This window comes from Pungitius pungitius, chromosome 5 (genome assembly GCF_949316345.1).
Source record: "Pungitius pungitius chromosome 5, fPunPun2.1, whole genome shotgun sequence".
Classification (NCBI taxonomy): domain Eukaryota; kingdom Metazoa; phylum Chordata; class Actinopteri; order Perciformes; family Gasterosteidae; genus Pungitius; species Pungitius pungitius.
In genome coordinates, this window is record NC_084904.1 from 2140524 (window position 1) to 2551063 (window position 410540).

Sequence of the window (410540 nt, forward strand, 5' to 3'; positions counted from 1 at the left end):
AGAGACGGCGTATAATAATTTAAAAGAGTTTTATGAAGTTACTGACAAGGTCGGTGAGGATGGGAGGAATCTGACCTTTCTTTGCAAACACTTGCACCTTAGTGATAACTGTCGTGTTTTTATTCCTTATTTAAAAAAGACCATTCAAGCAGCATGTGTTTGAGAATGTACTGTAGGGGTGAACGCTGCAGCTGCTGCTAGTGTGGAGTGAATGGACAGCAACATTAAAGCAACAAAGTCCCCTCAATGCTAATGTGAACCCTGGTTGGATAAGGATTCACAATTGGACATGAAGATGAAATTTGATGCGTAGCTTCAGTGTTAAAACTGATCAAATAATTGCTGTCTGTGGTTCTGGGCTGTGGCAATCATTTTGAAAAAAAAGAACTGAACTCGTTGGAACTGTGAACTTAGTTCAAATATTTTGAAGTTTGAACTATGAACTGAACTAGTTCATTTTAAAATTTGTGTAGAAAGGGAACTTTCCCAACACCGCGCACAGGCACGGACAGATTTAGCAAGGTGGGCGATTGAACTCCGACAAAGGAACACACACACACACACACACACACACACACACACACTTATCCTCCCTTGTTTGTCTGTTTGTCCTTTGTCTCCAAGGCGCAGACACACAAACACACGCGCACACACACACACACACACGCCGAGTCGCTCCGTCTCACCGGGAACGCGGCTCGGCGCGAGTGTCTCGGTGAATTACAAGCCGCTTAATGCGCCTCATCAAAGCTTCCAGTGCTGTGACCTCGGTAATGTTTCCAAACCCCTCTCGGATTGCGCATTTAGCTGATGTGACAGAGTGCCGCTCGCCGCCGCCGCCGCGCCGCCGCTCGGCTTGACGCACGGCGCAGTTCTTCTGACAGATGTGCTGCACCTACAGCGGGGAAAAAAAACAAAAAAAAAGAAGAAGAAGAAGAGAAGAAACAACCAGCCCGTGGCGGCGCGGCGGCAGTCGTGTTGCTCGCCCTCCTTTGTTGTTTCCCTCCACTGTCTTAGTTGATGTTGCTGCTTCTGCTACGGCTCCGGCTTGTTGATGATGACGACTTTCCCTTCCCCCCCCCCCCCCCCCTTTTTGGTCTTGTTCTGCACTTTGTGAGGGACAACGCGGTGATCTCATCTGTTTCAATCCCACGTATTTCTGGAAGCTGTGCGTGTGTGTGTTTGTGTGTGTGTGTGTGTGTGTACAGTCTCTTTGAAGTCCACACTTCAAAACCCTTCTTCCCAAGTCCTTATCACTCCCCCTGATGTGTGGTGAATGCTGCCTCTTGGCGCCACTCTCTCTCTCTCTCTCTCTCTCTCTCTCTCTCTCTCTCCCTCCTTCCACCTCTTTTGTCTTTCTCCTCTTTGAGCAGCAGCTCCTGCTCTCCACCAGACACAAAGCCGGGCCTTCGCTCGCTTGTCTTCGCCCGTGTCTCCTCGCTCTCGTTTCATTCTCTGCTTCCCTTTTTATTTCCTACCCTCCCTTTTGTTCTTTTGAATTATTTTTCTCTCTTCAAGCTCTGTCTCTGTCCTTGTCTTCGACCTTCTCCTCCCCCCCCCCCCCCCCCCCCTCCAAACTCTCTCCGCCTTTGCACGCTCGCATACGCCCAACTCTCTCACTCACACACTCACACTCACACACACACACTGTAGAGAGTACCTATCTCCAGCAGTCTTGAGAGTAAAATCCCTGAATGCGCTTGGGTCCCTAGAGACATAGACACTTTTCATATTCTGTTTGTTCCAATTTTCTCCAAAATGATGTGTGTGCTGTCGGTGCCGCCTCGGGACTAGTTAAGTTCTCTGTTTTCACCGACTTTTGTGTTCCAGTGCAAGATGGCGGAGGCATACAAAATGTGCACCGAAAGAAAAAGAAACAATGTTATGAAAAACGGCCTCCAGCGCCTCATGACGACTGTGTTTGGGATGCTTTAAGCCGAAAAAGACGCGACTGGCTGCGTTGTAATACTTTTATTGCCGACGTGACTGACTGAAGTGTGTGTGTGTGTTTGTGTGTGTGTTTTACGTTTGTGTGGGTGTCCAGGTGCCCTGTGGATGTGCATCGTACTAAACCCCCACTGCAAGGCGGAGCAGAAGTCATCATGGCTGCGCCAGCTGCGCAGATGGAACAGCGTGGACGTCTGTCCCTGGGAGGACGGTAACCACGGCAACGAGCTGCCCAACCTCACCCACTCACTGCCTCAGGGTGCCCATGGCAACCAAGGTCAGAGATTGACACGTTTTGTATGTCTGTCAACAACACATTTACTTTGTAATGTATCTCGGGGGGAATAGGTGCTACACGGCATGTGTAGGATTTGTAAACATCAGAAGTGGAACATCAAGTGTTCTGCCCTGAGCATCACGCCTGGGACGCACGGATTACTTTTTCCTTTTTTGCTTCACTAAACCTGATCAACCAGTTTGAGTTTTTTTTTTTTTTCTTCATGCAGCCTGTTAAATGTTGAGCGTAAAGCAGCCTCTCTCGTTTTGGAACGGCCCGAGCAGATCGGCGGCGGCGTCGAAGCCGCTGCAGATCTGCCAATCTTGTCGTTGATGGTCATGTTTGTTTGTAGTAATTATGCCAATTCCAATGTTAATCAATAGATGGTCAAGCGCTTGGCCGTTTTTTTGTTCTCACCACGCCAATGTGATCCAATTGAATCTTCTCACACCTCCTCCTCACTTCTTCCCCGCTTTCAGAGATGCGCCCCCACAGGACCGTGTTCACGCGGGCCATCGAGGCCTGCGACCTGCACTGGCAGGACCGACACCTCCAGCACATTATTGCCAGCGACCTCTATGCCAACTACTGTTACCATGACAACCAGGAGGGCTCCCTCTTTGACACGCGCGGCTGGCCCTTGTGGCACGGTGAGTTATTCGCGCACGCGGGGGGGCAGAGGGCGCAGTGATGGGAGCCAGTGGGAGAATATCGACATGAACCCCGTCCCCCCCCCCCCCCCGTCCCCCCTTGCAGAACACGTCCCGACGGCCTGCGCCAGGGTGGACGCGCTGCGCTCGCACGGGTACCCGCGAGAGGCCCTGCGGTTGGCCATCGCCGTGGTGAACACGTTACGGCGGCAGCAGCAGAGGCAGCTGGAGCACTTCCGCCGACACAAGAAAGGTGAAGAACAAACAAACACCACAGTAATGAATCCGTCTCACAAAGGTAAAAAAAAAATGAATAAAAGCGTAGACGGGATAGAAGAGAAAGAAAGAAAGCATCAATATTGTATTATCTTTTTAATTGTATCTCAGGCTTTTAGGTTTATTTCATAACATCGGCCTCTTGGGACCACAGATGAAAAATAGCCTCTTGGCTTTTACAGTATTTTTTTTTTACATTTTCTATTAATGTGCACTGTCCCGTATTAGATAAATAAATAATAATCTGCCAGTGGCAAAGCTTGTTTTCATGTCATCAATTTTTGAAAGATGACCATTAGCGGCCAGGAGCAAAGATACGTTGTTTTTTGTGTCGTTGATGGAATAAACTCTTTCCTTCATCCACTGTCCTGAGAGTTTAATTTGTTATGAGTACGATGACTTTATAGAAATGTTTGCGCTGAGGACACACTATGTGACTTACTCAAGTAGAGGATTAGTTTTTTTGCTAACTGTCTTTTCCTGCCATGTTATTGTCTTCAGAGTTGCTCCATAAAGGCCATACCTCCATAACCAACATGGAGGGCTGGGTGGGGCACCCACTGGATCCCATCGGTACCCTGTTCAGCACCCTGACTGAGTCAGGACGAGGGGGAGAGGAGGGCTCAAACACCTGCTTAGACCTCTCAGGTGCTGATGACTTCCAGTACCTGTTTTTGTGCCAGCACATGCGGCAATATGTTCTGAGACGGCACAATGCCTAAAAATATCCAGCTTTATGTGTTGTCTGTGCGTCCTTATTACCCCATGCTTGCTATGTGCTAAACACCGCACGCAACCCCGGAGGCTCGGGCCTTTCTGTGTGGAGTTTGTTCGGCCAATTCTACAAACACAGTGTTGATACACTATAATCAGGAAACACAAAGTATTATTGTATATTCATATGTACAATGTGCATGAAACATTTTTCAAAATGCTTTAGAATCATTCATTTTTAATATGCAACGGCAAAAATTCAAGATTTACTCTTGCATCCCCGCCCTGTTGACTACAGTTGAGTCATCCTCAGTCTGCATGTACCTGCACAACAGGACGCATTTCTCAGGTCTTTCGTATTTGTCCACTCGCATTGGCATTGCAAATGAAAGCATAGTTTGAGTGCAGATTCACCTTCAGTCTCTTTGTCTCCTCTTATCACGCTTCCCCTCACTATTTTTCTTTTCCATTCTCCTCTCCTACGCTCTGCGACCAGCGTGTCCCCCGCCTCCTCCCCCTGCTCACAGAAATAGCCGTCTCCTCCGAGGTAGAGAGTTGAACGGAGGAATGCTCCTGAGGCGTTGCTCTTTTTTTGGGGGGGGGGGCGGCCTCTGTGTTCAGACCTCTGCTATGTGACTGTCACAGTGGTTTTCCATATGGGACGCAGCCATCTTGGATCCAAAGCCTCAGAGATCAACGCAGAGCGCCGACTGCCCGCTTGACGGCGAAACCCTTGTTTCCAGCCATCTGACTTTCCCCTCCTCCCCCTCCCCCCCCTTTCCCCTCCCACAGACTGCTCCAGCGTCGTGAGCCGGGCCGAGCTCCAGCGGATGCCCGTGCAGCGGCTGCTGGGCGACGGCGAGTCGTACGCGGCGCTGGCGGTGGAGACGGCTCTGATCGGCCTCGGCCAGCAGCGGGTGATGCCCGACGGGCTGTACGCTCAGGAGAAGGTGTGTCGCAACGAAGAGCAGCTGCTGGCCAAGCTGCAGGAAGTGGAGCTGGACGACTCGCTGGTCAAAATCTTCCGTAAACAGGCCGTCTTTCTGCTGGAGGGTGAGCTGACCCGCACAAACAGGACACATATAGGCGAGCCCCCCCCCCCGACGTCTTCCTTTCACTGTCCCACCCACGCCGAACACGTTCTTGCTGAAAGAATGGACTCCGTCTCGGTATTTATTATCCTTTCATTTTGTGGTGCAAATAGAGGGCTGAGCTTCCAGGGGGGGGGCAGACCAAAATGAGCTCTTTACACAGCAACACCAGGGGTATCGTGTCAGCACACTGGAGCTGGAGCAGAGTGAGGTTTGGTTATGGGAAAGGGAGGGAGGCGGGAATGGCTTGAAGGGGCTGGGCCCAGTCAAACTCCACTCCAGTCCCCACCCCAAACCCCCGGTCCTGCATCGTCCGTCCCGCCCCCCCCCCCCCCCCCCCCCCGGCGCGACCACCCACCTCTGGCTCCGTCACTAATAGAGCGCCAGGCTCTGAGGCCTCTGCGGGGCCCCCGGAGGGCTGCAGCCGCGCCGCTGTGTGATGTGGTCTGTGGCTCGCGAGCCTGGTGGGGTTTAAAATAACCCACCGGAGACGAGGGGAAGTGCAGGAAGCAATGGGGAGGGGGTGGGAGGGCTCTGCGCAGTCTATATACACACACACACACACACACACACACACACATACAGGACCACATGTTTCTTTGATGCCACATTTGGTCTTAAGTGATACACAACTCGATACATGAGATAAACCACAAAATGAAAATACAATCAAGCTTCCCTTGTTGTTGTCTGTTATGCTGTTCACACCATCCCCCTTAATACCTTACCATGACATTAATTGACCTGAAGAGAGTGAATTTCTTCCACCTTGGGGTTCCTTCATTAATCCCCCCCCACCCTCTTTTTTCCTGTGTGTGTGTGTATGTGTGTGTGTGTGTGTGTGTGTTTGCTTCTTTTCGGAGCAGCCGGTCCGTACTCTGGCCTCGGAGAGATCGTCCACAGAGAGAGTGTTCCCATGCACACCTTCGCCCGCTATCTCTTCACCTCCCTCCTACCTCACGACGCTGAACTGGCGTACAAAATTGCACTGAGAGCCATGCGGTAGGTCCGAAGTGTTTGTGCTTGTGTGTGTGTGTGTGTGTGTGTGTGTGTGTGTGTGTGTGTGTGTGCGTGTGCACAGGTGTTGTCATCGTTTTGAATCATATTTTATGGATTTTGCTTGAAAGAACTGATCTTTGTATTAATGGAAAAAAACAGCTATTATGAAAAAATGACTGATCATCTGACTTTTAACCAACTGAAACTTGAAGATCACAACTCTGAAACTTAAACATATTAACTTTATATATTGTTACTAAAACTCAGTAATCGCCCTTTCCCGAACTTTAACGGCGTCGCACTAGCGGATTCGCGGTTATTTTTGGAGGATGGCAAAAAAACAGAGAGCATTTCGTCTGTATGTTTACGTGTGTTTAGTGGGAGGTTCTTGGCCTATTTGTGGGTCTGACTGTGCATTTGTCCACGTGATCTCTCTATATTGAGGTCCTGCGTGTATTCATCTGTGGACAATGTGTACATGTGTATGTGTGTTAATCAGTCTGCGCCGCTGTGTTTTGATGTTGTGACTAGCGGGAGCTGGATCAGTGAATATTAATTACATTAATGAGAGTGTAATTAGTGTGGCTGTAATGAGAAACACACACACGCGCACACACACAGACACACACACACACACACACAAGGCCAACAGGGAGAGGGCAGTGAGGGAAAGATGTTTGTTGTGTTTATGCAAAGCTTCTCAGAGTCCACCGTGGAGGAACTGGCAAACGATTAGTGAATGAATGATAAGTGCGTTGATTTTCTCTGGCACGCCCCCCCCCCCCCCCCCCCCCCAACGAGCGCATCGTTCACACTTTCCTCCGGTTAACCGGCTAGGAGGCGTTTTCAAAAAATGACCCAAAACAACACGGTTGGCCTTTCTCATTGTGTGGGGGGGGGGGTGGGGTTGTCTGGTTTCAAGGTTGCACGTCCGACCGCTGAGTCGCCCCACCCCCCCCACCCTTTTTGCCTCAAAACCCGAATCCCAAACCGGTTTCCCCCCCGAGTCGGCCCCTCCCCTCACCAGCCTCGCTGCTTCTCTTCTACCTTCCCCTGCTTCCTCCCCTCGCCTCCTCCATCCTCACTTTTGTGGTGTGAAACCGGCGATTTAGAATAATACGGCCACTTATGGGTGCTCCCGGGAGCCGGGGGGTGTCTACGCAGCACGTAATGAATGTGTGTAATGTAGCGTAGTGTTATGTGATAGCGCATACCCCCTCGCTCCCACGGGACGGCGGACAGTTAAAAATAGAGGAGGAGGTAAAGGAACCAGGGCTATTTTAATGGACCCATTATAACACTATCATGGATACGAGGAGGGGAGAAAGTCTCGCGCTCATTTACACACACACACACACACGTCTCTTCTTCCTTTCTCTGTTTGTCTTCTCCTTTGCGGCTGTTGTCAAACCAGATTTAAAAAAAAAAATGTAATGCGAGGAAGCCAGGCTGCCTCCATACACAGATGCTTATCCAGTATTTTAAAGTATGTGGGTGCGTGTGTAGTTAATTAAAGTGTGTGAGAGCAGCATATGCTGTGAGATGGTCTTGGTGTGAGCGGCCAACACAAACTGCAGAGGAGCTGCCGACTGGCTCACGCGCTGCCCAGAATTTGACTGAAGTCACAGTGGAAGAAGAAGAAGGAGAAGGAGAAGAAACTAGCTGCCTCTCTGGAGTCTGTCCTTATTGCAACTCTTTAGAAGCCTGTTTTCAGGAAAGGAGATTTCCATATGAGGCACGAGTCTTTCCATGCTAATGAATCTAGATCCTCTCTGCATTCCACAGCCTTTGATCCTCTCTAATACATAATGTACCGCGCTGTATATTGTAACTCTAACTATTACAGATTTAAACTAACGTAAATGACAAAGTAGTCACGCTCAAATGGCTTTGTCTTGAAGTTGAAGCCCTATCGAGTCTGAGAACACCTGCAATTGCAACAGAATACCTTTTAAAATTGTTTTATCCCTCTGAGATGTTTATTTTTTTGGAGAAAAGTTAGCATCTGATTGAGGTGAAGCTGAATGCAACACCTCATCATTGGTAATGTGGGCGTCGTGTTTTATAAACTGATTCTATGCACTGAAGTCAGATCCCTTTTCTGAAAAGCATTAATATCTACAATAGTTTCCCTTTGAAATTGTTTTTTACAGCAAAAAGTAGAAGTACTCAAACAAGTACCTCAGAATGAAGTACTGAACTTGAGTGTACTCCGACACAAACACACACAATGAGGATGATAGTTATATTACTACTAATGCTAATAATAACCGGTTAAGTTGGAGCAATATCATCAGAATCTGGGTCCTGTTCTCACTATGAAGTCAACATCTAAAATCAATCGGTCCCGTCTCTATAATAAATTGCTTTATTTCTATTTCAAATATCCTACAACCCCTCGCTGAACACAAAATGACTTTGACGCCTCTCAGAAAAACAAAAGAATGCTCAGAGGGGAAAATAAGACTATTCATCACAGAGAACTAATCTGCTTGGGACTTTCTGACTAGCTGTGTGGAGAAAACATGCTTCACCAGAAGCAGACGTCCCTTTGAGGAGGGGGGGGGGCTACAGTGAGAAGTTGTGTTTTTTGGGTGGTGCTGGCCTTCGTCCCCCTCTTTCGGTCTGTAAAGAGTCGTGAACTCTGGCTTTGTGTGGAGGGCTTCCAGCGGATGTGACACTTGGCTGATAGAAGTGGGCTTGATGGATTGTAGAAATGAAGCGTGTTTACAGTCAGAGGGGGGGGGGGGGGGAAAGGAGTGCGAGGTCACTACGCGCCGTGATGCTCACCAGAGCTCCTTCGGGGGGCCTCAGGTTTAGTTCATATCTGGCCCGCCTGCTTTGCATCAACGTGTCGTTCCTTTCTCCCCCCCCCCCCCCCCCCCGCAAACTCCCTCCGCAACGTCACCTTTGTAACAACACTCTGGTACGCTATCAGGTACGGCGGCGTGCTGCGGCACCACACGACCCGTTTGACATCCGAGCTAACCCCCCCCCCCCCCCTCCCCCCCTCCCTTAATGCCTCGTAAAGGGATCGATTTCCTCCTCCAGCTCCCTGTTAATGTTTTATATAGCATTGATAAAAACCCAGGCATGACAGTGCTGTGAAGACATACGAGTTTAATTCGATGTTTCTGTAGTGTTACTGGCCGGGAGAAGATGACAGAGTTTATAACCAGTGTTGCCCATTTTTGCGGTAGTTTACAGGCCCCCCGGATGGGAATGCACCCGTAGCGCAGCGCTCTACTTGTGCTTAGATTGAATGCTCATCCTGCATGTATACATCTTTTGCTTGTTTCTCATGGAACAATGGCCCAGTATGGATTTTCCTCCCCGACATCGAGAGGAGGTTGTTTCTCAGCCTCTCGAGCTCCTATCCAATGGAGGCCTCTGGCTCTCTGGTGAAAACCAAACAAAGGCAGGAATGTTGATGAGGCCTCCTTCTTTACCCAGGGAACTTTTCTTCTTCTTCTTTTTTTTTTTTTTTTTTTTTTGTGTTGCTTTGCTACGCACCAGGAATCTTCCAGAAGGCCCCAGTGTGATGGAAGCTTTTAGCAGCTCTTTAGATGCGTGTGGAATGAAGCCGGCTGTTGCCACGGCTTCCAAACACCTCCGTTCTCCAAGTGCCCAGCGTTCCCACTCGCGTGCATCTCCGCCGGGGTTTTTTTTTTTTTGTTGTTGTTGTTGTTGTCGTTGTCGTCGCACACACCCTCTCTCGCTCTTGTGCCCTCTCGGGCAAAAAGCGAAGAGTGAAGAAGAGGCCTTTTTTTTTTTTTTTTTTTTTGCGCATGCCTGCACTCGGGTGGCAACAATATCACATGCACTTTGTTCTGAAATTGAAACTGGCATTTAGCATCACGTCGCTTTTACCAGGCTGCTTTGATGTGTTTTCAAAAAGGGCAGGTGTGTGTGTGTGTGTGTGTGCGTGTGTGTGCGTGCCTATTTGAGTGTTACTATCTGAGCGTGTGTGTGTGTGTGTGTGTGGCGCTCTTCATTCATGCGTGCCGGTATTTGTTTGATGTGTGTCCAGCCTTACGGGGCTTGGAAGGTGAATTCCATAATTTCCCCGTGGACTCAATTAGCTTTGTGATTGGCTGAGAGAAGGCCAGGTTGCGCCGTCTTCTGAAGGCGAGCAGACCTTTTGAAACCCGAGGTGGGAGCGGAGGGGGGGGGGGGGGAAGAGAAGTGAAGCAGAATAGGAGATGAGCCGGGCCACGCGGCGCTGGTGCCGGTGAAGACTTTGGCCCAGTCAGTTGTTGTTATAATGAGAGAGACAGAGGGAGAAACTAGTGGAGCCCCTTCATCCACCAGCAGGCGTTGCACGGCTCCGACTTCATTAGGACCAATTAGAGTGAAGAAAATACTAATTATACCTTGGTTTCTTGGTGATTAGATACGAGGCTGGAAGTAAATTGCAGGAATAGGCAAACTGAAACCCCCCCCCCCTGTGATCACTAAAGCCATTTTCATTTTGAAGTCGCTTTCAGACCATCATAATGAAGACTTTGTGCAGCACTTCTGATTTCACCGGATTTTGATGATTCGCCGACCTGTGGCGTCTCTTTGATTATCGCTCCCTCTCCGCCACTCGGCCTTTCTCATGCCAGCGTTACGGCGTTTCGTGCTCTGTCAAAGGCTCGTTTTAGTATCAGGCCTGTCTAATTCCCCCCACCACCCCCCCCCCCCCCCTGCGTCTGTCCCTCTCTCCCCCTCAGGTTGCCCGTATTGGAGTCGACGGCCTCGTCCGGCGACCTGTCGCGACCCCACCACATCGTGTCGGTGGTGCCCAACCGCTACCCGCGCTGGTTCACCCTGAGCCACATCGAGTCTCAGCAGTGTGAGCTGGCCTCCACCATGCTCACTGCCGCCAAAGGTGCGCAGACCTCCGCAAATGCATATTGCACCAAAAAGAAAGTCCATGCTGAATGTAGCTTTAGTGAAGGCTCTGCGGGTGGTACCAGGAAACGGTCTGAAGCGTTCCCTTCTGTTTCGAATCCCTTCCAGGGGACAGTCGCAAGCTGGAGACGGTCCTGGAGTCCATCCAGAAGAACATTCACTCCTCGTCTCACATCTTCAAGCTGGCACAAGACGCCTTCAAGATCGCCACTCTGATGGACAGCCTGCCTGACATCACGCTACTCAAAGTCTCGCTGGAGCTGGGACTGCAGGTACGGGAAGCCTCATTTTAAGATTAGGCCAAATGATCAATTGAGTCTGCAAACATGAGGATGACCAGAACAAGCTTTGTGATGTATGTGTGTTGGTGATTCTCCTCCCAAATGAGGCGGCGCTACTCTTTTAATGAAACTCTGGTGATTTTCTTGAAACGCTCCCAAATGAAAGCCCACGTGCCATTAGGGGCTGAATCCACTGTCCGAGATGATGCGCTTATGTTGACATCTGCTGGGTCCCCGGAAGGACTTTATACGGGTGTTCATGAGATTTACAAAGGTCGTGGCGGCATTATCGTCTTGGCAACGTTGGCAGCGGCATCGCTGCTCCTGTTGAACGGAGAAGGTACGAGGTCCAACACAAAGTCTGCTCTGCTCCGTCGCTTTACCTGCCCTCATTCCTTATTTCGACGGTGCGCTTTCCAAACGGTGGATCGTCGTCGTCTGGACATCACACGGGAGATTCTAACGCTGTGGGAAACCAAGCTGATCTCGGAACACACGACTTGTCACGCGCGGCACACGTCCCTCAGCGAGTGAAGAGACACAATTGTGACGAGTCTCTTTGATGACTTTGAGTGACTCCTTGTTTAGCGATTGTTTGGGAGTGGAATACGATCGGTGCCACTCAGCCGTAGATGTTGTTTACAGCGTTTCCTCTCCAACTCACCTGTCGGTCCTGCCTTTTCTTCCCCCCCCCCCCCCCCTCGTCCTCAGGTGATGAGAATAACTCTGTCCACATTGAACTGGAGGAGGAGAGAGATGGTGCGCTGGTTAGTCACGTGTGCCACTGAAGTGGGTAAGTGTGCCCCCGGGGCCTCTTGACCGCCTCCGGTCCGCCCGGTCGGTCCGCCCCGTCTAATTCTGTGTCCCCGTCTGCGTTCCGCCAGGTGTGTACGCGCTGGACAGCATCATGCAGAGCTGGTTCACCCTCTTCACCCCCACCGAGGCCACCAGCATCGTGGCCACCACCGTCATGTCCAACAGCACCATCGTCCGCCTCCACCTGGACTGCCACCAGCAGGAGAACCTGGCCTCGTCGGCCCGCACCCTCGCCCTGCAGTGCGCCATGAAGGACCCCCAGAACTGCGCCCTCTCCGCGCTGACCCTCTGTGAAAAGGACCACATTGCCTTCGAGACAGCCTACCAGATTGTACTGGACGCGGCGGCGACGGGGATGAGCTACACGCAGCTGTTCACCATCGCGCGCTACATGGAGCACCGCGGCTACCCGATGCGGGCGTACAAGCTGGCGACGCTCGCCATGGCCCACCTGAACCTCAGCTACAACCAGGACACGCACCCGGCCATCAACGACGTGCTCTGGGCCTGCGCGCTCAGCCACTCGCTGGGGAAGAACGAGCTGGCCGCCGTCATCCCCCTGGTGGTCAAGAGCGTGAAGTGCGCCACCGTGCTCTCGGACATTTTGCGGCGGTGCACGCTGACCACGCCGGGGATGGTGTCGGCGCTGCACAGCCGCAGGACCTCCGGGAAGCTCATGTCGCTGGACAAGGCGCCGCTCAGGCAGCTGCTGGACGCGACCATCGGGGCGTACATCAACACCACGCACTCGCGGCTCACGCACATCAGCCCGCGCCACTACAGCGAGTTCATAGAGTTCCTGGGCAAGGCGCGGGAGACGTTCATGATGGCGCACGACGGACACATCCAGTTCACCCAGTTCATAGACAACCTGAAACAGATCTACAAGGGCAAAAAGAAACTAATGATGCTGGTGAGGGAGCGGTTCGGCTGAAAAGCCTCCCCTCTCTACTCTAGTACTTTTCTATTAACTTGAGTCTGCCTTTTGAACTTCTTTTGGACGTATAAAATAAGTAAAACGAGGGATGTGACTTGTAGAATGAAGCAAAATGAGAAAGGAAAAGATGACAAAAAAATCAACAGAGCCACAAGCTGTATTATTGTTCTTGCTGTTGTTATTGTTATAAACATTATTACTATTATTATTATTAATAATATTATTACTACTATGTGTACAGAAGTGTTTTTATTTTTCAGAAGAGAGGAAATTTGTCACGTTGTGAATGTTGTATGTGTTTCTCTACATGTGTGCGAGAGGAAAATGAGAAGCGAAATGGCTTTTTTGTTTTTTATTTTTTTTGTTCCTTTATTTCTATGATTTAAAGCATATGTCCCGCCTCCCCCCCCCCTCATTTTCCAGTGTATATCGAGTTGTATGTTGTAGAGCGGCCGAAGCCCTTTTACAACAGCGAAAAAAAGAAGAAGAAGAAGAAACAAAAACTACGTCTCGGCATCCTCAAAGAGAAACTAAGGCTTTAAACCACACGGAGCACCTCCCTCTGACCACGCCCTCACCGGGGGGGCGATGGCCAGCACCGCACAGCTTAGCTCGGCTCGGCGCAGCTTGGGTTAGCACTGACAGGAAGCCGCCATCAGCATTCCTTTAGACGCAGCAGCAGCAGCAGCAGCAGAAGCAGAAGCAGCACTTGAGCAGCGATGGCACATTACGCAAAGATTAGGAGTATTGTTGTTCCAATAATGAAATGTAGTACAGCTGTGACGCTCGACTAAATACCCGCCGCAGTCGAAGCAGATACCCAGAGGGAGACGACTACCTCACGACACGGTATTTTCCTGCTTTCTTTCTCTCTGGCTGCCGTGAAATGCACCATCTCCACCGTACGATGGCAGGAAAGAATCGCTGGTGGAGCCAGATTCCCGCCACTGCCCCGGCATCGGTACTTACTTACACCCCCCTCGCCCCCCCTCCCCTCCTCCTCCCACTAAAAAGATTTGGCTCCAACAGAAGTTGAGAATGTGTCGGTGTCTCTCAGTCCTCTCTCATCTCCCCCCAACAGCCACCCCTCGTATGGTATTTTTCAGACCAGGCCAGTGTCCTTTCCCTCTGTGCATGTGAATCATAGAAATTAGACTCTCTACTGTTAAAGTTCGCTGTGTGCAACCTTCAGTAATTGTCAACCAGAACGTTCTCAGGGATTTCTCTACACAGGAAAAAAGGCGGAACAAGTGATCGACTGACTACAGGAAAAGAAAAAGAGACAAAAACGTGACACACCATGAGCGAGCATTTATTGTACTCTGTATATATGCCATAGTATATGTCTCAATATGGAGGATCTGAAAGTATATGTTAACTAATTTATACAGAGTATTCTATGTAATGTGAAATACTTGAAGCCGCTGTAGTTTGCTCTCTCTCTCTCTCTCTCTCTCTCTCTTTTTCTCTCTCTCTTTCTCCGGCTCTCCTTCTCTCTTTTGGTTTTTTCTTTTTTGGTCTTTTGTTGAAAAACAGAACATATCAGAAGGACTAGACTGACCTTGCTTTTTTTTGAACTCCCAAGGCCTCAATGTGTTCATACTCGAGACGCTGGATCCCGTCGTGAAATGCGGGTAGAGTCTGATTGCTGGTGGCAGAGACGTTGTTGTCCATTCCTGCTGACTAAAGCATAGAACGGGGGGGGGGTGGGGTAGACTAGCTCAGGCCGTCGGTCGATACATGTTTAAAAAACACAATACAGGACTTGATTATGCATGTGAGCTGTTGCACTAGCCTATCTTTCCATAGGATCCTATGGGGACAAACTGTAATGTGCTTTATAAAGGACCTAATTGGAGATGAATCTGGTTAAAAATGGTGTATCGTGTGTCCAGCCTTACATGCAGTGAAGGCCATCTCTTGGCTTGGGGTCTGCCTCATGTTGCATTTAATTTAACCTTTTTGTCTCAACTCTCAAGAACAAGAATCGTATTGATAATTATGCACAGGTTCAATCTAGCTAAGATTAAAGAAACGAGTCTCCTCAGATCTCCCTTTCGTTCACCGCAGCATTTCCAGTGTCTCCTCTGCAATGTTCAGCTGTCCAATCATTACTTGCATCCTTTTTTTACCTTGCATTTCTTTTCTTTTTTTTGGTCTGTGCATCTCTTTTCTATCCTGTGTTCATTAAAGATAAAAGCAGCCTTTTCTCTTGCCTTGTCTTAACGCTTTAAAGTAACCAAACAGGAGATCTATCTAACAACCAAACGCGTTCTAAGAGGTGAGAGACGACCCACCTTGGTCCCAGCTTTAGTGTCCTTAATTAGTAAGTGAATGGCTGTGTAACTCATGCTTTAACAAAGCAATTCCTCACGTGTGTTTGGTGAAAAAAATACGTTGTCCAGTGTCTCTTGTTCTCTTCAGAAACAATTTCCTCTGAGTCTTTCTAGCTGTTTTTATTTTAATTTTTTTTCTGTTTGTTTGTTTGTGTAGGAATCTTTTGCTCTCCCATTTTATTTATTACAATGACCCATGTATACATGCTTATGAAATTAAGATTTGATACACCGATATCAATTTATTTATGTAACTAAATCACTGTTTTATAATCTTGTTAATGAGTCAATAATTTGATTTGTTTTTTTGTTTTAATAAAAGTTAGTTTTTTTGAAATGTATATCCACCTCCCTCTGCTTTATGTTTGTTTTTACACCTTGGCCAAGGATTTTTGTCTTTCCTCTTTTTTTTTTTTTTCCTCTTTTACAAAGCTAGACTTTTGTCTCGTGGATTTTCACGGGGCGCGGCCTGCGAGCGAGACTCGGCCGGCGTGCCGGGGGGCCGCTCACGTCTCCATCAAACAGCGGTGTCAGAAAAGAAGAAAAAAGAAAAAGCCCGAGCGGGATCACTCTACACCGGCAGCAGCTTTCATGCTGACGTCTCGGGGCGAGCTGACGAGGAATATGAAATGAATCAATTGATATTCCCACGGTCTCTGTAGCTTCTGTCGGGCAGCCAGGCTCAGCCAACCACGATAACCTGTTTACATGCGTCGAACGCCGGCAGTGGGGCCACGGGATGACTAAATCACTGCATGATGTTTGTCAGGTAGGTGTGTGTGTGTGTGTGTGTGTGTGTTTGTGTTTGTGTTTGAACAGACATGTTCTCGCGTGTGCATCTGCTTGTTTGCATGCCTGTGTGTGTGCGCGCGCCTGTCTTCTTGTGAGCGTGTGAGCGTGTGTGTGTGTGTGTGTGTGTGTGTGTGTGTGTTCGGGCCTTAAGGGAGTGAATGGGAACAGGTGGTAGCTCCAGACTACAGGAGCTCCTGACAGCAGTAAGGTCCCCAGACTCCCAGCCCCTCATTAAACATTGACACAAAAACACCGCAACTGTCTGTGTGTGAACAGTAATGAAGCGCATACGGCTACACCGGAATACACACTGCAACTTTGCACAGCACGAGCTCTAGGTCGGTGTGTGTGTGTGTGTGTGTGTGTGTGCGAGCATTGTCCATCTGTGTGCGCTCCTTAATGAGGCACATTTGTCCATAGAGGTGTCCGCTTAGATATGGAGGAATTTGTCAGGTTTAGCAACAAAAGCCCCCGTCTGCTGTCAGAGGACGGTCAGAACTGTCCATTTGTTATGTGATGGATGCTTGCCTGCCTCTGTTTGTAAGAGACACAAATGTGTGTGTGTGTGTGTGTGCGGGACCACTTCCTGTGCGTCCGACCGGTGCTCAGGTCCCTGCTCAGTTCCAGTTGGTAATGACGTCCCTCGGGTGCAGCAGCCTCCTCCAGGTCCTGTCTCACTGTACGCTCCTAATGACATCATGATCACACACCGGCCCCTTTCATGCCAAAAAGCCCTCTTCCTCACCGCCGAGGCTCCCGTCTCCGGCGCCTTTCACACACTCGCGCCGACAACTTCGAGGCCTCGGCGTTGCTCCTCCTCCGACACGAAGCCCGTTGGGTCGGAGATTCGAGATGTTCCGCTCAAGACGTAGATTATCGTGGCAGCAAAATGCTGTGACCATTTTATGAAATGTTCACGTCAGAAGTCATAATCTGTAGATATGTCTTAGCTAAATACACTTGCGATGAGTTTTCTCTATCATGTTTGGTCGTATCAGACTCCGCTAGTCTCCTCTGCCTATTGAGTCTCCTCTGCGCTACCCCCCCCCCCCCCCCGCCACGCCCCCCCCCCCCCTCATCTGGTCGTCATCCCCTCATTAACTCCCTTGTACATTCATACCGATGCTCTTCCTTTGTTCTCCGCTGGATGCGTCGTGTGTCTCTCGACGCCGTGTTACGGCCCTCAGATTTTCAAATGATAATATGAGGATTTTGTTTTTTTGTGACCTCAGAAGTCCATCCATCCCTGTGTGAGCGGTTGGGAGGGAAGACAGCAGCAGGTTGCATCTTCAAAGGCAGTTTTCTAATCTAATCAACCCTCCAGTGTCTTTTCTCTTCGTCCCCGGAATTTACAGAGAATGTGTTTCTTTGTTCTTTTCTTTGCTGGAACACAGTAAGTCTGCGTAGGCTGCATCTACGGCTAGCGGTTTGCTACAAACATTACACTTCTCTCTCTCTATCTCTGTGAGTCACGCTAAGCCCTGTGTAAGTTCTGCAAAACGCATCCAAGTTGTAGCTTCCGCTCTGCTTTTGCGTTGCCGCCCCGTTTCGCACCACATGACGCGCTACCAAACTAGCGATTGGATGATTTCGACCCGAGAGCGCTCTTTGAGAGCGACTCCCGACTACAGTTGGCTTTTGTATCCGAGGCCCATGAATCGAAGCATCTCTTTGGTACTTGTGCGGTAGAAATACATGGAGGGAAAAGCCTGCAGCCGGAGCGCACGGGGGTATCTGAGAATGCTCTCCAATGTTCTTCTGACAGGCCTTTGTGGTGCATCCAGGCCTGCTATCATTATAGTACAAAAGAAGGATCACAGGCATGCGTTTTTTTTCTCGACCCAGCCTGCAGCATCGGCCGGGCTACCACGGGGGACCGTCTCCCTTTCCTCTTCTTACACGGGGCCGCTGGAGTTTGATCTCCTCCTCTCTCCCCTCGATCGGCCCCGAGGCGTCTGATTAAATGCTAATTAAAGCCGTTAGCGCCGCTATCACCGCCGCTAACTCCTCTCTCCCTCTGTCACAGAGATTAATGCCCCTCGTTCATCATCCCACCGCGCCCAGCCCGAGTACCTGCCCGCCTCGCCAAAACCTGATCAAGTCATCAGGCCCCCAGAACCCCTCCGCTCCCTCCCAGCGCATGAAGATGGACGAGGGGTTTAAATTTTAATTTGAAAATTGCCCTCAATTATTTCTGCGGCGACCACTTGCCGGAGCTTCTCGCGTGGTTGAGTGGAAAAAGGGTCACAGCGGCGGGTCAGTGGCTGTGATGAGCGATAAGGGGACATTAATAAGAAAGGCAGAGGTTCATTGAAAAGCAGAGAGGACAGTGGGAGCAGCTTTCTCATTATTTAACTCCCCTAGCTTTATTTAAAGGACTTTATTTAAGGATACCGAGTTAATGTGTCCTCCAGGACAGACGGTTAAAGCGCCTGACAGAGTGAGAAAGTTACGGCCATAACTTACACCCTGAGCACACACCGTGGTGCCATCTTTTTTACCCCTTCTGACATCCTCGGCGATTTCGCGCAGAGCGTAACGAGCCGCGGCGGGACATACAGCGTTAGGGTGAAAGTTACACGCATCATTTAATTTGATTCTTTCACAATTTCTGGCCCACAAATGTTTTATTGGTTCCGAAATTGGTAATCATTATGAGCTATTGGAAGATATTGAGCTACGTCATTTAAACTACCACCACACCGGGGAAACTGGGTCCTGAGATGTGCAGCTACTCTGCAGGGCCTCATCTTAGTTGCTTTATTGCTTTTTCCTGAATTGCAATCGGGAGTCTTTCACAACAGCGTTTTTTCTTTGAATGCACTTTACGGCGAACGGGTTGCTCTCGGTTTTGGGACGAGTGGCGATTTTAGCTTTTCTGCAAAAGTATTACGGGTATTATCCCCCCGCACCTTTTGCCCGCTATCCAGCCCGAACCACTAGCCCGGGCCAACAGTGCTGTCGTCCGATGACCCCCCCAAGGACGATTAACGAACACACAAGGACTTGTGCACCTGCGACCCTCCCAAAAGGTCATCTCTCGCCTCCAACTATCTGCCGGATGCCTGTCCAAATGCTCTTAAACCGTCTCCCGGTGTTTGCAATGTCGCATGGAATGTTGCGTCGCGTTCACGTTTTCTATCTGGCAATGGCGGACTGAGGGAATAAGGAAAGGGCCGAGTTGGTGAAAACGAGGGTCAGAGCCCCTCGCACTGTGACATTTCATAGGGAGTGCAGCAGGTCGCTGAGTCTCTAGGACGGCACTGCAGGAATAAGCGACACCATAGTCAAGGTTAGGAGGCTTCACGGGTGGAGAGAGAGCCTTAACGTTCCATCGCAGGTTGATTAAAAGCCTAAATGAGTAACAGCGTGGTGTCCCACACTCACTCCATCATCCACTGGGCTTTTTTTTTCTTTTTTTTTTTCCTTCCTTTCCGGCAGCAGCAGGCAGTGAACGTCCGGCAAAACGGGGAACAAAGAAGGGGGAAGAGAGACGCAGAGGAAGAGGGATGGAGCGACAGGAAGAGGAGAGAATGAGAGCATGTATCATGGCCGTTCTCACTGACATTTGTGCTCTCTGTGTGGAGAGCCACTATGAATATCAATATGCACCCACGGAGAGGAAACATGGTCTCCTTTTTTCTTTTTCTTCTCACTGGGTCTATTCATGCACACAAGAAAACTATTCAAGTCAATGTAATGGCCAATCTCGGAGCCTGCGCACGGCTGTGTGAACAGTGCGGCCCCGGCTCCAGATCTGCTCTCTCCCTCCCTCTCGTTGAGTGTGGCTCGGCTTGTATCGGCGAAAAACACTTTATGTCAAGTGCAACTGTGGCAAACGCTACAATATGTAAATCAGAGTGGATTAAACTCTTGCATGGGCAGAGCTCGATCGGCACCAATCAGCAACATCTACCAGCCCCGTATCGTCTTTGGCGTTTTCACACAGCCTCTCCTCCTCCTTTCCTCCGCTCCTTCCTCTCCTCTCCTCCTCTCCTCTCCCTCTTCCTCTGGCGCTTAGAGATACGGAGTCAAAGGGATGCAAATCTACTCACTTCCTTCCTCCCCTCCCCCCCACCCCCCATCTGCAAACACAGATAGCCCCGGGCCAGTCCCAGGCCTTTCTATATGCAGAACCAGTGACAGGAGTTACACACCATTCTCCTCCCCCCCCCCCCCCCTGTAACAAACTGTTCCCTCCCTAACAAGCTCGGAGCCTCGCTCTCACTGGGCTGCATGTGTGAGGCCGTGTGATTGGTTTGCCGCGGTAATAACAGCCCGGGCACGGCGTGCTGGCTGCCTCCTCCTCCTCCTCCTCCCTTTTTGCATGTGGATCTGTGATGCCTCCTCTCCCCTTCTCTTCCCTGTTCACCTTTCTTGTATGACAGGGAGTGAGTGTGCGTATGCGTGAGAGTGTGTGTGTGTGTGTGCACTCTATCTATCCTGTGATTGTGGACTGTTGGATCGGGGCTTATTACTTTAAGTTGTCTCCAGCCCCCAGCGCTAATCCCTGTCTTCTTCTGGGAGGGCTAACAATAATACAACAAGATCCAGAGGTACTAATGAAATCCTATCAGGTTTCTTAGTCTGAATGTCAGAGAGAGAGAGAGAGAGAGAGAGAGCTCTAGAGAGAGGAAACGGAGAGAGTGTATGAGGTATTGATTGAGTGGAGACCAAAGCGCTCGAGAGAGAGAGAGAGGGAGAGAGAAAGCGAAGAAAGAGAGGCGAGGAAGAGTAGTCATGAGGAGAGAGAAAATAGTTCCGTTTGAATGAAAGTGAGAGTGAGGTTTGAGGAGGAACACGAGGAAAATAATCAGAGAGAGAGAGAGAGAGAGAGAGAGAGAGAATGAAAGGAGGAAGAGAGCGAAGAGGATTTATGCCCAAAAGAAGAGATTAAGAGTGGATGTGAAAGTTTGGTACGAGTGGAGACGGAATGTTTTCTCTTCAGTGACTGAGCGCGCTGCGGCTAAAACACATCGGCTCCGACTTGAATGGGTTTTCAGACCCAGACCAATTCTCCCTCGGCGTCTCCGCCAGACCCAGCGTTCGCCCCTGGGATTGAATTAGGCCTGCCCCATTATACAGTTGCCATGGGGACCCTGACACCTCCTCTGACGAAGTGAGAGCCACGCAAGGCTTGAGTTGCTGATCAGAATGTGTGCGTGTGTGAAGGTATCACGCAATTTATGCACATGTTGAAATAATTGGGGGGCTTTTGCTAATCTTTGGCTCACATACATTTTCTGTTTTTATTCATCAGCCCTTTTTTTGTATTAATTAAGTTATATGGTACAATCAAAAAACACAAAGATTGGATCTTGAAATGTGAACTTTTTCTGAGAAAAAAAAAAGCTATTTTCATATCATTTCCATTGTTTATTAACCTTAAAAGTAAAAAAAAATCCTAAAACCGAAAAAAGGACAAAGAACATACCAAGTACTTCCCTGTATCTGAAACATACAATATAAAAACAATTTGGAGATGATTTGGAGGTGGTTTCAGTGGCAGAAAAATACAAATAATCCAAATAATCACAAAGAAAGGAAAAAAGCAATATTGCCACTTACAACTATAATGAAAACAAGTTATCTTAATGACAGTACCGCGGTCACTTTATCACCAAGCAACACGTACACATAAGTTGAACCACACACCGAGTCCAAACAAACCGTTTTTCTCCATCAGCTATTTTCCCCTGAGAATTTACTTTGTATAGCATCAGTTTCTCATTTCGAAAACAACGTGTTTTTGAGTTTAATATTTCCTTTTTTCCACGTAAGCGGAGAACTTCCCAACAAGCTAAAAATATGGCCGCATAAATAACACGTTGGCAAAGAGTTACATCAACCAGACGGCAAACAACAACAGCATTAAGCCTGAGTCGTGTTTTGGGCCCCATAACTCTAATATTCACCCTCCTTGTATTTGACCTCTGGTCAGAAATGTCGCATCTCGTAAAAACATAACAATGCGCTGAAAGATAATTTAAAAAAAACGCTCCAAATTGAGCTAAGTGTGAAGTTGGATGATAATTATTACATTTTTACATACCAGGTACTCCTGTCTCTGTGTAAAAAATGATTTATGTAGTTTTGAGTAGATTCATGGCTAATACCACAATCAATGTTGTTTCTAGTTAAAAGTATCCTCCCCCAAAAAAAACAGAAATCTCTCTTGGCTTAGACACTGCATGTATGTCCCTAAAAACATTTCCCAAACACGAAGCTATTCATTTGTTTATTAATAACAAAAAATGTACTTGAGAAAAACAGAGCTACAGAGAAGTTAGCCACTTCTACCGTCCTCGTTGCCCACACACAGACACACACACACACACACACACACACACACACACACATATAAACAGTTGGATGGAGCTGAAATCGGATACCTCGCCTGTGTCCCCACATTGGAATTTCCTCACCAGCACAGTTCAAATGGACGGCCAGAGAAAGGATGCCACCCACAGCACCATCTGGCTAATGCTCCGTCCTCTGCTTATGAATTACGCTAAATTGTGCCCAAGAGAGAGGAGCCACATGTTCATTATGAAAGCTGCAGGGGCATTAGAGATCCCCCGAGTCGCACCAAACGAGCTACATGTCACACGGCGGCGTGACACACAACACGGCGCCGCGAAGGAGAAGAGAAAAAATAAAAAAGACACAACCTTCTCTGGATTTAATAGGACATATTCATCAGGCGGCCCTGTCTGAGCTCTGACAAGGGGTGCGTTTCTATTGTTTGGACTGTGATCAGCTGTTCTGTCAGAGCGCAGGGAGTGTTTGGCAAGTCGTGTCGCTGTTGTCGGGTCGGGGCTGCAATGGAGCGAAACTGCCCTGACGGATGTCACCCCTCCCCCCCCCCCCCCCAGTCACCGAGTGACACCTGGTCCTGAAGTGAAACAACGGTATACCATTTTGCAGCAAAATGCTTACAACCGCAGCCTCCATTTGGTATCTTTATCTGTGTCTATAGGCCATCATGAGACCAGCCTAACAGCATCTGTCAGTCCCTGCAAAACCCCCTCCCTCCGGCGCCATAAAAAGACAGACCCCCCTCAGTAAAGGAACTGAGGATGGGGAACCCAGTAGGGACCCATAGGAAGGTACGGAGAGAAATAAAAAGGCTCTGCTGTTGTTGTTTTTCTTTGCTCCTCCTCCTCCTCCTCCTCCTCCTCCTCCTCCTCTTCTTCTTCTTCTTCTTCTTCTTCTTCTTCTTCTTCTTTTCTTTTCTTTTTTCCACGCCTCTCTACCGTGTGTGTGTGTGTGTGTGCCACCATGCATCGCCATGCAGGCAGATGGGGGAGGTGGAGGTGGAAAATAAAACATGCATGAGTCGCCTGCAGCCCAGAAAAAATAATTACTGTCATTTAGCAGACATGTAGAGGAGAGCAGCCCGGCCTGCCCACAGTACAGCGCCACGCCGCCTGCATACCGATGAACTGAAGGGCAAAAACAGAGAGTAGTGCGAGGGAAGGCCCAACGTCTGCTTCTCTTTTCGTTGTTGATGGTAAACCGATGCCGCGGTTTATTTTTGGGGACGTTTTCGTCCGTCACTCACAGCTGACGGCATCCTTAAACCGTTGCAATCAAAAGAAATTAAACAAAGAGGGCCCTTGCCGTCGTCCGCCTCCACCTCCCATGGAAGTTTTCAGCACAGCTTGATACGGAGCGCTTTTTCTGGTGACCATTCGTCTCAAGTACAATACATTTCTCCAAAGATCAGAGAACACGTGTGTCCAACCTGCGTCTTGGCTGAGGCTGAATCATGCGCACCTTTTCTCTCTTTTTTGCTGCGTCACTCATCTGATCTCCCCCCCCCTCTTCCTCCTCTTCTTCCTCTCTATCTCTGTCCTTCGCCCCGATTCAGACCGCAGCGCAAAATTGATAGAAAGTGGAGGGATGCCAGTGGAGGTCAAACGCCTCCCCGTCTGCCTCCCCGATCATTCTTTATGGCTGATCTGGTGGCGGAGCCTTCATTACCCTGAATTATACGCTGCGATTATTACCTCCCCCCCCCCCCCCCGGCCCGCATGCATCACGCAGCGCGGCCCTGGCCTTATCGTCTTATCATCTCACCCAGGAGGGTCGTAACGCGGGAACTCTTGATATACGGCGCAACATCTGCCTTCGACATGACTCCGCTGCACATCTTTGAACTTTACCTCCAGAGTGTGTGATTCATGTGCCCGGTATCAGAGGCCTATTTGTGGGGAGCTATAGGGGGATTATTGTCTGCTGGGGGTGGAGCTGTTCCTGTACATTTATTTAGACCCTACATGATGGGACTTTTTTTTTTTTAACTTCTTCCCTCTGATGCTTAATCACAAACCTGCCAGTTTCTTTCTTGATGCCCTGTAACTTAGTGTGTTTGCTCTCCTGAAGCTCCAGCCCCCCCCCCCCTGCGGGGCCAACACTTTACACACTGTTGGCCCCGCAGGTGCTGCTGCTTCTACGTGCTTATTAGCTGGAGTCTTTCTTTCTTCCCATCTGTTTCTGATGTTTGGGGGAAACCCAGCGTTGACCCAACTACAAACTTACCTTCGTGGCTCATGGTGCTGTATTTGATGGGCACACGTTGCATCCTGGGATTCAGACAGTAAAATCCCTTACGTTGGACTCACCTTGTTGGTGATTCTGTTCTCACCACATGTCTATTACTACTGCTGGTGTGATAATCGATCAGCGGGGTGAGAGAATCTGTAGATATCAATCCTGGCATAGGAGGGGGGGGGGGGGGGGGATTGGGGCGGGAGGGCAGCACACAATAACTGGATGACACGTGTGATGCAGCAAGCTTCGTCATCTCAGCTACAAGACAGACATTTCTGTGGAGTTTTTTTCCCCTTTACACATTCCTGTTTGTAATATCTGACACACAGCATCACATGCCTTTGTTGTTAGTGAAAGCTGTAGAACCAAATGCACACCAGGTGGAGCTGAGGGTGCAGTTATAAATCTTTTTCCATCTGAAAATATGTCATCATCATGAAGCCCTTGAGTAAAGAAAGCGGCATAATGTCGACTTACTCCATTGCAAGTAGAACTTTGAGTCAAGTTTAAATCGCCAATATTTTGTCCAACATGTTCATTTTAGTCACAAAATCATACAAAACACCTCTCATTGAATATCAAATGTTAAAACCTGCATTACTACTGTCAATTATTCTAATATTGTATTATACATCTAATTTAGTCTATGTAGTTTCAAAATATTGTTATCAAAATCATGTATAGGTTGAGCAATGTTTCTCTCAAATTAAGGAGTGTATAAACGAGCAAAACACTACGATTTGGGAAAGTCAACAAGAAAAAGTGCCATGACATCACAAACGTAGAAATCCGTTTCATGCCGTGTGCAGGTGCATCATGTAATGCAACCATCATCATACACATCATAGGTGGCTGAAAGGCTCAGAGTGAACCAACTGCCACACAACCGTGGGGTTTGTTCAATGAAACCCGGCAATAAAAGTAAAGCAGAAGTAGTGCAGGACTGCATTAAAATAGAATATATATATATATATATATATATATATCGCTACTTTCAGGGAGCGGGGCGGCGGGCTGGAAGTGACCACAGCAGAGGGCCGCATCATCAGCCGTGAGCTGCGTCGACGGGCACAATTAGAGAACTGGGCTGTATCATGACCTGAGTGTAGGTACACACTCAGCGGGGGGATTTGGATGACACACACACACACACACACACACACACTCGTAAATACACCCCCCCCCCCCCCCCCCCCTCTAGCGCGGCGCTATATCAAGCAGCCAGGCAGGGAGTCAGGGAGCCGTAACAGGGCTATTAGGACTCCCAGGGACCCTATCGATCTCCTCATTGATCCCCTCCTGCTAGGCCGGTCCAGACAACTGCAAGGGGTTTATATATCTACTACCGGGATAAGCAGTGAAACACTGCAGCCAAGAGCACATGAAAAACCAGAGGAAGGGCACCAAACGAGACGTAGGAGAGAAGAGAGACACTTAGGAGAACAGACGCAGAGAATCGGAGTGAAAGTTTGAGAAAGTTTGAAAAGCTTCCTTCTGCCTCCTTTGCCCCGGCCCCTTTCTTTTTTTTTTTTTTTTTCTTTGTGAAGTTTCAAGACCGTTTTCAACACACACAAACATCTCACATTTGCAGATGCCTTTTTATCTTCAGCAGCGCCTCCAAAATAAGAAATCGGCACCACGGCCAGCGCGTAAGTCAATGGTTTTACAATGTAAAAAAACTATCACCCAGAGTGAAGGAGATTTATTATCTGTGACAAAACGGGGGAAGAGGTCTGGTGAGCATCACGGTCGTGGAGACCAGCCAGGCCCGAACCTTTCGCACGCCAGCAAATAGATCACGTGGAAGTCACGCGTGGGACGGAAGCATTGAGAGATAACCTCACTCCACAGGACCCACCCAGCGCTTGAGTTAAATATCTTAATTACAACCTAATTAAATGGTTTTTACCGAGCAGTCCCGCATGGCTTTTGCTCGCGAGCCACTGGCTTCTGCGGAGGAAAATAAGGCAACGTCGCCCCCACCGGACCTTTCACGGTACTTCGCGGGTAAAATTGACCATGTGTTTAATTTGCACGATCATCTAAACAGATTGAAAAATTGAAACCCACCTACTCTGTGTGTCTTCCATTCCAGATTTAGTGACCGGAATGAGTAAACCCGTGTCGTGCTGAGTTGGCAGTCTGACCGTAATGTGTATTAATTAATAACAGAGGGGACGGCAGGTCCTCATCACAGTTCCGCTGGATAATTACTGGCCCTTCACTCCTTCCCTCACATTTAATGGCTCTCTGTCTTACCCTGTCTATAATTATCACCCAATAATGAGGTCTAAAAGTGTGCCAGTGTGTGTGTGTGTGTGTGTGTGTGTGTGTGTGTGTAAGCAAGAGAGAGCTTCATTTGGAGGTTTACAGTCTGCACATGTAAAATACATATTAGTGGTTTTCAACTACAAAATGTTCATTTATTGCCATTTTGCTTTACTATATACTTTGACTCCATCACAAATCACAGAGATAATTGTTGTTTTCGCTCTAGTGAGTTAATTTGACAGCTACAGTTACACAGCAGATTATTAGGTTTATCAAATCACTTTAAAGATGATATATTTTACAACATTATCTGTTTATTGATGGAGATTAATCTACTCTCAAAATGCTTCCTCGGTGTTGTTTGCTACTTTGCTCGTGGCTTATCTCCCTTTTCTTATTTGTGTTTGTACGTAGCGAACAGCTAACAGAAATAACAATAAACAAACATCTGCACCTCGGCTTCTCACGCAAACATCTTAGGCCCTTTGTGCACATTTTCAGTGAGTCTAAACGTGTGTGTGACTCGCCCACAATTCATTGTGTTGTGACATTAAACATGAGATTAAAAGGGATCCCCGGGGGTGTGACACATGGGGCTTATTAGATATACACAAGCATTCACTTTAAGGATTTGAAATAGCACGGAAAACCACATAAAACCAGAGGAATTCAAGCACAGGCTGTAATCAACACCTGGTTTATTCCTTACTCGTATCTTTCAATCTTTCATATTGAAGCTGTTTTGTCTCAAAGGAAAGAGCCTGGCAGATTTAAAGGCAGCAAAAAACATCAAATTAAAGCCCACCGTAATAAAAGCGACCATTGTAAATAAAATGGTTGTTTTGGCATCAATAATAATGTGTTGCAGTATAATACAGTCCCATTCGTATTTCATTCCAAGCCAGGTGATGTCACTTTAGTCCTTGAGGGTTCAGGGTAAAAAGACTATTTTGTGTTTTTATTCTGTGTACTCATGGGTACATAATGAGTGCCAAAAGAGGTTATAGATAGAAAAGTTGTTTGAGCGCTACTGTCATTATTTTGTGCCATTGTGGATGTTTGGTTTGGTTCGGCTCATCCTTACATGAACACCTGGGCAGGTGTTTGGGAGAAATGATATTGATATTGATATATTAAATGCCATTCACTGGAGTGAGGAGGAGGAGAAAGTGGCTGCTTGCCTTTAGGCTGAGGCTCGATTTAGTTTAAGGCTGATTAGTTTAATTAAACTAGGTAATTTCTTTGCACTACTGCTTATTTTCTTTCTCCGCTATTTTTGCCAGACAGCTGCATATCAGACCACCTACGGATCCCTCTAATGGGGTCAAAAATGCCCCACAACATGCATGCAGGCCGTCATTGAATGGAGGGAAACGCTTTATTGTTATTGAATATTATTTCTCCCTGAGGTGGATCTGTTATAATGATACAGACAGTGAAATCCCCATGAGAAATAACGCATTCCCAGGTGAAAATGACACCACGGCCCAGATGAGCGCTCGGTAGATTCATCCTGTGCTATCAGCACCATGAAAGTACCATGAACTTGCCCTCTCACGCGGCGTTACCAATCACAATGAGACCGCTAAATGTTTATAATCTATTTAACAATTATAAGTTCCACTCATTTTTGCCAATTGAAAAGCCGATACTCTATTTCACCTGGGCCTCAGACTGAGGGCCAGTGTGTCAAAAACACTGGTGTGGTGCAATATGTAGATACTATAAGAGCTGAGCTAGGAGGATTAACTCCATAATGATAAGACTAATAAGGTTCATAAAACAATTAAACTGCCCATAAGAGCTGTGATGATTGTGCTGCATTGAGTGGATAGATATTCATCCACAATACCATCCACCAAGAATAGCCGAGTCATAACGAATCCTTCTTAAAAGAGTTATGACGTAAGATATAAAACCAAATTCTGACTTCAACAGAAAAATAAAAAATGTGTGTCTTGAGCTTTTGACTTAGAGCTTAAAGCTTTATTATTCATCTTTTATGCAACAATGAAGTCATATTGTCCCAACGTGAAGAAGTTTGAACATTACAGCTTCATAGGTCTGAAGCAGTGGCGGGCCGTGCATCTTCTACCTGGGCCAATAACCTCATTATGACGTACCTACGAGGCTACCTGGGTACTAGTGGCACGTCAAAGAATACGCCCAACATGTCAAAATAAATGACTGATTGGCTGAAGACTATGGCAATCAAGAATATTGTCCCCATATACTTTGATCTGAAAAGTCCACCTAGAGGACCTCGGGCCTCTCTTACATGGGATCCATTGGATGAAGGTTCTCCTTAGAACCTCTTTTGGAAGCAGCGCCGCAGGCTGGAAGATAGACGACAAAGAAAGTCGGGAGCTGTTGTGGGAGAAAATAAGCTTGTCTTTAAAAAAATGATAAAATAGCTATAACTTTGTGATTTGGCTTGTGTGATCTTGACGGGCCTCCACAGGTTAGAAGTATTGAGATCAAAGTACATACATTTTTTTTCAATTATTGAATTAGTTACATAACCTGTGACATACATACAAAAATATGAGTGGAAACAGAAGATTTAATTATACCAAAACAAATTATACAATAAATGAATGATAAAAGAAAAATTGTGTTAGTGCTGATTCCATGTTGCTTTGCATTATTGTACTGCACACATGTGAACCACTTTTCAGGTTCAGTGAAACAAGTTTATGGAAAAGTGACCTTACAACTTCACCTTACTCCACTTTGCTGTGTCAAAGAAAAACGTTGTGCAATACTGCAACATTTTATCAGCACAAACTCAACCTGCACGCTTACTGCCAGCTGGTAGCTGGAAGTGATGACAAAGTAAATTTGAACAAAGTTTGAACATGTGTATTAGTACCATTGGTTTGATAATGAGTAAAACAATTCGAGAGTTCTTAAGAGGTTTGTGCATGGTTGAGATATTGCATGTTATATTGCACCATGTAGCGCAACATAGATAACATCATTTATCAATTTAAAGTAAAACATAACTACTTCCTTTCTGTTTTGCTTGAATATTTCCTTGTTTGCATAAAAACGTGCATGCAGGCTTGATACCGAGCAATGCAACTTGGTGGAGAGTGGTTGCACTTAAAAACCACACTAGGGGTCATGGTGCAAGGGTAATGTGGTTGCTTGCTAAATCCAACGGGTATTTGGATCAGCCTTTGCGTGATATCTACTCACATTAAAACCGATGAAAGGCAATTTGACTAAAAGGAAATGCTTTTTAGATATCACAACAAAAGATCACATATTTAAAACACATTGAATGCCTTCCGACATGTGCGACCATCTCGTTGCCAAAAAAGTCAGCCAGAGTGAATATAAAACCGAGGAGGCAGGAACAACCCAGCCACCTCCCCCAATGTCTGAAGACACACACACACACACACCTTCAACTGCAACACTTGCTGGCACTCAAACTTGGCTGGAGGATTTATTTATGTTTAAGCAGGTCAAAAGCCGCCTGACTCCGGTGTGTCTCTCTATCATTCCACTGGGGGAAAAAAGGACATTTGAAAACTCCAGTGAAGAAACAACAAGTGACTTATTTGATCATGAATGTGAGGAAGCAGCTGTGGCCTCTGGCCCGCATGGTGGTGCCCGGTGTGGGGTTTGCGATCACCTGCATCGGGACCTACGTCGTGTCCCTCCAGACGGACTACGGGTGCACTTTGAGGGTCATCTCTGCCTACGTCATGGTGGCGATTGGCCTCCTGGTTGTGCTGACCGGAGTCTTCTGGAACATCTGCAACAGCATGAAGACCAAGATGTACCACAGAGGAGGACACGAGCAGCACCTGCAGATCTACGCTATTGACAGGTAAGACTTTAATAAGAGAAATCATGTGAAGAGTGAAACAACAGCCTATTGATTTTGTATCAAACCCTAGTTACAAAAAGTATAATAATGATTGATACAATTGACACAAATTTATACAAAGTCAATACAAATTATATTTGTATTGACTTTGAACAACAATTTTTCAATAATTGTTGTTCATTAGGTATCCCGGGTGTCTTTTTAAAAATGATTGTATTTCTATGCTGTGTTTCTAACATCTGGCCAGGGATCAGGGCTATGTTGATCAATAAGCATGATCCCAGTGAAATCCAACTATTAAAAGCACTCACTGTATGTATGTATGTACACAGCAAATTTCAGAGTTAAATTTCCTCTGTGAGATTCAATTTGAACTCTAAGCTGGTGTTTATTTTGTCCCAATCTTGTCAGTGTTAAATCAACACTCAACGAAGTGTTAACAATTTAACTCGCAATTGTCAAGTGTCAAAATAAATCTGCTCAGAGTTGAATACAACGTCATTCAGCTGATGCTTCTATCAATAGCAACTTATGTTGCATTTTTAAAACATAGTGTTTTAGCCCAGGGAGTAATTCAGGGTTAGGTGTATTGGTCAGGGACACTTTGACATGGAACATGGGTAAGGCAGGGTTCAAACCAACAACCCTGTGGTTCCTGGCGCACCGTCACCAATCCATGCACCACATTACATGAAGTTAAGCCTGATACCAAGAAGTGTGACACTGTACAGTTACATTTCAATCCTATCTAAAGGGGATTTAACTCTACCAAGTGTCAGAAATGAATCTGATCTGATCTTGACACTGGATGACGACTCCAACTCTTTCGTACAATGGACTCTGTAAGAGTTGAATCTTTTAGCAGGATTTTATAAGGATTTTGGTGTGTGCCTCTACAGAAGCTCCTTCCCTCCATCGTACGAGGAGTCCCAGGGCAGCCGGCAGAGTCCCGATGCGGCCCCTGAGTTTGAGGTGGTGGTTGACGGGGTGGATGTGGCGCCGGCCCTCGCTCCCCCTCTCTACAGCCCAGACGGCTCGGAGGCCCCGGACTGCACGTGGAGCTGGGAGCAGCCTCCCCTCTACATTGAGGTGGAGCGCGCTCAGCGGGGAAAGGTGGATGCGTGAGACGCAGGCGCTGAAGGGCGCAAAACATTTTGCCGAAGTGGCTTGAAAGAAAAGCTGACTGGCGCTCAGACAAGAGGCTCCAGAGGAACGGGAAATGCTTTTTGAATACGGCTGCACTGCTTGGCTACCAAAAGATGACATCCGTCTTCACCTTGACCTCTTGGTGCGGACCCTACACTACATTAAGGGCTCTTGAAAGAGGTGGATTTGTGGTGTTGATGTTGGTGAAATGTTTTTTTTGTCTCAGAGTAAGGACGAGCCTCGCATTGGAATTGATGCTTACTAAATAACCGAGGAAAGTATTAATCCAGCTGGATCCATTGAATCACCTTTATCTGCACTGTAGCTATAATTTGTACATGTACTATTGCAAGTATGATGCCGCCGTTTGCATTGGAGTAAAGGATGCTACCTCGATTCTGGGGTTATTTGTATTATGTAAATAAAAATAGGACGTTGCTGAGTTTGTGTTCAATGTGTTTCTTTCCCACTAAAAACATCGATTGGGAGACTTTCCTATCATAAATGCAAACATTTTATAATAGTTGCACATAAATTTCTTATTTAAATGGAATTCTTCTTAACAGGTAGCTTTATCTATTTCCAAAGTAGATCAAACCAACACTATTTATTTAAAGCAAATATATATATATATATATATATATATTTAAAGCGGGGCTGATTCAAAAGCATCAACAGGTGTGTGGTGGAACAGTGCAGGGAGATAGCAGGAAGGCTGAAGTGTGGAGGATCCTCAGTTCAAACCTGCTCTCTCAGAAGGAGGGTTTGGTTGCAGTCAGGGCTTCAAACCGTAAACTTTGAAACAGTTTTGAGGTTTAGTAAACAATCCCAAGGTCTAATATGAGAAACGGACACAATGAGGCATGTGCTTGAATAGCACAAGGGACCAACTGAAGCGCTGCAGGCTCCAACCTGCTGTCTGAGGTTGAGGGTTCAAGCCCCTTCATGCAGACATCACTTCTGCTTTGAATGAGGTTTGAGTAGCAGTCTCAAGCTTAAATACGAGTAACAAAATGTTAATTGGTGCATGGTGAGGTAGTCCAGCACAAGAGCTGATGAGCAACTGTCCTTACTCTATAGGTTGGCTTTACTTTAGGTTTGTGTAGCAATCTCAAGGTTAAATACAACAAACAAAGGATTGGTCAGTGTGTGGTGAAGTAGCACAGTGGAAGAGCTGCTGCCACCAGCCTGCACTGCATTTGAAGGTTGTGGGTTCAAGCCCAGTCTTGGGTTTGAGCCTTTGGCTTTACTTCAGGTTTGAGTAGCAATCTCAAGGTTAAATACAACAAACAAAGGGTTGGTTATTGTGTGGTCAAGTAGCACAGCAGAAGAGCTGCTGCCACAAGCCTGTACCGCACTTGGAGGTTGTGGGTTCAAGCCCAGATGTGGAAATAGCATTTAAAAAGAGTTTTGAGGTTTAGCTCACATGCTCAAGGTTAAATACAACAAATAAAGGGTTGGTTATTGTGTGGTGAAGTAGCACAGTGGAAGAGCTGCTGCCACCAGCCTGCACTGCATTTGAAGGTTGTGGGTTCAAGCCCAGTCTTGGGTTTGAGCCTTTGGCTTTACTTCAGGTTTGAGTAGCAATCTCAAGGTTAAATACAACAAACAAAGGGTTGGTTATTGTGTGGTCAAGTAGCACAGCAGAAGAGCTGCTGCCACAAGCCTGTACCGCACTTGGAAGTTGTGGGTTCAAGCCCAGATGTGGAAATAGCATTTAAAAAGAGTTTTGAGGTTTAGCTCACATGCTCAAGGTTAAATACAACAAATAAAGGGTTGGTTATTGTGTGGTCAAGTAGCACAGCAGAAGAGCTGCTGCCACAAGCCTGTACTGCACTTGGAGGTTGCGGGTTCAAGCCCAGTCTTGGGTTTCAACCTTTGGCTTTACTTCAGGTTTGAGTAGCAATCTCAAGGTTAAATACAACATACAAAGGGTTGGTTAGTGTGTGGTGAAGTAGCACAGTGGAAGAGCTGCTGGCATAAACCCCTGCACTACACTTGAAGGTTGTGGGTTCAAGCCCAGATGTGGAAATAGCATTTAAAAAGAGTTTTGAGGTTTAACTCACATGCTCAAGGTTAAATAGGAGAATCAAAGTTGCCAAAATGTGACCAGGACTGGTAGTGTAGGGGTGAGTGCAGGGTGCCAAAAGCCTCTGTGCGCACCGCCAGTGGGTTCAAATCCCACCCGCCAAGTCTTGAGCGCACTACCGCGGAGGTAGTAGTGGGGGCATTGTCCCCACTGGTTGTTTCAGAGAAGTGAACCCAAGGTGTTATGCAGAAACACAAGGCGCGTTCACTTGAATTATGATGGCATTGTCAAGAATGATGAAGAATCTTTTGGATGAATTGACTAAATTTGATGTTAATTGCTTTGCTTTTAGCACTTGCCATGCTACATTAGCCGCGCTACATAGCCTATAGGGTTCCACCTTTTTGACGGGAGAGAAGGATGAGTCAGTAAAGATCATGTCAGTGGTCACACTGACATGAAACTTATTACAGCCTCTGAGGGCATTTTTCAAGACAATCACATGTTTGTCTACTTCAGGGCATCCTGTGGACAACCTTAAACTGACAGTCTGGCACAGGGTGTAGATTTGTTTACCCTTTTTAGTGCATCCACCCTCCAATTCTGTGTTACATTCAAATTCAACTCACTTGTGCCTTTACCAATGCAGGAAGGATGAATAGCATGGTTGATCCTCCAAGATGCACCAATCCGTCTCTGGGGCAATATCCCATTATGATTTTTTATAAATGTCAGTTACCCAAAACTAAAAAAGGATTTAGGAAGAGCCACCATGTCCCTTGAGGGTTGAACCCAGATAAGGTTTAAAGTACAGAAATTTGGGGCATTTGGCATTAGTGACAGGGACGTGTAGGTTGCTCCATCTAAGATCATTCCAGTCATGTCATGGGAAAAAAAATATTGTGAAAAAAGTCAAAATATGTAGGGTCAAAAAAGAAAAGATTTTTTTTAAATAATAGGTAACAAATTATTATAAAAAAATATATGTAAGGTCAATATATATATATGATATATAATATATATATTATTAGGGCTGGGACTCGATTAAAAATATTAATCTAATTAATTAGAGGCTTTGTAATTAATTCATCAAAATTAATCCATTTTAATTGCATAAGTATTTGACCTGAGAACAGTGAGAAGTAATTCTTTTCACATGGATTTTTATTTTTGTTCAACCAATTCCAGCAGACAAGTGTAGAAATAGCATATTTAGAAATATAGTACTTTCAGAAATTCAGGTAGCCTATAGGTAAGTAGACCTTCTGTAATGTTTTTTTAAGTAGACCAATACTTTCAAGTACATTCAGAACATTGGTTATTTTTTCAGACGTGGACTTAGTTACCCTGGTCCTTAAACCAGTCATCTGGTGCAGTGTGGGTTGGGTGTGGGTCCTTGTATTCGGGTCGTGCTAACGTCCACGCTAGCTGCTAATTGTGTTGCGTTGAGGTGATACTTAAGGCTCGATGTGAATTCCTTGTTGCACAGCTTGCACACAACCACGCTCTTATCGACGCTTCCATCCGTGTGTTTATTATAATAAGATTTCCCATTCACGGGGCCACCCGACACGGTCTCGTCAGCTTCTTCGTTCATGTTCACTGTGGTTTGTTGTCTGAAGTCATGAACGCTAGTTGGTGCTCCAGTATAATCGGCACTCCGAAACTCATCCAGTGAGAAACGTCCCGCGGTGCAAAAAATAAGTGTAAAAATGCGTAAAAAATGTTTAATGTGTTTTTTGTGTAATTAATTAATCTTAATTCACATTGTAATTAATTAATCGTAATAAACGCGCTAAAGTCCCGGCCCTAATAGATATATATACATAATGGACCCAGTGACTCGTTTGAAATTGTGCATGTTTACGGAGACACACAGACTGTATCAAAAAACACACCACGATGTCCTGACCGACTGTTATGGGAGATTAGGGTTTTTCTCTCAAGCACACTCCTGACAACGCAGTTGAAAAGTTCAGCACAATAAAGATAACGGTGGAGCCACAATTCAACTGTGCGGCTTGTTTACATTAATGCGCAAATCACCCATTAAGACAAACAATTTCAGCTAAAGCGTAAACCGTCGTCTTATAGCGACACATTGACAAACTGGCATTGACCCCTCGTCGAACCTCAGAAACAAGCCTGGCGTTGTGAAACAGGCGGATGGAGCAATAACCTGTAAAAGCTGACAGGTGATGTCTGGCTGACTGAGTGATCACATCCTGGAGGATATCCACTGGCACCTCCTCAATTCAAGATGACGGCAATAAGTGTGTTTATTAGTTCCTGCTCTCTGTGACCCATTCAGAGCCTGTAAAGATCAACCCTCTTCATTTCTTATCTCCACAGCTCAACAGCTTCAACGCATTTCACACTTGAATCCGAAGCAGGTGCTGCCTGTTCCATGAGGATATTCAAGCGACAAGCAATACACGGCGTCCGCACAACGTGGCGCTTCTAATTGTGAAGGATGTTTGATTAAAATCTGGGAATGGGCAACATATCTCATGTGTTCTGATATTTGTCCCCATTATGCCTGTCTGTTTCAATTAAAAAAGGCAAATATCACACACAAAAAAAAGTTTATTTGGGTAAAAAAAAAAATGATATATTCAAATATGGTTATATGTCATTGCTAAACCGACAAATAAAAGCAAAACCCAGATTAGCAAAGATGCCTAAAATATGTTTTTTTTTTTCCTCCCTATCTATAAAACACAAGTCTGACAATTTGACTGACATATAAGTTGTGATGTCACGCCTGTTTTATGTTACACTTCTTAAAAGGTTTAATTACTTCAGCATTAAATGGTCAAAAGATCGACATAAATGAGAGGACGCGTACAAGCAATATGTCAAGCAAACACTGCACTGAGAATTAAAACAAGATCTCTCAGGCTTCCTTAGTCAATAAATCTTTATAACTGCAATCCACAAACGTTAACACTCAATATGTTTGCCGTCTTTTCCTTTGTCAATTCATGGCAAAAATGAAATGGCCTGCATGGTTTGGACACTAACTCTATGTTTTTGATAGCTGACTGATGATAATGGTCAATAAACAACAAGGAGAACCCTGTGTTTCCTTCTTGAGAGATAAGCACCCTCAGCTTAGTCATCATTGGGAGAAGGAAAAAGAAAAAAAAATTACCATTAAGCTACAGAGAATGGATTTAAGCCTGGGAAAAGTTATTTTTTTTTGCGTGTGTGAGCAGCTAGATGCATGTGTGCGTGTGAGTGTTTAGCTGGAGGCTCATGTGATGACGTTGGGGCCGCGGCGGCCTGTCCTCTCGTGGACGTTGGAGATCTTCAGGGCAATGGCGATGAGAGGACCCAGCACCACCTGCAGCGAACACATTATAATACCTCATCCTCTACTTTCACAACATAAATATCAGACTATGAGAGCATTGATCCTACATTTGAGGCTGTCACACTAAATTACAGTGTTAACGAGTCCACCTTCATGCAGACCTTGTCATTTGCTCTGTTGCGCAACACAGCACATGCATGGTAGACGTCATGCGGGTTCGGGGGCCTGAAGAACACGGCGTTGGTAAACCAATAGCTCAACAGATGCCAGGATGCATAACTTAAGTTTGACTTTGCCCCTGTTTCAGGCATTAACCTCGTTTGTCAACCGGTTACTGTTATTTGCTGGAGATGATTCATTCAAACTATTTGGGGGATGGTGGTGTAACATAGATAAGTTCTGCGTTACGGTGTTGATTTGAACACACACAGAGGGGGGGGGGGGGGGGGGGGTGTGTTGGATAAACAACACCCACCCACGCATACACCTTTTGGCATAGCACATAGCATCGAGTAGGCATACAAACTCAAGTACAGTGCAGTAGTAGTGTAGGATTTGCTGCGTCTTGTGAGTGAAATAATAAACTGTGTCTCAAGTATGAAGACATCGCTGGTCCCGTTTTGACTTGTAGATAGAAGGGCATGGGACGACCTTAAGGGCGCATTGTTTGGTGAAGCGCGATGGTAGGTTGCCAAACCTAAATGAGGGTGCCTCGCCGTCACGACTGCAGCTTTACGGCCCCTGGCTATGGTTAAAGTACACCAAGCCTACTCCAACATTCATAGCCACATCAGAAGCTATTGTTTCTTATCGCTCCAAAGTCTACAGGTCAACTGGCTGGCATTTCACAGCTCAGGCTGCATTACCACGCCAGTATCTGCACCCATCATTGGAATCGTTTCTCGTGGTTCAATCCAATACGAAACCAATGATCAAAGTTCGTAGGGGTCTGAAATGTATCTCATCACTCAAAGAATGGTGTGCCAATTGTAAATATATTATGGATATTACGGAATCAAATGTATACAGACAAGCTGCTTCTGCTACTGTCTCATATCATTAAAGATTTTATATGATCCATTTTATGGGGCTTGAATAGCAGACTACTGCACAACAAAAGACTGGATTTAGACAAAGCCTTTGTGTGCACAGACAGAATCGCTGAGTCAGAGTCTCGCTCGCACACCGTCCCACTCTCCCTGTACCTGTGTCTCTCTGCTGTGTCTCTCGGGGTCTCTCTCGAAGCTCTCGGCGTATATGCGGATGGTGGCACCTGTCCCTCCGCCGCTCCCGCTCATCCGGAACACCAGGCGGGACGCGTCAGTGAAGACGATCCTTAAGCCCTAGAAACACAAAAAGCAATGTTCACATCATCCACTGTTTGGTTGGTTTTGGGGATTCAGCGCATGGTACATCTTCTTATAGAAATTCTGAAAATGACTAAAAGAATTCTATTAGCGCTTCTAACTAGTAGACTTAGAACTACGTGTTACAACACTTTTAGTATCAGACGTGTTGAAAGTGTGTACACTCCTAAAATTTAGACAGCATCATTCATCGTTGTTCGATCATGCAAACATTGGCAACACTGTTGATGTAAAACAGGAAGAATGGTCAAAGAGTCTGTGAAGACAATGAAGGTCTGATGTGCAGTAACTTCAAACATCCGCTAGATGTCATTATGTGGTTTGTTGGGACAGTGGCCAAACTTGTTGCCCCCCTAGTAGTAAGGTATTTTATGTTGAAAGGGCATAAAAACCACTTGTGTTCAGTAAAAAGAAACTTTATAAAATGATGACGTTCATAGATTTGGATTAAGTTAGGTTCAAAGAGTTAACAGCAGAAGTCTACTGTGCAAATCCCTCCTCATACCTAGCCAACCACAATTCCTACTACCTGACGTAAGCAAGATAAGACCCTTTGACTGATGGAGTGTGACGACTTTCATCCTAAATGCCACACGGCCTCTTCCCTTTTCCCACTGGAGGAAAAAAAGCAAGGAGCATGAATACGTAAAATGTAATTGACATTAATTGTCCAAAAGCTTTGTCAAAAACATAATAATTTCATCATAAGGGCTGAAAAATATGGGCTACTGTGTCTTGATATTGACATTGTTTATTGACAGTGTGAGTAAAAGTGAAGTCGAGCCCTCCTCATAATGAGTTTATCTCAGGAGTGTACCTTTGCCACAGTGATGAGAGACAGTGATGATGAAAGATGTCCGTCCTGCTGCCATTGTGTCTATCTATGTGTGAGTGTGTCAGCTCATCTCTAACAATAGAGGAGCAGTTATCGGGAGGCTGACTAATGCCTGCTTCAAAGTTCAGTGGAGCGCATTCCAGCCATAGACTGTGCATGTCTGTCTCCCTCTATCTACTTATACACGGGCCAAATGTAGTACATTTCAAGTCAAATTGAGCGATGACATTTTGACATGTTTTACTAGATAACTATTATTGTGGCATAGAAGTTTAAACACTCTACATACGAAGTTGAGGAAGAGACAGACCTCCAAACTTCTTCATTCTGGCTAACCAAACAAGGACATTATGCACAAATCCCCACCACACTCTACATAGCTTTCTCTAAGATGTAATCTGTCCATGGGAAAAGCCTATTTATATCAACTTAAATCTGTTCACCGATTCGGTATTTAAATTTTGTTTTAAATGAAGCCCCAGTTGTTTACAAAAATGTGCATCTAGCTTAATTATCAGATCGCAGTAATTGCCCTAGTTAGGTGTTATTTAGAGACTTTTTTTGAAGTAATGGCTAACTTTTAATTTACTTATTTGTTTTACATTTATTTAAAAATGAACATCAATAGTACAGACGAACCTCCATAACTGTGCATGAGCATTTTCCCAGTAGTGTATGGGCCTACTTTATTTCCCAATAGTGCAGTATTTTCATTTGGGTATTATGTAGGTTCTTTGGCTATTGTTTCCATTTACCACCAGCTATGTGTCCGATATGCAGAATTAATGGAGCAGTCAACTATAAAAGGCTGCCATACCACTGCTGTGTAAATCCCCCATGCTCTGTCGTTTGCATGTGTGTGTCTGTGTGTATGTGTGTGTGTGTGTGTGTGTTTACGTGCCAACTTGTCCCCCCTTTAAACCCACTTGCAGTGGAGCGACTGCAAGTGAGACGACAGCTGATATAATTCTGTCCTGGCAGGAATGTTTGCTGTACGGTAATAACACACACTGGGCTGACTGGGATGCTGAGGATTTGCCACTGAGGTTAAATCACATTTTGGGGCAACTGAGTAGCTAGCTGTGGAGCTGCTGTAACCATGGTAACACAGAGAAATATTCACAGCGGTACAGTGTGGCCTTTATTGCTGTTTAGGTACATTGTGGTAAGATTGCAGCCACACAAGCGTGAGCATGTGAAGGCCATGAAAACGTATGCATGTGTTCACAGGGAATACTGACGGACAGTGCAGCACAGTGTGCGTGTGTGTGTGTGTGGCGTAAGGCGTGGCAGAGGCTTAGAAGTGTCGACGCCAAGAATGAGTTTCCAGACATTTCCAGAAATGGGGCAGAACAGAAGAGAGGGAGTCAGCTGGATAAACTTGACAGGGAGAGGAGGGTTTATCACAGAGGGGACTTATCAGAGTACTTATCTTAATTATGGAGTTGCATGCTATTTAATGGTAACCATCACACAAAGAGTGAGACATATATCAGGATGAGCAGTTTCAGCCAAAATAAAAAATAAGTAGGTCGAGTCAAGTTTTATTAATACAGCTAAATTATCAGAGAAGTTAAGCAGGTGTTTAATATATCTGTAGTGTTTGTATTACACTCTTTTCTCTCTTCTTTAATTTCATTGGCTGAGTCTCTTTCCCATGTTCTATCTAGCCTCTTTCAACCCGGACTGACCTGGTTTCGAGCCACCGTTCCATCGACAGGGTCGATGTACTCAAAGTTGTCGGCCTTCTCCACGCTGTACACGTGTTCTCCCACAGCAAACTTCTGGCTGGTGAATGCTTTGTCTGAGATTACCGACTCCAGATCCCTCATCAGGTAAAAGGCTGCGCGAGGGTCCAGGCCTTCGTAATCAAACCTGACAAGAACCAAAAAAAAAAAAAAAAAAAGGCCAGGGTGTCAGGTGCCGGGGTGCTGGAGCAGGTTGCGGAAGGAGGCAGGACCCAAAACGCAGGATTCTCAAAAACGGTGCTCTTTATTCTCTGACCAACCTGAGACGTGCACCAACAACGACTGACGTAGACAATGACGCGACAAGGGACAACAGGCACACGGGGCTTAAATACACAAGGGAGGTGCAGGTGATTGGACACAGGTGGAAGCAATCAGGCGATCACATGACAGGACAGGAAGTGAAGCTCACCCAGAGACACGAGACACAAGAAAACTACAAAATAAGACAGGAAGAGGACCCAAACCGTGACACAGGGTGATTTTTCATCAGGATTATGACAGATGTTTGTATTACTAAGACTTTTTGGGGCCTCTCCATCTTCACGTTGTGGGAAATGGACATGGAACTAGGCACGCGCTCTGTGGGAACATGAAAAGCTGCAGCAACTGTCAGTGGCAACAGTGACTGCAGGAACTATCTCTGCCTGTCACAGGGGAGAAGTTAAAATAAGAACAACCGACAACCAGGGAGGAGGACTGCAAGAGACATGGACGAAGGTGAAGGCCTTGGAGACATATTTGGCTGGTGGTAGGGATACAAAGGATTGAGACTTTAGGGAAAAGCAAAGTCAAGCTCAGGGCTTGAGAGTAATTCAATAATGATTCCAACATGGAAAGTAGTAATGTAGCTAGACCAATGAAGAGACAACAGATAAAAAGTCACAGACTAAATCCTTTACGAGAGCTCCATAATCAGGGAATGTCTTTTATTACTATTTTATTTATTACCTGCAGAAGTAGTTGCGTCCGAACATGTCCCAATGTTCTCTGACAATCTGCTCCACGGCCTTTTTCCTGGAGGCTATGATGGACAACCACACCAGCACCGACCACAGTCCGTCTTTCTCACGAATGTGGTCTGAACCTAGAGAAGAAAGAAAACACACTCTTAATAAACTAATTAAGGCTACAAAAAAAAAAACCCGGCTATCCTTAGCTAAAGGTTTTAATCAAATTCAACTCTCAGTTCTGGGTAGCTGTTCTCTATGAATTAAAAATATATTTTCCAGGAAAAAAGAATATGGCTTGCTGAGTGTATCCCCCATCAGCTTCATACTGGTGTGTGGATGTGTTGGTGTGTTTTTGTACAGAACCAGGCCTTGTCTTAATGCTAAGCTAAAGTGGCTGTATCCTGGCTCCAGCTAAATACTTAACAAGATTTGCAATCCTGTCATTTTTTGATACAACAGGGTAGTAATCCAACAGTTCACAACAACCCCATGTAAAATGGTAGTCGCATTTGGCGTAGTATTCATCTAAAGCAGGTGTACCAAAATGTCAACGTTGTGAACACTGCTTGGGCTTGGTGAAGCCAGAAAAATGTCCTAAATCAACCTAAAACACACACACCCCGAAACAAACACACACACACACACACACACACACGAAACCAGAGAAGCAGTTCACACCCTTGATCAGCCTCCTTCACTTGGGAGCGATTCCTCTGTTCTCAAAAACAGCTGCACAGTAAAAGTAAAATGTGTTAAGGGGGCACTTTGACATTTTAATATGATTGATCATGTCCGTAATGTTTTCCCCGGTGCAGAGCTTGGGTCGGGTGTCATTTTAAAGTTACATGCACATCTATTTCACAGGAAGACGCATCACGAGGTCTATGTTGGAGCATAAACAATTCTCCGCTTTTGTTTTCTCCACCCAAAGTGTAGCTCCTTGCCCCCCCCCGGGGTCTGGCTCTGGCTGCACACAGCTGTTAGGAAACGGGGGGGAAATGACAGTTGTCATCATTTAATCCCCATCCCTCTGTGTGTGTACTCCCTGACAGAATTATCGTCCCACCAAAGAGCAAAAAGTTCCCTACAACACGGGTAAATATTGCCTCTGTTTATCTTGTTAAGATCAAGTTACAATGAGGGTTATTAAACGACGTTTAGTAAAAGGAAGTCCTAAAGTCAGAGCCATAGATGTCAATGTTTTTGAGGTGACATTAAACTGTGTGAATTACCGTTTCAAAAACTGGCAACAATCAAAAAACCTCAACATGTTTACTTGTAAAAAAAAAAGGGTTCAGTGTTTGCCTGAATAAGTGTGTGAGAGTCAGTAAAGAGCCGGGGCGGCGTACAGCGCTGACGATTTAGTACTCGGGACGCTCTCTGAGCTTTTGGCCTTACATGGGTAGACAACGAGTGAGCTCCCATCATCCTCCGTGCTCGCTGCTCCGTCCACTTCTTTTCCTTCTCCTCAATACTTGACTAGCTTTTTCCTTTAACGCTGTTCATCCCTACGGACGTTTCCTTTTTACGTTGTTCCCTCTTTTTCTTGAGACAGAGATCATTTAAAAGCACAAGGATCGATGGAGAAGGAGTGTGGAAAAGAGAAGAGAAAAGTTGTACTGCTGAAATCCAAACAGCTGTTGAGGGATTGAAGAGAGGTGAAGAAGCGTGGAGAGGACCAGACCACACACACACACACACACACGTTGTTTTATGTTTTCTCAGCGTGTACGTGTGCTTCTACGTTCACAGAAGTTGCTACTGGAAGCTTGTCCGCATGTTGCAGTCATTCAGGGAGCCTTTCTCCTTTTATAGCAGAAGAATGGGGAATATTTACACATGCAGTCAGGGCCACGGCCCTCACATCTATTACACAACGCTTTGTGGAGCTGCAGGCAGTGAGGATGCACAGCTTTGCAAACACTAGGCCTGCAACAGACTGCCGAGTGACAGCTCAAACGTATTGTCAATTTAAAAGAAGTGTGAATAATACATAAAGTTCTTTGCAAACACTGCGGGTGTGTTGAATGCTCTACAATGTGTTTGGTTTGACGACTATAGTATGTTTTTTCATCTATTATAATAGAGAATCTGGCTAAGCTGTTACAACTAAACTTATTACTGCTTAAAGAAAAGAAAAGAAAATTCAAGTAATGGAGACTGTGTTGCTGCTGCATGTGTGCTGTGACAAAACGGCACCGCAAAAAAGTTTTACCAGCAACGTAATGCAAGATCATCAGGCAATGCACCTGTCCTGAAGGATGACATCATTTCCCCCTTAATAACCGTCCACAAATACTGTCTTTATTAAAACCACTGTGCCGTGTGCTGGAATCCGATAAAGCCACTAAACCCTTGGATCCCCTTCACACCAGTAACTGTGGTCTCACACCGTCTCGAACGTAAGTACCACACACGCGTGTTTCAGCGGGCCGCGTCCGGCCCATTTGTGTTCCGCTGTCTTTACGAGTGTGTATGAGTAGCGTGTTTTTGGGGTTGTGAGTGTGTGCTGCAGCAGAAGAGATAGTACCTGTCCCGAAGCTCTCCTCCCCGCAGAGGGAACAACGCCCAGAATCCATCAGGTTCCCAAAGTACCTCCAGCCCGTGGGAGTCTCATACAGCGCCAGTTTCATGGCTTTGGCGACCCTAAAGGAAAGCACAAAGCACACCGTGTATTTATCTCTAATATCAAACACCGGTCTTTCTCAGTTCTGATGCAGAGATACAAACAGTCGTCTGACCTTTGAAATAAAGCAAACTAAATGTAGTGTGACAAGCGTAATCTGCCAGCAGCTCATCCAATAACTTAATAAGGCGAAGGCAGCAGGAACAAAGTGAGTTAACCTTTTAGCTGATGTTTGCTTTGAACCTGAGCCATGGACTTGTGTGTGTGTGTGTGTGTGTGTGTGTGTGAGTTTCTATGTAGGTTGATATGTGTGTATGTCCCGGAGTCCCGGGGAGGGATAAAGGTGAAGACAGTGCAATATGTTGGAGGAGAGGAGGCATCACGAAGAATCAGGGAAGAGGGGAAAAGGCCAAAGAGAAAGTCTAAGAAAACCTGTCAGTGAAAAGGTAACATGATTACAAAGCAGTACGTCTTGAGAAGGTGGTTGACACATTTGGATAACGTGAAAAAATAATAATGTAGTATCAAATAATGAACCAAATCATATCTTGGCACTTTTACACGGAGGCCAAGTCCCACCTCCTCTTCTCGCTGCCACCAGTTACGAGGATTTTCATTGGGTTTTCCCACCCATTTTTAAACTAAAGTAATTAATATCACTACATCAAACGGCAATTTACATTTGGCAACGACATGTGGGTCAGCCATGGTTCATAGCTATTTCTAAGGAAACCGAGATCACGTCCTAAATGTTGTTTTCTGGAATCTGAAGCGTTCACCGATCTCTGGGAGAGTTGGACATTGCACGGCCTCACGCACATAGTACAAACGTATATTTTAAACAGTACTTTAATGAACATTTTTGTAACAAACGGTGGTTCAAATGACCAAAAGCGTCAGTTTACCCCTCTTAATGCTCCCATAGTACTGTTCCCAGCTGATTGATAAACCCACCGCATGCTATCTATTCAGAGCCAAACGGCAACTCCTCAGAGGAGCGTTTAGCAGCCATTGAGAGCTGTGTATTTTCCTTAGAAGCTGAAAATAGAAGTGAGGATTCATCATAATCACCGACACATTCATCATGCGAATCACGGGATATGTTTGTGTTGCTTTGGAGTTGCATATTAAGCCGTCACTTAAGCCACGCTTAAATAAAACTGCTTTTAGGCATATTAATAATAGTACGATACACAATCGTTTGATTACTGACTATGTGGGGTTGTTTTGGTGGTAAGAAATGGCGCTGAGGTTTCACCAGAAGAATCTGTCCTCAGCATTTCGGAATCCTGACTTCATTCCTCGTGGCTAATAGGAGCTGAAGCTGTTGAATGCCAGCAAAAATCATTAGTTTGTAATGACATTTTTACTGTCCAGTGTAGTATTAGATTACCATACAGCTTATGAAACTCATGAAATAAGAACCAAAAATATTATTATTATTATTATTTCACATTAAGACAAATAAAAAAAAGTATGCAGGGGAAAGTGGATTGTGTCTGTGAGGAACAGATGAGAGGGAAGGGAATGTCTTAATATTATATTGTGTTATTGTATTATAAACGTGCCCATTCTTGCAAGAAAGAAGAGTGCTCAGTGTCGTCGTTGATCCATCCCTCCTCAACCGCATCATCGACACCTTCTAACTGCCGCAAGATGTGAACTTCCCAGGACGCAACGAAGAATGGATGGAAGAAAATAATCAACACAACAAAACAGTTGTTGGACCCGGAAATCACAGTGCAATAAATACACGGATGTGGGTGGGTTTCTGGGTTGTGCACGTCCACACAATCCTGGTGCACATAAATAAACTCCTCAGTGCCCAGCACAGTTGTTTACGTAACGGGATAAATAACCAAATAAGAGTAACCAACTTTATTCCCCTCTGGGGAAGCGAGAGCTGGAACGGAAAGTCTGGCATTCCTACAAGAAAACAGAAACTCTGGCCCGAAGAGCCTCAGAGCAGCAACATAAGCGCCGAAACAGACGGCACCAGAACTCCGTTTGTGCTGCAGTGCGGAAGCCAAACAGTGAGAAGAAATCCTAGGAATCCTAAATGAGCTTCAACTGAACCGAACGGCATCGTATCACTGAAAACACAGAAGGCAAACTCACAAAGGGAAACGAGCACCATCGAGAATCTTCACAGGCTCCGTGAAAAAAAAGAAGAAAAATGCTGGCAGACATAAGAGGAATAAACTCGGCAGGTTTCTATTTGGTGCTTCGATCCCCTCGTGTGGAGGTGTGACCTCTCAACTGTGAGCTTTTGACGTTGGTCGACATCCGCTTTCTCACACTGGTAGAACCTCAACATCATTTTTTAAAAGGGATTCTGATACAAGGTTAATTAAAAAAGTTTTTTGCTGTATTTATTCATTCCGATTGTATTTTTGATCACAGGTCTCATGTCGATTGAACTTCATGACAATTCTTACACCAAAAAGTCTTATTTGTATATCAAATCTGGCTTTTACATACAATTGGTAAGAGGCCTGGTGCTGTATTGTTTGATATAGCAATGAAAAAGCGACAATGGGGGCCACTTGGATTACGCGATTTTCTGTCCTGCTTACTGTGACATCAGGGACCACGTGGTAGAGACGTGTTGAATTGTCCACAAATGAACCCCCCCCCCCGCAAATCACTGCAACAAGCAATGAGGCTACTACCCCAAAACAAAAGGTATTCTGCAGGTCTGTTTGACAATATGAAACGGAACAAACAGAATAGATAGAAAAAGGTCACAAGATGTGATGAAAAGGATGCTTCCCCCCCCCCCCCCCCACAGGCTGAAGGGAAGGCAACTCCCTCAACGCTGAAGTTACACGCTCATCAACCAAAATCTCTTTTGCTTTCTCTCTGTCTCTGTCTGGTGTGTATCAGGGTAAAGAAAAGGGTAACGTGAGGAATGAAGAATCTCCACGGTGAAATATTGCCAGCGTTTTGGCCTTGGCTCGATATCTTACCAAACATAGCGTACAGTGCCCTCGCTCCTCACCTCCCCCTCTGAAGAGAGCTCAGCGTGATCTTAAAAGCTTTCGGCTGGCATTCAGACAGAAAGTACAGCACGCCGGAGCTTTACTCGGGCTTCAAACGTTCCCCTTGGCCCGAAACCTCACTGGACTTCACCGAAGAAACGGAAGTACGCTGAAGATGTCGCCTTGGTGGCGCAGAATGTGAAATAAAGTTGAGCGAATTTCTGTAAATGCTCCTTGCTGTTGCCAACACTGTTTTGTGCTAACGTTGTCACACTTCTGATAAATATTGCTATCTAATAGGCCCTCACTTTGTCCCAGGGGAGCAGCTGCGGTTCTTCTAAAGACTTCCGACCTCTTTAGGTTTCTTTCGTATGCAGGGGATTCCTAAATGTTTGTGTTAATGTTGCATGCTGGGCTTTTCAGCCACATTTGCCATCTGTTTTTTGTTGTGAAGCCATCCCTTTACCCGTCCTTCATACGGTGGAGATCACCAAATGTGACCCCCCCGACCCCCCCCTCTGCTTTGCCGTGCCGATCGCGGGGATTCAGGACAACAAGTCAGACGCTGTCTCGGTAACGGGCACAGCGGCAGCTCCGCCCTCTCTCATCCCTCCATCCTTCCATCCCTCAAGCGGGTAAAGGAGAGGCTGATGTTTTCTTCTCCTCCTCCAAAGCCTGAACCCCCCCCCTGCATCAGCCGTAACTTGTTGTATTTGCACAGAGAGCTACACAGCGCATATGGACAGTCCTTTTCACACCTGTGACTTTGTCCCCCTGTCCATCTGAACCCCCGATACACGCGTCCCTCTCTCCCTCCGCCGTGTTTTTTCCCTCTATTCCCTCCGGTCACACAAAGCTGCACACTGTCATTACACCAGTACATTTATCAAGGCGTTTTATAACACAGTTTGCTTGACTATGCATAAACACGCGGCAGGGAGGGCCGCTCCGTCTAAACACACCGCGCACAGACACACACACACACACACACACACGGCGGCCACTCGCTCTCCTAAAAAGGCCGACAATTGGGCGGACTCCAGAGGAACGACAACACACCGCCAGGCCCTTCGGGCACTCCCTGGAGATTGTCGAACACATGCACATGTGTAAATGCTGCTTGCAGGGGTTACATTAGGAGCTTGAGTGTTGGTTATGAAATGAGACAAAGTGACCCCGTCCTGCTACAATGCCGGTACCTGTCAGATAAGTGAGGGGGAAGGTATGCTGTGCAAAAGCCCACATACCCTTGAGCACTGGGTTCAACAAGGCGATGAAGAAAGAAAATCTTACAATTTATTTCTAAACAAAATCTCTTCAGAACGCCAACAGCGTGATATTATCTGTAATGTATGTATTATCTATAATAGAGATCTTTCTCCAAGGTAGTTTTAACTCCTCAGGAATTTGACAAGATTGCCCAACTGAGATTCCAGGAAATTAGATTTAGGCCTTAATCAGTTAAAAAACGGCAAATTCTGATCAAATTAACAAAAAGATATGAAGGAGAGGTTTGAAGGAGACATTTCATTTTAACTGATAAAAAGGCCATTTCATCTACAGTAGGAGAGTGTGTGTGTGTGTGTGTGTGTGTGTGTGTGTGTGTGTGTGTGTGTGTCTGTGTGTGTGTGTGTGTGTGTGTGTGAGCTCTACGAGGGGGCCATGGCTTAGGGTTGTAGAAGTGACATGTGTGTATCGGGTCTAAGCCAGTGTGTGTGTGTGTGTGTGTGTGTGTGTGTGTGTGTGTGTGTGTGTGTGTGTGTGTGTGTGTGTGTGATGGGGCGAGGCTCACATGGGAGCCACTTAGAGGAGAACTTTCGAGCAGCTCTTCATTGGGATCATTATTTCAGTTGAGCATCATAAGACAGAGCCTTAGGCGAGGAGCAGCACAACGCCACACAAGTGTGTGGTGGTGTGTGGTGTTTGTGTGTGTGTTTGTGTGTGTGTGCCTGTGATGGTGCCTCTACTAGGCTTACCAATAATTCTGTGATGTAACATCCTACTTCAGATATCTAAGCTTCACTTGCAGCAGTGAAACCCAGAGAGATCAGGATTGGCAGAGTCCTGTTTATATATAACTATTTGACTTAATAATATACTAAATGTTTCCTGGCAGTGTCCAAAACTAATATGAAGAATAGTGTGATGTTCACTAATTAGAACATGCATGTAATAAGATGTATTTGCATATTTCATTATAAATGATGTGAAATCAATGGAGGGAGACTATTTTACAGGAAATCTGAATTTGAACTTCTTGTGGCTTATCACAGTAGTTTCACAATGATTACAGTATGGTGAATACAATTTGTATCATGCATATGAATACAATTATGAAGAGACCCCCCCCCCTCCACACAGACACATTTTTGATTCTAGATTCCTTAGCTAGGACACTTCCTATTTTATCTCACAGTCACATTCATAATGCAGGAGCTCATGGAGAGGTCAGGGTGGTGTGATGAGAGCGGGAAAAACCCCTTGAAATCCTGTTTGACCAGTTATCCAGTGACAAATAAGCGTTTGTCTCATGCCTCCTTCCACTCACTGATAAAAATGTTATCCTTGGACACTTCAGATCTACTGAGTGTGTGTGTGTGTGTGTGTGTGTGTGTGTGTGTGTGTGTGTGTGTGTGTGTGTGAGTGTGTGTTGTACCTGTCGAGGGCCGCGCTGGTGGCAACACTTCTGGCAAAGCCCTTGACTCCCAGCTGTCGGAAGTAGGGGACGGCGGAGAGGTTGGCGGCCATGATGGCCACCGAGTCTGACGGGTTCACAAAGAAGCCTTTTTCTCCGAGGATCATGTACCGGTCCTGACGACGTCACAGTGGAATACAATAGAAGGTCAGCTTACCGTAATAAAGTGATCATACACTTGACAAAGAAGAAGCTGGTGATCTTCTACATTTGACTTTATCTTAATTCACAATAAATGGATCCTAGCTTATCTCTCTTTTTCATAGGCTCCTTTATTGTCCTAATAATTCTGAATACAACACATTCAATACATATCCAACAGTCTCAATGCATCGTGTGTGGGCGAGTGTGTTTGTGTGTGTGTGTGTGTGTGTGTGTGTGTGTGTACACAATGGAAATGGCTATTGGACGCCATGGTGGAAAAAGTGAGCTGCTTGGATCATCACGAATACAGAATTATTCAGCTCCATTGCTTGTCTTCCTCAATGAGCATACAACAATGAATAAGAAATAAATAAGGCTCGCCCTGGTGTCTATGGGTGGAGCCTAATGACAATGATTTAGTCATAATCGAAAAAGAAGAAATGGTAGTAGTTCTGTTATTAAAAAACCATGGTTGTGCTCTGTTTTGCCTTTAAGGTAGAAAACTAAAGGCCTTGTTGTTCCTCTACTGCAATATAAAAAAGCCTATTCGATATGGGACATATAAATGCTTAAAATGGCATTAAAAAGCATTAAAGATCCCCTCCAGAAAGGTTGTAAGACTGTAGAAATAAAGAGGCCTTACTCCATCCGCGTCAAATGCAGCTCCAAAGCCAAAGTCCCCTCCTTTCATGGCATCTACCAGAGACGTGGCATAGGTCAGGTTGGGCTCCGGAGGTCGGCCACCAAAGTCCTCCAGGGGGACACAGTTGACGGCAGAGTTAGCGGCAGCTCCCAACTCGTCACACAGGATCCTGCGCACGTAGGGGCCCATCACTGCAGCGCGACATGAGCGGCGGAGAAAAGACAGAAACGGGGTTAATCTCCAACCGGCGTGTACGACAGCTCGGGGGGGGGCGGCGTGAGGTAGAGGAGGGGGGGGGGGGGGGGGGGCGGCGTGAGGTAGAGGAGGGGGGGGGGGGGGGGGGGGGCGGTCTGACCTCCGTTCATGGCATCTATGTGGATCTTGAGCTGATCTGGTCCCGTGAAAAGACTTTTAATGGCGTCGAAGTCGAAGATGTTTCTCAGCAGTTGTAGATACAACTCAACAGAGTCCACGATCTCCACTGGAAACACAGAGAGAGAGAGAGAGAGAGAGAGAGAGAGAGAGAGAGATTCTTAGTGCAACGGCAACGTGTCCGAACGTATTCAAGAGAGGGCCAAGCCGCCACTTTGTATTACTATGTACCTCTGAAAGGTTTGAACTTGTTCTCCAGGTCAAATTCTTGTCTTCCCAGCCTGGACAGGTCAATGCGGAGGTCGGGACATATGGCGTACTCCTCGAGCGTCCGGCTCACCTGGCAGATCCTCTCCATCACTGTGTCCGAAGAGGGTCCTGCCACGCAGAGGAAGACGGACGTGAATGTTTTAGTGCGGTGGTCATTTTTCTCTGGTTAGAAAAAAAGAACTCTTGTGCTCACCCCCATTGGCCACGTTGAACTTGATTCCGAAGTCTCCGGCGGGGCCTCCGGGGTTGTGACTCGCTGTGAGGATGATCCCGCCGATGGCCTTGATCTTCCTGATGATGCAGGACACAGCGGGGGTGGACAGGAGGCCGTTGTGACCGATCACCAGGCGGCCAATCTGCACGGGGGGGGGGGGGGGGGGGGGGGGGAGATACTACGTCAGCAGCACATCGGGCTGTTTTATAAAAAGTAGGGCTGTCAAAGTTAATTTAGTTTAGTCAGCTAGCTATAAAAATGCAATTAAACAAGTGTCTAAAATACACACTTCCTAAAGTGATTACTCATTTATAAGATTTAGTTTAGAAACACTTTTAAAAATGTTTTAACCCAATTAAAAAGTGATGTCAGGGATGAGTTTCTTGTGCTCGTTGTGACACAAAAAAAAGAAGAAGAAGAAGAAAAACAACTATGCTGACCTGAAGTTCAAGAGCCCATCTGTTCATCCAACTTGTTCTAAAACTAAACACTGGCTGAAAGCGGCGCATAATTCTACAGGTGACCAACTGACAGGCAGCTTTAAAACAGCAAAACGATCCGCCTCAAGAGGGGGGGCTAAATAACAGAGCTGCACTCTCTATTTATACTTTGTATGCTACTCTTAAAGTGGTAATACCACCAACGTCCCATAATTCCCCCGCATATCAGCTATTCAAAATAAAAGTATCCTCACTGGAGAGGAATGTATCCTCCCAGCATCCGGGCATGTTGCATGAGTATATAAAGAAAAGACAAAAGAGGGACTACGGCGAGACGTGTTCTCTCAGAAACACGTTTAGCCTTCGGATTATTGGTGCAAAGAACACAAATCCATCCGCTATTCCCAGCTATGTTTACATTTTATTTAGTTACTGGTGTGAGAGACTTGGCTGTCGTATGACAGGGGATCCCCAAAGCACGGAGCTTGGCCTTGGATGGGGCGGAACGGAACATTACGTCGACAGGAAGATGGGGGCAGGATGGATGGAAGTGCTGATAAGGCTGACGCAGAGAGACACTTGGCTGGGCCAGCAGAAAAAAAACCAAACGGATTGATCTCAAAAACAAGTTGTTTCCCCTTCAGATTTTCCTTTGGAGCCTTTCCAAACCAATCACAGAGCGACCTCAGAGCGAGCGTTTTAACACGGCCCCTCGTTCTCTCTCGCTGTCATCCAGTAGTGTTTTTTTTTTTTAAATGTATCTACCGTCGACACTTGACACCTTTTTTCGGACAGGCGTCAATAAAAACGACTCCCTAGATTGAAGCGTTACGTTTTGTATGAAGATTAAACGTTGAACAACTATGCAATGCAATATGTGGATATGTGATGTCATTGTACAATTGGGATTAAAAAATATAAAGCAACCAACTAACCAGCCAAGGTTTTAAAAAAATAAAGATTTGTAACAAACTACTAACCACAGTTCTGTGCCTAATAAGTTAGCTTGGATCACATATAGCAGTGCTTCCCTTCTTTTATTTGCTGGTGACCCCTTAATAAAAAGATACGGTATGTGTCAATATGAGTTTAGAGCAGATCAATGGAAGAGGGATTTTCCACTTCTCTGACTTTGATGATTTATATTTGAGTTGTTAAGGCTTGAAGAAATATAACTTTAAACGTATCTTATTGTCTTCACTGGTAATCATCTCATGACCCATTTGGACTACAGCATAGGAACATCCTGAACTGTCGCCACTTCATTGGGGTTCATTTAGTGGATTTTCCCCCCCCTTTTCTTCATTCCAATACAGTCACACTTTGACACCGATTCCTTCTAAAGACACACTACCACACATTAATGTGCCTCTTTAGCTCCACTAGTTGGGAGGGTCCCAGCACGTTGATATACTGGAACAAATGCTTCCTAGTCTCTGTGGGTCTATGGTGGTCAGGCCTGTCCCCCCCCCCCTCCCCCTCCTCCCCTTCTTCCTTACCCCATTCGCAGCTGCCATCTGCACGATCACCTCGGTGGCGGCTCGGCTGAAGTAGCGGCCGTCGCTGCCCACCACCATGGTGCAGCCCTGGCGGTCCCGCAGGTCGATGGAGGACAGCACGCTCTGGATGTAGTTCTGCAGGTAGTTCTTCTTCCCCTCGAACACCGCCGTCTTCCTCCGCAGCCCGTTGGTGCCGGGCCGCTGGTCCTCGAAGGGGGCGGTTTGGACCGTCAGCACCGGGATGGGGCTCGTCTCCATCCTCCTTCTGATGGCGCCCAGCGAGGGGGGGTTGGGGGTGGGGGGGAGGGTGACGTGGAGATGGGGAGCGTGGGGGGCGCAGACGCCGATCAAAGTGAAGTTGGCTGGTCTTCGGGCCCCTGGGTCGAAGCGGCCGCGTGTGTCATGAGGAGGACACGCGGGACAAAGGTGGTCCTGGTGGGCCTTTACCGCGTGAGGGGAAGCTGTCCCACGCCGCGTAGGACAAGGGAGGGGGGGGGGGGAAGACCTGGAAAAAAAATCCCCTCCCCAATTGTATGTGGACGTCCCTCAGTAACGTTCAGCGAAACTCTCCTCTAGCTGTGAGACAACTCCCTCTTCTCCCAATACGCCTGAACAACTGACTACAGGAGGGGGGGGGGGGGGGGGAAGTAGGGAGGGCCAAAATCTTCAAGGCCCACAATCAGCTGAGCCTCTGGCCAAAAATAGACCGTTGACTGATGGCGGGAGCGGGGGGGGATTGTGTCGGGACCCTTTCTGCAACCGGACACTGCTCGTGTCTGTGCACACTGGCCGGTATGAAGGCGTAAGCTGTGACCACAGTCACACTTAAAGGTTTTAAAGGTGGGAAATCACAGCTCCTCTGTTTCTCCTGTAAAAGTAATGCGTTCTACTGTCGTTCAGCCCTCTTGCAGGATATTTATCAAGTGCGCTAGAGCGGTTGTTTTGTTGTTTTTTTAAAAGAAGAAGAAAATAATCTGTGACATTGCATTCTTCTGCTGTACGCGAGCAGGTGAGGCTGCAGCAGTCCGCGGTGCGCAGCGCTCCGAGATGCGGTGAACAGTGCCACCTTGTGGCTGGAAGAAAGAACTGAACATTTAATTTACACTAAGGGCAACTATAGAACCTTTATCTAATTGAACACATGCTTTATTGTTTCTGTTTAATTATTTATGTTATGTTTAGATTGTAATTATATTACGGATTTCTTTGTGTGAGTTTTGAATATCCAAAGATAAATACATGCACATTGCATATTTTAAATTGTAGATGAGCGATTAGAGCTGGTAACATAATCGGCTGGTTGGAAAATGTGTTTTAAGTTCTATTTTTCCCATAACTTCAGCAAAACGACTCCAAACGTATACTTAACCAGTATTTTTAATTTAATTAATAAGTAGCATGAACTATAATAATACAAAGCATGTGACTGGAGGATGTGGGCGTGTTAAAGGTTTGACTTAAATAATGAAGTATTGTTAAAGACCAACTTTCCGAACCTGACACCTGATGCATCAAGATAACACAATCTGAACATGTTCTTGACTTCTTAGAATGAATACCAGGTGGTTTGACTAGTAGGCAGGTGTTATAATAACAATAATCAAAAAGTGATTCCACTCTGCCCGGATCCCAAACTGAAAAAAATCCTTGGAACATCACAGATATTTTTCCGACATTTATTTCGACATTAATTACCAACACAAACACAACGATGGAATAAACTGCAACAAGTCTCACAAATATATATATATTACCATTCTTCTTATATAAAGACTTCTTTTAAAGACATAACTTTGAATGTCAACGCACATAAATATCATGCAATCAAAACATTTCTTTAAGAAACGAGCCACACCACCGTGTCTCCACATCCAAGACAAACCGACACCGCGACAAGGCTTCAACAGAGATGGTAGGAGAGTCTGGGGTGCTCGTTCCCTAAAGAAGGAGTGCTCAGCGCGACCGGGGCGCAGAACGGAGTCCTGGCAGCCTGCAGGAGAGTTGGAACCAAACAAGTGGCGGGGCGCGTCATGAGGTGACCGTACCCAAGGGGGCAACGAGGGCCCTGCTGCAGGCTGGGCTTCTGCAGGCAGGGTTTGCTCATGATGCTGTCAATGCTGAAGGAGCACCTCGCCTGCGGGCCAGGCTTTGGCTCGGCGGGCTGCGTTGCGCAAAGCTGCGCTCTGAAGTCTTTCGGCCCGCTGCACTTCGCGTGACTGTTCAACGTATGTGGCAAAAGGGGGTAGGAGGATGGAGGCATCATAATGCCCTCCTGGAGAGGCACGTAGCGGATGGCAGCAGCGGGCGGGGGGCTTACTTGGCCCTGCACGCAGTAGGGTTGACCGTACGGCCGGAAGCAGTTCAGGTTGGAATAGAACATAAGTCCGTCTTTGCCGAACTCGGGCTGGTTTCTCTTGAAGCGCTTCCTTCGCCGCAGGAAGCTGCCGTTGTCAAACATGTCCTCTGAAGCGGGGTCCAGGGACCAGTAGTTACCTTTGCCAGGGTTCCCCGGCTCCCTCGGGATCTTGATGAAGCAGTCGTTGAGGGAGAGGTTGTGCCTGATGGAGTTCTGCCACGCGGGGAACTTCTCTCTGTAGTAGGGGAACTTGTTGCTGATGAAGTCACAGATGCCACTCAGCGTCAGTTTCTTCACCGGGCTCTGCAGGATGGCCATGGTAATGAGGGCGATGTAAGAGTAGGGGGGCTTTACCGAGCTGCTCTGCGCCTTCCTGGACGCCGGCGCGTCTGCGCAGAAACTGTTCTCGCTCTCCCCCGAGGAGTCCGGCTCCGAGGAGTCAAATTCAGCACCGGATTCGGCCGAGGACCCGTGCCTCGTGGAGCACTCGTTTCGATAGTGGGTAGTGGGCTCATCCTCCCCCACTATGTCAATCTCATCTTCTTCCAAAGGCAAAGTAGCGTGTTGAGAAGCTTCAAACTCACTTGACAGAGTCATGTTCACCCGCAGAATGTGGAGAGACAAAAAAACCCGCGTTTAACTCAACTGAGCCTAAAGATGCATGAATAGTTTTGCCGAGCGTAAAAACCAAGAGGCCCGTATTCGTGCGTAAAGGCGCACCAACAGCCCGGCTCTTCTCAAACCTCGCGTAACGACTAGTTGCGGATAGGAGGGCTGAGGCTTTATATCCTTGGGAGACCACTGTCCTGCAGGCCAGTCCCATTGACCCTCTGGACCTATCAGAGTGGTCTCTCGCCGTGGGGCGCAAAGGAGGCAAGCTCATAGATCGGGGGAGGGGGGGGGCAGGGAGGGGTCTTGGGTATTCCTGAAGTGCGCACGGCCTACTCATGCAAAGGAAGCTCGAATTGTTGAATTCAGCAAAATATGGCAAAGATGTTTCATTCCATTTGTTGAAAACATGTCTTGAGTACTCATACATTTTCGCAATGCTGCAATACTTTGCACACATGTTACAAATATGCCTGGATCTATGTGTGTGTGTGTGTGTGTGTGTTTGCGATGAGGTTAAAGTTGCCCCCGTTGCCCCCACCCCCGATATTTTAATCATCTGATGTTACAGGACACACAACAGCACAGTCGGAGGTGGGATGTTCTTTGGAGTTTTAAACACCACGCCTATCCAGCGCTAAGAAACCAAGCGTTCCCACCCTGGGAATCCCCGCGGGTTCGTTTAGTTTGCCACCTCTGGATGCCCGCAGGTGGTGTGACCATGAAAATGGCCGTGGCAGGGCTCCCCGCGGCCTGCAGAGAAAAGGGGCAATAGTCGCCTTAACGAGGCCATCAGCATCAGAATCGAGAAGGAAACGGCTCGGCAGAACGGTGCGCTCTGGGCCAACAGGGCTCAGCTCGGCTTTACGCGCGGGATGAATGAGCGCAGCAATCCTCAAAGCAAACCCGTCTTACGGCGGATATGTGCTAAAAACCCTTCTGCGGGGACATCTCCATTGCAAATGACCACGTTGGGAAAACTCCACCTATTTCCTCACCTTACTGGGTCTGCGGTGTGAGAAGGATGGTTCTCACGTGACTGTGCTAAAGGCCGATAGAAGCCAGAGTAACAAGTAGCTGGAAACAAGAGTGGCAGGCATACGTCAAGTTTTGCGTGTCCATTGCTGCAGTGATTTAACATTTAGTCTTAAATGCAGTGGAGCTGTGTGGGCTTTGAAGCGAGGCTAGTGGGTCATTAAAACAAGTGTCAATTTAAAGGAAACCATTAAATCTCCATTGGTAGACTAGTTCTGAATCTAAGGTCAAGCATATTAACACCAGTTTCACTTTAACAGCCGAATGCCAAGATATTAGAACCAATTATATTGTATTTTTAGGAGACATAACTTTGACTGTGATATCAGAGTCCTCACCACGGTAAATCTCTTTATTATGACCATGGCCAACTGACCAGAAGCAGAAGTTTAAACAACTCTTTGTATGAATTTCATTCTAATAAAAGCGCAAATGTTCTTGTTTGTAAGGCATTTTTCACACTTTGTTGAGTATCCTGGTGAAATTACTTATAAAAAGCAATATTAGAGAATTCTCCGATTTGATATTCAGGATAAAGAAGTTTATTTTAAATACATTTAAAAATACAGATGTTAAAAGTCAGGAACCCGAATTGAGTCTACTTGTTTACAGTCCTGTAACACATTTAATGTGTGTGTAAGTCCCTTGGCACACTCGGACTCCCAACCTTAAAACATGGCAAATTTTTACAATCTTTATCCTATGAAAATATTTACATCAAAATATTTTTGCTGTTGCATCTTTGTGTGTGTGTGTGTGTGTAGACATTGTAGTGCATGTTCATAGTAGGTCTCCAGGGTGGCACTCAGCATTTAGCTCAGACACTACAGCAACGTACGCACTCTTTGATATACTATAGCTTTCAAAGCAGGTACTGGTGGATTATCACAACTTGAAACTACTGCATTGATCATCACGGTAACCAAAACCATCCACCGGCCATCTCAGGTGGGAAAGGAGTAAACGTCTGAAACACAGTTCCAAACATGGACAAAAGCCATGACTTTTTCCCCCCCCAAAACAATCCGGTTTTAATGCAAAGAGGAGAGAACCTTGGTGGCTAATTTTCCAGTGCTGGTTCCACCACTGTAGAGATGAACTGTTCCTGCAGAATGCTCTTGTCCAGGTTCCTACCTGCAGGACGAGTAAACGTAATATGCTAGTAATCGTGATGAAAGCGAGGCAACACCTTACTTTCCGTGCATTGAGTGAAACAACTTATGTATAACGTGCGCTCTAGAATTAGTAGAATATGAATTTGATGCAAAACGAATGAACTGTCTGCCTTCACGCTGGTCGGGGGAAAAGATACACGTGTGAAAGTGTGCGTGTCTTCACCTATGAAGACCAGGCGGTTGATCCGCGGGTTCTCCCCCCAAAGCTGCGGAGTCTCATTCAGGTCATACAGCTCGTGGACCCCCTGCAGCATCACTTGGTGGTCTTTACCTGCAAACGATACTATGCCCTGAAAACACAACAAGTCCCGGGTGACGAGTGACACATTAACCGAGCCTGAATGGGGCGCCTGCAACTGATTAATACCGATAATAAAGTGGCCGTTACTGATCTCTCCTGCCACCCGGGTGGCTATTGTGCCTTACTGTACCTTCAACCGAATGACAGTCATGGGTTGCCCCTCTTTGTTTTTGAACATCTTCTCCCATAGGAGATCCTGGAACAGTGGAAACCGGGTGTTTACTTCACAAAGGGCTGTATTGTGTGGGAGCTCATTTGTCATTTTGGCAAAATGGGATACAAACCTGGATGAAAACATTGAGCGCATCCTCCGAGAGATCTCCGGCCGCTTCAAACGTCACAGTTAAAATACTCTGAGGACGACATTAAATACCAGGTGAAACTGCAACCAATACATTTGAAACAAGTTATTAAAATTGTGTGGCTTTGAGAAGGAAAGCCTGCATTTTCAACCTCATTTTAAAAAATAAATAAAGACAGAATCATGAGAGAAAATCAATTTGATCGGATATTACGAGACAAAAGAAGCACATTACGGTCATCAGCCCATTTCAAAGGGTATCTGCATGATCTACATGCAATATTATATATATATATATATAAATATATCTCAACAGTACAAGTCAAAAGTAGATACATTTTCTCATTCAATGAGAAATGCAGATGTATTTTAATATCGCAGAGGCAAATTTCCAACCAAATTTGATGGAAATTGTACTTATAAACTACAACTTATAAAGTACAATGTTTCAAGTTTCAAGTATAAATCAAATTTTTTAGAAAAATATATTTTGGGGCTGTTTTTACTAATAACAAAACATATTGTCTCAGTTCACTGAAACCAGCAAAGTCATTATGAACGTGAAACAAAAGGAGTGTTTTTTACGCCCCGGCTGATGACTCCGTCAACGACGGTGTCAAAAACCACAACTCCACTCGGCACCTGAAACCTCTCTTCATCTGCCTGTACCCCCCCCCCCCCCCCCCCGCCCCCCTTCTCTCGCTCGCCTTCCCTCCCACCCACAGACACCCTTCTCTATACTTCCTTACAGCATTAAAGGGGCACTTTGTAGATATTTGGGGGGGTTTTGTGTTGGAGCGTTAAGGTTACACACTTCCTTGTCATTTGGTATAACAACAGAAAAACAGCCTCCTCATTTACATGAAAAGAGCAACACGGGGAAGAGGAGGAGGAGGAGAGGGGGGGGGGGGGGGGGAGGATCTGGAGGGACGATTGAGCTTCATGCGGGAAAGAGAACTCGGAGAAGACAGACAACAATGCCGTTATTTACCCACACAAACAACCCTCATCTCTCCTCATCCTGTGATAAAAGGTCGCGGGTTTGAAGCACAAGACGAGGCCTAATTGCCGCGAGGGGTCATTTGGTTCGATGAAAGCATTAAGATAAATGGTAAGGGACTAATCCTGGAATAAATATATTTTCCGAATTGACATCTTCATTGAAAAGAGGTGGACTTGACGGAGGCCTCTTTGGAACGACACAACAAGTTGTTTCCCCGTTCTCAGCTGACATTTAACCGCAAGTCAAATGGTGAAACATTGCTTTATATCTGGTTTCTGTGCAAAGCCGTAACTTCGAAAAGCGAAGGGCTCTCCCGCCAGTCTAGCCGACCCAGTGGGCCCAGTCTACTGAAAGTCTGGGATGCCGTGTTTGGAACCGAGACCGGGTGACAGGGAAACATCAAAAGCCTCAGTTCCACCTCCAAACAAAAACCAGAGCAGGGAGGGAGTTTTCACTCCAGTGTCACAGCCTGGGGGGATGCGAGGCACAAAGTTAGCCTCGGGAGAATGCATGCCCCTTTATCCTGGAGGAAATGACGTGTTGAAATAAATTAGCAAACAAAACTATGAGAGATGCAGGAGTGTCGGCAGTGAAAAGAATAAAACCAGACGGCGGTCGGAGCACAACAACAATACCTTGTCGAGATGCGGTCTCGTGTCTTTCACAAGTTGGAGCTTCTCAGCGAGACTTTTCCGATGAGAGAGAAACGATAAACATCACAACATATTTCAACAGTTTCATGCAGCGGGATTTCAGGATCTTCAGTAGAGAAACCGTGCTGCGTTTACTCGCTTAATTAAAGTCATTTGAATATATTTTAAAAAACTGAGCTGTAGTACGTGGAGACATGAGGGGCTGGCCCCAGCTATATCCTGGGATTTAATGGCATTTTGAAATCTAGTTGCATTTACACGCTGTGACAATAAAAGGTTTGACAGAGTGATTTGAATATTTATTATTATCAGTGTTTAAATAATGCTGCAGAGACTGCGCTCTCTTTTTCTGGCTCCTGACATTTGAGGTATTTAAAAAAATCTCATCAAATTAATGTTTTGGACTGATTTTATTTACCAGGTAGATTTTTCTTTCATTTTCAAAGGCACCCAACCCCAAAAGTATTGAACCATGTTTATTGATCACATATTTTACACAATTGTATTAAATAACTGACTGGTTGATTTTGTTTAAATGGATTTCCGACACACATTAGGACATTTCTATGTGCGGATTGTGCATCTGCAACTCATCTTTATTACGGCGTAGGATGAAAAGCACATTTTTCTAATCAAGGAGGCTTTTCTTCAGGTTACATGAAAGGAGCACCTGAAGCAACACATGCGCTCTTCCTGAAGTGTCCCTTCCCCACATCTCTCTGCCTCACAGCACAACACACTGCATGCTGTATCAGTGCTTAAAGACAACCCTGAATGGACTTTAGCGATGGCAATTAAATCCTACAAAACACTGACCATCGCCGCCAAACAAACTCCGGCCCTTGTTCTCCCCCCGTCGGACCTCCTCATCCTCCCCCCGTCTCCCCGACCTCACAAGGAGGCTAAATGCAGCGTCCAGCCGCTTGAGCCCCGTGCGCTGTTAGTGCCACACAGGCGGAGCGGCGGGGGGGGGGGGGGGTGGGGGGGGGCGCTTCAAACAGCCAGCGTGGGATGGAATAGGGGGAGGAGGGGCTCGGGACTCTCAAAGGCAGGGGGCAAAGGAGCTATCTGTTGGGACAAGGGGGTGGGGACGGGGACGGGGACGGGGGGGGGGGGGACTCCTCGGGTGCCGGTGGACACACGCGGCTCTAATCCTCCGCAGCTGGTCTCAAGAGACACTGAGCGAGGAGGGCATGTAAGGGAGCTTTAACGCCGCGGCCCGTTACATTCACATGAAAGGGTGGACACCGACTCTATTCATGAGCGCGGCATTCTGCAGGGGACACAATATGATGACCACCCTGCGGTGCAACAGGGGGGGGGGGGGGGACGCTCAATAAAAAAGGAGTGTGTTAATTAGAGGGAAACATGATGAGCAACAGTATCAAAGACCGCTGGGTACAGCGCTCGGACCGAGCAGCAACAAAGGCTGTCGACGCGGTCCAACAGGTCCAACGCGTCGGGTAGGACACATGACATCGTCATCAATACTGCAGTGAAGAAATGCCAAATACATGTTCAAGGTAATTTAAAAACAGCGTTTCCATTTAATGTTTTGTCCACTATTTATCCGTGAAAAGTAATATTCCTTCATCAAAAGTGTGAAATAAGTTAAAATCTACTTATTCAAGAAAAGGAAAAAAAGAATAAAAGGTGCTACATTCTTAATTTGACCGTGGTACCCCACTCAAACTGTAATGAGCACAGTGCTGCTTTTTTTTTTTTCTTGAGTGCACCATTATGTCATTGCCTTTTATTGTTTGTTTTAGAAATATGTGGTCATTTCTTTATGAGAAAATTAGAAACACCACTACATTACTTGTCTGTCAGAGAGCACGAGTTAATGTAACACATATATAGATATATATGTAAGTAATGTATGTATGTACATGAACCTTAAAAGGGGAAAAATGCAACTCACTTGGCTCCATCTTTACTGTCGAAGGAATGCAGATCCAGCACTTCAGAGAGGTTCACCCTGTGAAACAAGATCACTGATTATAAGTTGGCTAAAACTAACAATCAGGGTAACGGAGTACGCAGACTCGAGCTAAAAAGTTGTGCTAAGGTTTTTCCGATTAACCCCTCACTGCACGGTGGCTTTCATCTGTTCACCCTGGTCTGAACTCTGTGGGGTGGCGAGAGCAGATCCAAAACACACCCAAACCTTTGATACGCACTCCTTGTGTTAGCCAGATGCTACCGGAGTCCGACAACACGCAACATGCTAACTCAGAGGGCGCGTACTCACAAACACACATGTGCACACACATGCGTCCAACCACCCCGACGTGAAGACCCAGGGTCAAAGAGCAAAGACTTGTGGGTAACTAGACACCGTTGAAGGTTCTGTGTTTATTCAGGGTGCAGCAGTTTGTGTATGTAAACGTGTGTGTGTGTGTGTGTGTGTGTGCGCGTGTTGGAACGGCTCAATCTTTGATATAAAGATCTGAGCAGGAGCAGCATGTGCACTCAAACAAAGAAGGGAACCCTGTGCAAAGTTACATACACACACTCCACAAGAGAAACTTATTTTGTGTGTGTGTGTGTGTGTGTGTGGGGGGGGGGGGGGGGGGGGGGGACGTACCTTGACTTCTGGCTTTCTACAATCTTGACAAGACCGTTTACGGACCTAAAGTGAAAGGGGAAAACAAGTGTAACACTCAGATAATTGGACCTTGTTCCTCAAACACAAGAGGCAAAGACACAAAATACTAAGCAGTGAAGGTGTGTGCAGCCGACCTGACCGCCTCTCGGATTTGAGCGAGTTCCTCCTCATTCACCAGGTCTGTCTTGTTGATTATGGTCAGATCAGCGACGGCAATCTGCCTAAAAAGACAGCAAATACAACGTTAATTATACAAGGTTCGTGTAAATACCGCGCAATGTTCCCAAAAGCTCATCTAACGAGGCAGCGATCGCCTTTTCAACGTGTCGGGTTGGGGCGCGTTGTGAGCTTCCGTGGACAACGCGTGCCAGACTCAAATGGGAGCGGAGCGCTATGTGGTCGGGGAGGTGAAAACACCAACAAAGACAGAGAATGCAAAGGGTCGTGCAACTGGTCTTTCGTCCTCGTTGTAGTATTTGTTCAACAACAACAACAACAACAACACTACACAGCTGCTGGAAGAGAACAAACAGAGAGACACCAGGGAGACAGACAAGCTGGGTGCAGGAGTGTGGTCAACAGCAACGGCCTTTCTTACGGGGGGGGGGGGGGGGGCTAGCATGGCTCTGTCCAAACCCACCGATCAACCTCTCTTTGTCTCACTAAAGTGGATCTTTTATTCGTCTGATGCCCACATTTCTCTGTGTGGAGGCAGATCGGTATATTTCCGTCAGATTGTTGATGAAAGTAAAAAAAAAAATATATATAATAAAATGAACTCCAGCAAACATACCTGGCTGCTTCGTTGACGAGTCCGTCCGTTTTCTCCTCTGTTAGTTGCTACGGAAGGCAGAGACGATGGAAGTAACTCACACATGCAAGCAGACAATGAAAGGAAAAAGAGGATCACTCAAGCTGAGCTGAAAACTTATAAAAAGCATTCATGAAAAACATGAATAGCTGCAAATATTTTTATATATATATATATAAATATATATATATAAAAACAGCCAACACCAAATGTGACAGATAAATTGATAAAAGAAAAGCCTGTCTGTCATCTTTGTCGTGAAAGACTTTCTCAACACACGAATCCACAGGAGACGGCTTTCATTTTCCTGCCTTGTGTGTTTTGCTGCAGCCTTCTTCCAAACAGTTTAATATGTAACAGAAGAGCAGGAGGTGATAATTTGGATCATGACCCCTGGGTGTCAACCTGACATTAAACTGTCACTGCGTGCATCGTCACTGCTTCATCTCTGAAGGAACGGATGACAGAAATGTTATAAAAGGGCCTTAATAGAATGGCCACTTGTTGCTTTTTCCCCCCCCCCCTCTGTACTGAGAGACAAAGGCCTTCGGAGGGTGTGAGGCCAACTTTTAAAACCAGACAGATGAGGGGAAAGGCATGCGAGTGGATGTGACAGCCCTATTACAATGGCCACATCCCGGATATCTATTACTCCTTCACTATCAGTTATCCTCCCCTTCCCTTCGGTCGTTATTTCCTTCATCTGGTCTCCCTCCAATGAGAAGACACAGCAGCACCTACAGGCCACGCAATGTGTCACCTCAGTGAGTATGACACCTTCAAACTAGAGCCCATTATCTAGGTGTCACTTGTCCTGTTCCTTTTATATAACTCAGGGAGAGCAGGATATGTGTGGCTCCTATTCCCTCGGGAACTATCTCACAAGTCTAACAGCTTATTTTGGCCTGAGAGTCACAATGAGCCCAATGCGGTGGTTTATATCTCAGAGGCAAACGCCGCCGATGCTTTAATGCATCAATGATCTCTTTCAATGGCGAAAAGGTCTTTGATGAAATCATGTGGGATTTGTTAGGAAATTGCCAAAAAGATGTTACGTCACAATGTAACAGTTTCATTAAAAACAAAAGAGGCTCCTTGAACACCTGCTTAGTACATACCTGAAGTCCATACTTGGCGTCGACGACAGTGACGATTCCTAGGAAGAACAAAGGGATCAGTGGATCGGATGATCCCCCACAACTTGTGCACATTCTGTCATCACGATTGTCTAAAGCCTTTTCTCTGAGTTACTGTCGTCTATAAAAGCAAAAAGAGTATCATCATCATCTTGAAAACACACCGTCAGTACAAATATCTCACCATCCAAGTAGATGTCACTGCCGAGCTCTGCATCCACCCAGAACATGGAGGCCACGGCTCCTGAGGAACCACATTGAATGTATGTTGCACAGGAAGTGAACACGTTTTTAAAAAAAAATGTCAAACATGAAATTAAGTAGAGGCTATTTTTTTTACATTTAATGCACTCGTCACACAATTTTCCCTAAAAGGCATTCAAAAATAATCAAGCTTTGAAATGCGCTCCTCGGGCAAGACTGGTGATAATAAATTACATCTAAGGGAAATCTGTTCAAGAGCAGATCTTCAATATTCTTAAATGTTAAATATTTGGGAAAAATCAAATGCAATATCCAGCTGTGTCATATTGCCCATATGTTTATTATACTATTCCTATTCATTTTGGGGTTGTGTAACTTTTAGAACTGTTGCTTCATCATTCAGAAAACATTAAAAAGTGAAACACACCCATTACAATTTCCCAATTTCTTTCAAAATTTCCCAATTTCTTTCAATAAGTGACGTAGGAAAAATAAAAAAAATAATTTCACAGTGAAGTGACTAAGCTACATTTCTTTTCAAAGTTGAGGCAGAAACTATGCATGCCTTTCTCTCAGTCGGGGTGCTGTAGAGCGGATAAAACCAATATCGGAAGCTTTCAATTGTTTGTCTCCCACCGGTGCGTTTGGTTTGTTTCCATCTTTCCTGTGAAAGCGGTTATTACAAAACCCTCTGTTACCATGCCAGCCACAGCGTGTTCACATAATGCCCTTTTGTCAAACTGCCAAGCGAGAATAAGAAAGCATGGTAAATATTTGATGGCTGCGTAATGAAAACACTGCTTTTGAGTGGCGTGCTTCACACAACTCTCCCCCCGGGGAGCCTTTGTGATTGACAGCCCTGCCGCGGCCAATGACAGACCTGTCCCAGTCGATAACGAGCCTGTCTCGGGCCAATGACGCGGCGGAGGAGCGAGGACAGCCCCCCCCCCCCCCCCCCCCCGCCCCGTCTGAGCCGGCTACGCTGGTTCCGTCTGCGAGGCCAAGTGCTCTGTGAGGTGGCGTCTGCACGCGGCACTACCTCCAGACACCTGTCACTCAGCGACACGCCCCGGCTGTCCACGGGGATCACCCTGCAGCGGCCTAATATGCATTTCCCCCGTTTAAAGCTGAGAGACGAACGGACGGCTGGGTTTACAGCCGCTACAGAACGCTTCACTTCGGTTTGGGGCCCTTAGAAAGAAATCTGCTGGAGTTCAACCATCGTTGACACAAAAAAGGTGCTTTGCTCGAGTCAAAAATTGTGTGAGAGACTAAAAGCGGAGACGGTCCTAAGTCCAGACGGGACTCGGCCGACTATTAGTGGACACTTAACTCCGACATGGCTGACAACTACATAAAAGGTCATTTATACTATTTCAATTCAATTAATTGAATAACTGCTATATGGATTAAAACGAAAAAAGTACCTATACCAAAAAGCAGAAACGTTCTTTACAGTCTATTGATCAAGTTTAATGAGATCCATATTTCAGATTTATCCCACCTCTTAAAAGGGTATTTCTTTTCCTGCTGACCATTTGTGACCACGAGGGCCAGTGGTGAGAGGATATTAAGGGGCAAATACTGTCCCCAGCCCGTCCACCCTGCTGCTGTCTGACATGAGGTACAGGAGGGTCAGCTGCAGTACATCACATGTGATTTAGCTGACGCTTTTATCCAAAGCGACTTACATTTCAACCCATGACATACATTTTGCCTGGGGAGCAATTAGGGGTTAGGGGTCTTACTCAGGGACACTTCGACAAGGCACATGGAGCAGCTGGGAGCCGTACCACCTGACCACAATGAAGCTCCCTCCCTCAGGCCGGTCTCTCTCTTTCATCTTGTTACTCTTCAGGGCTGTTGGTTTTTTTAGGGAAGGATCATTAGCTTCTGATAGCTTGAACAAAATAGGATATGCTGCTTGCCAGCTGATCAAATGTCTGAGTTGTGTGCTCCAAGTGAAGCGTGAGGTGTCAACAGGAGGCAAAGCACTTTTGGAACTGTATGATCCCCAAGCCAGAGCTGGAAAAACCATACTCAAAAGACAGATCCTCAAGATAAATGCCCCCATTTAAGCTTTGCACGACGTGTGGTACCTGGATCAGCGAGTCCTGTAGTTTCCAGGAGGATGTAGTCAAACTTTCCTTTCTTCTCCATCAAGTTCTCGATGGCTTTAAAACCGTTGTCCCTGAAGAATGAATGACCAAACGCTGTGATTAAATTTATCAGATGCAAAGCTCTTTAAAAGAATATTAAAAAAAATACACTAAGTGACGTTGTCAAAGTGAAATATGAACTGAGAAGGTGTTGTAAAAACAGGAATCCAGACATACATCATCCCTTAAGCCATGACCGCTGTGTACTTACCCCTTCATCAGCAACGCAGTTCATATGTAAAAATGGTAGGCAGTAACCCAATGTGTTGAACCTTTCAATTCTTTCAGCATAGTTCCTCTACCTACTTGACAGAGCAGCAGAGGCAGCCGTTTCTCAGCTCCAGCCACTCCTCATAGAGCTCGCCGGCCTGGCTTACTGCGAGGGACTTCTCCAGGGCGCTGCCTGCAGAAAAAACACAATGACGACAGCCATTTCTACGGAAAATGCCCTGTTGCTGTTTGTTGTGCAAAGAGTTTAAAGTAAAAACACACACACACACACACACACACAAGTTGTTAAGTTGCATGCAAAGTGACTACTATGCTGCTCTCTTGTGGAAAGCCGAGTGTGTCACACGTCAATCACCAGCCCAGCAATGATGTGACGCTCATTTAGAAGCATCTTTGTTTGGGATGGACGAGAGACAAATACTACTTATGGTTTCTCTGAGGGAAAGGCCTGCTTTACCCTCGCCAAATTCATTGAGAATGACAGCAATGCGCTTGCTGTGTTGTTCCGTTAAGATGTAGTTCAGGAGTGTCGTCTTTCCAGCACCTGTGGACAAAAAATTAAAAAAAAACACACACAGGAACGATGAGTGAGCAGAAAGCGGAAGTTATGAGGGGCCGTTTAGGACTTAACTACTGAGACACTCTCACACACACTACTGAGACACTCAACACTCTCACACACTCTACTGAGACACTCAACACTCACACACACTACTGAGACACACTCACACACACTACTGAGACACTCTCACACACACTACTGAGACACTCTCACACACACTACTGAGACACTCTCACACACACTACTGAGACACTCTCACACACACTACTGAGACACTCTCACACACACTACTGAGACACTCTCACACACACTACTGAGACACTCTAACACACACTACTGAGACACTCTCACACACACTACTGAGACACTCTCACACACACTACTGAGACACTCTCACACACACTATTGAGACACTCTCATACACACTATTGAGACACTCTCATACACACTATTGAGACACTCAGACAGCATCTCACTATACAACATGAGAGCATCTCACTATACAATGTGAGAGAATCTCAGTATACAGTGTGAGAGCATCTCACTATACAATGTGAGAGAATCTCAGTATACAGTGTGAGAGCATCTCAGTATACAGTGTGAGAGAATCTCAGTTACACCGGAAGGCATCTCAGTTACACCGGAAGGCGGAAGCAAAGAGCGCTGATTTTGAACAGCGCAATGCGCCAATCATACGCGCCCTTCCTTCATATGCCTTGAAGTCCGAGCTTGCCCGTCCAAATTTATAAATACTACCATAATCAAGGGACGGAATGTCATTTTAGGACGTTTTCAGGCGAGAAATTAGGTGTTTAAGCAACATTTCGGCGGTCGGTTTGTTAACATTCAGCCATCGTAAAAAATTCCATGGAGGATGTCGGAGACGTGAGGCGTAGTTAACGGGACCACCTGATGCCCCCAGCACCGGGCGGTCAGCCTCATCTCACGCCGCAGACAGCAGCCTGTTCTCGGCCAGACTTCTGTGAAATTGACTACTTAAATTGACACCTACTACTAGGGGGATGTTGGACCGTCCTGATTTGCAATGCCCTGACGCGTATTTGTCCTCCTTTTTTCTGGAGTTGCGCTGTGAAAACTGTCGCCCCCCCCCCTCTCTGGCCGTAACGTCCGCGCCACCCCCGCTAACCTGAAACGACTTTGACACCCCTGATTTAGAGCCTCACGAAATATTGTCCTTTTTTATGGTGTTATGGATATGGTCACCCTACATTGTATCTACTTTTCCGTAGCGGAGACACGAGTGGATCTTACAATAGAAATATTCATTAATTAATATTTGGATTTTAATGTATTATTTAATCGATTATTATCCTTCGCTTTGAAGCTGATGCCCTGCTGCCGGTTTCCATGACGGTCTCCCCACAAGACCTTTAATAAAGACACGATTAGTTTTATTCCACAATGATAGACAGTACAATAAGCGCGCACACTATGGATACAGTCTAGTTTACGTATAGTTTATTAAGGTTATGAATTTAAACTCTGCTCGCAAAATAGCCATTAAACAAACACCAGTCTCAGATTAGAGGTTATGAACACTCATCCTAGTTATACTATCGTATATATAACCGCTACGGAAAAGTGGATCGAAGCGGAGCATTTCACGGATGTCTGGCCGAGAACAGGCTGCTGTCTGCGGCGTGAGATGAGGCTGATCGCCCCGTGCTGGGGGCATCAGGTGGTCCCGTTAACTACGCCTCACGTCTCCGACGTCCTCCATGGATATTTTTACGATGGCTGAATGTTAACAAACCGACCGCAGAAATGTTGCTTAAACACCTAATTTCTCGCCTGAAAACGTCCTAAAATGACATTCCGTCCCTTAAATATGGTAGTATTTATAAACTTGGACGGGCGACCGCAGACTTCAAGGCATATGAAGGAAGGGCGCGTATGATTGGCGCATTGCGCTGTTCAAAATCAGCGCTCTTTGCTTCCGCCTTCCGGTGTAACTGAGATGCCTTCCGGTGTAACTGAGATTCTCTCACACTGTATACTGAGATTCTCTCACACTGTATACTGAGATGCTCTCACACTGTATACTGAGATTCTCTCACATTGTATAGTGAGATGCTCTCATGTTGTATAGTGAGATGCTGTCTGAGTGTCTCAATAGTGTGTATGAGAGTGTCTCAGTAGTGTGTGTGAGAGTGTCTCAATAGTGTGTATGAGAGTGTCTCAGTAGTGTGTATGAGAGTGTCTCAGTAGTGTGTATGAGAGTGTCTCAATAGTGTGTGTGAGAGTGTCTCAGTAGTGTGTGTGAGAGTGTCTCAGTAGTGTGTGTGAGAGTGTCTCAGTAGTTAAGTCCTAAACGGCCCCTCATAGGAAGTGGTTGCGATGAGGCAGGCAGTGGCGGGAGGTCTCTCACCGAGGTAGCCTGTGATGATGGTCACCGGTATCTGCTCTGCAGGACGACCAGGCGGGGTGTCGATGGGCACCAACTCCGGGCAGTCGTCTTCCTCCTCCATCACCAGGCCCTCCATACCAGAAGAAACGAGCCGGACCTGAGGAAAACGGCACAGAAACACGCTCAGCACGTCAACGGCACTGAGAGGACCTGGACTAAACGGAGAGGAAAACAAATGAGTCGTACGCATCTCATATTTTAGATATATAACGTTGGTTGGATAAATGATTTGTCCTAATTAATCTAAACAACACAGAACGTCCAGTCTCTCGCCTCAGTGTCGTAGTAGTGGAAGAGTGTGTCACTGAATGAGCTCAGGCAACATGGACTTAATCTCCCCCTAAGACTTGCTTAATGCGCCACGACAGCTAAACAGACAGACTCTGCGTCATGTGCAGAGGCGATAAAGGAATTACCTGACTGTTCCTTTTATGGATGCGGATATTTAACGTTTCCACCGAATCTGATATGTCTTCTACACTGCTGTCGCTTACTGTTTGGACAGCGTGCGTCGCCGTGTAGGCCCCGTTCAGGTACTGACTTGGCGACAATGGTTCCGCTTTCCGTTACGTTGGTCGCAACAGAAAGTCCCCTGTGCTGGAAGAGGATTAAAAGTAATATTCGAGTCAACCGAAGAGGAAATTACGAATTATTACAACTTATTTCGACTGTACACCAAAACGTGTATTTTCTGTCGTTACTAGGAGCCGTTACTCGGGGCGGAGAACGTTACCGTAGTGACAAGCATCAGCCACGAGAGGGCGGCAACGGCCGGTTTATGGCGAAGCCGTTGATAATGGGAATATGCTGCCAGAAATACATTCACCACCAAATATCTGTTGTAATCCTGCAATACTTTTAATTTGGATTGCATATCGATCAAATAAAAATAAGTCTATTGAATTGGACGTTAGATAGTAGCATTCACTATGGTGAAGGTGAATTTTCATAGGTTAAACAGGTTAGACTTAGGTTGCAGAGTATTAACAAAGTTACAAAGTCCCTCGGAAATAATATACATGTTTGTTTAAATCATCTTAATGAGTGTAACTCACTTCAATTATTCAAAATGTTACAACAGGAAAGATCAGCTGTAACATTTTGTCAATTCTTTGCAGATAGATCATATAATTGTACAAGGTGTCTTTATGTTCAAAATATGCTGTGTGATGTATATAATTGATGGTCCGTATCACAACTGGTCTTGGAATAATTTGTTTTTTAGTTTTGGTTTTAAGTTTTTATCGTGGAAGGACAACTGTTAGCTTCCTATAAGCTACCCAGACTGAACATTGCAACTGCATAATTGCAATAGCTTGAAACTATTTGAGCTAAGCTATAAGCTAGTTTATTCTGCCTTAATTGATCCCTGTTAAATAAAAAACAGATTATACGTCACAAATAGGTGATAGATTTGAATGTTACAGGGGTGTCACAGTACAAAATGGCTCCTTTAAACTTTCTATATGATAATGTATTCTAAAAAGAACATGCTGAAGTAAAGGTTTATCACTGCACAAAAAAACTGTAAACAGCAAAGAAGAAGGGACACAGTTTGGTTGCAGTTGGTGAAAGAACAATGAGACACTGTTTAATTTAATACTTGTGCAATAATGTTGTTACCACTACCACTATTCCTACTGACAACTCTACGCATTCTAGTTCCCGTCCGACCGGCTCTAAACCAGAGCACATGAGTGAATGTCACCTGGTGAGATCCGGGTTGACTGCACCATCAGGCCCCCAGGTAGAGGCCCTGTCTGATAGTCAACACTGTGTCGACTTAGAGCCCAAACTGGGATAAGGATGACTTCACCCAGTAGAAAGCTGCTGTCGAGCACTGTTGCAAGACTCGCACACAAATGTAAAAAAAAAACAAAAAAACATCCCCTGCCCTGTGCAGAATGATTTTCACATGTATCTGCTAAAGTTTAACACAAGCATGTTTTGTACTAATGTTTAAAAGTGTTTGGTGAAAAGGTAAAACCCTCAGAACATTTTCACTTATAATGAATTTTTTAATGGCTTGGGGCGCTTCTGTTGTGATACATAAACAGTAGCATTTGCATATTTATTAGTTCTGGATATTCAATAAAGCAGTGGATACCCAGAAACCATCCATAGTGCTGTCCGCTGAAACCCAGAGATCCATGAGCCTTAACAAAAAATAAGGATTCTACAGTATTGTGATAAAAAGGATAGTTCAGCAAATCACGAGCTATAATTAGGTTTAATTTTACTGTTAATGTTATCTCTTTTCCATTGACTAATACAGTAATCGGTGAACATTGATAGTTCCACAAAATCCCGTTTTACTGTGTCACGTCTTGGTTCACGGCCTGCATGTGACCATTTATTGTTCTTCCATGTCTTTTCCTTGAAAAGGAAAAACAAACTGAATACAGCTTTCATTTGAAGGACAACACGGCCTCCCTCCCGTATCATTGTTTTGCTAAGCGTCAACTTTTAAAGCCTAAATGCAATCGGCAGAAGTAAATACGCCTTTTTTTTAGTAAGTGAAACTCCCGACTATGCTATTTGCAAACGTAGTTTATGACGGTTATGAGAACAAAAAAAGTTCAAAATCCTTTCAGGCTTCTGACCAAACACCTACAAATATATGTACGTCTTAAATCCTGATTTTTACGTCATAGGCAGAGAGAGAACGTGAGAGAGAGAGAGAGATAGATAGAAAGAGAGAGAGAGAGAGAGAGAGAGAGAGAGAGAGGGGGGAGATAGTGAGTAAGGGAGCGTGAGCGTTAAGCGTCCTCTCCCTCCGCGGGAATGGCTCAAATCAAATGCGGAAGTTGACACCCATGAAAGCCGCCACCACCACAACCGAGAGGCGAGTGTTGCCATGACAGTCGGGCTGTAGCGAGGCGACGCAGCGGCGCGCGTCTGTGACAGCGAGGCGGCCAGACCGCGAGAACGCGCCGGTGGAGCCCCAGCGCCGCGGAGCCCGGACCTCAGATCCCCCCCGCTCATGGCTTCCATGAGCAGCGCGGAGCGACGAGCGTTCGCCCTCAAAATAAACAGGTAAACAACAACAACAACGACGATAACACCAAAAAGAAGCGGCAGGAGAGCGCCCCGCGGGCTCGCTCCGGTTGTTTTGGTGTCAGGTTTTAGTTGAACTCTCGGTGCCTCCGCGCGGGTCCCCTTGGCAGTTGGACAGGATTTATCCGCGCGCAGCAAGCAGCCACATGTTATGAATGTTAATGCTGCAGGTTAGTGAAAATGGGGGGGGGGGCAATGCCGCCGGGAGGATTTAAAAGACACCGGTATACTTTTTCACCAACTTTTTTTTCAAAAATTACGACGGCGCACAGCTAACTTCTGGTGATAGTGGCTAAACCACGTGATCGGTCATCCGCTTCTTGTGTCATTCACAGTTAACAAGAGACAGGTCCGTGTTTTTAAACGGTGCCATTTCCTCCTCACGAGGACGCCGATTCTATATTCATGGTCTCTGATGTGATTACTTCCGGTGGTGAGCGAGGTCTGACTGGCCCTTTTGGAGCCGCTATGAATGAGGAGGGATGTGGTTCCTGCTGTGACGCTGGCCGCAGGTGTGGAGGAAGCGTGTCCGTGGACGTCCATTGTGTTCTGTGCCTCCTCTCTGAGTGCGACTCATCAAAAATATATACACTTACAGGCTACTTCCTCTGAAGGCGTGAAGCAGGTCAAACCGGTGTGCACTAGCATTGCGGATGGTGTTTGATTTGTTTTGTTAATGCATGGAGACCGCGGATGGAGTCATTTAACTGGTTTAATCCCAATTTAAATATCAGTTTCCTTGCTCCTGCAGTCTTCACACGCCCCCATGACTCTACCGTCCAAATCCAATGAAAATTCACGAAACATTTTCCGAATCCACATTGATGCACAGGTCTCCCCGAAAAGTGGTTTGAAGTAGAACTACGCTGCTAGCTGCCTTCTTGGTTCCATGCAGGGATGACATGTTTTTTTTTTTGCAGCCTGGGGAGCTCATGGATCAGCTGAGCGCCGTGCAGAGCTGAGCTCAGCTGCTGAGGGATCTTAGGTCAGTCTGAATCCAGTGATGAGCCAGCAGAGGGGCCGCTGGATGGATGCTGTAGCAAAGCAGGGGGTTGTGGAATGTGCACATAGTGTTAAACGGCACGGCCGGCAAGCGATTACGCAAGAGACGGGTTATACTCGTTGACGGGGATTTCTCAGTCACTGTTGTTGTAGTAATGAGGAAATACTGTTCTTTTAAAAAAAATGTGAAATCGCTTTTACCTTCCAAACAGCAACCGTTTAACAGATGTAGGATTCCACGATTGGAAATCTAACACAATGTGTAAACGTATCGCGTAAACTATACAAAGAGGGTAACGATACGGAACAAAGGTCTGATGGCCAGACCCGCTGACCTCGTGATTTGCGTGTCCAACACCTGTGCACTAGGACGTGTGTAATCTGTAGAAGCCACCGTATACTACACGCACCTATCGACCCAACTCCAGACTTTATGAAGTGAAACGCCCTGGATAATTGTGGCTACAGCAGCCAGATGCAAACCAACCGCTCTGACAAAGAGGAACAGGGGACGCATTTTTGGAATCAAATGTGTTACACACAGATAAACCTCTTAACAGCCAACCTCCTCTCATATCTGTGCAGTAAGACATGATTTTTTTTTTGATCCACTTCACATATCTATAGGAGCAGTTCTTCCCCCTATCCCCCTAACTCAGGATGGAGTGTGAAGGAAATCCTGCGCGCTCTGGACGCTCCAGTGTGTTCGCTTCGGGTTTCACTTCACTTTTTTGTTTTGTTTTGTTGTCTGCTCATGGCCGTTTTAAATCAGGAAATGTCTGTTTCTCAATAAGCGCTTGAAAAGGGGAATGGAAAAGCGGTGTGAGAATACGCCAGGAATTGAAAACCTCAGTTGTAGGGCAAGTGGATCGAAGGTATCTGAATCCTTGATATTCCACCTTTGTGCTTGAGGGGAGCGTAACAGGTGTGGGGACAGCTGTGCACGTGGGGCCGCAGTGTCGTTTCAATCCTCCTTAGTGGCAGGCGGACCCGGATTGAGTTGCGCCTGCTTTCTCCTCGGGGCTCTTGTTAGTGACATCTGTTGACCCTTGATGCTGCTGGTGGGGCCTTTTTGAGTGATGGTGGGGCGGGGGCGTGTCCAAACATCACATAGCTTACCTAAAGGAACCTCCGATGACTGACTTGCCGTGTATAGTTAGGGCTTTGAAAGATGTGTTTTAAAATTCCCCAGTGTCACGTGTTTCTGTCCCAGAGCAGTTTGTCTGCTGTGTTTACGCGTGCCTCCCTCTGACAGGAAGCTGAGTCGTGATGATGCTGATAGCAGCGAGACCCGTCCGGAGACACATGATAGCGCGAGACCCACAGTGGGGGCATCCCTTCGGTCGCACTTCCTGCTCTTGTCCCCGTGCACCGCACAACACTTTTCCTGTGTGTCAGCTTAGGGAGAGAGAAGACTTATACAAAGCAGGTGGGGGGTGGGGCGGGGGGGTTAAGGCTATAACAAGGCAAGCCGAAGGAGGGACCATGACTCCTTCAGCTTCAACATGCCGGGTGGGAGTCGCGTCATCAGGAGTGAATAAAGATAATCATGGGTAAAAATTATGAAAGATTTGGCTTTTCTGGAAGGGGGCAATGAGGGGGGGGGTAGTCAGTAAATGTAGCCATGAGATGGATTGCAACTGCAGTTTTGGAGCAGGACTCAATCAGAGGAATGCTTAAGCAGAAATGCTGACAGGAACGCTGCGTATGCACACACAGCAAGTGCAGGTCCGCCGTAAATGGCATGACGTGACAAAAATGGAGGCTTCTTTCTAAAGGGATATGGGGGTGAATGGTTTTCACTGGGGGGGCACTTCTTAATAATGACTCATCCTTTTGAGAAGTGCTTCTTGAGCGTGATGTAGTGTAGCCATAATGTCAAAGGAACATAAAACAGCTGTTTAGCAGCTGGTGGTACTCCCATTAAATGGCTCGGCAGCGTGCCGTCAGTCAGCATTACTAGCAGATCAGAGGTGTGTTTGATGGCTCGTACTTGAAGTAATGCGGTCAAACCGCAAAGCTGCTTCATCAGTGCTTCAATGTTTTTTTTTGTTTAATTGGAGAAATTGTCTTTTCTAGACAGGATGATGTGATGAGCACGCTGGACATGAGGCCTATTCCTGGTCTGGCCAATCTAACATGTTGTTTGATTGGCCTCTCCAGGTTGTAATTGATGTGCCTGATATGAAATGTGATCTCAGTGTTTTCCCTACCATCATATCAGGGAGGGTGCCCCGCCCTAGTCAGCCCGACTTCATAGCTGGAGTCTGAGGTCGCTTGTAATTCCCGGGTAGCAGTTGCGTAAGAGAAATCCTCATCAGTGTTGATCAGCTATTCTCTCCGCATCTCAAAGACAAACCCTTCTGGCATCAGGCTTTCATGATCAGCCAGGAAAACGATACCTTAATATCAATTCAAAGGTCCGACTACAGAGCGGGAGTATTTATTGAGATTCTGTAATAATAATGTAATAAGAAATGTATTAATAATGTAATCATGGGGGCTTTGGCTTGTGTGGCATCGTGACTCCAGTATGAACACAAGAAGCCAGGTTACAACATGCACCCAAACGCCTCGGGGTAGCCTGGCTACCGTAAACCTGCGTGTGCATGCCGCACGTTGCAGGGTGGATTTTTAGTGATTACAGCACTACATTATTTTCTGTTGTAATAAATAATATCCTTCAAGATGACCAAGATGATGTTGTGATTATAGGTGCTGCACTGCCAGTTGATAACTGGTGCTTTTTGGAAAATAACACTGTGTGTCTACAGCACACAGTGTGATCTCACCCTGTGATGAAACTCAAAGTGTTCCTATTACTGTGCTGTAGGTATATACATCTTGGCCTCTCATTTGGAATTGTGCGTGCAAGATGCATTGTTCCATGGGGGAGGGGCCCGCTATGGTCATTTTTGGATATCTGACACCCTCTGACCTGGTGAGATGAACAAACCCCAGACTCTACTATCAATAGCAGCGTCTTTTACAGGCAGGGTTGGATTTGTATGAGTTGCTGAGTCTTCTTGACCTTTTGTTCTCTTATGACCTTGGAGCTTTGCAGGTACTGTTGTCATCGGAATGTTTGATCCACGACCAAGAATTCGTGACCTGTTGAGGCATGGTGCAAAAAAATGGATTATCAAGATGTCACTTCATACTTGCTCGATCATTTCTCCAAAATCCAAAGCTGTGCTTTTATTTTTTAATTTTTTTTCCTGACAAAAGCAGCTTTGGCTTTATGTAACCAACACAGGGGCCCGGTAACAAGTGTGACAGATGCTGTGCGCTGTGACGAGCTGTTCGTCCGCTTGTGGTATTAAATGATGTCTGACTCCCGCTTCCACAGCCGCCCGTCGGGGGTTTGCAAGTAAGCCGACAGAATGTGTGTAAGTGCACACAAGATCCAAGATGCAACGTGTAGGCAGAGTGATTGTACGGGCTTGGCACACATGAGCTTTGTCTCTTCAGTGGCTGTAATAAGCGGGAGGGCAACACTGGGTAGGGCATGTTTATTTTAAAAATCAAGATTTTCCAAGTTTTACATTGCCTTGGGTACAATCTCAACACGCCCATCCGCCCTCGAGCGAGGAGAGGCTCTCTTGTTCGCGTCGGGGTCAAGGTACTCGGCAGCATAGCCTCTTGTGCGTCAGAGTGAAACCAAAAAGCGGACCAAGCGGCAGTTGTCTGAGGCAGGGCTCGTAAACCTGCGGCCTGTCGGGTACCCGCTCGAGTGAGGCCCTGCCGTACGCCGTCTCTCGTGTCGACCTGAGGCTTTAGGAAGTTTTAGTTTCTCAACTACAGCCCCTTTTTTTTTTTTTTTAAGCTCCACAGACTCGTGTGTTTGACCCGGTGCATTACAGGGAGCTGCGCTTGACGAGAAATGTTGTTGTTGTTGTTGTTGTTGATGTGCAAGGCTGCCGGCAATGATGCACCACGTGTGTTGTTCCAATGATCCTGCCTCGGTGTTTGCACTGAGCGGCCTTTAGGTGTTTGCGCAGGAAGTACCTGCCACGCCACCTCGTTCCATGTCTGCTCAGTGAGTCATGTCGGGGTGTAGTGTTCGGTGTGGCGAGGACAACGTGCAGAAGGTCAACAGGCACACGAGCTGCAGTTGCATAACGCAACCCTTGTTGCAAGTGCTGAAAGAGTTAAGCCACTGGCCAACACACCTGTGTGTGTGTGTTCATTGTGGAAATCGGCATGCTTATATGTGATGTAATATGTTTTTTGTTTTCATGATTTCCTGATTTAAAGACCATGTTTTTCTTTTCAGTGGACGTGTAATTGGCAGTGGAGCAGCCACACGTGGACTTTGCTCTTTGTGTCACTTTGTGTACTGCTCTCCCACCCATGCTTTAATCGCTCCTGGTATGCAGTTATTGCATTGACTCAGCATGTTTTGCGATCGACAGAAGGGGGGCGGGAGGGGGGGTCATGGCAAAAAGCATTATGAGCCCAATGTGCACGGATCACAGACTCGAATAGGGAGCGAGGTGCTCATCAGTCTGCCCCTCCTCTGAGTGATCGATACAAAGCAGCTTTTATTCCTGGAAAGCGAGCGGCTCCGGGTTGATCTGTTGGTCGTGATCGGTGTTTTTACATGTTTGCATCAAGCTCCCAGACTTTTGAACGTGCCCCGTGAGTCTGCAGCCTCGGTGGAGTCCGACCTGCTGGCAGTCCCCCGTCGGTTATTGGTTTGTGTTGGTAATTAGTAACAGGGCTGTCTTAACAATGGCCCGTGGGGACTCGATCAACCCATGAGGTTTGCCACAGGGGGAGCAGTCGGGAATGTGACCCATTTACTCAAGTCTTCGCCCTCTAATTCTCCCCCGTGTGGCAATATCCCAGCAAACTGTTTTTGACACTCGCACGAACAGAAAGGCGAGTGAGCGTGAGCGATTTCTTTTAAAACACAACGCGCAAATAGACCCCACATAGTAAACACAAGCGCGCGCACACACACGCACACGCACGCACACGCACGCATGTGCACACAAAACCTGGCCTTTCATCGCCGAACCGTGTGGAATAAAGCGCTCTTTGTGCGGTTTTGAAGGGCTCAAATGATCTGGTATATTAATTGCAAAGGAGTAGACGGTGCGTGGAGATGAAATGTGGCCAACAAATTGGAACACTTGCTTTGTTATTGCCCTCCTGTGTTCCGTTGTGGGCGACTACAGGCAAGGCGCACACACACACACACACACACACACACACACACACACACCATCCCCAATAGCCAAATACATTTGAATACCCCTCCATTCCTGCGTCATGTTGATTTTCTGCCCAGATTGACACTTAAATCACAGCCTCACAAAGCCTTCACCCAGCCAGCAGGGGATGCGTCTCTGTACAGCGCAAACAGTCGTTTGAATGGGATCTCTGCGACCCCCCCCCCCCCCCCATTTCAACCTAATCTGAGAAGGAACAATGGTGATATTGCTGCTGCACCTCTCATTAAGACGCTCCGTGTTCATGCATGTTGGTCAAACAGCTAGATATTTTAACGTTTTAAAAATAAGAAAATCCAGTAGCCCACAAATGCGATATGTAACTGCTGGTGTTGTCACTAGTATCCGCTGCCTGCTGTGCATAAAAGTGTCTGAATTTTCGGTGTGTTTTTGTTGTACAGGCACTCTTCTGCAGAGATCAGACGACACTTCAGTGGGACCCAGGGCTCTCAACACAGCCGAACCAGCTCCAACGCTTCGGCCTCGGTGTGCCTCAATGTGGTGAGCGCCCCTCTAAGACAACGCGCATGGCTTTTTAAAATGGATTCGTTCAGCTCCGAGTCACATAATCCCAGTTATGTTCATTTCATGATTCACAGCTACCTAGATTAAAAAAAAAAGTCCACTTCGCTGTCATATAGTGCAAGTTACTTTTGCAAAAACATCCTTCCGCATTTCTACCACAGAGCTGAGATCATTTTGAGGAATATTTCTTCCTCTTACGGTAGATGAAATGAGGACTTAGTCCCGGTTTAACACTCTTTAAAAAAAATACTGGGACACTGCCTGTAACCCACAACTTCTTAAGTTTCTGCAGAAAATGATATAATGAATACGGGTAGAAGGTTTGCCTCTTTAGTTGAAGCCTATTAGACAGTTGCTGAGTGATTCTCTCTCTCTCTCTTTCAAGCCGACAGAGTGATGCACAGTAATCCTTAGCAGGGATTTGTTCCCACTCCGCTCCCAGTCGCTCAGCGGTACCCTCTGAACTTCTGTCTCTGCCTCCCAGATTCAACCATTTTTCTGTCAGTCTTCCTGCCTTTCTTTTCTAGTCCTTTTCCCCCCCCCTCCCACCCCCCTATACATTTCTTCTCTCTCTCCACCGCCCTGCATCTCCCTCACTTTGAGTTTTCCAAAGGGCTCAGGCGCTAAGTCTCCTACCATGTGTGTGTGTGTGTGTGTGCGCGTGGCCAACTGAGCCGAGGGCCCTTCCAGATACTTAGCCAGCGGTGATCCTTGAGCTCGTTGGCTGCCGGGGGTTTTGAGGAGGAGCACCGGAAACCTGTCCGTCCCGCCCCGGGCCCTCTGCATGCAACGCGGGTTAATCTCTAACCTGCTCGGGATGTGGGTCAGCGCCTTGGCTACCGACGGACACTGGTCGGGGCCTGCTGACCTCGCGGCTTACGCTGGCGATTCTTTAATATGGCCGGATTTGGGAACGCCGGAGAGCGGTTTTAATAACATAATCCCATGATAGTTTCCCATTATTCAGCTGTCTCGTCTGGCAGGCGGGTGAGGGAGAGATGTTGGTTGAGAGGAGGAGGCGGGGCGGGGCGGAGGAGTGGAGGATGACTTGTCGATTATCATGATTCTCCTTCTGGTTTACTCTTCTGCTATTTTTATGCCCTAAATTTGAGGAATGTTGATTAACCGGTGTCGTCGGTTTCATAAGCAAATTGCATGTGTGCATAAGCAACATCCATGTGTGTGTGTGTGTGTGTGTGTGTGCATGTGTGTGTGTCTGTAGTTTCTGTTCCCGTCTGTTGAAACCTGGGTTGATGGAGGGACGCCTCGCTTGATGTCACTTCCTCTAATGCCTTGCGGTTTCCCCCTCCTTCAGCTCTAAACGGCAAGACAAACCTACACAAAGTTTTGACAGCAATTTGAGGCTCAGCTTCTGCTTGAAGCTTTAAACACCTCTTCCTCTTTTTTGTGATTCCCTCCCAGACCTCCTGGAGTTGTTGGTTTCTAGGAAAATGAGAATCGATTCCAAAAGGATCCGTGCTCTGCGCTGGGGTTTAGTTTTAGCTGAAAGTATTGAGCGTCGGTAGTTGCGCGCACACACACACACACACACACACTCACACACACACACACAGTGGAAGGTTCCCGTTTCCGCACAGGGGCCATTTTGTTCGCTTCCTTTTTCATGATTCGTTTTTTGCGATTTGCTCACGGTAAGTTTCTAATCTGCTAACGCACGCGGCTGCTGTTTGGAGACACTTGAGATTATCGATTAACTTGATTGATTGACTTAAATGTTGTTGTTGAGGTCAAACGGGGCAGTTTTTGTCACGAATACTTTACATGTCTTTTTTCCCTCCTTGCTCGTCTTCGCCGATGCAGATTGAGAACACTGGCGTTTTTAAAGTTATTGTCTTCAACTAACTGGATGATCCAATTGTGATAGTGGAGATGGATTTTAAGTCGAGTGGACCTTGTTTTATTATTTATCGTTGCATTTGTCTGCACAGGATTGTAACGGTTGTACATAGTTCTTTTCCTGCAAGGAAGCGTTGCAATCTCAATTCTCAGAAAAATACAGTGGTCGCAAAGGCACCATTTAAAATGAATAGTAACCGGAAAGAAGCTAGTGCCTCTGTTGTTTCTCACGAGCGACTCTCGCTGATCAGAGGCATGAATAGATTTGCATTCATTGGTTTTGGTTGGCCTCCATACGAGGGAAGAAAAAGAGGCCATGCGCCGATGATTGTTTGAACTCTGCACGCATGGAGAAGACGCTGTTGAAGATCACGCCTCCTCTTGAGAAAGAGCAGGGGGAGCTTCGTGTGCCTATTGTAGACCCCATCATTCAGCATGGTAATGATACCGTTTTTCCATCTGGCCGTCATGCACCTTCTTACTTATACTTACCCATGTAGCAGAGACAAATATCCCTCGAGGGCAGTTGATGTGCAAAAACATGTCTGTAGGCAAATGGAATTTGCTCTGCTTTTGAGCACTGCAGTGACTCGCCTTGTTGCTTCAGTTACAGCTACCTGTCTGTCAGAGGGAAGCCTGTCCCGGTCATACACTCCATCTTGCCCTCTCTCTCTGTACACACAACGTCAGTCTTTCACAAACAACCTGTTTGCCGTGCAAATGTTTCCTGTGTGGGGACGGTTTGCACCCTAAAGACCACACGTCCATTCTTTTTTTACGTTAAGGGATGTTTTCTTTTTGAAAAATCGACATTTATTGACGGTTCAGGAGTCTTTCGGTATGATATTGTGACGCAAGTTCCATTCCAAGCTTTTGCCTGATTCAGCTCGACGGTGTGTGCCGACTGTGCTCAGGTTGGAGTTGTGCCCAGTTTGCACACACCTGCTCCATGACGGCTCCCAGCTCGTACTACTGGAGCCGGCTGGGTGTTATTTCTGTCAATTGTGGGGTTTTTTTTTGCCCTTTGAGTTCTCTCTACTGATGAAACGTGTGTCTGTTCTTCCCCTTTGAGGGCCAGCGGGAGTCCGTCTCATTGTGTGCATTGAGGTTTTCAACAATATCTTCTGATTCCAAGAGCCCAATGGAAATTTCAGCCCGTTTGCACTGTACATGAAAGTGAATACAGCTTTGCCTTTGATCTGTTGGAGATCTGGAGGTGGATGAGAGTTTTAGTCTAAAAATAGGTTTACAGAAAAAAATATCCTTGCTGTCATATACAGACCGTTTTTTCCAGTTCCTATTTTAGTTTGTACTCCACCCCTAGTCCCACTACAGGTATGAGGTAAAAATAGTCACGATTTAACTTGTCTGGTGCCTCCAGCACTTCTCTGTACTATATGGACTGTACAGACTAATCAATCCCCTCATAGCTTTTCATAAATACTATTTACTGTTTTATTTCTAATTCATGCTGGTTAACCCTTATAGGACGTATTGTACAATTGGTTAGTATCTTTTGAAATTAATTCTCTTGACATCTTTTATATTTTTCACTTTGGTTTCCATTTAATCAATTACCTATTTATGTTTTTCCTATACCTTTTGTTGTTATGTAATAATGCAAAAACAATGATAAGATTTCACCCAGAATAAAAATAGGTCAGAATAAGTGATTAGTGACATTCAAAAAGAAGGATAAGGCTAAATTTGTTGTTACTTAACAACACTGCTTATTCTTTGGTTGGTGCAATTTGCTTTCTGTCTAAACCACGTCTCTCACTTATCTCATTTATGTGATTTGATATGATTTCCTGGCACACAGTTAGCATTGACTCTCTTGTACCCTCCCTCCGTCCCTTCTGCAGCCTCCGTCGTATGAAGCGGTGGAGCCCTTGGACCTGGAGGAATTCTTGGTGTCACAGTTAAGAAGTGGAGACTCGGCTGTGATGCAGGAACTCGGGGACTTCCCCGATGATGACCTGAAGGTGGAGCAGGTGGAGAAGGAGTGTCGCACTGTTAGACACTCTGTCCCCGAAGATGGGTGAGTCACGGGGATTTTGATAATCCATCCTCTCTTGACTATAAAAAAGCCTCCCTGAAGGTAAAATGGAATGCTTTTAAATAGTGAAAAGAAATTCAAAACAGAGTAAGTAGCAGATATTATTCTTTTGTAATTCCTTCAATGTTGTCAGTCTAACTCTTATTTGTCCCGATACATGCAATCTAAACTCATTCAGAGCATTCACTTGTGGTTCACCCTGACCGTGAAGTACAGATTAAGATTAAGGAGGAATGTAAGGTTTCCAGTTGTCTGCGAATGTTTGCAATGCTTGTGGGTGCTACAATGTGCGTCGTCTCATCCTCCTCATGCTCATCCTTTTGTAGACTGGAGTTGGATTCACATGTGAGAGACTGCGTGAAGAGTTACATTCAGCCGTGGCTTTTGGTCTCAAGAAGGTAAACCACCTCCCACAGAAACACACGGCTACAATTCTTCGGACTCGCACTGCAGTAGGGCTGAGGTTGGCCGATGTCGTCACACGGATATTTTGACAGATACCTCAAAGCGACAAAACTGAATCTTCTGTGTCGGCGATTTAGAAATGGTGAACTAGAAATACTCCCAAGCTGCAGTATTCCAACAAAGGAGCCTACAAATACCAGCAGAAATGCCCTCTGTGGTTCTTAGCCGTCGGAGAAGTTGCACGTGCCTTTGAAATGGGGGGAAAAGGAGATCGTAGCTCTCTCGGGCCCCCTATCTGAGACTCACTCACACCATGTTGCATAAAGCTTCTGGGTTTTTTACCTGAACTGTTATCATCATTGGAAGTTCAGAGCTGTGTCCGTTGACTTGTACAGTGCCAGTCAAAAGTTTGGACACATACTATATGTTATTTATTTGTAGATTCTTATAGTAGCCCCATTTTGCTTTGATGGCATCCTTTCAATCACCTTCATGATGTATTCACCTGGAATGGATTTCAATTAATAGGTGTAAAGAGTTAATTTGTGTCATTTGTGTTGTTAATGTGTTTGAGAACATCAACCATCAATGTCGTGTGTGTGCGTGTGCGTGTAGGTGCCAGGGCGATGGCTGGAGTGCATACTCAGAGAGGGAAGGACTACACAAACTTCTTCGGAAGCAGACCTTTGAGTCCGACGTCGAACCAGACAACACGCGGAAGCCGGTAAGAAAAACACGACACCGTCAGACCATTTGGTACCCAGTAAAGAGACGAACTTGCCTGATTCAGAACGGTTTCTCCAAAGCGGGTCGTGTGCAGTGCAGCCCCTGCCCACCCACTAAAGAGGGGAAGAAGTGAACAAGTGTTCCTGTCCTTAACGATACTTAAGACCTGTCTCCTACACGTGCTGCTGTTGATTTATCACCACATTCTACAGTACACTTGCATCCTTTTCATAGGCCCCATTAAAGTAGTGTAAATACACCAGTCATGACACACTGTAATTTGTTTTAACTTTATACATTTCAAGAGACTACATGTAAAAGGAATAATAGGACATTTTGGGAGAATACACATGTTTGCATTCTGAGAAAGACGTTATAACGCCCTGACAAGTGACTATGAAATGTGAGTGAGGAGTAGGCGATGGGGTCGGGCGGGCTTTCATAGTGCTCACAACAGTGTTTTTTTTATTCCTATCCCTCTTTTCCCTGCAGCAGCTCTTTCAAGTTTGCTCTGCCCGGGCTTGGGCGGAGCTAAACCTGAATATTATTCATTCACATCTCTTGTAACCCATGTGTTGTAGCTCGACCCGCGAGGAGCTGCAAGTTTTTCAAATTGCCTGCGTCTGTCTGCGTGCCTCATTCTTTTACTTCCATCACGGTTCTCTGCCTCGGTAGTCGACTCGCATTATTACGAGCCAAGTTCCCATCCTCCCCTCCCTCCCATCTCTCCAGCTCTTTTGTCTCAGAAAGGCCCCATCCCTAGCTCCCAGCATCAGGCAGTCCCAGCCAATCCAAGTCCCAGTCAGCGTCACCCCCCTAGCCATCCCTCTCCACCAGCCACACCCCCCCCCCCCCCCACCCCTCCAAAATCACCCCATTCTTGGCAATCCTGGTTAATCACCCCAACCAAAGGGCCCTTATTACTGCCACAGGCTTCCCACGAGCTGCCTGCCAAAAAGGGAGTCAGGGAGGGGGAAGAGGCTGAGAGGACGCACTGTTGTGACGGTCCCTTGGAGCCCCGACAGGCTGAAGCTTCGACAAGGCGGAAGCTCGGTCCGTCCTTGCCAGTGGTTTGAGAGCCGGGACGTGAGAGTCATGGGTGATGGGAATGAAAGAGACAAGAAGGACGTAGAATGGGAGCAGTGAGGTTATGCAGTGCCCTGTAGCTGAGTCTGACTAATTGCACATGGGGCCACTTCCAGCCAGAGAGAGTGCTGAGGCTCCAATCAGCCTACGATAGCACACTTTAATGGTAATTTATTTCTAAAGGGGAATTAAAGGTTCTTCCCACCTCTGGATATGTTAAATATCTCTTGAGATGTTATTTTGTCTTCAAGCCACATGCTTAAAAAATGTATGTGTTGCCCTCCTTTGGGTTGGTTGGTTTATGTTAATATATGAGATTGAATATTTTTGTGGAAGGGGCTTGGGTTTGGTGGTATGTATCAATACATTGACACTCACCCAATGTACAAATTCAGTCTATTCCAAACATCGCAGCAGAAAAACAGGAGTGGAGCTCTCAGAAGCCAAAGAGCAACATAAATATTTTATATAACAGAAGACATCTTTTGTGCATTCCCCTTACTTGAAGGCGTCTGAGAGCTACATCTACATATCGCACTGCTATTTTTTTTTTTCAACCCGTCTGTGTTGTTGCTGTCAGGCCATTTATATGTAAAAAGACAAGCTGCATCTTGCAAGCTTCTTTTCAGTTTTCTATTGTTTCCGTGGGTCAGTAAGTCTCTTCGCTTCCAGCATTTGGCGGTCAGCCTGCTGGGAGGTCTGATTACTGAGGTTGATCAGCTAATGTACAATGCACTTGGATTTCAGCGTTATCATTGGACTTGTGTCACTTCACTCTCTGTATACACTGTATATAGTTATATAGTAAGTATTGTGCGTGCTCTATATTGATTAATCCTTGATCAGACAGTCATTGTCTCCCATCCCAATACAGGAACGGTCTAGACCGCGTTGATGCTTGTTAACAAGGAGGCTGCGTTTCCAATGTTGTTGGCGGCTCATAAAATGCTGTGGAAATATTCAGTGGTTGATTCTTTCGTTACACATTTTAGTTTTGGTCAATTTTGCGATGAGGCAATAATTTAATGAGGTTGTCGCCTATTGATGTCTTTTTTCCTATCTACTCAAACCCATAAATAATGGTTTAAATGGAGGGAATTTTTTTTGTTTTTTGTCCAAATATACATGAATCTAGTATGTATCCTTATCCTGCACCCAGTGTTGTTTATATCTCTCTACACAACATCCCTTTTACCCCTTAATTTCATTTTTTTTTTTTCTCCTCCCGCTCACATTTCATTGCCCAAATATTTTTTTCTCTGTCCTCCCCCACCCCCAACCCCTGACCCTCTCCTTATGTCTTTGCCCCCAGGTCAAGTCTCCAACACTAGAGGGGCTGAGTAATGACTCTGGCCGCACACTGACGTCCTCCGACTTTAACTTGCGGTGTTTGACCCCGGACCAAAGGGTGGAGGGCCTGCTGGCCTTCAGCAGCCACGAGGAGCTGGACCGCATCAACCAGGAGGCCCGTCATGGGAACAGACACCCGGAGCTGTTTGCTCTCTACCCACCGGCGGACGAGGTGAGATACAAGGAGAGTTAATACTCTTGATGAAGTGGATGCATGCTCATTGGTCCATCACTGTTTGGGAGGAATACGCACCAAGAGGCCGACAGATGTGAGTGTCAGTACAACAAGTTATTCAAGTCCTGCAACTCCTCTCCTATATGATGCTTTAGTCCCCAAATGGGATAGGAGGTGTCTCTGGTTTCTTTATATACAGTCAATCATTATCTTTGGCACATGCAGACAAGTCGATAGATCCACTATCATATTTTTAAGATAATACTTAATTGTCTGATTAGACAAATCAAGCTAATTTGAGGCATCCCATCGATCCCTGAGAAATTTTTATTTTTTGACTTTCTGACATTTTATCTACTAAATGATCAACAAGAAAGTGTCTTTAGATTTTTCTATTATGACATGCACTTACACCTCTTCCCCTGCTTTGTTCCTTATATAAGTGGACAACAAAATTACAAAATTCCCACCATGAACACATCTAGTTTAACATCCTAAATATAACAACTTCTCAATTTAGTGTTTGCATTGTTTGAAAACGTTCTCTGCTGTTGTGCTCCAGGAAGACGCAGTGGAGATTCGGCCCATCCCCGACTGCCCCAAAGAACACACTGGAGACCGCATCCTGGTCCGATGCCAGGCCATCAAGTATGTCATACATTTTCATAAGTTAGTAGGAGAGGCGGATTTAAACAGCTGACCTAAGTGGGACAAGGAACCAACAGTTAGCGATGTTAAAGAGACATTTTGCTAAACATTTAACATACAGTACATTCTTGTCTGTCACATGTGATCGTGATTCAAAGTTTGAGTGGTTGTTTCAAAAATGCAGAAATCCCCTTCCCTCCCTCCCTTCCTCTCTCTCTCAGGGATTTTCTTTGTGTATCAATTATACTCAGTCACTCCGCATTTCACCCTTGTTCTCCCTCATTCTTCTTGCATCCTAAAGTCACCCCTCCCATCTTTTAAACCTCAGTTCAAACCTGTTGTCACTTACTGTGCTACATTTTATACAACCAGTATCTTGGTGACTGATCAAAGTAAAATGAACTCCCAGTGGCACTAAAGTTGAGTACGTTAAATACATGTCTCACTTCTTTTGTTCAACGAGTCATGTCCTTTTCCTCTCCTTTGCTTCATAGGTTTGAGATCGACATTGAGCCAATATTTGCCACTATGGCCTTGTATGACCTGAAAGAGAAGAAAAAGGTAAGAACATTTTGCTTCACAGAAGTCCTTGTCATTTCTGATGTTGATCTAAAGCATGTCGTGACTTAGTTCCTTTAAACCTGTGTAACATGTTCATCTGGCTCCATACCATACAGGGTTGGGATAAAATTAGGATCCACTTACAGTACAATAACCCCGCGGTAAATGCTAGTTTGCAGAGGCTCATTTTGTGTGTTTGTTGTGGAGACGGTCATTGTTTGGCCTACCTGGGACCAGAGGTCCTGTGTTCTCTATAATCTTTAACTTGCAGTGGTAGTGTAGTACTACTACTAGTAGAAGTTATAGTAATACAGTCCATTTACTAAAGAATAAAATGTGAACTGTCCGTCAGTGTTGGTTTATTTGTTGAAATCGCTCAAATCCTGGAGACACATTTGAGAAATGGAGAAAACATTGTCAACAGAGTTTGACGCTTGACGGGAAGTTAATGACTTTGAATAGAACCCCAAAAATGGCATCAAACTGTGATCTTGTTGACTGTGTTTCCGCCCGTGTTTTACGGTAGCTGTTGCATGCTGGGAGGTCTGGTATTTTCTTTTGGCAGTCCGCATTGAGGGATCAGTGTAATCTACAAGGTATTACGCCTTATCATCTTATAATATTTATGGCCCTGTGAGTCGTGGTGTTTTGGTTCTACAACTAATAATACTGCGCCCTATTTTTCCAGTCACCCATTTTGAGCCGCGGCCGTTTGCATGTTTTCTGTGGGTTTACACGGTTGGATGGTTTTTGGGGTGAGGGGACTGAAGGATTTATGTGGTTCTTAAGTGCTTGTGGATCTCTAAGATGCGAATGGGTTTTAGCCACTGGCCTTGTCCTCTTCTCGGCTTCTTTCCGCCAATCTGCGCGATGGACGGCTTTAAAGATGGTCCTGGGAGCCGTTGAATGCCCCATATTTTTGAAAATGGACTTCATATAAGCCGGTCTCGGGACAACACAAGCAGGATAAGCTTTCCACCGTATGGACATGTTTGCCAAAAATATCAGAGCAGTGTACATGAATGTTTTCGGTTCTGTTTCCCTGGAACGTCCATGCATAAGGGCAGCGCTGAAGTGTTGCATCGTCATTTCGCTTAAGATGAATAATCTGATCGAGTGTTTCGCTGAAGTGTGTCCCTGAGGAGGGTTTTTTTTTCTCCACATCCTGCTTGTTACATTGAGCAGAGAAAGATCCTGACTGTTAAATAGCTATGAAGTGTGTCTCTGTCTTGAGTGAAGGAGAAACCGCCGAGCCTGTTTTATCGCAGTCAGAATTGTATCAGAGTAAATGGGTCAACGGCAAAGGCCTGTATCCAACTCCTCCGTGCACTGCTTTCCTTTTCTCTGGCACCTCTGTAATATTTGATTTGTCTCTTTTGTCTTTTTTTTCCCCTCTGTTTTTCTGCTTCCCTTACTTTTGTCTCTATCTCGTGGGGATCGCGCCGCTCTGTTTGCATATTGAATCTTTTTTGTTGTTTCACATCTGTGGAATGTGCAGCAGATGTTCATATAATTCCAAATAATACTTTAGTTACTAACCATGCCTCTTTGCTCCATCAGCCAAGGTACAGACACAGGATTTGACCCAACAAGGGAGCCTGTTTATGGTTTTTGGATCAATGGATAAAAAGAATATTCTAGAGATGGTATGCAAACAGAGAAATATTTCGTCACAGTTGAAAGGGTTGCGAAATGTCCGCTTCTCTCTGGGTTGGTATTTAGTAACCTTCCTCCCGCTTACTCTCCTACAAGACCAGACGATGCCAGTTCTACTGGACTGTGACAGCAGTGCGACCACATAGCGAGCGATCGGAACTTATTCACTGACGCGGCCTCCTCGGGAAGCAGAATAGACTGCAGATAACTGCAGATCCCATTCACCTGCTGATTTGCTTTGAAAAGTTGTTAAAGGGGTCTCACGGCACCCAACACCTTTCAACACAGTAGCTAAATTGACAACATTTGAGGGGTCATGAGTGTGTCAGTTTAGAAAATGCATCAGTCTGTCAAATAGCCTGACGTGTCTGACAAACGCGTCATGGTAAAATGGGCTATTACATTCCTTGTTTCTCATTTAAAAGGAGACGTCATTAGAATTGCATCTGAACACTTTGCACTTTGTCCAGATTCATGAGGATATGAAGCATGATGCGCTGTTTAAGTCAGCTGGCTTTGATTATTGAGGGAGCCATTTCTGGGATTCCAAGAAGTCATGTGTCAGTATGAGGCGGACGCCTCCACAGCAGGCTTTGGAGAATTCTCACTCTTGCGGCAAGCGTGCCTCGTGTTGACGTGACCCGGGGGTCATTTCCGTCACAAATCCTACGCTGGAGTTTGGCTTTCTGACTTGTCAGACCGCCGTTGGCCAAATGAATGTATTTATTTTACTGAGAATACTTTGCAGAGTCTGAAATCCGATCCCAGTTACCGTTTTGAGGATTCCAGTTAACGACAGACGCAGGTTTGGCTGACCTAGCCGTCTGCTTTGGTGTGGTCAGTATAACGGCGGTCCTCTGGGACGGCAGAATGAAGCAGAGTGTTTCATGGCTTTCCAGTAAAAAGCATCACATGACACTCGCCAGGCCGGACCATGACATATGGCTGTGTTCCTAGCCCAAGGTCGATAGAGAGGAGAGTAGAGGACTATGTAAAGCCCTGTAGGCCGGATCTAACTGTCTAGTTTCATACAGTAAAGAAAAGATCACTCCCTAATTGCACACATTACTTCACTGTTTTCATCTTCAATTTTCACGGTGCTGGAAATGTTTTTTAAAATGTGTACAAAAACAAATGGATGAATTATACGTGCAATGTTTCAATCCCATTTAATAAATTGGGGTTGATGACTATCAATAAAAATCCCAAACAGATGGTATTCCAGGATCAGTGTCTACAAGCTTTTTCTAAACTTGTTTGTGTAATCTTTATTTTTGTAAAATATTATGCCTCAGAGGGAACTGCATTTGTTTTATGTCCTGATTATGGTGTCCGTAAAATATCTTCTTAACAAAATCCTTAATGGGGTGAAGAGTAAAACTTGCGTCTCCCTTCAGATATCCGAGAACTTCTACTTCGATCTGAACTCGGAACATTTGAAAAACATCTTGAAGCCTCACACTCCACACGTGGACCAGTCGACACTGGCCAGATCTGCGATCTTCTCCATCACCTACCCTTCCCCAGATATCTACCTGGTCATCAAGGTAAAAATGAAATCCATAGCCATCATTAACATATCCTACATTCAACAGTGTGTAGCAGATGTAAAAGGATCCTCCTATTTTAACCCTGGCTTTAAATATCTCAGTCCTTTTCCCAGAATTGGTTTTATATACCCTGTAATTCAGTTGAATGCTTCCTTTTATATGTCTGGCTCGTCAATATATGACTTGTGTATTTGGATCATTCTGAGCTGCTCTAATGGCCCATTGACTTCTTGTGTGTTTTTTAGATTGAAAAGGTTCTCCAGCAGGGAGAGATTGGTGACTGTGCTGACCCCTACATGACACTGAGGGAATGTGAATCTGTAAAGGTAATTAAACAGTCAAACCACCAACCCATTAAAGCACATTTTACTTCATCATGCATCAACGCCTGTCGTTGTTATATTCCTAAATTCTAAGCGGCTTCATATTTCCTTCATTCAAAAATCGTTTTGCTCCTTTTTCAGAACAAGGACAAGCTGGAGAAACTGCGAGGTCAGGCGGAGACTTTCTGCCAGAGGCTCGGTCGCTATCGCATGCCATTTGCCTGGGCAACCGTGAACATCATGGAGGTCATCTCCACTGCCACGATGGAGCGCGACGTCACCGACTCAGACAGCCTGAAAGGGGGTGTGTGCTTGTGTGTTTGTCCTAATGAGTGGGACGCCTATGGTGTGCATTTCCATGGATTGTTTATAAGCGTGTGTGTATTTATTTTTCCCAGGTAAATCCAGCAGCATTGAGCGCAGGGCGCAGTTTCCCAGGAGGAATTCTGAACGTTACAATACCCTTGATGATCAATTTTGTAACGTGTCTGCCTTCAAACCTGCCACCATCACTATCAGCACCATCTTTAAACAGGTCAGAACGCTACTTACGCACATAGAGGCAATTATTTATTTATTAAGATACAACATGCTTTTTGATGAAACATTCGGTGGGTGGGGGGGGGTGTAAAATAAGTTTCTACCTTAATGACGTCACTGTAAAAACATTGTCTGATATTGTGTATGTATTTAATGTGTGTGTGTGTGTGTTTGTTTGTTGTTTTTGTCAGGAGGGAGATCGTTTGAGTGATGAGGATTTGCTCAAGTTTTTGTCTGAAATCAAGAAAACCTCCACTCCCCAGAGAAGAGTGAAGACCATATCAGGTCAGCTCTCTCATCAAATCCACACACATACTCCGATTTTTATTTTCATTAACTGAGAGATTACATTTACATTATGGGAATTAGGTTCATCAGCTGTCTTTCAGATCATTGAGGAGATTGATTCCAGTCTTGTGTCCAACTGTTATGAAGCTAGCGCCAGTGGCCGGTTAGCTTAGCATTGCACTGTAAAAAGACTAAGTTTGCAGTTTGCTTGCTGTTTCCCCCTGTTTCTGGTCTTTATGCTAAGCTACGCTAACCGCAGGCTGCCTGTAGCTTGTAGCTACATGCATACAGGAGATAGAGTTTGTTGTCATTTTTTTTATTTTTATGTATATTGATATGGCAGATAATTCAAGTGAGATGACGGGATATAATACACATGCAGAAATTGACTGATCTTGTGTATTGTAGGTTCCATAAAACTGGACATGTCTCCAATCCATGACACGCCACTGGCATGTTTGTCCACTGAGCTCATCCCGCTGATACCGGTGGCTGAGAAAAACATTCGGCCAATCAAGGAAGTGCTCGAGTTCCCATCCAGTGAAGTGTTCGTCCCTCACAACATTTACAGGTGGGTTGGAAGGCATGATGTAACACGGCTTGGTCCCACACTGCTTTAGGCGCTGCTTCATCTTTTATATATTATTACCACAGATACACACGCTTCATACATTTTCCTTGTCAGTGAAGTGATACAGTTTCAACAAACAGGCTTAAATACAAATACCTTTTTTTTAAAAACAGCCACAGAGGTGTAAACAAGTTCCACTCACTGACGGTCTGAAAGACCAGAGGCAACATGAACCCTCATGCTGTTCTCATCACCTGAGAGCTGACACCGCTTTGCTCTTTCTAGTACTGCTTCTATTTTAGGACTTTCCATCCAGGATGTAAAAGGGCCTTGTAGTGGCAACAAAAAGGTGGCAGGTTGTGTGAGCACAGGTTTAAACAACACACAACTCTGAAATACTTTTGCATGTAACAAAACACAAGTAGCGTTGTGTGTGTTCCCTGCACGCATATTATACACTTACATTCTCTCAACATTCGTTCAGAGGTGTCTTCGGTATTTCCCTGTATTCCAGGTTTCAACAGATTAAAAAAAACAAAGGTCACGGTGAATTATTGTTTCTCTGGATTTTTGTCGTGACCAAGATTTTGCTGCTCAGATGCTTCCATCTAGTGATGTGTATTGGAACTGCTTAATTTCATATATAGAAAGGCTTTTCATTCTCATGAATTTATTAAACAGGAGGCGTCCATGGCACTTTTTCTCTCCTTGTGTCAATACAGGAACCTGCTCTACGTCTACCCCCAGAGGCTAAACTTTGTCAACAGGCTTACATCAGCGAGAAACATCAGCATCAAAATGCAGTTCAAGAGCGGCGAGGACCCGGCCTGCTCTTTGCCTGTGAGTGCTGCTGTGTTTAATCTCACACCACTGGCATTGATTTATCCTGATGGTTCCACTGGATTGGCTCATGAAATTGTGTGCATTCTGTAATTTAATTAATATAAAAATAATAACTAAATAAAAGGAAAGGTTCACAGTTGTTCCTGTCAGTCTGAACACAATAATCATTCATTATGGAGAGCTTTCCTAGTTGTAATTATTATTCTTTTCATCCAGATCATTACGTGATTACTTCCTAATGCAAGTAATTGTGAACAAATTCCTGTGTTTTCTTTTTGTCCCCCATCAATTCTCAGGTCATTTTTGGGAAATCAAGTGGCCCAGAATTTTTACAAGAGGTCTACACCGCAGTTACCTACCATAACAAGCAAGTGCACATTATCCTGTTTGTGAGAGCTTCTTTTTGAAGTATATAGAGTCTTTTTTAACTTTGTCCTATTCTTTTCTTCCTGACTCGCTGTCACACTCGTGGTGGTTTCCCCCTCCACCCTCCGCCGTCTTTATTTGGCTTCCTCTATAACTCCTTGTTCATTTGGATTTATCCTCAGGTCCCCAGACTTTTATGAGGAAGTGAAGCTGGCTCTTCCAGCACGTCTTACAGAGAGACATCACTTGCTCTTCACCTTCTACCACATCAGCTGCCAGCAGAAACAGAACCAGAGTGGCAGCTGTGAGACGCTCATTGGATACTCGGTGAGATTTTGTCCATATTTCTAAATGCACCCACAAAGAATGGTGCTGGCATGCTGATATTAGCGGTAACCTCAAAGTACTGCTGGATGGGATGATTGTCCCCAGACTCATAAAATTCGACGCTGTAGCAAATGAACTAATTTAATTCAACCATCAGAAGATGAACCTGCATTTATTCATATTAAAGTGGACTCTGCTTACAAACTATTTTGTTCTTATGTAGTGGCTGCCCATAGTGAATAATGACAGACTGCAGACGGGTCAGTTTTGTCTGCCCATTGCCTTGGAGCGACTACCTGTCAACTATTCACTGCACACGCCTGAGGTAAACGCACCCATTTAACATTGATGTAGACGTTTTAGACATATGTTCTTCATGTCAACATCTTGCTTGTGTATGTCAAGTATTCGTTAATGTTTATTGGCATATTAAAGACTGAGTACAGACATGGAGGAGAGTAAATAGTTACATTTCCTGTGTCTCTGCTGTGTAGAAACTTCCTCTCCAGTCTCCTCCGGTCAAGTGGATGGAGGGTCACAAAGGGATTTTTAACCTCGAGCTCCAAGCTGTTTCATCAGTACACACACAGGTAAGGAGTGGTTGCACACAACAACACATTAACTGTTTTTTTTCTCTTTCAATTTTAGTCTATCCTGCACAGACTTAGTCCAAACATACAAACACCATACTGTGCACACGTAAGCTATCCATCCTGAGGCATCACTGACATACAGTCTTTTCACACTTGTTTCTTGGTTGGTTTCTGTGATTTACCCTATTTTATCTCTCTGCTTCCCCACCAAAGTACCAAACTGCAACAAATCATTTTTTTTCTGTACCAGGACAACCACCTGGAGCGTTTCTTCACCCTCTGTCATGCCCTGGAAGGTGGCGCAACATTTCCTCTACGAGTCAGGGAGGAGAAGATTCCAGAGAACAAGCTGGAGCATGAGCTGAAGCTCAGCATCATCTCCCTGCCCTCCTCCAGATTAGAGCCTCTGGTCCTCTTCCTCCATCTGGTGCTTGATAAACTCTTCACCCTCATCATGCAGCCCATGGTCATTGCTGGCCAGACTGGTGAGGATTTAGCTTATTTATTAAGCGTTGCTCCAGCTTCTACTGCTCCTCTGTTTTTCTGATATGGTCACCCTTGGACTCCTATTGGGCTTTATTCAATTTATTTTCAGCATTTTCTTATTGTTGGCTCAATATTAGAAATAGATAGTACATACACAAATTCATCTTCTGTCGATCATAGTAACATTTTGGATATTATTGATCTAACATTTTTGGGTGCATGTTTTATGTCCGTGTCCCACAGCCAATCTAGCCCAGATAGCCTTCGAATCAGTGGTGTCTATAGTCAACAGTCTTCATAACAGTCAGGAGCTGATCAGGGACCAGCTGGGTAGGAACAGCCTCTTGGCGACCTACCTTTACTGGGTGTTTCGTCTGCCTGATCCCCCCCGAGACATGCAGAATTCAGGTACTGAATTAACTACTTTTGAATACTAACCTACTTACCTTTTTTTTCCCCCTTTTTATATATTTTGGTGATTTTTTAATTTTTTTTTGTCTGCCCGTCAACCTGTGTTCAGATTCAGGCAGCATACCATCTGCCGAGAGCCGTTACAGTACCATGGGTCGGGCCACGGCAGCCACAGTCGGCTCTATGCTTCTCCATTCCAGAATCCGCAGCAGCAGCAACCCCGACATCCCCGCTCCACACACCTCTGCTGAAGATGCTGAGGTCAAAAGCATCCTCTGTGCCCAGGTACGGGAGTCTTCATTTTTCGGGGTGTTTGAAACAACTGAAAAAGGCTCCTAAAAATGATCCATGAAATTAGCATTGACTTAAAAAGTGTGTGACATAAATTTTAACAGTTTTCACTAAAAAGTCCATATTTTACCAGGCCAATGCACGTTTTATTCATTTGACAAACTGTGCGCACACACAGTGCAGTGCAGTATGTAAATATCCCAGCAGGCACATCCACACAAAACATGTCATTTGCTATTCATCCCCACAGCACATTAGGTATTCTATTAGGCCACAAGAAGCCCACTCTAATGAATGCATCCATCAGGTTTAATGTGATGGAAACTGTGTTTCTGTCTTCAGGGCCACAACAACCCAGGCAGCCGCATGTCCACCATTGTGGACTTAAACAACCACCAGAACTCCACAGGAAGCACCAGGCCCTCCAACAGGAAGGTAAAAAGGTTCTCCCATTTAACTTTTTACCACCATCATGACTTGTTAGTTAATACATGAATATAGTTCAGAGCAACTTGATGACTGATTTTTGCATTATTGAATATTAATTAATATATTCGGTCTAACTGAGACGTATTTAAATTTGTGAGTTATACAATCATATGTTTGCAGTGCTGCACAGTGAGATGTCCTAAAATGAGGAACTGTGGCAACGTTTGCAAAGAATGCCATCAGTCAATTTATCTCTAAAGAAATGTAATGTTTAATGTGTTTTTAATAAAGCATAGAACACTTCTACTGTAGTTTAATATAGCCAAGTTATAGCAGAGACCCGATGAAGTCCAGATTTATTAAGTATTTTAAATGAACAAAGGCTTTTCTTCTAATTATGTTTGTAGCAAATGTAGTTTAAACGGTTCTTAAATGCTGCTTAAAATCATATTCATTCTTTTACAGTGTGGATAGACTGTATGAACCTTGACATCATTAAATTAAATAATGGTATCTATAGCATAACCATATTTGTTGAATAATTCTTCTTCTTACTGCTAGCATTATGTATTGAACAACACTTTGAGCTTAAACATCCTACAGCACAGCTTAATCTAAAGAGAAAGTTCCCTGTGGTTACCACACGGTGGGAGTGTGACACTGAGAACCGCTGGAATAACGTTGACCATTTTTTCCCGTTCAAAGCTCAACAACTATTTCAAATTTGATTCATATTGATATTTGGATGATACTTGTTGAGTGTCGGTTTTACTGTTTTATGTCATTATTACCAAAGAGAGGTCGTTTTTGACCTGTGTTTGTACTTTCCGTTTTGCAGCAGTTTCATGAAGAGTTGGCCCTGCAGATGGTCGTCAGCACCGGCGTCTGCAGAGAGAACGCCTACAAATATGCCTGGTTCTTCTTTGAGCTGCTGGTCAGTGTGCTTTCAAAAAAACATCACACAGAGTGTTTTTTTTTAATTAGTACACAGCTCGAAGACAAACAGTGTTAAGCTGTATGTGGAGCATTTAAAGTATTCTCTCAAAACAACACAAGACCTCAAGGCCACACATCTAAAAATATGAATTTGGTTTTATTTTGTGGGGAACAAAGGTCTCTTTTTGAAAATCACTCTAGTTAGTAATTTATCAAGTGTCTCGACGATTTATCACCCATTTGGAGTTTTGGAAGTGTATCATCACTCACAGTCACACTCCCTTCAGTTAATTTCAGGTTTATTTCTACAACCACTTCACTAAATTCACTCGCTTTCATTTAGAAAAAGCATCTTTTTTAATTTAATGAAGAATGAGATAATGATAGACATGATGATAGATATTCAAGGATCACTTAGGTTAGCTTGGGTTAACGTCAGGTTACCTGAAGAATTCTTGAATTGAATGCACATTCATCACTCTTGCTCTAAATAACTATGCACTTCCATGGTTTTCTGTTTCTGAAGATTTTGATGCATGGTTTCTCTAACAGGTGAAAAGCATGGCTCAGCACGTGTCTCTTCTCGAGAAGGACAGTGTCCCCCGGAGGGGCCGCTTCTCTGACCGGTTCAAAGATGACATCACCACAATTGTCTCAGTGGTGACGGCTGAGATTGGGACCATCCTTGTCAAGCAGCATAAGGTGAGGCATGTGATTGGGATGATGATGTGGCAGTATGTTTTGCTCATCTATTTTCCAGTCAGTCAGATTTAAAACTCTGCATCCCCGTTTCTTCTGTTCTCCTGATCTTTGGCAGAAGCCGTTTCACCCTCATGTTGCCACTGTCCTCCAACTAAGAGGGAGCTTGATTAATTATACTTGCTTCTGTGGTACCAAATGTCTGCTTTCACTGCCAGATGCCTGGCAAGATCCGCTAGGTGCAGCTTACGAATAGTTGACCTTTGTCGTTTTTAGGAAGCGGAGCAAGCGGAGAAAATCAACATCAGCCTGGCCTTCTTCCTCTATGACCTGCTGTCTCTCATGGACCGTGGATTTGTCTTTCAGCTGGTTAAAAACTACTGCAACCAGGTAGAATAAACCAAAAACATTTCAGTGTGTGTCTAAAGATATGTGCATTAAGGGAATTATTTGATGTCAAATTCTAAAAGAGACAGTCAGATAATACAGAATAGTTTTGTAAACCTCTATTTGACATACAGATGTCAGCTAAGAGTGTGTCGATGCCAACGTTGATCAGCATGCGTCTGGAGTTCCTGCGAATCCTGTGCAGTCACGAGCACTACCTCAACCTGAGTCTCTTCTTCAGCAGCCCTGGCTCTGCTCCAGCCTCACCGTGTCCATCCATCTCCTCGCAGGTTGGCCCCCTCGTTATTCAGACTTTTAGGTCAATGTTTCATCATTATCATGCGTTGCAGGTCAATTAAATAAAGGTCCCATTGCCTTTTATGTCTTTGATCGAAGAGAAAACATCTAGACAAGTACAAATAAAAGGGCCTCGGAGGAGAATTACAAAGGGGAGTTGGGGAAGTCATTCAATGAAGCAGATTTGTTGGGATTCAGTTTAAAATGAATTGTTTAAAAAAAGTGCTTTATTTTGCATTAGGGAAGAATTGTCGCCATGTTACGTTCCCGCGCTTCTCTATTTTGTCCGTCACTGCTTCATTTCCTCTCTCCATTCAGACCTCCAGCTCGTGTAGTTTCCAGGAGCAGCAGAGAATCTTGGGGCTGTTTGAGCTTTCTCAGGAATTCAAGCAGCAGCACTACCTCACCGGTCTGCTGCTCACAGAGCTCAGTGCCGCCCTAGACATGGAGTCAGAGGGGTATTAAAAGTCTTTATGTCCTTATTGCCTTGTTTTTCCAAAGCTATTCTGTCTGATTTCTTTCGAGGCACAAATTACAACATCTAAACGTACCAAAGAATGTAAATAACAGCTTATGTGCTTGAATTCTATATATATATATATATATATATATATATATATATATATATATATATATGTGTATATATACTTGTGGTCACTGGTGGATTCAATGAAACTTTGTATTTACAGGGGAAAAGTCCAGAGAAAGGCCATCAATGCCATCTCCAGCCTGCTATGTTCCCATGATCTCGACCATCGTTGTATTAAACCGGAGGTCAGAGCCAAGGTGGCTGCTCTCTACCTCTCCTTGGTGGGAATCATCATCGACTCCACCAACTATCTGGACTTTACTGGTATATGCACATGCACACACACACACAAGTGATTTCTAGTGTAATGGTGATATGGTCATTTGTGACTTTTGGTGTTGTGAACATCTGTTTTACTCAACACCGATTGTGAAATCATCGAACAGGACATTTATTAAATGCTTGCAAGTGTGGCGCAGAGTTGAAACGCATACCATTCATGATGCAAGGCTACTCTTCCCTTGGCTTTGATTTCTATAGTCTAAGGTGCCCCCTTTTTCCGAGGAGGGGTTGCTGAATCCGTTTTCAGTGGTCCCTTCCACATCACGCAGAGAGAGAGCATTGTCGTCTACGATTGAAGGAGATGGAAAAGAACACCTAGTTGACTTGAGCAGCTCTACATTGGTCACCAGGGAAAGATAGCATTGCCATTCATGATTAGAAAGATGGGAGAGAACACTTGTTTACACCTAAACAATACACTTTGTAAAATGACGTCCTGGGATACTGTCCTGATCCTGAACACACCATGTCCCAGTTCAAGAGGTGACAGACCTTCTGTCCACTCACTCTGAACCTTATTTGAATTTTCCCAACAACATCTTTTTTACTGTTTGTTGTGTATTGTGTTGTGGTATGAACTAGTTGATCCAGTATGTGCCTAATTCCTTTTGAACTGTGGTAAAGACTTTATAGCGGCATAAGTTCTTCACAGTAAACGCTGTGATTTAAATCCGGTTTGCTCCAGCCCGCTCTTCTCATGCATGTGTGACCCCTGTTGTTCTCCGTAGTTTCTGACACGCGCGGTGGGAAAAACAAGACTGGCGGAACGGAGGATGACCTTGAAAATGTCCCCCCTATCAATCAGTCTGTTGCCATGGCGATTGCCGGAAACCCCTTCAACACACTGGGACGAAATGCACTCGTCTCCATGGCATCCATGGTAAAATTCTTAAATAAATCTCTGATGATAAATTGATAACTTATTTAATTTAACTTTTTATTATTTTCAAAAAGTGTGTGTGATTGTGTCTGAGTATTCTAACTCGTAACCGGTGAGCTACACTGGGGTAGATTGATTGGCTGTCAGAGTCACATATACACTTCATCCATCCTGAAAAATCACACACACACACACACACACACACATCTGCGGGAGATGGTTTATGGGAAGCCATCGCCATCATAAGTGAACAGGGCCGTCCTCCTTGACAAACACATCCATCAAGTGTAGCTACAGCAACAACACAGGCACTAAAACTGAACGCTGCCATTCTCTCTGTCTCTTGCTCTGCTTCTCTCCAGGAGATCTATCGGTCCTTTGTAGGTTATTACATGAAGTGCTGTTGTGGGAAAAAACAGTTTTTTTCACAACTGAGCCATTGGCCTGGTATCCATCAAAAATCCAAACATGACACTTGTTCCACATTTTAAGGGCAGTTTCCTCTGAAACAATGTCAGAAACGTGTTTTCACAATAAGATTTATTTTTAAATAAAGAACCGTTGTTCTTGATTATATGCCACAAATCTTGAATGTTGGTTCTGGTGAGCTTCACTTGGCTCCGCCATGAAACGGAGACCTGGAAACCTGCTTCGAGGTGGGACACCAGAGCTCTAGGAAGTTAATGGCTACATTCATCAAATCTGCCACACGGTGAAGCAGCAGTAGCCCTCTATCGAAGTGATTCATTCATCACAGGAATGAAGGTAAATTAATCTGCAGTAGATTTAACGTCTAATAGGATGGGGAAAAGAACCATACTTCACTAAAGCCTGTGTGGAAAGAAGTGGCCAGCGATGTTTGTGGTTTACAAAAGCTTGGGAATAATACACCTGTACATTGTTGCCTACACTTGTTCTAAATGCTTTATGATTGAGTGAGGGAAGCGGGGGACCACCACTGACCGCGTTATGGATGTGTTTCTTTGGGACAGTCGGCTAGTTCATTGTGCTGTAAAGCATCTCCGTTAAAGCATTTCCCCAGCTGTCTATATATATATATATATATAAAATCTACCTACCATTAAAATACATTTTGAGTTTTTAAAATTTTAGTTTTGTGTTCTGCACGCCTTTCCTTTTTTCTAACTTGTTGGTGTACACACTGCAGATGCATGTGTCCTTTGCGTTCAGTGAGAGCTTCTGGATACTGTGTCACACTTTGTGTCTCGCTGCTCTTCCCAGCAAGGTAAATCCGTAGCCACCCTGGCTGCTGACACCAGTCGCCACCTGTTGGCGTGTTTCTTGTGGGTGATGAAGAACGCCGATAGGAGCCTGATCCAGCGCTGGACTGTAGACATGCCTCACTCGCAGCTCAACAAGCTGCTGGAACTGCTCACTATCTGCGTGTCCTGCTTTGAGTATGGGGTCAGTTTGCACGTTTATCAACCATTCTTTGTATCCGTACAGTTGCTGGGTGTCTGTGTATAATAGACAACTTCATAAACAGGATAAATGCAAAGCGTTAAAAATAATAATAATAATTGTATGCACTTATTTGTAGCGGGTTAATATGTGCTTGCAGGGTAAACAGAGCAGTGACAAAGTGAGCACCCAGGCCTTGCAGAAATCTCAGCAGGCCAAGCTGCAGCTGGAAGAAGCCCTGCTGGGAGGAATGGGAGCCCGCGGGGAGATGATGAAACGAGTTGGAGGTGTTTTGTCGTTTCGCCTGCAATTTCTTTTCTGTCAAAATTAGATATGCATTCTCTGAAATAATTCAAAGTTTTGGACTGGAGCTACCTGGTAACATAAAATAGTGAATAGGGACAAAATATAGTGAATGTTATCAGCATTTTATAAATGTGCGGTCAGCAAGTCCCTGTAAGAACCAATTTGAAGTTGCGCAGGATGTGCTTAGGTTCGCAGGTTAGTCTGGAAACTTGTGTCTGCTCTGTGTAAGGCAGCATTTAATACTCTGTTGTTGAAGCAGCCCAGGTACTGTAAAAGTAAGCTTTAGATGTTTATTTATTTTTGGAAACAAAAAATGTAAACTAATTTCTTTTAGACCGCATTAATTGCTCTGATACAGTTAAGTCCATTACCTGTATTCAAGTAAACATGCTACTCGATTTCGTTGCTTTTGAACCCCTCGCAGGAATGGATAGGACGATGGGACACAGAGAGAATCTACGATGGAGGAAAGATCTCACTCAGTGGAGACAGACAAACGACAAACAGGACAAGTAAGTTAAAACCGGATTTCAAGATTACCAGTTTAATCAGTAACGTCATTCTTTTTTGTGCTTTATTCTCTAAATATTTTCCTTACACTCGCCGTGTTCCATCAGGACAAAAGCAGAGTTGGACCAGGAGGCTATAATCAGTGGAAACTTAGCCACAGAGGCGAACCTTATCGTGCTGGATCTGCTGGAAACCATTGTTCAGGTCACAACCTAACCCCATGCAATATCTCAACACTGTAACACAAAAAGTTAAAACATTGCAAATGTTATATAGACTGCCAATAAGGCATTTGGTAATATAATGCACTTATTATTATATAAGAGTCAAAAAATATTCAGCTTATCCAATCCAAATTATAATTAGATATATTAGAATAATGGATAATTTGAACACCAACAAAGTTCCTTATTAGGAACTTGACTAAACCCTGATCTGCTTTATTAAGACTTGCTGGAAAGCATTTGGTCCTTGCAAAGCGGAGTGTTTTTTACTCAGTGAATTACGACAAAGCAGAGTAAAAAAGTGCAGGTACATGTTTTTTTTTGCCGTGAATGAACACAAAGTTTAATGAGTTGAGCACAAAGACGGCATAATATACCATCCACTCATATGACACACAGTCTTCCAGACTTCGGTAGAGACATTTCTGTGTAGACGTCTGGTTGAAACTCATTGATTTGCTTATTTTTTTCATGTCCCCTGTCCAGGCAGTGCCATTGGCTGAGTGTAAGGACAGCGTGGTCGGCGGAGTGTTGAGGGTGTTACTTCACTCCCTCACCTGCAACCAGAGTAGCACGTTTCTCTCTCACACCTTCAGCACGCTCAGAGCGCTTGTTGTAAAGGTAATTTGACTTTGGTGTGCGTGTGTGTGTGTGTCACATGAAATTCTGGAGGGTGCGTGTTTTAACACAACCCGATCAGTGTCTAAATGAAATGTTCTTATTTACTTGTGGGGGTGGCAAACTGTTAATTCCAGCCAGAATTGTTTATGTAAATATCTGCGCGTGTCTGTATACCTGGTTAAATTTGCCTGTACGTGTGTGCAGTTTGGGGACCTAATGTTTGAGGAGGAGGCGGAGCAGTGTGCGGACCTGTGCCAGAAGGTGCTTCAGTACTGCAGCAGCCCCGTCGACGAGAACAGGAGCCAGGCCTGTGCCACCCTCTATCTCATCATGAGATACAGCTACAGCAATGCCAGCGTAAGGAGACACACACACACACACACACACACACACTAGAGGAGATGATCCTGTGCACATGGTCCAATGGGTTGTCAGGATACAAACACAAAGTAAATGTCAAGCATGTGTTACCTTCCTGTCAGATTAAACCTTATCCAACATCTAAGCTTGCAGAATAAATTGCATTCATGTCAGATCAAATGAAATGTAAGTGCACATGAGAGTTTAGAATGGCTTGCGATACATGTGCTCTTGAACACGCACAGAAGCGGGAGTCTGTCACACAACATCTCGGCCTGTCTTCTCCACTTTTCTTCTCCTGCTCGGCTTTAATGTCTTTTCCGGGTCTATTTTGAGCGTGCCGCAGAAAGTTTCTGCTGAAGGATGTGTCTCTGAATCGAGAGCACAGAAATATGTCACTGTCTCCAATGTTCCGACCCCTCTCGAACTAACGCGGCCAGACCTCTGTGCATGTGTACGTGTGCGGGAGGTTTGAGTTCATATGGGTGCGTGTGTAGGTCTCAAGAGCAGAGAACGAGAGAGTTTGACAGAGGTGGAAATCACAATAGACCCAGACGGTGTTTTTGCAGTGACGGAGGGAAATAAACGAAAGCCAGATCTGAAGGTTTAGGATTGAGTATCTTCTTTCGTTTTTTTTCTTGTACGTCGACAACTGCTGTTGCAGTCAATAGTTCCTGTGTTTACAGTCTACACTTTAATGAAAGCCAGACGCCAGCTTGTGGGAGACACACGCGCGCACACACAGAGTACAGTTTAAGGAGAGTATTTCCCATCTGCGTGCCCCAGCGTATGTTTGTTTATATGCTGTATACAGACAGAGCTGTGATCTGAATTAGCAAAGCAGCCATATGACTCACGCATTCAGAACATCCTCCCCTTCCTTTGTTAATGTTTCCCTCCATTCATCCGCTTTTTTCCTCCTCTCTGTGTGTCACACACACACACATTTTTACTCTGTCAATCTTTTACACAGTGACGCCTGACAATACCAGGTGTTGTTTTCTTCAAAAAGTGAAGAAAAAAAATCACTATTAGCAGATGCTCTTGGTCAAATCTTCTCGTTATGGAACAGTTGGAAAGAAGGAAACAGATTTTAAAAAAAGGGGCGTGTGAGAAAGAAAAGGGTAGTAAAAGACAAAGAGGGTTGCGTGTTGACATAAGCTATCATTTAATGTTGTTTTGAGCGCACATACACGCACATACGGAGTTGGAGGGCAGTGATGGGTGGTTGGGCTTTGGCTCCATGCTCAGTTGAACAGAATGGGGCCGTAGAGATGATCCATGGGTGATTATGTCTCTGCTAATGGGAGATCATTTCCCGCTTAGCTGGTCATGCTGGAGATGGATGGGACTTCACACAATCACGAGCACAGTCCCGCTCGCACACGCACACACCTCACTGCGGAGGATGTCAGTTATGGTCGACGGGTAGTGTGAAGGATGGAGAGACAAGGAAAGGGAGGTGGCAGGGGACACGACAGGTGGCGAGAGGACAGCGAAGCAGCTTACCAATTATTGTGTGGTATCCTTTTTCAGTTGAATAATAATGTATCTGTGGCAGTTGGGTTATTCTGTGTGATGTCAAATGGCAATAAATAGCTAAAATGAGCAGGGGTACGCGCGTAGTGTTTCCAATGCATGACTTGGAAAAGATTTAGACGATTTAGATTTAAATATCCTTTTAAACGTTTAACAATTACACACACGGAACAAAGTGCTGTGCGCAGGCGCTTGAAGGTCAGGTTTATAAGGAATGGAGTCAAACTGTCTGTACCGTTGAGAATAATATGTAAAAAAAAAACAAAAAAACATTAAGGCTGTTAAATGTTTAACACAGTCCCTCTCTGTCTTCGCCCAGAACTTCTCAAGAGTGAAGATGCAGGTCACGATGTCTCTGGCCTCGCTGGTGGGCAAGTCCTCAGACTTCCAGGAGGAGTACTTGCGACGCTCCCTTCGCACCATCCTGGCCTACGCAGAGGAGGACACAGAGATGCAGAACACTCTGCTGCCCTCACAGGTGTGAAACACGACGGCGTTTCATTGCCGATATTGATCGGATTGGAGCCTGACGCCTGCTTCCTGGTTCTCTTGGGCTGTGTTTTCAGGTGGATGAGCTTCTCCGTAACCTGAACAGTATTTTGTCCGACACAGTCAAAATGAGGGAGTTCCAGGAAGACCCTGAGATGCTGATGGACCTCATGTACAGGTTAGATACACCGTCAATGTTGAAAGGCTACTTCTTTGTCCCTCCTTGTCAACACTCTCTCTCTGTCCTTCCTGGCCCCCCCCCCCCCCCCCCCACTCTCTGTCATCACCCTGTGGCCTCTCTCTATGTTGTGCTGCTGGTTCCTATTTCTTTGTGGTCTGGGCTGTTTTGTCTCTATTTGGTGCCCTCACTATGGCAACCATGTGGTAGCAGTTTAGTACGATCTGGCTTTTTGAATATGCAAATGTAAACTGTGTGTGCGTGCACCAACAGATTGTGTGTCTTTGAGAACACAAAGGGGAACGGGTGGGACAAAGAGAGCATACATGTGCTGTGTGGTGATTTAGGCACTTGACCTAAACATGCTCTAATGTCACTTACGTGGGCAATTTATCACTAACCTTTCTGTTTGGGTTGTGGGCCCAGTTGCCTGGTGAGTGTTTGACGAGTGCACTGAACGAGCCGTTAGCTTTGCACACTTACCTCGACTCACCCCAACGTTTACCTCCGAGCTCCCGAACACAGGGGTCATTGACGCACGAGACATTTGGTGTCCAGATGCTTGCATTTATTTGTATGGCACAGTGACTCACCTGCTTCTTTAAATAAATTCATTCAGACCGTTTAAGATTTATTCCCATGCTGTTAGGTTAATGATTATTCTTGCGTTGCATGAGTGGAAAAATATTTTCCGTGTTTCTTTTGTTGCCTATAAAAGCCCAAAACAACCCAATTGCCAACTCACTCTCATGCACACATTTTGTTTTTTGTCTTTACTTGGCTTCTTAAAAACAGTCGTGGGGGAAAATCAAGGTTCATCTGACACAATCTATTAAGTGCAAGATTTACTTGTAAATGGGTCCATACAAAATATAGTGAATTAAACAACAACCTGCAGGTTTGAAATGGATCCTAAAACGTATGAACAAACCAAACAATATGAAGAATAGGCAAATAAGGGTTGTTTTTATTCAATAATCTATTCTTATCTTATTCATTTTTTATCTCTAATGTCTTTTTATGTTGACGTAAAAGAATATCTTCAAACAACTGTAGTTGATTAAAAAGATTCTTGGCAACATTTCATTTTACAGCTTACATTTAAGCACGTTATAATGCCTTTGCCCAGTACTCACTAAAAGAACCTGAACACATCATAACGTCATAACGCATCAAACATAACCTTTGTTCTCCTGTACATTTAAAAACCAATTGGTTGTTATGCCTGCAGCCCTTAAGAAACTTAAAAAATGTTTTCATGGATGGACAGTGTTCTTATTCTCTTGTTTATTTTGCACATTGGATTGACTGATTCTTTACTTCCGCCTTAACCAATATAACTGTTACCTAGTCAAATAAAAGAAGAAAAGAACACAACAATATCCTTCCTTCTCTTCCCTCCTCAGGATAGCGAAGGGCTACCAGACGTCTCCTGACCTCCGGCTGACCTGGCTGCAGAACATGGCAGAGAAGCACAACAACAGAAAGTGTTACACAGAGTCGGCTATGTGTCTGGTCCACGCTGCTGCCCTGGTGGCCGAGTATCTCAGCATGCTGGAAGATCACAAGTACCTTCCAATCGGCAGCGTCACCTTCCAGGTAGAAAACATGGCTATAAACACGGAGTTAGCGACGAACAAGTGATTTAAATAAAGTCTAGTCACACAAATGAAGCATTCAGTATTTGTTTGTGGTGGTTGTTTTGTTGAACAGAGGCAAACAGTCCTTCTATCACCAAACCACATCACACATCTCGTCACGGATTTCTTCCAAATTTGACTGTTTGTCCAGATGGGGGAGCTGTACTCTCAAAACGTCAACATATAAATATGGTCCCCTGGTTCCACCGCGTAGCACAGCGCCTTTGAAGTTGAAGGATTGGGGGGAAGGAATATGTTCTCCTGTGGGAGGAGAACAGACTGTTCCTCTGAACCGAAAACAAAGTTATAACCGTAACTGCTCGGCTGGGGTTATCGATGAGCTGTGTTACACAGGTTTGGCACAGAACGCTCTAACCTGCAGCAGTCAGCAGGTCATTGATTAGATGGTCATCAAATTTGTTCTATTTCCCACTGTAGGGACATCTCCTTTTAAAGTCAGCCATTGGATTGATGATTTGATTAAAAGGCTAATTGATTGATTAGCTGACGGATCTTCTCCTCAGAACATCTCCACCAATGTGCTGGAGGAGTCGGCGGTGTCTGATGACATCCTGTCCCCGGACGAGGACGGGGTGTGTTCGGGGCGCTACTTCACAGAGAGTGGCCTGGTGGGATTGTTGGAGCAGGCTGCAGAGCTCTTCAGCAACGTGAGACCATGAAGCTGCACTGATGCTTACGATCAATATGTTTAGATTGTGGTGTTTACATAGACACCTGTGGATGTATTCAAGATTCATACTAAATGCTAATCAAGTAAGGCTGACAATGTATATTTCCTATTCTGTTATTTTAAATAAGACATTACTTGCCCCACAACCTTTGATGCAATGATTTAAGTTTAAAGTTGACAATAAGAGTAATCGGAGTAACAGGAAGTAGTATAGAACAGGGATAAGGTTAATGTTGTTTCATTAATGATACATTTTGTCATACTGTTTTGGTTGTCTGTTCGATGCAAATGTTTCCTCTTTATCTATTGTGTGCGGTTACGCTAACATGCAGATGGCTCTCTCATCAGGGTTCTCTCTTCGAGACAGTGAATGAGGTCTACAAGATCATCATACCAGTCCTAGAGGCTCACAGAGATTTCAGGAAACTGTCATCCACTCATGACAAACTAAAGAGAGCCTTTGATAACATCATTCTGAAGGTAAAACTTTAACGGCACTGCAGGGTCTTGAACACATTTGAATGACTTCAAATGCTTGAAAGATGCTTAAAAAAAGACAATTAATACCATTGTTGTGCTTAGCATGAATACTATTTTTTGATGCTTCACAAAAATATCAAATATTTAATATAGCCACTTCCAAGTTGTCATTAAACATAATTAACGTAATGAGAAAAACTCTCATTGATTAGAGGGTGGTATAAAATCTCTTCATTGCCTCCCTCAAGGGCCACAAGAGGATGTTTGGAACCTATTTCCGGGTTGGGTTTTATGGGGCCAAGTTTGGCGACCTCGACGAACGGGAATTCATTTACAAGGAGCCAGGGATCACACATCTGCCCGAGATATCCCACAGGCTGGAGGTACACATGTGCAGACTGATATGCATGTCATGAATTGATGTGCAATTGAAGTGGAGATGTGGGAATGTGTTGGAATCTGATAATGACAGAGAGGTTGAACAGAATGCAAGACCCACACTCATCTGTTTTTATTGCGTGTTTAGAGAGCCTGGAGAAATTGACATTTGTTATAAAAGAGAAATAATGTCACAGAGTAATACAACGTCAGCCTCACTCTTGAATCAAATAAGTAAATGAGTTCCTCAAAGACATTGCATGCAGGTTTTTTGAATTACTTAATGAAATTGGAGTTTGTATGATATTTGCATGAAAGTAATGAGATCTATATTCTATACTAACAACACAACTTTGCTCACTCCTAGAACTTCTACAGTCAGTGTTTTGGAGAAGAAGCGTTGATAATGATCAAGGACTCTACCCCAGTGGACAGAAAACAACTCAACCCCAGCAAGGTAGATTATTGCTGCTACATCTCTATACTTTATTACCAAAATAGTAAGGATGTTATGTTACCAATAACATTTGAAAATATTTATATAAATATACATATGATGGATAAAATGTTATAAAGTTATAACTTTCAAAAAAGCATGCATCCTTAAAGTAGGAAGTGTGTGTGTGTGTGTGTGTGTGTTATATATACATATATATATATATATATGTATATATATATACATCGTGAGAATAGGGACAGATTAATATTTCTGACCTCCTTTTTACTGCGGTTTCTGTATAATTTCTTTATTTTCTTGAACATGAAGAAAAATACTTAGTGTTGTTGAAAACACAGTGAAACATGCCCAATGTATATTAACCTTTCATCTTTGATTTGATGTACTGAGGTGACTACACTTATCCGAACACTACAAACATTCAGGCTGCCTTGTGTACTGCATATATGTGATAAATGAAAGACGATGGAAGAAACTTGGTGACCCAGATAAAACCTCGAGTCCCACCTGTGGTACTCAATTAAGTCTTTTCCAATGACTGATATAGGACCTGCACACAAAACACCTGTGATACATAAAAAAAATCAGACCAAAACAGTTTGCCAGGTGTTTTACCTTTGTGTCGGTTTTCTAGCATTTATTTAAAAACGGCCCCTGAACAGTTAACTACCTCCCCTCTCCAGGCATATATCCAGATCACCTTTGTGGAGCCCTTCTTTGATGACTATGAGATGAAAGACCGGCTGACCAACTTTGAGAAGAACTTCAACCTGCGGCGCTTCATGTACACCACGCCCTTCACAAAGAGCGGGCGGCCACGGGGGGAACTCTACGAGCAGTACAAGAGGAAAACCATCCTCACCACAATGCATGCCTTCCCCTACATCAAGACCCGCATCAACGTCATCCAGAAAGAGGAGGTGAGGGTCAACGTCTTGGTGCTGTTCCTCCATCTTTTGATGTCTGCGGCAATTTATTTTGACCACGTTACCTCTCTCTTGCTTCCAGTTCGACCTGACCCCTATTGAGGTGGCCATAGAGGACATGCAGAAGAAGACTAGAGAGCTAGCAGTTGCCACACATAGAGAACAGCCGGATGCTAAGATGTTACAGATGCTGCTTCAAGGCTCTGTGGGAGCCACTGTTAACCAGGTACAATCACTGCAGAGCGACACAGTGCCGGCTCCTATTATAGCTGAAATGATCACTTCCCTCATGCGTTACCCAACGGATGGCTGTTCTCCCAGAAGGATTTCTCTTTGTATCACATAGCCCTTTTGTCCTGGAAACGTTCCTTGTTAATGTGCATTGGAAAAAAAAAAAACCCCTGAATAATTGAACCCAATTCATCTTATCACATTTACAGTTTCCATTGTAGTCACAGTGAGCAGGTGGGAGACATGACAGTGATCAAAGCCGTTACCCCGTTTCACAACCCTAATCCGTCCATTGCTTTTCGCCTGATTCAGTTAAAACGTCAATTCATGGCCCTTCTTCCCTTTCATGTTCCTGCTGCGTGGCATGCTGAACCGGAGGTCTCTTTGATCTGATAGCTTCCAGGTCCTGCCAGCCTGGTGAATGTTGGAGTAATGATGAAGCTAGCTACAGCGTCTCCGCTCCCTTCCCCTATGCTTTATCTTCTAGCGTCTAATCTGACAGGTCCCTCGCTCCAAGCCGATCGCTGTATACATAACGCTAATGCTCAGCAGCTCCGTAAACATATAACTCTTGACTGTAATCAGCACGAGGGGCTGGCTTTCTGCGTGTGTGGCTCTGCAGCTCAGACCAAGGACTGAGGCCCATGCCCAACGCGCTTATGATGCTAATCAGAGCTGTTTAACTGTGCCCGTCGTGATGCAGGCACTCTGCGAGCGTGCTGTGGTTTTATGATGAATATAAGCAAGGATAACAAGATCTCAAACTGGGCAAATGGGAGCCAAATGGGGGGTGTATGCAGTGTTAGGGGTGACATTAGCCATGCAGGAGGCCTAATCATGACTCCTTTTCTGATCTGATATCTTCCTCGTGTTCTAGTTCAGCATCACAGACTTGCATTAGACATTCAGGCAGGAAGTCGTTTTCCCCAGCATGTAAGAGGGGCATTCGCGTCCCTCCTTTGTTCACGCACTCTTGAATGCTTCCCCTCTTACCTCCGCTCTTTCCTTCCTCCACTCTGGTTTTGCCTCCTCTTTCTTTGCCTCTCTAACTCTGTTCCTTTTTTTTTTGTTTTTGTCTTCCCCCTGCCCCCCCCATTGTAGGGTCCTTTGGAGGTGGCCCAGGTCTTCCTGAATGAGATCCCAGCAGACCCGAAGCTCTTCCGTCACCACAATAAACTGCGCCTGTGTTTCAAAGAGTTTATAATGAGGTAAGTTACGATCAAAGAATCGCCACCTACTGACACCCAACCGCATCAAAGTCATTCAAAATTCAGGAAAAACGCCATACAAAACGAGAACTTTCACGGTGAGTCAAAAAACCTAAAGGAATTCACCCACTATTTTACTTAAATTAGCATTTCTAATTCCCTTTTATTGTTACCGAAGGCTGGTGCTGGCTCAGTAGGAAGAGTAGAACAATACTTCAAAGAGATTGTTGAGTCAAAAATTCGGCATCTGTGAGAAACGAATTGAAGGAGTGAAAGTCTTCTCCGAGATTCTCTATATATTCATCATCATTGGTGTCAGTGTAGGATGATAAAAGAGCATAAAAGGCAATGGTGACGGATGGAGACCGATATCCTGCTGTTTAAGAAAAGCGTCCGTCGAGATGCAGTGATGGAAATGATGATTAGATGCTAGTCAAAGAAACTAAACATACCACGTAAGGAGAGTGTGCATCATGATGCAGGATATTTCTTCATTTCCTAAATATTATTTAAGATGATAACATCCCCCAAAAGTTCATTGTTCCCAGGACATAGATATATTTTAAATATTCAAAACATAAATTATACCCGCTTTACCCCACGGCCATTAGTCTTGGGAATATGCTGACTTTGTGCAGGAGATGTGTGTATTTTGTGCAGAGGCCTGTGTGCGTCTGTTTGTATGCCTGTCCTTTCATTTTATGGACATTTGCACTTTCCCTCAAAGTAGGTTTTCATGTTTTTCCCTCATGTCACATTCCAGCTGCCTTAATTGCTACAAGCAGGTTGGCAAATACTTACTTACTCTAATTTCATAACGGGTTTTTTCCATCCAAAATCCAGCAAAGCTGGCACTTGACCCTTTGTTCGCCAATTTTCTTACCTGTAGCTTTTATGATAAGATATATAGGTTCGTATTTCCCCACTCAATTAAATATCTTCATTCACAAAGACGTAAGGCATGAGACCAAAACATTTCATCTTCTGTGCCACAACGTTCTTGGTCGCATTAAATCGCTGCAGCAACACAGATCTGAATCACAAATGCAAATTTATATTCCAATTAACTGATCTCCTCGTATGCGTGATATTGGATAAAACTACTCGCGTATTAACTTAAAACCTAATACTATTTGTTGACTTTAAATTGTTATTAGCCTGGGGTCATTTGTTCTAACTACATTTAGTTTTTTAATCTATGAAACAATCTTATGTTATGTTTCGTTTTTATTTTAACCTCAAAACAGAACTTTGTGATTTTTGGTTATGTAGAAGAAATTTGCAAAAAAGTTCTCAATAGCAATTATTATGTCCCATGTTATGACATGGGCATTGAGGGCATTATTTGGAGAGGTTGTTCTGAGCCTCACATGCTGCCGCCTGGTCTCATCTCCCCTTTTGCCAAATTTGGTTCATGTAACTCCGGTAAGATTATTTTTTTTTAAAGTCAGCACAGAAATAGAACAGAAAAACACATTAGTCTGTTGCTAGAATTAAGATATTTAAATTTTCCATGTATATCAATTCATTTAAAAAAAATTCAGAGCAAGAAGTGAGGTACAAAGCTATAATCCGTAGATGTTTCCATGGCTTAGAAAATCCTTTTTTCTTGTGAAGTGTCCTTAATGCTCATTGCCCAGCGTAATTACTGTATACTGTTACACTACGTTGCTGTTTCCATATTACCCTCTTTAAAGCCAAGAGATAAACTCAGCACATGTGTTTGCAATCATCTCCGTCCCTGTTATTTCCTGCCGACTGCTCTGTATTTTGGCAAGTATACCACAGGGAGACCCCATTCCTGCCCTCTACTTTTATTTGTTACTCATTTTTGATTTAGACATTTACCTCCGCCGCCCCCTTTTTTAACGACGTTTTGGAACAGCCTTGTGGGTCATTTACATGTTCACCCACACCCATCCGATATGGGAATCCCTTACAGCAGAGTACATGGGGGGGGAGTAGATTACCGAAAAATAGTTTTCCATAGAATACATTCAACTTTGTGTTTCTTGTTTGTTTTGTTTTTTTATCTAATGAAAGACAACACAGTCTAAAGCTAACTCCATGCTGCTCTCTGTCCGGCAGGTGTGGTGAGGCGGTTGAGAAAAATAAGCACTTGATCACATTCGACCAGAAAGAGTACCAGCAGGAGCTGAAGAAGAACTACAACCGCCTGAGGGAGAACCTGAGGCCTATGCTGGAGAGGAAGATACCCGAGCTCTATAAGCCCATCATCAGGCCTCGGCTGGAGAACAGGTAAACAAACAAAGCAACACGACCGGACACTAATGTTCTGACAAAGGGCATCGATGGAGGGGGGGGATAAATGTAATGTAATGTTTCATCACTTGTACAATTGCTGATCCAAAAGAGAAGTGAGAACAAACGGAATTGAGCAGAGATCCATTCAACAGCGAAGTATTGATAGTTGAACCAGAGCCACCGTACACAGATTGAGCGCTGAACCAATGCCACGGCCACAATGCTCCCTAAGTATTACTATTCATGTTACAATGTGTTTCCATGGCGAGTGATGAGCATGTACTTTTAAGAGGTACTTATCCCACAAATTTAGATTGTTCTATCAATTACTCAGCAATATGAAGAGCTTTTAAAATCAGTTGCTTGAGTATTCTTGATCAAATTAGCTTGGATGAGGACTTCTATTAAGCAACATGACAATACAATATAATATATTAGATGGTATAGTATTGATTATTGATAGTTTAATGGATCAAGTTAGTACCGGCCAATGTAATTGGCAATAAAATTCCTATTTTTGTGCCCTGCTCTTGGAAACCTTTCCTGTGCGTCTCTACTCCGACACCCACCTGCCCCTGACCCTCCATTCCCCTCTTTCCTCTCCTTATCTGGAGTTTTCTGTCATCCCTCATCTACTTGTCATCTCCGTCTTACAGGGATTCCTTCAAGCGTCTAAGTTTTCGCAGAGCTCCGGAGGACAACTCCTGAGATGCCACAACTTCTCCAAGAGAGAAGAGAGAGCGCTAGGGGAGAGGAAGAGGATGCTGTCACACATCCCAAAGAGGAAACGTAAAGATGACATGAAAGAAGAGAAAAGTAAAGGAGCTGCTGGTGACACCCTTTTGCTCTTATCAGCCTGCTGGAGACACATTGTGTCCACAATGGACTCAGGACTCAAGTTTGTCCAGCCGTGCTTATTAATGCCCACTTTGTATGATTTCAGGGTTGTTTGTTACAGGAGGCAAAGAGTGAATGAGCACATAAAAACACGGAGGTTGAAATCTCAAGTAAAAATGTAGCTATTGAGCATTTCACTGTAAAATCTTCAGATGCGTTGGCGCTGTTGATTTCTTTTCTTTTTTTTTAGATAGCTGCAAGTCCTAATAATGCTGCAAACAGTTCCTCTGGGTTGGTACATAAGCGGACTTAAGTTCCTCTCTGAGGCCCTTGCTGGCCCAGGGTCTGTGTGTGTGCCAATAATGCTTGTGTCCTGTGTGTATGTACATGTCCCAAAGGATGTGTGTTTATTTCGATCATGTTTGGAGGAGAGGATTTTGGTGCCATTCTGAATTCACTTGACAAATGATTCTGTTTTGTGCTAAAAGGCCTCTGAAATTCCACTGGGTGTCTATACATGAAATGTGCCGGTTAGAGCAGCAGCAGCAGGATGGGTGGATTTGTGCACTGGAAAAATAAGACACAATTTCCTGCATTAGCTCTTAAGGCCATTATTGTCTTAATTTTGTTGAATATACAGTACCTGGTCATGTAGCTAATGGAAGAGTTTAACTTATTGATGCATCTGAGGCTCTACATCACACATGGCTCATCTCTAAATACTCATTTTGTATATAGTAGATGTATTACATCAGATAGTTACAAAGATGTTTACCAAGCTATGAAAAACTATTTTGCATTGAATGGAAATGTATTTTTAGATAAGAACGGCAATAATGATTTTATTAATGATTTATTTAGTAGGCAGGATTCAGTCACTGAGTGCACTGTAACAATCTAAATGTATATTCCAGTAGTTTCAGAACCTGCTGATAGTCCAATTCCTACAATGCACAGAGTGCCAATTTGAATTCCTCCTTACTTACTTAAGAACAGAGATACTAGAAATACAACACTTTGAAAAGTGCCGCCACACAGCTGTGCTTTGCATTTTGTTCAGTCATCAAAATAGATTCCAGAGGAAAGATTTATTTCTGCTTTGCAGTATTTGATAGGGGCAACCTTATGTCCTTTTGACATCCATTAACAGCTCTCTATTTCAGTAATGTCAATGCACTTGCCATTTCCAAAGGGTGTATACACTTTAATATACATTTAAAGTTAATTGAATATTTTTCACTCTGTTTCCAGGTACAACTGTTATTTATGAGCTGTTGTGAGTATTAACTAAAAATGTATTCTTATTTTGAAATGCAGTTCATTGCTAAAATTTTGCGCTATGAGATACATTGGTGGCAATCAACATCTGGAAAATTCATTGGTGGCAATCAACATCTGGAAAATTCATCTATGTCCCTTCTGTTTTTTTTATGTGTATACCTGTTGTGTTTTAATAAATGTGGAATTTTTACTTGTCATGCATCTGTTCGGAAGAACTCAAATAAAACTTAATATATATACACATTTGTCAATACATTGTGGAGGGAGTATTTTAAAAAGATTTGCTGTTATTAACTGCTGTTATTTACAGCATCTTTGAATAGATTATTATTATTACTTGCTTGTTGGCAATTGATAACCTAACACAACATTCACAGATGAAGTTATCAATATTGTTGTAGTTAAACTATTTTACTGAGGACCTTTTTCAGCCTATTGTACAAATAACTACTACAATGTGACGCGTACATGGAATTATCTAAAAGGCGGGAAGACTTTTGGGGACAAATGCATAAACTACAACCTTGTACTGTCGCGTCAGTGCAACGTCATCACTGCGCGACGTCGATTAGACGGACACACAGGTTAGTTGAAGATTTCCGTAACAAGCGAGCGCGTGTGAGTCGTCGGCGTTAAACGCCCGGTGGCTTTTGGACGTGTTGCTAAAAAAGCACCGTGAGCTGCGGCTGAAAGCGGGCGACGATGAACGGCGCTCCCGTCACATGTCATGCCGTCCGAGGGTATCATTTTGCCGACCTGAGTAAAGGTGACACACTCACCAGTGCACACGTGATTTAGAAAACAGACCGGTCATATAAGTCGTGTTTTTTTTAGCCGACCTGTTCCAGCAATGAGAAGAGTTAGTGTATTTTTTGACTTCTCGGTGCCGTAGATATTATTCTCAGATTTTGTGTGCTCATAATTTTAAGAATTTCCCCCCGAACCGAATAAACCTCTGAGGATTTCCTGCTGTAAATGGTAATTGCCACTCGGTGTTGCCAAGCCTGCTTCATGCCCCGAGCATCCTAAATGGATTCATTGTGACTGAAACCCCTTGATACAGCTGCAGCAGGAGAGCTTTTTAATACCGACTGCAGCGGGTCGTTAGCTCTTCCTGCTGCAGCGGGCTTAGGTCTTCTGCTAATAAAACGACTCCCTTATTATAGCGCCACTTCATTAACACAGATAAAAAGTTTTCCTCCGTGGAAACATTGCGGGAATGTGTGAACGAAGTTTGGTATTGACGTTTGAGTTGAGCATGCAGACCTCGACAGCTTGGCTTCTCTAACACTAAATTAAGCACCTTTCTCCACAGGAAGCTGCAGAATATAAACTACTGTAACATATGCAAATGCACAATTTTCCCATTACCAAATGATATATAAATGAATGTGGAAACAACATAATTAAAATAAAGCTTTATTCTTACCTCTTAGGTTCAACCATCCTCTGCTCAACTTTGACAATATTTGTGTGACATGGAGCCAGGCGCGGATGACCTTCCCCTCCGAGCCAACACTAACCACGTACTTGTCAGACATTACGTGCTGGACCTGACCGTTCATTTCGACAGGAAGGTCATCGGTGGGAGCGTCGTTCTCTTCCTGGAGCCTTGCTCTGCACTGGGCACTGCGGCTGAGGGGCACGCTGGCGCTCAGGACTACGGAGGGAGTCAATCCCGCCATGCGGATGAGGTGGAAGATGCCACGGAAGGACTCTGGGAGACTCCGACAAGGGCGAAGGAGAGGTTCGCCGCTCGCGAGGGAGACACCGCTCTGCCTGGCAGCGGGTCGGCACACGCTGCCGCTGAAAGCAGAAGTAGTCCGTCCTCACGTTCGTGGGAGACCAACAGTGGCGGTGAGTTCACCTTCTTGCTGGACTGCTGTGACCTGGACGTGTCAAAGGTGGAGGAGGTGGACGTCACCTCCGTGTCAGCCGCGCCGAGCCTCCTGCCACGCGTCGCGTCCGAGGGGTCAGCTGTCCCTTCAGTGGACCCTGGAGCAGCCTTCATTCAGAACCTCGTCTCCATGCCCTCTAGCCAATGGAGGCTACAGCAGCGGCTCTTCTCGCTGTGCGGCCGAGCCCCTGGTGCTCGGGATGGCGGCTCGCTGCATTTTCACAGAGACCGATGGAGTTTGCAGGTGAGGAAGAAGGGGGTGGTGTCGCCTCAGGACTTCCCCCGTGTCCTCAGGATCTGCTACGAGACGAGGCCGGCAGGAGCCTCTGTGAGGTGGACCCAAGACCAGGACAACAGGTTTGTCTCTGCATGCAAAGCATTGACATCTTTATTTGGTTTCACATTATTTGACTTCCTTTTTAAATACTTGAAATCCGCTACTCGAATGACAGTGTAATATTCTGAGCTCGTCGCGTCAGACTGGATTAGGGGACGGACTGCTTCATTAATTCACAGCAACACGCTTCGGGGCGGTTATATTCCTCTCTGTGTGTCGATGCTTAACGTGTCTGTGTCTTGGTGGCGGATCCTTTGAGAATTGCACGAGGGTTGTTTATAGTTTACCATCGTTTACCCTTCCAGGGTGTGTGTTTACACTGCAGGTTCTCCCATCAACAACAGAGCACTCTTCCCCTGCCAGGAGCCCCCCGTTGCCATGTCGACGTGGCAGGCGGCAGTACGGGCCCCCAGGGAGTGCGTGGTTTTGATGAGTGGGGAGGAGACCACTGTACCCGTTGAGGACGGGGACACACGTAAGCCGTTATTCCACAAACCGTTGAAGGTCTAGTCGATTTTATCAATGATGCACAAGCTTATTCATTTGCCCTCATTTAAACTATTTCAAGTGAATTTTAAGTAGTTTCTCTGTCAAATATAAAAGGGTAAAAAAATGTCATGTTGGAATCCAAGTTTTAGTGTCATTAGGAAGCAATATGGCAACATTTCAAAGCCAACTTGGTTAACTTTGAAACCAGTTTACTCTAATCCTGTTCCAGACTCTCGCATGTAATTCCAATACGTATGGTGTGTTGTGCTCATTGACATCTGTTGCAACCAAAAATAAATCAGAGTAAGAATGTGTAAACTTCCTGTGTAGGAGCTTGAGAAATAACACTAGAGACTTGCTATTAAAATGGGTGCAAGCCGGGATGAGATTACTGTAGTATTACACGTTTTTAAAAACAGAATTTTAAAAATCCTTTCAATCCAAAGATTCATTCTGCCCCCCCCCCCACCCCGCCCCCCCGTTTCCCTGTCCCTTTCCCCACCTTTTGAATGTTTCATCCTTTCTCTACTACTCTCTGCAGGCTCCTTAATCTGGCATTACTACGTCACTATGCCCATGCCCGCCTCCACCTTCACCTTGGCAGTGGGCCACTGGCACCAAGTCACGGCAGAAAATCCCCCAACATTGGAACGGGGACTGAGGGACAAGGCGGGTTGCAGCGACGCGGCCAAACTGGAGGCTGGACCTGGAGAATTGGGAGAAGCTGACCTTACGTCTGGACTTGGAAGTTCCATCAGTGTAGTAAAGGGCTCTCCACTCGAGACTGGCAGGTATTTTATTTTTTTTTTTTTTTTTTTGTGTGCCTTTCTTCCTCCTCCTTCTCCAGACTGTTATTAACCCAAGTCTGGCCCTTTAACATTCCTCGGTGGAACTTTCCTTTCACCATAACAATAATGGTGCAGGTGAGGTAAGGGGCGCAGTACTCAATCAGCTTTTTTTTTTAAATTTTGTATTTATGACATTGTACATTAAAGCTTGTACTATCGTACATTGAGTTCAGTTCCCAGAAGACATTATATATGGAGGCCAAAAAAGGCAGAGCTCACATAAATAGTACGGAGGCACAGGATATAGAGGGAAGGCTGGGGCTTTGGAGAGGGCAGCGTCGGGCTGGGGTCTCCCTCTCCGCCGGCCCGCAGGTTGGCAGGTTCTGCCGGTGTTTCCAGTAATCCTCCTCCTCCCCTCATGGTTTTCCTCCAGCAGCAGTCCAGCTGTAGCCTTCTGCCGGCCCCAGGAATCTCCCGCTACAAGGAAGGCCTTTATTTTCAGTAAATGGCTGGAAGGAAACTTGGACGTCGCTGGAAACCCGTTGGAACGGGTTTGGTCCTGAGGACGGAGGGAGTGCTGGGTATTGGGTTCAGAATGTGATTGCATGTTGGCTGGGTATTTCTGGGCGCGCTGTGGTTTACCTTTGTGACCTATGTAGTTCACATTTCCACTGCTCTCCTTTCCATGGTTATTGCACAGAGTGACGGCCACACTGTGCCATTGTTTGGTTCACCAACTCAGTAACAGAATATTGTCCTCTTCTAAAAATAATTAAGTTATCAAAAATCAATGTGTTACTCTTCTTATGATGCTGGCCTACTCTTCACCTACATCAGATCATGCTATTCTACCCCTGTATAAAATTTGCCGAGTTTGACTTATTTTGCGTCTAAAAAAAGTGAAAAAGGGCCATTATTTTAAGAAGGTGACGATTCTATTTTCAATAAGAAATTTCCATTAAATTGTTGTGATTGACCTTGTATTAAACTTTTTACCCCTTTTTTGTTTCAATCTGCCACAGCGGAGACCAGACCACCTGCTCAGACTCTGCATTTTGTTACTCTTCGCTTGAGGACGAGGGGCTCGCACTAACTGATTATTCAGCCACGGTGGATGATGGCATGTCTTGTTCCCATGGCGACTACCCTTGCCGATTTACTGAGCGGTCGGCTCGGGCCCAGCAGGTGATTCCACACCGTGTGTTTGGACCCGTCTGCTTGCTGCAGAAAGCCCAGGTGAAGTTTTGACGAAGAGCCACTGAAGCTAATTATATCGTGTATTATTAAAGGAAACCATTAGCATCCCTTAATTTTGGGGTCTTTAAGCCTGATGTCTCCAAGTGGTATTTCTTGGCAGGATGCTAAAAGTATGAGACTGTCATTCATTGCGGACCACTGAAAACATTCGCAGGCATAGGCATTTCTATCTAGAATAGCATTAATATTTGTAACCATAGCAACTTATTTGCACATTTAGTCAGTTTTGAGTTGATGACTCTCGTTGGATGAGGTGCATTTGCCTTCAAGTAGACACACCTGACCCGGAGCATACAAAAAGCAGATACACATGCCCACCAACTGTTGCATATCACACATGCAAAACTTGCAATTGTATTGTTGTTGTCAGTTGTGTTGAGGTACTTCCTGTTGCAGATGGCAGTTCTAGATCTTTTGCCCCGATGTCTGGCTGCAGCCCACACCGTTCTGGGTGTCCACCCATTTCCCCGCCTGGATGTTCTCATCGTTCCAGCAGGTTTCTCCAGTCTGGGCATGGCCAGGTAATGACACCTGGGGTCACAACAATGTCATGTCTGAACTATAACAAACGCTGGAAAGAGCAAAGGGTTGGAAAGATCGAGAAAGGTTGATCCAATATTCCCTCTCCCGTTAGATCTGTTTTGGTCTCCAACAGCTCCAAAGGGAAATATGTGGTCCATAACTGCTAAATACTCCAGTGTGTTTACCAGCTAGTGGCTTGGTGAGTCGGCTCTCTGATTGCTGCTTGGGAGTCAGTGGGTTTTTGCCGTTTTCTTTCACGGGGATGCTTTTGGAAATGATGTGGAGGAGAGCTGAGAGGGTGAACCAGAAGTGCTCAGGAATCGTCAGATTTTAAGGGTGGTAATTATTTACAGCTGTTATACTGCAAGCAACACATGTCCCATCACCCGTAAACATTTCATTCTTAATAACAAATTATATTTATTTTTACTTAAGCTGTGTTTTAGCATTTCTACGGTATAGTGTTGTAATTTAAGGGCCGGTTTTAAGACAATAATTTACAAGTTGTGACGTAACAATCCATCAAAGTTTGGTCACAAGAAAATCAGCGCTTGGTAATTATTTAACTCTATCCTGCTGCTTCCTGTTGTGTTTTTCAAGTGAAAAATGTCTGGGTTGCGTGATTAATGACATACATTTGCAAACCCCCTCACTCTGTCTCAATCTTCTTTGAGGAGATCTTCCACATTGGAATGCTTTATTGAATTAAAGCGACTTGGTTCAGTCACTTGTCATCCATTCTTTTTTATAAAAAGTAACAATTGAATACTCAAGCAGGTCTAGATTGAAGCTAGACAAATTAAAGCAAACAAACTGAATTCAAAAGAATCTTCAGGCTTTATTTAAATCCTGTTGTCTTGTGTCATTTTTCTTTTTTCATTCTCCAATCATTTACTTTCCCTCTCTTTTTTTCACCCTTTTCTCAATTCGATAGTACTCCCTTTCCCTCGGCCTATTACTTAAACGCCTCATCCCAAACTTCTTCTTATGAAAAATAGCAATCACATTTCCAAAACTGCTCACTTTTATTTTGTGTTTCAATTTTGGCCATGAAGTTGACACTCATTGATAAACATTTCATCACCTCCTCCAAATATAACTTAGTTTTTAGTTTTGTAATTTCTCCAACCGCAACATCCAATATTCAAAACTTGACCCTCTTGATGGGATAGGTGGCAACCCTCTTGTCTGGCAACAGCTTCATTTCCTCGGTCAATAGTCTGTTGTGTTTTTAGCTTCATTTTACAGACATTCTTAAGATCGTAAATGTCCTGCCTCCGTCACTTCTTTGTTTTATCCTCTACTGTCTCTTATTTGCCTCTTTTCATCACCTGACTTTCATTTTTACATTTCTCCTCCGTCGTCTCAACTTCTCTGTACGGTGGATCACTCCTTTCTCTTGGAATCGAGCTTTGTATTTTTGCATGCAAAATAGAACATTAAGCTGGCATATAGTATAGCTTTTTAGACCTGACTGAATGCCAGCCTTGTAGCCATATGAATGCTTAAGCTAAATGAAGACCACTGATTTGGGTCGTTAGAGTAGTTAGGGATTCACAGTTTCTCTCTTCTCTCCGTTTGTCTTTTTCCACTCCCCTTGGCGGCCTCCCTGGAGAAAAGTGCCCCAGACAGGATATGAGCTCATACCTTAATATGTATTCTATGTGATTCTCTGACATTTCCGCCAAGAGGAGTCGCAATCAGAGATTTTTTTTAAATGACAGAGTGTGACAAGAGGGTTTGCTATCCAGACCCCGTTCTCAACATTGCATACATATCCACATACATACTACTTCATCCAAAATCCACGGTGCTCTTTGATCTAGGGAACATCTCAACCCTCATCTCGTGAAAACCTGTCTCCCTTCTGTATGTATTTAGAACAGACATCGAGTACTAACACTGAGGCTTTTCTGCTGTGGCGGTTTCCTGATGGATGCTTTCTTTCCCTTTTATGAGGATAAACTCCCAGCCACTTATCCCCCTTGCCCTCGCTGCTTAGACTCCAGTTAGCGGGCAGATGACAGAGAACAGATTTAGGGCCTTCATTAAGGCCTCAGACGGCACCTGCACTGACTCCGTATGAAGCTCTGCATGGGTCTCAACCCAGCGTCAACTCCCTGCTCCCTCCCCTCAGTGCGGCTGGAGCGGTTCTGCACGCCTCCGTACTTAACCACAGGGTCGTGCCATGGGCAGGCGGGGAGGTCAACCGAAATGGAAGCCTAGATTGAGATGGAGATGAGGGAGGGAGAGAGATGAAGAGGGGGGGAGGCGGGGTTTCACGACAGGCCAGCGGACCCCCAGGATGTGGGAGAGGATGTGTGGATTATTCCCAGCAACAAAAGCCATTAGCCTCTGGAAGGACTTCAGAGACTGGCGCTATTTATTCTAGAGATTGGGAGGTATGTGGGCCCCGGTGCTTGGAACCAAGACGGGCGTAGTTCTTGTGCAGTGCCCCAGAAGAAGCAGTTGGGAGTGGAGGGGCTGTAGGGGAGCTGTGGCAAGTATGCACAAGGCTGTTGTGACACAGAGAGGGGGGGCAAAGGCAAAGCAGGGGAGGATTCACTGTGGCATGACGTTTTTATTCCGAGATACGGTCGAGGGAGGGCAGGAAACTGAAGGTTAAGGAGTCAAGTAAGGGAAAGTCTGCACTCGAGGGCTGTGCACCGTGTGCACCGTGGAGTCACGTGACGTCGGATACAAACACACACTCCGGCTCCGAGGCTTTCACAAACGTGGCTTCCAGGTGGTGACTCCAGTCAGCAGTTAAAATGATTTCGCAATTTTTGGTTTATTTTATGTAACCGTAAGGTTGTCCAACTATTGTATTTTATCATAATGTTCTACTTTGGCTCCAAGAATTCTTCAGCAGTCCAAGTTATCAACTGATTTAGTGGATATGCCAGACTATATCTCCTCGTATTGTTTTTCTGTCACTATGACAAACTAGACTAAGACTGCTGTGAGTTGTCAGCCCATGCTGTTAGTAAGACCTTTTAAGACATCAGGGAGAGGAAGAAAAATACAGGGAGGATCAATATTGGTGGAGGGGTACGGATGAGGGATGAACAGGTGCCTGAGATTAGAGGAAACAAAACATACCACGAAAGCATTGCCCTCCTTTTAATCCTTCAGAGGTGCCGTATGCCGCAAACACAGTTTGTATACCGCTGACAAAGCTAATAGTGTTTACCTGATGGGGGGGGGGGGGACAGGAGGCTAAGTGCTAAGCTTCAATAACAAGGCGGTTGCTCTGGACGGCCTTATCGGGCGCAGCCGCTGTGTGAGCGCGTCGCGGAGCGAGCCAATGTGGCACGCTCACGTGCGCTAACGTGCACTAAAAGCATTTGCGGCGAGCGTGACTGTCAACAGAGTAAGGAGGCGCTCGGTTTGAAGCGCACAAAGAGGGAGGCCAACTTCATTCCCCTCTGAGGTAGAATTACCTCACGACGTCGTCGCATAGATGGTGGTTATTTGCTGCAATATTGAGAACCGCATAATTTGCGCCATCTGTTCCAGTGAATATCAAAAGGCTCATTGTCTTAAGCATTGGAAGAACATGGGAATGTAGCAGAACAAAATCCTAATGAATCTGCTCTGAGCTGTCATGGTCCCACTGTTTGCCAAGCATCAGTGAGTATTAAGCCTGATTTATAATCCGGGTTTGTGTGTGTGTGTGTATGTGCGTTTGTACATCTAGGTCTTTATTCGTATGTGCCTTAGCTCATACTGTTTTCCTCCCCTTTTTTTCTTTTGCAATTTTAAAAAATGCGGACACGTAATCTCCCCATCGGATCCGAACCACGTCTTCTGCTGCTGACTGGGAGTGACAGGAAGGGCACAGCATTTCCTCTCGCTCTTTGAAGCCCGAGGTCCGTGTGTCCCAAAGGGCGGGCTGGACTTGTAGGACTAATCAGAGATCACCGAGTGTGCAGCAGTGCCCAAATGAAGACATGGCTGACGTCCCAGGGGCCAGCGGTGCTTTGCCTGCGCTTGGTTGAGAAATGTGTTGAAACAGGCCCTTTAAGGAGAGTGGGATTTGTTTTTCTTCACCGTAGACCGGCAGATTCCTGGGCTTGTGTTTGTATGACTGTGTGTATTGTTAAAAAAAAAAGGGTGCAAGGATGTGTACTTGGCGCGATGGGGATGACGTCAGCGGAATGCTTAACAGATTATTCTTCATTTCCTTTGCTCTCTGGTGGGGTAGATTAAGTTACCTTGTTTTGACGTTTGGGTTATCCTTACGTTATAGCTGCAATTGAACCCGTCAGATCCATGTCTAATTCTTTGTTTTAGTTACTGTTGGGAATTATTTTTGAGGGCCGCCCCACACCGCTTGATGGCAGCTCCGATAAACACACACACACACACACACACACACACACACACACACACACACACACACACACACACACACACACATGTATACACATAGTTAAACATATCCGTCCGTCAACACGTGTCAGTGCGCTTTTATTACCAGCTTCCGTTCATTATCTCTGTTCTTTTCCAGCAGAATAACACAAACATATTAAACAAATAAGCTTTCTTCAAAACATGTTTATTGCCAAAATAGTTTTTCTACTCTAACTGTACACATAATTTAGCCTGATGTTACATTTATAATTCTCATGTGTTTTGCATCAGGATAAAACAACAACCCTCCCACCGGGGGTTGGCTGCCTGGGGGGGGGGGGCGGGGAGGAACAAGTGGTGAAACTGCTTATTTCTTTTGCAGCTGTATAACTGTCACAGGCCCCAGGTCAGAATTATGACTGGTGCGTACCTCTCGACCTCTCCGTGTGGCACTGGAGGATTTTCCGGCTGACTCCAGTTGACTGCATTGTTTGCTTTATGGCTTTTGTAGGAAGTTGCATCGGCCAGTTGTCCCTGTTGGGAGGAAGTATAGAACTGGAGTGCCGGGTGGGGGGGGGCTGGTACCCTGCAGAGGGATCCCCCGTTGCCCTGGAGCTCTTTAGCGTACCACCTGAGCTCCTTTTCATGTTTAATAGGACCAGGCAAGTGTTTTTGTGTGTTTTTACTGCCGACCATTTCCCAGAGCATACCACAGGCTTTTTTTTTTAAGGATTTAATTAATGTCGCTACGGAAGAAATTGTTGTTACATTACGCTTCTTCATGGTGAGGCAGTTGCATTGAGCTGTTATTTAAGACTCACTTCAAAACATGAATAGAACTACAGCCGTCCATGCACTAATGCCAAAGCTTTGTTTAGAAAATACTAGTTTTTGCAAGTAGGTTTTTATGGTTACTAACATTAATGGCCGCTGATGGTTCCTTGGAAAGGAGGAAATACAACAACTATAAACCTTCATACTTCACAAAGTGGTCCGTAATAATGGGATTAATCATGCAAAACCAACAGCTTTTAAAAGATGTTCATTAAGGAAATGTCATTAACTTTGAGGAAAGGCACTACTGCTTGTTACCCCTTACACAAATAAAATATAATAGCACGCCACAAAATGCAAATTAAACAGATGAGACATTAATTTGAACCTGCCCCAGTTTGTAAAAGCAGCCTCACTCTTTCATCTTTTTGGCCGACTTTACTGAATTAGTCCTCCTGCCTCCTCTTCTGTCCCCTTACTTTCTTTCCCAGTCCTCCCACCACTTGTCCTCCCCTCTTCCTTCTGATGTCCCAGTGGATTTCTTGCCTTTCTGCTCTCCCCTCCAGTTTAATCTATGAAGTAACCCTAGAAGTGTGCGACACAGACCCTCTCTTTCAGGAGGCGGTTGGGGGGGGGGGAGTTTCAGGGTGGGAAGGCCGGGATGTGGGGGGTCGTATTTTTTGGCAAGGGAGAGACAGCTGTTAATCAAATAGTCAAGGATGAGGTGTTTCTTTCTTCCCACCTTTTAGTGGATTTCCCTCTCCTCTGGAACCACACAAAAGAGCGTGGCGGGTTGAAAAGGCAGCTCTGCATGCCTGCACCTGGACAGAAGGGGGAGGGAGTGTCCTGTTAAAGTGATTGCTCAAAGTTGAGGTTTTTTCTTCTTCTTCTTCTTCTTCTTCTTCCCCTTGTTTCTCTGCTCCCCCACTTGCTAAACACAGGCGAGGCAGCCCCAAACCTCACGAGCATCCCTTCTCACCTCCTCATCTCGCCTCCTCATCTCTTTTTCTCGGTCAAACCCTCCTTTGTGCTCTTCATGAAGATAGCAGGGCCAAGTGTTTTGTTGTTTACATTACTATCTAGTTATCTTGGGCCTCCTCTTCTCGTCCTCTCTTACCTTCTCTAGCTCGGTGTAGTTTTACCTGCTCTGCCACAGATCCTCCTTTGAACTTTTCCACCACTTCACAGGCAAAGGCTATGCATTTTGTTGTAAACATGACATTATGTCTGCACAGGAATAGTCGAATAATAATAGTTTTAAATAAATGAATTATGTATGCAAAAAAACCCGCAGTCACCTTTTTTAAGGTTTTTTTTTTCCCCATATATGCTTCCATTGTCATCAGTGGTTTGAACCGCCCTCAAATGGGAACCTGCTGGCAACAGCTGGCCAACAGTACAACATCTAACAGTAAGGCATGACACACACTGTGCCATAACTCTGGTTTAAAGGCTTCGGCAAGACAGGCCTGTCACTGGAAACCCGTTCTACTAACTAATGAATGAGTCCAGAGGACCCATTCCCCCAGGAGTGATGGATGGGTCCATTGTATGACGCAGGGGACGCTGCTGCTGCTGCATGTGCATCCTGAGGCGTGTGTGATAGGCAAACCTGGGGGTTATTTAATTTGTCTGTGCAGAGCCAGACGGCTTAATGTCCGTGGGACCTCTGCGCCGGAGCGGCCAAAATGAGATATTTGAAACAAAGTGCTGTGAAACGCTCGGTGGTAATGCTTCCGATGTCTGGGTTTGCTCTTAGCCTTGGGGAGAGCGCTTTGTTCCAAGCTGCTCGGCCTTTTAAAAAGGCTGCTTTTAGCCACACCAGCAACTTGCCTCAATGGATGGCAGTGTCGTGTGTCAGCCTTCCCTGTCGGCGGGTCCATCCACCAATTTGGTGCTGACGGAAAAAAAAGATCCTACAACTATAAAATGGATTGTTTTTTTTTAATGGTACAAAATTTCGCACAGACAGTGATGGACATTTAGAGACTAGATCGTAATAACTTTCCTTAGTCGCTGACCTTTCTTTAGTGCGAGCAGAAGGTAAAAGTTGTCCCTACAGCAACCTAAAACCTTGGTATTAAAGACGGCTAATTTCACTTTGATTTAGGCTCTATCCAGCTTTCCGTTCTGTCAAACACTTCTTACACAGCCCTGCAGTACTGAGCGGTCTCACATTACATCTCCTGTATTGTCTCATTCTCTCAAGCTAGATAAGAGAGACAAATTGTCTATTTATTACCCCACGGGCAAGGAAGTCTTTCAAATCATAATCCTGTGAAATACATTTGTCCTGTCTTTTTTGATGAGACAAAGTGAAAGTGGAAGCAAGGGGATTGGTCTGAGTGCTGCATGATGAGCGTTGGGGTTTGCATGAAAATAGCTGCAGTGAGACAGGAACGTGGCTTATGGCATGTAAACATCGCTTTGATTCCTGCTTTAGGCTGATAGACAGGGGCTTGTTGTGGCCACATTAAGTCATATTGCACTGCATAAGTGCTCATTTAAGGCCCAGATGCACGGAAAGACTTAATTGACGCACTTCAATTGGTGATCCTATAGCACGCTGTGTGTAGCAATTGAAAGACAACACCACAGAACCAGCAGTATTTAATGAAAACAATACCATTTGGGCAACATCTTCAAACTTGATATACAATAGTGTCTGTGCTGTTTTATATCTATGCTTCAGCATCCTGTGCTCAGAGACACAAACACACAAACTCTCAAAAACATTCCTCTGGCGTGACATCATTTTTTGGACTTGGCACTAAACATGGAATAAAGTGCACTGTGGATTGTATTACTGTTTAGAGCTCCGATAGATCAAACATCTGCTATCTCTTCCTAGCTGATACGGATACAAAGTAGATTTCCTGAAAGTCTGTTATCAATGCACCTCATACAGTGAGTGTGTGTGTGTGTGGTTTGGAGGAGGGGGGGGGGGCGGAGTGTGTGTGTGTCTGTGTGTGTGTCGATGCCGGCATTCTTGACCTCATCAGGCTATGACCCATATGATCCCTTCAGTGTGATGCAAACGTGACATGCTTAGATGTATGCATGGATGAGCTTAAGCACTTGACTCCAAAAAAAATAGAATCGAACCTTGAAACCTGCCACTTATTTGTTACATGCCGCCACTACAAAGCCTCACTTTCGACAGACTTCAGCAGCTTGTTCTTGATGACCTCGGATATCTTTTCTGCCATTTATTTGCAGGCTCTGATGGGATGCAGCATGTGTGGGTGGGGCTGCTCTCTGGGGGCTCCAGCCTGGCCCCCTGTTCACATGATCAGGCCCTACATGGCGTGGCATTTGGCTTGGCCCTGTGGGGCCCCGTCTGGGAGCCGAGAGCTGATCTGCAGCCAGCATGGAATGCCAGACATTTGAAGTCAGACTTGTGAAAAAAAAAAAAAAAAAAAGAAGAACGAAGGCTGGTAGGAGTTTGGTCAAATAGGCCCCTGTGTCTAAAATAGCCCACAGAGTGTGCGGGAGTGAGGTACAGGAGACAATGCGTCTTCCCGTCAGTGTACATCAGGAGTGGCTTTTGTCCATCTCCTCACCTCTTAGTCATTATAGGTGTGATCCATAGCTGCATACCTATGCAAAAGAAGAAAAAAAAAGGTGTGTAAAGCTTCACCAGCAGACCAACCGTAAACAGCATCTGTGTCACTGGTTCAACGTTTCTTCAGTTCTCACACCAGGGAGTTTACGCTGTACTTTGGGCGAGAGAAAAACTCCTCACTGAGTGACAGACAAAATGATTCTTTCTCTCTTTCTCCACAAGTATCTATCCGATAAAATGTTTATTCACTTCTTTCTCTCACATTTAAAAAAAAAAAAAGGCATCTCCTTCTTCACTTGTTTGTCTCCGCCTGTCTGCCTGTCCCTCTCATTTCGACATACCGTGCACACTCGGCTCCCATCATCTCTTTCCTCGTCCCTCTGTCTCATGGGGCTGGTTTACTGGTGTCTATGAGCTAAGCTAGGCTAGGGATGTCAATTATAGAACTATGATAGGCTCCCTGCTGCATTATGCATGGCAGTGTCCCGCTGGGGGGAAAAAAATGGCCTACAGCCAGCAAGGATGGATGGAGGGATGAATAATGGATGGAGAGATGGAGGAACGAAACACTTTTGCAATCTGTGTCACACCAAATTGAAGACTTGCCTTGACGTACAGCTCTGAAATTCAAGGCCAAGTCACCCTGGGTGACTCAGAGTCGTGAGGTTGTCGTGTGAGAAAGCACAGGAGGGCTTTAATGAGCATTTTAATTTTTTCCGTTGATGCGCCACCACCATCGGGTCACCAAAAGGTCCATGTCTGTGATACTAAATACAGACAGCGTCTCACTGGTTGAATTCATTGCACCTCTTACAAGCTTTTACATATATAGAGTGTTGCCATGCGTGCACTTGTGAGTTTCTCAGCGCGTTCATGTAGTTTGATACAAGCCTTAAGACAAAAGAAATGATTTGACAGCAGAGATTGAAATTTCTTTGGTGTCCATTTAATTAATTAATTAATTAATTAGAGTAAGGAAGAGAGTAAATATTTATTACACCCGAAGGGCAAACAAATCAAAAACGGACATGGGACAGGACCAAGTGATATGACTCAAAAAATAGGCTCTACAGTTAAGTGGATCATTTAAACACCAATGAATGTGCAGTCATTAAAAAGTTGTTAGACTCATATTCAAAAGAGTCCAAATCAAATGTCCGTTTGTCCTCCCTTTATTTGCAATGCAACATACACTCACCGGCCACTTTATTAGGTACCCCCAGCTAGTAACGGGTTGGACCCCCTTTTGCCTTCAGAACTGCCTCAATTCTTCGTGGCATAGATTCAACAAGGTGCTGGAAGCATTCCTCAGGGAGTTTGGTCCATATTGACATGATGGCATCACACAGTTGCCGCAGATTTGTCGGCTGCACATCCATGATGCGAATCTCCCGTTCCACCACATCCCAAAGATGCTCTATTGGATTGAGATCTGGTGATTGTGGAGGCCATTTGAGTACAGCGAACTCATTGTCATGTTCAAGAAACCAGTCTGAGATAATTCCAGCTTTATGACATGGCGCATTATCCTGCTGAAAGTAGCCATCAGAAGTTGGGTACATTGTGGTCATAAAGGGATGGACATGGTCAGCAACAATACTCAGGTAGGCTGTGGCGTTGCAATGATGCTCAATTGGTACCAAGGGGCCCAAAGAGTGCCAAGAAAATATTCCCCACACCATGACACCACCACCACCAGCCTGAACCGTTGATACAAGGCAGGATGGATCCATGCTTTCATGTTGTAGACGCCAAATTCTGACCCTACCATCCGAATGTCGCAGCAGAAATCGAGACTCATCAGACCAGGCAACGTTTTTCCAATCTTCTATTGTCCAATTTCGATAAGCTTGTGCAAATTGTAGCCTCAGTTTCCTGTTCTTAGCTGAAAGGAGTGGCACCCGGTGTGGTCTTCTGCTGCTGTAGCCCATCTGCCTCAAAGTTGGACGTACTGTGCGTTCAGAGATGCTCTTATGCCCACCTTGGTTGTAACGGGTGGTTATTTGAGTCACTGTTGCCCTTCTATCAGCTCGAACCAGTCTGGCCATTCTCCTCTGACCTCTGGCATCAACAAGGCATTTCCGCCCACAGAACTGCCGCTCACTGGATATTTTTTCTTTTTCGGACCATTCTCTGTAAACCCTAGAGATGGTTGTGCGTGAAAATCCCAGTAGATTAGCAGTTTCTGAAATACTCAGACCAGCCCTTCTGGCACCAACAATCATGCCACGTTCAAAGTCACTCAAATCACCTTTCTTCCCCATACTGATGCTCGGTTTGAACTGCAGGAGATTGTCTTGACAATGTCTACATGCCTAAATGCACTGAGTTGCCGCCATGTGATTGGCTGCTTAGAAATTAAGTGTTAACGAGCAGTTGGACAGGTGTACCTAATAAAGTGGCCGGTGAGTGTATCATTGAATAAACTTTTTGGGATTATTTTTCTGTGAGTACCATCAAAGGGGGGATATTGCAAGTAAAGGGCAACTCTGGACCTCCTTCTTGTAGTGCTGTGTCATCTGTTGAAAAACAACTTGTTGAAAGGTATTTGAATGATCCCACATAATCTGTGATGATTTAATGTAATTCCAATGAATCCCCCGGGGGAACAAAATAAACTATATTCCTATCCTGTTCTACAATTAGGACCAATGTAACCAGCTAAAAAAGAAAGATGTAGAAGTTGTATGAAACCACACGGTTTCTGGAGTTTCAGTATCATCACTTAATGCCATTGATTGGTTATAATTGTTGGTTTGATTCCCGTCTTCAGTGAATCATTTCATTTGTGGGTCACATTTGCACTTTGCGATTTGGAATCACATTGTGCAATGAACACATATTTATTTCTACAAATGATTGCCTGATTTGCCTTTTTTACAAAGCGCAAAAACAGTTGGTTGTTAACCCGGGACGAACATTCAGCCCCTGAGATGTACGCATATGTGCAGGTGCTACGTATGTATGCGAGTGATTTGAGAAGTCTCTTCATGCATGTGTCCCCGGCAGGTCCCCGATGTCAACTCGTGTCATTCTGCGTGTCACTGAATGTGAAAGCTGCTGTTGTTTATTCACCCCCCACCATGGTGGGATGACACTTTTTATCACTGTAGTGATGGATTCCGCATCCCTCAGAGGAGCATGTGCAAGCGCCGTCTCTGAAAGGCTGTCTTTGTGTTTCACACTCACTCACACACACAGATGCAGGCATATATAACGCACTGCTGGAGCTGACAACAAAGGCTTGCTTATCCAATTGTGGGGGAATAAGATTAGGCTACAGAGAAACTCATAAGGCTAATGTTAGCATCCCCTGCCCCAGCGAGCGCTTTTGTTTGTGTAATCAGGAAAAAACACGGGATTAGGTTTGAGATGGTGTCTCGGAAATGATGCCCATAAGACCCTTTTGTATAATGTTGACGTGTTCTTCAGTAACAAAGGCCAATAGCCTGCCTTCCATCTGAGAAAACAATCCTCCGGGAAGTGCACAGTGTTTGTGTTGTTCAGATATATTGTTTTCCTTAAAAATAGCCTGAGAGACCTGGACCAAGTGTCTTAAATCACTGCTTTCGTTTATAATTGTCTGGTCACAAAAATTAGATTATGCCATCTGCTTTTCTAAGATGCTCATCTTTCATTGCAGCGAGCAGCGAATCAATCTGATATATGAAGGGATAATTGCTACTGTATCTATTCGTGAAGTAGAACCGCCCTTTATTACTTTTTAGGCCTAAACGCTTTTATTACTGCATGATGTTCAACATATCGACCCTGCTTAAGAAAGCGGACTAGAACAAAGTCTAGACGTCTCTCCCACAATGTAGATGCAGCTCTAACACATTGGACACAGTCGTAGGGTGGCATGACAAACGCGTGTTTCAAAAACACTTGTCAGCAGGGACCTGCACTTTGCCGTAAATTCGCAGGTCGTTCTCGGCCAACAGTGGCCGGGACACTTCACGATCTAGACAGCGCGAGGGGGAACTCTAGACGATCCGCTGTTGTTTTATGGGCCAGGAGAGCGAGAGAGAGAAAAAGACCATTCATTAGCACCTCTTTGACCCCCCCGCCCCCTCACCCATTCTTCTTTTGAAGAATGGCCTGTCTCTCAGGCACAGTCGTCCCCTAAGCTCCTCAGGGCGCACGGGGCCCGTTACATAAGACAAAAGTAAAAAGGGCTCCAGGACAATCTTCAGCTATGACCTTGGCTTTGACAGAGCACCCTTTTTGGGCCTTTTCTTACCCGTTCTGTCTCGCGGGTTAAAATCACGTGTCTTTTATTCCTGTACCTGGGAAGCTGAGAGTCATCACTAGTGATTCAGACAGATCTTCTGTAATATCACATAGCAAAATGGATGTGATTCAAACAACATGATGGTTTAAAAAGACATGTAACTAAGGGATCCTTTGAGTCTGGCAATGTTAGTGAGTGGTTGATTTATTTAGTTTTGTGCTAATTAGCACATGCTAGGGTTTACATGGTGAACATTGCACTTGTTGGCATTTTCATTGTGAGATTTTTGGCATAATGGCGCCTTTAGACTTTCAAAGTGTCCCTGGCATGGCTGTAGACTTCTTAGTGTAGGCAGTTCTGTTTTTTTCAATATAGCTCTTGTGAGCAAAAAACTGATATTGAACTCTTTGGATTTTAGAGTTTTCCATTTAAAGATGAAACCTCTGACATGTTGTAGAAAACCTGTTTAGTACACTATAATTCTGACCAGCAAACTGTTCCCTAGATACTCATCTGAATGCTCTGTGCGCCGTGCCAACTCTACTTCAACAGCTCAATGTTCTCTTCTGGCAACAATTGTGTGCAGTGAGAGAAACTTTCCAAACCCTTGTCATACCTGAGAGTTCTTTGATTGAGGTGAAAAGTAAAACCAAGTTATTGTCCCGTTTCACGAGTTATCTAAAGTTGAAATTGAGTGAAAGCATTTTCTATATGGAACTGTATTTACCATCTCACACTTGTAGCCATTAGATTGGAATTTAGTGCCTCACAGCTTTGTTATTTCCCCTTCAGTTTTTGTTGGTTCAGAGCTTCAATAAACTCCTGTCATTTGCTGAAAAGTGTTGTTGCTGAGTGAGAAACCCACATATATAAAGGCACAGTTCCTTTAATTTGGTTGACAATTTCAGTCGAGGAACATGAGGGTCTTGCAAGTTTGTACATGGAAGTTAAATTTGGCAAGAACATTTAATGAGTAAACTGTGCTTTTGCTAATAATAATATGGACGATGGTTAAAGGGATGAGCAGTGATTAGTGCAAACACATGTGGATTCGTCTTGCTCACCTCTCTTCTGTATTTTCTATTCTTTTCACTTCCTCCTTGAACAATTTTCATCCTCCCATCTTCTAGTCTCTTCCCTTTTTGTCCATCACTCATCTCTTTTCCCTCCATTTTATATTTTATTCATGGCGTTCAGTCTATATTTCTGTCATTTGCCTTCCACAGCCCCCACATGATATTCCTCTCCCAGAGTGTGCTCTGTGCTGGGACTCTTGGTCCCAGAGAGGACGCCCTGTCTCTGTGCGGGTCCAGGATCTGCCACGAGATCGCCCACTCCTGGTTCGGCCTGGTCATCGGAGCCAGAGATTGGACCGAAGAGTGGATCAGCGAGGGCTTCGCAACCTACCTGGAGGACGTTATCTGGGCCCAAGCAAAACAAGTACAGGCCCTTCCACATACACCAGTTGCGCCAACGTGAAGTCCATTTTGCCCGTGGCCATGTTTTTTATTAAGAAAGATCCTCTTACTATAAATCTGGAACCGTAGGAATCATTAAGGGTTTGTTTTCGCCAAGCACGGCGTTCCCAAATGTTACTGCTGCGGTTGGAATGCACCTCAAGTGGAGTTGTGATTGCATTACTGCAGTAAAAACCCATGTATTAGGCACACGAGGAGACAACTCGTAAAAATACCAACCCAATGCCAATACCCCAAACAAGAAGCACAAAGAAGACACCTAAAGGTCAGTGCTGTTGGCCAAACAGAACAAAAGACTTAAGAGTGAAGAATTTCCTCGGCCAAATGGAAAATATACCGCGAAACTCCCCATTCCCACAAAAACCCTAGAGAAGCCGAACACCTCCAGAGTTGTGAAAAGGTTCTATTATCACCCCAAAAAGTCGATCAATGTTAAAAGAAAAAAACTCCGCCACTAAGATCCGTTTGGAGATTGTGTCCTTAGAACAATGTTGATTCAGGATAACAACAGAAAAACAGCAGGACGGAGGATGAGGGTGAAGCATTGTATGAATCATTAATGCAGAGCTGATGAGATAACACAGATCTCTCCCACTTACTTTCCCACACTCTGGAGTTACACAAATGTTTTTCTTACGTCTGTGCTCTTTAACCACGTCCCTTTTTTACTGTGTGCTTGGCTCTGACATAATAGATGAAAGCAGACTTGCTATTGCTGCCAAACTCAATGAGACACAGTGTCATAGGTAGCAGCAGGTCTGCTTGTATCTTCAGTGTGCGCTTGACTCCTTCTGTTCTAGCTGATGAAAATCCGCTATTTTTTTTTTTAAATTCTCATAATTCTTCACTAAAACCCTTTTCCTCACCTCTTGATAACTCTTGTTTTTCTCCCTTCAGCTCTCGTCACAACAGACAGCAGATCAGTCTGACCTGAAGGCACTGCTGAGGTGGAGACGGCTCTCTGACGAGTTGCAGAACTCAGAGGAGCAACTTCAAATTCTCAGGTGATTTTTTTTTGAATTTTTTTTCCTCCCCAAGTACATCTGTTTTAATTATGATACTGTAGAAGGCATAGCTCCTGACAGAGAAACAACACATCCATTAAGCATGCTTAAAGCAGAACACGGCACTTTATTCTAAACGCAGAAGGAATCAAACCACCAAATGCTGACTGCTAATCGCCTTCCCCTCTGAGAGCTTCACTCCCGCCTTTTAAGGACAGGTTTAGCAAACCACCCCTAGTTCAACGTGTGCAAAGGAGGCCACATCTACTACTTAACTACTTAATTATGTCTCACTGGGATTTGAGCGTTTGAGAGTCTCTTTTTCACACACCCTGAGATGTTTTCTTTGTGTCTGCGTGTGCAGACGTACACATGAGCGTCAGGTATATGCATTCCACTGGTACAGGTGCGGCAGGTGTGGCAACTACATTGAGGTGTACTGTCATGTCTTGGAAAAGCTTTGCATACAAGCATGGCAAGTGCGCTCAACCACACAAACTCTTCATCTGACCCTGACGATGTGGGACCCGCACCCTTTTGGGTTTTATCCCCGGTGAAGGCGCAATGTCATCAGGGGATTATGGCTATAAAGCCCAAGCGGGATTTAACTGTTTAAGGCTGGAAATGCACTCAGTGGCATTCTGACTTCTTTTTTTGTAGCTGTTCCTTTGAACAAAAAAAAAGGCTTCACTCAGGATTCCACTTGTAGCATATTGTCATTCACACTTGTAAGAGACCGTGCAAAAGTGTGGCAGCCGATCCATATGTTATTGATTTCGTGGCACGTCTGCTTGGCACAAACTTCTAATGTGTGATGTGTCGACAATGAAACACTCATTATCCTAATAGTACCCTTATTTATTATTTATCATTTTCCTTTAAAGTGTTTTCTTTTTCTATTTTTTTCTTTTCATAATTGTATGCCGATAACCTGATAAGTGTATGTTGTTGCATGATGACGTTTCACAAGTTTTGATTTTGATGCTGGGCAAGTCTTGAAGTTAAATTCTGTGTTTGAGTGAAAGGGTTAAACGTTTTGCTTGAGATATGCGTCGGTCTTGCATTCTGTCAGGGTGACACAGCATCAGGTTTCTCTGCACCTGACAGGATTGGGTGGAGAACACAGGCAACATCTGAAAAATGCAAACAACACATACCGTCACCTATATGCACATACATGCTCATACGCATCAATTGGAACCATTTTTACTGGTTGTTTTACATGGCAGTGTGGTGGAAATGACAGGAGGCCATAAGTATAAAAAAAAAGCGTATCATTCCTAAAGCTACACACGGTAAAGCGTTTTTTTTCTCCCCGCTTTAAAGCATGTTGAGGCAGAAAGGAACCCTGCCTTTACGTTATCTTAATGACTGCATACTGTTTGTGAGTCGGGTGGTTTGCCATTTTGGAATTATTTCCCCAAAAGGTTGAATTGGAAAATACAGTCAAGGTTCAATTATATCGAATTAGTTGCCGTGTAACTGAGTCTTTCAGAGCTAAAAATGTGCCTACGGGCAAGTATGCGCTTAACCAAATATGAAGTATACAGTTACCAATAAGTGGTGACTTATTACACATTATAACACAGGTAGATGAAATCCAGCATTCTGATTGGTTGAGAGTGAGTCACGAGGGGTACATTTAGCTCGGTGGTGATCGTTTTGAGGCAATGCGAGCTTTCGCAACCAGACAATTAAGGTGGACGTCATGAGCGATGTGAATGAATGAGATGGTGAAGGACCCAATGCCGTTTACCTGCACGTACAGGGACTATTTTTCCTCTCAACTGATGAAATGTGATACAAAACGTTTGCTGGCTACAACTATTTTGGGCTGAAAGGCAGCTATTTACTTACTATTTATAATTTTGCTGGTCAATAGACAGTGTGTTCATTTAGATGTTTAGTATGTGCATATGGTCGATATATCTTTAGTTTAAGTTTAATTCGTACTGTGTCCGCATAATGATTGTGATGGTCATTACAACCACATCTCCCGGACCTGAAACTTGGATAAAAACCAAGGGTTGTTGGCAGGGTTGGGCGCCGACCGGAAATAGAAACCGCTGAACACCAACGAAGAAGCGTCCACCGGAAGTGTTATCATAACAGCGCGATCGAACATGGATGGCGCCCCGGTTGTTGTGAATTTGTGACGCATCAGACGAGTGTGCGCGTGCGGGTGCCGGGTGGCCCGAGCGGAGCTGTCCTATACCTGCAGTATCATACACTCATGTGTAAATGTGTTTTTGTGAGGTTTCAAAAATAAAGCTCTCTTGAGGAAAGTGTTCTCCTGTTAAAATATGTTCATAATGTATCATATTTATACAATATTCAAGTTCATAGTTTGATATTTATATTGTAGTTGAAAACAGCCCTGTTAGAAATTCATAGTAAAGTTAATAAAAAGTAAAAAGTTCATAGAATTAACATTGATGGAGAAGGTCAGACTATTTCCTTCAGAAAGACCCTTGGTTAGCTAGCTCATTTAAAATATCTTAAACTTAAACTTTTTTGACACTGCCTCTTAAAAGAATCGGAATCGAGAATCGCTGGGAACCGGAATCGAAAACCAGGAATCGAAATCGCTCAAATTCAAACGATACCCAACCCTAGTTGTTGGAAGGTCAGATGTAACCTGAACCCTTGTTTGTCACTGCTTGGTATGGCTCTGTTTGACCCGACTTTCTTTTGTTACCAGATAGCACCCAGTGTAGGTGGGATTCTCAGCTGATCGCCGTAGTAACGGCATGAAACTGCCCTGATTTTTCCTTCAACGACACTCGTTGGATCACTTGGCGGCAACCAAAACAGAAGAACCTTTTGGGGGACTTGCTGTAGTTTATCGAACTGCCATTGGTTTATAGGGTTGTTATTTTGGTACCAACCCCAACGTTTGCTCTTATAAAAGCTAAGATCACCGTTCTAATGTGCAACAAACTGAATTGTACTGGACTGGAGTGAACTGCAATGACCTGGAGTGCTTGGTGGAAGGGTGGCGTAGGGTCCTGATTTAATGCAAAGTTTCGAATGCTACTTTTTGATGTTGGCTACTCTGGGGAAACATAACACGAGTAAACAGACACACACTTTGTCACAATGCACACAGAGAGAAAATGTCAGAGAGGAACTGCTGAAGGGAAAGGGAGAGCAAAGGGATGCATGGAGTGATACGCTCAATATACACACACGAGAGCACACACACACACATGAAGGCTGAATGGAAGATTGTGCTTTTCCAAGTTCAGTGGGTCACACTGGACACCTGATCCAGCAGGGGCCCCAGGGGCCACTGTTTATCTGTTCATTTCAGATGAGTTCTATTTAGGGAAACCTGGGCCAGACACCGCTCTCCCCCGCTGATTCACTGGGCTTCTGGGAGCACTGCTCCACCTTATCCAGTTCCACAGTCGCCCTATTGTAATTTGCCTGGATATGGCTCACAGAGGGTGTGTACTCGTGTATGTGCGCATACGTTTTACATCAAGTTCTGTCAGTAATAGCTCCGGATTTCCTCCCGCACTTTCTCTCTCTCGCACTCTCTCTCTCTCTCTCTTTCAATCTCAGACACATGTCCCTACCGCCGCACACACACACACACACACACAGACAAACACCTTACTCCTCGCGCACATGGCCTACGAGCCAGATAAGAGCGCCGTTTATTCTGCAGTACATTGAGCTTTTGTGGGATTCTCCAAGGCAGCGAGCAGCGACTCCTCTTAGAGCATGTGGTAAATCATCCCAGACAAAGAGGGGTGGCAAAAGCCAAAGATTTATACATCCGTACATCCCTCTTCTGGACAGCGGGAAGGGTGGAGTTCCTTTGTGTAGCGCGGCAGAAATGGATCAACATCTTTCCTCGCAGCGCTGGGCCGCCAGTATCTGTGACACAGGAAAACGACGCATTTTCTTGTTCTGTCATTGTTTTTATTCTGTCGCCCCTCTCCCCCCCCCCCCCCCCCTCTCTCTCTCTCTATCTCTGTGCTTCCCTGTCTGACACACATTTAAACACACACACACAATTTCCAAGGGATACCGCACGTCCTGCGGTTTCCCGAAAAAAAGTAATTTCATCTTATCAGCAGCAACAGACAGTCACGGGCTCTTCGGGGAGGAGAGTGGACAGGGAGCACGTTTTAAAAACGATACAAAAAAGGGGTGAGATGTGCGGCCATGATACACTGAGAAAATGTAAAAGGGCCGTTTGTCAACAACTAAGACGTGCTATTTAAGCCCACAGGATGTGCCTGGTTAATCCATATGTGCACTGTCTGGATCATCATTTTGACAAGTAGCCTTAATCTAAAGACACCGGTCTGGCATCACTACATCCATTTAGGGTGATTCCTAAATGGATTTTCCCAAATTAAATTCATTTTTTCTCACATGAGTAAAGTAGAATTTCCTGTCTGCAATTTCTCCTCCTCCCGTTTTTGTCTTCAACTTTATTCTGTGTTTTAATGAATCAGATACAATAGCCATATTTTGAATGTTGTTGTCCCGTGTGTGTGTGTGTGTGTGTGTGTGTGTGTTTTTGTGTGCCCGTCCTGTCATGGAGTGGCCCTGTGGAAAAGTGCTCGCCAGTGATGAAGGGTGTATTGATTTGTGGGCCAGGCGCCGGGCGTATCGACTTGGCAGGAGGGTGATCCTTCAAGGCCTTCCTATTGGCACACTGAGTTAATCTGCTCAGCCGGATCAATACCACCTAACTGAAACTATCATCGCAAGGCATCCCGCGTCAGCGCGCAGGATGTTTGCCTTTTATTGGTTTCATGTGTGTTTATGTGGGTCGAAGGGATGATTTGTATCTGTGTGACAGGGGAAGCCTGGACCTGGAGCGCGCCCCTTTTGTGCCTGTGGACAGGGGAAGTGTTATATGTCCGTTCACTGAGTCATGGGCAGTGAAGTCAGAGCGCGGCACCGTGAGGTCATATAAACAGTATAGCGCGCTATTATAAACCTGCAGCTTGATTTCCCGGCAGACTACGGCGACTTGGCAACGTGTTTGCTATTGAGAGCCCCAGCTGAGTGGCTGGATTTATTGTGGCTCACAGCGCCCTGTAGAAACCTGCAACTAAAAATGCTTTGGCTGTCTTAACCATCCCCCCCATTTTCTGTGCACCTTTCGGATGTCTTTTTTTTTCCGTCCGTGCCCAGTTGCTAAGCTGTCTTTTCTCTCTCTCTCTCTCTCATTTCGATTACCTGCTCTGTGGGTCCTCCTGCAGACCTAACCTGGAGAACACCGGTGAGGTCGGCGAGTCTGGCTCCTCCACTATTAAACATGCCCTCAACCCGGACAAAATCTTCATGCAAGTCCACTACCTCAAGGTGGGATGCGTGTTGGGATCCTGTGTCTTTGTTGGATGTGCTTGGAAACGCATCTGTAATGCTGATCGATGTAGCTGCAACGTTTCTCTGTATTGTCCTTGACGGAAAATGCATTGCCTCCTTTATTTGTCTTGTTATTTTCTCCAGGGTTACTTCCTCCTCAGGTTCTTGGCCAGTCAAGTGGGAGACAAATATTTCATCGACTTCATCCGAGTGTTTGTGGAGAAATACCACGGGCATCTCATTTTGTCTCAGGTGAGGCTGTAGTGTAGGAAACATTTAATTGAGTTGAATTTTGCTGTTTACTTGCAGCTCCTCGGGAGGCCGCTAATAAAAACTGAGCTCAGGTTTGAACTATTTAAACATGACCCTCTCTCCAGGGCTCTATGTTATTTCCATAAATTAATTGGGAGACTGATGCGAGCTTGATTGCCACTCTGTTACAATAGTTGTAAATTCTCCAGCAGCGTTTCAAATTGATGGCCGCACATCAGCTCAGACACATGATGTTTATCCTGCTGGGGCCATGAAGCTGAGTGATCGCACCTGCAAGTCGGTGTGTTTGTGTGTGTGCGCCCGCGCGTGTGTGTGTGCGTGCATGCGTGTGTGTGTGTGATATGTGACGTGCTCCACCTGGCTCCTGTTTCTTCAGTGGCAGGCTGCGTCTTCCCACTAAATAATGGATGTAACACAAACACTGTTTAACCTTGCACCGTAGATTTAAGATCAGCTACGCCTTTCTCTTTCTTTTTTTTCTTTCTCTCGCACCTCTCTAAAAGCCTTGATTTCAGCGTGTCGTTTTGTTTCTGACAGGATTTCCTGCAAATGCTGCTGGTTACATTTCCCAACATGGAGAGGTATGCAAGTGGCTATGAATAATGCTTTGTAATTCATGAATAATAATACATGTCTAGACCCATTTACATCACTTTGGCCTTTGCTCAAGTATCATTATCCTGATGTCCAGTTCCAGACAAATGAAAGATATGTTATTCATACATTTTCTGTTTAAATTTAGTATTACCATTTTTTTCCCCCCCAACAGATGGGAATTGTCAGTGGATTTGATGTCAAATATATCTGCATGTTTTGATTTGGCCTCTCTTCTTGGTCCTGCTGTAGAAACATGACGAGCTCCCAAAAGCTCCCAAAAGAGATCCTGTTAGAGAAGTCTCATCCACTCTCAGATTAATTGAAGTGAATAAGGATAACTGCTCCTCCTGCTCTCCTCCTCTCTAATTCTCTCTCTCCCATTTTGCACTTTGGTAATCATTCACTTCTCTATTTCTCCTGATTGCTTCATTAACCTCTTCTTCTCTCTGTCTCTCTCTACCTCCCTGTCGTCTGTCTTTCACCTTCTTCTTTTTCTCCGTCCCTTTGATTTTTCTCTACCCTTATTTACCTGTGTGCCCTTCTGTCTGCTCTCAGTGTTGTATTTTTGCCTTTTCTGTCATGTTGAGTGTTCCGCTGGACCAGCACAGATTGATTGAATTAAACCGGGGGAGTTGGGCACGGTCAATATTTGGATCCGATGCCTCTTTCAGTAAACAACCCGCTCAAAGGTTCGCGATAAGAATAGACAGTCACTTGTGCAGGGTCATGTATCCTGCCCATTCCCTGACTAAATGTGGAACATTATTATTTATTTAAAAATATAAATAGCAATTAAAAAACATATAAAAATCTATTCATTCATCGAGTCATGCTAAAAGGAACTATTTTCCAGGCATCACCGTCCTTCTGTTTCACCACTATGGTTACTTACCAACAAAGATGCAAAGATCAACTTGATAAAACTGGTAGATACACGTCTCGTCTGCTCTCGTGCAACGCAAAGCTTCTTCTATCCAGTCCCATTACGAAGAGCATTTGATAGGCCATGTGGTGTATTAACTGTATTAATCTTTTGTTGCTCTTACAATGCGCACATAATACCATGTAATCCCGCCTTATGCTCTCTGACTGCTGATGCGGCAGACGACACCACATGCCAAGCGCTGGAGCTCTTCTAGTACGCAGCGGAGTACGGACTCCAAATCTTTTTCAGCGCTACAAATCAAAGTTGAGGTGACTCCAGATTTCTCCAGCGCTCCAATGAAGAGTTGAAGCCCACCAATCATGTATTTGTTCACCCTGAGAGTTGAAAGGCAAAAGACGAAAGAAAGAAGAGACATTTATTGATACTTAATGTGTATGTTTGCACATTTGACATTTTTCAAAGCAGTTTCTGTCCATGGTATATTCTTTTCATGTCACTTGAGCCTCTCCTGAGCCGCACTCGCACCATAATGTGCACATGCATGCTCCGTGTAAACGCACACCTATAAACCCAACGCATTGTCTGCACAGGCTTGTTGGCTTGTTGGACCTTGGGTGTGGCCCTCTTTTGGTTTAAGGTGTTTCCCGTATTCTCAAGTCGGCCGTGTGCCCAACAATGTTTTCCCAGAGCCATGTATTCATAGGTTTTCTTGGGCAATAACAGTCATTGCTATGATAATAGGATAATACTAATAACGCTTGTGCCATTGTGTTCCAGAAAAGGCCTCACCCTCCGTGCTATTTATGCTGACTGGCTCGATCGACCGGGAATTCCAAAGGTATGAAAAGTCTTGCTTTTTTTTCTTTCTTTTGATATTTACTATAATATATAATTTCATATGTTGCTTGAAGTCTATTATACAAAATACTCACAGGCCTAATTATCAAGTTAAATGTTAAACTCTTAAATCGATCGTTTACCCTTGAGTGTAATGTATAAAATTGCATTTTTCAATGTTTGCATAATTAGAAAAACTTTCAGTAGTGCGATAATTCAGTGCTATTGATTTTGGACCAATGGTCCGGTTTGTTATTTGTATTTTCCACGGAGCTCCGATGCATCATCTGTTTCACTATAAAATAAGTCATTGCTTTAGTCATGGTCCTCCTCCTTATTGTTTCTTTATCATATGAGGTCATGGAAAAAATGATCACACAGCTGTCCAAGTCAATCGTTTCATACTTGGCACATGCATGCACAGGGGGATATTTTTTATAGTGTATACTCCTCAGTGTGGGTTTCTGACTATGAAAGAGATTAGTTTGTAGTTTTGGTTTGAACCTGCTGATTGCAAAGCTTTGTCTAAACTTTAATTACTCACTTACTTTATTTTCTGACTTAATAAAAGAGATCCAGACCACTCCCATATACTTCTGCTGCCATAGTTTTTCCTCTTTGTCGATCTAAAGTGCATCGAGACTTTTGTTTGAGTTTTCTTTTTCTCCTTCTGTTCTTACTATGTAGTGGACCATACTGACTTATTCATCAATGTAGTTTTGTGATCATTTCATCGACATTTTAATGTAGGTTTATATGTATATATATATATATATGTGTCCCAGTTTAAAGTTTCTGCTCTCAGCATTTGCTCTTGAACGACGCGAGTGGCCTAACATTCGTCTCACTGTTTGCCGTGAGTGTAAATAGCTGTGTAATGACGCCGTCATAATGGCAATTATGTCTCATATTAGAAGTAAGATCTCTTTTTTAGCAGCTAAATACTACAGATTAAATGATGTGTGGCCACTAGCCAGCAGGCGTCTGGGAAATGCTAGACAATGATGATGATGGCGGCGTGTTTGTTGCTCAACGTGAGGGACGTTTTTCAAATGGGCTTTCGAAAAGGAAATCATGATGACATTGTGATGATGAACTGTGAGGCATCACTGGTTTGTTTTTGAAAGTGCTGCAGTTCTCTTTTATCGTTGTGACGTTGGATTGTTATCATCCCCCGTTGTTACTGTATCTTGAGGTGAGCAGAGATTCTCTGCCCGGGCTAATTGAGAAAGACCCACGGTCATAGATAGTTGGCTTGCGAGGCTCCCACAATGAATCCACTTTAACGGCTTCTTCAATGCTCCCATCGCCATAACAACTTGATCTTAATCACCACAGTGTGAATGTGCATTTCTGGGTTTCTGCACTCTGTGTCTGGGAATCCTCACCTTCTAGATTATGTGATGATGTAAGCGGAGCCCTTTTGGTGGGCCTCTGAGGGTGGGAGGAACCGCGTAAAGGGACCACTGTTTTCTCACACCTGATTGGGTGACGGCTAGAGTGTTCTTGCAGAAGCTTTTCTTGTGTTTGATGTGCCAGTCACCAGCTAATAGGATCAGTCAGATCGATGGAAACCTTTTACCGAGTGCACAAGTGCTTGTGCATTATGTACACGAGACACAAATGCATTTTTAAAGTCTCTCCCTACCTCCCTCTCTCCTCTCGGCCTCCTATCCATCGCTGGACAATGCTTGAATTGGAGAAAGGCAGGAAATGCTTTGGCCTAATAATAAACAATGACATTCACTGTAAGAGATGTGGAATGGGAAGGCCAGAGCCGACCTATTTTAGACCTCAGAGTTTAGTTGAGCATGCACTCCCTTTGGGATGATGGATCTAGGCTGAGACTTTGTTTAAATAAAGGCTACCTTTGATTCACCAGAGCTTTCTGCCTGATACCTTCCCTGAAATCCTAGAAATTACATTAGAAATGTACTTGTTTTACCTTTGTGCCCTTTTGTCAGCTCATCGCTGCTAGTTTAAACAGCTTTACCTGTTGTTTATTAACATTAGACCCTTTAATACCTTTTTAATACCTTTTAATACCAGTTTTGGTATTAATACCAAAACTGATGCAATTACTCTTTGGTAATGACCTTTGATTTTACATCTACATCTATTATATTTTGAAGAATAGCCTAAATAATTAAACTTAAAAACAATCGCCAAACTGTGTGTTGAAAGATGATGGTCACGCTTCTCATGCAGGTTTATGAGCCAGAGGTGTAACTTCTAAACACGCAATCTGATGTTGATTCACTAGAGAGACACTACACGCCGGACGAAGAGAGCTATTCGGGGAAGGGTTGTGGGGATCTAGGCTGCAAAGGAGCAATGTGTGGTATCCGGTTACACAATGGCAATTTACTGCTTCAACACTCTACTACATTTGACACAGCCCACAACACCTCCCCCTTCTCCGTACCTCAGTGGTCCCCCCCCCCGCCCCCCCCCCCCCATCTCCTTGACTTCGACACACATCTTCATGCTATTTCTGCCAGAGTACCTGTACAATACTCAGAGGCGAGTACTCAGGCATGCTGTTATTGAAGGTTGTGTGTGGCTATGGCAACGCCAACAGCATTGCATTGAATCGCTGCATGGGTGTGCGTGGGAACGTATGTGGAGTGTCTACCCGAGATTGTGTAATAATAATGCTGTGTCTCGTGTGTGTGTGTGTGTGTGTGTGTGTCTGTCGGTCTTTCGTGTCTGTCTCCCGACGGCGTCCTTTTCCCCCCCCCAACAAACATACAACAACGCACACCCGCCCCCACACAACCCTCACCATCATCTCTCCGATATGTGATTCACATCACTCGAGCAGTGGCTCTGCTGAAAGCCTTAATAAGGTTACAGAGTAAGTGCTCTGTGTTGTGCCTTCTAGCTGCTCTCTGTACGTGTGTGTGTGTGTGTGTGTGTTTGCACGCATGGCTCTTTAGGTGTGTGTGTGTCATGTCTGTGTCGTCTGATGGTGGAGGACTGTCTGTGAGAAGGACTGAGGTCACTGTCCATCCTTAAATTTCCACCTATTGAAGGATTTTCTTGGCGCTCCTCGTCCTACTCTTTTTTTTTTTTTTTTTTTTGGTCTTCTCCTCTTTTCTCTCATCCTCCAGAGTCAATTTGCGAGTTTCCGTCAGAGGAACAAGTGATCGGGCTCCCACCTCCTCCTTCTCTCCTCTCACCCTCCCCTTCCTGCTTGGCTCTCGCTCTCTTTCTCTCTCTCTCTCTGCAAAGCATTCCACTCTGTCCCGATCACTTGCCCCCGGCTCACTGCCTTCCCTCCTTCTGTGTCGTTCAGTGGCTGTATGAGAGGAACGCCGTGTGGTCAGAGGCGCGGCTGGTGGAAGAAGTCAAAGCAGAGGTAAGCGCTCTCCCGTTCTCTCTCTCTTTCCCTCTCTTCTCTCTTTTTTTTTTCCCCCCACTCTCTTCTTCTGGTCTTCAGGGAGTGGCAGACAGCTCTGAGATTTGAAATATTGCCCCTGATACATCTTGATGAGATGGTCCTTTGATTCTCTCTTTTCCCTCCCGCAGTTATTTTCTCCGTTCTCCGTATCATTTACATGCTCCGTTCCATCTCTTATCTCTTATCTCTGCCTCTCTTCTGCTCCATCTACCTCGGTTTTGCTCGTTGGCTGCCTGTATCAGGCTCTCGCTCTGTCTGCCTCTGAGTGAAGTGCGGCACACAGCGCTGTGCATCTGTTGCGTGTCATTCCGTGCTCTCTTATCAGATTTCCCATTACGCTCCCAATCGCCTCGTCCGTATTTTTTTTCCATTCATCTCTCTGTTAAACTGTAACAAATTGGGAGACAATGCCCCTCAAATGTATTCTGAAGACCTTGACACACAGAAGAATGACTGAGTGACTTTGCATCTTGGTAATGACTCGTCCACTTCATGTGCTGTTTAATGTACTGTTGCGACAGGAGAGCTAAACTGAAGCAGAGATAGTGATTGGCTGTATAATGGAGCTCTATGGTGGAGGGAGTCACAGCAACATACTTTCACTATTACCCTTTTGTCTCAGTTTTCACGCTTGTGTTGGAGTGTACGGAGCGCTGAAAGGTTGTGTGTGTGTGTAAAGTGCGTCTGAAGTCTTTTTATATTGACTCGCTGCTATCAGAGGTGACCGCTCACACTTTCTCTTGCGTCCTTTCCTCCCTCCTCAACCTTCTTTCATTGTCTCACCTTTCTGATTCCTTCTCCGTCCCCTCCGCTGTTTCTCCGTGTCCCCGTCGAATCCCGCTCACTCGAAACCTGCCACGTTGTTGTCTCTCCGCCTCAACTCTCTTTTCCCGCCTTCACCACCTTGCAACCCCATTCTCCCTCCTGCAGGTTGGAAAATGGATTCTCCTCAGTCAGAGTCCTCAGGGGAAGGGCAGAAAGCGGAAGAGAACAGACCCCAAGGTGAACTACAAAGAGGTAGGAACCACTCTGCTTATTAAGACGTCTACCTTCCTGCTGCTCTACTTTGGCTCTGGGGAGTTCTCTTTTGGAAACCTTGCTGTTCATTTGGGGTTTTCTTCATTTGAATCACCTGTGAATCATCAAACGTTTTTGTTTATCCGACAACATATTTACCCCCCCCCTCCCCCCCCCCCCACTCTGTTTATGTCTGGTGTCTACGCGAACAGACTGCCCTGTACTTGCTTAAGTCTGTGTTTACCTCAAGTTATGTCACGCATATATTTAACCTTTTAAGAGCGTGCGTACATCACATAGCCATGGCCAGTGTGTGTGTGTGTGTGTGTGTGTGTGTGTGTGTGTGTGTAGGACCTGCGTCTGTGTTTGTCCGTGGCAACATTTAGCCTCGACGTTCTGGGTCTCAATCCGGCCTTGAAATCTTTGTTACTTTTTCTCTTTCAAACTGTTTCCTGCCAAATAAAACATACCCAAGAGATGGTTGTGCCTGTGTGTGTGTGTGTGTGTGTGTGTGTAGTGCTAATTAGTTCTCTCATGGGATGGCTAATCCCCCTCCACCCAGTAAATGACACACACACTTGCACACACACGCCTGCATCATTAATGAACACACACTGATCTATAAGCCACTGAGGGGCCAGAAGTCATTAGCTAGCATTAGCTAGCAGCAAAGCAGCTTTTACATATCACTATCAATATGCAGATAGTAGAGTAAGGGAAGCATTTGCAAAGGCTCCATTTACTTTAACATTTTACACTATCAATAAGTAAGGTAAGTGCCCCTGTATCTTCACATAAAAAAACGAATCATTACCAAATATATTATTATATATCAAGTGACTTTTCAGGAATTTACGTTTTCCCTCGACACCAAGTTTGCATCACAGCTTTCAGCAGATCAAATGTATATATTATTCATAAGCAAAGCTGTACCTGTTTAACCGGTGCCTGCAGTCTAGGGACTATTTCATAAATCCTTGCAACATGATTTTTCTGCATTAGATTCCCTACAATTACTGTGCTGCAATTTGGATCGCTCACAACTTGAAATGAAATGCCTGTAGAGTCCGCAGCCGGTGCCGCCCCCCTTTACACCACCTGATACCTATCGTCTGGCATATTTACAACGTACACACTCCTACACACAAATACACTTACTTCTAAGGGGCAGCAAAGGGGCCTCTTCCTGTGAGGGGGGGGGGGGTGGCACAGAGTGCTGAAATCAGCCTCATGAAAGAATAGCCAATTACTGTCCACTTGGTCATACACAATAGTGAGAAAAGGGAGGGAGGGACGGATGGACGGAGGAAGCGAGCTAGAGGGTGGGCGTGGGGTGTAGGGGCCGGGTTGTGGGAGGTCAGTGTTTGAAGTTACACCATAAAAGCCATCCTGAAAAGAAACCCAAAGTGACCCCCCGCCCCCCTCCCCCCCCCCCGCACCTCCCTTTGCATCCATCCCTCTCCCCCTGCGGCCGAGCCCTCACCTCTCTGCTCCTCTGCGTCTCCATGCCCTCCCTTTGTTTCCGTGTACAGCTGGGCGCCCCGTGGATGGGCCAGGTGTATTTTATATTTCTCCTTCATGTACTTCAAACGTCACACAGCCCGATTTCTGCTCAATCCCTCTTTTCATCTGCCTCTCCTCCCTTTCTCTTCGCTTCTTGTGCGAGGCTTTAAATCACGCAGCAGACCCCATCAGTAACGGAGGAGAGAATAATGGGTGTGGAGTGGTTGGGGGGGGGGGGGGTTAAAACACAGGAGACAGGAAGACAGGGAAGTTTGGAGGAATCCGAGATGAAGATGCAAATAGAGCAACGAGAGTGGAATGTGAAAAACAACACTCGACGCCACCGCTGGGCATTGTGCATCCCCTGTGGTTATGTTTTAGATCTTTTCAAATTGGAATGGAAACCTGGATTCAAGCCACAACATGAAGCAGTTGGTTGATGAATACAAATTGAAAGGTATCATTAGAGGGGTTTGAGAATGAGTAGCTGGAGGACTGACTGTATGGAAGGCGAAAGGTGAGAAAAAAGTAGAGCAAAACTGAGCGCAGAGGATTGGAGTAAAAGCGGAACTAATGGCGTGTTAGAAGTTTTGAGATTACGAATTCCAGCAAGGTAATGCATCTGCTTAGGGAATTTGAGGCATTAAAGAGCAGAGTGGATATTTTTCAGGACATTTGATACGCACACAAGAGATGAAATATCACTCAACTGGTCAGACGATTTAAGCTCGGTTCGGCAGAGAGATGGTGAGGGAGGGAATAGAGAAGGCAATACTTTTAGTGGGAGGGAATTAGGCTGAGCCAGAGTTGCATTAAGCACTAATGACATCATGGATGATTAAGGAAAATACACACAAACACATGCACACACACACACACACACACACAGACTCGCAGACTCACAAACCTAGAGATGCAAACAGTGGAAAGAGCCAGACACCCCCCACAGAGCCGCCAGAGATCTGGTCAAGTTTAATAGAGCCCAAGTTTATTACCAACTTCCCGTCGTCTTGGTTTTCTCTGCTACGTTATTGATCCACATGCAGCTTTAGACCGCGTGTGTGCATGTGGTGAGCGTGCGCGTGTCCAGGTCTGCAGAGGGATATTAGTCACGCCCGCATGGTAATGGGCCTCATTTTGCTCTCATTTTCATCCGCGGTCTCCTGTAATGAGACGGTCCGTCTGCCCCTGCTGATCAGGACAGGAAACCCCGGAGGGTAAAAGACCTGTGAGTAGCAGGAGGCCGTGGCCAACTTTTTTGGCAAACACGCTCCTTTTGTTCTGTTGAAGAAGCTTTTTGTAAACTGTGATTTATCTGGGTTTTGTATTAATCAAATGGGCTCTTGTCCTTTTATCCCAGGGTTCATGGAATGGGCTCAAGTGTTGACGCATGCGGCAATTCTAAAATAACAATTATTTCAACTCTTACACTTCTCACAAGGGGAAAAATAAATCAGATTTAGTTGGAAGGGTTTTATCAGGAAGTTTAAAATGTTCCATCTCCTTTTGCCAGGGTGCAACTGACTATCTACACTCACCGGCCACTTTATTAGGTACACCTGTCCAACTGCTCGTTAACACTTAATTTCTAAGCAGCCAATCACATGGCGGCAACTCAGTGCATTTAGGCATGTAGACACTGTCAAGACAATCTCCTGCAGTTCAAACCGAGCATCAGTATGGGGAAGAAAGGTGATTTGAGTGACTTTGAACGTGGCATGATTGTTGGTGCCAGAAGGGCTGGTCTGAGTATTTCAGAAACTGCTAATCTACTGGGATTTTCACGCACAACCATCTCTAGGGTTTACAGAGAATGGTCCGAAAAAGAAAAAACATCCAGTGAGCGGCAGTTCTGTGGGCGGAAATGCCTTATTGATGCCAGAGGTCAGAGGAGAATGGCCAGACTGGTTCGAGCTGATAGAAGGGCAACAGTGACTCAAATAACCACCCGTTACAACCAAGGTGGGCATAAGAGCATCTCTGAACGCACAGTACGTCCAACTTTGAGGCAGATGGGCTACAGCAGCAGAAGACCACACCGGGTGCCACTCCTTTCAGCTAAGAACAGGAAACTGAGGCTACAATTTGCACAAGCTCATCGAAATTGGACAATAGAAGATTGGAAAAACATTGCCTGGTCTGATGAGTCTCGATTTCTGCTGCGACATTCGGATGGTAGGGTCAGAATTTGGCGTCTACAACATGAAAGCATGGATCCATCCTGCCTTGTATCAACGGTTCAGGCTGGTGGTGGTGGTGTCATGGTGTGGGGAATATTTTCTTGGCACTCTTTGGGCCCCTTGGTACCAATTGAGCATCGTTGCAACGCCACAGCCTACCTGAGTATTGTTGCTGACCATGTCCATCCCTTTATGACCACAATGTACCCAACTTCTGATGGCTACTTTTAGCAGGATAATGCGCCATGTCATAAAGCTGGAATCATCTCAGACTGGTTTCTTGAACATGACAATGAGTTCGCTGTACTCAAATGGCCTCCACAATCACCAGATCTCAATCCAATAGAGCATCTTTGGGATGTGGTGGAACGGGAGATTCGCATCATGGATGTGCAGCCGACAAATCTGCGGCAACTGTGTGATGCCATCATGTCAATATGGACCAAACTCCCTGAGGAATGCTTCCAGCACCTTGTTGAATCTATGCCACGAAGAATTGAGGCAGTTCTGAAGGCAAAAGGGGGTCCAACCCGTTACTAGCATGGGGTACCTAATAAAGTGGCCGGTGAGTGTATATATATATATAGATATATATTTTATATATATAAAACAGAGCATAAAACATACAAAAAAGAAAAAGAGCAAAAATGGTAATTAGAGGATACAAATGTAACCCAAACAAAAGATGCGTTCAGGCGTTCATAATTTAAGCAAAGCATGAAATTGGATCAATTCATGTCAGTTTTTAAAATATATTCAATAAGTTGATCCGATGATGATAAGGGATTAGTATAGTTCTTAATGTTGTACTCAAACTTGTAGCGTAGTCCTTTGAATACAGTATAATAAATGCAGTATGGCACATATTGAAGGCTTTAGTGCAAATGTGATAAGGTTCTGTAAATAGAAAGTGTTTACACAGCTCTTCCTCTGGATAAACACATCCGGGAAATGGTGTAATCCTGAATTCTTCTCATTCCTACAGAAATCTTTCTGCCCCACACTATTTTTAACCCGCCTCCCTTAATCTAAGGCTGCACAATTAATATTTCCAACCAATTTATTTTAGTTCATATGAGATTATAAATATGAATCTCCAAAAGTACGATTAACTAAATCTTGTAGTATCTTGATAGTATAAGCCACTCTTAATCATTTCAGTTATTAAAATATTCATTTTAAAACCTATAATAGGAGCACATGAATACAAACATTAGAATCGCTGTACGCGCTCTGCGCAAAATGCGCGTGAGACTGTTAGTACATCCACGCTAACTTCACAGATGCAGCAGAGATGGTGGCTGATGAGCCTCCATTTGCACCTTCATGGCAGCCTGCACCGTCTTGGTGAAGGCCCCGGCTTACTGTGAGAACCTTTTGTGTTTGCCGATATAAGTTACAAAGATCGACCTCAGCAACTACTTACAGCTACAGTGAATGCATTTATGTTAACTGCACACACTAAGCATCTGATTGAAACAATTCCTGGCCTTTAAGAAGTAAAACGAGTATCTATTAACAACCCTGCCTGATGAGTTCTCTTAAGAGGTATCCATTCAATGTTGGTTTATTACCAACGTTTGGTGATTAGTTTATTATACTTTTTACAAGTATTGCTCAACACATTTCATGCCTTTTTGATTATGAACCAGAGAGATTACACCAAATTAGAGACAGTGGAGGAACCACATGAAATATGGGTTGTGAACTTGAGGATGGAGAAACGGGAGAGAAAGCAATGTGGAAATTGCAGTTTGTGTGGTCAACAGATTAGATCCCAACCCTCGTCCAGCATTAAACGGCAAAGACTTAAATGTGCTGTGTGTTCATGAATGATAAATTAGTAGCTATAATAACAAAGTCTCAGTCTGTTCAACCGCTTCCCCTCCTCCTGTTTCTTCATAGGCTGACCCCTACCCATGAAACAAAGCATATCCGTTGCGTAATGGTGTTTTTGTGGAATCTGTTTCGGTATTTTTGGCAATGCTAACTCCACCCCTGAGCGGCAACGTATCTCACATCTGCTTTCCATACGACCCGGTCTTCATATCTCCAGTGCACCCTTGGCTCCTGGTTTTTGCCGCTCGTGTTCTGCCTCTCTCGTTCCGTTTCTCTCTCTCTCTCTCTCTCTCTCTCTGTGTGATTTATTGGAAATGAATCAGGTATGAGGGAGTAAGCCCGAGGAGAGATGGGAACATTCAGGGAAATGGCTGTTTCCGGCCAGACTTCATCACATCAGGATGGGAAATAGTCGGAAGTGTGTGTGTGTGTGTGTGTGTGTGTGTGTGTGTGTGTGTGTGTGTGTGTGTGTGTGTGTGTGTGTGTGTGTGTGTGTGTGTGTGTGTGTGTGTGTGTGTGTGTGTGTGTGTGTGTGTGTCCATTAGCAGACTGACTGGGGATCAAGGGCTGCTCAGGCACTGAGTCCACCACTGTGAGCCACAACCCCTTAATTGTCTTTTAAATGGAAGAAAAATTGCAAGACATACAGAGCTCAAGAAAATAATCCACCCCCATGGCTTTATTGGAATATTTGAATTGAAGTATGACTTGCGGTTTTATTGTGTGTCTATGGCTCACGTTCATGGGTCCTGTTGCTGTGCCGTACCCCCCCTTTACCTGGTGATCGAGGGTTTGTGCGCAGCAGTCACGCTGGGAGCCGTTGGGTGTGAAGGGCCGTGCCGGTTCTGATTAGAGACTGGTTTCAGGTGACCGGTCAAGTAGCAAGAGCGTTGGGTCTCTGAACCCGCATCGCGAGATCCGTCCAGGCTGCTTTGGCGACGCTCGTTTCGACAATAGAGACTTCATGAGGCGAGGCCAAAGGGGTGAGCTGCTGTTGTTGCACAAGTAATGGGTTTCCAGAGGAACAGGTGGATTAGTGCAGCAACGACAGCCCTGGTGAAGAGGGAAATGAGCAGTTTTCAGCCCATGAGCTTTTCCATAGTTGCCAACAGGAAATTATTATGGCGCAAAGAAGAAGCTTTTGTAGCTTATTAGCTCTGTCGCAAACATGAGCTTTTATCCAACCTCTTCTATTGTAGTACAAGCTGCTCACTGAAAGAGGAATCATTTGCAGACATTCAGGCACGGCTCTGGACAGACACAAAGGCACACGCTCACTGTACTATTGCTACACAGGAATTCCTTCCTTGAGTACACTAGATAAAGGTTCCCTCAGGGCTGAGCTCGGGTGAGATAGTCAAAGAGAGAGAGAGAGAGAGAGAATCTGAGGAGAAAGAGATGAGAGAGGGGCCAGAACATCCACAGAGAAAAAAGAGCCGGAGTAAAACAATCGATCAATGAAAGTATCGGACCAACTTTGGGATTTTTCTGGTCTGACCGCTGTGAAAAAAGTGCTGACCAGAAGAAACCCATCGTGTGGGAATCAAGGGATCGGTGTGGCAAACAACTGTCGTTTGATCACCGTTGTCTCACACTGAAGCTGCATCAGCGAGCCGTCGATCCAGCGTCACCTGTCGATGAGACGCGTCGGTCCACTTGTGTTTGAATAAACATCTGTACGGTATTTGTATTGTAGACAAACTAAGGCAGTGATCTGTGAAGACTACTGAACACTGGTGACTGCCGATGCTCCCTCCACACATCACCCCAGAGTTTAACACGATACAGCTGCATAAACTGACTGGAAGTCAAATGTACACAATATCTGTATCTGTGTATATGAGTATTTTCTTGTTTGATTTGTCGTGTTTTTTTTTGTAGTTCTGTCCCGTCCGTTTTTTAAAGGCGTCACAAAAACAACGCAAAACTGGGCTGAGTGAAAACATTTTTCCCTTTTTGATGGGTAGTAAAAATCAAAGAGAAATTCATCAGCGGAGCAAGTGTTCGAGATGGGGGGAGATGGCTCCATCGGTGTTGTGTTAATGAGGGAGATCAACACAGAAGGAAAGTGAGAGGGAGAGAGTGCCAGCGTGTATTTGTCTCATTTATCACACAGCGGCAGTTCTGTTTTTCGGGGTCACTTAAAGCTCGCAGCCTGTCTCATCTCCTCTGGGGACTCCCTGTAGTCTGCGTGCATGAGTGTGCGTGTGTGTGCGTGTGTGTGTGTGTAGCTGTGAATGGGGGGCATACGTTTAAAAAGAGAAGGGCGGAGGGTGCAAAGAGATCAACAGCCAGAATTGATGACGTTGACAAGCTATTTCATGGCAGGCATAGCTGCTCAAAAATACCACTTAGGGCTTCATGACTTTCTGGGGAGCGCACCCATGCATGCTATTGCTCGCACACACACACACACACACACACACACACACACACACACACACACACACACACACACACACAGAGCGAGGGTAGCTTTTCACTGGAGGGGTCAAGAAGAGCATCTACACACATAAAAACACACACGCACATGTACACGTCCACGTATTCAGAATCGCAGAAGCGTTTTGTAGTGTCATTAAAGTGCAGCTGTGTTTGTCTTTCCAGCACACATGGAAAACCCATCAGGGACACAGAGAGAGAGAACAGCCTGCTCAATATGGCTGCTGCCACAACGCGTGCAAAACAAGCACTAATGTACAGTCCATTGTTCCCTTTTGGAGGCGATCCATCCGCAAATTTCCACCGTTTAATGCTATGCTATAAAAACAAACTAGCGTGCAGGTGGCGTAGTTGAACCTAGTGATGCTTTGGCCAGATATTTAGGGTAGTCGTGTTCAATATTGGGCTGGGCTTTGAAATGGAGCAGGCTTTTTAAGTGGTGGGAAGTGAATCAATGCTTTTCACATAAAACCCAATTTGGGCATTGCCTCAAAGCTTTCATAGGTGCAGAAGCTAATGTTGCGGTCGTGTGTGCGTGCGTGCACGTATGAATGCTGAGTGCTAAAACATCCGTCTTCCTTGGTAATGACTTGGGAGCCGCCGGCGCTCCTTTAGACGGCCCTGACACAATCAGCCTGGTCAGGCACACGCAAAGATACGATACGCACACACGCCAGTGTACGCAAGGTAAGGAACCCGCTATCCTCACAAGAGTCTCACAAAAGTTCGGTCTACTATTCAGACTGATGCACATGGAAGATGTTCAGTTCATACGGCAGGCGACGGCTGCAGCTCCCCGGGCTCAAATATCATGTTTTTCTAAACTGAGCGGTGGCCTTATCGTAGGGAAGAAATACAGAGGGATTGTCTTCTTGTGGTTTAAATGGGCTTTAAAGTAAACAACACGTTTTAAATTACTTTCCATCTGCTCTCCCCATTGCGGTCTCAGTGTGACGGTCTCCCTGACTCCATCTCCCTCCTGTCTCTGGTGTCTTCTGTCAGGCTCTAATATCTTCCTCTTTTTGCTTCCTGTGTGTGTGTGTGTGTGTGTGTCTGTTGTGCGATTCCACAGCTGTGTGTGCATGTCTGTCTGTGCAGCAGATATCTGGGCTCAATCCATCACACATACTTCTGTCGGCTCCAACCGCTTACAACCCAGCAAGGCCTGGAGTTCACACAGGAGACGACGCACTTCCAGTACATACTGCACACACACACACACGCACACACACGCGCGCATGCCTACAAACACCAAAAAAAAACAAAGATGTCCGTCTGTTTCAAACACGCTAACACGGAACGACACCCCGGGAGTCTCTCCCTGAACGCGACCTTTCCGTTTGACGGGTCTGTCTATGTTCGCCCCTCAATGCCGTCTCCTCCCTCCTTCTCTTCTCCCTCGCTGCTCCTCTCTTGCGTGTTGAACTCTGCGTGCCAGGGTTCCTCCCTTCTTTCCTCCCGCCACTCGGACTGGCTTTCTCGGTTAATCTTTTAACAGCAGTAGATGCTATCTCTCCACGCTGGAGGTCACCACCGGTGCATGTTTATGTTTTACCCCTATTATTGTTGTCATATAGCTAAACCCGGCTTGAATGAATGAATCTCAGCTGCCGGTGTTTGGACATGGGTGTGTGTGTGTGTGGGTGTGTGTGTGTGTGTGTGTGTGTGTGTATCCTGACATTTAGGAACCTAACCACTGAAAATAATGTGGTGAAATTGCCAGCATGCAATTGGATGAGCTTGCAATTGTGCTGTGACCTTTTTTTTGACATTTCGGTTTGTCTCTGTGCCTATTAACCCTAGTAATTATTATAATCAAGAGCAGCACACACCACTGATAATATTCATCCACAACCCCCTTAAAGTAAACCGTTTTTTAAATTTGTTATTCCCACCCCCACCCCCAGCCATAATATTTAGCCAGAACCCCAAAGCCCTTCTCACCCTCTCAGGATCAGGCCAGGACAAACGACATGAGGAAATGAAACCTGGGTGCTCTGCTATTTTCAGAGTCACATTTCATACGTCGATGTGTTCTTGGAGTAGCAGTAGTTTGTGATAACCGAATATAATGTGTCCGTGTGTGCGTTTGTCTTGAGCATCGGGCTCTAACCGAATTCCGACACACTGATGATTTTGGACAGAGACGTCAAAATATCCCACAGAATTTGGCTCTTGGCAGAAAGAGAGTCCACCGAGGCAGAATATAGACCATCTGAAGCTCTCCATGGACATGTGGAAAAAGCTATACCAGCAAGAACAAGAATATTTCTTTAAATTTGAAGTCGAATCATGAACAATCAGTCCCAATAAACATAAAATAACTGCATTTTCTAAGTCTCTGTTCTCCACAATCCCTTTCTCCTCAGCTCTCTTTGTCTAAGCTGATGTCCAGCTGTGTGGATGTAACACTGCAGTACAAATGCTGCAGATTTTTCTCTCTCGCACACAAACAGAGTCCTTTTGTTCTAGTCCGGTTTCAAAGGCCCCTCTCTTTCAAAGGCATACGGGCGGTGCAGAGGAAAAACACTCGAGATCCGGGTTCAATCCCCTGTTGTGACTCCTATTGGTGGTTTAGGGCACCTGCAGAGAGGCTAGTTGTATCGAATCGGGCCTGTTATACCCTTCAAGTGAAGCGTGTGACAAGGACGACGTGGCCCATGCCGGTCCGTACCCGCCCAGAACAGGACCAGCACGGTAAGTGAGGAGGAAGGAAATGTGTTTGAGGAGTTGTCTGTGTCTCCTGCGGGAACGGAACGGGAGGAGGAGGAATGGCAAGAGGGAGGGAGGGAGGCGAGGGAGGTGTTCACTGGAGACGGTTAGATTTGTGGCTCGCGTCAAAGCACAAAGTGCTTGAGATGAATTAAACTTGCTCTGTTTTGGAGGTGTGTGAATGGCTGTGAGTCACAGCGGCGATGAGTAGGAGAGAACACGTGTTAATTGCACGATCAATGCCAAATTGCAGGAATATAGAATTGGACATGACAAACACCCCCCCCCCCCCCCCACACCCGAACAAAGTGCTGAAACACGGTGAAGGGAAGCTATCCGATGAGCACAAGAATATCGCGCAGCATGCAGGAGGAAGTTTCACGTTCCCCGTGAACTTGGAACATGCACTTTGTGTGTGAGAGTGCCTCGTTCGCCCGGTGGAATCCCCCCTCGGGGCGAGTAGTCATTCCCTTCCGCCCGGACCCACTGTGTGTGTGTGCTTATTCAGTTTAACCCCTGACTGGGACCCCCGCGGTGACCCCACGCTGCTTTTGGATTGGCCGTGAATGCGTCGGCGAGGGAGCAAGACGGTGGGGGGTGGGAGGAGCAGCCACTACGCGGTGCCAGCAGCTGATCAAACGCGTACATTCATGCCAACGTTTATGGCCACAGACTTAAGTATTGTATGTGCATATGTGACGTGGCGTGCATACGGATATTTGTTACCACATTACACTTATGCCGGTGAAAATTCTGGCCACTTTGCCGGCTACGGAAGATGAGACAATTGATCCAGACGGTCATCGGGATTGCAAGGTCAAAAATTAAAAAAACTCTTGTGCCTCATTCTCTTTTCCGGCGCGTTTCTCTCGCCACTGTTCCCTATACGTCTCGCTTCCTGATTAGGTTTCACGATTGATTGCAACAGCCGGATCCACCCACACAAACACACCCTCATCTCGCTCTGCCGAGGCGTTGTTGGTCGTTGATTAAAGCCGTTTTTCCGAAATTGAAAAACAAAGCATGAATGCTGCAAACGAATAGATTGCAGATACAGTCGCGGCTTGTCATCGGCGAGGTCATCCGTCTGTGACCGGCGCTATCTGGGAGATCGTCGCCCTGCTGCAGCGGCAGCAGGTGTGACATCATTTGAGGAGATGGTAGCACGGCAGACAGCTCCATTTCCCCAGTTGAAATGTGACTCAAAGATGACCTTTCGGCGTCTCCTGTGTGTGTGTTTGTGCGCGCATCCGTGCGTCTGCTCCAATCCATTCTCCAAAATTGGTTTACAAAACCTTTGATGTCAGCAGGTCGTTTTATGATGTCTTTTTAGACCTTGTGCAGCAACAGGATTGCAAAATAACATCCCAACATTGTATGAATATATTTTTCTTTAGCCACTTATCATGTTTATAGGTTTTATGTTTATAGAGTCCACTCGTTACTGCTGTGCGCTACACAAGCACACACTACTGTGTGTGCTTATTTCTGAAAATTAAGGGAATACATCGTTTTTTTTTACTGAGAATTTAATTGTTACATTTACTTATGGGTTAAAAATGGTTAATATCTTTTATTATTTAAAAAATATATACAATATATCAAACTACAAAAAAGGAGAAGCTGAAGAGTGCTACTCAAGAGTTCCTTTTTTAAGAGTTCCAGGTTTTATTCCTGACCATCTGCCATGTTTTTGCCCAATACACGTCAACGCAGCTGTAAAGGGCAGTAACCTAATTAAAAGTATAAAGTATTTGCGATGCTACACATGCTGTCATCGGCTGTTGGGAGAACCTCAACCCGAGCCGGCCGCTGTAGTTTGATCAGACAAATGCTCGGGGCCCTTTAAAATCAAGTATATATAAACACGGATATCAGAGAGAGATATAAAGTGATCAGGGAGCGCCAGGCCACTCAAAAGAAGAGTGAAAAGGAGTTGGTATGGAGACGGGGGGGGGGAAGCAGACAGTCATGGAGACGGAGGGAGAGGGGAAAGGAGGCGGGTTTGATGGGAAGACTGAGTGAAACCGTAGTACCTGAGGCGTGGGCCGAGGCCTTTAGCTGCCGGTGCCAGAATGTGTTTTTACGAGCCTGCGGTCAGACTGAAATAAAAGGCAGCCGAGCGGCTGAAAGGCGTCCCCGCACTCACTCACATACACACGCATGCACGCACACCATTCAATGGCCTTTCACAGTTTGGTTTTATAATGTCACAGTTATCCAGTGTCTCCAGCCCTTATGATGCAGCGTGACTGAACAGGCGGCACACTCTCCTCAGTGGGGCGGGTGTAAGGAGTGAGGGGAGCGGAATGGAAGGAAAAGAAAGCTTTAGCAACACCTCTGTATTCCTTTCAACGGTGCCAAGGGCATAGAAATAGGTTCTCGGAGTTCTTTGGAGTTGTTATGCAGATTTTATGGTCAGTTAGTCCAATTGTTGACTTGTTTTACACATTCCCTCTGGGGTTGCTGTTTTTGTCCCTCTGTGTTATTTGTCTTTTCCACACAATTTGTCATTTCCAATTATTTTTTTTATGACCAGTAACTTTTAACACGTTTGGCTTTTCCAATTATTGTTACAAATAACCCAAAAGGAAATTGCGGTTTAACGCCATAATGCTTTAGAGCGTCTAGTAAGAAAAATGCTGGAATAACAGCAGCAAAAATGACCAGAAGAAAAAAGTACCGATGTACAACTTGATGTACGAGGTGATTCAGATCGCAGGATGCTCTCGTAGAGATGTGATGGGAACCTTGAAGGCATGTCGACCACAAGGTTCCGTGGCACAGAGGATGTGACGTAAGTGACAGATGGAGAAAATGGAAATACTTTGGATCAATCCAGTCGACGCACAAAGGCTCCCGGAAAAGGAACAGCGGCTCGCTCTTCTGTGTACAGTACGCAGATTGGTACTTGCTGCCGTTGCCATGGAAATGCTGAACAACTAATGGAAAGGGACGGGAAACTCTTCATGTTTTCTTTTTGCTCTTTTTTGAACAACCCTTGTCCGTCCTTCCACCCTCACAGAAGTGCAGACGAGCCCCGAGTCTCAGAGCTGCATTTGTTAAAGCCCGATCATTAAGTGCAGTCGTATCGCAATCAGGCCTCATCGCTTCCCGTCTCCACATTTGCACAAAAGGCTAAAGAGCTCCGATTCATCTTGTGCTCTGCGAACATGTTCCACAGCAGCAGTAGCATGACTAATGCTGCTTAGTCCCATGGTCCCGTACTCCCACCCACGTGCACTGAGACGCGCACGATCAAATAAAATGGAGCTGCTTCCTCCTTTTTGACTTTCTCCATTTCTCCCCCGCTCTCATGAGAGTGCCACGCAATGCACCGCACACACGCATGTACTTCTACACACACACACGCGCGCACACACACATGCTGCGCAATGTATACTTCATTTCATTTATAGATTGTGCTGGACATCATATCCTGTGTTCACCGTAGCTGTTTGTCTTTTCCTGCCGCCTCCTAGCGACGTAAACAGTCCGTATCTGTGCATGCATGGACGTATATGCAAGCGTGTGTGTGTGTTGTTCTATAGCGGATGAGGTCACCGTGTGAATGGGACATTTCGGGCTGCTCATTTCCCAGAGGTTCCTTGAAAGGCTCGACTCAATATAGAGCCGTTGACCCATGACAGCGGTTGTACCAGAGGGGGAGTATGTGTGAATTGTTTTAAATATTCGTCCCTGTATGAGTGAGGCTACAGGCGGTGGGAGTGTGCGTTTGTCTTGTTTATGTGAGACATGGAGAAAGACTGTGTGTTCTCTTTGTTGCAGCATTAGCATTCCTGAGCTTTGACATACAGAACGGGAATGAAATGCTTCTTTCGTGTGACCAGGAGATATTTTCTCAAGAAGATACTGGGATACGTTAGCCCCCCTGCAGTGGTTAGCTGCTTCCAGCAATGTACTATCAAGAGCTAATGTTAGAGTTCCCCATGACCCACGGTTTGTGTGTGTGTGTGTGTGTGCGTGCATGGCTCCACTCACTAATAGAAGGGTACTTTGGCCATGTGCAGTCTCCCTCTGTGTCACCCTCCCACACACGGATACACCTTCTCAACCACCTTCATCTACCCTGAAAAACATTTTCAATCAGCGGTGAAGTAAGATCTTGTTAAAAGAAGAGCCCCAAGGCAAGTCTCGAGCCTTTTGTAGAATGGGTAGAAGGTAAGGAGTTCGGTGAGTGGGTGCTTTCTTCTTTCTGAAGAAGAGTTTTAATAGTGAGCTGCACCAGATTCGAAAGCTAAAGAAATGCGCAGTTAAAAGTTTTGAAGAAAAGTGCGACATTTTCCACTGAGATGTAGTGTAGCTGAAGGGAAGGGAAAATAAATCGCATACATTTAAACTTAAGTGCAGTTTTTGAGTTAGTTTTGAATCCCCGTGGAGATATTAGATGTGAGGAGAGAGACAATCATTTATTTTCTGTTTGAAAATGATAATCACAATTTCAAATTGCTTTGTAATGTACCATCATTGACCTGGAATTTGTCTGGAGACGCTGGTGCAGACATATTGATTACCACCATAGCAACATAAGTACATACAAGCACAACAGGACCTCACAGGCAGCACAGATGGCTGTGCGTGCGTGCGTGCGTGTGTGTGCGTGTGTGTGCGTGTGTGTGCATTGTGCTGTGTTTTATGGCTGAGTATTCCTCACTTTTTTTCAAAGGGTGGTAGAGTGAAGAGGATCATGGGTGGGCCCAAAAGAGACGCTTTAAGAGATGGAGACGCCACTTCAGAAAACAGTCCGCCTTTGCAAAATGGAAGGAGGAGAGGACGCCGAGTCGGGGGAAAGTCGATAAGAGGGTGAAGGGCGAGACTGGATATCAGACTTTCCATAGAGTTAAACGATCGTGTGTGTGTGTGTGTGTGTGTTTGTGTAGCATTAATGGTGTTTGATTTGACCATTTGCCAGCTTGAGTATGGGTGTTATTCCCTCAGCTCCAACAGCTCCATGCTGAAATACTTCCTGATTTCAGGTCAGGTTGTTCCCAGCAGCGCTTCGGAGGTTGTTTACCAAAGATAGCTTTAATGAATAGGCTCTTTACAAAATATATACAATTCATTCTTTGCAGGATGTGTTTTTCCTGCGAGGTTTGTTCGTCTTCCTCCTCCTCCTCTGTCGCTTTCTTTTATTCCCCCCCTGCTCCCTCTCTCGGGCTCTGCTCAGTCACACACAGACACACACACTTCATACCTATTTTCACATCGGTCTCCGCTGTGCCGTCAGCCATTAATTGTGTCCCAGACTGGGACTCGAGAGAACATGGGTCTGTGATTGCTGGGTGTAAGTGGGTGGGGGGGGGGGGCGAGGAATGCAAGGCTGGGCACAGCTGTCTCCAGAGGAGGAAGTTGCTCTCTCGTATCGCTGCCCACATCCATCCTCAGAACAATCGTCCAAACTCAACTCTTGAGTGTTTTGATGTCCCTGAAGATGTTAGTCATTAGAAGAAAATGGGTTGTTTCCTTTCGGTTTAATTCAGGATAGCACAATCAGTGCAGGGACCAGTAAGAAGCAGTAGTGAGGCATTTCCTATTTCCTGACCACTGACCTTATTTTTTATAGATTTTTCGGCTCCCTTTTGGCTGCAATCAGGGTTTTAAGCTGCAATATCTAAACATTAATAAATATATAAATATAATAAATATAAATCTTGTTTTCCCTTTATTTACTTTCAATTTGGCAATATAAAAAAACGACAACTTCATTGCTTTGTTTTACATTTCTCTCTGCCCTTGATTCTAATCTTAATATTTTCCTGTCATCTTTCCTCTTTGGTCTATTTTTTATTATTTCCCAGTTCACTTGTTTTTCCATATTTATTTAATTGCCTTTTCAGCTCGGTTTTATTATGCTACCGCTCTCTCCGTTTTAAAGCCTTCATTAATTGCCTGACTTATATTGATGCATTTTTTTTCCCCAGCACTTTCAATAAAATGAATAAAACTTTCAGATTATGAAATAGACATAATTGTGTTTGAGAACATTTCAACGCATGCAATATGTTAATTATTTTTAGTCCGTTTAATAGTTTGAAACTGCTGGTGCAAGGGGGGGATGTGACTTTCCTTCCCTCATAATATCTAATTATATGTCTGGATATATTTTATGAGGTTGTATAAGTCAGCATTATGGATTCTATAACCCGCTTTGTCTCCTCAGATGACGTCGGAGCAGCTGGTGATGCTGTTGGAGCTCCTGCTTGAGGAAGAGGAGCTGAGCGGGGCAACGTTGGAAGCTCTGAGGAGAACTTATGACTTACCGAATCAAGACGCTGAGGTAAGACCACACCCTCATCAAAACGCACATGCAAATATTCACACACACACACATGCTCAGACAAGTGAGCATATGCATCCGAGCTTCTTGAGCTCCTCCAATAATGAAATGTAGACGGTTTCCTCTCACACCGCTTGGTGATGTGCACTAAACTCTGCTGTAATAACAGCTGTCTCCTTTACAGCCACCGTTACTGACCAAATCCCACAAGTATTTGCTTGATGTTTTAGTACTGTGCAATGTTCCTTAATGGTAGTATTAACGGTGTTTGTGAGAGAGTGTGTGTATTTGTTGTATGTGTTTGTGCTTTTTTTTTTACTGTAAAGCGTTGCCTCTCAGTACAGAATCAGAAGCCACGTCGGCCCTATTTTTTCTTATTAATTATAGGAGCTGTTTTGTTGAGGCCGTAATGTATATAATTGGGCTCAGATGTTCTTTTGAACGTGGCCAATTGAGCTGTTATTTTATGGAAATTCAGACATCTAAAGTTAGACATTTTTATTACATTACAAACTCACAGTAAGGCCACTTGTTCAAGTTCTCCCACAAAATAAAATAGTTGCGTCTAACTAAGTTGTTTCTCTCACGTTATCAGCTAGTCTAGTCTTTTCTATTTTATTTTATTCTGCTTTCTTCTTGATGTTACTTTGTTGCATTTAATTGAAGTACTTAACCTTGCGGTCAACAAAGCGAGGCCACTTTGCGCCTGGCCTCAGGTCCAGCTTTAGATTTCGCTCTCGTTTAGTGCGACTTCCTGGCGTATGAAAGCAGATTCTCATCTGCAATTTCCAGGAAAAACTTCCAGTGTTTGCTAAAAATACTCAGGGCCATTATGCACATAGTCATGCATAGAGAGAGACACACTCTTTCTCTCAAACGCAAACGTATACACTCCCGCACACACCTGCCTCAAGGCAATGGTCCTGTGCTAATGTTAGTAATCGCATTCACAGGAGGTTAATCACCTCCATCTCTCCTTATAAATGTGGCCATTTATTATCCTTTCTTTCTTTCTTGCTCTCCCTCACCGGTCTGATCTTATTCTTCTTCTCCCTCAGCTTTTCTTTGTCTGGTAATGTATCCTATATAGATATAGATCTGTTTGATGTGGACTGAGAGTGATTCTCGTGAGCAAGTAATGTGTTTACTCGGAAAGCCTTGTGTTAAAACACAACAAAGATTGTTCACTCGATTTTACAACTGTGTCCTCAGTGCATTCAGTCAAAATCACCTCAATGAGGGACATTCATGATTTGCTTTTTAACTAATTGAATGTATACAATTCATAATGTATATACGATACATGTATATAGAATGTACACATTATACCTTATTGCAACCGAATATGGTGCTATAAGCACAGTATGGTGTTAAAATACTCTTTAACCACCTAGTAGCTGAACACTTCTCCCCCCAAGCAGCAGAGACAAGTTTATAGAGATAAGAGAAAGATTCTGTGTGGGATTTGCGTGAGCGTGTACACGATACTGCAAGGAGATATGTGGCGGGCCAGCAGCGTGCGTGCAGTGGGACTGCTCTGTGACCCACCATGACGATCAGTGCGGGTGTGAGCCTGTGGGCCAGAGCATGTGCTTGCATGTATGAGAGAGAGGGAGAGGGAGAGGGAGAGAGAGGGAGAGAGGGAGTGCATGCCTCTTCCCATTCCTCTCTCCTCATGTGATGCAAGATTCTAGTCGTTTCGAGAGCGCATTTCTGATTGAGTAGGAGCGAACACGGATGCTCGCCAGGGTTAGGCTGACTCCAGACTTCACTGGAACACATCGACGCCCGCTCCACAATAAGGTGAGAGATAGAGAGGAGTTATGGTAAACTCTGACTCGTGACTCAAACAGCTCCTAAGGTGAAAAAGACAGTTGATTCATTATTTTACAGCTAATGAAACCTCAAATATTTCATAATCTTTTAAAGTTGAATAGAATATAACCCTTCTCAACTATACATTTGCTAGTGTAGAGTGATCTCCTAACGGCCACTTAGAAGGCAGGTCTTCTCCACAGAATGGAGCATATGTTAATTGTTGAGTGGAAGTCATAGTTGAAAGAAAACATTACGGTGTTTTCCCCCAAAAACACAGAATACACTTACACGGTGACATTGCATCTTCACTTGATAAATGCTCTTGCGGCGTTGTCTGGTATGATCTTTGTTGGTCACGGTGAGCGTGAGCGCACACGGAGTACGTTAGTGCGGGGAATTAGTAGAAGGAGTGCAGTAGTAAATGAAGGAATGTCACCGTGTTATTGCATGTGCTGTCAGAGAGAGAGAGAGAGAGAGAGAGAGAGGCCCAGCAAGAGGAGAAAGGGAGTAAAAAAAAAAAAGGGGGGGGTAAAGAGCGGTGCACCGGGCAGCTGCTCTGCCCCCGGGCCCTCCCCAGGAATGTAACCCAGTGCAGGAAACAGCTGCAGGGGCAACGCGGGCCAGAAGGGCAGCGCTGGCACCAGAGGGTACGTACTGTGCACGCTGGCGCACACTCCTACATTTGTGAGTGCAGACGCACACATCCTTGTTCCCATGCGTGTAGGACAGCACGTAACGCTTAACGTGCACTCTTTGTCTGATTTGGGATTTCTGCAGCTTTCCAGAGTTTATTTGGTAAGTCACAGGCGTAATGTGAGGGGGATCCATTGAGCATTGCTCATTTTCCATTCTCACTCTTCATAAATGGATGGCTAAAACAAAAAAAGCAGAAACTCCTATTGGGCGTGTGAGGCAGATACATTTGGCCCCTTATAGAGTTCTACCTTAAAGGGAATCTCTGTATAAGCACTGTAGAAATTCCCAAAGCGTGTTTGCTGTAGTCTCTATGGGACAAGTTTATTATCTTGAGTGTGTGGAGATAGTTGAGAGGAAAGAGGAAGGAAAGAGGAATACCCACAATGAACCACTGTCAGGCTTCAAAGTAGGGACGGTGCTGTCAAAGATTTTTCATCTACATTTTTTTTTTTATCACTCTTCCGTCTCTTTTATCGTCCTGTCGGTCGCCTCCACAAGTCCGTATCCATGTGCACATGCACAGTGTATCCTCCCACACACACACACACACACACACACACACGTGCACGTCCATAGCAGATGATGAGGGACGATAGCTGAGGCGGGGACAGAGCCCGTCTCTGATCTCTCCTGTAACCGCGGCAACAGAGCTCCAATTGATCCTCTGGGAGAAAGGCCAAGCATTAGCTTTCACTCGGATACACACGTACAGTAAAAAATAAAAACATTAAAAGTACTCAGTGAACATATGTATGCACATTGTCAGAGAATTAGATGGCACTTTTAGACATGAGATGGTTTCCTTTCCTTTCCTTCCAGCTTTGTCGGAGGAGTAGTTTGTCTTTTGTTACTGGCATCGAGGGAGACCTGTTCGCATTATTACATGTCGAAAACATTTTGCTTCCATTTTTGCCAACCTCTTGAATATTACATTTTCTACATCAAAGGTCCGATCCAAAATGAATAAATTCATGTTTTAGTTTCAGATTCCATTTAGGGGGACATATTATGAAAATTCACTTTGATAGGTCTTTTACAGGTTAATGTTGAAGAACTGCTGGAGGAAAACAACATTTTTTTAATGATTCTTCTAAAGAAAAATGAATATTTAATACTAATTAAAACAACTTGTTTGGCAGTTCCGGGGTCAGACGTCCTTACATCGCCTTGACTTTGATTCTCTTTGCATCTTTCCCCCATGTCTGGAGTGGAAAATATGCAAATCTAGCGATATTAAAGCTGACTCATTAGCTTTAAGACCTCAAAAAGGTTGTTTTGAGCACATCTGTTTTAGGCGGGCTGCAAAGAGTGCCCTTAATAATGATCCTTGTGGTATTTTGAATAAAGTATGTTTTCGACATTTCATTTCAGACCACAAAGGACCAAATCAACTTGTGGTAACAGGGCATAACGTGGCTCCTTTTAATAGTTGGTCCATATTGTTCTTCTGTTTGCGCTTCCAGGTCAAACATCGCTGGTGTGAGCTGGTGGTCAAACATGCGTACGCTCGGGCTTACGCAGATGTGGAGCACTTCATGGTTCACAACCAGGTGAATGGCCACTACTGCTGAACATTAGAGCTGATAACATGACACACGACACACTTGAAGTACTTTATTTTCTTTGTGTTGTTGTAGGCCATGGGTGTGTATCTGTACGGGGAGCTGATGGTGCACGAGGACCCCGAGCAGCAGGCTCTGGCTCGTCGTTGCCTGTCATTGGTCCAGGAGGAAATGGACCAATCAGCACGCAGCGTGGTGGAGGAGATGATCCTCTAACATTAAAGGTACAGCTTCATTCACGTCGTTTCATTTTGTGTCCTTCTAGTCAGACTAAGAAGGAAAATTATAGATTTTCACCTTTTTTTGTCATTTTCAACACCACATTATTGTGGTCGAATTTTACTTTTATCCCAATTACGTAAAAAGCTCATCAGAAAAGTAAAAATGCATGTGTCTAGTTTTTTACTATTCTGTATTCTATTTCCATTTTTTAGATACCTTCCCACATTAAAAGACAGTATTCCTATTTGATGTAGGACCTTATGTCAGAAGTAAGGTGCAAAGTCAGTGGTGTATTGATCCTGTTTCCATCTGCCCCAGCGTACAGATCCACACTAAATACCTAGTTCACCTATTCTGGACATTCCTTACTGATCCCAACGAGTGTGTGCGATTGATTGTGTGCGCGTCTGTGCACATGTGTGTGTTTGTAGAATGGGGCCTTTTTGGTGGTTTCACAGCAGCACCATCAGATGTGTTTGTCTGAGAAGGAATTTGGGAATGTGTTCCTCAAACAAACGAGAGAGGAAAGAAAGAAAAAGGCCGAGGACGGGTCAGCGAGCTGCTTCTGCAGGGCGACTTTTACTCGATTTCAGGGGATTTTCATAAAGATGAGCCTGAAATTTCTCCTATGTGTGCAACGTATGAGTGTGTATCCATAACACCAATTATCACGCATTCAGCTTGATGATGATTCAGAACAGTGAGGGGTTCATTGTGTCCCACTACATGAAGTTAAGAGAGAAAATGCTGGTTTAGGCAGACGGACAGAAATGGGAGCAAGAAGACCGATTCCTCTGGAGCTGCTGGTCTTTTTCTAACAGTCCTGTTGACAATAACGTTTAAATATGTAAGGCAGGCATTTACACATATTTGCTTGACAACTTTGGCAGAACATTGAAAAGCTGATTAAGAAGCTTGAACATCTTTTCACTATTAGTTTGTAAAGCAGTTCATGCAGATTACATTTACACAGAATTACTTATTAAGTGTGTCGCCTAATGGCTTCAATATTTCCGGATCAGTGGGACCGACACCATCCCAAACCTTTTATGTTGGCACTGATTCATCCAGCAAACCCCAAATACAGCAGGTACAGGGTTAAACACGGCGCCTGTGACCTTCGTCAACACAGGCCCCGTCAAAATGAGCTGCTAAATACTTGTCCCGTCAACCTGAGTGATTTACAGCGCTAAATCCTTTTTTTAGGCCGTGACCAAGCCCCTACAAGACAGGCTTTTATCTTCACACACACACACACACACACACACACACACACAGCTTTATGCATTTGTGCAGGATGTGAAAGGCTTTCTAGACAAGTCCTCGGCATCTGGCTCAGTCCTGATAAATCTATCTGACACACACACACACACACACACACGTAGCGCCTATCTGTCTGTGCCTGAAGATCTTCTGCGGTCATCCTTCACCCCCTCCACACACCTCCCTGTGGAGCCTCACCACAAGTTCAGGAGGACTGAAATGAGCGAGGCTAAAACCCCCTAAAGAAAAGAATACCAGAAGAAAAGAAGCATTTAGAGATTTATATCCTATAACTTATACTGTAACATCCCAAACAGACCCTGGTGAACATCAATGGATCACGCTGGTCAACTGAGCTCAGGTCCACATTTAACTTCAATTAAAATGATGGATGGACCACCTTCCTCACTGCGTTTTCATATTGCACTGTGGGGAGATGGATTGATGTTTTACTGCTCATTTTGTGTGCTCCAACCATCTTTTCTTAAGTGGAACAGGCCTCCCTGTACCCTTTACACCCCCTCTCACACTCTCTCACACACACACACACATACACACACACACGCTACAGTGGGATTAGGCGGAGGCGGGCCGAGAGGGTTTTAACTGAAAACAACATGTCTGTCAAGGTGCTCTCCCTGCTCTGTGTATTTAAACCTAAAAAGCACAACCCTTTAAAGGAGAAGGGTGGTCTCCCCCTGTCCCCATTTCCCTCCCTCTCACTCCCCCGTTCTTTTCTTCCCCCCCCCCCCCTGTACATGCCTCTGGAATCCTTCTTGATCCGCTTAATGAGGGGCATATCGCCGGGTCAGCCGAGCGTGGCGAATTGGAGAGGAGGAGGAGGAGAGGGGCAGCCAAGGAAACAGTGTGAGAGAGAGAGAGAGAGCGAGAGCGGCACTGAGTATCAACAGGTCCGCTCCTTCACCGCTGCGCCCTGGTGGCAGACGTCAGGGAGCGAGTCAAGGACAGGCCGCGTTAAGACATTTTCATTTCCAGGTACTGCAGGGTCAGCCGCGGACTCCACGACGCAGTGGGAGCAAGAAAAAAACAACGAGGGAAGGTGGTGTCCTTTCATGTCTGGGCTGTGAGGGTTCCTGGCGTGCTGATTTGTGACTTATGATAAAATCACATTGCCAGGGATTACCACACAGCCCTGACCCAGCCGGCTGCCATGGCAACCACAGCCTCTCTTACACACACACACACACATTCATTTGTCCCCCTCCACGACTTAAGAGAGTGTTTTATTTTGTTTGAGTTGATGATGATTTGGAAGCACGGGGAAAGAAACAGATGATCAGAGCGTCTTGATGGTAGTGTTTTTAAAGTGTGTGTGTGTGTGTGTGTGTGTGTGTGTGTGTGTGTCAGTCCTCCAGACAGGTTCTTTCCTCCTCTCTCCAGCCAGGCACAGAGCTTAGCTGATTGGTGAACAGTGATTGATTTCCTCTTTGTTCACAGTGGCTAAGTTCTGCACCTGAGGAGAGCATGACCCAGACGAGCAGACAAAGGAACACCATGATTGCGTGCGACAGAAATGCTCTTTTAGGGTTTTACGGTGGCGGCTGTGTGTCTATTTGCACTTTGGTGTGAACACGAGACGGTTGTCTTGCTTTTGTTTCACTTTTCCGCCTCATTCTCTTCTGGCATTTCACTCTTCTCTTACCCATTGGATTTGGTCTATAACCTTCCAGCCTCAGTTGCATGTCAATGAAACGTTGCACTCTGAAGAATTGAACATGGCGCTCACCGCCCTCCTGCATGAACCGTTTCTTTTTCTTCACCCTTCAGTTAGGTGTAGTAGAAAAGATAATGCTGCCGGCTCTAGTAAAACAAAGTAAACCCGCCCAAAGGCATACTTTGCTTTCTCCATTTTACTCAAAATGCAACCATCACGCTGTTTTGAATAAGTCTTTAAACTAGCGACAGACCATAAAGTAGAGTAGGGTCATTTCCTGGTAGACTTCCATATAATCAGACTTCTTTTTGCAAGAAGTCACCCCCTGTTGGACAGTAGAGAGAATGCAATTTGTAAAGCGCTTTCCTCTCAGCAGAACTAGGGGCTCCTGCATCAGGGGGAATGTGGTGTACTATTTCTTGGCTGATTGCATTGATTCCGGTTATTTTTCTTCTCGTGTAAATTTCCCCAAAAAGTCAAACTATTCCTTTAGCCTGAGAGTTTCATGTAGATACAGCATGGTAGGTAGTTAAAAAGGTAGTCAGGGCCTGCAGCAAATCAGTGCACATCTTTGTGCTTCAGGTTTTAAACTTGTTTGATGTAATCTCAGGACGAGGAACCAAAGATGCAGAGATCCACACAAAACATCTTGTTGATCACCGAATTAGTAGAGATAACCTTGAATCTTCCACACAAACCTCAGCAGCATGAGCAGGCTTGTATTTCACATGGCTGTCTGCCAATGCAGTGATCTATATACACCTGTCTGTTTTGGTCTTCAATTTAATTTTACTTAACAAAATCCCAAATTTGCCTCCGAGGGCTTTACAAACTGTAGATATCCTCCGTTCTCTTTGTGGGCATTTATTTTACAAAGTGTGTAGAATAAAGGAGGACTGGTGCCCTGCAGCCGTTACTCAACCTCCATTTGCACGCAAAAATTACATCATGTATGATTCTTTTAACTTTCAACTTACCTTAATGAATACCTTTTCTCTAACGCTCATTTAAAAAACAAGCCAATTCAAAGTGCTTCCATTAAAACATACTGGGAAAGAAAAGATCCAAAGTCCAATGTAAATTGATTGATACATAGAATAAAGAAGCTTAAAATGACTTCACTGGACTGTGTAGTCCACTGTTACATCGTCCCGTACTGGGACATATTGCTGGAAATTAATTTTAGAACTGTTTTTTTTTTTTGGCAGTCATAATAAGAGACTTGAGGAGGTATTAAACCGCTCTATATTCACGACGACAAAATGGCGACTAAACGAGGACAGATGTTTGAATTAGAAATGAGGGCCATGTGGAGTCTGCCATTTTTAGACCTATATTTAGGGCCTGTTAAAAGAGTAATGACCATCAAAGGCCTGTTAAAGAGGAATTGCCATCACAGCCTGTATCTAAAATGTGATTTATTACACTCTAATGGGAGGGGAAATGGTGCTCTGCACATAAAGGACCAAGAAACATTGTATAAAAGGCACCAAAAATAAACATTTGGCCCACACCGTTTTTTCTTCTCGCTGCTAGAAAAACTCAATGCCGACTGTGTTTAAGACAGCTGTTGTATTCTATTTCAAAGTATATGTATAAAGTAGTCTTTTTTTAATTGACGATGCAGTATGTATACATGCTTCTCACAGAAGGTGGCAGAATATAATTTAGATGAACGTATGGGTATATTCCTGAAATAGTCTAATAGCCATTTTGTTTAAGCCAAAAATGTACCAATTATTTTGGGTGGTTTCTGCCGTGTGAAGCACACCTTTCACCAGCTAGTGGTCCAACAACCTCCACAGTCTGATTGAACCTAAAGTGTGTGGTTTCTTGTGGGTTTGGCAGAGCGAAACGCCGTTTGACACGCCGCTCCAGTTGGCTTTTCGCTTCATTACAGACAAAAAAAAAAAAAAAAGGGGTAAGAAGTAGGTTTTTATGGCTTGCCAGGGCTTTGTTGAAGAGAGAGCAGAGATATTTGGGATTGGCTTCCTGTGCCTACTGAGCTGATAATCAGTCCTATACAACCACTGGCTCAGTTCAGCAGGAACAGGAGTCCAGTCCACTCCCCACCGGACCAGAAGACAACGCAAGCACTGGTGCTACACAAAACAACAACAACAAAGCGTTTCTATTGGACAGACTTTGATAATTGAGAAATATTAGTTTGATTCTTGTGTTTTTGTTTGTTGCTAGGATATCTTTGGGTGTAACATGTTTCACTATTTTACAACATTTCACTACCTACACTATCAATCATAAGACTTTTTACAGATTCATTTGTACCCCAAATCATGTCGGTCAATCTATATTTAAACTCTGGCACCAAAGCCCAGTATGGGTCGTACCTGTGTGATTATTTATGGATTCTGAACACCTCCACACCCAGTGACCAAAGGCCCTGTAATGCTTCAATGTGAACGTCTCTCTCTCTCTCTCTCTCTCTTTTCCAGTTTGCTGACTTCAGATGGAGATGAAAGGGGTTTGGCACACGGGGCGCAGCGCTCACCTCCTCTTCCTCGGTGAGGGGGGGGGGGGCGGCTCCACAACCACTCAAAAAGCTTTGGAGCGCTGTCGTTCTGCACATTCAAGTCCAAAGAAATCAGGAATAATGCCAGCTTTTCCTAATGAGATACAACATTGTTTACTCTATTGATTCTGTAATGAAAGGGAAAAATTACACAATTAGTTTTAAAAAGATAGATTTTGTGAAGGCACACTCATCCATGTTTAGGAGCTTGTGGATAAGTTCACTTCCCTGTGTGTCTGTTTAGTTTATTCCCATGATGTGGTTCTTAAGACTTTCAGGTCATTCCCATTTTTATACACAAGAAATTACTTCACTTAGTCCATGACAACCCGAGGCGTAAATTCCAGTTTTGTTACTGCTGTGTGTACGGTTTGTAAACTTGTATATTTTAAGTAAAGGTTTTTGAAATGTTCATGTTGGAATAAAATATTTTTCTTAAATACAGGACGTTTTCCTAAGCTCACTCCATCTGTTAAGGAGCAAAACCCGAACGTGAGTTTGCACTTTATGCTAATTCCATAATCATCCAGTTGGTCGTGAGGTGTGTTAGGTTAAGAAATATCCAAGTATTTATTTGACAAACTGTTTTACTTTGTGCTACATTTTAATTATCAATGATAAACAAACATATCTATATATAAATATATATATTTTGAACAGCTCATGCATTAGTCAATAGGTAATTAAAGTGTTCCGGTTGTGTTTTTAAATGCACTTTGACTTTTTTATTTTATCTATAAATTCTTTCTCCATGTTATAAATAACAGCAAAGGAAAACGTACAAAGATATGATTTACATTTCATCATACACTCAGAACGCGAAACGATTGAACACATATGGTATTTAAACAAAGATAACTGGTGTTTCCTGTCCTCCAAACAAACTAATGGATGTGTTTCAGTCAGCGTGTGTAGCCTCATGGTTGCTTCTTTGTAGTGAGATCTGTAACTGTTCAAGTATCCTGGGGGGCCTTGCAGATGTGTTGCGTGGTTGTTTGCGTGTGATTGTAGACTCTCCACCTAATCGGTCCTCCCTGTGCTGTTTTGACACACTTCATGCATCGCAGCATGTCCCAACAGGAGCGAGGCTATTGGATATTCTGCAAAGGTGCCTTGAAAAAAAAAAAAAAAAAAAACAGCTGAGGATAAACTTACTGCCATGTGACTCTATGTTTGTGTGTGTGTTTTGTGTGTGTGTGGGTGGGTGCACTCACCTCTTTTGAGGCGTGAGGGCTTATTTCTTGGCAGGGCCTGATGCTACGTGCATTTGATAATGTATTTTGAAGTGCCTGGATCCTGAGATGAACTCGTTCAGTGTCGCTTGATAAGCGGTCGTCTTCGTTCATCCTGATCTCCAGAGACCTGAGAAGCCACTGTGCTCCATCAAGAAGACCACACCGATCCACCACCTGGACTCGCACGAGCAAAAAAGATGAAGCTTGTTGTGACACAGCCGTGACTATTTGTGATATTTATTATGATCTCAAGCACTATAATCCAATATCCAAATTGAACAAATTCATAACACAACTACTCGAAGGAATAAATAATATTCTATGCACAACTGAATGTATATTTACCTCTGTATATATACACATCTGTTAGTATTATTGATGATCATATATTACAGTTTAAATGTGTGCCACTGAAAACATTTCAGCGAATCCTCACCATCTTCACAATCTCTGTTGATGCACTCAGGGATTGTTGGAGAAAAACAGCAAAGTTGACTAACAGGTTGAGGGTCAATAATGGACACAGCGATGGCTGGGGTTGTGGAGACAGCAGAGTGACCAATGAGTGCAGGCGGTCAACAGGAAGAGGACGAGCCAAGAAGAGGGAGTGAAGGTGGTCCCATGCTTCTCCGCAACGTACCTGGAAACAGAAATTACACAACAAATGTCTGGTCAGCTGACAGATGTGCATGTACAGACCTTACTGGAATCAAGAATCATTACTTTAAATATCAGTCCAAATAAAAAAAACAATAGATTAGAAGTTCACAAAGGAGGAGTTAAGTCAACCTTGTGCAGGTTGATCATAATGTTACAGCGAGTGTAACAGGGTTATGGGAGGAGACAGAGAGACAGACTCTAACTGAGAAATCAATGCTACATCACCCGGCCTCCCTCCCCCTCTCTCCCATTCCCTCTTGCTCATTCCCGATCAACCATCATTTTGTTTTTATGCGTTATTTTTCTTTCTGTGTATTTGTTCAATGACTTTCAACGAGGACACACCCTCCAACAACAATGAGCAGACCATCCACATTGTGGACTTGTTGAGTTATGATACAGGCTTTATGCTTCAGCTGCAGGTTGTGCAATATTTTATCCAAACTAGGTCCTTCTCAAGTCATATTAACTAAAGATCACAAATCAATACAGTGTTCTTTGTAGCTACACCAGTGTTCCCAATGCAATACGAGCAACAACACAGTAAGGACTAAATATTCCAAATGTGTTTATAAAATGCATGGTAAAATAAGGCCACAATAGTCGCTGCGTGAGGCTGTGCACAGCGGTGAGTGAATGTATCAGTACATACTGACCAGGACAATGTATCCATCCATACACCCACTGTTACTATCTATCCATCTATCTATCCATACAGTGTCCAAAGAAGGAGAATGTCCAAAGTAGATATACAGCCTACCATGTTCAACATATTATTTAAGCATTCTAAACTTTTCTGAATTGCACGGAACACAAAGCACAGCTGGGCCTGAGGGGAACGTCATAAGGTTCAAGTTCAAATGGCCACAAGATAAGAGGTTCTCACCTACTGCGTGGACCACAAATGTCTGGACATTTCAATCAATCAAATGGAAGACGAAATGGATCAATTAAAAATATTCTCTCTTCAACAACTTACCAGCTGCAGTGCTCTGTGGTGCCCCCTGTTGGTAGGGTGGTGGTAGAAGGTAAGCAGCCACAGAAGGGGGGCGCAGTCCTCAGGCTCCGATGTGACCAGCAGCTGGACGGCCACTTGCACCCAATGGGAACACTGGACCAGAAGGAACCAGGCCTCAAACACTTTGTGGTACCTCCTAAAGGCACAGAAGCAGAAACGGGGCTCAACATGAAAGGTAGGGAGCTGTCCTCATACTTCCCAGAAGCCTTGTGGCTTTTCTGACCTGCCGTGGTAAATGTACATGGATAAATGACACTGCAGAGGAAAACATTTGTATTCCCTTTATTGTTCGTCCCGTCCTTGATGTCTGTCAGAGGACAGTCCTCCCAGCCACAGACGCAAAAAATACACAACACCTGGAGGCACACACAGCCTGACCAGTTGAAAACAATAAACAATAACAATCATCTCAAGAAGTCAGTCTTTAGCCTGCAGCACTGCAAAGTCCACACACACACACACACACGTGTCCTTGATCAACAGTTGGGAGTCATGTCACCTGAAAAATAAATCTACCTGGACACTGAGCAGACCAGTGATGAGGCCATTTTTGTGAAATAAATTTTAGTAATGTTGGATTAAAGCGTTATATTTGAATTCACCATGTAGTGGCAAAATCTAAAAACTAGGCCGATCGGAGGTTTAATTCCTCATTAGCCTGCTTTCCTAAGAATGTGTATTAATTAGGGCCGGGACTCGATTAAAAATATTAATCTAATTAATTAGGGGCTTTGTAATTAATTCATCGAAATTAATCGCATTTTAATTGCAATATTTGACCTGAGAATAGTGAGAAGTAATTTTTTTCACATGGATTTTTATTTTTGTTCAACCAATTCCAGCAGACAAGTGTAGAAATAGCATATTTAGAAATATAGTACTTTCAGAAATTCAGGTAGGTAGAATCTATGAGAATTGAGGTTGGATTCAAAAGCATCAACAGGTGTGTGGTGGAACAGTGCAGGTAGATAGCAGGATGGCTAAAGTGTGGAGGAGCCTTAGTTCAAACCTGCTCTCTCAGAAGGAGGGTTTGGTTGCAGTCAGGGCTTCAAACTGTAAACTTTGAAACAGTTTTGAGGTTTAGTAAACAATCCCAAGGTCTAATATGAGAAACGGACACAATGGGGGATGTGCTTGAATAGCACAACGGAACAACTGAAGGGCTGCAGGCTCCAACCTGGTGTCTGAGGTTGTGGGTTCTTGGCCCTTCATGCAGACATCACTTCTGCTTTGAAAGAGTTTTGAGGTTTGAGTAGCAGTCTCAAGGTTAAATACAACAAACAAAGGCTTGGTTAGTGTGTGGTGAAGTAGCACAGCGGAAGAGCTGCTGACATAAGCCCCTGCACTGCACTTGAAGGTTGTGGGTTCAAGCCCAGTCTTGGGTTTGAGCCTTTGGCTTTACTTCAGGTTTGAGTACCAATCTCAAGGTTAAATACAACAAACAAAGGGTTGGTTAGTGTGTGGTGAAGTAGCAAAGCGGAAGAGCTGCTCACATAAGCCCCTGCACTGCACTTGAAGGTTGTGGGTTCAAGCCCAGTCTTGGGTTTGAGCCTTTGGTTTTACTTCAGGTTTGAGAAGCAATCTCAAGGTTAAATACAACAAACAAAGAGTTGGTTAGTGTGTGGTGAAGTAGCACAGCGGAAGAGCTGCTGACATAAGCCCCTGCACTGCACTTGAAGGTTGTGGGTTCAAGCCCAGATGTGGAAATAGCATTTAAAAAGAGTTTTGAGGTTTAGCTCACATGCTCAAGGTTAAATAGGAGAATCAAAGTTGCCAAAATGTGACCAGGACTGGTAGTGTAGGGGTGAGTGCAGGGTGCCAAAAGCCTCTGTGCGCACCGCCAGTGGGTTCAAATCCCACCCGCCAAGTCTTGAGCGCACTACCGCGGAGGTAGTAGTGGGGGCATTGTCCCCACTGGTTGTTTCAGAGAAGTGAACCCTAGGGGTTATGCAGAAACACAAGGCGCGTTCACTTGAGTTATGATGGCATTGTCAAGAATGATGAAGAAACTTTTGGATGAATTGACTAAATTTGATGTTAATTGCTTTGCTTTTAGCACTTATTAGCCACGCTACATAGCCTATAGGGTTCCACCTTTTTGACGGGAGAGAAGGCCAGATGAGTCAGTAAAGATGAGCAGATGTGTCTCATTCAGTGGTCACACTGACATGAAACTTATTACAGCCTCTGAGGGCCTTTTCAAGACACATGTTCATGTCACATGTTTGTCTACTTTAGGGCATCCTGTGGACCTTAAACTGACAGTCTGGCACAGGGTGTAGATTTGTTTACCCTTTTTAGTGCATCCACCCTCCAATTCTCTGTCACATTCAAATTCAACTCACTTGTGCCTTTACCAATGCAGGAAGGATGAATAGCATGGTTGATCCTCCAAGATGCACCAATCCGTCTCTGGGGCAATATCCCATTATGATTTTTTATAAATGTCAGTATGTAGGGTCAAAAAATGTCACAGAAAAGATTTTTTTTAAATAGGTAAAAAATTAATTAAAAATTATATATATATATATATATATATATATTATAAAAAAATATATGTAAGGTCAATATATATATAATATATATTATATATATTATTAATCAAAATTAATCGCATTTTAATTGCATAAATATTTGACCTGAGAACAGTGAGAAGTAATTTTTTTCACATGGATTTTTATTTTTGTTTTCAATTCAGGTAGCCTATAGGTAAGTAGACCTTCTGTAAACTATGTTTTTTTTAAGTAGACCAATACTTTCAAGTACATTCAGAACATTGGTTATTTTTTCAGACGTGGACTTATTTACCCTGGTCCTTAAACCAGTCATCTGTTGCAGTGTGGGTTGGGTGTGGGTCCTTGTACGTCCACGCTAGCTGCTAAATGTTTTGCGTTGAGGTGATACTTGAGGCTCGATGTGAATTCCTTGTTGCACAGCTTGCACACAACCACGCTCTTATCGACGCTTCCATCCGTGTGTTTATTATAATAAGATTTCCCATTCACGGGGCCACCCGACACGGTCTCGTTCATGTTCACTGTGATTTGTTGTTGTCTGAAGTCATGAACGCTAGTTGGTGCTCCAGTATAATCGGTCCTCCGAAACTCATCCAGTGAGAAACGTTCCGCGGTGCAAAAAATAAGTGTAAAAATGCGTAAAAAATGTTTAATGTGTTATTTTTCGTGTAATTAATTAATCTGAATTCCCATTGTAATTAATTAATCGTAATTAACGTGCTAAAGTCCCGGCCCTAGTATTAATATTTACAACTTTCTCCTTCTCCAATTCCTGAGCCAAACGACTCGGTTTAATGGTCATCCAAATGAATTATACACATTTACACAGTTGTTTTATTTAAAACTCACTTAATATCATAAATGAGAGAGGAGGTATTTTAATACATTTTTGAAAAATTGATTATGAAGCGTAATCTGTCCCACTGAGAGGAACAAAAGACAATCAAAAAGAATCAGAGCTTTAGTACTGATCTGAATGTCAGAATTATGTCTCATCCAATTTTTTACCAAGCAACATCACGAAGTACAAAGTTTAGACGGGTTGTGTTTTGTTTAAGGCTTCCAATTCCTGTCAATTTACATTTATAATACTTCACTTTCTTTTCAATCAGAACTACAACCATGACTGGTTCATGGAACTTTTTGGGTATTTAAAGGATGGTCAAACGTAGACCAGCCCCCTCCTTTTTCTTCTTCTACATTTTGGTTTTAGCCACCAACCACATTTTTCATCTGTCCCTTTCTTAGTTTATAGACTATTATTTGCTAATTTAGACTTTCATAGAAAAAAAAAAGGAAAATGATAAAATAACGTAATTTAACATGTCAATTTGGGCTCTGGGAAGCTTGGGGCGTTTTCAGTATAGTCTTGTTAATTTACAGACAAGAAAATCCATTACACGAGTCGTATTAATAAACTAAAAACCAGGATCGCAGAGAAGTCAGAAACGTGCTTATTTGGAGATTGCAAGATGGAGGTAAAGGTCTCTCTTTCTCACACATTATGAACAGCAGCGTCGACCTACAGAACACTGGCAGCTCAGAGCAACACCACCTACTACTTTTACACCTTTGGTTAGGGGATTCATTCATGGAGGATGGAGCAGCAGTTGGGTAGTTGGGATAATGAGCCCTGTTAAAAACCGCAGCAGGAGTGTATCAAGTCATTCGTCTGCATCTCTAGGACGTCAGCTGCTTTTCATCTTCATCCCCTTTTTCCCCTCTAAATCCACACCACCGAGGTTACCCACTTGCACCGTTCTCCGGGTTCTTCTTCTGCATCACTCTCGCTCGCTTCGGGCTTTCTCGACAGAGCTCCGTGTTACGAGCTAATAACCTCCAAGCACCGGCCCAAAAACCTCTCGGCTGTGATGCGTCAGAAGTACATGACGAAGCCCCCCCCCTCACCAGCCGTTAATGGAAATAAGAACAGCACACAGGCATTCAGTTGCAGACCCGCATTAACATGCCTTTCTCACCCTGATGTGGTGCTGCCGTCGTCTTCGTCGTCTCCGTCCTCTTCCTCCTCTGTCAGTCTCTGTAATGAGCCGCTGAGGCAGATTAGGTGACGTCTCCAGGCCTGTTGGGGCATCTCTGCAGAAACATATTTGGGGAAACACAGACACAATGATTGCTCGTAGCACATAACAAATCAATTAGCCTTTCTTGAAAAGAGGTAGTTTAGAATTATGGGAACACCTTTATTTGCTAAAAGTTAAAAAGGAATATTGATAGCACCCGTGGCGAGGGGAAGAGAGAGAGATGGGGGGGGTTCAGTATTATTTTACACTGTGGTTTTTCATTCCATTATCATTTTCTGCTTATCCGGGAGCAGGCGTAGGGAGGTATTTTAAGCCTCCCTCTCCCCAGCGACATTTTACAGCTTTTTGTGGGGGACTCTGAGGATATACAAGACATATTCTTCCGCGTGCTCTGGATTAGCTGGACGCGCATAGTGATTCGATGCCCTGACCACACCCACCAAAGAGGGTTTGTCTTCGTTCTGTTCAGGGTGTACTGGAGAAGGCTCTCACTTGGATCATGTAAAGGACTGGATGGCTCAAAGCAATGAAGGTTCTGAAAAATGACTTTTGACTGTGTTTTGACGGGTCTTCCTCCGCGACTGAGGGCGGGTAAAAGAGTTGCTCAAAGCACTGTTTCCACTGCTCGACAATATCACCGGCGAGAGTCCGCACTTCTCCTCACCTGCAGAATGCAGCCTGAGGTAAAACTTGCTTTCCCCTTTCAGAGATGTTTGCTGCAACCTCTGTGATGCCCTAACGATGAATTAACTTCAACAAACAACTTTCCCAATGTTAGACATGTATTTTCCAAGCAGAACAAAATCAATGGCAATAACTTGCCATTCCATTTAAATATCATGGTCTGGTGTCAGATGCCACGTTGTTCTGTCAAAGCAAACTGCATAACAAATGCTGTACTAAACCTCCATCCAACTGACAATTCAGATCAACAAATAAACTTCAACAAATATTTCTATGTTAAATTTTAACAAAGCCATGCTAGGTGTTCATTTATTATACTTTTTCAGAGGAAGCACAGATCCCGATAGGACCTCAAATCTTCTGCTATTCACAGTATCCTTCATTATTCTTCCACACATGCACACACACAGTAATTATTAACTGCGTTCTGCCGAGGCTCCAAAGTGTCCCTAAATGGCTCCATTCATGTAAATCATTGCTACCTACAGGCCGGTCTGGGAACACACTGATAAGCACGGCTCCCCTGTTCAACAGAAACAACGGTAACGCATACCCAGTGGGGATCAAACATACTCTTCTAAAAAATAATAAGTAGCATTAGTGTTTGTATAAGACAAAGAGTGTCAGTTGGCAACAAATTGATCCAGTTCAAAACAAAAGAACCCAATGAAAGAGTTAACGACACTAAGCGTACTTTAACATTTATATCCAAGACTCAACACAGTTGCTGACTAACTAAAATTGATTGAACAAGACACACAAGTGTCCATTCAGTCTGCAGCAGGAAACCTTTGTTGACACACAGTTAAAGAATACCTAAAAAAAAACTAAAAAAAAAACTTTTCTCACAATAGGAGAGCGTCAGATATCCAGACACACAAACAAACGCACATATACACACATGGATGAGTGTGTATGTGCACACTGACCTGTTGGCCGGGTCAAGAGAGGAAGCAGCAGACTCTGAGGTGACTGTGGAAACATGGCCTTCAAAGACACACTCGTCTGAAACAACACAAAAACACACACTTTCCTGAGCTCCACAAACGTAAATCATATTTACCTTGAAGTCATCCACGGCTTCGCTCTGAAGGCCTGAAAAATGGCACTTTGAATGGGAGTCTGTGTAGCGGTGATACAGTAGGTGCTAATGTGTAATGTTGCATGTAATAGGTAGCGTTTAGTGCAGTGTGACTACAGCCATTAAAACAGACTCTACTGTAAATACACTATAGCACTGCCATCTACTGGGAGTTCAGCTACAGTCACAAAACCGGCCAGAAAGTAAAACGTAAAACACACGCGCCCTCTGGCCTCTTGACATTGATGGCTCACAGGTGAGTGGCAGGACGTCCTCTACGGTCCCCAGGGACAGGTGGATTGAGGTCCCCTATACAACTACAACAGACTCGTGTGTATGTGAAAGGCCCTGTGGTGGGCTGAGAGTAAAAAATGAAAAATACACAGGGGCACATCATTGTAACAGCTAACAGAGGTTTCCACACATCGGAGGGGTTTTATTTGTGTTAAAGTTATTACCCATAAATTGATAATGGCGTGGAGGATCGATCAAATGTTTGGTGATTTTTCCTTCGGGGAGGTAATTGTTCATCGCCTTCAGTGTGCATCGAAGCAGGCGGCGTAATAAGAGTTACAATCTTTTTACTTCCAGCAAAGACGGTGGATCGGAATAATTTGGTTCTGTTGGAAATTTGTTGCAGCAGGTGAAGTACTAAAGAGGAATATGTTTGAAAAAAGTTATCAGCAGTGGCATTTAAAACTGTGGCGTTTTGATTGACAGATGTTCCCGCTGTTTTCAAACACACCAAATGTTTTGCTGGCAAACACTCGATATGGCGGAGAATGGTGATAGGAAGACACGGATTGTTTTGTCTACCCACAGGATAATCAGTTGATTAGATATTTATATGTAAAAGTGAAGACCAGTTAATTAATTGATTAGAGAATCAACAAAATTATACAGAACAAAATTAAAATATGAATCAAAACAACAATTAATTTATCAATGAATGAAAATGGAAAGACTAATTGATAGTGAAAATAATTGATGAGATTTTTGGTGCTTTGATTGAGGCGTACCTGCTGCTGCTGCTGCTGCACCTCCCCGAGGAAGCAGCTGGTAAAGGCTCGGATGAAATACTTAACACACTCTGCCCCTTCGGCTTGCTTAAGGATGGACCTGTGGCACACACAAACAGTGATGGTAACAACACACACTTCTCTAGACCAAAACTCAGACACTAGCATCAACACCCTTAAAGTGACGAACCAGCACTCACCTGAAGATGTCGTTTACAACCAAGAAAATAGAGCAGTGCTGAGCACAGGCTTTGGGCTGAAACAGAAGAAAAAAAAAACTTTCAATAAAATTGTTCATTGATATTAGATATGAAGTATTAAAAGCCTACACTTACAATCCAGAAATGACAGCGAGCTTATGCTGAAACATCTCACAAACCACTGCGTGTCACTGTTGCCTCATCTACAAATCACCAACAGGTTGTGGTTCCTCTCTGTGCTTCGCTTTCTCCCCATTATCCACTCAGGTGGACCACGGTCACTTCTTCACACCCACACACCTACTCTCTCTCGTCTCGGCCTAATGTACACTCATGTGTTTTAGATTCAACACGCGCTGAAATGCCCAAGCGTAAACATTCAACAGCTGCACTGCCCTCGGCACATTTATATATGTTCGAGTCCCAGTTACTCTCCCTCTCACCCCCAGCACTCTTCTATAGGGACACATGCTTCCATATAGGAGGAACACAAGTCATCTTCTCACAGACTTTAAATCCCACACTGCAATCCAGTGGAAGATCAAAAGGAGCACTGTATGTAAAATGTATATTACAATGTTTTTAGTACATCAAGGCCGAACTTGTACCACCAGTCTACAACCTGGTTCTGTAAAGGAGTGTTTAACGCCGTTTTCTGTCCAGTGGAGGCACATATTGAACCGGAGATGTAATTGTAAAAGACCAATTAGAATGTTTATATGGTGTCATTACAACGTTCCAACATACAAATAGTGCGCGTTCATCTTCCGTTTTGACATGTCCCGTTTCATTTGTGTCCTCTCAGGCCAGAAAGCAGTATTAAACAATAAGGTGGCGTACATGTACGCGGGCGACCGGGCCAGCGTGACGATGCCAGCGTGCATGCATGCATGTGTGCAAACTCCTTGGTCCCCCTAGTGAAAACAGATGGGTTTTTTGAGCATCCTCCTCCATACCTTACCACTAACACTTCCAGGAGGGTCAATTACAGCACACAACAAACATCCTGTTTTTTGGTAGTAAGGCCCAGGAAGTGAGTGTTTATTATTACTGAGCCGGTCTCTCACTGGATCACAGAGCACCGCACGCAGCAAGCCAAATCGAGGAATGTGAGCCTTATTTCGTGTTTCACCATTTTGATTGCAGCTTAAACACGTGAGTGAAGGGGAGGCGAGAGGAGACACAAGCCAGTCGGCTCACACGCCTCTCGTCTTTTCCGTTGCTCCTGCACACGTGTACACCAACAGAGACTCGCATGCACAGAGACACATGTGAAACACGCATCTGACTTCCAAACAACCTGAAGGCTATGGGAAACCTAAACGTATGCCTCCTACCCTTTTTAACGACAGACACGCCATACCAGATGCATATTCATAAACAAAGCATGGCGGTTGGAGCCGTGTGTGTGTGTGTGTGTGTGTGTGTGTGGGGGGGTTTCATGCACACATGTGCGTGTGAAGCTGCTAGGTGATAAAAACAGGTCAATCAGAGATGGATAAGAGGGTAAACAAATAGATCCATGATGGGACAGAGATGTAAACAGTCTGCTATTGTCTCTCTGTCTCTCTCACAGGCAAGCGCACACACACACACACACACACACACACACACACACACACACACACACACACACACACACACACACACACACACACACACACACACACACACACACACACACACACACACACACACACACACACACACACACACACACACACACACACACACACACACACACACACACACAGATTTAACTGTTAACAGAATTCCTCCCTCCATTATTGTTGCTCCTAAAGTGCAATCAACAGGCAGGCATTTTCCTGTACACTGTGCATTGTCTGTTATGTTACACAGTTGAAGTGGACCATCACTGCAGGAAAACACAAGTGACACATCTGACAAACTTTACTGAAGTCAACATGAGGCAAACCGGCAGGTAAATTCCTGTTTCAATGAGATTCCTAGCTACCAAAGGCATTCGGTAATCTAGGTAAATAGAAACGCATTCGCCGTATTGTATTCCATGGCACAGAACGGACGTCTACATCGATTTAGTTTGTTGTGTCATGCCGACTCAGGGAATAAGCCCAAATTCTGTGAGTGTTTCATACATTATTTCTCGAATTGTTTAGTTTCAGTGACACATTTCATTACTTGTTTTTAACCCTGCTCCTTGCAATGGCTGCACTAATATGTCTAACAAATTATAGTGGGAAGGAAAACAACCCTTGGTGGCCAAGTGAGGAAAACAGAAAAACACTGCTGGTATTTTCTGATTGCATTTTCACGGCATGATCTTAGTTAAAAGTTAAACAAAGGGATGAACGGCCAAGGACTGGAGTGGCATAGTTCAGTATATACTCAGCACAAAACCATTGCTGTGTAGAACAAGCCAAATGATGTGAGATGCCGTTTAGAATTAGCCAAACGATGTGAGATGCATGCAGAGCAAAGCCAAATGGTGTTTGAAGTTAGCCAGGCCAAAACAGTCAATAAAGATCCTCCAAAAAGCAAAGGAACGCTTTCAAGCACAATGCATACAAAAGCATTACAATCACCGTACCTCGTAATGAATGGCTTAGGCCCTATACTCAATCGGTTTGGTTTCACAGTTTACAAATCATTTCAAAGGGGCGCTATAAATATATGGAGCAGGCAGGGATTTCTGATGTGAGAATCTAGTCCCTAATTCACGGCAGATGAGTCAAACTATGCACATAACACAATTTAACAACCATTTAACAACAGCAACTTAAGCAATTAAATTGATCAACAATGCTGCCAATTCATTAAAATAGTGCATGCTCGGCTGACATGGACTTCCTTTCCATATTGATGATGTCAAAGTAGCTGTGCATGGATTAGGTCAAAATAATGATTTAAATCACGGGTTCCATTGCACGCATGCCACAAGATCACACAGCTGGTTCTAAAGAAAAATCTATTTGAATACTGAGGAATTGTGATAGTAATTATTTCACACCTTTATAGAATTCTATCAAGAATATCAGTAGATTAATTGATACTGAAAGAAAACAAACTGCATATCAATAGCTCTGCCTATTTGGTGTTGATCTGGTTATATCGATTACAGAAGTACATTACTTTATCTTTTTATGTTATCAGTCCTCAATCTAGAAAAGTACCCACCAGTAGTGACTGTTCCAGTTGCTTCCGTGGGATTGGGCCTGAGAAAGTGAGAGCACACTCCAGCAGACGGAGCACTGCTTCCTCCAGACTGGACAGGTCGTGGTACCACAGAGAGACGACAGCCTGCTCCTCCAATGACAAGCACTGGCTAGAAAACAGGACCAAAAACACCAACCACATTATCATCGGATCTAGAATATACTTATACTTGAGCAGCATATATACACATGTTTGGACACAACTTAATAGGAGGGCTCGCTGAAATCATATTTTGTAAGCCGCCAAGAACTCAGTGCGACTACCTGAAGTAGGCGGAGCTAACGGCATCCAGGAAGTCTTTACTAAGTGCTGCCCTCACACAGGTCACTTGCTGCTGCAGCAGTGCACCAATGAGAGGAGCAGCCTCAGGACATGTGACCAGAGGGACACAAGCCTCCGATGTGGCCAGAATGTTGTCACACGAACACCTGCACAAAGAAATATAGACAAAACATCTGTACTATCTGGAACTTATCATCAATGGCCAAAAGAGAAAAAAAACAGAACATCTTTGTTTCCATCTTTATAAACAAAAGGCTGGGCTTTTTTTCTCTGTTGAATGGCAATATAAATGGAATAATTGAGTCTGTAGGTCTGCCAAACAAAACAGACGATGACATCACCTCTGTATCTGGGAAACTGATGGTTACTTACGCACAATATTTTGACATTTTATAGCCCAAAGACATTTGAGAAAATAATCAACATGTTAATCGAATATGAATGTATGTGACAGACCTTATTTAATCACTGCTGTACCTCTGATTTATGTCACCCAAAGAACTGCAGCTCTTCCCAATGGTTTCCTGCAGCAGTGCCACCATCTGAAATGAATGAAAGAGCACCACTTGCATAAATGTTAACATTATTGCAGTATATATCAATGCTAAAAAGGCGGAAAAGGCTGATACCTTCCTCAGAACCTCGAGATGGTAATCTTTAGGTGGAATATCCATTTTCTTCATCAACGCCTGCGCTGGAGCATCATCTTCCTCTGTAACAAGCTGACACAGCACCTTCTGTGGGAGGGCAGGCGACATAATGTGCAGCTGATTACTGTATATCTATAAAAATAATAAGTAAAGTATAATACACTAAAAATGAAATCTGCAAGGGCCCAAAGATTCCCAAGGTCAAAGCTAATGAGTTACTGGAGTGTAGGATCATTTGTACCCCCCATGAGTGGAGAAAAGGCATTTCAGTAAGGGAGAATGTATGGACGGCACCTGAGCAACTTCTGAAATAAACATTGTTGGTTACACAGGGCCTTGGTGTTTTACAAGCATTTTTCAGAAGGGGACTCATCATACACGGATAAAACTAGACTCATAAACTCTGCTGATCTCGTCTGTGAGAAAGCAAGTCATAATTAAGGAACAGCAGAGGGGAAACTAGACCCATACTGTAAGTTTTGATCTTACATGAGAGGCTCTCAACCTTGAGGTATGCTGGAAGGAACACAGCAATTTGCAATAACAAAAGATGCCACAGGGTTTGGTTGTTTTAGGATTAAAAAAAAAACGTATCTTTAACGAGGTTTGCCTTCAGCGATATTTACTCAGAAAGAGGTGTTTCTTTGAATTCCGGATGGATTTAAACCATCTTCTCTGTTTATTCACATTAAGCTGATTCACTGGTACTAGTTGGAAAAGTGTGACCAGCCAAGGCCCCACATCTTCAGCACGCATCTGTTTTTTAAACGAAAAAGCACACGAGAATAGCGAAAAAGTACAGATCCCTTTCAAACTACAGAATTAAAGGATGTCAACATGAGGAGGAGACAAAGGCATTGATAGTTGCACATTATGTACAAAAAAAACAAAGTGAAGGCGTACAAAACACAATCCCCGCTGGAAGGGCACTGCAGCGCTGTTGCTGGAGCTCTGCGGTTTCTTTGGCCCAGTTCTACAGCACGCTAGGATGCTTACCCTCCCCATGACAAAATAACCTCAATCACTAGCATCTGAGCACCCTCCAAACTCTGCACGTTGAGTACATACAAAACCAATCACACTTATTACACCCTGACACAGTGGAGCTGGGGGGGAAATGACAGGGAAGGACAAATGGTTAAAAGGAATGGCGAAGAGAGACTGGAACGTAGTCGGATGGATGCATTTGGAGCGGGTTCCTTTCACTGCAACCAAACTGGCTTTTGGGGTCTTGGAAATGCTGCGGCCGAAGAACTGATCCCTCCATAAATCTAAAATTAAAACAGAGGACGGAGAAAAATGCACAAAGCATCGACTGAGGTTGGTTTTGACGAGTGCCTGTTAACAATTACTGAGCCATGATTGAATTCTCCCAAAGCCAATGAAAGTCTCGAGTTCAGCCTCAGATGGTCAAAAAAAACAATGGAGACGTGCAAAAAAGCGATGAAATAAGGGGAAAGAGTCAAGAAAAGTCAGGATGAGCATACAAAACAATGAAGTAGTACTAGTAACTTGTGCTCAAAGGGTAAAATAGAAATAGGCTTATTCCCGCAAATGCAAAACAACCAATTGTTGTTTGCATTTAATGAGATATTCATAATTTCCCAAAACATTCACTCATTCCTTAGATTTGAGGGAAAAAACACAAATACTACTTGCTGTGAGTGTGATTTTTCGAGAGAGGGAGGCCACCCAAGAGGATTTATAAATTAAAAACAACAGTCCACGTTTCAAAAAACAAAGCTGCCACAGCAGCTCCAGGGCCTACCTGTGGTTCACCCAGTTTGAGTCAGTAAAGATTAAGCCTTCAAACCAGCCATCTTCCCGGCCCCCTCTAATATTCTCTTTACTTATCTGTCATCTCTTCAAAGATCACGCCATTTGGTCCCCCTGCTGGTGCAGGATGCAGAGAAGCTCGATCGAGCTAATGACTATCTGACATAGCCTGCAGCTCTGTGGTTGTACCCGGCATTCATCAAAGCCCGTGACAAAAGTCAGATGTGGAGAGGAGAGGCAGACAGGGAGGGGAGAACGGGAGGCGCGAGCGGGCCAAAAAGGCAAAAATACTCTGCACGTTATCCCGATTTAGGGAGAAAAAGACATGTGGCTTCTAACAGTACATACAGTAGCAGTACAACACATGTTTTTTGCCCAAATGCTCACGTACATATTCCGGCACATGCACAGAATTACCGTTCTTAGGTGCCCTCGGTCTATTATGAAGGGAGCGTGAAGAACAACGTTGGGGAGCGTGATCGGGCAGCGCTAACAGAAAACAGGCCTCATTCTGCATTCCGGGACCGGGAGTCCAACAACACGCAGAGAGACACCGGAAGACAGACGGGACGTGGGGGACGTGTCTGTGGGGACCGCGAGCATCTCCACCGCTCCCCCAGGCGGGATGAGCTCCAGTGGCGTGCAGGGGTTTTTCTATGCCATTTGTAGCGAGAGGAAGCGTCTTCGGAGGAGATGGGGACGAGCTGCAGAGTGTGTGGTGACCTTATTGTGCAGCAGTCAACACTTGCAACCCTGCGTGCCATTGTTAGTGAACCCTTTGGCTCGGTCCTTCGATGATTCATCAGGAGCGTTCAGCTACAATTAAATTAACTACTGGACAATGTTGGAAACATACTTTGAACCTGCACCCTTCTAAAAGGCTCATCAAGGAAGAATGTTGTTTGACTAAGGATCAGCAGAAAAGAGGCTACTGTTGAAGAGTTTCTCTCAGTTTTTTATGTCATGGTTCTCCTGCTATTTGAGTTAAAGTTAAATACACATAGCAACGTGAATTTGAAAGAATATTTTTTGGGGGGCTGTGGTCAACCAACATGATATGTATTCTCTTCTCTTGATTCCAAATAAAACATATCAATGTAAATGTAATTTAAAATGTAAATCTATACACCACCGCCACTTTCCCATTGACATGCATATACAGAGACATACGCCCACAAATACACTCAGACATACTGTAGACACAAACAACCATACACACATGCACTTTGCTTCCCCTCTCATGGGTCAAAGACCATCTGGCAAATTCAAGCTTTTCTTTCAAGGCACCGTTAGCGAGATGTTTTATTGGATGAGAAATTAAATCAAAAGAATACAAACACGGTTGATCTGGCAAAAATGTGGAAAAGAAATTCCACATTGTTTATCTTGAGCCATCTGTGTGAACCCTCTCGAACTTCCCTCTGTTCTCCTTCCCTCCTTTGTGTGAGTGTGCGCGCCATGAAACCATAGTGAGCAGGAAATACTACCTACAATAGGAAGGTTCTTCAGACCCTTCTCTGGTGACCAGGAGCAGTGAAACTGTCCATTCTAATATGCTTTCAAAATGTGTTTTACAGTTTGGGAGTTTTGTGCACAAAGGGCTTAGACCAACAGAGACCCAATCTGCCCGAGTCATCATCCATATCCCATTGGGGAGCAGAAACATAGGGCGAGCAAGAAAACTCACTTCAGAGGCCCAAAGTCAGTCAAAGACAAATCATTTTAGTCTGTCAGGCGTTTTAGTGGACTTACAATCAATCTGCTTGTCCAGTCTTTCTGGATCTAACGTGGAAATAAACAGCATCCGATAAAGGGGATTTAATGGACAATTTGGTGTTTTGTCTCCATTGATTCTGGTTTCCCTTTTCTGATTATCCATTTAATCTCTGCAAAACGCCAGCAGGTGGGTCCAGGTGGCCAATGGCACTGCAGCAAGGATGGATGACTAAATGTGGCATCATGGTTGACAACATTTCATTATCAGGAAAACTGGGCTTAGTGAGTCTGGTTCCACCCGGGGGGGGGGGCCTCTTACTGGTTACTGGTGTGGCCTGAAAAGGGCCCCGTCCCACTTAAACTGGGCCCTTCTGATATGCGGGCCATATCAGTTTCAGTTTATGTTACGACGCATTAAGCTCAAAACAAATCTGTGCTGTATATTTTTCTTGATCCTTAATTTCACTTGATTGAGAGCAAAGCAAAATAAGAGTTCAGAAACTGTCCAGTTGCTGTCCTTAGATGGAGCAATCACGGATCACTTTTTTTAAACCAATATTGATATATTCAATAAAAAAAATAAAAAATCTAAGTCTACTTATTCACTATTAACAGATATCAAAAGAGGCCATACCCGAATCCACTGGTTAGCTTTTCTCTCCACAGCATTGCCTGGATGCTCTGAGTACAGTCCCCACAGACACTGGAGCAGCAGCCTTCTGCCTGTAGCTGCAGACGGCGAGACACAATCATTCCCCCTTTCAACGCAGATTATAAGCATCAGAATGACTCACGCTTGTACAGAGACTACTAGTTACTCTGGACATGATCCATTTCACTATTCCCGGATGCATAGTTAAACGTTTTTCCCCACGATGCACTCACCATCAGCAGTGACATAAGGGCTCCAGCAGAGTCGGCCAAGGAGCTGTCCAAGGAGGGGCAGCCTCTTCAAGGTCCCTGTTGTGGAGCTCTAGGGTACATACACAGGCAGGAGGAAAGGGGTTTAACAGTCAACGTGTTTTGTGCTTCTACACCTGTGAGCTGCTTAATAACTTTACTGGGTTAGTCCTTTGAGATGAAGGCACATGAACACAATCACTGGTTTTTCCCAACCGGCATTTTAAATCAGACATTACACAAGTAGAACCAATTTTAAAAAATGAGATTTCCTTCCTTCATTGTTGGACTGGTAGATATTTGCACCTTCTCATTAGTTTCATCCTCCCTTGTTTGATCCTTTTAACCTAACAGCCCCTAGAGCCACAACACCTAACATAAGAAGGTCACAAGTCTACTTCATTGGCCAAGGTTATGAAGTTAAACAGCAGGCCCATCCACAGGTGCATAGAAGGAGGGCATTACTCATGCATCACCTCGGTTTTTCCTTATTTTTGTCATGTCAAAATTACAACCACAGTTTTCATAGTGAGAGATATACAGCGCAGAACCGGGGCTTTGGTCGAGGATGCTACGCCTGTGACAGTTTAAGTATGTGTGTGTGTGTGCTTCTTTATACAGCTCAAACAACACGCCATGAGATTTAGTTCACCTGACAGCCAATTAAAAGATCCAGAGGGTTTCAAGAGAGGACAAACACTGTATTTAGGAACTTCAATAGCCTTTAATCCTGAATATCTATAAATTTCCGTTTTAATTTGTTTTATTTATATCCTAGAGAAAGTAATCTCTGACCATCTGGGCCAAGGCTCCATCAAAGATTTGCAACATTGTCCTTAATTATAAATGGAATTTTAGACAAGAAACGACCACGCTCTTAGTGGGGAAGAACTTCTGTTTTAGGTTGAGGTGAGTTAGCTCCATCCATGTGTGTGTGTGTGTGTGTAAAGTGTTTTTACCCTGAAAAAAAATCAGGACAGTACTCGGTATCAGCAGATATTTACATTAATATTAGGAGACCACACGTTGGATGTGATTGGGTCTTGTGTTGCGGCGAGAGGACCTGCTCCTCCTCGACGCCAGTTTAGGGCCAATAGAAATCGTTCCTTTGATATCTAATGAGAATAATGAAACACAATGTTCTTCCTGATGATAGCGAGTTGTTCTTCCGGCCTGCGGGCCGACAGAACAGCTCCTGCCTTTGCTTGACCCGTGATCCGACGAATAAATCTACCAGAACGAGAGAAGTCTTCACATTTCCGAACACGCTCGTTCGATGTCATCGCTCCTTCTCTCTTTCACGATCCAGATCAGACAAACAAAAAGTCGGTTCCTGATTTCTCAAACATCCATTGTCTCCATGACGGAAGGCAACGTGTTAATTAGTGAGCTGTAGAGGTGCTGCCACATGACTTTGGTCTGAGTGTTATTAATCAGACTCTCAGTAGGAGACCCGACGAGGAAATTTAAAAAAAAAACATCTAAATATTTATTGTGCAATATCGAAATTGGACACTTCCTGCACTTTTCTGAGTGTAAATCTGGAAATGAATCATAACTGGGAGTATTTCTCATCTGGGGGCATAAGCCACATGAACAGTTGTTAAGTCATCAAAGGATGCACAACGCTGCCAAGAAGCAGGCGATCTTCAGCTGGACTTTTATGAGCCCACTGCCAGTAAAAATGATTTCAACCCAATTAAGCTATACCATTCTTCGTATCCGCGCCACCATCCTACACATGCCGACACCTCGGCATGACGTACACCCAGAATAATGCTAGCAGAGAAGCACACACAGAGAGAGAGAAAAAGAACAGCCATTGATCTATAAAGATATGTGGAACTACAAAGCAAGACACCCAGAGACACTGATTCTAACTACCAGAGTGTTACAGTAAAACATATGGGTTGTGAGAATCACAAATGAAAACCTGAAAGCGCTGCGGGACCGTAGCACTAACAAGAGATTCTTATGTGAGGAGAAAGAGAGAGAGAGAGAGATATATTATGTGAGAGAGATTTGTGATGGAATTTCGCTCATAAAAAGCAGACAGTCCAAAGGGAAAAGGGCTGGAAGGAGGGGGCAAGGACGTGGTAACACTGAAATCCCTCACAGCCCCCTTCCCAAATTGGCTGGACCTGATACGGGGATACATTAGGTTAGCGCTGGAGGTCCCAACGCGACTATTACCTGACTAACTCAACACTGCAGCGCTGCCAAGCCGGCATACGCAGCCTCTGCACCGCACAGAGCCGCCTCTGTTACTGACGCTGGACTTACTGTTCATGCCCGGCTTGGACGCAGAGTGAGCGCGTGCTCCTGCATGTGTGTGTGTGTGTGTGTGTGTACGCTTGAGCTTGAATTAACTTCGGACAGCAGTTTGGCCTAACCGATTCAACTGATTTTATTTCTTTTGGTAAGGTGTTAGGACTGTAAAACCGGCCTCTTAGGGGATACGGACCATTTTATTGGGCTTAACGGGCATCTGGGAAATAAGTGAATATGCATATCTGTCAGGACTGTGAATCTATGAATTAAGTTTGGCTTTCTTGAAGAAGTTGTACTTTTTTAATTCTTGTTGTTCTGGGTCTGTGCCCTCTTTGGATGAAAGCGTCAGCATAAATGAAAAAAATGTAACCTCAAAGCATCCCTTGCATTGTGACACAGTAAAATAAAAAAAAATAAAAAACACACACAACATTACTAGATCTGCTCACCGTGTCGTTGATATGTGTGAGGAGTTGCTGGAGGAAATCCTTCAGTCTGCTCAAGTGCACGGAGGTGTCTTTGTGAGCGTCTGCTGGGCCGCCGGCCTGGCCCCAGCACACCGCTTTGTCCAGCCAGAACCGCGTGTCCTGGACGCTCGGTGCGGCCTGCGCTGTTTGCGGGAGCTGCATCGGTGGCTGCGGCTGACACATTTTGCGTCCTGTGAACAAAGCAAGATCCTAAGTGAGGCAAAGATCAAGTCCATTGTCACGGTTCAGACAAAAAGAAAATCCATCCTTAATCAGCTTTCACTTTTACATGGTTACTTCCCATTCAAATTGAATGTATAATTGCAGTATCTACAGATGTGAGTGTTTAAATAAAAAGGGCACAATCCGTACCATTAAAAGGAGAAAAGATACCAATTTTGAGAAAAGTCATACTTGCAGCAGACATAAATAAATAAATGAGAGTATAGAAAGTGGAAAAAAAATAAATAATAAGAAGTACATGACTAAAATGAAGGTATAATGAAAATAGAAATGACGCATGAGCATTAGGGGATGAAACCACATGGTAAAGTGACAATGGTCTGATTAATAGCAGAAGAGTCTATTTACAGCCTCACACTAAGTTAAGTAAATTAAGTTCATGAATTAAAAGCTAAAAGTCAACAAGAACACATTCTTACATGAAAAAATTGCTACTGAATCTGAAATAACTATTAGGTGTATCTATAAATAAAAGCTCAAAACATGCATTTCACAATAGCAGACATTAAGGAAATGTTTTTCTAAATAAACTTAGGAAATTTTAACACAACACAGTTACTGGTTTAACACAATTTACTGCTAGAGCAAAAGTGGATAACAATGGAAGTAATAAGTACATAAATTGAAGCATATTGCTCAACTCGTACTCGTGCCCCCCCCCCCCACACATACACACACACACACAAATAAAAAGGCCTACTGAGAAATAAACAGCACATTCTTCACCTTTTATGATGATGAGGAGTAGAACCCGTGTGGGGGGTCGGGGGGGCAGAGCACATGGGTGTGGATGAGGATGCGAGTCGTGTCTGCATGTAGCCCAAGAAGAGTGTGCGTGTTGTTTTTTGCCATAATGACATGTCTGTGTGAGACACCACAGGGTTGTGTTTTATGATCATCTTGTTACACACGATTTCTTTAATGTCTTGCCATGGTCTCTGCTGGAAAGCCCCTGTGGCTCGCTGATGTGAATTTATAAATGCCCATTTTGAGAGGGGAAAAACGCTCAACCAAATTAGGAACAAACGGCTCTTGTTGACTTGTGTCAGGGCTCAGGATTTACTAAAGCAAATGTGGAAAAGCATTGCACGCCAAATACCTGGTCTTAGAGACAGTTACATCTTTTATTTACACAATTCTGTTGGTGTATATGCATGTCAATTAGGCAAAAATATAAAAATGTAAATGCAGATACTGTGCAGCGGCTTTGGTGTTTGCTGAACACATTCTGGAGAAGGAACGAGATGTGACTGGTCAAATATTATCATTAAAGATTTGTTAAACTAAGCGTGTGGACTTTGGGTAAGAGTGAGTTTGCTGTTCCAATTATACGATTGTTGACATTATTTCAGTATAATCAAATCAGTTTAAAAATCACTTTCTTCATACTTACATCAATATGTTAGTAAAGAAAGCAAGGATTCCAGTAGAGAAAGGCTTGTCTCGATAAATAAAAGGAACAGTTTTGTTGAACTAATTTCCGCCAATGATAAAACATTTTTTATGAACAGCTACTTCAAAGCAACTGTTCTAGCATCTTGTGATGGCACAACATCATCCAAATCCCAAAATTCCAAATCCAATCCAAATAATGGTCAGAAAATATGGCAAAAATGCATTTACAGTCTCAAGTCTCAAATGAACTATTTTCACATGGATTATTCTGCCAATTAATTTTCTCCATTGGTAACAATACTGATTTCCCAACAATCACATCTGAAATTGTAGAAAACTATAGTTTGACACAATGTATTATCACTATCTATGCGGATTTTTTCAAATCAATTAATGAATCAGTAAACGGTTTCCATCCCTGATATTCACCGTCGAAGAAATGTTTTATTAACACGGAGAGTTGATGTTGACATGATGGATTTAATTTATATAATTTGACGCAATGGGCACACTCTCACACACACACACAAACACACACGTGCGCCCCAATTTACCGGGAAGAAACGTCGGGGTGCAACAGCTGCACCTAACCACAAGGTGCCAGTATTTCCTCCACTGCTCTTCAATTAAAATGAACGTCGCCAATCGTTTCAATCTAAAAATCACCTAAGAACTTAACGTTAAATGTAACTGCTGTAGGTTGAGTTACGTCACGACTCCATGAAAACACCACAGGTGAACCAACGGTAACTGCTTACTTACAACCGTCACTTCGAGTGTTGGCGAGCTACCGTTAACCACACGACACTGGCATGAATGTTAACTACTGCTGCTTAAAATGTGAACTTACATGTAACCAGACGCGAAGCCATTCACATTTAAATCTTCAGATAAGAAGCCAGGCTTTTGTCCCGCGATGTGAGCGAACTGAACTTCCCTCTTCCGTGTATGGAAGAAGATGATTGGTTGAGTCGGACCCGCCCCCGCCTCGTCATTCTGGCAGTGCCTGCTGGTAAATGGAGTCCAGCTCTATGTGTGGGCATTTATGAAATTAAAAGCTAGAGGATTTATAGGGATTTGCTTCTTCAAAGTGATTAATAGATATTAATTTTAAAATCAGTCGGAAATTACTACAAAACAATGACCTAAACACACACACACACACACACACACACACACACACACATATATATATATATATATATATATATATATATATATATATATATATATATATATATATATATATATAGTATTTCTTATTCAGATAACTGCAAGAAGAAACAGTTTATGTGCATTAATGTATTTGAATCATTGTCATTGAAACATTAATTAATAAAAATGTTACAAAATTCTTCACATGATACCGATTTAAAACAAAAAGAAATAAAAGAAAACACATACCAATTATCATGAGGTACATACAGTATATAACAACAAAAACAAATTACAGTACCTACTAAGCTGGTAGTTTTTAAAGCATTTGACAGATTCAGCTGTTCTAACGGTTCCAGAGGGATGGAGCCCTAACTGAAAAAAGTGGATGAGTGAGTGTCATTCATTTCAGGGGTGAGGGTCTTGAGGCTGAAGCTGCCAAATCACTCAGAGGCTCCAACCTGCCACTGTGCACCAGGAAGTGCTTGTTTAAACATATGTCACGACCCTTGTGTGAGTTTGGGCATGTATGTGTGCATGTGTATTCACTTGTAGGCATAAAACACATTAGCGCCTGCATTAGAAGTAGGTTATACTCATGGAAAATGATGGGTTTTGAACTGCACACAAACAAAACACACACCAACACACTTTGTTTCGACGTCGCTTGTCTGAGTGTGATCAAATAGGATGGCGGCTGGCTCAGCGTGCCAATGCTGCTTGAATACTGCTCAACATGCACGTGCAAGCCATGAGCTCTGTATGAATGTTACCTGTGGGTGTGTGTGCGTCTGTGCATGTGTTTACAGGTGCGTGCACGCACATATGGTGCAGTTTGGTGCCTGTGGCCTGCGTTGCAAATAGCACATGGAAACTGTGTGTACAAACGTCTGTGAGGTGCAACGTCTCTTCTATGTCTTGAGAAATATTTCTCACCACATCTAATTTAGTCTAATTTGAAGTTTCAATATGAAAAGATTGTTTATATTTTAAAAGTGTTTAACGTACCAGTAGTAGTCTTTATGATTATTTGTTATCCTTTCACTTCCGGGTGCTTCACAAAATACTTTGAATATATTTAAAAATGGGTTCACGACAATATTTGGATCTCTCACTATACACATTTTATTAAAAACTGTAAAACCTTTCCTGGAATAAAGTATTCAGACGTAACATATATATATTGGTGTCCGTCAGTAAATGTCCGTTGATTGCAGCAGTCACAATCTTAAGCCATGACTTCCTTATTCTCCTTTTTGCTTCTGTCAATGAGCCACAACATGTGATTGTTCTTTTTCAATCTGGAATAAGCAGGTCCTTTATTTTCTATTTTTCCCTTCGTAGCCAAGGTAATTTTGGAAGCGCATCACCTGACAATTAGAGACAATAAATGTATAATACATTTTTTAGTGTTTTTAGCTCAACCCGTGTTACTCAGACATGGACTGCCACAGCTGCTGACAAATTAGTGGGTCCTGATCCAATTTAATCCTATTACCGGTTCCGATCCAGACCAAAGCCATTATCATCCTGGCTCTGCTGTTGTGGCCGCAGTGCACCACACAGCAAGCCTTGCTCCGTGTGATGGCCTGTGCTGCTGTGTGCGTGCGGTGGGTCTCCTGCTGGATACCACAAAAGGGAAAATATGAGCTCTGCGATAAGCAAGATTGAGCTGTGTTTGTGTGCTCTATTTTATTCATTCTTGCACCCCATTGGGCGTTTTGGAGCACAAAACCTACTTTATCCTCAGCTTTTTTTTAAGACACACATACGAATGCACACTTTCATCACAACCAAAATCAATCTGCGGAATATAAGTGTACATCGTCACAACTCGGATGTTAAGCTCGTTCATGCTGTACATTCTTAAACTAATGCAGAAATGGTTTCAAAGGCCAGACTAAGGTCAGTTAGCAAACAGTGAAGTGGAGACACAATTGGATTGGATTGATAATGTCCTTTCACTAACAACATTGCTTTCACACCCCTATTTGTTTACTTTGTCATTTCCAACTTGGCCCTTGATTTCTGCTTTTCAATACGTTTTTTGCTTTTTCTCTCATGCATCTTCTTCTTTTTCTTTCTCATGAAAGCTTGTTCTCTCCGTGGGAGCTATCACGCGCCGTGCTAAAAGTCTGAGTGAAGACGGCGTTCGACACAACTCCAGCATTGCAATCACGTCTCTGTCACTCAGAATTAGTCTCACCCTTTAAAACATGTGAACATTTGTGTATCTGCGTCTGCTTATCAACTCTGGTCTTTGTTTGGATGAAATTGCTGTCCCTCTGCCCCGAGAACAGTTAAAGCTATGGAGGGGGAAAGGAAGGAGACATTCAAATTAAAGTAGAGGAATGTGCCGTATAAAATCTTTAGATCCGTTTGGGCTTTACTCTGAATGTCTAGCTGTGAGTGAGAGAGAGAGGTAGACAGAGAGGGAGAGGGAGAGAGAGAGATGCAGCGAATAGAGCAGTTTCTGAAGATAATGGAAGAGCTGCCAGAGGTGTTTCCAGACAGAGTCCAGCCCTCATAAATGGATTTGTGACTCACGTAAAAGTTTAAAGGAGCTTTTTTTTTGGGTCTGCCTGCATTCGTGTGGTTGTGTGTGTTTTTTGTTGCTTTCTTTGGTTCGGCGTGCTTTTGGGGGCTCATTTGGGTCAATAGTTTGGTTGCCCCGCAGTTAATGTCCCATAAGGTTTGACGCAGCACAGTTTTCATGAAAACAAGAGACAAGAAAAACAAATATTTAAATATTCATTTTTATATTTTAATCCTTTATCATCATAAAGAAACCGGCTGAATTGTGGGAATGAAGATCAACTTGGGTATTGACAACTTTTCTAGTAGTGAAAACAACCAGCACCTGACACAATTTTGTCTGTTTTGCTTATTTTTATGCCACAACCGCCTTCCCCAGTGTTTTACACACAACCCAATCAAATTTTACACATCAACACAAAAAACACCTGAAAGTAGGAATAAAAACGCAACACAGAGGCACCTTAAAAGGAAATCAAGAGACCTACGTAGCCTTTACAGTTTAGAGGGCTTCAGTCTAAAGCCTTACAATGCACAGAAGATGTGTGTAACATCCTGCCTTGAGCATCCTACCTTACATAGCCCCTTCATTCACACCCAAGGGACTTAAACACGAGAGTACAAACACATGAGTACAAACAATCGGACAATCATGTAGAACAAATATTTACAGCATCCTTCTTTCTCTTTCGTGCACAAACACGTGTTGTCCCAAGGACACACACGTTTTCCGGGCCTTTTTGAAAGCATGCTTGTTTATTGCTGTCAGAGGAAGCTGAGGATTGGTTGAGAAAGACAGAGATGCTCTGTGACCAATTTGAAACAGAACCGGCCCATACGCCTGTTCACATCGGCACGGACACACACACAAATACTGTATTTAATCATGAACTGAGTTTTCCCAATTATGAATTACATTAACACTTTTGTTTGTTTGTGTGAACATACAGATGGTAGACAGTCAGTATTCTGCTTTCATGTGTGTGTGTGTGTGTGAGAGAGAGAAAGAGAGAGAGAGAAAGTTCCACAAGTTTATTTGGTTCTCCCTCTGATTATAGATGCTTGTATATAACACAGCTGCTTGCCACACTTGGGTAATCAACCAGTAAGAAGAGACCAAGCTGAGACTGTACATGTGCAATCAGTCAGTAAGAAAATCATTGCCAATAAAACTGCAGCTGTTACATCTAACCTCTCACTTCTAATTGTCCCTTTCACTGGCAGATCATCTCTGTCATGCCTCTATGATTTGGTTAACAATAACGATGACACCGTCACAGGTTTCTGAAAACTACTGATAATAATCATGCTCAAAAATCTGGTGTACGTACAATGTGTTTAGTTGAAAATTGGAGCAGAAAGGAGGGACACCATTTTAAGCACATCACTCCTGGCTGTATCGGAGCCCAGATGCCTCCACTTGACCTGAAAAATCGCCCCCCCCCCCCCCCCGATACAACTTTTGCCATTGGTACTGAGATGTACTGTTTCATACACACTCTTAAGGCACCGCACAGAAACACACACACACACACACACCTGCTTTCCATTAGTACGGTAGATTGCAGGGAAATTGAGAGGGAGTGTTAAACACACACACATCCATCTATCTGCCCCTCTGTCCACGATAATTACACACTTCCTGCTCTAAAATCCTTTCTCCGACAGCTTCCACTCCAATCATGTCTCTGTTGATGTTTCGAGTGTGCATGTCTATGTGTGTGAGTGTTTGTGAGAGGATTGGACCACAAGCTTGATTTGGTTCATCAGTGGCAAAACGGTATGAGAATATATGATATGAAGGAAAATAACACACAGCACTGCTGTTTAGTTGAACTGTTTCAGATGTTTATTTATTTGTGTGTGTGTGTGTGTGTGTGTCTGCAGGTGCGTGTGTTGGACTTGTGGTTTGGGCAACCTTCACGAAAGAGTTTTTCTTGCTTCAAGGACACGTCGACATGCGCACAGGAGGCTTGGGAACCTAAATTGACAACCCCCCTCTGCCATTCAACGTTCCCTCGGTGTGTGTGAATACCGTACACACTGATCTATCGGGCATGAATGTGCTCATATCTTATATATACATATATATATATTTACTGTGCATGTGTCTGTGCGTTGATTCAGTCTGGGGCTCCCTCTCGGGTCCTCGGAGCTCTCCTCCAGCCCTGTTTCTCATTAGGCATCTGTCATGGTGCCAGAATCAATAAGCACCGATGGAAGGGGAAAAAATTCGCCCCTCTCCTCTTTGTGAATGAGCAGATCATTAGCAAATTCCAGAGTGTTTACCATCATCACCAAGGAAAGACCTTCCTCAACTTTACTGTACTTTTAGTAATTTGTACCACTATTATTTCCTTTAAGACCTACATATGAATACCTTCCTCGTTTGTACAAAGTGTTAAAAGCATGTGAAGTCACATCCTCCAGTTTGGGCTTTGCAGAATCCTGTATTCACTCAACACTCCCAGCCACAGATGAAAATATTTAGTTCTGGGTTTCTCTTGGTCTCTCGTTCTCCCTCCTCTGCCCCCTTTGTGTTTCAGATGACGCATCTGTTTCCATACGTTGTTGCATGTTTTGCTGGCCAAGACATACAGCATAGTTTAAACAAAGAGGTGGGTGGTGCGTGCTCATCTGGTGTGTGTGCGTGTGTGCGTGCGTGCCACCAGGACTACATTAAACAAAAGGAAGAAAGGATGACAACATCCAACCTCAGTTTGTCATCTTGAGTGTAAACGGCCGTACATCATGCTAACATCTTACATGTGCTCGGCCCATCACAGCAGTCACACACTGCCGTGTCAACACTGCAGTAATGAAAACAAAAAAACGGAAAGAGGGAGCGGGGGGGAGGGGGGGGGGGCGGAGGGGGACAACGGCAGATACGAGGTGAAGAGTGAAGTCTGATTGATGCAGAAAATAGGTGAAGGAAGGGAAAGAGAGAAGCAGAGCGCTGGATAAATGCTTCCAGTGTAAGCGGAAGAGGGAAGATGATGACGCTGTCTTGGCACCGCTCCGCAGCACTCAACTGTGACACAAAGAGAGGGTGGGTGGGTTTTCCACCTCCACAGAATAAATGATGCGAGGGGGAAATGGGAGTAAACAACATCAGTCATTATAATTACTCTCATACGGCTACTCCCATCCACCATCAACCATCCTGCAACGCCCCCCCCCCCCCCCCCACCTTCACTCTCTTCCTCCCGCCATTTTCCATCTGTCTTTACTCCCAAACCTTTTTTTTTGACTCCTTCTCAATGACTTGATTGCACCTTTTTTTCTTCATTCTCTCTCTCTCTCACGCTTTATCTCTTTATCGGTCCTTGCCACGATGCATTTCCTCTTTTTTGATTGTATTGTAACTAACCCACTTTTTTCAGACCTCTTAACCTCCAACGTGAGTTGGGTGGTCTGAACCTTCGCCGCACAGCAGAAGCATATGAGGCTGTGAACATTGGTGAAAAATACTACAAATGACACATCAGCATTTCATTCAGCCTGTTGTCTGAATTCAGCAACAACAGCCAGCAGTAATAATAATCTTGGCCCATTTCTTGAGCTTTTTACTGCGGACAGTGAGGGAGATACAATCTTTGGCTCTTGCGGCAGAAGCCTTTGAAAGCAGCTGAATGCATAGTGAATCATGTCATCTGTTTCTAAGAATTGGATGTGGTTCCCTGGCTGTGTTGGACCTCTTCGGCGCTCTGCCTCCCTCGCTCTTGTTCTCTAGCCCACTGCTGTTTGGATTCCTGGAGAGCTGTAGTAGTAGTGAGTGAGTGAGGAAGTCAAAAGAAAGCTTTTCTACGAAACATATCATGTGTGAATGATGTAAAACTAAAATATGGGGGGGTAAAAGGGTTAGAATGATTATCTGAATGTTATACATCCATTTTAAAATGTATTATGTAAAAATATGGATGTGAATATCTGAGTCTACTGGCATGCAAGTGGCTCTATGACGCTGAGCTTAATACTAAGACGGCATACCAACCCGCGGCTACTCAACAGCTGTAATGTTGACCAGGTTCCCCGTCTTTCTTTAACTAAAAAGATAAATAGCACCAAACACAAAGTATAGCTGAGGCTGATGGGGATTATCCTTGAACAACATTGAATTATTCAATTCATTTGAGATAAGAGATCACTAAAGTCACCAGAATCCATCCTGAGTGGGATGAAAATGTGTGGGCAATACATCCAACCCAGAGCTGTGGAGACTAAACCTATAATGGACCAGATAATAGGCACAATCCTATAGGATTTATAAACTGTGTTGATTTTTTTTTAATACTTTTTTATACTAAAAGAAATGTATATATAAGTTGCTTCTCTGTGCACACTTGGGGCATGTTAAAAGCAACTCAATCATCTTCTTTCATCAAAAATGACTTCAGAAAGCTGAATTCCAACGGTGATTGCTGTCAACCACAACAACTGAGAGAAAAGAAGGAGAAGCAGAGCACAGATGCTCTTGCAACACTACTTAGCACAGATATACGCTCAGAATCCGTAGGCAGCCATGCATCACTGCTCTACATCGGGTCAGATGCCGAGCATAGTTCTCATGAGGGCTCGTTTGTTACAATTCACCAATGCAGCCTGCAGAACTGAGCTTTAACTTCAAGTTTATGTAAGTCCGGCCACCGGGGACTTGGACCTCACATTCTTTTGGATCACTCTTGTTGGGAGAACAAACTCCCTCTGTGGGAGATAAAGCAGTCAGCCAAGTCAAACTGGTCCCAGGGTTTGGACTGAGCACCAGCACCAAAGCCCGCCCAAAACCACCCACTGTGAGAATAGTATAGAACAGAATAGAAGAGAAATAGAAGAGAAATAGGATTTGTTATGATTTCAGAGCCTCTGAGAGGAGTCATACCATTACATGTATTTTACTAATGAACATATATTTTCTTGTTTGTTTCATCCATGCAGGAACACAGAGTATCGGAATGGCAGCTTTAACTTTGCAGTGGTTCAAGGCGTTATGCTAGGTTAAGTCATTTACCTATTTGTGTATTATTAAGTACATTTTTATCTGACAGACATCAATCAGCAACGTTTAGATTTTAAGTTCGTAATAGCTTACTCAAAGCCCACATTTACACAATTGTTATTGTATAATTATGTTAGTAACTACAGAAATATTTTGTTTCTGTCTTAAGCCCTCCAATGTAAATTCATCACACATCACCAATCTAATATTTGCAACCTGAGACACACCGTTGTTCTACATTAATTTGCTGTCACTCAGGTTTGAGCAGATTGGAACCTCCAGCTTCTCTGATTAAATCTGGCTCACAGTACTTGTCCGTACACATATTGTTTCAAATACACGCACAAAAGAAACACAAGTCTAAAGTTGAATGGTTTTCAAGGTGTCTGAGGATTAAAAGGTTAAAAAAAAAAAAGAATCTGGATCCGGAGTTGTATCAACACACCATGTGATGCTTCAAGTAGATTTATTCTTAAAACTTCCTTTTCTTATAAAGATTGTGTAGACCTGGCGGGAGTGTATGGGTGTGTTTGCGTGTGTCCTATTCAGTCATGTCAACAAAGCAATCATTCATGTCGAGGAGAGTATACACTCAGAGGATTTAGCCCTACCGGCAGGTGATGATGGAAAAAGCCTTTCAGGGAACGAGTGAGGGATGGAAATCTGGAGTGGGGGGGGGGGGGGGGGGGGGGGACAGTTGGATGTAAAAGAAGGACTGGAGCGGAGGAATCAATAATTCCCTTTTGCGGATTTCACTTTACAACGTGAAAAAAAAGCTTTGTCGTACAGTACATATCCGCTTCATTGTCACTAAGTCTGGGCAATGAGCCACCGTGGAACAGTCCCATTAGTCCAAGAGAGAAGGACCTTCTTAATTGCCTTTTTTCTTTTCCTCCTTTGTCCCCTCCTCCATCTTTCTCTCCCATCAACCCCCTTTCTGTTGGCTGAGAGGACAGGTACAGGAAACACTCATTCATTAACAACCTGGAGCTTGTTAGCTCCAGTGAAGCACTCTCCGCAAAATGTGTGGTTCCACCTCTGAGGGCAACTTGGAGTGTTTGTTAGAGGGCCAGAGGTGAGGGGTGCTAAAGGGTAAGGCAGGGCCAGAGGAGAGGTGGGGTGGGGGGGGGGGGGGTGTTGGTTTTGACCCAGAGGGGAGTTCTGGTGAAAGAGACCTTAACAACATTAGAACTCAATGAACCATATCACCTACAAACTTGCATGGGGTGGTCACAAATATTTCACCTTTCAGCCCTTCTGTGACACACTGCTTTCCACCGGGGAGTTGGACAAACTCCGAGATGACATACATGTGTGAAATCTATTCTAGCAAACACAAGGCTAACGTTTTAAATTTTTTTTATGCCATCAGAGATTGTCAAATGAACATATATATACTGTATATATATACACACACACGTGAGGCTGCACCGCTGCTCAGCGCTCCCATCGAGCAACGCGCTAACGGTGTCGAGCCCAGTTAGAAAAATTCAACCCGTGACTGACAACATCCTGCCACCCAGCTTTCCAAACACACCCTATCATTTGTACCATGTCGGTCTGTTCCTTTGCGTTGGTTGGACGGCATTCAGCGGAACAGTATACTCCTTATTTGGCTTTAAAAGATAATGACATGCCTCCTGCCTGCCTCAAACCGCTGAACCAGGGTCAGCGAGTTCCTCGGGCGTTTGTGAGGTCCGGGTTGAGAGCGTCGCTCGGGAGAAAAACCAACCCTCTGTTTTTAGTTTAGAGTGGTTTAGAAAAGGCTGTCGATATTAGCGATACATAAAGGTCACCTACACTTAATTGTGATCCGATCAAAGGGCTGCCAGCTCATTGGTTGGTCTAAAACCTTCGCTCACAGCCCTGGAGTATGAGAATAAATCACTGCCACCCATGCAGTTGACAAGGCACGTTCTCTTTCTCCCCATCAATGTAGCCCGGCTCAAGGCCACATGCCCTTTTTCATTACTCCGAACAGGCCAGCTGTATTGTAACTACAACCAATTTCCTTGCAGTCTATAAAGCTGTCAATCAAAATCATAAGGAACGGGGGGAGTAGAGGTGGGGGGGGGGGGGGTGGTGGGGTGCATGGGCGGAGCCGGGTGGGCTGTTGGGGAGGGCTCCAGACCAGATGTCAGAGTTTTACACTGCAGGACACCATGGAGGGAGGGGAGGTCATGTTTACCTGTAGCTATGGTTAGCTGTGGTTAATTGGGAATACCAGGCACGCAGGGGATTCTGTTGTAGTGACTCTCACTAGAACAGCTTTAAACAAGGAATCTATGGGAGGGTTTGATATTTTTTTGGAAAGGAAAGCACATTTGCTTGGACGAGAAGATAATGTAGTAAATTTGAAGAGACTGCTGCAAACCCCAAAAATTCAAACCATTCCTTCGACCACAAAACTCTTTGGAAAAAGAAAAGAACAAATTCAACTCATTGTCGGAGCAAAGCAATCGTTTTTAAGAATCCATTTATTAAAGTTATGAACAGAGACAAATAAGTTATAATATTTTTATTTGTTAGAATTCTATCAGTGTTTGAACATTATTATTTAGAGAGCTAGTACAATTTTCTACTTTCATGGCTAGCCTTTGACAAACCCATGGAAACAGCGGTCTCTCTCCAAGGGTCGGAACATAATACTGAAGGGGAGGTGTAGATGTTGTCTCACAAGACAGTTAGCAGTGAAAGTGTGCTCCTTAAGGTTCTTTTCTGTTATGGTATATCATTACATATAAACTCTTTAAAAATATACTTCTGTCAAATACCTTGACAACTACTATGTACACTACAAAAATAAATTTTCATATAAATAAATTATATGGCATACATTTATCTTTGTAACTGAAAACAGCATACATCCACGCCAACCAAGACCACAATGGCAGTCTGGAAGAACCACTGATTTTTTTTTCCTTTTAAAATCCTCTAAGAGCTATGATGAGACCTGTAGTGTAAAATGTTATATACTCTTTTCTTCCTATTTAACATTAGTAAGCACTTTATACAGATCAAACTCCATTAATGTAAAAACATTAAACTGTAATAGTGTTTTTTTTCAATAGACATAAAAATCCCTGCATTTGTTATCCACTGGCATCATGACAAAAACAAAAAGAAAATAAAACAAATATTTTATATTACAAAAATATAAATATCGCAATTGAACGTTAAACAGAAACAAACAAAAGAACATGTAAAATGAATAAAATAGTTGCCAGCTATCAAGTCTCTCCGCTACTGCCAATGTGACATCGGGAGAAAAAACCCCAAAACAAAACAAAACAGAACAACCTACTTCATGCAAGCAGCTGAAGAAATGTGTTGGGAAGGAGGAAACCTGCTGAACTGGTGGACTTCTGGGAAGAGCTTTACATGTTCAACAGGAAGTGAGAGTGTAAAGGCGGTGGAGGAGGTGGATGACGGGGTCAAAGGGGGCCGGGTCTTGAACCGGAGGCGTTACCGTCTAATTAGTGCCGTGGCAATATGTTGTGGATTTTAATTAGCCGTGGTCAGGGTGGACGTCTGATAACAAATTGGGGCCAGTCGTCTTAATGGTGTCTAAAGGAGGGCCAAGATAGAGTGAGAGGATGCACCAGCACACACACACACACACACACACATATATATAGACGTCTATACACATAGACTGTACATTGAGACACAGACATAGAGCACATCGTCAGGCCATATAGGTCTTATCCCTTAGCAGGCAGCGTGGGCTAGCTTATAGATTGGACAGAAATAAAGAGCTACTTGAGGCGAGATATTCCTGCAGAGGACGTTTAAATGCAGTCAAGTGCCATGTTGAATGAAGTTTTAGCTTATCCACGAGACAGAGTTAGAGCCCCGTGTTGACCCTGTTCCAGAATCAGTAACGTCAATGTCCCCGTGTCGACAAGAGTGATTTTTTTTTCGAGGTGAGTCTACTGCTCGTATGTCAGTATGCGAGGCAGAACCTGCTTTTGAGCCTGCTGCGGTTAAACCTTACACAACCACCTACAGTAAAATGCGACCAGAGGGCAGCCTAACAGACAGTGACACAAAGCTGAGGGCTGAAACAGGTTCCAAATGCAGAGGCGATAACTAACAAAACAAAAACAGCTTTGAAAATGTCTTCATATCTGCTCGTCTTAAATAGCACGCATAGCGTGTCAAGTTAAACAGTAATTGTTTCATAACTACCACAGGTTTGTGATAACAAAATGAATAGTTTAACATGCGTATCTTTATACAATAATGAACACAAATGCGCGCTCGCACACACACACACACACACACACACATATATATATATATATATGTATATATATACAGTATATACACAATAGGCCTGTTTGATTACTCTAACAATTTCCCTCAAGGTTAAATGGGTGTAAATGTTAGTCTATTCTGTGGGCGTATCCGACAGCTTCACATCATACAGCCCCACACTTGACTACGCACACGCACACACCCTAACGCACACACACACAAACATATACAAAAACCGATCACTTATTTTGTTTAAAGAGACATTTGCATAGAGTTATAAATGTAAATTCTTAAAAAAAAAAAATAATATTTTGAGCAGCAACAGTGAATGCTGACAGGTATTTTTGTCTAGATGAAGCTTCCTAATGGCACAGATCCACAGATGAGTGAGCAGTTATCAGAGATGTACCTCTGTCTCACATTTGCGTGCACACATTAACTCAAACACGCGCCCGCGCCCGCACACACACACACACACACACACACACAATATAAAATGGCGGCCCCAGTCTGTTATGAGGAGTTGTAACGCTCCTAAAATCATAGCTACTTTTTGCTCATATTTACATATGTATACATCTTTTAAATATAGATAGACATATCTAAGCCACTAGTTCACTGGGTTACAGTAAGATTGAGCACCAAGGCGGCAACACTGGCGAGTTCCTGGCTGCTTGGGGCCGAGGGTCCAGCGGAGCGGGGCTACGCTGGGCTGGACTGAGCCAGGCTGGGTCAGCGGGCTTAGTGATACACAGGAGTCCATCTTTGGCCGTTGTACTTCCGTCCTCCACAACTGGTAAAAAAAAGAAAAGAAGCAGAGTGTGTAGTGAGTTCTTTCTGATGGAAACAAAAGACGTCTGCACTGCGAACCAACTGAAGCGGTGTGAAGCTCACCTCAGCTCGCCCGTCTGCCACTGTCGCTGTCGTCTGCCTCAAACTCCCAGTCCTGAAGCTCCATGGCCTCCGCGTTGACCCCTCTGGCCCCTCCGTGGGTGTCCAGGGGCACATGTGGGTCCGGGGAGGCCGGCTCGGGGCACTCCGTCCCTGACGGGCAGTGACTGTCTGTTGCAGCGTATCCCGGGTGAGAAGAAGCGGGAGGCCCATGGCTGGACAACGGGGCCGGGTGGACAGCGACAGTGACGGAGGCCGACGCCGTTACCGTGGTGATAGGTTGGCAATACGGGGCGGGGTTGGGGGGGTGGTGGTGGTGGTGGCGCGGGAGGTGATGATTGGGCTGTGGGTTGTGGGACGAGCGGGCTCTGTGGCCTGCTGAGCGTTCTCTATGGCTGTGTGAGCCGCGGTGGCCCCCAGCCTCAGTAGCAGTCTCAAAAGCGTCCGTGCGCGGGCGGGCTGGGGGCGGGGCCTGCCAATGCAGCTGGCTCTTGGGATCCCTGCTGCTGTTGCGGTGAGTGGTCCTGGGCTGGGGCCCAGAATCACAACCCTGAGAGGACTGTGGAGCAAGGCAATCATTTATTTAGATATAATGAGACAAACAAGAACATATACAAAGAGGACAATCGTTACGTGCATGCAACACGACGCAGGACGTTCCCTTACCGAAGACACAGTATAGGCAGCAGGCTCAGGCGGTCTGGCCGAGCGCCTGTGCCCGGACCCCGCTCTCCTTTCCTCTTCTGTCCTGACCCCTCGGCCCCTGCTGGCCTGGAGGTGGTACTGTTGCTCGTCCGTTCGGGGCTGTCCTCTGTGCGACGGCAGGCTGTAGTTCTGCATCTCCTGGCTGATGCCGGACACCGTGGTGTTAGAGCTGTACTCCGAGTCCGACAGGTCCGAAGCTGCACCAGAGGCGGTGGTGGTGGTGGTGGTGGTGGCCGCGGGGGTGCGGTGAGGGCGGACTGAGAAGTGGACCACGTGAGGAGGGGTCTCTGGGGATGGAGTTTGTAACCGGCTACCACCATCGACTGGAGACACCTGGGAGGGGAAGGTAAAGCTTTATGTAGATCAAACTTTTAATTCCAACCGCTTTCACACTTTTAAATGAAGAGAGATCCCACACTATTTCTAGTAAACCTTGATCCATCTTACAAGCAGTTGTATTTTGAGGATCTTACCTCTGGATAGGGCCCAAAGTATGACAGTAATACTGGAAGAAGGACCAGTCCATTCAGCACTCCGAGAACAGTTAGAATGGCCAACACTGCGAAGAAATACCTGCAACACAGCAAAGGCACACACTGAAGTAGGCACCTCCCAAATAGGTCAAATAAGCCAAACATACACTACACGCACAACATCATTCATTCCTCTCGCCTCTTAAAAGATAGACAAGGTATTTACTATTTAAATGTGAAATGTAATGACAGGCACAAAAGAGGAAAAACAGAGTTGCCCAGGCCGACACACACAGACATGAAGAGAAACAGAGCCGACTAGAAAGAAAGAAAAATACCTGTGCAAAGCACAGAGGTTTAGACGTGGAGAGACATGTGCAAGATCAACCACTACACACGCCCAACATAACACTTCCACAAAGATGTGCGTGTCCGTGTGTGTAGCTACACAAACACACACACACACACATATATATATATAAAAATATATACATCCCACCAACATGCAGGCATACACTGGTTTTGAGGAGCAAAACAGAAATCTACCTTGCGTGTTTCTACTTCCTGCCAAAGAGGGTTAGTCTTTAAGAAGCCACAGAGAAGGAAGAAAAGGAGTAGCATAATTAGCCAGAGCTGGTTAATTCAAAGGCACGGGAAGAAAGGGAACAAAAAGTATTGGTGGAAGGGGGATAATGGGGGTGAGGGTACTCTCTCTTTGGTGTGTGGTGTATAAGCAAACATAGAGAAAACAAAGCATTGAGGAATGTGAAAGGAGGGGGGGAGGGGGGGGGGGACAGGACAGGGCCCCTCTCTCTCTTCTTTGCCTCTAAAAAAAGAGAGAGGGAGAAGCACACAAATGTAGTGAAGGGTATAGAATTTAAACAATTTAGTCTAGGAAGAAGGGGACCCTCAGAGTGCCTCCCCTCCCTGGTCTCTTTCTTTCTCTCACTTGTTGATTCCTCCCTCTCTCTCTCCCCTCTCCTTTCCGCCTCGCCTCCGTCTCCCTTCTTTTCAGCTAAGTCCCTGTGAAATTCCCGGCCACTCCACAATCCCCTCAGTCTAATTAAATCTCCAATGTATCAGGTAAACTCCCCGAATCTCCCCTCTAAATCCCCCCCCCCCCCCTCCCCGCCCACCTTTACTCTCCCCAATTGAGCTCTCTTCATTAGGGAGGGCTTTCCTTCTCACTTGTCCAGTGGAAGCTCTCAGGTAATCAGGGACACACTGTTGAACCATGAACACTTTACTCTCGACTACCCTGCGAGTGTGTGTGTGTGTGTGTGTGTGAGAGAGAATGTGTGTGTTAAGGTCTAAATGGGCAAGTTGAGGTGTAGATGCACTGGTATGCGATGCAGCTGGGCCTCAAACTAAACGCACATTCGTAACTAATCTGTGTGGGTGTCTATATCAAGGACTGTGTGTGTGTAGGTGTGTGTGTGTGTGTGCATGTTGGAAGGCAGGCTTTGCAAAGAGGAGCCTCAAGTGAGGAGAGCTGGTTCTTGTCTTCCCAGCATGGGTGGCCTCACCTTCACAATACGGCGACACTGAGTCTGACTTTACAACAGGATGGGAACTTAATGAAATGCAAAATGCATTTACTGGGAGTTCTGGTACGGACACACACACACTTGTATTGCTATCCGCTAAATTAGGCCATGTGATTTTCACATTCATTATAGAGTCAGTTAAAAAGAAGACAACCCGCCCACCTAAAATGCAGTTTTAAATCAAATCGTCTGTGAATGCACAATAATAACACTCGTTGTGGCTGTTGGTCACTTAAGTTAATAGTATACGTGAATGTATGTATAGGGAAACATTTGGCACGTGTTAAGCAAGGTCAGATTTCCCCACTGGGATGTATTCCCTGCGTCTTCTTAATCATACTCAATTTTCTGCCATTGACAGTAAGGTCTCCAATGTCAGTGAACTTTTGCCCAAAGTTCATGTTCAACAACATTTGTCAGCGATTGAGCACCGACAGGAAGTACCCATAACTTGACCTTTGACCTGGTCTCTGGCAAAGCTCTTCCCACACTATACACTATTGAAAGGCCACCCAACCATCTGTAATCTACTTTATTAGATTATCAGAACAGTTTCCCTAAGTGGAACTGAAATAACCGCGTCATCGCCCCGGTTAGTGTGTTCATACACGTCAGGGAGGGTGAACGCCACGCTACCTTTTAGGACACGCATGTGACGCACAGACATCTCCACATGCACGCGTGCAGCCCACATACCAGGCCGAGTGCCCTGCCGGGCTGTTTGGAGTGAAAACATTCACAGGGCTGACAGGGAAAGCCAGGGAAACATTTCTTTCAGCGCAAGCAGAAAAACACGAGCCAGGCCCCGTGGTTATTGAACCGTCCTGGGCCGCTGCTTTGTTTGCTCAGACAACAGCAGAACCTTTAAATGGAGCCCCGGGACTGAGCCAGAAACCAGAGCACACCACTGGAGGTGAGGAGAGAAGGCCTGTACGCCTCCATGTTTTTGTGCGATTGTTTGTGTGTCTCTCTCCAAGTGTGTAGCTGTGTGTGCTTTCACTGGCAGGCACGCCATCGTTGACCCCCATGATTACAAGGTCAGAGAGCAGGTTGGTATGTGTGTGTGTGTGTGTAGGCTTGTGCAGATGACAGAGTTTGCCTGCGCAACGATCACATGGACGCCAGTGCTGCCTTTTCTTAAAGGAGCAGGTCCACCAAATTCTACAGCTACTTCAACTTCCCATTATACTCCAGGCTTGAGAATACAGAGCATCATTCATTTTCCTCCATTGTAGAGTGGCTTGTCGCTACCTTTCAGTCTGATGCTTGCAACAGCACAAAAGAGCCCCCACAGTGTTTTTCGGCTTTAATTTCAACTTCTCCTGTCTTCCCACAACTGCCCTCTTGCCCCTCACCCTGTAACTCCTTCCCATGCTTGTAAATGTCTGGCAAGGGCCGTTAAACTAGCTGGAGGAGGTACCTGCTACCTCGCTCTCTTTTTTACTTCCTTTCCTTTTGCTTCCCCATCTATTCCCTCCTAACCCCCCCTCCTCTTCCTTCTCTTGACCTTGAACTCTCCGTTCTCCCCCTGGTTTCCCTTAAAATGTCAGGCATGAGAAACGTTAAGGGGAGAGGAGGAGGAGGATGAAAGAAAAGACACAAGAGGAGAGGAGGGTGGGGAAAGTTAAAGGCCGTGTTTACGTCGTTTCTTGGAAAGCATTTCTCGGAAATCGGGAAAAAAAAATGTATGTGTGGTAGGTCACTGGTAGCATTAAACGGGATGAGGTTTACAGCAAGGGAATATGAAATGAAGATGCGGGTGAAAGAGGAGAAAGAAACCAACGGTGATAGAAAGCGAAGACCCTTCATGCATGACTGGTGGCTCATTGACTGTCGCATCTCTCTCACGAGGCTTGCCATTCGAACTCACCTGACAATAAAGTCGAACTCAGAGCCAGCGAGCATCAGGACACCCAACAGGGTGGAGAAGGCTCCATCGAGCACGGGGGCAAACATGTGCTCCAACGCCAGCACGGCTCGCTTGTGGCGATCCCCTATGGCTGTCAGGAACGCCTACAGCACACATGCAGACGGAAAATTGGGTCACGTCATCAAGGTATGCATTTTTTTTTTTTTTTTTGGAATAATCGATATGTGTTATATTTTCACCAACCAGAGCGACATGGACGGTGAATTCTACTCCGATGCCCACAGAGGCGATGAGAATGACCACAGGAACAGCACTCAGCTTGATTCCCATCAGCCCCATGAAGCCAAACAGCTCCACAGTCATGAGAGAAAGAACCAACACCTGAGGGAGAAAGGATGAGACTTCTGTGAGACCAGAAGGGGATTTTATACATTTAATCATGCACAGGACAAGATGGATTAAGGTTAAAAACAGACTCCATTCCATGGGTCTTGCTCTCAGTTATCTTTAGGTAAAGAAATACCCATATTTCCTGCAATAAATTGTTCTGTGGAGCATGTCATGATCCTGAACATTGGCCTTAATTTGGAGGAAATGGAAATAATTTGCAATTAGAGTCCAAAAGATAAAAAACACACCTGCTATTGAAAGCTGTTCAGGCATGCTCATCAATTTATTATTATAATTAAAATGCCGAGAAGCACATCATAAAGGTGTTAAGAAACTGTACACACAATGTGTGTGTGTGTGTGTGTGTGGAGGCTTCAGTCAAAAGCGGGACAGGAGCTGGGAGTAAATGCCATTATCAGCTGACAGGCGTCAGGTTACATGGGGCCCAAGTCCTTTGAAGAGGGCTGAGGTGGGCAGGGGAGGGAGCCGTGTGTATGTGTGTGTGAGCGCGCGTGTGTGTGTGTGCATATACAATGAGCGATCCCAGAGTATGTCTGTCCAGCAATGGAGACCAAAACAAGATCACGAGTGACCACTCTAGATATGGTTGATTCCTAAGTGTAAACAGGTATGTCACTATTTAGGATGAATTTCTGTGAAAATAGCCAAAAGTTGTAGTTGAAGTTGCAGGGCTGGTCCTCGACAGAGAAAACGGTCACACTTGACACTGATCCACAACTTGTCTTTTGATCTCGCTCGTAAAAAGCCTAAAAGGATAAACGTGAGGTCCCCTCCTCCCCTGTTTAAGGGCTCGGGTGGCCTGGCCCCCGGCTTGTCATAAAATACAACCCACCAGAGAGAAAGACCAGGGGGGGGCTTGGTGCAGTCGTCTTTGTGAAATACGGACCCGCCTGTGTGCGTGTCCATACTGCATGTGCACAAGTAAATACACGTCTGCCCGTGTGCTTAAAGTGTGCGCGTGCGCGTCTGTGAGCCAGCGCACGTGAAAGCGTGTTTGCGGGCAACCTTGGAAACTCCTCTAGTGGCAGGAGGGGGAGCGTAGGAGTGGAAGGAGGATGGAAATAAAACCAACGTTTTTATAGGTTTAGAGTGGGAGCGAGTAGTCCGAGCAACTCTTTGTGTCCTCTCCCCATATATTTCAACGTCGGGGTCTGGGAGTGTTGGACCAGACTAAACAGACGGGCCCTAACAAAACAGCGCAAGATAAACACTGGTGTCTGAGGCTACACTAACACACAGCAGCCCCTTTCTCCTTTTTGACTCCGTCCCCTCTTAGCCGCCTTTTGAACCGCACGTAAAAAAAAAAAAAAAATTGAATTAAAAGGCCCGGAGGAAGAGGAAAGGCGAAGCGATGCGCTTGTCTAACGTGGGTAACAAAGAGCGAGCAGGTACACGTCGGTTTTTTTTAAACATCCTCCAGCACTCACTATGATGCCGGCGGTCCACGGGTTGAGCAGGAAAAGGGCGCAGACCAGAAAGGTGCAGGCGAGCACGACGCTGATGGACAGCAGGAGCCAGTGGCGCAGGCTGACGTACTGTTCCCAGAACAGGAAAGGGTAGCCGTTGGGATAGGAGGGGAGGCTTTGTCGGCTGTAGTTGCTGCAGATGGCGCGCACGCTCTCGATGGCCTCCACAAACTGAGGCGTTTCCCGGAGCCCGTTGAGGTAGAAGGGGAACTGTGCGTATTCGATGGGCTCAGCGGCCGGGACTGGATGAGGAGACAATGATCGGAAGGTTAATTGGTTAGAAGCAAAAGGGGGGAATAACTTGATATTTGTTTACCTGGAAGCACAACAAGTTTTTACTAGACCTGCAGCAATCAATGATGGTTTTGCACATTGGGGCCTTGGACACAGAAGCTACACAGCCCTGCATGACGACAACGGTCACATCTACGGATGATAGTTTGTCTATTCTAAGTAACTATCATTAGTCTTGGATCATTTAGTGCATCCGCAGGTATCATTTTACAAAACCGCAATATCAAGGCTTTCCCTCACTAATCCAACCTCGTTCCAAGAGCAGCTACGTGTGTTAGGTGAGTGTGAGTGTGTGCGTGTGTGTGCGTGCGTGTGTGTGTGTGGGAGGAGCCGTCTGAAACAGAGCTCCATTGACTCAAACCCAGCCAGTCTGTGGCCCAGTCTGGCTAATGAGGACCTATCAGTTCCAGACACAGTGGAGTGTCAGAGCTAACTGTGATTCACGGTAATTACAATGTCGAATAACCGCAATTACCACACCCCAAGAACCCCCCGCATAAAGCATAATGTAGATGCATAAACTCGCCTGTCACCCCCGCAACACAGTTCTATTTGGTGCTGTCAAAGCGGTGTGTTCATTCAGCTTTTTGCACGCTGTGTAATTAACAACACATTTTAACGTGTTTTGGGAATATCTGACCTTGGTGTGAGTGTCTATATTCCAAAGGGCCCGCAGGTCGTCACGGAAGAGCACTTGCTAACATGGTTCAGCCCGTTATAATGTCAGCTACAACTCTCCATCAGGACACCAGTTGGGCTTTTGGCCAACACAGATCTGCTCCAGGGTGCTTGTGCACAGTCAAACACGTCACGCTACTTATCCAATCATACCCAGCAAAGGACTTCCTGCTAGTTATCCGATTGTGCTTCCCACCCATACCAAGTCTGTCTGTGTTATCCAATCATTTTCCTCCCCCGTGGAGCACTTCCTGACTTGCACAAAATCACAGGCTGGGATCAAACAACAACATGACTGTACTTTTTATTAATGTGAGATACAGTCAGTGTGTGTGGCAGGGAAATGAGAAAAGAGTGAGTCGTGTTGTTTGGGGTCACTGAGTTTTAATAATGTGTGTGTGTGTGTGTGTGTGTGTGTGTGTGTGTGTGTGTGTGTGTGTGTGAAGTGGTAGGGCCCCATGGTAGACAGGATTATAGCATTCACCACAGGCACCATTAGAAGAACCACGGTGAGCTGTGTCTTGGTCCTCAGCCTTGCAACTTGAGCTCACACACACACACACACACACACACACAAACGCGCGCACACACACACACACACACACACACACAGCAGTGGTACTGTAAAATCTACTACCTCACTTAAAGCTAAGAGGCAGACAAGACCAATAACTCAAACCACATGAGGTAAACACTGCTCACATGTAGCAGCCACCTTATAAACTAAAAAATGTTGCAATCAAGATCAATGAGCCCCACAAAAAGTTAGTAAATGCAATTTGTTCAACTGCACCGTACAACAGGTATGAACTTTATCATTTCAAATTAGCTTTATAGTTGGAGCGAAATGCTATTATTGACATTTCCTTCCTTGGGTCAAACAAGAATTGCGCTGTAAGGCGTCCTGGTTTGAATCCTAGCATGTGTGGGCACACGCGGACTTACTGCTGAGACGTGTCTCGGGCATGGAGTCGGTGCGGTCGTGGAGCCACTCGGGGGGATGCGGGCGAATGTTGGCCTGCGAGGCAGCGTATGCCATAGGATCATTGCTGACCCAGGCGGTCAGGTAGATGTAGAAAGGCCCAGGATTGATGATCCCATCGGCATCCACGAGCCTCTGACGAGTCAGCTGCAAAACCCAGACAGGAGATCAATTAAAGTTTTGTTCTGTTGTCCTAAAATATTCCAACACCTATGTGGATCTAAATTAAATTCACTTTTTTCCAATTTACAATGGGCAGAGCCACAAAATAATTGAACATAGGAACAATTTGCAAATCGAAAAAGTGAAATTCAGGAAGAAAGATTGTTTTTGGCGGAACCAGCAGTTTTGCATCCGTTATGTAAACGTTGGACCCAAAAAAAGATATTGTAGAAATGATAAATATTTAACCAAAAACATTTTACAGGTGAGTTGACCACAGAAATGCTTATTTATACACATGCATGAGTGCAAGAGAACGGACTAGCTTTCAAAATAAGAGTCAAATATTAGTGCCTCTCTCTTTCCAACCAAAGAAAAATCAACACGTCAAACAGCGGTCCCCTTTCTCAGAATTCCCGTACTTCTCATCACGGCTTCCCAGAATTATCATGCCACATTAAAACATGGAAAATGTTGAATCAGCTTCTCCCTTTACATACAGTCGATATTGGCTGGCCAACAGGCCCGACGTCCCGACCACTGCGAATACATTTCTGATGGAAGCCTCGTAGCAATTTTCTGTCAGGAAGCAGCTGCGCAACCAACTATTCATTTTAATAGTGGGAAATGTACCAGTGCATTGATACATGTCGAATTAGACAAACTGCAATCCGCCATTATAGTTCCTTCACCTGTCGCTCAAAGCTTTTCATGAGCCTTGGCTGAGGGGCCGGGTACAATATTGTACATATGTACACACACACACACACACACATAACACAATACGGTGCGCTTCTGATCTACACGTTAAGAAAACAATCTCAGTCTTAGAAACCAAAGCTGGCTGATTAAACGTATATAAAAATTCTTTCTATAAGCCTGCAGGTAACCTGTAGCCACTATAAGGGGGGGGGGGGGGATGAGTGGGAGATTGAGGAGAGAAAAATTGCTTGAGTTAGCGTAACAATAAAGAAATTGGCTGGAGTCCCTCAGCGCGTCTGTGTGCAGTTAACCTGGTTGTTAACACTGAAGGAAATGCCACCCAGCAAATGGAGTAGAGCTATAAAAATAACACAACATCTGTACAAATGTTGCTCACACTTGCTTCCCCTGACCCCTGTCGGTACCCAGAATGCCCAGCGCCACCGACCGACCCTGCCCTGAGAAGAAAGGTCCTCTTTCCTTTTCTATTCCCTCCCCAAACCTTTATCTCTCTACTGCCTTCCATATAAATCCACACACAAACGCATAGATAGACAGACAACTACAACACGAGTCCCAGGCTAGGCCATAAGGAATTGATGGTCGCCCAGAACAGAGGGAAATGTTAGCAGCGGCACAACGAAGCCAAAACACCTTCTGCACAGATTCCATGGAGTGGCATATCAAAATAAAACATCTAGTTTTGCAATTTGCTAGGGTAGGAAAATATCTGGTCCTCATTTTAAAACACACACACACACACAGAAACAGACAAAAGTAGAACACACACACTCAAAAACATTCAAATGCACACACAGCGCTGCCTCTAAGAAAAGCACGTGTTTCAGCTCCCTTCATTGAAAGAGGACACAGCAGTGGAGCGCTGAGGGAGGGAAAAGGGGGGGGGGGGGGGGGGGGGGGGAAGGAATGGAGCGAAAGAGAAAGAGAGAGAGAGAGAGAGAGAGAGAGAGAGAGAGAGAGAGAGAGAGAGAGGTAGTGTGAGCAGGAGAGTTGGTGTAGGAGGGGGGGGGGGGGGGGGGGAGGGCTGGATTCCAGAAGATCTGGATTGAATTTAGCAGCGGGATACGCAACAACTGTATGTCTTCAAGCTGTCACAGGAAGCCCAGACAGCTCCGCCGGCGGCCCCCACGCCTCACGGCGAATACATTTCCCTCACAGGCACAGGAAGTGATGTCACAGGGCCGCACACCATGATTTGCCCCCGCTTCCTGCTCCGATTAGTAATAGCGGTGGGAAGAGAAGTACGCTGCTGCAATACCGCTTAATAGGTAAGAAAGAGCTAAGAGTCGGGTAGGTCTTCAGGCTGTAGACACACGCGACTTGAACTCGCCCACAAATCACAAACATGAATAAAAAGATAAGACACAGCGGAGCTATATGTCACTTTGGGGGAAATGATCTCAGTGTTGTTGAAAAGGACCTGGCTTGTTTGGTGAGTTTTCATCAATCTGAGCCAAGACTTTTGTTTGGATATTTCCCCAGGCTCTTATCTTGTGTTTTGTGCTGTTCCCAGCCAGAGAATGCAACTCTGTATCCATGCACGCTGTTTTATTTAGCTGATACTAAGCCTTGGCCGAAGCGTCCTCCGGACCTCCAGCCAAGGCCTTATCTGCTGCCTAGCTTGACTTCTGCCATTGTCACCCACTCCACAGTGGTGACTGGATCCACTTCAAACAGCTGTATTGCAGTTTTTCAGAAGATTATGATAGTTCTGTGTAACGTAGTCATGGAATCTGGATGCTTTTCTATGCAGAAAGTCATGTACTGAAAAAGCCAAACAGTCCAAGCCTTGGTTAAAAATGAACACAAACCATCACCATGTTTATCTGCATAGTGAGGCATATAAATGAATGAATCATTTTTCCAAATATGCAACAAATGCAAATATTTTGACAATTCTAATTATCTGTCTTACTACAGGACTGGTAGATTATTAGTATAGATTATACAGCAAATTATTTCCAATGCTATTGGGGAGTTTCCAACTTCTCAACTACAAGCGGTGCCTGGAATCACTAACAAACTCCAAAGGCTTGACCCTTAGGGGAGACATCGCACTGTCAAGACGCTGCACACAGACACCCAGAACTACAAATGGTCTGAATGAAGAGTTAATAGGTTTTTCAGAGGCACGCTGCAGCCCCACTGAGAGCTTTACATTTCTGTGATTGGTAAAGTCACCACAGAGAGAAGAGGAAGATAGACAAAAGGGAGGAGGAGAAAAAGACGGGATGGAGAGAGAGAGAGAGACGGCGTGGGCCGCTTCCAGCCCCCCAATCCCACTGGACAAAACATGCAAACATACGTGCACACACAAAAGGAGAGAGCACTTTAAACACTAAACGTCAGATCACAGTCCATGTAAACCAGTTGAATCCCTTTTGCTGGCGGGAATAACTGACACAGGCTTGACTTCTACACACACCAGGTTGAAGTTGATGGGCTTCTCCCTGCGTCCAGTTTGCACTAACAGCTTGTATGCCAGAACGCCATCATCGGAGCCGTTCCTGTAGCTGTTGGAGGTGATGCGGCCGGCCTCCCAGTCCCTGTCAAACGCCTGCTGGAGGCCTACAGGAAACCACAAGAAAACACACCGGTTAGATGTGGATGTTTGGGAAGGGTTACGTGCCCTGTTATCTTCATTCGTTACCGCCACTGCACACTCATAAAGCGGAGTTCAAAAAGAGAAAAAAAAAACACAACAATCCAGAACAGCACATGATAATATAACACAATACTGCAACCTAACCCTAAAATAAGCCTGATTGATTTAATAAAAGAAACTTGGTTCCATTGCAAACCACCAAAACAAGACTTCAAAAGATTAAGAAAAGGCAGTTTTTGATTCAAAGCCGCCATTAGGGAATATATCAGTAACACATGTCCCCCGTTCTATACCACTCTCTAATCCATATGTGCATCACTCTCCCCCCTCTCGGCTCTCCCCCAAAGCTCATGCTGTGGTCCGTCTGTGGGAGATGTTGTTTTGGGTCTCGTTCCGTGGCCTGTCTGGCTCCAATTTGTCCCACCATTGCAGAGAGCAATATCAGACACAGTTCTCTCTCTTTCTCTCTCACCCGCACACTCTGTGTGGTTCCCAGCCAGCTCACACACACACACACACACACACACACACACACACACACACACACACACACACACACACACACACACACACACACACACACACACACACACACACACACACACACACACACACACACACACACACACACACACACACACACACACACGCACACACACACACAGACAATGTGGTTTATCATTACAGGCAAGTCAGCGCTTCTCCACTGAAAATGAAGCCATTCACAGATTCGGGTTGACGTGTGGAAGACAATATTCTTGTCCAGTGGCACTTTACAATTCTTAGAATTCAAGGTCCCTTAAAAATCCAAACTGGTGAAAGCGTCTGTCTATTGCCAAATATTCTCATATTTCTGATGAATAGATTTGAATGAAAAGACTAAAATGAGTTTGATGAGTGGGTGTGAGGGTCATTTTGCTGCCATAAGGTTCTCACATCCTGTGTGTTGCCAGAGCCCAAGTATTTAAAATTAGGCCACACACTTCGTCCTGGTCCGCCAACCCAACTTATGGACGACACGTGATTTTAATCAAGCTACCGTCAGTGTGCTTTTTGTAAATCCGGCCTACTTCTGAACTCATTCCCAACATCTTGTTTCCTGCGGATTCGTGTGAAAACACAGAAGAAAACAACGATCTGAAGACCTTTAAGAGGAAAGTAAACTATTCCCATGCCTGAACTAACTTAAATGGGATGTTAAACGGGGCATTATTAAACACAATTATCTGTGACATCAGCATTCGAGTGAGAAATATAAACAAATCTCACTGCTACCTGGTTTGGATGGTGATTATGAAGCTTAACTTTACCTTGCAGCCATTCCCTGAAGTAGTGAAGCCACATACGGGGCAGCTGCCCGTTGTCCTCCTTCAGCACGTAGCGAATGGTGTGGAACCTCTGGTGGAGCTGGTGCAGCAGAGGCTGTTTCTGGGCGTAATCGGCCCGCTGTGTCACCACGTACATGTTGTAGAAGGAGAAGAACTTGAACTGGGCACCGATGAAGTCATACTCGCTGGTCTCTCTGGGCACAATGTCCGTCAACTCCAGGCCATCCCTCACCTGGGTGGTCCCGTAGAGACTGACTACCAGCAGGCAGAAGAACAGCACAATCACCACCACCTGGAAAGAAGACCGATGGCAGGACCGATTGAGCTAATTACCGCTTAGACCGTATTGTTTATTCTGATTGAGTGAAGAGCAAAGCTGTGGATACATAAAATACTGCAAAGCGATGTTAACAATATATCCCATGAGGAAAAAAGAAAGTCTACATTCAAAATAGCATGGGGGTTACTATTAATATGCAACAGTCAAAATGGCAAGAAACACAAGGCAGTCACATGGTTGTAGACATCTTGAATAACCCTGAGTTTAGCCAGAGAAGATGACAATCCAAGAGGCCTTGTTGTAAACATCCCACAAATTTGAACTGTGTGCACAGTTTTGTTGCAGCGGATTAACAGTGAGGGAAAAAAATTATAATAGTCAGAACATAACTTTACTTTAAGTAATTCAGCAATAAGGGGAGTATTGGATTAAATCATCAGAGGAGTGCGTGAAGCAATTTGGCAAGATGGTGAAACATCTGACAGTATGAGGAAAAGACCAAGACTTCCCTAATAATGTCAAGTACAGGCCACCAGATGATTTCAGCTCTGGAAGGCTTCCATTTTAGCGGCCACCCACTCGATTGAGGTCAGACTGCGTGCGTGTTTTTACGTGAATCAGAGAAGACCACAAACTCCAGCCCCAGTTCGCTCCACTGACTCATTTTCACGTCAGCGCCAACACGGTCTCGCCAAACTCACCTTGGTGGTAGGCTGCAGAAGGAACGGCGCGTAGTGCCTCTCCGCAAAAGAGGACAAGGTCCAGCGGGAACAGGGAGGGTGGAGGCACGGCAGGCCCATTGAGCCCTCGCCGCGCTGGGACAGCAGGTCCCGCGTGGAGCTGTTGTTCTCCGGGCCCTGGCCCGTCGATGGGGAAGGATCACCCTGACCGGCCGAGCTGGCGCTCAAAGTCGCGGCAGCAGCAGCAGGAGGAGCAGGGTGATGATGGGAGAAGGTGGCAGAACCTCGAGATCCCCCGTTACCCCTGCTGCCGCCGCTGTTGTTGTTGTTGTTGTTGTTGCCGCTGCTGTAATAGTCGTTGCCGGGGTTGCTCCTCATCGGAGCCGTGTTCATGGGCTGCACAGAGATCTGAGATCTCGGCTCGGCCGTGGTGTAGAAGGCCTGAGTCCGCGGGTCGTACTCCGTCCTGAGCTGCACCGTGGACTGCATGGTGATCTGGGTCTGCTGGGCGAAGCCGTGGCTGCTGTAGGAGGGAGGGGGGCTGCTGTAGCTCGGGGGAGGCGTGCAATACGAGGGTGGAGGTGTGCAGTAGGACGGAGGAGGGCTGTAGCGACTCCCTTCCGCCCCGTCCAGGTACGCATGGGGCTCGATCTGGATCACACGATTGGCACATGGGCTGAAGAGATAATGACAGTGGATAAATGTCTATGTACCGCTGTAAAAAATATATATATGTAGGAACTAAACGCAGCAAAATCTTTCATCATTCATGCATACATCAGCAAATTCAATGAAATAGTTTCTAACATAGTTAGTTACGTCATGGTCTTTAAAACAGTATGCGCAAAAATGTAATATTATCTAATGAACTACATTGAATTGGTTCTCTTATCTGCCCATGATATAATGAAACCTATTTTGCTCACACCAACCAACATGGGAACTTAATAGTGTGTGTGCAGATCCATATGATCATTGTGCCAAAAAGCATGCCCAGACAGTTCAGTTTAATAAAGTAATACAATAATAACTGTGACAGTTAAACCCAGTCACACGACCAAGCAGCCAGACAGACAACACACAACTTAAGCAGTAATTGAGCTGTGATTAAGGCAAAGATAACAGAATAACTCTGTTCAAGTTATTCATTGTGAGGTCACAGATGAAACTAAAAACCGTCCAGATGTCTGTGAGCGTGCGCACACACCTGTAGAAGCAGCAGAAAATGTCGAAGCGCCTGTCTTCGCGTCGGTAGAGGTCCATGCTGAGGATGGCGGGGAAGATGAGCAGCACCATGGCAAAGTTGAACACCACTACCACAGCGGCCTGAGAGAGACATGCATTAGAGTAGTTTGTGCTTTTATCAAAAACGTGGATTTAGTAGTTTGTAAGTGACAAAGATTTAAATCCACTGAAAATGAACAATAAACTATAATTTCAGCAATAAACTACTTCTCAATCACATTCATGCACAAGTTGCAAAATGATTGTTACGTTGCGATGATGTAGTCTGGCCTAAAATAAGTATTCTGTCCAATCACAAACACCGGGAAGCCTTGAAATAAGCTGCCGTCGAAGCAAAAAAAAAAAAAAGCCTTTCAACACTATTTCTCTTCCTTGCGATACAAAAACGCAGAGCAGAAAACGAGCCCTGTGTGAGTGTAAAAGAAGCCGGTGCAGTGTTGTGGTTTTTGTATTTGAAGGTGGTGCACTGGAGCACAGGGTTGGGGTTAGATTGGGGCCCTGCCCAGAGGACAATCTGGATCTTGCGTAGTTGCCAGACCACTACTTGCACGCACACACACACACACACAATCCAAGTTGTGTGTGTGTGTGTGTGTGTGTGTGCCAGACCACCCAAGGAGCCGGAGGCCCGCGGGGCCTGAGGTGATGAGCAGGCGCTGCGGCTGTATAGACAACACACACCTCTCACATGCTCACTCAAAAAATGCACGCACACACACACATTTACTGCCATCTTAAAAAACTGTGCCGCCTCCTACTTAAACCACACCTTAACACCGACCAGACACACACACACACACACACACACACACACACACACCCTCCCTCATTCCTCAGCACACAACTCAGTCAACAAGAGAGAGAAATAATGTGAGAGGACGATGCTTCTGTGAGTACAACGGTGAATTCTCAACTGGCCAGACAGCTACAGGGCGATAGCGGCCGCCAGCTGACCTGGGAGTGGGGAGATGTATCATCGCGTCTGTCTTCAGCGCACAAATGTGTGCGCGTGTTCCTGTGAGTGTGCTTTTGTGCCGTTATCTCGTTCATACTGATGCAAGGAGGCGGAGGGGAGACACAGAGGAGGGGAGAGAGAGAGAGAGAGAGAGAGAGAGAGAGAGGGAGAGAAGAATCTGCGGAGGAGTCCACCACAGGAAGTGCTTGATGCTGATAAAGAGACGCACGAGCACATGCGAACACGCATCTCTTCGAGGCAGAGAGATGACCACCGCTGATTGGGGTTGTGAGGTGTGTGTGTGTGTGTGTGTGTGTGTGTGTAATAATAAAAGATGGTTATAGGCACGATTGTCTGCCTCACTTCAAGTCCGCGCTCCACCAGGCGCAAAACCGCAAAAAGTGTAAAGTATGCCTGTTATGTGCATCTGTGCGTGTGCTTGTCTCCAAGTGTGTGCAAAACAAGGCTGCATGGATTAGACCCAAGGGGTAAATGGATCAAGTTTGACAGACTCGCGGTACTAAAGCCATCTATCCACACGTGCTAATATTGTACTCACTGTGGCAACATCTCACCTCACTCTTTGTGTGTGTGTGTGTGTGTGTGTGTGTGAGAGAGAGAGACAAATAATTGCATACATATATTAATGAACACTACTCTTCATAGCTCTTTATAAAATAGGTGCTGAAATTGTCCAATGAATGCAGAAAGGAGGCAGAAAACACAATCTGATGTAAACGAAGTCTCAGTATATCCTTATATTTCTTAAATTGATGCCAGCATTAACAGTTTAACCTGCTATTGTCTTCTCCTGAGCGAGCGTTCGTTCAATTAAGGATCTTATTGGAGGTATTTTGCACTAGTTTTCACTGTTCTGGTGACGTCCGTAATTACTGACAGATGTTAGGAAGTCAGTACTCCCCTCTTGATCCCCCTCCCCCCCCCACCCTTACACACACACACACACACAGACAATCAGCCTGACCGTTGCTTGTCAAACCTCCCACACAGGTAGGACAACTCACACATGAACATGAGCGTGAGGATATGCAAGTACACACGTGCACCCGCAGAGGGATTTGGTTACGTGGACCTCAGTCGCAATCTGGGCAGACACTGGGCCCACCACAAAACCTCCTCAAAGGGGGAGGCAGAGGGCTGGATGGATTTAGCAACACACACACACACACACACACACACACACACACACACACACACACACACACACACACACACACACACACACACACACACACACACACTTTCAGTTTGAGGAAAGAAATCAATAAAACAACTGTACAGAGAAATCTGGACCAAGCGAGGCCTTGAACAGGACTATAAGGCCCACCCCACTGAACACAGACGCATGCACACACACACACACACACACACACACACACACACACACACACACACACACACACACACACACACACACACACACACACACACACACACACACACACTCACTGACTACCCGGCATACCTGTAGAGAAAAGGCTCTGAGTGCCGGGATGGGAATGAGGGCCGCCATGAAAAAAGCGGTGACGTTACTGATGGAGGTGAGAGCCACGCTGGCCCCGGTCCTCTTCAGGCACTCCCCCGTACGGTCCTGACAGACAGAGGCAGACAGGGAGATGAAAGGAAAAGCAACAAATCTTCTTTTGATCAGATCGTAGCCAGAGGCAAACCGTGTAACACTTGAGATTATGTACAATTATCAGGATGGTGATATGACTGACAGTGATTGCAATGTTTCTCCAAGCCCTGAAGTGCTCTTAAATAAGCCACCTGAGCCTGTCAACTTCTGTTTCAAGAGTTTAGATGAAAGCCGAAAGAAATTACATGCCGTCGCTCAAAAAAAAAAACATCTTAGTGTAATCAAGACGTTTGATTGGCCCTTTTCAGCATTTAGTGATAAGAATGCACAGCTTTTGTAGAAATTGTGTGAAGATTTGAGGACGTGCAGGACCACACAGTGAGTGTCCGCAGGCATTTGCATCTGTGTGTGTGTGTGTGTGTGTGTGTGTTTCTGACAGGAGAGATCAGGTTCAGCTCTGGTTAGTTTTCATCTCAACCTCACAAAGGAAGTTGGGGGATGAGAGATGCAAAGCTTGTAGGGGAGGGTAACCAGGCAAAACAAAAACAAGCAAATACATGCCTGTGTCTCCCCCCATCTGGAGATAAAAAAGTTATCCCGCTGAACAAACACACAAGTATATAAGTATGCACATTATTTAAATGGTTTCTGAATGGGGTTTTTTGTTCTTTTAGTGCATTTAATTCTGTATGTGACTCGGTCTACTTGAGACGACGGGTACAACACGACATTGTTGTTTTTCCATCTCTCACATGTAGCATTGTTTAGAAGAGATGGGTTAGTGTGTGGCACATGCGGGAAGGCTGCTACATGCCACCTCACAAGCACGGACAGGCCTCTCACACGTCTGCCTCACCTCAAACGGGATCCGCTTGTTCTGTCCGGTCTCACTGAAGGCATGAGCGAGGAGGAAGACATCATCCACTCCAACACCCAGAGCCAAGAAGGGCAGCACCTGCAGCACAAAAGCAAACTTCATAAGCTCCATGGGCCACAAAGTGGACCCCAGCCAGCACAACCCCGTTGGTCCTTTTTACTTTCTATGTCACAGCTCGTGCAAATGTTGCAGAAATGATCGTACTTTGTATAATGATAAGATTTTTTAAAAAAAGGACACACGGTCGTCTTCTTAATCCGACTTACCTGCGTGGTGGCAGCATTGAACGAGATGCCCAGGAGAGAGCAGAGGCCCAGGCCGGCTGCAACAGACAGTGTCACCAGCAGGACACCCGCCAACCCTACAGCCCCCTGAGACTTGGCACAGTCCCACCGCAGCATGGTCAGACACGCATAGGCCAGCTGGCAACAGCAAACAAGAAGTCCATATATCAACCAGCCATTAAGAATCCGTTCCTTCCCCTTTCGACTTTCCTCAATCCGAGCCTGGGCTTGGGTTCCTCAAAAGGTCCGGCTGTGTTCTCACCATCAGCAGGTATCCACTGGCTACACGGATGATACTGATGTCGGAGAAGGATTTGAGGATGTCTTCCAGTGTGGTGCTGGTGAACGACAAGACCTTCTGAGATGAGTTTGCTGCCACGCTCTGCAGCACCGCCTTGAAAGGGAGAGAAAAAGCAACGGGCGGACGGTGATGAAAATAATAATGCAATAATTCTTTGAACAAACCTCCAAGGCAATGAAAAATACTTGGAATTACTTCAAAACAACGAGCTTGAACAGGATGCTTAAGAACTAATGAAATACATCCCACAAAAATGTACTGTGCATCAGCAGCTCAGTAATCGCTCAACTTCAGTTTCAATGACCACACAGCCATAATTCCCTGATTTGAACCGTCAGATATTTTTGTTTTGTTTTATAGTGAGCTCCTGCTCTCTTTTTCTTACTCACAGGTTCGTTTGTGAACTCAAGTCTCTTGAAAACACTACAAGTTGAATGTGTATCACAGAGAAACCATCTTCCCGATTCAATAAAAGACAACGTCAAAACTCGGCCTCCAATCTGTCCTCCGGCTTGTTTGATGAATATCATGCAACATACAGTAAGAGAACAAGTAAATCTCTCCCTGTGTGTCTTTGAAGACAACAACGACAAACCTAATGAGCTCTGCCTCTGTTGGTATTTGGAGGAATCTGCACACGGTGCCTTGACCAATCCTGTCCCTCTCTCACTATCTCAAGGCAGACAGATTGAACTGCAGCCACTGCTCAGTGGGGAGCCATGCTGGCTGACACACATCGGGGAAACATGCAATAGATGCACATGTGTCAGGCACATGCCTACGTGCACGCACATACTATTCGTGCGGGCACGCCTAACCGTGAGTAATATACACGCTGCCATAAGACAGAAATCTTTTACTTCTTATACCGATTGCCGTGGATAAGAAAGTCGCATTCAAATAAATGATCACACCTCTTTTCTAGCCTATCTGCGATCTTTGGGCCCCAAGGCAAACGGCACGCACGCACACGCACACACACACACACGGTCACGCCATGTCGAACAGAGGTTGGGGGGCCCCAAAACAAAGAGCAGATGATGTCACACATGAGCCACCAATGGGGCCACAGCTGGGAAAGCGATCGTGTGGGAACTTTGCAGCGTGTTTGCATACGTCTTTTGTACGCAAGTTAAAGAGAGAAAGAGATATCCAGCATTCCCTTAATGTATTCCAGACATTCTCACCGTGTTGCTCTATTGGTCCTTTATACCGAGCACTGAGAGGGAGGCTTCACCCTTTCACCACACACCCACAGTGGTTCTAGTATCCATCAGGGGCCCAGGCTTCAGATGGGGCCTTTCCATGTTCACCTGTATCCGGTCATTGATTTATGATATGGTCGTAGAGGACTTGGGGTGTCTCTCTCCCTCTCTCCCTCTCTCTTTCTTTACCTCAGAGTATCTCCTCTGCCAGGCTTCTAGTATAGCTGCAGCCTTTTCTTCATTCCAGTTGATGTGGGAAACCTCCTCGTAGCCCCGAAAGTGCTCAAACATCTGCTTGGGCGTCATCAGCTGGAACATGGTCTGTAAGGCTTGGGCACTGCAAAAGGAGCAAGGATAGGTTGTTGTTTACAGCAGAGGATGAGCAAGCTGGTGAGTGGGCTCCTGGATCATCACAGCGGGTAGAAAACGTGGATATTGAAGACCCACCAATGACTATCCTTAACAGAAACAAAGCGTTGAACACCCACCCAAGATAGTGTTGGCAAATTTTATGATAATAGATGATGTCAAAATAACACATTTTATTGGAAGCATCAACCCGGGATTAAACCTAAAGGCTTGAAGTAATCTTTTTATTCAGTGTCTATTAAATGCAACGAAACATTGAAAAAGGCCAAGATAATCTGCAAGATTCCTGGTCAAGTTCTGACAGATAACAGGGCCCTTCCTTCCAGTGGATTAAGGAACAACTTTCATCAGACAGGTAATAAGGAAAGAAAAGGTATTTTAAAATATACAGTATGGATTTAGAATTTGGGGAACAAGCTCTTCATAAATCTTGATCTCTGTAATAAGGAAATAATGATGATAATGTTCGACTGTATGTTGTGTTCCACTGCGTAGCACGGCACGGCTCAAGCTCGACTCTTCCATGGGCCAAAAATGGTTGCCTGGTAAACTAGTGTTTTCTTTTTTTTTTTGGTACCGTATCAATTAAGACTCCAATTGAGCAGAGATGGTTCTCTAAGATGGAGTCAAAACACCGCAGGCCACTGAAAGTAAAAGGGAATCGTCGCTAGCGCAACACTGCACATCCCGCATAAAACGGCAGTTTTTATATAGTCAATTTTAAAAAATTGAAATTTAATTTTAGGCAATTTAGTTATTTTTTTATTTATTTCTATTCCTGAAAATCACCCAGTGATTGGTTGCATATGAAGTGATTCAGCGGGTGTCGGAGAGGATGTCACTCCAGTTTCACGTGTTGCTATGGCGACTAGCGTTAAGCCCTGTGTACACTGACAGGGTTCTTACCAGCGGTGGAAAACGAAACAGAGAAAATACCTGGCCCCAGAAGTGAGCGTGGTGGAGTCGAGTCAACCGTGCAGTGGAAAGGAGCCATTAGTAAACAAGATGTAGAAACTGAGTGCCAGCAGTAACAGCCCAATGGACAGAGCAACTAAACCACAGACACACACACACACACACTAATGACCCAATCTTGCCAGGAAAAAACACAACCACAAAACAAACAACGCACCCCACTGTACTCTGGAGCCAGTCTGTGTGGAAATGTGTGTGTGTCTGTGTGTGTGTGTGTGTGGGGGGGGGGGCCTTAACTTTGTGTGTGTATATGCATGAGCATGGGCCATCCATCCTGCAACATCACATTAAAATAAGTAGACCAGGAGTTAAACGTTAGATAACTTGTGTAGCTTTCTCTTGTTAAAAGGAAAGCTTTTCAATGCTTTTTATTCCTGTGTGTGTTTGATACAGTGTATATATATATATATATATATATATATATATATATATATATATTGGACACATAAAAATGTTTGTGTGCGTATGAGGGGGTAGTGTCCAAGCAGAGCGTCCAGAGTTGAGCAGGAACAGCTGGAGTTCTAAGATTTCACTGGAATCTGCTAATGACCGCAAGATTTACAGCACACACACACACACACACACACACACACACACACACACACACACACACACACGCATGCCCGCGCTGTTTCAAAATAATAATAAAAGACAGAAAATATACACACACAAAAACACACTCTTTTCAGAATAAGCCCTACAGGAATCACAGTTGTGTTTATGGAGGGTTTGTATGTGTAAGCGGGGCTATGTTACCTGAGCAGGGGTCCGCTGCCGTTCTTGGTGGTCCCTCCCACGATCAGCTCCTCCTGCCAGTGCATGTACTTCCTGGACAGACCGTGGCAGCCGCCGCTCAGGGCCCGCGCCACGTCAAATGGCTAGTGCAATAAAAACAACCGGCGAGGAAATAGCTTAAGACTTAATGCTTTATTGGAACTTATAAATGTGGCGCTGTGTTGTGTTTGACACGGCGTATGTGTGTCTGCGCTTACCTTCGTGGAGTTTTTATTGGGCGCCGTCAGGGGGCAGTCGGGGTCAGCAGGGTTCAGGCAGGGTCTATCCATGTAGCCGTGTCCAATACCGGCCTTTTCCAACATCTCCTCAAAACTTTGATTTTCCCCTGGCATTTCTTCAAGGACCTCTGTGGGGTCCAAGTTGGTCCATTGCAAAGGGCCCTTACCTCTACAGGGTGAAACGTAAGGAAGGATACTGTGGAAAAATGACTTCAACCATGTTTTAAAATGCCGCGTTTCTGTTTCTGTGTAACCCTTTATCTGTACTTTAAGCGATCGTTCATTTGGTTAATGGCGCTTTTTTGGCAGGGAAAGTATAAGCATCTTCCTTAGAATTCTATTCTATAACATTTATTCACCCTCACAGATGATTATACCCTTTTTGGTTGAGATCACTTTCCGTTGGGCCTCCAAATGAAGCTGTTTAGGTAATCTGGCTTAATGATGACAGTTTCTAAATGTTCTTTTTGGGGCGCTAGTGTCTCTTGGTATGTTAGATAGTTAGTGATCAAGGTTAATGAATCCCAAAACGCTGAAAATAAGCCACAATTTTCCTTTAAGAGCAAAAACACAACAAGTGCCTTTTTAGTCTTTTACACTGTCCTGATGTCGTTGGGGAGCTTATTCCACGTTTTACACAGGGTGTTTTTTTTTTATATGTAGGTGCAATTACAACCTATTGTTTTGTGGCCATTGTGTCCGTCGGTCAGTGATTTGCATTTGCTAGATGTTTGTGTGTAATTATCCTGCAAATCGTATCTAAATGGTCACATTTTTGTAATCCCTTTTCTTGCTAGGTGACAAAAATAATAAAATGGAGACCAATTCCCATCGTGAAATGGCACAGTGCTGAATTCCAGCTCCTAAACCCGGTCCTTGTCTCCTACGCCTCACACATTCCAATCTCCCTTTCTCTGAAATCTCTCTCTTATTCAGACTACATTGTATGTGCTTAACCAGGCTTGGGTTATTATTCCCAGCCTTCCAACCAGAACATAGTAAAAACCTTTTTTAACACACACAGACCCACACACATTCACATACTATGACGATCTCAAGCTGATACACATAACACACATGCACTGATGGCAATGGCATGCGCGCACACACACACACACACACACACACACATGCATAGGTAAAGGCCTGCTGAGTATTACTGTAGCAGCAGGCCATTAGCAACAGAAGGGACAGACAATGGTGTGAGGCCCAAGGCTGGAGAGAAACGATCGGCAGCGATACCCATGCCAGGAACCACTACAATAGAGCCTTCAGAGAACACACACACACACTCTCTCTTGTTCCTCTGTGGTGTCTCTTTGGATGGGCTGAGCGTGTTTGGGCACCTTTTACTAAAAGGAGTAAAAAGAAGATTCAGAGATCCTGAACTCCTCCTTCTCGATGTCTTGAGAACAATCTGAAAATAGCGCGACCAGGAACACGAACCCCACAAAAAGGCAATGGTGAGCTCAGCCAGCAAGACCCTGCCGTCTACAATCGGTTCTGATCATGTGAGAGAAACCACCGTAATCAATCTGCCGACGTGCACAGTTGGCGTGTGGTGATGTGCTGGCGCATCATAAAACACGAGATTCTTCTTGGCGTACTTACGGGAGATAGACCATTCCAGACTGGAGCTTGGCTCCCTCCCAGAAACAGTCCAAAGGGGTGATGATGAGGCAGGGATGAAGCTTTTCTATCATCTAATTGGACAAACACATGCCAACAAACAGCAGATTTGACACACATTGACAACAGCAAGTGTGTATATATATATATATACAAAGAAATTGATTTTTCTTTTTTACGAGTCATGTTTCAATATGACCTTACCTGATCCATTATAGGAGTTTCTGTGACTAGTTCTCCTGATTTGTAGCATAGGTTTTCTAATTTCCATTGTCTGTGAAGGAGAACAAAATACTTTTGGTTTAGTTTTTTTCATGGTCATATAACACAAGTACCTCTGATTAAATAATGATAATACTTTTATCATCATTAGGGGCTGCTAGGCCAAACAAACATGACTAAATACAGGTAAAATATAACACCACAAATAGAGAAGTTACAGCTTCATGTAGCTTTGTTGTTCATGTATTTTTATTGCATCAAACTGAAATTGACTTGAAAAAGAAGCAAAACTGGGTGAGGGGTAGAGATAGGATGGTCGGTTACCTGTTATAAAGGTAAACGTGGACTCTGCTGGCTCGCAGAGCTGACTCCAGATGCTGCAGGAGCGCATCCACCGTTAAAACATTGGCTCCGTCCTCCCGCGGCGTCTGGATCATCAGCTGAGGGTTGAACATGGCCTCCTCGCCTATATTCTGCCGCGTGTATGTCAGTTCCCGGTTCACGCGTCCGCCAACTGAACAAAAGGAGAGTAAAAAATAACATGTTAAAACATTTTTATGATTAAAGTATTATTCTTGAATAAGGATTTAAACAGTTTCAAAATTAGTTTCATGATTACACACTCAAAAGTTTGCCATTTATTGCATCAATAACGCTCTTATTTACAAGACAGCATTGATGAAGGTGTTCATGCAAACTTTGTAACACCATCAAATCCTACCTAATTAAAAATGTTAAGTGTCTAAGCACAGGATCACTTCTTGAGCTACAGATGTTTTAGCACATAATGTGTGTGTGTGTGTGTGTGTGTGTGTGAGCGAGTGATCCTGAGTAAATCACACTCAGACATCTCAGCCCTTATCACACTTGTATCTCAAACAAAGGCACTTTGCTCGTAGCGAGCTTGCACCGCTCCAAAGCCAAACACCCGCACCCCTTTGAACCCAGAAGAGTCACATCATTCAATCCACTCCGCATTTCATGAAAACATCTTTCTGCACCAATTTTTTGCTAATAATTCAGCAGGGGCCCAGCTCACGTTGGCTGCATGTTTGTGTGTGTCAGTGTGTGCTTGATGAAGAGAGAGAGAGAGAGTGCCGTGGTGGGGCTAAGCCCTGTGCGTGCGCTCTGAGCTCTCCGCTAGCTCGAGCTACAAAAGCGGCCTTTCAGGCTCTTTTAGCTGCGCTGCTCCACCCGAGTACAGCCAAGGCGAGTCTGGCAAAGTCTCTCTGACAAACACACACACACACACACACACACACGTACAAATGCAGCCAATGGCTGTCATACAAGCATGCACACACATTTTTTTGTCAGATACAAGGGTAAACACTGAATAACCCCCGAAAGCGGACCACCACCTTTAAAGCGAGGTAAAAGTACACCGTTTTGTGCACGTTGCATGTGTGCACGTGCACCCTTCAGTTCGGTTAGACTATACCTTGAATAAAACACTAACAAACTGTAGCACTAACAAATTGTACATATAATGCCACTTATCTATAACATGTTTTGAAACTGCTTATTTGATGAGAGTTGTACTTTCTTGTTACTTGTTCTTCTGAGTTTGTGTCTCCATGATTGAAAGGCACTTATTGGAAATCGCTTTGGATAAAACGTCAGCTAAATGACACGTGATGTAATGCGTATCTGTGTCTGATTTACGAGCAGAAGATTTAAGTCCTTCCATCAACAATGACTGAACACTTGGTGAAAGCCTGGGCAGTTTACAGTCATCTTCCTTCACTTGATCTCTCTCGCGCACACACACACACACACACACACACAGCAGGAGCAATACCCGTTGCGAGAAAGGTGACTGTGTGAAAACTTGTGTAACATTTTATTTTACCGTAATCCAACAATTCCTCTAAGTTTGTGCAGCAGCAGATATTGCATTTCTTCAGCCCATTGTAACGGCATTAAAGTGAACATAAGCATGCCTGTTATGCTGAGCCCGACCACCCAGCCAGACCAAGGGAACAGGGAGGGAGGGGGGCCATGTCTTGGAGCATTAGGAGAACACACTTGATTTCTTTTTTTTTCCTGGACCCAAACAGCATTTCCATCTGATCCCGTCTGAAGGCATGTTTATAATACTCATCATTAATAGCAGGCCTGGGCTAACCGGAGCGACATGCTCTGCGCTGCTAGGCCCAGCTACACGGCTACATTTCACTAGCCCTCCCTTCAAAAGAGCGCGGATGGAACTGATTTAGACCCTACACACACACACACACACACACACACAGACGGTGGACTAACAAGTCGACTTGTCGGGTACACTCAGCGCTCAAAAGAGAGCTTGGTTAAAGAGCGCTGACATGGAGAAACAAGGAGAACCAGTAAATGTATTTACCTCTTATTTACCAGTTGATTAATTTGCAAGGAGATGAGGAACGGTCGCACTAGGAAAAAAAGGAAAGACGCAGGACGATCTCAGAAAGGCCACAATGTGTGCTTAGATCGCATTCAAAGCTGCGGACTGCCACCCAAGGCCCTTGAGTTTACAGCAGGCAGCGAGGAACGGGACAAGTCCGAGGAATGTACGCTTTCTCTACAGGAAACAGCACATCACGGCCCCGGGCTTAGAAAATTCCACACTTCACGAGGTTACAGCGTTTTGGGGTCAACACCCGCGCAGCCTCGGGGTGAAATTAACACCCCAGCTGGACCAAGAAAATGTGTCAGTGTGCACGGACGCACTCGTGTGTGTGTGTGTGTGTGCGTACACACAGCTGTGTTTCTTCAATGACACATATCCACATATTCCGTCTCCTAGGGAAACTGGTTGACCCCTGCATGTGTTGATGTCTTGAAGGTGTCCCACTTCAGACTCGGCTGCTGTGACCTAAAGCAAAGTGTCACAGACTTTCAAATGCTTCCCGTTCTAAATCATTTGGTCACTCAACTTATTTTTTAATCCTTAATCCTTTTTATTTCAACAAATGTGCTATGATTGTAGATTCTACTTATGAAATGAGGCCCGATACACACTCAAGGGAATTGATTACGTTTTCACATAATAACTAGGGCTGGACAATATGGAAAAACATCCATATCTAGATAGGGATGACATTAATAAATACCAAGTAATTCTTTTGATTGGTTAGAGGAAAACAAAAGAACAGCAACACAGAAAAGTGTGATGCAGTCTTTAAAACTGGGAAAAGACAACTCTTCTGAAATTTTGACCTTTTTCTGCAAAAGTATATAATAGGGAACTTAAATATAGTTGAGAACAAGACTAGCTGGACCCTGGAGTAAGTGGGATGTGTGTATGTCCTGACTAGTGTATGTCCTCAAGTACACCATCACCTCCAATGTTTTCCCTACCATTCAATACGGAGGTCGCCCCGCTTCACACGGAGTTGTGTTCCGATGGACACAAACAGACGCGCACGCAGAAGATGTATGGAATGCAACACATGCTGTGTTTCTTTGCAAGGGATGGGGGAGGCTATTAAAAAAAACAATAAAAACAGAAGTTAATTTTACATTTAAAAGTGGACTTCTTTGGGAGTGAGAGGAGGGGGAGTGGGCGGGGGGGGGGGGGTCATAGGGATGTTTTATTCAACATTGATATTTCTGTCAATGAATGAATAATGTTCTACTCACAAATGGATTGAGTCAAAAATGTTATTTTAAAAATTTGTATGAGGATTATCTCCATGCATGTCTGCAAAATGTGGTTTTGTCATTAATGACAAGGTGAATAAAGTTAATCACTCATGTTAAGAATACAAATATTATAATATAGTCTCACATTCACATACATTTGATATATTGTCCAGCCGTAATAATAAATATCTTTAATTAATTTTTGCACCTGCTTTATTGTGTGTATGTGTGTGTGCTGCTTGGTGAATAACCAAAAATACTTCTTATAACTACGCACTTCTTAAAGATAAATTACAATCAAAGTGAGGATGGCAGAGAAGTAGAAGAAGAGAAGAAGAGGAGAAGCCGGCCAGTATGTGTCACTGTATTGGAGCGCTAAGTGCGGGTATTCAGTGTGTTGCATAACATTAACCCCTGGTCCCCCCTATTCTCAAAGTAAGGGAGCGGGGGGCGGTGGGGACGAAGAGAGAGAGGGTAGGTTTTAAAGAAACTGACATCATGTCCCTCCCTCCTTTCAGTTTCTTAACTCCCCCTCATCTTTATACTCTCATTTTCTCTCTCTTTGCTCCATTCAGCTCTACGCCGTGATTGGCCCGATCATGATGGCAATCAGCCCGGCCCCTCTGTCAAAGCCAGCCCACCCCCCCCCCCTTTTCCTCTCGCCAAATTTCTCCTCTTTTCCACACAACAGCAGAGCCCCACCCCGTGCACATCTCTTACTCCCGACAACAGAAGCATCGCTAAGTTTCAAGGAAAAACATCGCAAGAGCGGCAAAAACAACGTTATGCCAATCATAAATCCGCTTGAAGGCTTTTTACTAGTAGAGGTCCGATATAAAATCTGACCGGGTTAGAAGATGCTGAATGAATCTTTTATGTGTGCGAGGGACCTCGTGCATGCAGGCATGAATATACTGTATGTAGGTGCATAGGGCTAAACACATCTTTGTGTGTGTGTGCGTGTGTGTGGGTGCAGAGAAAGGATTAGCTGGATTAGGCCCCCTCTCAGCAGGGACCCCCTGTGGTGAGGAGGAAGCTCCCCAAAACCAGGTCATCTCTCTGCCACCAAGAACTACAACGACCTCCCATACGCTTAGCCCCCTCAATACCGCCAGAGGAAACCAAGAGGACGCCGCAGCTTTTTGCAAAACACTTACATACAGTACATCAGGATGGAATCCGAAAAAAAAAAACCTTCTCAGAAACAGCAAAAACAGCTAAATGCTAAATAGAGAGATAGTTTAACAATATATGAATTGTCCGCTACTTTGACGCAGAACGCAAAGCTATCAGATTGACACTTGTTGCATGAGATGTTCAAAACCAAAACTACGTAGGGGTGAACTGTCTCCTTAAGAGGTCTAGCAATGAAAGATGAACTGTACAGACACATTTGTGAGGTTCCCTGCTGCCTCCTTCTCTGAAACATTTGCCCTTGCTTGGTCCTTGCTGGCGGTCAGTCTGTTGAGTCTCCCCACAATAACATCACAACCTCCTCTCCTCTCCTCCTTTCTGTCAGTCTCTTTCTCAGCTGCCACTGCCAATCACGTGATAGCACTTTGATCCCTAAGAGGAACCCACCTGTTGCCTTCCTCCACCACTTGTCTGCTTTCACCTCCTACCATCTGTCTGTCCCTCAACTTGATCTTTGCTTCTGGGATTTTTATGCCAGCAACTTCTTAGTGATTCTTCCACTGTGCATGATAGACCCACTAAAAAAAGGCTAGGTACATGTCAACAAATATCTGCAGCCATTGAGCTGCGGTGACATTGCATTAAAAGTTGGAGTACTGGTGGTAGCTACACAGCAGAGGTAGTAGTTCTGAAGGCAGGCTCTGCAATGCAGGTGTGCACACATCCATAAATGTGTGATGAAAGGCCTCACTGAGAGCCAAGACCCCATCTGACCCACGTGGAGCCCCCTCCTCTCCCTCCCTCACTTGCTCCGTCTCTCCTTTTCAGCTTTCAAAGAAGAGGGGGGGGGGGGGGGGGGGTGGGGGGGGGGGGGGCTAGCACATCGAAGAAGGAGAAGGAGTAGCGGGTCCCCACAAAGACGACGAGAGAGAGGAAGAAAGGCCAAGGAAGAGGGAATGCTCTGACGTACGTCTGCAGCAGAGGTTCACCTCGTGCAGCTACACCCCCCCCCCCCCCCCCCCCCCCCCGCCCCGAAGCACCCCGACCCCTGACACAAATGTGACACCCCAGCTCCCAACCCCTGCCCCCTCTCACCACCACCACCACCACCCTCCTCCTCCTCCTCCTTTCTGAACCCCCACCCATACCACCAACCCTCACCCCCCAGCTCCAGCATTACCATATGTATGGCTCCCCTCGCCCCTGATTATGGTAATCACCTGTCCGGGCCCTGCATCCCCTAAAATGGGTGTATTTAGCAGTCGGCTGGCTCCCAATGGAGCTTCTCCTGGGCCCGAGGTGTACATTCACACACTCCTCAATGGGCAGATTCTTCCACGTTGCTGCCTTCATTCAGGTCCTACTCCCCCCCCCCCAAAAAAAAGAGTCCTTTTCAATGCCAATGGACTCATAGAGCAATGGAAAGAGTAGTAGGGCAAGAAGATGGTGTTTGTAGCATGTGTGTACATATGTGCAGCGGTTGATTGAAACTCTCCCCTGCACACTCTTTTGTTGCATGTAAAAAAAAAGGATATTAAAAACAACTGCGGCTCAGTTTGGAGAAAAATCCTCATGTATCTGTATCTCTGGTCAGTGGCCTGTCCAATCCAAGCCAGGTAAGCGACCCCCCCCCGCTGCATCCACTGGCTTGTGATTGGCTCACAGCCCAACCAGAACAGACTGTGACACGAGCCTTAACAGCCAATCTCAACCCGCCATCTCTCTTGTCATTTCCTGGAAAGACGACCCATGATTCCGGGTATCCCAAAATCCTACATTCCAAAGTATGGAATAGAAGACACGGAGAAAAGCGTGAACGGAAGACTGTTTTTCTTTTACAGTTTTTTGCAATACGAATGGGAACCACTTCAAAATAATCAGAATTGGTGCCAGCAGGAAACACGGCTCCCGGTGCCAGCACCTTTCATGACATTTTTTTTGGTACCCTCAAGGGAAAAGAAAGAAGCTGTAAGTTCATATGTTGATATGGTAAACCTCGCGGAGAAAAGTCCGCTTGATTTAAACTTTCAAGCTCAGACTGAAAAAAAAAAAAAATCAACGTTTTAGGGCTTTAGCCTAAAGCCGACTGGGTTCTTAACATGGCCTTTATTCATCCACCGAGCAGAGTTTGGTCCTGTACCAAACTTTCAGATGTAAATGTCAAAAACTGAAAACGATGACTGAAAAAAATAAAAATAAAACTGTTACCAATCAGGCCCTGCTGCACTCAATAACACAACAGTCCAGTCACAAATGTCCTCACGCTTCTGCCAGACTCGCATGGCGGTCTCAGTTCAGGAGAATATTTCACTCTGACGCATACTGACTTAATCTGGAGTCCAAACCTCTCCATCATCCGGGAGAGGAAATGTTTTATATCACTATCTTCATGCCTTGCGTGTGTGCATTTTGTGGTACTTGTGTAACTGCTGTGTCTGCCAAAGGATCTATGACGTTGCGCCGTAGGAATTGCAATGAACTATACGGCTACGTACGTAACCCGTGGGTGCCACAGGGGCAGGAGGAATTCCAACGGCACGCAGTTTGGGAGAATGTTTGTGGGGCGTTTGCATGAAGAATCGTCTGCAGGCTGTGCGTTCTGAAAGGCGTCAATCCTCACCCCAGTCTCCTGGTGTACGGGAGGCACTGCAAGCCAAAACACAAATACACTACCGCTACTATACTCCTGCTTCTTCCCTCGCTCCGTCTAACCCCCCCCCCCAAACACACACACACACACACACACCCACCCACACACACACTCTCTCCCTCTGCTGTTGTACTTTCTCCACCCCTCTGGCAGTCACTCTGTGAGGGAGGGAAGAGAGGAAAGGGGAAGAGGGAGGGCATAGGAGGGAAGGCGAGGAAAGGGAAGGAGGGAGGCCAGACCACCCTGCTCTCATGGCAGGGCTGAGTGTTTACATTGCCGTGGCTCACTCTGTAATACATCTGGCATTCTGAGGCCACTCTCTCCAGCCAGGGACGGGGGGACGGGGGGGGGGGGGGTGTGGGGGTTGGCGGTGGGGGCTCGGGTAAAGAGAGAGACCTTTCTGGCAGAGGGGAAAAGAGAGGGATAGAAGAGAGAGAGAGAGAGAGGGAGAAGGAGGAGGGAAAGTCTCTCCACGGTCTCTTGTGGTCGGTCATTCGCAGGTCTCTGGTTTTTGAATAAGAGCACCTGAAGAAAAAAAAAGGCTAAAAGCAAGAGCTTGGAGGCATCTTAGGATGTCATTGGTGAATGGGAGTGTGCGCGCGCACACACACACACGCTGCGATTTGTTTCCAAAAGTTATTCTGAAATTGACATTCGCTAGGTGGGTGTAATACACACACACACACACACCACTGCTTTGAGATGAGGGAGAGCTAGCCTGAGAAGAAAAAAAAAAGACTGTGTACAGTACCAGAGGCGCAATGTTTCCCCACACTAAATCCCTCACCGGCAGGCCTGCACTTTTCATCAACTCGTAAAGTTTAACACAACACGCTGGAATGTTTTTCCTTCTACAGAGCTTTAATCCGGTTTGTAGTCAACGGATAAACACAAACCTAATTGAGGCCAGTTTTCGAATATGTAACAACATAGCTCACATTTGCGTGCGCGGATGGAGAAGGGAAAGACGGATGACTTTATGTAGTGGATTCTGTGCAAAATAGGAATGAATATTGGGGTGTGGGCGCATGTTGATGGTGTGTGTGTGTGTGTGTGTGTGTGTGTGTTTGATTACTTGCGGCTGCTGAATGAAAGCAGTTGGAGACGGAGAAAGAGGAGGAAAATGAATGAATAAAGAGGAGAAATAGCCTGCTATGCCGGCCCTGGTCAATCACCTACTCACTACTCGCAGAACGAGGACGCGAAGCCTCTCTGCGCATGTGAATGCGCGTGTGTTCACGCGCGTGTCAATGCTGCCATACACATCAAACGCTGGATAATTCAATCACGCCAAACCACAATCCTCTCAGTGGGAACGCTACATTAAGGGCTGTCTTCCTCCTGCTCTGCCTCCTCCTCCTCCTCCTCCTCGTCTTCGTCTTCTTCTTCTTCCACAAGAAAGGATGTCAGGGCTTCTTCCGCGTGCCCTTAGCATCATAGTTCCCCTCTCTTTATTCGCTGGCATTACCAACAAAACAACAAAACAACCACCAACTCTGTCAACTCGGCTCTTAATTACACTGGATGCAAAACAGACGTGCGAGCGGGGGAGGGGGTTGCTTTAGGAAGACAAAGCTTTGGTCCCATCGGACCAGGTCCTGAAACCCTAGATCGGCTCGCTTGGATCTGTTACATATTGATTGACTGTGAATGGCCTCGCTTACTCTTTTTCTCAACCTATATCCTGGCCTTACAGCAGGAGTGATGACTTGCATTAATGTGGCAGTTGCCCATTTGAGTCAAGATAGTTACACAGACAATCAGATGACATGACACCCTATCCAGTGCCCTCTGCTGGTGGACAGAGGTCAAAAAGGTGAAACGCGCACTCGTATGGTGCAAAGTCGACACAGGAAAACAACGCAGTCCCTTAAAAACATCTGGCTGAGTGAGATGACACGGGACGCAAGCAATGCCTGGTGACAGCTGCGACTTCTGACGCACTTTCCTCACCCCGTCCATCCTCCACCCCCCTCCCTCCATCCTCTGCTGCAAGTCTTCACTCTGCACCAGGCCACAGGGTGAGTATCAGGTGAGGTTTTAAATAGCGGGGGCTTCGCGCAATGACCTCAGGGTCTCTGGGGTCTACCCCCGCGGCCCCTGGCCTCTACACTTACGTTCCCCCGAAGAAAGCGCCGCGGGACCTAGGGCCTGCATCCCGAACCGGACAATAAATCTGCAGACCGTCGACTCATTTCACCTCGAAATCGCGCACACGCATCGCCACGTCTGCGACTTCACGGCCAAGGTTCCATCTCATTAACCCCGCCTCGGAGATTGAGCATCGAAAAGCCCCGTTTCCAAAAGGTTCTCTGGCCTGTGGCTTCTCTCGCCTCATCAACACAGACCCTCTGTCAGCACAAAAAAACAAGGGGAAGGAGCTAGGGGGCCGTCCTACAGGAAGGCCAATGTTTACGCGATAGTTTTAATTAGAGGCAGGCGACGCAGCGATTTTCTTTACAATTTGGCCTGAAACCAGGACGCCGGTGAATGCCTCCGCTTTCCATTTGTCGCTTTTAGGTTAATCGTCGAACCGAGAGTCATCTGCCATCCGAATGCCGAGGACGCATCGGAAGTCAAATGCCGGCCAATGTAGGCAAGTGGTCATTGGTCAGTGGACATTGAGTAAAGAACACTGAATGGTGGAAGGTGGGGGGGGGGGTTGGACACAATACTACAACTTCCTGTTTGAGCCAATGGTTTCCTGTGAGGGTCTGTGTGGACATAAACGCAGCGCTTATCTGCTGCCTGGATGCCGTTTTGCCCAAAATGCACACCGCCATCATCTATACGGAGGTCCAGGGGAGACTTTTCAAATAAAAACAAATCTCAACATACAGAATGTTCTTTAAAAGTGTTTGGCAAAACACAAAACCCTCCGTACATTCCCGTCGGTTTGACGCAGTTGCCTCTTTGCGCCGGCGAGCGTCTCACTCCCAATTGCTCTCTGTCGCTTTGTCTAAGAAACAGAACTTCCTGTGTCTTGAGTGTTTATAAACAGCGCTGAGTGAGCACTGTGAGAAGACACAATCCCTCCGAAAGCTGCTGAACGTGACAGCGCGCAGAATAAACATGCCACTCAGCGGCGGTTCAGCGGCAGCTAATGGTGGTCCGCCGGGCGGACCTCGGCAGCGGCAGCTGGCAGGTGACGACAGACACGACGCGAGATCACAAAGAGGCAACGCAGCTCTGGTCGATCGTCAAGGATGTGAGGAATCTCGTGTGAGCCGGGTGTATTGTGTATATGTGTGTGTGTGTGTGTATGTGTGCGTGCGTCCACAGGCCACACAGCTTCCAGGCAGGGTCGTCCACGGGTCGCCTGCGGAGGGCAGTTCCAAATGAAACATAAACAGCCGCTCCGTCCTCTCCTCTTTTTCCTCTCAGACGATGGGCCAGTCCCCCCCCCCCCCCTCCCCCCTCCCCACCCAGCACGGCCCAGCACAGCGCTCCACGGTCCAGGCAGAACTGATCTATCCCTCAGCTGTGCAGTCTAATCTAAACAAACAGATCTCTCCCTATCAACATCTGGAACCCCTCACGTACCGGGACGTAGGAAACCCATGCAGCCCGGGCTCTTTGTCAGTGTGTGTGTGTGTGTGTGTGTGTGTGTGTGTGTGTGTGTGTGTGTGTGTGTGTGCGTGTGTGTGTGTGAGCAGGTCTCAGTGGATTGGCATTAGCCAGCGCGAGACAGAGTTGTAGACGTCTACCAGAGGTTAATAGGCTTTGTTTAACATTGAGCTAGTCTGTTCTAACACTATGCAAACTCTATGCTGTTACTTGGGTGGAACACTAAAAGAGTAAAGGAAAGCAAAAAGAAAGGTTATTTCACAATTTAATCATCAGTTATGCCAGTCAAACTAGTCGATGTAAATGCCACAGCTACTAACTTTAAAAATCTGTCAAATCCTTAAGTACAAAAATCAGAATAATACCACCAACAACTTACCAGGGCCTCAATGAGAAATGTATTCGTAACTCAGGAAATTACTTTCTAAAAATCCAAATCATTTCACGAATCTATGAGACCTCATCCCGTAGTTGTGAAACGATTTGCTGCTTCATTAAGGCGCAGTCAGCTTGAATTCATGGCAATTACAACATATTTGAATGAGGGGCGGGGGGGGGGGCTTTTAGCACTAAGCATCCGCATCGGGCACAATGTACGTCCGTGTTGCCCTTCTTTGTGCTCGGGTATCCCCCAAAAGAACATATTTCAGCACCAGTCTTTCATCACCGGCCCCTCATGACCGACATCTGTCCACAAGCCACAGTCCCGTACTGAGGAGGCTCTCCTCCCCACCTAAACCCGGGCCAACTGCGCCTGCGCCACAGATTAGAAGAACACGCTGCCGGGTCAGACCCCTGCAGCAGCACGCAAGGAGCCAACAGCCAACCCGGTGGAGGAGGTGGTGGAGGAGGTGGGGGGGGGGGGGGGGGGGGGGGTGTTTGGTTCCATCTGCTAACGCTTGAATCCCGTGAGCCACGAGTTTTCATCTTGTGCATTTGAGGGAGCGAAAGGTAATAATGGGATGAAACCAGTAAAAGGGCCACCACGCGAAACCTGACAACCACTACTGTATTCTTCCTTTTTTTTTTTTTGACCAAATGAAAATACTTATTTCAGCTTTCTCCGGGCAGCAGAAAATCCGCTCCTCCATTCATGACTCCTTACTCTAGCCCCTAAGTGCAGGAATGCGGATCAAAGGAAAGGGAAAAAGGCACCGCTCCTTACCCTCACACCCCTCCCTCCCCACCCGTGCACCACCCACACGTGCAGTCCCCCCATTTTTTTTTAGTCTCCATAAGTTGAAGAAGGAAAGCATCAACAACAACAACAACAACAACAACAAGGGCGAGCGGCCTATCCACTCCACCAACACCAGCTCCTGTCCTCGCTCCGCTTTTTCCCTGCAGCCGGGGACAAATCTTTTCGGAAAGTTGAGAGCTGTCCAAAACGGGACCACACACAGTCCACGAGCATTCAACTGCTGGGGGCAGGCAGACACACACACACACACACACACACACTCTCACTCACACACTCTCACAAAATGGCGGCTTTGACAGAAATTTCCTCAACCCCGAAGCTGCTTCATGAACTTAATTACGACCTTACTCCTGAGTGCAGTTCCAGTCGCCTTGTTTCACCGCTTGTGTATAAATGCAATGCGGTTTGGGGCGCCAGAAGAAGTTTAGATTTCAACAGATGAATTCAATTATTTTCAGGTTTCCCTTGGCCACTTGCCAGTACCTAAACAATAAACAACCCCCCCCCCCCCCCCCTCTCCCCTCCCCTCCCTCTGGCTTGTTTAGCAGCAACGACTAGCTTGCTTTTCTTCAAATCTAAACATGCCGATCCAATATGGAATTGCAAAAAAGAACAAGCCCGGCATTTCAAATTCAAAATAACACATGTTATCGAACAGCCAATGATACATCAGAAGTGTCTTACCTTCCACCCAGAGCTTCTCCACGTCCGTCTCCAAATTAGCTGCCCTTAAGCCCACGGCGAAAGCTCCGAAAATCATAAGGCCCACGACCAAAAACTTCCCGCAGTTCTTTTGTATGTAACAGCCCAGCCTGAATAAAAGTCTCTGGAACTTCGCTCTCAGCCATAGAGGTGCTTTCCTCCCAGTCGCCTTCCCCTACAACGAGACAAGAGTCCGGGTGTTAGTGTCCATTCAAAACACAGAAACATTGCAGTTACCTGGACAGGTACATCTGTAGGGTTTTTTTTTTTTTTTTTTAAGAGAAGAGGTTTGATTGTTAGACCGGCCAAAGAAATGACATCTACGGGTGGAGCCGAGAGCGTTTGGGTCAAGGAGCCTTTACGTAATTTGACACGAGGCACTTTGTCAGGGAAGACTGACAGTGTGGAGTCGCTCTTTGGACCGCGAACACGTCAGAAGCGCAGCCGTGATCAAGAGTCACTGTGTCACTCTGCTCGCCGACCTGGGATGGTTGAAACACACTCCTCTGCATAGGACCTCCAACAGACCACCGACGACCCCCCCCCCCCCCCCTCCCCCCCGTCCCCCGGATGGAGAACCACAGGTTCTGTCAAATCAGTAACACGTATAAACCCTAACCTTAGCGGGAGTCATGCAAAAAGGAGGAGAGCGTGGAGGTCACACACACACACACACACAGTCTGGTCCTTTTGTGTCATTCCGCTGATACAGCATGAAGATGCCAATTAAGAACGACGAAGGTGTCGCTCTGCTCCGTAATAGGTTTCCACCAGTGGATGGAGGTAAAATACACTGTTTGACAGTAGGTGGCCTCCCTGTGACACTGTTCTACACAGACATTCATATTTCAAATACACACACATTATATATATATATATATATATATATATTGAAAGCCTTCTTTGACTGCATAATCATGCTGTAACACGTAGTCCTGTTCCAATAACAGACTGAAAGAAGTACAATAACGGCTTCGGTATCGTGGGATCTTTCTCGGAGTGATTTGACACTGACACCCACACACTCCCACACAGACACACCACACAATGATATTAAAATACCCCCAAAAAAGGTGCATGTGCACCCCACACATCCTACTCCCACTCCCGGTGTGTCACGGCCTGTGCACGGGGAGTGGAGGAGCCCTCACAGGGGGATGGGGGGGGGGGGGGGGGGGCTCACAATATTCATGAAGGAAAGAAAGCAACCACGTGTTATATCTGTATTTACACACATATTTCATTTTGATTTACACCTCCTATAGCGAGTTCAGACACTGCCACACACACACACACACACACACACACACACACAGAGACCTCCACTAGCTGCAGAAAGAGGTCTTGGGACCGTTAGAGCTCGGGATGCGGCATCGCGTGCGCGGCCACAAACTTCTTTTCGCATCCTAAACAACAAACTAAAAACAGAAGCCGGTTCTGCACGAGAACGGTGTAGATGTTGCGGTGTAGATCAGATTCAGCGCTCTTCAACTTTGCCTTGACGCCCGGGTCCAACCCCCCTAACACCACCACCAACACCACCACCACCACCCCGTGCCCAGCCCGTCCCGTTACCTAGCAGCGACTGGACATGGTTTGGCCACCTTTTCTTTCTTTTTTTTTTTTCTTCCTTTTTTTTTTTGTTGGTCTGATCGGGGGAATACAATGAAACCAACACCACGAAGCTCCCGGTGTAAGATGAGAAATAAGCACCTGGGTGATTTGCTCCAAAGCAAAGCCCGCGTCGCAGTAACTCGGCCGCTGCAAATACTCCAAATCCAGCGGTGCGTTGCGGGTGAAGTCACCCCGGGTCCTCCGCGTTATCCTCGGCCGATCGGGGTCTCTGTTTTCCTGCTCGGAAGGCACATTAGCGGCCGAGGCCATGTTGCGGGGACTGCAAGACCGTTTCCCACTTTATAGTATCTCCCCGAAAGCGCGCAGCGATATCCCGGGGCAACAGAGTTTCACTCTCGGAGATCTCACACCCGCGAAGTAGGACTTCATACTCCTGTTGGAGACGGCGAGTCAAAGTCTGCGCCTTCCATCCCAACATTTCGCGATCCGGAGGGTCTCCGCCGCTTTCACCGCATTCACCGCGCCTCCCGGTGAACAAGAACGCAGGAGTTCTCTCAGAAAGGGAAGTGCGCAGAGGGATTCCCATACACGAGTCTTCGGGCGAGGAACCTCGATGGTCGTTGCATTCTGGTGAGATCTATGTGGTCTTCCCCTGGGCCGCGCGTCACGGCCAACTCTGAGATTCAATAGAAGAGGAGAAAAAGACCTCTCTCCATTCGGAGGCAGGAGGGGGAGGAGGAGGAGGCGGAGAAGGAGGAGGAGGAGGGGTGAAGGGTGGAAAAAAAGGAGGAAAAAAAAGAAAAAAGACTGGAGATCCCGCCTCTGGGGCTGTCAGATTGCAGGACTTTCTTGGATCTGATTGGTTCCAAGAGGGCAAAAATTACTCAGCAAACACGACTATTATTAGCTGCTTAGCAACAGCTCACTAAAAGTAGAGGGACCACCCACGCGGGCGGACCTCATGTGTGCATCTCCAACTTCAGGGGAGGCTCGATGAGAGCCAAACCCGCTCGGTGCGTTTTGCTTGTCTTGGGCTTCCACGCAGCGCCGCGTCGCCAGAAAAGAGGCACGTTCCACCGAGGGAGACCCTGCAGTCTGAGGCAATGCGCACGCTTTGAGTGACGGGGGGGGGGGGGATGCAGAGGAATGTATGAACCGCAATTTTAATGTTTGATGATATTTAGGTCGGGAGGTCAGTAGGAAGTTGTCAGCCACAAATGGACGCGCATCAAACCGGTCTTCATAGTGTGCAATTTACACATTTAATTTCTCTTATTTGTTTCATAAGCAGCAGTAATAGCAGGAATACTTCCGAAAACATCATTGTTTTTGGATTTAGTAATTCAATGTATGGTCACAAGGATAAAAATAACAAAACAGCTGTATATAAACATAGTAATAATAATGTTTATCTTTTTTGGTTTTTAACACATGGCTCTTATTCATCCTCGGTATCAGTTTGAATATACACTTTACTGATACTGATACTTCTATCATGCACTGCTACACACACACACACACACACACAAACACTCATTATTCAAATACCAGCTGTTGGTAAATGGTAATTTTGCCCATAATTGGTGATAAAAGCTTTGACACAAACAGACACAGGCCTCATGCCTACAATGTGGATTGCATTAATATATAATATTATTTGCATGACATTGGCCAACATTCTCTCATCACAAACCCATTATGAAAGTAGCATGATGCAGTAGTGAAAAAGTTTTACTTTTTGTCCTGCAGACGAATTGCTGACAAGACAAGCACTTCTCCAAGGATTTAAAATAATGTTAAATAAATAGACAACGTACCGATATTTTCAAAACAACATCTGCTTCCCAAATGTCATCATCTTCAAAAATACTCATATTGCCAAAATCACACCCAAGAACTATGACAGATAAACCTTTCCCTAAAAAACAACAACAAATCACTTACTTTAACTTGCTTTTTCTACAATTTAAAGTCACAGTTAAACAAATAAATTGATTGGTAGTTAGCCCATGTGACCTCTTTACTTTGTCCCCCGCAGTTCACACTTTACACCTGAGGCCCTTTGGAGCCCCAGAGCGGGTCATCCGGCTTCCAGCGGCGCACTTACCATCTTCAGTCCAGGTGGGGAAAGCTGTCAGAACAAATCTGTAATATCCGCCCCCCTGTGGAGACCCAAACGTGTCCGTTATGATGCCTGCTTTATTGTCACAAGGAGAGAGAAAAAAAGGCATCGTAATCCCTCTGGGTCCCATGCATTGCGAAAAAGGTTCCCTCTCAATTGCGTGGCTGTTTCTGTTTGGCCACGTGGGTGGTCCCGTTTGCTCCATGGGCAGGACTCTTTGACTGTCACGTGATTAGTCCAACACTATAAACAGTATACCAACCCCTGCACTGCAGCATCCCACTTGGTCAGAGAGGAAGGCGGCAAAGAGATACGCGCTCTCCAAAAAGCACGTCACACACCTGTGCACGCACCGGTCCGTACACAAATACAACTGCGTATAAATGAGTGTACATTCGTACCATTTTGCTCATGAAAGCGGACAACTGTTGTCAAGAAAAGAGAGACTCAAATGATCCCGTCAATGCCATGCTTCAGCAAACCAATACTTTTCTCTCTTGGGATTGTTTGCAACAATAATACCACTGGGTGAGAAAACAACATCCAAAGGGGCACAGAGTCGGGCTGTGATGCCCCACAAAAGGCTACTCCACAGAGCCAGGGCGGTTTTACAGCCAGCAGGAGTCATATCTGCTGCGCCGTAGAAGCGTTGAAGTTCATGTCGTGACGGTAACGCTGCAGGACTCCTTCAAAGCGCCCTTAGGCCCTTGTGGTCGTCCCCAGTGAACACTGTAGCGTGGAGGCTGTAAAGATATGCCTTTGACCAAACATGAACGTTATCCTTTTAATTCATTTATTATCATGAGTTAGAATGGATGAGCTGGATTTATTGTTTGCTTAAGGATTTATGCCAAATCAGTTTGTTTTCATATTGTGATCTACTAACAGAATTTTGATAGCAACGAGTATGTCATGTACAGGAATCATTGAAAAAAAGCCATGGGCGCTGCCAGCAGCTTCTAGACGCTGTACAGGAGCGATGTGCTGGGATCGGTTGCTTCTGTCTCGCTCCTCTATTTGACCAATCCTGCTCAAGAATGAGGTTCGGAGCGCCTGAGCTCATTTACATACGGACACAGAAATACAGGCATAAATGAAGAAATACAGAAATGTAGAAATAAATACATGTAGAAAGAAAGAAATGTAAATCGATTTATTTAATGATGTTCTGTTTATTTTGGCCATGCACTTAGCCCATATCACATTTTTGTGCAACCTCTGTGATAAAATTGGTGCTGAGGGACTAATAGGAATATTGCCATGTTCCCAGAAGTAAGCAATTTCTTTGGTGAATACAATATTATAAAAAATAACAGAATCAAGAATCAAGACATATTTGAGCCAAGTTGTATCGTGTTTCTATCTCTATGTTCACTAAATAACACAGAATACCTCCACAATATCTCTTCTCGGAATCCCCATGCTGGTATCATTTCCAATATTTTTTGGCAAGTCATAAATCTATCTCCTCTTCCTCCATCTTGACCCAGTTGCCGGCTCCCTCCTGGTCCACGATGGCGGCCTGGGAAGCAGTGCGGGTTGAATGCACGTCAAGGGCCCGCTGGAATGTTTATGCTCCGGCTCAAGGTTGTCTTCAATCATACACGGAGCTGTTTGACAGCTCGCAGCACCGCCTGGCCTCTGTTTATCTCGCCCGATTTCCGACTGGCTTTGTGTGCATCAAGCAGCAACACAGAGAGAGGTGGACCAAAATCATCCTGATTTGATACAGAAAAGTTTTTGACCGGTTCAGAAATGGTAAACTCTCTAAAGAAAAAAAAAAAAAAAAACGTTTGAAATACTTCAAGTGGATTTAGTATTTCTTGTAAGATATAGTAAGATGAGTTTGCACGGTATTCAAACAATGAAAAGGTTTTAATTTGTCCGGTCCTTGTGCGTGTTTGATTCTATACGTAGTGACATATTTTAGTGGTCATGTTTGACTAAATCGGAGAAGAAAAGTGCGGCAGAAAGGGAGTGAGCGTCAAAGAAAAACTCAGATGAACGTTCATTCTGGTTTGAGGGCATTTAGGTGCTTTTAAGTTCTGTCGGCCTCAATTGGGCAATGGAGTCCACTTCACTGTTTGGCCGATATTTACTTTGAGATCCGGGACAGACAATGTTGGAGCAGGTCTGATATTTAGACAAGGCAGCAGTCTGTTCTGCAGAACTGGCCTGAGAAGCTGTAATTTTTGGAAGCCAATTCAGCCTCCAATGTTAACAGGAAACGTGCGCTGCTCTGAATGTATACAAGTGGCCTCAACAAATAAGCAGTATCATACAACATCAACGTTGTGGCTCCATAGAGAGACGTGGTTTCAAAAGAATGGAAGAGAGGCAACCTTAAATAGGAAGAGGGGGACCGGTCACTCGGCTGGAACTTGTCTCTCAGCAAAATCAAGAACAATGTAAAGAAATGCAAGGAAACTTTGACTCGCACTCTCACTCACAAACAAATATACTTGTTCACATCTGCAGCTGTGCACATTTGGACTTCACACATTGACCTTGGTAGAAGGTGTTCTTGCTTCCACTTGGGCTTAGGTGGTTCTCTGTGGGAGGCCCGAATGGAAAAAGTGACACATTTAAAGGTAAGAACCTCATAAGCTGTCCAGACGCCTGTTTACTCACTCAGGCCTCCTGTTCAGCTTAGAGCACCAGGAACTGTTACCTTTCTCAATGGAATCCAAGCTCATAAACAAGCAGCATCAACCTCCATTAAGATGCATTAGCACAGAGCATGGACACACACTAAATACCTCCCACATAATACTAATGTTCGAAAGGAGATGGGCCTAACAGCATTATGGACTGTAATAGACTGTAGTTATAGGACTTTGCGTTTAATAGGTTCTCTGCGGAACACAAGGTACACTTAGATGTTTTAATTCCAACCCTTGTGGTGTTTCAAATGGCTTCAAACTGTGATGAAGTGTTAGCATATGTACAATGATGTCAAGAAGATATATTTACAGTTACTACATTTTTAAATGTAACCAAGTTATTGTTATGACATAACCATAGTCCACACATTTTGACATAATTACTGACATAAACGCCCTTGGAGATTGTGAACGTCTAACTATTATGCTATTGCATAACGTCTGTTGGAATTTGGGCGTCCTGACAGATAGAGGAGTATTCTGGCACATTGAGTTTCTGTGCAGCCACAGTGGATTGTTTTGACCATTTCAAGGACTCACGTTGGAAATTGGATCCGTTTCTTTATTAATTGGTCCTCCCAGGTTGAAATGGAGATGCAACATGGGAACGATCCCTTTCACAGAGAGCAATCTCAAAAAAAAGGGGAATGAAAACGTCGAAGAGAGACGAGAGACGCATATGGTGAGAGAACAAAAGGTTTTGTTATTTCAGAATCACGGGTTGGAGATGGAAGTGAAGACCTGCAGCGGGCGTGCTGACAGCACCTGCAGCACAACCACTGGGACTGCATTGACTCTCGTGTGGCTCATCAATGCACCCTCACAGTCATCATCTGCTTGTTCTTCCAACAGTGCCATGAGGTCATGGGCTTAAGTGGCCAATTAGCCCCAGCACTGTTAAATCCAGGCCATCTCCAGCGAAAGCAAGAGCAATGAGATGAGGAGGGGGAATTTATTGCCGCTCTGCGGGACGTCTGTGAATAGAGGATTGTGAAAGCTGTCTGCCACATGCCTGTCATCTTATCCCAACACCTGCAGATATGCGAGTGCATTGCTCACTCGTGTCTGAGGCCGTCTGGTCTGTTCTGGTTGAACGTCTGGTAGGGCTCACTGTGAGGTCTGACTGGAGCAGGGAGGGGAAATAGCTGTCATAATTACCCAGGCTTGTGCCTTTCAGTTAAAATCCCAGTTTCCTAATCACGTTCTTGTATAATTCATGTGTAATGGTCAGGATGTTGGCACATTCTCCTCTGGCTGTCTCTCTGCTCAGCATTGTTATTGGGGAATATTCGTCTGTAATCGCTGCTGAATAAAAAACGACGTATGAAGCCACAAGGGGGATGCGCAGCAGCCTGCGAATGAATCTAGGAATACGTGCTAAAAACGAGATTAAAAGGAGGATTTGAGTGGTGAAAGAAAAGAGTATACATGGAGTATATGGAGACCTGACTTGACATTTCCAAAAGGAAGGGATTAACGCAAACAAGCTAGATGTGATTGAGGAGCATTCATTGGCTGCAGTTTAATTATTGCTTTGACTTTCCATCGACCGCCAAGGACTGTTGTGTATACAGTGAATGACAGCTTATCAGAATCCACAGATAAGCTTCACAGAGGAGGTGCTCGTTCAAAATTCTTGGCAATGCTCAGAATTGCATCCGCTCAATTCAAAAGCGCCATTGTTCGTCGTTGCCGCGGCACTTTCGCGTCTGACGTAACCGGTGCTCTGTGCGTGTCTGCTGCTGCCATCTCGTGAAACGCAGGAAAAATAATGAGAGGAGACTCATTACGAGTCGAGGGAGGAAAGGTTAGATCTCGAAGAACTCAGTCATTAGCTGAACTATGCAGTGAGGCATACTGAGAGCGTTTGTAGGTTTGGGTCCCCACACGTCCATCTGTTCCCCCACCACCGCGCTGCTGTGTAGCAACGTCAAACCATCTGAAACAAAGTTAGCGCTTGTTGGTGTATAAATGCACCCTCGGTTTTATCGATAGTGACACAATGAGAGAGAACGCGGACGCGACTTTTACGAAATACATTTAAGGAGCTGTTTTGGAGCATCCAAAAAACAGCCGCAATAGCATTTATCTCTGGCGTTATCATAACATGTTTCTATTGAAAACTCAACATAATGTGGAGCCACCCTGAAGAAATGCAGCAAAATCTTTGTTAGACTTTCCGTCAAATTCAACCAAGACAAATGGTTCCCCTCGAGCATCCGGACAAAACATGAAAGTGTGCAAAATAGGATGATTTTATCAGTACTTATGATGTCATTTCTGCTGAAAAAAAGATGGGGGTGAGGCCTGATCAAGCTGTTGACTAAACAGAGTGACAATGTAACTATATATAGGCTTCTTTATACTGTACATATCAGATTTCTTTGGGTTTAGTTCCAAAACCAGCGTGAATACATAGAAAATATAACTTAACACCATTTTGGGTTTAAATTGATCACATGATCTTCATAAGCAATTACTGTTCTTTTAGTTCTAGTTATTTTTGCCATTTAGTAGCTGCAGTTCTGGAGCTACATACTGTATCATGTGATCTTTAAATGCAATCATATCATGTGATTGTCTTCTATCTATAATTAATTCCGTTTTATATTGTTGGAAAATATTGGTCAGATGACTCCCTGCCGGGGATCCCAGGAAACTTAATTGTCACACTAAAAATAATTCTGCTTTGTTTTTATATTTTAAATAAAGCATAAAGGCAATAATTAGGAACAGTCAGTAATCTTCTATACCGCCTCTCCTTAGAGAGTCGATCCTGGGCGGCATCGGGGTACACCCTGGACTGGTCGCCAGTCAATTGCAGCGCTGACACGGAGACAGACAACCGATTAGTAAATAACTGGTACGGTCGTGCTCTGCTCTTAAATTGTGGGGTGGGGCAGAGCTGTAAAGCAAGATGATGGGTCAATTATCATGAAAGGGAACATTTCCTCCATTGCCAAAAAGCTCAACAAGTCTTCACTGGCAGTCCCTCACACGAAGTCACACAACTGTACAAAGACACACGAGCAACCGAAACACAGGGCGGGGGGGGGGGGGGGGGGGGAGGGAAGGGCCCATCCACTCAAAGGATGGGTTCTTCCCGTAACAACCGTAACATCTGAATGAAGGAAGTGCCCTCACTCTGTCATTGTTTTGAGCGGTCATTCCAAAAGAGGTCAAGCATGACTTAAAAGGAAACCTAAGAAGGCCCAATCACGCTCACAAAGCCCACAGACACTTTTTCCTTCTGCACCCCAAGACAAACACACACACACACACACACACACACACAATATATCGAAGGATGATCAAAAGTGCCGCTGCGGACATAGACAGAAAATCTAAACATGTTTACACACACACACATGCCTGACATACCACGAAATGGCTTGAACAAATACATGAGTCACTCAAACCGTCCACCACTGACAATTGATCAGAGAGGGCCTCGTACGTATTTCAAACACACACACTCTGACTCCCCTGTGACTCCCCTGACCTTTGACCTGAAGTGAAGGGGGTTGTTGTCTGATGATGCGGGTTCATTCCCCGTGTGTGAGGTCATTTCCTGCCACAGTGACTGTGAGGAGTGGAAAGGGGCAATATTGGTTGACCTCAAAAGAGGGCCGAGTGGGCGGAACAGAGGGGGGCTGATCGTGTGGGACGTTACCCAGCAGGGCAACACAATATCGGGTGAGAGATATGTCTTTGAAATAAGAGTTCCAAAAGGGCTGAGGTCCTAGTTGTAACTATTTGCTGGGTTATATGTGAGACTACTGGTTCCAGTAAGATCCTTGCTAACGCAATGGACCTTTTTAGACAAATGCGCCATTTAAGTATTGTTGAAACTACGAGGACTGAAACGGCAACCACAACTTAATTTGAGGTGGGATGCGCTGTGTACCACATCCGCCAACCAAAAAGGGCTCCACTGGATAAAAAATAGCCAATCCCTATTTAGTTACCATCTTTATTTAATGTTAGTGATTACTTTATTATATTTGGTTGGAGCCTCTTGGCCAGATTTCTAATCATTTAACTGTCAGGGTATCAATGTATTTGACATCAAGTGCAACAATTAGATATTTCATAGAAGACAGATGTTAGAATTAGCTGATATTTTACTTTTAAGGGCATGAATCTCTCTTTGTCTTCTTGGGAGAGGATAACATCATGGGTAATATTGTGCTTACTGTCACTCAGATATTTCTGCTCTACTTTTTCTCCTGAGTAAACAAGCGATATGAGTAGACTCACACAAGCATCACCCTTGTTGCAATAAACCGTGGCCCTGAGCGACATGTTCTACCAAACAGAGCCCTTTCTATGACCGAACCAAAATGCTCTTTGTTTGCCGTTTATGTCAGAACGAGAGTCTGTGTATATACATCGGAGGGAAAGGAGGGGAAAAGGACAGAAAATGAGGAATCTGCTCTGAGCTGCGTTTGTAAACAAGACAAACATAATTAGCATCCTAAGAGCCACATCTGGCTCTGGTCGAGCGGAGCCTGGACTCTGATTGAGGAACCAAGTAGGCGCCATTGATCCTTCAGAGTTGTTTCAGAATGAAACCAAAAAAAAAAATGAAGTGAATGAAAACTTTGTCATTTTGTGCTGCAAAACGAATCATCACTAGTGAAAATATCACATGCAAACACTACATTTCCCTTCATAAGTAATGTGCAGTAAAGTGGGCTGTTGGTAAAGAGATACTTGTAGTTTTCAATTTCCTGTCAGTTCAAATACTTGCATCAGGTTTCTTTTTTTCCCTGTGGCTTAACCTGTAGATTATTATTCATCTGTTTATCACTTGTCTGTTTATACAATCGGGTTGATCCCAAGGACCCATAATGCAAGAAATGTGTGCACTAAGGCTATAATATGTTTGTCTATGTGTCTAGAACTGAATATATTTCTTCAGTATTTTTTATTCATGTGCATTACATGTTTAAACTTCATTCTTCAGACTGCTCCTTGGGTCATCTTATATTTTGTATTTCAATTAAATTACAATACTGACAAACAAATACTGACGCGTTTCTACCATTACGACAACAGCAACTTCTAGGGGTTTTATTGTTGAGACCATTGCTGAACAAAGATCTGTAAAAATGTCAAAGCCTTTAAAAGACAAATGAAACAATTAAAAACCAAGTGAATGTCAGAATAGGTTCCTGGCTTGTATTTAGCGGGCAGCTCCAGCGTATATACAGAACGCAGTTTCAGCTCTACAGAACTGTGTGTAAAAACTATTGTGCTGCAAAGAGCGAGCCCCAAACACGCCCCGCGGGAACCATCCTTTTCTTCTCTTTATGGGAAAGGCCTTAATTCATGGAGACAAACAGGGCCATCATTATATTTAACAGAGTATCATAAACATTCCTGCACGCTGGATTGAAATGGTGAATGCGTCTGGCTAGATGGACGGTTGGGTGAACACAGGGGCGCGACCTCCCAACACACACTCGCACAAAGTTCTCCCCTAAGTGCACACCTGTATGAATCATAGGTATGAATGCACCCTGGGCTACAACCTAGTTAGAACAACAGTGGTGTTCAGCAGGGTAGGATATGATATAAACATTTTTTCTATAATATTTTCATCATTATCATTATGGTTTTTTTTTCAAATACTGTTTTTTGTTGCCGCTGGAATGACCTTTAACGTTTAAAAGAGCAGTTTATGACTGAGTATTAATATGCAAAATGGTTGTAGAGATGTAGTGGAGTACTGTCTACCTGGGAAGAGAATGAAGTTGCTCTCCGAATGAGCTCTTAGTGTGTGCTCATGCATGTGAGCGTTCCCCCAGTGGTTAGCTCGCAGCAACCATTCCTCACTGCCCTCATACGGCGGTTACAGACTCATACGTTGTCACGGAAGCGTAGCATCCACCACTCTCGGCCTTATTTAAGAGGCACTGGAAAGTAATGTAAAGGAGAAATGCTCCTAAAATTGTATTATGCCTATTTAAGAATAAGTTAGGTGAACAACAGCACCCATGCAGATACCTCTGAGGGTTACTGCAGTAAAGATGAGGCTCTAAAGGAAAACTAAAGACACCCTGTCTTTTGATGTCTTTCTTTATACCCCTAGCCAATACAGGTTAAACTAAATACGGATATGGTTGGATATTTGTTTTTTATCTAAACTCACTTTTGCACCATCTCACTGGACTTGCAGATACGTACGTAATCCGTGACCTCTGCGTTGAACGGAAACACAAGGAGCAGCGGACTGCTGTTCAGCACCAGCGGCGTAAATTGGGCTTCAGCGTCTCAATCAGGGACATGCTGACATGAAGAGCCGGGGATTCAACGAATTTGAGGACAAACTGATCTCAACCCGGAGCCACGGCCTTTTTCTGTGGCACAGCTCCTGCACACAGAACCTCGCGTTCTGTTCTGCTGAAGGTCTGGTTCTGGATTGAAATATAAATAATGAATGTGTAGCATAGAAAGTGGTCTTTGTCTGAAGGGAAGGGGGAAATGGAAAGGCCATAAGTCAGCCATACCTTGGGTCTGATGTCTTTGCTTTTGGTGTGTGTATTCATGTCTGCAGATGTGCGTAACCAAGCCAAAGTGACTAATGAAGCTGATTATTTCTAGCTGTCAGGCAGGACATCCTGCTTGCATTGAGGGCCATGTGGGGCTAGCTGCTGATGACCTCAACACATGCTTTAGTTCTGAGAAGAAAAAAAAAAAAGCATTCTTGATAAACACATCAATGTTTGGAAACAAATGCCCTCATCCTAACGGATTCTGCATGCATGTCAGATGAATGTGTTTCAACCCTCTCACCGCTGAAAGATGTGTGCCATATAGCATTCTTGCATTTGATAAAGACAGTTAGCCTCAGGTGCATCGCTCTGATTACGAAGCGGACCCAGGAGAAATACTCTAATTCGTGGTGGAGCAACAAAAACTGTCCAAAAGCGAAGGCGATACTTTAGATGCGACACTAGCACCAGATGAACTCCTTAAAGCCCGGAACCAGATGCAGAATAACAAATCAACCAGCCCCAGTGCTTTTCTTTCCAAATTCTGCAAAGCATTTTGGTTCATTTTAAGGCCAGGAGAAAGAGAAATACATTTACAGAAACCTGAAAATGTATCAGTTCAATCTTTTAAAAATCAGACTCAAACTAAAGAGCTTAATCACCTCACTGATACAAAAAGACAGATTGATTGAAGATGACACCGGCACCCCTAATCCAGGAATTAACCACGGCCACACACGAGGAAACAGAGAAACATATTCCTGGCTCGGATGAAGCAGAGTGTATGACATCCTTTCATAAAGTCAAACCGCCCTCCCTCATTACCTATTTTCCCTTTACTCATGTGTATTCATCATTGTCAAAAAAAAACCATTCAGGACCCACTTAATCAACACCTTTTCTAAATGCTCAGTCATGCAGCAGTTTATATAAACAGTAATGATCCCGAAAGGTTAAAGGTGGAAAAATGCAATGCTAACAGTTGACTGATGGAGTCCAATCAGACTCTTTACTTAAAGAACATTACATGGTGCAATTTGGGGCACTCAGCAGTGGACTCATATGTAACCCTGTCTGTTCAGCACCAGACCTTCTCATTCCAAGTCTCTGCAGTCTCCTGACGCAGATGCAGCCCACATTTCACTGGAGGGGCACAAAATGTCTCTGGAAACAGTTTCAGGGTTTGAGGCCTCATTGAGTGTTGATTTTAATTGAGCACAAGTATGTGTGTGTGTGTGTGTGTGTTTGTGTGTGTTTGATGTATATTATTGTGTGCAGAGTTTGTGTGCTTTACATTTGTGTGTATGCACTCTCACTGCTGTACTTGCAGATCGTTAGGCCGATGGAGGGATATGCTTTTGTGCTTGTGATTACTGGTACACGGGGTAAAAGCAGCTTTTGTTTGGGTGTGAGTATTTGGCTGGATGTGCATCGTAAGAAGGATCATCCTCATGGCCTATATGGCATTTAATAAGCAGCATATTATGCGATAGACCTCAGTAAATCCATAGCTTAATAGTGTACAACTATGTTCAGTTTAAAACAATGAAACATCAGCATTTTACAACATAAATAATCCATCACAAATATTCTGCCTATCAAAAAGATGTACCTGCATCTTTGTCAAGAGGAAACACTTTATTCTGGCAGGTTGATGGCCCGATGAAAAGCACTCTGTTTGGCCAGCTAGTCAATATATTTGCAAATAACACAGTAATCTCCCCACGGCAGACCAAACAATGGCGGTATTTGCTTGCTTACTTCACATAAAAGGCTGGCTCACTCGTTCCCTCTCATACACACGCAAAGGCAAACATTCCCTTTATTTTTGCAGACATCTCTCTTTCTCCTTCTTTTATTTCACTCCCTTCCCGCTCTAAGCCCGGGAAGGGAGCACTCATACACTCACCCCGGAAAACAAGCCTGGAGGTCTCGAAGACCACACACGGTGCACAGCGCACGGACCTCTCCCCGACTCTCCTTCCGTTTTTTTCCTGACTCACGTCTCTCATTCCGAAACTGTCTCACATGGTCACTCTGTCCCTCCCTTTCCCCCGACCGAGGCAGAGTGAAGGTCCTGCGCCCTCTCGTCTCTCACTGCACTCCAGCGAGAGTTAGATGTTGTGCTCCCCAGGTTTGTTTGAATGTGAACTGAAGAGGAGATGGTCACTCAGTGTGACATTTATGGCGGCGAGACCACCCAGCCGGCCAGTGCCAAGACACGGCGAGTAGAGGCTTTATTTTTCAACGCCTCCGCTGTTCCCAGGGCCTCAGAGCTGAATGAGAGTAATCCCTCGCTGTCACCAGTGTGTGTGAGATTGGGACAAGTAGTCACTTGTGTAGCACCCAGGTGAGGGTGTTCAAGCACAGTGTGCGTTTTGTATTGATTAAGCGAGGAGGAGAACGTAAGAAGAGGGGGAGTCACGTGAGGTGGGATTTGCTGAGGCAATTCCCTCTAGTGGCTGCCTGGATGAATAGTCGAGGTAGAGCATTAACACCTGCTTTTGGAATGTCAAAGGTTCAGGGCAGTGATTAGGGTCGTGGAAGGGATTAATAAATACTGGAAACTGGAACGGTTTAAAACGTTAGCTTAAAAAACTTGATAGTTTTAAATATATTCTGAAATACGTTCAAAAGAACAAAATCCAGCCACCGTATACAAAGATGTTGATTTTGTTTAACAGGTGCTTGAACTGTCGGACATTTGAAAAGCCCTGGTGTTGAATATTTCTGGATTTCAACAGCATCTCTAAGACTCTCTCACTGCCTTGCAATGTGTCTGGATAGAGTTCATCTTTGCCTTATGAGGAAGTATAAAGGCCAGAGTGGCCTTGATGGAGTTGGTCTGACATGGTAGCTGATACTGTGGATAAGGAGGCCCGACTGCGTGTTGGGTGGCACTGTGTGTGAGCTGGGGAATTACAGTGTCTCCAGACCACACACAGACAGACAGAGAGAGGGATGGAAGGATGAATAAATAAGTATAATATTAGGCCACCGGGCATTGTGACCTTATAATAGGTCAAGTTCCCATGTAGACCGGGGGATTTTTATGGATTTGATATTGTCAAGCAGGTCAAGCTGCTAGGAAAGCATTGAAACACCCGATCCATGAAGACATATATATACAGCCTATTTTCAGACACTTTAAAATAGCAACGTTGATTTATGTCATTTTGGGATGTCACAACAATAGAATATGCAAATAATACTCATGACTTGCTTTGTGGTTGCTAAGATTTTCATCCCAACAACATGTTCACATGAACTATGTGTACTACTGACATGAGCTATATGAATTTGATGTGCCAAATGCGTGGAGCAGTGGCACCTCAAGGTTTCAAACATAAGAAGAAGCAAATGGAGCAAATGGTAACATCACTGTTTCCAGCAAAAAATATGGAATAAAAAGAACACATAACTACACAGAGTACTCAGAAGCAATATATTTTTGAACTGGTTTGTTCATAATAGCCTCCTTTGACCGTGTACACCTCACACTCCAGTACCTCTGATTTGGATAGATGATAGCCCCTGGTATCAAAGAAATGACAAAAACCAAAATGGAGAAATATCACAATGAATACGGATTTGTTTATCCTACGAGATATATTCTCTGTGCCTGTTGGAGCCTTTCTTTGTGATTCACTGTGAAGTCTTCCAGCCCTGACTTATGTGTTAGGGGGGAGTGCACTGCAGCCATGAAGGGGAAAGCAATGTGTGCTAAATGGTCCATACGCATGGCTCAGCCTTGCTGTGCAAGCCCCTCTGGACCCCATATGGTGTGCGCTACATGCATGGACGCATGGAAGAGCCCTCAGCAAGACTGCTCCCCTCCGAGTAACATCCCATAAAACACTGAAACTCGTATGCAAACACACACATACACAAGTAAGTGTAATACACACAGCGCCAGTATTTTGGTAAATTCATAATCAAGACCATTATCAAGCTATTTTATGGGATTTCTCCTGAAGCAAAGACACCTATGCTCAAAGTCGTAGGTTCACATTCAAATGCAATCTCAGAACCACACAAACACATTGCAATCTCACACACTTCACTGTTATCTGTAAACACAACACAACAACTTTGGCATACAAAATCATCCCAATCAAGACAGGAATGCGCCCTTGTCTCCACATCTCCCCTGTAGGAAGTGAACCACTACAGACACCACGTTGTACTCCCTCATTCCTGATTATGAAGTGGGGAGTGGAGGGGAACATAATTGCATGCTTAAACGCCTGAGAAATGGTCGTCCAATTCTGCTGAGTCGGTGCTTTGTGTGCCCTCATTGTTGGTACGTGCAGTCATGCAGCTCTTGTCCCTGTCGGTGTTCATGTTTGGTTAGGGGTGGTTCAGAAGAGTGGAATTGGGGGAAAACGCTGTCTGGCGGCCAGATATTTTATTCCAAGACCTAGCACTTTGTGCCCGTCCGCCATGCACGGCAGGAGGAGGTTGGCTGGGACCAGAATGGAGTAAAATCACAAGCTGTTCCTTCTTCCAGTGAAATTTTCACACACACTCGTTGTCAGACATTTTAATGCGCTGTTTAAAGTCCCCGTGGAGAACACACAACTACAAGGATGCGCCTGTCCTCCAGACACATGCAAACGCGTGCACGGGAATGGTCAACGGTACTTAATGCGGCCAAAGCAGACGAACAAAAGGCTCCTCTACGGGGCTGCAGTGTAATGAGGGTCCGTTTGACTGTAAATATGTTGCTCAACAGAGTTTTCCATTCCACTGAAGGACAAAAGGAACAAGCCATCAAATTCGGGTCATCGGAGGCTTCTACTTTGGCCCCGAAATGATCGTCAGGGGCAGGATTCCCCAAGCACAGGTGGTATAGTAACAAGTGGCCGAAAAGAAGATCAAGCTAGTGGCTTCTCTCTGAGCCCCCATTTCATTGCTCGTACTTCCGAGCTCTGCGACATGCAGAGGGGAATGCTCGGAGGTTTTCATCTAATTAGACCTCTTGTGTAACTGAATACCTTTAGAAACAGAGACAGGAAAGAGTCTATAACAGCAAGAGGTGTGGGGTCAAAAAATTACTTGATTCTGTTCGAAGATGTTTGGAAGAGATTCAAATTTTAGAAGAAATTAATTAAAAATAATTACAGTGCTTCTATTGTGTCCGGCTTTGCTGTAGGAACACAAGTTTCCATTGAACCCAATTTACAGATCATAACATTTCATCAAATGCAACTGTTTTTAATTTAACAATATCCCAACTGCTGTAGTCGAGTGAGGTGGCAAGCGATGACGGGTGGGAAAAGTAGCCGAAACATCATGACCAATCTCATTCAGCCCTTTTTATTAAAAGCCATGCGGGATATGATGATCTTAGACATGCAACGTCAAATTAATCCAAGTGTTTTTGGTTTATTTAAGTGGTGACACACTAACACCCTGAATTAATTATTGAATTGGATAGCAAAGCAAGGGATTGAAGACAAATGGGAAAAAAGGAAAGAAAAGAAAAGCATGAGTTATCAACCTAATTTTCCATCTCTGCAATCAATGCGAATGAGGCTGAAACTGTCAGTTTTGGCATGGTGGTAATTGCTTTTGGCCCGTAGCGGACCTTCTGACTCATGAGAGAGATTTGGCGGAACACAGATGGAGTATTTCCCAAGCTCCTGAGGGCTGTACAAGTCCTCCACTCAGGCCTTCCTCTTCAAACACTGATTAGGACCAACAACAGACGTTTGACAAACGCTATGTTTTATTCAATTCAAACTTTGACTGCCAAATTTAATGAAATAAAAATGAAAACCATTGTTAGCAGTAGGAAACAGCCTCTACCAGATAAATAAGTTTACTAAAACTGCCCTTTTGTAAAGATGATAAATAAAATGTGGGGAAATTTACCTTATTTAGCATCTTCAAATACCACAAAGCGTCAGAAAGGTGCTTAACATCAAATAGTTGTATTTTACTTGAGATTTTCTTCTATTTCATGTATCTTTACACTCCTAATACACGCCATTTCAGAAGAAATACTCTTAGCATACAAACACTGTAGCATGATGAATTAAAATATGATTACGGACAAATGCTAACAATATTCTGCATTACGAGTAATTTTAATTTGATACTTTTAGTACTTTTAGCTGACTATACATCTGCTCTACTTTCACTTGAAGAAACGTTTTAATTCACATTTACTTTCACACTGTGGAGTTACTACTTTGGTGCATCTTCCACACAAAAATGTTTTTTTCTTTTTCAAGGAACAAAGATTTAACATTCAAAACGTGAATCTGGTAATCGGAACCTTAACGTGCATGTGAAACTGGAAAATAAATATACATACATGTATATGTATGGAACAGGACATCAAATAACTCTTCATTTTGGAAAATAAACCCACTCAACATATTCAACTACTCTTCTGTGAGAACTTCTTATCTGCAGCCAATGATCTATTTATCCCAACGCTATCTGCTTGAGCGGTAATGTATTATTGTAAATGAGGCCAGAAAAAGGCCCTTGTGGTTCATTGAGAGTGTGTGAGTGTGTGTGAGATCCAATGCAGTATGTAAACCATTTGACATCAGTGTTTGGGCTCTCTTTATGAGAACATCTGCGGCAGCTGCCCTATAAATTCTCAGTGTTGAGAAAACAGGAACAAAAAATTACATTTTTGTATGGCAGTGTACCATGGCGAGAAGCAGACCCGGTTGTGCCTCATCTGCAGGGCCACAGCCAACGTTTAGGGAAAGTCAAATCGGGGATGGAGAACTGAGACGTGTTACTGTGTGTTTACACTGACTATTCTACACAGCAACAGACAACCTTGCAGTTCCTGATGGCCATCATGTTCAACCCAAAGGACAGATAAACACATATTGCTTTTGAATTTATTCCGACCATAAAATCGTGGGTCTTCCACACTGAATCACTTCCTTTCTTTCACTTTCTGGCACTTATGGCACTTTCTGCCCTATTCTCTTGACTGTTGAGCAATATTGGTTGACAGGAAGATGCTGTTGTGGTAAGCCTTTATGATTGTGATTATGATTGTCCGTGCTCTTACTCCATAGTTCAACTCCAACCTTACCTCTGGGTAAAAATGCAGTCACCAAGTTTTTAAATGCTAAAATCCTTGATGATTCAATACTTACAGTGAGCTAATGCAAAATACTGTTCTCACAAACCTGGTCAATTCAATTATTGTTACAAAACTATGCTTATAGCCATTCTGTAATGCATCAGTAAGCCATTATATAAGACTATGTTGATTAAATATAAATATTATAAATAATAAAACCCAAGGTTAAAAGACAAATGCAAAATACAAACATGTTAATATCATTATTGTACCAGACAAATGCACACAGGACAACAACATTTTACATCTTGCATGTAGGTGCATATTATACTTAATTGCAACATACACATTTCAAGTAGCTACTGGAGCAGCAGTATATCCAAATTTAATTTAATTTTTTATTTTCGTATATATAGGACTAAATTAACTAACTAAACTAACTAACTAAAAACTGAATTGGCTACTCTTGAATTGACTACAACTGTGGTTTTTAGTGAATAAACTTCTATCCAGCACTTTCACCACAATATGAAACGTTATAGCTTTTTAACAGAAATAATAATAATAATTATTAAGAATACAAATGACACGGATATTAACGATTTAAATCAAATATATTTCCTTATTAGAGTAAATTATAAATGAAATCGAGGAAATGCGTCGAAAGTGCGTTACTCGATGTTAAAAAAGATAAACATTCAGCAGGCAGCAGTGGATCTGCAGCTGTTCCTGCTCTGTCTGTCTCCCTTTTATACACAGATTATGGTCTGCCTCTCCAACGCGAACAATAAAGCAACACAATCGGTGTTTCGTTCTTTTTTTGTCGCCGTCCTTTTCTTTGCGGAATAAGTTAGCTAAATTCTGCTACTCCATCTAACGTTAGCTAGCATGCTAACGTAACATTGACTTTTCCTCCCAACGACGAAGAAGAGGAAGGACACATAATGTGACACATTCCCGATGGCTTCATCTTATGCAGTTGAAAAAGGTTTGAAATTCATGTTATAAACCGTTGCTGCATTTCAGCTGGACACTGGTTTATACAACTCTAAAGCTTGCTAATAATTAGCCATATTTACAACAGGGATAACAACAGTCTTAGACTGATTCGATCAATAGGACAAACCAGTGTTTTGATGGGATAAACTAAAATGCTATACTATTGTAATGTTAGATGATATAATGGTGGGAAAATACATCCCCAATTGCTTCATTCGAATATGCTATTTCATATGACATTTCTTTTCATCTCTCCTGTTCATTATAACAAAATCACTTCAAATCTCAGTTGTCCCCTGACGACATCCCAGGTATATCCAAACTATCGGTTCCTTTGGTAAAGTATATGGTATAAGATATGTCTCCTCAGCAGTTAACTATCTATGCCTTTTTTACTTTATAGCAACATGGTGTGAAGGTGACACATGTCTCGCTCCTGACCCAAAAGACGGCTCACTCCGGAAATCTACCATTAAAAGACTCACCTCCACCTCTCATGAGAATGATACCACAGCATGGGTGGTATTCACTGAGCTGGATAAAGATGCCAAAGAAGAAGAAGAAGAAGAAGAGGAGAAAGCTGTACCGGTCTCAAAACTCATGAGACCAAGCATGAATGACTTCAGCCAGGAGAAACCTTGGTTTCCCAGCAGCGTCATAGACACCAGGCTATGTGTCCCCTTCGAGTTAAGGGACGTTGACGGGGACAGAGTCCCCTACACCATCAACAGATACCTGAGGGATTACCAGAGAGAAGGTATCAGGTTCATTTACAACAATTACATCAGTTCCCGAGGTTGTATCCTGGGGGATGACATGGGCCTGGGAAAAACTGTACAGGTACAAAGTACATTAGCCGCACATACATTTTCCAAATCGTTTTAACGTCCTCGTCATTTTTCTCACATGCCCATTTCCCCACCCCTATGATCTTTTCTCAGGTCATTGGATTCCTTGCTGCTGTATTGCACAAAACGGGCACATGGGAGGACATCAAGAACAACAGACCACAGTTTCTGCAGAGTCAGATACCCTCCAAGCAAAGTAAACCCAGCAAAGTGAGTATCGAAATATGCGAGTTACAAACAGGCATTTCATGTGTTATCCAAAATTAGTATTGTTTATTAAGTTGTTCTTTTTAAACTAGGCACGTCCAATCAGCTAGCAGCAGTATTTATTTTTCATCCTCAAAATTTTGGTATATCCACGATCCGGTCTAGGTGTTCCTCATTGTGGCCCCTCTGTCAGTGCTTTATAACTGGAAGGATGAGCTGGACACATGGGGTCACTTCCAGTGTGTGGTGGTGCACGGGCTGAAGAAAGAAGAGGAGCTGGCTCGCATCCCAAATGGGCGCATCGAGATCGCTCTCACCACCTACGAAACTCTGCGCCTGTGTCTGGATCAGTTTAATAGGTAGGAACCATGCTCAACACACATTCAACATACACAATGACATGTTTCCTGTATACAATGTATTCCTTAAATATGTGATACATTTTTTTTCTCAATTTTTTTATACACCATTGCCTTTTCTTTTGCAGCATAGACTGGTCTGTTGTGGTGGTGGATGAGGCCCACAAGATTAAAAATCCAAACTCTCAGATCACTCAGGCAATGAAGGATCTGAAGTGTAAGGTAAGACGGTTTTTAATTGCGTTGTTTAACTCGACTTTGTGTGCTAAAGCGGTGGATTGAATTGATTGAATTGTATCCCAGTCAAGATGAGCTGCTAAAACCTTTTGATTCTAGCTTTGCACTCATGTTTTCATTAGATCAGAGTTGGTCTGACTGGCACCGTCTTACAGAACAACCTTGAAGAGCTGTGGTGTGTCATGGACTGGTAGGTAGAGAGACGTTTATATTACAACGTATTTGTCATTTGCATACTTAAAAGAACACGTCAGTCATTTTGTTCCCTTTTGAAGAAGGGATGTGATTTCTGAAAACAGTTTTTAGCATTAATGTACTCTGTATTCTATTTAGGGCCGTACCTGGTTGTCTGGACAGCTTAGGCCATTTCAAGAACAAGTACTCTGATCCAATTGAAAAAGGGCAGAGGCACAGCGCAACCAAACGTACCCTAGCTACTGGGAGGAAGGCTGTCAGAGCCCTGGTGAAGATGATTTCCCACTTGTTCCTCAGAAGGACAAAAGCTCTCATCAGAGAACAACTGCCCAAGAAGTATGACCGGGTAAATTTGTTGAAGTTCAACTATACTTCAACCCATCATCATGACATGCAGATCAACATGCAGATCTTTCTATGATGTTGGAAAGCCACATTCAAAGATCTCTGTGTTTTCTCCTAGGTGGTGTATTGCTCTCTGACGGATTTTCAGCAGACTGTGTATCAGACCGTGCTGGACACGGAAGATGTGACGTTGATGCTGAGGTCTTCAGAGAAATGTGACTGTCAAAGTGGACGTAGCCGCATAAGCTGCTGCTATAAAGTCAGTGCAACACTTTCACCGCTGTGTGCCTTTGCATGCTGTGAATTGTTACCGGCTTCAATTTGCAAGGATTGAATTGTTTTTTTTAATGTATCTGACATGAGCGAGCGAATAATATTTTTGTGGGGTCAGATTGAAATTTAAAATGCAGCGTCATGTGGGCGAAAGAATGAAAGATTAAACGCACTAATACGATTTCTTTCCTTGCAGACAAACACAGAAGGTGTGAAAATGAAGGGGTTGTACTTCAGTTACTTGGCCATATTGAGGAAGGTTGCAAACCATGTCGCTCTGCTGCAGTCCACTGCAGGCGTCAGCAAGAAACAGGTAGCCCTTTAACTGATTTACTATCCGGGTTCATTCGAAAGAGCTGTCATGGACAGTTTTTCCTGACTGAGGTCAGAACTCCTATGACTGGATTGTGTCCCCCAGGAGAAATATGTTGGTGCCATCTGTGCAAACGTATTCCAGAAGATTCCAGACTTTGTGCAGAGATGCAAAGACAAAGCGTTCGAAGCCCTGTCGGACCCGATGTACAGCGGAAAGATGAAGGTTTGGATTGTTGGAAGAGAGGCTCTGTCACCTCATCATTGGCTGTTTCACTGGGGTTTGACAAATCTGTTTTCTTCTCAGGTTTTGCAGAAGCTGCTGAAATATTACCTGCAAAGGCGAGACAAAGTGCTTCTTTTTTCACTCTCAACCAAGGTGAGGGCTGGGTTTGTATGGGCAGCTGGCGTTTGCAAGCGTGGTTGTGGAGATGTACTGTATTTTGTGTGAGACTAGTTAAATCGTGCAGCAATGGAAGAGTTGCTCTTCTCTTTGTCCAAAACTGCCATTCAGAGCAGCTAACAAGTTTGTAATGGAATTAACCAGCTGACCTGGCTACGAGTTGCTGATTGGCTGTTGGGGGAGGCCACTGGCGACTTGGGTCGCAGACGAAGCCCGTCAGCCAGCTTGAGTCAACCTGAGCTACACTTCACAGCTTTGCAACCTTTTCCTGCAACGGTCTTAAGCGATTTCCAAGTCTTTGGTCTGAACTGGGTTACCTGTCAACAGAAATAAAGTAGTGCCAGGAGGGCATAGTTTTCTCCCTTAACCTTTGAGTCCATAAGTCAGGGCAGTCTGAGTTTTACAGATAATTACACTCTGCAGAGTCTGATGGTTACTGTCGCCTGAGACAGTAGGACAACATTCGTGGCCTCTTGAGGTCATATTTTCTATTTTGTTTTGCTTTTTTGGTAATCAGAGAGTCCGTTAAATGTTGATTGTGAAAGACCCGTGCAGTTGATCTATAAATGCCTATGCCTGGGGATATTCTGTTTATTTTGACTCTGGTGTTTGGAAACCCTTGGCGATGAGTGAATTCACATGATGCATGCAGAGCTGTCAGTATTTTGCATGGTTGATTAGTGTGCTTTGAACCTTCTTTCTGTATTGTTCTCTGTGATTTGAACCTGTCAGCTGTTGGATGTGCTGGAGAGCTACTGCATGGCAGAGGGGCTGGACTACAGCCGGTTGGACGGAGCCACCAAAGCCAAAGAGAGAGTGCAGATTGTCAAAGCGTTTAACAGCTCCTCTCACGTCAACCTCTGCCTGGTTTCCACCATGTTAGTCCAACAATAACAATCATTGGAGCAGTATTTTCTAAGTTTTCTATATTTTCAATACCAATAGTGGTGCTTATTTCATAGAACCGGCAGATAACTGGCTCTTTGTTCCATCAGGGCGGGTGGTCTTGGCCTTAATTTCGTGGGTGCCAATGTGGTTGTGCTCTTTGACCCCACATGGAACCCAGCCAATGACCTCCAAGCTATTGACAGGTAAGCTGTGGGCCACATCTCTACTTCACAGAGTATATTCTTCTGTTGCTGCTTCTCAGAGTAGCGCCCAGTAAAATGCACCTGGTCATATTCTCTGCTGGCCGATATCACATGCTACTGTTATTAATATGCACGATGCCGTTGTGTTGATGTGTTTGTGTCTCTCTTCAGGGCGTATCGTATTGGTCAGTGCAGGGACGTGACTGTTCTTCGGCTGATCTCATTGGGGACTGTGGAGGAGGTTATCTACCTCAGACAAGTTTACAAACAGGTACCAGATGAGATGATAATGGCTACTATTGCTCCTGGAAATGAGCTCAGTGCTCTCTATAAGTAATGCAATTTTCCTGTGCCGCCTTTCCCATCCGTCAGCAATTGCAATGCTCAGTTGTGGGCAGGGAGAGTTCGCGAAGGTACTTTGAGGCGGTGCAGGGTCATGGCGCCCACAAGGGGGAGCTCTTTGGGATCAAAAACCTCTTCCGGCTGCAGACCGAAGGGACGTGCCTCACCCGCAAGATACTAGAGGTTGGATGGCTTGCACGACTTTTACAGTTTGTTTGTTCAATCGGGGATGTGTTCTACTGTCTCAACCCACCTCGTCCCGGCTGATTCTTTTCACCAGCCACGATGCAAGGTCTCTCAAAACAGTCCACAAAGAATCTTTGGCGTTAACTCATATCTGGTCATAATGCACTCTTGATACTTAGTATTTTTGTTCTGATAGAGGAATTAGAGAGGCATTCTTTTTACTGTTTGTTTTATTTGTAAAATTGAAAACTAAAGGATGAATTGGTGCAATGATTTTTTTTTCCTCTATAAACGTGTGTCTCGCTTTCAGCGCGAAGGACAAGTGGAGGCCGGTGTGATGACCAGCAGCACACACTCGGGCGAGGAGAAGGAGGAGGAGGAGGAGACGACGAAGGAAGTTAGCGTGAGTAGCTCTGCTGTTTTTAGAGACCCAGAACATTAGGGCACTCATCTTCCCATCGCTCACTCCGTCTTCTCCCCCCGGGTGACCCACACACTCTCATGTGAAAGAGTAGATAACACAAAGACGGGACCTTCCTCTCTGTCACTCAACCAACTCACGCGATGTGATTTAAACGTTTTCTTTGCTTGAGCGTGTTGCTTTATTGCTTCCTCCTTTTCTTTATCTGGTAATGTTATATGTTATTCAAAAATGCCCCAACTATGATGACATTATGTCACTTACAGGGAGGAATTGAGGATCTGGCCCAAATCTTTCCCGTTGGTATCACATACTCGCCCTGCTTCAGGCTTTAAAGGTGGCTGTAAAAAGTTTGTAGTTTCCTTACAGCAGTTGTGGTTAGTTTGAGGCCGAGGCCGTTACAATTGATTCGCACGGGGCTTTTTATTAGAGTGGGAAAACGGTTGGAATATCTTAAGCAAATTGGAGCTCGCTAGCCTGTCTCACAGTATCATCTTTAGACTTAAAAGCTTCTATGAAGTATTAGACATGGTGACAGTGAGTGTTTGCAGAACATGAGTTTCTTTTAGCCTTTTTAAACTTGTAACAAATTGTATCCAACCAAACTGGCTACATTGAAGCAGACTATTGCTCCTATTTTTCGTTCAATACGAAAAATACAAACTTTAATATTTAATACTGTTCCAAAAAAACCAGTGCAAAAGATTTGTTGGATTTGGTATAATTGATGCCTAAAAGTTCTATATTTTTGGGGATTTTAGCACAACTAAGGGATGTGGTTCTAGCCTTGTGCTTCTCTCTTGGATGCTGTGTGAAACAGCTGGGTGCAATTACCGATCTGTCCTAATGGAGGAAGCAGACCACACTGAAGACTATCTTCTGCTTTTCAGCTATTTATTTACACAGTGATACCCGCTTATCATCCCGTTCCCAGCGAGGTCCTTTTTACAGGGCTGCTGCTCCACTGAGGCCTTTCAGATTCTTTCAAAAATACAGAATCCACTGGGGTGCCTTAACACGCACAGAGAAAGCCTTGAGGCGTGTAAGCACCAACATACACACCAGCACAGCCAAAATGGGGAAGAGTCATCCAGTTGGCACATTTCTGTGAAATAAGAATCACAGTTGGTGGCCGTTCCCATAAAGGCCCAATCTTTATAACTCCAGGAAATGTTATGACCCCTATGTTTTATTCTTGCTACTCCATGATGGGCGGGACATGTCACGTTGATTTCTATTATGATTTATTGTTGTGAACATCTGTTTTGTATCACAGTCGTCGCTGGTCCACTGAAAGATGGCACAAACAAGGGAATCTTTAACCCACATGTGGTATTGTGTAGCAAAATCATTTTCATACAGTTAATTAAAATGAACTCCGATAAATTCCTTGTTCTCACACAATTCACGTATTGTTCCGCTTTCTATGCCAATCTGTCGCTACTTTTCTCTAGCTGCTTGTTTTGCTCTTTTATTTAAGGGCCCTGAAGACTCAATGTCCACAGACGGCCCCGTAGCCAACAATGAGCAAGCAAAGGAGAAGAGAGGTGTGTCGAAGGGCCCCACGGGGGTGTTGGACTTCAGCAGTGGAAGTGAAGAGGATGAGGATGAGCAGGGTCTTAAGAGGAAGGCAACGAGCCCCAGTGTAATCAATGGCAACAGGGCTGGGAACTCTGCCGCTGGTCCTGGTCGAATGAGTCTCCTGCAGCACGGTTTCTCCAGGCTTCTCCAAAGGGTCAAAGGAAAACCCGAGTTAGCAGAAGGGGACAGTAGTCCGGATGTTGATGAAAGCCCCTCCGAGGAAGATTCTGAGGATCCAAAGATGCAGAGTACCTCGTCTGGCATTTGTCAGGACTCCAAATCCAGAAATGGTGCAATCTCTCCTCATAAAGTGGAATTGAAAAGGGGGGAGATCTCTAGTGGTTCAGACAGAGAAGACGGGGAGAATGGAGATAAGGGGAGACAAGAGAGGTTTCCTCTGTTGAAACAAAGTGATGATGCTGAAAGAAAGGGGCAGGGCCCGAAAGGATGGACAAATAAGAAAACAAGAGTGCACGAGGAAAGTGATACAAATTCCCCATCGGATGAAAAGAAACCTAAAAAGCTCAAAACTCGCGTTCCAAAAGTGCGCCGTTTTGACGGTCACTCGGATGAATCTGAGGACTTGGACGTAGAGGCAAAGACGTGGCCCAAGAGGGATGCTTTAAATTCAAATGGTACAGTAGGTTACCGTGGAAGAGAGGAACTGGAGTGCAACAGGAAGAGGAAAACTGCTAACGTAAGGGACGAGGCCAGACCCAAATTCACAGAAGACATAGAGACATACTCGTCTTCAGAAGATGAGCACACACCCGTTAAGAAAGGGAGATCCACAAGAGGTCGCCTCACATCTCCACAGACGGAACGATCCAGATTTGAGTCGACAAAAGATGAGCGAAGAGCATTCACACATCTAAGAAGCCAGGTGTCCCCGGTGTCCAAAGGAAAGAATGGAACTATTGACACTGTGCTAGGCGAGAGATCAATTTATGGATAACATTTATTATTATTTACTCCTACACTTTAGAATGGATTTGATCATTGATGATGTCCATTTCTGTTTTACAGGGGGGGTACACGAGGTGGCGTACACTCACTCCAACCAGCGCGTGGTGGGCGGGAGCAAAGCGGAGGAGAGGATCAGCAGGGCTGCTGTACGAGACGTGTTTGAGCGCAAGATGTACTCTCAGCTCCCGGCCAATCGCCTTCTTGGCACCCAAGAGGTACATAATGTCAAGACGTTCTGTCAGTCTGGTTCAGTGATTCTTCAATTATATGATATTGCATCCTACCATCTCAAATTCGATTTGGTGAATTCAATTACATCTGAAAAGCTCAACAGGAATGGTTTTTTTTTTTAGAAAAAATGGTAGGATTACTTTGTACTCCACAGACTTTGCATTAAACTGCCGTTTAGGCTTCCTTCTCTAAGAAAAGCATGTCTGGCAATGGCATATTGGCACGCAGAATAAGACTAGACCAGTACTGTGTCCGACACACACGCTCACTGTGACGGGAGGGGATTTGAACACATACGGCATGGGCGCAGGTTCATTTTGATCTGGGGTGTGACCATCCGTGTCCCCATGAGCCTGCACATCTCACTGTGCTGATGGGTGGGGAGCAATCCTCTGCCAGGATGAACATTTCTCGTTTGATTGCACCAGAGCCCGTCCCTGAGCCCACCACACAGTCAGCCGGGCTCCCTTCCTGTCAGACCGCTGAAGCCCAGTGTGGACCATCCAGTCACCTTCATCAGCAAGAGTGTGCACCACACCAGACACACCACCTTCATCATCGGAGAGACTCCCAAGGCCATACACAGGTACTGAATGAGTGTCAGAGGGGGGGGGGGGGTGAGGGGGGAGGGGGGAGCTGAGAGGGTAAAAAAAAATGCCATGGGTGAACTGAGGGAAATGTAAATTAAGACAAGGGGTGACTGAAAGGAATTCAGGCAAGTGGTTAAACGGAGGAAAGAGGCTGTAAAGAATAAGGTCGGAAGGCAGGAATTCTTCTCGGTGAAGCCAGTTTGACTTAATATTTATGATAAGATATGATCCCATTGACGGTGAAACCATTGTCCAGTGAACTATTTTGGCTACATATAACATGCTATTACGAGTGCAGTAATACTGCCCTGACGACTCTGAGAGACTCATTTGATGTTTGGAAGGCTTTGAAAATGGTTGAACGGAGTCATAATAGTATTTTTTCCGTTTAATTGCAGATCACCTCAGGTGAGGAAAGTCCCCGCTGTTGAGAAACAAAGTAAACAACTTTTGATTTCAGCAGGTGACAAACAAGCTGAGGTGCAGGTATGGGAACATTGCAATCAACACACCTACTTAAAAGTCCCAGTGTTTTTTTTTCCTTTTTGAAAACGTTTTATACTTTTCTTTTGGTTATAAGGGATTTTCTTTTTTCTTTTAAACAGGAAAATAAATGTAGTATTTCCCCAGAGAGTGTTTAGTCTGACATCATCAACAACAGGCATCCCATTGGAATGATCATTCCATCTCTTTACTGTCCAAAGTGTTTGACAGCTTTAAAATATCAATCAGAAATAATCAGACCTGTCATCTGTTGAAATTGAATCTGTGTATGCGTGTGTGGCCCTGTGTGTGTGTGTGTGTGTGTGTGTGTGTGTGTGTGTGTGTGTGTGTGTGTGTGTGTGTGTGTGTGTGTGTGTGTGTGTGTGTGTGTGTGTGTGTGTGTGTGTGTGTGTGTGTGTGTGTGTGTGTGTGTGTGTGTGTCTAACCAGGGACCACCTCTGAGCTTTCCCTCCTACCCACCTATTTCCCAGCACCATGCCAAAGATTACCCAGTAATGGTCAGGCCCAACAGTGCAAGAGTTTTTCCCCTCCACAACCACAGCCCTCCCGAGACGATCCAAAAATGATCGCCCGAGGTCTTTCCAAACCCACACCGCTGTACACACACACACGTCCTAACATGCATTTACGCACACGTGCAGACACACGTGTCCTGCTGCCCCCCCACCCCACCCTTGTATCTCCCCCCCCAGAGGCTCACCAGGGAGTGAAAAACACACAGTAGTTATATTATATCCCCTCAATTATGATTTAAATCCACATCATTTTGTGTTTTACTGCTGTTTCTTTCATTTATTGTTTTTTCCAGAGAAAGCCACAACTGATAATGGCCATCACCACCACATGCTGTATCACCAGGGACCAGTGACAGTATTTCTGTCCCCAAGTTTGGTCAGACAAGGGTTTTAATGACCGCCTCGGAGCTGAGGAAAAACATCTCACACATGGCTCTCTGAATATGAGCCAGAAGTCTGGGGAGAACTGTCCATCTTAGGCCATGCCTGACTGACCTGCAAAATGGCTGATTAACAATACAGGCCTTGTGCAATTCTTACTCTATGCTCACATGTGCCAGATTTTTAGACCTTGGACTAACTGTGCGTGTTTAACACGCTGTTAAATTCACGGGATATTAGCATGTGATATTAATTGCAAAAAAAGACTACTTGTTTTGTGCATGGATGGTTTCTCACACTCACTTCCGTCTTTGCGTCCTCGTTGTGCTTGTGTGTGCTGCAGGCAGCAGCTGGAAGAAATGGCAGAGAAATTCAACTTCCCCTCAGTCCATCAGTTTGCAGGGGAAGTTCTGAGAGGAAGCTCAACCCAGAGGCTGTCTTGGCTGCGAGAGTATTACACTTCACTGAACCTCCCCGACCTGGCCAGCACCGTCTCCAACAACTTCCCACAACCCGATTCAGCACAGAGCCCCTCTTCAGCTCTTACCTCCTCAACATCCTTGAAAGCCACCTCAAAATCCCACACGCAGAACCGAACCCCGCAAACGGATGTTCCAAGAGCCGAGAGAAGGCCTAAACACACGGACAAGAACCCTGAACCTAAAACTCCGGCTGAAGCCTCGCACGGTGTCTCTGTGCCACAGAAAAAGTCTCAACACCCACATCATGATGTTCCCCAATCCAAGACAAAGCAGATACACCCACACAATGATGTGGAATCAACCAAGAAAAAGCCAAATTTCCCTGAAAGGAATGTGCTAGAACCATTTAGTGATGTTCCGAGGCTTGAGGCAGAGGAGCAGGAGGAGACTGCCTGCAGTGCCAGAGGACATAAGAGGACAAAGAGGGGTAGTGTTTCTAGTTCTGGTGCCCTTGGAGCTGGTGGTGGTCTTGGCTTGGATGAGGCCAGCACCAGTGGTCTGGGGTCTGTGGAGGTCACGGCGTTCCAGAAGTGCACAGACAAGCGTATCCCTTCTTCTCCGGACCTCAGCCATGGCGGGTCCACCACGTCATCCAAACCCACCGCACGGGGGGGGGAGAAAGAGCAGAACGCACCTCGTCGTTCCCTCCTCACAGACCTGATAGGAGACACCTCCATCCTCGACGATCTGTTGAAACCCAAACACCGGGGTGCTCCAAAAGCACCCGCCGCCCTCTCCTCCGTGCCAGCGAGCACGCGTCTCACTACGCCGTCTCCGTCCGCAGACTCTCCAAACAAAGCACCCGGACTCCACGTGGTACCAAAGGGCAGTCGCAAAGACTTCTGGGACATCTTGAATGAGGGTAACGAGGAGAGCATCAACCGGTTAACGGACCCGGCGGAGGTGCAGAGGGTTTGTGTCAACACTAACTTTGCAGCTCGAGGTGGGTCTGGGAAACGTGAGAGCAAGAGTCTCTGGAAGACCAATGAGAAGTTCCTGTGGAAGAAATGATGCAACAATTAATAGTGTCAAGGTTTTCACTTCTGTACTTTTTACTTTTTCAGCTCTGAAGGGATATTTAAAGCAGTTTTTTTTCTGCTTTGGATTTTTAGATTTTATTCTTTTTAAATGTCTTTCTTTGCTGTCTATTCTTATTTGCCATAATAATTTAAAATCATCAGAGGCACTGTTACTCAAATAAAACAAAACTTTGTAATTGCCTAATTGTTCTGCTTCAAAACTTGCCGTCTTAACGTACACAACCTCTGGAAGGGAACTATATCATGTGAACACAGAGGCATTTGCTCAAAAGGTACAAAAGGTAGGAAATTTAAGCCAAGAAGAACAAATCTCAATGACCAAATAAGTCCTTTGTGGCTGCAACTAACAAGTCAATTAATTCATTGTTGTATTGCAAAAAAGTCAGAAAAAAAATGAAAAGGACAAATTGGAAAAGTCTCACATGGTGAAAGGTGGAACTATTGTATGATCATTTTTTCTTCCTCCAAAGATCCGGAGTGGGACTTCCCACCATGAGTGATCTGTGACAACGTCTCAAGTCACGTCTTGATGATGGGATATGATTTCATACCCCGGAGGAGAAATACCACCAAGGGGACAGCGTGGTTTTTCCACTTCTCCCATTAGTGTCTCCTCTCTTTTTGTCAAGGGCAGGGTGCGAAGTCTGTTTATACTTGGTGCCACTACAGCCTGGGTGTCTGTGAGTCTGTTCTGAACTTGACAGTCGGACGGAGCGGCCCCCCGGCGACGTGGGTTTATTTGCAGAAGTCGGACTGTGACACTGTGTTTGAATTGATTTGTAAAAAGCTGTGAATGGGGGCGTCGACCCGTGCTGACCCGGACCTCCGGTCCTCTTTGGCTCAGGTTTCCACACGTTCACTCTGCAATGTGTTAATAAGGTAAGCCATCTGTCGCTGATTGAGAAACTAGTGCATAAAACATTAAAGCAATACATAAAATACGTTAGAGTGATGGGAAAAAAATACATTTTTGAGTGTCATTTTTGTTTAAATGAATCACAAGTTTTAATTAAACTCTACAGTGGGCTGTGTGCATATCGGACCTTCAGATTTGATCGACGGCAACCAAACAACGCTGTCATCAACTTCTCGTGTAACTGTATCCAAAGCCTGGTTGGTGCCCTGACGTATGACACAGGAACCTTTTAACTATGGCCCAGAGCCCAGAATAAGTACAGAAATCTCTCGTGTGAGATAACGCAAACTCTGGGCTGAGCTTCCTGTGTTCACACAGGACCCCGTCACTCAAAGTAAGGAGCTGATTTGAGAAGATGAGTTTTCGGGGGCCTTTGAGACGCCAACCGCAACCCTCAGGGAGGAAACGTATTCGGGACTATTGGCGCAATTCCATCAAAGGGAAGTGTTTCATTTTCACTCCTATTTCCAAGCTTCCATTTCTGAACTGATGACATCATCTAGGCTGATGGATGAGAAACAGTAAAGTCGTCTGTAAAGTCGTGGACCCTAAAGAGCCAAAAATAATATGTGAGTTGTTACATTATCAGCAATGACCCTTTCTTATTATTTTATTATCATTTTACCCCAGTTGAGTCAGATCAAATGCAAAAAAACGCAAAGACTCTGACTCTCCAAACTAGTTCAGCCATAATTGGATTTCTCTTGACAATGTTACCAGACGTGGGCTTCCTAGCATTACTTTAGGAATGTGTGGCACACTAATAAAAAGAAAACACTTCCTAGGACGCTGTGGCGAGGACACAGAACAACTGTAATAATAATGTAACCATAAAACATTAAAGCTATACATAAAATAGTCATAGTGGCGGAAATACATAAGAGAAGAGGAAGAAACGTTAATCCAAGCCCTACGTAAGAACTTTTAGGTGACTCAGCAAGCAAACAACTACTTCGGGGGGGTCCAAACTCCTCCTGTTGTTACGGTAACAGGCAAGGGAGGTCTTTAGATGTTTTAAAAAAAAAATGAAGAACCCCCCCCCCCCCCCCTTCATTAGGAAATTACACACCATTTGCCCCTCATTCCAATCCAGTTACCCGGGGAACAGTTAGCTATAATTTGGTTAATTCACTGGCTCCTGGGCCCTTCCGTTCCCCATTGTGCTCATCCATAAAAGAGATATAACACAGATGCACACACACACACACGTGCACGCACGCACACACAAAGTTTTGAATGAAGTGAGAGCCCACGAGTAATAGAAAGGCCATTCCTCATTTTGTTTCCTTCACCTCTCTCGGCCGGAAATGGACCACGTGTGTGTGTGTGTGTGTGTGTGTGTGTGTATCGGTGGGAAAGGTTGATCCTGCTCATCCCAAACACCCGTGCAGAGCTGCAGGAGTAAGTAAGTACGCGGTGGAACTACAGGCCGAGCTGCGCAATGGTTGACCGTAGTGTCCTAAGTCGAATCTGTGCACAAAAAGACACTTTGTCCTCCCCGAACCTGTCCTGTGTTGAAGGAGGAAGGGACGGGGGCGGGCCGACTCTTTTGCTCCTTTCAGGAACAAAAAGGAATGGAAAATAGTGCGTTTCCCCACGGGGTAAACATTGAGAGAGACATAAACGTACGGAAGAGAAGGCTTCTCAGGGTCTCTGTTGCACTGCCAAAGGCCCGTGCGTCACTTGATCCATTGTTTAGTGTAGAGAGGTCTCGGTAAGCAAGCGCCTGCCTCCCCGCTCCAGCTGCAGCTTCTCCACTGTTTATCTTTGCAGGGCCCTTCGCCTTCAAGTGAGGCTGTACAAGCACAGCCCAGCCATATGTGAGCACTGGGCAGTCAGGGAAGTCACGGGCCTTTTTTCTTTTCCCTTTTTGATCCATCTCTTTCTCTCTCTGAAATGAGTCCTTTTCTTTTTCTTTTTTTTGGTACCCTTTCTCTACCCTGGCTTCCCGTGCCTTTCATCCTCTGCGTCCCTCTTCCTTCGGTGCTGCTCGCTCTCCGTCGGCGGCGGGGCAGCCCGTCCCTGACAGTCTGCTCTCATGGAGGAGACGAAGGGTCGGAATTATCATCTCGGGTTTCACGTCCTGGATGGGGAGAGGAGTGGTGGGTATTATTTCTCCCGTGATGAATAATTACCCCTAAAACCTCGGCTGAGAGTGAATGCGTGCGCTCCGGGAGACAAGGTGGTAATTATGTCACAGAAATATTTGAGTCGGGATAAATATTGGAATAGTTATGGCGGTGAGTCAGACAGACAAGCACATGGGGATGGAAACCATTCAAAGAGAAGAAGCCACTGAGGGAATTATGGATTCTAAAATACAGAGTGAATGTTAATAGCAATGGGAGTTTTATAAAGCTCGCCGATTATTCACTTATTTTTGTTGGGAATTGAGCATGCGTGCATGCGTGTTTGAAGGTCAGTGGTCCCAACCTTGGCTGCTGGGTGGGCTGCGGTGGCTGTGTGCTTGTCTTGGATCATCTGCGGGACCCTTCTGTTGACTGAAACAACAAGCAATGTAGCATCCAGGGAGGAGAGAGGAGCCGCACGGGGAGCATCCTCGCAGGGAGCACCTCTCTCCTTTTCCTTTCCTCCCTCGCTCAAACACACAAGGCCGTCCCTGGAGGCCTGACCACCCAACTAAAGCAATGACTTCTGTCTCTGGGCCTTCTCTTGATGAATCCCGCGTCTGCTAGGGACGTCAGACATGTCGAAGCCAGTTTGACTTAATATTTATGATAAGATATGATCCCATTGACGGTGAAACCATTGTCCAGTGAACTATTTTGGCTACATATAACATGCTATTACGAGTGCAGTAATACTGCCCTGACGACTCTGAGAGACTCATTTGATGTTTGGAAGGCTTTGAAAATGGTTGAACGGAGTCATAATAGTATTTTTTCCGTTTAATTGCAGATCACCTCAGGTGAGGAAAGTCCCCGCTGTTGAGAAACAAAGTAAACAACTTTTGATTTCAGCAGGTGACAAACAAGCTGAGGTGCAGGTATGGGAACATTGCAATCAACACACCTACTTAAAAGTCCCAGTGTTTTTTTTTCCTTTTTGAAAACGTTTTATACTTTTCTTTTGGTTATAAGGGATTTTCTTTTTTCTTTTAAACAGGAAAATAAATGTAGTATTTCCCCAGAGAGTGTTTAGTCTGACATCATCAACAACAGGCATCCCATTGGAATGATCATTCCATCTCTTTACTGTCCAAAGTGTTTGACAGCTTTAAAATATCAATCAGAAATAATCAGACCTGTCATCTGTTGAAATTGAATCTGTGTATGCGTGTGTGGCCCTGTGTGTGTGTGTGTGTGTGTGTGTGTGTGTGTGTGTGTGTGTGTGTGTGTGTGAGAGAGAGATTCTGTTACCATGTAACCCTTTTCAAAACTTTATATTTGGTTCCCTCTAGTGGATGTATTGCATATTACAGGTCACAGGATTTTCTCTAAGGGGAATACATTGCACCTGAATTTTAAATGTTTTAAATGAATAAATTTACCATAAACCCCTTTTTTAGGATACATAAGAGAGCAAATATGACTTTTGGTGGATAAGAGGAGCTATACGGATGGCATTAGAAAAGTAACTTAACTTAAATTGCCCTTCTGCCTGGGAGGACAGTTTGTTAGCGGTAAATCAACTTTGAAAAAGCTATAAAATCACACCATTTCACAATATCAATATACAGAAAGTCCTCAAATCAAGGACTAGTGATCTATTTATTTAGCGAAGCAAAGTGACCTCGACCCCTGTCCTGCTGGCAAGCCACTTAGTACAATGTCATGTTGTGCAGCCCAACAATATTCAAACAGACAGACCTTTATTTATCAGAAACATGATGTTGGAAGATAAAACTAAATATGTGTATTGAGATCAATTAAATCAGGCCTATGAAATCCAAAATGCTTGTTTACAACCCAATATTGCACTATAATTGCTTTTCATATGATTATCGTTAATCATTTAATTCCTTGAATATAATTGCAATTCTTATTTCGGTATTGTAGTTGTAAAATTGCCGTGCTTGTCTCAATAAGGCGGAAAAACCAAGACTATTCTCATACAAAGACAAGTTATTCTTTTCCTTCTTCAAAAACAGAGCTAGGCATCTTAACTCATGGTCACACTGACCTCCTCACTCTCTTTGTCTCAAAAAACGTTTCCTTTCCCTGCGCTATATCTCATGGGGGGGATCATTCGTCACAGCTGTCTAAACAGCCCGGTCACCTCATGATCAGCGACTCGTGTGAATAAGACATCTCGGGAGCAGGTGATTTAAAAGAATGGTTTTGTGGTCATCATAATGGTCACTGTCCCCTAAGTTTGGTGGTTTACTCATCCAATCCAATGTTTCCCTCATCTCAGAGGGATGCTAATGATGGTTACAGGTGTGTGTGTGTGTGTGTGTGTGTGTGTGTGTGTGTGTGTGTGTGTGTGTGTGTGTGTGTGTGTGTGTGTGTGTGTGTGTGTGTGTGTGTGTGTGTGTGTGTGTGCGCGCGCGCACATGTCCCACAGGGTCTGAATATGAGGAAGTGGTCTTACACACAAACGTTCAACTCTTACAGCTCATTGTGTTCAGCTGTTGTTGTGTCGAACACAATGCATGTTTCTTGGTGTTGCACTAGACTACAATATGGAGAAGATTGTTCTTTGATGTTGAAACATTTAATTTTAATAAACACCTCTTATGGCATACACAGCTGCATTGCATCTCATTCGATTGTGCAACTGTAACTGGACACTGAGCATGTGAAGACATATTTGGAATAAGCAACGATAAAGAAATCCCTGCTAGTATCATGGACTGGGGAAAATAACATCATTAATAAAGGTTCTTGACTGTGGATTAAAATCCAACATCCACCAAAAATAAAAACAAAAAGTACAGTCGCTGCTAATCACAATCATTTTATAATCATTTTATTCTCATCAGATAAAATATTTACCATTATATTTAAATGAGGAATAGAACACAAAGGCGTATCAACACCTGTTCCATAATTATATAATTGGATTTAAAGGGTGAAATGTTTGCTTGCTGGTTATCTTTTCCTCCCCTTTTCTGAAGATGCACTCGACGCAGACACAGATGCCTTTTGTGTTCGCTTCTTGACGTAGTCTTGTAGGCTGACTAGCACACACTCTGCATAGAGAATCTTGAATGGAATAGACAGCAGTAACCAGCCCTGTATGCACACACACACACACACACACACACACACACACACACACACACACACACACACACACACACACACACACACACACACACACCATCATCATCATCAGAGGGTCAAATGTATCTTTTTTTGTCATTTTTTGGCCTTACCAGAAATGTGTGGCAGACACTGCCGTATGTTTTGTCCCCCGCTCTGAGGTACTGCAGGGATCTCTTCACAAAGTCGTCTGGTGACAGAGTCACCATGTTGGTCTTTTGATAATCTGCCATTCGAGTGGAAACCCCAAATGGAGCAACTGTCTGAGAACATGGGAAGAATTAACAGAAAGTTGTGACGAAATCCACCTATTTGATTCCAGATAAAGACCTTGAGGTGGAGTCTCAAAGAGAAGCAGAATACCTGTATTATAATCCCTTTATCTCTGTATTCAGCTTGGAGACCTTGGGAAAATCTTTCCACAAACACCTAAAGGAAGAAGTCATCCTACGGTGTGATTAAGGAAAAATAGAGTGCTTGTGATCCTGTACTTACCTTGGACGCAGCATACAGGGTGTAGAGGGGGAACGGAATGGAGGCAATTCCTGATGAAATATTTATGATTACCCCTTTTCCCCTGTAGAAGCACAATAACATCTTCTTACATTTGTGGCCCAAAAGTACATTTTAGTCAGCATGTTTTGTATTAGACCGTATTACGTATTACATGAAGAAAACATGAAAACCTGTTCTCCATGCCTGGAAGGATTATTTTGCACATCTGGAGAACAAAAGAACATACAGATTATACACAGTTAACTTGTGTATAAGGAAAAACAAAGCATCCCACTCAATGTCCTCAGACATCCATCAGGCAACGTTCATATTGACTAAAATGATGCAAGCATGTTTTCTTACTAAAGGTCTAAGCACCAAAATGTTCAAAATAAAATCATTCTGATTCTTCCCACCTGTCACGAACACTTTGTGTAACGATTTTGAAAAAGTTTGGTTTGAAAAAGTAACAAGACACGTCTCTCTCTCACCTTGGCCATAGATTTCACATTGCAGTTTATCACCTTTGTTATTGTCTGAAAGCATGAATGAGACATTTAAAAGACGTCAGCATTCATAGTGAAGGGAAGTCATTTGATGGAGCACAAGGAGTCCCACAGAACCCATGCTGGTGAGTAATCATCAATGTGAGTAGAACATTTGTTTGTTTATAATTGAACACCACAGACTGCTGACACCCTGCTGACCTGGTCCAGCTCTGCACACTCAAGGAATTTGCAGGGAATGAAGCTGGGCAGCATGCCTACATTATTGACTGGGGTTGGGAAAAAAAAAAGAAGATTCGGTTTTAGGGAAAAATGAAAGGCAATTAATGTTTGAATAATTTGATGGGATTATGTATTCTTTCAAAAGCACCAACCTAAAATCCCAATGTTTAGGCCCCAAAGCTGATCCTCAATTTCACTGAAGACGTCCTCCATTAAGTCTGTTACTATCACTTTTACTCTTTTCCCTGTTGTAGCAACTATAGGATAAATGGGTCAGGGTCAACAATATGATATTTGAATTATAGCAGATGACCAACAGAACATCAGTGGATGCAGTTCAATGTTTTTTTTTTTAAAGCAGACAGAACAAAAACAAAGTCAAAGGGAAAGGGAGTTCTCACCTATTTCCTTTGCCACATGCTCCAATGCTGCTTTTGTCCTGCTCATGATGACAACGTTCATTCCTTGCTCAGCCAGCTGAGGGAAGCAGTGGTGGGTGGTAGGAGAAAGGAAAAACTTGCAAAAATAAGCAAATGTTCATCCAATAAAACATATGTGTTTAACTTGCATGATGAGCTGGGAAGGTCTGATTAAAACCAGTTCTGAAAATAGAAATATGTCAAATCTTCACTCTTTAAAATTATATTCACTTTTGGTCTCTTATAATATTAATTCAAGTGCAGAAATGTAAACATGCAAAAAGAAGTAGTGCTTTTAACACAATCACTTACCGCCAATGCGTATGCTCTTCCTATTCCCTCTGAAGCACCCGTCACCACTGAAAGAGGGATGCAGGGATTATTTCTAACAATCAATTCCATTAGTGGTCATATTCTCCTGTGGTTTACTTTCTGAACAACAGAGGCCCCAGAATCAGAACTCCCTCCTTCTGCTGTGTAACCAATACCGGGAGTGTGTTTGTGTATGTAATGTATAGCATTGTTGCTGGTAGCAGATTTAAGAAAGAATAATGATGGAATATCAAGATATTTGGTAATTTTATCTAATTAAGTCATGATTTTTAAATCCATACATTTGTACAAAAGAATGATGGCATTCCGCTTTCATCGTGAGCCAACATTAGTTTGACTTTTTTTGGCCGCGACCCAATTTGGGGAAAGAATGTGACGTCTTTCCCCCCTTTCTGTCGGTCTGGGAGAGGTTGAGATACGACTTACAGGAAGAGTAGTTAAACTTACCCAATTTATATGACATGAAAATGACTACACATATAAACTCTTTATGTCCTCGGGAACGTGACTAAAACAAAGCCCCGAGATAAGATAACAAAACGCGGCCAACAGGTGTCAATCATGACCCCAAATCCTGGCATCTCGTCTGCTCTCAGTGTGGTGACCAGATTTTTCAAACACGACTTAAAAAAGCTGTTCCTGAAATGCGTTTATTAGTTCAGATTGTTGTCAGAGACATTTCAGTTTAATAAAACTCTCTGTGGATGTCAGCTACAATTTGTTTACACAGAACCCAGACCATCCCGTTCTAAAAGACTGCACTAATACAACATGTTCCCCGTTTCTGATAAAGAATTTGCTGAGAGCAAACAGGACCTGCTGGTTTCTGAGCGGTTACTACTCTCCCATTTGCTTCGACCCGATTTACAGATAACAAGTTATTTTCTTCGCTCATTTTCAGACATTAGGTAATGGGCATTTACATTCAAACAAAGCCTGATTTTTCAGGACTGTAAGTTTAAAATAAATGAAGCCAAGATGACTTTGGATGGGATGGGATCCATTGTTTTGAGGTTTAATCGTGGGAGCGGTCTGAGTGTGTCGGGTAACTTGATTTGGATCAATACACTCAATGTCAAGCTACAAGTGTGTGCACAGCCTTTGTTTCTTACACATTTGTAACATGGTCAGAACACAAAGCTCTATTATTATCAATGTTATTATTATTGTCTCCTCCAGGCGGAGGATGCACTAGCTGGAGTCAAATGCCAATTAGTGCTCTTTTTTTGTTCTTCATTACAAGAAGAAACACATTCAAATAAGATTGGTGCCCCCTTGGTTTAAAAAACATCCATAAGCCATATGCTGGGAAACTCTGATGTACAATCCCACCCATCTCGGGGCACAGAGTCCTCTACTGCTCCTGGGTTTTCTAGAAAATGGGGTAAAAAGGGGTAAATAAATTAAACCCTCAACTTCTATTAGTTTACCATCACAATATATAAAGTACCAGTCAAGTGAAGGTGAGTCCAAACGTTTGACTGGTACTGTATATAATATACTCTTTAAAGAAAATACACTTTACTTTAAAATGCATACTGTTCAAGGCAAAAACAGGCCCAATGATTTAAATCATATACAGAGGGTCATTGAGGACCCTCTGTGTTTGTTTTGAGGACAAAAGGATCAATATACCCAAATCATTAAATCGAAAATAGTTTAGTAGTTTCAGATTGTCAGGATGGAAATTGATGCAGAGGGACCCGTTTTGCACAGTCTAGGACGTACTGTTCCCATGGCTGTTTCCTCTCTGCAGTGAAATGAAAGTGGGCTTTAGAAAGAAAGGAAATGTGAAGCCAGTGTTCTGTGTTTTCTTTTTCTTTTTTAGGTTTATTCATGCACTGTGGGAGCCTGAAAAACCTACTCAGGAGTTGCCAAAGGAAATATTGTAATTTGATGAGACCGCTTTGGGAGCTGCTAAGGGATTTGTTGTTGTAATTAAAATGCAAGGACATTGTCCTTGAGTTGAAAGGATGCCTACAAGTTTGATTCGCTGCAGCAGCTGGAGAGAGTAATGTTTCTCTTATTATCCCCATCACCAATCAAAAAGGAACTAGGAAGGGCAGTTTTGCGTACCGTTATAGACTTCTGTCTTTGGCGTTACGTATTATGCCGATAAACACCAAGTAAATGCTCTGTTACAATTAAAAAAGGAAGTTATATAAGGAAAAACCAGCTGCTCAACATATGTAGTTTCTAAGGGAAGGTCAGAAATGGCCACTTTAGGTTTAAAATGTTATGCAAGCGTGCAATTTCTTTTGCCACATTGAACCGATGTGCTCATTCCACCACGAAGTTCGCTCGAAGATACATTGCCTACATGCAGAGTCTTGTCACCAAATGTATTAGGTAGTTAGTCATGAATGCACTACCTGAACCCACACGTGCACACTCACACGCACGCATGCAAGAACACACACACACACACACACACACATGCACACAACAGCTCACCTGCCCACTCTCCCATGGAAGTGAAAAAATAGTTTGGAAGTGGAAACCAAATTTTGGGAAAAAGCATCCTACTGAAAAGCAGAAGTTTCACTCCGTAGCAGACAATGACTGCGGTCCCAAGAGTAATGAAGAACAATTCCATTAAATCCATGCTTGACTGGAAACAAAGTCTGGCTTTTAGACTTGCAGTGTTTGTGTATGCTCTGAGAGAGTCTTATTGGTTCAGTGATTCAGTGATAGTAAAGCAGGACAAAAAGAGAAGAGAGAATAACTCTTCCCAGGACACTCCCCTTTTAAGACCCCCCCCCCCCCACCCCACCCGTAAACTCCCACAGAGTCACTCAATCTTTTAGTTATAGGCTAAAATACAAACAAAACAGGTGTCGAAAAATTATATATGATCTAGGAAGTGTTGTGTACTGTTATGGTCTTCTTTCTTTGACTTTTTTCAAGATATAAATAAGTGTGGTAAATGCCCAAAACACATTAAAGTTCCCATGTGCAAGGTTAACTGAAGTTGTCTGATTTCATACAAGCAAAAGTGTATCACATCAATATATTTTGAAAGTTGCTGGTGGTGAACTGTTTAATTTTGATGTTTGCATATTTTAATCTACATACATGGTTGACAAGAAATGTGTCCACACAAATGGCTTTAAATAGTTATCGATACTGATTGACTTGCTGCTGAGTTCAGATTCAGCACTTATTCGTGATACAGTAAAACAACCAATTAATTGTACTTTCTGTAATCAATGTCATAGTGAAATACATTTTTTAGAAGATGTTAACATTAAAGAAGATGTGTGCTTATAAAACTGAACTTTTGGCTCTTCCTTCCAGAGATACACAACTTCATGTTGCTGTGTGTCTCCTGAATAGATTTTTCTTGCTTTGACTTGTCAGGTATTTCATCTGTTGCACAAACCTGGAGAAAAAACATCCCAAGATAGAATATCTAGTTTTTCCCAGTTGCCATGCCTATTTCTGTGAACGCAATGCACATCCGTTCAATCTGTTCATGGAAGCTGAATTAGTATTCAAAGCTAAAAGTAATGTTCTTAACTGTTTTTAATCTCCTTTCTAAATGTTTGATGTTTTATGGTGGTATTTTAAGCAATTTGAATTCCCTTGTTGTTAAAATGTGCTATGCAAAAAAGATTGCTTTGCCTTACAGTATGGTACAAAATTTAGGCTGCGTTTTTATTAAATATAGGCTTTGAATGCCAGATGATATGGGTACGGTCGAAAAACAACAATGATGAGAAGGAGTAATGATGATACTTCACATGTTTCTCTGCAGCACTCATGAGCAGTCTTGGCTCTCTTCATTCGTGACCAGGGACGCCTGCTCTACGTCATCAGCGTGCGCCTGCTGTGTTGCTCGCGCCATTCCTACAAGCGTGTGTTTTCATCTCCCGTTTCATTGCCATTGGCTGAGCTTTAGCAGCAACTGCTACACAACATATTCTGTTTTCTACCGTCGTTCTTTAGGTGAGTCCGTTTATATTTCTTTGTATTTTTAGATGTATTTGAGGAAAGACGTGATTTAATAGCAAGGACGAGGTTGGCGCTTGGTTTCGCATTGAATAAGTTTAGCTCGCTAGCTTGTCCAAAGTTAGCTTTGGTGTTTGGGGATTGTTCGATTTAGAAACTGTCAGTGCGGACCCTTTCATGGGTGAATGTGTGGTTGTTTTGTTTCCATTAAACATGACATGATGAGAGGGCCACTCAAGCAACTGGGGCTACATTGCATGTGTTTGAGTCTATAAAGTCAAGAATTCAAATCCTGTAAATGTTACGTTATTGGAACAGTTAAGTTAGTAAAAGTTGTCACTCTCTCCTGGCCCCTTACTGACGCCCTGAGATTGTTATGGTCCTGCGTGACCTTTTTAAAACATCTAACGTCAACTAAGCCCACTTCATACTCGAGATTCTTGCACATGTGATTGTGTCATGGTCTTGAAATCTGTATAATAACAATTCTATGCATCTCAGTGAGTTAACGTTATGCCAGTGGACGCATGTAGCGTTAGCTGTAGCTAGCTTATGTGACCACTCGGCAAACATTCGACGAGTAACGTCATGTTAGCGACAAAGACAAAACATCAGCCATTAAGCCGTCTAACGTTGGGTAGGACAACACAAAGTGCTGCCATTGCAGGTTCGTTCACGTCATAGCGACTCAGCACTCAACACTACGAAGAAAACACAACTGAATTGCTACTTGCATGATAGCACGCTAACTTACCTGGTCCATAGACTGCATAAACAGTCTAGTAGCTAAAGCGTGAAAGGAAAGTTTCATAATGAAAATGTGAACCATACACGCGGGAGTGCATGACTTTCTCACCGTTTCGAAACACACCTTTAATGGAAAGACAGCTGCGAGATATTGTGCTTAGATTATAAAACACTCGCACACGATACATTTTTATATGTGACAGTTTTTACAGTTTCCAGATATTGTGCATGCTGGCTCACACTTAAACTGTCATGTCTTATTGGGTCAGAATGTACTTTATTAATGTAATTAGTAATAACTGTGCTTTCCCTACCATAACACGTCATCACATTGGAAAAGTAAAGAGGTTGATGGTATTTCAGATCTAGTGCAGGAGAAGCAGCCCCATGCACATCTGACCACATTGCTGCTGTAACTGGATGTTGTCCAAGCATTTGCATCCTCATCAAAGATGGTTGGACATGACTGTAAAACAGACAGTCCCATAATACATATTAATTCTGTGCACTGCAGACTGTGAGTTTCCCCACACTGACAGCCTGTCCTGTTAGAGGTTTCCTCCTGAGTGACTGCGAGATTGAAAAGTGGCAGGGGGCAGGTTCCTTTTTCCGAACAGCAGAAACCGATCTGCGAGAAACGGCATTAACCCGCCCCGTTTTTTTTTTTGGGACAAAGTGATGTATCTTTTTTTTATCTAATGTGACGTGTACAGGTGCAGTAATATAACTGTGATACCCTAACCTATTAATATACTATTGTGCATGCGCAGTACATCTAATTAATCCTGCATCATGGTTGGCAGTTGTATTTTTGTCTCGGTTTCATGTTGAATATGAACCAAATGCCAGAGACAAAATGGCCTTTATTGAGAGTAGACTGGTGCTACTCCTGCTCTGTTTGCCATATATATATATATATTATATTAAATATATAATACTCAATTAATAACTCTGGAACTGTTTATTAAAACTGACTGTGTACACAGGTTTTGCCCAACACTGCGTCAGACCTAATTTACATACAATTAGAGAAGCATGCTGTGAATCATGGTGCTGGGTAATTGTCTGTGGGCTGCAGATGGCACCCTCGTTCACTCTGAATGAAACTTACCAATGAAGGCTGTCTTTGAACTTAACTCTACTGGCTTTGGTTCTCCACAGTCTGTTAGAATAAAGTGCTTACCAAGAATAGAAGCCTGTTTTTTTAACTTAGTCTGTATCTAAAATATTTGGCCTCATATAGCCCCAGATATGAATATTCTGACGCGAAAGGATCTTCTTTGATTATAATCAAAGCTGAAGAAAAACAGAAGTAGCAAAGTAAACAACCACATATTTCTTTTGTACTAATAGTTTACTATTGAATAGACAAACTCCTCTGGCAATGTTATAACGTCCATTTAGGAAGGTTTCATGATCCCAAAATTGGTCTATCTAGGGCATACCATTCCAGCTGAAAATGCTGTCTTTGAGGCACAGAGACCGTAATCAGGTATGTTCTTTGAAACGGGGACTTTCTTGGATGTAGAATAGCTCCCTTTGTGGTAGAAATGACTGCAAGTGTTTCTACCAGGTGTGTCTCTCTGTATTCCAAAGGATTTGTTTCTCTCTCTCCATTTATGACAGTGATTTCAGCGCCGCTTGATGCATGCTAAAAATGGATTCAAAAGGGAGGGGGATAACGCCAGACAAAGCAAAAAATGTGTCTGCCTCAGCTTTCAGTTGATGTTTTTTTTATGCTGTATTCCTCCAATGGTGAAACCATTTAAAAAGCAATAACATTGTTCTCTTTTTGTGTTGTCCCTGTCCTCTGGTGTTCCCCTGCAGGTATATCCAGCTATGGACATGGATGGTGCTAGTTCAGTGGTGCTGCAGGCCTTAACCCAAGCTACCAGTCAGGACACCGCTGTTCTGAAGCCCGCGGAGGAGCAGCTCCGGCAGTGGGAGACGCAGCCGGGCTTCTATTCTGTCCTTCTGGTGAGGGATGGTATCAAATTATTGAAATTCATCTGCTGAAGTCAAAACTATTACAACTTTGATGAAGGGGGATTTTACTCTATGCTGCATCTTACTGAAAAGCACGATGATGTTGCGTTTGTGCTCATTTCTGATGCATTTTAGTTTTTAAGTTGATTCACGCAACCTTTTTTTTTACAGTTTAGTTATTAATAGCAGGGGAATATATCATAACAGTCAATTGAGAAGCTATACATTCTGTTATTGTGTGATAAATAATCATTTCCAAAAACTAATCAAAGTAACAAATCACAAGATTGTAAGAGGTGGGAAATGAGGAGGAGGAGGCAGCTGAGAATTGATTTGTCCTAAATTAATGCTAAAGCTCCATTGAATAGTTTTATTGGAAAAAAATATACTTTAACTCCTTTTCTTTTTAGATCAAGTGTTGTCTAAAAGTCAGGACAGTGGGATAACTCGACAGAGCTTAGTTCATCGTCTCTGTACTAATTAGCACCTACAATTTAGTGCATATTCTTTACAGAGCTTATGTTCCGCCGGTAAGAAATACTCAGGGACTCAGGCTGGTGAGAGCTGGGTCTCAGAATAATCTCTGTTCATTACGTGGGGGAGTTTAGCCAAGGTTGCATTTCGCCTAGATGAGCACAGGCGCCTATTCCATTCAGAAGAACGCATTATTTTCTACAATTTTGTGCCAAATGAGTGTGAATTAGGGCTGCGACTAACGATTATTTTGATAATCGATTAATCAGTCAATTATTTTTTAGATGAATCGGATAAAAAAACAGCATTAAAGAGCTTTTACAACCCTTTAGTCTAAAACACAACTGCAAATTCGCATTGCAAAAATACTTCAGAAATGTATACACCACATCTAAATACAACAACAAAAAAAGTTAGCTGCGCTGGTTTAATGGATCACAGTGTCTCCCTTTACAGGAATAACATCAACTACCGCATAACCCATGTCTATGTGCGCAAGCGCACTAGACCAGTGATTCTCAACTGGTGGGTCATTTTTAATGGGTCGCGGGCCATTGCATGGGAAAATAAAAATTTGAATTAAAAAAAAAAAAAATCACATAAAGCGTGTGCCAGGTTAGGTCATCCTGATATGGGGGAGACATTGGGTTTTTAGGATAATTAAACATCCTGAATATAAAATATAAAATTCAGCTTGTTTGATTGAACTTGATTTTGAATAAACTTGAGATGGAGCCGCCCCTTAAACTCTGGCCTGATGGTGGCAGCCTCTGTCTCTAAATTGCCTGGTGTTGCCCAATTGAGTCAAACAACACAACCTCGGCTGTGTGTCTGTGTGTATTTGTACATATTTGTTTTTTCCCTCCATAGAATATCTTCAATAACCACATGCTGGATGTGAACGTCAGGTGGCTTGCGGTGCTCTACTTCAAAAATGGCATCGACAGATACTGGAGGAGAGTAGCGCCTCAGTGAGTTGCCTGCTCATGTTCTCTATTTTTTGTCTTATCTCTTCTACAGTGTGTCTTTATATGTCTACTTCATTTACTTTCACTCTCTATTCATCAGTCGCAAGTTCTCCGTTGTTTTTTTGGGGACTGTGTCACCTTCAAGATCTTTTTGTCTCAGATTTTCAGTTTTGTCCCGCTCTCTCATTGCCTTTATTGGCGCTATTGTCTTTTCGCCAACAGTTACAGCTTACGTCTGACGTTCTGCCCTCAACACATTTCCTTCTTATTTTGTTACCTTCCATGCTGATTATTCATTTCATTGTGCTCCACTTTTGTACTTTTTTTTTTTTTAAATTTGTGTCCCTTTTGTCTGGTGAAGGATGGGCTTTGTGTTTTCCAAGCTTACTCTCCATGGTTACCTGACTTGCTTCCTTTTGTTAGATTTAAACCAGTTTGAATTGGAGGTATTCTGTTCTTCCTCAGCATTCCATCGTCACTCTTTGAGCACTTTTTTCAGTTTTTTTCAGTTAGTAACTCAGTAATCCTTTCCTTATTTATTTCATTATATTGGGACGATTGCCATTAATCCTTCTATAGTGTATATAAAGTGTCACCATATAGGACTCAGGCCACATTCGAATTATTGTGGCCAAGCCTAGAGTTTTCTGGTGGTCTCTGTGACACCTTTACACAAATGTTTAATTGGATAAGAGGATGAAGTGATGAACATTTAACCAGACAAGCAAGCCCTTCACTTTGGTATAACTGTTATTTGGCCGGTTTTTACTATAATATTGTGATATAGAGTGAAACCAGTCAAAGAGTAGTCGTTGATGCTGGCTATAAATCCCTTTTGACAGATATTTAAAAACCTCATACTTGATAATCATATTCTTTACTATGGTTCAACTAGTGTGTACACATTCTACCATTATTAAAAGGATCCACAGCCCTGGTATGCTGCATTCTGGTCTTAATGGGTCACTTAAAAATAATTGAGCCCTCATTAGTGTTTTTAGTTCCACCTGTGCTCTTTCTGCTATGAAAGATCTAAAAGGTCTGAGGTGTAAAAGGTCAGTTCCCTCTTTCATGAAAAAAATCCCTCTCGTGCCTTTTTGTTAATGATATCCACGACAGTACACAGCCTGCCATTTGGCTTTAATACTGGAATTATGAGGGGGGTACATTTAATTTATTTTATTTGACAAAAGCGCCTGTTTCTAATCTAATCATATTTATTCCAAGAAATAAATGACAGCTCCCATAGCATATAGACTATACACTGTTCATAGGGCATCCCTTACTTATACAACTTATGGAGTGATTATGCCACCCATCTCCTCAACAAAAAAAACACACTGCAAATGATTGCTGGGTTTGGAGACGGCCTTCATGCCTGAGCTGTTTGCATTTCCATCTCTGTCCATCCATTCTGGGGTCCTTATATTAGTTTAAAAGCTGTGACTTGTAATTAAGAATCTCCTTGGGGCTTACTGTCCAGATGGCTGGATCACTGACTTCAATCCAACTTGTCCCGAAGGGTTATTTTAGGTTTTAATAATATACAAGCATCCACACAGCAGGTAGGGCCATATATATATATATATATATATATTCACATACCTTTCTGCAGCAAACAGCAATGAGCATGCTTGGGAGCATTATGAATCTCGATCAGACACTTGTTGAATCTTGTTGGGCTGACTGTGGCATGTAGGGAAATGGCTCTAATTAATAACCGATTCATGGGCCGAGACGTCTTTCTGCGTATGACTGTCATTGCTCATAGTCCAATGAGAAATGATTTTTAGTGACAAGCCTAAAACTTTTACTTTATTTCTTTAAAATGTGCTTCACGCCTGGATTCCTAATATGTATGAATCCTCCTTCTTCCTCACATCAACAATCACTCGCTCTGTCTAGATTTAGCAGCAGTTGAAGTAGTCAAATAAGGTTATTTTGTTGAGTTTAATCAACTCTTGTTTCTACAGCTCGACTCACTCCTTTGCAACTCTCCCCTACTCTGCTTGCACAACATAAGGTTCATCCTGCAGACTGCTAGATATGGCACAGGGAGAGCAGGGCGTCCATACCGAGCTCACTGATTAAATCAGGCAGCTGGCAGGTCCTACTCTATAGAGTGTTATAAAGGGATTTAATTGATCCCTTGACTACTTGGCAGATTGATACCATATTCGAATCTTTCGCAAAGCACGAGGCTTGCATGTCCAGAATCTGAAATGTAATCATTCTCCATCTCTGGGTTTGAGTGGCGTTCTAACGTGCCATGGCGAGCACTGAGCACTCTGGCCTTGCGGTTCTCAGGTTACAGACTGCTAAAGAAACCACACACACATTGATGGGTATCTATTGTATTTTTTGGGTTCATTTTGTTTTCTTCATTAGAGGTCAAACGTCTTCTAAACATCTCTGCGGTTGGTTTGTTCACAGTGCTCTATCAGAGGAGGAGAAGACCTCACTGCGGGCTGGTCTCATCACAAACTTCAATGAGCCCGTCAATCAGGTAGTGGCAAATGGAACTACAAACTGTGATTAAAGTGACTTGGTAAAAAAACATTATGGGCAAAGCAAATGATTGCAGTTGATTGCATTGTCTCACTTTAATATTAATAGTTAATTTAGCTTTTTTTAATCAACATGTATTTTCTGTGTTATGCTGTGATGATCTATGCTATGGATGTACACATGCAGAAACTTCAGTTTAACAGGATTATCTAACAAACAGCACAGTCTTGGCTATCAAAGTTTGATTTGTGAACAGTTATTGATGTTTTCCAATATTTTAACAGCCTACAATGCTGGCTTTAACAGTTAATTTGGTAATAACTTGGCTTTTTTTTGTAAAAAGGGATGAGGTGGGTAATATTTGGAGCAGTAGAGCAAAACCCCTTTTTTTGTTTCACGGACCAGTTTCATCTTGGACAACATTTTGCAGGCTGGTCTTCGAGGTGTGGCGGATAAACACGACGGAATAAAATAATACGATTGGCATGAAAGCGTACACACATAAGGCAGAGAGGGCTTGGTGCATGCGAATGACCTCTCGCAATAAAACTGCATTTTAAGTATGACTCGTCGTGATACTGCCTGTTAAATGAAGCTTTGTTTTGTCTCAGGAGGTAATAAGTCATTTAATTCTTTCCGTGCGGCGCAGTACAAAATGGCCCACAAACTGGTAGCTGTGGTTGGGGACCACTGATTTAAAGGACCTGTTATCATTAAGGATGTAATTTGTGTGTTTCAACCCCTTTTTGACACCAGAAATGTATGATGATTTTTTTAAAGATTAGCAGCTAGATTTTAGACCAACTGTTCCATTCAAACATCTATTATGTTGTTGTTTTCAGGGTTTAGATTTATTGCATTTATACTGCTCTTTATATCCGCAATGATTTCCACAATTAGTAAAATGCTTTATATAGGCTTATGCAATACACATGATTAAATGTAATCCAATAAAATAGGATGGTAGTAGAAAGGATGATTGCTGGTTGTGCCAGTGGATCCTTCATTAGAGGCGCCAACAAGTTGTTGTTTCTTGTTTCGTTGTAAATAATTTTCAGGGCAAAGGCACAACACGCCAATATTTCAGACTCAAGTGCTGTGTAATACTTCTGTCTGAGGGCACATGAAAGGTGGCCCTCATCCTGATTTCTACAGCTTGTTTATCCCTGAGGGACAGCCCTCCAACATCAGGACCGATAGGGTCCATATGGCAAGTAATGAATGCCTTTTAAACACCATATGTCTCTCCAGTCACAGCCTCTCTCAAATCGATCAAGGTTTTTTAGTGTGTGTCTGTGTGCCCTGTGTTGCTTGGACACTTTACATTTTTTTAGTTCTATGAGCAAATGAAGTGACATAACCAGGCTTTGAAAAAGCTTAGGCACATGTTAAGCGTTTTTATGGAAACATGCATTCTTTAGACAAGGCAATACATGCCCTTGATTTACTTAACTGATGTGCCTCTAAAACAATGGGGTCCAAAAGATTTGCTTTGGTGTAGTGTACCTAACTGTCTGTTGTTTCCACCCAGCACCACCTCTCTACCATGTGGATACAAATCAACTACGCTTGCTCACTTAACTCGATGTTTATGCTAATACTTGGTACACAACGGAACTGTTAAGTATGACGCCGCCACTTGTGAATCACAGCTGCCAAAATCAAAGGCGGCAGATGCTTACGAGGCGTAAAATCTGCTGTCAAAGCTGCCGCTCAGTAGTAACAATACTGATAGATTCCATCTTTTTGCAGGAGATGCAATATGTGCACCCCGGGTGGTGTGTTGTACGTTCTGCCAAACTACTCCTCTAAAATCATGCCATGCCGCTTTAAGCGATGCAGAATGTTTGAGATTAAGTGAAATTCTTTGTTTACTTTTTGCTTTGCCCCTGGTCACCCTCCCCTCTTTGCCAACAGATAGCGACCCAGATTGCAGTACTGATAGCCAAGGTGGCCCGTCTGGACTGCCCCAGGCAATGGCCGGAGCTCATCCCCATCCTGCTCGAGTCTGTGAAGGGTCAGGACGGCCTGCGGCAGCACAGGGCGCTGCTAACCTTCTATCACGTCACCAAAACACTGGCTTCCAAACGTCTGGCGCAGGACAGGCGGCTCTTCCAGGATGTAAGTCCACGTTAGTTGTCCGTATAAAATAAATGTACCTGACAGAATACTACTACCACATTCCCCTTTTTCCCTGCAAAACATTTTGAGTGTGGATAAATGAATAGTACGATTGTCCGGAGCGTTGCAGGTGTTTCAGTTTCAGTCGTTGCCTGTAGGAGATGCTGTTCAGCTGCTGTGACACCCAGACTTTCTCTGCATGTCTGTTTTCATGCATGACTGGAGCCACATTGACATCCTTGGGAAAATATTGTATGTTGCGAGAGAGATTTTGTTCCTTATTTGGGTGAGATAATATGTCTTTCAAAGAGGAAGTGAATTAAAGAAAATATTAATTGTATATAATTTGCCATTGGTGGTTATAAAGAACTCGAGACTTAAGCAAAAAGATGGTCATGAGCACAGGGGGGTGGAGGAGGTTTAGAGGAAGGTATCAAACGCTCCAGCAGAGGAAAGGTGGAGAACAACTGTGGGGTGGGGGGGGGGGGGGGGGGAAATAACAGACAAATGGACATCAGAGACTGCGGCAAGGGCCAAATATTTGGACGTTGTGCAGAAGCGCACACTATGCCAAAACGTGTGCCTTTTTAGGCAAAATGAACTACAAAGGCATTGGGGGCCCCATTAAACAGTGCAGTCTTTAAATGACGCAGTGATCACTCTGACACTAAATAGCCTGTGGAATGCCTCCTCCCGTCACGGCAGCTGACTCAATGGCCCGTGTGTGTGTGCACACCGTTGACTGTGGGGGGGGGGACAAAGGACTCCTAGCAATTCCGTTGCTTTGTAGCTATTTTCTTTCCCGTTGATTTTTTTGATACAACTACAACACCTTTCAAGACCGTCCCTGGCTCTGTACTCAATCTGGCATTGCCATTCGTCTCCGGGATCGGATCAGAAGTGTCTGTGTGTGTGAATGCACCCATGGCACTTTAAGGGACGGATTGCTATGTAATGGCTCCAACATCCTTTAAAGTTGGGTCGAGTCTTTTTATCACCGTACAGTAATGTATCATCCTGGGAGACATCGAAGGACCGCCTATTTATCTGATGTCCTCTGTGTAGGCAGGAGACGGGACACATTAGCGGTCCAATGGCATCCTTTTTAAAGTGCACCGACGACAACAGGCAAAATGGATAAGGGGCATCGGATGGCTACAGATGTATTACGCGTCAAAACATCTTGGGCAATTTAGTTTGCCTGGAAAACACCCAGTCGGTAATGGCTGGACTTTCAGAGTAGGGAAAGTGTTTCTGTGTCCCGTCGGTTATTAACAGCTTTGAACTTTGCCAATGGAAAGCATGTGTGTGTGTGCGCTCCTCGCTTGAATCCTTGCCCAAGCTAAAACAGTTGGCGGCCCAGGTTGACTGCATCATGGGGGATGATGCACTTGAACCAGCTGCTTCGAACTCGACTCATTCGACATACAAAAAGCTGCGCAGATAGCGGGAGCAAAAGTGGAGGAGTTGGTGAAAGAAGCCTTGTGTGGGGGAGGAAAAAAAAAGTCACTGAAGTAACCGAGGGCTGCGGGTGACAGGAGGATGGTTCACATAAGAAGAATTTATGGAGTAATGAAGGAAATGGGGTAAAGATAAAGGTGAGACTGTATTCAAGGAGACGGATGGAATCTGGGGGCTTTTCAAAATGAACTTGAAAAGGAGGAGGAGGGAACTGGATGGAGGAAAATGCACAGTGCCTGCTACCTTTTATCTGACAAACATAAAATACTGGATCAAAAAATGAACTTCCTCTTAATATGAGGAACGCCATAAGTACATAAACCTTTTATCATGGAAATGAACCCATCCACCAGAAATGGCATAAAAATGAATATTTGTGAGACATGCTTATCAAAGTTCATCTTAAGTTCACCGTGACACCCGAGCACCTTTAAACCACGCTGAGGAGGAGCATCAGAAGGTTTTCTATCCCCTCTACGGAGAATGATAGCATTAATTTCACAAGCAATGCCAGAATCAAAAACATCCTGATGTTCCTTTGGGATGGATTTTTATCTTTGCCCCCTGAATAGCACTCTTAACAAAACAATTGTTACGAACAACCTTTTCTCTTATTCTCTCTACTCTCGTAAATGGAGTATTGAAACTTCCACAAGACGACATTCTTGGAACAATATAGTAATACATTGCAGAATTTATTTGTTATAAAGTTGATACGTTATCTAAAGCACATTTTTCTTTAGAAACAACATTTGTACTGACAACCTCTTCTTCTTAAAAATGCATTTTTATAAGAACATCACAGTAAATGTGAAACCGTTTTTCATTAAGACACTGCTTCGACACAAAGTGGGCATTGTGTGGAGCTCCTTGGCTCTTTCTGACTCTCCAGCATGCAGAAGTTGAGCGAGGGTCCGGTGATAACCAGCTTCTAGCTTTGTGCTTTCACAATAGAAGGGCAATTTCCCCGTGGATGAGTATTCATAAACAGATGAAATGAACTGTGCTTTTCTTGGATCGCTTCGGGTTTACGGCTTCTTCCTCCTGGAATAGGGAATCGCCTTGCAGATGGAGGATATTGTTTGCTTTTATTGAAATTTGCCTGTGCTGTCTCCATCTGCAGTTGTGGAAATCAGCATGCACACAGATATACACTCTTGCGTGTTTTTCTAGATGCACACACAGGCACCACATGGGGTGGGAAAGACCTTGGCATTCTGTTGAATAATTAACAATAATAGTATATTTTTTTTACAAATCAATAATTGGATTTCGAATTGATTTCGAATCACATTATCCGATATCAGGCCTGCACCCACTGGCAAAGTTTGATAGAGGAAGTGACAATATTATGTAATGGTTATCTGTCCTGTTTTAATTTGAACAAAGGTTAATTCATTCATTGTAACTCCAGTTAATTTTGAAGAACAATGAATTGTTTTAATCATTTTTTTTTTTATGGACCCAATATTGACTTGTTTTTGAGATTGCATCTTTGATGTTCTCACCTTTTTCACCCCTTATGAGTTTGCAGGTATTCAAGTCCCTTAATATTTGGAAAACCACCTTTGTATCATTTGTAGGGTCCTATAAAATGCATTGAAAAAATATTTTCCAAATCCAATCTTTTTTTTTTTTAATTCAGTGTTTTATAATTCAAGCACTTTTGGTGCGCGTGTGAGGAGCTGAGAGGAACAAAGAATCAGCGTGTCTCAAACTTTCATTGCTTATCCAATATGTTCAGAAAACGTACTAATTTAATTTGTGTGTTGATAGAGCCCACGGTGTGGACCATGTAGAGTACAGTAAAAACGACCCGTGGTGCCATGAAAAACAGCCAAGGAAAGACGTCGATAAACAAATCTGAGATTGTTTCCCAAACTTGATTCATCACTTTTGTTAGATTAGTCTGGTATTCTAGGCATAGAAAGAGCAAATATTTCCTAAGAACAAAATGGCCGGCCTTGCAGTTTTCTGTAAAGTATGAATCAAAGCCTCGGCTGAGGTGTCAAAGAAGGTATTTCTCTTTCAGTAGGCATCACGTCACCAAAACTAACTAACTAACTTGCTTCTCACATCTGTCCCACTTCACTCTGTTATTGTCAGTGTGTTCTATTCCATTTCTTTGATAAATTCCCCACAAACTCTGTTTCCATTTGATGGTATCAATCAAGTAGAAGAAATGACACACTTATCACATGTAGAATAAAACATGATGTGGGTTCTTCTAAGCTTCACCTCATGGAAATGCTTGAATATTGATTGGACAGTCACAAAGACGTATTGTTTACCTCTTTGCAGTTCTGGTTATTCTTTTATGAAGCGTGACCGCTGCAGATTGATTATATATTGTCTGAGCTACTGGTCCAGACTTACCTCTACAGTTGATGGGACGCAGAGTCCCTTTGTCTAACTCATGTGATTGTCTTTACAAGAGAACGCATTAATGGGAGAAAATGTAATTGGTTGGGGTGAATGTGATGCCAGCGCCTGTAACAGGAAGTCACTTTTGAGCTAAATTAGACCTGAGACGTCCCTCTGTGCCTCCCCTTGTTTCTTCTGCGAGGGCGTTTCATATGGAAGCACCTTTTGTACCTGCGTTGGCGTCACAGAGCGTCTGGCGTCCCAGACGACAAAGCTAGACGCAATTTAGATTCATCTCCCGTGTTCACCTGACTGACTTTTTTTTTTTAAGTCATCACTGATCCAGAATGAATTGGAAGCGTCTGATTGACCGTACTGTTGTGTGTGTCTGTTGGCAGCTGGCGTCGGGCATCTACAGCTTTGCGTGCTCCCTGTGGAGCCATCACACAGACTGCTTCCTCCAGCAGATCTGCGCCAGAGACGAGGCCGCGGCGCTCGGCTCGCTGGAGAGGTCGCTGCTGTCTCTCAAAGGTAGCAACGTGCAGACCGGACATGATCACAAAGTCAAAATGCTTCTGGAATTACTCGCTCCACAACGCATTTATTCTGAGTTTACACCAACGTCCAATCAATTAAAAGAGGCTTTTTAACCTGTGTAACTCACATGGTGCGCTGCTACTTTCTTTCGACATCTGTTGAATGGCGATTGATTTTCTATAAGGTCAATCCTGCATACTAATCCGCCATTCTCCATCTGCCCCTCTCAGTGCTTCGCAAGTTGACAGTCTTCGGATTCCAGGAGCCACAACAGAATGTGGAAGTGATGGTGAGTCTTGAGTCTTGTGGATATTTTTGTGTTCTGTCGGAGCTATTCGTCCTCTGCAGGACGAAAGTCCAGCTCTCTGAAATCGGCTTGTCTGCTTTAACAAACTACTGCAGGCCAGGATGGGGTTTTGGTTTCCACATGGCTCAGAGCTAATGCATAATCATTTGCACAGAATATCCCAGCCCTGTGAGCCCTGGCTGCAGATTCAGACTTCCATCCTAAAGAAAGAATAGCAATATGTGCTCTTAGGGTAAAAGTAAAAAAAAAAAAAAAAAAACAGTAAAAGGTAAAGGGATTTTAGAAAGTGAAATTTAATTTAAGATTATTCTTTATTTTAAGGAATCATCCCTTTGGATTCAAGATGTGACATGTTCGCATGTACTTGGGATTAGATTATCTACCAGGGCAGAAGCTTTGAGGGACACTACTTTAACCCTCGTACTACGGTTCACTCTGTGATACCAGAAGAATTGCCTCATGTTTTCAGCCCAGCAGTTATGCTCTTTGTTTATTCATTGATTGACTGGTAAACTGGTTTTCACTTGTGTTAAAGTATCTGGAATCACCGACCACAACAGATTTGATTCAGAACAGTCAGATAGCGGAGAGGATTTCTCTACATTTTTGAACAAACTTTTACGTTTTGACATTTTAGAAACATTTGTACTTGGAAAATAAAACCCAGTTCAACGGGACGGCCGAAGGCCACAGTTGAGTAAATATAGAACATATCACCTGTCATTGGAAAAAGTTGGTGTTGCAGTGCCTTTTGCAAAGTAACTCCAATAAGAAGCTGATATTAACAGGTGTGTTGCTTCGGTAAATGTCAATAAGGGATAGAATTATTGCTTTTACTTTTTTGTATACTTTTCAAATGTAAATATACAACATTGAGTGTTTTAATTATACCGTTTGTGGATGAATAGTTTTATAGAATTTTTTATGCAGGAGAGATGAAAAATGTCAATATGACTCTGTGATTCTAAACTTGTCAACCGTGCGAAGGTTATTTATTCAAAGTCCAGGTCAATAGCACTACAAACGACGGCAACCTGTTTGGTGTGGATAGATGTGGTGTTTTTAATTGAATATTGAGAAAAGAGAGACTTTGATTAACTAATACCAAACACATGGTTATGGCGTAAAAATAAGGCCTACTTGTCGGTTTCTTTAAAAAAGATCAATCCGTGAGTTGCTACTGTGTTCCTGTGGTCTCGTATTTGTATCTTTAGTCTATTTGCTTCATTTTGTCTTCCTGTTGTAAATTACATTTTATGACAGAGGTAAATGTGTTTACTGTGCTGTTATTCGATTAGAGGGAACTTTTAGCTCACAGGCTGAAGGTCGTATTATGGTCGAAACAGTCACATTAAAACTTGATTTGCCTCGAGCTGTCCCTGCTTATTCCAGATTAATGTTTAGAGTTACATCATGTTTCAATGCTCATTTGATCTGAGACTCACTACCTCAACTTGTCGATATTTGTCAAACTGTAACAGTGACTTATATACTAATTACATAAAATGTACAAAAGCAATGCATAGGCTTTTCTTAACCACACAATTCGTTGTTTAGGTAAGTTTTAAGTTACCAAATACCACTTTTTTCATTCATTTTATTCAGCTGAGGTGTGTTAAAATATTCACTGCAAAACTTATGCCTTTCTCAATTTTTCATCTGATGTACTTTATACCATTTCAAAATTAAACCATCTTTAACAGTCTTATTTTTCTTAAAAATGTGACCAAGGACATCACTGCTGACGGTTCTGTTGTCACACTCATTTTATTAATAATTTTAATTAATTAATAATAAATAATTAAAATTTAAATAGATTGGATGCAATTACTGGTTTTTATGCTGCGTTCACACCAAAAGCGAAGCGTAATTTCGAAAAGCTTTACTTGCGCGAGTTTACATTTTTTAATATTTTTCACAAAAAGTCAACTCTTTCTCTGCAGCCCACTACCCCACTGCTATATACTGTCTCTATATACATCAAACTGGCAGCGACCCATGTTTGTGTCTAAGTTTTCGCTCCATCCGGCTCTATTGTTCCTCTGCGGGGCCAAGAGCCTCACGTCTCATCAGTTGTCTAACCCCTCTTCATCCATCAGCTAAATACGTCTATGTGGCACCCCATTTTGCATGGTTTGTTTCTAAATTCCTGCGTGCGCTCTAAGTATCCCCCTCCCCTTCGCTTCCCTCACTACACTCTGTTAGGGAGCTTTACTTACAGGCCGGGCTGTGATTAATGACGCCGCTGTTAACCTCATGGCTGAACATTAACGCAGACCTAAACCGCTCGCATCTCCATCTATCATCTGATTTCCCGCTACACGCCGCGTCCACGGCAGGGCACAGAAAATTGATTCTCTTTCGTACTGTGTAGCTGGCACTTTTATTTACACACATGCACACACGCTTAAGTTCTTCCTTTTGCGAAGGGATAAGCGTCTGAGCGCTACTGATGAAGCAATCACACGTGATTCAACTACAGAAATGTCAACGAGATTAAACTTGATCTCACCCTCCATCTCTTCCCCCTTCAGGGTTTCCTGAATGCTGTGTTTGAGAGGCTAAGACAGTTCTTGGAATGCTGTGAGTACTTGTCTCTTTCTCTACTCTGGATGTCTGATCTGAGGCTTCTCCCTTCAGGAAACAGACCCAGTCACTGGTGCCTCATATAATGCACGCTAAAGGCTCCTGCTTTAGAGACACTATGGTGCACAAATATAGAAAGTTCAGGCTGAATTATTGTAATGAAGTGGTTTTGAACCTTTTTCTTCTCTGAGATCGCTAAACTATTTAACATTGGTAATTAGACTTAAATGTAGGGATTGCAAATATGTTTTTGTTGTTAGATATTGGGGTTGGACCAGTGTAAATAGGTTAAGAGCTTTAATGATCTAACCCCTGGAATGACCCAATATTTAAGTACACTTGAGCATTTATTTTCCTTACAATACTGAATGTCAGTCCGTCCATCTGTGCCAATTTCTTAGCTACCGGTGTACTCAAAGATGAGATAATTGGATGACGTTGTGAACGTTCACCATTGTCCACATGCCTGACATTTGGGATCAACATGGGACGTCAACGTGACATTGGGTGAACCGCCAGTTGTCAATAATAATAATAATTATAATTCCAGTCCAGTTATCAAAGTTCATTAGTTGCGAAAAGGTTCTCGGTCCTGTCACCTCCTGTTACTTTGTGACTCTCCCTCTGAATAGAAATATAAACACAAAGTTCATTAAAAAACAGCGATACCCTTTGAGTGGAAGCTACCCAGTTCAGGGGCAAATATGTAGTGCTCAATTTCAGAGTATGATTTCATTATCAACGTTCCTTTTCTTCTTCTTGGAAGTGTTTGATAAATCTCAGACGCAACTCGGTGACACTCTACCACAGCAACCGAATTTTAGCAAAAAACATCATCCGCCACAACTATCACTTTCAATATGTACTCTGCTGATGGCAATAAAGACGGGGTCAGCGTCCTGTTGGTATTTGGGAATAGCAGATAGGGGAAACGCAGAGAGGCAGCTCACAGGCCGGCTGCAGAGAAATATCAGCTCTGCACAGACTGAGAAGGTCAGCTATGGGCACTGGTGTTTTTCAGGGCTGTCTTTCAGGTCCATTCAGATGTCCCTGTTGGATGTTTTTCCTCCTGCTGAACCAGCCGCTGTCAATCACTGCAGCGTAGAAAACTATTTAGATCACAAATCGGTCAAACAAACAGTTTATTGCTTAAATTTCCTTTTCTGTCCACTGTATTTTGCTGGGCAGCTATTTTTATATTCGACCTCAGTGACTTTTGATGACTTTACATACCGCCTGCTTACTTTACCAGCCGTCGCACACCTGCAAACAGGACACAAAGTCAATAAATTGCAGTGGTGTTTTGATTTGCATAATGCTTGTAGGTAAATGTGAAGGAAGCAAGACAAAGTAATCATTGAGCGAGTTGGCCTTTTTAAATCAATCTGGTGTCACTGTGAAGTAGTAGTGCTGAATGTCAACTGAATGTGTGCTCAAGGGAAGGGGAAACGTTGGCTGGTCACAAACGATCGCAGCGATGCCAGAGATCGCCGCCGTGTCTGCCGATTCCATCGATGAGGTCGACGAGGAAATAAACCATAAAGACTTTATTGTGTCCAGCATCACGAGCGATTTTATGGAGCTAAAGTTGAATCGGTTATGGTTATTTTTGAGTTCTTTGTATCAATGTTCTGCAGCTGGCTGATGTGGGAATTTGACCTGAAAGATAGGAGCAAAGTTTCTTGTAGTTATTGAGGATCCATCAAGCTCGGCATGTATCCTGATCCTACTTTTCTTCCTCTTTGCAATGTCTCATCAGAAGACTTGAGAAAAGATTTTATTCATTTTACATAGACAATCCAAAAGCACTCAAAGCTCAAAGCATTATACATTTGGCAGGTAATTGAAAAGAATCTACCATTCAAAAATAACATTTGAATTTACAAAGGGATCAGATCCCCGCAATTCATTCTGAGAAAGGTGTCCTCTAAATCAATTGTGACTAATGAAATGTCTTTCAGACGCGGGCTACTTAGAGTGCACCGCTTAAGAAGGTTTTGGCAAATTACTTCCGACGAGGAAAGTTCTGAATTTCAAAACATTTTTCTGCTGACCTGCCAGTGCGTGAAACACTCTGCTGAAGAATCCTCAAATATTGGGCAAATGGGCCCGGAGATTTTTTCTTTTCATTTGAAATTAAAGTTTGGAAGGGATAAAAACAAATTTCAAACTTTTTCTTGTGAAGATTCTCACTGTCTATGGTCATAAAAATAATGAAATGTCAGGATCCACTTTTAAGGTCAAGGGTTAATTCAGTGTTTCCACAGACATCATGGGCTTTAGTTTCGGCTCTGCGCTAATGTGGCCAATGACAAACCAATAGAATGTTTTTGATGTTTAAAGCTCAAGGTCGCTGCGACCTACACGGCCCCTTCTAGTGAATGTAATAGCTCACAAACTGCTTGAGTAAATTAATAAAATTGTAGGTATTTGCCAGAAATGTCACTAGAACTCGTGTGAACTGATTAGATTTGGGTTTTCAAGGGTAAAGGTCACTGTGACTTGCAATGAAGGAGCATGGAGATTGGATATGCTAAGATTCTAATGTAATAAAGTTAAGTGATATAATTCTGAATAGACATGGATGTAAACTGCAACTTTACATGAGCATACTACTGTGAGGTAGTTTGTTTAGTTTTATTTGAAAAATGACTAAATTCTAATTACCCTCTTACTCTTAAGTCGTATCATTGACATATGGTTTTAAATGACTGGCCCATCTTTTGTACTGCAACATGACCGCACTATACTATCAAGTAATCCTACTGTTGACCTGTTTTCTCTTTCAGCTCGACAGGTCGGCCCAGACAGCTCATGCAGAGAGAAGCTGGAGAAGGTCATCATACTCTACACCAAAGCTGTGAGTTGACTCGTTGATCCAACTATTCAGCTGGATATTTCTGTCTGAGACTTCACGTGGGTAGGCCTATGTACTTTGCACACCGCTCATTGTTTGCAACCAGCCTAGCCTTCGTTGGCAAAAACATAGATATGTTGCAAATTCCCTCCATAGCTTAGTCAATGATTAGAATTATTAATTGCGCAATACCACATAGTGAAAGTCCTGCATCCTAACTTTTTATTCGAGTAAAGGGAGGAAAAGAGCACTCAAGTCTGCTCAAGGTGCAGCTTTCTTTTTTTATGCTGTTTGATTATTATTTATTGTATGTTTTCAATGAGAGCATTACAGACAAGTTACAGTGTCTAACACACTTAATCTTCCTCCTCTCCCTTTTTTTACATTCATCTCTCCTCCCCTCCATGTAGTTGTTAGACTTCCTGGAGTACCATCCATGTGCATTCATACCTCTAATCCAGCGTTCCCTGGAGTTTGCGGTCAGCTACCTGTTCACGCCAGCGGGGGAAGGAGTGACCTTCGAACGCTTCACCGTTCAGTGCATGAACCTGATCAAGTTGATTGTGAAGAACGACGCCTACAAACCCTCCAAGAACATCGATGGTAGGATGGGGAGGGCTGTGGGGGGGGGGAGGTGCAGGAGGCTCTGATAATATAGGATGAATGGAGCGATAACACAAAGGACTAGAGTGAGGACTTTTTGCATCTTTGAATGAAGGAAGTGAAAGTGAGACAGTCGTCAGAAAAAGCCAGCGGCTGTCAAATCAGATCACCGACGGCGTTTTGAGAAGCACTGCGCTGCAATACAATTTGCGACAGTGTGCCGCACCAAGGCTCATGTTTATTTCAGGCCGACGGAGGCCTCCAGTGCCTCATTAGGCGTGGAGCACATCATTATCATCGTTAGCTGACACGGAGCACAGCCCCATTTTTACAGCGCTAATGCTTTGGTTTCATTGGGATGGTTGAGTGTGACGTGGCGTCAAGTCAGACTTCAGGTTAGCTTTCCTTTTCCAATTTTTTTTTTTTTTTGAGGGGCAGGTTTAGATAGCTAAAGGAAAAAGTTGAGCCTTGACGGACAGAGCTCAGAGCAGTCCTCTGACTTATTCATTAGGCCCACGCTGTCAGTCAGATAGACTGACAGGAGTGTCTCAAGGTATTTCGACGGGACGTTCAAACCTGTGCAGAGCAGTGACACGGAGGTCAGGGGCCACGGGTTCAAAGTTCAGCCAAATGTTGCTTTGGGTTTTGTTGTTTCTCTGCAAGTAAAGTCAAATGTCTGGTTTGCGTTGTATCAGCATTTTACTCCCCCTATTAAAACGCTTCATGAATTTTGGCTGTTAAAAGGAATGTTTTTTAATAATCGACTTTTTAAAATTAAACGTCATGAGCAGCAGAGGCCAAAACTTAAAAAAATTACAAACGATACAAAAGCTTTTATTTGGAAGTTTGTATGTAGACTACAAAGGATTACTTAATGGCTTTTTTTGATATCTTAATCACACATTTCATGGCTTTTTTTGTTGGTATAAGACCATTTGAGTTGGGTTAGTGTACTTTTGGATCAAAGATGTATCCTGTTACTGATCCTTTCGTCAAGTATGCTGAATTCCACCAGACATTAGATTTAAGGCTCTGAAGTAAACTCAATGGACTTATCGCTTTCCCTTTTCCCTCTCTTCCCCCCCCCCCCCCCCCCCCCCCCCCCCCCGCTGTGCTGCCCTCAGACAGTAAACCAGAGAGTCTGGAGGCCCACAAGATCAAGACGGCATTCTTCACTCACCCCACGCTGACGGAGATTGGACGCCGGCTCGTCTCGCACTACTTCCTTCTCACAGAGGAGGAGCTGGCGATGTGGGAAGAGGACCCTGAGAGCTTTGGTAAAGGCACATCCCCCATGTGTATGCAGATGTGTAGACTCATCTGGACTTGCAGACCGGCGGCGTTAATGGGCATGTGCTCCGGAAGTGCACAATAGCAAGTCTGCAATTTACCGGACTCAATTGGATGGTGGAGGTGGTGGTGCTGGTGGTGGTGTATTAGTGCATTGTGGTTACAGGTGCTGAACACCTATAAATAACAGCCGTGATATGGATTTCTTGGATTGTGAATTTTTCATCTACCATCAACAGCATTACGGGCCTTTCACGCGGGCAGTGTGCACTGCGCTGCTGTGCAGCTTCAGCTGTAATCTGCAGACTGACGCGTCCTAATAAATAACAATTCGTAAAAGCTTCACCGCCCCCGCACCCCCACCCACCCTGGTGGTTGTGCTTCCTCCCTCACACCTTTTTTCTGTCTTTCTAGCTGTGGAAGAAACCGGTGGTGACTCTTGGAAATACAGTCTGCGGGTAAGTAAACACGCACACACGTGCACAACACAAAGTTAGTTACCCCATAAGGAGGCAAAAGGATCTAGGATTTTTAAGCTGCTCAGTGATGATGGTTGTACATACAGTTCTCAACCATTCCCGTTAAAGAGAATAACGGCAGGATCTCCTCACAGTTTGTAGATGAAGATAAATGTTGGTTGACAACATTAGGTGAAACAAACCTAATGTGTCCTCTTTGTTTCAATCAAAATGTCTACTCTGCCAAGATTAAAGTCACCGTTTTGCAAGAAAAACTAAATGCCACCTATCCAACGATAATTTAATTGATTTAATTGGATTGGAATTGTAATATCACTTTTTTTCTTGTTTATTTTTACTCTGTGCTATATTCTTAAACATTTAGAGTATTTCATGTGGTGGCAGACACAGGGCAGGATCATAAAACAGTTAGTGGTCCTGTGGGTTTTCATACTGTTCTCTTTGGCTGTGGCTCTGTAGCTTTTCATGATGACATTTCTTATTCAAGTCTCCTTATTCACTATGCACCTCCTTTCATCGCCTGCTCTTTTGTTGAGCCCCTTCTGTCCACATTAATACATTTTTTAATTTTTTATTTTTTTTAAACCTCAGTAAAAATTGTTTGACCATCAATTCGCTGACTGGGCTACTGGGAACAAGGAATTCATGGAAAATAATACATTAAACAATTACAAAACTGCAATTTTTGACACTTCTTTATGGAGGAACCTTTTTTAAAGTCGTTCCATTATTTGGTTCCTGTGAGTCTTATCGAGAATTGAGCTCTGCTTTTAGAGGATCGGGATGTGAAGACTGAATTAGTTTTGAAATTGTCCCCCAAGTGATCAATATTCCCTTCACCTGAAACTTGTCTTATAAACAAAAAACGGTTCTTCACAAGTGGCTTTCGCACACATGTTAAAAAAAGAAAAAAGTATCCTATTTCAGAAATATGCATTTATTTAGTTTGATTGATTTGATTGTCTTTTGAGCCTTTCAGTGCTCACTATGGTGACCAAATTGTGCTGTCCATCTATTCCTCAAATACTGACAAATTCTAACAGCTGATTATAGCTGACCTTCCCCGATCAATATTACCACCTGCGTAAAAACCACGAGGGTGTGTTTGCCATAGTCCTGAGAGGCTGCAGTGGCCTTTTAGAAGTGTCATGTGACCTGCTGCCACCTGGGTGGAAAGTTATTTGTTACGGGGCATACTGTTAGATGTCGCATGCAGTGTTTAGCACACGGCATGTATTCAGTAATTGGCACAGCTCACGTTGTCAGATTTCTTACAGCTTTATTTCATATAGATTTTTTCAGTGATGTCTAAATCCAATAAGCTATTGAAGACGAGCAGACAGCCATTTCTTTATTTATTCTCACTCACAGAAACAAAAATCACCTTCACATTAACTTTTTATTGAACTGGGAAACCGAGGCAGTGTTTGCCGTTGTTCTGTGTTTGTGTATGAGCCTCTTTGTAGGAAATGTCCTCTGTGTATATATACTGTATATATTATGCACTAGCATCACTTGTTCATGTGATGTTTTCCCTTGCATCTCACTACCAAACCAAGCTAAAGCAGGCGGCTAACAAAGAGTAGAGCGTGTTAATGAATGAGTGTGAAGATTTCTGCATACAGTGTTCCATCAATTCTGCAAATGACACATCCTTCCCCTGCTCTTTCCTCTATTCAGCCCTGTGCAGAGGTATTGTTCCTGGATATCTTCCACAACTACAACCAGACGCTGATACCGGTGCTACTGGACATGGTTCAGAATCTCCAGGGTCAGTTAAATGTCAATTCAAAAATTTTTTATGCCAACAACAATGTCTGAAATCTCTGTTGGATTGTATTGCGTTATACTGAGTGGGCTTTTACATTTCTGTTGAGTGACGTCATGAAAACACATTTCTTTCAATCTACTTTATTTACCTTTAATATTTAATTCATTTCATTGCTGGCTTGACGCATTATTCACGATATGCAATGTACTGTAAATGGCCTTGAAGGATTCAATGCAGATGCCATACATTTTCCTGCATGCATGGTAAGTTTCCCTGTAATACATAATGTGCCTCAGACGTCAAACTCCACCCCCCCATGAAAAATAGCCTTGCCTGTACAGGACACATATTCACTTCATCAGTAAACACTAAAGGACATATGTTTGTTCATGTTGCTTTTAGTCCCAGAATGAACAGCATGCAAGCTATAGGCTTGACAGCACATTTAAGATCCCTGTTGACAATTTAAACCATTTAAAACCCACTCGCACCTCTATAGTTACACACTGCCACTGCTTCTCCTGTGGCACTGGCTGCAGTTCTTGTTCTGTTGCTGAATTAGGCGCCAAAGTGAGTGAGTGGAAACAGGCTCTGCTGGAGGAAGGAAGATTGGTGTAATTCTTTTGTTGGAGGGAGGCAGCTATTGATTTCCAGAACCGAGTACAGAGCAGGGGTTAACGGTGAGGGTGGGAACAGACCAGTGAAAGGATTGAGAAGGGGCTGGTAGTCCAGGCCATTTCAAGTTGCATCTGTGTTATGTGGTCACATAATACTGATAAATCATACTAATCGTTACTATTGAGAAACATTTGGGCTTCATTCAGTCTACTCTAAACAGTAAAGTAACCCAGATCATGTGTCCGTCTTTGCAGGCCCCACCAATGTGGAAGACTCTGCTCAGTTGCTGATGAAGGATTCAGGTGAGTCGACGCATACCAGGTGTATTGTGTGGCTGATCTGCACTTGTAAGAACAGTGATTCTGCTCACACTGTTCTTACTGTTACGGTTTTATTTAAACCCAATATTTGAAGGTTTACAAAGGTGCTTTGTTATTAAAATTCTCCATTCACAATACAAAACAATGCAAAAATATGCAGATTTTCCTTAAGATTGCTACAAGGCTTAAAAGTCTGACTCGCCACATTCCATTTCTAATGGCAACAAGGGGTTTCCTTTTCTTTGGTTGTCCTTTTATTTGTACTGCTCTCTTAACCACATCTTGGTCCCCCCCTCTATCCCCAACTCCCCCCCCTCCCCCCTCTTTTTTTTCTTACTCCCTCTCTCCTGCCTCTGTACTTCCAGGATTTATAACTGTGACAGGTCACGGCTGCCTCTTTGTGTTTTTTACTGCACACGCAACTAAAAATCCCACACAGGTGGGATTGCCTGCTATTACCGCCTCTGTTGAAGCTGAAGGCCCGCAGAGATCTCTGTAGTCTCCCGACAGTGTTGAGAAACCTGCAAACACTGTCGGATGATGAAGCTGTGGCACCGGGAGTGATGTGTAATTGTAACCGAGAGCCAAAGCGGCTAAAAAGCGCCTCGGTGCCATTTAATAACAGCAGGTGCCAATTTGTTAATTAGTCAATGAATATAATAGCGGTACCACACTTAGACTTGCCCATAGTCTCTATGTGTATTAGCGCCGTTATAATCATATTTACACTGCTGTAAAAAACGGATTCAGGTTGTTTCCCAACCCCCAGCTCAACATAGAGCTCAGCTCTGTTCAGTAGATCCCGATAAATGATTGAGAGCTGAAGTCCCTCTCCGTTGAATCTCATTCTTTCCCTATCTTTGTTATTTTCTTCTCGCGGAATTCATCTTTAAAGAAGAAATATAAAATAGTAAAAACAGAAGCTCCTCTTCCACTTGTATTCTGTCCCTTATCTGTCTTTCTTGTGTTCTTGTACTGTCGTTTTTTATTTCTCCCTTTTGTCCTCTAAGTGCATTTTTGGCAGGTTTACACCATGGACCTTCAAAGGGACTAACTTTACAAACTCACACAAATATTCCTTTATAACCATCATTATAATGAAATGTATGTGCATCATTTATATGCATATCATAAATGAGCGAGCGTAGGATGGCTGAACTTTATATAAGTAGCTCCAAGGTAACGAGTCTACCAGGGTCTCTGGTGTAGACTGCAGCGCACATACAAGAAGATCTGAGGCTTTAACCTCATTCAAACGAAGGCTTTTGAAAGGCACGTCCAATTCAAACAGGTTTGCACCATATTTGATTGCCTTCATCCCTTTCCTATCTCTTTACTTTGATTCAAAGCTAAACGGAGATGTTCATCTCCCAGCTTTATTCAATTTTCTTTGGCTCATTTCGGAACTACAAGCCATCTTTATTTAACAGATATAGTCTATTTATAATCTCACGCAACTGCTCATATTGTTTTTTATTTACTGCCATCTTGTTAGAGGTTCAATATTCCGAGTGCTACTGTGACTGAATGATGAAATCGTTCGCACTTCTCCTGTCCGCAGTATACAATGCAGTGGGACTGGCAGCGTATGAGCTGTTTGACAACGTCGACTTTGACCAGTGGTTCAAGAATCAACTTCTCGGAGAGCTGCAAGTCAGCCATCACAGGTATTGCGTTGGCATTCCTTTTTGAAACGTCCACACATTCAAAACACACACACACACACATATCATTCGATCTTCCGATTAGTTGCGCCCTGCTCCACCACCTCAGCCATAGCTGCCTCTCAGCATCTTTCATTTCCTGTGATATTCTATGTTCACAAACCAAAGACTCATAAGACCTTTACTCAACATCAGATACTAGCTCAATGTGGGAAAGACGGCACAGACAACAAATGCAAACGCCCTTCTTGCTCTTTTTAGTGTTGGGTTTTATGCAGACAGTCACATTGTAAATAAATCCTCTCGTCATCCAACAAAAGTCTCATAAAAATAAAAAAACTATATAGGTTTTGTATTTCCTAGGATGGTTATGACTCTGGAGGGAATCACATTTTGCGTTACTAATATTATTGATTCTCGAAGCAATAATAGTGAGACTGGAGTGAAACAAAGCAGTAACTTTTCAAACGGCTATTTGCTTTATTAGACCCAAGCTCACGTTCGGAGAGGCGTCTGATGCATTGCTAGGGTAACACTCCCGTCACTCCGCCTAATTGACTATTAACTTCTGTACACCTTATTGATTGCTGTCACCAGCCCAGTCGATGCATGCAAAAAGTCTCATTAGTAGCCCACTGATGCATGGAGTCAGTATCCGTAAGGGTCCCACCACCACCACCAACTGCTGCTTATATTTACTCAATCACTCCAGTAGCCGTCAAACACACAGTACCGATCCAACCTTTGCACACACCTTCTCATTCAATTAACGAGAAGGTGTGTCCACACCATTGACCGGTAACGGCATCGTCGCCAAGCAGGCTGATGAAACGCGAAGAACGGGCAATACAAAGTTTGCAGACCTCATCGTGGGTGAAAAAAAAAAAAGAGTCCATGTCCTGCATTAAAAAATGATAGTGAAGAAGGGAGAGTTGCCTGAGGGAAGGTGTTGACAGCAACATGTAGAACAAAGAAGCGCCCTGCCCGCGCAGCCCCCGAGACGATCAAAACAAAAAGCCCAGCGGCACTCGGAAGGTGGGCCACTGGGGTTAACGATGACGTCAGCGCGCCCGCGCACCGATGTCACTGCGGCGCCGCTCCCACTCAACGCAGCTGCAGATGTCCCCGGCACCTTTTTTATTTTTTCCGGGATCCTTTTTTGCCTTTGGCCTTTTTCAAGTTTGCCTCGCTTCCAAAGTCATTTTTTGCTTTTTGATATTGGAAGTTTCACCTAAGGATGCGTCTGAACAAACTGAGCTCATCCAGACACATGAGTGGGAACGGAATTGAGGTCTCGTCCTCGGGGGACGTCGTAAATACGCCATAGGCATGTTTCTTGGGCTTTATAACACAATAATGCTAGCATTTACGTGTAGTCATTTGTTTGGCTCCCGCAATAACAAATGAAAATGTATATTGTGGTAAGGAAATAATAAGAATAAAACACCCTTTTGGGTCAGACCCACGTAAATGAAAGTATCATTGATTGTTGGTACCTACACAACTTTATTGAGATATTTATTTTTGTTTTAAAAAAAGATAACAGATGAATGAAAAACTATTCATTTCTATAAAAACAATTATTTGGATGACTAAAGTACTCATGAGGGCCAATTCCCAACACGCTTGAATGTAGGCTATGAAATGTTATTTCGAAATGCATGAATTTTGAGTCACTGGTTAATCGTGTTTTAACAATCGTCCTCTCTGCATGGACCAAAGTAAATTCCCTTTATAATGTTCTTATATGTATATGAGGTGTGTGCACGGAACCGTAAAAAAACCAGCTTCTCAGACTTGAACGTTGATTTATCCGAGGCTCTATTTTGTCATCCTACCTCTGCCATCTGGGTCCGTAAAGTCTTAACCATCTGCCCTGATCTCGCACAGTTTTGTCACGCTGTGAAAATCGAACGTCCAGCTAAAAGAGAGCGCAACATGGCTGAAATATTTCTCCCAGCTTGGCAACATCGCTCCACCAGCAGAATGACCGTAATTATATCGGCATCCGCCAGAAGCCGCACTCGAAGCAGATCTTCTGGCGCCTGGTGCTCGTTGGTTGCAGAGTTTCCTCAGCGTTTTACTACAGCTTGCACGTAGTAAAACGTTGAATTTACATCACAGAGAGCAATAGAATATCGTAATATCACAGCAATATGCTAAGCTGAAAAAAAAATAAGTAAAAGCAACGTTGTAAGTAAGTGGCCTTGGAGCAGCTTAGCAAATGTTCACCTGACCTGAGGTCCAAACCCTATTCTCTGTGCCTGTTAGCACGCTGGTTTCCCTCTAAAATGGGAAACATTTAGATCCTCTGCTCATTAACACGGCTGCCAAATCAATTCCTGGGACATTGCGTGATATTCTTGTTGCTGTTGCTCATTTTATCTCCATCCACAATCAGGCAATATTACCAACAGTGGAAAATGTACAGTTTCCCCATTCCTCTTTACACCTCACAAGCATTTTTTTATTTTATAGTTTAATTAAAAGGTCAATCAAAGTGCTCTCATTTCGCCAAATAATTGGCAGCCCTGGCTGCACTGTGAATGCACATCCCGGTGTGACTGCTCATGCTGTCCTGAGGAGGGAAAACCAAAGTGTAAAAGCGAGGCCTCGTCTGGGTCCGGATTTCCACGAGGACACACTCTGTCTTCCGGGGACTTCCGCCAGATGCGAGACAGGGCCTCAGCTGTCCTGTGTGGCTCCTGTGTCGACAGGCTGACGGATGTCCTTCAAGGGTACGGGCGGCACACTTGACCGACTGGAATGATCTCCGAGCCGTGTCATGCGGTTTAGAGTCGCGGTTCTTGGCGCTCGCTCGGTTCCCAAACCGTAACCCTGCTGTTGACGCTGAATTTGCAAAACTCCATGGAAAAAAAAGCAATGAAGCAGGTGAGAGTTTGCAAAGGGAAGAGACGTACACACTGACACTGCAATTGCAAAAGCTTCAAGGGTGAATTATAGATGGAAGGAGCGCTGTGTTTGTGCGGCACAGTGTGAGAGGGTGAAAGCATTCAAATGTCTCATTGTCTTTGGATAGTGAGTTCACAATCACCCAACGTCGCCCATTAGGATTACACAACTTCTCGTGTGGTATCCCTTCCTCGACACGTACAAGCGGTGTGTGTGTGTTTCTAGGTTCAGTTCAGCAGCAACAAAATAATATATTAATATCTCAATATTAACAAAAGCTACAACCACACACACGTAATAGACCCTCTCATATTGACATCCTAGAGTAGCTCAAAGGAGCCTTTTCTTGTGTCTCAGACTAACAGCGAGACAGAATGTGTTCAGACATTCTACTAAAGTGCTGTGAAACACTGGCATTTTGTCATTGTCTTTTGTGGCTTGACCTTTTGGTTTGGTTAGAAAAGTCAGTCCCTCCCTTGGGTGATCAATAGAAGCCGTAAAATGACTCAATATTCCCTCATAGTGAGTATTTGCTGATGTGGATGTTATTTTGTGTTGGCTTTGTACTTCTAACATAATGGATTTGGCATGTTTACACAGATCAACGGGAGCAAGAAGATGCCATACTGTATGCGCAGGCTCCAAACGAATCCAACTCCCCTGCTGGGTTCATGACCCTTTAATCCTGCAGTCGTACCAGTTTCAGTGTAACTCGGTTAACTTCTCTTTCTCTTACAATGCCCGGTCACCTGGCGCGGACACCATTAAGCGAATGGACACCTCCCAGAGAGAATACGGACATTTGCTTGCGTTGCATCAGCAAAAAGGCCAGACCGAAGTGCTGTGGATTATACACCAGTTCCTATCTGGCCACTGCGCCACCTTCTCTATCCCTATTTACCGGTGGATGTTAGCTTACAGTGAGAGACTCTTCACATCCCCACTCTGATTCCTATATACATAAAGAATATACAATCTGGTTACCAGAAGAAACAAATGACCATATTCTTTGTGTTCCACTGGATTCTTCACCTTCAGGCACAACGTGGATTTACCGCTCCTGTAAACCAATCCTGTTGTAGTTCCGCCTTGCTGCACTCTACCTGAAGAAATGCCGTTAGCCGGTTTCCAATGCCATAAAACAACATGGCTATATCAGAGCGGCTAGAATCCGACTCCCAAGACAAACCCCACGCCTTTTGTCGCCGGGGTTTTGGCTTCCGACTCACATATTCAACCTCATGTCCACGAGGTTTTCCCCCCCCCCCCGCGTTTGCCAGGAAGATGAGCCGTGTCGCCGACAGCTGTGTGACGGTATCGAGGAGAACTCCCTTTCGTGGCGAATGAGTCGGGTCTAAAGTCTGACTGACGGACTAATGGCCGCGTCCACCTGCCTGTCCGTCTGCCGCTCCATCGCTCCCCTCCTCTTTGCCAGCACGCCAGTAATACTCCCCGCCAGCTTCCATCTCCCCAGCTGTAAAGATGGTTACCATCCCTTGGTCCCAGGCAGCATAAAACCCGCATAAACAAACCGATATGCCAATAGTTGTTCCCTTTGCTAATCTATATCTTCGGGTGCTTGGAGTATGCATTAAAAAGTGCTCAGGCGTCTGATCTGTAATTTGACTCATGCCGTTGTTTAGTACCTGGGTATAGAGAGAGCTGGCACTAGCATACTAGCTCAATCAGGTTGGAACCATGCCCCCATGAAAGCTTATAGAAAATCACATCTGTCCACCCGCTGTTTTTCCATAAAAGTAATTGGATGACGACCTATTCTGCTCGCTTGGTCCGCTGCTTCCGAGCCGTTTAACCCCAGAGTGTCCAAGAGCTATCTCGTGCTTTTAGGTTGATGAGAAATCCGGTCCAAATGGCATTTAGCCCAATATTGTTAGTGGAAGTCATTTAAGGGCTGTTTTCGGCATTACTTGAAAGTTTCAGGGAATCAAAGAAATTAGCTTAACAAAAGAACCTGCTTTGGTCTTTGATCACATAAACTATTCTTTCCCTTCCTTTTTAACTGCTATGTGTGCGCACACAGACACAGGCGCACACGCGTGTTTGCCGTCTGCGAGTCGTGAGTCAGCCTCCCGTTTGCCGTCTTCTGGACGGGGGCCCGGGCAGGTCTCTGGTTCCCCTGCGGATTTGGATGAGAAGCAAACAGGAGTGAGCCCCCGCCCCCTAGCCTTTATCTTCCCTCCTCCCATCAGCTCTCTTCTGACGAGCTGCTCCCCCGGATACAAACGCAGGCAAATGCGTGACATTCCCTGCTTGCCCGATGCAGCTGTTGAAAAACCATCACCCCCCCCCCCCCCACGTTTTGGGAAAGTCATGGCATTTTCATTTTCTATCACACACCACTGAGTCCACTGAGTGGATTTTGGATTTTTCTGGTTTCTATTTAAATGTACTGTCACAGGTTACCATTTCCACCAGGCTTTGCTGACATACTTTCATTTCAACAAATCCACACAAAAGTTTTCTCAGTATGCCCGTTGTTTTAGGTCCGCTTTATGTGTAAATGTTCTCTATTCCCTCTCTACCAACTCCAATTTACCTCACGCTTTACAGAGTGTATGCCACCATGTGTAACATTGTGTGGGAATTAAAAGGACGGCTCTCTATGCATCTCTCCCTCAGAGGGCTCCACCAAAATAAAAGCAGCTGCTAAAAGGATGAGCCATAATCTATGGGAGATTTCATAATTTGAATAACTGGCCCAGTTGTTTTTAGACAATCCATAAGTACTGTTGTGGAGATAAAATTAGAGCTCGCTCAATTTTCTCATTTATAGCATACAGAATATAAGGTTGGTAGAGGATTTCTCTGCAAGCAGAACTAACCTTTCTTCCCTTCCTCCTTTCCTCTTCAGATACAAGTTGATACGCCGACGAGTCATCTGGCTAATAGGACAGTGGATCTCTGTGAAGTTCAAATCCGACCTTCGCCCTTTACTCTATGAGGTCATCCTGAGCCTCATGCAGGATCCGGACTTGGTGGTAAGGCCGCTTCAGACGTATGTCCGTTTTTTTCGAGGTAAACTACTCCTTATGACTGCAGGGGCAGCATCTCACACAGAGCATTTGACTCCAACGGTTCCTTAGCAGACGTTGCATTTCTCAATATACTATTGAGTTTTACAGAGTTTTTTTAAATAGTTTTGATAAAATGAGCTAAACTTTTTATTTACACATCAATATTTCTATTCAGTCCCGGCCCGCGATGAACTGCTGTGCGATCCTATTTATTGAAAAGTGGCTTTTATTATCCCCTAAATGTTCTCCATTAAAATTACATTTCACAATCGTTTGGTTTCGTGCCTCATGAGCCGCACACTTGATTGATGTGTTTTCTTTTGAAAGGATTTACATGAAGGAATGGGAAAAATTCCATGCATTATTTACAATGCAATTCAAAATCATCTCCCCATTAGATTGAACCATTACGAGTAGCTGGGTTCAATCTCTGCATCTAATTTCATCTCTTGGCTCATAATCCGTCTTTGTGTGGAGGAGCTTTTAGATGTGTCTGTGTTTGCATTTCTCTTTGTTGCATTGGACATAGAATGAGATTATGATGTATTTAAGATTATAGTACTATCAAGATGATTATACAGCAAATGCAATGCCTCGATCACATTCATGTGATGGGTGGAAGCATCCTTGTACTAACTGTCTCCAGCTATGCTATGGATGATGCTACATCCGTTCTGGGTGCTTTGTCTAAATTAAGGGAACAGGAGCACGCGTGGCGACACTAACGGTGTATAATCTACTAGAAATAGGTTTGTAGCAGCCTCATCTTCATTTTACTGCCAACTACACAGAAATTAAGCCTGATACCAACATTCCAATGGATTCCTAATGAATTGTTTATGTGGCATTATATTCATTAGCCAGTCATCGTATTAGGAATGGCACATATAATGGCTCATTGTTAAGTTCCTCTCAAACTTTACGTGTCACATTGCTTTCCAGGTAATTATTTTGGGTGCATTTAAATTTGGGCCGTTACTGTGTATTCATCATTAGGTTCTCATTTTTCCCCCTAATGAAGCCACATTTTCGGACAATTACAAGATTATTATCACCAATATAAATGGATTTTAGGATGTATTTAAACTAAGTGAACACTGCCTAAACAAACAATGGGCTCATTTCAATAGACGTCATGAATCTGTCCCAGCTACCTTTGCAAGGAAGGGCAGCTGTGATCCAGATGAATAAAAAGTACAAACTACATATTTTTCCTTAAAATACAACAGATTTACAACTTGTTTTAAATGACTGTGTATTATCAAAGATCATTTAAAAAACCGTAGATAAGAGTTAAAAACTCTAGGAACACAGAAGCTCAACAGAAGCAACGCGTGTCCATTTCGAATGACCCTGATGAAGCCACAATCCAAATAGCTTTGGCCTAAACAATGAAGCCGTTCTTTTCGCTACTGGCGTGCGTCCCTGGAGGTCTCATCTCTCCAAACTTTTTCCATTCTCCCTGCAATTTGAGGAGTAGATAAAGTTGTGCCAGAAATCCCCCAGTGTGCGTCTAGAGAAATGCAGATAATTGGGTCATTGTGGTGCACCCCGTGAGAGCTTTGTATGTGTTTATTGGCATCCATCAATGACATTCATGAGCCGAATCATAGATCACAGATGCCAGTTGCTTGCAGCCGTCTATTGTGCCTTTTTTTTCTAACCTCATTTCCTCCGATAAATTTTCCTTCTCTCTGTCAACAGCTGCAGTCTTCTCTGATTTTTGATCAGGGGTTTGCGACTAAAGGCTGAAAAAAGATTTTTTTTTTTTTTTTTACTCCATCTGTTTTCTGAGCATTTGCATTCCCAGTGTTAGGCAGTAATATTCTCTAGGATTTGCTGTTAAGCCGCCATTGACGACATCAAGCTGTGATGTTTCAGTCAACAGTTTGTGCCATTTCTGCTTTTCCTGGACTGCGAAGATGCGTCTTAAATACGGCTTTTATTCCTCATGAGTAAAACCCAACTGTTTCACTCAGTTGGCGACACAGTGTAATTTTCAGTGATTCAAGTTCTAATAACTTATGATTTTTTTTTAGTTTTAACACTTTTTTTCTTCATTTTTTTTAGGACAGTTTGAGGTTGAATAATCATATGTGGCAGCCTATGCTGTGACTGCATGGTTTCCAGATGTTGTGCTTTGAGCGTGCGTGCGCGCGTGTGTGTGTGTGTGTGTGTGTTTTAATGGAGCCATCTTGAGTATTTCATCCAGCAATCTATTATCTTCTACAATTCCCAGTGGAATTGAAATGCAGTTTCTCTCATTAGTGTTTGAATTACCAACAAGGCCGGTGCTGATGGCGACCGATGGGTCTTGTTCGTCAGCATACTCTTATGATGCTTGTTCTTGTATGCAGCGATTAATTATTCTGTGTTTATTATATTTTAAACATCTGTACACCTCTATTAAATTCAATTTATCATCGTGAAAGTGCATTTGACATTTGGTCTCTCCATATTTGGACATTTTAAGAGTCTTTGAAATTATTCCAAATCTAAATGGAGGAGAGTTAAGCCAGACTGAAGGAGGCTTTTGTGTACTTGTGATTAAATTGGCAAACCCTTGCCATGCGGTTCATCATGGATGAAAGATTGCCTCATCCTTTTGAGAGGAAATAACCAAGCATGTTATATGATTGGAATTAAAGAGTAACACAGATTCCATATGGATTATGCAAATCATTTTATTCATATAAATGTTTTTTTTAATGGCCGACCTCGTTCACTGGAGACGCAGCTGTATTTTCACTTATTGCGTCCAGATGTTAAATGGTTCACAGAAGTGTAGTAAGTGCTTCTGTTGTGAGTTAAATATTGATGACCTAGGCTCCTTTGACAAAACCACGTTCAATTTGGATTATTGCAGTGTTATTGTTTTATGGTTTGGAGAGATGGCGTCACAGGTAGCTTTGGAGTCATCATCCATTTTAAAGCAAGATTATCAACTTTGCCTTTATTGTACTTCGCAAATGTGGCGATTTGTGTGCTTAAGATGTGGAAGCTTTTTTTGCGGGACTTACCTTATTTTTTATTTATAACTTACTCCTTAATTAAATCACTAAGTCACTTCAAAATCAGGAAACTGTGCGCGTGATACTATAGATTTTGATCTTTGGTTTGATCCACAAAGAATAGGAGCATGGTGCAAAATAAGTAACCTCCAGCAAGCTGACTTACCTTTTTAAAGGGAATTGATTAGCATTCAAAGCAGGAGAAGCACAGTTAGGGAAAACTTCAATGGAAACGGCTTCTGTGTTTTTAAGAACCCAAACTACAAATAAGGCTACATAGATTATTAATCAACTGAAAAATGAAATGAAATGCGCATTTCTCGCTGCAAATATATGCTGATGTCCAGAATACCATAATTAAGATACAGGATAGCGGTACTCCGCCTGCTCTGCCTGTTGGCCACTTTTGCACCCTGTTAATAAACATACACAAGGTATGTGGACTTACATTGCATTACATAATCTGCAAAGACTTTTCATGTTTTGAATAGTGTTTATAAAGAACATGTGCACCTACCATCCCTTATACCCATAGATGAGATTCATACTAAATGTATTGTGAGAGCGGTACCCCCTTTAATTGAGTTGAGTCTTCACTCTTTACCTTCTTCAATCTCTTCTCCATCTGATCACGTTCTCCTTGTGGACTTTTCCACCTCCATCTCTCTGGCACCGCCAGATTGTAGCAGAGCAATCTATAAAGGTGCAGGGACGGCTCTTGTGTTCAGATATTAAAAGTCGTTTGCTACAATGAGAGCTAGTTGGTGCCCCTCTGAAGCAGCCATTATCGGCAAGTGTAATTATGTTTAGTTGAATAGCATTATGCACAGCTGTGGCAATCCTTTTCTGTTAATGTATTCCTCTATTTTCTATTTCTTCCCTTCAAACTCAGTATGTCTTTTCTCCCTGCAGCTTTGACAAATACTACAATCTAGATGTGCCGATAAAGGCCCCGTTTCAATATGCTTTTCAAAATAAACTTCTTTTTTTTTTCCCCCTAGGTGCGCATTGAGACGGCTACAACCCTGAAGCTTAATATCCTTCTCATACTTACTTTATATTTTTTGCATTGGTCCTTGGTCAGGCCAAAGCAAAGACAGAATGTTTTAGTGTGTGTTGATGAAAGGTTTACGCGTGTGTCCTCAGCAGTTTGATTTCATCCTTAACTCTCAATCACCTGTTGATGACTTTGAGTTCCGGACGGAGCAATTCCTCCCAGTGAGTACATCTATCGCTAACACAAAGAAACTACTATTCATGCCTTTGATTTAGTGATGAGTAAATTAAACTACTAAAATATTTTTTCCAAGCCTTAAATTCTTCCTCTTCTGTTTAGTACCTGGAGTCCATCTTCGGGCTGCTCTTCCAGTTGTTGCAGCAGGTGACAGAGTGCGACACTAAGATGCAGGTGCTCCATGTCATCTCCTGTGTCATCGAGAGAGTGAACATGCAGGTGAGATTTGTGTTATGAAAAACAACATCTTTTCCTACAATTTATTTCCAGCAAATGAGATTGCATGTCCCAGTATCTTTGAGGGCGCGACTCTCCTGGTTACAGCGTGAAGTCAAATTGACCTCTATGAGCAAATGAGCCAACGCTTACTTGATTTACTCCCTCAGTAAAACAGGTCTGATACTTATGCAAGGCACTATATAGAGTCAGTGGGTGGACATATGGGAAGATATGGGCTGCAGCTGCTTCTTCAACAGCAGCACTGCACAAATTGTGGTCATCGAATTGCTCACTGCAGGTTGTAAAAAATATCCGGCAGACACAAACCATCCGTCACCGAGCCAAAGAAGGCCCGCCCAGGGTTGAAATAATCTTCCCTCCTCAACAGATAGCGAAACACTGATGATTTGTCAACTTCTGAGAAGCTAAAAGCAGTTGAGGCAGTCGTAGCAGTGCTATGTATTATCTTCTGAGCATCCAGTAAGTTGTTTTAGTCCACTTAACACCCCCCCCCCCCCTCTCCTTTCATGCTTGTGAACTGTTATTTTGCTTAAGTCTGCCTCACAGCCAACCCCTGGCCTTCTAGAGTCAGTGGAGAGTTCCCATTACTATTCTTTCGCTTCTCACAAAAGATTTTGAACCCACAAAGAGCGGCAGCATGTGTGAAAACCAGACCGAGATAACACAAGTGCAGCTTGTGTTGAAACGAATGCGATGGCAGATATGATGAGATCCAGCGCTGTTCTCTGCTGTCAGTGTCACAGAAGTCATCCAATGGCGGTTTCGCTCCCATTTTTATCTTTTTCCTCAAGGCTGTATGTGATATGTGATATTTCTATTTTAAAAAGGTAGAGCAATAGAGCAAAAAAAAAAAAAAGCCTGCATCCCGGCCACAATGACACTTGAGGCTGTACGAAAGGTTCGCACGAATCGGCACAAAAAAATGGCACAAAACTTGATTACATGGAAGCTAGGTCGGCTTTCACAAGCACTCTCACAGACCGTGGGGTGAGGCATTATACATACATTGATTCTGTATTTTAGAATCCGGTCTGAATAAAACTTCGATGGGTAGTGTTCTATTTACTGCCGAGTTGCTCACCTCTCTTCTGCTGAATATTATCACACTCTCAGGCCACAACAGCTTGCTTTGCCGCAACACTTTTTCTTAGTGTGTGTTCAAGGTGCTGCAACAATTTAAACACTACACAATTGGACTTCTATCATCTGTAACATCCTCGGTGGCCTTTAATAAAAGTTTGTGTTGTGGTTAAATATTTTAACTGCTTTGTATTTTTCAGATCCGGCCGTACGTGGGCTGCCTGGTGCAGTACCTGCCGCTGCTCTGGAAGCAATCGGAAGAGCACAACATGCTGCGGTGTGCCATCCTCACCACGCTCATCCACCTGGTGCAGGTACGCGGCTCCGTCAGACCTCCAGCATTCGTGTGTGCGTGCATCGGATCCTCCTAGCCAGCCAAGCAGAATGCGCAACCTGCAGGCAATGACTTCAGCTGTAGTGTGTGTGTGTGTGTATGTGTGTGTGCGTTTCATGCCATCCACCTGTGCCCCCTCTCTGCACAATAAACTTCAGAAAATGTCAGCTAGCTAAATTAAAATGCCAATAAGCTAGAAACACCAAACATGTTGATTAGAAGTCGTTCACTAATGTATCATCTGTGAAAGGGCCACAATGTTGGACGTTGCTCAACCAGACAGCGTCTCCATGTTTGTCTGCGCCAGTCTTTTTTCATCTGGTGGCTGTTGGATAGAAATGTTCCGCTTGAGTTTGATCCCGTATCAAACTCACAACTTGCATGTTTTTGATCAAAAACACCAAATTGTCCGGCTCAACATATGTGATGTTACTCGTCTGGCCACATCATTTATTTTCACCTCGCCCTAACCTGCCAGATATTGCGACTTGCGGCTGTAGAGACGCTCTGTCTGGCTTTCCTTATTACCGTATTTTCGCGACTATAAGGTGCACTTAAAATCCTTTTTTTTACTCAAAAAACAACAGTGCGCCTTATAATCCGAAGCGCCATATATATGGATCAATTGGTTGATCCATACTGGTTAACGAGGATCCATTGGAGGGAAAGTCTGTAGTATATATTTGTGAGCCACAGATAAAGAAGTATAAATCTCCTGTTTATTCTTTTTTTTTATATTTAGCTGTGCTAATCCTTGTAAAGATTATGTTGTGTCTGTAGGGCAACTTGTTTAATATATAATTAGTGTTTATTTGCCTCCAATATGAATCAGTGTTATCTCTGAAGTTGAGAGTAAGTAGCCTGACAGAAGCTTCGAGCAGCCGGTCTCATCCCGCAGAAAGATTTGGATTTCAGTGCGGCTGTCGCTACATTTCTTCACAGAGGGAGATGAAACGCTGTGTGATAAGAGATGCACTAATACGAGTACACATCTGGCAAACCGTGGGAGGCACTGGAGGTCTACAGCCGGAGGGGCTTAGATTAGCAGGCCGTGCAAACACATACCAATGTGGATTTTAATATAATGCTGACTGAGAAAGAAAAACAATAAGTTGAAGTACTAAAGTTAGTTTAAAGTAGTTCCAAATGACTCTATTTTTTTTTTGCACACTATTAGTTACGTAAAAAAACAATATTTGTCGAGGTCAGGGTAAACATCGTCTATATCTATCGATCGCTTGCATACAACTCAGTATATATATATTTCCCCTGATGCAATGCGGCTTTGTATTACGGGTGTTTGCGAGGAACATCATACCACGGTACACAACACATCCTAACACATCCCACAGCTATTTTTCCAAATAAAGCTTTAATCAGTTATAGCATATAAAATATACTGAATGGATAATGGCTGCTAATAATTATGACGATAACACATATATAGGTAATGATAAAGAATAATTGAACATTGTTGGTGCTTTCAGCATCCGCGACTGAGCAGTAAGATGGGATGAATAGAAAGCTATCTGCTGTTTTCATACAGATGTATATGAGGAGGGAAGCAGACTAATTATAATGCTGCACAAACATTTCATTCAGTAAAGAAGATACTGGAAATCTGAAGACTGTTCCAAAAAAGCGTTCTCATAATCAATTGGGAGTTTATATACTAAACTCTATTAAAGTCAAGTGTTATGGACTTTTTAATATTCTATTTTCATCCTCATACTTTAAGAGAGCGTTGAAATCATATCCAGCCACTACATAGAATGTAATCTATTTTCAAATGGGTTTTTAATGGTTTTTGAGTTTTCCTCTGTGTTCCCAGCAGCACAAGCAGAGTGTCAGTGTAGAGTAAAGAAGACTCGCCCTCATCTTACATTGTCGGCACATACTTCCAACACAAGTGCATGTGAAACAAATGGGCCTGTGTTTTGCGCTTTATCAGCAATTCCTCCCAAAGGAACATTTCATCATGTCCCACTCACTGCAGTGCAATCTGAAATGTCATTAAAGTGGGTTGGACCCTTGAAAATAGACTGCGAGCAGAGCGGACGTCGCCTTCCAAATCAACATAGCAGAGAGTTCGTTGCCGTCGCCAACCTAAGAGCCCGGACCGCTGTAGCAGGGGGAACTCGCTCTATTTCTGTGCTCAATTAACAGACTTGTTAAAGAAGGTCAGCAGAGGGCTGACGTGTCCTCGGGATACTGGTGCAACTGATGAGACAGGAGGATGGTGGCCTAGCTGTCATCGCTGATGGACAACTCCTCCCACCCCACGCAGGACACCCCCATATTAGTTACAAAAGTCACACACACAGTTTGTACATACGTTTCATTTATTTATATTAATGTGTATTTATTGTCCTTGTTTTTCTTTTTGACTATGTCTCTTGCACGTGCACAGCAATAAATCCTGTAAATTTGCCAGCTAGGAGACCAATAAAGGATTATCTTATCCATTTTCTTTTGACCTGAACTTAAGAAGAGCCATAAAAACTGTCCATAAAAATTCCCTTAACAGATTTTGCCTCTTAAGGCACGAATTCATCCGAAACGATCACACAAACAACAAACCCCCTGCTGTTTATGATACCTTGTTATTGAAAGTGGGGACAGTTGGTCCCGCCCCACAGCACACCTGCAGTTAGACAGGCGTCTCACAAATTGTCGGAACAAGGAATGCTCCGGCACTACTAGCGTAGACTGGGGACAGAGTGCTCTGTCAATGTGTCTTTTGTTCTCCACTCACTCAGAGGGTGCGCGAGGGACACCCATTAAACCAAAGCACACACAGTACAGTGCTTGAAGCACCCCCCTAACTTGGCATTTTGTATTTGGTTGTTCTCACAGGGCCTGGGGGCGGAGTGTAAGAACCTGTACCCGTTCCTCCTTCCTGTCATCCAGCTGAGCACCGACGTTTCCCAGCCGCCACACGTGTACTTGCTGGAGGACGGACTGGAGCTTTGGTACGGCCATGAAAGCTGCACTACACATTTCTGAGTTACTATGGTTACGCTACATCCATACTATGGCTCTGGCTACGCTACATGCTACTACTCTGTTCAGCATGTGGTACTATGCCACAGTACTTCCATTGCCATTTTCTTTTACCACCTCTAATCCATATCTTCACCTTCTCTATCTCTCTTCTCAATGTTTTTTTTACTTTCCCGTTTTCATGGTCTTCTCCTTCCCTCCGTCTCATCATGCAGGTTGGTGACTTTGGAGAACAGTCCAGCCTTCACCCCGGAGCTGCTCAGAATCTTTCACAACATGTCCGCTTTGCTGGGTGAGCTCACATGAGGTTTCTTTATTTGCTGGTCCATCTTGCTATGTGCACGCATGTGTACTTGCATATGAGATCGGAATTACTATTATTAGTGTTTCCCCCAGTATATTAAGTTTAGCATTAACATATAAATTGAATTAGTGTTAGGAAAGAAAGGTATGCACTTTGATTAGCATACAGTGAATTCATGTCTTACATTGGAGATGCATACAAAAAATTGCCGCAAAATGAGACGTGGAAAACACTAAGCAATCCGTAGTCACACACCATCGTTATGTGATCAAATCATTTTAAATCTCAGCGAGGCGGTTAGAATGAGGACAGAAAGATGCAATCCACAGACATGGACTTCACTGTCCTGGTTGCTTCACTTTCCTGGTAGAGTATCATTCAAAGATCACAGTTGTGGCTTTGCGGTAGCCTCGAGGCAGCGGGGCCGCTACTCCGGGTCATTCGGCAGCTGTGAGTGGTGGCATATTGCATGCAACTCGCTGGATGATTTATCACAGGCCTGCAGCGTCGGGACACCTCACTTGCTGTACTCTTTAGAGGTGTGTGTGTGTGTATTGATTTGGTGCCACATATGGAGAGAGTCCAACTATTTTGAACACCAGTGTAGCTCTGCCTACTGGGTCATTTCATGTTGTGTGGATAGCGAAGCCATGAGAACACAGAAGAGCAAAGGGACTTGGGGAGAAATGGGGAAGATTTGTGAAACGTAACAAGCAGGTGGTGGATAAAAAGTCATGTTTCATGAAGTGATGCCAGTAGAAGGAGTGGCGAAGGGACATGTTGTAGTAAAGGTCACACTGTGGAGATGTACTCTAAGGAGCTTCGGACGTGGATAGATGGAAAGATGAGAGAGGCTAAACAGAAAAGGTCAATAAAAGCCTAGAAGAAGTAAAGGAGACATTCATCTTTTTTCCAGTAATGTTTACTTTGTGATCATTCACAGTGAATTACACAAAGGTGACAAAAACCACTGCATCAAAGCCCATAAAGCCCACCAGGGTCACAATGTCTTATTAAGGACTCAACAGTAACCTGCTGAAACAGTTTCATCAGCTCCTATAACGCTGGTATCCTGGCTAGTTTAATACCTGAGTGAAGGATCTTATGTGGCAAGAGGTCCTACCTTATGCGGTAGGACCTCTTGCCGCGGTGTCCACCTTAGTTTGCATTACCTCACGGAAATAGGTCACTTTGTGACCCAGTTTCGCTTACTATTAAAATCATCCATGCTTTCTGCCCAGAGTGGCAATTCTCTGCTTTTTTTAAAATATTTGGTTCAGTGAACATGCTTTTCTCTGACAGACACATTAAAGCAGTGTCAATCAATTGATAATTGAATATGTTTGAAAAGGTCTGTCGCTCATTCTGGTTCTGGAGTTAACTGAGAGAATGTCACATTGAAGTTGTGCAGTTGCGACTCAGAGTCTGAGCTTTTCTCGGAGCGCTTTCATGTGCGAGTACGGTTGTGGTACCAGGTGTGCTTGGCCTTGTGGGCTCCTGTTCAGCGTATTAAAATGATCGGTAAGATAAACTATAAAGCCCGGTCTGCCAGCCATTATTCAGCATCGACAACAGATAAGACAGCTTGAAATTCTCTGTGGTAGAGCCCTCTTGCCCTTATGATGTTGACAGTTTTTTTTTTTTCATCACATCTCCAAGCTGGACTGACTTGGCACAGGTGGCTTCTTATTGGATGATGCAGTGCATTTTAAATGCTGAAATCCATTATATTTTTAGAATTCCCCCCCTCCATTAAAGCAAAGCATCTTTCATTGAAGGTCTTTCGTCCCTGTTACCAGCATTTTGCTCTTTTCAATCTAAGTCAGATTTGTACATGAACTCCGTTGGGAACTGAGATGAATCCTGATGAGGTCCAGACTAATCTTCAACCTTCAGTGACAGTTTTTTTTCAACTTTACCTGTTTGTCACAGCTCTATTTTCCACACTTGTCCTCTTCCATCTGCAGTGACCCCTGTAAAATGTGGTGTCGAATTAACACAAATCTTTCTCGTTCACAAAGAAACTGACAAGCCTTTTATTTTCCACTTCATAAATAGCATCTTTATCATCTGATCCCTCTTTTTTAATAATTCTCTTTTCATTGGAGCTGCTTTTCGGCACTGCCTTATTTACATATATTGAGGGAAAGTCCCATAATTAAGTTGGCTTTTTTTTTGGTGTTTTTTGTGTCTCCTGTCAAAGCGTCCGGTCATCATCGCTGGCTGGTTGTTCCCCGGGATGTTGGGCCGTTCATTTATTTAGTCCGCGGAGGGATGCGGCCCATTAACAGAGTCTGGCTCCGTCTGCTGTCGTAGCTTGCCAGCTGCGTGGCCTGGCCCGCCTGATAAAGAGCTCCGCTCCATCACCACTAAAATGGAGCAGCAAATTCCCAAATTAGAATGTCAGGGGCCTCGCCTCGGCTAAATTGTTGGACTAGCACTACGTCCTGTATCACTGCCACCATGCTCTAAACTAGGACACATTTCAGCCGTGCACCAACTAGTGACAATGAGCAAGGTGTTCTCCCCCCCCCTCTCAATTGTCGGCATTTCACTGATTAGCGCGACTGCTGAGCAAGTGATGGAGCTGGAATATCCATTCATGTCCATTTAATAACACTTGTTAGGAAACCAAACACGTCTTGCGGTTTGACGGTAAAAGCTGACCTGGGAGAGCGAGGCCTAATGGCTGCTGAACTGCTAGAGGGCTTTAATTGGAACAGATGGAGGAAATGTTAAGCTTCCTTTTTACAAGGAAAAAGCAGCAGCAGCAGCAACAACAAATGTACATTTAATCGGAAACTATCAGAAAAGAGTGTCCTTATAGAAGAATAATGGTCTGTTTCCGTTAAAAGCCCTCAGTAATTTTATCTAAGTATGAATCGTTTGGTCCATGCAATGCGCTGCGTGATGCCTCCGTGTTTGGGATTTTTGTTCAACTTTATTTGAAATCAATCCTGTCGCCACTCCGGTTTAATGCAGGAATTAGAACAGATGAGACAATTTCAGACGGACCTTGCTCAACTGACTGAAGCAAATACAGGGACAAAATGTGGTATTGCTAAACAGTGCTTTATTATTATCCCATCAGTAAGCAATCAGTGTGTCAGAGCGATGGCACCGTGTGGAGGCCTCGTCCTCTGCCTGGGGAAAGAACGGGCTCTCGCGCTCAGCAGATGTTCTCTCCGGATGGATCAATCCGGAGAAGAGAGGGTTTTATTACAAGACGTAATGACTGTTTGTAGCTTCCACAGATGGTGAATGTGTTTGACTACGCTTTCTGCCAGGATGGAAGTTATTTTGATACAAAATGTGAGGTTGATGTAGCAGTTTAATGAACGTAACTTTAAAGTTCAATGTTCTATTTGTAGTGTGAATCTGTTTGGATCGATTTGCTCTGTCCAACCTTGAGCTGCTGCTGTGAGCGCTCTGCTTTCTCATCACGACTGTCATCTCATACATGGGTGTCTCCCCACGAAGTAGATTTTTGGCCACTTCACTGAATCCCTCGCTGAGCTTTTTAGCGCTTCTCTCATGCATGATCACTCGTCCGTGACTTTGCAGAGACTCAGTCACTCGAGTTGGGAGTTGGCTTCTCATCTTGAAACTGTCGCGGTTGGCCCTGTTTTTTTTTAAAATGTTTTAATGAGTCCAATGTGTACAGTAAAACGTGGTACAGCAGGTGAGCCCCAATGCAAAAAAAATGGCACTGTTGAGTCGTTTGCCTTTTCAGTTCCGAAATGAAAGAAGCAATAATAAGCAATTAAACAGTAAGATTTCCCTTTTCAGATTCATGCATTCAGGGGCTTTACTGAGTTCAAACCCTTTACAAACCCAACACCCACATCTGAGTGTCCTTGTAGTGCATCAGTACAGATTTTGGCAGTATTTCTTTGGTATCTTTTAACTTTCCTCACATAGTAAACATTGCCATTGCCACGGTGTAAAGCTTCCAGCACTGTTCCACCAACGGTTAGAAACACTTGAGAGCCGTTATCACTGTCAGATGTGAGGCTCATTTTCCTGTTAATGTTGATAACCGAAGGGGATTGTACAAACACATGCCCAAAGCTATGAAGGACGCACCAACCAAAGCGTAATCAGTGCTTCAGCAGCTGTTTTTGTGACTATTTGATTATTGTGGGCACGGTTGTGCGTGAGTGTATTATGCCCTCACTTGTCTTTGTGAACATTTAATTGCTTTCATAATGTTGAATTGGCAAAACACGCTATGTGGATATTCTATATTCTGTTTTATAATAGTATTCACAAGAGCTTTCTAACGTTGTCTGTGGCCATTCGCTATTTCAACTCAATAATGAAATAACTTCCCAGTAAAATACACGTTTGTATTTAATCAGCGATCTCTGCGATAATGTAGATAGAACAACACAGAAACGAAGTAAGACAAAAGGTGGAGGAAGATGGCAGTAAAACGCGTGCATGGAATTACAATTGAAGAATCAAGAGAGAAATGAGACCCGTAATACTGTAAAACTAGGGCAGATCTGGCCTGCAGCGCTTATGTAGGTGCAGCACGGAGGTTTCCACCTGAAATAAACCCACCAAGAAAAATGTTTTTTTACAATAACAATGATTCCAACCTCACTCTGATGGTTTTTGTGCCTTATAGTGAGAAAAAGATGAATGGAATTAAAGGCATATTTTATTCTTGTTTTCTAAGTTGAATGGGTTCCATTACGTAACGACACAAGTCGTCCCAGTCGGAGACGTTTGCTCCATGTGGAGCTTTTTTCTTTTTAGTCACATTTGTCAGTACCGGCTCCTCTAGTTCTCCCTCGGTCGTATCCGGAGGAGCATTCTGTCCCACTTGGCTTTTGGACCTGTGAAGTCCTGCTGGTTTCATCTTGCCTCAAAGCAGTGATGCAACATGTTGATCAGCTGTTGCTCAGCGGCTTCCTTCCCGGCTTCGCTCACACAGTCCGGATTGAGGCCAATTTCTGTTTTTAGCTCCCGTGCTTTTTTCAATATTTGGACATGTGCTCGTTTTTTTTTTCTTCAAGACGTACAAATATTTATATTTCTGAAATAATAAAACACATGATGAAGACCTAGGGACCTGACTGTCCAGATTGTTTTATTCAAGTTATGGTTATCTACTGATCCGTTTATAATAGACCAGCTCACAGCCATTCGTGATGCCGTAAGAGTTGCTGTAAGCTTCACATGGCTTTGATGATGGCTTTTTTTTCTTTTTTTTACAAAAACATGCAGGTGCGGTTTTGCATGCCCCCTCCATACGAACGCCGAAGAGCCGCTTGGATTTCCCCTTATTTGACGACACGACGCGTCCACACACCGTTGTGAGCTGTTTGGTCCTCGTCTTGCTTTTGGACTGGTCTTTGCTCGCCGTTGCTTCCCCCTGCTTCTCGTGCTTTGCAGGAGTTGAGCGTAATGTTGCTCCCGGCTAAGTTGGCAGTGTTGCGGTCTGATTGAATAAACCCCTGAAATACGTTGGTGCACCTGCACAGATGGAAGCAGACATTAACGCCATTACCTTACTGCGGCTGGCAGATGGCGGGATAAATCGCATTAGATACAGTACGGACCGCTGGGGGTTTGAATTGACCTCCAGCACTACCCCCCCCCGCCCCCCCCCCCCCCCCCCCCCACAGTGACTTCCTCTCCCAAGAAAAAGGCCACGTGAGGTTTAGGTGCTTCATGAAAACTGGGAATCAGAAAGTTTGTTCTGAACTTCAGACAAAGCAACAAAATCTGTAAACATTTCTGAATTAAAGAACAACAATGTATACTTTGTAGGTTTCAGGTTCAAATTCATGTTTTTGTGAACCACAAGAATCTTAGTAAGGGCGCATTGGTGAATGAGCCTCATGATTATTGCCTGAAATGATGTTTTTCTATCTGGCAGTAGGCCTGAGAGGTTTGTTTACTGTTACTGCAGCTGCTTCAATAAACTCAGAATCATGGAAGGACGGTGAAAAGCTGAGGAGACAATGATAGAGAAATAAGGAGAGAGCCGGGGAGATTGAGGCGGACACACTCTAGCTTTACAAAGGCAGCGAGCTGGCATCAATGCACAAATGTTGAGCCTCATTTGTTGGAGTGCCTTTTTGTTTCCCCCCCCAAGCTTGTGATCCCTTAAAATGATGCAATGCCATCAAAAGAGGGGGAATATTTTTTTTTTCTCGTCTGAGGAATATTTTGAGGCTTTAGAAAAGAGAAAAAAAAAATTGTGTTTCTTTTTCGCCTCACCCCTTCAGTCTTTTGACCCCTGAGAGTCATCTTGGGACGACTTGTTTTCTCGGTCAACCCTGTTAGGAAGGGAATAACCAGGACCATTACTTCACAACAAAACAATGTTTTGTGTATGTAGACTCGTGCATCCACAGTACCTGGCCCCTGTAAACATGCAGGCGGGTGACGGCCATCCTCCGGCGTTCTCAGCGTTCCCGTCGTAAACAACTATCACCTATTCTAGCTGTTGGAGTCTGCCGCGCTGTCACCCGCCATTACTCTAGGGCCGTTCATGCAGACGTACGTACAGATACTGTCTTTGGGTGACTGTTTTTTTTTTTTGTCCGTCAGTCCCCCGTGTCCCTTCTTCATCACCACTCTGCTGTATCAGTGTTACGGTCTGTTGCCACGCCAGCTGATTTCGGCGTCCGACCCGTTTCCCACTGTGCTTACTGCTGGTGAATGTTCAGGATGCTTTTCTACTCACGTCCTCCTCAATCTTATGCTCTACGCTTTCCGTTTGACAACTGGACCGTAGTGAATGTGTTAAACTGTTTTCAACTGTTTACTTTTGCTTTTCGCTTGTAAAATTATTTTTAAAAAGACTAAACGTTCCTCATTACCAACACATTTTGCCCTGGTGAGCAGGGAAAGGCACTCTTTACTCTGTGCACAATAACATACTGTGACGTAGATATTTAGAGCAGCAAATTGAGCACTCTGTGTCCACTTGTGGTTTTGTGTGTGTGTGTGTGTGTGTGCGCGTATGCGTGCAAAACCCTTATATCTTATAACTTCCTATACGTTTGTATATACAGCAAACCCCAGGTGTCAGCTAGCACTCTAAGCAAAGCTCAGAAAATGCTAGTAGAAAATACTTGATGCCGGGATAATGATGTCACAGGGGGCAACAACGTGTTGAATAATTTAGCTTGTAGTTCATTTTAATAGTCTCATAACTTCTCATTAATGCTGGCAGATATACGGCCCTGTGTGTTTTTTTCTTTAAGGCGTATAAAGCTGTTGCCGCTCTGTCCATGTTCTTAAAAAAAAAAAAATGCTTTATCACTATTGCAATTAATACGTTTTTTTAAGTTTAATTCAATTAATTTGTTTCTTTTTTCTTGCTGATTTAATACCCTTTCAGCATGCAAGAGCACAGCCACAGTACAGTAACCGTGGATTACATTATGAACATTGGACAATCCATAACCACATGCTGAATATTTAAAATGGTTAAAAGTTGTCTCTAAATCCATCCAGTATACAATAGTCTAAATGTGTTTAGTGCAGCCCTGAACCGCATCCATCCATTAAACCCATTTGCTCAATGAAAGTGTAACGTCTGATGTTCTGTGTTTCAGAGTTGAGCTCCGAGAACCTGCGCACCTGTTTTCAGATAGTTAACGCCTACTTATATTTGTCTGCTACAGACTTCCTGCAGGTGAGACCCCCCCCCCCCCACACACACACACACAATGGTATATAATCCACATACATTGTAAAGTACTTCCCCGTGTTCAAATAATGTTGTTCTCTCCAGAACTATGCGGAATCTTTGTGTCGAGCTTTCTGCAATCTGCTGAAAGACATCACGAATGAGGGACAGGTTCAAGTGCTCAAGGTACTGTCAATCCCCCTTTCTCACACACTGAATTGCGTATGTCACCTTTGTCTCTCGCTTAGTTTTTCATCCTGAGGGCAATCGAGTACAGAGGATGGCGCACGCACAGATTTAAAAGCCCCCCCCAGAGGCAGATTGCGTATTCACTTCCTTAACTTAACTGAGGGAAATCCACTGGAAAGCCTTTTGCTTAAAGGAAACTTAATAAAACAGCTTAGTGTAGCTTAAGCCATACAACTATTACTCTCAGACAGACGCTGCTCTGGGTCAATAGGATCTCCAAACCTTTTACTGAAAAAGTGCTGCAACGGTCACAGGGGCGCATCACTGCCAGTATGAAACGTTTAGATGGGAATTAAATGACATTCCTCTGAATGCTAATACCAGCTTTGGTCTAGATCTTGGCCCGGCTTTTGACATGGCTGACCACAAATGCTTCACCATAGGTTAGACATTGAAGTAGAAATGAATCTGAAAGAACTTTATAGTAGAGTTACTCGAGTTTTGACTCCGGGGCCGTTCCGGGTTCTTAATTTTGTACAATGTTAGCATGCTTCCACCAAAAGGTATTTGGCCGTGATTGTGTCTATTGGTGGCATGCGTGCGTGTGTGTGCGTGTGTGTGCGCGTGTGTGAGCGTGCACGACCGTGTGCACATGCTCTGTTTGCACCACTCCGGAAAGTGTATGTATGCAGAACATGAAACCACGTGGCTTCGTCCCAGCTAAGCTCAGTGGCATTACGGCACATCTGGCTCCTGCTAATCCTTTGTTCTGGGGGAAGTTGAGCCTGTAAACGATAAACCTGTCAACCAACACAGACACGTGCACACAGCAGCTCACCACACATGGACTCCCGTAGAAGACAGCGATTCTAGTAATCCGCAGTCGTCTCTTTGAAAAGTTCATTATGCAAGACGGATATAGCCTCTCGCTGTTTCTGTGCTTCAGGTTTGCCTGCTGACCTTTTGAGTTAAACATTCTCATTTGATGGTTTAATTTGCAAAAATGCTATTTGTACCCTTCAGTGATGCATCTGGATTTATGTTATGGTCTAATTATGGGAAGCCTAATGAGGATGGAACAGTCTTTTTAGTGGTTTGAATCCAGACCCTGCCCTTTTAAGATTAGTTTACATGGCTAAATGTAACTACAAAGGAGTTTTTTTTCCTGACCATCAAAGCATGCACATATATTACTGAACCTCTGATATCATACACTTGTGGAGGTACATGTATTGCTGTTTTATCACAGTAGATTGCATTGGTTTTAGCAAGGTATACCTTATAAAGTAACAGTTGAGTGCACATCCTTAGACTGTAGGCTGCCGTTATTTATTCATACCTACTCTCACATGTTTCATATTCTTTTTTTTACTTGAGTTTCAATGCCTCAATGAGCTCATTCATATTTCTTGCCACTTTCTGTAGGTCAGACCCTCAATTCAAAGAAGGATTTTCAACAGTCTTTTAACACCTTTGGCAGCAGCTGCCATCTCCCTGTTGCCCCAGTGCGTCCTCCCACTCTTTGTCTCTACATCATCCTTTGCCTGACCCTTACTGTCTCTCACACACCCTCCATGGCTCGAGTTCTCCCAGTCTGTTCCTCTTCTCTCTCCTTGCTCTTGTTCCCAACCCTCCTCTCTTGACTCATCCCCCCCCCCCCGTCTCTCGGCAGGTGGTGGAGATAGCTTTAAAGGTTAGCCCCATACTGGGAGCCCACATGTTCCAGCCCCTGCTGCCTGCTGTCCTCAGAGGCATTGTGGCCGGCGAGGTGAGTTTGACCTAAACATCTTGATCTGGACCGGATTATAGAAAAGGATAAACCCATAATGCTGAGTTATATTGCCCTTTTCACTCTTCTTTTACTGGATGGTACAGTACTCACTTGGTTACAAAAGCTTCCTGTGTCTACTTTCAGTTTGTTCTTTCTTGTCACGTTAAAAAAGAAAATGGTTATGGTGAATATATAGAGGTGTTTATTGATCATGCAGCTCAGTTAAGGGTCACCTGCCTTTCATGGATTCCGCTGTGTCAGTGGATCTGCCTTACCTATGACATGCTTAATGTAGGGCGGGCAACATAAAAGCATTAATCCATGCGATTAATGTAGCCGAATAAATGCAACAACATTTTTTAAGTAGTCAACGTTCGTAAAATTGGAAGTTGGGACGCTTGCTGCAGTGTGTTACATCAAGATGGAGAGGGGCTTTTTGCATTGGAAGTAAAACAACCAGAGGCACGACATGCAGCGGAGAGCTTACTCCGCGTATCAAACAAGGGGGTCGGCGGCAAACTGACCACTTACAGCTAAGCTTTATGCTAAGCACGCTGCTAGGCTAATCTAGCTACTAGGCTAATCTAGCTACTAATCTCAACATCTAAAGTCACCCTGCACGGATCCCAGTCTGCAGAAGACCACCACTGTATCCCTAAAAGAACGTCCTGGCTAAATGTGGGGAGATAGTTGGCACTTCAAAGCTCAATGATGTTGTCTTGATATAAAACATTTGTTTCTGCAGTCGAAATGAGTGATTACATTCACTGTGTGCGTGTGTGTGTGCTCACTCAGAGATATCCCGTGGTGATGTCCACCTACCTAGGAATCATGGGCCGCATACTGCTCCAGAACTCCAGTTTCTTCTCTTCTCTGCTCACACAAATGGCCTCCGAGTGCAGCCAGAAGGTGAGCTTCAATGTCTGCCCTTCATTTCTGTGCACTCTGCACAATCCCTTTTGAAATGTGTGTGAGCGACATAACCGCAAATTGCCTGTTAAAAGGAAATCGCTCTGAAGAGGCAAGGTGTAATGAGCCAAGGAATTGCAAATGTTAACATATTAAAGTTTAGAGTTGGATCCCCTTCCTCATTAAACTGACAGTTTAGTTTTTATTACTGACTTAGGCATGTTTTTACATCTTTGCCTTAATGTAAAGAAAATGAACGACCTACGGTGGTCTCTCCATCAAGACCCTCTTTTTTTGGGGGGGGGGGGGGGGGGGGATTTTAAGATAAGCTAGTGAGGAAAATAAGACGGAACAAACCCACAGTCAGCTTTGCCTCCTTCTGACAGAAGCCAAACCACCCTTTGATACCTGTATCCTGTATCATGCATTGTCATACACGGCCCATCTCCCAATTGTTGGCTCCATCTCTAAATTTTGAATTGCCACTGGTTTCCCCTCGTTCTTCCCCTCCATAACCTTGCATATATCTCCTCCACCTTTCTCTTTCCCAATCAGATGGAGCAGTTGTTGGGCAGTGTGATAGAGATGTGGGTGGACCGCATGGACAACATCACTCAGCCAGAGAGGAGGAAGCTGTCGTCGCTGGCTCTGCTCTCCCTCCTCCCCTCGGACAACAGGTGAGAGGTGTTTCTCTGCAGAAGGGGACAGCAATGAATATTAGTTGCTGTTTAAAGGTTTTCGTGAACCCTTTTTTTTTTACGCCACAGCTGTAATATCCTGCAGGATCAACACAATAGTCGATGTGACAGCAGCAGTCACAGGGCTTGCACAACGCCTAAATATGGGAGGCAGGCTGAGCATCAAACGTATAATAAAACAAAAAGTTTCTTCACTTCTCGTTTCATTTTCTGTGAAGCGCAACTTCAAAGGAGTCTGTGTGGGCTTGGTGATGATCTTTATTTGTGTCTTTCGCATCCCACTGTATGGCGATGCATGTTTTTATCAAGATTTTGTGGAGCTCGGTTCTCTGCAATTGCAAAATGCTTATCGCAGACATTGACATGCATGAAACCCTTTTCATCACGCTCCCCCCCCTGGTCTCACCCAGCAGTCGGGTTGTGACAGCGTTGGCTGGCTAAGTGCTGTTTGAAGAATTAACTTTCTCTCCACATTCGGAGCAGAAATTGAAAGACGTCCCTCGCTGCCTTTTCACTTATACGTTACTTTGTCTCCTCGGAGCTCCCTGTGCTCTTTTTTGTTAAAGCGATCCCTCAGAAACGCCTGGAGGGAATTGCTTCAAATTTGGGCTCAAGGATGAACCGGTTTGAGGTCAAAGGTCACAGTCACTTTACGTCCGTCCCGTTTTCATAATATTTCGGGAAGGCCTCTAAAGAATACCTTCAGAAACAGCTTTAAACCCCAGTCCTACCGCCATTGAAACAAAAATCCTACGTGTTACTGTAAAGGAAGAATGACAATTGGCAATTACAAGAAAATAATAAAATGCAACAATTACCTGTTGTGCTTTGAAGACACCTTAGAAAACACGGTAGCCTAAATATGATTAAATGCTCTGGCTGATAACTCAGACTGGTTGTCAATAATTACACACTGTGTCCTGCAATTATTGTCTTTAAGTTGTAATTTATTTTCTAATTTGAGGCATGTTATCTGGAGGAAGGATCTCGAGGAGGTCAATGACTAAGTGTTTATAACATAATTATAAAAAATGGGAATAATTGCTTAGGTGCAGAACAGTTGGATGTTACAATTAAAGGTTTTGTCATTTGTTGGTAAAACAGCAATACACGCTAGGAGTTTGTCCACTAAATCCTTTGTGATTCAATACTCGCAGATGGAACTCAATCTGAATACTAGTCGTCTTAATAAGCTGATGACATTTCCATATTCCTTTTTCTTTAAATGACATTTTTTTTAAATGTTATTGAATATGTTTTCACCACCCCTTCATTTTGTGTGTATAATCAAAATAATGTGGATTGGTGTTACGAAACTGTGCAGTGGAACGCACCACTGGGAATTTGCTTCTAGGCATTAAGGGGAAAAGGCCCCATGAAAGGCGTGAAGGCGTGAAGACAGACCGACATGTATACCAACAGTCAGCTGCTTTTCCTACTTTGTGATGGTACATTAACGCATTCAAAGAACCAAACCGGTTTGTCTGTTGACAAGAATTACTGCTTATTTTCTGAAACTTTTGTGCAACCTAAGGGAACGGGGATGTCCCAGCCTGTATTTAACATGCACAGCCATGAGGCCAATTCACCAAAGACTGCTTCAGTCATCAGAACCTGTGGGTATGCTTCGCACCACCAGTTCATCATCACTGACAGTTTGCTTTACCAACGCAGAACAACAAGAACAATGACCTTAGGAAATCAATACGCACATCTTTGTTGCATAGATCTGCTGTCCTCACATTTTGTCTAATCAGGATTAAAACAGTGTCTTCTCAAAGTTATTTAAAAAGTCATGTTATTTCTCCATATTCTCCAAAGTATTCAAGTTTTAGTTAAATGTTAGGTGCACACATTTAATTTTTGGTGCATGCAATTACTGGTGAATTATAACTAGTAAATCAAGCCCTCCTGTGAAATATTGCAATTCTTTGCCCTTGTTTATTCACACAGGTTTTTTTTTCAATCTGCAGATTTTTAATGATCCTTAAGGGTATTTTGTCAGTTGTTTAAATATTTCCCAATGTAATGCGTAGCTCTGATGTTCATACCCCAGGCTTTAGATGTGCTGTCATCCTGTCATGAGTTATGCACTTGCCAGTTGCACTTGAACTTGATATTTAAGGCTTCTCTAAGGATTCAGAGTTAATGATGCTCTACAACATTAATTTGAATCAGTGATGTTTAATTGAAATCCATTTGCAACAAGCTCAGATGGATAGTATCCAATCTATTTATACACACACACACACACACACACACACACACACACACACACACACACACACACACACACGAGGAGGAAGAAGAGCACTTAAGTTTGGTATCATACGGCTTCTCTAAACAGGTTTTCACATTGACAATTAATCTGCTCCAGCAGCCCAACAACAAAATAATCAGAAAAACAAAAAAAAGCACAGTTTTGAATAGCCATACTACTCTGCAAAACTTAAATCTTAACATATGCTGTCTTTTATGCAGCCTTGATAGGTCATTGTCCTCCACTTGTTTGTGCTGTCAAAACCACGCCGACACAGAATGTCTTTGCTCAATTTCAGATCCTAGAACCACTTATCTTGATTTGAATAGCGGGCACGAAGCAGCTCCCACTAGTCAGCCATTAGAAAATAATCACTGGATAAGTGCCGGGCAGGATAGAATTAGAACTGACAGACAGGTCTGAATGTGTGATACGGTATCCTTGATGCCATGTCTACATCCCGTCGTTGCTATGGCTGCCAATTTGGAACTGTTTAAGGTTGGTGGCAGAGGCAATGCCGACGTATTTAGCACTCCCTGAATATTAGTAGTGAAACGTTACCAATAGTTTAAAATGAACACTGCAGATGTGGTGACTGTGGGGGCCATTGGAGTACAGTGAACTCATTGTCATGTTCAACAAACCAGTTTGAGATGATACGAGCTCTGTGCCCTGGTGCATTATCCTGCTGGAAGTAGCCATCAGCAGGTGGTACACTGGGGTCATCAAGGGATGGACATGGTCAGCAACAATAATCAGGTAGGCCGCGCCATTTAAACCTTGCTCAATTTGTACTAAAGGGCTCAAACTGTTTAAAAAAATATCCCCCACACCATTACACCACCAGCAGCCTGAACTGTTAATACAAGGCAGGATGGATCTACGCTTTCATGTTCACGCCAAATGGCAACCCATTTGCCCACACAACTGCCGCTCGCTGGATATTTTCTCTTCATTGGACCGTTCTCCCTAAAGATTGCTGTGTGTAAAGATCTCAGATCAGCAGCTTCTGACGCTTCTGATCTAATTTTTATAATAATTACTTTCATTCAAAAAAAAATCTCACTGGGCCACTTAGCATATATATACATTATAAGAAAAACATTAAAACTAATTTAAAAAATGGCCGACGGTGATCTAACACAAAGTCAATTAAGCCTTGAGGAATAAAAAGGTTTTTAGGTTTAAGAGTCCAGCAACTGTGATGCCTTTACGTGGTCAGGGCGTCTGTTCCGTGCAAGCGAGCTGCTTGTAGATCTGAGGATGCGGGCGGAGGTCTGCGGAGTAATTTAGTTCTTGTAGGTAGGGAGGTGAAAGTCCATTTTTGCATGTAAAGGTGAGAGGTAGAATGGTTGTGATGTGGCCATATTGAATGCATTGCGGTTTCTGGATGTTCTTGCCGGTGTTGCCAGTGAAAGGGGAATTAGAGTAGCCCAGTCTTGATGACAATAAAAGCACATGTAGTGTTAAAACGGATACGACATTCATTGTGTGTATGAAAGAAAGATAAGGCGAATGCTTAAATATCCTCATAGCAGCGAATCATATCTATATTTGCTAGTGGCTACTGGAAATAAAACCCCTTTTCTTTGGTAGCATTTTGAAAAATATATGCTTTCATTTTTCATGCTGAATTTGTCTCTGTCTTGAGCGGGAGTTACAAATCAGTTCATTTGACAAGTCCGCTCCCTTCAGACTCCGGCACGAAAGGACTCAGTAAATGGTGATACAATATCACGCCTGACAGATGGAGGTGATCTGGACGAAGATTTGTTTTTGTCTTTTCAAAGAGGTAGTAGTGGGGATGCTGATAGGACTTGATTGAAATAGATGTTTTTCTCATGTGTGAGTGTGTAAAGTAGGACAGCTCACAGCCATATGCTGTTTGTATTAACAAAATTCACACGCTATAGTAGCGGTTCTCATTTACAAGAAATAACAGAGGTCCTTTTTTTTACTGGCTGGGTTTGTATCGTTTCATGCAGTGATTTTTCAATTTTTTGTCAAACATCATGCTCAGTGAACTTCATGCAGCATTGCCTCAGGCCTACCGAGCCAGGCACCTGAACTGACAGCACCTTTGATGCATCAGTGCCCTCACCCACACATTCGCGCTCTTGGTGTCTTTGTGTTCTTTTCCATCCCTGCTTCTCATTCCCATTGACATGGTAAAAACTCCACTTCCTTTTCAGTGCTTTGGAAGAACGGTTCAGATAATTCAATGACTGCAGCTTGTGCCGAAGCCTGCATGGTGGGCAATGCAGGACGGCATATTCTGAAGTTCGTCCATACAGGAAGCCAACTCTGCAATGCTTATCAGCTCAGTGGCTACAATAGAAATGAGACTCGGGCGCGTCAACCTTTTATCGATTTAAATTTTTCGCATATAAAACCGTATTTAGGATGAAAAACCCCACCTCATTATATGTGAATGATCAGTGCCATGGCAACATGCTTTCGTAATCATATCATAAAAGTAGAGCAATGTCTTCCACCTTTCAACCATTACCCTTTTCTATTTTGTGCTTTACCCTTTGCCCTTGTGTCTTTTTAAATGTTCGTACCAAAAGCCCCCGGGTGAAAAGGTGATAAAAATACAAACAGAACAATCTGGACATGTGTCCTATAACTTGTGTTGATGGATGGCATAGATGGCCATCCGTTTTCTTTTCTGACAGACCCTTCATCACTTTCCATGTCGCTGGGATTTTTCCTCGTCTGTTGCTATTCTGTTGTCACGGTTCTCTCGCTGACCCTTTGCCTATCGGGACAGATGGCCCTCTCTCCTTTTCATACATGCATCCATTTTTTTTTTTTTTTTACATTCCAACACACAGCCGTTGAATATGTGATCTCGTGAGTAATGAGTCGGTGTTGTCCGTCCGTACGTCCTCAGTGTGATCCAGGACAAGTTCTGTGGCATCATCAACATCTCCGTTGAGGCCCTGCACGATGTGATGACCGAAGATCCTGATACAGGCACCTTCAAAGAGTAAGTATGCGCGTTTCTCACCTGTCGACCAAGGAAAGAAAAGGCAAATTCTTTACATGAATACTTGTACCTTCCAAACATTCTTTGCTCGAGTGAAGGACATTTGTCATTTTGTTGAGGCTCAAACATGCTGAGTAAATGCTGAAATATATATTTTCAATGGAAGTGCAGCTGTGTGTGCTTTTGAGTTGGTCGCCAGGCTTCCCCCCCCCCCCCCCCCACCCCCTTAAAAACAAACCTCTGAAGAAAGATTGTAAATCAAGGCTATAAAAGCAGTGTGACAGTAGCAGTGTTGAGCAGGACACAAACGGGTTTCATCATTTCTGTCTTGACTTTTACGGAGGGCCACTTTTTTTATATATATTCGGGATTTTTATTCATTATTCTGATTGGTTAATTCCATTCTGATCGCTCTTTAGTTCTGCTTCTACTCTGACTTGAACCTGTAGGGAAACAACTTTTCTCCGCCGTCAAAATTGCTCAGCGCCCTCCTAAAATGTGCCAGTGTGAAATTCACTGAACATTTGGGCGTAACGGTTGTTCCAGATGTTTCTTTATTTGCCAGTGATGTGTGGAATTGTTTTAGTTTCCCTGTTGTGCTTCATAACAGACAAAACATCATTTCTGACGATGCATATTTTATCCACAGTTTGTGGAACTCAGACAGAAAGCAGGGGGATCTGTAATGGCCCTTCCTGTGTTTAGGAATTAAGTTTGAAGTTAACAGACTTCCCGCTCCCGCTGCCATTGCTGCCGTGGATTGAATTGAGTAAAGCGACATGCCAGGTGACAAACCAAGTCGGGCCACTTGTCCCTTAACTATCATAAAAGGACTTTCACAACCCCATGAAAGTCTTGTACTGAACTGAGCGGCACAGCATCAATGTGTACGAAAAAGAACGGTTGTCGTCCTAGGCCAACGAAATGGTCACTGCATACTTGGCTATAACTGCTAAAATCAGATGTACCTTGTCCCCCTGGGGGCAGCAGAAACCATGTGTGCACACGCTGTCAACGTATCGTCAACTTTCAAGTTTACATGGCAACCGTTAAAAAGTGTCAATTAGTTGCTTATTTACACATCCAGTTGTCCCTGAGCAGCATTACCATTCATCCCCGAGTTGTGTCTCGGATCACGTGATCAATGGGAGCATCTTGGCTGGTTTCTGGCCCCCGGCTCCTGCGGGAAGTGTCTGGCTCTTTAGCTGCTGTTTGGTGTTCCTGCGCCGATGACAGCTGCCTGCTGCGGCCCTAAAACGACAGCACGAGAGCAAACAGAAACACTAAAGCTGTGAGATGGAGCTATATTAAGCTCTGACAAGCTGGGCGAGATTGCAGCTTCAAGCGATAATTCTCTGTTGGGGCTTCACGTGGTCATTTGATACATTATTATATAAATATCAGTTACACACCTCAAAGATGTGTTCAGAATCACTCGGCCTGTTCTGATATTGTCTCCCGCTGTGCAGGCTTATACAGGGATATTTAGTCGAATGTTCTTGTGTTTGCAGCTGCATGCTGATGAGCCAGTTTGAGGAGCCCAAGCTGAGTGATGACGAGGAGCCGCCGACTGAGCAGGATAAGAGGAAGAAAGTGGTCAGTCAAACATAAATACATACTATTGTACACACTGTGACAATGTCATCCTCTCCTGTGTTCCTCATCAAAAACCCTTCCCCTTTTCTACCACACTAGCACTCATAATACAGAACAAAATCCCTCAACCAACAAAATATGTATTTTTCCAGTGAGCACAGAGAGGTTGTCACTCCACGTCGTACGTACACTCGTTAGTGAACCACCTCTCAGCCTTCAACAACTGCAACTTTTCATGCAGTGTACTACGTAACCGCTTAAGTACAGCCCCTGGATGCAGTCATGGCACCATGCAGATTGCTTTGTGCGAGACCGCTGTTAAGTAACTATAAATGGCTCCTGTGAGGGGGTTGGGGGGGGGTCATTCCTCTGCTGCACCTTGTAACACGGTGGAAGTTCCAAAATCGTATCACCACTGCACATTGTAAAAATGTTGTTTCTTCATGTCAGTGTGTGGGTGTGATTTCTTCAAATGAATGCACCAGCAAAATTGTATTAATGTACACATTGTATTTCATGGCTTCAAATGAAGAAATACAGTTGTATACATTCTCTAGTGTGAATTTGAGTGTCTTTTTCTTGTGTTTGCGCGTGTGTGTGTGTGTGTGTTTTTTTCTTTTTCTTTTGCTGAGTGGGATCCCAGTGCACTTATCACCTCAGCCCAGACCCTGACTTTCAGCTTCAGGGAGTAGAGGAGACGAGACTTAAAGTCGCACCTCTCCCTGCTTGTTAGCGCGTGTGTGTGTGTGTGTGTGTGTGTGTGTGTGTGTGTGTGTGTGTGTGTGTGTGTGTGTGTGTGTGTGTGTGTGTGTGTGTGTGTGTGTGTGTGTGTGTGTGTGTGTGTGTGTGTGTGTGTGTGTGTGTGTGTGTGTGTGTGTGTGTGTGTGTGTGTGTGTGTGTGTGTGTGAGTGTGCCCACGTGGATCGGTTTGATTTCTAGTTGGAGTCTGAGCACAACGTTAATGAGGAAGATGACCCGTGTAGAAGCTGTAGAAGCTTTTATGTGTATAAAAATGTGTGTGCAGCTATAAAGGCGATTTTGAGAGACGACGAATCCAAAGGAGTAGATCCAAAGGGTTTGTTTTTTTGCGATCTACGCAACAAAACATCTTTGAGTCTTGGCCAATCAGCGATGAGAACTCTGCGGTCTCATTTGTATCTCTGCCTTTGCACTTGAAGGATTTGGTGCGGTTTGCCACAATGTGAAGTTTATTTAAGAAAATCAAACGGCTCCCAGCCTAATTTGTATAATAGATAATTCTACACAGGGAGAAAGGGGCACATCTCACTCAGCCGAGCACTTGATTTGGTGCTTTTGCTGTAGCATTGTTAGTGCATTATTAATGGTTTTATTTCAGTATTGAAACCGTTTGGGAATCAGACCTTGAGTTGCCCGATGTGCAATTCAAGGAGCTTCCTTAATTCACCCAAATAATTGTAGTTTTGGGGGGAAGGACCCCAGCGGAACATTTGTCATTACAAGTACAACTAATGGTTGTAGGACTCCTTCTATTAGTTTTCATACATGACCTGCTTTATAAGGTCCTCCATTAAGGGCCAAATTGAAAAGTTCCCTGGGTAAGTGGAATTAAAGTGCTGAAGAAAATATAATAACCGACTGTCGCTGCCAACTGCTGACTTTGTCCACGTGTTGTTTCTCTAGCACTCGTCACACCGCGTGTAGTGTGTTAGCGTGCGTTTGTCACAACGTTCCACACCACTATTGTTCTTGTCTATGAAGGTCATGACTTGTGAATTGTCTTTTTTCCGATAACAATACTGTGTTGTTGTTGTTGTTGTTGTTAACACAATAGTGTCCACACTAAGTATTTGGATAATATGTACAATATTAAAATGGCTTTGGCAATAGATAGATTTAGCATTTTTTAATGTGTCTTTATTATTTGGAGCCTGAATGACATGTTTGTGAACTCCATAGTTTAATGCCGAGATGTTTTGGGTAGAATATGAAACGATCATTCCAGCAGTTTTGAAACCGTTTTTCCAAAATTCTGAGCACAAAAATAACTGACTTCTTTATAAAGCTCAGGCGCCAAGTCGTCTCATGCACCTTTCTTTTAATTTTTTACGGTACAACATTGTCAGCTGTGTGTTGAAGGACGAGAATTGAGTGTAGGGGAAACACCTGTAGGTGCAGATTCATAGTTTCTCTGCCTCGCCATGTTTTTCTGGGCACGAAGCGAGCGTTTGTTTTGCATCTTGGAAGCGGTTGACAGGTCAACTCCATCTTGTCTGGCGTTTATTGAAGCCCATCACTCTGATCTAAGCATTCTAGACGGATAGATCAGGCTAACGGATGCTGTTTTTTGGCTTCACGACATAAAGCGTCATTTGATTCTGGTGCTTGTGCCATCAAACAAGAAGAGGGATAAACAACATCGAAGACTTCACTGGGTATTAATGTGCTCCGTCCGTTGTGATGTGGCGGCACAAACCCACGGCTATTCTTTTATTACCAAACACTCCTATACACAAACCCGACAACGCTACCGCATTTGACTCACTGCTGTGCGGTTAGAACTGGGACGTGACGAGGGGGCGGGTTGGTAAACCTGATTTATTAAAAAGTGAAAGAGGACAGAGGTGGAATCGTGCGTTGGAATGCCGAGTAATGTGCTGAATTAGTTACACAGCCACTTCATCAATTGTCTCCACCACTTTCAGTGGTGTCCACTGCAGCAACGCACGGATTATTCCGTATGTCCTGTGTGCCTGTGCAGCACACGTGCACAGGGAGTCACTTTTACATTTCATGCGGCCCCCAGATAATATTAGTGTTGTTTGAGTGAGGCTTTGGCTAAATTGCCGTCAATAGACTTCTCTCATAAACACGTGTCCTATTTGTGATGCAGCCTCTAGGTGTCAAAGGTCTTTTTTAAGGACAGGAGTTTAATAAGGAAGGCCTACATTAATGAAAATACCTGCACAGAATCAACCACTCAGCCTAAAGTTCTTAGTTTGTTCAGGTCAACCTTTAACGCCCACGGCATGGAGTTCTTTAGTTTCACATCATGCCATTAAACGTATTGCCTATTAACCACATTACTTCTTATGGCTTTTTATATATTATATTGCAGCCTCCCTTGAGCAGACCAATGACATAATTTTTAAAAAGAATCATTTGTTGTACTGTTTATTGTTTAATGTAGTCTGGATTTATTTAAGCAGCATGCTTGGTTTAGTCATTTATAGCATGTGCTCAGGATGTGTATCTGATGGGCTTTTTGTTCCACACAGTTAGGCTAATGAGTTAGTGTCAGAAGAGTGTGTGGTTTTGGTAATAGTGGATACATATGATAGTAACACAATCATTACGCTCACAGTCCTTTTTAGATTTCAAGATAATTCTCATTTTGAATTTAGCAACATATTTATGAAATTTATGAATGTCTTATAAACCATTGATGTGGACTTAATGATGTACCAAAAGAAAGCCAAGGATAAGATTTAAATAAGGTTGCTGTTTGTAAGGAAGGTAGTCTAAAAAGAAGAAATAGCCACTGCATTACAGGACTAGAAGACTGTTTGTGTTGTTTCCATCAAGGGATGAAATGGCAGCAAGCCAGAGTCAGCTAATGATCGAAAAACCAAGCCCCAGACCGTAAATATCCATTATTTGGAAATACATCCACATATTTTACTTCACTTTAGTAGAATAAATGACAGAACTTTGAACAAAGGTTTTGATTAGAATCTAAATGACAGAGTGTGGAAAATATTCTCCTCACACCCCCCCCCCCCCCCCCTTTAATCCAAATGTGGTTGTAGTAAAAATACCTCCAGTGAAACTTTTGCTGAGGGAACGGCTTTGAAAAATGGCATTAAACGTCCGTGCTTTGGTGCTTTGAAATTTGAGGAGAGGGAGATAAAGAATAATACCTATTACTTTGTTACCTCGTGGCTGTTATTGCTCGGAGTGAATAGAAAACATTTTCCGGCACATATTAATTAGTCACGAAATTGTTCCCACATTTTCGTTTTGTGTAGATTAGCCGTAAGTCTGATTAAGTTCCCCTAAATGGCAATTCCATTAAATGTGAACGCTTTGATGTTTGAGAAAGGAAATGATAGAAAATGATAGCTATTGTTGCTACCCAGTGGCTGTCATTGCTCACAGAGAACCGAAAAATGCTTTTTTGAAGCTAAGTACCGATAAATCCTGAAATTGTTTTTGTCATTTTGCAGTTTTTCATGATTTCATTTTAATGAACAATCACTCTGGGTCCTCTAGAGGTGTATATTTTTAGGAAGAGTTTTAGTGTGTTATCAACTCCCTCCAGGCCACGCAAAGCTTTAGTAATTAAGACCTGCCATTCCTGCTGTACTATTGCTTCTGTCCCAAACAAACCATCAGTGTCAGCATAATTTGGTTTTGTTGAATAACAGACCTCTCTGACGGTATTATTCTGCACCGCAAGTTATAGGAATTCTCCTATTGGGTTGCCTACGGCACACGATGCGATCAGAATTGGTCTCCATCTCTGTCACTCCTGCTCTTTAAAGCCATTCGTCCATAAGGGCACTGGGCGTTGTGGCTTCTCACCGTCTGGCGGGATCGCAAACACGTTTCAGCATTTGGCATTTCTTTGCATTCATGTTCTATAGTTTGAGTTGAATACTTTCTGATGTAATTTAGGTAATATGCATTTTAAGTTGAATCACAGACCACGGATTGATTTACTGTCGAGTTAAATAGACAAAGGAATATGAGTGAAGTGATTGTTGACTCATAGTTTGTGTGTGTGTGACCAGTTTCAATCGGTTCCAATGCGCTTTATATCACGTGGAGTTAAAAGTGTCACTTAAAAAAGTCACATAATAAGTCCGCGTAGAGAAAGCCGTCATCAGCTGCGTGTCCGCTGGGAATCGGGGACAGAGGCAACTTGTAAAAGTTCACCTTTTTCCACAGCAGACAAAGATTAATAAGATTACAACAATGGCTTTGCTATGTTGACTGTGTGCACGCCTCTCTGTGTCTGTTGGTCCACAGCTAAGCTCCGCCCATCGGCCCGGGTCGTTGTTTCGCTTCAGGACTTCTTTCTAGCGCAAACCGCAGTGAATCAAACATTTAGACGACGTATTTTCATCGACTGCTGACCCTGCGATATTTTTAATCTTCAATAAAACATGAAGGCTGTGCTCATTTAAAGCAGCGCTCAAGAGTTATGGTGTTCAGGGACCGTTCGCCATCACAAACTCAAAACGATCCGTGACTACAACGCAGCGACGGTTGTTTTTCTCATCAGCTGGGCGGCTGGGAAGTAGTATTTGTTTCCGTTGGTTAAAATCAACCACGAGGGGTTGCGTCTTGCAGTTTGTTCAGGCCAACATTAGAGTTGAGGAGCATCCTGGCCGGTGTCTACGTTTGCTTTTCCTGCTCTGTCAATATGTCTACCATTTAGAATCCGAGTAGAGCTGAACATGCATCATCACTGTTGCCGTAGCGATTCAGCTGGTCCATGCGGTAATCTGAAGGATACTGCAACTGTTAAAGATATTGGAACGCTGGAAGAAGAGGAAAAATAGGTCCACTTCACACTGCTGTAATCTTTTTATTTAGGCTGTGTCGTGTCGAGAGTTCATTTATGAGCTTTGCACACATTCTCTAGCACATAAAGTGTTTGTGATACAGCTTTGTGGAATCCTCAATACAGCAAGTCATTGGCCTCCAATGGAAAATATGTCATCCAAGTGTTCAGATCCTATGAATATATTTTATACATCTATAGATATTCATATCCTATAGCTATTATCAATGACATTCATGAATCAGTGAGAAATACATAAAGTATTCTCTGCTTGTCAAAAGTGTTGCATAATATGTAGATTCCCCCCCCCCCCCATTTTTTCAAATTGCTGGTTACGATTCAAATGAGATGGACTCATGTTGACCAGCCGAATCGTATGAGACCGATGGCGGGGATGTGAATCCTGTCCTGCATGTGCATGCTGGTACATGAGTCCTCATGAGCAGGCGTTATTTCATTCAAATTTCATGAAGTCCATTTCTTCTGCTTGCCTTGTCACTTGCACTCGATGCCCTGAGGCGCCATAAACTGGAAGGCGAGGATGCGTGTTGTTTGCAGCAGTGGTTTGACAAGGTTAGGAGGTGTGATGCAATGCAGCAAACCTTACCACATACAACTCAGGGGAGCAAATCCAGGGTTATGGTTACAATTTTTTGGAGGTTTTATAAGCTTTCATTAAAATTCAGCAAAGAACTTTTCAAGAGATCTCCTTAATTGTGGTTATCAACTTTTTATTGAGATTATGATTACATTTTCAAAAATGTTAATCGATGGAAATTACCTTTTTTTTTTTTTTTGCTTGATTTGTTTATATGCACTACATCTCATGACATTCTTATTTTGATTTGATAACTAGGCATGGATAGTCTTACTGCCAATAAAAACCAAACATTTTCACTTATACTACTTGAAAATAAAACCCTTGAAATAATTTGCACTTCAATTTCCCCTAATTTGCAAAGTGTAACTACAGCCTTGTTATAACCTTTCTTTCCACGTTGCAGAAGTTGCAAACCGCTTCCCTTCCCCTCCTGAGTTCTCTCAGTGCCAGATGGCACAGCAGATTTCAGACAGCACGTTGCGTATCACTGTGAGACCGAGCTTGTTGCTCAAAGCACCGGCTGTAAAGAGTCCTCCCAGTCACAGTAAATCCATCAGCCAAATCCACCCCAACACCGTAAAGGTTCTCACTGATCAGATATGAATCGTCCGAATTATTTATAGGCCATTTTTTTACCAGGACCATCCACCATGTTGCTACTTTATAGCACTGCTCAACTGCTTTTTGGGGGTTTTGATTTTAGTACAATCGCTGGAGAAATGGTTTGAAGACACGAGGGAGCTGAGGGCTCGTGTCTCTGTGTCCTGTGTGAAACGCGTCGTAGCCCCTACGGTTATGGCACCAACCTTAATTAACCTCATCCCACCATGTGGCCTTCCTCCACCCTGCCAGCACGCCTTTGGCAAACCCCGCAGCTTCTCCTGAGTTGCTGTGGACCTCTTTGTGGCCTCCCTCCAGTTGCTTCCGTCTTCTTCCATTCTGCTCCTCACTTAACGTCGGGGGGTTCGGTCGATGCGGCTTTACGGCTCTTCCATGTTTTTCTGTTTCTTTTGAAAATGTATGTGCGTGTGCAGACTCCTACACTTGGAGGTATGGGTCTAGTAATATACACTCTCACGACAAACCGATAAAGGGCTTTTACTTTCCCCCCCTCTACTAAAATACTAATTAGGCTATTACAATTTGTTCCGCCTCATTTAGTGAGGAAATTACTGCAATCAAGTTCTGATCCTCCCTCTAAATCAAGAGACCATGAGATTATCCACCTCTTCTTTTCTGAGGTTTCACAGAGGTCTGTTTTAGGGGTCAATCCTTCTTTGACACTCTGACCTCTACCGTTGTTTTACCTTTTCTAAATCTGCTTGTGTCTTGATGGCTATTTACTCATCGGTTGATTAATCAATTCGGCCCTCTGTTCTCATGCGGTTTCTTATATTTTGGCACTGCGGCCAGGTCTTTGGAATGCCGGAGCAGCCGATTAACAGCAGAAACACTGAAAACCTACATTGTGGGTCATTTATTATTTAGTTGTATCTCTGAACTCCAGATGTCTAAAACACTGGATGCCACATTACAATGCAGGAAGAGGCTTTTTTATGTAGTCGCTCTCTACGAAAAATGAGTCGTGGAACGTGGCAATTTTATCTGGCAACCGAATATTTAACACCAGCTGAACATCTGTTTTTTGTTGACCTCAAGTGGCTTAGCGTCTCACCTGGCTCTTGTGATGTTGAAGTGTACTCCAGAGTGTTCTAGCACATTGTGACATTGCTGTTGATTATGGTTACAAGTGCAACTGAGCACACTTCTAACCACACCAGAAGTGATGCTGTGTTTTTCTGAAGTGCAACCCACTCCTCCTGCAGAACACAGCTTACTATACTGAACTTTAATTAGTAAAAGGAAAGAAGTCTATGACCTGGTGTTTCAAACCTTCACACATGCACAGGCAATTCAATTAGCCAAAAATGAGTCTGCTTACCACAATTAGTTTAAATGATCATGAACTAAGAAACGTTAATATGAGCAATAATTGGGACGATTTACACGCTCTGCAACCCAGCTATAATATTACTGATTCTTTTTAACAGTCAAAGAAAACGGATAATCAGATACGGCAACTCCCAACAATTTCACAGATGAGGATGAGTTCATGTGCAAATGAGCCCGTCGTATCAGCAGGTTGACCTGAGGTAGGCTTGGGAGACCACAACAGGAGATAACGGTTTGACTCCTTTCATAACTTTTACATTGAAAGATAAGGAAAATGCTAATAGGTAAGCACTCCCACTGGCATGGTGATATCTGCACATACATATGTGTGTGTCATTAAATCAGGGCAGTGTGTATGGGGACATAAGTAGATAGCTGATATCTGCAGGAGTTGGAGAAGCTTGAAGTAATTGGATTATTGTTAGACTCTGATATTCAGCAGGCTCATTCTCACCAGGCCAGTGCATCTCTGCCAACACATGCATACATAAAGAGAGAATTTCACTGCTGTGCATATTTATCCATTAGCCACACACTCTCATATGCTTCCATATAAACTGGCATACACGCATACAGACAATCCTTTGCATCCCTTATTCTTTGATGTTTATAATTAGTCACAGCTGTTGACTTTGACTCAAATTTCACAACAGATATTTAAGTACTGTTGACTTTATAGGTTGGAAATATTTGTTTTTTAATGTGAAGAAATCCCATGAATAGAGCAAAACTAGCTATGTGTCCGTCCCTTTCAGCTTCTCTTCTGCCGGCCCAAATTCCTACTGAAGAGATATATATATATATCTTTATTAAATGTTCACGAGAACATGTCCGCAAGTGTTCTCTGCCTCTTGTCAACCACAAAAAACTATTGCTAAAACGGCTAAAAGTGTTTTTGTTTGTTGGAGACCATTTTCACGAGGAAATGTAGTGCTTTCCTAAGTATGTATGACGGTGGGGGGTGAAATCGACTTAGATAAAGTATAATTAAGGACATTAATTGAGGCTTTACTCAATTTAGGTGTTTGCTTGCATGATACCGCCCGTCATTGAATAAATACAAGCACCAAAAACAACTCTGCATAGTGTCAACACAGATGGAACAAGTTTATCCTGACATTTTACTTGAAGTAATAGTGGCCACAGTTGTGGGGGCACAATCATCATCATCATTATTATTATAATCATTCTCACAATTATAGTTTTTATTTTTTTTCCTTCTCCTCAGCCGATCTCGCCCACTTGCCTATTTCGCGCTCGCTATGACTTTTCCTCTCTGCTCACTTTGGCAACTACTGAACCCTTTGCCCTTTCCTCACATCTCATCTGTCGCTCTCTTCTTTTCATCCTGCTTCTCATTCATCTCCCGCTCTCTCCGAGGAATGAGGAGGACCAGTGGTCCTTTATCGGTGAGCCGCAGCAGAGCGCTGCCTCCATCCTTTCCTCTCATCATCACTCCAAATCTTTGCTTCCTCAAGCCTCCACCGGGTTTCATTTGTGCTTCCTGTGTGCTTCCACCTTGCATATTTGGTTTTCGCACTGGCTGGCTGTGCTCTTTAAGTTTCCTGGGGATTGCCTTTGTCCCCTCAGCCTTTTTCTCTCCACATGTTTTCACTCAATTATGTTGTTTATTGCACCTGTACTTCGCCCCCTGTCTTCCCTTTGCCTTTTATCATTTTCCTCATTCATCCAAATGCCCTGATTAGTCTCCCTTTTCATCTTCCCGACACTCCAAACTTGAAAATATATTAGTATTTCAGTGTGTTCCATATCAGGCAAACATATTTTTGTCAAAATCAGGAGGAACCATCAGGACAAGAGAATTTGTGGAATTATAAGTTGATTCGCGTTCTTGATGCTTCCTGACTGGCCGAGGTCACCTGTTCTTTTCTAGTTTCCTGGTGCTTCTCGCTTTGAATTTAGTTCAAATCTTTATGTATGAATGTTTAATTGAGGAGATGTTAAATAGCTTGCGAAATTGCCGTCCAAAATAACGTGGTCAGATTTGAGAATTTATAAATAAGTGTCACCCACATACATTATCAGTCAAAAGTCTGGACATATTAACTCCAACCAATATATTTAAAAGTGACGTAATGGCGATCTTAACCCTTTATGTCTATTTGTATAATACTTATGCCTGTAAAAAAATGAATGAAACAGAATAATTGTTTTTGAAGTGATGCAAAAACAATCCCAAGCAGAGAAATAAATAATTTAAAGTCAGGCAGTTGCTAGTGCATCTGTGGCCACATGGTTTGCATCGTAATGGAGTTCATCCATTGCCCCAGTGGAAAAAGTCTGTCTCTGTATCGGTGACCGTAAAACAAATGTCTGTCGACATTGTGGCAGCCCCTGGTATCCATGTGTGACACCGTGAGTATGCTGCTTTTACAAGACATGAACCGCTTTGACATCGCAATGCAAGCTCTGCTGAACATCCTCAATGCCATTTGATTGGCGCACGTTTTACAGAGCATTTTACCAGCAAAATGTATGTAGTTGTAGTTGTGTGTGGCATGGAACCACAGCTTGGACATCGAGACGTGTCAGCTGCTGACAATGAGAGGAGTATGAATGAAGGAGTATTCTTTCCCCCGTGGGTCACATGTTTACATGACACGGGTTTCAGTAGTAGTTGGGGGGGCTGGACTCTCACTGCTTGGGTCTTGACTTGGATACGAAGATTCAATAGTTCATATCCTAATTTTATAAATTCACACATGTCTATAAGTGAGATAGTGAGACAGATATGGTATCCACAAGACTGTTTTGGCAGAGGCATACAGGACGAGGCAGTATTTTTGTGTTTCAACAACTGAATAACCGATCAGTCCACACACCTGAATGTTTGTGTCTTATATATAACCTTAGAGACACTTGTTCCCAAACAATATGAATCCTTGTCATATTTGACCATACGGGAGCGGCTCGCAAGTCAGTACTGTTGCCGAGGGCAACTGGCTGGCGGGTGTCCTGTAGATGATGTGCGATACATGAGCTGATGAAATCAAGATTGGCCTGCAACGTAACCCTCTGAAACCCCTGAACGCCGGCCTCCTCTCTCACAGTGACGGGTATTCGTTAACACTTGAGTACATCCTAGAGCCCCACTGCTTGTTACACCAAGCTGACGGGAGTACGCACTCGCACACAGACGCCCTCGTGTACTGTATTCGGGTGCTCGCAGCTGGACATCGAGCTCCACGGCATGTGGGATAAAGGCTGGGAAAGTGCTGGTTGTTGCATCATTAACTCCATTTAGCACTTTGTTTCCTTTAATGTCCTCTGAACAGAGCAGCTTACTGTTGTGAGGAAACGAGAGCAATGGAAATAAATGAGGTTTGAGAGGTCGGCGGGTTGAAAACAAATTGATTCTTAACGAGCCCACTCGTGTCAATTCTGTAATCACATATTTCCTGATACAACAGTGAACTATCCAAAGGATTTCAAAAGCGATTGTGTTTTGTCTTTGTCCTTCTCTGTCATCCGGCGTCCTCGTATCCGGGTTGTTGACGCACTTGGGTGTGTTGTAGTGGGAGATGTTTAATATCCCGTGCGCAGGCCCATTTTGAACCGCCCTGATGTTTTAACAGTAGTAGTATGGGACTCTTGCATTGCAGATAAAGGCTTCCGATGGGCCCGTCCTTTCCTCCGTCGCCCTTCCACCCGTTCTGCCTCCGCTCGCGTTGCCCACTCCCCTCTGCAGCTGCCCGCTCTCCAGGCGCCCCCTTGTGCGTTTCCATCCACAGCCGCCTCCACGCCGTCATCTGCCACTGCGTCACCCGGCCAGTCCCAGGGACCTCCTTTCTCGTGCCACGATGCTCCCCACGTCGCCACTTTCTGCACTTTCCTTTTCACCTACGATCACGCCTCCTCTTGCCTTTGTTCATTTTTCTGTCTTCTCAAACTTGCTGTTCTTATAGGTAGCTTCAACTCTTCAGATCAGCTTATGTGTGTGTGCGTGAGATGTGGGGGGGGTGGGGGGGGTTTGGTGCGCACCACAGCAGGAGTCCTTATCTCGGCGCTCTTTGAGCTCATGTTTACTCACGGCCTCCTGCTTACACTCTGCTATCTGTTTTACTGTCTCTGTTACATATTCCTCTTGAGTTATTATTTATTCGGAGTTATCCGTTTCAATTTACACAACATCTTCAAACACTCCACAAAGTGCTCATCCACATACATGTTTTAATGCCTTTGCTTTGATTCTTTGCCTGAGATTTTTCTTTGGACAAAAAACCCCACAAACTGACAAGACAATATGGCCGTATAACTCTCTCTCACACACACACACACACACACACACACACACACACACACACACACACACACACACACACACACACACACACACACACACCTACCTAGCAGGGTCTTGTGGTGAATGTAATTATGCAAGTTAGATGACTCTCTGAGTGCCACTCTTCACTAGTTAGATTGCACCGTAATGACAAAGAACTAATTAGAGAGTATTCCCTTCAGTGGTTGGCCTGACACCGGGGGTTTCCATTACGATATTTGTGAGCGAGAGTGCACAAGCTTGCCCAAATGTCAAGTATGTGTATGCTTTATTATAAAGATGAAGTGACTCAGCTCTCGGGCGGCTTGAGGAGGAGGGTCAAGCATCGTCACATAATAGCAATAATTAATCCCGCTGGGAAATCAAAGCGACTGCCAGAGGCAGGAGGTTTGGACATACAGGTGCACAAATACACACACACACCACCTCAGAAGCACTTACAGGTTCATGACACCTGCAGAAAGTACTGTTTATTTAAAACTACAATCATCAAATATCCCATTTTATTGATGTTATTCTGCACCAATTGTGTTGAAATTTGGCCAACTGTTTGGTTTGTGTACAGATGTCCATCGTACGCCCCTCTAATTCATTTGCAGGCATTCAAACTGATGTTTTAAACAACGGGGCACTTTTCCTCAGCAATGTGTTGGCTCTAGTGGCGCATCAAACTCCTCCCAGTTTTAAAATTCTGTTGTGAGATATTTTAGAGATAAATGTGAGCAGCTGCAAATACTGAATCTCTTTCTCCAGCGCAAGGTTTGCGTTTGAATCTGTCCAAGCTGGAAATGGTAACTTTCCCTTATTTCCCTTTTGTCAAAAGTAACTAGTGAATCTCCTTCTAAGCCACTTAAGCTGGAGCCGTCCGTCATGCTGTCCCTTGTATTGCCAATCTGAGCCGAACTGGACGGGATTAGGAATGTTTTGTTTTTGTGATTTACCCTTTTTGTTAACCAGTGTAAATTATATCGGCTGTGCTTTGTGAGATGTTTACTTTTATGTTGACTGGTGATGGATCAGCTCTTTATGATTTTGTATTTATTTAAATAAATCAATTCATAAACCCTGCATAACGGGAAAGCATTGTGCGGTCCTCTCGGGTTTGAGAGGAGCTGGGCATGGTGTACACGCTCTAATCACTCACAAAGTCCAACCTGGACCAGAGACAAAACAATCATAACAGCCACCACTGACTCGGCCAAAACCACATAGGAATCTCTTTACAGATTGTTCCAACATGAGCAACCTTGAGTAAACTGCAACAGAGGCATGAAAAATAAAAGAATTTCCCCAAATCCAGATTGGCTACAGATGGGAAACTGCACCATTTTTCAGAGGAATTGTTGTCGAGCAGTGTTTTTGTTTCGACTCTTGATGAAACGTCTTCCTTTCCTTGATTTGCAATCCAAGCCAAACTGTAACCACTGCATTATCTGTGTCCCACTACAGTTGGCCCTGGAGGACCCGGTGCACAGCGTCTCGCTGCAGCAGTTTGTGTACGAGAAGCTGAAGGCGCAGCAGGCCTTGATGGGGGACCAGGGCTTTGCGGTGCTGATGGAGACCGTGGACACGGAGCTTGTCAGGCAGCTCCAAGAGTTCCTCCAAGGCCTCTGAATCACATCTATGAACCATCTTTGCCCAGTGCTGACCCCCCCCCCCCCACCACCACCACCACCATTTAAGAAGATAAAGCAGTGTCCTCTCAGTGTCCACCCTGCATCCCTTTATCACCTGGGTTCCTTTACATCCTTTTTTTTTTATCAAGGTGGGGTCATGAATGTGAAGTACCTTCAGCCACACCACACCAGAGCTTCCACTCCGCTGTTCTGTAGTTTCTTCTCTCTTTGTGGTTTTAACTCGGGGTTGGTTTGGGGTTTGCAGCAGCAGAAGAAAGGAAGTAATCACCTGCAGGTGCAAGAGCAGGATCCTCAGACTGTTTTCTATGGAGAAACCGAAAGATTGTTGAAGAAATAAGGATAAACGGAACCACCCCGAAGGACTCAAAGCAGTGTTTACAGAATCTATTCTTAAAAAGAGAAAACAAATGTAATTTTGTATGTATGTAAAGTATGAATGATATTCTGCATGATATTTTACCTTTTTACTTTGTTTTTACTTTGTGTTCATTTCTCTTGTTTTGAAAAAGATAATTATTTCCTAACCAGAGGTCAAGTTGAAGTAACTACTGAGATCCTTTTTTTCGTTTTCAGGGGGAGTTTTGTTTCCCCAGTAAAATAGTTGATTTTTAAAAGGTTGATTTGGAAGAGTGCTGAACCACATTTATGTGTGCATACACATACTGCTGCTAACTGTGTGTCGGAGCACTTTTCATCTTCTCACACAGTTAAGTTTGACCCTGATCTTTCGGGTCTCTGTGCTTGTAGTAAACACAGACTCACGGTAAACGTAACATGCCGTCAGGTTACGTCTTCAAAGACGCAATTTGAAATGATCTCACAAATCACACTCACGTGAAGCTGTGCTGCTGCCTGGATGTTTTTTTCCATTCTGATTCGACCAATCGCTGATGCCATTTTAGTAGTAGAGAGGAGGCTTCGCTGTATTTGGTTTGACTGAATAATCTTTTTTTTTTTTTTTTTTCAAGTAGGTTTTTAGTGTCAGTTTGATCCAATTCAAAATGCAAAATCGTGTTTAACAAAATAAAAAAAAACCTTTTATAATTTAACACTTCAAGAGAAAATACATTTAATTTGAGCCACCCTGCCTTTATAGTCTATTCTTCTTAAATTCATGGGATTAAAATAGCTTTTTTCTGTTCTTATCAAGTTGGTCCACCTATCTGGGAGTAAGATAATCCACAAGCTCCTTTGACACTGATAGTTGAGTAGCAGTCAGAATTACAGCCTTACGCTTTCAGCCTTACCCTAACCCTTAAACACAAAAGAGCTTTCACACCATTATGTTAATTACTGAGTAGTTAAACAGCACACGGTTTCAGTCTTCTGTTTAAGACCTCAATCATGAAGTTAGGAGTCTTAACACGGAGAACCGTACAGATGTTTCTGCACTATCAGGTTGGTTATGCTTTGATGAGAAATGATCCTTGTTGCTTTTTCCAAAGCATTTAATAAAATGCAGTAATCAGCCAAATTATTATACTGTGTATTTATTTGATAACACTGACCTTGCATGCACATGCACACCAGGAGTCATTTTTAACGAATTTGGTCGTAAACCAAAGTACAAAGAAACATTTTGACCTTTATGAAGATGGCAGATAAAGAGTTAACCAAAGGGATTACTGCTCATCCTTAAACCCTGAGTGTCAAACTCGTGGCTACGTTGTGGAACCATCATTTTTATTCTTAAAACCACGGTGTGTGTGAACTGATACTAACTGAAAATAGTTTGAAGTTCTGGTCAGAGTTTTACATTTGCCTTACACTTAAAGTTTATTTCCATCAAATATACTGGCCTTATTTAGAGTCATTACCTTCTGTTAGGAAAGTAAATACATGTATGTATGGCAGAATGTCAAAGTATTTCTTAAAATGTTTCCAACATTAGTTTTAATATTAGTATTAATAACTCACTGTTGTCGTTAGAATTGATCACGATATCATTTTTGTATAAGTAATGCCAAAATAGGACATTACTAATAACCCGTGTTATTTTGGAGCTCGACCTCACAGCGGGGGGGGACTTGTAGTATATCTGCAGAGCTGCAAATTTTTTTTAATTTTATTGGACACGGGGGGGTTAAGAATACTTTGCTTCCCACATGCCAAAAATATTCCAAACACTTTCATCATCTTGGTAAATCCAACAGCTGTGGATAAATAAGAGAACTGACAAATACGCAATTTTGGAATCCGAAACATGAGTCTGTTGATGACTGCTTTGAAGTGGGGATCTAAACTAAAGGATAATGCAGGTTGTAGATTAGAGCGAATGCTCGTGCATTCCACGGGATAATGAACACAAAACCTGGTCCATAGTCTGCTTGTGGCTCTTACCGGTCGCTGAAGGTCCGCACCAGGAGGACCTGCGGTCGGCGTGAGCATGAAAGATGAACGGCCGAGTCCTTTGGATAAATAGTGTCGGGGAGCGAGAGCGAGCACAGCGGGAGGAGAAGAATACCAAATTGTTCCTTTGCACTCGAAGTCACTCAGGTCTTGTTCTTTCGCCGCCTGTAGCTAAACTTTGAGATGTCAGTCTGTGGAAGTATGGGTATTTGTTCTTTCGCAGCCAGCAGGAAGCACTGGACGCACAAAAGCTTCATACTATTGAGTTATAGAAGAAAAAAAAGAAAATCTCACCTGTTTACTCCTGCAACATTTGCTCACTGCAGCAGCAGCATTCACAGAATTCCCAAGGAGCAACGCGATGTGCGAAAGCACTTTCCGGGCTTTGTTCTGTCCGAGGTGGAAACAAAGGGGTCATTTGTTGTTAACAGATACGTTCATCTTAACTGTGTGATACCCCAACGGTGTTTATATTAGACTGATACCGCTTAGCATCAAGACTTTTTCATTTTTTTCTCTCCAAATATGAGTATTTTATGAATATTATAGTATATCAATGCAACAATCCTGTAGATTGTTCCCTTGGCAGTTTTTTCGGATGTCTGTGCTATTTATTTGAAACCCTTTGAGTCCTGTTTTGTCCTGATTTCCCTGGGACCCCCATGGCGCCGTCCTCCTCCTCCTCCTCCTCAGCCGCTGGTCAGCGAGCTGCAACTTGATGGACACGTTGATCCTCATCACTACGGCCAGACATCACCGGAATCCTTTCATCGAACCTTCAAGGCTTAAACCCGTGGAAATCCCCCAGAGATCATCATCACCACCCCCCCCCCCCCTCCATCCCGTACAGGTAGCATTACTGGGATTCTGTGCGGGCTCCTGAGTGCTGCTGCAGCAGCAGAGTGTTGCTGACAGCGTGTGGTTGAGTGCCCACGTGTCTCTGTGTATTGATTCGGATTCGAGGGGGCGGCTCTCGTCTGCCCGCTGCAGGCTCCCAGAGGTCCTGAGCACGTGGGATCATTAGTGTACGTAGCCATGCGGCGGGCCTTCAGGCATCACGCCTGTCCAAGCTCCATGTGTGCAACATCTTGCCGATAAACCTGAAAACAATCCTAGTGCTTCCCTACTTGGGTGCTCTCGGCTGTAGTATTGAAGACCTGTAGGGCCATTCGTGAAGTAGAGACTCATCCAAATTCCTATCAGAAGCAGTAACTGTTCCATATATTATCAGTAGCAATCAGAAGCATTGCAACGTAAGTGAATGCAAAATAATATTACAATACATTCTTTATGGAAATATACATTCTGCTAGTTTTATACTAAATCCAAATCAGAATAACATGTCTTGGCCAACTTTGCATGCACACATTTGGAATTTTTTTTTTTTTTAATCCCTCACAGACACACACATATATACACTTTATCATTGAATGAGAATGTGTCCAGACCTTTGGTACTGTGTGTATATACATAATTTATTATATCTACAGTCCAGGATGTATTAGCTCCAAGAGGGAAGAACTTCTGAATACCAGGGTTTATTTAGAGTTTTTCTGACTTCATGGTACCGAGGAACTTCTCTTTCTGTTGTAGTCTCTTCCTGTCCTGTTTGTCTGATGCTCCAAACCCCACATCGATGGATGTGCAGTGAAAGAGACTTGATGATTGCGATGTGGAACTGAGCTCTTGCGGCAAGTTGATCTTTCTGAAATAAAAGCAGGAAGTACATCCTGTGCTGGTCCTTTTCCATAAGGGTGTTTAATGCCAGAAGTACACTTGAGGTCCTAGAAGATGGGGGATCTCAGAAGCTTAAAGGCTTCCATAGCGGGTTAGAGATTGTGTGTTGTGTGAGTCGCATTCGCTCACCTGCTGCCTGGCGTCTGTCAGGACGTTTGAGACACACTGACCGCTGGAAGCTGGGACATTGAACTGTGCAACATTAAAATTGTTGGATGTCTGGGATGAGCTGAAGTCTGCAAACGGAGGGTCTTTGGTCCTTTGCCATGCAGAGTTAATTGGGTACATTATGAAGCAGGTTGGGACTTCACACGGCTCCAGTGATGTGTTGAATAGCTGTGTCAGTATGATGGGAGCGCCAGCTGGTCACCACACTCCCTGGGCCTGGTACTTTGCTGATTTTCTGTCCTGAAACACATCCTCAACACACAATATTGTCAAATGTCTTGCAAATATGAAACATTGTTTACTGTTGCATTGACTTAAAAAGTTTATTTGTGGAGTAAACACAATAGTTTGGGATTTCGGTCTGCGATTGCACCGTTTATAGTTTCCTTGGGTCTTTAAGTAAAGGTTTTCCTGGAACTGGACATAGTTGAGTATGGAATTGACCACTTTATTCAGCCTCTCTCAGGACACATGGTCCTGGTGACCCATAGGGTTTCTTGTTTCCATTTGACTGATGATGCCTTTAAACTGTTGATATGTTCCTGAGGAGAAACTAATGATCCGTCCCATTGTTTCGATTCTTTGTTTCTTTCAAACTGAGAAGGACTTTGCAGCTGTTCCTCAAAATAATTAATTAGTGGCACGATTCACCTAAATCTCAGCTGACTTTAAAGATAAGATATCTATAGCAAGCATTCGGAGAGGGTGGACTGCTGAACAATGGTGAAAATCCTCAACACTATCTCTTTCAATACTGCTCAATACACAAAGAAAAATATGATTTCTCGCATCCACGCTTCTGTTCAAACTCCAAACCAAAAACTCCATAAGCCACATTTGTCTAATTATCGAAAAGCAAAGAGAAGAAGGTTCGACATTCGGCAGATTGTCCGGTGCTGCGTGCCACGTGTTGGATGAGGTGCATTGGAAGTCAATGGTAACCAGAGCTACAGACAATACAACGTGTATTACTAGTGCTCTGTTGCAGTGCATACGTTGCCAGGGACGCCATGGATTACACTCAATGACGTTGAGGATGGAGAAATTGACCGTTATTGTCTCTGCAGCAAGGGGTGAAGAGGTCTTTTCTGTCAATGTGAAATGGAATCGATGAGTGTTCACCTCAGGGAGGAATCTTTTTAAGCTGCTGTGCCCACAAATATAAACGTTTTCAGGCAGTCAGCGTTATCATATTGTCCCTGACATGATAGTGCAAATGTTTGGAATGCCGGAAGAGAAATCATCCTCAGGTAAATCGGGCTTAATCCCCTAAAATGTCTGGAATGGAATCATTTAAAGGTGAAGTAGATAAGGCATGTACCGTTCTCATTAGTATTATAAAACTCAAACGTGCTCTTATCGGTTATCCGCTGTTTAATGAATGAGGTGAATAAAGGGGAGGCACCGAGGTGGTGGAGCAGGACCGGGAAAGACTGATTGTGTGCGCGTATAGTCTGTTGAGTGGGTCTGTTTGCAATTCAAGACTGACGGGCTTTTTAGTGAAGAGAGCGATTAAGAGCAAGGGTTCTTGAATTAAGTAAACACCGAACAATTGGAGGAGAGAAGTTGTCTGAAATGTGAACGAGAGGAACACCAGCTTTACGCGCCACAGGTGGGTTCAAAGTTAGTCCCAGTGAAACGAGTCAATACGACTGCATTGTCACAGTGGGGCAAACGTATGGGACGAAGCACAGACCCATAAGTGTGTCAGAGTCATCGTACGTGCAGCGACAGAAATAGAGAACCTACAGTAACAGACATTTCTGACAGAGGCAATTTTCTGTGTTTTTGATGCGGACATCGGTGGCAGTTTCATCTCATCTCATCCCCGACCAGGTTTGCACCGACTGGGAAATTTCCCTTGAGAATTTGGTTTTTCCAGTCGCAGACACACACACGGTCACTAGTACACCTCACTCAATATGATAAAATCGCCAGAAAGTCGAATCGATTCCCCTGCTGGATTGCATTATTCTATAGAGGTGTTCCTGTTATTGTGTCCACCCCGTGGGGGAAAACAGCGGGTCAGCCCGGTGGATAATCTACTTTCTCCCCGCTGCTGCTGCTGCAGCTGTTGCTGGTAAAACTCTTTTGTGGCATAGCGCCATCACGTCGCACCGTGTTCACAGTCCAAAGGCAGCTTCGGTACCCACGTGCACGTTGATGCTGATCAGCTGGACGACGAGATTGGATCCTCATTGATTTATTCCAGAACACCTAATAGGCAATAAACTGCCGCTGGGATAGCGAGTGTGTGATATGGATGGCGATAATCACGTTGTCGGCCCTTTTGACGGGTGTTTGACAGTGTGGTTACAGGTCCACTCAAGTACCTGTAACTGGAGTGTGGGACCAGTGGAGTGCGCGAAATCCTCCCCCACACATACACACGCGCCTCACCACAGCCACCCTCGACCCCTCGGACCCCCCCCCCCCCCATCTCTGCCTCTCCCTGCTGGTGGCTCATTAATATTTGATGGCAAAGCTGTCCTTATTTTTTTAATTTTTTTTGCCCCCTCTACCAGCAGAAAAGAATTTAAGGTGTCATATTTGAATATCATTGCGTGTATTTCTCTTCAAAGGCACATCTGCATAGGCACACGTAAATGCAGGTCCACAATGACACTAATAATACGGTAGGACTCGCGCATTATAATTCCTGTGTACTTACTGCCGCTTGAAAGGGGGGAAGCATTCAAAGTGAAGACCGAGCTCGCAGCGTCAACCCTTTTCAACATCACAAACAGCATGCTAACAGTCTAATTTTCTCCTCAGTGAAATGAGAAGCTCTCCCTAGAAGCGTTTGCTGCCTCCGGCTCTGGCACGTCAGTTGTCAGACTCTCACAACGGGGAGGAATCCTTAACAAGAGGTTTAAGGGTGCCCCCGGAGGTGCATCTCGTTGGATTACCTGTGGTTTCAATATCGTATTATAAGGGATGTACAAATTGAGCAGAGGATTGCATCGGTGACAGCATTTGCTTCTGCTACCATGGTTCTGTAGTCTACCTGTCTGACATACAGAAGATCTCACACAGGGTGTTATTATGCAACATTTTATTTATTTGCTCTGTTCTAACTTTGCATATTCTCACCTCAGTATGTGTCATGTCTTCACTATTGTGTTTTAAACATGGTGTCTATGACATGCAGGTTTATGCACTACCCCCTTTTTGCTTTCATAGGCGCATCAGATATCCTGAAGGCTTGATATAAATATATGTACACATATATTTTTTGTGAAATAAAGGACAGTTTCTCACCCAAAAAGCATGCAGATGAAATAGTCACTTTTAGGTGTGTTGCAAAAATGTTTCACCTTAATCATTATTACATAGACGACAGATAATCTGTGCTCTTTGTACATCGATGTTTATAGTCTTGTGGTGCCGTCTACATCCAAGGTTGATTACCAGAGCCCTACCTCATTATGTCATTTACAAACTGAATCTTTGTATTTGTTGTATCACTAATACGTTTAATAAATATCCGCAAAAGTCCAAATAGGGAGGTAGGGGAGGGGGGACAAGTCAGACATCGAGCCAAAAGTAGTGCATTTAATTAAACCCAAAACAGTCTTTTACTAAACTTAACCAAGTGGAACCATAACACAATTTAGATCGCAGAGTCGAAATGGCAAAAGCAACGGGATCAGTTGAAAATGATGTATGCGTTCATACATTCATACTGTATCTATCAATGTGCATAAACAGTTTGGTTTGGAAACATCAGGGTTCTACATATTTGTGGCGTGGAGAAATGTTCAATGCCAGCATTGTATTCTAGCGCCCGCACATATTACGTCATTTGTAATGGTCACAACAGTCAAAAATGTACTGTCCTTCTGATTTTTGAGCTAATTTGATAGCTCTTCATGCTTTTTGTAAGGCTAATTTCCTCCTGAAGTATGAAGCGAGGTCTAGTTGATCAGTTAATGGGTTCACTGCAGCAGTCTGTCACGGTACTTTGAAGTGGTTATTTTAAAACGTTGCTGTTTTTGTAGTTCTACTGAGAACCAGAATGGATGCAAGAGTGAGAACCACTTGAATTTGGTTTTGAAAGGCTCCTGTAGCACCATATGAAGTGAATCCCCTCATGAAGTGTGCTAAAGTCGTGATGACATGCTGAGCTGTGTGTACAGAATGAATAGAGGGATGAAACACTGAGGAAATGACAGCACACGTGTACGTACCTAAGTACACAGGAATAGTCTTCTATTTCCCCCTCACTATCACCTTCATAGTCTGTTTCCGCATACAGAGACAACTTGGTCTACACGTCATATTGTCGTGACCCGATTCTCTTAACCTTTTTCATTTCAACTTAGTTTAAAACTGGGGTGACATGATAAAATGTAGCGGTTTATTTGTTATTGAAGTGGACAGATGAAACCAGCGCTTGAAATGAATAGCGCCTTTCGACAGTGTAATAGATCTTAGAGGAGAACCGCTGCTACAGAGTCCTGTGGTACTATTACCACTTAATCTGCTTGTACTCTCCTCTACTTCATCATCTTTTAAATGCGCTTGTGAATCCATGTGTTGAATGCTGATACGATTTTTCCTTCTGTTCCTTGTGACTCCCCCTTGCATTCGCACCGCTTTTCATTGTCTTCCCTCCTATCCCACCGTGGGACCGGCTTTTATTTTCGAAACCTTTTGATAGCAGCGATGTTAATTCTGAACACAGCTCCTGGCCACCCATCGCGTGCGTGACGTGTTTGGAGGATTACTGCAGGCTGGTCCATTGCATAGAGGCGTGGACAAAAACTAAATTCACCAAGTGACCTTTGAGCTTTTTCCTTCAACTCAATTAGCAGCCATGAGTCCTCGCTCTGATTACATTGTCTGGGAAAGAATTCATCATCACACCTTTACTCCTCTTCTACAACTGACAGGTGGAGAGGAAAAAACTAAAAAAGGTTTGACAGCGTTCTGCAAAGCAAGGGCAAAAAGGCAAAGGAAGTTGTTAGGGGGTAGTTCACATCTGTGATTCTGGTAAGATGCCGGCGGAGGAGGAAGAAAGAGGTCTGGGATAAGAGGAGAGGCAATCTCAGTAGCGAATACATTAAAAGCCGTAGCGCTTTGATGAAAGTTGTCAGAATCTATGAAATGCATGAGGCACATTTTTTGTTCCTCCCATCATAACGGATTCATAAACAAATGCAAGTTCACTGTTAATTGTGTTATTTGCAAAGCGTTTCGTTCTTGACTGAAAACAATAGGCCGCCTTGCTGAGTGATTTCTCTGATTTCTCGAGGGCTGTAATTGACCCTCTGCCGGAGATATGAGAGAAACGATTAGAAGCTGCTGGTTGCAGATACAATCATTGAAGTATTCGTTGAAGTGCAGGCATATGGATGCAGAATCAATATCCATGTGACTTCTGGTCTCGGACAAGCAGTAAACTATAACTGCACTTTGCATCTAGACTCCCTCCCTCTCTCCCTTTTTTGCGCCGCATGCACAGGCGACAATACAGAAATCCCCGGCACCAACGTTCTCCTCTGATACTTACATCTAACACTCCTGCACAGACAATTAATCTTGCTTAGGCAGTATGGGGTCAGCTTTAGAGAAACAATCACATTTAAGCCTTTGAGGAAATCAAGACTTCAGTACACAGACATGCATCAACTGCATTCCATATGTTGCTTGTCTCTTTTTGTTTGTTTTTGGTGTTCAACTCGACTTATCCTTGTTCAAGTGTGTGCATACCTGTCAATTAGGGGATGGCAGGGAACTTCTAGTATGTGTCTCCTTTAAGTCTTCACCTCTTCATTTGTTAAATGTTCCAATGTACTGCAATTAAACAGCTGCTACTTCATAATCTACATAAACTGCAAAACTCAATAGCCCTTTTATCTGCTGTCATGCACCAACCGCCAAGTCAAGCCAAGACATTTCCCAACCCCATGCTTCACAGGGATGGAAATAACTTCATAACGTCATGCTTAATATTAGATATACCACACAGAATCCACACTCACTTTCACTTACTCACACAAACACATGCACACGTTTGGCACAAATAAATCATAAATCGTAATTTATAAACTCAAACTTAAATTCCAAACCTAAAATCCTGACCAGGTGCTACAATGCACAGTTGTGCAGAGCTTGAAGGGTGCATCAGGGAGCCGAATGCTGCCATGTAGATCAATAGTAGAACAAGCTCTAAATAATCCTCAACCAGATAGTGGTTCGACGACAGAGTCAGTAGCTCCTAAATGGCAAAGAATATTTTCGCTCAAGATGTAAAAAAACAAATGAAACGGGCCGTAGATTAGAACCAAAATGTATTTATGCCACATTACCCTTAATTACTTTACTGTGTGATATTATATGCGCCCAACATTGAGGGATCTGAGTCATTGGCTAATATTAGTTGGCTTGGTATTTACTGCCGGACTGTAGATGCTCCATTTCTCCCTGGGGATTTTCTTGCAACAATAATCCCTTGATCTTTGGGAGGATACGGACAAAATGACTCCACTGGCAATTTCAGACCATTTGAGATAAATAGACAAAGTTCTCATGAATATGTGATGTTTAGAAGAGATCCCCTATTTTGTGATAAGTTTATTTCATCACTTTTTCTTTCTTACGTTTCTACACAAAATAACTCAAAGTATTTTGGGAATTGTAAATATGTAGCTCCCTCCATTTTTTATATTTTACATGCACTTTCTTTAAATTATTAAACAGAATCCATCCAAAAGATACCCATTTATATGTCTGATAAATGCTCACAGGAGGTTTTTGAAGATCCAGTTCTCTGGATCCCATTGGTAGCCACTATGCATACACTGTTTAAGTCATATTGAGGGCGAGCACTGTTAAGGGTGCCGCTGCCCTGCGGGACAGGTGAGTACTGCGTCTCGTCCGTCTTCTCTGCAGCGCCTCGGGAGGGCGCCAGCCTTTGCTCCTACAGCAATCCCCCCTCCTGGCCCCTTTTCGCATTAGCCAGGAGTCAGGCTGTGTTATCACTGTCAAGATGGCGACCGCCCATAGCCATCCCCTTTCAGCTTCACAACGACTCTTCAGAAACCTGTGTGTGAAGTCACGGAGACCATGTTCAGCAGCTTGGAAATGCTTCCTACTGTGATAAGAAGGTGGCTCGGGGGATAGTCTTTATACATTGATGTGTTAGGGATTACACAGGTACAACCCTGGGGTCTTCTCTGAGACAAGCATGGCCGCAGCTTAGAATACAGATGTTTTTGTTCTTTTAATAAAATGCTTTAAAAATATTTCTAAAATTGTATTACACTACCAATATTACACAACTTGACTAACCATTTCAATCTATGTGCACCCCTCACCTGCTCTACCGAGTAGCGTGGGTAGACACATTTCAGTTTTTCAAATGTTCTCCAAATGCTGCCCTCCGGGACAAACGTCCCCCTCTGCTTCAGTCAGAAGAGCCTTACTCACATCATCATTACAATCATGGAAACCCTCTACACTGAGAGGCTGAATCAGAGTCAAAGCCAAGGCCGTAACCATGCTTTAGACATTGGGGGCTTCCAAATGAATACACTTCCCCATCATTTTTTTTTTTTAAGCGGGTATTGGGCCGCTTAACATACGTAACAGAATCACTGTTACGTCGTTACACCAGCTGGTGTTGGAGTAGAAGCAGATTCCTCCACCCTTCGTCTGAGCAGCTTGAAGCCCCAGCTGGAGCGCGTAGTCCGGTATCGATCCACAGAGCCAGGTCTCCGTGAAGCACATAACTGAGAGGCTGTAGAAAAGTCTCTGTCTCTCCTCACCAGCAGCTGAAGTTGGTCCAGTTTGTTGCTCAGTGAGCGCACGTTGGAGAGAAAGATGCCTGGCAGAGGTGTGCGAGAACCACGCTGCGGGGTCGCACTAACGAGCCGAGAAACCGGTCCATTTATAGGGTTCATAAAAGGAGATCATATATTTTACATATTTTCTGCTGTATATTGGGGGGGAGGGGGCAGATTGGTACTTTCTCAGTAATTGGGGGGGACACGACCCCCCCCATGGATAAGTGGTTACACCTATGGTCAAAGCATACTGCAGCGTCTGATGCTTTTGACAGGCCTAAGCGTAATGTTTTCGGTCGGAACATCCTTGATTCTCTTGCATTTGAAATGTACCAATATATACTGTATATTGGTTTTGCTTTGAAATCCCCTATACCTCTCTGGCTCCTCCCATGGGAAAGCACTGAACCTTGCTTTTGTATGATCGGCGTAGGTGCAGCCAAGTGAAAGCATGGTGGGAATCAGTGACTGATGAAGCCTCAAAAGTCTTTCTTGCAGTCTCATGAGACAACCAGAAGAACGCATGGACATCTAATCCCCATCGCAGTCATTCTGACTGATGGTAATGGAGAAGCTGACCCTGTCGCTCTGGTCTCCCCCACGCATCATTCTCCGTTTGCAACGCCTTTTAAATTGCTGAGTGGGTGTGTTGTTAAGAAAAGGAGTATCGGACTATAGTTTAGACAGAGAAGCCTCACACCTGACCTTCAGAGACATAAAATGTCTTTACTCACTGAGGAGTTTGCTCACAATCAGCCTGGCTGGATGTGATTCCAGTCCAATGTGTTGCGCCGCACTGTAATTGCTGCCTGATAGATGGCGGCGAACAGCTGTACATCACAGGGAATGTTCTCCTGCAGGAGCTAAATGGTTTCTTTAAGTTCATCGGGGGTGCCCGAATGACTGTCGCTGCTCTTGAAAATGATCAAGTGTTGTGTTATCTCCTTCTGTCAAGTAGAAAGCCATTTTTGTTTTTAAAAAATGGGTTATGGAATACCAAGGATGCTTTTGAAGGTACACAGTGCAGCATAGATGATGGCAGTTTGAAATGGAGGAGCATATTAATAGTAGTCAGGAACTTTCTAGATAAACAAGCTGAAAGCTCATTTGTCTCTCCCGATCCAGTCATTTATTTCTTGGCATGCACAGTGCCTTCATGATACACTGGTCCTCCACGAGGCTCTGTGACCGGTATAGTGTGCGGTGTCCATCTTGCTCTCTGTCAGCCCTTGGCTAATATCATATCATTTATTATTGTCTGCTCTAACTGCTCTCTCATGGTTGCAGTTATTCACACATTTTAAAAACATATGTCGTCAGTTTGATTTGTTTCAGCTATGGATTACAATTAGTCCCGTCTTGACTTTCAGGTGAGACAATTGCAACTCTGTATGTATTTAACCAAACACGCGACTGAGGCAGTGCTAAATATTCAGCATTAAGCTCTAATGCAGTTCAGCTGCACTGACCTAGTGCAGAGATGTGCATTGATTAAAAGTGTATCCGTTTGTACTCAACATGTTGGTGAAAAGCTAATCTAAAACTCCTTCCTTTAGACCAATTGTACAATTTATCCATTTTTACTTTGATGCAGACGCGCTTGGCTAAAATCTACACTTCACAGAGTATTTTTCTAGCTGTAAAAAGGTTTTTGTGTGTGAATCTGATGCTTTCAGCACCAAGACCTGAGCACCACAATATAATCCAGGTTTCTCCACACGGTATGTGTGTGTGTGTGTGTGTGTGCGCGTGTCCCTATTTTGTGTGTACGGGAAAAGTTATTTTCACTTACAACAGAGCTGCTGTCCAATGAACAGTTCAATAGTCTTAGTTGGAGGAATAGCAACAATTAGGAAGATGGCTTTAAACACAAGCTGCACTGCAAGGTCGGTGTGTGTTTATGTGTGAATGGTGGTTTTTAATTTCAAAATACCCACTACAGTCAGTCATAATATTAATGAGCTCCCAGAGCTATTTTGGCCTGTTTGGTAATTTCCTCCAGCTCATATGAGCAGACCATCTCTTGTGAAATTCGGACTCATGAGACTAAACAACCAGAAACCTCCAACATAACTTTTTTGGTCACATTCCTCAGGTTAGTTTATATACTACTTTATACTGTCCACAATATCCTGTAGAATCTGTTGGATCTGTCCCTCTTTTTGATCCTATTCCGGTTGGCCTCCCTGATGACCCTCTGCTGGGCCTTCTCACCACTGGTATGTCTAGCTCCACTGATTTAAAATGCATAGAAGTTATTGATGTCCCAGAGAGAGACACACACACACACAAAGGAATTGCACAGTTGTATCCGTCTTATTTTGTTGACAGAATGGATATACACTTTTATTCCAGCACATTTCTGGTACTAAATGCAGCCCCCAAGAAGTCTTAACGTCTGAGGAATGTATTCATCATTGAAACAATTAGTACTCTCCTCATCCAACGACTATCCACAACGTATAAAATGAAAAACTTATTTTGAACCTGTGCTACCCGTACTATGATCGAGGCATTAAACCAGAACTTCCGACTTATCTAATAGCGGCAAATCCCCTGTAAAGTCAACTGCCAAAGGGCCGCATTATAAAATCTTGTCTTAAGCATTTCATTTGTATTCAGGAAAGAGAATACATTCCCTCCGGAAGTTGCCTCGGGTGCTGTGAAAACACACCGTGTCCTTGACTGCAATTTATCCCCATTGATTTTGAACAGGCTTCCTGCACTGAGATCCCATTTTCCAAACAGATTTAACATTGAATTTGTTGTTATGAGTCGGAAGCTGAGCGGATGAGATTTAGATCTGTGGCCCCTGTGGAGTTTTGGGTCAGTTGGAGAGCCCGACCTCTCCGTCACCGGCTACCTTCTGTTTTCTCACGCTGTGCACGGCACGTCACGTGTTTGTGCACTTGCGCTCCCGCATGTGTTTCTATCTGCTTGACAAGTATGTGTATATGTACATTGCTGCTAGTTAATAGTGGTGCCATTTAGTTGCAAGGCTTCTGCAGGTGATTCTCTTCCAGCTCCACCACTACATGACTATGATTGACAATGAGATGGCCATCTCTGTATCTTCTGAATTCCTATGTATTATGCAGTAGACTTTGGGCACTCAAATGGGTGAACTAATAAAAGCAATTTCACAAGAAAAATATGTAAAACGTGACACTGTGAAGTGTCTTTAGGCCAGTTTCCTTCCAGAAACACAACTTCCAGAAATACATTTTTTTTGTTAAATGTCTAGAAGCTCGACATGGCCCGATGGGACGTGTAACATGTTTTTTCTTCCTTCTGGTGGAGAAATCATCTTCACATGAAGGAATAATAAAAAATGACAGCATCTCCAGCCTGACACCCGTGGCATTAACTCCCCGGTAAAGCGATGAGACTAGATTTGACTCGTCTCCCAGCCAACGTGTTAAATCTAAATCCGAGGCAGCCTTTCGAGCACACATGATCGAGCTCTGACGGATTGCTTTTACTGCTGTGGCTTGGCCACCTCTAGATTACAGACCATCAGTGATTGGCAAATCTAGCACAGCATGGTGTGGTTTTCACCCCAATGTTGTACTCTGATTTACAACCTGTCGTCTGGGTGTATTTCAGAATGATTAAGGCCATTCATTAGTCCCAGACTCCTGACTGTCAAAAAATAATTAATCAGATTCTTTAAAAGGTCCAGCAGCAAGGTTAAATTATACTTCTGCTTCCTCATCAGTCTCACTTAAATAACTTTCATAAAGTGTAAGAGCCGGTTATTGCAGGCTTTGCAAAACTAATGTGTGTATATTTAAAAAGTAAAACTCTTGAGATGCATGTTTAATTTTTAGATTTGTTTTTCTCATTAAATGAAATTCCACCCTTGGGTTCTACCATACTTATAATTGACATTGTTTTTATTGGAGAGTTTACTACAGTTCACTGGGACTCATTCGCAAATCTGGCCCACAGCTTCTCACCTCTGGCATAGTATGCAGATGAGCGCTGATCTGCTCATTAGCCGCCGTGAGGTGAATATGATTGGCATGCAGCAAAGAGCATGTTACCTCTGTCCAGTTGGATAGACAGCGCTATGGCCTGGGTGGCCCCGCTGTATGTACAAAACCCACACACAGCAGAAAGCTGAGACTACCGACTATACCTGGACTAGTTAGAACCTTACTTGCACTTATCGCACTTTAATGTTTGGCTTTCTTGAAGCATTTGCACTCTCTTGATTGTTGTGGTTCTGCTCCTTCTTGATTGATTGCGCTTATTTTATGTCGCTTTGGATAAAACGACAGCTAAATGATACACGTAAATGTAAACCACCCAGGACCAGCACACCTGGTTCTAATTCTGGAAAGCTAGCTGGTTGTTCAGACAACTTTTCAGCAGCATTAAATGTGCAGAACCTGAATTATTATTGGATACTTTTTCTTTCTCCTCTCCTCACTTTTCGCACCATGTTTTCCTGCATTTGTTTCTTCTCTCCCTTTCTACTGCACACTGAGGGACTGCTTTTGCATTTTAACGAAAAGGCAAATCCCAGGAGATTCAACAAATTGGAGTATCTGAGGTTCTCCCCAGCCTCTGGCTTTTATAAAACTACAAAGCAGTGAGTTTTAATCCACCCTCAGCCTCTCCTCTGTGTCCATCCTAATCACTCGTATTCCTGATCCCCGATTTGCAAATGACATCCTGTTCTCTGAACCTTTTGGGGTTCAACACTTTCAGGTAATCTTAGTTTTTGGTTTGTCTGGCAAATATGCAAATGAGTACATTTGTATGAATTAACGTGAATCCTAATTGTGCACTTTAAAGCTCTCAATCTAAAGCCATATTTCTATTCATTTAAATGTTCTTAATAATACATGCAAAAGGAAGATTGGAAATTCTTAAAGCACAGATAGAGACGTATTTTCATGAAAAGATATGGATCAAAGAGCAGGTCCTTCTGTTTGAAGCTTGATGCAGTCACTCTTCCTGTTTTACTAAATTATAGCAGACTCACTAAAAGCATTGGCTGAGGGAAGGCAGCAGTGCCCCCTCCTCATCTCCGTCTCTCTGTGCATCTCTGTGTAAATCTCTCAGTCTGTATCTCCCGACAACAAAGATGTAGCTTTTATATCGCATCTCCACCCGGGAGGTGTGCGGGAAGTAAAGTGGCATTTACAGATGGCACATAGTTTGAAGTTAATGCGCCTCAAAAAATAGCAGATTTTCGAATTTCTTTGATTTGTTCTGTTTGGGTCTGGATCCCTTGATCAAGTTGAGTGGCGTCATTCTACGCTGTAATGAATCAAAGTGTGTGGAGGCACAGAGCAGAGTGGCAGCTCTTCAGTCACACAGGGACTTTCCATAGAAAGCTTCCAGTGCAAACACTATGGCACAGAACAAAGAACAGGGCCTGCTGTTTGAAGCTTTGCAGTATTTTTTGGGGGGGAGGAAATTGAAGACACACACACACACACACACACACACACACACACACACACACACACACACACACACACACACACACACACACACACACACACACACACACACACACACACACACACACACACACACACACACACACACACACACACACACACACACACACACACACACACACGCTCACATTGTCCCTTCCTCTCTGTCTTTTCGCTGACTTTCTTCACAGATACAATAGTTCAGTATAAAAAGAACCCTGCAGGGGGTAAAAAAAAAAAGGACATCTTGATGTTTTACAGTTTGCCGCAACACGTTTTTTTTTTTTACACCTTTACAGAATAAAAGGAAGCAACACAAGAGGACACCAGTCCTCTCTGTGTGTCCTCATGTCCAGACACAAGAGCAGCTTTGACATATCTCACCCTTCTATCTCGCTGATATGTCTTAGCAGGTTAAAGTCAATGTTTCAATGTTACTGTGAATAAACGTTGAAATAGTAAAGTCTACATTTGTTTTGTTTCAAACGAGAATCCGACCAGGATTGGAGTAAACAGCAAAAGCAGCCCTAATAAAATTAGAAATAACGTCCCCCGAAATCCTTTGTCACAATAAGATTCATTTTATATCTCGATAGCGATTTCATTAACATATAGTATGCTTTCTGGTAATTCAACAACTAAAAAGTCAAATATAAAATACCACATAAATGTGTATGATTTAATAGTTTACAATTTCAATTAAGAACTGCAGAGGGAAATCATTTTGAGGTAATGTGTACTAACCTCTCTGGGGTCAATTTGAGCCCCCTTAATGTTTATCGTCTCTAAATAATTGATCCGCAGGACATTTATTTGCTTCATATTTCATGACTTTTCTTAATTGATATTGGACAACTTGGTAAACATGATGATGTACTCAGCCAGCCAAGACATACAATCAGCATTGGAGCTCTTCATAACACCACCAATCGAAAAGGACACACTCGAGATGACAAATGGAGAGACGAGGAGTGTGTGTGGGGACAGCTGCAAACATGTGGATGTGCAAAAGGTCAAAAGACAAAGTAAAAGCAAGCTTTCTGGCTGCTGACGCTGGAAGGGAAATATTTCCAGCCACCATGTCTCTAAACACATGCCTCTTCTCCTCCCGTCACGTTCGCTCTGATGACGGAGGAACAAGGCAGCGCCGACCACAGTGCCACCAACTTGCACACGACTGGGAGAAGTGATCAAAAATTAATTTGACTTTTTTTGTTATGTATATTCTCCTGGGATCAACGAGCCACGAGCATAACACACGTAAAGGTAATATAAAAAGTGTAAAAAGTTATCGCTTTTATATTAAACTGTAAACCAATTAAAATAAATTAATATTTAACTGGTGCAGCATATGCTCATTTAAATAAGTCTTGTCCCCTCAAAAAAAGACCCCGAAAGAGCTCTAGAGCAGTGTTTCTCAACTGGTGGCAATTAGAACGCCCCCCCCCCCGTCGGCAACACGTTACCGCTAGCAACCCCCCCCCCCCCCCCCCCGTTTGAGGATTTGGGTCGAGGCTTGTCATTAAGGGGTGATGGGTGGGTCCCGGAGACAGACAAGTTGAGAACCACTGCTCTAGAGCGTCCGTGTCGTGCACAAGGCGAGCCGCCCAACATTAATGAAGTTTACCTTGACTTGCATGGTGTCACAGGAGTTGCTGCTGGTGCGGAGGGGGGGGCAGGACTCAAACGCAGGATTCCAAAAAAGTGTGTTTAATCCAAAACAAGGCAGACGTGCACAACCGACAGCATGACGTAGACAGAGGACAACAGGCACACTGGGCTTACTGGGGAGGGGGCAGGTGATTGGACACAGGTGGAAACAATCAGACAATCACAGGACAAGGCAGGAAGGGACACAAGAGACATGAAACTACAAAATAAAACAGGAAGCAGAACCAAATCGTGATACATTAAAGCTCAGTGACATTACTTTTTTCGGGTGAATTATAATGTGTTCAAATCTTATCAAATATACTGTAGCTTTTGGTGAGAAACCTTTATTTGACAACAACTACTTTACAGTAACATAAAATTGATAATAGAGTTGTAATTTTGACCTGTGTAACCTAGTAACGACTAGTTCTAACCAGCTTAAAATACATTATTGAAACTACTAATACAATAATTTATTTCCTAAATAAAAAGAGACCATTTAGAATGTCGACAGTTCACGTTAACTTCAGGACGGTTGAATTGATTATATTGATTAAGAGTTGTCATTGCAGCTCTACCCCCTCAAAAGCATTGGGGTGGGGAATTCAAAGAATGAATAATATTCTATGAAACCTAATCTTACCATGATATCAATGTCAGGCCAGCGCTGCTGGTACTATGTCTGATAACAAATGCAGAATGATTGAACTCACATCCTCAGAAGCAACGAGACACCAATCCTCTGCTGGTCTGATACATGTTTTTTCTCTGTTTTGGTCAATTTCATCTTCTCTTCATCCAACAAGCCCCTCAAAAGCTTTTCTTATTTGCCCTTCTGGGACCCCTCCTGACCCTATCATTCCAGTCCAAGACCCCCCCTGCCCCCTAAAAGAAAGCATCTTAACTCCACCTCTTCCACACTCCTCTCTCTCTCTCCTCCTTTTTTTTTTTTTTTTTTTTTACCCCTTTCCACACGCCATCAAGTGTTAAATGAGAGTGCAATGAGTTGACTTTGAGAGCAGAGAGGATGAGAGTGAGTGGTCTGTCACAGGAGAATGACCTCAACAAGCCGTCCACCCCGTGAGTCCCCAACCGCTTCCAACGCCTGCACCACCAACATACACTCGCATCCACGCAGCCTGTTCCATCAGCCGCAGAATAGAAGTGTGCTGTTACAAAGGCTACGGATTGGTTGCCTATTGATCACAATCAAACCACCTACGCATCTGATGGGGAATCCCTGATGAATATTGAGGTGAACGATGCAAAGGTGCACACATAGACACACACACACACACACACAACCCTGCGTAAATTCATCCATGCATGCACAAACACTTCAAGAATTCCACCGGGACCTCTCTCCGTTTTCAAATTGGTTTAACATCCTGACTAAGACTCCAATATGCTCACACGAAATGATAACTAGGCAAAGTAATTGGATTTTAAGGAGAAACAGTTTCATCCGAGGCTGTCGCTGCAAAGCAATTTCTGAATCTGAAGCAGTAATAAATATTGATATAATGTGCTGACATAATGTGTAAAGTCCTAAAATGGGAATGATGAGGGGTGGCAGTGGAGTCCAACCGAAAGAAAATGCAAACAAGACCTGACCCAGTTTCAAGCTTGTCACCTGAAGTAAATCAATACACCTGCTCGAAGTCCCCCAATTGATCAATTGCACACAAATGTTTGGGAGCACACACACACACACACACACACACACACACACCCACACACCCACACACACACAAAAAAAAGGGACATTGTATCACAGAGGACAGATATGTTCCTCTACCATGTCAGAGGCATGGCCCAAGAATGAAAAAGCTTAATTGTTCTTGAAATAAATTGAAGAAAAAAAAATCAAGATAGTAGAATAGAGAGTCAACTCTAGGGCAGGAAATAAAGCGAGAGAGCTCGTTCTACCATGCACTTTGGAATATGTGGTATTCACGGGCTATAAGAGGGGACTCACATGATGGTATTAGATGAAGAAGATGTGAGAATTATCTCGCTAGTTGTGATAAATGCTTTTAACAGAGGTCTCTTAACATTAGAAGGAAGGATTATTCAAATCTTATAGTATTATCTTTGTGTCGGTCCGAAAACTGTCACCACGAGGTCCATTGGTGACTAGTGATCCAGACACACGGTCTCACTCAGATGGACCTAAGTGAGTTGAGTTTGAAAGTTTAGTCCGGGTATTTTAAATGTTACCTAACAGCCCCCCAGCCCACAGGCACACAAAACATGAGTTGCTGAAGACGCCCTTAAGGTGACCAGAAAAATGTCAATTTGAACATTAAATTGATGTGACTAAACTCTTTCTTATGTGGGAAAGTCTGTTTCATACAATACTACTAATACATATTATACTACTAATACTACTTCTAATTGATATTTATTGGATGTTTTTTTTTGTCAACTGCTGTTTGGTCAAAAATGTCAAAAATGAGCTTTCAATCTCATGTCACCTTTCAAACATTAAACGTGTGTTTAAACCTTATTTAGTGCACTCTTCAGGAATCCTTAATAGACTTATGATGGACAGGTCCAAATTGCATTTCTCCAGTATTTTTTTAAATCCCTCCGTGCCTTCGACTCTTTTTCCATCGTCGAATCAATCATTAATATTACAGCTGTCACCGCGTGATCTTGTTTTGTGGTTAACAATATGTAGCAAGTAAGTTGTCATTGCACGTGCTGTTACCACAAACTGGGTTACCACAAAAAAAAGCACAAAAAGACAAGAAAGTGTGGACAGGACAAATTCAAAACTAATTGTAGGCATAATTATTTCACAAGATATCAGTTGCAAAGATAACCTTCATTTTTAGACAAAAGAATCTATTTTTGATCGAACTTCCTCAAACATGTCAACCTCTTGACTCTATCTGAAGAAATGGTTTAAAAATACTTTACATTCCTATTATTTGTTTCCAGACTGTCTCAGCTCACTCTGCTTGACTCAGTCCCCTCCGATTTTGGCAGGACTTTGATAATCTGAATAACCAGATGAGCTGAGCCTGTGAGCCAGCTTTGAAATCATGCCAATTCAGCCTGTAAATCATGTTTAACGCGGCTGTGAAAAAAGGACGACTCCACAGTAAAGTCGTATTAATGAGTGGAGAGCTGTGTAATCTGAAGAAAATACTGTGAAAGAAATGAGGTTGACTTGTGTCTGGAGATGGAAATATCATGATCGACATTACGAAAGAAGTCAAACTTCTTTATTCATTCCGTTGTGGTTGGAGGCTTTAGGTCTTTGGGTTGTCCCTCAATCGTTCTGTCACATTCTTGTAAATGATCACTCTCAGGAATGTCTGAAGGGAATTACGTCAATACCCGGGAAAAACGTCATCTCGGATGCCAATTTCCCTCAAATATCTAATCTAAGATAAATGATGACTTCTGGACAGATGTGGGAGCATATTCAGCAGACACTGCTTGGCGGAGGCATACACCCGCAATAAGGTAACTGTAGGCTTACACAAAGAAGGTTGGATATAAGCTGGTAAACCACATTGCTTTCTGACAACAAAAATATTGTGTTGTCCATCTTAATAAACCTCAGAGACCTTGGGGATCTGCAGCAGGGAAGCCGTATTTTTAAAGGGAAACATGGCCTGAAATTTTTCCAACCAGCTCTGTGTCGTTGCAGTGTGAGCAGATGATTTGCGGCCTATCGTCCCGTCTGGAAGATTGCTATAGGGTAAGGGTGCCATTCATCTGGACACACAATAAAGCACAGAGCTGGTTGGAAACCAACAAAGCATTCCTTTAAACTTGCAGTAGTCCTAGCATTGCTGGCTTGGGACCAAGGGTTTGGGCTTTTTTTTGTGTGCACCTAGCGCTGTTTGTGTGTGTTCAACACATCTAGGATTTAGACCACTAATATAGCAGCAGAAAACACTATTCAAAGACGTAGTTGGATGTCTCGTTTGCACAGGGTGAAGTCGCTTTCCCTCCGTGTGGGTTGTAATCTGAGCTTTTCTATTCCTCGTGGAGCCCGGTCACGCCTGCTTTTATTGCGATGGCGCACGCCAGCGAGCCCCGTGGGTTTGTCCACGGCCGCCCCGCTCTGCATGGCTCTCATTCAGCGTTCACGGCAGACAAGGCCCATTCGGACAGCCCGTTCGCTGCACTCTTAACCGTTTTGCGCAAGTTGAGGCAACAGAAATACTTTGATTCTAAAATCCTGCAGCTTAAGTAAACACCTGCCCCCTTGTTTCTTTGAACGTTTACAGGAGGTGACTGTTGGACATGTGAAAAGGCCTTTGTATTGAGTGACCGGACTGAGTATTGAGAAATCTGTGACATATGGATCTCGAGGACTAGTCATAGCATTTTTAATTTCTAATGCTCTTAGCGGAGTTCATAGATGTAACACATCGTCTCTGCTTCCACATCCTGTATGTGAGGGACATGCAACATGAAAATGCGATCTGAGCCACATACGCCTTCTTCTTTATTTTTCTGAGCCGAGGAGGAAGCAACGACACAATGCAACAAGCAAATGGAGCCAATATGCTACATTACAGATGGAAGAAAAGGGAGAAGATGACTGAGTGTTGGATAAGATGAAAGAATTTAGGAAGAAGCATTCCTGTGGGCGCAGGGACGGGGAGGCTGATGGCAGACGGGTGTAGAGTGACGTGGTAAAAGAAGTCCTTCAGCATGTCTTTTGTGTCATTTTGAAGGGATTGTATATAGATTACCTTTTGTTGCTTCTATATTTCGGCATTTTTTGAGTAGGTGTGAGCCTGCACAGTACACACAATACCTGCACTCTACATTGTTTTCACACATCGGCCATATACGCTAAGAAGTGTGTGTTCATTCTGTTCCTTTGCCAATAACCCTCTCTATATATTATTATATAAATAATAATAATTTGTGGTATCCCATGATGGAGAATAGTGAGTGTGCAAGCAGACATGTTTAGAGTAAACATTTTGAATTTATTTAACCGATTATACTGGAGCACCAACTAGCGTTCATGACTTCAGACAACAACAAACCACAGTGAACATGAACGAAGAAGCTGACGAGACCGTGTCGGTTGGCCCCGTGAATGGGAAATCTTATTATAATAAACACACGGAAGGAAGCGTCGATAAGAGCATGGTTGTGTGTGTGACAGAGGGGCTCTGTCCACTTCAATCTACCTGTCTAGTGGGTTGGTCTAACTCAGGTGGCTTGCCACCTATGCACCTCCAATCACGGTGGGATACCCAGCTGCAAACAATTATTCCCCATTGTTGTGATCACAGGGCGGGGCTCTTCCCTGGAGAGTATATGTATGAGTGCATTTACCTGTGGTGGGTCTTTCTTACTGCTTCTCGGGGGTACAATGTTTGCTTGGGGGTTCCTGTGAAACTCACCTGGTCGTGGCGTTGGGTAAGTTTTGGTAATATAAATTGTTAGGCATTGTTTGGTGGTAGCTGACGCTCCTGTCTGCATAGTCAGCCGTGGTTTGGAGGTTGCGGCTGAGGGAGCGTGTCTGCAGGAAGCTGGTGTGGCAACTCCCCATTCCGCGCCATCAACGGTACTCACCAGCCTGTCGACTGAGTTTGGCTTGAAAGAGCGTGGTTCTCCAGCCTGGGTATAGTTACTTAAGTGTGACACCATATTCCGACGGTAGGCTGTCTCATCTGTACTGTGATTGCAGTTGCTCTGGCCAGCTGTTTTAGCGATGTGTTAATTTGAATCCGATCTGCAGCCAAGCGGCACTGTCATGATGCATCGCTGAAGCCCTACGGCTGACCAGTGGATCACCTGCGGAGGCAAGCCCCCAAGATATTGCGGAAACCCCCTCCACTGCTGTTCTGTCTGGACTCGTTTTGTGAATTAATCATTTTTTTCTTTGTTTTGTGTATGTGTGGGCCCCGTGGCTGATATTTTGTGTTAATGGTTTTCTTTTTTATTTAAGGAACAGGAGTTGCTTGGGCTGCTGGTAAGTGGTTGGCTGAGCCTGGTGGTGGCGGTCCCCTTCGTTTTCATTTATATTATTTCATTATATATTCCGTTGTGTGGGTTTCTTTTATTTTGTTTGGTTTTCTTTCTGTGACATTAGGGACCGTCCACTCCCACCTTTTCCTCAGTAATCATCTCTGCCAGCGAGCCCTCAGTCTTCTTTTCCTGGTTTGGTTTATTTCTTTTTGTAACACGGATGACTTTTAAGCATTTCTCATTGGTTTGGTTTAATCGTGTATCAATTTGTAGATCATATCAATCGTCTTGAGACTGTATTTTAAGAATGATGTAATTATAAATAAACGTGTAGTTTTGTATAATGGAATCACGTCTAGTGCCGGTGTTGTTCGAACCTGTGTCCTCTTGTTGACCCTAAATAGGTGCTCCATGTCATTAATTCCGGGGTTGAAATTCCCACGGTGGCGTTGCTAGCATATTAATTTAGATTATCTGGTCGTCCTCCCGACATGTTCAAGCTGTGCAACAAGGAATTCACATCGAGCCTCAAGTATCACCTCAACGCAAAACAATTAGCAGCTAGCGTGGACGTACAAGGACCCACACCCAACCCACACTGCACCAGATGACTGGTTTAAGGACCAGGGTAACTAAGACCACGTCTGAAAAAATAACCAATGTTCTGAATGTACTTGAAAGTATTGGTCTACTTGAAAAAACAGTTTACAGAAGGTCTACTTAGCTATAGGCTACCTGAATTTCTCTTTCTCTTTTGTTTGCTGGTATTGGTTGAACAAAAATAAAAATCCATGTGAAAAAAATTACTTCTCACTGTTCTCAGGTCAAATATTTATGCAATTAAAATTAGATTAATTTTGATTAATTAATTACAAAGCCTCCAAGTAATATTTTTAATCGAGTCCCCGCCCTAATATATATATATTATATATATATTGACCTTACATATATTTTTTTTATAATTTTTAAAAAAAATATTTTCTTTGACCCTACATATTTTGACTTTTTTCACAATATTGTTTTCCCATGACATTCAGGTATACGATCCGGATTCAAGTGACTCAGAGCCAGGTCTTGTTACAGAATCTGAAAATGAAGTGCCAATAATTCAGAAAAATGGTTTACAAACAGAAAATTCTAAACTAACTGGTTGATGTTGTTGCTGGTTGATGTTGTTGCTCCACTTATAATTTATTTATTTTCACAAAATAAATTATTTTTGTATTCTGTTTTGTATAGGAAAAGTGTTTAGTGTTATATTGATATGAATAAATACAAATTAATCAAATTGTGTTGTCCTTGTTAAGGGCTGTTGACCTGATTGACAACTGTCAACAGCTGACTGTAACTTGTACTTTTCCAGCAAGCAATTTCGCCGTTGAAAAGACGTTTAAAAGACATCTATGACCCAACATTGAAAAGACGTTGAAAATTGGTTTAAAAGTGAAAGTTGTTTCAACGTCTATTCGTAGACGTTGAAAAGACGTCTTTTCAACGTCGGGCATAGACGTTTATTCAACGTCTTTTCAACCAAAAAATGTTCACTGGGACACGTCCCTGTCACTAATGCCAAATGCCCCAAATTTCTGTACTTTAAACCTTATCTGGGTTCAACCCTCAAGGGACATGGTGGCTCTTCCTAAATCTTTTTTTACTTTTGGGTAACTGACATTTATAAAAAATCATAATGGGATATTGCTCCAGAGACGGATTGGTGCATCTTGGAGGATCAACCATGCTATTCATCCTTCCTGCATTGGTAAAGGCACAAGTGAGTTGAATTTGAATGTAACAGAGAATTGGAGGGTGGATGCAGTAAAAAGGGTAAAGAAATATACACCCTGTGCCAGACTGTCAGTTTAAGGTTGTCCACAGGATGCCCTGAAGTAGACAAACATGTGATTGTCTTGAAAAATGCCCTCAGAGGCTGTAATAAGTTTCATGTCAGTGTGACCACTGAATGAGACACATCTGCTCATCTTTACTGACTCATCTGGCCTTCTCTCCCGTCAAAAAGGTGGAACCCTATAGGCTATGTAGCGTGGCTAATAAGTGCTAAAAGCAAAGCAATTAACATCAAATTTCGTCAATTCATCCAAAAGATTCTTCATCATTCTTGACAATGCCATCATAACCAAGTGAACGCGCCATGTGTTTCTGCATAACCCCTTGGGTTCACTTCTCTGAAACAACCAGTGGGGACAATGCCCCCACTACTACCTCCGCGGTAGCACGCTCAAGACTTGGCGGGTGGGATTTGAACCCACTGGCGGTGCGCACAGAGGCTTTTGGCACCCTGCACTCACCCCTACACTACCAGTCCTGGTCACATTTTGGCAACTTTGATTCTCCTATTTAACCTTGAGCATGTGAGCTAAACCTCAAAATTCTTTTTAAATACTATTTCCACACCAGGGCTTGAACCCACAACCTTCAAGTGCAGTGCAGGCTTGTGGCAGCAGCTCTTCCGCTGTGCTAATTCACCACACACCAAACAACCCTTTGTTTGTTGTATTTAACCTTGAGATTGCTACTCAAACCTGAAGTAAAGCCAAAGGCTCAAAGCAAAGACTGGGCTTGAACCCACAACCTCCAAGTGCAGTGCAGGCTTGCGGCAGCAGCTCTTCCACTGTGCTAAATCACCACACACTAACCAACCCTTTGTTTGTTGTATTTAACCTTGAGATTGCTACTCAAACCTGAAGTAAAGCCAAAGGCTCGAACCCACAACCTATAGAGTAAGGACAGTAGCTCCTCAGCTCTTGTGGTGCACTACCTCACCATGCACCAATTAAAATTTTGTTTCTCGTATTTAACCTTGAGACTGCTACTCAAACCTCAAAACTCTTTCAAAGCAGAAGTGATGTCTGCATGAAGGGGCTTGAACCCACAACCTCAGACAGCAGGTTGGAGCCTGCAGCCCTTCAGTTGTTCCCTTGTGCTATTCAAGCACATGCCTCATTGTGTCCGTTTCTCATTTTAGACCTTGGGATTGTTTACTAAACCTCAAAACGGTTTCAAAGTTTGAAGCCCTGACTGCAACCAAACCCTCCTTCTGAGAGAGCAGGTTTGAACTGAGGATCCTCCACACTTCAGCCTTCCTGCTATCTACCTGCACTGTTCCACCACACACCTGTTGATGCTTTTGAATCCAACCTCAATTCTTATAGATTCTCATAGATTCTACCTACCTGAATTTCTGAAAGTACTATATTTCTAAATATGCTATTCCTACACTTGTCTGCTGGAATTGGTTGATCAAAAATAAAAATCCATGTGAAAAAAATTACTTCTCACTGTTCTCAGGTCAAATATTTATGCAATTAAAATGTGATTAATTTCGATTAATTAATTACAAAGCCTCTAATTAATTAGATTAATATTTTTAATCGAGTCCCGGCCGTAATTATTGTATCTGAAGAACAACTGAATTTACTTGTATGAAACGCCCTGCACAAAACCCTTCAAGGTGTGAGCTTCCTGCTTTCCACTACACTTTCTCATCAAAGGATGGTGGAGGGTTATGTAAGCCTTGGACATGCCCTCACAGTTATTTTTTATAAACTTGTTTCTAAATAAACAATGACCAGCCGGTGTGATCCTCTTCAAATACAAAAGGTAAAGAATTCCCACCGTATTTTTTAAATGTGTGCATATACTGAGACTCTGGAAGACAGCTCGCTGTGGAAGGATTCTCTAAACACGTAACATTCAAAGATGTGTATTGCGGCAACGGTAATGAGCCACGAATTAGACATCAAACAGCATCGGTCTAGAATAATCAGTGCTTTATGGCCGATATTGTGACTTTTTTATTCACTATAACGGAGACCAGAGGAGATTATATTTATGAACCATTAATCAGACATGGCCTCTTACTGGGAGGAAATTGGAAAAAAATATAACGGTATCATCCAGAGAAAAATGCATTAAAAAATGATTCATACAAGTGAACCCCTGTATAATAATATATTTCTAAAACAGCTCATATTGTCTTTATGTCTATAATAACTAAGTGTGTTTCTTTCTGTCCATTGATGCAGTGTCTATGCAAAGTCACTAACGTCCCTTCTGGCTTTTTTGTATTTTATACCATGGAACTGGAATTATGCAGTAAAATAATTAAGCAGCAGAAGCACAAGAATAAAAGAAAGAAAATTACACAGAAGAAGATAAGAAAAAAATGCAACATAAGAAAGTAAACAGGAAAAAGAGACAAAATAGAGGAGGAGGAGGAGGAGGAGGAGGAGAAATGGAATCAAGGGAGAAGAAGACAAACAAAGAAAACAGAAGAACAGGAGAGTGAGAGGAAGAATAAAGTATAAAAGAGGCGATGATGAAGAAAAAATGCAAGAATGAGGGAAAAAAAATCATGTTAATGAGCTTTCCCAAAGGAATAACCACTGGGTTTGAATCTAGCAGTCTAATTAAAAATATTAAGCGAATTAGCATTTTCTAGAAATCTAATACCAGAAGAAGAGAAAGAAGCAGGTCAAAGAGTGATAATGACGATGAAAACAATGTTGATGAAGCGACAAGATAGAAAAGTAGAAAAAAGAGGCCGAGAACATCCTTCAGGTTACATATAATTGTCCAACTTTACTCCGTCAGGCCTAAAGTTACCAAGAAACACCACATAAACCTCTCAAAGAAATAGCCTTTGATGCTTGGTTTATTTCTGTTCTGTCTTTGCAGCTGGAGCTCCGTCAATCGGTGCATCACCACAGGCCGCTCGTGTGTGTGTGTGTGTAGTGTCAGAACTCCAGCTCACAGATACATTGGACCTCTGAGTAACATGTCAAACCTGTCAAACCTGTCAGTCCTGCACTCGAGGCCAACTGAACTGAAAGTACATCTTCAGATGTAATAAGCTCCTCCTTTGTACACGCAGTGACTATCAAGTTGTTCCCCAGGGGCCTCATTTACATTTCATATTCCCGGGCTTCACTGGAGATGTCGGAGCCCTCCATAAATGGATCATTTTTTAGCCACGGGTGAAATGTGTTGGCTTGAAAGCCAACAGCAAAATAACACTCACTCACTCACTCACTCACACACTCACAAAACCCATCACAGATGAATAAGAAAGTATTTGAGAGCAGCACTAAATAAGCTGGTTTACTTGAATATGAAACAACCCTTTGAGAATCACTGAAGTGAAATGCTTCATTTTGATGTCTTTAGAACTATAAAAGATGAATAAGGGAACGTAGTTTGTTCTTGTATCATGTTCAGTTTTATTGTGCCACAAATTGTTGTGGCACTCAGGTGCTTGGCGTGTTTAAAGAGATAAGAAACACTTTGGGATGATAAAGCTTTTGTCTACACATCTTTAAAGCTCCTTTGCAGTGGTTCACGGTGAACCTGCACACTGGATTCGTAATAAACCATTGATTTTTCACCATTCATTAACCTGCTGTTGGTCAAGACTTGAGCCCATACTTGAAAACACAACTACTGCAACCTCGTGAACTTCAGACCTTAAACTATGTGACACTTCTCAGCTACAAAAAGACGTGAAAGCCAGCCCTCCCAATTTACTCCAAAAGTATAATTTCACCCATTGTCCTCATGGTGCAGTGGACCGATGCACAATGAATCACACTCTACAGATTTATTTTTTCCACATCTTGAAATATGATTTATTCCCTGCTTCTTATCCAGCTATAAAATGTAATTTCACAGGCAGATTTCACCTCGGCCCTAAACTTTGCTGTTCACTGTTCCACAGGAATCACTTTCCTTAAAAGCTGCACCCTTCATCTTCTCTTGGATTAGATCTGGATTTATATCTTACGGCTTCATCTTTTACCAGCTTTAAGGTGATTACAGGTTGGCCAACTGCTTCTGCTGTCGCCCTTGAATGGACTCCCCGCGTGAACGCTTAGCGTGCGCGCGCGGACGGGCAGCGGCTGTCGGATGGCCGATCATGTGGCCTCTAATCCGTTGGGCAGAACCAAGGCTGTGCACAAAGAGTTCATCGGGATGTACGTTTTCATGTTACTCCCATGACCACCGGCACCTATTTGCATTCATCACGCAACACTGTGTGTGACAAATGCCAGTGGCATGCTTTACCTCCAGGCCATGAAGGAACCAACATCTCCTCAGACCTGGAACAAAAACAAAACAAACAGCCCATATTATCATTGCAAATGAAGGTAATATTTGGGGTATTTCTTTATCTCCCCCACGAGAACAGTATTCATTTTGCAACTCACACCGTCGTAGGATCTCACTCTTTCACTTGATTCTCTTCTGACCAGCTCCTCCTTACAAACTACTCTCCATAATCTATTATGCATTTATGCATTGGGGTTTGCCTTTCTGTTACTCGGTCTCCTGGATCTTTAAATCAATTTTGTTACCCATAATTCTCTACACCCTTGCCACTTAGTTACTTTCCGATGGATTTTCCACACACTCTAAATGTTTCTGATTCTGGAAAACTCTGTGAGGAACGAGATTGTAATTCATTTTTCATATTAAACACTTTTAATGATTTTAATGTTGAGATTGTATTGAGATACATCTCAACGGATTATAAATTCCCAGCTCCGATGATGTAAAAATGTCAGCACGCTCTTAAGAGAGCAATGTTGCAATCAATGTCATAACGGTAAATGTCAAGAACTTTCAATGTTGATTGGCCCAAAGGCCTTTGTGGATCTGTTTAGGATCATTATAATGTGGACATCAGTCAATCGCGTCAGACAAGAATGGCAACGGTAACTCAGATTACCACTTGTTATACAGGAGAGATCTTCAATTCTTTCAACGCATTACACCTTAAAACTAGAAGCAGATGTGCTTCAGCATCAGATCTAATTTGGACAATATATGTTTGAAAAAAACATCTACTGAGACATTCAGATGATACGGTCAGCTTTTGCTGTAAAATCATGAAAGCATGGACCCATCCTCCATTATATTAACAGTTCATGCTGGTGGTAGTGGTGTAATGCTGTGGGGGAGATTCTCTTGGTACACTTAATACCAATTTGAGCATCAATGAAACCCTGCAACCTACCCTAAGTCACTCTCCTTTTTACTTTTTTGTTCCTCACCAAATCACGAGGGGAAGGTTATCACCAGTGTACCATTTGATGTGATTTTGTAAATGTGTGTTTAACAATAATAGAAAGCTGTTGTAATGTGATCGTATTAGTGCTCTTAGCGAGACATTCATTTTCAAATACAGCTGTTATTTAGCTTTTCCCTCCTGGCCTGCATTCATGAAATAAACTGGAGCTATTATTATATTGCTCGTACGCATATTCATACTTATTATTATTTCCCATGATAGCCGAATCGTTTCAGGCAGAAATACTATATTTGTATAACAGCCTAAGGCCCTTTTAGACCCCTTTAGACCCAGCTGAAAAAGGCAAACTAGACCTAGACCCCATCCCCACCTGTCTGATAAATGGTCCGTGCCCAATTCCCTCGGCTCGCTTTACGCCGTCGCCTGTCTTTGATGTCATCAGATAATTGCTCCTTTTAGAACTCGGAAAGGGCCACTCAGCGCTCACGGGATGGAAGGGTATCCATGGTGACAATCTTTGTTATTCCACACAGCAAACAACTGTTTATTGTGCCCTGGAACAGGGAAATGCTTTCGAGGGAAGGGGGGGGGATACTGCACATCTGGGCCCGAGGAGAGAGGGAGGGAGAGAGACAAACGAGTCAACAACACATCAATAGATAAAGACAGATATGTCGCTGAAATTGAACATATGCTTATTATTATTATTATTTTTCTCATTTATTTCTGTTGCATCAGCGCACTCCTCCCGGAGCAACCATTTCCCTCACGTTTTGTTATTACTAATGAGTGCACATCTATATGTAGATGATTTGGAATAAGCCATTTGTAAGGCGGTCATCTCTTGGCCTCATCCATCCTCCTTTTTTCTTGTATTAGACTTGATGCCCAAGCTAAACTCCACTATATGTCAAAGCCCTTTGAATTACAATCCTCTTCACACTCCAGTGAAACGACGAAATTGGCAATCTCACCTTTTGCAGCCATTACCATTAGATATTGCCCAATGCAATTATGGCATAAAATGTATGGCTGCCAGCTATGTGATTGACTTTGACTGGCTGCGGTATCAACTTTGTTGTAACAAGATAATACGAGTCATTTTCTTAATGTGTGCCAGAATAATTTAGGAAGCTCATAACGAGCAGTGAAATATGTGAGCCCACAGCGAGAGTTTCACAGGACTGTGAGACTGCTTCTTGTGTCAGAGATGTTTTGCAAAACATATACACATTATTAGTTATTTCAATACTTACCAGCAGCCCTTATTTCAGTGGGTCCTCCAACACATCCCCAGAGTGAGCAGCGGCCATTCCTTTCCTGCACTGCATCTTAATGACGGAGGAGGGGACAGACTGAAGCTCTCTCAGGGGTCCGTTAGGGGGATGGTGAGAGATACTTTTTGTTTTGTTTTCCACATTTAGAATGGGTTCAGAGGCAGAGGCTGTACTTGTTGTAAATCCCTCGGGGGGCAATTTTTTATTTTGGGGCTATACAGCGAAAGCTAGAAGGATACAGTGGGAGAGTGTTACGCCCTCCTCTAAAGTGAGGATACCGTAACACGCCGTCACACGTGAGCTGGTCACAGGGAGGGTGAGGTGAAACAAAACAGTGGGCGCACAAGCAGGACAAACAAAAACACCGTACCGTTCAAACTAGATTTATTTGACTTATAATACAGTAGTGGGGGGAAAGGGGCTGAGCGGAACCAAAGCAAAGAAATTAACCACTGAAAAAGACCCCTAATCTAGTCTAAACACAACCTGCTAAACTCTCTGAAAAATACAGGGGGTGGTCCGCCCAGATCTTACCTAGTGTGTATAGACAGAGGTTTATCTACGGGTAGTATGTAAACCCCAAGGTCTCTTATCTACACACTCCCATTGTGCGGTACCCTTTTCCCTGGGACAACTGAAGAAACAAAAAACTGAATAGTGCAAACAATGGGATAAACAGACAGAATAACAAAAATAGCTTAACCTTGACCAGTTCAAAAGTCCAAACACCAACGTACACAAAACAAAAGAAATGACCCTTGAACACCACTCTGCTCAAAACACAAGTTTGGTCATACGCTCCCAAAAGTTCTGTTTAACGACAGTCCTTCTGCTCTCTCTCTCCAACAGCTCTGCCCTTCTTGTCTACCCCAACCTCCTTTTAGGCCTCTGCATCCTGCAGTTGATTGGCTGTGGTTGAGGGTGGCTGCAGGTGGGAGCTGGCAGGGGAGATTATTGCCGGGTGGGTGTGTCAGAACACCTGTGGGAACACAAAATCAAAACATACACACACCCCCTCCCACAAGCAGGCCGAGGCACGTAACACGCCCCCCCCAAAAAACACAAACCCTTAGTTTGTGTAACGAAACAAACACATATCACCTAACACCATGCGCGGGACAGAGCATCTGCCACAACATTATTGGAGCCCTTTACATGGCAGATCTGCAAATTATATCCCTGGGCCATTATGGCCCACCGCATCAGACGGCGGTTCTGGTTATACATCCTGTTTAGGAAAACCAAGGGGTTGTGGTCAGAAAAGACCAGCACAGGTAATACGCTCGAGCCAACATATACCTCAAAAAACAACAGGCTCTGGCTAACAACAGGGCCAAAGCCTCCTGCTCAATGGTAGAGTCCCTGGATTGGCAGGGGTTGAATTATCTCGAGAAGAAGCTGACAGGATGGTCCACTCCGTCGTCATCTTCTTGTAAGAGCACTGCACCTGCCCCAACAGCACTAGCATCTACCTCTAACTTGAAAGGTTTCTCAAAGTTAGGGGCTGCAAGAACTGGGGCCCTACAAAGCAACATTTTAGCTGAATCCAAAACAGTTTGACACTTTGGAGACCACTGAAAAGCTACCACAGTTGAAAAATGTCTACAAAAGGTACGGTAGTACCTAATCATCCCCAAAAACCTGCGTAATGGCGTTTGGGATGCGCAACGCCCCGGCCACGTTCCAGAGGCTGGTGAATATTGTGTTAGGGGAGGTCCCTAACTGTACTGCCTACTTGGATGATTTAGTCATTCAATCCGCCACGTGGTCTGACCATATCTCCACTTTGACAGACGTGTTTCAGAGGTTGGAGACAGCATCATTGACCCTAAATTTGGCTAAATGTGACTTTGGAAAGGCTACAGTCACCTACCTAGGCAAAGAAGTTGGACGTGGACACGTAACAGAGAGGATGGAATAAAGATCTAATTAGTGAAAGGGGAGAAACATTTGACCAAGTCCTATGAAACCATCGTGAATAAGAGCCAGTGAAAGATAATGATGGGAGGCTGCTGGAAACGGAGGAACTCGTTTGTTGTGTTTGCATATGTGTATGTGTGTGCGTTTCTCATCACGCCTACGTGTGCTTGCATACAATAAGCAAGCCTGCGAATGGTTCTTAGAGCCGAGCATCTCCCGTTTCCAATTTACAGAAGTGTCGCTCTACCCCTAAAGAGTTTCACTCGGCCAATTCATGACACTTTTGCAATTTTGCCAATGAGTGCTGTGTATTGTTCACACATCTCTGGTAATCCAAGTCTCGTCCTGCTGGATTACTGTAGAAGATCCCTCTGATTCCCGGTGTTGTTTGAAATGAGAGAAAATGCTCTGGCTTAAAGAGAAGAGTATTTCACTGTCTGCTGTAACTTGTCAATGCACATAATTCCAACTGACGTTTTCTTCCAAATAGATGTTGTGCCAGGGAACATGACAATAATATTTAAGGGCAGATGGCAGCAGCTTTACATCAAAGTGAAGCATTCAAAGGAAGTGTGGTGTGCCTAATGATATTCACAATAGATTATCAGTTGGGCCACTTATCTGCATTATTCAAATTTTGTCAAACTGCATATTTTATCCACTGTACGCTTTCTCTGTACCTTTCCTTTCCCGTTTTGCGTCATTAATAGAGGAGACCTTTTGAATGAAGCACTTTATTACACTGCGTGCCAGGAATGGAAAATCATCTTTTACGGACATGGATTCACTGGATTCATACACATCTGGATATGAGGAATGCCAGCGGGAAAATAATAAGTAAACATGGAAACTTTTAAAAGGCTCATTCTGTCATGACATGACTTTATCTTCTAATGGCACATCAGAAGCTCCTGGTTATATGTTGACATAAAAGACACCTCTGCAATTCGAAATATCTGTCATTGTGGGTTCCTTGTCTCAACAGCGGCAGCAAAATAACGTTTTACAGTTTTCTATAGTTCAATTTTACTAATCCTGCCAAAAGCACTTTGTTGTTGTGTCTTCAAACGTTAATCAGCTGTGACGCTTTTGCCATTCTTCATTAAATGTCGTCGTGACCCTTTTCTTAACGCATCTTTCACCCTTCCTCATTATGATTGACAGCTTGAGTTGCGCTTTTATTACTCGAGGCCTTTTTGCATCGAGAACATAGCACCACGTGAACAGTGAAGATTCGTTCTCAAGTACAACCTCAGCGTGCAGTTTGAATGCCTGTTCAATTCACCACATCACCATGGAGATAAGAGAACGTAAGCTGACATTATGAAATGTAAACCGTAGATGAAATTCGAATATGATCCGATTTCTGTGTGTGCCTCCATCACTCGTGCATCGCATGCGAACACACAAGCATGTGTACAAACCGCTGCCTCAGCAGCACTTCTCCCGGAATCTTCTTTGGAAAAGGAGGATTATTGGATAATATATTAATGGTATTTCGATTTCGAACTGACTCTGCAAACCTAAAAGTATAAGTTTCTCCTGGATCTGCATAATGAGAGCTGATGCAGGCATACTTTATCGATATTATGTATACAGAATCCATTCCAATTCTCGTATTTTTCCTTTCCTTCTGATGTGCTTGTGTTCACATAATCTTCAAAATATAGTAATTGCCAATTGAGTTAGTCTTTTAAAATTCTTTGAGGGCTGAGTTTGACTCTTAAAAAGAAATGCGGTCCATAAATACAAAGTGATGAACCTCAATGCATTTTTATGTCCCCTACAACAGAACACCTCATAATGTCAGATGGTTCTTATGATTTTTAATAGATTATTATTCAGATGAGAAACAATACCCCGTGATTTCTCTCATTTCCCATCATTGCAAAAAGTTCACATCTTTTTGTTTGGTCACTTTACTTCTGATACCATAATGTTATAATTTTTAATTAGTCAATTTAAACGTATCTATGTGTGTATATAGTTTGTTTAATTTTTGAGAGGATTCCCTTAGCAAACACTTTTAGACATTGTTTAGACAATTACTTAATTATTATTGTTAAGGCAATGTGGGATTATTCCAATTCAGTATTGCCAGATGTTACTTACTGGTGCTCCAAACTTAATACAGGTGTTTTGTGTGGGATGCTGAATTTCAGGATTTTAACACATGTGAGTTTTGGACATTCGAGCTGTTACATTGAACCAAAGCAGCCGTAAAAGACTTAAATTGGGTACGATATTGGTGTTGAAATCTAATCAAATGTTTTGAGCCAACAGATGCTCCATGTAGCTTTGCCTCTCTTCATGACCTCTCTCTCTCTCTCTATCTAAGAAAAATAAACATTTAAAGGGTCTCTCAACGTTCAAGACGAGAGGTCATCTGACAGGCTTTACTGTTCAAAAAAACAGAACAAGAGTGAAAGGTCAAGGATTTCTGCCAGACGGCAAGTGGGCGATGCTCTTCTCCAACCTGTTTTCTCTTTTTTTTGCCTTTGCTGTTAAGTGGAAAGTGTAAGAGACGAGGCTGCGGAGAGTGGAGAGGAGTGTGGCTCCGGAGACACTGAGAGAGAGGAGTAAACAGGTGAAAATTGAAGAGCATGGGAGGTGCACAAAAAGGCCCGACGAGACGAGGTACCAGACCAGAGAGAGGTTGTGAGGATGATTTATTTGTGATGATCTCCGTAGCTCACAAACTCTCGTTCCATTTTAATTGAATTGAAATCATTTTTTAATCTGTTGTTGTTGATTTTCACAAAGACAGAAACAAAGGAAGCCGTTGAAAAGAAGAAAACAACCACAGATAGCAGAGAGAAAAATGCGAGGAATCAGTTTGCTTTTAAATTATTCACAACAGCAGCCCGCTGTGGTTTGGGAGCAGGGCCGCTTAGAAGGGGAAGTTGTTAATAATACTGAAAAGTAGATTTTAGAGGACTCTCCCCTGCTGGGAAGAGACCTTGGGTCAGACACAAAAACCCTGCCGGAGGGATTACACATCCTACTGAGGAAATCTTCAGGATCACATGCCAGATTTAATCACCATCTTTATGAACAGCAGGCAGACGAGTAAAGCCGTGTGCTACTCATACTCTATATGGATCTTCCGTATGTCGCTGATGTGGAGCTGTGGTGCTGTGGTGCGTGCTCACACGTACACACGGGTTTCTGTTCGCACAAACTGCCACGCATCACTACTCGCACAGCTCTGTGCAGGCACTCTGTAAACTATTACTCTCTGCCGGAGTCAGGATCATAAGGTAGCCCCCCCCCCCCCCCCCCCCGGCTGCTGTTAGCACTGCATGTAGCTAATTGGACTCCTTTAGAGGCTCAGTTTGCAAATGATGGAGTGTCAGCGAGCGCTCATCCTCTAGATTGGTACAGCCGCAGCGGGGCTAAGACAGAGACTGATGGATAGACTCCATCAAGGGGACTGGCACTCACGCCAACACATATACAGGTCCTTCTAAAAAAATTAGCATATTGTGATAAAAGTTTTCCATAATGTAATGATAGAAATTAAACTTTCAAATATTTTAGATTCATTGCACACCAACTGAAATATTTCAGGTATTTTACTGCTTTAATACGGATGATTTTGGCATACAGCTCATGAAAATCCAAAATTCCTTTCTAAAAAAATTAGCATATCATGAAAAGGTTCTCTAAATGAGCTATTAACCTAATCATCTGAATCAACTAATTAACTCTAAACACCTGCAAAATTTTCCTGAGGCTTTTAAAAACTCCAAGCCTGGTTCATTACTCAAAACCGCAATCATGGGTAAGACTGCCGACCTGACTGCTGTCCAGAAGGCCATCATTGACACCCTCAAGCGAGAGGGTAAGACACAGGAAGACATTTCTGAACGAATAGGCTGTTCCCAGAGTGCTGAATCAAGGCACCTCCGTGGGAAGTCTGTGGGAAGGAAAAAGTGTGGCAAAAAACGCTGCACAACGAGAAGAGGTGACCGGACCCTGAGGAAGACCAGACCTTGGGGGACCTGCAGAAGCAGTGGACTGAGTCCGGAG

At 44.0% G+C, this 410540-nt stretch overlaps 12 protein-coding genes across 26 annotated transcripts in view; 6 read left to right on the forward strand and 6 right to left on the reverse strand.

Annotated features, from left to right (window-relative positions):
- Positions 1–14173, forward strand: part of LOC119225058 (zinc finger SWIM domain-containing protein 6-like) — a 21510-nt gene extending 7337 nt beyond the window's left edge. The window contains exons 3-12 of the mRNA XM_062562163.1: positions 2045–2224; positions 2704–2874; positions 2981–3127; positions 3652–3798; positions 4657–4917; positions 5822–5957; positions 10670–10827; positions 10959–11122; positions 11843–11924; positions 12016–14173. Of these exons, the coding sequence (XP_062418147.1) occupies positions 2045–2224; positions 2704–2874; positions 2981–3127; positions 3652–3798; positions 4657–4917; positions 5822–5957; positions 10670–10827; positions 10959–11122; positions 11843–11924; positions 12016–12881 (2312 nt within the window). The 3' untranslated portion in view covers positions 12882–14173. The remainder of the gene's footprint in view (positions 1–2044; positions 2225–2703; positions 2875–2980; positions 3128–3651; positions 3799–4656; positions 4918–5821; positions 5958–10669; positions 10828–10958; positions 11123–11842; positions 11925–12015) is intronic.
- Positions 14174–29970: 15797 nt separating this feature from the next.
- Positions 29971–32262, forward strand: LOC119225307 (transmembrane protein 252-like). Its single transcript, XM_037483078.2, has 2 exons — positions 29971–30680; positions 31580–32262. Exons 1-2 carry the CDS (start codon positions 30415–30417, stop codon positions 31803–31805), a joined length of 492 nt encoding a protein of 163 aa, XP_037338975.2. The 5' UTR covers positions 29971–30414; the 3' UTR covers positions 31806–32262.
- Positions 32263–36131: 3869 nt separating this feature from the next.
- On the reverse strand, positions 36132–54486 carry pgm5 (phosphoglucomutase 5). Its single transcript, XM_037483649.2, has 11 exons — positions 53959–54486; positions 51999–52161; positions 51767–51913; positions 51519–51644; positions 51164–51354; positions 50338–50492; positions 44605–44720; positions 42073–42208; positions 41065–41248; positions 38377–38514; positions 36132–37201 (listed from the first exon to the last, which is right to left on the reverse strand). Exons 1-11 carry the CDS (start codon positions 54214–54216, stop codon positions 37112–37114), a joined length of 1704 nt encoding a protein of 567 aa, XP_037339546.2. The 5' UTR covers positions 54217–54486; the 3' UTR covers positions 36132–37111.
- A 1025-nt stretch (positions 54487–55511) lies between these two features.
- Positions 55512–58497, reverse strand: foxd5 (forkhead box D5). Its single transcript, XM_037482899.2, has one exon. It carries the CDS (start codon positions 56909–56911, stop codon positions 55859–55861), a length of 1053 nt encoding a protein of 350 aa, XP_037338796.2. The 5' UTR covers positions 56912–58497; the 3' UTR covers positions 55512–55858.
- Positions 56761–72352, reverse strand: cbwd (COBW domain containing). Of its 3 annotated transcripts, XM_037482898.2 has the most exons (17): positions 71947–72351; positions 71492–71627; positions 68998–69084; positions 68616–68712; positions 68250–68341; positions 66131–66190; positions 65929–65966; positions 64793–64839; positions 64134–64220; positions 63979–64023; positions 63313–63369; positions 61374–61425; positions 59719–59787; positions 59565–59630; positions 59297–59423; positions 59011–59092; positions 56761–56897 (listed from the first exon to the last, which is right to left on the reverse strand). In XM_037482898.2, exons 2-16 carry the CDS (start codon positions 71604–71606, stop codon positions 59019–59021), a joined length of 1113 nt encoding a protein of 370 aa, XP_037338795.2. In that variant the 5' UTR covers positions 71607–71627; positions 71947–72351; the 3' UTR covers positions 56761–56897; positions 59011–59018. The 3 variants fall into 3 exon arrangements, with proteins under 3 accessions (XP_037338795.2, XP_062418155.1, XP_037338794.2); XM_062562171.1 differs by lacking the exon at positions 56761–56897 and having other exon boundaries at positions 58650–59092; positions 72025–72352; XM_037482897.2 differs by lacking the exon at positions 56761–56897 and having other exon boundaries at positions 58650–59092; positions 71947–72350.
- A 1885-nt stretch (positions 72353–74237) lies between these two features.
- Positions 74238–119242, forward strand: dock8 (dedicator of cytokinesis 8). Of its 2 annotated transcripts, XM_037482113.2 has the most exons (48): positions 74238–74566; positions 81228–81327; positions 85074–85249; positions 85594–85665; positions 86288–86396; positions 88797–89006; positions 89572–89657; positions 90152–90218; positions 93272–93421; positions 93670–93750; positions 93889–94051; positions 94146–94282; positions 94479–94572; positions 94984–95146; positions 95869–95986; positions 96286–96356; positions 96538–96682; positions 96906–97007; positions 97177–97272; positions 97526–97760; positions 98005–98169; positions 98282–98457; positions 98806–98898; positions 99731–99826; positions 100381–100530; positions 100804–100917; positions 101049–101204; positions 101530–101669; positions 101901–102064; positions 102811–102962; positions 104205–104387; positions 104545–104671; positions 105115–105202; positions 105308–105404; positions 105911–106045; positions 106250–106402; positions 108264–108422; positions 108511–108611; positions 110018–110210; positions 110776–110919; positions 111291–111422; positions 111671–111805; positions 112168–112257; positions 112941–113177; positions 113266–113409; positions 114516–114622; positions 116711–116881; positions 117544–119242. In XM_037482113.2, the coding sequence occupies exons 1-48, from the start codon at positions 74514–74516 to the stop codon at positions 117593–117595; spliced, it is 6282 nt and encodes a 2093-aa protein (XP_037338010.2). In that variant the 5' UTR covers positions 74238–74513; the 3' UTR covers positions 117596–119242. The 2 variants fall into 2 exon arrangements, with proteins under 2 accessions (XP_037338010.2, XP_037338011.2); XM_037482114.2 differs by lacking the exons at positions 74238–74566; positions 81228–81327 and adding an exon at positions 82910–83003.
- Positions 119243–119560: 318 nt separating this feature from the next.
- Positions 119561–179393, forward strand: aopep (aminopeptidase O (putative)). Of its 6 annotated transcripts, XR_005121073.2 has the most exons (19): positions 119585–119771; positions 120442–121259; positions 121545–121714; positions 122270–122519; positions 123539–123752; positions 124170–124294; positions 138451–138664; positions 139600–139706; positions 144935–145037; positions 145185–145292; positions 145851–145894; positions 147574–147634; positions 150932–150994; positions 151967–152053; positions 168911–169027; positions 173005–173091; positions 173179–173327; positions 178717–178785; positions 179239–179393. XR_005121073.2 is itself a non-coding variant. In XM_037482038.2 (18 exons), exons 2-17 carry the CDS (start codon positions 120484–120486, stop codon positions 173317–173319), a joined length of 2667 nt encoding a protein of 888 aa, XP_037337935.2. In that variant the 5' UTR covers positions 119561–119589; positions 120442–120483; the 3' UTR covers positions 173320–173327; positions 178717–179240. The 6 variants fall into 6 exon arrangements, 5 of the variants coding, with proteins under 5 accessions (XP_037337935.2, XP_037337934.2, XP_037337936.2 ...); XM_037482038.2 differs by having other exon boundaries at positions 119561–119589; positions 178717–179240; XM_037482037.2 differs by having other exon boundaries at positions 178717–179240.
- Positions 179394–179757: 364 nt separating this feature from the next.
- Positions 179758–203111, reverse strand: fancc (FA complementation group C). 2 transcript variants are annotated; one of them, XM_062562173.1, is made up of 16 exons: positions 202994–203111; positions 200488–200696; positions 197753–197840; positions 197502–197596; positions 193355–193462; positions 193203–193267; positions 192707–192871; positions 192405–192552; positions 189249–189304; positions 189049–189148; positions 187878–187953; positions 186202–186316; positions 181668–181842; positions 180465–180668; positions 180008–180202; positions 179758–179905 (listed from the first exon to the last, which is right to left on the reverse strand). In XM_062562173.1, the coding sequence occupies exons 2-16, from the start codon at positions 200686–200688 to the stop codon at positions 179882–179884; spliced, it is 1815 nt and encodes a 604-aa protein (XP_062418157.1). In that variant the 5' UTR covers positions 200689–200696; positions 202994–203111; the 3' UTR covers positions 179758–179881. The 2 variants fall into 2 exon arrangements, with proteins under 2 accessions (XP_062418157.1, XP_062418156.1); XM_062562172.1 differs by having other exon boundaries at positions 187878–187956.
- A 10209-nt stretch (positions 203112–213320) lies between these two features.
- ptch1 (patched 1) lies at positions 213321–256021 on the reverse strand. Of its 3 annotated transcripts, XM_062562261.1 has the most exons (25): positions 255448–256021; positions 253717–253909; positions 241184–241373; positions 240842–240911; positions 240620–240711; positions 238988–239177; positions 238752–238873; positions 236841–236988; positions 235408–235539; positions 235128–235283; positions 234841–234939; positions 233871–233996; positions 231392–231510; positions 230206–230860; positions 229457–229516; positions 229207–229342; positions 227717–227859; positions 224370–224553; positions 222414–222694; positions 220819–220956; positions 220576–220718; positions 217159–217258; positions 216647–217018; positions 215984–216539; positions 213321–215882 (listed from the first exon to the last, which is right to left on the reverse strand). In XM_062562261.1, the coding sequence occupies exons 1-24, from the start codon at positions 255616–255618 to the stop codon at positions 215985–215987; spliced, it is 4575 nt and encodes a 1524-aa protein (XP_062418245.1). In that variant the 5' UTR covers positions 255619–256021; the 3' UTR covers positions 213321–215882; position 215984. The 3 variants fall into 3 exon arrangements, with proteins under 3 accessions (XP_062418245.1, XP_037339083.2, XP_062418246.1); XM_037483186.2 differs by having other exon boundaries at positions 229207–229516; XM_062562262.1 differs by lacking the exons at positions 213321–215882; positions 215984–216539; positions 216647–217018 and adding an exon at positions 217705–217740 and having other exon boundaries at positions 229207–229516.
- Positions 256022–274339: 18318 nt separating this feature from the next.
- Positions 274340–286329, forward strand: ercc6l2 (excision repair cross-complementation group 6-like 2). Of its 4 annotated transcripts, none has more exons than XM_037483158.2 (20): positions 274340–274642; positions 275057–275493; positions 275595–275711; positions 275874–276067; positions 276196–276289; positions 276427–276494; positions 276638–276845; positions 276963–277103; positions 277314–277430; positions 277536–277655; positions 277737–277808; positions 278565–278710; positions 278828–278923; positions 279095–279194; positions 279296–279448; positions 279762–279854; positions 281353–282385; positions 282480–282634; positions 283079–283236; positions 284984–286329. In XM_037483158.2, the coding sequence occupies exons 1-20, from the start codon at positions 274615–274617 to the stop codon at positions 286131–286133; spliced, it is 4680 nt and encodes a 1559-aa protein (XP_037339055.2). In that variant the 5' UTR covers positions 274340–274614; the 3' UTR covers positions 286134–286329. The 4 variants fall into 4 exon arrangements, with proteins under 4 accessions (XP_037339055.2, XP_037339058.2, XP_062418223.1 ...); XM_037483161.2 differs by having other exon boundaries at positions 284173–285124; XM_062562239.1 differs by lacking the exon at positions 284984–286329 and adding an exon at positions 283639–284134.
- A 5418-nt stretch (positions 286330–291747) lies between these two features.
- On the reverse strand, positions 291748–296963 carry hsd17b3 (hydroxysteroid (17-beta) dehydrogenase 3). Its single transcript, XM_037482605.2, has 11 exons — positions 296736–296963; positions 294261–294307; positions 293931–294006; positions 293682–293786; positions 293509–293576; positions 293293–293337; positions 292993–293027; positions 292802–292883; positions 292670–292735; positions 292420–292569; positions 291748–292276 (listed from the first exon to the last, which is right to left on the reverse strand). The coding sequence occupies exons 1-11, from the start codon at positions 296884–296886 to the stop codon at positions 292133–292135; spliced, it is 969 nt and encodes a 322-aa protein (XP_037338502.2). The 5' UTR covers positions 296887–296963; the 3' UTR covers positions 291748–292132.
- A 1124-nt stretch (positions 296964–298087) lies between these two features.
- On the forward strand, positions 298088–372125 carry ipo11 (importin 11). Its single transcript, XM_037482603.2, has 30 exons — positions 298088–298229; positions 300807–300956; positions 302310–302410; positions 304841–304913; positions 306833–307036; positions 311260–311392; positions 311629–311687; positions 314240–314288; positions 317081–317151; positions 317559–317751; positions 318876–319028; positions 319456–319499; positions 321201–321291; positions 322164–322211; positions 323791–323896; positions 329679–329805; positions 333854–333887; positions 334030–334070; positions 334189–334305; positions 335607–335720; positions 338597–338712; positions 338959–339035; positions 346628–346707; positions 346807–346887; positions 348563–348658; positions 349457–349570; positions 350126–350247; positions 355425–355520; positions 357032–357116; positions 370971–372125. Exons 2-30 carry the CDS (start codon positions 300819–300821, stop codon positions 371133–371135), a joined length of 2928 nt encoding a protein of 975 aa, XP_037338500.1. The 5' UTR covers positions 298088–298229; positions 300807–300818; the 3' UTR covers positions 371136–372125.
- Positions 372126–410540: the final 38415 nt, after the last annotated feature.

Coding starts and splice junctions, on each gene's coding strand:
- ptch1 (XM_037483186.2), bottom strand. CDS start 255,618: ATGGCCTCGGCCGCTAATGTGCCTTCCGAGCAGGAAAACAGAGACCCC. Junction 233,997..234,840: donor ACAAGCGGATCCCGTTTGAG/GTGAGGCAGACG, acceptor TCTGTCTGTCAG/GACCGTACGGGGGAGTGCCT. Junction 216,540..216,646: donor CTGCCTATACTGTGTCTTCG/GTAAGGGAACGT, acceptor CTTGCTCCACAG/TCCTCTCAGGGTTGTGATTC.
- pgm5 (XM_037483649.2), bottom strand. CDS start 54,216: ATGGAGACGAGCCCCATCCCGGTGCTGACGGTCCAAACCGCCCCCTTC. Junction 51,645..51,766: donor CAAGTTCAAACCTTTCAGAG/GTACATAGTAAT, acceptor CTGTGTTTCCAG/TGGAGATCGTGGACTCTGTT. Junction 51,355..51,518: donor CATAGATGCCATGAACGGAG/GTCAGACCGCCC, acceptor GTCGCGCTGCAG/TGATGGGCCCCTACGTGCGC.
- LOC119225307 (XM_037483078.2), top strand. CDS start 30,415: ATGAATGTGAGGAAGCAGCTGTGGCCTCTGGCCCGCATGGTGGTGCCC. Junction 30,681..31,579: donor CAGATCTACGCTATTGACAG/GTAAGACTTTAA, acceptor GTGCCTCTACAG/AAGCTCCTTCCCTCCATCGT.
- foxd5 (XM_037482899.2), bottom strand. CDS start 56,911: ATGACTCTGTCAAGTGAGTTTGAAGCTTCTCAACACGCTACTTTGCCT.
- ipo11 (XM_037482603.2), top strand. CDS start 300,819: ATGGACATGGATGGTGCTAGTTCAGTGGTGCTGCAGGCCTTAACCCAA. Junction 322,212..323,790: donor GTTGCTGATGAAGGATTCAG/GTGAGTCGACGC, acceptor TCCTGTCCGCAG/TATACAATGCAGTGGGACTG. Junction 334,306..335,606: donor TCGAGAGAGTGAACATGCAG/GTGAGATTTGTG, acceptor TGTATTTTTCAG/ATCCGGCCGTACGTGGGCTG.
- hsd17b3 (XM_037482605.2), bottom strand. CDS start 296,886: ATGGATTTAATGGAATTGTTCTTCATTACTCTTGGGACCGCAGTCATT. Junction 293,028..293,292: donor ATGTGAAATCTATGGCCAAG/GTGAGAGAGAGA, acceptor TTTGTTCTCCAG/ATGTGCAAAATAATCCTTCC. Junction 292,277..292,419: donor GTGTCTGCCACACATTTCTG/GTAAGGCCAAAA, acceptor GTGTGCATACAG/GGCTGGTTACTGCTGTCTAT.
- cbwd (XM_037482898.2), bottom strand. CDS start 71,606: ATGGAGGGCCTGGTGATGGAGGAGGAAGACGACTGCCCGGAGTTGGTG. Junction 61,426..63,312: donor GACAGTAAAGATGGAGCCAA/GTGAGTTGCATT, acceptor TCATCGGAAAAG/TCTCGCTGAGAAGCTCCAAC. Junction 59,631..59,718: donor CGCTCAATGTTTTCATCCAG/GTTTGTATCCCA, acceptor CCACTGTTCCAG/GATCTCCTATGGGAGAAGAT.
- ercc6l2 (XM_037483158.2), top strand. CDS start 274,615: ATGGCTTCATCTTATGCAGTTGAAAAAG. Junction 276,290..276,426: donor TGAAGGATCTGAAGTGTAAG/GTAAGACGGTTT, acceptor TGTTTTCATTAG/ATCAGAGTTGGTCTGACTGG. Junction 279,855..281,352: donor AGACGACGAAGGAAGTTAGC/GTGAGTAGCTCT, acceptor CTTTTATTTAAG/GGCCCTGAAGACTCAATGTC.
- aopep (XM_037482038.2), top strand. CDS start 120,484: ATGGAGCCAGGCGCGGATGACCTTCCCCTCCGAGCCAACACTAACCAC. Junction 124,295..138,450: donor TCCAGTCTGGGCATGGCCAG/GTAATGACACCT, acceptor TGCCTTCCACAG/CCCCCACATGATATTCCTCT. Junction 147,635..150,931: donor ATCGACCGGGAATTCCAAAG/GTATGAAAAGTC, acceptor TGTGTCGTTCAG/TGGCTGTATGAGAGGAACGC.
- dock8 (XM_037482113.2), top strand. CDS start 74,514: ATGGCTTCCATGAGCAGCGCGGAGCGACGAGCGTTCGCCCTCAAAATA. Junction 85,666..86,287: donor TGGCTTTTGGTCTCAAGAAG/GTAAACCACCTC, acceptor GTGTGCGTGTAG/GTGCCAGGGCGATGGCTGGA. Junction 99,827..100,380: donor GGTTCTTCTTTGAGCTGCTG/GTCAGTGTGCTT, acceptor TTTCTCTAACAG/GTGAAAAGCATGGCTCAGCA.
- fancc (XM_062562172.1), bottom strand. CDS start 200,688: ATGTGTCAGCCGCAGCCACCGATGCAGCTCCCGCAAACAGCGCAGGCC. Junction 197,841..200,487: donor TCACACATATCAACGACACG/GTGAGCAGATCT, acceptor TATGTACCCTAG/AGCTCCACAACAGGGACCTT. Junction 192,872..193,202: donor TTGGGTGACATAAATCAGAG/GTACAGCAGTGA, acceptor TTCTTTGTGCAG/GTGTTCGTGTGACAACATTC.